The 404,774-nt window shown below is 45.8% G+C and overlaps 9 protein-coding genes and 4 long non-coding RNA genes across 19 annotated transcripts; 10 read left to right on the forward strand and 3 right to left on the reverse strand.

Annotated features, from left to right (window-relative positions):
* Positions 1–563: 563 nt before the first annotated feature.
* LOC134162885 (uncharacterized) lies at positions 564–1,387 on the reverse strand. The gene is made up of 2 exons (XR_009964475.1): positions 1,288–1,387; positions 564–950 (listed from the first exon to the last, which is right to left on the reverse strand). It is a non-coding gene; the product is annotated as an uncharacterized LOC134162885 (long non-coding RNA).
* Positions 1,388–19,733: 18,346 nt separating this feature from the next.
* FSTL1 (follistatin like 1) lies at positions 19,734–70,738 on the forward strand. Its single transcript, XM_062618607.1, has 11 exons — positions 19,734–19,927; positions 20,027–20,086; positions 57,391–57,495; positions 58,702–58,831; positions 59,298–59,330; positions 60,841–60,971; positions 63,231–63,349; positions 64,096–64,208; positions 65,398–65,508; positions 67,188–67,285; positions 67,532–70,738. The coding sequence occupies exons 1-11, from the start codon at positions 19,925–19,927 to the stop codon at positions 67,574–67,576; spliced, it is 948 nt and encodes a 315-aa protein (XP_062474591.1). The 5' UTR covers positions 19,734–19,924; the 3' UTR covers positions 67,577–70,738.
* A 3,100-nt stretch (positions 70,739–73,838) lies between these two features.
* LRRC58 (leucine rich repeat containing 58) lies at positions 73,839–90,808 on the forward strand. Its single transcript, XM_062618617.1, has 4 exons — positions 73,839–74,345; positions 83,477–83,605; positions 84,863–85,140; positions 86,587–90,808. Exons 1-4 carry the CDS (start codon positions 73,852–73,854, stop codon positions 86,793–86,795), a joined length of 1,110 nt encoding a protein of 369 aa, XP_062474601.1. The 5' UTR covers positions 73,839–73,851; the 3' UTR covers positions 86,796–90,808.
* Positions 90,809–101,720: 10,912 nt separating this feature from the next.
* GPR156 (G protein-coupled receptor 156) lies at positions 101,721–126,081 on the forward strand. Its single transcript, XM_062618631.1, has 10 exons — positions 101,721–101,773; positions 110,171–110,339; positions 112,744–112,877; positions 115,086–115,221; positions 116,400–116,510; positions 117,472–117,597; positions 118,063–118,158; positions 121,346–121,582; positions 123,405–123,563; positions 124,081–126,081. Exons 2-10 carry the CDS (start codon positions 110,235–110,237, stop codon positions 125,260–125,262), a joined length of 2,286 nt encoding a protein of 761 aa, XP_062474615.1. The 5' UTR covers positions 101,721–101,773; positions 110,171–110,234; the 3' UTR covers positions 125,263–126,081.
* Positions 126,082–135,296: 9,215 nt separating this feature from the next.
* Positions 135,297–143,159, forward strand: LOC134163619 (uncharacterized). The gene is made up of 2 exons (XR_009964779.1): positions 135,297–135,411; positions 140,944–143,159. It is a non-coding gene; the product is annotated as an uncharacterized LOC134163619 (long non-coding RNA).
* A 3,160-nt stretch (positions 143,160–146,319) lies between these two features.
* On the forward strand, positions 146,320–295,755 carry GSK3B (glycogen synthase kinase 3 beta). Of its 2 annotated transcripts, XM_062618906.1 has the most exons (12): positions 146,320–147,729; positions 200,643–200,836; positions 226,456–226,539; positions 239,405–239,515; positions 243,418–243,548; positions 245,355–245,461; positions 255,299–255,396; positions 264,815–264,910; positions 275,246–275,284; positions 277,602–277,788; positions 283,581–283,679; positions 290,461–295,755. In XM_062618906.1, exons 1-12 carry the CDS (start codon positions 147,642–147,644, stop codon positions 290,526–290,528), a joined length of 1,302 nt encoding a protein of 433 aa, XP_062474890.1. In that variant the 5' UTR covers positions 146,320–147,641; the 3' UTR covers positions 290,529–295,755. The 2 variants fall into 2 exon arrangements, with proteins under 2 accessions (XP_062474890.1, XP_062474896.1); XM_062618912.1 differs by lacking the exon at positions 275,246–275,284 and having other exon boundaries at positions 146,328–147,729.
* Positions 295,756–296,649: 894 nt separating this feature from the next.
* CFAP91 (cilia and flagella associated protein 91) lies at positions 296,650–334,647 on the reverse strand. The gene is made up of 18 exons (XM_062618775.1): positions 334,526–334,647; positions 333,694–333,761; positions 330,905–331,062; positions 328,130–328,213; positions 326,502–326,558; positions 325,428–325,609; positions 324,543–324,720; positions 324,059–324,216; positions 323,618–323,800; positions 323,364–323,506; positions 317,376–317,492; positions 313,896–313,967; positions 312,218–312,364; positions 308,889–309,110; positions 307,620–307,768; positions 306,325–306,416; positions 302,749–303,065; positions 296,650–297,470 (listed from the first exon to the last, which is right to left on the reverse strand). Exons 1-17 carry the CDS (start codon positions 334,638–334,640, stop codon positions 302,767–302,769), a joined length of 2,424 nt encoding a protein of 807 aa, XP_062474759.1. The 5' UTR covers positions 334,641–334,647; the 3' UTR covers positions 296,650–297,470; positions 302,749–302,766.
* Positions 311,384–317,780, forward strand: LOC134163806 (uncharacterized). Its single transcript, XR_009964860.1, has 3 exons — positions 311,384–313,497; positions 315,271–315,495; positions 317,623–317,780. It is a non-coding gene; the product is annotated as an uncharacterized LOC134163806 (long non-coding RNA).
* LOC134163802 (uncharacterized) lies at positions 329,102–339,047 on the forward strand. Its single transcript, XR_009964859.1, has 3 exons — positions 329,102–329,403; positions 330,430–330,805; positions 338,455–339,047. It is a non-coding gene; the product is annotated as an uncharacterized LOC134163802 (long non-coding RNA).
* A 9,245-nt stretch (positions 339,048–348,292) lies between these two features.
* Positions 348,293–351,027, forward strand: LOC134163625 (cytochrome c oxidase copper chaperone). The gene is made up of 3 exons (XM_062618647.1): positions 348,293–348,519; positions 350,328–350,434; positions 350,823–351,027. The coding sequence occupies exons 1-2, from the start codon at positions 348,401–348,403 to the stop codon at positions 350,410–350,412; spliced, it is 204 nt and encodes a 67-aa protein (XP_062474631.1). The 5' UTR covers positions 348,293–348,400; the 3' UTR covers positions 350,413–350,434; positions 350,823–351,027.
* A 4,653-nt stretch (positions 351,028–355,680) lies between these two features.
* POPDC2 (popeye domain containing 2) lies at positions 355,681–368,978 on the forward strand. Of its 2 annotated transcripts, none has more exons than XM_062618924.1 (4): positions 355,681–357,025; positions 359,347–359,455; positions 364,019–364,523; positions 368,526–368,978. In XM_062618924.1, exons 1-3 carry the CDS (start codon positions 356,481–356,483, stop codon positions 364,475–364,477), a joined length of 1,113 nt encoding a protein of 370 aa, XP_062474908.1. In that variant the 5' UTR covers positions 355,681–356,480; the 3' UTR covers positions 364,478–364,523; positions 368,526–368,978. The 2 variants fall into 2 exon arrangements, with proteins under 2 accessions (XP_062474908.1, XP_062474916.1); XM_062618932.1 differs by having other exon boundaries at positions 355,683–357,025; positions 364,019–364,385.
* Positions 368,979–370,967: 1,989 nt separating this feature from the next.
* On the reverse strand, positions 370,968–391,131 carry PLA1A (phospholipase A1 member A). 4 transcript variants are annotated; one of them, XR_009964806.1, is made up of 13 exons: positions 386,617–386,943; positions 385,054–385,255; positions 383,610–383,787; positions 382,141–382,249; positions 380,084–380,185; positions 379,948–379,986; positions 378,999–379,088; positions 378,022–378,189; positions 376,959–377,048; positions 376,416–376,524; positions 372,862–373,026; positions 372,691–372,774; positions 370,968–371,474 (listed from the first exon to the last, which is right to left on the reverse strand). XR_009964806.1 is itself a non-coding variant. In XM_062618815.1 (13 exons), the coding sequence occupies exons 2-13, from the start codon at positions 386,747–386,749 to the stop codon at positions 371,390–371,392; spliced, it is 1,470 nt and encodes a 489-aa protein (XP_062474799.1). In that variant the 5' UTR covers positions 386,750–386,782; positions 391,004–391,131; the 3' UTR covers positions 370,968–371,389. The 4 variants fall into 4 exon arrangements, 3 of the variants coding, with proteins under 3 accessions (XP_062474799.1, XP_062474781.1, XP_062474789.1); XM_062618815.1 differs by lacking the exon at positions 372,691–372,774 and adding an exon at positions 391,004–391,131 and having other exon boundaries at positions 386,617–386,782; XM_062618797.1 differs by lacking the exon at positions 372,691–372,774 and having other exon boundaries at positions 386,617–386,940.
* A 200-nt stretch (positions 391,132–391,331) lies between these two features.
* Positions 391,332–402,332, forward strand: LOC134163814 (lymphocyte function-associated antigen 3-like). Of its 2 annotated transcripts, none has more exons than XM_062618987.1 (5): positions 391,332–391,434; positions 395,873–396,169; positions 396,813–397,061; positions 397,792–397,887; positions 401,100–402,332. In XM_062618987.1, exons 1-5 carry the CDS (start codon positions 391,380–391,382, stop codon positions 401,144–401,146), a joined length of 744 nt encoding a protein of 247 aa, XP_062474971.1. In that variant the 5' UTR covers positions 391,332–391,379; the 3' UTR covers positions 401,147–402,332. The 2 variants fall into 2 exon arrangements, with proteins under 2 accessions (XP_062474971.1, XP_062474980.1); XM_062618996.1 differs by having other exon boundaries at positions 395,876–396,169.
* The last annotated feature ends 2,442 nt before the right edge of the window (positions 402,333–404,774 follow it).

The following is a 404,774-nucleotide window of genomic DNA, read 5'->3' on the forward strand; positions in this document are numbered from 1 at the left end:
TACCATTCTAGCAACACTGACTCCTATGGTTCTGCTTCACCAAGCATAGTGACTGCTTAAGCAAGCAGGCACAATGTTAACCCTTTATTTCCCGGTATCAGTATCACACCTTGCCCTCCATTAAAGGAAAGCAATACAAAAGCCCCTGTTTGCACAACGAAACAGTGAGGCAGAAGTGATAATTTAAGAAGACACAGATACATAATCAATTTTGTGCATTTCTTTTTCTAAACTTGTATGTGACAAAGCAAAAAACTGCTCTGGCACGTAAACTAAAGAATACTTAAGTTTTATAGCACAAATCAGATTTTGTTCTTACTAAAGAGCACTGAAACATGATGGGCTGTGCAAAACTACAAGTTTAAATTACTACAGTTCATGTATGGATTTCAGCAGGTCACCGCTGTCCCCCCAGATTTACTGAGGCAGAGATGAAGCACTGTCTAGTATGACTGAAGCAAAGCATAGCACATTGTAAAGCATGCATTGATTATATCCAACTAAACAAACCAACCTTAAATCTCTGAGGCTGATGAAATTGTATCGTTGCCTTTTTCTGGTCAAAATCCTTCTTCAGCTGCATGTAGTTCACTTTGCCTTCTTTATTTAAAACTTTCTTTTTTCCATTCACACATCTGCAGATATTTAGATCCCGCCCATAGTACAGACCCCGGCCACACAGTTCCTTCAGATCTGACAACTGGAACAGGGACTGGTAGTAGGCAGCCAGCAGGGGATTGTTCCTCTGAACAAGCAATGGCTTTTGCTCCCAGTACTCCCTGAAAAACACCTCTTGTTTGATGGGAGAGATCAAGCTTCCAAAGAGGCTGTCTGGGTTCTCAAAACTCATGGCTGATGGAGAACAAGCTGCTTCCACCTTTGCTCGTTTACACTGTACGGGCCCATCATTTGCCCTGTCAGCATGCCTCCCTCCTTTCTTGGGCATGTTCCTGTTGAAGAGGAGAGAGAACCAAAGCAGTCAACCAGTAATAACCTCAAGAGCTCGTGGGCCCAGAGCAGCTCCTCTTGCCTTATCCAGTGGGATAATCAGAGCAAGCTGGGAACAGCTCTGCTTTCTGATGCTCACTATGTGCTCCCAGCAGCAGAAAAAGGAAAGCTCACAACAGGCCTCCAATCCTCTCTCAAACCTCAGCAAACTCCAAAGGGCTTTATCTGGAGCCATTGCTCACAGAAGTTCAAATTCCACAACTGACATTATACTAAAGAAGATGCAATGAAACCCAACTGGCACACAACAGCTCTTTACAAATGCTGGAATCCACCTACCCCAAGAACACATGCTAGATTGGTCTTCTGTAGCAAGAGATGCAAATTGTTAAAAAGAATCAGTCAGCCTTAAGAGGATTTAAAGACAACATGCAGGAGGGGATGGGATCAGAAACTTGAACCCTATTACACTTCCTTGAAATGCACTAACATTGGTGGGGAAAAGGCACAGTGAAGACTTCCCAACAACCTTCTAGCCAGAGCACAATGGAGGAAGATATATGGCATTTCAAGTGCAAACCCAACCAGTTCAACCCAGTGGTTTGGTATGGCGTGTTCTATGCTAAGCTTTCCTGGCTTATAGAGCATAAACCCAACATCCACACAGCTGCATAGTTACCAGCCTAAAGCTTTAACAGGACCTACAGGGAAGGCAGTTTCTGCAGTGAGGGGACACTGACACTGGTACAACAGCATGCACTAACACCTACACAATCCAGTGAACAGAAAACGCCATGGAAAGGGGCAGAAAGATGGAGGCCAAGTGACACAGTAGGTCACTGTGAGGGAAGGAGCAGCAAGTAACCAGGTTCAGTGGGTGTGGATGATTCAATTGGCAGGAGGGCTACAGCAGCTTCCAAAGAAATAGAAAAACTCAGAGCAAACTCCCTGCAGGTGAAGCAGGCTTTAAGAACATGAAGTAAAGGCACCTGCTTGAGGTCTCAGGCCCTGGGAACAATTTTAGTGCCAGGCATCTAGCCATGCTCACCACACAGTGGCAGTGCCCCACACCTCAGGCTCTGAAGCAGTCTCCATACTCTATCCTGAATGACCATGCTTAGCAAAACTAAGTTTGCAGAAGAGACACTACAAAAGCCTACAGTTTCATCAGCAATTAAATCATTCGCTATTACACAGAACTGCATTGGTTTTCTGTCATAAACGTCATTCAATTACTACATACACTTCAAAGACAATCATTAAGATGTGTAAACGTGTAACAGGTCTATGTGGTCAATGCAAAGCACCACACAAAGTACATGGAAAGCCTGCTCATAAATACTTGCTTAACAATTTAGCTCTAGAAAAATATTACTTTCAAAGGCATCTTTTATTAAGTTACTCAAGTTTGTCCAGGGCTGCTGGGGTTGTTGTGTCCCTACTGTATTGCAGCCACCTGACTCTCTCTGCAAATCCTTTTACTTCTCTGGACGAAAAGGCTACATGTGCCTGGGATCTGCCAGACTAGGCTCGCAGCACTTAAAGCCCCATGGATCAGCAAGAGTAAGAAAAACTACGACACTTGGAATGGTAAAGATCTGCAGACCTGACACCATCTCTAGGTACAGCACAGATCTCAGAAATGTGGACAGCCACTCGGGCTCAATGCGGCAGAGCAACCGCAGCAGAAGCAGGGTGTAGACGCGGGAGTCACGGACAACACAGAGACGATCAATGTGATCAAGAGATTGCCAAATTTATTCACACACATCAACAGCTTTTATAGTTTACAGAACTAGCTGATATAACCAATATAGATTCTGATTTTCTCTACAGTGCTGTCCACACATTTTCGAAGCAGGTGACAGGCTAGCTGAAAACTTGTCCATTTGTTACTTTTTGCACACATCTTGCAGTTTCGCCATCCTGCTTTCACATCCTTTTAACCTTGAGCAAACGCCAAGTTCGTTGTTCCGCTGCACATAGCTGTCCTTTAGTAACCTAAGGTTAGGCCTTGCAGCCTGGGTAACTTGAATTCAGGCCTTACAACTTAACTCAGAGTTTGGTTAAGACCAAGCAGCTGGGATGGCTCACATGTCCATTATTCAGCCGTGTTCTTTATAACCAGCATCTCCTAAGGCTAAGACGTCTGGGTCGGTCACGAAATGTCCGCCATTCCTTAGCCAATCCACAGCAGTGGATGATGTGCGTGGAGCAGCAGATGAAGCAGAAGAGGCAGGAGCCGCGCGGGCTCTATGAAGCAGAGCAAGCGCAGCTAGAAGCAGTGGATGATCTGCATGGAGCAGCAGATGGAGCAGAAGAGGCAGGAGCCACCCGGGCTCTATGAAGCAGAGCAAGCGCAGCAGAAGCAGTGGATCATGTGCATTGAGCAGCAGATGGAGCATCCTGACAGTGCTGAGCGTCCTGCAGTACACACTCAGGGTTAATGAGTGGTCAGACCTCATCACGAGAATCAACCTGCGACAGCATGAGGCGGAGCAGGAGCAGCAGAGGGAAGGGCTGATGTGCATGCAGCATCAGCTACAGCAGAAGAAGCAGGAGCCACCCAGGCTCTATGAGGCAGAGCAAGCGCAGCAGAAGCAGTGGCTCATGTGCATAGAGCAGCAGATGAAGCAGAAGAGGCAGGAGCTGCCCAGGCTCTATGAAGCAGAGCAAGCGCAGCAGAAGAAGTGGATGATCTGCATGGAGCAGCAGATGGAGCAGAAGAGGCAGGAGCCGCACGGGCTCTTAAGCAGCAGAGTGCAGCCTGAAACTGATTCACAGCAAAATGCAAATCTGCACAGAGGAACTGAATGATTTTGCCCACACTGCAGAAAGAGGAGACATTGGATTTGGTTCAAAATAAAGCAAGCAGCTAGTGAACAGCAACTTCCCTCTGGAAGTCAGCAACTGCACAAGGAATACTGACATACCTATCAAGATTTATACCATGAGCAACATGAATGCACAGCTATGAACTACGGAAGAGTATGAATGAAGAAGGCAAAGGAAACCTTAAACAAGACCTCCAAAGCAGTTGCTTTGTAATCAGGCTAACTCATCAAAAGCAAGGAAAATACCATGTCAGACAGTTGAAGTAATAGGAAGCTCTGGTAATGTGTGGATGAACTGAAGCCAATGCTGCAAAACTATTCCTAGAAAAACACTTCACTGTTGTGTGGATGTCAGGGTTTTTTTCTGGCACATACTGGACCACAGGCTAACATTGCAAGTGATTCACAGTCCCGTAGCAGATGTTCTTCACAAGCCTTATGCTCCTGTACCACCAAGTCATTAGCATGTAATTCCAAAGCTAAAGATTCACGTTGAAAGGGAAAATGCCGTTAGCTAAGGAAATCAACATTCACTCAGTATACAGTGATGACATCTTGTTCAGATAAAGACAGTGGGGTGAGATGGTTCAGAAGTTGCTGGGAATACAAGTGTTGCCTGTGTGATTAATGTGTTGGGGGGTGGGTGGCGTGAGGTGCTGGGAGCCAGCTATCGATGAAGACATGCACAAAGGTGTTGTACTGCTAATACTTGTTGTCATCTACAAGTTCTGAGTTACCGTGTGTTGTCACCAGCAGGGAGGCCATTCATACCACAAGGGATGTGCTCGCTAAATGATACAGTATGGCACAAATGGAATGGCAAGCTCTTTGTCTTCTGTCCACTATCTCCTCCAGCTGCCCCTTACTTGAATCAAATGGCACCATATGTCATGCTCTGAGCTTTTTTCCATTTGTAGATGTAAAGATGGGGAGACACATTTTAAGAGATACTCAGCAAGTGATTCTGGGATCCTGTTTCCTCTTGTTTGTGTACATGTATGTGTCTGTAGAGATAAACTGAGCTGTGGGGTGGGAGGGAGGCTTGAAATGTTGACTTGATTAAATGCTGATCACTGTACCGTGTACCACTCTGGCCAAACCCCAGCTGTAAAACGCTGGCTGCTGAAGCAAATCTCAGTCCTGCTGTTTGTCATGTTCTACAGTTGCACATACTCAGACTCAGAGAACAACTTGGGTGAGAATAGACCTCTGGAGGTCTCAAATCCAACCAGTATGAACAAACCCGGCTCCCGCAGCTTCTCCTTAAGTGCTCCAGATCCCTGATCTCGTTGGACCCCATTCAGTATATCAGTATTGCTCATGCCCTGGGAAGACCAGAAATGGAAACAATGCTCCAGACGCAGCCTCATGAGTGTCAAAAAAAGGTAAATAATCCCTTCCCTTGGCTTGCTCCCTTGCTTCTGCAGTCCACTATTGATTTGGCCTACATGGCTGCTGAGCTTCACTTCTGAGTCTTGTTCAACTAGTAGTTTTCTGGCAGCCTAAGGCCTTTTCCTGCAGAGGTGTTTGCTAGGCAGGCAGCAGCCAGCCTGCACTGGGAATGGGGCTGTGCAAGCAATGCAGAACTTTGCATTTGTCACTACTGGACTTCGCACGGTTTCTGCCAGCCCACTTCTTCAGCTTATTTAGGCCCTGAATGGCAGTGCTGCCCTCCAGCATAGCCACCTCTTCTTCAAGTTTGATAACATCTGTGAACTCTTCAAGGTGTTCTCTGCGTCCTTTTCCTCCTGTAGGTGAGGATGTTAAATGGCAGCGGTACCAATATTGACCCTCTGAGGAATGTTACTCAGAACTGGCTTCCTATTAGACTTTGGAGTGTTGACCTGTGCACTTTGAGCTCACCTGTCCAGCCTGTTTTTCACTCACTTTGCAGTCCACTCATCCGGTCCATACCACCTTGTGTTGGCTACAAGGATGCTATGGGCCAATGTTCTAGTAACCCAACACTTCGTTTTGATGGGGGAGAAGAACACATGCAGCTAGACATCAGCCATCGAAGAGCTTTCCTGTATCACTATTGGCCACATCTTCTCTACTGGCAATAGATCAGCTGGACCAAAACTCTCTGGAAAGTGGCGGAGAGGCCTTTTTATTTTATCTTAAAGAATGTGCCAGGCTGCCAAGAATTAGGGGTGTGAATTCCTCTATAAAATCAAAGGAATCAGGATATACTTTTCAGCCAGGCTTCACTGGTTATTTCTACAACAACCGGTTAGCTGTAGCCCAGAAAGACTGGTATTTGTGCTGATAAATCTAAACATGGTTTCCTAAGGGGTCTGATAATAGTCAGACAAGGATCTGAAGGGAAAAACCCCAAAGAGATGGCTGCTCTCTCTCATCTGAAGTCCTTGCTTCAGCTCCCTGAATTTCTGCTCCTTTCTGGAATGGCTGAAAAAACAAGCCTGCACTGTTCAAACTATTCTTTTCCCAAGCCCCTTTGCAGAAAGCAAGGATGCTATTTCTGTAAGAACTTGAAAGGAAATACATGTCTGAGACCAAGAACAAGAATGGAACATTTCAGTACAAACAAATGGTGAACATTTGGCAGCTGGGAGCTGACAGGGGTTTGTAACATGCTGCAACAGAGGGGTTGTCTTGCTGGCTCTACCAACAGTCAGCTTTCTAAGGAAAGTAAAAAACAAGCCTGTTGGAATGTATTTTCTCTTGCAGAGACTGCTCCAAAAGGCTGTTACAGTGCAGCAGTTACTTTGTTCAGATGGAGTCTAGCATGTTCCCAAAAAATGTCTGTCCCCTCCTTCTCTTCCCTTGCCCCAGCCTTGGCCAAACTCTTCAGCCACAGCTTTTTTTCTTCCTCCTGCTCTACTCAGCCCTCCCAGCTCCAGCCCACTTCCTTCTGCCTTTATTTTACTGAGATCAGCCTTGCCAGCAGTGTGGAAAGGAAAACAAATGGCTTTAGCTTGTGTTTTCTGTACTCTACAGGGCTGTGATATGATGGGAAGCTTTGGTGCAACCTTACCTGCCCATCAGGAAGGTCAGTGCTGTTAATTACTATCATTAGGAGCACAAGACTGCAACCACCTGGTTTCACAGCCTTTCCCACCTCCCATCAGGAAATGACACAGGAATGTACGTTTCTCCACAGATGATCTAGTGCTTTTCCCAAGGATACAAAGCTGGGTGTCTTAAAGGAGCTTTGCTTTATTAGGTTTCCATACACAGACACTAAAATGAGGCATTTCCACTACAGAGCAGTACTTTTGTTTCAAAGGTAATCCACCATGAGAAAATAAAATGGAGCTGTGCCTGAGGAGGAACACAATGTCCATATCTCCATGTCATCACATCAGCTGAGGGCCATTCAAATGATCTTCACACTCCCAGATGCTGGGTGGGTGCATGGGTACCAGGCCTGTTGCTACCCCCTGGATGAGGGTAGCAACATTAATTTCTTTATGGGGTGGATGAGTTTGTCCTTTTGATTCCCAGCTGGAGACAGGGGACCTGTTAGTTCTGTTCTCTCATGATGCCTTTGCCAGTTGCCCAAACAGCTTGGAGAAGGAAAGGTATTTACCTGCAATGCAGAACAGAGTGGCAAGGACTAGATGGGAAGGAGTTGTACTGGAACAAGCCTCCTGGGCCTGAAACAGGGAGAAGGCAGCGACTGTGGGTGTCAAAGGGTGACCAGGGATATGTAGGACAGGAACAATAAGATCTAGATTAGTGGGGTTGATCAGACTGGGAGTGAGGAGACAACCAGAAGCAGGTGAGGTAGAGTGGCTGAGGAAAGAGACTGGGAAGGGTGGGTGACTGGACAAAGAGCTGGAGAAGGGAGCCTGGGAGTGGGAGATGGATGTTTGGGGAAACGCCAGGGAGAAAAGCTTTGCTCCTCAACGCTGAAGGCATGTGCTTTGGGGGCTGAGTGAAGAAAACAAGCAGGGAGCGATTCCGAGGAGTGGAGGAGAGGGATGAGAAACCAGCCCTGGGTACAGGAAGGACCAGGGCAAGGTAGGAATGAAGGGCTCAAACTGGGAAGGTAGGGCTGGGTTACACCACCACTGTCAGTGGCTGGGCAGCAGCCACCCATCCACTGCCTACCAGCCTTGGTGGGACATGGTGTCAGCACATGGCAGCATCCTCTCCTCCTGCTGATCCCTTACAGGGCCTGTCACCCCCTGTTGGTAAGGGCTTCAGCCCCACTGATGTTCGTGGTGGATATCCATCTGATTCCATGGCGTGGGGGGTTGTTGCTGTTGGTTTAGGCTGGGTTTGAGGGTTTTTTTACTTTATTGTTTTGGAAGATGGGACAGATCAGAGTCTTGCCAAGTTGAGATGTTTGAACCATCCATCAGGACATGGAAAGTGATTTCAGATTGTCCCTTGCATTGCAATGAAACCCCAAGTGACCCCCTCACATCAGATGCTCTTTAAGAGCTCCATACATGGGCTCTACCAGCCCATGTACTGTGACCTCAGTTAGGATCCCCCTGCTCTCTACTTCCCTTTCTCTTCCCCTTTTTGGGGGGCTGCTGTTTGTCTCCTCTGGGTGGTGTGTTCACCTTCTCCCCTGAACAGGTACATCAGGAGACATCTGTGTGTGCTAACTGCATGGTCTAACCACTGGCTGCGCCCAAGCTAACCTGTACCTGCAGTGATTGCATTGTGCCCTCTGTTGTCCTGCTGTCCCTGTAGTCCAGTGCTTCTGAGATGTACAGAAGCTGAGGCTCTGCCCAGAAGCAAAAGCATCCCTGACCCCCCTTGCCCTCGTACAGCCTCAGCAGTATGTCAGAGGTGTCCTCCCCAAATGAGGGAGCTGCCAGGGAAGGTGCTCTACAAAGGGCTCTGCAAGGGCTGGACCTCCAGGCTATGCCTTATGGAGCTCAGTGGGTAACAGCGTGGCTCTTCTGTATGTGCACTGTGCAACCTGTAAGGACACCAAGACCCCAACCTGCACTTTTTGTACAGGGAGCAGTGATTAAGACATCAAAATGTAAAGAAACACAGTTTATTCTACAAGAAAAGTCCCATGCAGGTGGGTCATGTGTGATCTGGTTGTTCACTGCCCTCTTAGCTTACAAGGTATCACCCTCCCACTGAAGAACAGATAAAACTTCGTTTAGTTCTTTCCTTCCCATGGCTGTTGTTGCCTCATCTGTCTTCACATTCTCTGGTGCATCCCCCCAGATCTGCCTCATGGTTCTTTCAAACACCAGTATTTCCTTTTGGCTTTACCCCTTTTTTCCCTATTCCCTGTTCTTCCTTCTTGGTTTCAACAGCTGATGTCTCTCATTGGGTTCCCGTATCTCCTTAAACATGTATGAACTGACAAATGACCTATCGCCTCTGTACCAGAGCATGTCATCCGTTCAGAACAGATTCTACGCGGGCTGTGTTTCTTGGCAGCCAAGAAAATCATCATTGCTTTGTGGAAAATCTCTGATCTTTGCTCTGCCCCAACAATGTAACTAAGTTGGGTTTAATTTTGTTTACCCTACCATTCCAGTATAATGCTTTCAAGAAAAGAAAGAACAAGATATGACCCCTAAAGGGGAAGGAGAATCAGCCAAGCGAGGCAGTGTACCATTCATCTCAGCTAAATTTGCCAGGGTTTTCTGTTGTTGCTGTAGCTGTGCTCAAAAAGAACAAAAAAAGCCCTTAGGCCTTGAACCAATCTTCTACTTGATCAGAGCAGGAGAACAGGAGCAGGAGGTGGCTCTGCGCAGTCAAATGCCAGTTTACCCACTATTGATGAAAGAAATGCAAGGGGAAGAATTTGTAGAAAAGAATGAATGTGGTTAGTTATGCATTTTCAGTCAGCATTTTAGGGTATTTTTAGGTTTGTAGCAAGTTTACACCATTAATGGCTGAATACAAAATTATATAATGAGTGTGACTCCTAATTAGGAGCCATAGCCTAAATTCAAACTAATTCCTGATGTCAAGTAGACTGTAATGCCAGAGTCTTCAGCAGTGATGCTTGGAGAAACTTCAGCAGAAGATTCCAAGGACCAGAATGGCAAAGTTATGTGAGGATGCAGAAAGGGGCTTTGTGTGTTCTTTAGATGGGCCCTCCTGGCTTGGTGATCCCCTCTGCAGCCGAGCTAAATGGGACAGGGAGTCTTGCAGAGCCAAGCCTGATTCCATTCATTCCAGTAGCTGGTTTCTGTTTGTCAGAAGGGACTTGCTTGGGTCTGTGCAGTAAGTAGGTGGTCCAGCTCCATACATGTGGCTCCCCCCCCCAGCAGAGGATGATGCTTTGAGACAGGGAAAGAAGAATGCAAACATAAAGCCCCACTTGAGTTTTCCTTCCCTTCCTCCACCCCCCTTCAGTACTTTTCTACAGTGGGGGCAATCTGACCCCCAGACAGAGGGGACTCACAAAACATGAGTAGGTCTCAAGAGTGCAACACAAAGGCCCTTTGTGCTGTACACTGTGGAGCTGACCATCAGTCACAGTTGTCTGCCACCAGCCTCCAGAACCAATTCCACGCAGTGTGATTAGACCTCATCAAAGTTAAGTTACTGAGTTGTTTAAATGTCTGACCAGTACAGTGAGCCTCCTCCCACCACTAGCATCTTTTTTAGCTCCCTTGCTGAGGATGCTTCAGGCTGGGTGGTCCCAGCAACACCCTGCAGCATTTTTCAGTCTTGTCAGCAAGCCTGGAATAGGGTCCTTTCTTCTGAGCAATTGGCTTTGTTTCCCAGCCTGTTACAGGAGTCCTGTGGAAAATGATCTGGAGGACAAGAGGCAGCTCTGATAATGGGAAACGTCTGGGAGGGATTGGAACATTGGCTTGTAATACCCGGACAAAACTGCCTCATTCAGAAACAGGATGGGGGGGAAGCGCGCAGAACAAAGATCTTATTTCACTTCATTAAATGAACACGTGATGTTTTCTCTGGAATGCCTCACTGACAAACGGGCCCACATTTTCCAGGGACCATAGCTTTTATTTAGGCTCAGACAAGGCCAGAAATGGCTGAAAAGTATGTAAATTCGCAGCTTATGTTAATTTGTCATTTCCAGGCTCGACACTAACTCAGAGCCAGGCCATTGCCAGCTTTGCGTTTCCGGGGGAGTGGGATGGTAGGAGAGGCCTCTAACACCCCCACCCCAAAGCTGCTGGCCAGATTTTGTGTACATCATGTACAGCTTTCCATAGGGACAGAGGTACAAAGCATGGCTCCATCCAGACCGGCCTGCGTCACCCGTCTGTTGCGCTTCTCCCAACAGACTGGGATAGGTACCCACAGGAGCTAAAACTGCCAAGCCAGATGTTTTGCCTGGAATGGATGGCTTTACACATTGCTCACTGGAGATAGATGCAAGCTTTTGAAAGAAACTGGAGATCTGGGTTCAGTGGAGACATTTTATTCAGCATTTTGGGCTTTACCAGTGCTGTTGCTAAATAGCTGTATATCTTGCTGTGGGAACTCCTGGCCACAGGCATTTAAATGGATTCAAAGGTTCACATCCAGTAAAACAGACTCCATTTCTAAAGGTGTGAGTGCTCTGGTGTTACAAGTCAATGAACTTGTAAGTATCAATTATCCAGCTGGGATTTTGGAAGGAGATGCTACACTTCCACCACAAATCTGTGCCCTCCCAGTATAGTGCAGGCCCCTCTGAATCTGTGACATCTGGAACCTGCCTGTCCACCTTTCCAAGCCCTCTGATGGTGCTTTTGTTCATGTCTTGCTTTGCTCGTACCTCCCAGTCTGTTGTTATGCCAGAAAGGTATCTCTCACCTCTTTTGCTTCACCACCTAACATAGGTCAGTGGTCTCTGCAGCACTGCACTGGCCCAGAGAAGTCCGCATGACATCCAGGCTCGCCCACCCTGCTCTTCCAGTTTCTCTTCTCCTGGGATAACTAATCCAGTTTGCAATGCAAGCTTCTTATCCACTTTGCCTCCTGTCACTAGCATTTCCAGTCCAGAAGCTTTTTCTCACAGAGGTTGAAAGCAGTGACCTTTTCCTTTGGATTGGCTTTGTTTACAGCTGTTTATCCTCTTCCCTCATGTAAAAGGCCTGGCATCAGTCCTGACCCACAGGGGCAGCTTGGCTGCAGCAATTAAACACCAGCATGTTCCAATATACATGTCTAAGGTCAGGCACTATCTCCATACTTTGAACCTAATGCAGCCAGATTTGCAGGAGCTCAGCAACTGCACTTGACAGCCTCTGTGGTGGAGCTGAGCGTGCTTAGCATCTTCTCAGGAATGATAGCTCTGGCTGAAGACAGACATTGCACCTCTGTATGCAGCATTGGTTTCCACTGCCTAGCCCAGGCCTGGGAAGGGACCATATGATTTCATAGCATTGCTAAGCAATGACAAGAGCTTGTCTCTCGGGTTAGCTGGGTTTACTAACACATTGTACATTTTCTTGCTTAACAGCATCGCTTCTCATTTTCTAAGAGTCCCTGAGCTAATGTTTATGTCCTAGATCAGCTGTCCAAACTTCCACTGCCAACTCCCAAGCTTTCTCATACAGACACCAGAACAGCCATCCTGAATGTGTGTACTGAACATTGCAACAGCCTGTAGCCTAGTAAAGCTGTGGAACCTCTGTCCTGCTCTCACAGATCCCTGGTGACTCACAGAGCTGCTGTTCCACTGACCCAGGCACGACTCACACAACTCAAACATAGTTTGGGCAGCAAAATTCCTGAACGCCTTCTAGCAAGCATCCCAGGCTCTGCCAAGGGCCGGGACAAGAGGCTCAGTGTTCATTGCTAGTGTTCATTGCATGTTCATTGCTAGCGAGTTGCTCATCCTTGGAGGATGAGAAATAGCCAGCAAAATCATTCCGAGTGTGGGTAGGTGAACCCAGGAGCTTCTGTGCTCTGAACCATGTGTCTGACCTGCACGGTTCAGGAGAGACTTTTGTGTATGTTATGTATTTTGTAAGGATAAGGAGCAGGTAACTATGAGAATCATAGAATAGTTTGGGTTGGAAGGCACCTTGAAAGGTCTAGTCCAACCCCCTGCAATGAGAGGGACATCTTCAGCTAGGTCAGGTTGCCCAGAACCACATCCAGACCTTGAATGTCTCCAGGGATGGCACATCCACCACCTCTCTGGGTAACCTGTGCCAGTGTTTTATCACCATCATTGTAAAAAAGTCAATGTGAGTTCCAGGTGTACTCTGACAGTCCTGTAACAGCGCTGAGAGCCAGGATCTGCTACGGCAATTGTTTGAATGGATTTGTGGCATCTTGAGGTGCACTCAGCTTCCATCATGACACAGCCATGGACAGATTATGCAGGTTAGGAGAGAACCCCAGAAAGATCTGCTCTGCAGAGGGTCACCTCAGAGGTCTTTGAGCTCCCATCTGTCATAGATGGATTGCATGGTGCTGAGGCACACAAAAGCATTCTCACAAAATCCCCTGCGTCTCACCAGGCTCATTAGATCTATGTCCTTGCCCTCCCTTCCCAAATGGCTGCACATGCCCCAGCATCTCCTGTGATGCTCATATTAATCCAGGTGCAACCAAGACCTGTTGCCTCAGCTGTGGGAGATCTGATAGACCTTTTACACCAGCCCCTTTGTTCTGAAGAAGCTGATTTCCCCACCAGCAGACACTTTTTCAACAAGCTCTGAAGCATCCTCCTCCAGAGGCTCTTCCTATGCACTTCTGGCACTTGGCTCTCTGACTTGGTAGTCAAGAGCTGTGGGCTCCCCAGCCAAACCACAAGTGATGACCTTTGGTTGGTGAAGAGAGAGCACCTGCTTCTTTACAGCAGGGTGGCAGGCACTGGAATGCCTCTGGGAAATTTGGCTGGATATTTTATTCAAACATGAAGCTTGCCCCTGTGTGATGACATCAATTGAGAGGTGAGACGAGTGGAGTGTGGAACACTTGTGTTTTGTTGCGATATAATTGGTAGATTATAATCGCCTGTGCCAGAGCTGGAGACATCCTGGGTTGATTTCCTGCTCCATTCATGAGCACAAGTCCCCTACTGTTTCAACTGATGGAGGAAGTGCTCTTAATTGTGTGAATCGGGATTTGCCAGTGGCGGATAATGGCCCTCTCCACAGCATTAATGTCTGGGGATGGGGTGCCTGGGCTCACGGCATGGAACACAGCAGAGCCAAGTACATCTTCGTAGCTCAGTGATGCAGAAAGACAAAGTAGCTGAAATTTCCTCCAGCGACAGAAGAGTCCTGGGTTTGACTCTGTGCTCTGCCAGAAGCGACCTCAGCAACCTCTCAGTGAAGGTGTCTGCACGATGAGGGAGATAATGAGGAAGGAAGTGGGAAGCAGTAATGATTGCTTCCTCACTTATGGACAATCATGTCATATTTAACAGTATGTGTTAAAGTGTGTGCTATGAAGTGCATGTGACATTAGTAGGTGTGGAGGCAAGTCCTCTCTGCCTAGAAGTGTGTCTCCATGGCAGTATGTACCCGTGTGCTGGTTTGTGATTTAGCATTACACACTGTGAAGTCCATCTTACGAGTTGTGCGGGCCCATTCAGATGCCTGTACAGTGGACAACTGTCCTCACCTTGATGCTAAGGTGATCCCAAGACTTATTCTGCCAGGTTCCTGCAGTGGCTTGTTGCATTATCAGACCTCTCTCTGAGGGGCTTTCTGGGGTCAGACTCAAATCCAGCAAGTTGTGGCAGTAGCATATAGGCTAGGACCCCACAAAATAAATGTGGGTGCTATTGACTCCTCATTTGGATGGAATAAGGTTCTTGCTTGGCTAAGCAGATAAGCCACGTTTCTTCTGCACTAAGGTAGATGTGCCAGGCAGTCTCCATGAACCAATCCCTGTGACCAGCCAGCACCTATACAATGGTGGAGGCACACGTCTGGAAGCTGGAATAGCTCTTATTCTACATGAGGGCGGAGGGTGGCCTTCTAAATGCCAGCAGGGGCCATGGGACAGCCACCACTCTGTGCTTGGCCATCCAGCCACATTTTTACCTGGTTGTCCTGTATACGCCATGTGATGGCATTCAAGATGGTCTGCTCCATAACCTTCCCCAGCACTGAGGTCAGATTGAAAGGCCTGTAGTTCCCCAGATCCTCCTTCTGGCCCTTCCTATAGATGAGTGTCACATTTGCTAATTCCAGTCAACTGGGACCTCCCCAGTTAGCCAGGACTGCTGAGTTGGAGTTGTTCAGCATGAAAAATAGAAGAATCCAGGGAGGCCTTCTGGCAGCCTTCCAGTACCTAAACAGGGCACCCAAGAAACCTGGAGAGGGCCTTTGGACAAGGGCCTGTAATGTCAGGACAAGGGGAATGGCTTTAAGATGAAAGAGGGGAGATTGAGATGAGCTCTCAGGCACAAGTTCTTCCCTGTGAGGGTGCTGAGGCACTGGCACAGGGTGCCCAGGGAAGCTGTGGCTGCCCCATCCCTGGAAGTGCTCAAGGCCAGGTAGGATGGGGCTTGGAGCAACCTGCTCTAGTGGAAGGTGTCCCTGCTCGTGGCAGGGGGTTGGAACCGGATGAGCTTTGAGGTCCCTTCCAACCCAAACCAGTCTGGGCTTCTGTGACAAATGACTGAAAGTGGCTCGGTAAGCTCTTCTGCCAGCTCCCCCAGTACCCTTGGGTGGATCCCATCAAGACCCATAGACTTGCATGTCTAAGTGGTGTAGCAGGTATCTATCTGACCATTTCTCTAAGATTTCTTCCTTGAAGAAAGTCCAGCCTTCCTATACTCCTTTGTCTTCAGGACTGCCTCCCAAGAGACTCTGTCAACCAAGCTTCTGAATGAGCCAGTCTGGTATCTGGAAGTCCAGGGCAGCAGTTCTGCTGATCCCCATCTTACTCCTCCAAGAATCAAAATCTCTATCACTTCATCATCACTCTGGCCAAGGTGGCCTTCAACCATCACCCAGAGGTCCTTCTCTGTTCACAAACAACAGGTCCAGTGGGGCACCGTCCCTAGTTGGCTCCCTCACCAGCTGTGTCAGGAAGTTCCTTACACACACTCTGGAAACTTTCTAGACTGTTTCCTCTCTGCTGTATTGTATTTCCAGCAGACATCGGTCACTGGAAGTCCCTTGTGAGAACAAGGGCTGGTGATTGTGAGACTTCTCCCAGCTGCTGATGGAATATTTTGTCTGCCTCTTCATCCTGGTTGTGTCTGTAACAGACTTCTACCATGATATCTGCAAGAAGATACAGCACTTTACTACACAGGGTTTGAAACAGAGCTTGAAGCAATCATGATTAGTACAAATGCTGCAGGTGGAGCAGGAGCAAGGAATGGGGAAACCACAGTGAGAAAGAAAATTGCAAGGGCAAGGAAGTGAAGCAAAAAAGCAAAGCTAGAAGAATAGAAACAGAATAACTGCATGTACCAAAGTGCAGGCTGGAATGTGGCCGAACTACAGGAAAGGGACAGGGATGTGACAAATAACTGTGCTGGAATAAAAGGAGATTCAACTTACCTGCGTGTCACGCGTGTATCCTCACATCACAGTTGAGGATACACACCTATCTCTTACCCGAGTTTTAATTTTGATCAGAAAAGTATCTCCCCGACTTCCTCTCCCTGAAGCAGAGAAGCCTCAGACCTGAGTCAGTTCACCCGGCTGGGTACATATGCGAGAGGTGTGATGTGAAGTTAGCACTGCCGCATCAGGGGGACACCCGGAGAAGGTTACTGCAGGCCTGAGTCCTCACCCAAGGCAGTGAGGTGTCCCTGATCCACGACTGACAGCCCTGGGGACCCTCACACCAACCTTGGGGTCATCCCAGTGTGCATTTGGGTCTGACACCTGCACCTTTGTGCATATCATTCCACTCTAGGCTTTCCCCTCAGGTCTTCCAGTCCTGGCCTCTTCTGGGCCCTTCCTCAGGTTCAGACCTGTCGTCTGGTGCATGAGGAGTCACTGCTCACATAGCTCAAGACGATGCAGGTGTCTCTGGTCCCACATGAGCTGAGCCACCTCACCTATAACCTTAACACATTTGCTATTCAGAAATAGTACCCTGCTTCCTGATTCTGCCAAATAATGTTGCTGCACGTCTTCAGTGGGATAGATTATTGCTCTGTCAGGAAGGCCACTTGCCAAGCAACTTGATTTCTTGAATTGTCACCTAAAATGCAGTGCAGGCACGGCTGTCACTGGCTTCAGCCCAACGCTGCAAGCACGACCCCATCCCTTAGGGCTGATGTTTCATATGGCAGGGGGGCAAGGAGGAGACATGAAGGATGTGGGTGGCGGATAGGAGTGAGGTAATGTGGAGAGGGTGATATCATGGTATAGCCACAAGGGCTGGGTGAGGGCTTAAGAAGTAATTCATTGGTATGTGTTTAGCCCCATTTCCCTAGGAAATAAGGCTTATACAATCACTTTGGATGCATATGTGTACAATGCTGTAATAAGGGAGAGGCTGTGGCTTCAGAGTAACCCTCATGAGACACTGGAGAGTCCAGGGGAGTGATGTTGACAGTGCCTCAAGAATAGAGAAAGCTTCAGCTGGAGCCTGCACTTTATTAAACACAGGAACGTATCCACCCATGACATGTACACTTGCATGAGCCTGGGTTTCATTTGCTTTGCTTCTCAGGCAATGGCTTGTTACTGAACTTCAGTTGTGTGGTCACTTGGGCTTATGTGCGTGTGTGTAACTCACAGTTTGTGATCCCATACGTGTAGCAAAATGCTTGGTTTAGAGGTACCAGTGACTGGAAAGTAAGCATCAGCAGAAATGAAATACTGATGTATGTAACAGAATAACATCTTCTCGGTAGAGCAATGATTCCCAATTTCTTTGGCCCACCAGAGCATTGCAACCTTCAAAATTTCAGGCAAGCATCATTCACCCTTATAATGAAGCTTTTAGCTAAAAGCGTTTTTATGATACTACTTAGGTTGTGCAGCCAGCAATGATGAATTATCATACCCATTAAGTCCACAGCTTGAAACCACAACTGTAAATGTGTCTGCTTTCCCCTTATTCTAGTACTTCTGATTGAAGCTCCCTGTTATGGTCCCTCATAACAGAGCAGATTCCTGGCAGACATATTTCTAATGCACTCAGGTTATACAAACTGCTCCTTTGCAGTTTATGGTTTTACACAGTGAAAGTTTGGCATAAAAGTGAACAGTTTGTCAGGTGTCATGTATTTGGCTATGTGTGCCTTTGTGCACAGTGTTAAGAGTCTGGTGGCTGTGCTGAGATTGTTTTGTGCTGCTTGTGACAGAAGAGATAACACTCCTTTCCTCTGCCTTGATAAGTTTCCTGACATGGCAGACATCCACACTCACAAACAACTCTGGCTCTATCATTGTCTTCATCTTTCCAGCAACGGGCTAAGGACTGTTCTCCCCAGTCTATCAGAGATACTCAGGTCCCATCTGCATTTTACCTGATTTAAGGGGTAGCTGGGATGAGTAGCATAGGAGATGCTTTTTGGTTTTCAACTCTACACGTTTCCACGTGATTGATAAAAACTAACTTCAAGACGTATGCTTATGTGTACCTGAATGCCGATGCAGAATGGAGGATTTAATCCTTCACCTTGTGTTCCATATTCAGTCCGAGCACACTGAAGAAGCCCCATGCTCATGGTGACCTGCATAATCCAGAACAGTGGCTAACCACGACTGCATCTGGTGACTGCCCATGGAATCAGGGAGGTAATGCGGGAGCTGCGACACCCCTGCTAGCACTCTGTTCCCAAGAGTGGTGTAAGTCACTTTTACCATCTGCAAATAGCCTCCTTTTATAGCAACACTTGCACAGAGCTGGGCTTGAGTGGCTCAAGAGGCCAGAAATAGATTCCTCTTTAAAAACATATTTATCACTTACCACTTGTTACTTCTTTTTTCTTATCGTGGCACTTGCATCAGGATGAATCTGGGTGAGCCTGATCCTGTAATGCTGCTGCAAGCTACAGGCCGGCTGAGTTCAGCCATAATTCTGCCTGCCCTGTGTCATGAGGCATTGCAATCAATGACTCCAAACCAAAGAAGTACATTGTGAAGGATGAGGGGGTTTTTATCAAAAGACAATGAAAAGCACCAGTGGCTGGTACCCAGACAGCAGCAGAACTTGCTGGGGAGGATGCTTTATAAATGCAAAATTAGTAACAGTAATCCTAAAACCAAAACAGAGTGAGGAAGCAGAGCCTGAGGAAGCACAGAGAAATGGCACAGCTGCCAGGAACAGACCAAATGTGGGCTGATCTAGGATAACTCTTTCCCCCAGTTTTCTCCTTCTGGCAGGACGCTGGAATCTTTGGTCTTGGGGAACGATAAGGGGACACACACCAGGATCTCATGGTGCCTGCCTGCTTTGAGGGCACAGAATAAAGCAGGGCAAGAAGACAGATGGCTGACGGGCATGCTTGGTTACAGCGTGAGATGGTTTTTCAAAGCCAGCAGTGTCATTTTGGTTACAACCAGCCTCAACACTCGAGGAAAGCCCTTGGCAGCTGGTGTCATGGTGTTGCTTGCTCCAACAGAGATGTCTGTATGGGCTCAGGACACTCAGTCTCTTCGCATTCTCAGATCCTGCCTTCAAGCTACTGGCCGCTTCAGAAATTCAGAGATGGAAGAGATGAAACAAGAGGATCACAGGCATTTATACCCAAATGAGCTCCACGGGACGTTTCAGCTGGGATTTCATCCCCGTGTGCCTGGCACAACACCCTGGCTGCCTGTTCCGCTTAGCTAACACCATTTGGATCCTAACGCATACGGGTTTAAATCCTTATTGTTAACCTCCCCACATCCCGACACAGATAACACCTGTGGCCGTGGCCGGGATTCCAGCGTGTCTCAGGTCCGGAGCACGGCGGCAGCAGCTTTCTACAGCTCCCCACTTGCGGAGAACCCACCTCGTGCCTCAGTTTACCCCCTTTGCTGACAACGGGGAGGGGGGCGGGCTGGCTGCAACCCCGCACCCATCTCCTGCCCGCCCGGGCCGTGTGGGGCGGCTGAGACAAGGGACCACGGACCACAACCCGTTCAAACGCCGCCGAGGGGCCCGGCAGCGGGGGCCGAGCGGCGTGCGGGCCGGGGAGGAGCCCGCCCCGGGGCGGGGGTCGGGCCGGGGGTGGAGCCGCGGGCTGGCGGGTCGAGGTGAGGGGGAGCCCTCCCTTTTCCTTCCCGAGTGAGCCGGAGACGGGGAAGGCGCCTCCGCAACTCCTCCTGCCCCGCCGCTGCCGCCCGCCCGCCCGCAGCATGGTGAGCGCGCCCGCCCCGCGGGAAGTTTGGCGGCCCCGGCCCCGCTCCCGCTCCCCGGCCCGGCCGCGCTCACCGCCCCCCGCTCCCTTCTCTTTGCAGATCTGGAAAACTCTGCCGCTGCTCTGCGCCCTGCTGGCCGCCGCCCGCCTGCGAGCCGAGGTATGCGCGGGGCCCCGCCGCGGACGGGACGGGCTTTGGGGACAGCGGGGGTCTCCTTCTGGAGCTTTCCACCGCGCCCACCTCCGGGCGGCACCGCGGAGCGGGGAGAGTAGCGGCCGGGGCGGGGAGGGAAGTTGTGGGTCCCTCCGTTGGGGAGAGGGGAAGGGGCCGGACCCCCCCTTTCTTTCCTTCCTTCCTTCCTTCCCCCCGGCCTGCGGTCCCCTGGGCAGCCGCTTTCCCCTCCCTCCCTCCCGCTCCTTCTTTCTGGTTTTCCTTTCTTTTACTGCAATGACATTGAAAACCATTGAAAGCCCCCAACTCGCAACACCCCCCCCCCCTCCGCTCTGTTGACACAGAATAAACGGTGCCTGAATTCCTGGTTGCGGCGGCCTCCGAAAAAGTGAGGTCAGAAACAAAATATTTAGTAATTACGGCAGGGGAAATGTGGAAGTGATTTGAGGAAAATGAACTCAAGCTGGGCTGGGGAGGGAGCCCGAGCCTGCCTGCGGGGGAAAGCGGTCCCACTCGTCCTCCCCGCCTGCCTTTTTTCTCCCTACATGTTTCTCCCAGATGGCGAGACCCACCCTAGAGCATCACAGTTTGGCTCTGCACGGGGAAAAAAATGCATAAACACATCTGATTTCTTCCTTACGCTTACCTCTGCCTCCCACCCGTGGACCGCGCTGCCCGGGTTGTGGCAAAGAGGGGGGTTGGGGTGAAGCCCGTCACTGTTGCTCTGTCCCCATAAGCAAAGCTCATCGGAGAACTCCCCACAGCTGCCAGCCAGTTGCTGAAGGGATGAACAGTGTGAACGCTGGGGTGTGTGAGGGGTAGAGGTGAGACAGGGCAGGTGAGAGGTACCACTGTCAAGCTGTAGCTCCAGTCACAGCTATTCTGAAAGCCAAGAGGGTGGAAGTGAGCTGCGGTATGGGCTGGCATTTCACATCTGCCTCTACATGATAATATTGTAATGTGCTTTCTTCCCAAGGCGTGACATACTTACGCAGTCAGCATTTCCATGCATCCTCTCCAGCACTGTCCTGAAAACGCTACATCAGTTTTGTTAATTTTCTTAGGGACCCTAAATAAGCCTTAACCAGTTCTGGTCAATATACAGCAAAACCTCTGTAAGAAGGAAGGGCGCAGCAGTACATCCCTAAAATACATGATAGTAACAGCGAAGCAAGTGATGGCACTCATCTGAATAAACCATGTTGGAGTCAGTAGACCAGAGGAACTTAGCCCTTGATTTCTGATTTCACCAGTGCCGCAACGTTATGTTAATGGTCAAAGTGCTAAATCCTGGTTTTTGCCTAATGTAACTCTAATTTGGAGTGCCTGGATGGCTTCCCAGGTGTAAGTACCGTCATGTCTCCCTGCCTCCTCTGCAAACTGGAAGTAAGAAAAACGTACAGCCATCAGTGTTCAAAACTTGGTTCTACAGGCCAGTTCATGCTGGTTAAATGAATGATTTGACTGTTCACAGGGGTAATGGTCCCAGTGTCAAACAGTGAATGTTTTGGTTCGGTTCCAGTCTAAGTTCAGCAAAACTTGATAGTGATGGCTGAGGTTTGGGTCTGGTTTCAGGGGAAGTTGACACCTCAGACAACTTTTGTCCCCGGTTCAGTTTGATTCCTTGTTGCCAGTAGCTGCCAAGTGGTGAACATCAGTTTACAGGCAGTATCCCACCCTCTGGGGTATCCACACCTTCTAGGGAGTGGGCTGTGCTTGAAGATGTGCTGTTTGCTAATTCAGAGACCGCTTTGATGGTGGCCCCTTTCTAAATGTTTCTTATTACCACTCTCTGCATCACTGGCATTTAGTAAGATTAGTGTGGCATTTCCCTGTGGTTTTCCCTCTTCCAGATTTTGGAAGTGATAACCTCTCTCTTTCTTCTGTTTCTGCTGCAGTTTGCACTTTGTGCCTTTCAGTATGTTCAGAATATTAACACTGAGCCTTGAGCTTCTAATCCTTTTGTCGGCTGAAGTACATCTGAACTGTACTGGGGGTTTTTGTACAACACATTTCTACAACGTTGTTAGGTGCATAATTAGAGCCTTGAAAGAAAGAAAGCAATTGCTTCAGTAAATGTTCCTGGCATGACTTTGTGCAGACTGGAAAATCTGAGACGTGCCAAAACTTGGGAGCTTTTCTTGGCCTGGTTCGGTAATAGTCATAAGAGCAATAGACGGTGAACTGTACTGCTCGGATGGAAGCCAGCCCCAGGTTCAGACAGCCCTTTTTTATCTCTTTCTTCCTGGGTCACACTGTCAATGAGGCAACCATTCACTCATATTAATGGGGATGCTACAGAGGTGAGGTTGCTTGTGTTCTCAGCTGGGGCTTCCAGAAGCAGATGGAGTGATTCAGGGGAAGCATCCATCACTACAGGGGAAAAGGGAGCAGCTCAAAATGTCTGATGAATGTATTAAAAGTTAATCAGTTGTTTGCATCCTGATGGAATAAGTTTCCTAGTTAACAGTGGAGGGGAGTCCTGTGGCTGTTTGACCATGTCCATGAGGTCTGAAGGGGGGTGTGCAGGAGCACTGGAGGTACCACTGCAATTAGACCAGCATCCTTACATGTCCCACTGGGTTCCTTATTTCAAAATAAGAGCGTGGGTTTTTCTTCTTTCATCTTAGCTTCAGCCTGAATCGGAATCATCAAGGAAGTTACTTTCACCATGAATTTCAGATGCTAGCAATGAGGTTTGGGCCAGTATGAATATGTTGGTGCACGTTGTGGACAGAAGTCTTTCCCTGAATCCAGCCTTGCCAAGGGGAGTGGTCAGTGCCTTGGCTTGCCCTCTACTCCTTGTGAGTTTTCTCACTGTTCAAATTAATCTCTGGCACCTGTAGTTGTTCTCCTGAAATATCCTTAACCCATTTCTGGCCAAACAAGCCAGCCTTTGTAAAACGTTATGTAGGCAGTTTTGGCTAAAAGGGGCTAGAGAACAGCTAGAGTTTTGTTTGCTTAACTCACCTGAGCGCTTCCTCTAGATGGAACTTGTCTGCTTTTGCATGTAGGGAGGGCAGCACTTTACCCTTTCCAAGACTTGTACCCCTTCTGCCAGCAGAGCACTTGCGTGCCCCAGGAGAGATGGAGCTGGGAGTTCAGCTGGTCTTCATAAAGCCTGGGGTGCTTCCTCCCTCCAGTTGGGCTGTTCGCACAGGCTGGCCAGGATTGTCAGCTTGCTTTGGTTAAACTTTTCCCATGGTCTTGCAACTCCGAACTGCTGTCTGAAATGAAACTGAATCAATTAAAGTTGACATCCTGATGTAACTGCATAGCTGCATTTGGCCCTGAAGCCATCAGTTTAAGACGGGTCCCTTTGCCTTTGAAATTTATTGATAGAGACTTTGTAGGTGGCTCAGTCCTCCTCTCACTGGTATTTTGTGCATGGCAGTTGAAAGAAAAGACTGTGTGGTGCCAGTTGTGTGGGTAACTTGGGCAGGTTTTATTATGCACTGGCTTTGTGCAGTAAACCCCAACAGTCACGTGTAACCCACTAATGTAATAAAGCCAGCTTCCCAGATCTAGTCTAGCAGGCACATCTTCAGTGGAAGGAAAAACTGCATCATTTTTCTCCTTGAGCTGTTTTTGGAGTGATAGGCATCTTCCTCCTTAAATCCTGCACTGGAGTGCCAGACCAGGCGTTGCTGGAGTTGTGTCTCAAGGCGATAAGAGTATTTTAAATGGGGAAACAGGGAAAAAATGACTCTACCCAGGGCACCCAGCAAAAGCTCATCTATGCAAAGCCTGTTTTTCAAAGCATGTGTTGTACCATCGGGCAGCTGCAGATAGCCCTGGATCAGTGTCTGGGAGATGAACCAAGCAGTTTTGTCCGAGGCATCTCAGTTGAGGCTGAAGGCGCTGGCCCGATGCTATGTGTATGAGTGCTTGAACAACCTCCCTGCCTGTTTGGAGGGGACCATAACCCCCCGAGCAGCAGCAAGTGTGGCAGCATCTCTGGAGCAGAAGGGGTGTCACGTAGCACATGCATGTGCATGGCACCCTGATGCTGCTCCTGCGGTGGAGCTGCTGTTGGATCCGAGCTGCTCTGTGCAAGCGTGCTTTAACTGAGTGAATGACTTTATCTGCCAGAGTGCACATTCCTTGCCAGTAATTAACAGGGGGCTGCTGCGGGGTGCTGCCCTGGGGGGCAGCTCCTCTCCCAGCACAGGAGGATAGGGCTGCCTGAGCGCCTCCTTTTGCATTTTCAAGCTGCTGTTATTGGTACAGCTGCTTACCCATCAGGAGGCACTGGAGCACCTTTGATCTTTCTTGTGTGGTGTTACATGAGCTGGGGAATGTTTCTCTTTGTACAGAAGAGAGTTTGTCACAAATCTCAGCCAGATGTGTCTTTCTGGGCTTATGAGACTCCTTTCAACAAGGCTGTGTTTCTGCCACATATCCTATGAGCTAGATGAGATCGGTTCCCAGAAATGCCTTCTTTAGCTGGGTTGCATCTATCTCGCAGGAGGGTCGGCTTCTGCTGTATTGTGATATCTAAGCTAATCTGTGCATAACCAGGGTTGTCTCTTGAGTACAGCAAAAGAAAAGAGCAGACTGCTGTGCTGTGAAGCACACTTCCTTCCAGAGCTGCGTCTGAGTGGCAGGCATGGGGTTATATACATCCAGACCTTCCCAGAGGCTGTAGATTTTGCCATAGCTAGTGTACTTGGGTGTGAGCTTGTAGGAGTAGGGGTTTGTTTGCTCTTGGCTCTGAGTGCAATTCAGGCATTGCAGCGGTAAATTAACAAATGGCTTCTAGGCAAACCTGTAGGCTTCGGCACTGTAGTAAAGCACAGATAACTGTCGTGACTGCATGGCATTTTCTTACTGCTTGCTTTCAAGTGTGCTCCAGTTCTGAGCTTGAAGACACCAGCCAGCAGTAAGGGGTGACTGTGTCCCTTCTCTGCTGTGCAAACCATCAACCTCCAAGTGAAGTTTACAGAGTTCCTGTGAAATCTTACTATCTACTCTATGCCTTGGCTCTCTTACTTATTCCATTGTCCCTCTCAGTTTTGACACTGGGCCTGTGGTTGCTTGGGGAATGGATTAGATGTGGGCTGTCTGGGGGAGATGAAGAAAAGCAAGCTCATGCTCCAGTCTGCATGTGTGGGATTTCTTGAGATACCCGCATCTTGTTTGGAGTGCATCAAGGGGTCCATAACCTGAAACAATTTGGAGGCTCCTCTTGGACCAACACAGTTGGGGTGGGTGACTAGGGAGGGATTTGGTATCTCCAGCTCAGCTGTAGGTGGATCCCACGTTTCCACTGTTTGACAGTTAAGCAAATATTTTGGCAGAAGAAACTAAACATTGCTTGAAGACTGGGATCTGGTTTTTGTCACACTGGGAGAGCGTGCCAGTTCTGCTGTGCTTCTGAGGAAGATAGCCATTGCACCAGGAAAACCAGGAGGTTGACAAGAAAAACTTGTTGGAACCCATCTCATTCATCTCTGTATGAGCATTGCAGGGTGGCTCTCTGTGCAGTGTTCCCCTTGGCTGTACCCTGTCAATTGCTGTCCCAGAGATGCACCTCTAACCACTTTCTCTATTGTACACTATGTAAGGAATCCCAGAGTAACCAGCTTTTCTTGTTCCTTCTTCTTTATCCATCCCTCATTTAACTCTGCAGCTTTGTTACACTGCAGTGAAGCTGTAAGCATATGGATTTGCATTTGTTTGGTTTTTTTTTTCCTCTTGATTGTATCTCTGTAGAGGGTCTCACAATGCAAAGAGCAGCAAATCAGCTTGAAGGAACAATGGAGAGAAACAGATAAAACCACCAGGGCAAAGCAGCTGAGTTTCATTGATAGGAGAGGATTTGCATACCTTGTGCTCAAAGTGTGGAAGGACCAGTTGGACAGTTGTCACCCAACACGCTGGTTGTCCCTAGCCAATACATGTTCTTTCTGATGCCATCCCTGATTCTTGCTCAGAGTCCTGAGATAGCATCGAGAGGCCTTGGGAATGCTGGTGGAGCTTTTCATGCTTAATCAGTTTTCCCCCACAATGAATGTTTTCAGGAAACAGTGGTAGCTTCCAAGATTGTCTGTTAGCCATAGTCAATGTCTTTGTGTCTTTATCTGTGAGGAGACCTAGAGAGGCAGTGGAAGGACTTGCTGCAGAGCTACGTGTGGCAGGAGTAAGACTCAAACAGTCTTCTCAAATCTTTCACATCAAGGGAGAAGAGGATGTTAGAATCTTGGATAAGAGAAGCAAGGGCAGGGGGACAGCAGTGGGCTGGCAAAGGTACCTGCCTCTGCTGGAGAGATTTACTGGTGAACCTTGTCTTAATGCAGGAGCCCATGAGTTGGGTGCCCCTGCCTGCTCTTTCCTCCTCATCCTGCTGCCAGAGCAAGGTAATTCGAGGCTTGAGCAATAGAACAAGAAGTTTCTGTCCATCCACCGGGACAGACGGAAGTGGGAGCGTTCAGCAGGTGCTGGCCAGTGTCCAGGTTGGCCTCCAGCTCCGTGCTGTGTGGGTACAGTTCTGACAGCAGAGTCTGCTGCCATTCTCCCAGTGGTGCAATAATGGAGGGCAGTGCTGGGGTTGGGTGGGCTGGACTCCGTGCTAGAGTGGCCCCTGCTATTTAAGTGTTCATAATCTTAACCCAAAGCCAAGAGCTTTCCTTCTGCATGATGTAACTCTTCGCATATGTACTTCTTGCAGCTCTGGGACTTTCTTTTCCCTGCTGTGTTTTGGCCACTTTTTCATGTTTATGTTTGAGGAAGCTTAAGTATGAGGGATTGGAATTGTCTTGAATGGAGGAAGCGGTTTCCTAGGGGAATTTTTGCTATGTCTGGATTGTTTCGTTGTCTGGGTGAGTAAAATTCCTCAGGGATAACCAAAAGGGTTGTGACCCAGCTCCGGTCTGCAGCTTGTGCATTCAGACGCAGGGCTCTGGAAGATTAAGGTGGCAGGGGGCCAAGCATTCATGGTGAAGGCATTGCCTTCAACTTGGCAGAAAAGCTGTGATATTCCTCTCTGAGGACAGCGAGTTTGCTCTGTGTGATGCAAGCCCTGGGGTATTCCAGCCTACTTTTCTTCAGGCAGTAGTCCCCTTCTCCAGTTGCCCTGTGGACAGAGGATGGAAAAGTGAGGTTGCAACAGAGGCTCCGTTTCTCGTGTCCCCAGGACTCGGACCTAGACTTTCAGGAGGGCAAGAGGCATGTCCTCAGGCCTTTGTTCACCTGAGATGCGTACGCGGGAAGATGTGCCCACACTTGCAGGATGATTCTGCAGCCCGTGTATTTTGCCACGCTTTTCATTGGGGCTAATGGTAAACATGATGATGCTTTTCCAGGTCGTTCAGAGCATTTCCCTTTAGAAAGACAGGCTGGTTCTTCTGCAGGATATCTCTGCATGCCCTAGGATTAATAGCTGCTTGTACAAACCGTAGCCATTAGTGTCTTGTCATATCTAGTTTTACACATCCGCAATAAATGATGCCGTCTTCTTGTTCTGTGAAAAATGATACCATGCTCTGGAGTATCTCAGCGTCAATAGGTTTATCTTCATGGTCCTGTCCTATAAGCAAGTAGACCATTAATCTTTTTATTCTGTCCCAACGGTCCTAATTCCATGTCCACATTCAATGGTAACCAGTGCCTCCCCCATACACTTATCTCCACCGTGTGCACACAGTTTATGGCATCCCTCAGGTCTGTGCTTAACCCCCCTCTTTTAATCTCCTTGTAGCTCACTTCCTCTGTCTCAGCAGAGCATTTTTCCCTGGCTGCCTAAAGAAATGGAGCCTTATGTTCTTTTATTCTCCGTTGGTGTGTTTGAACCTCCTCAAATAACTTGTAAACCCAACAGCCAGTTTCCACCATGTTTAGCAGGGTATATTTATTTCCTACAAGATACTATTAAGTTCTGTAAAAATAGACACTAGGGTAGTTACTGCCCTACCTGAGGGAGAAGCTCCAGGGTGTGATCAGCTTTTACTACAGACCAGAGAAGTGTTTTATGAGTATTCCCTTTGTAGTTCATACCTTCATAGTCACCACATGCGATCAGCTTCAAGAAAGGAATCTGTGGGAAGCAGCTTGTAGAATAGTTTGTTGTTGCTTGGCTTTGTGCTTTACAGCTTGTCCTGCCCTCTGTGATGTTCAGACCTGTGTGCAGGCCCCAGGAAGGTGTCGTGGAGGAAACTGAGCCAAAGCATGGTTAATTATGGGGCACAAAACATAGTTTGTTTTACCTTGTGTGCACGTACACACACAGAGTCACCTTACTCAGCCCTGTTAGGGAGCACTTGCCAGTAACTCCTGCAGCCTAGGCCTGCAATGGGGAAGTGGAGAATGCAGCAAAATTTGGGGTCAGTGGGTGTTCTGGATCCTACTGGGTAAGTGTTGAATCTCACTGTGGTACATGAGGAGCCTGAAAGCACGCAGTGTTAGTGTGGTGCCTGGGCTGTTCCTAACCTGGTGCACGTGAAAACCAAAAGAGATGGGAGAACAGCTGGGTGCTAATTCCTCCTCACAAATTGCTGCCAAGCTCTTCTGCAGTGCAGGAGCACACATCCAGATGCTGGGGTCAAGCCATCCTGGCTGCAGATCCAAGGTCAGTAGGAAACCAGTATTAGAGAGAACTGTTGGGAGTTTTGGTAGTTAGTTATTTGTGGTGGGGCTTTGGCAGGATGGAGGGACTAAAGAGAACTCTGAGCATGTGTGGTTCAAACACTGTCAGAGCCTGCAGGTATCAAGAAAATGCAAACAGACTCTTCTCTCCAGACTTCTTTGTTCTCACCCTTAGTATCATGCCATGATTTGTATGTAGGCTTTAGGCAAGGCACCCAGTTCCTCTAAACTGTGGTGTGCACATCTGTAAAGTAAGGATAATGATGGTGCTGTGCCTCTCAGAAGGGGTTATGAAACTGAATGCATTCCTGATATGAAAAGTTTAAAGGCTTCTCCTGTAGAAGGTGCAGCAGGCATTGCAGAGGGTCATTATTCTTATCAACAATGATAACAGTAGTAAGGAAAAGGGAGATAAAATATGGGCCAGAATTGCTGTGTGATGCAGCAGTTTCTTGCCAGGCAGTAAAAAGGTACCAAAAAAGGGCTTGTACAGGACACGTTTAAGATTTGAGATGATGGCCCACAGATGGGAAGGAAGAGATGGTTGAATGTTTTTATGGAGCCCAAGGAAGAGAGAAGGTGCAAGATTGGAGAGCTGGGGTGTCTCTCCGTGGGGATTGCATTTCTGGGGTGTGTTTGCTTTCAGGAGGAAGCAGCAAGCATCTCTCTGGTCCTTTGTATCTCAGAGGAGGCACAGTGGAGATATGTGCGGTAAGGGGAGCACGTGACATTGTGGCAGTGTAGATTTCCTTGTGAGCTATATGATCTACTTAAGTAGAGGATATTACATGGGACATAGTCACTTGCTTTTCTGACAGAGGTCTGCCAGAGGTTGACAGGGGGAAGAAGATGGGTTAGTGATTTCCATTGGTTGTCATGGTAACTAATGGAAATCACTTTTGTGTGTGTCTCTGTCGTATATGAAGATGTTTGTTACAACAACCAGGAAGCATTCTCTCTCTCCCCACCTTTTTTTCCCCTTTATTGCAGTTTAACTGCTGACTTTTGGAATTAGTGCATTGTTACCAGATATAGGGAGGTTATACAGATATTTTTGAATGCTGTGAAGTATGTAGCGGGGCTAAGCATCTGGAGACCTTCTGTAAGGCACCTGCCCGAACATATTCTCACCAAGAGACCTAAAAGTAGGTGCCCATGTTGTCAGGTAGCCTGAGTGTACTGTTTTTCCTGTAAATGGTAAGCATGTGGTTAAGTTACTCTGAAAAAGTTCAAGTTTGATGGAAGGAGGATGTTAATGTCAGGTTATCAGCTAATGAGTTATCAGGCTTACTGACATAGTGACAGTAAAGAGCTTGGAGAAGTTCAGAATAGATGTGTGGGTGAGACACAGTGTATTATTACTATTTCATGTAAACATCAGCCTGTCTTATCACTAGAAATATGGCTAACAACTCCACTGACACCAAAAGGTGCAGCTTTCCCTACAGATTAGTAGATGGTGAGGCCAGAAGGAGCTATTGTGCTTTACTTCTGCCCTCTTGCATAATACAGCCTATATTTCCAGCTTTTTCTAACATGTAGTCTTGATAAAAGCAATTATCACGAATGGAAGATACCAGTGCATTTGGTATGTTGCTGCAGTGGTTAATTACCCACATGCTGTTACACCTCATTTCTGTCTTGCATTTGTCTATAGTTTTGATCTGTGACCTCCAGATGCTGAATCTTGTGTTTAATCCACTCAACAGAAGAGGCCTTTAGTACCACATCTGTGCCCCTCCATTGTAACTGTGGCCTGCAACAAGGTCCACTCCCAGGCTTTGGCAAACTAAACAGTCTGAGCTCCTCAAACCATGCCCTGGTAAGGTATATCTCCTAATCCCTTGCTCAGTTCTGGGTCCCCACACATTGCATTCCCTTTCCCGGTCTGTTAGTGCTCCCTTACCACGTAATGACAGGGCATCCCCAAGTGCTGTCACTGGGAATCTGTATATGCTTGGGCAGTAAAAGTTGTAAAAAGAAGAAAGACAAAACCAGTAGGAGCCTTAATTTATTGTTAGGGAGTTCACATATGTTAGTGCACACACCATTGGGAGGAATACCCGGTGAGGCTGTCAGGAGTCTTCCCCCAGTAAGTGCTTGTGCTGCAGTTGTTGCCAGCTAAAGCCTCAGTTTTGAGTTCCGTGCACACTTACTGCTCAGTATTTAGAGGCTTCTCAACTCTCTTGACCCCACAGGTGAGGTCTGAGTGGGCTGGGGGCCGGGAGGTGCATTCTCAGCACAGCTCATCCCCTGTAGTGGGCAGAGGGCCACACTGCAGCACTTGAGCCAGCTGGAGCCTGTCCTCTGGCAGGCAGCTTCAGCTGAGCCCGGCTTGAGCTCGTGCACTCCCCATCCAGTGCCCCGGGCACAGCGTCCCTGCCATTGCAGGGCCCTTTGCACCAGGCCAGTTGGCTGACAGCCTCTTGGGCTGTTTGAGTGCACGGGCTCCTGGGGTGGGGAGAGAGCATAGTCTGCTAATGCAGTAGCAAGGAAATGTGTCTCGCATGCATGCACTTGAAACATCTCAACCAGGCCCAAAAGCTGCTAAAGACTGCGCTACTGACATGGGTGAGCGTGTCTCCATGCGCTCTGAGGCCAGCACATCCTGCTGGTGCTCTGATTTCTGTGATTTTTCTCGCAGCAGAGATTGATGGATGAACTAGGTTTTGCCTTGAGAGCTTTCTCTGATATCAGGGCCTGAGTCTATTTCTAGATACGATTTGTTTTACACACAGGCATTCACTGTGGGACTGAGGAGGGCACGAAGAACATGCAGGCTGCCCTGACTCTAGACAACTCAAGCTATCACCCATGAGACTCACAATGGATACAGTTATGTGTAAGCAGAGCCAGGTTTCTTGCTGTTCACTCCACCCTTCTCAAACGATCCATTTCTAACCAAATAACAATACAGGAATTTCTTCCATGAGCAAATCTTGCTTGCTTGCTGTCCCAGGGGCACAGGCTCTCTTCTGAGATGTCTTTGGGTTTGTCACAGATTGGGCTTGCATCTTGACTTGGACCTTGGGAAGCATTTGCAGTAAAAATGCGTAATAAAGATTCAGGGGTTATTAAAATACCCCTTTTTTGTTTCTATTTCCAACTTTTGTCTTTAAATATAAATGTCTGGGGTTTCTCTTCCTCTCAGAGAAAGTAGAAGGCTCTCTATATTTCTTGTTCTCAGGTCTCTTCCAGTTCACACTTTAGGAAGACCAAGTGGGCTAGGCTGAAGGTTTGTGTTTTCGGAGCTTTAAGGCATCTTCCTGCAAGGCAGCTTTACCTGGGTAACAGAGGCATTCAAGTAAAGAAAGCTCATGCACTTCTGGTCAGTGATGAGAGGTTAGAGGAGATTGCTCCCTGTCCTCAGCGATGTTTTCACCCTGTGTTCTGCTGCAAGCTTGAAACCCATGTTTTACTGAAAGCCTGGTAAGAGGCAGCAAAGCCTTGTGTTCCTTGAGGCTGTGATTTTTAAACCTGTAGCTAACCTTCTTTGCAGTGCTCATCTAAAGGAGAGGTTTCAGGGCAGCTGTGAGAGCTGTTCTCCCTGTGAGCTGCCCGGGAGAAAGGTGAGCATCCCCCAGGCTGCTTTCTCTTTGTGCTCCCTCTTCCATGATGCGGTTTGAATGTCTCCAGACAGGGAGACTCCACAACCTCCCTGAGCAGCCTGTACCAGTGCTCTGACACCCTCAGCATAATGAAGTTCTTCCTCATGCTGAGGTGAAACTTGTTGTGTTTTAGTTTATGGTCATTGCTCCTTGTTCTGTTGCTGTGCACCGCTGCAAAGAGTCTGGCACCATCCTGCTGGCACCCACTTTTGAGATACTTTGAGTACTGATGAGATTCCCCTCTCAGTCTGCTCTTCTCTGTACTAAAACAGGCCCAGCTCCCATAGTCTCTCCTCACAGGAGAGATGCTCCAGACCCCTGAGTATCCTTGTGGCCTCTGCTGGACTCTCTCCAGTAGGTCCTTGTCTTTCTTGTCCTGAGGAGCCCAGCACTGGACACAGCACTCCAGATGTGGCCTCTCCAGGGTCGAGTAGAGGGACAGGGAGTTGTCATGCTTGTTTATTGTAGAGGTGGACTCCAGAGGGCACTAGGTGAAGTATTCAAGGACACAAGGTACCATGACAGAAGGACACATGCTTCTGCATCCATCAGTTTAATTCTGTGTGAGGGGGGCTTTGTGTCCTTGCTCATGTTCATGCAGTACATGGGCAGGGTTGTGTCATGGAACAACTACAGTGGTTGGCAAAGAGGTGGGGATGGGCTTACCTGGCAGGACTTGCAAGGCTCAGTTTTGCTTCCCACAGATTTCCTGTAGTACTGGACAAGCCACTGAAACCCAGGGCACTGAAGACAGATAGCCTGGGGTTCATGGACAGCAGGGGAGTCAGTCTCCTAAATGGTGACAGGGATCTGGGCACAAGTACTTCAAGGTGGGTGTTTTGGTGGAACCGAAGGATCCTCCTGGTTCTACATGCATGCATGAGGTTCCTAAAGGAGAGCTTTCTACCCCATGACTGCATTTAGGTGTTAATGTGGTGCAGTTCATGCCTTGGGAAGCACCGATTTCACACAGTAGGGGAGATCGTGCAGACAGCTCTCTGCTTCCAGACCTAGGGCTGTTCGCTGAGCCAGCAGCTGTTCACAGCAGTCGCAGATTTGTTCCTTTCAGCCTCTGTCCTATACAGTAGCATTCTGTGTCCCTGAGAGGTTACTGAAAACACCAGGATGTCTTGGGGAGGAGTGCCCGTGTTTGCATCATTATTTTTTATATGATATAGCTGTTAAAAGCCAGGCACACTGTGTACTGCTGGCTGCTGTCCCAGGATTAATGCAGTCCGATCTCTTTGCAATTGCATGATTTCCAATAGGGAAATGGGGAGGGGGCAAATTATAGTGTCTTGGCTCAGATGGAGTTATGAAACTCGGGTAAGATGAAGAAATACAGTGAAGTCCATACATGGAGCATGCAAAAGTAAAGCGTGTGTCTCTTGAACTGTTACTTAGTGTGTTTGATGACGCATGAGAAGGGGAAAAAATGTCAAGATATAATGGGACATTGATGTGGCAGAAGGAACAGGGTCCCTATGGCGGGGCTGTGCTGGTGTTTTGAAGGATATGAGACTCATGAAAATCAGTTGTGTTTCACTATAACAGAGCACTTGGAGAATTAAACTTGGGCGGTTGAAGTGCTTTGTGACCCCGGGCATCTGCTTCACCCTTTGGCTGGAATTGCCATCATGCAGCAGGGATGACCAGACAGGTCACAAAGCGTGACTTGCTTATGGCGCAGTGTGCATTGACAACTGAACTTGGGTCAGCTTTGCAGTGGTGGATGGAGCAGTGAACTGCAACACATCAAGAGCTGCTTCACAACTAGCCTGGATACCTTAGCTGTAGAGCAAGTATTCATTCCTAGAGGGGAGAAGGAAGCAGCCAGAAGCCACAGACAAGTGTTCCTTGTAGACATTTGATTTTTCATCTGCACCCTGGACTTGATGTTGCTGACTGCAGCATTAAAGGCTTCTTGTGTGAATGATTACTGTTGAGATGAGGCTGTGTTTATGTGTAGGTTTCACAGAGTCAAGGGTACCAAGCCAAGAGCAAGTAACAGTTGCATGGTAAGGGTGGTACACACAGAAGTGAGAATCCATGTCAAGGCCCCGTGCATGACAAGCTCTTACAGATCAGCACAGACATGGTAGACACTCATGTTAACAGTAAGATACTTAGCCTCTCTGTAGTCAAGGCTGTTTTCTTCTGGGTTAGCACACTGAAGGGACTAGTGCATTGAAGAGCGCTTCCAGCGCAAGCAGGAGTGTACAGCCAGGAGCTGGATACGCGTAGGCTTTGATAAAGACGTTAGATGTTGTGATTGCAGTAAGTCTTTCACTGCTGGTTAAGATTATTTACCTTATCTTGCTTTTGCCATAGGCTGAAGGAGCGCGTGCATACCATTCCTTCTGCTCTGTGAGATAAGTTTCTAGAGCTGGTATCTTAGCTGTGTGTCTCACCTGAAGTGTCCTCACCCTCACAGGGTCTGGGAGTTTGGCATGGAAAGACTGGGGCACGTTTTGCAAGTGTTATTCTAGGAGAGCTGTTAGAGCTGCAACAAGGAGCTTTTGGGGCCTTTTTGGGTATTGGGTTTTCTTGGGGCTAGGGTGTGATGTTTGAAATAAATTAACAAGCAAACCCCAGAACTAACTGACCTAACCCACATTATTGGGGAGTTGAAAAAGTATCATTTGTTTTCTTTGGAAAACAAACCAAGAGGTTTTACTCAAACCCTGAAGTTCGGTGTTATGTTACTGAACCTTCCATTGCCATGGTATTGCAATTCCCATAATTGCCAATCCTCTGGGTGGCCTGCAGCCCCCTACATCTGTTTATTGTGGCTCAGTACATTGCTGTAATGCCACCTGCTACTTCTAAAACCATGTGGGGTGAAACAGATCACATTCTCTTTCCTCTAGGCTGTATGCTTGTACAGGTAGCATCTAGTACAGCTTTATTCAGCAGGGCAAGTACCTGTACATGAGAATGATTTCCACACGTACACAGTGATACGTACTTAAGCGATTTGTTCTCAGTAGTCAAAAGGCTACCACTGATTTCCTGGTGTGCTTAGGTCACAGCCAGCTCTAGTAATACATTTTAATGAAAGCTTTGGGTGTGTGAATTTCCTGGGGTTTCTTATATCTTTTTTGAAAAAGGAAACCAATTGTCCCTTCTGAGCTTCGTATCTTAATTTCTTCCGCCACATGCCATTTTACCACTGCAATCTCTACGTAGGAGAAGAGGGTCTGGTTACATTAGGAGTTGTAAAAATAAACTGCTTATACATTCAGGCAATGTGATTCCTGGGGCCGAGCCCGGGACAGGGGAGGGCAGGTCTTAGGGTCAGAAGAGCACTCTGCTTCCTTATATGTGGTTCTAGCTGGAGGGGATGGAGGATGCTCCTACTCTTAGAGCGGGCTCTGGGCTAGCAGGGCATGAGCAGTGGTGATAACTCCTGCAAACCTGGCTTTGTCTTTTGTGCCTGCAGTTCCCTTCTCCAGGGCAGTAGGCAGCCAAACCAGGCTTTCCAACAGCAAAGGGTGCCGCATTTTCTGTAGAATAAATATCTTTCGTAAGTTCTTTAGCCCCTTTATCTGCCCGTTTTCTTTCAAGACTTTTCTAAGCCTTTCACAGCGAGGGAGACATTTTGTTCTGTTCTTGTCTGCTCTTCCCTTCCTTGGCTGTACAGCTGCGAGTCTGCAATCTCACTGAAAACCGGTGATCGTCAGCACTTCAGTCTGATCCACTGGGCTGCAGGCTGTAGTGGCTGAGACACAAGCATATATTTCTTTCTGCTGACTTTATTAGAGGAGCAATAAATTCTGGCTGGCCGACAAGGTGGACAGCCAAGGCTGGCAGACAGCTGTGCAAGCTAATGTCTTAAACTGCTGCGGCTGGATTTGATGGAGGCAGCCTTCTGAAGCCCTCAGTCTGAAACCTTCAGTTTCACGTCTGCTGGATTTCAGTTTTTCCCCTCTGAAGGTAATGGCCTTCTCACCTCCCCAGTGTGAAGGTATCATCTCCTCTCACCTCCCCAGTGCAGCCCTGGCTGCAAAAGAGCCACTTAACTCTGCACATGGACTTTGGTAATAATGGTGCAGCAGAGGCAGCGGCTGTCCTGTGCTTAATTGAAACTGCAAAAACAGTGCGACCTTCTCTTCATTTTCTTGCCACTTTCGTTAAATGGGAAATTTTCTGTCAAACCCCAAAATGGTTTATACTGCATTAAACAAGGGAAATTTGCCAAGTCTTTTATGCTTGTTTAACTTAAAATATGTCCAAAGTCAGTGTGCTCCTCTTGACTTTGATTGATTTGGACATAAAGCATGTAAAGCGCCAAGTTTCAGCTTGCCAAAGACATGTATAGTATAGAGGATAGTTTCAGGCAGCCTTAGGCCGGTGCTCTGGGCTGGGCTTCCAGTGAGGCTGAAGGCTTTTGTTTCCCTTCCATACCATGAAGTGTTTCCAGCATCAGTGAACATCATACTTCTGGGGGGAACATTTTGCCTTGGCAGACTGGATAGCTTTCAAGCAAGGTTAGAGGGAGGTATGCAGGGGGAACCTCTGTGGTGAAAGCATCGGTACAGTTGTGTTTGAATCACAGATAGTCTCTTTGATTAGGAGGCCTAGCAAAAATTCCTGATGTCTGCCTTCTTGCTGTTATGTGGGAAAAGAGATACACAAAAACCTGTGATCGTTAAATGAGCAGAAGAACCCCATGGAAATAACCTGCTCCTAAGCCAACAGAGCTGCCTTTGGTAATTGGAAGTCTGTTGTCTGTGCAGCAATCTTGGCTTCTGCTGCTGCTATCAACTTTCAGGTTTCTGGGACGTTTCCCAAGGTCTGGTACAATCACCTTCACTGCTCAGGGAGGAACAGCTGCTGTGCAGGTACTGCTTATTTCTGTATGAGGCACTGCCTTGTCACTTACCTTGCTCCACCACCTTTGTTTGCCTTGGATGCCCCCCATCCCATGCTGCTGTGAGCTCCAGGGTGTAAATCTACTGACAGCAGCTTCAGCTGCCATGAGCAATTCATTTCTGTGCTGCTTGGGTGATCAATGGCACTTGGAGGCAGTGCCTTGAGTTGGCAAGACCCAGCTGCCCAGAAGGACCCTGGCCCTTCTAGGAGGTGGTGACACACAATAGCGGTGTGCTGTCCTGCTGCTTGGGAGGAAAAGACCTGGGACCTGTAGTGTTGAGTTCTGGCTATGGGTGGTTTGGCAGTCCTCAAGACTGTTTGCCTCTGTGGTACAGAGCATTTGTAATTACATTTTGTCATCTGCTGCATTGTCTATCTCAGCCCATTAGAGCATTTGCTGGTTAATTACTTAAGCTGTCATCAAACCTCTGTAAGGTAGGCTGTTACTGCATCTCTCCTGCTACAGACAAAACCAAGCAGTGAAGCCATTACCTCAGCTGGTCTTCATGCTCTGTCTAGAGATGTGGCTCCATACTGCTGAGAGCACAAGGCTGTGCTTCTGTCTTGAGAAAAGAGAGAGAAAAAAAGCAGCTGAAGGTCAGAGATGAGTTGGGAGCTGCCTGTTTGTTTGGCCCTTGGATCCACATCCCTTCCTTACTGAGAGACTGAAAGGGAGAGCAGTTTCATCAGTGGAGCAGCAGTAGACCAGCCACCTGGGCTTTGTAGTACCTGTGCATTTGGGCTGGTGCTGGTATTCATCAGACTCTGACCTTGATCCCACCACGCAGATGGCTTGATGAGGGAACATACAGCACACACCGAGACCTACTGCCAAAGGATCCAGGTCCCACACTGGGATCTAGCTCTAGGGGATGATGATGCCATATCTGCCCTGCCCTCTTCTCTCTAGTCTCAGTTGTGTCTGGAGCCTGCCTCTTCTTTGCAAAACATCTGCTGATTCAGTTCTCCACCCTTGTACTATTTGTCCTAAATGACCCTTTCCTTCTGGCGTCCACCCTGCTGGCTGTAATGACTGATGACCTGCAAGGGAGATGGAGTCCCCTGCTTTTCACTTCATTTCTCTGTGCTGTTTCTCCATGCTGTGCCCCAAGCAGCAGCTGCCTGTGAAATCTTGCAGTCCCAGAAGAGAGCTTGTTTGATCGTCATGGCCAGCTAGTGTTTGGGCAGTGTTACCAGGCTCTGTGAGCTGTAAGAGGAAGGATTGCTCTTAGAAGGGACTGAAGTTTCAGAAGTAATCGGACAGTGGAAAGGTCAGCAGCTCTGTGTAAGCTGGTGATTTCCATGAACCCACACTTGCTACAGCCTTTGGAGATACAGCTATGTTGTGGTTTAAGTAAGAACCCCTTAAATAAGAAGCATCAGGGCGAGTCTGCCACCAAATTCAGGCTCCTGCAGAGGTGCTGAGGACTGTTGTGCTCTCTAAGCATAACAACTTTACAGTTCATCAGGCACGGACAGACCAACTTCATCTTGTTCTTGGAAGCCACTGACCTTTCCCTGTTGACACTTCAAAAAGGAAAAGGCAGCCTGAGGCAAGCACCTGGCATGGAAAACTTCAACCTGAGCAGTTCAGTGCTAGCAAAGTTCTCAGCAACAGCAAAGAGGGGTTCATAAGGGGAAGGGTTAGGCTGCTTTTAAGCATTGTGTTCCACCCATTATGTGGGGTGAGACCTTGGTTCCTGTGAATCAGCTCGCTTGACTGCTCTCCCTTTCTGTGAAGACCTTCAGAGGAGGCCAGGCCAAAACAGTCGACTGTTACTACATTTCCCATTGTGATGCTTGACTCCTCGCAGGTTGTAGCTGAATTCTGCCATGGCTTTGGCAGTGTCTGCATTCATAAATGAAAATGCATGGGGAGGTTTGCTGACTGTGAGCCCAAGTGAGACAGTGACCCACACCTATGCTCTTAAACTCTTACCTCCTAATTAGAGTGGCTGTGTGTGAATTACTTCTTGATTACCAGTGGTCTGTGCTAACCCCCAAACTGTGTGTGAGAGCTTGCAGACCACAATGGTGGCCCTGCTCCCATTTCAATAGCACGGATAACTTGTGTGCCTAGGATTTTCCTGCTGGAGCCTGGCACTCTTGAATTTCCTGGGGTAAGTGCAGGCTCTGAGCCTCATCACTCTGTGCCCATCCCAGAACCACCAATACCCTCCAGCTGCCCTTTCTGCCTGGTGTTCAGGGAAGGGGTTGCTCTCAGCCGTCCATGGCTTTTCCTGCTGGCTGGGGGTATTCCTGTCAATGGCTGAACTTCAAGCAGCTTTGCTGGGATTAGCCCAGACATGGAGGATTACTGTGATATCTGTTAGGAATTCACTTCATTTAGCGCTCTAAGCCCTTTCTCCTTACTCCTGGATTAGTAGTCTTAGCTATTGCTAATGAGTTTGTTAGAAGCACCAGTATGGTGATGAGCTAACACTGATGAATTGATATAGTTTGATGCATGTTGTGGAGGAGTCTTGGGACAGCTACAACTTCTAGTTTTTGATGACACAACTACAAGTAGCATAGGGGCAAAATCTTGTGTGATTCAGTTTTGTGTCCCCCACCACAAAATCTCTCCTGCACATCTGAGCAGTGGAGATCTATGCAGTAACATACATGTCCCGTGAAAGCTGCTTCTTCTATCTCTGCATGTAAAACGCCTTCACCAGCAGCTTTAAGGACAATGCTGCGTTGCTTAGACATTTAATACTGTAGAACTTGTCTTAGGAAATAATATAATTGTATTTTTTTCATAACAGAGCCATTATGCTGTCAAAAGCTGAGCTTTCTGTTGCATTAGACAGCAGCCAGCAGAGATTGCTGGGAAAAGACAGTGCTTAGTGCTTTTAGCTAAATTTTTTACTAGCAGGAAAAATGGAATGAAAACAAAATGAATTTATAATGAACTGTATTTATTTCTGGGCTCTCCTATTGTGCTGCTGTTTGCTTGCTTTGGGGGCATTGAGAGCTGATTAGCAGCCCTGGAGAGAGAAACCCATTATTTACCCAAAAAGCAGCCAAGAGTGGAGAGGCAACAATGCAGCCTCCCTCCCTTTCTCTCTGTTCCATCATCTGCATCCCTCCCGCATTTCCAAAACAAGCCTCGAGTTTGTCCTGAAGGCATCATTCTTCATCTGTGAGAAGGCAACTAAGTCTGTGTGGTCTGCTGCCTTCTGCTGGTGGAGATGCCAGCAGAGGCAGAGGACCTGCTGGAGGCTTCCAGTTCCTCACAGTCGGGTCCCCTTGCTGGTGAGGAGCGTGGGATGCCTTCCCACACCACAGGAGGTGAAGTGGTGCTGTGGATACCAACCCCTCTGTGCTTAACCAGCCTACTGGGAAGCAGGGTCTCAAGGGCTGTTGGAGGAATGAGGAGGAGCGTGTGGCCCGCTGAAGAGATTGTGCAAAAGGCTGCACAAAAAGATTGTTTCTTTCCATGGGAGTTAAAGGTAGGGGAGCAAAGTGGGAGAGCCAGATGTGAGCTGGCCTGTGGCAGCATCCCTACCCTCCTTCTCCTCCCTCTCCCCAGGAATTGTTCCTGAGCCCTCCACATGCCCTGTCCCCCACGAATGCTTAGGTACATGATGAGATCCCAGGCCTCCACAGCGATTGTTGCCTGCAGCATGGTGGTTTTAATTGCAGGTTTACAGGCAATTAGAAACCAGGCTAAACATAGCCCTGGTTTACAGGAGAGGGTTTAAAATGCAGCCTTTTGTCTTTGAGCTGCCCACTAAGATAACAGCATAGCTAATAATGGGTATCAGCTCCAGAACAGTAGGGGACTTGGTTCGGGAGGGGCCTGCTCCCTCTCTGAAACACAACTAAAGCTGCCTTACATTAGGAGCTGATCTTCTGTTCATTCCTAGGCTAATTAAATCCAGAGCAAATCCCTTCAACCTTCTGTCTGCATCCCTAATCTTGTGTGTCACTTCTTGTTGTGTGAAGGATTCTTTTTCCCTGGAAGGAACAGGAATTTGGTGGTCAGGGCTTACTGTCCTGACTGTAATCTTGCCTAAACTTGCATTGTAGCAAAATACATTACAGTCACTTTTGAAGCTTTTTGGGTTTGCCCTCTTCTGGCCATAAAGTGGTGTTAAACTGCATATTTTCACCCTTGGTTTGGCCTGTCCCTCAAATTTCCACTGTAATGGAAGGTTTCTGGCTCCCATGCTGCTGCAGAAGTGTTGATAACAATCAAAAGGGAGATTACTTTTATGAAAGAGCATTATTTATTAAGACAGACATCTGTTACTGCTGTTTTCCTTCCTTATGCCAGGGCAGGGCAAGGGAATGAAATGTCAGGGAGGGAAGTGTACTGTTTACGTTACAGAATTCCTATGCTTTAATTTGAAGCATGGAATTTATTCCTATGCCAGTATGAATAAATGTGTACGAGTTGGCCAAGAATACAGACAGCCTTGACAATAGGGGAAGGCTTATAACTGAGCCCAGCCTTTCAATGGGTGTGAGACAGGCAAAAAATAACATCCTTTAATCAGTATCATGTAGGGAGTTGTATGCGGAGGGAGCACTGGTAGCAGTGGAGATGGAGACTCAAGAGGTGCTTCCTAGCCCTGTGTGCTTCCTACATGTGTGTGATCCCAGTGGGAGCTTTGCGGTGTCACTCAAAGGCAAGTGTTGGTGTTGTTGGAGGTCATAGGACCAGTGAGCTGGGAAAGCAGACAAGGAAAAGTCCCCTGGACAGGGAGGGAGGGGGGTGCCAGAGCGTGGTGGTGAGGGGGGACGATTAGACCTGTCTCTGTTTCACCAGCAAGTGGTGGCACCCAGGCTTTTCTCTGTCTCCAGGGAGACTTCTGAGCAACAAATAAGATGAAAGCTTTCATTTCTCACCTCTCTTGAGAGAATGCAGGCACGATGGCCAAGGGATCATGGCTGCAAAAGAAAAGGCGGGGGGGGAGGTCCAGTTAAAGTTTCCTTTTGACCAAAAGAACCAAACCCCAAATTCTTGCTCCAGATTACTCCAAAACATTAGGAAGGATTCAAAGACTGTGACTGCCAGAACACTTTGGGAAGGCTGAAGGTTCCATCAGTGCAAAGGTACAGGAATACAAATCAATGAAGGGGGGTAAAAGGCAAGTCTTCAGTTTGACAACACAGAGCACTGGGAGCTGCTGGCAGCTGGAGGAAGTTCAGTGCTAACCAGCAGAAGGTCTGGCACTCAGAGTTAATTTAAACAGCCAGTGGACAGCAGGAAGGGTTGTGTAGCAGAGAGGCACCCCAGAGGGCTGAGTTTATTGCCAGGAGCATCTTTGTTGAAGCTCCGTGCTGCAGTGGTGGTGTGAAAGGGATGCGGCAGATCTGTCTGGACCGGTGTGTTTGCTGCGCCTGCCCGGGGCTGCTTCATCCATGGCAAGGCTGGAGCTAGGAAGGATGGTGCCAGGGATCCCGAGGCTCAGCAGCACTGGGGTGTAGGGGTAGAGCTGTGCCAACCCCAGTTCCCATAGCAGCTGTGGGTTCTGTTGGTGATCAGGAAGATGGCACAAAGCCCCTGTTTGTTGGGCTGTGATTTCTGTGAGGTGGTGTGGAAGGGAGCCATTTGACCGCCCATGTGGTGTGAAACAAGGCTGATCATTATCTGGGGGAGGTGTGGGGAAAAAGAGCCCCTCTAAAGAGGGCACTCAAAAAGAGACGCTTCTTCACTCCATCTTCCTTTACTGTCTGTGATCTGTCTTGTGAGCATACAGCAGTGGTGAAGCCTATACACTCACAGAGAATGTGCATGCAGTTAATTCAGTCCACTTCTGGGTCATGACAGTGGAGGGAAATAGGGGAGCACTTGCCTCAAACCATATGATACCCACAAACAGCACAGACTTTGCTTCTCAGGCATTCAAAACAGGGACAGGCGAGCCACAGCAACAGTGACTCCCTCACAACAAAATGGGAATAATGGCTAGTTAAGGAAGTCCCACCGTTTTCTAAGCAGTCCCCAGCCTGAGTCTGTTGGTGGGCCTGTGGTTTGCTGGCGTGAAGCAAGAGGGCATCATTATCCCCCCAGGATGGGGAGTTTCACCCCTCATTTCAATGAGGCTGAGATTTTTCCTGTTGGATCTAGCTGGTTTGGTCATTTCCCCTCCATTCTTCAGTGTGTTGTTGTGGGTTTCTGTAACAGCCCAGTGCTTTCAATCCCTTGTCTCGCTGGGTAAGGCAGGGAGTGCTGCAGCCACCAGCCAGGCTCTGAGCTTATCTGCCAGCAGCATGTGCCGCAGGCTGGTGTGATCCTTGGGAGCTGCCTTCAGATCTCCTGATGTGCCAGCTTCACCCTGCCAGGGAGAAGGGGTGGGTTTGGAGGGCCAAAAGGAAGGCAGCAGAAATAAGCCAGAAGCAGGGAGGCCCCTTCTCTTGTTGGTTGTGAGGGTTAAGGCTGAGCTCCTGCACCAGTGCCAGAATTTAAGTGGGAGCCACTGGTAGGGACAGTATGTTGGACTGAACCCCTGCCAGACCACTGACAGACTCTGCCTTTGGCATCTCAATGAAGCTGAAACTGTGAGCAAGCCAGTCTCCAGTGACTGGGGTTGGGGATTTGTTTTGGCTTGTGCAGAAGATGGGGCACATGCAGATGTGTGCATTGCAGTCCCCCAAGGTCTTGCTGGCTGCGGCAGTGTTGCATAAATCCTGACATTTCTGTCCAAGACCATAAGTGCTCTTTGGATTTCCTTCCTATAGCACACATTCCTATTGGTGGTGCTTCATGTGCTCTGTGTGTAACACGCTATGGGAGCCATGGGGAGGGACAAACGAGAGGAGAAACGTACGTTGTTGTTAAGCAGGTTTGCGTGCAGATAGCACCGTGCCATCTACATTTTGCACTGTGTCTCCTTAAGGCTGTTGTAGCCCTTAGGGGAAAGCAGGTGATGAGCTGCCTTGTTTTCTGCTGGGCTAGAAGGGGGCCCCAGGGCATCATTGCTGGCCCCAAAGCAGAGAGGTTTGTTCTGGGACCTTGCAAGCATGGGTTTGCCCTCTCCCAACGGTGCACCCGCAGCTACTTCGAGGGAAGCCTGCGAGCCGAGAATCGTCAGGGCATCTGTGTGTGCTCTCAGCCTTTCATCTCGGACACGTGGACTGGGCAGGCCACAGGGCAGAAAGCAAAACATCCTGGGAAGAGCTCAAGAAGTGTTAGAGAATAGTTCGTGCTTTTGGAGGCGATTCAAGCAGTGATCCCTCTTCTAGGAATGAGGGCTGTGGGAGGTGTGCAGGGCCTCAGGGTCACTAGCGCGGCTTGGAGCCCTCTCCTTCTAGACCAGGGCTTTACTGAAGTTCATAGGAAGTCCCTGACACCTCGCTACTGTGTCCAGAGCAGTGAGAAAAGACAGGCAAGTGCTTGTGTTGTCATCGTTGCACCTGGCTGGCACTGGTTGCCTGCCCTTAGTGGTTTGGAGCCAGATAGGCTACCGAAGTTCAAAAGCCCCATTTTTAAGTAGTGCAGTGATGCATTCAGGTAGGTCCTTTATGCCTCTGCAATCTGAGTCACCTCTGGCTGTGTGTATAGGCAACAACAGCAAGTCTCTTGAAATTGCCCATCATGGAATGAAACCTGGGAAGAGGACCCAGGTACCCGCTCTCCAGCTGTAGGCAGCGGCGTGTTGTCTCTGCGTGAGTCCTGGGTACTCTGCTTCTCAAGGCGAGCATGAGCATCCCTGCACCATAGTGCAGATATCGGCCTCCGTTTGAGCTTCTGCATGCAGACCTGACACCTGTTAGCTTGCCACTGGGTTTGGTGAGTGCCAGCAGGGTGAGGAATGTTGTCTCCACTGAGAACTCAGGCAGGAGACAGGCGCAGGCTCCTCAGGACTGAAGGATGAGAAGCGATGGGACAGGACTGAGTGTTTAAGAGGGGACCCTGTTCCCCGAACCAGGCACAAAATTCCACATATTTCTGGTCAACCTCGAACTGCATTTCATGATGAATTAGCTCTGTCTGTCTGAGAAGTGTGTCCCAGCCTTATTTAGGAATGACAGGAAATCAGTAATCACTTCTCTTGTTTCTTAATCATGGAACTGTCTTTGGGCTACAAATGCTGGCAAGCCTGTGCTGTCAGCCTGGCACAGGGGCCATGAGGTGATAAGGAGAGCTCTGCTCTGGGAGAGGTGTGGGTGACTGATTCTGCTTCCCCAAGACTACATGCATGGATGTGGGACATGCCACTTCTAATGAGCACAGCAGAGGTTATTCACTACTCTATGTTTCCCCTTCGTCTTGTATACTGCTCCACTGCTGTGAGAGGCAACATAGCTGTAATAGATGTATCGTGAGAGCAACAGATTGTAAGCTGACAGGTTCGGGGGGTGTCAGGGAAATACCATCCATCTTCCTTACTGGTAGCCCACACAGCATAGTTTATTTCCTGTTCCCCTTCTCTTTATGCTGGGTTAAATCAGGAACGAGACGGGGGACCCATGAGAACGCACCAGTGTAAGCACAAACAGCTTGCCTAATAAAAAGCCTTGGTGTTTGGCCAAGCATTGGGTTCAGCATGAGCTGCAGGGAGCAGTGCAGGGGCAGAGGGCCAGTGGTGCTTATAGCCTCTGGCAATACCCATCCTTGGAGTACCCATGGAAGGCTGAAAACCCCCAGACTTGGGAAGTTTTCTTCTTTCCTCCCAGCTGTGGCAGTTACCATAGTGACTGGATTTTATAGTGTGTTTCACAGTGATGATACCAATTTTCTCATGGCCTTCTCACCTTATCAGAGCTTCCTCTTGGCTATCTCAGTGAAGAGCTCAGCCATCAAGTCAGAGAGACTTACAGCACTCTCCCTGTCGCAGAGGGAAGCCTCTTCAGGGTAGGTGTGAAATGGTGTTAGCTCCATGTAGGGACCGTTTCAGTGCTGGTGCCTGGGCTAGAGGCTTTCTGGTTGATAACAGGGGCAGCAGGAGTTGCAAAGAAGTAGCTGGTTGTCACTCAGGGGTCACAGTTCCCCTTGTGCTGGGGCCTGAATGCTCAGCACTTCTATTCTCTGGTCCTGGTGTGGGGCTGCAGGGTGACTTGCGGTTTAATGGGGTTTGTTGCTGATGTGATGTTGCTGGGAGCAGAGAAGAACATGTGCTCATCTCTCCTGTTAGTCTGTATGCTTGTGCAGCCCCCTCCACATTCCTCTCCCAACCAGGATTTTCACCTAGTTTTTGCAGCAGTGTTTTTCCTCTCCTCTTTCCAGTACAGATGTGTAGGGACATCCTCTTCTGCTGGTTGTCAGGTCTCCAGGAGTAGAAGCTGAGGTTACAAGAACCTGGAGAGCTTTCTTCACCCCTCCTGAACTCCTGGTTTGCATTTGAAGATGGTAGTGTGCCAGAGCTTTGGCAGTCTAGCCTTCAGCTCCCTCTGCCTACAGGGACACAGTTTAACCTTGGGTGGAGCTGTGCCTTGTTAGTAGACGTACCACTGATAAGCAGACTCCAGGTTAGTTCCTCAGCCTTCTGAACGTCTCCCCTCTTGCAGGATTGTTTCACCTCACTTCTATTTTCAGGTTTCCCCATTAGTCTGATAACTGTTCCTGACTATATGTTTCAGGAAGGGAATCCTCTGTCAATACTGCAGGCCAAGAAAAGCTGTCTAGACAAAATAATGCCTAATAATGAGGTTAATTCTGACCTTTCCTCACTATTCCCACTTATGTAAAAGGGATCTCATGATTTTTCATGAGACACAAGGATGCTCAGGGGTCTGGAGCATCTCTCCAATGAGGAGAGACTGTGGGAGCTAGGCCTGTTTGGTATAGAGAACAGCAAACTGAGAGGGGATCTCATCAATACAGATCAGTATGTCAAAGGCAGGTGCCAGCAGGATGGTGCCAGACTCTTTACAGTGGTGCACAGCGACAGGACAAGGAGCAATGGCCATAAACTAGACCACAACAAGTTTCACCTCAACATGAGGAAGAGCTTCTTTACGCTGAGGGTGTGAGAGCACTGGCACAGGCTGCCCAGGGGGGTTGTGGAGTCTGCCTCTTTGGAGACATTTAAACCCCACCATGGACACGTTCCTGTGTGAGCTGCTCTGGGTGGCCCTGCTTTTGCAGGGGGTTGGACCTGGTGATCTCCAGAGGTCCCTTCCAACCTGAATGATTCTGTGATTCACGTAGTAAAGACGCTTCAGAGGAAAGGAGTGACTGTGACAGAGAGCACTGTCCCCTGAGCACCGGCTCTTGCAGAACCATCTCCAGCAGAGCCATTGGGTGGAGCAGCCTCGAAGCTGCTTTTCATTAGCACGGAGCTGAGCAAACCCTTGACCAAGGCTGGAGAGAAGATGGGAAGTACAAAACTGGCTTATGTCCAGTTCTGTTCTCACCCTCCCTCCCACTCCGAGGCTGACTCAGTGCTTCCTTCCAATTGCATAGCGATTTCCATTGCTTTCTTCTGATGTGCTGTGGTAGAAGGGGAGGGTAGAGAAGGATCAAGGGGCAGAGCTGGGAAGAGGGGTCATCAAATCTGTTGCATTAGCGATGGGAACGAAACTACTGAGGTCTCTTTTGCAAGAAGCCAGAGGCTGCTGGTAAACCTCAGCATTTCCTGCACACTGCATTCCTCTTGTGTATCCAGTTACTGGAAGAGGTGAAGAGATGCCATAGGCTTGTAAATCCTAATTTGCCTCCAACTGCTCAGCTCACTTTTCCCTTTGCTCTGTTGGAGCCAGGTGGTGGCTGAGTAATGTGCCAGCTTTGGATCCCATTCAGGAATAAATCATCCCAGCTGGGTGGAAAAAGAGTCAACAAAACTTACTGGCAGGACCAGTAAAATCCGTGGGACTTCCGAGTGTGGGAAATGAGAAGGATGGAAAAAGAGGGATTACCATGCCACAGAGCTGTGGGTCACTACAGATTCAGAGTCTGAAAGGGAACATTTGAGGTTGTATCTGGCATGAACCATCTCAGATTGGGTAATGAGTGCAGGCTGCTGAGCGAGTGCACCCCAAAATGAGACAGATAATCTCAGGACTCTGGTGCTGGGCTATATGGACTTGGGCTGTTGTGTCCTGCGGGAGGAAGAGCATGCCTTTGAGAGAATAACCTTCCTTTTACCACTGAGCCCCGGTGTGCTTGGAGGAGAGAGGTGATGGCATCTGTGTTTAAATATGAGGAGTCGGTACTCCACAGCTCTGCTCCGATCTGGAGGCCAGGGACAGTGCTTCACCTCTGCCTGCCTCCCCTCAGGAGGAGCTCCTCCTTCACACTCTCCTGTGGGCTAGGACTTCCTCTGGCTACTCCTAAAGTGCTGTGACTTGTCCCATGTGCTACCCACATGAAGAACAACCCCCTCCTGTTGGAATTCAGGAGTCACAAATGGTCTTGGTTTTATTCTTATGTCTTAAACAAAACAGGATGGAGAATTGTAGTTCCCAGAAGCACAGCTGTGGTGAAACAGAGCCTGGTCCAGGGCACTTGGGATCTGGGAAGGAGAGTCATGCCCCAAGGAGGAGTGTGACTCTTGTATCAGACTGCAAAGTGGTCCTGGCTCCAGACCAGGGAGTTGCTGTGTTCTGGTCACTCTTGAGCAAATCCCTTCCCTCAGGACTTTCTTTTCCAGTCCTCCCCTGAGGAGGATGACACCAGTTGCATCCCACTAGTCCTGTGGGACTGACTTTGTTTAGGACCTTTCATGTGCACTGAGATCCTTCCCTGTGCACCAGAGTTATTTTCTTACCTAAATACAACACGATTATCTGGATGACTCCCCGGAGAGCCGCAGTGCAGCAGCAGCACCACCTCTTCTTCTCCTGTGGGACTGGCTCTGCCCTGCTCACAGCTGAAGCTGCTCCAGCTGGTTTGGTATGTGCAATTCAGGCTCTGATCTCCTGTCTCTGTGCCTTGCTGGGAGCCAGCGCTAGCAAGAAAGTGCCTGGTGGCTGCCGAGGAGCTGGCAGCTTCACTGCATGATGCAGCAGGAGGGCATCGAGCCCCTTCTTCCAGAAGCGCTGCAGGGAAGAGTGCTAAGAGACAGTGCAGGTTGGGGCCATTGCACTTGTGAGGCTCTGAGTGCAAAGAGGGGTTTTGGGGGAGCAGCAGAGTGGGGCTGCAGCAGGGAGAGCGTTGTCAGACACAAGCTCCCTTCCTTACAGCAGCCATTTTCCAGACTTGTTTGCAGTAGAGATTTCCTCTTACCCGGACTCTCAAGTCATTGTTCCCCTTATGGGGCCTCACCAGTCATTGCCTTGTGGTGGAAAATATGAGGTTGTGGGGGCCAGAGCACAGACATTCCTTCCAGCTTAAAAGAGTCCTCACGCAGCGGATCCCCTGAGAGAGCTGTGCCTGGCTCCGTAACTGTGAGCAGCATCACGCTGCACTGGAGATCAGCTGTTTGGCAGATGCCTTTCTCCCCTTGGTTAGGTTATGGGGAGAAAAGCCTCCTTCCTCTCAATTTGTGCTTCCCTTTCCTTGCAGCACCAGCTCCTGCCTGCTCACTGTGGGACATGAGATAGCCCTGGCTGGTGTGTTAGGGCTGTAGTCCCTGTCAGGGGGTCAGGCCATGTGTACCCACCGGGGTCAGTGGGGAGGCAGAGCTGTCTGTATCCACCCCAGCCTCTTCAGGGCAATACTGCCTTTCTGTAGCAGTAGTAGCATCAAACACACAATCACAGAATGGTTTGGGTTGGAAGAGGCCTGCAAGGCTTATCTAGTCCAGCCCCCTGCAATGAACAGGGACGTTTTCAGCCAGGTCAGGTTGCCCAGAACCACATCCAGCCTGGCCTTGCATCTCCATTTCCCTGCTAGACCCATGGACAAATTCCCACAAGCAGGCTTCCCCAAGCAATGCTGGTTTTCCATGGCCCCATGCAGAGGTCACTCATGGGCCATCTTTATCAGAGGTCAGTTAGAGCCTCAAGTGCTCTCCTGCTTAGTGCTCTGCTATGATGGGCATGGTCAGTTCATGACTGAGCAACCAGCAAGGCAGGCGGGATTGCACACAAAGGGGTGAGGTACGGGTTTTGCAGAGGGACCTTCCTCTGGCCCCTGGGAGTTGCAGGTCTCTTCCTCTCTTGCCTGTCTCTGCATCCAGGTTTTCTGGGAACACACCCTGATTCCCAGCATGGACAGAGGTGAAGGCTCTGGCTTGTTTCCTGTTAGTGCAGGTCAGCTGCCATTAAATACTCATCTCTTAAGCATTCAGAAGCCTTCAAGGGGTTGCATTTAGTGAGCCAGTACCTGGATGTCAGCTGAGAATAGGAAGAGATACAGAGAAAGGTTTGGGAAGGGGGAAAGGGTGGTGACTGGTGTCTGGGTGTGCGGATCGATAGACTGGAGCATGTGTTCCTCTATGGCAGGCATCCCATGGGGATGGCGGCAGCTCCCGGCACTGTGTCAGGATGGCTGAATTTAGTGGTGGAAGCTCTGAGGGATGGATGAAAGCAGAAGAGAGATGGGGTCTGTTCTCCAACACAAGGAATTGGGAGGGAGCACAGCATGGGGGAGCTGGAATGAGGACCTGCCCCCAGGGCTGCAAGCAGCAGCCTGCTGAGCCAGAGAGGTGTTTTGTGGGGCTCTGCAAAGGAATTACAGCCTGGTTCCTTTAGGAAGCAAAGCTGTGTCAGCAGGCTGGCTATGCCTGCCTGTCTGCCCCTGGCCTCCACTGAGTCTTCCATCTCTCAGCCTGTTTTCCGCCCCAGCTGATAAGGCAGTGGAGGCCTCCCAGATAATGGGGTTTTGTGACTCCAGGTGACTGGCTTAATGAGAGGGGCCTGCAAAGACCCCCTGAGAATGGACTCTATCCACTGCCCTGTAACTAGCTGACAACAGGCTGTGCAGAGAGAGCTGCTGGAAACTGGGCTTCATTAGTTCTGCTGCTTGCAGGATGTCTGTGGGATGTGGGGGAGGAGGAATCCTCAAGTGTTAATGGCACTGGACCCCTTTGCATCCAGCACAGACCTGTTGGAGATTGTTGGCATTGGGAACACTGTCAAATGCATTTGGTCACAGGCTCCTGGGGAATCCAGCACTGATCCAAACTTAGCCTGACAAGCATCTTTTCCTTTTTAACTAACTAGCTTGGGGACAGCATGTTTTCAAGCCTTATGAGCTGCCCATCCATACCTTTGCTGCTCTGAGTAGCAGGATGTGTACCATGTGCCTCCCAGAGGCAAAGGGGAGAGGGAGCTCCAGAGAGTGCCACTTTGGGACCAGATAACACCAGAACAGAGGAAGGGTGCAGCTGATGATCCAGCAACCTCTGATAGTAGGTATCCTTCCAGAGTAGAGGATATGGATCGTTCCACAGCCCATTGTACCATCCTGATAGTGGTTATGTCCTGGGAGGTAGGTTTTATTGGAGAGCTGACCTGGGAATCAGGTGGGTTCAGTCCCTGCATGCTGGGTTTATCTCCATCTTACTTTGATAAGCGCAAATTAAACCTTCTAAGTCAGACTTAAAAGTAATTTTGTGGGGTTTCTTCCAGAGTCTGTACATGTCCTAAGGCAATAGCCCTAAGGAAGAGAAATTGCAGTGTTCACCTATCTATGGCAAACCCAGCATCGCGGGTGCCAGCTTGGTTCATACTCATCTGCTCTGTTTCCGCTGCTGCCACGTTTCCGCCCTGTCACACCAGTGTGTCCTCAGATCCAGGGAGCTGCCGCAGGAATTGGGTCAGGGTTTTGAGGAGGCACAAGCGCTTTCCTTGTTAGTCACAAGCCAGAACAACGGCACAAACTGAGCACAAGTGGCCAGAGGTGCCTGGCTGCCCTTGGGTGAACCTGGACCTGCTTTCCCCGGGCCTCTACAGGAGAGCATGCTGCTGAAAGAGCTGCTTTACCCAGAGGAGCACTTGGGCACTGGAATGAAATGCAGGAGCCACATCATTCCTCAGTGCCATCACTGACCCGCCCTGCGCTGCTCTGCTGCCCAGCCCTCTCTGTTTGGATACTGCTTCTCCTTCGCAGCCACACAGCAGGAGAGGAGAGAGGTTTGGGAGTCAGGAAACACAGCTTCTCATCTCGGCTTTCTGCATCACTGATCTATCACCTTGTGTCTGCAACTGAAGAAATCATTGCCAAGACAATGGCTGAACACAGAGCTGGGGTTTGTGCCCGGATGTTGAGTTGGTTTAGAAATGTGCAGGCAGTTGCTGTTTACAGGTGGCACCTTGGCACATTCAGAGACCCTTTCTATCCCTACTCCTGTGTCAGTCGTGGCAGGAAACAGGTGGAAGAGATGTGGACAGGAAGACATAGGGAGGACTGGCTGAAATACAGAGCTGCAAGGTCATGTCTTCCTGTCTGTGTGGAAGAAGTCTATTGTGAATTGTACTGGTATATCTGAAATCTTCGTCCCTGCTTTTACTGCTGCCTTCTCTGAGATGTGAGAACCTGTGCAAGTCCTGCAACCCCAGGCATCATTTTGCTGCCCTTTAGTTTTGTCTGTGGTACTCAAGTTTGTATGATTCATGGCATTGCCTCCTGGAGGAGCTTTCAGCGCTTCAGCTGTTGAGCGCTTTGATTTCCTTGCGCATCAGGCAGGGCAAGAATGCAAAGCCTTGATTTTACAGCAAACAGCACTGAGCGTTAGGTGAGGGATCAAGTCATCTTACACATATCCAAAACCTGATGCCAAAAGAGGAGAAAGAAGTTGCTGCAGATAGCAGAAAAGCTTTTCACTCTTATCAGCAGAAGCAAGGTGGCAGGTAGTGTTTCTCCAATGCGGTGTGGGCTGCTGAGGAAAATGCTTTTGAGAACTCCAAGAGGAGATATTGTACAGGAGAGCGTGCAAAAGGCAAAAAGCAATGTGAGGGGTTGTTCTCAAGCACATGAGCTCCCCACCTCGGAGCAGGGCCGTCTCCCTGCTCTATTCTCAGAGCACAGGTAATGTCAGAGATCCCTGCTGCTCTCTTTGGGGAGTGTGGACATGCAGCTGCTTGCACAGCTCTCCTCTGCAGGGGGAAGTGTGTTCTTCCCTACAGAGGGCTTTTGTTGCTGAGCTGTTCCTCAGCTTCCACAAGCTGGTGGGCAACGTCCTTATTTCCACCAGGGAACACCGGGCAGCTGTGGCTCCACAGGGCCCAGGGCAGGGAGTGCACAAGGGAGAGGTGCAATGAGCAGCTCCTGTGCAAAGCTAAGGAGCCATGGTGCCCCTTTCCCTTGTGCATGCACTTACTCATGTATCTTGCTGCAGGCACTGCACTGTGCCCATGCAGTCCCACCAGCGTGGAGCAGGCAGGGCAGCTCACAGGACCTTGGCACCCCATGCAGACTCCCACAAGGCACCATGTGTTGCTGTGTAGAGCCACGCCACAGTCAGGGGCTTGGAAATGCTACCAACATCTGCACTTACACTGTGTTGGGGTCCAGGTACCTAGTGCCAGTTGCTGCTGGAGATGAGAAACAGCCCTTTCCGCTGCCTAATTTTAGCTCTCCACCTTGAGGCCCTGCATTGCTGGTTTCCATGGTGATCCCTCACCAGCATCGCCAGCTTTCTCGCCTGCGGGTGCTTGGAAACGTCTCTGGTTTTCCCCCTTGCTCCTTGGGAAGCTGAGGCAGAAGCAGTGCATGCGGCTTGCTGCACTGTCAGGTCAGAGCTGCTTGGCACTTGCATGCATGACCCCTTCATCCATGGGGTCGTGCCTCTCGGATAGCAGCGTACATTCCCGTCCCTATTCAGCAGGCAGGCTGGGCTGTGCATACCTGACGCTGGTGCTGCCTGGCTGCCCTGTTTCCCTGCCCTCAGCTCCATGGTCTTTGCCCAAGAAGATGCTTGGGGTGCTTGTGCCCCTGTGGAGGCTGCGGGGTGAAGAGTCAGGAGTGTGCTGTGGCAGAGGCTCCAGGTGGCAGAGGGGTAATTGAACAGAGAGAGAGCCTGGGCAGCTCACCCGAGGCAGAAGAGAGGAACTGCCTCGTCGTGTCTTGCAGTGTAGAAGCCTTGTGCAGCAGCCCATAATGACTCTCTGCCCTTTCCCTCCAAGCGCACTGTGCACAGGGACAAGTGGCACTTCCCAAGTCCAGAGTGACAGGAAAGGCAATAGCAGCTCGCAGGGAAGATGTGGTGTAAAAGCCATGATTCCAGCCTGCAAATCCTGGAACTCGTTTAAGGATAATGACATTGGAACACTGTGGAGTCTTTTTTGTGTTGTGATCTTGCACTTAAACCTTTGCAGTTTGTATGTTCAAGCTTTTACCTGGTAGGTGCAAGGACAAGCTATTTAATATTGAAGTGGCAGCTGCCAGCCCAGCTTACTCAGGTCACTCCAGCAGATGGAGCTTTATAAAGAGCAAACGAGATGAGGTCCAAGCTAAGATCGGAATGTCTGTCACAAGGAACTTGTCTGCCTGGTACCCAGAGAATTGGGAGTGAAGATAGCGCCTCATTCACAGACACCCACTGTACTCATCCGTTCATCCACCACTGTCTCCATTACACTCCCAGTTACAGGAGACTTGGGCCTTCACTGGGAAGGCAGCTGGGAGCTGTTAGAGGGAGCTCCCAGCCTCCGGTATGCCATGAGCCACCTCAAAGCCATGTGGCTGTACCAAGTGGTAGCAGCTGCTAACTTCATCTGTGTGCAGGCTGCTGGACAGAAGTGGTTCCTGGCTCTTGCAGGAGTCGAAGGCAGGGTCTGCAACAGCAGAGGAGCACACCTCGACCTGCAAAGCAGCCACAATGGGTCAGGGAGCTGGTGTAGAGTGGGGTAGGTGTAGGGTAGGGGAGGTAATATCTGCTGAAGGAAGGAGGTGAGGGTCTTGGGAGTTCTGGGAGTGGGGCACATGAGTATAAGGGGCTATGGTTCTTAGGTTGTAGATGGAGAAAGTGCAGCACCCAGCTTGCTAGCTCCTGCCATGGTTGCGGCTGCTGGGAAGGAGGATGAGCAAGCTGTGTCTGAGTAACCTGTGCCAAAGCAAGAGGACAGGCAGGCAGAGCAACTTGATTCCTTCCTTCCTTCCTTTCTCTGGCAAAGCCCCAGGGTGTGAAGATGTGGCAGCCAGCTCTAACCCACTGTCAGCCTAGGATAGCTTAAGGCAGCAAGAAGGATCAAACAGCAAACCATATGGCTTTGATTAACAAGAAAACAAAGAGTAACATGGCCTTGTAGCCTGGCAGGAGGCAGGTTGTCTTCAGAGGCTGTGCTGGTGGTGAACCTTGCCCAGGTCCCAGTGGCAGAGCTGTGGGATGGCTCCTGGGCTCTGGCACTGCTGAAGAGCTGTGGATGCAGGATGGCTGCTGCATCTTGGGCCTGGTTTCCAGCGAGCTGGTGTGGGGAGAGGAGTCTTGCAAGTGAGCTAGGTCCCTGCAGATGCTTGCTGAGGCTGGCCCGGTTGTAGCAGTGCCTTTAAATCTCTGCCTGGGAGGCTGGAGCCGGGTTTGGCACCGATGGGCAAGGCTGAGAGCTTGCTGCCAGCCGTCCTGCCTGGCCATGGGTAAGGAGAGGCAGAGTACTGCCATCTATTGCCAGGCACCTGGATTACAGACCTTGCTCAAAGCTGTGACTAGGTCTTTTCTGGTCCTCAGCTCAGGGAAACATCGCTTGAAACCCTTTAAATGGATCATCCCGTAGGTGCTACAGTGCATGTCAGGTGCATGAACGCCCTGCTCAGGCTCCAGCCTGGGAGAACTTGTTTTTTCTTTGTACTTTTTGTTATTCCTCCTTTCCTGCCCCAAGTTGTGTGGGGTTGCTCTGTGCAGTGAAGGGCTCATGTTGCTCCATCCCACCCCAGAAGCCACCTACAACATTTACCCCAGCTCTCCTCCAGAAGGCAACTAAAGAGAGGTGGATGCAGCAGAAGGCCTAAGGAGTCTTTCATAGCTCAGAAACAATATGTGAAAGGAGGATGAGCAGCAAGAGAGGAGCATACGTGGAGATTTAGAAGGGTGTTTGTCACTATGCAGTGCCTTGAAAAGACCTTCTTGGTCTTGATGACTGCGCAGTAGGCCGGCAGACAGAATACTCTGAAGGCCAGGGCAAATGGTCACTCAGCAGATGATCTGTCACTGTGGATGGTTCAGTAAAGATAACAACTCGCTGTGAAATTGTGGTTTAAAAGCAAAACCAACAACAAAAGAAGAAAATGAGGGTAAAGAAGCAATAGGAGAAAAAACGTGCTCAGCATTTGTTGTTGTGTGTATGATAATGCTAGCTCGTTGGAAAACTCTGCTCCTTTTTGATCACCTGCTTTCCAAAGTGTATCATGAAGATACGTACCACAAATGAGCAGAGGTTAAGAATAATGCTCAGATGAGAAGGTGAAAAACCTTTGTTTATTAGTGAGAAGAATCACAGCAAATGGGATTGACTGATCCCACTGATTCTTTTCCTTTTGGCAGTCCTCTCTCTCTGAAACAGAGCTGTTGAGGAAGCCGGTTGGCCTGAACCAGACACTTAATGTACAGGTGGAAAATGTTAGATGAAATGAGAGTCACAAAGCAGGGAATTAAACCAGGGGCTGTGAGGTGTAAATCCCTGGAATGGTCTTCTCTAAAAAGTCTAACAAAAGAAAAAGACATTAAACTGACCGAAGTAAATGGTGGTTTTATTGACAGTGTGGTTAACCTGTGGCATCTTCCTTGCTGGGTGGCACTGGTTTGGGAATACAGGAAAAGGGGTCGACAGTTAAGTGAACAAGAATACTTGTGATGACTTTGGCTGGGAGAAAACTGTAAAGAGTATAAATTATGCTGCAGGGCATAAATCAACTGCTGGCTGTCAGGGACAAGGAAGACATTTTCTCATGAGAAGGTAACTGTATAATCATCTACGACGGTGTTTCTTCCTTTGAAGTGTTTAATCTTGACCAGTGAAGGCAAGATAATGGCTCATACAGGATTTTTTTGGTGATGGGGTGTCATTTGGTGCCTGATGGCGATTTCTTCTGCATGTTTGGTATCGCACTTTTCTTCAGGGTTATGGTCACCATCTTCTTAAATGTCTCAAGTAAAGACGTTTCTGCTCCCTACCCTTCGTGGAAACAGTCTGAAGACAGCACTCCTTGACATAGGCAGATTATTCTTGCCATTTGTGCTTGACTTTCTCTTGCTTATATTTGCTCCAGTTCTCCTGGATGATTTTCTGAGAATGACCTCAAGGAAGCCCTCTGTTGCTGGGGCTGTAGCCCTCGTTTTTGTGTCTGCTCATGGTTATTGACTGAGCTGTCCGCCTATGGCACTCATGTCTCTCTCTTTCTGTAATCTTGTTAGATGTGTTATTTGTTTTAAGCTGTGTTGCTGCTCTTCTGGGTAATAACTTAATAGTAATTTAAGTAACTTAATGTGTCTCTTACTTTGTATCTTGCAGGAAGAGCCAAGGAGCAAATCCAAGATCTGTGCCAATGTCTTCTGTGGAGCTGGGCGGGAGTGTGCAGTGACTGAGAAGGGAGAGCCAACCTGCCTCTGCATTGAGGTACGGGCACAGTACGGGGTCTGCGTCTGGGACATGGCATCACCATCACCCCCCAGCCTGAGTTCTGATTGCTGGAAGGATCCCATGATGCAGTGAGGCTGTTTTGGAGCAGCTGCAGATTAACAGTGGCTCTTCAGACAGCAGGGCCTTTCCCAGTGTGCTGTGGAGGAAGAGCCCTGTAGGGTAGATAATGTCTGGGGCTCGCAGCTTGTGCAACTGCCCAGGGTCTTTACACACATGAGACTTGGCTGGAGGTCTTTTGTTGGGAAAGCTCAGTAGGGTATTGATACGCAGCTGGCTTTGGAGAGCGCTCCAAGACACCCCTCCTCACTGGCGTTCTGTTTGAGGAGCTTACAAGCTCCCTGCTAAAAACCAGCTTTTGTAATATGGAAATAATTGTGGTAGGGTGCTGTGAGGATGAATAGCTTCATCCAGCAGGGAGGCGGGGACCACGAGAAGAGTCTGTCCCAGCTGTAGAGACACAGTGTCTCCCTTCTCCACTCTGCCCCAAGCTTTCAAACCTCCTGCCTGGCTCCGGGGAATGGGCATGTGGCTGTTTCTGCTCCCGCCTCCCCCCGAGCCTGCATCTCTGATGTGGCCAGCCTGGGCACTGGAGAGTGAAATGCCACGTTGGCAGGAAGAGAATCTGTTACTCTGAGTAGGCTTGGCCACACTGAAAGGCACAGGAGAGAGAAGCTCGCAGCCTGAACAGTGGCACCGATGAACTCTCCCGCTGCTGTAGACTCTGCTGTTTGCTCGTGGCTGATGGCTTATTCTGCATTTGGATGCAGAAAGGTGGAGCAGTGTCTACAAAGAGATACTGAGCTGAGCTGAGCAAGCAGAGGTGCATGGAACAGGCTCACAGAAGCACCTCCACATAGGTCCATGGCATACAGAGCAGCAGCTGCAGGGTTATGCTCAGTATTTGTGCTGGGCACTGATTTCTTTGCTGGGCTCTGCTGTAAGGGGGGCTCCTGTCATGGTGTTGATGACTATGGAGGCTGGGACAAAGCAGAGCCTTAGAACCCACATCAACAGACTTCCCTGTGTGGGTTTTTCTAGATGGGTGGGTTCAGCCTGTTGGAAACCCCAAGGGGACTGTGCCAAGGGTTTCTGTTGAGTTGGGCTGGTGCTGGGACTCACCTGCTTCCTCCTGGCTCTCATGGAATGGTGGGTAAAATGTTGTCTTCTCTGTCTCTCTCACAGAAATGCAAACCTCACAAGAGGCCTGTGTGCGGTAGCAATGGCAAGACCTACCTGAACCACTGTGAGCTGCACCGTGATGCTTGCCTCACTGGCTCCAAAATCCAGGTGGATTACGATGGCCACTGTAAAGGTAATCCCAGCACTCAGAGCCAGGTACGCTCTAAGGGTGGGAAAGTCAGAAGCCAAGCATGATGACGAAGCAAGGCAGAGGCCTCACCACCTAGGACCTTGTCCCACAGTTGCTGAAAGGAGTAAACAGGGCAAGCCTGGGAATGATAGCCAGGTTCAAACCGAAGTCTGGATCACCAGGCAAGTTTGTGGTGATGTAGTAGGCCTGAAATCAAGCCATGAAATCAGGTCTGGTGATAGATAGTAACCAGAGTCAGGCACAGGGCAGTGATTGCCAAACAAATCCATAGTGGTGCAGTCTGTAGCAGGTCTGAGATCAAGGTGGGAAGACAGTCACCAGGGCTTAGATCAACAGGGTCTGTGCCAGGTACAGGAATGGTTGTAACAGAGCTGGCACCCAGGTGGGAAGAGCTTTGTATTGTTTCATGTTGCATCAGAAATGTCCTCTTCTGTCTTTCCATTAACAGAGAAGAAGTCTGAGAATCCAGCTGCAAGTCCAGGTAAGAAGTCATCTCCTTTCTGACCAGGGCCTCTGTATACATTTGGATAAAGAGACAGGGAGGAATGTCTGCACAGCTCTGTAAAAGTCATATCTCTGCACTAGCTGTAGCAGAGTCCAAGTTGATAGATGAGCTGAAATACAATTGCCCAGCTCTTTACTCCTGCATAACCTTTCAGAGTTTATGCTGGGATGTCTCAGAGACTCAGCATGGACAAGGTGAAGTGAAACCCAGATTGCCTTTGGGGACACAACCTGTGCTTATCATCTAGTCTGAGGGAAGAAGCACTCTTTCACCTGCTTCACTGGGAATTTGAGACTTTAGCTGTGGAGCTCTTGTCTCCAGCTCCAAGAGCATTCTTTTAAAGGAGGCTTTGCTTTAGGAGTGATTAACTGATGGGTGCAAAGGAAGGCAGCACTAGATAATGAATAGGACATTGTCAGGGGAGTCAGGAGGTACAGCTGGACTGCCTTTCACATCAGCCAACAAGACAATCTTAATGGTCTTTTCCAACCTAAGTGATTCTATGATAAGTCTCTGATTCCCCGTGCCTGGTTTCTCCCTTATGCGTTGCCATGTGCGCTTAGACTGAACTTTGGAGCTGTGCCCTGTCCTTCATCAGAGAAGGCCCTTTTCTCATCTATGGCCATGTAAGTGCTGGAGCTTACATCAACTCGCTAGGACAGATGAGAGCAAACCCTTGTACAAGCTTAAGGGAACGGACCGTGTCAGAGCATGGCCACCACTTTAAAGTGGTTTGAAGGAAATTCAAAATAAAACATGGAGAATGCCTACTTGTTTTGTTTTCTATTTCTCCATCTGGTTTTCATCTGATTGTACTCACTGGATTCAGAAGGAGATCCTTAGTGTGACATGAACGCACGCTGATTCCCCTTCTGGCTCCACTGACACTCATAGAAGCAGGATTTAGCCTTTCAGTTTTGCCTTAAATGCATAGTTTGGTACTAACACACGAAGTGATACCCACCTAAAGAAACCTGTGACTGGAAAGCAGTGTGAAGAAGCCAAACTTGACCCCCTTCTCATTTCCAATCAGAGTGGGCAAGTCTGGGCTTTGAAGAGATGAAATCTCCTGAGACTGTAGGCCCTGCAGTTCAAGCTTGCTCAGTCTAGTCCTTGCTGCTGCAGAGGATAGAGGGTTTGGTGTTTGATGGTTGACGGGCTAATGCCTGTTCTGCACGGCATCGGGAAGCCTGGACACAACGATGAGTCAGCTCTGGGTTCTTCCACAAGCTTCAGGGACTGGAAGGCAGAAGAGCTTTGGTAGGGGTGTTGTTTTGTGGCCTTGCCACACGGTGTCACCCACAGCCCATCTGCCGCTCAGCACATGGCACCTGGGCTTTGAGCCGGGAGTGGAGCACCTCCCAGGTGGACAGAGGGCCTGCAGACTGCCATCAGGGCTGGCTTTGGTTTTCGAGTCATGGTCTCATTGCAAGCTTCACTCCTCTCACCTTTGCTTTTTTTTCTGCTGCGCCTTCTCCCATTACAGTTGTCTGCTACCAGTCGGACAGGGATGAGCTCCGTCGCCGCGTCATCCAGTGGCTGGAAGCTGAGATTATCCCTGATGGCTGGTTTTCCAAGGGCAGCAACTACAGCGAAGTCCTGGACAAGTATTTCAAGGCAAGTAGAGCAGCGCCTGCCTCGGTGGCCAGAGAACATTTCTTGCCCTGTCACTGCAAAACAGCTGCCATTCTCTCCTCCCAAAATTCTCCAGGGTGTGATGTGCCTGTCAAGCTGGGGGCCAGAGAGGTCCTGTATGTCTTACAGCGTGATGTGTTACAGCAGCAGCTTGCTGACAAGAGCCACTGTCATGGCTGCATGACAACCCAGACCTGGAGCATCCCTAGCTCCTGGTGTCTGACTTGCCCAGGGAAAAGAAGGAGGGTAGGCCAGGTGTGCTGTGACAGGGGAGAGAAAAACTGATCTTGGGGGACAAAAGACAGAGGAAGAAAAGCTGACTGAAAGTGTTGGAAATGCATGTAGAAAGAGCAGGAAGCTGTGGAAAGGGGCTGCCAATCCTTTGTTCCACACAGTTCCAAGGCCATGTTGAGGTGGGGATAGGGAATGCTGGAAAGCTTCAAGGGGGATATTTGCTTGCAAGGAGTGTGGCCCAGTTGTGGCTAAGAGCTGGCAGCTCCCTAGTGCTCTGCAGAGAGAGAGGAGCTGCCTGTAAGTCTCAGGCCCTGCAATAATCCCATTCCTCTTCCTTCCTTCCTGTCAGTTTGGCCCTCAGCCCATCCCCACCCCTTTTGTGATCAGGAGATCACACGCTTCTCCTGTGCTCCTGCCACATGCACTGCTTCGTCCCTCCCTCTCACGCCTGGCTCCTGATAAAGACTTCAGAGCATTCAGGATGGAGCTGGAGGAGCAGGTGGGGAAAGGGGGAGAGTGTTTAAATCATGAGCTGTTGACAGCGAGAGATTAATGATGCCTGACAGGAGTTCGCACTGCAAGCAAATTTGCCATGGCAATGGTACTCCCTGGTGAGACAGAGGAGCTGGTCCCTGCACCCCAGGGAGCATCTTTGCCTTTGTAGCCATTAACACTGCTCTGTGTGTGGAAACCTGCTTGTGACCCACTGCCTCAGGCACCCCAGCCAGCATTTGTGTCACCAGTGCGGGTTTGCTGTGCCCAGCCATGGGTTAATGCCCACCCTGCAAATGGCCTGCCTCCTGCCCTGCAGGTAGTAAACACTGGAGGCAGAAAGATGACATGAGGCTTTTCCCTGTTTTCCTTGATGGGAAGGTTTGTAGATGCAGCATTAAGCTGTTTCCCTCCTGGAAACCTGACTTGTGTGGATCACTGGGATGTGGGTTGTCTAGCAGGCAGGCCATGACCTGGAAGGATGTTACTTCAAGAGGAATGGGGCCAGTAGTAGGAAGCTGCTCTGTTCTGGAGGGTCTTGGCGTGTGGGGGGAGACACGTAAGTGCAGACCATAGCACTGAAAGGCAAGAAAACCAGCTTAACTGGGTGTGGGTCAGTAAGAGAACCATAGCCACTTTCACAAGGAGTAGTGGCTTCAGCTACTCCCAGTAGAAGTTGACGTGTTAGTGGAGCAGTTACACAGCCTGCAACGCACAGAGTCATTTTCCTAGCCCTACATATGAACCACATAGAGGTAACAACAGGCAGTGTTTCTCCCAGCATCCCTGGAAGCACTGCATGAGGAGCCAAGGCAGACAGCAGAAGTCAGCCAGCAGCGGTCTGTGTGCAGATTTCATTTTCCCCTCACTGCAATGCAGCTGTTTCTGTGGGGGTCCAGCAGTTCCTGCTGGGTGCCCTGCACGGCGTTGTGACCTCTCCAGACAGGAAGACAAAATGCAATTACTTCTTTGGGAGTACAGCCAGGATTTCAGGGTTACAAATCCTGCTCTTCAGTGCCAGGAGCCCTGTCAGGACCTGAAGAAGTTGGTGGCAAGTTGTTGTGCTGGTGCTTTAAATTGTTCCTTCTTTGGGATCAGCAAAAATATTGCTTCCTGTGATTTTCCCTTCTGTCACTGTCAGAGTCCAGGCACCGCTTTGGATTTACACATACTGGGAAGCTGACACCTCCTTGAATGCAACTGGTCTGCTTTAAGGCAGGAGGTGTATAAGAAGGCTAAGAGGTGGCTGGAACAAAGAGAAGAAATAGGGTTAGAGCCATAAATCAAGCAGCAGGAGGTGAATGAGAGACAGTGTAGCTTATCGGTGAGAGCATGACTCAGATCATGTCCCCTGGTTTTGATGCTAGTATGGATATGTTGCTGCTTTTCCCTGAGCCTCTGTTCTTTGTGCAAAACAGGGATGATTCAATCAATTTCACTAGGCTAGGAGGGAGAAGGAAGGGGTACCCTGAACTGATAATGCAGACCCTCTTACATCTTCCTCTTTCCCCGCAGAGCTTTGACAATGGTGACTCTCGCTTGGACTCCACTGAATTCTTGAAGTTTGTGGAACAGAATGAGACTGCTGTCAACATCACCACCTACATGGACCAGGAGACCAACAAGCTGCTCAGGTCAGGGTGCCAGGAGGGCCAGTGGGACAGACATGGTAGAAGGGGCATGAAAACCCCCTTATGGAAAGTTGTATCAGTTAGGGCTTGCACTAACAAAGGTAACTCCATATGAAGTGGCTTTTCACTTAATTAGGCGTGAATAGCACCACAAAGAGCAGTCCCACCCCTGCCCTTTGCATTAGGCTCATATTCCAACCCTCTCCTGCCTTAAATCTGGTAGGTGTGCAACCAGAAGGTGACCTGGGGAGCAGAAAATTTGTCATCTCTTTTATTTCCTAATAAATTACTTCTGCAGTAGATTTCACTCACCTTTTGCCTGATAGTTAGATTCAGTGCAAGGAAGAAAACCCAGCTCATTGGCAGCCTGCAGTTAGAGCACATGCAAATGCAGTTTGAGAGGCTTCCCTATTTCTGTGTGTGTGCCCTTGTGTGCGAGACAGTGAGAACAGGTTGCTTGTGGTTATGCTGTGCTTGCATCTCTGCTCATGTGACAGCACATCAATGTCAACAGGGTCCTATTCCTGCTGTTCCAAATATCCCCCCACTTCCCATCCCTTCAGCAGAGTATTTTCTGGCTATTTTTCTTTTGTCTGTATCTAGTGAGCTTTCCTTACAGAGCCACTTCTGCCAGGCAGCTCAGAGCCTGCATAGTTCCTGGTTTTACTCCTCTCTACACTGAAGCCAGCAGAGCAGGGAAGAGCCTAGTCCCAGCCCTGTGCAGAACATGCCTCTGTGTTTCCTTTCAGGGGACTCTGCGTGGATGCCCTCATCGAGCTGTCAGATGAAAATGCTGACTGGAAGCTCAGCTTCAATGAATTTCTCAAGTGCCTCAGCCCATCCTTCAACCCACCAGAGAAAAGTAGGAATGCCTCACTTATGCTGGGGAACCAAGGGGTCCTGGGGGGTGGAGGAAGGAAGAGAGACCAGCTTTGGGCCAAACATCAGGTGCTGTAATCTGCTCCCAGAGACAGTGTTGATACATGCGTACCTCTGATCCAACAGCACTCCTTGTCCCTGCATTGTCCAAAGTACTGTTTTTTCTGTCCCAGAACTTGCGCAGCTCTTGTGGTGAAAAAGGTTTCGATTTTAGAAGCAAGAGTATAGGTCAAACGGATACGGTATGCTGGGAAGGTCAAGGTATGTATTTAGTAGTGCAGAGATAAATGATGTGAGGAGTTCATGTCTGGATAATGCAGGAAAGTAGGACCAGACCAAAGTCCTGCTATGTTCTGCCTCTCACACAGAGAGCCTCCTTGATGAACATCTCAAAGTTCATTATCCTTCCCAATCCTGCTTAGTGCCACAGTTCACGTGAAAGCACCTGACCAGGCGTGCCTAGCCATTCATCTCATCGTCTCCTCAGGGGGTGCTGGTTCAAAGGTGCCACATTTACATCCCGCTGCAGGATGGAGTGGAAGAGCAGACAGAGACTATGCTTCCTAGGGATCATTAAATTGAACCCTCTGTTGCCTGTTTCAGTGAGAAGCTAGGAATGATTCTCCCCAAGAAGAATCATCAGCTGCTTTTCACTTAACATCATATGGGCCCTTGAGCACTTTGAGGCCTTGACTTAAACATACACAAGAGTTGTGAGAAGAAATCTGAGCTGAAATGAGCAGTATTTTTGTTCCTTCCTTTCTCAGGACAACAGCAGATATACAGATCATTTCCCCAACTAACTTCTTCCTACCCAGAAGAGAAATTGTTTCAGAGTAACCAGAACTTCCACTCTGGAGGCTCTTGTCTATATAATAACAGATAAGGAGATTCAAACAAATCCAGTACTGAGATTTCACTTGGAATTGAGAAACTGAAACGTGTTCTTTTGAAGAAGCAAACTGAACCGTTTGACTTTCCCAAATTATTTTGGCCGATTGCACGCATCAAACTCAGCATGAATATTTTAATCATTAGGAAACTTTGGGTGGTTAGGGAAAGGAAAGCCTCCTCCAAAACCTCGCTCTTCTCTCGCAAGGCATCTCCAAAGTACATTGTTTTCAGCATGCTTGCTGTCTCACAACCACTGCCCTTGTTTTGTGCCTCTCTAGAGTGTGCCCTGGAAGATGAATCCTATGAGGATGGAGCAGAGACCCAGGTGGAGTGCAACCGCTGTGTCTGTGCCTGTGGGAACTGGGTGTGCACTGCGATGACATGCGAGGGTCTGTATGCTCTCACACTGCCTTTGGTTTTGTACAAAAGGCATTTTTGCTTTCTGTCTTTCTGAGAGCACCAGCTACCCAGATTGATTCTCTCTCCAGCTTTCCCTCAGCTTCAATATGGGTGGCTTTTGCATCACCCTCCCGTGCTCCACACTGGCCAAACCCAAGCTGGTTCTGTTCTAGAGGTCAGACAGTGTGTAACTGGCTTGGGGGCAGTGCTGCTGGCATTTGTAGTTTGTGTTTGGGGGTGTGAAAATTGAGCACCTAGTCTTTCAGATGAGCTGCTTTGCATCCAGCTGGCTTGGATCATGCACAGACCAAATAGGTCACTGTTTGCAACCAGACAAGTAAGGTGTGAGCAAGTTAGCTTTCCTGTGTATCCTCACTGTGCCTGTGTTTATGGTATCTGTAGAGCAGGAGCTAGGGGTCCTGTCTTGCTCCAAAGGGAAGATAGGAGACTTCATCCAGTAGTGCCAGGAAAGCACTTCATGCCATAAAAACTGTAGAAGAAAATAATGGTGACGGAGATGAAGGGAGGTGATGTTTGTAGCAGAGCAGGGTTCTTTGTTCTTGCCTTGGAAGACCCTTCTTAAACTTTCACAGCCATGTTATGATTGAGAGAAGTCATGGAGGGGTTGTGAACAACAGCTCTCTGCTTTGCCTTCTCACAGATGGTCCTGGGCCAGTGGAAAGTGTTGGGAAATATCCAGGTCCTTTCAAGGAGCCACATCCACCATCCCAGCACTGTGCTGCATTTTTCTGGCCTCCTTCCCTAGAACCAGGCCTTTGCATGAGCTTTGTTTTCGGTGCTGTATGGGAGCTGTCAGCAGTCCATTAGTTCAGGTCTATAGTCAGTAGCTTGGGCAGAGTAGGAGAGGGGGGAACAGCAGTAAGTATGTACAGAGTTTCTTTTATGATTATCTTGGCTTCTGCAGTAGCGGCTTCCAGATGACCTCAGCTCAGGCTTGGCTGTGGCATTAGGAACTCACTTCAAAAAGATAATTGTAATTAATACTTACAGAGCTGCCAGAGGAGCTGTGGATAGGTTTCAGAGGATAAGTAACTGAATGAGAGGCTCTTTTTGTTGCCTCCCCAGAAACAACCTTCAGAGTTGCTACGTGACACTGGGTGTTGATACCTACTTTGTTCCCTGCATCCATGGTGGAAGCATACAATGGGACAACAATTGCTTGACTTCATGCCCATGTCAGAGCAGCAGAGGGCTTAGAGGCTATTGTTAGAGGGATATTGAAACCAAAGAATCAGATCAGATACATCAGCAAGTTGCATCTTCTTTGAGCAAAATTACCTCCTCATTAGGCATCAGTTGTACTTGGGTAGCGCTGACCTTCCATTTGTTGCCTATAAGAGGCTGAGATGTTTGAACTAATTATAGGTGCTTCTTTTAAGCAGTATTCAGTCTCTTCCTTATGGTTTTATTATTTGTGGGAGGGAGAGATGGGGACAGACTGGATACCCAGGTACGAAAGTCCCAGGCAGCCACAAAGCCCATTAGCCCATTCTCTTTCTAAGAAGCCAACTCATGGCTTCCTCCAGCAGAGCCTTCCTAAGCTTGGGGTATGCTGTGGCCAGCGTGCCTCTTTTTGTTCTACATGGTGCAGCCTCTGAAATTTGCATCCCCTATTTGTGATTACAGTAAACTCTATTTCTGTTTGCAGGGAAGAATGAGAAGGTGACTGCTCAGAGACAGCGACCTGATGAAGACTTGACTGAGGAGGAGCTGGCTAGATACATTCAGGAACTGCAGAAGCATCAGGTTAGCATGAGGCTGGGAAGGTCTGCTTGCACTAAATCTCTCCTTGCTAGAGGGGTTCCCTCTGCTTCTATCATTTAGAGCCTTTTGGTGCAAGAGGGATCTCTGTTGCCTGTGGGGACAAATACAGGTGTGAGGCTTTAAGGTATAAGCCAGTGTTGGCACTGCCTGTGGATGAACTAAAGGCTTCGGTGCACTGCCAGCCTCCTGGTCAATGCAGAGGTTCACTTTTGTGCTCTCCTTCTCTAGGAGACAGCTGAGAAGACCAAGAGAATGAGCACCAAGGAGATGTAAGGGGCCTCCAAACCGGAGGAGCCCAGGAGGATGGGCCCAACCTGCCACCGTTCCTCCAGTGCTGATCTCAGTATGCACAAGTGTGTGCTACGGTTGCCCAGTCACAGATATTTACATTGTATAGCGATGGGTTATTTGTTTTGTAATACACAGAGAATGGGGCCAGGAAAGGGGAGCAGAGCCCAACTGTTCAGGGAGCTTCATTGCTGGGGCCTGGGAGGGAAGGCTGGGAGGGACTTAAAGCAGCCTCTGGGACCCTTTCCCAGAGCAGACAGCTGCTCCCTCCAAGAGCCAACAGGGATTTCTTGTTCCCCTGGATCTGGGGAAAGGACGGAGGTCAGTGCTGGATGGAAGAGGGTGTCTTCAATTGTCAACACCAGCCTTGGCTTCAGAAATACAGGCCTGGCAGTTTTGTGGCTGAGCACATGTGCTGCAGGGCATCATTAGCCAAGGACCTTGCCCTGCTTGCCGTCCCCTTTGGTTTGAGCTCCTCAAAGCTGGTCAGCCTGGTGTGACACCTGGAAGATGTGGTGCCATGCTGCTGGCATGCCTCCAGCATGTTCCTCCTTGCTTTCCACCGGACTGTCCCCAGCAGCTCCTCCAATACATTGTGGGCTCCAACACAACATGGTTCCTTTTGACCTCATCTCACTCTTACTCTCCCTACCCCCTCCTTAGAGGTGCTATCATTTGTTTTTTCCTTAGCACATTCACATGCTGACTCCCCCTTTTGTTTTGTTTTGGGTTTTTTATTACTTTATTTCCTATGGTAGTAATCCAGATTTTATATGTTTCGTAGCTGTAGATCTTTCAAGGAAACCCAGCCTGTGGGTTTTTGTTATTGACAGCGCTGTAATGCCCGTGCACAGTTTGTATCGCACTGCACTCAGCCACTGCCAACACCATGAGGAACTTGTCAGCCCTGCACTACAGAGTATTTCTCAGCTGAGGACACCAATGTCCCTCATTGGGACAAAGAGGGCTGGCTGTAATTAGTTTCACCAGGCATGTATTGACACTGCAGCTCTCTAGCTCTTGCTCCCTTAGCTAGCATTGACCGTGTGCGCAAAGTCCGTGCTCATGTCTCTCTAAATTGCCCAAAGGGAAGTGCCAGGCAGTCTAGACACAGAGGGAACGGGCAATCCCATTAGTTGGGTATCTTAAAAGACTTAACTACATAGAAAACTGTTTAGTTGGAGTCTGAGCTCTTAGCCATCATCTTGGGCTTTCCATTTCCCTCTGAGGCAAAGCAGCAGCATTTTTCTTTGATTCCAGGTCTGAGATTGAAGTCAGGGCTGGAAGCCTCATAACTGACACATATCACAGTGTCGTCCATCAGACCATCTTTGACCACCCTCATACCTCTTTATGGGTTTTTGTCTGACCTGTTTCTCAGCATTGGTCCTAGATACAAGTGAAATGCTGTTTTGTTGACAATCACCTCTGTAGCCTCAAGCCCAGGTGATTTCCTCCTGCTGTTGTCAAATGTACTTCATATGCTCATACACCTCAACATCCATTTTCCATGTTCCCTGCTTGCCCTGCTGTGCATCCCAAGTAGTTGCAGGTACCCTGAGATGACTGCTTGTAACTTCCATCTTCCTGTTTGTGAGCAGCCTCAGCAGTTCTTGCCAGGTGTCTTGCAGTCCCCAGTGCTTGCTCAAGCGAAACTCCACTGGCATCTGCAAAAGAATGTTCTGCTTGAGTGAAGATCAGCAGGACTTCTGTCCCAACCTCCCTGTGTTTGCACAGTGTTTTCCTTGGAAAGGAAGAATGAGCTGGTACCTAGCAAATGTAGGAAAAGAACGCTTCATCCCTCCCGGGGTCTTGCCCGTGAGCCAGATTTATTAAAGGCTCTCTGGTCTTTGAGCTGTTTCCATTATGTGAACCCAGAGCATTTCCATTGAGTCGGGCACAGCGCCACATTTCCAGTGAGAATCATAATCTACCCCACCGTGCACAGAGGTTTTGGCATAATACAGAAGGGGGCTGGTTCTTTTCCCATGAGGGTGTGGGTTTGTGAAGCTGTCACCTGGGAAGGTAGGAGAACATATCTGCAGAAGCTGAGGGTGATGTGAACAATGCTGTGCTGGGATGGAGTCATTGTCTGTTCCTGTGGCACTGGAGGAAGTGGACGTTGGAATAGGAGCATCCGTTAGCCATACCCTCTCTCCTCCCCAACAGCATGAGCAAAAGAGCTTCATATGCTGGATCTGGAGTCACAGGAACATTGATAATAACCATTTTGCTTTATTCCTACCCTGCTCTGAAAGGTAGGTTGTGCCTCCCAACTCACTTCCTTCCAGCTTGGATCATTAAAGTGCCTTAGAGAAAACACAACAGCTTGCCTTAAAGGCTTTCCCTGGATGGGGATAACACCTTACTGTCCAGTCAGGAATATCTCCAACTGCGAGAACCAGAGCATGTGCAGGAAGGGGAGGATAGTCCATGGCTGAAGAGCTGCTGTAGGCTGCGTTATGTGATACGTTGTCCAGTCCCCTTTCTGTCCCCTGTGGATGTGTGCTCCTGAGGATGGCTGCTGGGGGCAGCTGGAGGGGTGGGTGCTGCAGTTAAGGTTTACAGAGGTTTTACTTGCACTGAAGGCAGAGGGATGGGCTGGCTGAGCTCTCTGACAAGCCATGCCACATATCCTGGGGGATGCAGGGCAGTAGTACAGCAAATGTGCCTCCACAGAAAGAGCTGCTACCTGCAGAGCTGCTTCATCTTTGAGCCCTCAAAAGGAAGCACAGCTGTGGAAAGTGATGCCAGTTCCAAGGGCTGCGATACCCAAAGGGGATGGAAACATCTCATGGGCTGCCATTAGGTGAGTGATGCCCAGCCTGTACCCTGCTGCTGACTTGGACAGGGTGGTTTGGCTGCTGGGGAAAGAAGTGCAGGGTTCTGCCCTCTGGGACAGTGGCTGTACAGACTGCAAGGGACAGGGAAGGCTTTGGGTTTTTTTTTCTTTCCCAAAAAGCCAAATTTAAGCCACAAACAAGCAAATCCCACTCCTCCCTCTATCTTCCCTCCTGTTTGTGTGTGAAGTTTATCAGTATTCTGTAGGTTTCCTTAGTGCACTTATTTTACTTGATTTTGTAATTTGTTTGAAGTGGGGGGGTTGGATATTACTGCCAAATAAATGAAACACAAGTTAAAAAAGAACACGTTTTGGGTTTTTTCTCTAAACCACCTTCTTCCTTTTCCTTAAAAAAAACAATCAGTTATCTTTTTGCACATTTATACAATGTGCCTGACAAGCGTGAGACACAACCCTCTCTGTTTTATAGCTGCAGAAACTGAGGTAGAGCAGAGAGAAGTGGAAAGTTGCTATCGTGTGGTGAGCCAGCAGTGGAAATAAAGCCAGCAGACATGACTCCTGCTTCTCAGCCTTGCACTGGCATGAGGTAGCTCCATAATCCTTTCAATATCACCATTCCCTCCACCAGTACATGCTCCACCTGTGGTGTTGGGAAAGAAAATCCGGGGAGTTCTCTGTGTGTGATGTGATGACAAGATGAACATGCAGTAGGGTCATGCTGCTGATGGAAAGTCAAACCAAGTGCCAAGGCCACCACTATCCCATGTCACCGAGGGCCTTGTCTACACGATGTGTGAACACTTCAGGGATGATGACTCCAGCAGTGCCCTGGGCAGCCTGTTCCAATGCCTGAGCTCCTTCTGGGGAAGGAATTGTTCCTCATCTCCATCTAAACCTCCCCTGGTGCAGCTTGAGGCTGTTTCTTCTTAGTATTTGTCTTCAGATGGGGACTGTTACTAAGATGAACACACTGGTGGGACTCCTGCTTCAGCTGTGCAGTCAAGGCAGGTCTGGATGAGACATCAGGGAATGCTTTTGAATGTCAAGCTTAGTAAAGAACTGGAAGACGCTTCCTTGATACTTCACAGACCTCCCTGTATAGGCTTTAAGAAAAGGCCAGAGTAACAGCTCTCAGGAATAGGCCAAGTGTAGCTGATCCTACCTTAAGGTAGGAGTGCAGGCTGGGATCTCTTCTGTTTCTGATATAACCTGAAGACAGGGCTGAATGGCTCGTGTTTCCTTTGCTAAACTGGATGATGAAATGGCCTTTCCTGCTGTCATGTAACATGTCTCTTATCACTCATCTCTGTAATGGGCTTAGTGACTTTTACTGCTGTGAGCTCTTGTGTGCAGTCCAGCAGAAGAGACGGCTGCATTCATTTCACTTGGCATGCTCTGTCCAAAGACATTCTAAACCAAAACTAAACAACCCAGGTACTGCCCCTTGCGTGTTACTTTTCACACCACATGGCTGTGAATGCCATCCTGGCTGGGACATTCCCTATCCATTCACTGCAAAGCGGGTCTGCTTTATTACTGTAATTTGTACTGCTGGAATTTCCCAGGATTTGAAGAAGGAATGAAAGGAAGCGTCAGCCATGAATTTAGCTAGATGGCACCATAAATACTTCACCTTTTGCATCAAGCACACATACTGAAGTGAAATGATTTGGGGGTGGGAGGGAGGTAGAGCAAAGAGTGTTGCACACTGCTAGCAGAGGCCTGGCAATATAGAGTTAAGCACATCTGAGTATTAGCTGCATTATAGCTACATTTAACCACTTCAAAGTTCTCCAGTCCTGGTATCTTCAGACTGAGAAATAGGCTGTTTAAATGGTTGATGGAGCCTCTGAACTGCATTTGTAAGGTATTTATTAACTCTAATTCTGAAGATAGGAGCAAAGTGAGCTGTAATCAGACTGTGGTTGATCTGAAGTGAACCAGTTCACAGGGCACAACTCTGGGACAACACAGGCTTAAAGTACTGTGGGAGATGGGCAAAATCCAGATGACATGGCTTCCATAAACCCTCCACAAGCTATCCTGATCCAGCTGAAACAGAGCACTCTTCATACAGTGGGCAAAAGGATACCCAAATTACTGGTACAGTGTCTGTGCTTAACAAGTGATCTCTGGGTGCACATCAGGGTTGCATCTGTGAACCCATAGAGACTTAGGAAATACATTAAGCAAGGCAAACAGAAGGTGACCAGTTCATTCCCACCACTCCACCACGTCCTCATGAAGGCAGACACGGCGCTGACAGCTCCCTGCCCTTAGGAACAGGAACCATCACTTAATAGCATTCACAGTGGTAAACTCCAGGGTTCATGGGAGTGCCAATGTAAGGACAAGGGGATTGTGGTTTTCACCCACGGTGTTCTGGAGACCTCTGAACTTGGCATCTGCCGCTTGATGCATTGTGTTTAAACCCTTGGCACAAGCCAGAAATGGTTGTTGGCAGTTCTTCTGCTTTAGGATGCCAGAGACTTCCGTGCATACGAAGCATGTCAAGCAGGTGGGAGATCGCTGCTCCCTTCTTTCAGGTTCCTCTGTGCATCACAAGGAAACAAGTCTGTTCCTTAAGGTCGGACTTTGTCAGCCCCAAAGCTCCCTGGGGCTTGTGAATGTTCCTGTGCTCACCACACGTTGCTGCCGCTTTTCCCAGTGCCTGATTACTCATTACACCGCAGCCAACCCGCATCCCGAGGGCAAGGAATTAAAGTCTCCCATCTTGGGTCACTTGTTTGTATATGGACCAACCAGGGTCAGCTCCGTGTCAATCTGGAACAGGCCTGTGTCTTGTCAATGCCCTGGCTCAGGATTAAAGCTGTCTTTTCCCATCCAGGATATGCACCAAGGTGTTTCTGGGCAGTATGGGCTCCACCAGCACCTCAAGGACCAAAGCAGACAAACCCTGGACAAAACACTGGGCCTGCCAGCGCCTTTCCTTCGGGCTCTGAGGCTCGCACAAAGGGACACGAGGAACGTGATTGCTCAATGCTGCTGTTGGAGGGACTCAGAGCTTTACCATCCCCCGCCTCCAGCGAGCCTGCCGTGGAACACTACGGGGAGCAGGTGCCGTTTCCATGCCCTCCAGGCGGGTCTCCGGCAGAACGGGACGGAAAACGGCGGCACGGGGCTGTGAGGGTGACGGGGGACGAGGAACGGCAACAGGCTCCGCAGCTGCCCGGACGTTGCTCCCGTATGCTCGTTCCGGGGCCGCCCCAGGACTCTCTCTTTCTCTGCCGCCATCCCGCGGGAGCCCCGCAACCTGCATAACGAGCAGGGTCCGCTCACGCCTCCGCGGGCGGCGCGCCCGGGATCGAGCATGTGACCGTGTAGTTGCGAGGGGCTAGAGGGGTTATTCAGGTTCCGGGGAGGGACAGGGCGGGGCGTGGATCGGGAGCCCCCGTGGTGACGCACGGCCGCGGGGACGGCGGTCCGGGCGGGCGGGATGGCGGCGGCGGGCGGAGCGGCCCCGCACCCGGAGTCCCCGCGGCGCGGCCCGGCGGCGGACGGCGAGGAGGAGACGGCGGAGGTGGAGCTGGCGGCGGAGCTGGCAGCGCGGCGCAGCGCGGAGGCGCGGCGGTTGGTGCTGTCGCCGCGGCGGCTGTCGGGCCCGCTGCCCGCCGGGCTGTCGCAGTGGTTCCCGGCCCTGGAGGTGCTGGACGTGAGCGGGACGGGGCTGGCGGAGCTGGGCGAGGAGCTGCTGGCCCTGCCGCGTCTCCACACGCTCCTGGCCAAGAACAACCGGCTGGGTGGGCCCGGCTCGCTGCCCAAGAGGCTGGGGCAGGCCCCGCTCGGCCGCTCCCTCCGCGTCCTCAACTTCAGCGGGAACCGCTTCGCCGAAGTGCCGCCCGCCCTGCTGGAGCTCCGCGGGCTGCAGAGCCTCAGCCTCGGCGGGAACCGCCTCCACGGCATCCCGCCCGACATCCAGGAGCTCCGCAGGTGAGGGCAGGGCGGGCCGGGCCTCTGCAGAGAAGGGACGGGGAAAGCCCCGGTGGCTGCCGGGCAGACCCACCCGGATCGCCTTGCCGAACAGCGGGGCACGGCCCGCAGCGGTCCCGCTTGGCGAGCGAGCTCCGGCCAGGCTTCAGGTGTCTGTAGGCGCTGCTGCTGCTAACGAGTCTCGTCAATAGATGGAGTTGCCAAAGCTCAGAGCTGCTCTTCAGGCAGGTGACAGGCCTTGGGTGGCATGGTTTAGTGTGAGGTGTCTCTGCCCATGGCAGGGGGTTGGAACTGGATGATCTTAAGGTCCTTTCCAACCCTAACTGTTCTGTGAATCTACGACAGGCCTTCTGCACTTAGAGAATCTCTGTCAGGATTTCCTAGTCCTTGGGCTGCCCTGGAGCAGGGCAGGCTTTCCTAATGACAGTGGTTGGTATGGGTGTTGACATGCAGAAGGTGCTCCCTGGCTTTGCTTTAATACGCATCCCCAGGCAGGAGTAAAATAAAAGCCCTGCTCTCATGAAGCTCATGCCTGCACAATGGACTGCAGAGGAGAATAACGATCTGGTTATGGCTTATGTGAACAATAGGGCCTTTCTGTTGACACAGCTTCAGTCTCAACAGGGTGTTCGCGGGCATGGTTGGGTTTTGTTGTGTTTCTTTCCACCCGTACAGCTCATGTAGGTCTGACAGATGAGCTGACGGGTCGGAAGCATAGAGCCCTAGGCTGTGCTCAGGTGCAGTGGCATGTGTGCTCTGGAGCTGGAACAAACCACTGCAGGTCAATGACATAGAAAGCTAGGGTGAATCACAGCAGTTAGGAACATTGGTGGGCATGGGAACAGATTTTGGGTAGGACCAGGTATTGATTGCCTGTGTTGACCTGGGATAGGTACTTCTGAAGTCTGCAGTCTTTCTGGGCAAGGCAGAGGCCACGTTCTGACACATCTGTTACACGCAAGCATCTCAGTATGTTCCGGTGGTTGCTCAATCCTCAGACTAGCCCCTGTGTGGCTCTGTGCTAGGACTTTGGGTCTGGACTTTCTTCACTCCAGCTCTTTGCAAGGAGCTTGCCAGAGACAACCTCCGTTACACCAGCTCCAGCAACCTTGACCCCAAGTAGCTGATGGCTCAGCAGAGCTGTGTCCAGTGGAGGCACAGGGTGTTGTATGTGGGGTGCTGTCTGCCATGGCCCGCAACTGCTTCAGTACTGGCAGAAAATGCTTTTTATCCACCTCAGTATTATACAATTGGATATGTGGCTTTTGCCCAGGTGGCACAGCATGCACCTGCTGAGGGTCTGGAGCAATTCTAAATTAAGCTATGTTTCGGAGATGCTGTGAGGCATTTTGAGTGCTAGAAAGTGCCTGTGTCCTTCATAGAGTAGGGATGTGTCCTGCGTTGGGGCTCTCATGAGGAGGAGGAACCTCTGCATCCTCTCTGCTCTGAAGCAGTTGCTTCAGGGATAATGAAGGAAAAGAGGACACTGGCATCAACTTCACAGGGGAGGAGGCCAATGGAGGAGGGCAGTTGTACGTAGGAGATGATCCACATTGCCTCCATAGCATGCCTGGTAGCAGCCAGGATGTTGCACCCACCTCTGAGGCAGATGCTCCCTGCTGCTGCTCTGCATGCTCTCTTTTGTAGTTAGGGTTTTTCCCTCTCGTTTCTTCTTCCTGCTGACCCCTCGTTGCCAAGAAAAGAAGCCTCAGCCCTGCTCTTTATTACGCTGTTGACCCCAGGAAGATAGCGCTGTGTGCGGTCCCCCAAGGGGCTGTGTGCAGGGCTCCGTGCTGTATAGCTGTCACAATACTGCCGTGTGGTTACTCGGCTTTGTTACTCTGGCCTGCCCTGAAGCACGGCTCCTGTTTGTCCTGTCCTGCAGCTTCTCTTGGGCAGGTCATGCTTGAACCCAAGAAGGACAGTTCTGAGAGGGCAAATGCGGACAAGGCTATTGAGCTGTTTATCGTTACAAAGTGATGTGTCAGGCAGGAAAACTAGACTAGACCCAACTTGTGTCTGCTGCCCGCGTAAGCACTGCTAACTCATTGAACTTCTGCTAACGTGTCACCATAATATAATTGAACTTTAGCTCAAGATAGCGAATCCATGTGCCACCAGGATCACCAGCTTCTTTACCACTGTGCCGTGGGTGTCTCTTCTGTATCTGGGCTGCTGAAGTAACAAAAGGGAGCAGCATACTTGCTTTCCAGAGCTGGGAGAAAACAGTCCTTTATAATATAATACTCCTCCAGAGGGTATCCTGAGCCTACACATCAGGAGCCAGATACCAGTGACCTGACACCCTTGCCAAAAGGATAGTAAATTCCTACTGGAGAGAAACTGCTGCCAGACCCAGCTTCCTCCCACCTGCCAACAAGAGAGGTGTCCTCAATGTGAGCATACACGGTGTTGGAAGTGGGTAAAACAAACCTGAGCAAGGACAGAGCAGAGCCAGCTCTTGTGGCAGGGCAACTTGGGGACATCTGTTGTGTTTCTGAGTTCTGGGCTTGGAGATGGAGCCTGGTGTTGGGGCTTCTGTTAACCTCTCACTCAGGCTGCAGGTACCCATCTCTCTGTTGCTGGCAAGCCAAGACTTTGAGCTTTTTTCCATGCATAACTTCCCATAAATTTTTCTCATGTTTTATGGTGTCTGAGGCCACAGAGGAATGCAAGCAGCACTTTGACCGGACACGTTCCTCCTGCTGGTACTTAGAGCTCCTGAGGCCAGCAGTTCTCTTCCCGTGACCCTGGCGGCTTCTCAATTGCTCCAGTCACTGATTACAGAGCAAAGTTGCAGAGATCTAGAAATACTTCTTATGTTTCCAGGGAATGTCTGAGCTCTGATGAGGTCTCTAAAACAAAATAACTCACTGATAACTAAGCTTCACATCTTTCCCGTGCACTCCATCATTTCCTGTTGTCCTTTTTGAAGGGGTAGCAGATCATAGTGAAGGCCACAAATACAGCAAGTAAGGATAAGGAGTCTACAGGGTGAACTTGAAATGGTAGAAAGCTGATGAGTCTGAATCTGCTAAAAGGGAAGGAACATGGTGGCAGCTACAGATGCAAAGGTGGGTAGCATGTGCTGTCATTCACATGGAGATAATAAATCCACACATTTGCAGCAAGCTGGGGTCAGGAATTTTATGCAAGAACTTTTCCCTATCACGTTCCTAGTGATTTGGCAAGTTAATGAACAGTGATAAAACCACAGGCAGTCCTGCTGCCATCTTGTCTTACTCCTTCCAGCTTCAGCCGTCTTGCCCTATCCTTGCAAGTCTTTGTATGTACTGCAAGATCCTGCATGGAAAGCAAGTGCCTTTCACCTTATTGTCATTTATCTTTTAGGCTCTTGTAGGAGGACCACCTGTAGATGCTCTGATGCTTGAAGCTTCCTTGCCATGGCTTCATAAGGGGATAGTCATGATTGCTCTCGTGATGGCAGCAGGATGATGCTGACTATAGCATGCTGGCACCAAGGATGAATAGCAGTGCTTTCTCCTGCTAATTCCACTGTAAGTGTCTAGGGTAACCAGCAACAGCCATTTACCTTTCTGAGAAAGGTAAATGTGGGCCCTGCTGAGGGCTTTTTCTTAGTCATGTTGAGGCTGTGCCAGCTCCTTCTGCATGCCCTCCACCCCAGTCGCTGTCAGGTAGCAGTGTCAGTACAGTGCAAGCCCTGAATGGCACCACTGGCTGTTGCTGTGAATGTGGAGTAGAAAATGCATCAGTTGGGATGTTGTCACCCTCTGCATTGCTTTCTTCTTTGTTGTCAGATGAGTTTACATAGGTAGACATGGCACTTTTTCTGGAGTTCTCCTTCCAGCATTGACCTTGCTGGATTTTCAGTGTGAAGTGTTATGGTCAGTCACTCTTGGACTCGATTCACAGCCCCCAGCAGCTCCTGAATTGTGATCTGCGTGGACATCCCACTGCTGCCTGATTTCTATGTCCTTCCTCTGCTGGTCGAGCTGGGGATGCGTTAAGGGGCAGTGTGTGTTGTAGGTGAAATGTGATCATCTGCTTCTGCTCATTCTGGACAAAATTTGTTTGGCAAGTCTGGTAAAATCCAGCCCTTATCCCCACTGTCCAACTATGGCTTTTGGCTTAAGAGTGCATATATTGCCCTCCTCAGTGTGCACGTTTGGGGAGATGTCTTGCAAGTGTCCCCTATAAAGGGGAAAGTTCTCAAGACCTTAGCAAAATGCAGTCAATACCTCAGCAAAATTAATCTCCTCCTGTGAATTTAGAGTTCAGTCTTATAGTGAATGCTCTCACGCTCAGGAGAGCATCAGGAACACGCAGAAACAGCTTGGAGAAGAGCCAGGCTCTTCCCAGGCATCTGCCATGCATGCTTCTTTCCTCTGTGCTTGGATTCCTCTAGTAAAGCCCAGTTGTGCAAGGGCTGGGATCAAAGGCCTTAAATGCCTAACTGGATTCATCCAAGTTTTGTGTGAAGGCTTAGATGCAGTGAAAACCAGAGTATTTGCTTTTATTCGTGGGTAGCATTATGCATGTTAGACAAGTATACGCTTAAGAACGGCTGTTCCAGTGTGGGAACAACAGCAAGTGAAGCTTTGATAAAGATGGAGCATTAGGAAATCTGCTGCCTCCCTTTTTCTACTCCTCTTCAAACGTTTTGCAAATAGTTTTCAGACTGTTTGATCTCAAATTTGCCTGTCAGCAAAGGCTCTGCCGCTCTCTCACATCGCAGAACAGGGTTAACAGGAGTGTATTGTGGGCTGCTTTTCAAATGCCTCCCTTGCCTTAGCCTCAAAACTGCCCTGGAAATTTCATGCTAAGAAGTTTATCTTAAAAAGACCTGGAGCACTTCCAGGCTCCGGTGTTTCTTTTAGGTTACCTATGTAGATGCAGCTGTTTGATGTCAGCTGTTAAGTTTTATCCAAAGAAGCATCTGTGGGGAAACAGGGTGGATTGAAAATTGGAGTATGTTCCATGCCAGAAGACATTCTCCCCTTGAAACGCGACTATGAAAGTGTTGTGGTAACTGATAGCGTTTCAAAAATACCTCTAGTGCTCAGTGAGCTCTTCTTACTTACTGTTCTGGGGCTTTTCCATTTGGTTTGGGGTATATGGTGACCTTTAAACCTCAAGAACAAACTCAAACAAGAATGTAGTCTCTTGGCACGTTAAACTTTGCTGCCACCACCTGAATTTACTTTGTTTGAGCGTTTTCCCACCCCCTTCCTGTATGTAAAAGGATTTTCACTGCCACCCTGCAGCCCAGGGGTGTGAAATCCCTCACTAGAGAGGAGCAACATATGATGGGCTTGGAGTGCTGGCCTGCTTGCTGGATGTGAGGCTGAAAGGGACCCTGGCCTTTTACTAGTGTATTTGTAAACTTTGCTAAAAGCAGGAGGGGAAGTGTCAGCCCCCATTAGTTGCTGTGTCAAGTAGGGGTTTGCTGGTGGTTTGGGGCTGGGTGGTTTTGTTGAGTTGGATTTTGTTAGCATTTGTCCCCTCTTGAAACTCATTCAACCAGAGCATGTGTGGCATGTTGGAAATACATCATTTATTCTAGCCTCAAAAGTAGGATCAGTGCTTACGTTCATCTGAGGCTGGCTGCTCTCTGGCTTTTCTAAGTTCCTGGACTGTGGAAAGTAGATCAAAATTCCAGCTCTCCCTCTGTGTACAAAGTGATGCACGGGACCTTAGCTGGCTGTTCCAAATGGCTATACAAATTAATGATTGTCAGAAGAACTGAGTCTTGGTGTGAAAGGTTAGTTGGGAGTAGTCACTAAGCTCATTCCCATCTCTGCTGTCTCTTGGGAGAAACTGGTAATGTTGCCAGTTGCCTCGTTGCAGGCTCTCAATGAGGAGGGCAGAACTCAGCACTGCTCTTGCTTATCTTACCAAGCAGCAAACTGCCCCCTGAGCAGGGCAGCTGAAGACCAGCATTGCCTTGGCCTGTAGGTGCAGGCTTAGCACAGCATAGAAGTCAGGCCAGGAGCAGAAGAGCTGGGCACTAGCTGTGGCCCCAGTGGTTTGGTCAGTGCTCACTACAAAAGGGTTGCGTCTCTTAAATCCTTGCTTGTGTCGTGATTAGCTTTGCTTGGACAATTCTTGACGCTTTACTTTGATGCAGAAATGACTGTTGTTAATTTCTCTGTTTTGCTCAGCCAAGACTAGAATAGACCCTTCTTAACAGCAAATTGTGTTTTGAGGGACCAGAGTTGCAGAGTTTTTTCTGCCTACTGGGCAGTCTTTCAGTGGAAGCTATAAGAATACCTTTGCTGTATTTAGAATAAGTTTCTGTATAGTTTCAAAGCCTCCTCCCTATGCTTTGTAAATAAATTTGCCTTCTAATTCGTATCTTAAATTGATGTTGGAAATGCTGAATTTGCTGTACGAGACTGGGCCCAGCGACTTGCTGACCCCAAGAAGGTAATGCAGGAGACAGGTAAAAAGAAAGCGCTTTTTGAGAAGTCCTTAGTTGCCACTGAAGGAGTTACCTTATTTGATGGATTTTTAGTTAGAGCCAGATCATAGTCTGATGTTGGGGCTTTATAACCTAGCTAATGTAAGTGACTGTTCTCATTACAAGGAATGGATTTGAAAGCTCCAAGTGGTTTGTAGGCAGTGGTTTTGCACACTTGGTTTGTGCAGTAAGCTGCTCTTGAAACTTCTGCATTTTACACCTTGCAATGAATTTCAGAACATGTTTTACTGTATATTTTGTACCCCTCCTCCCCTTCCCTGCATGTATTTGTATGCAGGGTGGCTTCATTGGCATTGTTGCCTTCAAACACAGAGGATGAAGAGTTAATGATTCACTTTTCCTAGGAAGTGGAAATTTTTACATATCTCACCCTTGTTTAAACATTGAAATCCACGTTACTAAAATTCCCTTGCCCAACAGTTTTTAGTGTGGGTTCCAGCAATGGCATGGAGTTAAAGTACGCCTAGGAACTGTATCATCAGCAGTTAAGTCCCTAATGAGAGCCAAGCAGCCTAAATCCACCTTTGGAAACAATGGAGGTTGAAGGAGGAATTTTGGTTAGAGCTCAGGGCTTTGTTAGGGGATCAGAATTTAATTAAAACTAATCTGCCCTTGGCATGGTCTCTGCACAGCAGCCTTCCTGCTGCCCCCCCCTCTCCTCACCTGCAGGTTGTCTGGGGAGGAGGGGCTGCTTTTGGGTAGTGGGGTTTTGGTGATGGTTTCTTCCAGTGTACTTTCTTATGTGTTCAGAATAACCTGCAGATGTGGTGCTCCACTTGAGCCCTCAGCTGAGCAAGTACAGTTGCTTCCTTGCATATAGTCAAATTTAGTTGAAGCTGTAATTTTGTGCCCACCATCAGATTGCAGTTCCTCTACGTCAGAAAGGTGAATGAATCCAGGGAAAGTTAAGCTCTGTGAGCTTCTCCTGGTGTGTTGCAGAGGTCTGTTGTTCTGCTCTTCACTGGTGGGCAGATGAACCTTTGTGCTGTCTCAGTGGCCCCTTGAGCCCAAGCAGATGCTGTCATTGGATCTTTGAGGTTCACATTTCTTGCAAGAACTGAATGAACTCTTTCTGCTGTTCTTCTGTCCCAGAAGCTCCTCACATGTGGCACAGTTGCAGGGTTTAGGCCTTCTCTGGGTCTGCCACCATGTCCTGAACAACCTGGCAGTGTTCAAAGCCGGGTTGGACAGAGCCTTGGGTGACATGGTCTAGTGGGAGGTGTCCCTGCCCATGGCAGGGGGCTGGAACTGGATGATCTTGAGGTCCTTTCCAACCCTAACTGTTGTATGATTCTATGGTGTTACATTTCTTTGGCAGTTGTATCCATCACCTTTCTCAGTTCACGATAGAATCAATAGGTCATAAAAGTCTTTTAAGATCAAGTCCAGCCATTACCCAAGACTGCCAAGACCACCATTAACCCGTATCACTGAGGGCCTGCTGGGGTGTGATGAAGGTGTTTCCTATTCCAAGACTGTAAATTGTTCTTAAGGAAAAGCTGATGGAGCCTGTGTGACTTTTCCCTGACACGGGGGGGAATGCAGAGGGGGCCAGTGTGCACTGTAGTTAGGTGGCTAACCTGAGTGTGTAGTGGAGATCTTGAACCAGCACCTACAGATGGGACTGTGGGATCCATCTTTTTCAGTCATAGGAAAAAGTGTTGTATGAACCACCATTAGTAAGTACTTCCCAGCCAGAAGTACCCAGGCTGAACCTGCCTTTGCTCCTCTCCCAGACAACACCTGAGAAGAGGGGCAGAAGCTGTTTGACTCTCTGAAATGGGGACTTGAAGCTATAGCTTCACTTGAAGAGAAGCACTTGCCAGTTTTTCTTTCCAAAAGGGCAGAGATGCACACCAAATAGTGGCTACACCAGCTGGTGGAAGGGATTTAGTGCTTCTCTTTGTTCTTGTCTCACATCCACCAGTTTTTGTGGGACATCCAGTGATATTTTCTTTTTCCTTTCTTTTATTTAGGCCCAAGCTGCAGTTAAACCCAGCTAATGGTTCTGGTAGCTTTGGTCCCTGTGACTGCAGTGTAGTGAAATCAGTCTACCTGAGAAATTGCATGCATGTTCTTGTGTGACTTAGATGCACTACTGCAGCTGTGGTGTTAGCAGTATGTGAACTGCATCAAAGCAGGACTGGCTGCCTCTGACTTCTGCTGAGAGGTTGCAGTTAATCTCTGAGGAGTCAGTTTACCCCATAAAGAGCAAGCAGTGCTTGTGCAGGGCCAGGGTTTTCAGGGAGAGCCACTGCTCTCTTGCTTTGCTCCTGCTTAAACTGAGGACCCCCACGGGCTGCAGCAGGAGCTGCATCAGTGCTGCAGACCCTGTGCATGCAGCCTGTCCTTCCTTGGAAGTAGGAGCAGGAGCTTTGCATTTGGTGTAGGAATACAGAGTTGTTTGGTGCCTACCTACAGATGTAATGGTGACTGCAGGAGGCTGGAGGTAAATCTCGACATTATCTCTTGTGAAGCAGAAGCTTTGTTGTGATTTTGATGTGCAGTTGAAGTTTTCTGCCTTTTTTTTTCCCCTCAGCATGGTATCTCATACATCATCATCTGTAAGTTTTCTTGAGTAAATGCAGCACATGAGAAGATCTGGTGTTCAATCCAACTGGAAATGACCTCAATGAAATGATGCCGCGTTATCTCTTCTCTCTTTCAGTTTAGAGTTTCTGTACCTTGGAGGGAACTTCATCACTTCAATTCCACCTGAATTAGCAAACCTGCCTTCTCTAAGCTACCTAGTTCTGTGTGACAACAAGATCCAGAGCATTCCACCTCAGCTGGCACAGTGAGTATTTACTGTCCTCAGCCACCAGCTGTAATTAACTTGTTTAACTTCTGCATGTGTGGATAAAAGCACCTGGGAGGACCTCTTTGTTCTTCAGTTTGTTATTGTGACTAGACTTTGAACAAGAAGATCCTTAGCAGTGCACTGCAGGCAGACCAGGAATATGTAATATGGAAATCTGCATTATAGGGTTATGGAAAAAAAAAGTCACCAAGTGTCTGCTTTAAGGTGGATTAATAGATTTGTACAGGGAGCCCTGAGAAGTGCAGCTCATGCTGCATTCTGAGTTATTTGTAGTGATGAATGCTTGGGCTGTCTTGTCTTTCACCCAGAGCCTTTTTGTGTGTGCTTCTGTGTTGTCCCACTCCCTGTGTTCTTCCTTTAGGATCCCAGAATGTTTTAGTGGTCATTAAATCCTACAGCACAGCTCTAGGGGATAAGTTACTGCTGTATCTCTTTCATAATGGGGGAAAGAGAACACTGCAAACTCTGTACAGGTAGCCTAAAGCGGCAGATGAAGAATTCAATGCAATAGCTGTAACCACAAAAACAATTGAGTGCCAGCATGGAGTTTGGAATTTGATGTTGTAGTGGGATTACCCTCGATGTACAATGTTGAGTTGTCTGGTACTGGTTAGAGAGCATCCCTGGATTATGTGCTGGAGCATTGCTTTGTGCTTCCTGAGGGAGGAGAACACCTCCTCCAAAAGCCAGGCCTGTGCTTGTCACCCGTGCTGATGCTAACCTGGGCTGACCTTGCTTAGCTTTTGAGCTCTGGCAGTGTTGCAGAGATGCAGCCGCAATGAAAACATGGGGGTTTCCAGGGCTGGCTGCCTACCAGCAGGCATCTTTAATGCATGAGTGAAGGCAGGTGACGTATTCAAAGTGTTGCATGGAACTGTTCCTGATGCGTGCACTGGGTACAAGGAAACATTACATCCCCTGAAAGCTCTCGGTTTGTATACTTTTGTTCTGTGCTACCTCTTTTAGGAGGTGGGTGTGGGGAGTACTGAGGGGGACAGCAGCATATTTAGGACTATTTCTTTAACAGGCATTTGGAGGTGAGCCATGTTTTCACCGGTATTGTGTGTGCTGCAGTAATAGCAGCTCTTTTACCATGAATTTACATTTTAAAAGTAAGAAAAGCCGAGGAAAAAGAAATTGATGGGAGAGGGGAGAGTGATCAGGTCTGTGTAGTGCAGTTTTGGAATGATTTTGCTTGCACATCTTGACTGAGTATCCATCTCCATCCTTCAGGCTGCATTCCCTGCGTTCCCTTAGCCTGCACAATAACCTGCTGACGTACCTTCCTCGAGAGATCCTTAACCTGGTTCACCTGGAAGAGCTGAGCTTGCGTGGGAACCCGCTGGTGGTTCGCTTTGTCCGTGACCTGACCTACAACCCCCCAAGCCTCCAGGAACTGGCTGGGCGCACCATTAAAACTCGCAATGTTCCCTATGCTCCCAGCGACCTCCCAGAGAATCTTGTCCGGTACCTGAGCTTGGCCAGCAATTGTCCCAATCCTAAATGCGGGGGTAAGTTCACCTTCGCTGCTCTGCTTCCTGATGGGTTTCCTTTCCCTCTGACTTGCCGTGACTGTACTAGCTCAGTCAGGTTAGGTGTGTTGTTGTATCCAAATTCTAGCTGTATTTCGTTGGCTCCAGGGCTCCTGCAAACTTGTCTTTAAGGAACCTTGCTCGCTTAGGAGCGATGTTCAGAGTCGCAGTGCTGGTTTATTGTATCTGCATGGGAATGTGAGACAGTGTTTGTGTCGGAGTCTTCACAGCTCATCCGAGCACTCCAGTGCACTTTTATGGTCTGAAGTTTCCAATCCATCTGCCCTGAAATAGCTCAGACTAAGTAGTGGGCAGGAGAACTGTCACAAGTGCTCTTGCTGGACAAGAATGGAAAAGAGGAGAGAGGCTGGAGTGCTTGGCAGTTACTAAAAGCAACTTCTTTAGCTCTTGCTTGGATCTACTAGAGTGTAGGTCCTGGAAGGAGAGGACTTCATAGAAAAGCCTGGAATGCTTGGTTTAATTTAGCTTAGTGCTTCATCTTTAAGCAGAGTAAATGATCTGCACATTTAGCCTTTAGAAGATTAAGGAAAAAAAGTCATTCATTAGTACCTACCCTGCAGTCATATGCAGGCTGTTATCTCTTTACAGGACAATATTAAAGCATTCCCCATAAGCCAAGATGGAAGGGCTGGAACTTGTGTTGGAAGGGAAAGCAGTGTTTCCTTTTTTAGGGTTTTGCACAGCTGGGATAACAATGGGTTGTGCACTGTTCCCCTTGTCCTTACAAACTAGCACAGTAGTGCAGCGCTTGCTCTAGCACTGCAGGAGAAAAGCTTACTCAGAGCAGCTGGGACTTAAAACACCACTGAAAACTTCTGAAAACCTCAGTGTCTACAATCACTTGCTGTGACAGGAGGAGAAGGTAATCCTGTGTTACAGCAACACCGTTGCCATGGAAAGGAGCATCCAAACTCAGCATGGTAACTTCACTCAAGTAGCACGAAAGTAGAGTTATGAAGGTCTGTCTGTGAATGCAGTTTGGCAGCTGGTAGAAGAGGTTTTACAAGTTTGAAAATATGGTGGATGAATGAATTTGACACGGAAAAAGTTGTTTTAATTCCCAGCCTGAGATTTCTGCCTAATGGTAAGAAGGAAGTGCTGGATTCCTGGAAGTAGCTACCCTGTGTGTTTTCATGTAGAGCGTGCCATTCGGAACCACCTGCAAAATGCATGTGTACAGGATTGTTTTCTAACTAAGAAAACAAATTTCCATAGGTGCCCTGGTCCCCTGTTCCTCCAGTACCCCACGTGCTCCTACTTCCAGTGCGGTGTCCGTTAAATCCTAGTGTAAGGCATTGCATTAAAATCCTTAATTGCACCTTAATTCCATCCATTTAAAAAGCTTAAATCCACCATTCTCTGCATGGGGCCTCACGTGTTGTCTCTGTTCCTCTGCCCTCACAGGTGTCTACTTTGACAGCTGCGTCAGACAGATCAAGTTCGTTGACTTCTGTGGGAAGTACCGGCTGCCGCTGATGCACTACCTGTGCTCCCCGGAGTGCTCCTCACCCTGCAGCTCTGCCTCCCAGAGCTCCACTTCCCAGAGCGAGTCTGACTCCGAGGATGAAGCCAGCGTCGCTGCACGCAGGATGCAGAAAGTCCTCCTGGGATAACGGGAAGGAAAACGTGTTTGAAAAGCAGTAATGGAACAGCGAAGCGTGAGCTTCTGGTCTGAAGGGCTCATGAGAAACTGTCCTCAAGTTTATGTAAGGGGCAGAGTATCTTAGCAAGCCTAGGCTTGCTTGGTGCAGTGCTGCTTAGGAGAGCTAACTTGGTGGCATACTGCCTGTAGGGTGCCTGGGGTTGCTAGAAACATCTCCTGTCTGGGATAGTGCTGCCTCCCTCTCCCTTGTACAGGCTGGGGAGGGGGGGGTTGTTCTCACTGGCGGATTGAGAAAGGTTTTAATATCTGACACTTCGCTGGACTTGAGTCATCCTGCAGAGCAAAGGAGACTCTCTGGAGCTCTTAACACTGTGGTAAATCAGAAGCAGGCTAATGATGCTATGTGAGTATGTATTGACCCCAGTGTTTTATATAGCATTTTGATTCTTTGCTGTCTCCTTCAATTTCAGTCACAGGTTTCACACCCATCCACTAAAAATGGGACCTGTTTTTTTTCAGGAGTAGGTTTTTCCAAACTCTGGTTACTCTTCCTTTGCTTAGAGGTGTAGGGTTGCTGTGCTGTTACAGATGTTACAGCTATCAGAGAACTGAGACACCTTTTTTAATCCCTTCTTATACCAAGCTGCTCTTAGTGTTTCCTCCTAACTGTATTTGTCATTTTCCCTCCCTCTGCCTCTTCCCATTACACCTGAAGCATTGCTGTCTTTATGGTGCCTTTAGAAAACAGATGGGTTGTTCTGTTGAGACTTGGTACTACTTCACACTTGTGTCCATACATGCCTGTGCAAGGGACCAGATGTGATGCTCTGTATCGCGTTTTTGAGTCTCAGCTTAAATCTGCTTTTGTACCTGTGAATTGCAGGAAAGGTCTTGATTGCCATTGCTTGTTTCTAATCAACCATGTTCCCCTGCTGCAGCTGGCTCTGCTGTGCTTGGTACAGTTACTTTCCGTGCTTAAGATCATCTGCTTAAAGTAGGCAGCAGCTTAATGAATTGGGAGTACTGAGAGAGGTGCAGTGGAGAATGCTTTGGGGGTTCTTTTCATACGGCATGAGAGGAAAAGCCATTAGGGAGGCTGAGGTGCACTGTCTGAGCATCTTGCACAAGGTGGTTTTGAAACCTCTTCCTTATTTATTTGTTTGCATTTGCTCATGTTATAATAGCTTTGGCAGCCTGTTGGATGTTTAGATAGCACATTCAGTTATCTTAAACTGTGTTTAAAGTACAAAGAAATAGCTTATAAAACACTATGAATTGACAGGTATCTGTACATCTTTATGGGGCTGCTGTATATTTTGCCCAGTGAGAGCTGCCCTTTTATTAATACTTCATGCAGACAGTCCTCTTGATGCAGTTTCAGATAGGGCAAATGCAACTGTGCCTTTGAATGCATGAGCAGAGCAAACACATTGTGCTGAGAAGCTCAGTGAACAAGAAGAGCTTTCCTTAACCCACTTTGGCCCTATGGGGGAAATTAAAAACCTGTGCTGCTCTCCTGTATTCAGAAAACAGATGCACCTATTTGCATATCTTATGGCAGCTCTGTGTTAATGCTCCTGTTTAATTATATTTGACACTTTATATGTTAAAGCACTTTGATAATTCTACTCTTTGTAAGTAGCTTTAGTGATTTATTTTTTGTTTTAATTAGACTCCAGTTTTTCTTTTCGTGTGACCTGAAGAACAAGGTCCATGAAACTTTGTATGTTCCAGTCTGTCTTGGTGTGCAGGTTGAGCTTCTTGCCTTGCATTTCCTTGTCAGCACTGCTCATTTCCCTGGAAATGGAACTGGAATTTGAAAGAAATGATCTGGTTATAGAATAGCACCTGCTCCGTTAGTAATCATTGCAACTTGGTCTGAAGATTTCCCACACGCACAGATCCATCCACAGGGAACTAAATTGCACATGTGCATCCTGTGTGCCTTTCCAAATAACTTTTTCCAGGTATCTTTTTAAGCCATGGTAGGGTGGATATGCAAAGCAGCTGAATGTCACTTTAGCAAATTCCGTGAGGTTTGCTTGGGAAGAAGAACCCACAGGTTTTGAGAGGAACCGACTGCATGCTGGTAGTGAAACTGGGATCAGCGAATGGCCTGTGTTTTGTTCTTCGTCTCCTCTTTAGATGCTTTTTCCTGTCCCAAATGAATGTGGTCGTACTGGTGCTGAAGGACAGTAAACTGATTGCAGAGCCTCAACGTTAAACTGGCTGCTGGTACAACAGTAGCAAGCAGCTGAGTTGATCTAGAGCTTCGTGCTTCTGCCAGCAAAAGTGAGCCACATGAGTCGAGATCTCAAGATCTTTTGAGCTCAGGACCCTGAGGTGCCACCTTCCTTTCTTCTCCTTAGCAGCAGCTGCCTTGAAATCATGTCATTTTTCACTTCACCACAGTTCCTGTTGCACAGCAGCACTCGTGTGTGTGACGGGGTAAGACCAGTGGCTGGTTCTAAGTTAGCTTGATTTTTAAGTGCATTCTCTTTCCCAACTGAACAGGCATTCCATTTCTGTCCCAATTCTAGCACGGCTAACGTTTGTTTTGTCACAGCTTTTTCACTGTAGCCAGGTCAACACTTGACAGCTCGTGCAGCTGATATCTCTGTGCAGTTTTAGACTTGATAAGGTGTCTCTTAAAAATTTTATATATATTCCTGAATAGAGCTACCAAGTGTTCTTTTTGCTGCTGGGCTTTAAAGTGCAATTCAAGTAAGTCAGAATTTAAAGCAATCAAGGAATTGTAAGGAAAATGGATGGATGGATGGAGGGATGGATGGGGGTTTTCTCCCTCAGAAGTGGATTCAAAAGGACAAAGGATGCAGGTTTGTACTGTAGTGCCTAAGATACTGAGCCTCCAGGAGGCCAGTTTTTCACCAATTGTTAGCCCCCAAAGACTGGAAAATGTACTGGGCAATAAAACAGGTGAGACACAACTTGAAAAGACATTGATGGATGGGAAGGACTGGTTCCTACCATCCCCTTCTCAGGGGTCCTGAGAAGTAGACAGGGGTTTTGCTCTTTTGGTCAGTTTTAAATAGTGGAGTTCAGTTCTTACAGATGCCTTTCCAAGTGAAGCCTTCAGTCAGTGTTTTGGTATCGGTCCCCTTGTTGCTACAGCAGCCCAGCACGTCCAGCTTTTGAAACTGTTCTTAAGCTGAGACCCAAGTGTGTGAAGCAGAATTGTTCATTCCTTCTTCCCTGCGGGGCCTGGGACCTGCTGGCATTCATCCTGCCCTGCCGTCACGCTGCCAAGGGGAGCTGCTGGTGTGTTTCTGAATGCAGGTACTTCATGTGAACAGTGGGGTCATGTTAGAAAGAAGCAAAATACCAATTTGACTGGAAGCAACTTACACAGTTGCCAATTCTTTTCTGTTTCTCTTTCTTTGGTAAGAGGTGAGACTTGAGGAAGTCAGTAATGAATATTTAAACATGCTCTGAAGTGGCCAGATGCAGTTTTTCATGAGCTTCTGTCCTGGTCATTTTAAGTCTTTGAAATCTTGTGTTGAATTATAATGGGGGTGGGGGAAGGGAGGGGAGAACCATCTCCTTTTTGTTCCTTACTCTTGTTGCAATAATGAATGGAAGGAATTTAATCCAATGAAAGTAATGAATCCCTGCAATGTGTCTGTGTTACCCAGTTCAAAGAACTATTTTAATGCATCTTATTCACACCATGCCCTCCCTCCCCAACTGAAGATAACTTCCAATAGGCTACTTCAGAATGCACACTAATGCAGCAGTAACTCTAGCTTGGAAACCTTTCTATTGATGATTTCATTTGCCTGTCTGACTAGAGGATTGATCTTTTACTGACCTGAACATTAAGGGTAGAAAGGGTTCTCATTGAATTATCATCATGAGCAGTTGTTTTAGGAAGTCTTAAAAGTGCCTTATGTTTTGACCAGCCTATTTTGCTAGGAATGTCTGAATGTAGACGATCTCTAACGGTATTTCATTATGAGCTGTAAAACAAATTGCAAACACTGAACCAAAAATGTTATTTCTACAGTTGTCTGTCTGTTATTTGCTGACATCTGGATTCTGGTATTGCTGCAGGCAATGGTTAACATTGAAAGTGGGGTTATCCATAGGCGGGGAACATGTGAGATTCAACCTGTGCTGTGTGAAGGCAAGAGTAGGTGAGACTTCCAAATGGACTGCTGAAGCTATTGGTTTTTGGGGCCCACATGCAAGAAGGAAGTGTATGTTACAGACCACTCCCTGCTTTACTTCTGGTGTAGCGTGGCAGAAATTTGCTCCACGGTTTACAGGTAGAAGTAACTTAAAGGCAAGATAAATGCACAAACGGGAGAAGGCAGGAGTGTCATGGTGGAGTCTTCCAGCAATGTGAATCACCACTTCTAAACTTCTTGTTTCCCTTTTAATACGCTAACCCTGAAACCTCCAAGTGGCTTTGTGAGTGTTAATTTTCTGATCATGGTAACTGGCTCATGTGTTCCCATTTCTCCTGTAATCCTGCGTTTCCTCCTACATCCTGAAGAGTTTTTGTGATCTATTGCCAAAATGTTTCAGATCCTGCTGTGCAATTACCAGCTGTCAGTGCAGACATGTGGTGTATTGGAAAATGGGACAGTGGGAAACCAGAATTACTTGATATTAACTTCAGCAGGAACTATTTCAGAGATGGTTCAAGTTCATATGTAATGAAAAACCTCTCGAGTTATGCAGCAGCCCCATTTCAAGGACCTTAAAGTACCAAGGAGTGCAGTGATTTTTGCCTGTAATAACCAGGCTGAGAATATTCTTGCCTTTTTTGTTAACTCATTTAAATGATACCCTTTTCTGTGCCACCTTAATACCTTCCTTATATTCAGAAACAAAACCATGGAAGTGCTGGTTCAGAGGAACTTGAAATGAAACTTGAGTTACGTAGGTGCCTGAAGCAGATGCTCAGATTGACATTTTGGACTCATGCAGAATTGCACAGCTCTAGGAGAAAGCATTATGTTGATGCTTTGGAAGTAAATGTTCATAAAGTAGAAACACACGTTTCCTGCTCAGATGGGGCTGCCTTAGGTGATCCAGACAGCTAAAGCTGAATGTATTCACCTTTTCCTCTGTACTAAGGTTGGGTTGCAGTTGCCAGCCTTGGAAGAAAGTCCTGAAGCTGCATTGAAGAAGGCCATGGCCATCTGCACTCTTAGTCAGTCTGGAGCTGGCATGCCGTGTCCAAGTGTCTCATCCCTTTCCAATAGCCACTGTTCTATGGCGACTTACCAGAGGAGGGTTGAGAACACATGTTTTGGTACTACAGCTTGCTGTGGTCTCCTCCCACCAGTCAGCAAAGTGGAGACTTTTGACAAGGAGGTTTAACAGCAGCCAAGGTCCTTTTAGGATGGAGAGGAAAGTAACACATAGCAGAGCCCAAGTCCTGCTTCCAATCGGTCTTTTGTGACAAGGTGAGGGTGCAGATCATTTGGTGTCAGTCCAAGAACTGGTCACCCAGGGAACACCCAGGACCCTTCTCTGTCCTCACGTGGGACTTAGTGGTGGCAGCTCAGAGCTTGCTGTCAGCCTGGCAAAGAATTAAGGTACCTTCAGAGTCCTGTCCAGACTCCCTCTCTGTAGCCCCTTCTCGACTGTGGCAAAAGCAGGACCCGAGGTGAGTACTGGTGCGCAAGTTGTACATCTGTCTTGGATATTACACTGATCAGTGCCACGGCCCCACAAGGCTGGCTGCATTTACCCATCTCTGAAGATGGGTGACACCAACACGTGTGCCAACACATCACTGGTGTGTTGGCAAATGAATGATTTCACCAAACTGCATTGATGCTTGTGTAAGGAAGGGAATGTGACAGACCATCCTTGCCTGTGCTGGGACATGGATGCCGATGAACTGGTAAGATGGGAGGGCTAACAAACCCTTCATCTGGATGAAAGTTTGGCCAGGGGCTGAAGCTCACAAGCTGAAGCCCAGCAGATGGACATGTCACCCTCTACATCAGCAAGGACACATCTGCTGGTGAAAGGACCTGTGTGAAAGGCACAGGATTGTTTTGTTTGCGGGTTGTCCCTGACAGTAAATGCCAGCCTTAGGGCTTCAAAAACACATAGGAAAGGAAAATGCCATTGTAGAAAAATATTTTTCTGTAATTCCTGGGCATCCTGGCATCCATAATAGAAGTGACTTTAGAACAAACATGCGTAATATGAGCAAACGTTGTCCTCTGTGCCAGACAATGATGTGGTTGCTCTCGAGAGCCTTGCTTTGCAGATACTGTTTTATTAACTCTGGGGAAAGCAGCCCCACTGTTCCTCAGGAGCAACAGCCACGTGGTTGGTGTCGATGCCACACTGGATCCCGCTTGTGAGCACGATGACCCTGAACAAATCTCCACCAAGCTGGCAGATGATGGGAATGGAGGAGCTTGGGTGCAGAGCTGGCCATGGGAAGTGGGGGACCTGACACTTCCCTTAACAGCACCCCCTGCTTCAAACACACCGGGTGTTGCTATGGAGGTGGGAGAAGCACTGCCTGAACCCAGCACTTTGCTTCTGCTGCTGAAAGGGACTTGCTGGAAGCTTTTAAAACATCCCTTGCATTTCTGTAACCCAGCACCCTAAACCAGACCCGAGTGCTTGGCAGCAGTGGTTTCAGTCTTCACGTGGACACTGCAGCATGTTTTCCAAAGGTGGGTTCCCTGGTTCCTCTCTTCAGGTATTTGGATTTAAATTACATCTTTTTGTTTGTTTTTCTTTCTTTAAAGCAGCCGTGGGCCTTCTACTGAGAGATAGAATCATGAAAGGCCTTGCAGAAAACCCCATGCAACCGGGCTCGTCGAAACACGTTTCCAAACGGTCCAGGAATGTCTGAATCTTCACGTTGGCCTTTCCCAACTCGCAGCCCCATCTGGCTGCCTTGCACTGTGGAAACCTGTTCCGAGATGACCCTTTGCAATGGTTTGTAGGGAAAGCCCACCCCAAAGCCTGGGCACCTGGCCATGGCTCATCCCTGATCCCAGGCGCAGCCTTCCAAGCATCCTGCCTAGAAACATCTCATAGTGATTTTAGGGAAGGAACATCTGGTATGTATGTGGAGGGGACAAGTATGGCCTTAGGAGGCAAAAGCATCCCTTGATCGAATGCTGCCATCTGATGTACTCCAACCTGGTCACAGGGCTGGGTATTTCCATCCCTCACTCTGAGATCTCCACAGCTATAGACCACAAGGAAGAACATTGCTGTAGAGTATGGCCAGGAGCATCTCCTTTGCTTCTCCATCTCTCTATAAAGGGCTGTGGGTATCTTAGCCCTATTCATGTGGAGGTTCAAAGTATGTGTCTGCTCTGGTTTATTGCTATACATTTGGCCTGCATTAACAGTGGCTGGCAAAGCCCTGATGGGTGCATTCCCACTCCCGTGTTTCCCACTTCAAGCATAGGATTGTGGCTACTGGATTCCCCCCAGGAAAGAGGGCAAAGAAAGGCAGGAGAAGCACCTCCCAGGGCCAGCATGTTCCTGTGGCAAGGAGGAGCCTGAGCTTGTGCTTGTTTACTGGCACCGGTTGCATGTAGATGCCCCTATGCAATGCCATGTGCACAGCAGGGGATTAGCAGGGTTTGTCTTCCATCACCAGCATGGAGAAACGTGTGCAGTGTGCAAGGGGAGGGGAATTACTGCAGTCACTGCTGCTGTCCCAAAAGCAAGCTCTCCAGAGAGCTGGCCTGGCTGCTAGCAAGGGTGGTGGAAGTTCACGTCCCTGGTGGTGTGGGTGGCAGTGCACACAGAAGTAAGAGAGGCTCAATTGAGGTGCCTTTGCCATGATGCAGTTGAGCTTTTGCATCCATAAGGTCATTTATGGGGCTTGGAGCAACCTGGTCTAATGGAAGGTGTCCCTGCCCGTGCCAGGGGTTGGAACCGCATGAGCTTTAAGGTCCTTTCCATCCCAAACCCTTCTATGATTCTATGCGCTCCAGCAGTTGTTCCATCGATGTTGCGCATCCACAGCAAGCTGCTGCAAAGCCACGCTTGAAACAATGGCTCTGCTTGTAAATTTGTCTGTGCAGCTTTTACAATGAGTAAGAAGCACTTGTTGTCTTGCCAGGCTTGCGTCTGCCTTGCCTCTCACTCATCACTCCTCCTGTCCCTGCTCCATTACCTTCAGCTGAGGAACTCCTGGCTTACAGCAACATTGTGACCTTTCTTAAAGCATGCACCCTAAAACTGGTAGTGTTTAACGTTGCTCAGCCACTGTTACTCAAGTCCCAAAGGACCTATTCTTTCTTCAGGGTGTGCTTGTCCTCCCCATCAGGTAAGCTCATTGTCCAACATCTTGTGTTGATGCCCTAAATGAGTATTATCCTGGGCATGCAGGAATTCCACTGCAACCTTCCCCTCAGCTGCCTTTCCCTCTCCATGCTAGTCACCATTTCTGCACTTGCTGCTCTTTGGGCATAGTGGTCTTCTCCTAACCTGGCACATTTCTTAGAGGTATTTGCAGCCAGGGGCCTGTTTGAGTTCCTTCAGGTCTCCTTTTACCCTCCTACCTGCCCCAGTTCCTTCTTTGATCTCAAGTTTATTCTTGATAATACAGATATCAAAACATGGATGGTGGAAAAACTTCCTTTTCCTGACCCTGTTTTTCATGAGCCTTTGTCTCAAGTCAATGGTGCTGTCCCAGTGAAAGCCAGGGCTTTGCACTGATTTAGCAGATGGATTCAGCTTTTCAGCATCACTGACCTATCTTTAGGCCTCCACAGATCACCCTGTCTTCTCTCCTCATTCTCTCTTTTGCATAAGGATTTTTCCTATGGCCTCTGCTCCAGGATGGCCCGTTCAGGATGGATGCAGGAACCTCCTCATTCAACATGCTCCCACAAGCCACAGAAACAAACAGTGAGTGGTGAATGTGTCCCACCAACATACCATACTCCACACCATTGTCAGGCTCCGGCTGAAGTCTTTGTCTCTATGGGCATCCATGAGTAAGGGTTTTGCTTGACTGTGAGGATCTGGAAACAGGGATGTGCAGTCTTTTCCTGGCAACAGAGTGCTTAGAAGCCAGGGAGACAAGTCCCAGGCCCCTGCTGTGACAAGGAACCACCTTAAAAAGAAGGTGCTGCTTTGTCTTTCCAACTCTCATAAAGAAAAAGGCTTCAGATGTGGCAGCTAGAGCCAGAAATGGGCTTCTGTGGTGCACTGCATGTGCATTAGCTCTGCATTAATAGAAAGGGCCTTGGTTTTGTTTTTATTCTCTATTGTTAGGAAGAAAAACACCTTCACCATGCCAGGTTGAAGAAAGAACACGGCGAATAACTGAGGTGAGATCATTCTGTGACTTCACGAGTAGTCACGCACTGATACAATGGAAGGAAACCATCATTTACCAGCTGTTATTTAGCAGATGGGCACAGCTGAAATGCGGCCCCATTGCAGGCTATTGTTTGCCTACCAAATCCTAAGAGGCTGAGATTCCTCCCAGGGGACCACTAGTTGTTACCAGGGTTAAGCGCTGCTGGTGGTGCTAGGTGAACCTCGGAAGGGTTGGTGGTCCAGGCTAGCATCAAAGGGGCTGGATGCTTCCTCTGGGTTCCAGGTCATGCCAGACCTTTAATAAAGATCCTAGACTGAGACTCAGTATGAAAGGGAAGAGAGAGCAGGCTTAGTGACTGCATCTGGCATGGCTGGTCCCGTACCTAAAATTAGCTTAACTCCTGGTATCCTGTGTCAGCATGCAGCCAGATAGCTGCTTGGTGCCTACTCCACCAGAAAGCTTGGTCACAGCCTCCCTCGATTCCCTGACACACTGGCTACATCCCATGGTGCAGGGTCAGTCTGCTGCTTCCTCAGAAACCCTCCCCTGGCCCCCTTTTCCTTGACACAGCACCTAAATCATAACCTCGTGTTTTCCCCTTGATGCCATCCCAAACAACAGTAACTAGAAAGCGTGTGGGAAACCAGCTCACAAAGGGATGCAACCTCCTTCCCACATCTGACACACTGATGGGAAGTTGCTGCATCCATTGTGGCAGCTCCAGCCCCTGCCCCATCCACAGGAGGGGACTGAGCCCCAGCTGGGGTTGCCAGTGCTGGGGTGCAGAAAGTCTCCATGGAGAGTTTTTAGCGCCCTGTGGATGTGCCTAGCGAATGGAGCAGGAAGGATCAGGGGGAGCTGAAGCAGACCAGGCAGCACCGGCTCCTTTCTCACAGGGTACCAGCCAAATGGTGGCTGGAAGGAGGTCATGTCTCAGGCCTAAGTTTTCTGTGACTTTCTGACCTGAGCCCCTGCCAGGTGAATCTTGGATAAGCCTTATTTTGCATGAGAGACAGGTAGGATGAGCAGGGTGTTGCTGGCAAACCGGTTTTCAGTGGTGGGAGTGAGCTTCAGTTCTAAGCGCAGTGGAAACCATGCTGAAGCTGATTTTCCTGTCCTAGATGCCATAGCTTTTGCTTAGAAGGAGATGTGAGTCTTATGCCACTAAAAGGTGATTTTCTTCCATCATATTCTTAAAGTCTTTCCTTGGATTCCTTTGGCTGTCCCCACTTTCTCCTATTCTTGTCCTCATCTGAGTCACTCCTAAGATCTTGGCTTCTCCACCTTGCAGTGGTGGTGTCCACATCAACCAGACAAGGTTTGCAAGGTCATCTTTCTAATGGATTGCTTCAAACCTGGGAGGACACAGGGCCAAGTGTTAAAAAGGAGGCGGTGGGTTTTTCCCTTGCCCTGGATGGAGCAGCGCTACTTGGCCTAATAACTTGCTGTGGCCAGAGCGAGTTACAAAGTCGTCCTAAAGCAGCTCATGGAAGTACAGAAAATAAGCTTGAAAGGAAATGTGGCCTGGTCCATACCATTGTCCTTAGCTGCACCTGACTTCTCCTGGCAGAGATTTCACCATCTGAAAGGACAGTCTTCCATGATGTACTGGGAGGGATGGAGTCAGCAGAGGGAACCTCTCTGAGTGCAGGTCTTTGGCTTTTGGCAGGAAAAGTGTGCAGGAATGGCCCACGCATGTCCCCAGTCGCCTTAACAAGGCAAGCAATTGTAATGGGAAGCTTCTGTTAAGAAGAGTGAAGGGGAGTTAAGAAGAGACCATTTAGGAAGGGTCACAAAGCCAGCAAGATGGTGTGGGAATAGCAAGAGATTATTCAAGACTTCAGGAACCTTGGAAAAGTAGAAGAAAATTGAAGTGTTCATCTCAAAGGTCCTGTTCCTGTGAGCTGCAGGAGGGGACAGGAGCTGCTGGAGGTAAAGCAGTGGCTGGTATCTGCTGAGAGGCTGCATAGTGTGGGGCATTCAGCCCTGGTCTGTGGGGATGGAGCGATGCTATGGGATGGTTCACGTGTCCAAAGCCTAGCGCCCAGCATCACAGCCTGGGAAGGGCAGGTTGTTTTCAATGAACCCTGCACAGAGAATCTTCAAACAGGCAAAGGCTTCAACAATTCAAACTAAGTGGATATGTGAAAAGAAGAAAACAATCAATTGTTTAAACTCCAGAATAAGAAACTTGGTCAATAGGAGGGAAAAGTGGAAAAAAAAAATCACTTTTAAGAATGAACTGGGTAAAACTGGTGTTGCCTCAGTGTGGCCAGATGCTGTCTTTAACAGAGACATTACAGCTACTGGCTACCGTGCTGAGAAGGGAGATAGCAGTGAGAGACATAAGGACAGTGCTTTGTGCTAATGGCATCATTACCTGCTTTGGAATGAGGGGTAATTCGGAGCAGGCTGGATGTAGATCAACGTGCTAATTAGCAAAGCCCAAGAGGGAGCAGTGTGTGCAGCCTGTGTGTGTAACTGCCTGCCTGCCCCATCAAGCGAGGCTTGGGACTGATGTTTCTCTCCAGGCTCATTCCCAACGTGTAAAAAGAAAACTGTATTTGCATGGTGCATTTAATTCTAGGGTGCATCTGTGGAGATTGCCTGCAGGCCACAGCCGAGTCCCATCGGAGTTCCTGAGTGTGCTGGATGATGATTTCCCAGCAGAGGATGCATCCATCCAGCACACGGCATCTCCCTTTCGAATTCATGGTGATGGGTAATGAAGACTTCATCGCTGAGCTGCCAGCAGTTACTTGTCTCGTTGCAATCAATGTGAGAGAAGTGAGGACAATCATAGGCAGTTCTATATGGATCTGGATTTTCAGAGACTCCTTTTCCCCAATCTGAGGAGAGAACAAATGGCAGTTTGTCCCGAAGGAAACTTAGGTAGCCTTAACGATGTTTGACTGCAAAGTGAGTTGCTTAAGAAGAGGGTAGCAGCTGACCAAAAGCCGTAGTTAGAATAGAGGCTGGGTTTGATGTTGCTCTGTGCAACACTCTGGTTGAACGGGAACTCTTGAGGACTGACAGTGTATGTGTTAGATGGGCTGAAACCTGCTGCTCACCAGACCCCAGAAGAGAGGTGTCTCTGCTAATGACAGCAAGTAGGGGGTCTGATTCCACAAAAAATGAGCTCCAGGCCCACTGTTTTCAACAGCAAACTTGAAGTAAACATGAAATCATTGTACGCATCTTGGAGCAAATGACACGGGCCATGCGTCCAAAAGGAGGTGCTGTGTCCCAGGCAGCCACAGCTCCAAGGAGGATCCAGCAGGTATAATGTGTAAATAGCTTCACACAGGATGAATTTGGTGCTGGGGATGAAGAAAGAGTGGAGCAGCGAAGAGGTGTGAGCAGGTGGTTTAGCCTTCCGTTCGGGCAATGGTGTGATGGACACCGAGCCCCTCGGGGTAGCTCTGCAGTCCAACTTTCCAACAGGATGTCTGAAAAGGGATGGAATGAACCAAGTCAAGACATAGAAAACAGCTGGAGAAAACTACATGAGCTTTCTGCCTTCACTCGTGCCTTTCCAGACCCCTGCTCCTGCCTATCTGGCAGCACCAATCCTTCCTCGGTGCATACCGGTGGTGCAGCACACGCTTTCCTGCCTCCACGGAAAACACCCCAACATTTTCCTGCAGTCATTTGGCAATGCCAAGTGAACACTGGAGGGACACCGCAGTCCTTGGAGGGCTTCAGAGCTCGCCAGGAGGTGCACGCATCCATCACAGCGGCTGCAGAAACATCAGTGCCCCCAGAGCTTTGATTTCTTTGAGCGCTAAACCCAGGAGCAAAACCAAAGCCTGCACCAAGTGGCAATTTCTTGTTACCGCTGTTTACAAGGAGCTCAGTAATAACATGAGGCAGTGGGGCAGCTCAGGCACTTTGCTGTTAGCACTGGGAGGAACCAGGAATAAGGCAGCTACCTCCTGCTTCTGTATGAACAGTCAGGCTTTCCGCTTCACTCTCTCCCCACCATGAGACATTTTGGTTGTGATCCTGGTTTTAAGGAGGTGGAGACCAGATTGGTAAATCCAGGCTAAGAGCCTGCATGGTTTAAAAGAGATTTTAGCACATTTCCAGGGATATGGGGGACCTTCATCACAGCCACTGCGAGCTGCGGGTGCTCTGTGCCTCTGCAAACCAGGGTGCTGCTTTCAGTGCCAAAATAGAGAATCAATCCATGATAGGGTCTTCAGCTTTCAGAATGCTGGCACCAGGGCTGCGCCTTGGTCTCTGAAGGCTTTCTGGGGGGCTTTTTCGTTCTCCTTTGAACATGGCAGTAAGAAGGTTCCTTCCTCCTCCACCTGCTCCAGACATGGCACTCGGCCCCACCAGCGGCTCAGGGGCAAGGACTGACCACTGACACATCTGCCTTCATCATGCACTGGTGCCCAGGCTGGAAGATGCTTCCTGGAGGGCGGTTTGTCAGACTCCCTGAGGACATCCCTCAGTTTTCCCTCAGAAGAGGATGGGAGAAGGGAGTGCACAGGTCCTTTCTCACCTGGGATGGCAGTCACATCTACTGAAAGGGGGTAGGAGCTGCTGCCAGAACTGGAGGCTGCAAACTGGATGCTTTTACCAGGCTGGGGAACTGACAGGTCTGTGTGTTTCTGATGGCACTGTGTGGCACAACACATCTAACAGGGCAGTGTGAGCTCCTCCGCTCCCGTCTGGACTCAGGCTGTGTCTGGTCCATGGCTCTGCAAGCCTGGGAATGGGTAGGAGTGAAAAATTAGCACTGTTCATGCCAAGGCCTGGCAGTGTCAGATAATGAGGTAAACAGAAGGGTATAAAGAGAGCAAACCTGCAAGGCCTTGCGCCTTACCACAAATGACCCTTTCCAGTATGCCTGGTGCTTTGCTGCAGGCAGGCAGAGAAGCTTTGGTGCTGGAGCAGAACTGTTGGCTTTCAGAGCTGGGGAAGACAATCCAGTTACATCGAGTGGATATCTTGAGGCCGTCAGGGCCGTGGGAGGCAGGTGAGGGCAATGGGGATGCTGAAGAGGTGGTGGGTTTGTCCGCGTGACACTGAGTGTTGCTCATGCAGACATACCGATTGCAGTAGTCACGTTGGCTACCCCTAGCCCTAGGGCTGCACAAGCAGGTCATGGAGCACAAGGCTGTGCTTACTCGTGTTTACTCACCTTCTCCAGCCGGTTTTGCCACAGATGTGGGGTTTTTGTGCTGCCTCAGCTGCAGGCAGCGCCGGAGCCAGATGGCTTATTACCAGCGGGGCCAGCGACAGAAGATGGGCACAGGCATGGGCCAGCGGGACAGCCCATGGGCATAACGGGCTGTGGCACCGGTGTCAGGTCAGACGGGGCCGGAGGGCTGCTGGGCTGCGGCGCTGGGGTCCCGCTGGCCCCGGCCCTGGGACAGGCGGTGTTTTGGGGTGCACGGAGCCGGCGCGATGACTCCGCCCGGGCTCTCCCCGCACTGCTCTGTCCCGGGTTAGGGGCGAGCAGCCCCCGCTCCGTTACAGGCGCTGGAGCCCGGGCAAGGAGGAGCGCGACCGGGCCGGGTCGGGCCGGGGCGCTGCGGGGCGGTGGCGAGCACGGAGCCCCGGGAGCTGAGCTGCGCCCCGCTCCGCCCCGTCCCGCTCCGCTCCGCCCCGCCGGGCCGGTGAGGGAGCCGCGGCCGGTCGGAGGCAGCCGCCCGCAGGTCCGCGCACGGGCGCCGTCCCTAAAGGTGGGTCGGGGGCTCCGCTGGGGAGCGGGGGAAGGGGCTGCCCCGCTCCCCCCATCCAGCAGCGAGGCGGTGGGGCTGGGCTGTCAGAGCGCGGAGGGAGCACTCCGAGCCCCCCCCCCCCCAGCGGGGCAAGGCCGGGGTTTGGGGCGCGCTTTGGGGATGGAGCGCTCCCCATTTGCCGTTCGCTGGTTCGGAGGCGCCCGGAGCGCACCCCTGAGCTCGAAATGGTGGTGGGTTTTCTCTGGGAAATACCGTCCTGAAAGCTCCAGGCAGGCTGCAGGAGCGGGCGGGAGGCTGCCGGCACTTTGCAGTGGGAAAGGGGCATCTGGCAGCATGCAAACATGGGGAGCTGCAGCGCTGGCTGGTTTGCTCTAAGGAAGCTGCTGCTGGGCAGGCTGCGTGCCTTGCGGGGTTTAGTTTGGGGAGAAGAAAGGTTGCAACCGATCCCGCGGTGCAACTGCTTGTTTTTGGGGGGAGAGGGGCCTGGGTGCCCCGTCAGTGCTGGATCCACAGTCCTGCCCTAGCTTGCCGGGGGTGACAGGCCCCTGGGAGGCACTCCTGGACCTGACACATTTGCTCCTCTGCCGCTGGAGTTGAGCATCACGCAGCAGCCAGGGGCTTGGCCACGTCTCGGGGAGGGTGGCTCATGGAGCCTTCACCCAGCCCTGGATTTTCCGCTGCCCCACAGGTGCTCTGCAGCCTGAGAGGGGCAGGGAGGAGGCCAAGGAAACCGGATCGCTGGTAACAGGGAGCTGTCAGGGTTGAGTTGCAGCTGCCGCTTCTTATGCATCCTTGATGTAGCTGCCGCATCGGGGGGCACTGCGTGCGCCTCTCCTGTTGCAAACCCTGGGCTTGCACAGTTTACAAGTGCTTCCCACCCAGGCTCAGTCATGCCTCCTATTCAGGAGCTGCACCTCTCAACCCCTGAGCGAGCCTCGCTGCTGTCTGCATGGAGCCCTGCCGGGCAGACCTTGTGGAATGCTTAGTGCGGCCCTGCCCCTTGATGGGGCTTTGCCCAGCACAAGAGTTGAGGAGCAGGAGCAGGGGACCACTGGGTGCAGTCTCTGCGGTAGCCGGGAGGGGAGCAAGATGAGCTGTGGGCATCTCTGGTCCTCAGAGCCTTGAGTCAAATCTGTCTCCTAGGGGGAAATACTCCCCACTGCTCCGTCAGCGGGGCAAGGTGAAAGAGCTGCGGGGCTCTGTTCTGCCTCCTCTGTCAGGGATTGATTCCCAAAATCCCACCGAATTAAAAAGAGAAGAGGAGAGAAAAGATGCCCGTCTTGCTCGGGTCAGCCGCTGTCCCCATGCTTGGGGCTGTGGGGCTCTGCAACCCGGCCATCCTATCCTGCCCATGAAAACACGGTGCACTGGTGCTGCAAAGGCTGTGAGGGGACGGTGTCTGGTTGCATGAAGGTTTCTGCCAGCTTTGGAAGGGGAGAGCTCTCGAGGGCACAGGCTCCATCTGAAATGTAACTTCATGAAAATACTCCCTCTGTGGCCTCTTCCTCCCCTGCATCTCATAGCTCGGCAGCCGACAGCTTCAGCGGGGGTGAGCTGCTGCTTTGTAATTAAGCCATACACACCTCAACCACAAGGTAGATCTCTCCTGTAAATCAAAACACTAAATCGTCAGGCTTTTTTACCTCTCATTCATGGCAGCTTTCTGAAGATAGTGCAGTTGGTTAAGAGGGGAAAAACTGCAGGCAGCGCCTTCCCATGAAGCTGTTTAGCGTGTTGCAGTTCATCAGGCAAACACCCCAAAGGCAGAGGGAGCTAATGGGTGCAAGGGATGCTAGGGCTGCCCGCAGCAGTGCCTGGGGCAGAGCTGTGTCTCTGAGCAGCGGGTTGGGGCAGATGCACAAAGCAGAAGGTAGCAGTATTTTGTGGGAATGGCCTGGGAAAAGGCAGTTTTTTGAAGGAGGGCATGTCTGCGGATGGATGGAAGAAGGAGAGGATTGTTTAGGCAATGGAAGCAATGTGGATGGGCAGGGACCCCAGCCTCTGAGCACGGAGATGATGCACTAGGACACTTGTCACGGTGCCTTGAATCAGTGTCCTGGTGAGCAAGTCACACAGCTGCAGCAAGGTGTCCTGTGGCATCCTTGTCTTATGGCATCCTTGTTCTGCAGCAAGGTGCCAGCTCCCTTAGGCAGGGATGCAGCAGTGATCCCTGTCAGGGATCCAGGTTTAACCAGCTCCACAGCCAGGGGCTCACTGCTTGCCCTACAGCAACTACCGGGGATGGCAAATTGTGGAGTGGATGCTTGAGGGTTTTCACATATCTTCTCCTTGGGTGCACCCGGCAGCATGGTGGGAAGGAGCTGTGCTTCTGTGGGCACAGGGCATGGTGACCAAGCAGTTTTCCAGCATGGAAATGGCTGTGTGTTTCTGGAGAGGCAGCGCCTGCCTCCCCACTTTTGGGTCATCTATCACATGCCCAGAGCTTGGGATGGGAAACCTCCTGGCACAGGGCTTGGGCACAAGCAGTGAGGTTGTTCTGTGGAGGCAGAACAGCACCTATGGGTGCAGTGTCCCGCTGGTAAAGGAAATGATGAATGAAGTTGTTATGGAATAATGAAAACCCAAGATTTTGCCCAAAGTGGTGAAAAACTCTGGTGGCCTCGTCCACACAGCACAGCTACGGGGGCATCCTGCACTGTGACCTCCATCCAGGGGCAGAGGCTTGGGCATGGGAAGGGCTGGGGAGCAGCACTGCATCTCCTCAGAGCTGTGCTTGGAGCATGTCCCCTGCCCTGTTTCTGGTGGTAGAGCTGTGCCTGCGGTAGCCCCACATGGTGGGTTTGTGGCTGGCAGCAGGGATCCTGACGTCTCACATTCATCGCAGGAAGGTGGACTTCCACCTGGGGGTACCAACAGTGTCACTTACAGTTGTTGGGAAGGAGCTTTCCAAGGGGCCATGCCAAGCTGCCTGGTGCAAGTGGGGATCAGCTCAGCATGACGGGCAGTGAGGTCCCAGCTGCTTCGGAGAGGCACAGACCTGGAGGTTTTCATTCATTTCATCCCCGTGCTGCTCAGCCACTGCTACAGCCAGGCAGGTGTGAGGGCTCGGGTCTTTGGGTGGCACAAAGTTGCTCAGCAGCAGCTCCAGGGATTTGGCTCACCTCCCCGTCAGCTCTGGTCATGTTCCTCTGGTCTCCTGGTATTGCCTTCTCAGTTTTCCTTCCTTTGAGCATCTCCAGTCTATTCTGTCTCTATTCCTTTCACGTCTACTATTGTATAGTAATTAAGATTGGAGAGTTAAAAGCCTTATCAGCTCCCTAGTGGGAGACGTGTGAGTCAGCTCCTTGCAGGACCGCATGGCAGTTCAAAACAGTCATGGCTTTTTGCATGGAGGTTTCTTTGAATTTAAAACATAACCCAAGGAATTGAAAGGAGCCAGGAGGGAATTTAACCTGCATTTACAAAGTTAGACTAGGGACAGAGCTAAATGTGCCAGCTTGGTGCCATCCTCCTAAGCTGAGGGACCTACAGAGGACAGACACACGGCTCTGGGGCAATCGGTAATGTCGGTGTTCAGAAACTGTTGCCTTCAAGATCCTGGGAGATGCTGTCTGAAATGGAGAGGGGGCTTCAAAACTGCAGCTATCTCCAGTTAACACGAAATTTCAGGTTTCAGAGTCACCTGATGAGCTGCCCGTGCCACCAGGAGACAAAAGCATCTTGTCCTGCATCTCCTGCGTTTGCGTGCAGCAAGGTCCTGCAGCTCCTGGTGGTGATCACCCATACCCTGGGCGTGGGTCCTGAGTGGGAGCATAGCCAGGGACACTGCTTGAGTGGGAAGATGCCTCCATTTGGGCCCTGTGATTTGACCCATCTTGTCGCTGTGCCTGATGGGGATGAAGATACCTGAGAGGCCTGGAGGTGGCTCTGGCAATCCCATGAGCAAGAGCATGGCACAGTCCCTGTGAAGCAGGGTGACAGCATTGCAGCTCCCCAGTGTTCGGGACTGTGTAATCCAGGTTTTAGGATTAATAAGTGCAGTTTCTTGGTTTTCTTTCCTTTTCCTTTCGTGTTTGCAGGGGAAAGTGACAAGGTCGATGCTGAAGCTTTAAATGTAAATTAACAATAAGCTTCAGATACACTGTGAATGTTAACTCGGGATTTTTAACTGGCCCCGGTGGGGGGTGTTGCAGTAAATCTAGCTTGGGATTTTTTTGATGGCCTTGGGGTTGGCAATATTGCAGGTTTCTCAGGTCAAACAAGAAGGGATCTTGTTGGACAAGAAGAGCAGAGGGAAAAGCAGGAACCTGTCTCAGAAGTGCCAGCGTTTTCTGAATTGCAAAACCCCATCTCGTGTCGTTCATCTCGCTGAACAGTTATCCAGAGGACTTGCTGGTTTAAGTGTGTGTGGCCTGGCATCCTGTCTAGCAGCCCACCAGAAGACCTCCATCTACCATCAGCAGTGGTAGTAACGGCACAGATGGGTGAGCCAGGGTCCTCCTGCTCCCCTCCTGAGGTGCCAGGAGCGGCTCTGCTCTCTGCGCATCGCTCCTTCCCCTCCTGCTTGTTCTCTGTCTCTCTGGCATGCAGCAAAGCTGCAGGTTGCAGCTGGCCACACAATTGTCTTCTCAACAGGTGTGCTTCTCCAGATGTGCTCTGCTCTTCCCTTGCAGAGGTTTACATGTACCATTTCTCTGCCAGGGCTGCTATGACCAGACAGGATTGGAGGGTTCATGAAAACTGACGCATTTCTGAACGCAATTGTTCTGTTGTCTGTGATGGGGCATCTTCAGTTTTCCACCAAGCTGGCACATCACCTTGTTCTTTGGGAAGAAATCTCTCTTTCAGTGCTACATCAAAAGTGAAAAGGTGGTTGGGTGAAATGTTCATTCTGCCTGCTCTGGGCCCATACAGGCTGCATCCATTTTTCAGCCTCTTCAAGTTTTGGGTTTTTTTTCCTCTGTTATTTCAAAAGAAAGTTCTTGAAGGGAAGAAGAAACTTTGAGAAAGTCAAGATGTGCATTTAGACATCATCAACTGCATCTCTTTTGAGGAGTATTTATGCATTTTGCATTACCAGTTGCTCAGCAGTGGTAGGTAAGTAATCTTGAGTCTTGAAGGAGCTGAAGAAACAGGTTTTCCAGCCCTGAAGACCAACCATTAAGATGTCCACGAATTGCTTTTATCTGAATATTGGTTTTAACAGTCAGCACTTCCTTTTTACTTTAGAAGATGATGGTGCTATTATTTTTCATATGGCCCAGTCACTTGTTTCCTATCAGCTTCAGGCTTGTTGGATCATGCCCATGTGCACACCAACGCTTGGCCATGGCCATATACGAGCCACTGTGACCCAGCCAGCCAGCAGATGCAATACCACAAAGACCAAGGGAGGCAAGGGGAGGAGAACAAGGCAAGCAGAGCTGAGTGAGCCTTTCACTTTACCAGGTGTGTGGCTGCTCCCATGGTGTGTACAGGCTGTCAGAAACCGCTCTCTCGGTGTTCCTTCGTGTCTGCTGTTTGAAAATCAAACAACAATAAACTCCGCTGACAGTCGGCATCACTCTCTGCTCCCCTCTTCCCTCTGTGATGGCCAGGCTAACAGGAGGTGTTAATGCCCTCAGCCTTTCCTCATTCTAAGAGCTGAATTTTCTTCTGAAATTACCCAAATGGAAGCCTAATGTTTCTGGAGTGAGAAACACACAAAAGGAGAACTAACCTCTGCTGGGTGATGAAGGGATTGAGAGCCACCCTCTGCAGGTCTTGGGGATACTGGTGAACAAAACACTGGATGTGACCCGGTTTCAGGGGGTGTTTGAGCCCAGAAACCACCCATATGCTGGGCTGCATCAAAACGAGCGTGAGCAGCAGGTGAAAGGAGGGGATTCTCCCCCTCTGCTCTGCTCTCATGAGACCCCCCCCTGCAGTCCTGTGTCTGGCTCTGGGGCCCCCAGCACCAGAGGATGTGGAGCTGTTGAAGTGAGTCCAGAGGAGGCCATGGAGATGCTGTGAGGTCTGGAGCAGCTCTGCTCTGGAGCCAGGCTGAGAGAGCTGGGCTGGTTCAGCTTGGAGAAGAGAAGGCTCCTTAAGGGGGGACCTTAGAGCAGCCTTTCAGTACACAAAGAAAAGAAAGACAGAAAAAGGCTTTTTCCTGTGGCAGATGGTAAGAGATGACAGTTTTAAACTGAAACAGGATGGATTTGGGTTGGATGTAAAGAAGACATTTTTTACAATGAGGATGGTGAGGCTCACAGGGTGCCCGGAGGGGCTGTGGCTGCCCCATCCCTGGCAGCGTTCAAGGCCAGGCTGGATGGGCTTGGAGCAACCTGCTCTAGTGAAAGGTGTCCCTGCCCTTGGCAGGGGGTTGGAACTGGATGAGCTTTAAAGTCCTTTCCAACCCAAACCATGCTGTGATTCTGCTCCAGAAGTGATTTACCAGAACTGTTGGGTGTTTTGACCTTCAAAACAAACCCCCAAAACCCAACAAGTCTGTCCTCAAGAGACCCCACATCTTAAGCATTTGTTTTCTTACCTGTGTTGCTGTCTGTCCCCCAGTCATTGCCAACCTCACTCTGAAGGGCAGTGACACCCCCCCCCCCTCCCCAGCACTTGTCCCCCTTGGATGCTCTCCAGGCCATGGAGCAGCATTCCTGCTGGCTGGAAATACCAGTTGCCTTGTGGCAACAGCCACACTAGTGCTTGCTTTGTTGCATACTAATGAGTGCTAATTGGCCTGGTTATCAATGTTGTGTGGGAGCCGTTAGCACCATGTCTCCAGCAGCTGTACACCTCACCTGATGGCTCAGCCTGAGCGATGAAGGGTATGGGAACCCCGAGAGCGTGGCCCTCCTTGGAGGGGGAAAACATCACCCCGGTTTGCTACAAGCTAGAAGGAGAGAGGGAGGCTTGATGGAGAGTGCTCTTGAGAAAAGCCTCTATCATGCATGTGGGTAATGTGTGATACTGTGTTTGCAGGACGTGTCGAGCTGATCTCATTGGGGGTAGTCCTGGCGCAGGCAGGACAGCATCCAGACCCACAGCACACCAGAGCTTCTGCCAGCGGAAGAGTTGCGGTTGTTGCTGCAGAGGTGGCTCTGCTCATTGCGGATGTGTGGCCTGTTGAGCTGGGACTTGTAAGTGACTTCTTTAAAGCTCAGAATCGGTTTACACCAGCTGGGAACGGCACCCGTAGCTTTTCTGGCATTTGAATCCTGATGATTATCTCCCATGAAGATCAGCGAGTTTCAGACCAGGTCCCGGTGACCACAGTTCATTTGTATTCACTCTTTCTTTGTTCAGGTAATGACGGGAGTTTTTCCAAAGGAAGGACTTGTAAGGAGAGGGGATCAAAATGTTGGGAGTAGCAGCAGGGAAGGATGGAGCGGCGGCCAGGCGCAGGCTGTGAGCACAGGGGATGCTCAGCCGGGATGCAGCCCGGAGGAGCATGATATGGATATATTTTTCCCTCCTACCAGTTGTTAGGAGCAAATAGGGAATGAGCTATTACGCTTCCTCCCCAGCTGCTAACGACGGGAGACTTGCTTATGGTCGTGCACTGGAAGCTAATTAAAACCAGTGACAATGGTAATTGAGAAAGGATGCTTGAGGATAAGTATGACCTCATGTCTAAAATGGTAATGAGGCCTATTAAAATCCCCACCAAAAAGAGAAATGAAAGAGGGAACAGAGGCAAAGGTGGTGCGAGGGGAGCGGGAGCAGGCGGGGACAATACCTTGGCAGCCAGAGCGCCGGGAGGGATGGGGAGCACGGAGGTGCCAGGCTTTTAAATCTCCTTAATAAAGAGCCCGCTCCTCAGCTGGCCGGGCTGCTGCCTGGGCCACGTCAGCCAAAACACTGTGGTACGTGTGTAATTCAAGTGCCTTCCTCCCCTGCTCACCCGGGCCTGGGTGTAGGTCCCATTAAGCGACGGCAACACTTGTTGCTGTTTGTTGTTGTCTTCACTTGCTGGTTCTTTGCCTGAAGAAGTGAATGTGCCAGGAAATGGGAGCAGCTGCTGGCATAGGAGAGACCTATGGAGAGATGTCCTGAAATCACACTGGTGGGGGGTGATGGATTGCATCAGGCTTGGGGTGCCAGGTGCCATGTCCAGCTCGGACCAGCACAGCTCCTGTTTTGGGGTCCTCAGCTGGGGTGTAGGGGCCAGGGGCTGCTGTGACCCTGCTGTGTATTGCTCTGCAGGGCGGTACAGCGGGGCTTGGGATGCCACCGTGCTCCATGGGAACGCGCACCCTGTGCTGACTCCCCTTGCTGCTGAGGACACCCCAAGGGACGGCGGGAGGTTGGTGCTCCCTGTCCTGGCTCTGGATGTGCACTGCATCAGTTGGGGTAAGCTCAGCTCCAGGCTGCTGGACCCCTTCTTTTCACCCTCCTGATGGGGGGGATGTGGTATACACCAAAGGCTTCCTCCTGTTGGAGAAAGCTATCCCCCGTCCTTCTGGCAGGGGCGAAGGTACGGCTGGATGACGGCTGAGGATGTGCTATGGAGCCAGGATTCAACTGCTCCCAGCTCTGCAATGGCAGCTCCAGTTTTGGCAGCCAGGAGCAGCATCAGCGGGCGCTGCAGGAGCTCTGCACTGTCACAGTGGTACGTATGGAGGCAGGGGAGCGCTCTTGGCAGGGGTTTGCTCGGCAAGGAGTGGATTTGGGTGGAGGGGTGGGATGGCGAGGGGGCACAGCTGTCCAGCCACAGGCAAGCATGCTGTCACCTCCTGGGATGGCCTCCAAGACAAGCCCTGTCTAGATGACACCCAGCAGTTAGCCAGAAGGTGAGGAAGCAGCCACAACAGCCAAGTTGTGTCAAGCAGCCCTCCCATGCATTGCCCAGCATGACAGCCGCTTAGGAGTGGCCTGGGATGCTTCCTCTGCCCTTGACCTTTCCCATCCCCTGGAACTTCAAAGTGCTTTTCAAATATGAATAGAGCCAGATTTAATTAAAAGTCATCATCTATAATAAGTGGTACCTCCCCCTACCACTAAGCCAGTAGAAATGACGCTGGGATGCACTTAGTTGCAGTTGGCTCTGCATGAGGCTGCTGGATGGACCAGCAAGGCTTGGCCCGCCTGGTTCTCCACCATGTTCGGGAGGACCATGGGCCTTTAATTAGAAGACCATAAGCTGCTTGGCTCCTCTGGCTCAGGCAGCTGCCTTGCAATTAATATTCCCCCTGCTAGGGCCAGGATTTACTCAGCTCAGCAGTAAACAAAGCGCTCCATCAACTTCAAGTAGCATCAACATCCAGGGAAACAGTGGTTGAGGGGAGACAGGACGTATGTGTTTGGAAAGGAAAGGTGGAAACCACAGAGGTGTTTCTGATGCTTGGGTGGTTCCTGGGAAAAGGGTGCAGTAATGCTTTCAGCAGCGGCCAGCACTGGAAAGATGCTGCTGGTGGATGCAGCTGGGGGTGAAGTGTGGGAGCCCTGGGATGCCAAGTCTGCCCTGCTCGTCTTAGTGGCGAAAGCCAGGTGCTGCTCACGGGCTTGACCAGGCAGGACACAGAACTAGGATGGCATTACAGCCTTGTACCAGCCCTGAGCAGCCCCATCAGCTCCGGGCAGGAGGGAAGATAGTCCTGATTCTAGGTATTTCACAGCAGGTCCTGGTGTAAGGGGAGGGAGACCAACGTGGCTGACCACCTCCACTGTGTGGTGCGGTCTTCATTTCCCAGAGAGCCAGAAGACCCCCAGGGAATGGGCAGAGGAGGTGGGGAGCAGTTTGCAGGAGAGAGATGAATCCCCAGGGATCCCTTCACACTGCTGCAAAGCAGGGCTGTATCCCAGCATAACACAGCAGCAGCAGCTCTTGGCTGGCTGCGTCTCCCAGCCAGGGACTTGCCTTACCCTGAGACCAGAGCAGCTCCAGCCTGTGGGCTGGCAAGAGCCATCCGTGCTCACGTGGCAGTGACACGTTTTTGGTTTAAGAGTTATGTGTTGGCTTTAATTCTCCAGGCTGTGCCATGTTCTTGCTTACCCAGAGGAAAAGGAGCTCAGCTGGGGAAGAGGGAGACAAGGCATTGGCTTCAAATGACTGACTTCGGCCTGCAGATTTATTTCTAGCAAGGCTGGAAGCAGAAACAGCTCAGACCTTGCGGGGAGAGATGAAAATCTGGGGCAGTGGCAGCTGTCAGGAAAACAGCCTTCTGCCATAGAAATTGCATTCAGGTGAACTGGAATACCTGAGAAACACCAGAGAAGTTAGTGAGGAGGTGTGTGACAGCTCAGTCCCTGTCATCTTCCTTCCCCTTAAAGGGAAATTAAGTAAAAGTAATACTTTGCTGTGTGTGAGCCAGCCCACACGTGCAGACCCTGTTAAAATGCTGGAGTATTTTAGATCCACAGCGGAAATGGGTTTCTTGTTTCACACGGGATCATTTTATCCAGCCTATGTTAATAGGGAGATAGCAGGGAGTATTTTAAATGGAGATGTAAAACCATAAGGTTGCCAGCAGGCAAGGAGCGAGGTGCCTCCATCACACCTGCACTGGGAGTGTCCCTCAGAAGCCAGTTTTCAGCTGTTGTGTACCAAGGACCAGCAGGGAGAGGTGGAGCCCAGCCCAGTGTGTCACTGCCTAACACAGCTTACAAACACTGTCCCACTCCCTTCTCTGTGCCACTGGCTCCTGGCCATGTCGCCCAGCTGGTTGGGTACCTGCAGTTTGTAGGGATGAGGGTGGGAGGCAAGGATGCGCTCCCCAATTCCCAAAGCAGTGCTCTACAAACTGGGGTCTTTCTCCAGAGAAAAGTGGGGAACTGTCGCCTATTTTCCCCCCTCCCACAACCAGGGCTGCCTGAGGTTTCTGAGTCACTTGTATGGCTTCATTATGGATTTGGCTAGTTGGCCTTAAGATGAAGGGTCCAGGTCTGCCCTTTCCTCCTGTGCACTCAGCAAGTGGCAGAGCTTGCGTCCAGTTTACACACAGCTCACTAGCCCTGGTCTGGTTCAGTGGTGTCAGCAATGTCCTCTTCCTCCTCACTCCTTCTCCCTCCTGCAGACATCTGACCGCAGTGGGAAGAGCTCCCCATCCTTCTCTGCTGCTCTTCTGGGAGTCGTGTGGACATTCCTGACTGGAGGAGTCCTGCTGGCACTCTTCTTTCTTGTCTTCACCATTCGCTTCAGGAAAAACAGGTAAGGGCTTCCCCTTCCTGCTGTGAGAGCTCCCCTGAGCTGGAGCAGTGGGGTTGGGCTCCTTCAGGACCGCGCTCTGAGCGGATGGCCAGCTAAGGGTCAGGAGGGTACAAGAATGAGGGAGCAGCACAGGGCAAGCAAGGGCAACTCCAGGGATATTGAAGCTTTCTCCATCACACCCAGTGTTGATCACTGGTGGAAACAGTCCTGCTCAGACTGCTCCCTTCCTCCCAAAGGCAGGGAGCTGTGAACAAGAGAGTGCATGGATGCCCTTTGGTTTGGCACAGGCAGCAGCGCATGGTCTCATCCCAAAGATGCTATTCAATAAAACCATCAACAGGACTGAGCAGAAAGAGGACCCGGTCTCTTTCTCAACTCCACAGTCCTGAGAGCATCAGTTTGAGCAGCATAGCTCCGTGAACAAAGCTGTCATGCTCTCCACAGTGTGCACATGTCCTTCTGCTGTTGGGCCACTTGGGCCACAGCTTGGTGGTTGTGCATATTGGTGGGGAACATGATCCCCATTGGTAAGAGAAGCTGGTGTTGAAGTGCAGCCTTTCCTTGGTGCTATTCAGTCTGTACAAAGGATGTAAAGGATGTAAAAAGTCCTGCTCCCTGAATGCAGCATAAATCAAGCAGAAGGCTCTGCAAAACTGCCTCAGCCAGCACTTAGTCTTCCTCAGCAATTCCAGATGTCTCTCCTGCCTTCTTGCCACCTTCTCCCCAGCTTCATTGGTCCCTTGGTCTCTCAACTACTTCTTCCCCCCTGAGATAAATCCCTTTTCCAAGCTTGACCTCAAAAAGCCTTTGTGCTCCATGTGCTGTTGTTTTGCACAGAGATGTGCATCCGTATGCAGGCTGGGCTGCTGCCGTTTCAGTGCTCTGGTTGAGTTAATATTCCTTCTAACCACCACGCATTCAGGAAGGTCCTGCTCCTAAGGGTTTCTGTTGAGCCCTATGACCTGCATCCTGGCCTCAAGCACTTGATTTACTGAAGCAAAGTGGTGGTGGGTTTGGTGAGCATCTTAACTGATTCCCAAATTGTTTAGGCCCCTGAAGATATTCCCAGAGCAAGCTGTAATGAATGTGTGTTATTTATTTGCACTGTAGCAAATAAATACTGGTCTGTCTACTGAACCTGGGAGGGCAAAGGAGGCCTTATTCAGCGTGCAGCTGAGAGGGTGAACTGATGAGTATCTTTCCCAGGGGCTGGGTCACAGCAAGGAAGGCAGGGGAAGGAGAGAGCCAGGTTGAGTCCCAGGCTCTGTGTCTGTGAGGCTGCAAGCCAGGAAGGAGCTCAAGGGTAAAGAAATGAAATGACTTAGCAGCAGAAGGGATGGAGCTACACGGGGGAATGGCAGGAGCTGCAGCTTTCACTTGATGGGCTTGCTGGAGAAGGGTAACAGGTCGAGAGAGATTGGTGGGTCGATTCTCCCCTCCCTGAGTACAGTTACAGGATTATGAGTGATGGGGTGAAATTACAGAGGACCAGCTGTAACCTGAACATTGCTGGCAGCTTCCTGCCTTTGAGGCTGTGCTGAGGGTGGAGGTATCTCCTCCAAGGAAGGAGCAGTGGGAAGAACCTGTTCCTGGAGGCATTTGTAGCTGCTGTACCCAAAGTTTACTGTTGGGGACAGTCACCCTGGCTGCTTTGGTGAGGTTTTTCCACTTCTGCTCCTTTACAGCAGAGGACAGTGGAGGAAGATGTTGGCCTTGAATCAGGGGGTGCAGAGCTGGCCGCTGTGCTGTGTGCCACCTGCAAGGCCATGGGACATTGCTTCCCCCGGCTCTGTGCCGTGGTGGGGATGTGCAGCCACTTTATTTTGTCCATAAAGACACTGGCTTAAGCTGCCTCAGGGATGCTTTTCCGTGCCACAGAACCATGCAAGGGGTAGAGGTGCCATGGGGCAAGCCTGGTATCTGTTTGCTTTGGGGAGAAGGGATCTTGCTGTCCTATAGTAGTGGTGTAGGGCAAAATGAATGCTTTAAGGAGAGTGAAGCCCTCCTTAAAGGGGAGGATAGGATATGTCCCATGGAGCAACGGCTGAGCTTCTGGAGGAGGGAGGTGTGAAGAGCAGGGCCTGGGAGGAGACAGTGTGTCAGCATCCCTTATGGCCATCATCATCCCTGTAAGGGGACCTTCCCCCTGTGCTGCCAGGTCATGACACTCAGTAACTATCACCACCTTCCCTGCTTTGTTTCCTGGAGGATCGTGAAGATGTCCAGCCCCAATCTGAACATTGTGACCCTGCTGGGCAGTGGCTTGACTTACACTAGTGCTTACCTCTTTGGGATTCAGGAGCAGAGCCTGCCGTCCGGAGACTCGGTGGAAAAGCTTATTCAGGTGAGTGAGAGGTTTGGTGGAATGGGTGCCTTCATACATGCACACATGTGCATGTACATACATGTTTGCACATGCTCTGTCTTGGCTGCAGCCTGTCACCACCTTGCTGCTGGGCACATTTGGCTTTCCATATACACAAAACACAACTGGACACTTCCCATCTGAATGGCTTTTGCTGTTCATGCAAGCCCCAGTTGCAGGCGTGATTCTTGGCTACACAGCAGATCTCGATCAAAACGCTGCCCTGTGCGATGAGCCCCCGTGGGCTGGCCTGGGGCAGCCACCCTGAGAGAGCAGCCCCTGCTGTATCGCTCATCCACGGGGCTGAGGAGAATCAATGGAGGTGCCATTTATGGGTGCTGGGACCCTCCGTGCCCCTGCTGCTCACCAGCTGCCTGCCTCTCCCTGCCTGCCTCTCTGACAGGGATGAGCGTCTCACGGTGGGGAGGAGAAGGCAGCCGGCGGCATACTGGCAGAGAAATGGAATCACAGAATAGTTAGGGTTGGAAGGGACCTTCAAAGCTTCTCTAGTGCTACCCCCCTGCAATGAGCAGGGACATCTGCAACTAGATCAGGTTGTCCGGAACCACATCCAGCCTGGTCTTGAATGTCTGCAGGGATGGGGCATCCACCACCTCTCTGGGCAACCTGTGCCAGTGTTTTATCACCATCATTGTAAAGAATTCTTTCCTCACATCCAGCCTGAATCTCCCTTCTTTTAGTTTAAAACCATCACCCCTCATCCTGTTGCAACAGGCCCTGCTAAAAAGCCTCTCCCCATCTTTCTCATAGACCCCTTTTAAGAACTGAAAGGCCGCAATAAGGTCTCCCCAGCATCTTCTCCAGCTGAACACCCCCAACTCTCAGCCTTCCCTCACAGCAGAGGTGCTTCATCCCTCTGATCGTTTTTGTGTCCCTCCTCTGGACCCTCTCCAGCAGGTCCATGTCTTTCTTGTACCGAGGGCAACAAAGCTGGATGCAGGTGGTGTCTCACCAGAGCAGAGCAGAGGAGCAGTGTGTGCCTTTTCATCCATTTCACCCTATGGTCAGTGGGTGATGCGATGTGACCCTCCGGAAGGCCACAAGCACATGCGCACCCATGTTTATTGCACCCCAGGGTGGGAGGGTGCGGGTGTCCCTGCGAGCTGCCCCCTCAGTCCCTCGCTCTGCCCCAGCAGGTTCGGCTCTGCCTGCTCTGCGTGGGGACCTCGCTGGTGTTCGGCCCTGTCCTGGGCAAGAGCTGGCGGCTCTACAGGGTGTTCACCCAGCGGGTGCCGGACAAGCGGGTGGTGAGTACACAGCACCCGGGAGGGGTGGGGGGACACCGGGAAGCCCCAGGCTGGTGTGGGGTAGCAGGGAAGAGCAGCACGTGATGAGGATGGGTACCACTGTCACAGCGCGGGTTTCACACCTGGCTGGGCACTGTGCATCTCTTCCTGCACGGAGAGACATGAGCAGGCAAGCAAGTGCTCTGCCAGGCTGCCTGTTCCCTGGTGGAACATCCCAGCCCCATCACCATGAGAGGGCTTGTTCTCATTCTACATTGGCCACGTGCCTTCATTGCGCTACGCACCACTGTTTGTGCCCAGGTCTGGGCTGATGGGTTTTGTGGGAGGAAAATAAAGCAGGTATCCTCACAGGCATCTGATCTGCTCTTGAAGGAAGGGAGGGAGAGCTGGGTGCTCCTCTGCACCACTGAAGGAAGGGGATACAGCAGCTGGGAGGGAAATGGGAGCCAGCTAGGTATGAATTTGTGTGTAACAGTGCCTGTACAGCTTTTGGTGGCCGCTTTCCAACAGTGAAAAAATTAAGTCTCAGATGAAAGGTGAGATGAGAAGTGGGTACCAGCAAGCACTCCCATTCCTGAGGCACCAGGATCTGTGATAGACTTGCAAAGTTATAACCCTACCAGCTTTTTTTCCCTACTGTTTTGTTCTCTGCTTGTGATACGAGTGTAAGGAATGATGCTCTTGTTTTGGAGAGCTGTTTTCTGTCATAGCATTTACCAGCTAGCTCCAGCATCAGAGGGATGTTGGTTAGCCTGGTTAGGTCTCCAGGAGTTTTGAGTGCTTGAGACAGAGATCTTGTGGCTGACTCAGACCTGGGTGAGCCACTGGACTCCACTCTGGGAGAAGCATTAGGTTGGATGTATCCCTTGGAAGAAACAACCAGAAAGAGACCCAAGGGGATGGAGGTCATTGGTGCCCATTTGCCCCTCACGGTAGTGTTTGCTTCTTGCATTGTTTGCAGATTATCAAAGACCTCCAGCTGCTGGCGATGGTGGCAGCGTTGGTGCTGGTGGATGCCGTGCTGCTCTTGACGTGGGTATTCTCTGATCCAGTCCAATGCTTCCGAAGCCTCAGTGTCTCGCTCCGGGTAAGAGGATGAGGAGAGACAGTGGAAGGTTGCCCTGTGTCCTGTCTGATCTCTCTGCACTGAGTTAGTGGATGGTCAGGTGTTTGGAGGTGCTGTTTAAAAACGAAGGAAGAAGAAGCCAGAAAGCCTTCTGGGTGCTCTGGGTTGGGTTTGTGTCTGGTCTATTGCAGAGGTGAGGGTTTGCTGCAAAATTTCCAGGCCTGTGCAGGTCACCTGGGTGACAAAGGAGAGGTCCATGGCTTCTGCAGGTGCTTTAGAGAAAAGCTGAACCAGCCCTTTAGGCAGCAGAGAGCCCAAATGTTCCTTGCTTTAATCCCCCTGGCAGCACCAGCTTTGGCCATTCCTTTAGGAATTTACAGAGCAGACCTGCTGCACACCTATCTGCACACCTATCTGGCCAAGGCTCTGTGCTGGCTCCCAGGCCAGGGCAGCAGCCTTCACTCCTGCCTTCCCCTTGCCTCCTAGGCGACAGAGAAAGGCATGACCTGCTCAGTGAGCCGGGTGCAGTCCTGCGCATCTCTTTATTCCGATCTTTGGCTCGTTCTCATTTTAGGGTTTAAGGTACGTAACCTCTTTATTGATTCTCCCATTGTAGCTCTCCTCTCCCAGCCTCCCAGCCTAAACTGTTCAGCAGTGTTCTTAGTTTCGCTGCCTGCCTACGCTACATGCCTACTGCACATTCCAGCTTCTCCTGTTCATCCTGGAAGCACTCCCATCTCCAGTCCTTCCCACGTGGATGTTTTCTTGCATTCCCTTGTAAAAGCTGTTAGCCACTTTTGCCCTGCTTCACCATCTCTTTCACATCCACTGTGCCCATATTGACTGTCCAATTCTCTCCCTGCAACTTCTCCTTGCCTCACCCATCTCCCTTCTTAAAACTTGTGTCTTACTGTTTTCTAGAGCACGCTTTTTTCCATAAGGCCTCAGGTGTTTGTCCACTGCAGAGATGCACTCTGTGGCTCAGCCCCCGAGTCCTCTGACTCCAACTCAAGGAGGTGCTGATGACAAGTGCTTGGTGCCTACCCATACAGGATGTGTATCAGCTAAATTATACCGCTGAGGTACACTTTCACTGATGTAGCTCTGCTCATGGCCATTCTTATTCCAGGAGAGTTATGTGTACTGATGTAACTATGTAGGTATAATTACGGCTGTAATTAGCTGTGGTCTCATGTGTCCCTGGGTTGGCAGAGGCTGGACGCATTTCAGAAAGCTGATGTTGACGAAGCTTGTGAGATCACAGCCTTTCTTTGGGAATGGCTCCATCTCTGCCTGCAGTACAGGCAGTTTCTTTCTGACTCAGTGTAAAACAGAATCATAGAATGGTTTGGGCTGGAAAGGACCTTAAGATCATCCAGTCCCAACCCCCTGCTGTTGACAGGGATGCCTCACGCTAGACCATGTCACCCAAGGCTCTGCCCAACCTGGCCTTGAACACTGCCAGGGATGGGGCATTTACCACTTCTCTGGGCCATCTGTGCCAGTGCCTCACCACCCTCCTAGTAAAGAACTTCTTCCCTATATCTAACTTGAACTTCCCCTGTTTCAGTTTGAACCCATCATCCCTTGTTCTATCGCTGCAGTCCCTTATGAAGAGTCCCTCTCCAGCATCCCTGTAGCCCATTGACCATCTACCCAAAATTGTAGGAAAAAGAACAGAAAGAGACTTTGCGAAATGGCCAAGTCCTTTTCCCCACTACACTTCATTTTAAATACATTAGTCTAGCTTGCCCTTTAAAGTCCTTGGGTGCTAGGGACTGCAGGCATTTGTTGGCCTTTGGTGCTGTGTCTTCAGCTCTCATTTTGTCCCCTGTTAGGGTTTGGACAGGTAATGCTTTCACCTACAGCTCCTACAAACTGCTTTTTTGAAATCAAACATCCCCATTGCCAGTCCCAGGTACTCTTCATTAGTGTTGTGTTGAACCTGATCTTACTACAGTTGTTTCTTTAGTGGTTTCCCTGGAGTTAATCTGGATTTACACTCATGTGAGTGTAGGCTCCATCTCTGCATGTACATAGCACTTCTTAGCTTCCACAGCATTAATGTGCTCAGCCCTTTGTGAAACCACTCAGTTTATTATCCTGGTTTTCCTGGCCCAGAGCAATGAACAGAAATGATTGGCCAAGGACATGCCTGGAATTAGGAACAAAGTTCTCTGCTCAAGATTAAAACAAACAAACAAACAAACAAACAACTTAGTGCTGTGCTCCCTGAAAGCCCTGGTTCACCAGACAGCAGTGCTGTTGTCTGTGTCCCAGATAGATTATGTGAATTTTAATGCGACTCTGGTGCTGGATTTTTTTCTTGCTCAGAGCTGGCTTGCCTTTGGCCACGTACTTGGAGGTGTGCCATGGTGAACACGGTTAGGATCCGGTGCGGATCCCATGAAGCAGGGATGGGCATCAGCCTAGTTTCCAGGGAGGCACATCTTACTACTACAACCTCCCTTGGGAATTCATGGTGCTCTCAAGCTGGGAGTCTCACCGAAGACCATGGACATGAACACTTTTTGCCTGTAAAAGTGTCCCTTCAGACCCTATTCCTGGCAGTGGCCATTGTGGTCATCAAGCAGCCACAGCATGGGGGAGTCCAGAAGGATCTACAGCACGTTTGCATTGTAGGTCACAAAGCACTGGTCGATGCCCAAATAGCAATTCAACATCTCTTAGCAAAAGGTCAACTGTTGAACTTACTGGGTAGCACAGGAGTGACGTAGGAGTCCTGTTCCCTGTGTCCTGGGTCCTTGCAGAAGCAGGGATTTTGTTAGATGGCCAGGTTGGACAGAGCCTTGGGGGCTGATGTGAGGCATCTCTGTCCATGGCAGGGGGTTGGAACTGGATGATCTTAAGGTCCTTTCCAACCCAAACCAGTCTGTGATTCTATGATTCCTAAGGCAGACCATGCCTTGCACTACAGAGGCAGGCAAAAAATACTCAGCGTTTCCTGACAGCATGCCCTGGGAAAGGACGAATTCATCCTGCCGGGTAGTTTAACCCCAGGCACGCTGGAAAGATGCATATGTGGGACACTGGTGGGGCACCATGACAAGGAAACCTGCTCTGAAACAACTGCCCTGCTCCAAGGGAGAGAGGGCTTCTGTGTACAGTGCACTTCACTAGCCCCTGTCACTGCTACTAGGGTCAGGCAGGAAACAGCCAAGGGAAGGGAGAAGGATTGCACCTGGGAGTTTCCTGGATTTCTATTTAAAGAGGAACCAACTACATCCTCTTCCCTCCAGTCTAAACCTCCGCTTCTTCTGCCTTGCTTTTTCCTCCTGAACGTCCTTCTGAATCTCCTTCCTGCTCCCTCAGAGGTATGTCGTTGCTCCTTGATGGCACCGCTGCATCCCTGCAGGGATCTCTGTCTCCCGTCTGTCTTTGCTGCTCCTGCTCCATGCTGCCCAAGGAGAGGTTTTCACATCTTGCCTCTCCCAGCCATGCCCTGCTCTGTGGCATCACCTTCAGACCTGACCCTCAGCTCCTTGTGCCCCTTAGTCGGGACCCCCAGGGCCTGCCAGCACCTTCACTCCTGCCTTCCCCCCCAGCCCCACTTCTGACCCACAGCAGCACATGGGGCGTTTGCTGCAGCGTCACCACCACGCACTGAAGGGCTGCATTATAGATCAAAGAGTGTTAATTAGGATGGGGCTGAGTGTATCTGAGCTCACCGGGCTCAGCAGGACGTGGGGGTTGGCACCATCAGGCTGTAATTTTCCACACTCTGGAAACCTCTCTTTTCTGCTTCCAGAGCATCCTCCTGTTGTATGGGACCTACTTGGCCGGTCTGACCGACAACGTCAGCTCCCCGCCAGTCAACCAGTCCTTGACGCTCATCGTTGGGGTCAACCTCGTTTTCCTGGCTGCCAGCACCGTCTGCTTAGTTCACCGCTTCTTCCGTGCTTGGCACAACTTGCTGTTTGGTTTTACCTCTGGAGGCATCTTTGTGTGTACAACCACGATCAACTGCTTCATCTTTGTCCCACAGGTATGCTGTCACGTCTGTCCCACCGCCTGCCTGGAAACAGGCACGGGTTTGGACATTGAGAACTGCAGCCATGTGGCCCAAGCTGCTTATTTTTCTGCTTCTTTCCCCACATGTCTGGGCTCACCTGCACACCTCATCCTCCAAGCCCCTCATGGATTTGCTTCCTCAGGCAAGTCCCTTGAGTCTCCAAGAAGTGCAGGGGCATCCCAGAGGTGCTGCTTAGAAACCCATCCTGCACGAGCGTGCCAGAGGGCACACGGGGAGGCAAAGCAGCTGCTGCCCCCCTCCTCCTCCTTTATATGGGTATTGGGATCTGTCCTTCATACAGCTGTCTTCTCCTCATACCCCATACGTTCAGTCCCACCAAGGGCAGGGATAGCGCCAGGCTCTGGCCATCCAGATGGCCTCACCAGGCTCAGAGTCTTTGTGGCTGGTGGTCCCCAGGGAAGGCTGTCCCCTCTGCTCTTGGAGAAGGAAGCTGGGGTTTGGCACAAGGGAGGAGGAGGACACAGGGGTGTTTGAAGGAAGCCTTTTGTGGCGAGGTGAGGCTCTCCTGCTTCCTGTGTCCTCCAGGAGCAGCCTGGTGTCTGGTCACAACATTAGTGGGAAAAATGCTTCCATTGTTACAGGGAGAGGAAACAGTTGTTTACTCAGTTTAATGTTTGGAGGGATGTTTGGGTTCAAGGAAATGAGGTGAGAAAGGGAGGAAGAGGTAAAGCTGAAGAAAGAACACATCTGTGTAAGAGAGGGTTTGGGGGATCTCAGGGATGTGTATAAATACTGATGGGGTGGAGCAGGGAAGGGGGAGTCAGGCTGTTCTCTGTGATGTGGGCTGATGGGACAGGGAACGAAGGGCACAAACTGAACCACAGGAAATTCTGTTTAAACATCAGAAAACCTTTTTGGTTTGGGTTTGTTTTGGTTTGTTTTTGTTCTGTGGAAGCTGCAAAGCACTGGAGCAGGTTGCCCGGAGAGGCTGTGGGGTCTCCATCCTTGGAAGTATTCAAGACCCAGCTGGACATGGTCCTGGGCAACCTACTCCAGTTGGCCTTGCTTGAGCAGGGTGGTTGGACTAGATGATGTCCAGAGGTCCCCTTCTATCTCAGCTGGTGCAGTTTAACTGCAGGGTCCCAACCAACTGGATGAGCAGCCCTTGGGAGCAGGATTCAAACCTCCCCTGACAAACACCATGCCTGCTGGTGATGCTCTGTCAAGCGTGAGGTCTCTCGGAGTGAGGGCAGAAGAGCTGAGGAGCTGTGCTTGCACTCTGCCTGCGCCATTTTTCTGCTGTAGCCTGGGGGCCTTGAGCATTTTATTTAACTTGGATCGTTTAATTCATCAGCTTATTTTTCCTAATGAGCTTGCTCTTCTATTGCTCATCAGAGATCAATAAGCAGCTGGAGCTGGGCTGCGCACAGCAGACACTAGATGAGAAAGCGGATACTGAGCATTGCTGGTTTTCAGCTTGTCACGGGTGATTCGGGGATGAGGAGGTGTGTGTGACACAGTCTTTGTTTGTCACAGAGTCAGGGACGGGGGAGAAGAGGGAGGGGGCTTTTAACAGCATGCTCAGGATGCAGCGCAGGCACTGACCCTCTTGTGCGTTGTGGAGCCAGGGCCAGGGTAGGGCTTGGATGGGTGGGAGGCTCCCAGTGTCACTGCCGTGTCTCTCGCTGCCCGTGTCCGCTCCTCCATCACACCCTGCCTTTGTCTTCCCCTCTCCATCCCTTTGTCTCCTTGGCGCTGGGAGCTGCGCCTGCCTCCCGCCGCGCCGGCAGGGGCTGTGCGTGCCGCTCGGATAACGCCCTCCTCTTCTCCCCAGCTCAGGCAGTGGAAAGCCTTTGAAGAAGAAAGCCAAACCACGACCCACATGGCAAAATACTTCACCAGCCCCAGCAGGAGCTGCCGCTCGGTGTACAGCGAGGAGCAGCTCTATCAGCTCATAGGGGAGAAAAACTCCATGAAGCGGCTGCTCACCGAGGTACCGGGCTCTGTCGGCCTCCCTCAGCCTCACCGCGTTCTCCCCTTCCCTTTTGTGGGTTGAAGGCTTTAAAGGGCAATCCCCCTCTGGCTTCTTCCCTCCCGAGGGGAGGAGCTGCTTTGTTTTGTCACAGCGCTCTGCACCCCAAAGCACCAAAATGTGAGCATAATCAGGAGGGTTTCAACTTCACAAACCAGCCACCACATGGGGAGAAGAGCAGGAGAGCCTGGTTCCCACAGCACAGTCAGAAGTGGTTAATTTAGAGGGGAGGTGCTCTGCCTCCAGCCTCCTGCTCCCTCGCCTGCACTGCACGGCCAGGAGCACCCCCAGCTCATAGAGCTGCCGGTCCCGGTGCACCCACATCTGGGGGGGTTTGGGGGGGGTCCTTGGGAGGACGAGGTCACACACACACTGCTAGTGGGGCTCTCGCAGAGCAGGGTGATGGCTTTTTGTTCTGTGCCCTCTGCCTGCCCCGTGCTTGATGCTTGACGGGGGGGGGGGGGTGTGTTTGACACAGAAAAACGCCGTGATCGAGAGCCTGCAGGAGCAAGTGAGCAGCGCCAAGGAGAAGCTGATGAGGCTGATGTCTGCGGAGAGCGGCTGCGACCCCCGAGCGATGCCGCCAGCTCCCTGCACCGGGAGCACAGGGCAGTGTGGGGATATACAGGGTGACTGCTGCCCCCCGGATGCAGAGCGGGATGGGTGGCAGCCTCCCTGCTTGCTGGGTACATCGCCTCTTTGCAGCAATGCCCAGGACCTCCAGAAACACGCGAGCCATGGGAGCCACGAGCCCGTTTGCTCTCGGGTGATGATTTTTGACAACAGGGATGAAGTGGAATGTGGCCTGGAAGATGTCCAGCAGTGCAGGACACCCATGGGACAGGGGCAGCCTTCGGAGCAGCTACTGGACCAGGACATCTCGGCTGGGGTGGCCTGGGAGTCGTCCCCCAAAGTCAGCTATGTGAGCAGTGAGAAGCTGCGGGAAATCCTGCAAGACCTGAGCCTGGATGGCAAAACCTGCAGCCCGGTATTACCTGGGGGTCTCCCGCATGGTAGCCAGGGTCCCCTAGGAGAGCAGGAAGGAATGTGGGGCACCCAGGAGGGCTACCTGGGCAGCCACACACCCTTCAGCCCCTACCTGGCGAGACGGCGGCGGAGGATCCCACTGTCCCCTGTTTCTGCCCACTGCCATGGACACGTGTCCCCTTGTGGGGGGAAGGAGGCGAGCGTTTGGGGCTGTGGGGAGTCAGCACATATCTCCCTGGGGAGGGAAGGGGACACGGCTGGCAGAGGGCTCCTGCACCCCCCAGCAGCGTCCCCTCCAGCCACCTCTGGGGAGCCCTGCCTCCAGCCAGAGGGATGGCCAGGATGGCCAGAATCCCAGGGATCTTTGTGCATCCTGCGGGAGCAGCGGTGGCGGCAGGGCACCCTAAGGGGACCTGCTGAGCCCTCCCTGCGCTCCCTGTACTATTACCCGGACTCGGACTCCAGCAGCAGCAGCAGCTCCGAGGAGATGTTCCACGGCTGCCACCGGCCCTGCTGTGAGGTCTGCTTCCAGAGCCCGCGCGGCTCCCTGGGCAGCAGCAGCACGGACACGGACACAGAGCCCAGCAGCTGCACGGGCCACCGGACACAGCACCAGAGCGGGCCCCAGCCCGTGGTGAACTTCAAAGAGGATCTGAAACCCACCTTCGTGTGATGGGGAGCAGCCCTGCCCGCAGGCAAGTGCCCTCCTTCCCCTGGAACACCACTTGTCTTCAAAGCCACGTGTGCCTCTGAAGGATGTGTTTTGTGCTGGCATCTGGGGTTGGGAATAAACCTTGCCCTGCTTAGATTGCAGTGTCAGCCCCAGCCTGGTCAGTGGTGACTGCAAACCGTGTTTGGCTGAGGGGTGGTTGCCACTGGTTTTGTCCTGGCTACTCTGGGCAGCTTCCTGCACCCCACAGATACCCAGCACCTTTGTCCGTCCTAGTGCTGGCAGTGGAAAGAAGGGCAGGGTGCCTGGGAGAGCCCAACCTTCATCATCTCAGAGGGCTTTCTCCAGTGCAGCAGGGAAACAGCACTGTGTGCCAGAACCGTGTGTGGCTTCTTGCACACCACAGACAGATGGAGGACTCCTTCCCCCAAGGCTGGTGATGCAGAGCCTCCCACCAGCATCACAACCCACTGGAGACTGGAGACGCACGGACACCAGAAGCAGTTGCAGGCTGCTGCTCACCTGGGGTGTGCTGCTCCCTGGCAAAGCAAGGACCTCATCAGGAGGCTTTGAGGGTTGGGGTTTTTTAGCAGCATCTGAATGAGGAAGCGAAGTCCGAAGGTGATGTCCCTGGAGGTGTCTTTGCATTCTGTGTAGTTGCACAGTTGTAGGTGAGACTCTGGTCAGAGCTGAAGGGAAAGACAGGCTAGCGATCGTAAGAGAGGATCTGAAAAGGTTCTTCTTGGGTTTTCTTTTTTGCCTTGTGTTTCTGCCCTTCTGTATGTGTTTGTACAGATCTGGAATGAGGTTTGTTTAAATTAATACGGTCTGCTTAATTCTTATCTTAGAAGTATCAAGAACAGTAAACCCAGTGTGCTTGCTTTTTGGGGGGTATTTGTGAAGCATTTCAGCATATCGTTGCCTCCACAGAAGTTCAGGATGCTGAAACCTGACACATGGAGCATAGCAAACCCTCTGGAGAAAGGCTTTGTTAAAAGGGCAGGTGACGGAGTGATCCCAAACCCAGTTTTGAATGATGTCCTCTCCATTATCCTGTATGATGGTGAAATCCCTCACTGACAGCTCTGGCTGGGGTGAAATGCATTGACTGGGGTCCCCTAATTCTTCAGGGCAAAACTGCAGCAGGGGCTGGAGACAGAGAAGCCCAGGCAGGGTGTGAGGAAGGTGGAAGATCTCCTGTGGTCCCAGCAGAAGGGTGGGCTGCCCTTACTGATGAGGAGGGATGCTGAACAAGCCAGAGGTGGGCAGGAGCAGTGCAGGGTGGGGGTTAGCTTAGAAAAGCATGCCACAGCCTGCCTCTCCACACCACTTTCTTGTGCACACCTAAAAAGCAGTTTTAACCATCCGAATCCACCCTGTGCCACACCAACACTGCAGAGAGCTTGTGTAGAGCTAGGAAGCACCATACCCCCTGACCCCAGGGGAGCAGGAGCACCCTGTGAGCATGCATGTCTGGGGACATGGGCCTGTTGGAACAAGTCCAGAGGAGGGCCGTGAAGATGCTCCGATGGCTGGAGCACCTTTTTTATGGAGGCAAGCTGAGTTGGGGTTGTTCAGCCTGGAGGAGGCTCCAGGGAGATCTTAGAGCAGCTTCCAGTGCCTAAGAGGGGTCTAAAAGAAAGCTGGAGAGAGGCTTTTGACAAGGGCATGTAGGGACAGCAAAGGGGGGAATGGCTTTAACCTGACAGAGGGGAGATTTAGATGAGCTCTTAAGCAGAAGTTCTTCCCTGTGAGGGTGGTGAGGTGCTGGCCCAGAGCAGCTGTGGCTGCCCCATCCCTGGCAGTGTTCAAGGCCAGGTTGGATGGGGCTTGGAGCAACCTGCTCTAGTGGAAGGTGTCCCTGCCCGTGGCAGGGGGTTGGAACTGGATGAGCTTTGAGGTCCCTTCCAACCCCAACCAATCTATGATTCTGTGCATGCCAGCATGCAGCGGATGGTGTTTTATAGCCCTCTTTCCTTCAAGAGGTTGGAGCGCATCTGGCCCCATGGTGTGCAGAGCTGGGCTGCCGGCGGGGTTCCCCCGTGCTGCGCAGCCCCGGGCGGGGGTCTCTGGCCACCCTTTCCCCGGTGGAGCCCTGGAGGGTCCCGTAGATGAGGCCCGGGTGCTCCTCGTCCATCTCCTCCCCGCCGGAGCTGGGGAAGTGCCGGCTGCAGTTTGGCAGTGCTCGCAGCAGGGGCTGCTGCTGCCTCGCTGGGTGCGGTACCAAGCCTCGGGCACCCCACGCTGGGACGCTGTAGGGACACTGCTACACATGGGGCAAAGCCTCTTTTCCAAATTGGGACTGACTTCTCCCCACCCCCAAGTACGTTCAGAGTAGCACTTTGCTCTGGGGGTAGGGAATACTGCAGCATGGTCATAGGAAATGATCAACCATGAAGCCACCTGGAAGCAGCTGATGGAAAAAATTAACTTAAAATCCACTAGTGAATGGAGAAAAACCCTCCAGAGGACTTTCAACCCGTGGTTTGTTTGTAAACTTATCACTGGCATTTAAGGCAGTTGCTTTTCTGTCTGATTACCAGCAGCCACCAAGTGAAAACTGCACGTCATGCGGATACACCTACCGAGGCAGCCAACAGCATCCCAGCTTCTATCAGACATAGAGTAGCCCACAGGGCCAGGGCAGTGATCGTCCTCCTGTACTGGGCACTGGTGAGGCCCCACCTCGAATTCTGTGTTCACTTCTGGGCCTCTCATTGCAAGAGAGACATTGAGGTGCTGGAGCGGGGCCAGAGAAGGGCAATGGAGCTGGTGCAGGGCCTGGAGCATAAGTGTGATGGGGAATGGCTGAGGGACCGGGGCAGGGGGGGCAGGTGTGAGTCTGGAGAAGTCTCGGGGGGACCTTATCCCTCTCTACAGCTGCCTAACAGGAGGATGGAGTGAGGTGGAGTCAGTCTCTTCTCCCAAGTAACAAGTGACAAGAGGAAACGGCCTCAAGCTGCGCCAGGGGAGGGTTAGACTGGAGATTAGGAAGAAATTTCAACACCAAAAGGGTTGCTGCCCAGGGCAGTACCTCAGAGGTATTTGAAAGATGTGTAGATGTGGTCCTTAGGGACATGGTTTAGTGGTGGACTCAGCAGTGCCAGGTTATTGGTTGAACTTGATGGTCTTAAAGACCTTTTCCAACCTAAACAGTTCTATGATTCTACTTTCTTCATGCACACAGAAGGCTGATGCAGTTCGTCCATGCACATGTGTGTGCAAACACAAAAACCCACTAGTGTTTTTGATGACTCCCAACTCTGACCTTCTCCTGTATCTACTAAGAAATACGCATTCAATTCAGGAGGGGAACAGTCAAAGCACTGTGTGACGGATTGGATTGCCTGTACGTGAGAAGAAAGAATAGAGTGAGGTGATGGGCTGCTTTTCATTGCCATTACAGGATCTTTGCATTAGGCATTGCACAGGCACACAGAGGAGCCTTCATGCTGCTTAACTTGAGGCACCTGAATTCAGCTTTTGGTTCCGCCATGGCTCTGTAGAGTCTTTGGAGGAGCTTGTGTCTTCCCATTAAGCCATTCAAAGCACCTTAATTACAGCTTTGCCCTGAATCCAAGGTTTCTGAGCAGCTGTAGGGGCAGCTGTGGAAGGTGGAGAGAAAGGCTCTGAGAGCTGAGGTTTTTGGCAGCAGGACTGCAAGTGCTCTGATTTATAACTGACTATGACTGCCTTGCCACTGATGATGGATGTAGCCTTAAAGAGGCTCCCACCCAAGGGGGCCTGTAGTATCCATATCCCACATGAGCAGTTCCTTCTCCAATGTATCTGCTGTCTAAATGTGTTCCGCTTAGGAAAGGCTGTGCCTCTTTGCAGTTCAAGGCAGGAACCTTCATCTGACAGAAATCAAAATGAAAGGTAAGTGACTTAAAGGAGGTTCCCTGCTTGCTCCCAGGTGAGTGCTGGACTCCCTGTCCCTACAAACGTGCTTCAGGGTATGTGAGAAACTCCTGCTACCCAGAACCTACAGTAATCCTGTACACCTTATCCCAGTACCCTGTCCCCATCCAAGTGGTGTCTGCCAACAGAGAGGCTGCCACTTTCAGTGATGCATGGGGCAGCCACAGCAGTTGATGCTGATGAGGTTCTTTGAGTATTTTTGAGACACGTTTCCAAGCTATCCTTCCCCTGCTAGCTGTGCATCTCCACAGGCTCCAGCTCTGTCACTCCTACTGCTGTCTGCAAACCATAGGAAGCTATGAGTCCACCTCAGCCAGCATCCCTGAGCCCTGCTGTGCGCAGTGTGATAGGGGATGCTCCAGAGAGCAGAGCCTTTCCCTGCCCACACACCATTTACAGGTGCTGCTCTTCTGCACAGAATTTCTGTGGCCTCTGCCCCTGACCCCAGTGGTGCACAGACACTTTTATGCCCTCTGCTTGCTGATGGCAGTTTAGGCAGGGTCACATCACACAGCCAGTACAAGATGCCTCTGTGTGCCTGCTTGTTGGGCCTTGGCAAAAGCCAGGAAGGCAGGAAGCCTTGAGGCTCTTGGGCTGTACCACCTGCCATCGCTCAGTCTGCCTGTTACCCTGTCAGCTTGTGACTGTTTAGGAAACAACAAAATTGATCTGGATGGTGATTCAGCTGCCTGGCCTAAAAAAGGGGGAAAAAAACCCCAATCCAACAACAAAACCAGAGCTTTGTTAGCTATGGCAGAGAGGGATTAAGCCAGGCTCTATGGGAGAAGAGTGATGGCTGTTGGCATGGAAGTTTTTTCCCCACTGCCTTGTGTTGGCATCAGCAGTTGGGATCTGTGGGGAACCTCTCACTCCGAGCTTTGATACCAGGGGCAGTTATTAGAAATAATGGGTGCAGTATTCAGAAGTGCTGCATGAGGGAAAACCCACAAGTGTCCTTAGCCCAGTACAACCAGACTGTGCAACCTGTTGAGATGGTAGCTGTACAGTGGTGCCACATCTGTGCAGGGATGCTCCTGTGACACAGTGAGGAGCAGCAGTGAGGGGCCCTAGGTGTCCTGTGCTGCAGGTTTTGAAGAGGTGAGAGAGCACCCACATCTGTAACCAACCTCCACAGGCCCAGAAGAAGCTACAGAGAAGTATTCCTTATATCCAACAGCTATGAGGGCTGTGGAGAAGCACTCTCCTCTTGAGCAGTGTTACTCTCCTGAGCCCAGAAACCGGACCCATGTTCTGCCTTATCCTGTTTTTCATGGGTGCTTGGCCCCTACCTCTAGCTGTGTACTACTGAAACTGCAGCTGCTGCTCTTACCCCAAGGTCTGCTTTTAGAGCAGCAAAGCTGTAGACGTCCAGTTGCAAGGACAGTTGCGTCAGTGTAAGCTGCAGCCTGATTGCTGGCCTTGTGCCATAGAAAGTGATCTCATCCTTGGGGGACTCCTAGGAGACAGGAAAAACACCATCAAAAGAGTTGTGGGTCCTGGGGTGGCGGGAGAACCGTGGATGTTTTAGTAGTGGGTGTTAATTGCAGGAACTTTCCGCTACATGATAGGATCACGCCGTGTGGAAATGATCCCTGCACACACATGGCTGAGCAAGTGCATGGGATACCTCCACATGGTTCCAAGCACTGGGTTTCTTTCCCATGTTAAAACCGTGTGTTGAAGCTGCTGGAGTGCGTTCACCTCAGTGTTTACAGTGAGGTTTCTTACTTTCATGCCCACACCATCACCTTTCCCCTGCTAAAGGAGCCAATAGCTCAGCTGATTTTCTTTTAACTCAGGCCTCGGGGGCTTTGTGCTGCCAGATTACAAGCATTTAAGGGTTTACTTTTTTTTTGTCCTGGAGGTTCTTGCAGACAGGATGGGTGCGAAGGACTTTGTCCTGCCAGACAGCTATATAAAGCACTCAGTGATTCAGCATTTGCTGCACCCTACACAGATTCCTCTGTTATCATACCAACAGGAATGTGGGGCTAGAAGGGATCTCCTAATCATCATCGTATTCCCCAGCTATGACAAGCACTGAGTCATGAAATCCCTCTCGTTAATATATCACAGTCCATCTGAAGATGGAAAATTCATTGGGAATTTTCTTGGCAGGTTATTCCAGAACTTCACTCTGACAGAAGGAAACTTGGTTCTGATTTGCAGCCCACATTTTTTCATAGCCTATTTTTATCTACTTGTTCTCATGCCAATGCTGTCTTCTAGTTAGTAGCTGTTCTTCCTTCTTGTTTCCTAACTTAGCCACTTACATGCCAATGAAAAATGGCCATTTCTTCCCAGAATCCCTGGTCTACTTGGAGAAGAAACTATCTATTTTTAGCTCCCTCTAGCAGTTCATACCTGCCACTCTTTGTATCTGCAGGAAGGCACTGAGGGAGAGCCCTGGTTTCATCGCTACCCATTGCAGCGATGGGAGGATGGCTGTATACATTGCTCCCTGCTGCCAGCTGCAGAGGAGTCTATAAAGAGTTTGGCAAGATGCTAGAACAGAATTGCACCCACCTTTTGAAGCACTGAAGAAGAAATACTCATTGGCAGTTAGGGTATCTGAAAGGCAAAATCTGTGGGTCAGCAGGAACTTGACATTTTCCCTGCAAGTTTGCAATGGATGTGGGGATCCCAGCACCCATCAGGTGCTAGATTTACCAGCAGTATTTTAATATACTCACAGAGGAAAGCCTGTCCATCTGTATTTCCTCCCAGCAAACCTCCTGCAAGTGCTCAGAGGTGCAGAAACCCTGAAGAGCTTTTGCTTCTTGGGGCTTCCCATGGCTTAGGAAATCCATATGGACCCAAGTTCCTTAGGAAGCTCCTGGTACCGGTCAAGGGGCCCATAGGAAGGGAAAATGAAGGCATTGTCCTGCTGACATGATCCAATGCGGGAATAGCATGGACAAGGTGAATATAACTAGCAAGGCACCCTTCAGGAGTTGTGTGTTGGTTTCCAGGCAATTACATCTCATATCTAACCCAAATGAGGCGGGCAATATTTCAAACCAAAGGGAACTGCAGGAATAATATTAGCTGATGCAATCGCACCTTGAATTTACAGCAGTGCTAGGCAGATCCATGAGCAGTGGGTTACTCTGTACATAATTACAGCAAATTCAAGCCCTTGTTTGAAAGCAGCTGGGTTTTGGTTGTTTTTTTTTGAACAGTTCCCCAGATACAGGTGCTGGATAAAGACTTCTTTTCCTCTGACAGGTGAATCTTTTGTTTGCTGGTGGATCATGCTTTTGCAAATATCAGCTCATTTCCTCGCTATTACAACCTTTATCACGTCAGTAACAAACCCACATTTAGTGCTTTCCTGCTTCTGCAATCTATTCTTCACAGCTCCTCAGTGATGAGGTCTTTTTCCTAGTTCTCCTAATACCTGATATCAGCATGCTGCAGTCAAGGGGGGAGGCTGGCTCTCCTGTTCTGGAAGTCTGGCATTACTGGGTACCTGTTGTGTTACAGTATGACCCCTTAGGCTAAATTCCACCCTCAGCCCCCACTGCCTTCAGCACTAGCTGCTTGAGGGCATCTGAATTGAGCCTTTAAAGCAGACAAGCTCAACAACAACAAAGAGAACCTGAGGATGACTTGGAGTCTAATTTACTCAAGGAGAAGGTTCCGAGTCAAGAGCCTTGTCTCTTCTACTGAACATTGTGCTCATCTCAGAGAGAAAACCCATGCTCTCTTTTCTCTCTCACTGGCACCAGTCATTCAAGTGAACACAAAGCCACCTCCCTGAGATGCATCAAAGCTTCTTCACTAAATATTTGCAGAAAAGGCTTTGGGTGCTTCACCAGGAAGGCCTGAGAGACAGGTTGACCCATCACAAAACAGGAAAACAAAAGCTTATGCTTCCAGCTGGGCCCTGGTTAACTTTCTCAGCCAGCAAGTCTTGGACCTCAGTGAGAATCCCAAATGTCCTCTGGAAAAAGTGAGAGAGGAGTTGGGAAAGATGGGGAAGGATTTCAGGCAACAAACTGGGGTACCAACAATGGAGACCAGTGATTTTGCTGTTGAGTAGCCAGTAGTTGCTCTATGTGGATGGTTTGCCCACAGGATCTGGTTTTAGTATATAAAGTATTTCTATGCATGCTCCTGTATATATTTGTGTCCTTACACAATGGGGAAACATCCTGCTTTTTCAGGATCACCCCATTGTCCAGAAAAATTGGGATTTGACAATCACAGATCAGAAAGAACCAAGAACCCTTTTCCCTGTCAGCAGTCAAAGCATCTGCTGCAGCAAGGATGAGATTTCTACCAGTAAGCAATGATTTTTCTAGATAATGACAGCATTAGGAACAACCCCACAAGCATGTGAGGTACATCTGCTAAAGCACTTCCATAAAAAAAATCCCCTTGCATCTTTCCCTTGGGAAAAATGAGTGCCCTGCTCAGCAATCAGAGCCTGGGCTGCAGGGGGGCCACAGCCCTACAAACAGAGATGCTGCCTCTATGCTGCACACAGCAGGGGCCTATTTATTTGGCAGAATTGGGCTATCCTCCGCCTGATCCAGACAGCATCAATCTTGGAGCAGCAGGAGGAGGTAAGGTAGGTTTTGTGCTGACCACCTACCTTCCGGTACAGCTGGAAATCTGGGAACAATATCGTTTCAAACATTATTCATCAGGTTCCAGGACTGGTGCCAAGCTCTGTGCAGCTACCAGCTGAGCAACCCAGACTTGGTCTCTGCTTTTACAGGACTATTATAAAATCATTTCCCTCTGTGACCAGTTTAGGCTGTTCTAACGCAGAGTCATAAACGAGACACTGACTTTTAAAGATCTTCCTACCCTTAGGGTGGCAGATGAAAGAACAGGTCACAGCTTTGTTCTGCTGCAACATGCCTGGAAGTGTTGTGAGACATGCTTTCATTACAGGGAAATTTCCAGTGTCTCACTGGGTTTTGCAAGTTTGCAACCTACCTGTAGAGTAGGAAAGAAAGGCTGGGCTGGCCAAAACATATAAAAGACATTTATTTGCTCATGTCATTTGGACAGCAGTAGCTGTCTTACTGATGTCTGTATCTGTTGGAGAGAGCAGGGGTGATTTCCACCCCTAACACAGACCTTGCGGCATTTTTCAGCAACTCAGCAAGGATGCCCAAGCCCAGGATAACTTAAATTCATTTAATAAACCTGAACGTCTTCTTTGCAAAACAAAGTGATCAGTGTAAGAGGAGCCCGTGACACTGTGCTGGGAAGGATGTTGCTCATACCAATTCGGCTGCTCAAGCAGATTGCTCCTTTAACACCACCTCTGACTCAAGTCCCCAGTTTAAAACCCCTATTTTTACAAGTCTGTAGTAACCAATGGAATAAATTAATTCAGGGGGTGTTCCAGATAATGAGGAGTTTGTCCTGCAGCAAAAAAGTCTCCAATGAAGAATTAGTGTTGTAATTGTATAAAGTGTTATCAAGTGAAGAATGAGTGATTATCAATGAAGATGTTAGAGGCCCAGAGTATGCAGCAATTAGATTTTGATAACTGGTGAGAATGGAAATGAGAAAAACAACAGTGAAAGAAAGTAAAATGCTTTCTGATCGCACTATCTAACAGTTAATACCCCCATGCATAGGGATTCATAATATCCCCTGCATAAAAAGGATGCACAGAATTTCCCATAAAAATATCTCGGACTCACTTGATTATCATTTCCTTAAAGCTTAAGTGTTATACCAAAGTATTCATGCTGAGTGTGCTGGAAAGCTACAATGAAAATTATTCAGGACGTTTCCAAGAGCATGGCTAACAAAAACACATTTGTCCCCATTTCAAGCCTGTTTCTTAGTTTTTTTTTTGTCTGAGATGCTTCTCCCTCACAGCATACGAACTGGAAATCTAACTTCTATGGGTCTTGGCAAAACCCATCCAACCAGGACCACACTTTATGACCTTGAAAAGTCATAAGGCATGCAGATCTGCAGAGGCTTCTTAGCATTTAGTGGACAAAAAGCCATTCCCAAAACATGCCTGGAACTTCCACCCTGGCTGAGTATGCTCCATGTCCTTGCTGATGCACTTGGGCTGTCCACTGACGGTAGTCAAACCCACCACACCTGCGAGTCGTTGCCGTTACCACTGTGGGAGGGTGCACTGAGTTGAGTGAAAATGGGCTTCCCCTCATAAAGGTGATGCCCACCATGCTGCCACTGAAGCAGCATGGCAGAAGAAGTGGTTGTGGAAGCCACTGTGGGAGGAAAGCGGTAAATCTGGTTGAAGAACCTGTTGTAAGTGGGGCTGGGGGAGGAGGGAGTAAAAGAAGGAAAGATGGTGTGACCGGGGCAGAAGAGGGAAGGTGGGGATCTTAATTTTCTGAATCAACAAAATAAAGGAGGATAGAGGGAAGGGTTAAAGCACCAAGAACTCAGGGCCTGGGAGCAGCTATTGGTTGAAAATTAAAGCAACGAAATAGGGGAAAGGGTAGAGGTGATGGTAGGACAAGCCAGATGACTAGGAGCAGGACAGAGGTGGGGTATAGATGTGACTTGAGGTGAGATGCAATTAGTGAAGGCGAGAGTTGGGGAGAGGACAGACTCTGACTTGACAGTGGTGGAGCAAGGAGCAGAGGAGGTAGCAAAGGAGCTGGGTTTTTTTATTCCAGGGCCTTGAAAAAGTAGGACTGGAGGGAACACAGAGGGAAAGAAGCAGAAAGCTCCTGTGGCACATGTTGCTCTCCGGAGTTTGGAAGGGAACCTGGCTGTTCTGAAACTCTCAACTCATCTGCTGCTAGCATGTGGATTTGAAAGGCAAGCCTCTGATGCTGGCTAGCAGCACAGCAATCTCTTCCTACTGCCACCCTTACGTTTGTTAGTTGGAGAGGGTATAATCACCTGGGTTGCCTCTGTCAGTCCCTGTCAGAGGTCCTTGTGGTGGACCTGTTCTTGTTAATGAACCTCCTGGATGTGCATATTGTAGTGTCCTTGCTCAGTTGAGTTGGCTTTAAAACAAACCAACGAGGATCCTAAAAAGCAGCACATTGTAATCTGTGCTGAAAAGGCTCTGAAATCAAGCATTCCAGAGTCATGGAAAGTTGGAACTAAAACAATTTGTGCAAACTTAATTTAGCTTAATTTTGGCATGTATGACTTTGTGGAAAACAGTCCTGGAAGGGACCTCAAGGAGCCACCTGGGGACTCCAGTCCATCTCTTTCCCCCAACGCAGGGCCATTCTTGACAAATGTTACTCTAATCTTCTCTTGCAAGACAGATGTTAATGGCACGATCACATTCTTTTTCTTAATGGGATCCTGCCTCAGTTCACAAAATGCATCAGGGCCATGCTGTGGAGGAGACTGGAAATGCCGCTGTTAAAATACAAGCTCATGGTTCAACCTGTGGACAACTGCCCTGGAGAGCTGCCTCTGCTTCAGAGTTCCTGGTCACTTAAATGGGACTTCTCAGGGTGGTTATTTAAATGGGACTTCTCTCAGGCAGTCATTAATTGTGTTTTCTCCATTTTGTGAGTGCTCAGCTTGAAAATGCTGCCTCTGATGTAACTGCTCGTGCTTGGTGCCCTGTTTTAATGCAGTGTTAGGGCTTGAATTTTAGCACCACTACACAAATAGCCCAGCTCATGTTGCCATGGACTGGGAAATGAAACTGAAATGCTTATGCACTGTGCTCATCACTGGCTGTCATAGGTTGCTCATCTCCCACTTCTCATTTGGCCCTGCCCTGTGCACTCTGTCAGCCTCTCTCTCCCCACACCTTGCTTGTTCTGCTGAAAGCATGTGTACAGAACCTTACAGTCATGCATGATGATTCCCAGTTGCTGTAGTTTGTTTGTGGATGATTCCTCTGACTATTCTATTCAGTTCAGGTTTCTCCATAACCACCTCATCCTCAGAGGTATATGCATTCGGTGCAATTAATTACACCAGTAACATCTATAATTACCTCAGGGAAAAATCAGCAAAGTGTGTAAGAACTGGCAGCATACAGGACACCAGGAACTGCTGCGGTGGGTCACAGAATCATCACAGGATTGTGGAGCACAGAAGGGACCTCTGGTGATCATCTTGTCTAACCCACCCTTGCTTGAGGAGGGTCAGCTGGAGCTGTCACCTTCACTGTCCACTTCCATACTTTCTTGCATACCCATACAGCTTGTCTATGGGGATGTTACATCAGACACTGTCTAAAGCTTTACTAAAGGCAAACACCATCCACTGCTTTCATTCACCAACCAAGTCATCTTGCTGCGGAAGACTGTCAGGTGGGTTAAGCCTGATTTCCCCTTTGTAAATCCATGCTGACTACACTCAACTACCTCCTTGTTCTTCATGTGCCTGGCAATGGTTTCCATGACTTCTTACTCCATTGCCTTTCCAGGGATTGATGTGAGGCTGACCGGACTGTAGTTTCCTTCTTGATGATAGGAGTGATATTTGCTTTCTTGCAGATCTCAGGAACCTCTCCATGACCTTTCAAAGAGTGACCTTGCAGTGTCAATAGCCAGCTCCCCAAACACTTTTGGGCCCCTTGCTCAGGGGCCTGGGATTGCTGAAGGACACTTGTACCCATAAGGCTTCCTCCTGGGTCACCTACCCCTGCTTCTACCTTTTGTACGTTTCTTCTTTATGTCAGTTTAGTCAGGAACTCCTTGTTCATCCATGCATGCCTCCAGCCACCTTTGCTTTTCTTATTGTCAGGATAAAATACTCTTGGGTTTTGAGATGATCCCCGATTACCAAACAACTCGGCCCCTGGCTTCTAGTCCAGTATCTTGTTTCTGATTGTGTCAGGGCAAGATGTTTCAGAGTGTTTTATAAACCTTCCCTTACTTTCACACTTAGTGATTTGAATTCAAGCAGCATGTTTCAAGCCCTTTACCAAAAAAAAAAATGAGGTTTAGTACTATATATTTATGGGGTCAGTATTATCCAAGTACTTGCCCATCAGTGGTATCATTCACCAGTGACTTTCAGAGTCCAGTTAGAAATGTAACTGCCTTCCTGTCACCTAGTGGGAGGCTTCTTGCCCCAAAGCCCACTCACTAGGTAGGTCTTCCTAGTGTCCTTCTGTATGTGTGGAGAAAAGAGAGGCTCTTCTAGGTGAAGTTTAAGAGCAACCCTACTTGAGAACTAGAATCACCTCCTGGAGAAGTCTCTCACCTTCCAGGGACTAGAAAAACTCCTACTTTAAGCACCTGACATATACAATAACTGCTTAACTTAGAAATACTTCGTTCTCCTGAAAGGGTCACCTTTCCCATTAATTGTGTTGCCCCCTTGCTCCTGTGCCACAAGGCAAAAAGAGATCCTTTTGAACTCAGACCAGCATCATCAGCTTGATATGGCTTGCATCCAGTCCAATTAAAAACAAATAAATGTAGCATTTCCCTTAAGTCAGATGTCCTGAAATAACTCCTTTATAAAAAGGCATTGTTAATCCTATCGGGCTTTTTCTGCTTGTAGGCTCTTTCCTTAGGGGTCATTTGGAGTGACTGCTGCTCCAATCATGCTAACCTTATTTAAGCTCCCCCATTTCCTGTCTGTGTCCTTATATGCCTGCTCATTGTTGCCTGTTGAGTTCAGCTTTGCTCTTGCTGCTTGGCTTGCAGCCTCTTGCAGCGTTTGAGAGGGGTGCTCATCCAAATCTTGCAGAACATGTAGCATGTGAGCAATAGCGGCTGGGCCAGATCGGCAGATAAGCTTTGCTGACCATTAGCAAAACAATGGACTGTACGCTCAGTGCTGTTAAATACACAAAATAAACAGGGAGGGGAAAAAAAATAGGTTGCTTGTAACAATCAGGTCACATAATGTTCAGGAGGAAATGAGATTCTGGAATTATTTTTTTTTTTTAAGGAATGAAATTGTTTCCATTGATTTCTAGGGCTTTTCGGTGCTTTCATGCTACTGGTTTCTTGTCTCCAGACAGCTGGATCGTGCTGCCTGATCCTCAATCCTTCCTTGAAGAAAGGCATCTGAATTACATCTAATAGGGCTGAAGCAAAAGCAATGTGGGTTGTTAGTCTGATCAAATTAAGAGGTGTGCAATGTTGTGCAGAGCGTAAAAGGTTTTACCATGTCAAGCAGTCCACAGAGAATTAAGGGAACTAGCTGATTTTATGGGAAACACCCAAGACACAAGTCTTTTCTGTTATGATTCCTGTGCCTACTTTGAAGCTTTGTGTTTGCAGACCCTCTAGCCTGTTCACATATTTGCTAAGTTTTTATATTGGATAACTGAGTTTCAATGCCATACTTTCCAGATGTTTTAGTGATCTGGGAGAGAGCTCTCCTTTTAAAAACAGCTGTTTCCATCTCAGGGCAAGACAGCTGTAAGCACCAGATGTACAATGCAATATGCAGCAACAATTAGTAACCATTTACAAGCCAAAGATGAAGGAAGTAGTGTGCAACAGTGATTAGGGAGCAGGCAGGGACAGGGCTCCTTAATTCAGTTAGAGTGCTTGGTAAAAACTCAACACCCAAAGTGAAAATACTGTTACATTTTTGGCCCCTTCATAATTAAGTGTGCATTTTCTCCCAGCTTCTGAGAATCACCACCTTTAATTCCAAACTGAAGACCCTCGGTCCATTGGTGAGACATACAACAACAGTGCAAGTTCACTACTGTGGCTGATGTATATAGAATGGCCAAGGTTTCACAGCTCTATTCAACCATTTTGCTACGTGCTGTATAGTGCAGAGCAATCATTCCTCTCTGCAGACAGAAGTGTATTATACTCCCCACAGTTTACCTTGTAGGTATCAAGAATGGCTCTAAAACACCAAGCACTGCTGTCCCCATTCTCCCCCAGGGAGCTGGCTGGGGAGACCTGTACCCATGCAGTTGTTTTCAGCCCAGGTAAAAGCAGCTGTGACAGCAAGAGCTGGATGCCCATTTCATTGCAGCTAAGCATGGTAATTTTGGTCTGCAGGGAGCCCTTGCAGCAAGGACAGCATCCCAGGCAGGCTCCACCAGGCGTATTGCTGCCTTCTTTGCTTCTTTGGTGATGCAAACATCTATTCCGAATGGCTTTTTCTCCTTCTCTTGGCACCTTGCACCATATGCAATGCTGTCTTTCCAAAACTGTTTCAATAGGAACTAGAGAAACCTCTTCCTGCATTTGTGAGAAAGCACAGTAAATCTCATCACCCTGGTGCAACATCCCCCAGCTGTCTGAAGGAGGAAGCACCCCAAAATCTCCTTTGCTGGCTGTTGTGCTTGCATCCTTCTACAATTTCTAGGTCATTGTGACAGCTTGGAAACCAGCCTGGGTCTTCTCCCCTGCCCATGCCTCTCCCGTATGTCTACCAAGGCCCAGCTAAAGGGTACTCCTTATTCCCTGTCTCACGTTAAGGCTTCCTAGCCCTACATGATTTTCTAGAATGGACTGAAGGCCTCAGGGATCAGGTTGGCTTTAACTCTTTGCAATTTTAAAGTCTCCTCAACAGCGTGGAACTTGATTGGAGAAGCAAGGAAATAATGACCATGGGACATTTATACTCCTTTCTACCAATACTGTACTATAGAGGGAGCCCCAGTAAATGCTGGGGAATGGGGTTGTTTAGATTTCCTGCTGTAGGAATGACCCATATGCTTCTTAGTAGCCTCTTTACAGAAACAGGGAGACCTGCTGTGGGAAAATGCAAACAGAAAACAAGTGGATGTCAGTCTGAGCTGTTTAACTGCATCTGAGAGAGATGATACACACAGAAGTATAATTCTCTAGATTTGAACTCTTTTAAACTCCTCGGGAAACAGGCATAAGTTGTGCTTTCCAGGGAATGACTCTCTGGAAGACATGTCAAAGGCTCATTAGAATGACAGAGCTTCTCTGGCTCTGGACACTGTGGTTTTTCCAGGGTTATTTATGAAGAAGGTGTGGCCAGACAAATGCTGGAGCAAGGGAAACTGTCCAACAGAACAAGATGTTCTCCTGGCACAGTGGGAAACCTGATGCTTCTTTCAAGAGTCAGTGGATAAGACCAACCTTAAACCTGTGCAGCAGGGAGGACTTCCACACAAGGATGCATTTTTTGCACCTAGGAAGTCACTGATGTTTTCCATGTGTCGCAGTGTTGCCATGAACCTGTATTTGGTGTCTCTGCTTGTTCCACTGCGCTGAATTGAGAAATGGACGTGGTCCGTAGCTCCTGTTAGATTAAACTGTTCAGACCACTTGGCTCTGTTGGTTTTGGCAAACTTACCTAGAGTCTTGCAAGGGCCAGGTTCACCCCCACATATCCAGATCAGCAAAACGTTTGCTGTTCTCTGAAGCAATTGCTGGTGATGACATATTTTGTGACAGGAAATCATTGCAAAATGCTTGGTTCTCAAGATGAAAACCATGCATCCAGCTCAGAAAAATAAATGCGACCGGTATGTTCTAAACATAGATTTCTTCAGATTTTGTTCTAGGACAAAAATCAACCCCACTTTTCAGGACTTATTGTTCTAATCATTAACGCCTGGGCAATCAGTACATCTGTTACTGTTACAATCTCTGATTTTCCACTGGAAAAAAAAAAAAGAGAAAAGTTAAAGTTTAACCACAGCCATTGAGTTTGCCCACGCCAATCAAACAGGAGACAAGGCATTACAATATCTCAGTAACTTGTTCCGTGGATAATTCCCCTGGCAATATTAAGGAATTAAATGCAAGACTGGTAGATCCATTAGTATTGTTTAGATTTGCAAAGCATAACAGAAGTTCAAACTGCCTTGAATGACTGCCTCTTTACGAGGCTACTGGAGGTAGCCCTCTCACCATGGCTCCTGATGGAATGACCAAGGAAGAGCTGCGAGGTAAGCAAACACAACATCTTCCTACAGAACACCCAAAAAGGAAGCAATAGAGAATGACAAGGCAGGAGTTCCCTGTGCAGGAACATGTCTACGGGTGCATGTTGGAGCAGACCCGCTCAGCGTCTGATTAAGATATTTGAAGTTTAGGGTGATATATGAAAAGTAAACAGACAAATGAAAAGCCTTACACGAACAAAGCACACCCCACCACCCCCCTTCCGCTGAGCTCCTTAAAGCTTTGTTCTACCAGGGAATAGTACCAGTTTCCCAATTCACTGCCACCTTACGGCATTTCAGAGAGATGACACTTCAGTAATTCCTATTGGATGCTTCCTATTTTCAAGCAGCCTCGCTGGGAACTCGGTTGTTACAGAAACACGGCAGCTGTAAACCTGCCCCTTGCAGCCAGGTTTGGAACAATATCAGTGCCTGAGACGCTGGATTATACAAGCTTGTGAAAACCGATCATTAAAACGTCAATTCTATTTATATTTGCAGATTCTCAAGGGAGGTCATTTCATCAGCCAAGAGGCTGAAAATAAAGATGAACTTTGCAATGTTGTCAAAAGAGAACCTTTCAGTCTAAAAAAAAGACTCATGCCTCTCCCGAATGATTTTAATTGTCAGCCCAGTTTTGCAATGGAGGATGAAAGATTAACAGATGCCCTTATCACGTGTTGAGGGTTTTTCTGAGAGTAGACTTAGCTAAGGGAAGAATCTGTGAGAAGACTAACAGAAATGGAAGATGCTTTGTAGTTTTCCCACCCCTTCAACTACATATAATCCTCCTTTAAGCACACTTGTGTGGTTTCCTAGTCGATGAGCAGACACTAGACTTGAATGGACAGGCTTTGGAGAGTTGGTTGGTTAATTATTACTTGGAAATGTGGGCAGGATTGCCTAATAGGAAACAGAGCAGCTGGGATATTTGTCCTGTGCATTCCCCAAGTGCATGGATAGACTTGGCATTCAGAAAAGCAACATTAGCAGCAACCAAGAGTTCTGGGCTTGATACGGGTTGTTTTGGTACTGAAGAGGAAACTGGGTGATTTTAGGGAAGGGTTATACCATATACAGGAGGACAAGCATAAAGCTGTTTTCCTGAGGTAAACCTGTTCTCTGTAAGTGAATGAAATTGGTTTCCATCTTCAGGTTGTACACTCGTTATAAAGCTGGAAGGAATATTTTTCAAGCAGACACTGTCAGTATAAAGTACGCATTGGTCTGATTTTTATTTACTACTATCATGAGTAACAACAAATGCTAAAGCAAGGAACTCAACCTCCCCTCCCTGCTGTTTTTCAGATCACCAACTTTCTTCAGTTAACAAAAACTCATCTGTCTCTCAAGCTGGATCTCCTGTTTATGTAGTCTTTTGAAAGAACTTTGCCAGAAAATAAGATGATGTGATTTGCATTGGCATTTTGATGCTCAATGGCAAAAAAAACCACCAATTTTAAGCTCATGAGTGGAATGTCTAGCGGCGCATTTCAGGTAGAGGAGAGCTAGCCACTGCCTAGTTGCATATTTGTCTTTTTGTGCAAGACCATCCTTTACAGAACTAATCCAATCTGTAGCCCTAATTTTTGACAAATAGCCGTGGCTGGGATCAACAGCTGTACTGAAACAAGAGAGGAGATGTCATTTTCATGGCTGATAGCCAATTGAGTCTGTGCCTCAGCAATGTTTGATACAGTGGCATCTCAGAGCAGGGCTGGAATGATGACTATGGTGGGGTGGCTGCAGCACCACTCCAATACTGTGATTACAGACTGTGTCTTTAGTCTTTGTTAGGGCACACCACTCTCAACGGTCAAGCTTCCAGCTGTACAGAGCTGCACAGGTAGCTCATGAAGAATCAAACCTTAAACAGTCCCAGGTCCTTTGTAGTAGGTAAAGATATTAATTATTTAACTGACAGGAAAAAAAGGTTTCCAGCAAACTGAGCACCCTGGAGCAAGCAAACTGCTGAACCATTTAGAGAGACTGTGTTTGTTTTCTGCTTTGGAAAACAGCTCTTGTAAAGGATAAATTTTAGCTTAGTTTGCTCACATAGCAAGCTGGTTCAGAATGGCAGTGGGAAGAAGAAAAAAACCTAAATCTGGCAATATTTTGGTGCCAGCAACTCTTAGAACCTAACACTGTCAAGGAGTGCTTCTGCTAGTCCAAGTTGCTTTGTATGTGGTATAAACTATTCTGGCAAGAACGCTTTTTTTTTAATGGCATAAGCAACTGGTGCTCGATTTTTGTTGAGGACTGCTGAGTATTTTTACTGAGGTCACAGCAGGGAGAATACTCCAGCACCTGCTTTGGCAGGGCTGGGAACTGATGCCCCAGGGGTGCTTCAGAGCCCTGAAGTCCAAGCTCTTCCAGAACAGTACTTGGGACTGTGGCCAGGGCCAAGCTCAATCCACTCATGGTGGCACTGGATATAAGGGCCAGTTTAATAGCTCTAACAAACTGTGTTTCCTGTCTTGCTGATAACAGCTGAATCGGGAGCATCTTCTAGGAGCGTTGATCTTCTATCTCCATCGCTCTGCCCAGTTTCTGAAGCAGCTTTACCATCACTCCATGCGCTACTTCCAGTGTGCTGTTGCCGTATTTTTATAACAAGCCATCTCACCACACTGTGCCCCTCTCCTACAGCTGCTGAGGTTTCCCACCAACCACACCACAGGCCTATGGACAACACTACACATGGTAGCAACAGCTGGTTCAATGTCATTGTCTTTTATTGAATCACAGAATCAACTCGGTTGGAAAAGACCTTTAAGCTCATCAAGTCCAACCATTCCTCAGCACTGCCAAGGCCACCACTAACCCATGTCACTGAGGGCCTTGTCTACATGGTGTGTGAACACTTGCAGGGCCGGTGACTCCAGCACTGCCCTGGGCAGCCTGTTCCAGTGCAAAGCCTTTTGGTGTCAAAATTTCTTCCTAATATCTAGTCTAAACCTCTCCTGGCTCAACTTGATGTCTCTTGCCCTATCTCTTGTTACTTGGGAGAGGAGACCAACCCCCACCTCACTCCATTCTCGTGTCAGGCAGTTGTAGGGAGCGATATGGCCCCTCCCGAGCCTTCTCTTCTCCAGATTGACCCTCCCAGGTCCCTCAGCCGTTCCCCATCACACTTGTGCTCCAGGCCCTGCACCAGCTCTGTTGCCCTTCTCTGGCTCTGCTCCAGCACCTAAGTGTGTCTCTTGTAGAGAGAGGTGCAGAGCTGAACACACGATTCGAGGTGCAGCCTCACCAGTGCCCACTACAGGGGGGTGATCACTGCCCTGGCCCTGATGGTTACACTATGAAGGATGCCAATGCCCTTCTCGGCTGCCTGGGCATAAGCTGCTTGTGTTCAGCTCCGCCAATCAGCATCCCCAGGTCCTTTTCCATGAGCAGCTTTCCAGCCGCTCTTCCCCAAGCCTGGAGCGTTGTGTGGGATCCTGCAGATACAGGATCCAGCACTTTGCCTGTTGAACCTCATCACATTGGCCACAGCCCATTTGATAAAGCCTGTCCAGACCCCTCTGCAGGGCCTTCCTGTCCTTCAGCAGACCAACACTCCCATCCAACTTGGTGTCATCTGCAAATGTACTGAGGGTGCCCTTGATCCCCTCATCCAGATCATTGCTAAAGATATTAAACAACAGTGGTCTTAACGCTGAACCCTAATACCAGCTCAATGAGGGACTGACCTCAGGCCCCGATGGTTTCAGGCCCAAACCAAGGGGGTGCTGAGGCGCTGGCACAGGGTGCCCAGAGAAGCTGTGGCTGCCACATCCCGGGCAGCGTTCAAGGCCAGGTTGGACAGGGCTTGGAGCAGCCTGTTCTAGTGGAAGGTGTCCCTGCCCGTGGCAGGGGGTTGGAACCGGATGAGCTTTGAGGCCCCTTCAACCCAAACCAGGCTGAGAACTCTGCGCCTCTCCCCTGCCTCCTCTTTGCCCAAGTGGCCTCAACTCAGAGCCGCGAGCCACCCCCGGAGGGGTGAGAGGGGCGTTACAGCCACCGGGGCGGCGGCTGCCCGCCCTTAACGCGGCACTGAGCATGCCCCGGCCGCCCGCGCACGGCTAGGTCATAAAGGTGAGCGGCCGTGCCCCAACGGGCTTCCGGATTGGCCGGTGGCGGAGAGCTACATGGCGTCTTCGGGCCGCCTCATCGCCGTGAGCCAATGAGAAGCCGCCTCGGGCTGCAGCTTGAACCCGTCCCAGGGCTGTGCGTCGGCGGCAGCGCGTCCTCTGGTTGGCTCTCACGCTTCGGCTCAGCCCGGCAATAGCCGGAAGAGAGGCCTCCTTCCTATTGGCTGCCGAACGCGCTGCTAGGGCGGTGGCAGCGTTTTCCGATTGGGTCTCCGTTTCGCTTCGGGGAGACTCCGTTGCGCCCGTAATGGCTTTATGATTGGTTACAGGCATTTCCGTAACGACCTCGGGATTGGTCCCGAGGACGCTCGGCTGTTTCCGTGAGGGCCTCGGGCTGGGGTCTAACGAATGCGTCGGGCTCTTCGGCTGGGTATTCACTGAAGGCGTTTACGGCCATTCCGCAACGTAGGGCGGCGACAGGCATAGGCGGCTGCGCGGCTTTGGCGCACACACAGAGCGCAGCAGCAGGAGCCCGGCACGCAGCGGAGGCAGCAGCGGGGACAAAGGGACTGATCGGCACAAACAGGGAGGGGGGCCTGGCAGGAGGCAGCCAGCCCCGGGAGGGAGCGGCAGGAGGCTTCAGCCGGGCGGGCGAGTCCCATGTGCCTTGGGCGCCCGGGGAAGCAGCACTAACCGCCGCCGTCAGCGCTCTGAAGCCGGCTGAGGAGGAACCGCGGAGCCGTCGCCGTCGTCATGGCCTGCGCCACCGCCGCCGGCCGCGTCCCGCAGTGCAGCGTCCCCAGCCTGATCCGCCGCCAGCTGCCCCTGCGGGCGCAATGAGGAGCCCCACCGGAGCCGCCGCCTCAGCGCCGCACTGAGAAGCCTTCGTGAGCGAGCGAGGCCGCCCGGGCCGCTTCACCCCTGCTCCGCCCGCCGCGGATCCCGCCGCCACTGCCGGATCCCCTTGCGAGCGGTCGCATCGCCTCCAGTCGGCGGAGATCCCTCCGCCGTCGGAGAAAAAATAGTCCCTTTCCCTGCCGCCTCCCTCAGAGGCGAGGTGAAGGAAAGGCGAGGGGAGGGGGGGAAGAGGAGGAAGGAAAAGAAGGGAAAGAAAAAAGCGGAAAAGGGGATAAAAAACCCAAGAGACGCAGCGGCGGGATCAGAGGAGCCGGGCCGTGAGCCGCCGCCCCATGTGACTGGCGCCCGGGGTGGGGGCAGCGAGGCCTAGCCAACCCCCCTCGCTCGCGGCCGGGAGCGGGAGCGGCGCCGGCCCGGGGGGGCTGCGGACTGGGCGGAGGCAGCTCTCGGACCCACCGGCGCTGCCGGGAAGGATGGTTTTGTGAGGAACGGGCGGCGTGAGGAAGAAGAGGAACACGAAGGAGAAGCAGCAGCCGCCGCCGAGCGCTACAGAGACCGCGAGGGGAGGGGGCTTCCCCGGGGGGGGGGGAAGGGGGGACCCCGGCATTTCATGTGGCGCGTCCCGCCCGTCTCCTCCAGCTGAGCGAGCGAGGGAGCGGCAGACGGGCCCGCCGGGGCGAGGCGGAGGAGTGGGAAAGGCAGGAAGAGAGCGGTGATCGGGGCACAGTAGGAGCGGGGGAACCATGTCCGGGCGGCCCAGGACCACCTCCTTCGCGGAGAGCTGCAAGCCGGTGCAGCAGCCCTCGGCCTTCGGCAGCATGAAAGTTAGCCGTGAGTATCCTGCCGCCCTGCGCGGGTGGTTGTCTGTCCGCCCGGCCCTGCTGGGGCTTTCCCCCCCCCTCTCCACCCTTCGCTGAGGCGGTAGGGCGGCGGGCGGGAGCCCGGCCGGGGGCCGAGAGAGCAGTCGAGAGCTCGGCCCCAGCCCCGGCGGAGGCAGCTCCTTTCTCTCCCCTTCCCCCTCCATTAACCTTGAATAGGCGCACGCCGCCGATTCGTTTGGGGCCTGTTGGACAAAAAAAATGCCGGCTGGTTTGTCCTCAGCCCCCGATCGCTACCAGCGTTGTAAGCAGCCTCTGGCTAATTAAAAAGCCTTCCTCCCCTTCTCTTCCCCCCCCGCTTTGTGAAACGGATTGGCAGCTCCGTAGCATGTATTTTGCTTTTGATTTCCCCCTTGAAAGGAGGAAGCGAATTGCGGGCACACAGGTATTGCCGTGACATTAATGTTCATTATGTGTTTTTTTTTTTTACGCACTCCTGGCTCTGGAGAGCTAGGAAGATTTTTTTTCCATGCACCCGTAGATCGGGTGTGAGCACCTTTTAGTCCAGCCCTTTTATAAGAAAAAAAAAAAAAGGGCAAAAAAAAAAGGGGGGGGGGAGGGACGGGAGCTTACAAAAGGTGTTTCTCTAATATCCTCCAGGCTCTGGGAGAAAGCTCAATCGAGGGGATAAGAAAATGGCTATTTTGACATGTGAGCCTATGGAGTAGTTATTTCAGTCTTGGCCATGCCTTTTCCAGTCTTCTGATCAGAGGAATATATTTAAGAATGAGGCCTTGTGCTTTATTCTGCACAGGTGTGCTGGAAATCGTGTTTAATACGTGCCCATCCTTCGTATCCAAGTTTGTAGGATTAGCTGGTGTATGTGAATAAAAAATATGTATTAAATCTGAACAAATGTACAGTGTCGATGGAACAGGGCCTGTTCAGAGTTGCTTAAGATGGGCTAATTGATTATAATAGGGAATTTCTTAACTCCTGATTTGAATATGTTCACATTAATTGTTCTTCCAGATTCCTACTAATAGTGTAGTTTTCAGGGATATCTTCCTTTTTCTTATAGAAACGCAGGGTGGCATCTTTATGGGACCAAGAAAGCTTGATATGTATGACCATTCGATTGATGTATTTGATCCTTGCGTGCAGCCACACCTGACATGGCTCTGTGTGTGCATGTGTGCAGATATAGCCCATCGGTTTGTGTGTTTCGTGCCAAAGCGCTGTACGGTTGTGAGATTTCTGACAGATCAGGAATTCTGTTTTTCTGCACTGAAATGTCTTCCACTGCGGTTGAAGACTTGAAGAGAGCATTTGGCTCGGGGTCTGTAGCCTACCTTGTATCTGCATGATCAGCGTGCCTGCAGCATTCAGAAAACATGGGTGCAGTTAACCCATGTTAGCAGCAAAAGGGCATATGTTTTATCAGGTCCAGCATTAGCGTTTATTAAGGATTCTTGATCTGTATGGAGAAAACCCGTGGGTGACTCCATTTTAATTTACTGATTTATGTGCATGTGGAATAGGAAGCAGGTTTTGTTGATCAGTATTTCTGCAGGTAGCTGTCTAAGCCAAGTGAGCCCTAGACCTGTCATGCTCAGCAACTGTATTTGTCTTATTCAAGCTCTACAGCTTGATTCTTGAAAGGTCATTGATGCTCCTTTCCCTCCGTTTATGTGAGGTCAGAGACTAGACAGATGCTTGCCTGTAAAGAGGGTGCTAACTGATGCAGACTAACAAGTTTGCAAATATGATTCAATCCCAAGTGTATAACACCGAGTGAGAAACAAAGGCCGTATGCGATAACCCCCACAGTCGCTCTAGTCATGTGCTCCTGGTCCTTCTGCTGTCTGGAAAAAGATGTCAGAACAAAGCAAGAGAACCATGTACAAGGACTCTATGGGAAATGCAGTTGAAATTTTCAGTTCATCCATCCATGCAAGGCAGGCCACAAAGTTAACTTTTTCTTTTTTTTCCTTTTTTTTTTTTTTCCTTTTGCTTTGTAAGAGAAAAAAAAATCTGTGTGTCAAAAAGGGTTGTATCTGTCTGATTCTCATGAATTCTTATGAATAGCATCTATGGAATGATGTAGCAAATTATCTAGTGCCAGTATTGAGTGCTTGGGGGGGTGGGGAAGATCACTTGTGTGGTGAACAAGGAGTTTGCTTGGCTCTTTCATTTTGCTGTATATTTACAGATACTTAGTTACATTCTGAGCCCTTTCAAGTGAAAGTTGGGACAAAAGAGCCCTTGTGAGGTGGGTGAAAATTGATGGATTGGTATCTTCTGAGTCTCTCATGCATCTTTAGTACCTCTTTCTTGGTACGCGCCTTCTCCAAGTCATCAGGGAACAAAACCTGACTTGTTATGTACCAACCTTTTTGCTTTTATTTGCAAGTCCAGTGTAGTGGTGAAATCGAATTATGAGGTCACTCTTGCTCTCGTGTCTCTGCAGCTATTGCTGCTTCTGTCTGAGCACTGCAAGTTACATAGGAAGGATGGATCCAGGTGTGGAGGAACAGACTGGTAAAGCAGTGGAGGAAGGCTTGCTGATCCTTCCGTTACCTGGGAGGAGCAGTACTAGAAGCATATGGTGATTGCTTTTCTCTGAGGTATATGGGGGAGAAAGAGCAAGTAAGGATTTTTCATCTCTTCCCTTTATAATTTATTAGACTTAATTTATGAGACTTTGTTCTCAGAAGTTGGTAAGAAAGCTTGATCCTTGAATGAAAGGATGGGAGATAACCTACAGCTGCTGCTGTTCTGGCTGTTGGGAAAGATGACTTGGCATGCATGCTGCTCTCATTGCTCTATAATTGACATTACAAGGGTTTTAACATCTCTGCAAGAGTAGGAACCCTGTGGCCTTTTTGTATCTCTTTCAGGCCATACCAGCATCAAGAGTACCTTCTGAAATCTCATTATTTTTCTTTTCTCTATTAATATTTTGGTGGTTTTGAAATCACTCCACCACTGTTTCCAGCCCACCATATGGATTTCTGCATTGAAGGTATTCTCAAGTAGGTTATTCTTGGTCTGTATTGCTGGGTTTGTAGGCTTTCCGTGCACACACAAAAAGCGCATGTACTCCTCATGTTGAGCCTGTCCCTCAAGATGAGGGAGCTGAGCTTCCAGTTTTCCCCTTACTGATACTATCAACCTGCTGGTTGTAGTATAAGAGAAGAGATATGAGCTTAAAGCTTTCTTTTGTTCTTCACCTAGTTGTTGTTGCATTGCTTCCAGATGTACATTGTTTCCCAAGTGGGGAAGAATAATCCTGAAATACAAAGGGTAGCCATGCAACACATGACCAAAAATATCTGTATAAAAATAGAAGTTTTGAAGTTTGCAGTTTAAGGATTTTCATCTAATGACTATGGAATTGATTTTTTTTTTTTATATTTTTTTTTTTTCCTTTCCCCTTCCCTGAGCTTCTGGAAAATGAGTATTTTCAAGTAACACCACGTCCCTGTAGACAGCAATACTTATTGTAACTGCAGCCAATTATCTTGTCTGCAGTAAATAATGTCATGGCTGATGCTTGCCATGAAGAGGTTTTGCTCCATGTGTGTTGTGGCTCTGTAATTGGTTATGCAGAATTTGTTCAGTTGGAGGGTGAGGAAGGCAATTTGATTTGCTTTAGCTAATTCTGATGTTATGTGCATATTCTTGGTTGCAAAATCTAAAGGACAATCTTGTAATAATTCATTTTGGACTCTGATGTTTCACTGGTGCCAATGGTTTTTGTTAAAGTTTTGGTGGTGTTTTTTTTCTGTTTTTTTTTTGTTTGTTTTTTTTTTTTTTTTCTTCTTGGATTCACTGTCTTTTGAATTCTGTAATCTCCTGAAAGCACAATAGCTTGGTAAACCTGTATTGCTGTGTATTGTTCACACATGGTTCTGCTGCTGGCGTTTGAGTGTGATGCTGCTTTTGTTAGTGTAATGGCACTTTAAGAAGCGGTTCATAAAGAAATAAAGTCTGAGAGTTTACTGCGCTGCTGGTAACCACTGCACAAGCCAGGACATAAAAGTGGCTGATTTTTAGGTAGCATGTGACATCTAGGTGACAGTTTAATACACTGTGATGCCCAGGTAGGTGTATGGAAGAACCCTGGGAAGAGAGCACCCTGGCCAACTTCAGTGTGAAGGAATGAGTGGGGCTGTTGAAACTGGTGAAATGATTGAGATAATGCCACCTTCTGTTTCTCAACCCAGTTAGGGTAGGGCCCTATTGCTTTGATAGCAGTTTCTGCCTAGTTGGTTTCAGAAACTGGAAGCCGCCCATCCTGCTCTCCTTGCTGGAGAGAGGAAGATTGTTCCTTTCCAGAAGCCTGGTGCGTGGTCTGTGTCTGGCCATCACTGACTCTAGCCCTGTGTAGCTCTTGAGTGGTGCTGGGTGACCAGCTTTCCTTGTGCTTAAACTTGAACTAACTGTGCTTCTGGGGTTAGCTAATGCCCGTGTGTGCTACAGGGAGAAGTGTCTCATGCTGTAGAGCCCCAAAGTCATCCTTGCAGTCTGAGAAGGAATAAACGAGCTGTCTGCTGTACTGAATTATAATGCTGACAAACTATTTTCTGTTTATTTGTGCCATTAGGGGTAGTTGAGCAGAAGAATAACAACTAAAAAAAGTGGGGCCTGCCAATGGAACCTGTCAAATGATAACTTGACTCATTATCCTGTTGTGTCCCCCATGTCTTATTTCCCTGGGTTAGTTTATCTTGAACCTTTTCTTACTCCATTACTGTTCAGCATGCTTCTTTTTGCCTACAGCGCTTCCTGGAGATGACCCCCCAATGTAGTGTCACTTGATTTACCTTTTGTGTTTCGTAGCAGTATTTAAGAATCCCGTTCACGTATTTACACAGCTGTAAATTACATGATGTAACGGAGCATATTCCTTGTGTGTGTGCATCCTGGCTCTGGAAATTGTGGTACTGCTTTGTCTGTTAACTTGATAGGGTCTTGTAGGTATCACAAAGCAGTCGTGGTTTATGTACTACATATTTTTTTTTCTTGTGGGGTTGAGGAAAGAAGTACTTCCTTGGCCTGTATTACTGAAGGATTTTGCTTTACTGCCCCAAGAGTTCTTTAATTTTGATCTATCTTTAAGCACTCATTAGATAGAACGTAAAGGATTTTCCACAATATTGATGTCCAGTTTACTCATCACAGGTCTTCATAATGATACAAATCTGTGGGATATTGGCTATTGCTGTTCCCTCACCCCATGGTCTTTCTTAAACTGGATAGATGAGTGAAGATGATGCTGAAAGCCTATAGGGTATCTGTGTCTGCAAAATCCGGGCAGTTAAAGCTTTGCGCTGTGACCAGTGCTAGCATTTTATGAAATGAATTAATGCTACACCCCTTAGTTATCTGAACACATTAGCTATAATATGCAGGGTGGCTGGACAACATTTGCAGCCTCTTGGTTCAAGCTTTTGGGAGTCTTTTTGTTCTGAATGACTTGATGAGTTCCATTTTAAATCAGAAGGTCTGTTGTCTTTGAGTTTCCAGAATTTTCTATAGACTTTTTTCTGGAGTTCTTTTACTTTTGTTTTTGTTAATTTCTTTTTTCTTTCTTTTTTTTTTTTTTTAACTTTACTCTGAGGACTCTTTAGTCACCCAAAGCTGGTGTGGGAAGTGCTAAAGTGGCTGTCTCCTGCAGAAGCTCTGTGGCTGGTGGAGCTACTTGGCTGCTTTCTGAATTTAATGAGCATCAGATCAGAGCAGTCTTGAAAGATGAACAAAACTTTTAAAGTCAAACAGCTCTGAAAAGGAGCTTATTGCAAGTTTAAATGCCTTGCAGAACAGCTCTCCTCATTTTTCTTTGACCTAAGTCCATATAAACCCCCAAATTTTGTCTTGTCAGCACTTCTTTCACTAAGCTGTGCTTTCAGATGCATTTTAGATGTTCTCTTAGTTATGTATGTTGAAAAAAATGCTAATTACAGCTTTTACAAGATACTCCCTTAGACATAAAGGCTAAACCCATAGAGTGCTGTACAGGTCAACTCCCCTCTCTTTAGAACTCTGAACCCCCTTGGCGCTTCTCATCTGATGGAGATTGTTGCTGGGCTGCTGCATACTGCCATGGGGAAGATATAAGTTTGGAGATGTGTTGGTCTATGCCACTTTATATTTTTGTATTGAAGTGTAACCATATATTGAGTACATTGCAGCAGTCTGGTCTTAAGGTGAGAAAGGTGTGAGACATGGTAGCAAGATCCACCCCTGTGAGAGGTGGCTAACACATCATAGACATGCTCAGACGAGGTGTTCCTGCTCAGTGCTGCTGTATCTTATTAAACAGAAGCTTAAAATGAAGCTCTACCCGAGGCTTTAGCAAACTAGATTTTGGTAATGGCTATAGGTAGAAGAAATGCTCTCACCAAATCTTCAGGATCCCTCCTGCTCCTATTGGTATTGGCTTACCGTGCCATAGAGAAAGGGTCAGTTATCTTGGTGTAACAGAACATGTGCAACTTGGTCCTATATCCTCTAACAGTGCCGCTGTGTGATGTTCTGTCTGTGCAGGAGGAGAGATGAGATGAGGTGATTTCAACAGAAATCCATGTTGAAGACCTTACTGGAAGCATTTCTAGATCACTCTGAGAATTGCCAAAATGTGGATGGCGGAAGTCAGACTGATGTGCCTCTAGCAGAAGTGGACAGTGATTTTTTTTTTTTTTTTTTTTCTTGTATGATCAGTGCTATCAAAGAATCTTTTCATTAGGTGCTTCTGCCACAGATGACTTGTCTGTTGTTCAGAAAAGGAAATAAAGCAAAGCAGTTCATTCTGTACTTTTATCTCTTGCAGACAGGAAGTAGATCTAAGCGTTTAAGGCAGTTTGTGTTCTCACCTAGTGTCTTGTAATGGAAGAAAGTGGTAAGCTAGCTTGTCAGTGTCAAGCACTGTGGGCCTTTTCTTTTTAAACAAAAGGCATACAGGGCAACAGCTCCTTTGGAGGGATGACATCAGTCCTTGTCAAGAGTATTGCTACTTCTCCATAAAGGTGGACCCAGTGTTTTCTGGCTGAGCCTCATCAGCTGAGGGTTGTTAACTTGATGTCTCTACCAGTGCTGCCTGCACATGCACTGGACTAGTGAGTTTGATACTAACCTGGCTAAAGGGAGTTGCGAAGTATTTTCCATGTGATTATTTTCTCGATGATATGCAAGGTTTCTGTGTCAGTCACATGGAATCAGTTTAGCTGAAGAAATAGTGCTGGGGGGGTTGCAGAGAACCTGCCATAGGGAATTCACTTTAGCCTGCTTGTAGGTAAGAATTTTGGGCTAAGAAAAATACAGTTTTGTAACTTTGTGTTAGGTCTGAATTAGGGCCAAGTATCTTGCTTTGTATGTTACAATGACCAATGTAAGCATGTTGAAAGTAGTGAATGACTGTTATGCTGGTATTATGATAAGGTTGAGTTGAATTATTTAGAATAGCTGCTAGTATTTTTCATTTGTTTAGATAACCTTTGGTGATTTTATTTTTGAGTTTGGAAAGCATCTCTTAAACATCATATATCACAAGAATGTGTAGTTACATGGCCCAGCTTGTCTTTTCAGGCATTTGGGCGGATTTGAAGAAACCTATTAGTAATCCAAGTGCCTGAAAGTAGGTGATCATAGTAAGAGATCTGCTGGTCAGAAGGGGAAGGGAAGATGTTCCTGATTGATACCACTGGATAAGTAATGCTGTAGAGGGTGCATGGGACTGTGCTGCTGTGCATGCATGAACCTAAGTGTTCATGTGTAGTGGCAAAATTTACCACAGGCTTTTGGATCAGAGCACTTAGAAGGAGAGAAGTTGAGTGTTGGCTCTGAAGTTACAACCAGAAGGGAAGCAGCAGCTGAATTTTTCCAACCAAGGCAGACTTCTTACAGCCACAACTGTAGAACATCGTCTCTTTTGACTTTTTTACTAGGAATGTAATTCTTATCGGCTGCAAGCCCTGTAGTTCAAAGAGGTAACTTTGCCAGGAATGTTGGCAATTCTTTAATTTTCAGACAGGCCAAAAATAAGCTGTGCAGAAAGATTAAAATGTGACTGTTGCTGCAAAGAAGAATGTGATTTTTCTTGCAGTGTAGAAAGAGGAAAAACTACTTAGTCACAGTTGATAGTGCCAATCTGTTTGGTTTTCCTGATTCACACCCTGTTGCAAACAGCTTCATAGAACTTACATTATTATATGGATCCTATCTCTCGTGTGCTTCATTTGTTTTAAATATCTAGAAAAAAAAGTAACATAGTGAATTGACCTGTGTGAGTGGGTTTCCTTGAGGAGGAAGGGGACACAAACTCATCAGCTTAAATAAGCAGAATATTTGGTTGTTGGCCAAGTACACATGAATCATTTGGCACAAATCTGTGTCCCTGTGAATGAAGTTCATAGGCATAAATGAATTTCCCCACATTTGTGGGAGGTTGAGTATCAGCATCAGAAAGAATGTTTTGTGCCTTGCTGAGAGAATAAAAGCTTTCTGGCAAGGCATACTTTTGCAGGTGAGTAGATGTAAGGCTTCTGGAATGGTTTTTCTTTATATATACAATTGCTCAATTGAAACCTAAAGAAGTGGAAAATAATGTTATCCTTGAGAGGATCGTATCTGTTGACCATTTCACTCCTAATCCTGCAATTTTACTCATGATTGTATGTGCTGGCTTGGGAGCCGTGGGTATGTGTAGTGTTGCAAGTTAAGGTATTTTTTCCTGTCTTCATCAGAGAATAGAGAAACCTTACTAATCACATTTCAGTTTCAGAGACTGAAGTAGGTTTACAGGAATTGGTAATTTTGGATTATGTGTTTCAGTAACCACAATGGACTGAAGAGTTGATATAAGTCTTGTGGAAATGCTTTAAAGGCTAATGGAAAGCTAGGTGTTTTTTTTTTCCTGTGTGCCTGGTTTTGTTTTCTGGTGGATCAGCTAGTGAATGCACTGGAGACAAAAGCATGAGGTTTGTGCAGAGTGGGAGAACTTCACTGTTCCAGAATTTTTGGGCCTGAACTCCAGATGATACTCTTCAGTAGGAGGGCAGGCAGAGCTTTCATTGCAGCTCCCAGAAGGGAAGGTACTGCTGGCATTAGATTGAGCTCACCTCCGAGCTTGCTTTTCCTTGGTCAGTGTGGTAGGCATGAGTTAGTTGGGGGTTGAGTATAGATTATGGAAGTGACATGAGGATGGCAATTGAGTATGTTTATTGGACTCTTGGCATGTCTGAGTAATAAAGTTCACCAGGGAATTCTCTGAGTGTCATTCAGTTGGAGGGTGTTTTAGAAATGTAGTTGACTTAATAGACCCTACCTTGGTAGGGTAATGATACTGCTAAATCTGCAAGTCTGTATTTCATGATAGACTCAATTTTGATGAACTGAAGCTTCTCTTTGGCTGGAGTTACTGGCTTTCGGTATCCATGGAAGCTGACAAGGGCATTGCTGACAAGGGCATTGCTGTGTGACAGCAGCAGAATAGTGGCACATATGAAATGCCTGTGGGATTTTGCAGACAGGTATAGATATTCATGAGGCAACAAACAACGTTGTTTGTTGAGGTGTCAATGCTTTGGCTTTATGCAATAGCCTGTGGGTTATTTTTATTTAATAATACATTAGGTTATTTTTTTCACTGGTAATGTTTCAGCAGTTCAGGATTGACTAAGTTTTTATTATGGTGGACTAAGTGTAAAAGGGAGCATTGCAGAGATCTTTATACTGTGCAGTAACTTTTCTTAATTCTGATTCTTCAGCAGTGCTCATTGAGACAATGACACTGCCTGCATTTTAAAAATCTGGTGGAAGCCTTTTTGATTTTATTCTTACCTGGTGGCATCATTACAAAATACACATTTCTTCTGGAGTTGCTTCAAAACATGTAGTAGCTGCAAATACCTTTTGAGTTTATTTGGACATTGGGGGGGTGTGTGTGTGTGTGGTGTGTGTTTTGTCATTTTTTTTTTTTTGACATAGGGTGTTTGGGATGGTTGGTTTGGTTTAGTTTTCTGAAGAGCAGCTGGAATTGGGAAGGGGTTCCTGGCAGACGAGGACAAAATCAGTAGGTTCCAGATGAGAATAAATCATGATAAGTTGTTCTAGCAGCTCCTTTTACTCTATTACTTTTTACAGGTATTTGTGAGTGGAGACACATAGGTGCTGTCAGAAATATGATACGGAGAGGAGGAGATGGTGTAGGTTTCTGAGATCTGGAAGTTAAACCTAGACCATGTGTGAAGGCTTAGCTTTAGAGCTTCTGCTTTAAAGCCTTTACAGATTGCTTTAAAATATTCTTTAGCTAACTCTGGGTTGACCAATTACATTTTTGCAGCCCAAACTTGGGAGTAATGTTGTAATACTTCAACAATAATTGTTTTGTCAGAAACAGTGAACCTCTTTCTCATTTGTCTTTACATGATGTATTCTGTGACTTGGAAATGTCCTGTCCCACTAATGTTAACATTTAATTTTGATGATGCTAAAGGAGCCCTATAAGAAGTGGCGTTGGAACCTATTGTATGGTCTTCTATCACTCTAAAGGCTTTTCCCCTTTGAGTGTTGTGATAGTGGGAGAATTTTCTCCTGGTTGCAGATTGTTAGCCAATTGTTAAATAACATATTGGTAAGGTAGCAAATGGGATTTCTGACTGATACATTGTCAAGATTTTTGTGTGTATGTGGTTATAAAATTGAGGGGTTTTAAAACTTGGGAGAGGTTAGTGTTCAAGTAAAGACATATTTGCTATGCGGCTTTAAGACTCTATTTTCATTCAAGAAGTGTTAAAGATTTTGATGGAGGAAGGGGCTTGAGATGTGCTTAAGAGTTTTGCAAGTATTTGCAGCGCTATTTAGTGAACCTGTAACAATGTGTGCTGAACACTAGGATTCAATGCCCATAGGTTTTTCAGGATGTTATTGTACGTCTTGTACATCTGGTGGTGTGGGGGTTTTATTTGAAAGGAAATAGTAATCTCTTGACACTTTGACTAGGTGATTCAAGCATTACGTTGAACCATTCTTACTGTAGTGTTGGTATGACTAATATGGAGAAAGCATGAGGATTTGATAATGCAGTTGATATTTCAAGCTGGGTTTCTGCTGATGTAGTATGTGTACTCTCACAGAAATGATGCAAACTTGAAACCTTTTCTTGTTCTAAATTTTGGATAGGTCAGTTTTGTGCCTTAGTAGCGTGTGAGTACAAAAGTACAAAACTTTCAAAGCTGCTCATGGTATTCTTGTTTGAGCTTCCGGGAAGACTGGTAGCAGGTAGATTTTAACTTGCGTATTTTGGCTCTTCACACTTACTGTGCAGCCTGGTGTCTTTTGTACTGTGGTGCTTTCACCTCTCCCAGAATTCTTGTGTACTGCTGTGTTTCTAGTGAAGTCCCAAAGTCGTGGTGCACTGGGCTTTGCTGGTGGATGGATACATCTATGGAGGTGAGCAGCTCTCACCTAGTACTTCGCAGGTATGCTTTGAGTCTGTGCGAATGATGCAAGTAATTCTTGGGGTGGGGGGAAGAGAGAAAAAGGCTGGTAGTCCATTAAATTGTAGAACCAATTCAGGGTGTTTATGCAGTAAGGAGAACAAAGTATCAGCACGGAGGACTAGATTTTCTAGAAGACTGTTGTACATAGTCCCATAGCAAAACCCTATAATACCCTATGGAAGAAATTGGTTTTGGCTGTAGTGTATTCAAAAGAGCTGTTATTTCTGAATAGAGAACAAAGGTGAGTATTTCTAAAAATTCAGGTAATGTCCAGGGTTTCAGTAGTTAACAAAGAGGTGGGGAATTTGTCTGCAGATGAAGAATAATGAGCTTTCATCTGACACTGAAGAGAGCAGATTTTACTGAACTCCTGGAGATCTGTTTGTTGAAATCCCTTGTATTGCTCTGGGCATCTCTTGTGCTGTTTTACTTTGCTCTCATGCTGGCTGTATTGCTGTGAAGCCCATTCATAGTTAAAAAATGTGCAGCAAGTCAGGTAGGGATTATTTGACCATTGCTGTTTCTTACTATTTTCTTCAATCCTACTTACAATTATTCTGTGTGTGGAATCAGCGCTGCCATGTTTATTACCAGTTTTGTGCTTGTATGGAAAGTAAGTAATTAAACATTAAATACACAATTATCTCATAATACATTCCCCCATCTTGAAATGAAAATACAAAGGTGTAATGCAATAATACTAGCATTCTACCAGATTTGTAAGTGATACATGAAGTGTTCTCTTTTGTAAAATGTACCTCTTTGGATGTCCTGAGATAAACTGTGTGATGTGTAACTCTCCAAATGGTGTGAAAAATGGAGCTGAGCTATAGTGCCATATTGGAAGTTGGGTGATGTGACTTGCGAGTTGGTGATGCTGTTGGAAGTTCAAGAGTATTTTCTTCTGGAGAATGCGGGAATGCTGGTGCAGTTTTGAATCACTTCTGCTTCATCTTAGCATACTGTTAAGGAAACAAGTATTCCTTTGTGCTACTGAACGAGAGATATCTGAAATCCTCTCAAAGTTATGCGAAACTGCCCTGTACCCTGTAAAAATATATGGTACTTGGATTCTTACAAAGTGCCCCACCCTGTGACTGTTCGAAGAAAAAGATCTGTAGACCACATAACTGAAACCTCTTAAAAGGAGATCAGCCATGGAACATGCTGGTACATGGAGGCAACAGTGTGGCATGGAAGTGCTTGTTTAAAACTCATCATCCACTAGAAAACTTCAATTTGTACTGTTAATCTTTTCTTCCAGTAATCCAGTCACAGCATCGTTTCAATTTTTTTTTTCTTTTTTTGGCTTTATGCAGCTGAGACCTCTTTGTTCCTGTAAACTGATGTATGGACAAGATGCAGTGGTGGAGAGTGATGTAATTTATTATTAGTTACTGAATGGGCTTAAAATATGTCTTGTATATATAATTTAAGGCATGTATCTATGTATAACTCCTGTTAATTGCTGTGGTGTTATTCTTTGGGTGTTTTCTTATGGTTGCTCTCAAAGACAGGAAAATGGATGAGGCAATGCCTTGATTTGACACTGTATGTCTGTTCTTACAAATGTCTGTGCTCATTTTCACAGTGTTAACTGTTTTGTATATCCTGGCAGAAACTCAGGCTTTTGTTTGTCTAAGAAGGGTCTGCAGCTATTACAAAGTACATGTGCCTTTGAAGTTAGCCAGGACTTGTGATCATAGTAGAAGGATAGGTCAAGGGAGTTCTGCTGAGTTTTCTTAAGTGTAGTAGTAAGTTTTTTGCACCTGATCTGAGAGAACTTTCTAGACTTGCAGTTCGCATTTCCATCAGAGGCAAAGCCAAGTCTTCCTGAGGACTAATGGACTACATCTATCCCTCCTAGATTTCATCCCACTTAGGTGCCACTGCTTTGTCAAGATCGTTCTGAACACATGCTCTTTAGTCCTTGGAGCGCCTCTGATGGGAATGCAATCCACAAGTCTGGGAAGTACTCAGATAGGGATGTATTAACAGGAATGGTATGTAAAATAAATAAGGTTATGCAGTGTTCAAGGCCAGGTTGGATCAAGTCTTGGGTGAAATGGTTTAGTGTGAGGTGTCCCTGCCCATGGCAGGGGGGTTGGAACTATGTGGTCTTAAGGTCCTTTCCAACCCAAAGCATTCTATGATTCTCACTTCTTGGCATGCTAATAAGCCCAAGTTAAAGTGCTACACCTAGTTTTGGTATTGTACTAGGAGAAGAGTAGTTGCAGGCAAAGGAGAATGGTCAGAGATCTAGAAAATGTGCTCTAAGGGAAAGCTGAAAGCACTTTGGATGACTTTTTTTTAAGAGGAGACCAAATGTTCTTTAAATACATTAAAGATACCTGGAAGGAAAAGGCTGAACTGTTGTCCTCCCCACTGGAGATGAAACAATGTGTGGGCTTGAACTGCAGCAAACATGCTTTAAGTTAGTTGAGTCGACTTTTAAGAACAACGGCAGGACTGGGATGGATTAGGAAGGCTGTCAGATTCCGTGTAGTGCCTATTTTAAAAATGAAGAAGTTTTCCAGGTAGTTTATATATAGGAGTTTGGAGAGGTTTTAATTAAGACAGCCAGTTGTCCCTTATGGTATTATTTTCTGTCATTCTGGTTATTTCTGCGTGGCCTTGTGATGAGTTTCAGTTCTAGCTCACTAATTCTGTTCCTTCTCCCCTTGGGATTAAGTAGCTTCATGCTACTGGCAGCTTGCAGGCAGGTATTGGATATGAAGATGAGTATCTGTGAAACTGGCCATAGCTTTAACACTGAAAGGCTAGATATGTTATCTTTTAGAGGTTAGTTAGCTGCCTCCTGGGAATTTAGCACATGCAGTGGCTTGTTCTAGCCTTGGCGTTGTAGCTCCAATTTTGGAAGAAACATAGAATAGTTTGGGTTGAAAGGAACCTTCAAATGTTATCAAGTCCAACCCCCTTGCCATGAGCAGGGACATCCTCAACTAGATCAGGTTGCCCAGAGCCCTGTCCAGCTTGGCCCTGAGCACTGCCAGGGACAGTGCATCTGCCACCTCTCTGGGCATCCTGTTCCAGTGTCTTCCTGCCCTCATTGTACTGCAGTTGAGAACCACAGACTGTCTGGGGGGGATCTTTAGAGCTTGCTTTGTGTGGGTCCTGAGAAATAAAATGATTTTCTTCAGTTCTTGATCCTGTGGTTCTTGCTTCAACACAAAAGAATTTAGCACAAGTGAAGAACTGCTCAGAGCTTTAAACATAGTCCAGGACCATGATGCAGTAGCTGTGTGAGTACCGAGCTTAGGAAGGGGGGTGTCTGCCCAAAAGAACTTGCAGAGTAAGTGAATTATTTTAGTATATAATGCCAGTGCATGAAGAATATTCATGGCTTAATATGTAAGTGTCTACTCACAGGAGTTGCTTTAGGATTTACTTAATAAATGAGCAAGTGTCTGAAGATTGTGTGTAGAAACCAGATGTTGCATAGAATATGAGCCTAGAAAGAAAACAGATTCTTGGTCTTGTACATCTGTGAAATGGAGATAGATTATTTTCATTTCTATTAGTGCCCTGGCTCAAAGGTCAAAGGTTTGATGTGGACCTTGAAAAATCAAAGTATTGGCTTTCATAACTTACTATCTTTTTTTAAGGGATTTTAAGTGAGTCATACCTAGTATCTTGGCACACAAGTAAGAGGGATGTGTGAAACTTAAAGTCTAGAGTTCTCACATGAGAAACTCTACAGATACTTTAGAGCAAAAATGATCACCTGTACTGGTACATGGTTCCCTATTTGGTGCAGAAACTTTGACTAGAACTAAACAAATGCTGCTTTTTCTGTGCCTCTCAGTGTCAGTCTTATTTAATGTACTTGTGAGGTTACTGTGGAAGGCTAGAATCCTGATCTACCCTTAATACAACTAATTTTGAAATTATAATTTGGTTTTGTCGAATTGTTGGTGCCCTGCTTCCATATTCCAAGTGATTTTGAATATGCAAAGCTAGATGTCAGACTAATTTCCTTCTAATCTGCTCAAATGAGAGAGAAGAAATGATAACCCTGAAGCTTTATGCCAAATTCCTCCTAAGGTACAGTAGTAGTTCAGAATGCCTTTTATTTTTTCCCTTTTAAACCTTTGGCTGATGAAAGGATTAAGAGGCTCTAGCTGGAGACTTGTGTATTTCATTTCTAGGCAGCACTTTGCTTAAGGCTTTGCTTAGTGTTTGCTCTGGCTTTGTCACGCACAAAATAGACCATCTTTTGCATGGCTTAGACTGTTGGGGCGTACAGTTCTTTTTTTGTCTGCAGCTGTCATCATCTGAATGATGGAGGAGTTTACAACTTGGGTATTGTGGAAACTTGTGCCTCTTCCCTGTTGATAGCTGTGAGAGACTGGGGTGCTTCTGTTGACATTCTTCAGCTTCAGTGCTGTGATGGTGACAAGAAGTCAACAGAATAACCTGCCAGAAATCAGAACTGTCTGCTAGAAAAGGCAAGTTAGAGGCTAACCAAGTGGTCTTTTTGGCTTATTGGAATCATTCAGATTAGGGGAGTTTTCTGAAAATGGATAAGGCTTTAAAATAAATAATAACAACAATGGAAAAAATAATCCCTTCTTCCCTGTACTGGTTCATTCTCTTCCGTATTTGTCAAAACTTCGCATAAAATGTCTCTTCTGGTTTAAATTGTCACATCTCACTTTCTTACTCATTTATCATGGTTTTTGTGTATTTGTGCTTGAAACTGCATGGAACCACATGTCTGGAATTGAGTTATCGCTGGGAAATGTTGTGTTTGTTGTTTGTAATTACAGAGTTTAGCTGATGTTTTACTCGCAGGGCTTGTGGCGTTTAGTTTTGGGGTTTTTTTGGTGGGTTTCAGTTTTATGCAAATATGTTTTACAAATAGATTAATGTTTTTAGAGGAAAAAGAGTAAGTGGAATGGCAAACTTGAACATAGGTTGCGTTTAAAAAAACCCACAGCAATGGTTGTGGATTAAAAAAAGAAAGCAATGATAACTTCAAGTTTCAGATCTTAACTAATGTCTTAAATATGTTTGTTTGGTTTTTAATGTTTCATAACTTTTGTTAATACTCGCTTTTGGAGCTCTTTAGGTGGTGGTAGAAGCATATGCAAATGGCCCAAGTTTCCAGATTTGGACTAAAACTGATGTGCAGATTAGTGCCTTCAGCTGGGAAGGTTTTTAATGAAGCACCGCCAATTACTGAAGTCATGCACCCAAAAGCAGTGCTTGCTTATAGGGGAGAACAGTTGCTTTGGCTGTGAGTGAAGGAGTATTACATTATTGTACCACCCTTAAAACTTCTGCCAGCGGAAAGAGACTATCAAGTCTAAAGTCATTCAAGAAAATCTGAGTATCAGCAGTAATAGTTTTACTCTCCTTATTTTGGTGCAATTTGCCTTTTCTATTCTTAAAACTCTTCTAAAATGGGACAGATTCTTACTTTCACCAATATGAGAGTACAGTAATGTACAGGAATACTTCAGTGGCCATGACTGCAGGTGTCTTAGAAATAGCATGCTTTAACATGGAGAGTTCCTATGTTGAAAACGTGTCCTCTGGAAGCGTGCGTGGGTAGGGTTTTGTATGAGGATGTTGGTGTGACTGGGACATCTGAACAATACAGCTGTCAATGTGGTAAGTGATTCCGGGTAGCGTACTCCAGTGGGGATGGGGAAATGAGCACATAGTTGCTGCTGTTGAGGTCACATGTGGAGAGTTGCATGCCTATTGGATCAGTTGGGCTCCACAAAAGGGGAATTCAGTCTGAAGCACAAGCCAGGATTATCAGGGGACAGGTGAACCTGGAAGTGAAACTGATGATAATTTGACTTCAGCAACATAGTCGGAGAGGATGTTAATCTCTGTAAATACTTAGAAGGCAGAGTGAGCAAACATTAATTACTGCTTTTACTTCCCTCAAGTACAATGCTTATGTAAAAGCAAGGACACTGAAGTGATAAAATGATGTATTTTCTGCCTTAATCTATTTTCTCCCCACCCAAAGAAAATGAGTCTTTTAGAATATCCTTCCTCAAGAAATGGTAAAACCTTAAAAACTTAGCCATGACTGAGTACACAGTCAGGAGTGTACAATGTAATTTCCTTCAGTATGAGGAAATTGAACTTTGGGACTTTAGAGATCCTTCTCATTTTTCTGCTTATTATAAGATATGTATGAGAGAAGTTAATTCTGCTTATTATAAGATACATATATGAAAAGTTAAAGCTGAGAAGCTTTCATGATTTTAAACCACTATCAACTAAACCCTCAAAAACCCAACTTCAGCCATGCTGAAGGGTATGTTCTGGCATATATGGAGACATCCTTTGGTGTGGCTTGAAGAGAAAGCCTTGGTTGCTCTCATAAAAGAACACTTGTGTGTCTTCATCCAGACCACTAAAGTGGCTGGAATAAAGCTAAAATGAATGAATAGGAGCATACTAATTTAGTTGTTCACAAACGTGTATGGAATGTTTTGTGGCTAGCAGTAACTAGAACAGCCATGTAGCTTTATCAGATGTTGAGCTGTCTTGACTTGTGTTGGGTTTAGGAACTTTCTGTGCGAGCAGGCTTGTTTTCCAGTTTCTCTCCTCTTGAAGATTTGAGACTGGTACAAAAAACGTATTTTGTCTATGTGATAAACCCACTTTTTTTACTGAATGTTTTCCACAAGGAGAAGCTAAACTCTGTATTGAATTTGTCAGATTTGTCCAAGTTTTCCACCATTCTTCAAGAGGCATTAATATTTTTTTGTTGTAGCCTTTAGCATATTAGGAATACTCACAGACTATTTAGGGGATTCCCCTTCTCATTTTAAAGTCCATAACTACCAATGTTCTGGTTGTAATCCAGGTTCGGGGACTGAATGAGTATTATGCAATGAACTATGTGTCACGTGAAGTTTAAATTGTTTTTAGCTGTGACTGTTAGTGTAGCCTGCTTTGAAGTTGGATTATTTGATATTTAGAAGGGAGTTGGGTGTCCTATCTGACATGAGAGAATGTACTAGCTAGTACTGCACATTGAGATGTAGTGGAAACCAAGTTGATTTGAACATACTGTAGACCTTCTGAAACTTAAGGTACAGTTAAATTACTGTGGCATTCATCTTGAGGTGAATGGGATTATACTGTTAGAACAGTCTTCTGTAAGCCATCAGCATGACAGCCGTATTTATGTATAAATCTAGTACATTGGAGAAGAATGTGGGAAAACTATTTAAATCATATTTAGAGTTGCTTTTTTTAATATATATATATAGAGAGCAAGGAAGTATATGTCAGGTTTTGTGCAGAGTACCCTTCAAATCGTAAGCCTTATAATGAAGGCAGCCAGACTAATTTACATGAGATCAACTAAGTGCAGTTTTACCTTCCTGTGCAGTTTTCTTTTTCTTTTTTCATTTATTTTTATTTTACTAATTTTTTTCAATGTCTCTTTGTTTTTAGCAAAGCTGCTGTATTTTAGGCATGGAGAGAAGAGTTTTTTCTCTGATGTTCTCGACCTCTTTTCGCAGGATTTTGTGAAGAAACAAAAACGGCAGCGAAAACCTGGGTTTAGTCAGCATGCCACACCGATTTCCACTTACTGTTCTCAGGTCCCTAACCTACTAACAAAATCCTCTTCTTGAGAGCTTTATATTTCGAGCTGTTGGGCAGCAATCCTGGACAAGTTAAAGACTGCTAGTGTTGAGTGTGGCTTGATTGTGGAAATATGTTTTCTAGTGCTCCTTCAAGTGAGCAAGGTCAGCATCCTGTGTACCCAAATAAGATCAGAAGAACTTCATTTTGTTGTGGAGTTAAATCTAAGCAATTAGGAACACATCAGTGTAGTTTGTGCTGTGTTTCCAAGCATAGATAGCCTTGAAGAGCTTTTATTTGGATCATGACTTTCTGAACTTTTCTTTATTTGAAGCCTTGCATAAAAGTGCATGCAAGTGCATGCAAAAATCTGCTTATCATGGGTTATTTATTCTTCGTGTACTGTTGAGGTGTGCTAGTTCTTTTTAAAGTATGTTTTCTTCTCCTTGCTGACTCTCCTGCCATGGTGGTTCTGCCTCAAACATTTTGGCAAAACTCTTGTTTTGTTTTTGTTTTCTTGTGTTTTTTTGTTCCCCCTCCAACTGACATTTCTGAACTGGATAAACACAGCTTTAAAGGAAATGACAGGGAATTTTCTTTGCATTGCTGTTATGTTCCTTCAGTAACATGGGGTGTATTGTCCTTGGACAGTTGAGCTTCATGCCTTAACCAGTTTGGTGACACTGGTGTTTGACGCCTCTTTCAGCAGCAAGATCCTACAGGATGCTTCAGATAAATAGCATTGGGAAGACTTGCAGTCAGTGCTGAACTCTTATTGAACATGTGTATCCATGAAATGGAAATAACATGCTTTCTTTTTCCTATCAAGCGGTCCAAAATGTGTGTGCACTTTGTAGCAGATAAAAAGAAACTGCAATATGTAAAAACAAAGTACCAGTTGAATACGCTCTTTGAGGGTGTTTCTTCTGCAATTGGTTATTGTGAAGCTTTAACGTAGTGGGCAGTGAAATTAACTGCATTTGCAGAGTAACTGGTTGCTTGGAGTAGCTTCCTCACTATTTGGTAGCTTGATCACTTCAGGGTTTAGAAGAAGCACACTCAAGTCTTGGCACAACCCTTCAACAACTGCTTGAAAGCCAGGCAAGTCATGTCTTATGGCTATGAGGTGTCAGCCTCTTTCAGTGCTGTCGCATGCCGTTTGTAAACGGATGTAAACAGGCTTGAACTTCTAAACCCTAGTTTAATGGCGTCTTTGTTGTGGTTTTATATTTTTATTTTTTATTTCCATGAAAACCAAAATACTTACCCTTTTTGATGTAGAACCTTGAACTTGAGTGTGAGTTAGTTCACCAAACCTGCAGGTGGAATCTGAGGTGCTAAGACATGTAACTTGCTGCATGCATTGAGGGTGATATTCCACCCTGTAGAGAGGCCATAAAATAACCACAGTTACAGAGAAGGTGTAACACATTGCATGTGAATTTTGCATGTGGCCAACCATGGCTCTCCTTGGTTTCCTCTAACTGCTAAGTACATTTTCTGCTGGTGGGTCGAGAAAGAGGAATTGATGTTGTTTTACCTCTGTCTCTCTTGAACACATGAATTCAAATTAAATATTCATCTGTGCTCTAGGAATAGAAATATTTATTTTGGCCTGACTTTTGTAAACTTGTTTGCTTTTTAATTACTGGCAAAATGGGCTCTCCATCTGATTGTATAAAAATCATAGTTAAATGTAAACTCTAATGTTATTGGTTGATAGTTTCAAATATTAGATGAACATTTTGGGTTTTGAATCATTTGCAGTAAGAACTAGCTACTTTACTTCAGTTGGAAACATAGAGCACATGGACCATTAAGTCCCTCTACCTTCACTTCTTGGCTTTCTTATTTCTCCGTGTGTGTTCAAACTGCTCTGTTTTACCTCCCCTCTTCTCCCAGTACATACCCAAGTTACCATTGTTATTTTTGGCTGTGATCCAGGGCTCAGAATTCTGTTATTTTCCCAAAAAATAACTTTTTTTTTTGTCTTTCTACACAGAATTCCTTGAAATACAATGTGGCTGCCATCCATTGTTCTGGATGTGGGGCTGGTACTGTACTTAAATAGAAATGCTTGCTTTCAAAATGTCTCGTTTTCCTCTCTTCCCAAAGGAAGTACAGTTAGATTGCTGTCAGATGCTACATGTTGTACCTTGTGTTCTTCTTCATGTCAGACGTTAATTTACGGGGAAAAAAACAGTCATTTTGAAAGTCAGTAATTATCTACAGAGTCCCCTATAAAGAGATTTTTGTTTGAAATGGAAATGTCTAAGTGATGGCCATAATTACTGCTCTGAGGGTGTGAAGGGTTTCAGGTCTTTCAGCATAACTAGCAAAGAACACAAATATATTTGAACTCTATAAACTGTCTTGGAAAGCTAAGATAGTTGGGAACTCTGACTGATGAGTGGTATTAGGCTTTTTGAGGGCTCTCAGAGGACTTTCTTGGTTTTGTGTGTGTAATATATCCACTTACAGATTCTCAGAACATGCAGTGTGCTTAGGGAAAGCCACTGTTAATTTGTTGAGGCAACACTAGTTTATTTACACAGCAGAGTGGATGAATCCTTGCTTTAATGGTAAAAATTTGGCTATATACTTAAATGTGTGGAATAACACATGTTGTTTCTCTAAACTTTAAAAATATCTTCAGTATATTTAGCTTGTCCTTAGGCTGCTTTATTCCAGCAGTAAACATGGTGAGTTTCTGTTATGTTTGGAACATTGAAATAACGCCATACTTAATTTTCTACTATGGAAAGAGGTGTTAAAGTATGGATTGCTTTTTAAGAGTTCTTTCTTGTGTTGTGGTAACAGCTCTAAAGATGTTGCCTCTGGAGTGTCAAGAGTATTGCCCAATTTTCTGTGAGCCTCTGTATGGCAACCTACATACCGAATCTAGTGGCTGATAAAATCTTGACTTCAAGTTTCTGTCTTGTTGACTCACTGTCTTGTGACTCAGATCTCTGTATGTGGAAGACTGAGGTCAAAACAAGGTAAAATATATAGCTCTTATTCTAAGAGCTGTCCTATAGTGTGATGAGTCTTTAATGCAGAACTTAGTTTTCATCTCTAGGGTTCCTGTATAGTAGCTGCAAGCCTTTGGACGATGCCTGAGTTTGCCGTTCGCTGCATGGAGTTGGTGGGAATTCTCTCTTTTAGCAGAAGTTAGTGTTGCTTCACTGTGCTAGTACATACTTTGAGGCTGAAAGTAAAGTTCATAGAAGTCGGAAGCTGTGTATACAGCAAACTCCTTATTCATAAGTACTGGAAACTGGAATACTGGAAAGTATTCTCTCTTGAAGAGGCTCTGGTCCTGAATTCTTTAATTTTATTTTTTTCTCAATATAATTTTGCTTTGTTTCAGCAGTGACAATGTTATTTCAGTTTGGTCAAGCCCGGCTACAGGCAGGACAAAAGTGGTTGCACTTGGGTATCTTTAGTCTAAACTAGTTGTTCCTGAATTTGGGTTGCTAGATGGATTGGTGCATGGTTGGCTGAGTGCTGTACACTGGGGAGGTTCCAGCTCCAGTAAACCTCTGCATGGTGAATAATTTCTTGCCTTGTGGTGATGGTGGGAACCATTATCCAGAGTTCTCCCCAGATTTGTGGTAAAATCAGCTCGTGGTGTTGCGATAGCTTTGTACATATTTCAGCTTGATTTCGTTTGGAGAACGGTGGAGTTTCAGCTTCCCTGCCTGAGCGTGTGCGTGTCTCATGAGGAAAAGACAGCAAGCTTGTCTGAGATGCTGTGTTTTGTGCTGTGTTTTGTACTCTGTTTCTCCTTGTGCCATGTGGTCTATGTTTTTTGTATTGTTTTGTTTCTAAATGGTGTGACTTACCCCATCCCCAGGGCGTGCTGAAGTTGTTACAACAGTCTATTTTAGAATTAAAAAGATTAGGTGATGTTCTCCCCGCCCCGCACTTTAATTGACTTAAAGCTGCGATGTGTTGGGTAAAACTGCATCTTTGTTTAAAAAGCAATTGTTGGTTCTGGTTTTGGTTTAGAATATTTTTTTTTTTTCCCCCTCCATCTGTTGCCATGTGCTTCTATAAAACAGAAGATACAATTTTACCGCCTTTTGGGGTGTTGAAGTTTCAAGTCCCTTGTTATTATTACAGTTTGCATTCTGTGACTGGCAGCCGTGTACATTGTCTTTAGCTGATGGAAGCCATGGTGGTGTAGAAACCTACCTCTGTCCTTCTTCTCAGACACTTAATGATGGTGTGCCATGTATAGTAGGTTCTCCTGATAGAAGTCTTAGATATGATACAGTTAAATGACTTAAATCAACTAAGAGTTTGTTTTGATGAAGCAATGAAAAGTTGTTTAACAATGTGTTTATGAAATGGATGGTGGTTCTGATATGTTTAGGCAATGTTCTGCTCAACTATTGTGTCTTCCATCTGTGATTATTAAAGTCATTTTTTCCTTGGTGCATTGAACTTGGTTGGTCAGGTTGAGGTATATTAAAGGCAAATTGTGCATACCTGATTTGAAGTAAGAATACCTATGTGTAATGTCTCACTTTAATCTTCTTCAATTTACTCTCCTGAGCCCTGTGTAGGTAGGACCGTAGGGTGATTTTTGTGTTGTGTTTTACTAGATTAGATCACTGGTTATGGTGTTACATAGCTGGTTATATATGTTTTGGTGGGTAAAATGGAATTGGCTGTCGTACAGGTTGCAAAGGAGCCTCACAAGCTGAGTGATCCAGAATGAAGGCATTCAGGGTAAATTATGCCCCATATGCAGAGGTTTTCAAGCCATCAAGTTAATCAAAAATAGTATGGTAAATGAAATTATTGGGCCTAATGAAATAAACCAGTGTTCAGTGTATGTTTTTCTGGAAGTTAAAGACCAGGAAAGAATTGAAGGTGGTACCACATGTCCTGTTAACCTCATTTCCCTAAAATATTGACATATCCCCCCCCTGTTTTTTTTTCCTCAACCCTCTTCTCCCCTTTTCTGTCTTCAAATTACTACTAGGGATGGAGAAAAGGCACTATCCCATTAATGAACTGACATTCAGCTGTTAGCAAGTAGAGCTGTAGCTGGCTTGAATTGACCCTGACCAGTGACGTTAAGCATGTGTGAGTGAGCTCATAGGCACCACCACGCACTTCTAAGAATGTGCCAGTGCGGAGTCATTCATCGTTCAGAGCCCTCTCTGTTGAATTTCACATCCTCCTACAAAATGTTTACAGGCAGGAGCAGCAGGGTAAGCAGACAGAAATAGAAAGCTGGATTGTCAGTTCTGTAGGTCTTCAACACTTTAATACATGTTGGCTTAGCTTTTGTGTGCTTAAAGCAGCAGTCTGTTTTAAATGTAAAGGTTAGGAAACTGTTTGTTCTGCTTGCTGTCCTCTTGATCAGAAGAAATTGGCTTTTCTTTATTTTTTTAAGATTTGTTGCTAAAGATTTCCTTCTCTCATTTAGAGCTATTTCCCTTCTGGTGGTGTTCAGCAAGATTGTGTGTGAATGCTAATTTCCCAAGCTGTGTGTGGGTTGGTCCCTGCCTGTCTCTGAAGTATTTTACCCAGAAAAGCATGAGCATCGGTGGGTTAGCAGCTTCACTGTTGAAGCCTGTTAGATGGCAGTAGCATTAAGAAAATGAAAGCAGTCAGCCCTCAGCAGCTGAATTTTGAGTTCTCCATAGGGTATAGAATTGAGGTAGATTGATTGTGTATCTCATTCAGATGGGTCTGCTTTGAGCTGTCACCAGGTTGTTGCCAATAATTTTTTAAAAAGCAAGGATTATTACATGGTTTGGAAATAAATTCTTGTGGTAGAATTAAGTTTATCTTGCACCTTTGGTCTCCAGAACCAATATTCTGCCTGTTGAAGGTTTTTGTAGTAGTTTTGTCTATCACTACATAGATGTAGGTAATAATTGGTGGCAGAGATGTGCTTTTGTTATACCACTGGGCATGTGGGTTGTAGTTGTAATTTGATTTTCAGTATGAGTATCCATAGTACAAATAAAGTATCTATTTCATGGCCAGATACGTACAAATATGCGCCTACATAGATGCAAACACAGAGTTTGGCTCTATCTGTTACAAATTTCTTAAGGGTGTGTTGTCAAGATTTGTAAAGCAAGTTGGTTGAATTATAGTGGGTAAAGAGATGAAGTCAAAGAAGAATAGCCCTGAGATGCTTTAGAGCAGAGGTTGAGAAAGTTGTGGCCACATATGGCACAGACTTCCGAGCAGCTGTTTTGGGTTTGCCTGGCAAGATTTTGGCAGCAGGGGGACTGCAAGGGTTGCTTCTGTGAGAAGCTGTAGAAGTTTCCCCCGTGTTAACTTAAGCCAGTGTCAGCCAGCCTCAAGATGGACCTGCTGCTGGCCAAGGCCAAGCCCATCAGTGATGGTGGTAGCAGCCCTGAGATAGCGTGTTTAAGGAGAAAAAGTTACTATGCAACAGCAATTGCAGTCAGAGAGAGGAGTGAGAATGTGGGAGAGTATCCCTGAAGGAGGGCAGGAGGTGCTCCAGACACCAGCGCAGAGGTTCCCTGGCAGCCCATGGTGTCGACCACGGTGAGGCAGGCTGTCCCCTGCAGAGTGTGGAGCTCCACGTAGAGCAGACATCCTCCTGCAGCCCATGGAGGTCCATGTGGAGCAGATATCCACCTGCAGCCCGTGGAGGACCCCAAGCTGGAGCACAGTGATGCTTGAAGGAGGCTGTAACCTGTGGGAAGCTGTGCTGGAGCAGGTTTGCTACAGGACTGGTGGCCCTGCGGGGGACCCACGCTGGAGCAGCCTGTTCCTGAAGGACTTCCCTCCATGGAAGGAACCCATGCCGCAGCAGGGAGGGAGTGTGAGGAGTCCTTCCATGAGGAGGAAGGAGCGGCAGAGACAACGTGGTGAACTGACCATAATCCGCGTTCCACATCCCCCTGTGTTGCTGGGGGTGAGGAGAAAACAGAAGGAGTAAAGCTGGGCCTGGGGAGAAGGGAGAGGTGGGGAGGTGGTGTTTTTCAGATTTGGTTTTATTTCTCATTATCCAGCTCTGATTGGATTGCTAATAAATTACATTAACTTCTTCCCCAAGTGGAGCCTGTTTTGCCTATGATGGCATTTGGTGAGTGAGCTCTCCCTGTCCTTATCTCCATGCAGGAGCTTTTTGTAACATCTTCTCACCTGTCCATCTGAGGAGGGAAGTGATAGAGCAGCTTTGGTGGGCACGTGGTGTCCAGCCAGGGTCAACCCACACATCAGTGGAACTGATGATGCCTCCTTTCTTAAGGATTTTACCAATTTTATTTATTTATATGTTATAACTTAGTGACCTTGGTTTCCTCCTTTCACAGGCATAGAACATACGGATTCTGCCTTATCTGGTTTTTGCTGGTATGTGTGCGCAGATCAGTTGGCTTCCTGCTGCCAAGCAGCGTAAAAGAGCTGGGGGAGCATGCCCTGGTTTGACAGGGTCCAGAATGTCTGTGAGATTTCTGCCCTTTCAGACTACGCTGATAATGGCCCGTGATGTTCAGGACTTTTGATAGTAGGGAGGATAGTTGGGTTTAATTTAAAAGCAGTGATTTAAGCTTAATTTGAAAGCAGTGATTGTTGGGATAAAGAACGTACAGAGGAAATGGAGTAGAATACGAACCAGAGAGAAGTAGAACTTATAATTTGTCCCTTCAGGCAAAAGTTTGGGGTTTTCTTTTCCCCAACATATCAATTTGCAAGTCATCGCCTAATCCCTGTCATTACACTGAGTGATTTGTAAGCACCGCCTAATGAGGGTATCATGGAGCATTACCTCCTAAAGAAGCTGTCAGCCAGAAAGACTTGCCTATGGTATGAGGCTTTCAGTAGAGTCCCCTGGTGTATCCCGGTTCTTAGTCTTGCCATATTTTAGTCAAAGGACAGTTTTCCCTTAATAATGGGGAGACCATTTGGTTTGTACCACTCTTATGTTACAATGTGTTGTGTGAAGTGAGCTCTAAGCAAGTGCTTGGTTGCAGAGTTTTGGTACTGTCAGGGAACAGAGTATAGAGAACAGGGTGAAGAGCATCAACAGTAGTAGGTGAAGGAAATGCGGGAGCTGGGGGGTCTGGGTTGAGTGGCCATCTGCTGCTGCTGCTGTCCTGAGGCCCTGAGCAAGCTGTGTATGCCTCACTGCTATCCTGCTAGCTCTGAGTTTTTAAGCAGCAGTGCTTATGCTGTGGAAAGCTCTGACGTGGATGGATTGTACCAGTATAGAGAAACTTTTTATTGTTGTGCAACTCTTATTCCATGTGGAAATGGTTACGCCATTGTAAAAATGGCTTTATAACCTCGAGATTGTGTCCATAGTGTGGATGTTATTGTTCAGTCAGTACTGTTGTCTGATATGGGCAAATATTGCTTTGTGCAGTGCCCCAGTTCAAAAATGTGATTAATGGCCTTTTGCTATTTTACCAGATATTCTGAGGGCAGTTACAGATTATGAAGCCCTTGTGTATTACAGTAATATAGACCCATGGATACGGGCATGTGGACAATCATTGCAGGTCAGTTGAGTTGAAACTGCTTTCTGATAGCTGTGTGTGTTCGTTCAGTCTAGACAAGGAAATAAAGTACAGTGAAACTACCTCAGGGAGACTGCAGATGGAAAGCTGTAGAACAGTAGTTACTCCATAGTAAGTTCAGTCATGTGTTTTTCATGCAGCGGGTTGTTTGCATGTCCATGTTCTGAAGAAGAGTCGCAGAATATTGTAAGTGTTTGTATATCAGGAGCCAGTTTCAGTGGTAATGCATGTGAGGGGGGGAGGAAGGGGTCCATTGTACCTAGACATGAGGACACTTCTAGCCTATCACCCTTTCTGGGGCTGCGCTCCGATTCTTCCCCTAAGCACAGAGATTTTGGTTGCAGCACGTATAGCTCTACAGGACTTCACTGTGCAACCAAGGGGATGCCATCAAGGGTTGTTTAAAATACGTACACACCTGCTTTTTCTAAAGGTCATCGTGTAGCTGGCAAGTAATTTATAAATAATATGAATGTGGTAACAAAGTTTTTTGTTTTGGTCTTTTTAATTAAGTATTGAGGCGCTGCAGTGCAGTATGCATTGTTTCATACAAGTTTGAAGTAATTTAGGTAGGAAGAGGCAGGGCATGTCATTACTTCTGGAAGGTACTGACTAAACATCCTCTTCCTCCCTGCTCCTGAATCCCTGCTGGGTACAAGTATTTCATATTCTGCGTCTGTGGTCTCCTCCCCTGCTCTCCCACATTTGTTAGTTTTAATCTGTTTATGGAAGAGAAGGAACCTTTTGAGTATACTTCTGAGAAGTTTGGGGTGATTTCTTTTCAAAGCAAAGGGCCTGCATGCTCACATTTGCCAATAGAAAGCCTCTGAGCTGGAAGCTTGATTCCTCAGTGTCTTTCATCTATTCCACTGTGTTCCAACACAGTGATATGTGGGGTCTTTTGAGGTGGGTGCTTTTGGGGATTGTGAATGCTGTGAACTAAAGCGTGCAAACCCCATCAAACTGCCCAATTCTAGTCCTTTCTGTCATACTATTTGCACGTATAACACCTGCTTCCTTGTTTAAATGACCCTTTCTTGCCAGTTAATTGGAAGTAATTTATGTATTTTAAAATGCTAGTAATGGACGTGCAGTTTTCTTTTTCTCCTTTTCACTTTGTAATCATCCTTTTGTTTTCTTTTTTGGCACATTTCCTCTCCTTGTTTTTTCTTCATTGTTCTGTGCCCATCTTCCACCTTGCTCTTTCCCTTTCAGGGTAGATAACACTTTTTCCTTCACTCAGTATCACAATACAGGTATCTGCTGCAGTGGCTACTCAGCTTTCTCTTGTTGACTTGTCATCAGGTTATGTTGATACTACCAAAGTTTCCTTTCTTGTTTCTATCTAAGTGTGTGGGAAGCCATCTATTTTCAGGGCAGCCTGTTTGTGATACATTGGCTGTAATTTCTGTTTCTGTTGCTACTTGTTTACCACTGCGAGTAAAGATTATGAAACATGGTGCCTATCCTGAGGTGAAGGTGAGTCATACTCACACCTAACATAAAGACAGTTTTTCATCATTCGAACTAATGAATTTTGGTTATAATATCTGTAACTTCTGATGAAGTCAGTTTTGATGGGTCAAATCCCACCGGATCAGTGGATTTTAATGAAGTAAGTTACAACAGTGGGCTACGGAGCTACGTCTCTGTCAGCACCTTGCTCGCAAGATGGGAGAGAGGCAGCAGTGTATGCTCAGCCTTTCTTTTCCTGAAAAGTGTTGACCAAGGAAGTGGATGCCCTCAGAGGGCATTGGAATTAGAATACTGCATTGTCTTAATGTTTTACTACTCACAGATTTATGCCTGCAGTGTATTTTAGGGGTAGAAATGACTTTTTTAATGGAAGTACTCAGGTCAAGGCTTATCTCAGTTTGCCCCTAAAAGTAAGTCTTTGAAGTGAGTGAAATTCTGTCACAGATACTGAATCACTTTCCTCATTTTCTGTTCAGTGATACTTCACAAACAACAAATAGTAGCAGTAACTTGTACATGAGGTCAAGAATTGCCCTTTGAAGTAAATGATACATATTTTTATGTATGGTATATTTATATTTGCACTAATATGTAGTGTCTGTGCATACATACATCTAAATGTCTTGGGCAAGGACGTGGTGTTTGCTTGAAAGTCCTAGGTTGTAATCTAATTAGATACTTCTCTTGAATGTCATTTCTTTTACCATAACCGTGGAGTACATTTAGCTGTTAGTTCAGCAGAATTGTCTCGTTGCTATCAAAATGGGGTTCCGTACAGGCCATTTTCTTACCACTTCCCATCTGTGGTCTCACTGGAGCCTACGTGACCACACCACGAGCCAGTTGAACTTGCTTATTCATCAGAAAGTTTACTCAATATGAGAGTAAACAGTTTTCTGCCAGGGTAGCAGATTGAATTGGCTCATTTCTGTAGATATGATGACAAGGGATGGGGCAGGTGGTATGGTGGGGGGGGCGGGCATAAAAGAGTGTTCCTTTTGATGGCAACGAAGCATTAAGTATTAGGTCACCCTAGCAGCCTTGTCTAACCACACCCAGAGCAGCATAGTTAAAGACTAAAGGCACTCTCATGTTTGTCCTAGAGGGCTGGCAGGCACTCCTCCTTGAGTAGCAGTTTCCTTCCTTAGATGGAAACCTGCAGTCAGCTTTCCAGGCGCAGGTCTGTGTGCAGATGACTTCTCATAAGGTGGAGATAGCAGGTTGAAACTTCCTGTGCTCAGAAGTTTTTTCGTGACAGTGGCTGAAAGTGCTGCTGAAACAAGTTTTCACTATCGCATTCCTACTGATAGTGAATTCAAAAAGAAACCTGAGACAGCAAAGGCTGGGGTTTTTTTGCAAGTGAAAGTGTATGGTTATGACGTGAAAACAGCAAGTCTTTTGGCCTCATCCAGTTAACAACACTTTTACATAAATATATGTAAATATATATATATATACACACACATATATACGCTCTTACCTTTCCTCTCTCCTTGCAGTTGAAGAGCTGCAAAGGGTGGGGTGCTTTTGTCTGTTACCTGTGAAGCCTCTGCTTCTATTGCAGGTTGTGCCAAATATAAGGAAGAGAGGGGTTTGAGAGATGGGTGTACATGCTAAAGAAACACTGGCAGTACCTGAAGATGTTCATTGGCCCCACCATTGCTTTTTAAAATAATGGGATGCAGACAAGTCCTGGTATGTGGGGAGCTGTAGTTGGCAGCTTGTTTCTTGTACCTGGAAGAATAATCCTGGTATGGCAGTTGACATGCTGAGCTTCGAAACTTCTGCTCAGATTTTATATTTAGGGATTGTTGTAAATACAGGCATGATGTCTAGTCAGATACTACTGTATGGAAAAACAAGTGGTTCATATTCTGTGTGTAATAGTTGTATTTTATGACTAGTTTAAAGGTGAAATGAACAGCATTTTAAAGTCTGACAGACTTCTGGCACTTCAATATTAAATTATTTCTTTTTATAACAGAGCAGATCATCATTGGGAATGATTTTTATGAGGAAGTTGTTTTGGTGCTTAAAGACATCTCGGATTTTCAGCTTTTACCTTTGCAAGGTGGACATCTAGCTTAGTGGAGATCATTTGTAAGTTAGTATTTAGAGTAATTGTATGCACATGAGGAGTTTGCCTTATCCACTGAAACTTGCACATAAAGGCAGGAATTGGGAAGCCTGGCTTTCCTCATACTCCTGTTACAGAATTAATTCAGTTGGAAAAGACCTTTAAGTTCATCAAGTCCAACCATTACCCCAGGGCTGTCAGGACCACCACTAAACCGTATCACTGAGGGCTGTTCTTCACCTTGTGCTAGTAGTGTTCTAGTGCTTCTTGTCACTACACTCAGCTTGGAAAAATCATTTGAAAGAAGCTGATTTCTGAAATGAAGCAAGCAGTTCCGAAAATGATGCACAATCAGCCGTGCTGTTTGCTGTCATCAAAGTAAACAGCTTCTCTCTTCCAAATTGTCATTTGGAGATGTGGGAATCCAATTAAGAGTGCAAAGCTGTCTTAGTTTAGGCAAGCATGAAAATTAAGTGATTTTCTGTAAGTAGTAGTGTTTGTTCTGGGCGAGTAGCTAGAGATTGGAGAGTTTGTAAGTGCTGGGTGATAATGTTTCTTAGCAGTTTCTTGATACTGCCTCCATAAATCTTCAGCATGAAATCAGTTGATTTGACTGAGGCCTTTGCAGTGCTTGGCACAGGTCTGAGCTCTCTGCTCACACTCTGCTGATTTCTACTTCCACACAAAGAGCCTTTTAAATACATTCTCCTGATATTCTTAGGTGTGTAAAATGCACATTTGTATATTTTTACATAGTGTTGAATGCTGTGATGAGTGGAAAGGAGATCTGCAGTTGTGATACGACAGTGTGGTGGTTGAGCCTGTCTTTTGCTACAAATTCTGTATTATAAGGACCTTTTAAACAGCCATGTGAATTACAGGGTAAAGTAAAAAGTGTGTATGAGTACTTTGGGTAAATAGTTTGAGAATTTAGTATCCCTTTTGAGAGAAGATAATGTGTTCTGCTATACAAGAATAAATGGTTTGAGTTGTTTCCAGTCTGTTTCTTCTGTAGAGAAGCACAGCTTACTCGGTGCTTTTTAGTCCATACTTTCAAAAAGCATATATGCTGAAGGCAATCAAAATAACATTTGAAAGCTGCTATAATTGCTTCCATAAACTTGGATTAGGAGCTTTTAAGTGCCCTATGGGTTCTGGAAACTTTACAAGCACTTGCTCAACCTCTGAAGGAAAAATATGTTGCAAGAAAAAATATGTTCTTGAGCAGTAAACACGTAAAAATACTGAAGGCACACATTGGGTGATGTACCCTGAGATACTACCTTTTGGAGAGGACACGACTCTCACCAGTGTAAATGGGTTGTTGGCTCTCAGGTGGTTTGCCTTCAGGGGTTGGAAGCACCTTCTGAAAGATAGCCAGAGGCTAAAACCAAGTCCAGCTCTTTTAAGTGAGTAGGCTAATAATTAGCTTTATGAAAGCAGTTTCTAGCTTGCTAACTGGTGGCCCTCTGTGCGGTCCTGGTATCAGACTGGTTACTGCAGGTATAGAATGGTCTGTTATCTCTGGCCTTTGTGTTCTAGGAATGCGAGCCCAGGTGAGGGGGCACAAGCCTTCATGCATATGTGTGTGCTCAAGGCTGAGCTGTTACCAGGGTGGGGTGTGAGACAGTTCTTATTATCAGGGGTTGCTCAGCCACCCGGGATTGTCAGTGCCTGCAGCCTCTTCACCTACCCTATCATTTAGCTCTGTGGTGCTCTGCAGTTTGGGAACTGATTTTTTTTTTTTTCCACACTCCAGCCTTTAGGTGGGGTGGATGTAAATTCTGAGGGGACTTGCAGCCTAAACTGGGTCACTGATGTCCCTGCACTACAGGCTGTCTGTCATTTCTCAATGACTTTCCAGTAGAGCAGGGTGCGCGTTCAGTAGCTCCTCTAGGAAAAAGGATCATTCTGTTTACACACCTGTATGGGTTGTGACATATGTGTTGGGTTGGGTTTTTTCCCTGCTTGCTGGATAAACGCTATGTAGACCAGTATTTGGTTGTGTGTATATCTGGGCAGTGATGATTTGTGCCCAAATTCAGCTTTGCTTTTAATGACAGGGAGGCTGTATAGCTGCAAGGGAGGCTGAAATAACGCCAGGCACTTCGTCACTCACCTCTTGAGACAGATTCATATAGGTGGTCAGGTACAAGGAGAGATACTCCTTCCATTTGAGGGAATAGAAGGGGGAAAAATAGAGGTTGCTAACATAATTCTGAGTCACAGACAAGGAAGAAGCAGGGCAGAAGAAATGCTGAAAGAAGCAAAATAGCTCTCCAGAGGCAACTGGAGTAAACAGAGAATATGGGAGTACAAATTAGGGAAGAGATACAGTGAAACTAGGCAAAATCCCATTCTGTCAGATGGAAGTAACTGGTCTGGAACATTGTATAAGTATGTTTGAGAAACTAATTTTAGTTTAAGTCCAGTAACTCCACCAGATTTGTGCAGTTTTATGGGGATTTGGAGCTGTGCTTGCCCTCTGAGTAAACCAAAATGTGCTGAGCTCTACTTGGCTGTGTTTTGCATTAAAACAAACAAAAACTGCCTGTTGTACCTGATTTTGTAATTGTCAACTGTTCCCAAACACTGCTGCCCAGAATTACAACACTTTCCTAGCTTGAGATGGGAGAAAGAAGGTCTTGTGTTTAGGGTTATGACTCTTCATAGTCACCAGGTTTCCTGCTTTGAACATTTAAAAGTATATTTGTCTTAGTTGTATAAAGTGTTAACATTTAAGAACTGTTGGCTTTTACCATACCATAATTTAAATACATGGGCAGAAACTGACTAGTAATTTAACAAATACTCTGAATCTTCATCCCTTAGTAAAACAAAACTTGCTGCTTTTATACCTGTTTGTTGCAAGCTCTGTGGATGTGCTCTTAATGGCTTAAAATGGCAATTGGAATGGTTTAAGTGGGGATGAAGCCATTGGTCTTTAGTGCTTTTGTAGTGCTTAGGGTATTCACATTGCTGTGTATTTGATTGATCAAGTGCCTGAACCATGCTTCAGGTGGTTCTTTGTTCTTGCAGTGCTTCAGGCTCGGTTTGTCTCTCTGGTGCCACTTAAATGACTCATTTTCTGTCACTGCTATCTGAAGATAGGGAAAAACCTTGGATCATTCTTCTTACAGTTCCTCTAGTGTTGCTGTAAATGCTGACTCCTCACAGCCTGCAAATGGAGGGAGAGAGAGCATGGTCTTGCAGCAGGTTCTCCCAGTGGCTGGTTTGATCTCCCCACAGCCTCACAGGGTCCTGGAAGGTGTGACCGAGCCCCATCTGAAGCGGGGTTCAGGATGCTGACCCAAGGCAAGAATTGCATTGGATCCCTTGGTTCTACATGTGCCACAGTTTTCATGTCCAGTGGGGCTGATCAGACCAGGTACCAGCTCAGGGTCTGTTTGTGTTGCCAGGTCTCAGCTCAGTCCAGTGCTCCTGAACCATTTTGCCTCAACTATGATTGAGACTCTGTGCACTGGATAAGAGTTCTGTTCTATGCAGCTCCTGTCTCAAGGTACGAAGAGCTTGCATGCTCTAGGTCCGTCTTACATTGCAATCTCATGTAGCATCAAAAGCTGTTTCCAGACCATCTTGTAAAGAGCAAGAAACCAAAGCAATATTAAGGTGTATACCCCAGGAGTACTGGCCCTGTACTGAGGCATACACCTCTGCTGCCCTGAAGCTTAACTCCAGGAAGAGACAGCTCTGCCCAGCTGTTGAGAACCCATAACAGCACATCTCTCATTACCTTAAGATGACCTCCAGGATTGTATCAGTCCCAGTGCTTTCAGAGCCTGTTTCTGCTAACTTCTGCCATCCCCTGTGGTAGGAGCAGGAAGCAGTGAAGCAGAGCAGGTGCTTGCTTTGAGGAAAACATGGGAAGGAAATAAGCCACCTGCATCTTGGGTACTCAAGAGGCCTGCGTCAGAAAAGCAGGCTGTGTAGCTGCAGCAGCAAAAGTCAGGATGAGAGTCTCACTACCTCCCCGCTTCCATGGTGTTTCCAAGGTAGAGAGGAGTACTGGTGAGACTGCTGTATTTGCTAGTATTTGAAACTAGCCACGTACAAATGCTTACCTTGGTCTTGTCTCTTTTGAAGAAACATCTGCAGCTGAGATAGTGTGCAGTGACTCACTTGTTTTGTTTTCCTGTCCCTCCTAATTTAAGATTTGCCTGGAGAGGTTGGGCCTTTGTGGAGAAATAGATGTTGCCTTTTAAAGGGGTGTTTTAGTCTGGGTGGAATTTCGGCGAGATGACATCAAGGAACCAGAACTATGGTTGGCCATGTGGCCAGGGGCAGACAGACCACTCCTAACCTGGGCTGCCTTTGCTGGCATTGAAGCTTTCAGAGATGTGGCATGGAGGTGTGTAGCTGTTTCGGAAGCAAGCTGTTCTTGACTGAGAGTACTGAGAGTAATGTATAATTGAGATAGCTAAGCTTGTCATCTTCCTTTTCATTCTCCTCCATCTTGAGAGCCAAGTTCCTCACTACATCTTATTTAGCATCTGCACTTTTATTCTTCAGAGTGGGTCTCCTTGTAAGAATATAATGGAAATCAGATCATTAAATTGTATATTAAGAAGTTCTCCTGATGGTAAGTTGGGAAATGTCACATTAACATTTATCTCTCCGGTTTTTGGCTCAGGTCAGTAGTTCATGTAGTAGCCAAATAAGTGGTCTTCTATACTGGCAGTGACATTGCTAGTTAGGAAGAACATATGAGCGTGGCCACTCTGTGGCTTGCTGTCCTTCTACTGTTCTGGCATCCAGTCATTAGACTGGCAGCATTAGAGGGTAAATCCTTGTCTGTTCCCTTTAGTATCTGTTCACCATCCTGTGGTTTCAGATTCCTGGAGTTCCTTGCCAGCAATGTTGATTTTTACCTGCTGCCATCAGCTTTTTATAAGCTTTGAATATATTACACCCTCCCACCCCTCATCTTGAATCCAAATTGAAGAGCCCCAGCCTCTTAATTCTTTTCTCCCAAGGCAGCTTCTCTGTCACTTTACTCCTTTAATTGTCTCCTTTTCTCTACCTTTTTGAATTCTCCTCTGCCCTGCTTGCATGCCATTCTTGTCTCCACATCTTGGCTCTTATGACTGTAGAGCTCCAAGTCTTTACATAGCAGGAAGATGACTTTCTGCCATGTGCTCAGTTCCTTCCTGATGATGTCCAGCATCTGGATGGTGTTTTCAGTGAATGTGGTGCACTGAGCGAGTAATTTCCGAGGACTTCAAGGTTAATTTTTTTGATTTGTGAACTCCAGATAAAAATTTGTATGTTTTGTCTTAGATCTGTCTGCATTGAAGCTCAGGTACCACACTTTGCTTACTCAGGTTAGTGAGGTCCTTCCAGCATGCATAGTCACTGCCATTGCAGCTGGCTGACCTGAAAAAGCTTAGCTTTATCTGCAGACTTGGAGAATTTCACTTCTTTCCAGGTCACTGAAGATGCTAAATAGCATGAGTCCTAGCAATGATGCCAGGCCAGCTCCACTATTGACTGCTCTATAGTGGAAAGTTGACTGTTAAGTCTTACCCTTGCTTCCTAATCTATAGCCAACTTTCTGCCCATAAATGGACCTTTCCTCTATAACCAGGCAACTTGACTTCTTGCCGTGCACTGTTAAAGATGCAGCCTGGGCTTTTTGAAAGTTGAAGTATGTGTTTTCCTTGGATCCCACTTACCTGTTTGCTTGGAGTGCCAGCAGGGTTTCTCTTTGCCAAAGCCATGTTCAACTTGTCTCAGTGGGTTGGTTGTTATGCCCCTGTATCTGCAATATTTCCATGGATGGAGATCACATTTACCAGGTAGCTCCTAAGATTCCCAATTGAGTATTTCTTCTTTTGGGGGGATAGCCCACCAGGCCAGTTATTGAAGAACTTGAAAGAAACCTGCAAGTAATGCAAAGTTTCTTCTCCTGGCCTAGTATGCACAAAACTGTAAGGTTGGATAGTGTGAAGTGAAGGCTCAATTATAACTAAAGCAGTCCTGCAGACTTTTAACTGTACTATGTTCTGTGCCATATTAGACCCAAACTGGGCACATGGTAAGTCTGTTCTGATAGTGACAGATACCTGTGTTAAGGCTGACAAACCTCTTACCCCTTGCTGCTTTTGAGTACAGATTTATATTCACCTTCCTAGTGGGAGGGCTCATTTAATTTCCTGCCTGACCATGAGCTTTTCAGTTCCTATGCTAGTTTCTTCCACAGCTGTGCTGTGAACCCAATCAGTGCTGTGATGCAGTCTTGCAAGTGTAAGTCTTTTAATAAAAACCATAGCTTGGTTTCCTTCCCAGATGACTTGACTGATGTTTATAGCATAGCCACACAAACAGTTTCATCAGCATGATTTAGTGTATAGTGAATGATGGTAGCAAGGAGATGACTACGTTGCCATGGTGTGTGGGAGACGTAATCTGACCGAGCTGGCAGAGGGGAGCAACTTTCAGCTACATAGTCAACTGTATGTAAAACCAGGATATTAGGAGTCCTAGCCAGGTTTTTCATACAAAAATACTTGGCAGTTATGGCTGCTGTGATGATTGTGATGCTACCTCCGTGAAGCTCACTGCTGCCGTTGGTACAGTGTCGTGGTTTATTTCAAATGTGTAATAAGCAGCAAATGTTGACTTGTGGCCATAGGTTACAGTAACAGAATACTGAACTCCCGTGGCACTGCTTTGATCCAGAAAGACTTGTGTTGGTGACAGTAACTTTTGAATCCTGATAGGAAGTATGGAAGACAGTAAATTGTTTTTCTGCTTGAAATAACCTTTGTTACATTCAGATTGTCCCTGTTGATGCTAAAATTGAAATAATGGAAAGTAAAAGGACATGTACTTGTAAAACTGAAACACACTGAATCCATGTGTGACTGCGTACTTGCAAGAGACTGAAGCAGAGCCATGGCATCATGTTGGAGATGGGAGTGATGGCTGTACAACCCTGGAGCTCAACCTGGCTCTTGGAAGCCATTAAGCATCTGTACATGAAACAATTCTTGTCACAAGGGAAAATTCCTGTTAGAAGTTTTGTTTCTCATAATTGGACTGGCTTATGGTGTGGTTTTTGAAAGATGGATTGTCTGAGTTAATATTTTTGTGTGCACATGACTACGTATTTTTCTGTTATGTAAGTGTATTTTGCAGATGATGTTGCATTGGTCTGTTCTGTGTGGCTGCTGTGGGGACTGTTAGATTTGGTGGGCAAATGGTAGGAGGATGGATTGAAATTGAAAGGAGTTCAATTTCAATGAAAGCAGTTTACAACTGTTAAACACCAGTGCATACAAATGTGTGTCTTATGTTTGAAACCACCAAAGGGGTATTTTTGGGATGCCTTTTTTTTTTAATTACATGAAAACCTGTCAGTGCTAACCCTGTTAGTTCTGCTGACTGAGGTTTTACCTCATTATGTTTCTTGGAATAGTGTGAAGACCTGAGATGCTTTATGGGATCATGTTCTTATCTTAGCTGCAGGTCTTTCAGTTTTAATATATCAAGGAAATAATGAACTTCTCTGTTTAAGAAGTTACAGTATAATTAATGTCAGTGCTTTCTTGTTGCATAAGCAACTTTCTGCTTCCAAGTCTCAAAGTCCACTGGCCCCTGTAATGACCAACAGCGTTCTCTCCTCAGGATACGATTTCTAATGCTGTAGTAAAATGTCCTGTCTTTCTACTCTTAAGGCCTAATTTTGTGTAGATTCTCTAGTGATGAAGAGAACTTCTGAAGTGCTTGGAGTTATGGAGGAAACCAAGTGTATGTACAAGTGTTGGCACAAGTATGATGCCTCCTGTACACTTCCATCCGATTCTAACTTTCTGAGGAATAATTCTGCTGCCTTTGCAGATCAGCTAAGAGTAAAGGTAGATGGAGATGAATCATTGCAATAGGTGGGGATCAATCATTAAATTTAAAGACCTCTCTGAGTAATGTCAGTATTGCCATAATCTTTGCTGTTGAAAAGGGGATGAGTTTGAGTTGAATGTTTACCAACCATCTAATTTTGGTGAACTCATTCATTAACCTCCTCTGATGATAAGTGTATATAAAAATACTTAAAGGTTTTTCTTTGTTCTTTCATTTGTGATGGAGGCAGCATGCATTACTTCCACTATTTCATATTTGCCCTATCAGACTTTTTGGTTGTAACAAACTTAAAAGGGCAGTAATTGGTTTAAAAAGTAGATTGTATTTTCAGCTCATCTTATAAGTGTTTTGAAAAACCGATAACATAAATGTAAAATTGTGTACCAATTCAGTTACATTTCAGTGTTTTAAAGAAAATACTGGGAAAAGAGCTATTTCTCCTTCATTGCACACTGAATTGTAGTGCTGTTTGACTTGTCAAGAATCTAAAGTGATATGAGATGTTTTCTTCTATGCAAGTATAAAGGAAAATAGAATTCCAGGTTCATTCCTTGGCAGATAAAGGACGGTTACTGATTTGATTGTTAGAGAAACATGTTTATGCAGAAGAATGTTTTCACTAAAGGAAGATTAAAGGGTATATTTTGGAATAACTTTAGATAAACAGAAACATGAGCAAAGTTTTCTGCTTTCTTGTTTTTTGCCATAGCTTTTTAAGATAATGAGCCTCATCTTGCCTTTACCAAAATCCTCCTATGGTAAGTTTGATTTATACCTTCATACAGTGCCAGGCTGCCAGGTGAGTGACTGCTACTGTGGCAAATAACTTTGATTCAACATTTCCCATCTCCACCAAAATGCAAGCATTCAAGCATTCCGTATGCTCCTTTCCAGGAATTACTTTCTTTTCACCTATGAGTCAACAGTACTTGATATTTATTTTCTGCTACTGTGATCTTCTCCTGTTCCCAAACTCATGCTGTGTGTTTCTGATTTTATTTTATTTAGTCTGCTTAAAGATGTTAGTTATTTTTACATTATATTTGTTTCCATCGAGTCCCAAGGTGAAAGATGAGTTTCTTAACAGGGTGAAGTCTAATCCTGCATAGTAAAAAGTGCCTGGGTGCTGCCTAATGTGCACATGCCTTAGCCATCCTGGACTTTGAACAGAATTGTCACTGCTTGCTACTGTAGATATTGAGATAAAATTTCATCTTTCTAAGAGGTAGCCCTGACACTTAATATGCTTTTGAGATGTCACTTCTAGGGTCTGCAAAGAAAGGGTTGGTTGGTTTATTGTTTGTAGTATCTTCACATCTTGGGCTGGGCGTGCAAAGGCAGAAAGAAAAATCCAGAAGCACTGCCTTTGGCTTGGGAACTTCCCAAGCGACCCATAGCTGGGGGCTGGAAGAGTGTGCTGGGATAGCTGTCTCTTCAAGCTTGTCCTGTTTCATACTCTCCCTTAAACACTTCCTGTTGGCTGCTGTAAGAGAATGGAAAATGGGATGGATGAACCTGTGCTTTCACCCTTACATGCTTCCTTTATCTCGATAGATAGCAAGTTTGAGTATCCTTTTTCTATCTGAGCCTTTCTAATAAAGGAATCGTACTCTTCAAAATGCTTTGTTTGTTAATTACTGTCTTCTGAACCAGGTAAATCCTTCTCTGCAGAAGAACATTAGACTGCTCCTCTGTCTACTCTCCTTTGAGAAAGATGTCTGTTCTTCAGTCACATTATTATTATTCTTCAGTCACAGCAGCAGTAGATAAATAATAGGCTCCATTATCCCCTTCTAGAAATGAAAACCTTTTGCATGTACACAGAGTCTTGGCTTTGTAATGCTTGGTTTATCTTGCTTGAGAGTCCTAGGATGAGAACATATGTAGAAAGAGAAGGAATAGGCAGCAATGTTAAGACCTGGTCTGTTTTCTCTTCTCTCAAAGACTGTCAAGCTTCTAATTAAGAAAACTTGCTGTGCTACTGGCAAGAAAGCCTCAGGTGCTTGCAAAACTCACACTGATTGGGAACAGCCGACCTTGAAAAGCCTCCTTTTGCAGGTAGAATCATAGAATATTAGGGTTGGAAAGGACCTTAAGATCATCCAGTTCCAACCGCCCTGCCATGGGCAGGGACACCTCCCACTAAACCATGTCACTCAGGGCTCTGTCCAGCCTGGCCTTGACCACCGCCAGGGATGGAGCATTCACAACTTCCCTGGGCAACCTGTTCCAGTGCCTCACCACTTCTTCCTTATATCCAATCTAAATTTCCCCTGTTAGTATACAACTTTTGCAGACATTGAAATGTTTAATGTCTCAAAATTTAGTCTTGTGTTTTTAAGCTTAGCATCTATCTAGTAGTGATGGTGATACTAGATAGTATCATTTTCTGCTTTGTCATATCGTCAAAAGTGACACTGTCTGGCATGGAAACTGGCAGAATTTGGGAAAGGTTTGGTTTTGCTAGTTATTTTTGGTTTCGCTCACATAATTGAGAGGAAGTTTTGCTGAAGCAGTGCTGCCCTCCTCTCCCTGTTTCCAGATACCTGTCTCTATTTTAGGGTTTCAAGCTCCAGCAGTCTTCCTTAACAAACAATTACAGGAACAGTTTTGAGGATTTCAGCTCTGTGTGTAGAGGTTGTCCCTGAAAGCCTCAATGTGCTCATGTGCTGGCAGAAGGGAATTAGATTCCCAGATGTTTGGGCTCGTTCTTACAAGGAGCAATATTCCTTTTGTTCATGTTTGTTCTTTGTGGAGAAAACTAATTCCCATTGTGTAGGATTTTGTTTTAGTAAGGTCTGTATATTGCAATAAAATATTTGGAAACATCTTCTGTAGGTTGAATTACATTATTGTGCTTTTACTGGGGAAAATAGTCTTATTGAAGTAGGTGTATTGTTCTGAGAGAGAAAAAATAAACTCTATTGTATAGGTTTAAGCAGCCCTAGAAGAAAATAATACTTTCTGCTGGGCAAAGTATGGATTTTAAGGCAAGATATTTACTGTCCATAAAAAAAGTGCCCATGCTGGTGTAATGTAACACTTAATATATTTTATTTATTAATTCTCCCTCCCCAGTTGAAGTATTATTCAGCTGTTTGACAGCCTGAGCTTGTATTTTGCTTGGAGAAAGTAGTGGATGTGGTGCTGGGTGCTATCACTTTCGTTTGCCCAAGGCTGTGGTTTGACTGCTTCAGCCTGCCCTTGATGCAAGCTGTCACCATGAGGAATGTCTCTGGACTTTCTGCCTGTTTCCATCTCCTTCCTTTCACATCCGGAGTGCTCACGTTGCTGTGGGGTGAATCAGGGCAGGGAGTTTTGTTCCTCCAGAAGCAGTTGTGATCCAGCTCGCCCTCTGATAGCAGCTGTTTAATACCTAGTACCAGTGCAAAGCCACATCAGGACACAAGGAGGGATGGGAGGACTAGCATAGCCCTTCTGAAGGTGGCCTCTGCAGGCTGCACCACCACCAGGGTGCTGAGTCAAAGGGTGTGGATTTGAGAGTATAGGCAGTAAGGGACCCACTTGTTCTCCGTTCTTCCCCTTGTCAGATCTAACAAACGACTGCCTGTCCTCAGGATGAGTCGGTTCAGCTTGCTGACTTGAGGCTAGATTTATGTTGGAGATGGATTAGTTTGTCAGATCAGTAAGCTAAACTGGCTCATCCTCAGGCTACACGATTGCCAAATTTACCATTGCAGGAGCGTGAAGGTGGGAAACAAGACCATCCTTTTTGGCAGTAGCCCCACTTTGATCAGATCTGTATAATGTGAAAATGAGCTGTAGTCTCTCCTTTTAAAGATGTCCAACATGTAGTTCTCTTGCTCTTCTTGCTCTACTATTTTTATTCTTTTAAAAATAAATTAAAAAGCAGGACTTGGCCCGTGATGAAAAGCTTTATACATCTAGCTTAAAAAATGCTGCCTCATCTGTAATAAGAGCTCCTTCACCAAGATAGCTATTCCTGCCATGGGAAGTATCTGCGTTGCACTGATGGCATGCCTGCAGTTTCTTAATGTTAATTGAGAGAATGCTCTCCTTGAACTCAAAACCATCTCTAACCTAAACGGACTTGTTCCATTTCTGTGCAGTTCTGTGTCATCATCTCAAGCAGTAACTTGGGGTGGACGCAGATGATGGGTAGTGTCTTTAAGCTGGTCTGTGTTCTGCAGCATGAATTGAATGCACAAGGACAACTTGATTTTGCCCGCTGTAGAAATGCTTGTAATGCCCCTTTTACTCTTAGAATGGTGTTGAACCGCAGGACATGATTCATCATAGGCATTCAGATTAAGCTGCTGCTTGCTCTTTGGCTTTTTCCCACCGGAGGTGGACATTGGTTCTGAACAGCTGGCAGTTTTCTTACTCCTTCTACAATGTTAGAAGATAGGCATCAAGTGAATGCCTAATCCTAACCAGCTTCATCTGTCTTTCTCTTTGGATTTTGGCTTCTGTATCTCATTCCAGGCAATGTTTCTCACTGATTTCACTCAGTCCAGTTCACTTTCTAGCTTGGACTCTGGGTCTGAGATGCTGTTTCTGGATCCATGCTCTGTTTCTGCCCTGTGTTCAGTAAAATTGGAGAGTAAAAAAACGTATCAAGACCTAGTAGGACAGAAACTAATTGTGGGCTATTTGGCAGAAGGGAGAAATTGGAAAGCAAAAAGTAGAGTCTTATGATGTCGTGGAGAGGAGAAAAACGTATTGGAACCCAGGACTCTGGCGGGGGGACGGAAGAGCTTGATCCTTTGTCCTCCCAGGGAAACTGCAGGTTCAAGTGGGTGTTATTGTTCATTGCACCTAGGTTTTCAAGGCCACATATGTTACTTATAAATATAGAACTTGCTATTTTTTAGGCAAAAAATTGGAGGTTTGGGGGCATTGCAACAAGGATCAGAAGCTGTGTCAGATACCCGTAGCAGTAAAATAGAAGGGACCCTGCCGAAGATTGTTCAGCGAATACGGAGCTACGTGATTCTTGCCCTGCTCCTTCCTTTGCAGTTTCATGGGCTGGCAGGGATTGCAGAGGCCACAAAGAACTACCCAGAGGCTGCTGGCCTGCGTTGCCTGCAGTGGTGGTGACAGCAAGCGCTTCATATGCGCATGCTTCAACCTCATTTGGGGGCTCACTCTGTCCAGTGTTAATCTGATAATAGTCCTGCTCCAAATTCTCTTCGCTCCTTGAATCTCTGCTCATTTCCGCTTCTGTTTGCTTTTTCTCTCTTTAGTCTGGTTCTGATGTTGTTCTTGGGGATTTGGGGGTTGGGATATTGTAGGGTTTTTCCCCCTGTCTCTGCTCTTCTTTACTTTCACCTTTTTTTCTTTTTTTTAGCCTGTTCCGTTTTAGGACTTTTCTTTTTCCGTTCCTTCCTTCCATCTCAAATAACTGGCACTCATCTGAAACAACTGCCCATTATAGTGTTTCCTCTGTGGGCTGTGCTGTCTCCAAGCCTAGGTCTCTGTCTGTCTGCTCTTCAGACTGGGCTGCAGGCCTGCCTGGCAAGAGCTGTCTCTTATTCCCGGTGCTGTGCCTAGCACTATAGGGTCCTATTCACACTTGGTACTTAAACACTGTAATAAACACAATTGAAAGATTTGTTATTTAAACCCTAGTGCCAGAATGGAGACTCCCTCTCAGATGTGTTAAGATGTTCTTAAGTTGTGCAAGTGTGTGGTAGGGAGGGTCTTGGCAACTTGCAGCTACTGCAGGTGGCTATTCTGTGGGTTATGCTTAATGTCATGGGCTTGTGCATTGGAAACCTCTTAGTGGATGCGGAGAGAATGAAAAGTTAAGAAACCAGTGACGGTCTGTTCTCAGCAGTCAGAGATGTACTTGGCTAGGCAATGTATGCACATTTAATTAGATTCAGAAACTGTAACAAACGCAGTTAAAACTGAGCCAGGGAGGTCTCCAGCAAGTAGAAAGCCTTTTGCTTAAGTGGTTTACAAGAAACTACTGTAGTGAAAGGTTTGCAGGTCATACCAGACATTTTGATGGGACGATTGTAGGCCTTTCAGGAATTACCCAGATGTGCTCTTTAACATTTGTTAGTCCTCAAGGCGAGGGAGGTTTAGAGTCTCTGACAGTGCTCTGAAAGGAGTCATGTCAGTAGGTGCCCAGTGATGAGCCTTGCTAGAAGACGCTGATCGACTCATTGAGGGTCAGCTGTTGAATGGCACGAACAAGTGGGTGAATACGATCTGTTTGCAACTTGGGGTTCTCCGGTGCCCTGTCAGGGCTCAGTTACAGGGTTTTTATAAGTTATTACATGTCAGCTGAACTGCTGTAGTCGTCTTTGGCAAGCGTTTGCTAAATCACGGTCCCTGACAATACAAGAGGAGGAGCAACTAAAGAAAACTTCGGATAAGAAATCCCAGTACTGTGTAGCTGGATTTCTCAGCCAGAAATGAACTCAGAGCTATATAGTGAAGGGGGATAGTGTTGAGGCTACAGTCTCATGCTGAAGTGATGTTGTCATACTGTTTCTGCTCACTCCCTATCTCCGTCCTTGTCTCTTGTGCTGCATATAATCTGTAAGCTCTTTGGGGGCAGGACTGACCTGACCTGAGATTATAAAAAACAAATGCTGTTTTGCTTGCTTCAGTACTCGCTTCCTAATCTGTGGAATCATCTTATCTAAATTTAAAATTAATTTATATATCTAAATAACTTATGTGGGGTGGGTTCGTCTGCATGTGGGTGAGGAGAGAGGAGAACAGAAAGAGTGCCTACTAAAAATAACCTGTTAAGGAGCATGAGACTGCTTATGAAACCCCACTGGCAGCCAGTGTTTAGATTACCTTAATTGTATGTTTCTGCCATTTTTTTCTTTTCCAAAGCAGAAATTAAAGTATAAGCATTCCAGTGGATGTCTTTTGTAGTCACAGGAAAAATTTCTTCTAATGCTTCTCCCTAAGGTACTAGGGCGGGGTTTTCCCTCCCCACCTTGATATTAATGGCAGCTTGAGAAGGCTCTCTTGCTTAGAAATGCGCTGTCTTGGTCTGTCTTTGCTATGACAGATGGACTACTCAAAGCAAGCTATATGTTGCTGAGGGAGATGGTTGATACAATCCCTAGATGTGCCTCAGAAAGGTGTGGGCCCCACCTTATGCAGTGGTAGGAAGGAAGGCTTTAGTAAAATGAGTCTTTTCTTCAGATGCTGCGAGTAAACATCCCTTTTGAATTCAGATGCTTGGTTTATAAGTCAGTGGGATGGTAACCTGCTGGGATTCCGTGGTGGCCAATTCAAGCAGCTGGCTGTTGGAATCTCATCTGCCACCACTGGATCCAGGGGAGATCATCTGATGGCCAGTGTGATAGGCATCCAGGCTAGATCAAAAGGGCTCTTCCCATCCTTTTTCCTCAGGTCTTTTTGTTTTGCTTTTATGCTGGGGTAGACTGTCACAACTGTCATTGTGTGGTGCTTGCTTTGGCTTCTTTAGTTAAGATCTAAAAACATGTAGAAAGTAATGCCTTGGAGCTTCATGTGACAATATAGTGGACATTTTAACAAGCATACGTTGTGAATGTTCTGTGACCTGCTAAGTACCTTGTTCATTTTCTGAAGGCTTCTTTATAGTATTTAGTTTCAACCTTTCAAAGAGAATGTATTGAATGCCCCTTCCAAAAAATGGTTACCTCTAAAGGACATGTAAAGCTCTGATGGCATTTGGAATGACTGAACTGAGATGCCGTAAATTGAGATCCTGTTCCTTTAGTTAAATTTTAGGGGCTTTATCCCAACAGATGAATAATAGGGAAGGAAAAAGCCCCTGCGTCTTGATGTTATTTTATGTGTTTGTTATATCAAACATAGACACGTGAGACATGCCATTACCTGTCACACTTTGCTGGAAATAGATTTAATTTCTTCTTCCTTGTGACATACTGACCTCAAAAAGGTATGAAGACAGAGGTCAACTGAGTTAAATGCTATTTTATTCTTTATAACAAAAGTTTTGTTGCCTTTCTGGTCTGTTACTGCTTATTCTGTAGTGATGTAGTTTGTTTTAGTAGACCGGAGTCTGCTGTTTACTATTTACTCCGTTTTCCAGTTGTCTCCAGCATAAACTTCTTAGTACTTAGGGTTTTGAATTTGTATGGCCATTTTAGAAGCTGTTGAGCAAAATGTAGAGGCCCCCAAATTTTTGGGGGGGTTACAGATTTTGCCTCCTGGAAAACGCCTCCTGCCTTTTACCTTGGTGGTCTTTGGCTTGGCCATTGCTGCTGAAATTTGTCCTGATTTATTTGTCTCCATCTTGAACTGCAGTGAATTGATGCATAAATAACTACACCTATCATTTGATCATTATCAATAAAGGCAATGAATGACTGCTTCACCTTTTCATCATTTATCACTTTACTATGTTTAAATTGGGTGCAGATTTTGACTGTTGTGCAAAGCAGCATAGTTGGTGTTATGACACCACTGCATTAGTGCTGGGTAGGAAAAAATGATTTATGTAAGTACTGAACATCTCCTGACCTTCTTAAGACCCAAAGTTGCATGTCCATCCAGTGCCGGCTTTCTTACTTCAAGCCTAGCAGTTGCAGTTCAGATATATTGTATGCTTTAGGAAAGATTCCCATCTAAAATAAAAATCTGTGTTGCAAAAATAACCTCAACTTTCAGAGGCTTTGTAGAAAAAATAATTTCTTTATTAATTTTGTCCACCCACATTCTGTCCCAGAATGCTGCAGTTTCTATTTGTAGTAATTAATGGGCAGTATCTTTCCCACCTGCAGATCAGAGCCCTCTCTGAAATGGCTGTTCCTGAAATGGGTAGCTTTTAGATGTAACCCTCTCGCGTTCTCTCTTTGACTTAAATTGTTTGAGCTCTTAAAGTCTCACTCAAAGTAATGCATTTTTATGACCTTATAATGTCTGTGGCTTCTTTCTGAATCTCTGGTGTTTTGAATCATCACTCCTGAATTTTAGCTATCAGGAGTGAGTGCACTATTCCAGTAGCTGTTGCATGATCCCAAATAGGAATGATTTCTTTTTTTCCCCTGTTTTTCTTCGTGTTTAGTTTGGTTTGGGGTGGGGTTTTTTTTGCATTTCTGGTTGGTTAGTTGGGTTATAATTTCTGGCTGATGTTCTCCTGCTTATACATCTAAGGATTGCTTTAGATCTCAGTAGCAGTGTTGTGCTTAGACACTTTATGTCCATGCCAGGTTGTTTTGCAAGCCAGAGTTGATGACTCCACTCTTTGGATGGCTTTACTTGGTTTGACTATATGGCCTGTCACCTTAGGTCCTGAATCCTTCTGCTTAATTTGTGCCTGGGTTAAGAGGAAGGCCAGCTGCTTCTTTACTGATCTTCGCCCTGTGCAGAACTCTAAATCTTGTATGTGAGAGCTTCATAACCCGTTCCTGGCAGTGTTCAAGACCAGGTTGGATGGGGCTTGGAGCAACCTGCTCTAGTGGAAGGTGTCCTTGCCTGTGGCAGGGGTTGGAACTGGGTGAGCTTTAAGGTCCCTTGCAGCCCAAACTGTTCTGTGATTCATAGCGATTCTTTCACGTTTGTTGGTACAAGCAGTAAGCATGAGACCAAAAGCTAATGCCAGTGGGGCCTCGTACTGTATTTTATTAGGCCGTAGTTGTCTTGAGAGTTATGGACTAGAGTATTATATAATTTGATGAATAAGCATGTATCCATGTTTTCTCATTAATTTAGGATGTGATAGCAAGTCAGAAACCCTACAGAAGTCACAGTGCTTTTGCATCAGTACTTTTTGCCTCTTTTTGACATGAACCTGTAACAGTCCAACCTTTTTTAAGAATCCAGTGTCTATAAACCACCTTACTCTGTTATTCATTATCAAAGTAGCTGGTATAGTAATTAATCTGAAATTGTCATCAAACTTTCAGGGTCATGTGGATCATTCTGTCTGCCTTTGTTCTCCGAGTGTTCTGATTCCTTTCAGAAATCAGTATCACTTCCCAGGCATTTTAGCTAGCTCTTCGAAAATCCTTGGATACAAACTGTGAGATTCTTCTGATCTGAAATAACATCTGATGGATACTCTTTTATTTTGAGGTATTCAGTTTCGGTCAAGAAGTCAGCTGACATTTCCTGTCTAAAACAAGTGTATAGGGGTGTGTGTGTGTTTAGTGAATGCTGCTCTGGGTGAAGATTGGCACACTCACAGGGTTTTGTTCAATGTTTGCTTCAAATTGCTTCTGAAATGTCATGGTCTCCTTTTGCTTGGGGTAAATGTAAAACCAAGCCACACTGTAGTTTTTGTTAGACTCCTTTCTTAGATTCCCTGAGGTTTTCTGATTTGATCCTTGAATATTCATTTCCATCTTGAACTGTCTCCCATTAGGTAACACACACGCAGTTCGCTGATGAAGAAAGGAAGTTGTCTAGTGAAACTGCTCATACGTATCACTTTCAGACTTTCTCCCCTGTAGGGGCTCCTAATTATTAGCTTTTTGTGAAATTAACCTTTTAGAAGTGTAGTAGGCCAAAATAGGAAGACGTCATCTAGCGCTGTGACTTCTGCTGACAGCATGCCTTAAGCACATTGCTCATGTTGAAGACTCTCAGAGCAGCTGATAACCTCCTCCTTCCTTCACATGCCATGAACAGGTACCTAAGAAGCCCGGTGTTTTATTTCATAGCCTAATCAGATGGTTGGCATCAGATCCCAGCAGATAACTTTTCTTGTGCTTTCTATTAAGAGATTTGTTTCACAAAGTATTTGGATCTTTTGACCTTCTTAATTGTCAATGACTGAAAAAAGCCAGTGCAGTTCTGATAGACTCCCGTCCCCGTCTGGTCACTTGTTTCTCTATAGATAGTTGCATCAGCTGCTGGTTGTGATCTCTTCAGATTGGCAGGGGCTAGATCCAGCAGTGTAAGGTTTCCATGGAAATGACTTGTTGATTGCATTGAGCATTGAGCAAATTAACGTGAAAGAGTGTGGAGAAGCCTCGGACTCGGGAAAGGGAGAAGTGCTCCATGTTAACTTAATACTGAGCCACATCTTAATAAGGAGGAGACACTGATAATGAGATCAGTGAAGCTACTTGAATTGGGTAGAGACCTCAGACATTGTAGAGAGTGTGTTGTAGGTTTAGAAGTTCAAAGCAACCTAAGTAGCATCTAATGGAGGACCCATGTGCATGCCAGTGAAGAATGTAGCAATTGGAGGAGGGAAGTGGGAGTAGATGGGTAAAGCCAATGGAAAGAGGAAAATGAATTTGTAGATGGCACAGAGGACAGATTGCATGTGAAGTAAGAAGAAATCAGCTGTAAACATCCTAATAATTCATTGTTTCTTCAGCTTCAATACATACAGAGAGGAGGAAGAGGGTGTGTATGTACTTAAAAGAAAAGCAAGTCATAGACCTCTGACTGTATGTGCATTGATGTGCAGTTGTACCGCTTGGTCAGAAGCTAAACAGTTGAAGGGATGTAGGGCAGACATAATCTTGGACTTTTTCCAGGCCTATTCAATAGAAGGCGTGGGGTGCATTCTGATCAATAGCAAAGGACGTCTTTCATGGTCTCTGAGGGCTGAAGAGAATTTTATTTCCTGACAGCTAGTTTAGGCACTGGCAAAAAGTATACGTGCAGTGCACTTGTCAAATGGTCAGCTTTGAGCTAGTGTAGGAATCTGCAGCCAGTGGGATATTGAGGAGACAAAATGCTTGTCCAGAAGCAGAATCTTCTGTCTCACCTGGGTAAACACCTACCAGCATTTTTTTCTCAGCTTTGTGCCTCTTTTTGCCAAACCATACAAATATTTCATTAAAATAATACTGCTCCATATTAATTTTGGTTTAATTGCTGAATTGTATAAATAAAAAGACAATTTAATATGTTCAGTTTCTTTCTGAGTGTACAACGTTGCATTAGACTCAGCTTGAAAGGGTAAGTGGCCATTGGCATTAGGTAAAATGATGACATGAGCCATTCTGAAGTTATGCCAAGGCACTGGAAAATAGTTAGAACTTGTGCTGATGCTCTAATAAATAAACTGTAGTCTTGTAAGTGGAGTATGTGCTTTCTTCCCACAAACCGATGAGTATTCTCTGCTTTCAAACCACTGACGTTACCTAATGCTCATGATTTGTCCCATACACTCATCATGTGCTAAAGGTGGAAAGTGAGCTAGAAAGATCAGAGCATTTGGGAATTTAAATGTCTGGATTTTGGTTTCAGTTGCACATCAGACTTCTACAATAACCTTGTCATCAAAACCCATCCTTCAGTAGCACACCATGAATGTTAAACATCAACATCGTGTGGGGAAATGCTTTAAGGGTTCGCATGAAATGTACCAAGCGTCCTACAGACTGATAGCTATTTATTTTTACTTGTGTTACTGTCCTGAATGTTACAGAAGTGGTTTGCCTAGATGATGTTGTAGAGGCATGTGAATCTGGTTTTTGTTACGGTAAAGCTAGGTCATATTACCCCAGAAAGCAGCAGCTTCTGGACAAATACTAGTGACCTTCTGATGTGAGCTGTGCCATAAGGAGCTGTTTAGTATTTTGGTGATTGGTCTTTCCTTCCTTCCTTGGTTTTTCAATTTAATGTTCTAGTTCTATTGTAGACCTACAGTTGTGTGTTGAGGGTATTGTGTGTTTTACAGTGTCTGCGTATCCACTGGGGACACTACGTGTGATGGTCTGAAGCAGTGAAAGGGATGAGACATTAACTGCCTAGGCTTCTCATTAAGACTTGCTCTGTGGTATACTGCTATTGCTGCAGTTCCTGATGAAGAGTCCCTTTCCAGCAAACTGGTAGGCCCCCTTCAGACACTGGAAGGCTGCTATGAGGTCTCCACACAACTTCCCTTCTCCAGGCTGAACAGCCTCAACTTTCTCAGCCTGTATGACATGGCCTGAAATTCAGGGTTTGCTAAAGGAATTGCAGCTCTGAAGACTGTCCTTAGAGCAGATCCCTTGAGACCAAGTACTTCAGATCTCAACCAGTATTGCCAGGGACATTTTTTTCATCTCTAAAATGTCAAGTCTTGATGTTAATGGGAAAGCGGGGACCAAACCTCGCTAACGGTAGTGGTGATACTCTGGCCTTGTGAGCACTTGAGTGAAGTCTCTAGATCTTGAATGTTTGCTGTAGAACAGCAGGGAGTTTTTTTCCTTGCAGCTGTATTGGATTCTGTAACTTGAGCCGTCATAACTGAAGGGCAATAAATGACTAATGTTTGCCTGCAAAATGTCTGTAACTTTGGTCCTGTTTCAGACAAAATCAGACCTTGAACAAGGGGAAGCACAGTTGGTGATAGCAGTAGTGCTAAGAGTAGGTGACAGTGGCTGTCTTTTGATAGGAAAGTGCTCTTGCGGTCGGCAGTAGACTGCTGAAACTCACAGCCACTGCATCTGCACCAAAGCGCATTCACCTGTGCAGCATCCACCATGATACTGCATCCTGAGTGCATGTCACTGCATTCTGGTTCATGTTGAGATGAAAGCTAAGTGCGTGCCATCATCATCCTTCTTCCCCTTCATCTCCCCACCCCAGCACATGCCTTCTTTTACAAAGAAGGAGAGCAGAGCAAGACTGCGCCTTGTGATGTAGCCTAGATTTCACTTCAGGTCCACACAGCAAGCTTTGACACAGGTTTTGTTTCCTAATGCAGGCACGCTGAAGCTTTACGTGTGTGTGGGTTTGTAATAAACTTTGTCAGGGCTTGGATTTTGTTGCCAGATATATGCCTGTAGAGGGCTATACTGACAGGCTGATTTCTTCAGTTACAGGAAAATGCAGGGAAATGCTTCATTTTGGTAATACAGACAACACTGTGTTTAATACCACTTATGTTAATCAGATGTAGAAACAAGTACTTGTTGTTCATCTTGTTTGTGTGTGTATTTTGATTATTTGTGTATCTCTTGCTTCCCAGGAGACAAAGATGGCAGCAAAGTGACTACAGTAGTGGCAACTCCTGGACAAGGTCCGGACCGACCACAAGAAGTTAGCTACACAGACACCAAGGTTATCGGAAATGGATCTTTTGGTGTTGTGTATCAAGCCAAACTCTGTGATTCAGGAGAGCTTGTGGCCATTAAGAAAGTCCTGCAGGATAAAAGATTTAAGGTGAGCCTAGCATAAGTTCATAATGTTTTTATGAATGTTATCTCATTTTCTATGTCTTTCATGGCAGTGTTTTTAATTTTACTTTTTAATTTATTTTCATGGAGCTCATGAATGCAGGTAAAAAATTCAAGAACTAAAGATTAATTAGGTGGTTTATGATAAAGGGATATAGTTTAACTTGAAAATCAGTGAGTCACTGTTGTTCCAATTATGTGGAGTAGTGCAAAACAGGAAGTCAAACATCCTGATTTGATGTGCTGTTTCCAGGTCGTACACTAGATTTTTCATACAGCGAGCGACGGAAACAAGAGAAAGGCTTGTCTTATGCTTACTTCTTTCTAGCATAGACTCTTCTCCAGTCATTAGTAATTAAGCTGCTGGAAGAAACAGAAGCCTTTAGACTCTGTTCTTGATTGTCTCACATACAGGTGGAAGACTGTATTTGAGCAGATCGGGAAGTCCTCAGGCTAAGCAAGAGGATAGCAAATACTGAGCTCAGGGCAGCTTGGATTGAAGGCAAATTACTTCCCTTCGTTACCTCATTTATAAATGTGATCTGTTGTGGTGGTTTTACTAGATCTAACTTCTTCCTTCTGAAAAAGTAGCCCTCCAAAAAACTGTATTTTTTTCTAGTTGTGTTTAAACCAAATAAAAGTCAAGGACCATCAGCAGCCTCACCGCTGCTGTTAGTCTTGTGCTTGGTACTTGGTGTGCTTGACTGCTTCCCTTGTAGTCAGGTGGCCTGCAGATAAACTTGGGCAAGCAGTGAATGATACCAAAAGTACTGTTTTTAGTGTCTGAAATCAGTGGTGTGGGTTTTCGGATCTGAAGGCCACAGCCTTCATGACTATAAAAGTATAAAGATAATTAATAGAGAAAGTGCCACAGATAATCTTCTTGGCATGGTCTTGATATTTAAACTTCCCAGCTTAGAAATAAGAAGTTGAAACATATTTAAGAAAATCAGTGATTTGAAACTCCTTTTTTGCAATTTGATACTGAGGTTTAGAAATCCTGAAGACTGTTGGATTACATTTTATAATCTCCTCAGTTCTCTCCTTTTTTCTCTTAAGACTTCACAGCTAGCTTTACTGCTTATGTTTTAAATTCACGTCCTGTTTTTGGAGCAAAACCATTCTTTTGAAGTGTTCTAAAGGAACTGGTTTATGCCTTTTCCTGAGTCTTGAAATTAGTGCTGTCATCACCATAGGCATACCACAGATGCATTAGATGAAGAATGAAAGAGGAGAGAGATGTTAAAATGAATCTAATCATACAGCATTATTTAACTTCTAATTGAGAAAGGTGTGTAAAGTTCTTACATTGTTCTTGCATCTGGGTTATTTCTGGACTGTATTATGTGTGGAAGGCAATTAGTACCGGGGAAACATGCTATGTGATGTAAGAGTGGGTTATTTTAAAAGAATGGAAGAGGCAATGGCATAATAGAAGCTTTAAAATTAGCCATGCTTTAAAGACCATTTTGATCTCTTCTCATTGTGCGGTTTTAGGGGGGAGGCAAGGACATTTCCTTTAGCATGTCATGCTTGGTTGATGTTGGCTAGTGCTTTGGACCAAAATCTTTGATATCTAGTCTCGTGAATGAGGTGTGTAGGGTATCAAAATGAAAACATGGTTGAACATTTTAGTTTCTGCCCATCAGATACTAATAGTTTGTGACATCTCATTTTTTATTGTTTTGTTTTCCCCCAGTAAATCTGTATTGGGCATCTACAACACAGTGTAGGGCTTTGGTTTTGTGGCAGTAGTTGATTCAGAGGCATTTGGTTATACCTTTATTTTGGAGGGTGATTTCAAAAACCATAGTATCTTGGAATATTACCCCTCTTTTTGTTTAAGGAAAAATACTAAACTAAAAAGCTAAGTAGGATGTTTCAAGTTTGGACTCTGAACTAGTTGCCTGTGTAGGATGATATAAGCTGAAAATATCCAGTAACTGGATGGAGGCTTTTATAGCCCTAAACTAGGTGGAATTAATGGCGAGTGCACATGTAGATTAAAGATAGATAGCATGAATTTAATACTTTTAAATATAACTATACTTTTTCTAAATTCCTAATTTGCACAGATGTGCAGAACTACCCAAGTTACGCATTTCGGTTTTATGGTCTTATCCCAAACTTGTATCCCAACCGTGCAACATCCTCTACCTTTGCGCTCAGCTCCCTAGTTTTTGACATCATTCATCAGTTTAGTCCTGCCTTTCTTTTCACATTCTGATCTGGAAGTGTATGTTCTGTTGGCAGGAAGTGTAAATTCCTCCAGCCTGGATGAAAGTCTCTGCCTGGATAGGTTTGGAAGAGACGTGTCTTACATCAGGAATAGCATACAATTACTTCAGGATATGCTACTCATTGGTTGTAAATGCTGGACCAGATACTATGCCAGTTAAAGGGGGAACTCTGAATGTCTCTTGGCTGTACATTTTGATTGCAGCATAGGAGCAGACCAGTTCCTCTTCTCACAGAGCTGAGCTGTGGTATACAACTCAGCTGGGTTGTTGTCACCCCAGCATGGCTGTGTAAGTCTGGATCCAAGTCCTGGTGAGTAAAGTTCCTTCAGAAATCTGCCACTTAACTTCTCAAAATGTACATCCCTGCTTTGGCAATGGTGAGGAATACCCTCGTGTAGACAGCCCAGGATGGCGGATAGCTTGTTTGATTTAAATCAAGGTAATCAGCCTTGGAGGTGAGAGAGGGAGTACTGTAAAAATACCTGTCCTCACTGTGCTCCCAGTGATGGGGAAGCAGGAAGAGAAAAGTAATGCATGGATCATCAACAGAACATTCAACTGTATGCTTCAAGATGGTGCCTGCTTATCTCTATATCCTGACGGATTTATCTTAGCACATACAGTATAATTCCTTTGCGATTTAGGTCTTAAAAATAATAAAATTATAAAAAAGAAGCTTTTAAAAAAGCCAGCAGGTAGCCTCGACACTGCAAGAGCATGATTCAGAGGCTACAGGAGGGCCCAAGAGAGTGTAACTTAGGGGCTCGTTCTGCATTTTGTGAATGTGAATGAGTTTATTGTAAACATCTGGAAAATGCATGACAGTTGCCAGTTTTTAGATCTCTGACAGGAAGTTGAGATACTTTAATCCAGGTTTAAAACTAGCTTGAAAGCTGGAATTGCCAGAGGAAGGTTGTCTTTGTTTTCCTTTTTCATTACTATGCCAGGTTTCTCAGCACTGAAGTGGAAGCAGCATTGGACTGTGTCAGAATGAAGTGACTGTGTATCTTTGCTGAAGAGTTGAATACTACCATTTTTCTGATGGTAAAGATAGTCTGCAATGCTCCTAAGTCTTTCTACTACTTTGTTGCAGTTCAGTGGCTTTTCAGCTTGGCAGTGCAGTTCCTGCATGCTTGGTTTTAAACGGGGTCTCTGAAGTATTCTGGGGTTTAAGTGAGTATTGTCTAGAGTTCAGTGTAACCTTAGAGCAGTAGTGTTGGAGCACTAGGGATAGAGACAAATGGCTGAAGGGGGTAAATAACTTCTTTTTATAGACTTCTTAATTTTGGTCTGTGGTTCCCCTGCTTCCGTTAAACTAGATCTCTGTATTAAGTGTGAAGAGTTTAAATAATGTGGTTTTGGAAACTTACGTGATACGTAAGTGGGTAGCTCACAAACTACATGCTGTTTATTGTTCATCCATCAGACCATTGAATTTTTCTCCAGTCACTATGGAACATTGTACTTTCTTTGGGCTTTTATTTTCTGTTCTGGTTTTGGTTCTTTTTTTTTTTTTCCCAGTTAAAAGTTTAACAAGAGTAAGAGAGAGCTGTTTCTCTTTGAAAAAAAGGTATAAGAGAGCTCCTCACAAGCTTTTGGACCAAAATCTCTCAAATGGCAAAATTCCCTAAAGACTCTGTCTCAGCTTTCACAGATTTTTACCATTTCCGCATCCCACAGATGCGTACGAATAGGTCCTCATAAAAAGCATTGATAAAGATAGGTGCAGTTAAATTATTGATTTATAAGATTTCAGTTATTTTCATCCATGTGTCTGTCAGCCTAATTGTGATGCTTGAAGAGAAAACACTGGTAGCATAGATTTTCTTCTACTGCTTTTGTTGCCATGTTCTTTGGGATATTCTTCAGAGTAAGAGTCAGTCATGTTGCTGTCTAATTCTGGAAGAAGTAATAAGCAAGCAGATATGTTAGCATAAGTAGGAAAGTCTTAGCCTAGTTTTTGTTATTTCTGTCATTCTTAAGAAATCCCATTGCAATGAATGTGTGAATTGCTAGAAAAATGTCTCGGCTCACTGGGAATAAGGACTTAAATCCTTCGTATCTGAATTGCAGTACTTGATGTTTCTGCTTTAGCACTAGAGTAGAAATGAAGAAGAGAGTTCGTCTAAATGATGAAGAGAGTTCTTCATAATCGTGCATCTTTTCAGACAACCTAGAGCGGGTATTAACATTTCTTGTTAATGGCTCACATAGACACGAAGTGTGCAGCAGGGGAAAGCCAAATTCTGTTACAACAACAATTCATGCTGTCCAGTGTGTCAGATCATTCAGCGATGCAACTGTTTGTGCCTGTGGCTTAGTTGCCAGAATTATTTAAATAGGCAGAGCTTCTGGAGTGAGAGGATGTCAAACTACGGCCCTGATGGTCATAAACGTGATAAAGCTGAGGCCACCAAATAATAGGCAGTGCTCTTTCCTGTTTTTATCTATGGGAGGAATTTATGCTGTGACCAATTGCATGATTTTTATTTTTTTTTTTAATATATGAAATCTCAGTGTTAATCTGAGCCTTAAAGCCTGAAAACCCAAGAGGGTGGAAAAACAAGTCTCTGTTGAGGTTCTGGTTTCTATTTGCTGGGTACGTGTACTTTTATGAACTGTTTGAAATGCTTCTGAAAGAGGAATAGCTTTCCCTTTCCTATGGTTTCTGCCTCAAATATATGAAGCTGCTAAGTACAAAAATACACTTTTTCAAAGTAATCTCTATCCATTGTTTTGTTAATTACAGCAACTTGGATTGTAGCAGGTCTCATGAAAAATAGAAGTCCAGAAGAAGGAATTCTCATTGAAAAATGAGTAGGTGATTAGGTTCTTCCATTAATTTCTGAATTCAAGAGACCTTTCTGTTTAAAGGAGTCAACCATTTAAAACCAATGCATTTTTAATAGGTTGTGTGTCTGCTTTTGGTGGAATGTGCCATTCTGTAAACATGCACGTGCAAAAAGCATGAACCTGTTGACTAACGAGATCCATATCATCTGCTCTCAGAATCTCAGCAGTTAACAGACCACTGAGAGTCCGACTTCAAATCATGTTTAATTAGTTCCACTCTTGGCTGACCTTGGCTTATTTCTTGGCTTTTGGTTATCCTTGGCCATTGAAGGTACAGCAGGTATTAACATTGTATTGAAAGAAGGCTGCATTTTCAGAGGGCTTCAGTCTGCTAAGGTCACCATTGGTGTAGCTGATCTGTTTTGAGGAGGGATATACCTTGTAACCTGATGGAAATAAGAGGGGTGTTTTTTAATCTGTAAGATTGGGCTGTAGTCAGTCATGTCTGTAGACTGACAAACAGGAGTTTGACACCCAGCCTCTTCATACATGTTGGGGAACCTGGTTGGAAGACTTTAAGGGGAAAAAGTATTGCTGTCTCTTCAGTGTAGGTTTGGTCTCCCTTCACCATGTTCAGACAGGGTGCAAGAAGCATTTTGCCTTTTAATGTTTTAGCAAGTCAATCTTCCAGTCTCCTGTTCCTGTGTATTGTAGCTTTGCCCATGAGGATGTTAAATGTATAGCTTAAGAGAAGCTGTAGTTATTGCTGAAAACTGAGATACCACATAGAAATTGTGACCTCTGTGTGTGCCTGAGTTGTAGACTCTTTCAGTCACAGAGTATGTGAGTGAAATACTTTACCCATTATCACTGAGGTTTAGAACGAGCACCATCTTCATCTCAAGTCGGTGTTTAAGTCTTGAATACAATGTAGAGCTTAGACCTGTGCTCCAGTGTATTCATAATCATCTTTCTTTGTGACCTGGCCATCTGCACAGATTTTCACTGAACTAAGAACTGCACTTTCTTTGTTAATTTAACCTGTGTGTTTGTTAGCTGAGCACCCTCATATCTCCATCTAAGGATCGCTGAATATTCAAACACTGATCTGTAAGACCTTCTCCCAAAAGAAGGTCTGGTTTTATTTACCCTGTCCTTATTTTTTTAGCCTATCTCAGTTGAGTTGGAAGCACCCATGGGATAAAAAGTCACAAAGGAAAGACATAGTGATGAGAAATAATATTTAAGGTCTTTCTTTTAAGTCTTTGAAGAGTTGCACACCTTCTTTGAAGATCTGAGGAATAGTGAATCACTGTTCATAAGACCATTATGGAGGTAGTAGTCTTAAAAGGATGCCTAAATTATATTGTTAAATGGTTAGAAAGCACCCAGAACAACAGATCTGTCTTCTGACGGGCAGTTGGCCTGGGGGAAGACGAGGAAGTCCTCCTCATCTGCAGACGTGGCTGCGTTTGTGTGTAGAAATGTGTTCCGTATGTTGTCATGTGGAAACCCACATCTTAGTAGGGGAATACCTGCCATAAGAATGTGTCCCTTGAAAAGGGAGGAATAAAAAGAGCCCTTGAGGGCTTTTTTTTTGTGCTGCCCCATGGATGCTGGCATGAGGAGTTTGTGTGGATACATGCTACAGTTCAAGTTTAGATTTTGAGCTGTTCTATTTCTACAAGTTCTTCTGGACTAGGGCCAAAGCTAGGATTTTAAAACAAGATAGCTGTTTGTGGTCAGTTTTCTATTTGCATCCACTTCTAGTGTATAACTTGAGACTGTGAATTTACTGACCAACAGAAAGAACCTTAAGGTATATTAAATTTATAAAAAGCCTTTTGCTCCACTGGTCCACATAATTCATATAGCTGCTCTGTTAATGCTTTGGTTTATTTCCTGTTGTCTTTCACATCTGCTGAAGGAAGTGAGTTCATATGTCTGATGTCTGATGTTCATGAAATACATATTTATGTATATTCCATGAAATACATGTTCTATATATATGTTCCTAAATTAAGCTGGAGAATGCTTTGAGTTAGAGAGGTTAAAAAAGAGTAACATTGTAGGGATGCTGTTCTGAAATAACGATATTCAGAGTGAAGATTACAGTTCAAAAGAATTCCAAACCTATTCAGGTATGGAAATGCGTACTTTAAAGCACATAAATAGCTGTCCATCAGACACATACCATCAGTATACTGTAGCTGTGTGAGTATAGTTGAAGCTGCTGCAGAATTCCTTCCTGATCCTAGTCAAATTAAGTTCCATTTTTAAACACACTTTCCTTTGACTTTTAAACTTTGCTGCTTATGTGCCTGAGAAGGACCTGCGTAGAAAAGCAGTAATCCTGTGTGCAATCAGGATAACCTCTTTACCGTTCACATTTGTGAATCAAGGTTTTACTTTCTCGTCACACCTTCTGCTTAGAGGGAGCCTCCTTTATGGCACATACGAGTCTGTGTACCTGAGGGGAAGGCTGACCTTAACAGTCTTCATTTTTGGGGTGTCATGCTGGTGGTCAAAGACAGTTGTGAAAAGCATGGACATGGTGCTTTATGGAAAAAAGATCTGTGATAGCCTTTCTGGAGCATTGCCATGAAGACTAAACACACACTGCTGTGTGAGCTCATACATCAGTACTAACCTAGGTTTATTTTTTCATCTTGCATTTCTAGCTAAGATGAACATGCATCTAATGCCCCTGAGAGCGAGCCTTGGGTACTAAAGGGGATGTTGGGTGGAAATGATGTCCCAGTGGGAACCTTCTACACCTGTCTCTCTCAGCTAGGGAGAAAAGTGTTGTGTAGGGTATAAACAGAACATTAGCTGATACTTGTTTAGATGAAAATGGTGCTTTTGAGAGCACTTGGATGCTTGGTTCATGCAGTTACTTTAAGGCTTTTTGTTGTGCCATTGTGTATTCTCTTTTAGAAGTCCCACAGCAGGAGATTGTCTGGCTACAGAAGATTTAGCATAAACACTCCTTATATCCAGCAACATTATGTACCTGTGGCTCCCACTTGCTTACTTCATTCTTACTTGGTTGAATTATCTTTGGCGCAGTGTGCATATCTTGGAGCGTGATTGGATTCGATTGTCAAATAATTCAGCTTCAGTGTTTTGCTATTAAACACAGATCTGTGTTCTCAAAATACTGGGCTTCTACATGAGGTAGTGGCAAACTGTCCTTTTGAAGTCAGTATTTGGGTTTTTTGCAAATACTCTGCTGTGGTAACTATGCATTTGAGGGGAAAGAATGGTTAAATGATGAAGTGCAAGGCATAGGAAGGACAGAAGAGATCCACCTGCTGCTTGGCAGAGGCTTCCTAAAACAATGAGAGGGGACAGATCTTGTTGTTCCAGTGTCAGGAAGACATTGTTCTGTGCCGTTCAGGACTGGCTTGTAGTCAGCCCTTTGTTTAAAACCTAGTCCATGAGTTGCTTTTCTTATTCCTGGTTCCTTCTTGAAGAGAATAACTCAAATTCATTAAACGAAATGAGGGAGGTTTAAGGAAATGTGGAAATGGGAATAATTCTGGATCGCTGCTTTGGTGTCTTGAGTAGACCTTGCATTTTTGAGCCAACCAGCATGTTCCTTCTGGAAGTTCTCAAATCTGTGAGAGCTGTATCGTTGATGAGTGTTTTCTTTGCTGCTAAGGGCAGTATGCACTGCCCATTGCTGCTTTAAAAAGTAGTACCACGACTAGGTAAGTAATAATAGGGACGCAGTAAAAGGAAGCCACTTTAAATGTTTTGTGAGGCATCTGTATGGCGGAGAGAGGCACTTGAGACTGTTGGGCATATTCTAGAATTAGCAACACTGCTGTTTTTTCCTGTGACTTGGATGCTTCCTAGTCCCTGGGATAACTGAGGAGGCGAGATGTGAGTGACCAACACAATTATTTTTAGCCTACACATTACAAGGAATTGCTTTTCTGCTACTTTACATTGCATGTTTTTGAGAAGAGCTTGTTTTGGCTTCATGTCACACTTCGGTTTTTCCCTCACATTTTGTCTGTGTTATGCAGTGAAATTTGGCATATGGTGCCCAAGACTAAATTTAAAGGATGATGGAGACAGATTTTGTTGGATGACCTAGACTGCTGCATAATCTACTGCAGGAATTAAAACACAACCTGATTTTCTCCGACTGGCTTTGTAAGAGTTCTGTTGTGCAGTAACCCAAAATAAGAAAGACTTTCGGAAGGGCAATGAGAAACTTACTCCATTGAGGGGAAAATTCCAGTTACAGCGCTTAATGTTTAGGTACTGTGTTAATACTTGTTTTAAAATACAAGGAGTGATGTCAATAAAGAGGTTGTCATGCTTTTGCACTGTTTTTTGGGGAGGAGCAAGGAAGGGACCCGCTCCAGGGTGAAGTGTGAGCTGTGGTGTTTGTTGTCTTTTTGAGTATGTGTTAGAATGCAGTCTGCTCTCTTCAGGATGGGCTTTTGTTTATGTATAGAGAGCTCGGATCAGTAATCAAGGCTCCTATGAGTAATCATGATGCAAATACCCAGGCTATATACACCTATATTTTGAAGTTCTTCTAAAATTTGAAGCCAGGTCTAATTGTTACAGGCCCAGCAGAGGTGCTCATTTCACCTCTGCATTTGTGATGTTCCTTTGAAAGCCCAGCCACCGTGATTAGACTGCTTCGGCCTGAGCTAACTAATGAAAATACAAACATCCAGCGTGAATCATAGTAACAATGCATATGTAAAAGAACAGCTGAATCTAATTTTAGTTTTTAATTCAAAAGGTACTCTGTCACGGAGACTTAGAGTACATTTTTCCTCCTTGTCTCCCCTCCTGAAGTTCATCAGTGAGGCTGAAGGCAGAATATCTGACTCAAAGTCTTGTAAAGATTCACCCGCTTCTGTTTCTTCATTTGAAGATTTGTCCAAGGATCTGCTTATCAGGCTGAGTTTTCAGGCCCTTGCACATGCATCTCTAGTTTCATATCACCAGACACGTAAAGGTTGTACCTAGGTTTTGGGCTTGAAAACAGGTATCTCATTTATACCAGGTAAGCGTAACAGTGAAAGTATGTTGGTTGAATAAGAGTGAAATCATTTGTTGTGGGCTACTTGGTCCCTGAAATGGGACAGAAATACCTGGGTGCTGAGGTGGGACTTGCATACCCCTTCCTGAGCTTCCATGCTGTCCACCAGTTGCATTGCACTCACTGCAAGTGTACAGAAGAGGATTCTGCCCCGCCAAAGTAAAAGTTTATAGTGGATGGTTGCATTGCCTGGGTGAACCCAATAAGGCACCTCAGTGGAAAAGCTTGGTTTTAATGGTAAGTAATAGAGGAAGCTTTAAAAAGATGTGCTGCTGACTAACATGGGAATCAGTAAGTGTGCAGGTGTGGAAATGAGCACTTTGGAGTTTGCTGCTCTAAAATACAGTGCATGGGCTAGGGAATGTTAGAAAGATTCAATTCAATGCCTTACATGGGTGCATTTGCTTTGCTTCTGACGTTGAGCAACTGTGTGAGCACGTTTAAGATGAAGTCTGACAGAAGTTAATGGGGTGCAGAGCAGGAGACCATAGGAGAGCTCAGAATTTCTGAAGAATTCCTAAAAATGAGGATAAATACTCGACTGTTTCTCTTTGTCGTGCCCTTCTGAATGTACTTTATAAATAGTAAGGAGTTCTGAGTTTTAAAATTAGAAGGTGCTAAGAGCTGGTAATTTTTAGTTGAGGCAATGATCTTAGAAACTTGGTCCTTTGGTTTTGGTTCTGTTTTTTTTAAGTTGTGTTCTATTCCTTTTAGGTTATAGCCTTCTGTTAGTGCAGCATCACAGTAGCCTGTACTAGAACTGCCTGTCCGTGAGACCTGGGGCTTCCTTGATTAAACTGGGGTTATTAATTCTGCCCATTTGTCGTTTAGATACCTGCAAAAGCAGCAGCATGAAATACAAAATAGAAATGCTCCTTCCCGCAGTGTGCTGGAAACCACAGTAGGGGGTTGGAGTCAGTGTTTGAAGAGTAAGAGCAAATAGTCAAGAACTTGGTACAATGCTGCTTTTTTTTTTTTCTGAAAAGTCAACATAACTTAGGAAAGGGCAAAAAAGGACATGGTTTACAGATAATAGAATAGATTTCCTGATAGGCAATGACTCTGCTTCTTTAGCTGTGCATAAGAGGCATAAAGGTTATCTACTTTAACACAGGGCTAACAAAGCTAGTAGGACAAGAAAGTAGCATGAGACATAGGAAAATTAGGGCACGTTGAGGGTTGCCTGGAGTGTTGGAGGCATAACAGAGTCAGTGTACTCATCAAACAATTTCTGTGGCAGCACGAAGGCCATCAATTAGCAGGAAGGATAAACAGTGCAAGGACTCTTGTTTGGAGCTAACCTGATGAGTATCTCTTGGAAAGGGTCCATCTTGCTAGTAGGAACAGGCTGTACCCAGTATCAATGCACAGCGCTGTGTGCAGGTGGTAGTAGAAAGTCCCTTCCTGATGGAGCGCTAAGCTGTGGCATCCTGTCCTACTGGCTTGTCTGCATGGATCTGCTTGTGGGTGATGACTCTGTCGGTGACTTCTTGAGTAGGTTATGGGCTTTAGAAGGTAACTAAAATCAGCTGAGTCCCTTTTGAATTCAGCTGTCCAACTGAACACTATTGGAAGTTTTAACTGATTAACCTTTAAAACTCACTTGAATTAAATCTTCGTGAATGTAGGTACATGTAGCTCAAGATGGGGTGGCTCTGTGTTAACCTTGTGTAGGGTAAAAATTGGAATGTGTAGGGAGTGATACTGTCTTGCTTACGTAATACCAAGTTCTCAGTGGGAAGTAACTCTTCATTATTTCATGCTGCTGGGATTTTGAATCAAAAGGATCTTGGAACCGTTTTGCATAGAGTTTGATTTCAGTGAATGTGGAAAAGCATTGTGCACTGGTCAAGAGTAGGGCAAGGAAAGGAATTCAACTTGGAAGGCACAGTTCTGTTGAAATAAGAGGCATCTGATAGCATTTCTTTGCATTTTCAGCGAGAATGTTGCTGCTTAATGCTTCTGTCAGGAGGGTCTATCCTGGAAAGTTCCTGCTAAAGTCTAGATCTGCTCTGGCTACAGAGAGCAGTATTGCAAACCTTGCTCTTGTGACTGTTGGTGTGCAGAGACTAACTCTGGGTAGTTAGATGAAGCTGCTGGCATTCAGTCCTCGGTCCCCACTTCTAAAATACACAGTTACGGATAGTCCATGAAATAAAACCTTAAAAGGGATATTGAGACCAGTAATGTTTCCATTGGCTTGCAGTCATTTGAGAGGACAACTTTGTAATTCTTTTCAATGTGAAGAGGAAAAGTTCAGAATTGTGTTTTGAAGTGTTCAGGAGGAATACACAAAAAACATTGTGGAGCAAGTTTAGTTTTTCTAGCTCATAAAACTGGTAATGGCAAGCATTCTGTAGGGAAACGGGTAGTATTTATTTAAGCTTGCTCTTTTTGTTTGGTTGGTGTTTTTTTCTAGCACAGGAAAAATTTCAGCTTCTTTGAATCCATCTTGATTCACACGTGCTTTGACCCCACTGAGTTTGCCTTCCTGTGCAATTATCTATTATCTCTTGTCTCTGGACTAAAGCTGAGTTGAGGAAGAGAACATAATGGTAGATGATCTTGTGCAGGTTCCATCACTTCACCTGAGTAGGTGTATTAGGCTGCTTTTGAAGGCACCTGTTTTTAGGGAAGTGCTGGAACTTGTGAGCATCCTCTTTGGTGCTGTAGTTCTTAGGAAAGCTGCACAGTGTTTTCTATACCCAGTGAAGACTTGCCAGTAGATGGGTAACTCATGGGAGGTGCTGCTTCAAATTGAATTCATTGCCTTTGCTATTTCTTATGGGAGTATTAAATAACACCTAATCCCTACTTTTAAGAGGTGCTGCAGAACAAGATAGGCCCTAGCTTCTAGTCCAGTGAAAGAGGAACTATGATAAAGGTGAGAGGTAAGTCTTGTTTTCTTCAAGGGGTCATAAACTAAGTTTTGCTGTTACTGTTCTAAATGTTAAGGCTTTTCTGTGGTTATGACATATGTTTCTCCAAAAAAACTAAGCAAATTATGGGAAGAGATAGGATTTGCTAGTTTTCCTGCCCTTCAGTATCAGGGCAGGAGGAAAAATGCATCAACCAGAGAATTTAAGTCTTGAGGACAAAAGCTCTAGCATAGAGATACACTATTGTATTTGAGTCTGAAAACTGTGATTATCTTGGCTGCTTTAGGTAGCAGTAGGTTGGTGGTTTAAAAAGTCTATATTTAGTCTTTCAGGCCGTCCTCTTTGTGAATAAATTTTGTCAAAGGTATACCTTACCATTGCAATGACAGCAAAGGCTTCCCTGTGGGGTGAGTCACTGTTCCTCCCTTGCAGACCATTGTGATCTTGAAGGTGGTATAATGGTCTTTAGAAGGTTTTTGATATCACTGGAAGCTACCAAGTATTCAAGAGATACTTCATAATTTTTTCATGGACTTAGTGAGGGCCTTTCAGAAGCTTAATAGGGGGGGACCGAAGGGCCTAGCGTTTTTGGCAGCTGGATGTCACCAGCTCTGATGTTCGTTGTACCTCAGAATATATTCAGCTGTTTGAACACAGAGCAGAAATGCTGAACAGCCTCTTCCTTCTAGTCAGAAATGCACATTTTTCTACCGGATTGTGCATAGTTTGAATTCAGTGCAAATAAAATTTCATGCTCAGTGGAGGACAAATGGAGCAGCTGATGAGAAATAGGCTAGCATGCAGAGAGCTCTTGGCTTGCCTGGACCAGCCACTCTTATCTCACTACTAGCGATGTTTGCAAGATACCTCGGGCCAGGGCAAGTGCCCTGTCTGTCTTGGTTAACTCACGTTCTATCTCCTGATGTGGCTTCTAAAGCGTAGACATAGGGGATGACGGAAGAGGCCGGTTTTGGCTTTTTGACAGGTGTGAACACCAGTGGTCATACTGATCTCTCTCACTTATATTGGATCACTCAGTAGGTCAGAATACCATGTTCCAGATGTAACCTGTTTGTGTGGATTATTCTTTCTGCTAGTGGTAGATTCAAGTCCCTTTTTTTCCACAGTGCAAAGTTATGAAGCGCTATGAGTGAGAAAAGATTGCTCTGCCATTTCTGCAGTTCCTCACCTTATCCACTGCAGAGCTTTCCCCTTTTCTAACAAATGAGGCAAGGATCCTAAAAACAAATCCTGCATTACTGAACTCCACGTTACCCCCACAGTATATTTGTTCTGCATGGTGTATGCACTGGGAGACCTCCTTAAACAATGGAAAATAAGATCGTGTAGTGGAAAGTATGTGGCAAGGTCAGTGAAGGGGTTTGCGATTGGCACTGCTAGTAACAGTGGATGTTTAAATGCAGCTACCTGCATGAAGTACTGCATGTTAAACACAAAGCACGTGTAGTCCATTTAAAAGGTGGTGGGTGATGCAGCAAGCGCTTTCTGCCATCATTTGTGATGGACTGGCACACAGTGTCACAAAGTCACCAAGTCTCATGTTTTACAAATGTACTTCTGAAAACCATTTACAAGTTCAGTAAGAGGTTAAATGTCCATGTCTTCAGCTTCCTAGCTGATGGCTAGGAACTCAGTTTTTTTTGAGCCTTCCTTGGAAGCATCTGGTGATGGCTGTTACTGAATTGTTGGGTGATTTGATGTCAAGATGATTGGGCTGACTGAGTCATCTTTGTTCACTCAGTCCCTTTTTTTCACCAGTTGTCCCTTTCGTTACTTGCTACAGGGTTATGTGCAAATTCTCATTTTATTCTGGAAGTAAGGTAGAAGCCAAGATGCTTGTGAAGCTACCGCTCTCTTATACAGTGGCAGTGACACTACTGCCCGAGTTCCCAGCTGTAACTTCAGCTTTTTGGTTTCCCTTTCCTGAAAACTTGCTGTAGTTGAGCTCAGACATCTGACATGGGGCCAGTGAGTGGATGCTTGAAAGAGCTGAAGAGAGAGGACTTGTGGGCAGCAGCAGATGGGATGGCTTTCGCACTTGCTGCCCCTGCAGCAAAAACTTCAAAGCAGCTGTTGAACCAACACAGTTTGTGACCTAGCATATGTGTTGAACTTGGCTCCTGGTAAGCTCTGTGCTTTGGGTGGCAAGCTTGGTGAATCAAGTGATGTCTGGTGAGTCACTCTGGTGTCCTAGGTGCAGGGACAGCAGCACCCAGGAGAAGTGGAGTGGCAGCTGGGTGTGGAGGGCTACCTCTGCCCTGCGAGTTTAAGGTGCTGCTGTTGATGGATTGGGGCCTGGAGGCTGGCTTTCATTGCAACATATTCCTAAGATGTTGGTTGTGACACTTACCCTGGGGTAGGCTTAAATTCAGAGCTGTCTTATCCCAGTCAGAAAAGGGAGCAACTGAGTCGGTAACATTCCTAGATCTTTGCAGATACCGACAGAAGGACAGGGTGTCATGGGAGTTAGGTAACCCTGCTTTGTATTGGTCCAGCTGGACCTGGTCCTTCGGGAAACCGAGATTGGAAGTCCATGAGGTGGTAATGTAGCCTTTTGAAATGTGGTTAAGGCGTGCCACTTGGAATTCATGGTGCTCACCTGGCACATGAAATAATTTCTCTCTGCTCCTTCCTTTCTTTTAGAGATCCCTATTACTTTTTAGTGTGACTAACTGGTGAATCTGTGCATAGTGCTGTGTCATTGCTTTTAAAATGTGTCATAAAAAAGCACACTTTGCTGTGCAAATAGTTACTAAAACTTACTCTTCTTCTCTGTACTCTTTCTTTTGGGGCAGTTTAGGCTAGAAGTGAATGTAAAGATCTCCTAATCTTTTCATTTCAGTGCTGTGATACCCTTTAGCCTAAGGAAATGATTTCTTGAAAATGGGACAGTGTTTGAGAAGTGCTAGTGCTGACTAAGGAAAAAACCCTCAAGCAAGAAGTCTCATAACCTCTTCTGTCAAACCTGAATACTAAGTCTTCTAGTAGCTTACAGTGGACTTGTACTTTGACAGAGGTGGCTTTCCCTTTCAAGTGTATGGTAGATAGTGATAGCACAAGGGGTAATGGGTTTAAATGGAAACAGGGGAAGCTCAGGTTGAATATAAAAGCAGAAGTTCTTTATTGTGAGGGTGCTGAGGCTCTGGCCCAGGGTGCCCAGAGAAGCTGTGGCGGCCCCATCCCTGGCAGTGTTCAAGGCTGGGTTGGATGGGGCTTAGCGTAACCTGGTCTAGTGGAAGGTGTCCCTGCCCATGCAGGGGGTTGGAACAGAATGATCTTAAGGTCCTTTCCAACCCAAAGCAGTTGATTTTTGTGTCTAGCAAAGGTCAACTGGTGAAATTATTATGCAAATATTGAAAGAATGTGCTGCTGCCTTTTAGTATTAGTTAAATATTAATATAAATATTAAGATACGTATTTAGGGAAGCTTGAATTTATATACATCTATGTATATATAAAACTATGAAGAACGAGTGTTGAAACATTCTTATGTTTGTGTGGCTATCACCTGAAATTTGGTAGGGTATTTACTATTTTACGCTTACTGCAGACCTGAGATTCACATGTGTGGTCTTAAATTGTCACAGTAACTAGTAAATGCTGATATTTGCTTATGAAAAACTTACTAAAGCAGGGGGCAGGGAACCTGCCAGGAATTTGGGGAGAAGGGCTTATTGCGTCTGTGCATAAGGTAAGGAGTGCATTATAACTTAACTGCTGGAGCTGAGCCAATTTCCTTTCCCATTCCCCCACCCCCAGAGGAGGAGCTGCCCAGTCTCTCTCTGAATTCCAGAGGGACTGTTTAACCTTTTAAAAGCTTGGTCATCATAAAGACTTGTACTTCTGGAAGATTGAAATCTGCTTGGCAAACAATCATCTGCAGGCAGTTAATTCCACTTGCCAGTTCCTCTCCCCCTTTGTTCCCTGCTCAGTCTTCACCAGTTCATAAAATCATAGAATCAGCCAAGTTGGAAAAGACCTTTAAGCTCATGAAGCCCAACCTTTACCCCAGCAGTGCCAAGGCCACCACTAACCCATGATACTGAGGGCCTCGTCTCCCCGGTGTGTGAACACTTGCAGGGGCAATGACTGCAGCACTGCCCTGGGCAGCCTGTTCCAATGCCTGAGCACCCTGTGGGGAAGGAATTGTTCCTTGGCTCCAGTCTCAACCTCCCCTGGTGCAGCTTGAGGCCGTTTCGTCTTGTTCTGTCACTTATTATTTGAAGAAGAGGCCGACTCCACCTCACTCCATCCTCCTGTCAGGCAGTTGTAGAGAGCGATCAAGTTCCCCTTGAGCCTTCTCTTCTCCAGACTAAACCCCCCAGGTCCCTCAGCCCTCTCTCATGTCCTTTTAATTTGGATGTTTCCTCTAAGGTCTTGGGGAGTTGGAGATTTTTGTTTGGACTGAAATTAAAGCCCTTGAAGACTTCTAGCATCAGACATCGTCGTGTCATGGAGCAACAGTCCTGAGACAAAGGAATATTAAACATTGGAGACAGCACTTACCTGTTTCCTAAATAAGTAATTATTTTTTTTGGAGGGTAAGGATGAATTATTTTTGTTTTGCAAGTCCTTTGGAATTCGTCTGCATGAAACATCTGCTGCATCATATGTAAGAAGTGAAGGCCAAGAGTAATAAAGCATTTCATTAATGTTTAATAACACAGTGATTAGCAGCCCAGCAAATGTCTTATGCCTGTGGGAGATTGGAACTTATTTGATTAACAAATTAATTGCAACCTGTTCCGGTTGTGATTGCAGGTGTAAGTTTCCATGGATGTTGCAGACTCCCTGAGGACTGATGTTGTAGGTATTGTCATACTTGCTTTCTTCTTCCTAGCTAAAGAGTTAAAAACCTCAAGCACGAGGTCTGCTGTTTCTTTGAAAGGAAAATGATTTTTTTGCTGCAAGAGTTTCTCAACAGAGATCCTCTGTACTACCACTGGAAAAGAATGGCTATTATCTGTGAAGGCATAGGGCTGCCTTTTAGAAAATACTTTGCCTTTCAGTTATTCTCCTTCCTGCACTTTATTTCAGTGTTATAATGGACTTGAACTATCTTTGCATTTCAGACCTAGTTCTGGTTTTCTGACTTTTATGTTGGGTGCACTGTAATTCCTGCTGGATCCTGACTCGCCGCTGGCAGAGCACAGAAGATGCTGTAGAACTGAGCTGTTCGTCAGATCACGATATTTGAAACAATCACTTGAGAATCATAAAGTGATTTTCAGGCTGTGGTCTAGAACTGGCATAATGCTGGAAATCGGTTTGTGTTCCAAGTTTAGTCTTGAGCTTCCTGAGCTGGCAGGAATTTAGAGATGGTATTATGTCTCTGAAAGGCTCTCAAACTCCACTTCCATTCAGAGCAGCGGGAACTTAATGAAGGATTTGGCTTCTACCTTTCGATTAACTGCTGAGATATGTGGAGGAGATGAAAGAAGAGTTGGAATTCTTCTGTCCTCCCAAGAGATTGAGGCTTGTTGCATGTTCTTTTACTACAAGTAACCCATTTCTGCTTCCAGTATAATAGCTGTATGAAGCTTAAGATTTCTGCATATAGATTGTGTCCTGCATTTGGCAAGAGCAGGCTGGAAATGACAGATGGCACTTGCCATTGCTGACTGCCTGTGGAAAGAGCTAGGAAGTTCAAAGTGCGTGCGTGGTCCCTTTGTTTGAAGGGATGGAATGAATGTCTGAGTTTATTGGGGGCAGTAATACAATAGAAGGAATTGACAGGATGGGAACAAGGTGTGTGTTTTTATTCTCAAGACTTTCATCCAGCATGTCTGTCAGCTTATTCATTGCTACATGGTTGGGGTTCAAATCTGTCTACTTCCTCAGGAGTTAATGAAGTCTAGCCCTTATTTGTAGTGGCTGCGTGACTTCCTGCTCCACTCCTTATTCTAGAGCTTTAGTTTCAAGCACATTTTTCCTCTTGCTGCCCTGTTTGCTCTTGAATTTCAGTTGACCTGTAATCCTGTAATAAATCATGGGTTTTCAGGCAGGGACTGCACTGACGGGCCCACCTACGCTTGCCTGAACCCTGTGTCTTTGGCTTGCCCTGGCCTGGCCCCAGCTCCAGCCCAGCTTGCTCTGCCCAGTGACCTCTTCAGGCAGGTCCTGCCTGCTGCCGCAGCCATCGCTGACGCTTTTTGCCCTGGTCCGTAGCCGTGCCAGGGCTGAAGGTCGCTGTGCTCAGTAATAAATTTTGGCTGGAATACAGCTGACGCACGCGTTTTGTGCCTGACTCTTTCTGGGTGTTCGCAGGCCAGTGTTTCAGAAACACTTTGCAGTGCAACCCTGCTGCGTGTCGCCATCAATTGTTGCTTCAGGATCTCAAACGATCGGATTTTTCATGAGGGTGAATAGTGGAGAGTTTGGCAGTGTTGTGGAACTTGGTAGCAAAATGAAGCTGGGTTTGGAGCTTTTGCATTGCTTTTAGTTAAGTAGTAAACCAGAGCATGCCACAGCTGCAGTTCACCAGGTTGCAATGAAATGTATATACAAGTATTCTGTATTTTGGACCCACCCCCATCAGCTGCTTCTGCACACCCTCCTGGCAAATTATTCTCATGTTGTATCAGCACTCGGTATTTGGGTTTTCCTTTGTATCGGGGTTAAAATTCCTATGAGTGGCAGGCAGGAAGAGGTGCATGGAAGGGCTGGGGGGATGTGAGTATTTAAATCAGCAATTTTATGTTTGTACTGTAAACTGCTGATGGCTATCACAGATTTCTTTATTTTCCCCTAGGGAAGCCCTGAATGTTAACACTCTATTCATTAGTATTGTACCTGTGTCTCTAGGACTTTTTGGATGATAGAAGCTAAAGTATTTTTACAAAAGCAGACCCTCAAAGCTGCTTCTGTGCATGTGTTACACATTGGTAGAGGTTGAAGCAGGACATGGTCCTTCTGGACCTCTGACCCGTGTGTTAGGCCTGCAAGTATTTAACAGTTGTCAATGGACCAGCACTAACTGAGTGGTGATTGTTGTGGCATTAGAGCCCTTGCTATGTCATAGCTACAGATATTTAATAAGTAGAATTTGTTGGTTGGTATTATCCTCTCTTGCTGGATTACAGGTCCCGATTGTATAAGTTTGAGAGTAACAGGTATGTTAAAAATGGAGATCTTCCCAACTTAGATCTGCTGGTGTTGGAAATATGCCATGACTGGCAGGGGAGGGAGACTGGAGCTTTGTCGTTATCCGTGCCTCAGATGTAAATGAGGCAAACTGCCATCCCTGTTGACATTTATCTCTGCTTGAAATCGCTTGCCTACAAAATGGACTTGTCATAGGTGGCTAGCTATTAATGACTGGCACGGGCAGATTCCCAGCCCAGACTTGTGTAATTAAGCCCCTTTTGCACTTCTTTTTCTTCCAAGCACTGATTATTTCAGTGATAGCTTGGGGCAAATGCAGAAGAATGTAGGATTTAGCCTTTATTCTGTAAAATGCTTGAATTATCCTATATCTGTGAAAGGCAACTAGTTCTGTGAGCTTTAGAATAATTTCTGTAATACTTTTGCTAACAGCAAGACAGTGTTAAAAGTAGCCTTCGACTGATGGTGTTGGAGATCCACCTTTGGCAGCTTCAGGAAGTTTTAGAAAAGACATGGTACAGCTTTTATTTTACAGTCTGTCCCACTAAGCTTTAGGATAAACCAGACATACACCAGGAGTGGAGCTTTGGTAAAGATATTAGTGAAAATACGCCGATCATGGTGATATCACTACCCCTCGGTAACCTGTCAGGTGCTATTTCAGTACCAGAGGCAGCTGATGGTGAGCATGATGTTCTTCCTCTGTAGTCTGGAGTGTTTTGTCTCAGTACACTTTACAAAGCTGAGGCTGGGAGGTATGGCTCAAGTGTTGTGCAAGCAGATGTCGCTGCAAGGTGTTGAGTATAGCTGGCTAGGATCACATTGAAAGACCTTCATCAGCATGTGCCTGCTGCCCTGTGCTTGGAGTCCAGCCTTTTCTAGTGGTGGGAGATGGTCAGGATAAAAAGGCTCCCTCCTGCTGTATGAAAGTGCTTTAAATCTCTCAGCATCTCAGCCTGAGCCTTTACTCTGGGCAGGCTCAGCAATGCAGCTGAAGAAGGAGGATGGAGGTGAGTAGTCCTTCAGACTGTTCAAGTGAAAGGAAGCAGGAGGGGGAAAAAAACGCAAGCCCTGCTGCTCCATCACTGCTTTCAGGCATCTTGCTGAAACGAGTTTGTTCCTCAGCTTTGTTCATGGCTCCGTGCTTGGCTCTTCAGTGTGTGAAAACCTTTACCAAAGAGTAAGAAATGTGGTAGAATGGAGAAGGTTATGGTGGAAGCAGGAGAAAGGAGGAAGCTGTAAATATGACGTGCAAGAGAAGGAGGATTGTGTATACTGAGAAACTGGGGTGTACATGTGCTGCTTCCATCCATCTCTGATGCCAGAGTCCATGTGACAATTACTGTCCGTTTTCTGGTCTTCTGACCTGATAGAAGAACATAAGACATTGAAGCTTCAGCTCTTGAACATATTAGTCCAAGAAAAATAAAAATTAATTCCAGAAGTGTAAAAAAAAAAGAGAACTAAATTTAGTTGCTGGCTTTACTTGATTTAAGCAAGAAGACTGATGCTGAAGTTGCCTGTTGAAATAGACTGGTTGCTTATCCTGCCTTTCTATTAAAAAGCTATCCTCTCTTTAAAGGACCAGACCTTTGGAGTTCTTACCTATCATCAAGAACCAGGCTGTGTCCTTGATGTGGCACAAGGCAAAAAATACAAATTTATGGTTTTTTGCCTTTTAGCTCCTTTGAACATAATCCTCAAAGAACCTTGTTGAGACTTTAAACAGGCCTTTCAGAAGAAAAGAAATTAACAGTGAAGAGAAAGGCAAACCCCAGCATGCCCTGTAGCTAAGGAAACTTTGAGGAATTCTCTTCTGAGCTGGATCCAAGTGATATTTCTACACTTCATTTGGTATATATTGATAATGTCATGCTGAGCTGTACAAAACCTTCATTTGCTCTGGTCCAGTTCAGGAAGTTGCAAGTCCATAAAGCATCATCTCTGATGATCCAGTCATTTTATCCCCTGTTGTAAAAAGGGCAGGAGAGAAAGAAAGAAGGGGGGGGGGGAAAGTCAAAGATCCAGGTTAGGGGTGATGAATATGCAAACTGGCATAGCTCTAGACATCTTTGGGTGGGAAGGGAAGGGGGAGTGTGTGTGTGTGATGGATATCCTAGTCTGGAATAGCAGATTATGGTAGTGAGGCAGAAATGATCTTTCTTTAGTGGTTTCGTATCAACTGCAGCATTAGCACAGTTATGCGGAACTGGGATTGTAACTTTGGAGAGAAGGCATGAGTCTTCATGGATGAGCTTTATGGGCTATGCTTTGAAGTTAGAAATCTGATTCGGTCTTGACAGTCTTTAACCAAATCTTTAACCTTGATGAGCAACCAAATTTATTCAATATAATGAGCAGATGCAGGCAGTCTGAGCTAGGAAAGTTGTCATCAGAAGTGATGAACCGGGAGGATTTTGTCACACTGGGTTTGCTTCCGTAGTTAGTGAAGGGCTCATACACTGGTTGTAAAGCACTCTTCTGGAATTGTGTGTCAGCAGCCCCTTGCCTCCTGGATAAAGAAGCCTATTTTAGATAAAGAAATTAAACTGCAAGAGAAATTTGCTGAGTAATCCGTTCATAGTTCCGTTGGTTTGCGGCTCTTCAAAGAAACACGTGCTGCAGGAGCTCTGTGGTTTGGTGTGAACAGAAGTCTGCTGGGTCCTCTTTTGCAGCGAGGCTGGTGCTGAAGGATATTGCTGCTTCAGTGCTTAACAGGGCCAGTAACTCATTCAGTAAGAAAACTAAACCCTTTGCTTGTATGTGAATAGCTGGGGGAAAGGAAAGAAGAGTAACTTTCCCTTTGAGTCTTTGACTTTACAGCCATATCTCTTGGAAAAGTGATAAGGATATGCAGTAGCTTTATATCTTTATCCACCCTATATTTTGATCATGCAGTGTTAGCCTTTCTCATCAGCATGTTTTGGAATTGTTTTAGTTTGCATTATATTTAGACATGCATTTTCTCTCTTGTACTCAGTGTAGGACATCTGTCACTGTTCGCTTCACTAAGGTTCCCTGCGTATAATCTGGCATTTCCTGCCCTTGGCAATTAATATCCCATAGTATAATATAAAAAGGCTGTTATTTAAGATGTGTACAGGGGAATACATGGTAAAGTGACACTACTTTATGTATTCATCTGAGGGAAAGATGAATTCTTCAAAGCATCAGTCTGTTCCCTTGCCACAGTAAATTAAAGTTATTTGCAACTGTTCAAGTATTTCCAGTTTGAGCTTCACCAGGGATCTGTGATTAGAAGTCAGCTTGGTTTTAAGATGGCTGAGGTGACTAATTGACTAAGATGGCAGTTTAAATTTGTTTCCTTCTGTCTAGTCACTGGATGTGAGATATAGGTTACTGTGTAACTGGTTTATGAGTTATTCCTGATATTAGCACCTCTTGAAGCTGTGTTTGTGCAGCTGCAGCAGATGGTCAGGATGAGAGCTGAAGGAGATGGATCAGAGTGGAAGGCATCAAAGTGGGCACAGACTGTGCTTATGCTGGGATGAGATACCAGAGTATAAATATAACTTCAGCCTAGAGTTAGAATAACTTCTGCTGAGTGTATCCAATCAGCATATACATACTATCTAGAGAACATGAAGAGATAACCTGACTTAGATTATAGATGGGTATTTTAAGGAGCTAGTAGAGATAATGCCAGAATAATATTTGCACGTTAATTCTTAATGTATTCATGTTTTGTCCAGTAATTCCATGAGAGAAAAGGTATTATTTCCATCTCACAGCTAGTGGGAGAAAGGGAAGAGGAAATTTCTTGCCTATTTTGTGCTATGAATTCCTAGTGAAATTTGATTGAGGTGCTGGAACATGCAGTGAAAGGTTCAGTCTTGTAGTAACACTGTTAAATGATGTAGTAAAAGCCAACTGGAGAAGTTAATCTCTTGTCATAATTGGTGTTTCATTGATTGGTGGGATCTGGAGCCATCCTTACTTTGGCTTGTTAGTTGCCCCAGGTTTAAGGTCCAAGGAAACACCAGCAGTGGTGTGTGGTTCAGGCAGGACAAGAGGACGAGGTCTTTCTGTTGGTCTGAAATCTGAACTGTGCCATGTGTCACAGGCATCCTAGCCCTGACTCTGAAAATATACTTCTTTTTGGTAGTATTTAATAAAGAATGAATAAGTGAAGAATATTTGAGCTCCTGTTCCTACCAGGAGAATGCTTTTCTCTGTGAGATGTGAGGCATGTTGACAGGGTTATGTCATGAAGTCTGTATTCCTCTTTCCCAATTTCACTCCATAGGATTTCAGGAGATACATGTAAGTCTCAAAGGTTTCCCCCCTGCTTTCTCTTACTCCATTGTCCTTGGGATAGCATAGGCCTGTCTTGATATGTACCTAGCAGATTTAGGCTTTAGTCTTTTCAGAAGCTGGGCAGACTCAGGGAAGGACTTGCTTTCTCCTTACTAGTAGCTGAATAATTGCTAACTGATATCTGTGTGAGATGTCACTCATGTTTGTAAAGAGCTGGCTAATATGCTGAAGTATGTTTTCGGTCAGTGGGTAGTAGGGATGATAGGATTAATGGTACTGCATCCTATCTAACACCTGTCTTTTTTTGTTTCTTTAAGGCTACATGGCTTAGAGGAATTAAAAGCAGCATTTGTAGCTATGTCCACATTAGAAGCTCTGAGTGGTTCTTGTGGAATTCCTTAAGCTTTGAATCAGGATAGGCACAGTATGTGACCCTCTGATACGTAGAATACGAAATCCTTATTTGGCAGCAGCACTGCCTAAAGTAGGCATTAGCTTTGTGCATTTAAGTATGAAAATGTGTGGTCGATGAAGAATTTTCTTCACAGATATTCCTGAAGTTGGCCAGAGTTCATGATGCTGGTAGGACCAGTGTGTTAGTCTAGGTTGTTAGGATGCACGATTACCAAACCTGTAATCCAAGTAAAAATTGGAATACCATCTAGTTTTGAAGCTGCAGATCATATAGTAATTGAGGAAGGAAACACAGTGATGTGTAATTGTGACTATAGGAGAAACGAGTATTGCAGCAACAGCTGTGGAACGAAGTATAACAAACAGAACTGTGCCGAGTTTACTTGCTTGTTTTCATTCATACCTGCAGTTTAACATTTCACTCATTTTTATGTGCTTGGCTGTAAGATCCCTCATTTGTTCAGGGCGCCGTTACAATGGGTATTGCAGTAAAGTCCCCAGTTTATCATGCATATAATGAACCGATTTTATTTTAATCGCTTTTTCAGGTTGATGTAAAATGAGAACACTTCTATTCTGCCTGCCTGAACCTGGTTAAACCTTGGTTGAACAAAAGTGGAAACTGAGTTGCTTACGTAATTTTTACAGTATTCAAAGGGGATAGGCTTCCAGCCATTCTGGCTGACATATTTTACAGCTTCAGTTGTTCTTTGGTTTGTCACCTCCTGTAGCTGTATATTAAAGTGTGTTCATTGCAGTACTCTATGAGGAAAGAGTTTAATTGTTTGCTTTTCTCTTGTTTCAGAACAGAGAGCTCCAGATTATGAGAAAGTTGGATCATTGTAACATTGTCCGATTGCGTTATTTCTTCTACTCTAGTGGAGAGAAGGTAAGAATGCAAAACAAGGCAATGCCTCCTGGTAACCTTCTGGGGTATAACTGAACTGTTTGTATTTCTAGAGACAGCAGTGTAAAGATAGGAAACATGATAACATGGAGAAAATGCCACAGTGGTGCCCAGCAGATCATGTTGGAGCACATCTTTTTCAGTATGGAAGCGTGTGGTCCATGAGGAATAGTGTTATTAGTACAATACATCAACAGTGCAACAGATTTGCATACACACAGTCTCCTTTTTAACTTATTGGAGCACAGCCATGCTTCATTTGCGTGTTCTAGAGCTACCTTTTCACAAGTGCAGATGTGTTTTCTAGGATGGGCTAGATGACCTTGTGAACTGACTCTGGTATTTTTATATGTAGTTATAAACATTTATAGAAATTCTGTAATTTCTATAAGTTTTATAATTTCTCAGTTTTTAAAGTAGATTACATGCTTCGTTCTCTTCAGATGCTGGTGAACATGCACAATGCTGGAAAGAGCTGTATATAAGAGCTAATAGCTACTAAAGGGCTATTAACTGCTGCGACCACCAGCAGAATGGGAGCAGCAACCCACCCACTTCATGGTCTTTGGGGGTAGGCAAGTTGTTGGTGGCAGGTTGCTGAAGTCTTGTGCAGTGCACAAGAGGGATAATTGGAAGAGCTCTTTTGTTACCTCTCAGAGAGGTGCGTGGGGAGACCTGGCCCTGCACTTTGCCTGCTTCGCCTATGGAAAGCTTGAAACCTCCTATGTGGTTTTGGAAGGAGAAATGAGATTTAATGTTTTTATGCTTGCTTTCTTTGGGTCAGCCCTTGCCTGGTGATAGCATGCATTCACAGTGTGATATGGCTCTTGTAAGTTTTTTGGTAGTTAACTGTCTTTTTTGTGAACTATATTGCGCTCATTTAGCATGTAACCACAAATTCCTCTAGCAGCTTGAGTACAAGAAGGGAAATAGAGTCAAGGATGGTTTGGGTTCAGCTTGTAATTTGACTAGGATGAAGTGGAATTTAATGAAACAAACAGAAGACAACTGCCTTATCTAATGGCTTTCAGAATCCTCCTGCAGACAGTGGAAGTGTTAAAACTTCTCAGGACACTGAATCGGGATCCTTTGTGTAACAGTAACTTGAGTAAAACTCTTTCGGGAATCTTTAACTTGATGTTGAGCTTGAGACTGGATTTTCTACTTTGCTGTTTCAGCTCCACGTGGCTGATTCTTGGCAGCACTAAGTTTTGTTTTTAAAACTGCAGTGTCTTATCCATGAGCAGCAAATGTTAATGCTCCAGTGGAAAGTTTTCTTCCATATTACTTTCACCTCGTCTCTCATCGTGCCTCTGCTCTGTGCCTTTGAGATTTCCACTGTTGCCTTCTTGCAAAATCGGACAAATGTGAACCAGTCCCTAGGGCAGAGGTGCACGCATCAGCACTGTAATGTTGGAGTTCCGGTTGCAAGGTCTCTTTGCAGTTCAATCCAAAATAAGTAATAGGCTTGCAAGAATTTCCATGAGACTTCATAATGAAGCTGGCTCTTAGGGCAGTGGACGAAAGGGAGAAAAGTGTAAGGGAACCAGGAAGGACATGTAGGAAGCAATTGTAGATTTAGATGCTGGGTACCCAGAGCTTTATATAAACTGATTTTTGAAGCTAAGTCCAATGGGAAGAGTAGTGTAAAAATCCAAATACTGTGTGGTAGCAGAGTGATGAGTGGGGCTTGCAATTGTTGCCTGTTTTTGTGGAGAACTTAACAGTCCACTGCCATTTAGGCTCTGTTTCTGCTAATTAAGTCTAGCAGTAATGACAGGTAACTGTTATACTCCTGATCCCTTTAACGAAATAGTTCATCGGTGAACTTAATTTTGATACCAATGTGGATGAAGCATTCTCTTGCATAAAGTTTTTCATGGTTCTGTTATGACTCCGCCTGTTTGTTCCAGCTGGAGTGTTCCTTGGACTTCCCCTGTGTTTCCCAGTGCTTGACACCGGCGTCTCTAAGCCCAGAGGCATGTCTTTCTTTGGCTCTTTCGTAGCCAATACCCGAGAAGCTTAAATCTGTCTTGATTTTGGAGGTACTTCCAAGGATTTCTCCAAATCCAGTAGGACTGGCACTCTTTGAATGCTATGTGCCTAGCAGCTACTTCAGTTTAATTGCTAGGCATTTTTTTAAGCACTGAGCAACCTTAAAACTAGCTTTATTCTAGCAAAACAGTGGGTTTAATTCATGATTAGAAAACCTGACACAACAGAAAATAGCATCAAATAGAAAAAGAATTTGAGATAGCACTTGTTAGTAAGACTATTCCTTAGCTGCATCAGTTAAAGCTAGTTTATAGAGATTTGGAGCTCTCTGATAGCTTTTCCTTGGGGCTATCTGTGGAACTGGCTGAAGCGTTTGAGCTCCTCCTTTTCTTTTTCCCTGCAATGAACTCTCCTTTTTATGTCTCCTGCTCACTTAAACTTCCTTCCTGATTTTACCAAAAGCAATCCAGCCTCAGCATGGAAGTCTTGTATCAAACATGGCTTTGACTGATTTGTTCTCCTTTGTTTTCTGTGAATGGGTGGCTCCCTCTTCTATGAACATCTTTGAATTTGCATTGCCTTTATATAGGTATGCCCTACATGAGGTGGGTGTGTGCATGTCTGTATATATATGCACGTACATGCACACACATACGTCTTTATACGTGTGTGTATATATAAAAACATTATTCTGAGTACTGACTACATATCAATCATGTTTGACTAATGATTTCTACTTTAAGAGAGCTCAAAGAGAGCATGTAATGTATATTAATATAACAGTTGGCAGGCATGGCATTTGGGTTGCTTCTTTCTATAAACTGATTGCTCCCTGGTTCTTTCCTTGTTCTAAGCTTACAGACCTTTGTCAGACCTACCTGTTGGATAACCCAGTTCTTTCAAAAGACTTTTCTTTAATGAGTTTTTTTCTGAGGCTGTATGAGATATCTGATGGCAGGGCAGTGACTTTTGTAGCTGTAGTATGCTTCTCAGTAGTCCAGAACATGTAATTATAACTGGTGGAATGAACCAGAGGGTAAAGAAGGACAGCCAGATAATGGGCTGAGTTTCATATGGAGGATTCTCTTGGTGGGAACAGTCACAAGTCTTTTCCATGCTGTATTTCTGTGATTTGTGGTTTTCCTGGTAATCCTTAGAGAAAGCAATCAAGGTTATAGGGCTCGCCAACTCTGCTGCGTTGCGTAGTTTTGGTATTGTCTTGAGTAAGATGCTTGGTTTGCCTGTCAGCTTGCCACTGGGAGGGAAATCAGGCCTTATTAGGAAGGCATGCATTTCTGGTTTGATTTTTGCTACTTTTCCTTTATTTCAGGGACTGCCTTGCATTTAGCATGATGTATCAGTGTAAATGTTGAGTTACTGCAGCAGGGGGAGATGGTCTTGCTGCCCATCTTTTTTTAGCCTAATTCTGCTGAGGACTTTTTTCATGCTCCAAGGGAGGGTAGACGTGGACATACCCAATAACTCCCCTAGCTCATTTGTTGAAAGTATTCCCTGATGTTTTATAGCATGACCTAAGTTCTTACATCAGTGGCTGCTGAGTAAAATTATTCAGCTGTGTAAAACCTGAAATGAGAACCTATTCCCCATTTTTCTTCCACCTCTATTTCTGGTTTAGTTCTTTCTTTGTGATATTTCATAGCTGTCAGATTTTCTTTTGTGAATGCTTTTGAGTGTTTAATAGTCTGATCAATTCATATCCATGCTGAAAAGAGGCAAAGAAGCACCGGAGAGATTTGTTCCTACATCACATCATAAAAAAGTAAAGTAAATACAGTTTAAATACAGTTTAAATACATGCATCTCTGATTATGTAACTCTCTCTCCCCCTCCCCCTTTAAGGTAGCTTGGGATTCAGAGGACTCAAAGCAAGCATATATGGAAACACAGATCACAGATAGGCAATACACTGACTCTTTTGGAGGCTGAGCTAGCCCTTCTGCGTACCCTAATTGATTTCTAGTCTTATTTAGCTTCAGCTGTAAGGGCATGCAGCCAAAAGTCCATGCAGACTCAGGATGGAAATTTACTCCAATAGACTTAGACTGAGGTTTAAAATAAACGTGCAGGAGATATGTGCAGAGCTGCATGTACAAGCTGCTGTGCATGCATTTTGACAGTAGTGTATTAAACTGCAACAAAGACATTTGGGAGAATCATGGGTAGGATTGAAAAGAGAGCAACTACTTGATTTGCAAGTTTGGGCTTTGCTTGAATAGTTGTTTCTCCAGGTTCGTATCCCTGTTAGGAAGAGATAGATCGCTACCCTTTCTGCGGGAGTGCTCAGATGAGTCCTCTCACAAGGACCATCTATTGTGCACCCTGTTACTTGTATTTGTAGTTGAGTAATTTGGTTTCATCATTGAAAGAAATGAAGAAACAGAACACGAAGTTCAATCAGCAGAGCCTTGAGCCCAGTTTTAAGTTGCCAGAGCCTGTGTGAATGATTTGCACCAGTCTAGTGACGTGCTGAAGGGTTAGCACTAGGAATGAATTTAGTCGCTATGCTCCCTTCAGTCCTTGGCAGAACTGCTGTGCTGTTGACAAAGGAGCAATTAATGCCAATTATGAGGAGTTTTGTGATGTTGGTATCTCTGTAGTCCTTGCCTGTGGCCTGCCAAGCTCATTTCAGGAAGGGCAGTAGTCATTAGATAATGACTATCAGTTACTGCTGTTCAGGCTTGCAACATGCTGGGAATTTTCTTAGTTGTAGTTATGAGCAGTCTCTGGTTCTTGAGTAGGTTGTGTTAATAGAAATAGCAGTTTTGTCTGCTTGTGATAGGGCTAAGCACCAGTAGCTAGATTCTCAGTGTGATGGATGTGTGCAGTGGAAATGGGAAGCTCCATGGTTTTGCTCTAGTCCAGTACATCGGGTTAGTCACTCTTAAGTCATTCCACTGGCAGCTCTAGCCACTGCTCTCATCTACCTGTGTTGGGTGGCCATTAGGAAAGTAGCTCATATTGCTCGTCCTGAGGCAAGCATACAGTTTGAACCATTATTGTGCATTATCTTGCCTGGTTTTCTGTTGTGGATATATCATGATTCAGAAATTTCCACTGAGTCTGGAAAGTAAGAAAATAGTGGATCTCCAAAGGCTCTGCTTTTTGTTTTAACGGTAAGGTAGTCAGGATAGTCCCATGATCCCAACTTTACCTGGTAATTTCCATCTTCCAGCAGAGTTATTGCCAGTTATATTATTTTATGAAGGGCATAAAATAAATAAGAATCAGCAAGGATTTGTAAGCTCTTTTTCTCTACTATACTCTCTCTTCAGAGAGGGAAAAACTATGACAGGAAATGTCTTTCTTGATGAAAGGTAAAGGCTTAGTTCACATCAGCCAGGAACCAAGGCTTCTCATTGATCAAAGGTAGACAATGCAAACCAGTTGTCTTGGAACAAGTCCTGGGAAGGTGCTTAAATGTGAATTATATTGGGGGGCTTGACTTCTGCCCTTACGCTGTCATCGTAGCTGACCCAGCTGGCAGTTTCTACCTACATCAGACTGCGTTATGTTGAAAAGCAGCCAGCATTAAAGAACAATTTGTAAACTTTGACAAGTAGGTACAGGAACAAAGCTCTGTCTTGGGACAGTTCTTAAACTCAGTCATGAAGAGTCAGGGAATAGGAAAGGGGGTGTTTTGCCCAACTTTTGTAGTACTGATAGAAAATAACAGACACTGAAGTTGAGTCTTCATCTGCTTTTACCCCCCTGGAGTTATCTGCTCTGCTTCTAGGCTTACGGTTCCTTTACTTTGGTGGCAGCCATATCGCTGTTTTGAAACAGATGTGGTTATAAACTGCGAGTAAAACCAGGCATGTGTGGTCACTGGATGTCACCGTTCCTGTGTACAAATGAAGTCAGCTACACAGTTGTTCGCGTTTTCAGATTTTTCCAGTGTATCATGGTTACTCAGTAGTTAGAGTAGGAAGGCTACACATCCTCACTTTTATCTTTGAAAGCAGGTCCAAAGCGTTAGTATCTTTAATGTACTATGTCAGCCTTCAGGAGAAGAGAAGGAAGAAGGGTGTTTCACAGCACTTGATAAGTGTGCGTGAAATACATACATGAAATACATGAAATGTAGCTTTAAGAAAAAGTAGAGTAACAGGGGTTTTTATTCTTAAGACCAGAACTCTGTGACTTTGAACCTTGTTTGTTGTCTAAATCTAGGTGGTTAAGCCAGGGTGAAGGGCATATCTTACCTCATGCTGGCACTCCGGTGTTTAAATAATGCACTCTGAAAGAAGGCATAATCGAAGTGAAATACTGCTGTGTGTTTTCTTGCTTTCTGACTCCCAAGTTAAACCCTTCAGTGCTTCTTGATAGAATCCTTGTGTAGCTGCCATCCTGTAACAGCTCTGTGTGTAGCACCTACCTCTGAAAAACATTGGTGGGTGGTGTCATAGGATAAAGAAAACAGGGTCCCCTTGAGTAAACTGACTGGCTTATTTACCTCATATAGCCCCAATACTGATGCCATGAGATAATTTCAGTGAGAAGTGCACTCTGGAGGCATGTTCCTTAATTTTAGGTTTATGGCTTATCTGTGTGCTCTCAGCATGAATAGGCAAGTAAAGTGAGTTTCGTCAGAGTGCAGTTCCACATTCCTTTCTCCAAGGCCGTTTTTGGATGGGGCTTGGAGCAACCTGGTCTAGTGGAAGGTGTCCCTGCATGTGGCAGGGGGTTGAAACTAGATGAATTTTAAGGTCCTTTCCAACTCAAACCAGTCTGGGATTCTATGAAATACAAAGTTAAGGAAAGGTCTTTATTGTTCATCTCCTCTCAGTTGCGCTAGCACAGCAGATCACATGGATTCCATCTGAAAACTAACTCAAATTGTGACCTGGGATTAAAAAAAAAAAAGTATAAAAGCGAGAAATCACCTGCAAACTGCTTCAGACCCACAACCACACTGTTGCTGATCTGCCAGGAGATGAAAACTGCATGAACATACTCATCACTTTGCCCAAATGCTGACCAGTAAATTGAGTCACCCTAGAAGAAAGAGTGCCCAGAATAGCTTCTTAACCTTCTGTCGTGGTTTAAACCCAGCTAGCCAGCTCGTTCACTCACTGCCCCCCTTTTCCTCCCTCTTTCTTCCCCCTCCCCCGGTGGGATGGGGAGGAGAATCTAAAGAATGTAACTCCCACGGGTTGAGATAAGAACAGTCCAGTAACTGAGGTATAACACAAATCACTACTGCTACCACCAATGATAATAATGATAAGAGAAAATAACAAGGGAAGAGAATATGATACCACCCGTTGAAAATGAGTCCGACCCAGAAGACCCATGTCCTTCCGGGTAACTCCCAGTTATGCCCCCAGGCATGACGTGCTGTGGTATGGAATACCTCTTTGGCTAGCTTGGGTCAGGTGTCCTGTCTCTGCTTCCTCCCAGCTTCCCCTCCTCCCTGGCAGAGCATGAGGCTCACAAAATCCTTGGTCAGGGTAAACATTACTTAGCAACAACTGAAAACATCGGTGTTATCAGCGCTGTTCCCAGGCTGAAAGTCAAAACACAACCCTGCACCAACTACCAAGAAGGAGAAAAATTGACTGCTACTGCTAAACCCAGGACGCCTTCTTATCCTATTCATTGATGCTCAGAGAAATTTTCCTTAGATTCCAGGTAGGAGTTCAGGAGAACTTCTAATATTTTACTAGGTACTGGCATAGTCTTCAGATTATGCCTTGGGGTTTTACAGGTTTTTGTTCTTTTTGTTTTTCCTTTTGCCCTCAGTCTAGTGTTTGCATATATGACCTCCCTGAGTTCTATTATTGTGTTGGTGGTAAATAGTTAGACTGTGCCTGACTAATGTTGATTGGAGTTTTACACATACAAGTTATAAATGTGGTGTGTGAGATCTATGAGTAAAAGTAATGAAAGCTGGTAGAACTGACTCAGGATTAGTTTGGGGTTTGTTGAGGCAGGAGGGGATCATAGAGAAGGAATGTTTGCACTTTACATGCAAAGAACAATCCAGAAGAATGAATCTTTGAAGTCAATGGCTGTTGCTTTATATTGGCCACAGTTAAGCTCAAATGGTTGGTGCTTAAAAGAGATTACTTGTGGGGTTTGAAGGAGAGAAGAGTTTTGGAAGTGGAATTAGAGACCTCTGTGCAGCCTTTCCTGTGTTGGTAGAGTAATGTCAGCTTTGCTCAGTCTTCAGCCGTGTAATGTGTGACGGTCATGTGCCAGGGTACTTTACTTGCAGCCTGGTTTATCTCCAATTGCTGAGACAAGGAAAAATAAAGAAGTTGCTAGAATGTTTTAGTTCTTGTGTCGTAGACTTTTTCATGCCTCTTATTATGTCATAGTCTGTATTAGTATTTACTTACATGAAGTGTTTCCAGCCAAAGTGAAGTGGTGCCTGAATTATTGGTTCTAGAGAGGCACAGAGCAGTTCAGTGGCAAGGGGGTGGTTATTTTGTTGTGGCTTGTTTCGGAGCGGTGTTCATCAGCTGTGGATTTACCTGCCAAGTGACAAAAAGCAGCTTCTAACATTTGAGACGACTGCAGGAGCCACACTGCTACGGTAAAAATCCTACTGAAATACATTGATCCTGTACTCCAGTATCTGGCCCTGCACTCGCCCTGTTTTGAAAGGTACATGGTTGTAACCTGGGTAAGGACAATCTTGAGTGCAGCGCAGGCTGGGGTCTGCCCAAGGCGGGGAGCAGCTCTGTGGAAAGAAACCTGGGGGTGCTGGTGGACAACTCAGTAGGAGTGAACAGCATGCTGCTGTGACAAAGCAAGCATGCTGGGGTACATCAACAAGGGAATCACCAGCAGAGAGAAAGAAGCCATTATCCCACTCAACTGTGACCTTGTCAGGCCACCCTTGGAATATTGTGTTTAGTTTTGGCCCCCACTGTACAAAAATGATGTGGAGAGGCTGGAGAGGGTCCAGAGAAGGGCCACAAAGATCCTCCAAGCACTGGGAAGCCTGCCACGTGAGGAAAGGCTGAGAGAGCTGGGCTTGTTCAGCCCAGAGAAAAGAAGTTTTAGGGGAGACCTTATCACTATGTTCCAGTATTGAAAGGACGGCTACAAAGAAGATGGGGACTCCCTTTTTCCAAGGCGTCACATGGAAAGACCAGGAGTAATGTGTACAAGATACTCCTGGCCAGGTCCTGGTTGGATACTATAGGAAAAGTTTTCACAATGAGAACAATCAGCCACTGGAATAATCTTCTCAGGGAACTGGTGAACTGCCCAATATTGGACAGCCATAAGATTTGGCTGGGCGGCACGTTGGGACGTATAGTCTCGGTCATGCTTTGCCAGATGATCCTTGAGGTCCCTTCTGACCTGCTGATCCATGATTCTGTGGTAACCTTAGCAGCAAGCACAGGAGAATGTGGACGCATGTAAACATCTGACCTGCTGAAGAAAACTCTTTCTTTGGGATCTGTTCAATCCCAGACTCTTAAGGAGAAGCGAGTTACTTAATGACATCTTGTGTTTGCTTTCTGTCATTTACATGATGCAGTCTTCTCTAGAGACTTTTCTCTGCAGGGGTGTTCCAGAGGTGCTTCTGATGCTGAGGTTACCTTGATTTGTTCCCAGCCCAGCAGTTCTGAAATAGCAGTGTGGGAACAAGTTGTGTGGAATACATGGTGAGGTTTCCTGTAAGGGAAAGATAAACCTTGATCCTCCTGCTTGATCCTCAAGCAGTTGCCCTCATTTGGCAAGCTCTTGGAGCTAACCCTGTTTCCTACTGCAGTACATCTGGGTCACTGGAAAAATATGTGTTTAGGAGGAATGCACGAGGCAGGCAAACCAGCTTACATCATCCTCAGAGCTTGTCAGGCCACGACTGCTTCCTAGCTTGTCCTGAATCTTGTTCAGGGGAATCCAGGTAACTCGGATGTTATTTTCATCCAGTTCATGCTCACAGAGAAGAATGAGGGCTCTTGAAAATTGTATTCTGAGTGTTTATCAGATTTGCACCAGGAGGAGGAGGTAGGTCAGAACACTTGAATCATCTTTAATTCATGCAAGTAGGCATTTAGAGCACTTCTGGAGTGTCAGTTACTTGTGGCAGGAGTGGAATATGCAGCTACTTGTATAGCCTGCGCCATAAGCCCTGCCTTTATAGTTGCATGTTAAAGTTCTGGGTACATCAAATGGTACATCAAAACTTGTGTTTGTTGACTGGGGGAAAGGTAATTGTGTGACTTTATGTTCTAGATGATAATGTGTGATACACGTTTACAGCAATACCGTGCAAAACCCATGTGCTTTTTTCAGGGGTAGCATCAAAACTCACAGGCATTGGTGAGTGAGTGCAAAACCTCCATCTCTGCTGTTTTGGTGCCTTAAGTTTTTTGTGCTTGTGTTATGTTATGCATTGAATTAGTCCTATTTCCAACAGAACATAAAAATAAAAATGGAGGAGAGAGAAGCAAAGCAAAGGTGGTATGGACTAATAGAGTTCTGTAATTCTCAAAACTCACTGTTGTAAAGTAATGCAGAGAGGTTGTAATGATCAGATGTATGACTGTTTTACATGTCTCCCTTTGCTTTTACTATGAAAGGAAAATGAAACCACTATAACTCCATTTCTACTCGTTTTTCTCTCTAATCTTTAATGTAAATCTTTTTCATACATGGAACATGAACCTTTGAATGAAGTAAATTGACCTCAGTAACAGAGTGCTCTGTGCAGTGACTTGTTGCCAGTAAGACTTTCCCATCCTCCGAGAGGCAAGCTTTCAACATAAGCATCAGGTTGTATCTACACTGGATCAAACAGAATTCATATTCATGAGACTGTCTTCTCTCTTGGTGTACAGGTTGCCTTAGCAGACATAAGTTAACTTTGATTTTTCAGGACATTGGTTTTCTGTATTTTATAATTAATACCTTGAAAGCTCTGACCTAAGAAGAGGTGGTGGTGGGTTTTTATTGGCTAGAAGAGTCAGGGAAAGAAGAACTTCTTGCTGCAGGAGGGAGAGTGCAAGAGAACTGCATACGTGCATTTTAGCATACATTTGCACATCTGTGGAGTTCCAGAGGCATCCAGTATTCCCTCTGCACTGCTGATAGTTGTCCTTCCTCAGCCATTTCAAAAAGTTTGCTCTTCAGCCTTGTCCCCAGATTCCTTCATGTTGTTACCTAGCTCCTGGAATGGCACTGGAAGAGGCAGCAGCATAGGCAGGGTTTTGGAGGCTGCTGTTCCTTGTCTGTGTTGCAGAAGTACCATAAGAACATATATAAGTTAGTGGACCATTGTCATTTGTTTAGTACTGGTGCTATTACCAGAGTCATTTAAGCTATGATGTTAAAAAAGAGCATCTTTCTGTAGGAAAGAGTGATGTAGGCAGAGCTTTGCAAGGGGATTTGGCCTATTAGGAAGTATTGAAAAGAGCTATTAAAATGTCCTGAAAATACAAATAATGGTGAACAGACATCTTGAATTCTGAGTCTTTAACAACACACAGAACCAGCAGTTGTTTGCATATTGTCTATTCAAGGCATGTATTTTTCTGCATGTTACCATGTCTTTACTCGCTGGAGACTGCTGCTCTTTGCTGAGGCAGCACAGAGGTGAGTAAGGAAAACAAGAGCACTGTGAGAGTAACGCACCACACTCCACACTTGAAGTGACCTTTTAAAGTCACAGTAATGTTGTTAAATTGCTATAGCTAAATGAGGTTTGGTATTAAGATACCAGCCAACGGATCTGCTAGCAAGGGGCTCCACTTGAAGACCTGGGAGTTCTGTACTGTTTCCATCCATGTAAAGTGTCTATGTATTGTCTTCCTCTACAGAAAGATCTAGCTGTTAATACAGCAAGTGCAGGAGAGGTTACTTCTGATTAATTCACCTAGGTTTCAAAAGTAAGATTTCAGGTTGATGCAGTTAATTATACCCACCCCCCACCACCCCTCAGCATAGATGTAGTCACAGTCCTGATGAGATTTGCACAGAAGACTGCATTAAAATATCAGAAGTATTTTTAAGACCTGTTTTACTGCTCAGAGTTCCCAGTTCCACAGTTAGGCAATGTGATTATGGTACTTTGTCATTTAATTCCTGTTTGTTCTTTCTTTCCTTTGCTGACGTATTCTGTAACAAAGTACCTTATAATAAAGCTACTTTTGTTGTTCCTCTGTGTGAAGTTCACATGGACCTCTAACCTGATCCTTGGTATCAAAATTGATACTCAAGTCTTCGGCTTGTTCTGTTTTGCCATGACTGTTTGTACGTTTAAGTTAGAGATAACTGGGACATGAAAATATGCATGAACAGAATAGGTAAAAATGGTAAGACTGGCTTATGCTCTATGAATGATTAGTATGTATTTTTAATGCCTTAATAGTTAGGAATTCAGTAAGATCAAAGTAACAGTTCTGAAAGATGCAGGGGTTTTAAAGTTTATGTGTGTGTGCATAGTTGTTGAGGAGTGAGTTTGGTGTCTTTAAATTTGCACTTGTTGGATTCTGCTGGCTAAGGGACTGACGAGTTAATGGATTGCTTTAAATAATGATGCCAATGTCAGCTTGAAATATCTCCGAATGAAAATACTGAGCAGAATAAGTATACCCTTGTCCCTGTTTGTAATCAGAAAATGCCTCGTGTTGGAGACCGTATTCATTAATGTGACCTTAAACTTATGTTTGGCTTAAGTATAGTGCACAAATGCAAAGCCTGAAGGAAAAAACAGTTTGGTGGCAGTTCACGCTCCCACTAAAGACATGTACTTAAAATGTCCACAGCTTTCTCATCCCTGTTGGTTTCTTTGAGTGCTTTAATTGTACTTCATGCTTCAAATCTATTGCTGATTCTCTTTTTCTTTTTTCCCTTCTCTGTTTTCTTTCAGAAAGATGAGGTGTACCTCAACCTGGTGCTGGACTATGTTCCTGAAACAGTATACAGAGTTGCCAGACATTATAGTCGGGCCAAACAGACACTCCCTATGATTTACGTCAAGGTAGGTAACTGATAGTTGTCGTTAAGTGAAGAAGAATATCATAGGAATAAACTCTGTGGATACCTCTTTCCTGACATAGTTTTCTCACATTTTTAGGAGCATATACATCATGAGGCAAGTTAAAAAAAAGATACTGGAATGATTGTTATGACAGAGGAAAGATAGGAGAGGCTTCAAGCACTCTCAAAGTCTTGGAGTGGGTGGGGGAAGCTGAGTGTGAGAGGAGTTCTGGGCTTTTAAAGTACCTTGGAGACTGACACCAGCCAGATGAGCACCTTCAGTTTCCTGAGGAGATGAAGACACAGTAGTACAAAGGTCAGGAACTGGAAGAGGTTGTCAGGAAGAATAATGTCCTCTTATCTGTTGTATTACCCTTTTCCTGGCCTACGAGTAAGAGTTCATGTGCTTCTGTTGGGGGCATGAAGGTCATAGTTTTGTCCCCATTTGGAGCTTGTATGCACAGTGTAGCCTCAAAACCTCACTTAAGTTGTCTGTGTCTTTTGTTGTCTTTTACAAGATAGTTAATGAATAAAATTTCCTTTTTCTCTGTAAAACTGGGACCTATTTGGGTCTTGTAGTTCCATTTCATACAGTGTGGTGACCACAATCCACATGTGAATGATCACATTTTCACATGGCATTAACTTGCTAACGTGGCACCAAAGTAAGACTAAATGGAAATAAGCCACAAATATTCCTGATTCTTATTGATTCCTCCCTAATCCTCTTTAAAAGCCTAATTCTTAACATGATAGTGGGGTTGAGAAAAGAACATGAATTTGATTGTAAGAAAATGAAAGTTATAGAGGTGAAAGCTACAAATAGTAATTATTCCAATAATGAAGTGTTGTGCCACAGCTGTATACGCATTAATTGTGAATGGCATGTTTCTGCAGTATCCACCTCTGGAGCCTGCTTTTAAGGTAGACTGAGAGAGTTGGGGCTGTTCAGCCTGGAGAAGAGAAGGATGCATGGTGACCTCATAGCAGCCTTCCAGTATCTGAACGGGGGCTATAGGGATGCTGGGGAGGAACTCTTCATTAGGGACTGTAGTGACAGGACAAGGGGTAATGGGCCCAAACTTAAACAGGGGAAGTTTAGATTGTATATAAGGAAGTTCTTTAGTATAAGGGTGGTGAGGCACTGGAATGGGCTGTCCAAGGAAGCTGTGAATGCTCCATCCCTGGCAGTGTTCAAGGGCAGGTTGGACAGAGCCTTGGGTGAGATGGTTTAGTGTGAGGTGTCCCTGTCCATGGCAGGGAGGTTGGAACTGAATGATCTTAAGGTCCTTTCCAACCCTAACTATTCTATGATTCTATAATACCATCCAGTTTCTACTGCAAGGTCACACTGTTTGGTCTGTTGGTAAACAGCTTCAGGTTTATATGTACCCCAAAATCTGTTGGCTTAGCTTTTGATAAATGATTTATATAACTTTTGTCAGCACTCTTGTCCTAATTGCTCTTCATTATGGGAACATGGGAAAAATTGTCCTTACTTATGCTTTGAGAGAAAATTCTGCTTCAGCTCTTTAATCTTCCTGTCTGCTTGGGACTTCCCATTCCAAGCAGCCTGGAAGGCTGTTCTTATTTTTCTGGCAAAGCAAGCCTTTCTCATGATTCTGTATTTAAAAAGATCGTGTTACCTTGATGTCATAAAAGCTTTTGCAATTCCTGAGCCATCTTGGCTACACAAAAGGCAGATCATACCTATTTGTTCATGTTTGATTGGTACCTAGGTAGGCGGAGAGGTACTTACCCTGGGTAACAACAAAGCTGTTAAAGAAATGCAGGGAAGCTTTTCTAGTAATCTACTTACTAATTTCTGTTTGTAACTTCTAACATGCTGGAAGAAATTCTTGGAAATGTTGGTTTTGCTGTGGGGAGATGAAAAACATACCTTCTAAATCCCGCGTGTGTCAACTTGACTTCTCAAGTTAGAGCAATCTCTTGCGTTATTTTGCAATACACTTGCACAATACATAGGTAACATGTCAAAAACCGTGTTTGTTTGCTTTCCTTTGTGCACAGTTGTGGTTTTTAAAAACAAATATGAAAACCAAACACCTAGAGCCAAAATTCAAATGATTCTCCTCCCACTCCTCAACTTCTCCCCACCGAACAAACAACAAAAAACAAGGGAGAGAAAAAGTGTAAAGACAAAGATAGTGGTGAAAGTGCAGCAAACATGACCTGATAGCAGTATCTAGCAATTGCACCCAGTTTTAGGCCGTTAAAGGTGAACTGTGGAGAATGTGCTTAGCAAAGGGAAGTGTGGAGGTGCATCTCCAGTACTGTGTCTTGCCTGTAGCTTGATTTTTAAATGGAACCTTATGGGGGATGCAACAAAGATAAGAAATAACCAGGCAGCCTGTTGTCAACTTTGAAACAGGGCTTCCCATGCCTTTATGGCAGTATATGCTATATGACCCTAATTGTATCCAGCAGCTCTGTATTCTCTATAGCTGAAAGCGTGTAGGTCCAGCAGCTGGACATCCTCCCCTTGTCCTGTGGTCTTGCCACCTGATGCTCTCTTGGCTTTGTATCATCTCCTCTTGCAGTATTCATCCTTGCTAAGGGTTTAGCCAGCCTTAGAAAGGGGGAAGAGAAAACTTTCCCTCATCATACTTGTTTGCTGTGCCTTGCATAAGATTATTCTGAACAGTTGGTTTTATCTGCCTTCTCTTTTTGCCCAGAGATTTGAAATTAGAATGAGTCTATCCCTTCACCAAGAGAAACTGGGAGATTCAATCAACTGACAGGCTGAGACACTACTGTAGTCCTTGGATGACATTTAGTATATCCTAATAACTTCATCAACAGAAGGGTTTTCTTTGGTGTTTGGGGTGGTGGTTGTTTGGGTTTATTTTAGTTGAGTGTTTGGATTTAATGGGTTTTTTATAGTTCTTGTTTAATAAGCTGTAATTCTTCATTTCTGTGAAGAAGCTGGTTTATGAAGCAAACTGAAACACTTGTTGTATGTTTTCTGTGACTACTATTATTTATAACTGTGGAAAGCTGCACAATTACTCTTTTTTGAGTTGTGCTCATTTTGGAAAAAGGGCAAAGGAACAAATTTGAACTGCGTGTGTGGGTACGTGTGTCCTGGGTTCCGCAGTGGCAGTCATGTTTTTCCTTTGTGTTAGCTGGTACAGTGCTGTGTTTTGACTTCCAGTTTGAGAACAGTGTTGGTGAAGCCGATGTTCTCGGTTGTTGCTAAGTGATGTTTACCCTGACCAAGGACTCTGTGGGGCTCATGCTCTGCCAGGGAGGAGGGGAGGCTGTGAGGAAGCAGAGACGGGGCGCCTGACCCGGGCTGGCCGGGGAGGTATTCCATACCACAGCACGTCATGCCCGGGGTGAGGGGTAACTGGGAGTTACCCGGAAGGACAGGGGCTTCCGGGTGGAGCTCATTTCTCTTGGCCGGTGGTATCGTATTCTCTTCCCTTGTTATTTTCCCTTATCATTGTTGTAGCTGATAGTAGCGGTGGTGATTTGTTGCTGGACTGTTTTTGTCTCAACCCGTAGGAGTTGCACTCTCTCGATCCTCCTCCCCGTTCCTCCGGGAGCGGGGAAGGGGAGAGCCCCGGTGCGGGGAGGCGGGGGGGGGAGACAGACAGGGACCTCGATTGTTGTCAGCTCGGCACCACTCACTGGGAGTGAGTGAACAAGCTACCTGACTGGGTTTAAACCACGACAACGTGGCAAAGGATGGGTGAACAAGACATGCAAATACCCAATCATCTTCATAGCACTAACATGCCTTCAGTAGGGTCATCTTTTAGTGTGGGTTTTTGTTTTGTTGGGTTTGTTTTTCTTTTAATAAGGGCTTATGTTAAAATAATTGTTTCCTCTGTTTCTGACTGGAAAAACCATGCCTTACGCGCTGTTTCTTTGTTCCAGTTATACATGTATCAGCTGTTCCGGAGTTTAGCCTATATCCACTCCTTTGGGATCTGCCACCGGGATATAAAACCACAGAACCTCTTGCTGGACCCTGATACAGCTGTTCTAAAACTCTGCGACTTCGGAAGGTAAGTACATCTGTGGCCTGAAACCTGGTAAGAAGAGCTTCCTTCAGAGTGAACCTGGGTACAGCTTTGCAGAGCAGTCCTCTCTGTTCTCCAGGAGGCCCTCATCTGTAGTTTTGAAAGAGAAGTTATTGATACTCATGTTTTCCTCTCAAAATAAGTTCATGTGAGAGAGAGAGGCATAAAGGATATCAAGAAGGGGGGAATTTAAGTTCAAGCCTCTTATTTATGAAGGCATTAGGAAAATAAATACACTGTCATATAGGTGAAGTACACCACCATGGAAAAATATAACCAAATATTAGGGTGAAATGTGTTTGGGAAAGAGAGGGCAGGCATATTGGTATGATAACCTAAAAAGGCTAATGTTACACTTTATTAGTCTACTTGTATATACACCAGTTGACTTAATATTTCAAATACCATAAGAGGCTCAAGATCAGAAGCAACAATTCTAATTGAAGCTCTTAGTGAGCTGTATCATAGTTTCCCATGTCACATTTATTTCCAGTTTTTGTTGAAGTCAGTCACCTTTAGAGTCCAACCCCCATCCTAGAACTGATACAGAAATTTGGGGAGTCCACATTGAGACAGGAGACAGATTTCTCTCTTGGAAAGTTCTGTCTTCAGATTGTGGTACAACTTTGCAGACTAAAATAGTTAGGGCATATGTGTGAGAGGTCACAGAAGCTGCTGTTGCTAAATTAGTTTGCCCATACTGAGTGGGAATGTCAGATGGTGGCTATTCAAGCAGGACATCATCATGCCTCGTGGCTTGGGAATCTCCTTCTCGGCTCTACCTCTCACCAGTGCTGGAACAAAATGGGAATTGTACTGAACTCAAAAGTAACAATGCATAAAAAGATGGTTCTTCCTCTGTGCTAACACGGAAACCAGTAGGAATTTGTTAATTGTTATTTCTATGTAGAAAGTGGAAAACTGAGACTTTAAAACAGGCTAAATGGGTGGTGGGAGTCCTTCTTCCCTGAAAGGCTGAAGAACATTTCACTACTCGTGTCTGGAAGGCTGGACATATGATCTGGCTGGCTTGCCACTCTGCTGGGTTTGGTGCTACTTAGTTGAATGTCTTATTTCTGAAAGGGCAGTTTTTGTCTTCCACCTCCTTTCTGTCCAACACATGGGGCTAATTAAGAAAAAAGCATAGCATGTTCATAGACTCATGTTCTGAATGTAATGTGCTCTTGTGTTGCTTTATTTACTTCCAACATTAGTGATTGGGCCAGTATTGTTAGATCCTTTGTGCCTGATCTCTTGCAGTATAAATGAAGCCTTCATGTTAATTGTGGCACATTAACATGTGACTGCAGTGGCAAAGGTTTTTTTTCCTTTGTCTCTTCCTAACACACTCCCTTAAACAGCAGAGAGTTAGAATATTGTGATGGAATGTTCAAAACAAACCAAACCAAACCCCACTCTTAGTTCTGGTGAGTATCCAGAGCTTTTGAACCTTAAAAGGGAACTGTGTTTGACTGAACTGTATTCTGTTCTCTTTTTCTTTGTAAACAAACCTTTGTACCTGGCAAAAGACAGCTGCCAGCCAAAAATCTGACCCTATTTATCACCTAATCTGTAGGCACAATTTCTTTGGCTAAGTCCAGTGTAAGGTAGCTGGTGGATTGAACTGGTTTCATGGTAAATCATTTGAGTTTATGGCTTTCATCAGCTTAGAAGAACATGGTACTTCAGTATTTAGGAATTGGAGTGAGTGAGGAGTGCCAGAGCAGCTTAATGTGGGTCTGCACTGCAGTACTGTAGAACTTAAAGGTTATTATTTTGTTTTCTTTACAGTGCAAAACAGCTGGTTCGTGGAGAACCTAATGTCTCATACATCTGCTCTCGGTACTACAGGGCACCAGAGTTGATCTTTGGAGCCACCGATTATACCTCCAGTATAGGTATGTATGTGTGTGTGTGTTAAAATCTATACCAACTACATGAGTTTGTATTCTGTAGTTAAGTTTTCCAGAGTTAAGGAAGTTCTGTAGTTAAGGTTTCCAGAGATCTTGGATGCAATCCTCAGAGGCAGAATTTTATTGTAAATGGTCAGGTCACACTTCTTAATAACATACTCGCATTTTGTACACAGCTGCTGTGATTTTGATGCCTTTGTAGATTTCCATGTCAGTTACATTAGGAAAGGGGCTTTTTTAATGTATTAAGAGAAATCTGATTTCAAACAAAACAGAAAAAATTCAGGTAGGTCTGCCAAGTAGTTTAGAAGTAGATACGAGATCTCAAGCCAGAAAAGCACTTTGATGACTTAAAACAACTGTAAAGAATGACTGTACAAATATGGACTACTGCCTCTTGATACACTGTGATTTAGACACATAGAATTCTGCAATGCTACTTACTTGGGTTTTAGCAAAGAGTTGTTTGGTTGGGCAGGGGGGTGAGAAATGTAGCCTGATGATTGGCTTTAAACAATCTTGACAGGTTTAATGTATTACATACAGCAGTCTTTCTGATTTGACTTACTCTGTGAGCTTCTTCTGTCCTTTAGTCGTTAATTTTGAACACAAAGAAGGTGACTTTCTAATACCTGGCACATAGGTGTGTCATGGAAGTTAACTAGGGAAGCTGGAGGTTTTGGCAGAGGACAGGGAACAGGCAGGTTTTCTTACAGTGGAGTCCTAAAACTGAATTGCAGAATGAAAAGTCCTAAGACTTAACAGCAGTTTGTTGGGTGGTTGTGGATAACTTCTCAGGTTTCTAGTCAAAGTATTCCCCAGACTCCCTCTGAGTGCTAGGGTTAAAGAGGCAAGATTTGGCTTTCAAGTTCCCCAGTATTGTGCTAAGCTTTTACCTTGCTTATGGACCTGAGTCACTTAGGCAAGGTTTAATATGTTCAAGAAGATTTGAAGATCATGATTAAATCTTGGCAGAATATTGTTTATAACCAGTTACAGTATGTTTAGAGTTTGTGTGTTCTAACTGGTGTTAGAGGCTGGCTGACTCATTCCAACTCCAGTTCTTTGAAAAGAAGTGTTCCTGAAGACTTACCTGCTCTAGCTAGTGTTTTTTTCCCATTAGTTATTCTTCAGTATGTATTGTAGCAACATTTGTGCATCTCCCTGGTAGAAAAAAGGAGGCAGAACCGTAAGAAGTCTGGGAAAGTAACGGCACAATGAAGATAAAAGGGCAGAACTTACTTAATGGTTGGCTGCTGCCAAATGTGACAGCCATGGCCCTACTCTTCCTTGCCTCTGGATTTTCTAGCTCTCACAGTTTACTGTTTAATACACCAATTCACCTTCAGCTGACAAGAGACATTTGGTTATGTTAACATTCTGCTACCATCAGTGAGTTGAATCAGCATTACTGTGTGGTCTGATAAGCAGCAGAGCCCAGGTAGAAGCAAAGTGAGAAGAAGACAGCTGATCCTGGCTGACATCGTTTTTCCAGCTGAAAGTGAATAGATTGGCTCAGCTGCATTATCAGAATGCAGTGAGGCAACTTGTTCCCAAGGATAACTGCATAAAGGAGGGCTTTAGGTGAGCACAAGCGACTGCTTTATAGATAAGCATGTAAATTGCTCTTGTTCCAAAGTGATAGTGACTTTAATCTCGCACTGTTTCGCAAAGCTCTTTTAAAAAGTTGCTCATTCAGTTGTTTTTTGTTGTTTCAGTTTTGCTCTTTCAGTTGTTCAGTTTCTTCTTACCTGCTGGTCTCTAAAACAGCTGTAATAAAAATAGGATTCTGAAGTGAGGAGTCCATTTTCCACTTGCCAAAAACATCATGAATTTCAGTCAGTGGTCAGACTTCGTTGTGTTCTCCCCCACAAAACCACCCTGTTTCCCTCACTCAAGCCTGAAACTTGTAGAGACTACCTTGAAAATGAGGTTCAGCAGGTACTCCTTCCTTCCTGTCCATTTCCCCTTCCTTTTCCTTCTCAACAGAAGCTTTGCATTTGAGAACTGAGAATTAACTAAATGTTTTTACAGACTTTACAGTTTACCAGTGTTCTGCAATATGCTGGTGATTTTAGGGGTTTAGTTTTGTGATGCTGCTGTATCCAGCGGTGGTAAATACCAGGATATTCCTTCATTCTTGTTAGGTAGGCAGCAATAGCACTTAGTGAAAACTCTTCCCCGTTTCACATAGGATTGCTCATCCAAACTCAACCAGCATTCTTCCTACACCAGCCAACAAACACTGATGGGTTTCTGACGCAAGAGGTAGAGGAAGGAACATTTAATTACCAGTACTTTATCCACAGCTCAAAGTATAGGGGACTGTGAAACTCTTCAGTCTCCTTTCTTGGAAAACACAGACATGCTTGTGTTTCCTAGTTCTTGTTTCCTTCTGAATTGCTAATGCAACAGCCCTTTCCTGCTATTGGGTCTCCTTATATATGAATCCACTTATGTGTGGTAGCAGAAACTGAGTTTACATGTAAGGTAGAGATCTTCACTTCTTTGTTTATATACACTATCTTAAAACTACATGAAAAATAAGTGTAGAATGTGGTGCCAAAAAGTGTTCTGAGTAGAACTTTGTGTGCATTATCTGCAAGGCATCCACTCTTTTCATAACGTTTTTGTTGTTTGCTAACATTACTGTAGGGCTTATGATTAATAACACACTGCTATATAGTCATTATTGGAAGTGCTTTTTAAGCTTAGGCAGTGGCACTGTGGTGGCCCAAGACTGATGGTACAGCCAGCCTGCATCATGACCCTTTCAGTAGTTCTTCATCTTGTTTAGCACTGTAATCAGGACTTGCATTAGGCTGTCTGGCTTCATCGAGGTTGTCTTCTAACACCTGAATTTGTCCTTGCAACATAACTTGCTCTTCAATTAGCAGAAACTAAATTTGGTTCCAGGATGTCTTTTCATCCTGGGTGTCACAACAGAACTGTCAGCTGGTGTTTTAACTTTCAGGATCTTGGTTATTTCGTGAAAGTGTATGACTTATATTTAACCTGAAAGGTACCTTAAAAAAAGCCTCACAGCCAGGGTAGTGTTTGTTGCACTTTCTGTCAAGTACTAAATTGGTGCAGTGCAGTATTTAAATACATACTGTAGTGAAAGCAGCATCAAAACACATTTGTTGCAGTTGATGCCTCTGTGTGTGCCATCCAGCAGACCTGGGACTATAGTTAAAATAATGACCTGGGAAATGACCTGTTCAGGTTTTTAAATAATCCCTGTTGCCAAATAGCTACAAATCCAGGCCCATAGCAGCTCTGTTGTCTACCTGCCTTACAGCTTCAGGGATTTATAAAGTGATTCAGAGCACCCTGAGGAGAAGGACTTGGGAGTGTTGGTTGACAAGAAACTGAACATGAGCTGCTTCACTGTGTGCTTGAGCCCAGAAACCAGCTGTGTCCTGGGCTGCATCAAAAGGAGCGTGACCAGCAGGTCGAGGGAGGTGATCCTGCCCCACTTGCAGCACTGTGTGCAGTTCTGGTGTCACCAACACAAGAAGGAAGTGGAGCTGTTGGAGCGAGTGCAGAGGAGGCCACGGGGGTGATCAGGGGCTGGAGCACCTCCCGTATGAAGACAGGCTGAGAAAGTTGGGGCTGTTCAGCCTGGAGAAGAGAAGGCTGCGTGGGGACCTCAGAGCAGCTTCCAGTGTCTGAAGGGGGTCTACAAGGGTGGTGGAGAGGGGCTCTTCATCAGGCACTGTAGCAATAGGACAAGGAGTCATGGGTTCAAACTGAAATAGGGGAAGTTCAGGTTAGATACAAGAAAGAAATTCTCCCCTGTGAGGGTGCTGAGGTGCTGGCATGGGGTGTCCAGAGAAAAACTGTGGCTGCCCCATCCCTGGCAGTGTTCAAGGCCAGGCAGAACAGGGCTTGGAGCAATCTGCTCTAGTGGAAGGTGTCCCTGCCCTTGTCAGGGGGTTGGAACTAGATGAGCTTCAAGGTTCCTTCCAGCCACTCTGATTCTTCTGATTTTTCAGTGGTTAGGCACAAGCATTCATATCAGTTGGGTGCCTTTATAGCTTGGGCCTTCATTCACGTTTGACTAGCAATTCTGCAAGTGTGTGCGTGTCCCTCTGGCTTGCTGGGCATGGCACGCAGTTTTGTTCCAGCAGCTCATTTACAGGAGGGGTGTTTTTTTGCAAACCAAGCCCTTCGGCTATCCCTTGACAGCATTTTGGCTGGAGCTTCTTCCTTGTAGGTCTGTGTGTGTGTTATGCCATTCCAGAGTATGTTGCTAGCATGTTGCTGGCTGCACTGGTCATAAGGGTGCTGCTGCCTGCTGAAAGAACTGTGGGATAGCTGCCCACATTTCCCTGCAGTGTTCTGGGACAAACATAGGCGCTGGAGCAGGGGTGGGTGCAGATGTTTCTGTTGCTACGTGATCTCTTTGTATAAAAAGAAGCTGCACGGTTAAGCTTTACATCCATGACGTGCATTGTTTTACTAGGTTAGTGATGGGGCAAGGGAGGGCTCACTAGAATGTGGCACTGCTTTTAGCTAATAAAAAAGTCTGCTGGTCTCCGTGTGTTTCTCTGTCCCTGTGCTGGCGGGAGTTGAGAGTTCCAGAGGGAACATTTATAGCCACTGGCAGGGAAAGATTGATCTGCGTGGATGTATTGCTGGCTTTTCTTGGGGTGTCCAAAAATAGGTATCATGAAGTTATTCATTCACTTTCCCAGCAAGCACTTAGATGGAGGGAGAGAGTATTTCATCTCAGCAGTCTGGAGCAGAACCTCCTCTGGAGGCGTGCGTAGTTGGGCTGTCTCAGGCTTTCTTGGGGAAGAACCATCACGAGGTGTGTTCAGCACCTGTCACCAAACAGTGAAAAGGGTTTCTCTCTGTCTCGGATGGCAACTTCCAGGGCTGAAAATAAGCATGTGTGTTAATTTACTGAACTATTCTGTCACTTCTTGTAGTTTCATCTCTTCATTGCAGAACAGAGAGAGATACATGTGTATAGGTTTTGTTCCAAACACTGGAACAAGCATGGCTTTCCAAGCATTTTCAGGTTTCAGCCTAGTTCTGTCTCCATGATCTGTGGTTGCTCAATGTGCAGAGCTTGCACTGATGTAGTGTGTGTGCCCATAATCCAGAACTCTGTTCTTGTTCTGACACCCCAGGAAGTGTTCCAAACAAGCAGCAGTAAAGAGCACTTTGGGCTCTGCTATTTGGCAACCTCATAGGGCTGTTTTTCTGACTCCTGATTTCTTCCCTGCTAGTTTGTGTCTGCAGTTTCCAGAGCAGTAACTTTGAGTTGTCTGCAAAATGGAGGAATTCCATCAAGACCAAGGAATAGTGACACAAAGATAAATAGATGAGGGAAAATAAACATAGGTAAACATGGCCTATAAAGTGTCAGATAAAGGAAAGGTTATAATTGTACTAAAGAGATAAGAGCAGGCTCGACTTTCTTCCCTCCCTTCTTTCCTTCCTTTTTCTTTCCATCCTTCTGTCCTCCAGATAACAACTTAAAGGAGCTGGAATGTAATACAATGAATGATGCTCATGCCATGACGAAGAGGGCCAGCTTCTCAGCTTAGAAAGGCAGAATCTGAAATCACAAAAATGAAACTGGCAGATAGGGTATTCTGTCCCAGACAACTGGAAATGGCCATTGCCCACTCTTAGAATTAAAGCTAAGGAGTGTATTTTGCATATTGTCCTGCTGGATGCCTCTTCCTGAACTAAAGAGAAATTTCTTTTTTTTACCTTCTCTAATGCTGCAACAGCATTCAAAAGCCAGGGCATTGTACAGATTATATTATTAGACAAGTTAATATCCACCTAACAATTGTGATGAGCAAGAAAGTAATAGAAACTTAAGAAAAGTTTTGTAGTGTAACAGGCCACATGAATTTGTGTGCTTAAATTAGTGCAGATAGGCCACATCATGATGGTGTTTCTCTAAGTGTTCTTCAGTCTACAAAAGAGTTGGCATTAGCTGCTGTTAGAGTGTGTGAAAGCTATCTGAAGTAAGCTTATTTGAAGGTTGCTTTTGGCTGGCGGTTGCATTTACAGTCCATATTGTTTAGACTACATCTCACCGAAGGTATGGAGAAAGTAACCTTGCCTACTTTCTTCTACTTAAAGTTAATAGCTTTCAGCATTTTCTCCTAAAATTTCACATTGTTCCAACTAGTTTGGCTTAAGGATGATTTGTTAATTTGTTTTCAATGAACAAATCAATGTTTAGGGTTCTCTCTTGTCTTCTTTAAAATTAGCTTAAAGCAGGTGAATGATAGTCGTATTTTGCCTAAATTAAATTGCACATATTAAAAAGGAATAGTTCACAATCATGGGAGTAGGTAGTTGCACCAGAAGCTTGCTCTGAAAGATTATTACCCTATAATAATTTGAGCTGTGACTGTGCTAAGGCAGAAAAGGGTCTGGAAAGGAGCTGTCAAAACCTGATACGAACTACCTTATCACTTCTCTTAAGTAACGTGTCTTTAAATATAGAATGTAGTACATTGTTTATGTCAAGCTTGAGAAAAATGTTACCATCCTACACCCAAATTTTAGTCCTTTTAAAGCCAATCCCATAAATTCCATCAAGTTCTGCAGAGGTGCAATTTCCCAGTTGCTTCCTTATTCTACATAGCTCACGAGAGCTGTAGAAACACCTATGTAAATGGCGTTTTGTTGCTATCCGTGCTTGGAGCTGCTGCAGTTAGCCTCTGCTCTTTGGCTCTTTGTTGAGGATGCTTCAGGGGTTTGTTCACTTCCTTGCCCAGGGAACGTTGCCCAAGTCCTAATTTGGAAGTTGGTGAAATTACAATCCTGGAAAAAAAAGTTGGGAGTTTTAGAATGCCTGTAGCTTATTTCAGTGTGTGTTTAAAGTATTAGCAAGGAAAATGAAGTAGGCTTTTAATAAAGAGTTAGGTTACCCAATTTGGAAGGTGTCACTGCATGAGGGAAAAACTACACAGATTTCCAGTGGATGAGTTTTAAGTTTGATGGTTTAAACCCATCGCAAATGCAGCTGCTATTCCTCAGACATCCCCACCACTTCCCTCATGGCCTCCATTCTTTCTTTTTCTCCTTTGTCCCCCTGTGATGCCCTCATCTGTCTCATGTACCCTCTGCTGTTCTTGCTTGAGCAAGGACCTGCCCATCCTTCAGCTTGTTGGCAGCTCTAGTGTGGCAGAGTGGGGGCAAGCCTGACACATCCCACAGGGATGAGCCCCTCCCATCCTCAGCAGCAACACTGGTGCATGCTCTCCCTGCTGTTTTTACAAAGCTTCAGTCATGGATTTGGGTCTTTGGCCTTTCAGACTTCACTGAAATTGACTGGGGAAGTGCAAAAGCATTTAGGGAGCCTGGGAATGGATAAGCCAGAAGAAAGCCAGCTTCATGGAGCAGCCAGACCAGAAGGTCATTTAAAACAGTTTTAAGAAGCCACAGTCTAATTTGAAAAAGCTCATGCTAGCATAGTTTCAACATTTGTAGAGGGGGTGAGTTGTTAATACTGACTTGCACCAATCCAGGGCTGACACTGAGAGTATGTTGTGACAAATACTTTTCCTTCCCATATGTTGTTTCTTTTTCAGTGCAAAATAAGGGTTGAAGTTGTACATAATCATTATAGCTTTGGGGTACCATTTGTTTTGTATACTCAGTGTAAAGGACTTCACTCTTTCAAATCCCTTTAAGGTGCCTTTAAATAGACTTCTGAGTTCCAGTACTCTGACTGCTTAGTACATTTAATCTGTTTCTTCAATACTTGTGAAGAAATCTGTGCTACCTGTTGAACTGTTGTATAATTTCCTCTAAACCCGGTAGGCATGGGATGACATACAAAGTGATTCTTTGATTCATGTTTTTGTTGTGTGTGCCAGTCCAACAGCAGGGGCTATCAGGGAGAAACTTTGTTTAGCATTCAAATACAATTAAGTGTTCTTTTGTTGTCCAAAAGAGATCAATCGTGTTGTGACCGTATCAGCTTTTATTAAATATGACTAAAAGATCAAAATGCGTAATCCGGTATGTTTGCTTCTTTGATACTCAGGACTCAAACTGTGCATTATTTCTGGCTGCTGTTCATACTGTTGTTTTAGGATAAACCCTGATGCGATGTTTGTACTAAGGCATTATGTAGAAATGCACCTGTTTGACACAAAAGTGAATACCTTGAAAGCTGCAGTTACGAGCAGTTGAAAGCTGCAGTTATGAGCAGTGGTTTTTGTCCACTGTATGTTCCAATTGAACCACATCTTTCTTGAGAAAAGGGGAAGGTATTTTTGCATAGCCCCTCTCTTTCATTTAGAAATGGGGGAAGGAAAAGTCTGTTTTAACAGGTTATTTCATCATCAATCTTGATATTCTGAAAGTTTGGGGGTGTCTTGTTGGATTTTATTTTTATTATTAGCGATATCATTATTATTTATTGTTGTTATTGTTTGCATCAGTCTGTAGTGGTTATGACAAAGTGATAATAGGCTGTTTAGAGAACTGTCAGAGACATTTTCCTTACACAGGCCTTTAACCATAACTGACAGTGTTATGTATATCGTGCTCCCCAATGGCATAGTTTAAATACAGTAGAGGAATAAGGATCTCTGTCATAATGTTATCTCAGGCTGGAACAGGCCTCAGGAGATAAATTCTCTGGGGGTTGAGTGCTGATGATGCTGTTGTTTTGGGGAGAGAGGTTAGCTTGTAAAAGTAGGCAAGGATTTCAAATGGAATCAAGGAAAGAAGGATGGAGGGGGACTGGTTTTGCTCTTTTCTTGTTTGGGGCATCACAGTATTGTAGGCTTTGCAAATCTTCCATTAAACTGATTGCTTGTTTGAGGCTGGATTTTAGTGTAAGGCTTCAGATGTGTGTTGAACAAATGAGGACTTTTTAGAAAGCCTAAATAGTCTGGTTTTGGAGAAGCAGTTATCTCTGCATCTGGGGGCAATACTTTTGCTGTGTTGAGCAGCTTAAATATCAGTATTTAGTGTGTAGTTCCAGCAGATTCTCAGAAACATCTGTTACACAGTGCTTACTGCATTTGCTTCATTAGATTTTTCATTTAAATGAACTGTGTTTCAAAATTAAAATGCTATATTCTGTAGTACATTTAGATACATTCTTAAGTTGCTGTTGTAGTATGTAATGGTCTTATTTTTATGTAAGATATACCTGTAATTGATTATGAAAGCTTTCTTCCTGTGAAGGACTAGCTGCTAATGACTACTTGTGGCTTTTGGTGTACATATGAACATTAGTTGATGGCTTCTTTTGAGGATGCTGTTGACCTTATCTAGACTTGCAGTTTTGCTGTCCAGCCAACCCTGCAAATGGAATTAGCATAAAGATTAGGTCTGAGTGTGACTGAGTTAGGGAGGCTGTCTCTCAGATTATGTACTGCAGGATACAAGTGATACTTGCAGCACAGGTTCGTCTGCTGATGGATGAAAAATTGAGTCTATTCATCAGTCAGAAACAGTAAAAACATCAGCCATTGTCTAATCAGTGGTTTAAAAACAACACAGGGTTTGGGAAAATTCCCAATTTTCAGATGGCAAATGCTCTCAGATCTTTTCCCTACATGTTTTAATGTCAATAAATGATGGCATTTAACATTCTTCCCCAGTTCTTATTGTCTCATGGTTTGATTTCTAAACCTGCTCACCGTTGCTTTATGCTAGGTATCTTTTTTCTAGGAATGTGTTTTATTTTTAGCTGTGTTAAATACTCTATTAAACATGGCAAAGAATAAAGTAAGTAGCTTAAAATTGCTGGGGTTTATAGAAATTGCCTAATATGTACCTTTTACTGATACCTTTCCCTTTCCTCTGCTTTCCCTTTTTCAGATGTGTGGTCAGCAGGCTGTGTATTGGCTGAACTGTTACTAGGACAACCAATCTTTCCAGGTGACAGTGGTGTGGATCAGTTGGTGGAAATAATCAAGGTATGGAATTTTAAGTGTTGCTTTGACTGCATTATTCCTTAGGAATCAGCATGAAAGCATGCATTGGTATAAACTTGCTAACATACAAAATTCTGTCACTATTGTACAGGGTGCTGTGTGTAAACCATGTTTGAGAACACTTCTCATGCTTTTTTTCAGACCTTGATGATCTTTGTTTGCACCTCTTGCAGTCATGCATAATGATATGTCATCTTTTAACTATGCAGGGTTTTTTTTCCTCTCTTAAAGAATTGCACTTCCAATGTGCTTGGAAATAGTGCTTACATACTGAGCCAATATTTATTAATGTGTGATTTTAATTCTTTAAGAATCTGGCTCTTTTTCCTTTGTTGTATGCAGTTGGTACTTGGCTTTGAAAACAATGTTATTAAATCTCCTTGTGCCAGATATGTAGCCTTCTTCTCTTCCTTAGTTCCTTCCAGCTCTTGGATGTGAGAGGTGAGACAGGGCACTCCTTTTTGCAGATGCAGAATCGAGAAATTTAGGGCAAAAAGATCTTCCACCTAGAGAGTCTTGTTTTTCAAGTGGAAAGGCCTAATGTTTCAGAATACATAAGATTTGTGTATCACTTGTGTCTGAACACATCTTGATTGTTTTGTTTGGTGAGCTGTGAATATTCTGTGATTCTCAAATTAGAGGCACGGAAGACTAATTCCAAGTTGTGTCAGTTTACACAGGAAACACAAGTGGAAAACTAGAGTTGCTCTCAGAAATAGGGCTGATGGTGGCATAAGTGACATTTTTATCCTTTTGAGAAGTGTCTTGGAGCAGTGTGCTGCTTTCTGCTACACTGCTTTTGCAAGATGTGAGGTGATCCCTGTGGACACTTCAGGTGGCCGGAGTGTCAGTGTGCAAGAATCTGTGGTGTTTGCCTTCCAACATGTTCAAAAAGTCCTGTTTTGCTTCTTTATTAATCTCTGCAATCTTGAGGAATTAGATCCAATAATTTTTTTGTAATTAATGGTGAAATTCCTGTACGTCCTGTAAGTTTAAATCGGTGACGAGTGCTGTTCCTCGGTTCACTATTGGGACCGATCTTGTTCAACATCTTTGTTGGTGACATGGACACTGGGACTGATGCACCCTCAGCAAGTTTGTGATGACACTGAGCTGCGTGGTTCAGTTGATACGCTGGAGGGAAGGGATGTGATTCAGAGGGACCTTGACACGCTTGTGAGGTGGGCTGATACCAACCTTATGAAGTTCAGCCAAGCCAAGTGCAAGGTCCTCCACCTGGGTCAGTGCAATCCCAGGCACAGCTAAAGGTGGGCAGAGAAGAGATTCAGAGCAGCCCTGCAGAGAAGGACTTGGGGGTGTTGGTTGATGAGAAACTGAACATGGGCCAGCTTCAGTGTGCGCTTGAGCCTGGAAACCCCTCCGTGTGCTGGGCTGTCCCCCAGAGTGTGAGCAGCAGGTTGAGGGAGGAGATTCTCCCCCTCTGCTGCTCTCTGGGGAGACACCCCCCTGCAGTCCTGATCCAGCTCTGGGGCAACAACACAAGAGGGACATGGAGCTGTTGGAGAGAGTCCAGAGGAGGCCATGGAGGTGCTGCGAGGGCTGGAGCAGCTCTGTCTGGAGACAGACTGAGAGAGCTGGGCTGGTTCAGCCTGGGGAAGAGAAGGCTTTGGGAAGACCTCATAGCATGCTTCTGGTACCTAAAGGGGACCTACAAGGAAACTGAAGAGGAACTTTATGCTTTTGTAGCCTCAGTACAGTTGAAGACATACCCAATTCTGCAGCATAAAAGTTGCCAGAAATGTGAAGTCCTCGGCACAGCATAAAACATGAGGTTGTATTAAATTCTATTTAGGATTCATTTTAAAAAATGTTTTTACAGATGGTGACCACCTCTTCCATTTGCTGCCACAGAATACTACTATTTAAAGCTTTTAATGTTGCACAGACTTACTTTAATGTTTGCTGGCTGTAGGAGAGGCAGAGCTGTGGGATCTGAGAGTTGTAGAATGGCAGTGAACTTTGTAGGTTGCAGGTTGGAACCTGTGAGCTGCTGTTCGACTACTTTGGAGTTACTCTTTTCAGATACTTTCCTTGGAACTGTCTGAAACTGTGAAGGGCAAAGAAAATGCAATAAACTCCCCCAAAAGGGCCGTAGTAAAGTATTTATCCACACATTTGGAAACACATGATTTTCATCCCTTAAATTTACTTGATTCCATTGCAGGAGAGGTCAGCTTAGAAACTTTTCTGTCAGTTCAGGATGACTGAGTCACAGTCACTCTCACAGAACTTGAGCCAGCATAAATCTTCCAGTTGTCTCTTCAGTTGCTTACTCAGCTTTGATTATTCAGACTTCATTTCACAGCACAGCACTTGGATGTTGCACCTGGGTATGGAGGTTTTTTTGCGTTAGGCTGGAGAGTAACTTCCAAATGCCATCGCATTAAACTGGTCCTTCCTTCTCATGCAGTTCTTGGTGACATCCCCTTGGTAGCTGTGTTTATGAAGACAGAATTCTTGGTCTGTGTCAGTCGGTACGGCTTGTCCTCCCTGCAGGCTGCATGCCCAACATCCGCAGTCCCTTGCAGCATCAGAAGCATTCTTGGCTTTTGTCAGATTTTGAATCACTTTCAGCAATCTTCGTGTAGTTTCATTTCAGTCTTGCACGATCTTCTCCATCCAGTTGTACCTGGAGCTTCTCCAGGCCTATGGCATATTTTCAAACTGCTCTGAAAAACTGTGCCCCTCTAGAACCACAGCATCATGTTCATGTGAATCAAGAGATGGTCCCTTTCTTAGCTGCTTTTTCTCTTGTTCGTATTTCTTTAAAGTCAGCCTTTCCAGATGTTCTCAGTCTGGCTGGGAGAGATTGATCTTTGACCACTTACCCTGACAAAATGATACTCGATATGGGGAAATAACTGTCTTGGAGTTCCATCTGAAGAAATAATTTAACCCAAGTACATTCTTCTTGAATACTTACGCTATTACAGGAGAGAAATGATGTGCTGTGCTTTTTCCAAAGTTTGATCTCAAATGGTGACTCTTCCTCCTTATTTTTAGCTCTTGCTAGCTATTCTGATGTTAGGTTATCCCACTGCTGGGAATATCTCAAGTGGGTAACCCAATATATTCATTAAAATTCATGCCCCTGCTGGCTTTTGAGTGACATCCCCTTCAGAAATATGCTCAGTTGAGCTGAGTGCAGCTGGAAAGAAGGATCTCTTTGACCACGGGGCAGACTCCTTCATAAATCTCCAACCTTGTGCATGCAGCTTGCAGTGCAGCAGGAGGTGTCTTCAGGCCTGCCATGCCCCCTGTGAAAGCTTGGGGACATTCCTGCCCACCCCCAGCTCTACAGCACCCTGAAACCATCAAATTAAAACTGGCTGGGGTATCCCTCCCCAGACTAAAGCATCTTAAACCACGATTCCTGTAGGCAGTGGTTACTTTCTTATTCCCTTTGCAAAAAGGGAATCTCGGAAGCATATAATGGTTTTGTTTCCAAGATAATTACTATCTTCTGAAAGGTTCCGTTTAGTATCTTTCCCCTCCTCCCCTCAAAAGTGAAAATAAATGAAGACTCATCTGTCAGCAGAAGGAAGCAGCAAGAATTGTCTGAGCAGCCCTGGGACACAGGGAGGATAGGAACTGCCAATCTGTCTCGTGTTGTCTTCACCAGAAATGTTTTTTCCATATGCTGTAATCTTAGAGTATGAGATGCATCGACTGACTTGTGAAAACCAGAGGAAAGGAGTTGCAGGGTATCTGATTAGGGTTTTTTTGGTTCCTCCTGGACTGAGAGATTATTCTTTGCACCAAAACTTGGCTTTTCATGTTCATTTAGGGGAAATAAAATCATCTTCCTATAGTTTTCTGAGTTGGGGGGGAAAGGAGGAGAAAAGATATCAAAAGACAAACTCAATAGTATCAGGAATCCTATCCATGTGTAACTTTTTGGTCTCTGACAGTTTTACTGAGCCAGATGCTAAGTATAAACTGCAATTATAATATATGGCTCATGCTCAAATGTCAAGGTACTATTTTGGGCTCAGTTTTTGAAATAAAGCAAATTCAGTCACAGTAGTTAATGGGGAGAGAGGAGCTGTCTGTTCCGGGAGAATAAGCCGTAGGAGAACGCCTTTCATTTTATTGGACGTGGTCCTGCGCTGTGGACCTTCCTCAGCAGGCTTTCACGTGGTCCTCTCTCCTCACCCCTAAGGGAAGACTCCTGGCATTTTAATTCCCTGATGTCCCCCCACATCACAACTTGGCTGTTCCTGTGCTTCAAGTAATTTTTCACTTCCAGGGCTTGCAGGCAGGCAATGTAAAAACGTTGATGAGCCATTATAGTCATGTCAGCAGTGACAATGGGTTTCTTCCTCTTCCTGATGTATAGCTGCTCTTGTGTTTGTGAATAGAAGAAATCTCTATATTTAGTTGGCTTTCATTTGGTTTGACAAGAGTGTTTTGAAAGAAAGTGTATATAAAATGGGCAAGTTTCTTTTCTACCACAGTCCTCTTGACGTATTACTTCAAAAGTTGACCCGTGTTTACTGCTTCAGATGTCTACACTGTGAATTTTCTCAATAACTATTTGGCACACCTCTCCCAACTTTCTGAAGAGGTGCAGACATGTTTGTGGAAGTATTAATTATGCCATCTGCTAAGCCATGCACACCAGACTTCCTGGAGCACGATTCCTCATAAACTTGCTCTGTTTTCCCGGGGAAGATCACTGTACCACCATGTAACCATGGCTTTCTGGAGGTTTCTGATTTAAATAACTGCCTTCCCCTTCTCCAGTTCAGTCTTTACCAGCTGGAGCTTCTGAACCCTTGGTGTCCCTCTGCTTTTAACTGATTTTTACATTTGGGCTAAGATTTATCAGTATTGGTGGTTTGTCAGAAAGGGCCTTTATTCCACTGGGGCTTATTGAGACCACTGCAGTTGCCCCTTCCTCCTGTGTTGCTCAGTGGTGTGGGTATGGTCATCAATAACTTGGTGCAGTTTTGCACAGTGAAACCAGGTGTGAACAGCAGCTGTCTGTGGTACTGGGGTGTAACTACGGTGTCTTTTGGAGCTGAATATCCTCCTATTTAAATTTACTTGGAAGAACATAAAATGAAGATCTTTATTTGTAATCAAATTCAGGGTTTATTCAAGGTTCATAGGTCTCTGCTTCTTGTATGTTAAGGATGCTTTTATTGGGAAATAGTAGCTTTTCTCCAGTTGCTTGATAAATGTATCATTACCCTTCCTTCACTAACCTGTTCCTGGAATAAAAAATTATCTGGGGAGCTTCATCCATTTACAGATTAATGTCAAAGGAAAACTTTCAAGAAAATACGTGGGAAACCTTTTCTGTTCAGGTTTTGTCCTAAGAGAACCAGAGCAGCATTTGTCTTCTCAGCAAGCATATTCTCTAGTTAATTGTAGTAGATATTTCTTTATTTTTACTCAAGGGATGATGGTTCTGACAGATGGGAAGGAAGAGCAAAGCTAGTTCAGCTGTTGACTTCATTTGCAGGAAAATGCCTGCACAGAAATACCTGAAGGGAAGGAGCAAAGAAGAGGGAGCCAGGCTCTCTGCTTTGGTATCCTGTGACAGGGCACAAGTTAAACCATGTGAAATTCAACCTGAACACAAGTAGATGACATATTTTTAATGCGAGGGTGGTCCAACAGTGGAAGCTGTTTCCCATGGAGGCTGTGAAATCTCTGTCCTTGGATATACTCAAAAGCCATCTAGACATGGTCTTGGGCAACCAACTCTCGCCATTGCTGCTTGTACAGGGAGGTTGGACCGGGAGACCTCCAGAGGTCCCTTCCAACTTCAGCAGTTCTGTGATGCAGTGAAACCTCTCTCCAAGGAACATCAGCTCCATAGTATTTTCAGAGTATAGCAAGAGCAGCTGTTCCATGGAGTAATTCTGCCCAAAATGTGCAAATTTATGCTTCTCCTTTGCATTTCAAATGGAAAGAACAGTCACAGACAGGGTTTTTCTTTCAGAAGAGAGTTTTGCCCAATTTTGCAATAGCTTAAATGGTTGCTGTTACTCATCAAGGTTATTTGAATGTATTCCTAATATACTGAAAACTCTGTGTGAATAAGTGAGGTACAATTTCAAAACCATGCAGCTGACAGTGTTGGTTCATTGAAGAAAGGTCCACTACAAGATCCCTTCCAGATATGTCAAGTACTGGTACAATTTTATAGCTTGTCGGTGGATTCATCCCACATTTGTTTTTTGGATTGTGATTTGAATTAGTCACAGACTTCCATTCTTCTTCCTGCCTGTTTTCATTTACCCTATGTTTTCTGTTTGGTCTTGGGTTGAGTTTTTTGGGAAGATGGGGCTTGGGTTTTTTTGGCTTTGTTTTGTTTGGGGTTCTTTTTGGTTGGTTTTTGAGGTTTTGTTTTTTGTTGTTTTTTTTTTAATTTTTGCTCTAATCTGCCTTCAGTACAGACTGGAAGCACAATCTGACTTTAGAATCCACAGAGAATAAAGTAAATACACTGAGTGGCTGATACAAGTCGCTTTTTCTTTTGTAGTTAACTTTGTGTGTCAGAGGCTGCTATGGAACTGAAAGGTCAGGTGATTTCTTTCAGCTAGTATGATCTCTCTTCAGTACCTGTTTTTCTAAGCATTCATGAAACCTTCAGCACTGTTGCTGCCTGTTCTTAAGGGTTGCTCCCTTCCATCATAGAATCATAGAATAGTTAGGGTTGTAAAGGACCTTAAGATCACCTAGTTCCTACCCCCCTGCCATGGGCAGGGACAATCATGTGGAGTTATAGCTGTGTCCTTGGTGAAATAGTGTATGAAGAGACATTGCCCTTGCCTATCTCATCTGAGTTCTCTTTAAAGCTACAGGCATGTTTTAAATGAAGAGACTTGCACCATGTAGGCTTCTGTTCTGAGCAGCTGTGGCAACTGAACCAGTTTGCTGAATTTTGTCTGTATTTAAAGAAGAACCCAACTACTCTTTGCCTCTTCTCAGGAAGGCTATTAAAGGAATTTTGGAGGAGGAGGAAGAGGGTAAAGAAGGTAACCATGCCTTTTATGAAGTCCTGTTTATACTAGGGAGGCCTAAAACGTAGCCTTTAGAAATGGTGGGAGAGCAATACAAGTTAGTCCTAATTGTTCAGGAAGTTAATTTAACTAACCGAAAATACTCCCAAAGTTTTGGAAGTGGCTTTTGTCCTGAACCAGGATGAAAATAATATTTGCAGGAGTGAAATCTCCTCATCTTTTACAGCTGGCATCAAAGCTTTGAGAGTAGCACCCACCTGGCAGGGCTGGCAGCAGGGTGGCCAGTGCCAGACAGAAAACCAGCAGGGAAAGGGCATGTTTTCCTGTCAACTCTTTTTCCTTTGGAAGTTGGGCAAAATCTACAGAACCCTTCAAACACCCCCTTTTCTACCACCTGAGGAAAGCAGCATTTTCAGACATGCACAGAAAACTCTCCCATCAGCTCTGAAGTTAACCCTTTTAGAGAGAGTAGGTAGGACTTAAATCCCAGTTAGCAATAGGAAGGTAGAAGTTACGTGATCGTTCATTTCATACTTGTCAGTTAAATCTCTTATCCGAGAAGCAAGTGCCTGAACAAGCTGCAGGGTTTATTTCTCTGCTGCTACTGTTTAATCAAAAGATTGCTTTGTGCGTAGGTGCTTTAGTTTGTGTTTTACAGCTTGTGTTGTAAATAATAGATGCCAAGTTCCTTTCATAATACCTGATGATAGTTCCTCTGTTGCACAGATTAATTAAACAGCAATTAACTTGCTCTTTTCCCCCTTTACCTGAGTCTTTAGAGTGCATTTGTGTGATCTCCACTGTTCTGACAGAATGAAAATGTTCGGTACCAGAATATGTAATCAAATGCTTCTTTATCAAGCAGTAAGGTAGAGTGCTAACGTCATGTTGTAGGTCATTCGTTTCCTGCTGGTGACGGTGCAGTCTCATGAGATGAGGTGGTAACATTATGCTAATCTCTATGGCAAGGGATTTGTCACAGGGTGAGAGTAGCGTGGCTACAGGGTTCCAATAGGAAGATGAACCTGAGCTCAGCGTAGAGGAGTGGCTCCTCTGCCTGCAGCCCTCTACACTTCTCTCTGCAGAACAAAAGGATACCCAGTAACTGGGTGCAAGCAGAAAACAACAGGATTCCTTGAACAGGCTTTGCAGTTTTTATATATAGCTGGAAGGCAATGGCTCTCTTATGCTTAGTGTTAACTGAACAGAAAGCACTAATGCCATATGTCCGGCTTATTCCCTGAGGGGATTTCCGAAATCCTTTCAAAATCTATCCACCCCAACAAAGAGGTGTGTGATTGTGTGTTACTTCTCCTACAACTACTCATTTGCATGTGAAAATAACATTGTACAGATTCTGGGAATGAGAAATACAAAGTTGTAAAAGTAGACCAGGGCTGGTATGCATTTTAGATGCTTCCGGTTTAGGTTTAAATTAAGTTTATCTTCCATGTGGAAATACTGGGAAGGGGAGCCACAACCAAAACCACACAATTTGGGGTGGGGGGAGAACCTGTCTGGCTCCCCTCAGTAGTAAGTGGCTGATCTTTTAAGCTCATCAGAGGTTCATGACTTGTAAAATGCAGTCTGTGCTACAGGTCTGATCCTTCATCAGCCATATGCAGCGAGCTGCAGTCCCAGAATTTGTTTGGCAGTACTGTTTTACAGCATTCTAATTAGAGTGAGCTCTCTTCCCCATTGAAATATCATAAAGTTTGAGAAAGGTGCTTGAATTTCGTAAAAGACTGGGGAAGATAATTAAACTTTTGGCACTTAGCTTGGAGTATGAACTGAACTGCAAGCAAGAGACTACTGAAGCTGGAGTGAGGACTGCAAAGATGATTAAGGGCCTGGAACATCTGTCAGGAGAGGTTGTAAGAGCTGGCACTGAGGCAGAGAAGGCTTGGGGGGTCTTATCAATGTGTATAAAATACCTGGTGGAGGGAACAGAGAAGAAACAGCTAGGCTCTTCTTGTGGTGCCTGCTGACTGGACAAGGGGCAGTGGCACGAAGTAAAGTGAAAATTCATTTGAATGCTATAAACCACTCTTTTTCCTGTGAGGGAGGTCAAAGACTGGAGCAGGTTGCCCAGAGAGGTTGTAAAGTCTCCTTCTATGGAGATGCTAAAAGCCTAGTGGGACATGGTCTTAGGCAGCCGGTTCCAGCTGACCCTGCTTGAGCCAGGGGGTTGGATCAGAAACTCCCAGGGCAGGGACGTTCCTTCCAACTTAAACAGTTCTGCAAAAGTTCAGTTGTTTTGTTTTAAACACTGTATTAACTTACTGGTAACACAGATTGACTTCAGTTGTCTCAGTGTATGATAGGTTATAGTGAGCTCTTCATTACCATATGACTATGAAGCATATCTAAATGATCTGCCTTTTTTTCTCTCTCCTGTCTAGGTTCTGGGAACGCCTACAAGGGAGCAAATTAGAGAAATGAATCCGAACTATACTGAATTCAAATTCCCTCAGATTAAGGCACATCCATGGACTAAGGTGAGTCTATATGAACTGGCTAATAAAGACATGTGGGCTCAAAGCAAAAATTGAAGGAGTTCAGTGGCTTGGTGACTGGCTTTCAGTCTGAACTGGGCACTCTAACTAAGCTGGGGACCCAGTAACTTCTGATGCTGAAAAGGAGAAGAAGCTATTGAAGCAGTGCACTGTAATATCTGTTGGTCTGGGGTTTTTTGAGGTTGCCTACAGGTGTTGAAGGGTTTTTTTTAGTAATATATCTGTAGCAGATTGCAGTATATTTAAATCCTGTCATGCTATAAATTGATACTCACAAAAGTCACCTATAAATGAGAGAATGTTCCAGTGATAATATGTGACACTTTCATAATGCTGGTCCATAATGTGACAAGGGCTGACAGTCACTTTCTTAACTGCTTCTGTCATAGATATTATTATATTTGTACTCCTATAGGGGTGCTGTTGAGGGGGTTGGTTTTGCTTTCTTAAGGCTAACTAGCTTTCACAAGGAGACACTATTGCAGTATATGCAAACAATATTATAACCTCCATGATCAAAGAGTAAACTGCTAGTATTGAAACAAATACATTGCCACACAATTGAGCTGTCTTCCATGTATCAAGGAATGAGTAATATTTGACTTGGGACACTGAAACAATTAATGGTTTAATTGGCCTCTTGGCTGTGGAATAAGTTAAATATAGAAGCTTAAGCAATTAAACCCTGGGTAGTTAACATTCTTTGCTGCTTGAGAAATGTCTGATACAGTTGCAGTATATTCTTATCATATCTTAAAGACTCAGGTTTTATTCTGCTAAGAAAGCAGCGTATGTATGTGGAAGGTTTGCATTCGTAGCTGAGCACATGTCCAGGTCAGACTCTTTGGACCAAATGCTCTGTGATAGTAGAAACTCTGGATAAACTAATTAGAGCTAATTGATAGCAGGCATGTACCAGATAGGTACATACCAGGCCAGGTACTGCTAGTCACTGTTACTGTGACAGATCCTCCAACGAGTTATGTGCCACTTCAATTTTCCTTTTACCCACTGATCTCTTGTTTGCATTTCCATATCAGAGTTTCTTTAAGTCATTTAAATGATTTCTAATAGTATAAGAGGTCAGTAAATCCAGCAAGGCTTTTTGATACCATATGTTAACAAGGGAAAACGTTAGGGCAAATGAAATCCCTTGGAGTGCTCTCCGCAGTTTTGAATTGCATCAGCATTAAAGTCATGAGAATAAGTCCAGAAGACTTGTAGTACTGAGTATTAGGGGCACATCTGAATTCCTGCAGTGAAGGTGTTTGGGTCGGGAATGGGTTAAATTTGTATGCAGTGGAGTGCAGAGATGACCTGTAGGACATGGAGTTAAGCAAGCATCTAAGCTAGCTATGCAACTCATCTTGTGCCTGAATCATCTTTTAAGAATCTCTATGCACTTGATGGTCACTTAGACCACAACGGAGATCATCTGGCAAATAGAAGCTTTAAGAAAAAAGTGAGACTTCCTTCTGGAGTCTTTCTTCTTTCATACAAATGGTTTTTTGGTCATTCTAAAGGCTCACAAGTGAAACTAAGTCAGTTACAAAGAATTGAGAGGAGCTTGCCACAGGATGAAATCTGCATTCTCAATTAGGGCAGAATCATTTTGGGGGAGCTGTGCTTGCAACATAGCTTTTGATTGTTGAGTCATTCTGCACACAACTCTTTTCTGGCATTGGCTGGGTGTAGAATAGCATTTAAACCAGCTTATTACAATTGCATTACATGATACTTCATTTATGAGATCTGTACTTTTCTAGTTCTACAAATGCTAAATTAGCAAAATGGATTATCCAGCATGGTGTTGGTAACGGTACTCATCCTCTCAATGTATTACTTCTAAAGATGCTTTCCTTTCAACACTTGGAGCATGATGAGCTCTGAAGGATTTAAGTGTTAGTGTTACAGAGAATTGGTCTTCCTTACCCAACTGTATTGGCATAACATGTGATGGCACATCAGTGGACATATGCCATCCTCTTGTAGCTTCCATAAAGCGTGGGAGAAAAAGCACTGCTGACCCGGCTGTCTAATGAGCAGAAAAGGAATGACTGAGGAAATGAAAGTTCACGTTTCTTTTGTTATAACTGTTCATGTAACTAGAGTGCTACAGGTAGTTGCTAGCAAGGACTTGAACTTCTGGTTTCAGCCTCAAAAGCACAAGCCTTTACCATCTGGTGGTCTGATCTGCTACATTGGCTGTTACGTGCTAGGTGAAGCGGAATGGCGGCTGGTGCTGTAGCAGAATGAAATAGGTTCTGGCATTTTTAAAGAGCTGGGCAAATTGTTTGAGACCGAATAAGGATGAATCAGTACTCCTTGAGTTGTCCTTAGGAATAGTGTCTCTCAGGTTCATTCAGTTTCAGGCCTAAATTGGGTTTTGTGGAAATTTGAAGTCTGCCTTCATAGATGTAGCATAGATTTTTCAGTAGAAATGGATTGGGATCATCCAAATGCAGTACTGATATTCAAAGTCATGTAGTAGTATGAAGACAGATTTCAAATTAACTGTGCTCCTTCTTCATAGATTAGGAGAGAAGTCAAGCTAGCACTCAGTATCTTTCCATGCTGCAGCAATAACGCAAGTTCACAGTGCAAGCTGTTCTTGGACTGGTTTTTCAGTCTGTTGACAATTTAAGATTGAAATACTTTTGCAACTTAAGAGCTGGAATCTCTCAGTATAAAACATACAGAGGCCTCTCTGTCTTCTCTCCAATATATTCTGTGTTGCCCAAGCACATGCATGTTTTGATACCAGTTCTGCACATGATGCAGATGATGATGGGAGTTCACTGTGTCCCTGGCTAACAAAAGAAAAGAGAATCTGAACTTTCCAGGAATCTTTTAAATAGTTCTTCCAGAATGGGACTTCTCTCTCTTTTGGCACCCCACACCACAACCCCAGCCCCAGAGGAGGAATTTAGGATATTTTGGTTCCCTCAGAATAGCAGAGTGGTTAATTTAGTAATGTAGCTGTTCATTTCATCCTGACCTTCCTTTGTTTTCACTTAGTATAGAATATTTTTTATTCATAGAGGTACATCCTACTACTCGTCTGCCTTGGTCAGCGAGTAAGTAGCATAAAGTTGTAAGAGAAGCAAGGGCTTGTCTTATAAGGGCTGGGAATATCTTTTGACTGACTTATGCAATCAGGAAAAAAATGGGTAGGCTTTTAGACACACAGTTGTTTTCCTGTCCATGTTTTCCAACTATATCAGCTCACTTGTCCTGGGTTCAGCTGTAGCAATCATTTTTCTCCTTCCCAGTAGCTGGTGCAGTGCTGTGTTTGGCCTCTAGTCTGAAAACAATGCTGATAACACCGATGTTTTTAGTTGCTACTTGGTAATGTTCACTCTGACCAAGGACTTCCTGAGTCTCATGCTCTGCCAGGAAGGAGGGGAAGCTGGGAGAAAGCAGAGCCAGGACACCTGACCCAAACTAGCCAGAGAGGTATTCCATACCACAGTGTGTCATGGCCAGTATAGAAACTGGGGGTGGAGTTACCTGAAAGGTCAAGATTGCTGCTCAGGTTGGGCTGGGTATCGGTTGGCAAGTGCTGAGCAATTGTATTGTGCATCACTTGCGTTTATTGATGTTTTTTTTCCCTTTTCTAGTTTTATATTCTCTCCCTTTGTTATTTCCCTTATCATTATTGGGAGTAGTATTATATTGTATTTTAGTTATTGGACTGTTCTTATCTCAACCCATGGGGTTTATGTTCTTTTGATTCTCCTCCCCATCCTGCCTGGAGCAGGGGTGAGTGGAATGGCTGCATGGTTCTGAGTTACTGGCTGGGGTTAAACCACAACATCAGTGAATAAAAGTTACTATCCTTTCTGGAGGCTTTGCTGCTGCTGTTTTTACTAGGTCAGAACTTTCCTTCCATGTCTTTCAGCTGCCTCAGTTCCTTGAGCCTTCCTTCTTCTTGGAAGTGCATTCTGATCTCTGCTCCTAATCTTTATACTTGTTTCTCCTCTGTCTGAGCTTCATCTATATTTTATAAATGTGTGACTGGAAAGCCAAGAAGAAAATCTGAGATCAAGTGCAAGGTTGTACATTGCAGGGCTGTCAAAGATAAGCTTTGGAGGTTAGCTTTCTCTGAGGCCTTTTTCAGCCCTTTTGGAAGGGGGCAGGGACAGTGGGGTGGCTGACAAAAGGTCTAAATGCATGCTTCATAAGCTTGTGTTAGATAGGCGTTGCTTACCATGGCCCCAGTACAGCTGGCCTTTATCCTAGCATTACTCAGATGCTACCTTCAGATCTCAAATCCTTGGGGCTTTGAAAAACAAAGGCAGCGCTGTGATTATTTCCAGAAACATGAAAAAATGTCCATGTATGCTGGCCCGCCTTTCTCCTTGTATCCAGCTAGTGAAGGATCTCATTTGAGTAAGATCATAGCAAATGCAATATAATTATGTAGTTTAGGTCCCTTCTGCATGGGGGAGATGACTCATGTGGATTTATTTTGTTTTCCCCACCCAAGATACTTCGTTTGTTGTTAATGGCATTATAATGAACTGACTTATCTACTGAGCTGCAAGCATGTCCATGGTTGGTGATGGCAGAACAACGCAACAGATTATATCAGCAAAGGTTGTTTTCTTTAGTCAAATCATAACCTATGTCTTGTCTCTGTTGTGGAGACATGGAAAGAATTTCCACTGCAGGCAGCTCTTTAAAATGGACAGTGCATCTCTTAAGCGTGCTGTAGTTCAGTGGCCTTTGTTTCTCCTGTTTTGAAGATACTTGCCAGATAGTTTAAGAATGCAAGCACTTTTAGAATACATAGTTGGTGAGATAAGCTTGAGTGTCCTCAAACAAATGGCTTCATTCGCCATCCCCAAATCTATAGCGAGCTGGAGTCTGAATCATAATTTCCAAGTCAGTGTTGAGATGGAAAAAGACAGGAGTCATTTGTTTAACAGTGGAAGAGAGAGAGAAACTGTCATGTCTACATCGGTTTTGAGCATCTCTGCCCTTCTGCAGTGCACTCTTGTGGATGAACACGCAAAGACTTTTCTCTGCAGCACTTTGCCATCATAATAGTTGCAGCAGATTACGGCAGGGTCTCTCCCAGTTTTATAACTGCTTCCTTTTTCTTTCTTTTTTATTCCCTCGCTATTTATGCTGTTCAGGGTGCTCTTCTGTCTGTGTCTTCAAGCTAAATTATTGTAGCAGAGGGAAACAGCATCTAAGATGAAACTTCAGGCTCTAGCTCATCCCTTCTGGCACTTTGCCAAAGCAATTAGCCACTCCTGGCTGCAGCTGAAGTTGTGCAGAACCACAGTTGGTTGTGTGATACAGTAGCTCTGGATGTTGACTTTAGGATCCCTATTTCTGTCTTTATTATTAAATAATTCCTGCAAATATTCTAAAATATTTGGTAAATATTTTAGTCTGAGTATCTTCCATGTGTGTGTATTCTTTGTATACATTTCACCATACTAATCACTTTACTTTGAATGTTGTCTTTTTCTATGCTTGTAGCAGGCAGTCCCGTTGTCTTCCCCACCCTCTGGGACTGGGACATAAGGAGTCTGGTCTCTATCTTATGACCATGTTTTTCCACCCTCCAGAATCAGTTTTATGTCTTCATCCTGTCCTACTCCTGCTCTCCTGGTTCTTGTCTGTTTTTTAAGCAGATTGTTTTGCTTGTAATGCTTCCAAAGTGACTGCTCATACTGTAGATTCGAGGAATACCAAACAGTAAAATGTAGAAATAGGCAGCTCATTTTGTCACTTCTAATTATAAATGATGACAAAAGAGAGCAGAAATTCTTTTGTCAGAAATCCGGTAAATGGACTTGCATTTGAATTAAAGCTGAAAATGCAAACTTTTCTTTTGGAGACTGGGGTCCGATCTTTTGTAGAACTACACAGGGGAGATGTGATGTTTCGTTGGGTGCAGTTAGATGGCCTAAATCCATCTTGGAGCAGGGTCAGTTTTCTGTCTCCCACCTGCATACTCCTGATGCCTCCCTTCTGCATTATTGTTCACATAGTAGCAAAAACCTCTTAAATAACATGAATGTTCAGGATTTGAATCACATTTCTCACCTGGCTGACCATTCAGCTCAGATTGCAAGCTCTGGGACAAGGGACCAGGGCAGACGTGCGTGGCCAAGGAGAAGTGCGCACTCGCTGGTGGTGATTTGTGCCTGTTGTGAAATCATGCCCTGACCTCTTTCTGAAGAGTACAGTTCTGTTTTTCACTTAGTGCGTAATGACTTTCCACACAAAAAGTGAAAACGGCTCTGCTGGATACTAACTTAAAAAGAAAAAGGACCCAAGTTCTTCTGGCAAGCTCATGTTTTCCAGTTCCTTTTGTAGGAGCAATGGTTTTTGACAGTGTAAATCTCTTATCTTCATCTAAAGCGTGAGAAAAGAAGGCAGGTTTGTTGGGTGGTAAATTACCCTGCCCCTGCCCAATTTATATGCAATAAAGAAAGAGCTGCTTAACAATAAACGAGTGAGCATGAATGTAGCATTAAGGCATGATTTGCATCAGTGCAACTACGGAAATCAGATGCTAAGTTTAACATGTCTTCTGCAATGTACCATCTGTTTAGCTGTCCCACTGCAACACATCTGTCTAGGCTGTTCATAGTGGCGCTCACTCAGTGGAGGGCTGAGTGCTTCCAGAGATCTATTTATGAGGATTCTCTCTGAGAAGAAGGGGAACTGTTCTGTTTTGTTCTGCTTAGCTTTGTTGCTTTCCTTTAGAACTTGATAGAAGCAGAGCACATGCACTGGGTAATAAACGCTAGCTCGTTCTGTCTCCGCTGGGTCTTCAGTGGAAGAAGCCCAGTAACAAGTGTGTGGTCTCAACAAGAAGTAGCTTTGGAGACAGGTTCCTGGTCCTGTTCCCAGTTCTCAGTTGGCTCATTTGTAAGCCACTTAACCCTTCTGTCTTTATTTCATTTTCTTTCCCCTATCTAAGTGCCATCTGACAGGCATTCTTAACTAAAAAGGCATTTTGCTATTTCTTAGCTGCTTTTTGGAAATAATTCCCAACACCAGTGCCTCTATCTATCGTGGACTTCTTTTAACTTCCATTGTATCTCATGAGTTTTAGGCACTTCAAAATAGCCAAACGGTGTATTTCAGAAATCCCATTCTGAAATTCTCAGGCCCTTGGAACAAGATCAGTCCCAAGGGCAGAGTTGCAGCCACAACTTTGGCTTTCTTTGTGTCAGGTAGAGCTCAGAGCTGTCTTTCATGTGTCTCTTCCCTCTCCTTTTGTGTTTATGAATGTGTCATGTTTATCATAAGCTTTATTACATTAAACTTGCATAATTCATGTCATAAAGTTGTGGTAATCGTATTGTGTGATTGCAGATTTAAAAAGTTGATATGAGGGTCGTGTCCTGTATCTGGCGACTTCACTTGTAAACAATACAAGCTTTTGGTTGAAGGGAGGAGCTTTGTCTCTTACCTAATGTTCATGTGCCATCAAAAATGTGCTTACAAACGGAAAGGAGATGTGCACAGACTGTCAGCCTGAATTGGTGGTGTGGGTGGTTCTTGGCAAAGCATATGAGTCTCTGAAGCCGGTGAGGAAATTTTTAACCATGGTGTCACAAACTTGATGCGTTAGCAACAGATGTCATTTTCAGAAGCCTCTGCTTTCTTAGGGAGCACAGCATGCGAGCAGTATTCACAATCTGCATGCAGAACGCACAGGGGTTGATGGCATGAAATCATGTCTCTTAATACACGCTGGCTAGAAGAGCACCTTGGTGTAATATTGTGAAGCTTTGGCTTTGGGGCTTAATTAGACCAAGACGACGGAGCTCCGTGTCGTGCATGGGAAGTCTGTCTGAAGAATGTCAATGAACTGAAAGTCAGAGCAACCATTCTGTTAAAACAATACTTAGCTCTTGCCCCATGTGGTTTTATTTGAGAGCTGAATGCTGATGTGAGTGAAGTAAAATAGGAAAATCCTCTGCTTTCTATCCTTTTTCTTTCATCTTTCCATGCATGCAAAAAATAAAATGAAATTCAGAAGGGGTGTGAACTCTGCTACACTGGTAGGAACTATTTCAAATTAGCAAGATAAAATGGGACCGCTCTGCTAGTGCACAAAGACTTCATCTAAATTGAAGTCTCTTGGGGTTGAGAGCTACATAGTGCACCAGGGGCAGTTAAGCCTGGCAGTCGTGTTTGAAATATTGAAGGTGGTAGTTCCACACAAATGAAGGGGAAGTAGCATAAAATAAATGGCATTGATCCAGCATAACATAGAAAGAAGAGAGGAGTGTGTCTGACCTTGCTGTCTAGCTGATATGGTCTGTCAGTATTTGTGCGTCACCAGCATGCCTGAGCAAAGAAAGAACTTGCACTGGTCCCTCAGCCTTTTGGTGAGGTACAGATTTATTGGGATCTGAAGGGGAATAAAGTAAAAAAACCCAGTAATAAAAACCCCAGTCCCAAAAGCTGTCTGTGGCTCTGGTGAGTCAGCGTTTCCATCTGACATGACCAAATCATGGAGATTTTTGCAACTCATCCAAAAAAAACCCCAACCAACCAAAAACCAAAACAACCAGTGACCTGGGTCTCAGCCTGAAATTCATTTGCTTTGCAGAAACAAGAGGGTTTGAGTTATTGCAAGTGCAAATTTTCCTTGAAGAAATTTGTATGTAAAAGCCTTTTTTTGTTTTTTCTTTCTTTTTTTTTCTTTTTTTTTTTCCTTTTTTTTTTTGCATTTGTTTATCTCCAAAACAGGTTCATTTTTTAAAATGAAAACTTGAGCCTTCGGTCCCTCCTGTGGACAAATAGCCTTACCCAAGGTCTTGTTTCATTTTAGAAAAATGAATTGCTGCGCCGGTGGGGTAGTATTGGAATGCTTTCAAAGTTCCTGTCAGTGTTTTAGTTTTGGTTCTTTTTTTCTTTTGTTTGTGGACTTGCTGTGCCTTTTGCCCGGCCATATTTAGTCTGCCTACTAAATGTTAGTCCGCCCAAACACTTTACTTTGTGCACTTAGCTTTGTTTTCCTTTATTTTTCCTTTCTCCTTTTTTCTTTCTTTTCTTTTTTTTTATTATTATTATTTTTAATTTCTCTTTTGCTTTCACCCAGATGTATTTTAGACCGAGAGAGACTTTGCTCCATGGGCCGGATTTTAGTCCGTGCACTATATTTTAGTCCGCAGACTAAAAATAATCCGCGGATTATTTACTAACTCAATTCCCTCACTGAGAACTACAGAGACCCAAGACTCCTGCTGAGCCGTACATCCGAGGGGCTTCCCGGCTTACAGGTCCCACTGTCTGCCTGTCCTCCCACCCCTTCCCACCACGGAGCGCCAGCCCGGCATCGCCCCAGCATTGGCGCTCCGTGGCATGGAAGTGCTGGTGTACCCATTGCTGCAGGCGGCAGCCACTCGTGTAGTTCTCCGTGGGTGAATTGGACAGCTTTCCTGGTGGAACTGTGTTGAGTGGGAAGCACTAAAAGACCGCAGGGGGTTTTGCTTTTATTTCTCAGGGTGTTATTCGAAAGGGAGGTGGGATGGGACAAATTGAGGGGAAAAAATTTAAGTAACGGGTGCGACGGGTATGAGGGGAAATAAACCCACAATAGAGAGCCAATTCAGTCCATACCCGCACTCCTGAGGTGGTACGTCCAGTTCCTGAAGAATCCTAAAGAGATAACGCCAGCAAACAAAATCCAGTGGCGGGGGAAGTCAATCCAAAATGGAGAATAATCCGCGGCGGCCTGAGGCACTCATAGCTCACACAAATTAAAAGCATCCAAATTCCAAAGTAAAGTTCTCGGATTTTTCCTTTCTCTTCAGCACAAATTACAAATTGCTGGGGTTTGGGTACTTTTGGGAAAAAAAACCAAAACCACCCAAAATTTGCATTGTGTCTCTGGGACAGATTTACCAGTGGGATGCACCTTTGGGGACAAAATAACCTGGCCCCGTTTGTCTGTGGACGTTTATATCCAGGACCGAGGACTGAAAATTCTTTATGATGGGAATTTCAATTACCCTTTTAGTTCAAGTTAGAGTTTTGATTTCAATTTTTTTTATTTTTTTAATAAATGCACTGGCATTGGAACATAAATTTAATATAGAAATGTTTCTATACTATGCCTCACCATTGCACAATCGATTTTTTGGCATACACTGTGGTGAAGTTGGACTTGCTGCTATGGAGACTGATGTTTAAAGTTTCTAATTGTATAAACATTTTCTATGTCCCCCACACCATGGATTTCTTATAATATTGGCTATATTTTTCCTTGCTGGACTATTCTCTTTTGGATTGACTCCCCCTGTTTGGATTATTTCACTGCATTATCATCTTTAGGACTCGTCAGGAACAGGACATTTCACCTCAGGAGTACGGGTATGTACTTAAACATTTTCTCAAATTACTAGGCCTAGCCTTGAAACAGTGGAATATTTGAGTTCAAACCACATCTTTGAGGCAGCAGCCAGGCAAATGTTGTACCATGCAAGGTGACAGAGATGAGATGAGTACCGACCGTAACTCACTTCATGTTAGTCACCGCTTGTTGTAGGGGAGGCCATGTGAGGCCTTCCTTTTCCATTTATTCCCCCCCCCCCCCCCCCATCCCTGGTTTAAAGCAGTCAGGGTAGACTTCAGGAGCTGCCAACCCCAAGTAACTCATTTTAGAGCCAAAGGCAGGCTGAACAATTCTCAACAGGGCTTAGGAAATGGGCGCTAGGGTTTCACTGAAAATGAGTTTGGGTGGACAAAGGAGCATGCCTACAGATGGCAGATTGGTGACTGGTGTCTAGTGAGCTCAAGGTACTTTTCATCCTTGCTTTAAGGAAAACTATTCCTTTTTCTTTTTTCCCTTTTAAAATCTGTGCAATAGCTGATATGTGAGCTGTCCTGAGGGAAAAACACAGCCAAGAGTCAAGTACTTCAGCCTCAAGCTGTGGTAAATCAAGCCTGTTAAAACATCAGTGTGAAGGTTCATGAGGGAAATCTTGGTAGTTTTACTCTCATGTTAAATACGGAGCAGCTTCTCTTGTGTGGATTTACCTCAAGACAAACTCATTTGTGCTACTTAGTGAGGGGCAAAAAACGAAAAGAGCTGTTTTGGGTTTTTTTTTTTTGCTAGAGATTTTATCGTGGTCAGGCTGTGGCTTGGGAGTGACGCTGGCGTCCACTGTGCACTGTGGTCAGCAGCCCAAGCTCTGCCAGCAGCATGCAAAAGCAGCTTCTCCTGCCCCTCCATGGACTCACGGCACAGTGGTCAGCTGAGGTTCTTTGCCAGCAGTGTTAAGCTGATGCCTTTCTTTTTGTCAGTGTAGGCCTCGTGTGAAAACTTTTTTGGTTTGTTTTTCAACACCCCAGTAGAAATCAATTGTGCTTTTTGGGTACCTGGCTCTTTGGCTCCCCGAGTCTGGATTCCCTGCCACACCAGTTAGTACAGCACGCACTGCAGCGGTCCTGGGTGCTCCCGAGCCAGCTGGGCACCAAGGGGATAAAATCTCAGTCTCTGGAGAGCTTAGCATTTGTGTTTGATTCTCATTCAAGAGAGCATATGTGTCTTTGGTTTAAAATGTACTTAAGAAGTGCCTGTGCAAGTTCCTCATCTGTGATTAATGAGCATGTCATGCACTGAACTGTACTTATCTCTTGTTTTGCTCTTTAGTGCCATGTGGCTTGGGTTCACCCACAGTGGGGCAAAAGCATTTTGGGTTAGCTCCATTTTTACTAAAAAAGCTGGCATCAAAATTTAACACTTGCAGCCACCCCACTCCCTTTTCCCCAGCCTGTATATCACTTGCAGCATAGCAAGGCAGAAGTACTTGAGGGGACCATCCACGTCATTTTAACTCATATTTTGCTTTTGACATAATGAGAAAGGAAGATGGGGGTGTGATTAGTGGTGGGTAGGACTGTTTAGAGGACTGAAACAAAGCTGCAGTGAAGAGCTCCTATTTGTAATCACTCAAGGTAAAAAATCTGTTAAATAGTTGGTTCTCTTGACACAGTTTTCAGCTGTCCTTACAAATACCAAATGTGCAGGAATTATCCCAATAAACTTACGGGAATGACTTGCCAGAATAAGGTCACGGAAGAAGTAACTTGCAAATTAGAGCTAAGACGTTTCCTGCACCCCACCCGTGCTTTCCTTGTTGTTCTCCAAAATTGAACAGCAGCCTCCATAGCAACAATCTGACCTGCCTGCCTGCAAAAGTCCGTGTTAGTAAGGCTTCATTCTCTGGCCACAAAAAAAAGCACCCCAACCCGAAACCATAGCAAGGGCCTTATTCAGTTTTTACATTCAGTGAATCCTGCTCATTTGAACCCTCCTCCCCACCTCCACTCCACCCCATGTGCATGGCTGGAAGCACCTCTGTGTGTTTATCATGATTTTTGGATGAGTTTCCCCTTCATTCTTCCAGTTGTTTTTTTTTGAGTGCGCTCTCATGACGTCTCTTGCTGGCATTGCACCTTCACTCTAGTGCAAGACATTGCAATTAACCCTTTCTCAACCCCAGGAACTGGATTTTCCCATGCTTACTGGAGGACTTTGATTAGCACAATCCACAACTTGTTTGTTCCAGCTTGTTGGGCAATGAGAGGTTTAATTGCTCTGACTTGCTTCTGGTCAGCACAGAAAAGAAACATACCCAGACAACCTGTTTCTCCTGGCTTGTTTTCTGTTTTTGTCTTGTTTTAGGTCTTCCGGCCCCGCACTCCACCAGAAGCAATCGCGCTATGTAGCCGTCTGTTGGAGTACACCCCCACTGCCCGCCTGACTCCCCTGGAGGCCTGTGCGCACTCTTTCTTCGATGAACTACGGGACCCAAATGTCAAGTTACCAAATGGGCGAGAGAAACCTGCACTCTTCAATTTCACCACTCAAGGTAGCCTGTGAGCGTTGAAAGATCCCTTCTTTAGGAAGGAGCGCTTGGATAAATGTTTGCTGTGATGCAGGTGTCACTCCCCCAAACGTAAAAGTCTCTGAGCAGGACTAAGGTTATTAAGTCGTTCCATAACCATCTCTCTGTTTCAAACAGAGAGGAAAGGGACTTTGGAGAAATGGGTTATGGGATTTTCAGATGCCTGGTGCCTTCAATTAAAATCTTATGCAGGGTACCAAGGGTTGTTACTACTGGATTGCATCAAGAAGGTTTACATTTGCAGTTCAGTGTCTGCATCCTGGCTGCTGGCTTTGTGTGAAGTATCACGGTCAGCAGACCATGGAGATGAGATTATGGTTTGGAGGTGATCCTGCTCCACCGTACCTAAGTGCCATAGCGAGCGGTAATGCATATTAGGTTTGGCAGGGAGGTTTGTAGTGTTGCTGCCCATTTTGGTTCTAGGTATGAGATAAATACAGAGGTGTTAGTGTCCTGATTTTATGTTCTATACAGTTCATCTGGCATCACGTTAACTCAGTCATTTAGAAACTCTAAAAATGGCAGATAACTAGCTTTTTATTTGAAGGCAGACCAGTATCAAATTTTAAAGCCATTGATGTGTGGTTTGGGTTTGTTTTTTTTCAACACAAGTGAAAAATGTAAAACTGATATCCCCTTAGAACAGTTTTGCCTGCCGAGACAGAGAATGTGAGAAGTATGGCATATAAATATGCTAGTAATTAATTCTGGAGCTTTCTTGACGCGATTAGCTGCCAGTTCGCATCCTTTAAGCAAGAACAGATCTATGTGCATTTTCTGTTGAAAGTCCAAACCACCTTTTGGCTGAGTTAGCATCAGTGTAATTTTTCAGCCTCTTTTGTGCATGCAGTGCCCATCTGCCAAACTGTGAAACAGATCCCTCTCCTTCAACATGTGGACCCTTTCATTTAGGAACAAGAACCAAGGGTGGCAGGAAGAGAGCCAAAAAGCTTTGTGTCCGAAGCACAAACACCTTAAAGCCATCAAGAAAAGAGCTTGTGCTTCCAGGTCACTGTCCTCTGTGCTGATTTTTGCATCTACTGTTATGAATTTAGTAGCTACATCACAGTTCTTTCCTTATTACAGTACCCATGAATTGCCTTTTCTGCCCACTCAAAGGCCGTCTTCAAGTAGCTAAGATGGTTCTGCTCCCCGTATCATAATACCACTTCACCCCTGTTCTTTGTGACGTTATTTCCTACTGTTTCTTAGTGATGTTAAGATTGGGCTCATCTACTGCATGAAAACCAGGATTTTAGAAAGAGTTGGGAAGCTTTATAATGACTTTCAGGAAAAATCCTTAGGGGAGAAATAAATGTATGTATTGGGAACATGTCCCTGGTTTTCCACTAGCCAGTGTGGAAACTGCTGGGAAAGCTACCCTAATGCTTAAGCAAGTTTAAAGCTCCTTTGCCCTCCTTAAGGAGCTGATGTGCTCTCCCCTTGCACAGTGACTCATGGAAATGACAAGATCTCCTGGAGCAATTTCCTTAAGATTCAAAAAAGCGAGTTTCTGTCCTAAGCAGGTGCCAGTTTCACCATCTAAAAAGGGAAGGCAGGGCAGAGACTGGCCATGAACACATTTTCGGATAAGCTCTGGTGTAGGTGACCAACCGAACTCAAATAACAAAAGTTGAGTTTTTTTCTTTTTAATAAGTAATTCCATTGCTTAGCACAGTGATTTTAAGACCTTTGTATTTAACAAATGTGCATCAGTGAGTCTCACGTATCAACAGTCCTGACTGCAACCAGGGAAGTGGTGGAGTCACCATCCCTGGAGGTGTTTAAGAGACTGCTCTGGTGCTTAGTGACATGGTTTCATGGAGGACTTGGCAGTGCTAGGTTAATGATTGGACTGGATGATCTTAAAGGTCTTTTCCAACCTAAATGATTCTGTGATTCTGAGTTACACAAGAAGCTTTTGCTCCTGCTGTGACCACTCTGCAATCCTTGCTCTTTAGCCAGACTGTGCAAGACTGTTGAATTGGCTAGTCCAGAGCAGAAATCCCAACTGGGAAATAGATCCAGTTATTGGAATCAAATGATGACTCATGTTAAATCATCTGTGGTAATTTAGAAAGCGATGAGAGACATCCTTTTGTTTTGAGGAGCATGTGTTTTCAACAGATAATATTAAGTTTTTAGAAGTGTTTTATTTGGCTGTATCCAGTTGCCTGAAACCCATGAAGTAGGAGGTAGCTGCAGAAGGCTTGAAGGCAAACCTGTTAGAAATAACAACATAAATCTGACCATTAATGCACTGGATTGATTCTCAGAAAGAACTGAACTGTCACACCAGATCTGCTGATCTGAGAAGTGATGCTGCTCAGATAGAGTCTAGAAAACTAAGTGAGAGTATATGGAAGATAAAAGATCATGGCCTTGGCTGCCAGCAGGATTTGCAGGGCATGTTGGTGCTTACTTTATTGTAGAGATGGGATCTCTCGAAGAGAGCTTTATCTGGTCGTTATTAATGTCTTACCTTTAAGTTCCTATTGCTGTTTAAACAAATATTATACGTTAATTGGGGTTTGAAGATAGTGTTTTGGCCAAAGAAGTATCTCCACTAGCCACAGATCTGGCTGTTGGACTTGCAAGACAGAAAGCATGGAAAGCATTTTTTTCTCATAGAAGCTGAATTTTCAAACAATCTGTGAAAATGACTACCCTAAATTTCCTGAACTTGTTGTAACATGTCAGTGGTTGAGCTGGGTCACAAATGTTACTGTCACTCCATGTTGGCCATTAAACACTGTAAAATCATTCTGTGATTCAGCACTTAGGAATGGTTGTGCATTTCTAACCCAAGTGTTTCAGTGTACTATTTGAGTGCCACCTAGGTTTTTCTTTTAAGACAGTATTTCTGCTCAGGTCCTAGAGAGGACAGTGGGACAGAACGAAACTTGCGCAGAGTCCAGCATTCTTCCAGGCTAAGGAGAAACTGCTGAAACAGCCTGAGTTACATGGAGTTTGTTATTGTGACAGAGCAAACTGATACGAGACTAATTTTTCCAGGGGCTTATGGGAATGTTGATAAATGAAATGTCACAATGCTGATAAAGAGCACTGCACTGTTTCCCAAGACCAAGCATTTTCTTGTGTCTGGGGAATGAAGACGATCTGGTGTTCTAGTGAAGCAGACATTTTCATTCCCATCCCAGACACACGTCTCCTTACTGGATATGTAAACTGGCTGCGAATGGCATGATTTGATCAGAGGTGTTCTCCCAGCTGATGTGAATGGGGGTTGGGTCTCATAAATGAATTGGGATAGCAGCTCTGTTAACATCATGGTATTGAAAGTTTTGTTTGGATTGCCTTGATCACAGTACCTTCTTGCCGCAGCAGTATTGGTTGTAATTAATCTAGCCTTGAATTGCAAGTTTGATTAGTTAAGCAAGCTACAGTTCAACAGCTTGACCTTCTCAATACTTTGGCAACTGCAGATACTACAGGTCAAGCTTTTTGCATGGTATTGACATGTCTCATCCTTACAGAGGTGATAGCAGCATAAATATGATAGAACAAAAATGCAAACAAGTTCTCAAGCAAAGCTGCTGATAAACTTCAGCCAAGAGTTCAATTTGTGATCATTTCTTGTCTGAATTAGCATGCTCCTGAGGGAAGCATCAAGACATTCAGAGCACGCTGAATTTAAGAAACTTCATACCAAGAAAGATAACTTGGGGGTTGAGACAAGAACAAGATGAGTCTTGTAGTCTCTGTGCGCATTTGTTAAAGTAGCTTCAGAGAAATGGTTGCATTTACCTTAAAACCAAAAAACTCTCTATACATGCCGTAATGGGTGCTGCAAAAGATGGTGTTCTGATGGCACTGGGTGAACATATGGGAGTAATGAGAATGGGGTTGAAGTGCCTTGGAAAGGTGGTGTTCTGTTGGATCAGCTGCATCTGTGGCTGCAGTAATGCAGACAGTCTTATAGCTCCATCCTCAAGACACCACTTAGCACTGGAAGGTTGCAAATGTCATTTGGTTTCCTTGATGGTGCAGCTCTGCCTTTGTTTGGGTCATAGCTGCCAGTGATGAGCAGAAAATAATGAGGGAATGATAAAAACTTCCAGAAAGCAGCAGATTCCCACTAATAGATTTGAGAAACAGCTTGGATAAAATATTAAAGGAGCAACATTTTCTAGCACAGAGCAGCTAATACCCAAGGTAGTATTAAAGTATAGGTTTATCACTGCTGTTCAGCTTTGACACTTGAGGATTCACGTTTCTTCAGTTTATTTTTCCGTTTAAAGTGAAGACTTACAAATGCTGAATTATTACAAACATATGAATTGTGAATTATTCCCACATGAATTTGAGGATTAGTATTTGTACAAACGTTGTGAGTAGTGGGGCTTTGTAGGTGGGCTAGCTAGGTCTGTTTAGACATGAATGGAGAATTACAGGATAGACTGGATGGGTTGTAGGTAATGTAGCAACTTCTGTTTGGTTCTAGACTGGAGCTTAGATTCATAAGTGCTGAAACACAGTCTCAAAATGTGTGGCAGTGAGCAGGTGAGAGTCTTCTGCCTCTTGCCCTCACAGCTGTAAAGAAACTTCATGTAACTTAACAGAGAAAGAAAATGAAATTGCTTAGTAGACTTCTGATCCCTTTAGGCCCTAAGTTTAAAGCTTGTGTTAAAGAGAAGCAATAGACTCTTGAAAAGAAGCACAAATAATTGAAGACTTTGTACGAAACTCCCTTACTGAACACATGGTGTGATTTGGATAGCCCTTGCTATCTGGAGGTCTTATGTAAAAAGCTGTCTATTCTCATTTCTCCTCCAGATGACCTCCTGGAGCTCCAAAATTCGTCAGTCTCCTTTCTGTGAGGTGACTGTTCACATCCTTCTCTGGAACTGGATGCTGCTTTCTCAAGAGGCAGCCAGTCACTCCTGTTTCTGAAGCAAACAGGACCTGTCTTGTCTGCTCAGTTCCACCTTCTGTGAGGCACTAGATTCTCTTGAAAGGGTGCCAGAAGATTGTCATTTGTTGGCAATGTGTAGCCCTTATCCTCCCACAGTTGTGGCTATAAGATGCCTATTTTTCATTCTGATACATGTTGAAGCTATATTAGATTTGGAGCCTAAAAGACATGACTATTTTAGCCTTGGTTAATGTCCTCAGAAAGAATGGTTGCATCATTTTGTTGTCCATTTAAATTGCCGTGATGATCAATTCCCTTTGCTTTTCCTTGTGCTTTTAAAGGAGGTGCCACCTCTTCTTGGCCTCGCTCAAGGAGTCTGGTCTTGGGTTCCTGGGTCCTTGAGAAAGTGATGCTAAGAACCAAATCCCTTAAGCTCTTTGGAGCAACTGTTGGAGCTGCTTGCTTGCTGAACCTGTGCCCAAAGTAGCACCACTGTTATCAGCCTTAAGACTGATTGCAAGTGGGTTTGTGAAGGGAATCCTTCCAGTGCTTAGAAGGAAACAGCATTATCAGGCTGCTGATAAGGAACAGGCTTGGCTGGTTCTTTGCTAACTCCCAAGCTGCTGTCTTTCTCTAGGAAACAATTCCATGCACCACTACTTGTAGTTCTGACAGTCTTGCTCTGGAGACTGCTTTGCTGAATATCCCTGTGGTTTCCTCTCGCTGGTTGGCAAAGAAGAAAATGTAACGTGACCTTTGGCTGTAAAGGCATGCGTTTCACCCAAGGTTGCTGTTACGTGGGGATCCCCAGGAGCTGAAACTGCATGCAGGGCTCTTCGTGGTCGATGAGCTAATGTGTTTTGTTCCACCTCCCCTCCAGAACTGTCAAGTAACCCATCTCTGGCTTCGATCCTCATCCCTGCTCATGCAAGGAACCAAGCAGCTGCTTCAACCCCTACAAACGCTACAGCGGCCTCAGGTGAGAACATGCAATTGCCTGCCTCCCTCCCCACCCTCGCTCCCCCTGACCAGGCACCTTCCTTCTGCTGAGGCCCATGAGCTGCCTTGGCACAGGGTGAACGGGGAGGAAGGACTTCTTCCAACATCACCTAAAACTTGGTCTTGGTGGGTGGTCACTGGGGTGCTGGCAGTGGTCACCAACCCAAATCCTAACCCAGGGCACTTTAACTCTGCATTTGACCTTATAGTTTGTTGGTCCTTCTCGCTCAGACTTCCACTATTAATAAAATCACCTGTTGTTTTTTAGCAGTCCTCATGGGTTGGTTTGCACCTAAGTTCTGAGCTTTCAGCTGGTCTGAAATTAATACTGAGTTGGAGCATGAGCTTGCGCTAGATGCCCAAGAAGAAAAGAAACAGCTAGCTCAGTACACGTGGCCTCTGTGGAGCTTGGATGCCTTCCCCAAAGGCATTAGCACTTAAAAGTCTACTTAGGGAGTTCAGTCATTGTGCTCACTGCCTCGCCTAAGTAGTTGCAGTTGCTTCTTATTGAGTTTGCTTGTGTCAACTTTGGGTATGAGGCAGATGCTTTTTTGGCCAGCACTGAGTGAAGTTTTTTCTTGCCTCTGTTGCTCGCTCTCAAGTTTCTGTCAGAAACCTTTTAAAAGCTCACTGTTGGCCTGTAGCCACTCCGTACTGTATTCAGTTCCCAGTGAAAGCTTAAAAGCCTGCTAATATCAGCTGGGAGACTCCCAAAGAAAATCCCAGGTGCTGCAGGATGTGGTAGAGGTGATTCAGTACATGGCAGTCTTCCTCTGAGTCAGCAAACCAGCCGGCTCTCTTGGGAATTGGGCAACCCAAGGCAGGCTGCAGAATGGGTGTGCTTCTCTACGTAGCTTGTGTGCATGTCAGTCCCATCTGAGAAGGGCTCTGACCCCATTTGGAGGTGCAAAATGCCTACTCAGTGTAAAATAGCTGATAAGGGGAAGCCCTAATTAAAAAGGTAGTATTGAAACCTGAAGGAAAGCATTTGCAGGTTGGTGCGTTGGACAGTTACCTGATGCGCTTGGTCCAGCCTGTGCTGTATAGAGAGCGTTTTCATACTCCAGGACAGCCAGATGCACCCAGATTTGAAAGATGAGGCCTCCCTGAAGATGTAGTAGCAGTAGGTAAAAGATACAGCCTGTACAATTGTATGTCCTCTGAATTTAGGAGAAAGCAAAATTGGTATCCTCAAATTTAGTATGTTTGTTTCATACACTTGGCAGTATTTTGGAGATAGTCATGTTCTCTGTTTCCCTTTTCTGTGCATCTGTTGCTCAACAACTGAGAGAAAAAAAGCAGATGAAGTAAAATTGATTGGAAAACTACAGAATACACGCATGGAAAATTATTTCAAGCCCTCTGAAAAATATTGTTTCACTTAATGTCCCCTTGATGACTTTTAAGGAGTTCTCTTTGTCAAGATACAAGTTTTGAGGAATTAATGGGGTTAAGAAATCTGTTTTCACCCACCACTTTCCAAGAGCTCATATGGGGAGAAATGCGTTTAGGCTGAGTCCTAAATGTGAAGTATACCCAAAAATAAAGAACAACAAAAAACCTCACCTTATTGATGTCAACAGTTTTAAATCTATTTGCAAGCACCGCACCAAGTTGAGACAGGACCTGTTATTCATAGTTCATGAATTCATATTCATGGAAATACCCTTGCAGCTTGGAGAAGAAGTTGTGAGATGAAGTTCAGTATTGGGCAACTTGCAGCTTTGTGTTTCTGCAGCACGGCCCACTGGTAGTTTCTTATTCACATGAGGGTCTCACAGCAGGCAGTGGGAATTCCATGGGAGTTGTGATTTTTAGGATTAGGCCCTGTATGCAGTTATGTTAATCTGTTGTGCTTTGCATACTGATGCCACACTTAGCAAGAGATTCTCAAATAAGGGGTCCCTTCTTTCCCTATGGCCCTGCACATCCCAGAGCAGTAGATTTCTACTCCTTCAATAGCTGCTAAAGCAGCATGGGAGCAACTCTCACCTAACCAAGGGCATCCTGATGGCAGGAGATGTTTCTGCAACATGTGGCTGAACAGTAGAAATTCAGAAACTAGAAAGGTGATGATGAAGCAACAAGAAGTATCTCTCAAGGAAGTTCAAAGGGCGAAGCAGGTTATATGTAACTGTAATTCACATTATCTGTGTGTAACTTGCATCTCCCTCTAGCAAGCAGAACTGATACTGAGGCCCAAGCTTCCACTCTTATGGTTGCCTACTCCATAAGCTTGAGGCATAGGTGCACGTACATTGAAATGCAGCGTACTTGTTCATCACTGTAGATAACCCAGGTGGGTGGTTGTTACCTGCTTGCAGGCAGTTACTCTGTTTTCAGAGCTGTCGTGTTAGTATGCAGCCATGTCAGAATCTCTGCTTTTTGACAAGGTGTAAAGCACAGCTCTTTGTCGTGCATCAAGGCAGGGTCATAGTTAGAGAATAACTTCAAAAGTGAGATCTGTTTGTCCCAAGTCTACTAAAGCAGTGTTTGTCAGGACACTTAGCAGTGCCATGGTGCTAAGAGATGGGAAGATTGGCTTTTCAGCATGCCACATTAACAGAGCAGGTTTCATCAAGCCAGCAATGCAGCTTGTGCTACCCAGTATGTCACAAATCTGCATTTTAAAAATATAGCAAAAATGAATAAATTTTGTTAACTGATAGTTTCACAGTGGTGATTTCAACAACCCAATGCAACAGTATTCTGGGATCATGATCTTAAATGCAGAGGAATTGTTGTAGGCTGATTTTTAAGTGTTAAAATGTTTTTGTTGCAAATTTCCCCTTCTCTGGAGTGATAAAGCTGTATTTGCTGTACTAATAGAACCTGGGGAGTATGAAGTTTTGCTGCACCAGTGTTAGTAAATTCACCTGAAGGTTTATGAGAAACTCTTGTGTGACATTAATGACATGTCTAAAGCAAAGCAGAGGAAGATGGGAGTTAGTGGCCCCTGCTTGAAGTGATGTGCTTGCTTTTTGTGGATTATATCAGCCATTGATCAGAAATGCCAATGCAGCTTTATTTGTGTGGGTGCTGGCTTGATTAGCTTATGGAGGATGGTTTCCTAGCTGTGCAGCCGAAGCATCAGCAAGGGGAGCATGCACACCAAGCCAAACGTGTATCTGCTTGTGTGACTCTGTGTTTTGTTCCCTGGATCAGCCAGCAGCAGTAGTTACCTCTCAGTCAGCATTAAGATGGGAAGAGCTTATTTGCCATCTGCAGGGGAGTTGTGTCAGCAGGGATACTGGGGTCATCGTCTTGAGCATCCCACTGCGTTGATCCCGTGTAATCCCAAGTGTGATAGCGTGCCTGAACTTTCAGCAACAAAGCAGGTCAGAGCTAGTGTTACCTGCCAGTGTGTGCAGTTGAAAAAGACCACGGTGCTCAATAAAACAACATTTAGTACATTCAGAGTATTCCCTTCAAGGGAATTTTGGGAAACTAATTCCCTAACCAGAAAAGGGGCAAGCTCAGGCATCTGCAGGCTCAGCCCAGGGACGAGTCCATGACAGTTGTAGGAGTAAAACTTGCATGTTTCGGGCTTTTATGTTCCAGTTTTGCTCTGGGCCCTGGATTTCTACATCCATATGCAGGCACAATAGGAAAACCAGGCTTTTCCCCTCCTCCTTCTCATCTTCTCAGCTGTCCTGTGAGAACTCCCAGGCTGGTGGAAGCTTTGTTTCTGTATCTTTGTTAGAAGAGCAGCACAGTCCATCAGCATTACAGATCAAACCAGCTAATGCTCTCCTTAGTGCTAATGGGCTTTCTCAGACTGAATTGGCACCTCTGTCTTGCTGAACTGTAGCCCTCTTCTTCCTTTCTGGGAGGTTTCTAAGGAGTAACCCTCCAAGAAAGCCAAGGTGTTCCTCAGAGGGAAAAGCTGAATGGGAGGAGGTGCTCTGCCCTGATGGGAGATACTTTGCCCTCTGTTTGGAAGCACTTTTGGAGGTGGCTGACACTTAAGCCCTAATGTGGTTTCTTTGCCCGCACAGGCAGAGGTGACAGGGCAATGAGGCTGCCCTGACCTCAAGCCACAGTCCTCTGTCCCATACCAGAAACCTCCTAGCTTTGCTCCCCACTGCTTTGCAAAGCAGATGTTCTAGCAGCACTGCTGAAGGCCTAGATTTTCTGCTCTTATGCCCAAATACTGATGCCTCATGGTGAGAAGGAAAGCAGTGTCCAGAGACCCCCATATTTGAATTGTGCTCCTTCCTCTGGCACCTCAGCAAAGAGAGGAAGCCTCTCTTTGTTCCCTAGATGTCTTGTTGAGGCAGAGTCAAAGAACAAGCTGGAATATCAAAATACTGCATTTTCTTGCAGGTTTGGGGCCACTTAAAGCTTTGAGCAGGCTCAGTGCTTTGTCCCAGCCTGGGTGGGCTTCTGTACGTTGTTGTGAAAGGCCCCATGTAAATGGTCCTGGGCTGCCTCACCTGATTTATTTCCTTTTTAACATGTGGCCTATATGTTTCTTAGCAACTCCCCCACTGGTGATGATAGAAAAGGAGCATATGTTACAGACATCACATGAAGTAGCTCCATCCCCTCCTCTTTTTTCTTTATCTCTGCTCAGTAGCAGTGTAATGATAACGATTTCAGACTCTGCTGTCTTCAAGAATAGGAGATCAAAAGGCGCATTTCATTTCAGCAAATGGAATAAAAGCACTTTCCGTGCACACACAGGAATCCTCTGCCAGCAGTACAGACTCCAGCTGGACTGCTCGCATCAGGCATGGCAGATGTTGCATTAACTGGAGCTTATCCATACCTGAAAATTAATCTAGACCAGGCACAGCGAGAGTTTGTAACTGTAAGTGTGGTAAACTGTCAGCTGTCTGGCTGGGTCACTTTAGATTTCCATGGTCATCATTGGTCTGCATGCATGTGGGATTTGGGAACTGCTCCTTCAGGGAAATTCCCCACATAGGAGGGTGTCTCTTGTGTGCAAGGCTAGCTTTCCACATAACACATGGCACTGTCATCATGCTGCCTCGGTGCTTTAACTGCGTGAGCTGGTTTTTATCATGGTGGTCAATCCTTCATGACGGAGGGGTTGCAATAAATTTGGGATGAGAGGAAAGGGAACGGAAAACTCCCAGAGCAGTCATCTGGCATCCTCTGCCCCCAAGAGGATTTCCCTTTCTTCCCACACACTCCTTGCAGCATTTCCTTTTCAAACAGGCATCATCCTCTCTTCCTGCTTACCCCTTGTATTCCTGGGTGCTGCTGTTTGATTTCCTATTTTCATCACCTTTGTCTATGTCTGTTACTTGGTTTGTCATTCAGCAAGTGCTGCCCATCTCTAGACTCTCATTCATTCCATTGCCTTTGCTCACGGCTGCACTTCCAACTATGGTGAGGTCAGTGTGGCAAGAGAGGAGAGGGGTTTTGTTAGCAGGTGATGGTAGAGCATTGCCTGGCTGCATTGCCTCATGAGCTCTGCTGTGCTGGGGAAGTATCACTGCACCCCCATTGCCAGCCAGCTGTATTTTGTCATGTCTGTCATTGATGCTAGTCAGACTGTCCTTTGGTCTGAGATCAGTAAATCCATCCTTCCTTTTTATGAGCCTTTTCCCCCTGTGTGTTCATATACGCTGTTTGCCCAGTCTGCCCTCTTCTGTACTGAGACAATAAGTCTTGGCCCTTGTTTTCCCCTGTTGCAGTGTGGATGGCTTACCTTAAGTTAACCTTACTTAAAATAAGTGGGAAAAATGCCTGATGGTCTCTCATAGAAAGCCTCTCTTAATATCTTTTTCACATCTCCTATTTATTGTATTGAGAATTTTGTGTGTTTAACCTTTCATCCACTTACATTTTTGTGACCGCACTAGGTAGATCCTATGTGGAGTGGTCTGAGATGAAGTTGGTGCATTTTTTTTTCCCTACCACCTCTTCTCATACCAAGAACAATTAGAATACCTGATGCATGTGGCCTGTGAGAACACAGTTACAGTGCGTTGCCCTTCGGGATCTCGTGGCAAAACCTGTCTTTCCTTGAGATGCACTTTGACATATGCCCCTGTGGCTGGCTTCCCTGTGGAGCATTGTCATTCCCAGAGAAGAGAAGGTGTTAGAGACCATTTATTGCAGAGAGCTGATCCTCTGACAGTGTCATTGGCTTGTGTAAACCTCGTCACTGGCTTCAGGCCTTGATGTTAATCTGCTTCAGCAGTTCAGGGGGTGGCAGATCCAACTTTGGTTGAGCACCATGGAATAAAGCAGTAGGCTTGAAGGATGTTTTCTGAGGCAACAAGTGCGTGAGTTGCACATGAACACACAAGCTGTTTCTGCCAGGGGAGCAGGCTTGTTGCTTGTGTTGTCTGCACTCATTCACACCCTTTCCAGGCAGCTTTATCACAAGAAGGCCCAACAGTGAAACTTCAGCATCAGTGTGGTGGCCACAGGTACTTGACGTTAGCTTTGGTGATGCAAGCGTGCCTTGTCTTACACTTATGTAGCATGGGCAGTGTTACCTCCTGCAGTATCTGCCAGAGCCTGGCTGGGTGTTTACCTGCTGCCCTGCAACCCTCAGCCCTTGAGCTCGCTTGAAGACCGCCTTTCCCAGCCTCTCCCCAGCCCAAACTGTGCCATCCGCAGCCCCTGAAGCCAAGAGAGCATCCTAACCAAGCAGCGGGAGTTGCGGGTTTCCCGGCGTGGGGAATGTCGCGGCTGTTGTTTCCAGATGTGTGTGTATTTTGGAGGTAATGCTGGTTGTTTTTTTTTCTCTCTTCCCTTCCTCTCTTGCCTGTCGTTTGCAGATGTTAACGCAGGAGAACGAGTTCAGACCAATAGCGTAGCTACAGCATCAGCCTCCAACTCCACCTGAACCAGTACCAAGCAGCCAGCTGCACAGGAAAGATCACCAGTAATTTTGAGTCTTGCTCAGCAGCACTGGTCTCATTTGGAAAGAAAATTAAAAAAGAGGAGAGAAAAAAAAAACCCAAAAAAAAAAAAAAAAGGAAAGAAAACAAAAAAAAAAAAGGAAAAAACCAACCAACCAAGCAACCTGTTCATTTTAGTGTTCAATTTTTTATTATTATTATTGTTGTTCTTATTTAACCTTGTAAAATATCTATAAATACAAACCAGTTTCATTGTATTCTCACTCTGCAGGGTGTCCGGGGCAGGGGACTTAGGTGGGGGGGGAGGAGGGAAAGCGGAGCAATACAACACACCAATGTCTCTCCCCTCGACAATCTCTTCATGTTGGAAGTTTGCTGTTGTGTACTTCAGAACCAGGACTCTTGCCTCATGCCCTCTCCCACAACAGAAAGAAGGAAAACAAAAAAAAAAACAAAAAAGGAAAAAAAAAAACACCAAAACAAAAAAAAAACCCAAACCTCATTCTCTGCTGAAATTTTCTTTTTTTTTTTTCTTTTTTTTTCTTTTTTTTTTTTTAACCTCTTTTTTTTTTTTCTTTTTAAGTGAAGTTTTGGACTTCGATGTAGTTACACAGCTTGAATTTGGTCGGGAGCTTAGCAGGGGTCATTCGGCAGAGCTCAGCCTTTCTTGTCAGCCAATCCATTCTCCCAGGTTGTCTGAAGAACTGCCCCGGCTCGGGATGGGGAGCGGGCAACGTGGTAGGGAAATAGGTTGCCATAGGGTGGGGGGGGTGGGAGGGTTTGCTGTGTATCGAAGGCTTGACCCGCTAGTGGAAGCCTTTCATTGTAAAAACCAGTGCTAGCAGTGAGGAAACCTGCAGCTTCAGTAAGGGAAAAGTCTACCCCCGTGGGTATGTATAATATAATACACACACATGCACGACCGCAGGCCGTTAGCGTTTGGAAGCAGCTCCTTTGCCCCGCTGGAGCTCCTGCCCCGTGTCGTGAGCCGGTGCCGGCACCCAGTCAGCTCCCATCTTCAGCAGAGAAGAGCGGACGAACAAATCCCTCGGCCTGACTGGGGGTGTTTAAGGGACTCTTTGGGAAGTGGCCGCTGCGAAAGTGGGTTTGGTTTCGGGGTTTATTTCAGTTCCTCTTCTCTTCTCCCCCGCTTTCCCCGGCTCTCGGTTTGAACAGGCTGCCCTTTCCCGAGGTGCGCCCAGGAGGAGGACACCAGGGTTTATAATGTGAACTGTTAACAGTCTACTGGTTTCTTTTGTAATACCTTCCTTTTTTAACGGCAGTTTTAACTCGCAGGATGCCACGTTCTCTGATAGCTCTGATTTTAAATCCACAGCTAGAACCTGTATTTAATTTCACCTTTTTTAACCTCTCGCTTCTTCTTCTTTTTTGATCTCTATTTATTGATGCGTGTTGCCACGTTGCCATTATGGTTTTACATTTGGTAGAATATTAAAATACACATCCAAGTGCTCTCGACAGTAATATGTACCTGCTGACTTGTAGGAAAGCTGGCTATATATGAGTGTGTGTGTATATATATTATATAAATATATACATGTATACATAGATACAACACTGCTTTTTCTATTTTGTCTACGATCTCGAAACAGTCTGCCCGGAGCGCGAGGTGAATGCTTGTTCTAGTCCATCTGGTCAGGGCCCGGGTTTCCTCCCTGCAGCGGCGCGTGGCGCGAGCATCCACATCTCTCTTCCTGAAGTCAAAGCAATATTCCTCGGGAAAGGGTCAGGTGAGCGGCGGGACGCAGCCGCGGTGTGGAAACGGGACGTGCGGAGACCTAGGCTTGCGGTGGGTGTCCGCTCCCCCCCTTACCCCTTCCGGAGGAGCTGTAGTCCATCAGCTCTGGTGCTTAGCAAGCTGTTCCATCCGACCCGGGCATCTCTTAGGCAAGCGGTTGCTTTTCGGGAGCATGGGGGCTGTTGTGTGGCCCAGGGGCAGGCAGCAATAGCAGCTTCGGCGTGCTCGGCTGTGACAGCAGAGCTTTTGCTCACGAGCTCAGTGCGTTTCTTCTTGTACCTTTTGATGCTGTTGATGTGGGATTTGTTTTGTGGCCACTCTTAGCAGCCCTGGAGCTGGGAACAGGCCTGCCCTCTCCCTCCCGCCTGGCACCCAGCACGAGTCTGGGGAGGCAGGAGCTGCTTCAAGAGGTGAGTGACCACCTTCGTGTTGTGTTTGCTGTCGGGCACACACAGGCGCGCACACACAGAGAAAAGGGGGTTTTAAAGCTTTTTAGCTGTTGTTAAATCCCGGTTGGCTGCATCGGAAAGCACACCCGCATTTAGAAACAGGCAGCTTTCCAAATCCTTCCCTGCAGCTGAAGAGGAAGGGCTGAAGAGCATCTGAACGCGAGAGCTCAGCTAGTCAGTGTCCCAAAAGGTAAGTGGAAGGGTTTGGCTGACCCAGTGATCCAGATAGATGCGGGAGGCTCCAAAAGCAGGGCAGCAGCAGGGGACGGATCCATTCTGTGGGCTGACACTGCTGAGGCATTGGCCACAGGCATTGTCATGTTAAGGTAGTGAATTACACAGTGCTTAAAAGCAGGAATACAGAGAATGAAGAGAAGGTGCTGCTTGTGCCAGGAATTGTGGCTGCTCTTCCCTTTCCTACCCTTCCGCCTTCCAGTTGAAGGCTGGTGAAGGGGAGCGCAGAGCTTTCCTCTCTGGCTTTGTGACCGTGTTGGCGTCTGTGTGTGTCATGTATGTGTGTGTGTGCGTGTGTGTGTGTTAGGCTGGGGAGGGTCGGGGTGCCCCTCTGGTTTTAGTTCTTGTTTTCAAGGATCATGGCAGGATCTCACACTCTTTTATACATCAGATCCAGGTCTTTGAACAACCGTTTTTGTAAATAATGAGACAGAAAAAAAAGAAAAAAAAAGGAAAAAAACCCCAACAAAAAACCTCCCCCAAAAGCTCCTCACCAAATTCAAGCGTGTACATCCGTGCTATTGGTTGTTGTTTGAGTTTTATTGTTTTGTATGTAAATATGTGGACCCAGGAACTGTTATTAATGAGCAAAAAGTTACCGTTCAGGGCAGTGATTCTGTTTAATAATCAGACAAAATGTAGACGAGCTTTTTAAAGCCATATAGTTTTAACTCTGTACAGTAGGTACCGGCCTGTATTATTGTAACAATAACTCTAGCGATGTATAGTGTATCTATATAGTTTGGAGTGCCTTCGCTTCCATGATTTTTTGAATTTTATTTCCCTTTTTTTTCCCCCCCTCCCCTCCTTTATCAATGATGTCTCTCCCCTTCCTCCCTCCCCAAACCCGCATCTTTGCTCCCCCCCTCTGCTTTCTAACTCTTTGAGTGCTGTAAGGTTTCGGTGATACCCTGATCAGTAGCAGAATGAGAGGAAACCGTCTCCACCATCATCCATTTCATGGGAGCTGTGGCTTTGGGGATGTCTCCAAGTTGCCCACCCTGCCCTCTCCTCCTCCCGCTGGCAGCCACCTGTTCCCTTCGGACACTTGCCCCAGAGCTCATTTAGACTTTGCTCATCAATCCCCCCCAGTCCTGCAGCTTCCAGGAGGCCCGGCCTTCCCACCCTCCCTGCGGCTGTGCCGGGGGCAGTGGCCGGGCCCCCAGGGAGGGAACCCCTTGCATCCCGCAGGGATGCTCTGCTCGGAGCCCCTCGGCCGCTGAGGAGCAGGGGCATCGCTGTAGGAGACCGTGGTGGTTTCTTCTGCCCGGGGCACTTTCCGTTCCCTTCCTTCTCCTTGTTTTCCCTGCCGCCCCTCCCCAAAGTCACTTTTTGTTTTCTTGAGATAAGTTGAACATGACTCTTGATTTCTTGTGCCCAGCACGAAGGCCTTGTTTCTAAAACTAGTTTGCTTGTGTTCTACTACCTTGTTAGTATTCCACATAAGATTGTCTTGAATGGGAAAACACTTAACTCTTTACCAAACCAAAGGTTGCTGTTTTATTTCGAAGCATCTCGTGTTCATTCCAGTGAAGCAGAGGCTGCACTTTCTTTCTGGTGACACGAAGGTCAGTGATGCCAAGCTGTTGATGACAGTCTGCTCAGAGCTGTCCCTCTCTTCTGTTATTCTCTTTCGGGCTTGTTTTTTAACCCAGTCTGGTCTTGATCTGCCCTTTACATCAGCCTTGCTGTGGTGTGGGTCTCTGAGCCGGACTCGATCGCAGTCTGTCCGCCCCAATGGCTGCCTGATCGAGACGCTGGTGTTCTTTCACCTTACATTTACCTACCTTGCTAGGGAAAGGCAACAACAAAAAGACCTTCAAAAGAAAATTGGCTGGTAGAAGATCCCCAACACTTTGTCCTCTGATTTCGAAGCCAAGCTTTACCTAAAATAACGGCAGGCGCCTGTAACTTGCAACTTAAAATCCCCCCCACACACCCCCGGTTTTCAGTACTTGGAACAGTAGAATCCAAGCAGCCTGTCAGACACGTGCTCCTGTACTGGGAACCTCAGCCACCGCAGAGGAAAAGGAAAAGCACAGTGAGGGTGTTCGGTCCGGGCTCTGCCTGTGGGGCACAGCCAGCGAGTACCCCGGGGTGGCAGCTCACTTCCACGGGGCTCTCGGCCGCTTCTGGTCGTAGTTGGCTTCGTTTTGCAACACTGCAATAACAGCAAAACGGACAGGAAAGGAAAACAGTACCTAAGGGGTTAGCTCGAGAAAAGTAGCTTCCTTGTGTTGGTCTTTCTCCATTTATTTTTAATATATATATATAAAATATATTTATATATATATAATTTGCTTGCCTGTAAAATTTGCGTTCATTAACGTGTTGCTGATGGATCACTTGGGCCTGTACACACCAATTAGCGTGACCACTTCCATCTTCAAAAACGGAAATCTAAACAAATATATATATATATTAAGGACTGTGGGTTGTATACAAACTATTGCATACACTTGTGCAAATCTGTCTTGATTTAAAGGAGAAGCAAAACCTGTATAACATTATTACTACTTGAATGCCTCTGTGACTGATTTTATTTTATTTTTTTTCTTTTTTTTTATTTTTTTTTCAGTTGAAATATAAACTTTTTTTTTTTTTTTTCTTTGTGGAAACTATGCTCAATGTTTTATTATTTCCCCTGCCCCTTACTCCCCCTTGTAAATACGTTTTGTTCTGTGTGACTCGGTTCGGAACTAGTTACCTGGTACTGTAATTTGCATTAAATAAAACGTAGGTTAGCCTGGAAATGAAATTTAAACAATACCAAGTGTGTGGTCTTTATTTCAAACAATTGCCCCTTTCTTTCCTCCTCTTCCTCCCTCGTCCTTCTCTCCCTTCTCCTCACCTCACGCCTCTTTCCACTCCGCAAGAATGAGGTGGACGTGGATCTGTGTAATGATAACGGAAAGGAAAAGCCACGAGAAACGAGCGTGTTGTGTTAACTGAGCTGTGTTATTCCATGCTGGTTTCCAAGAGGTGCCAGCTTGTCTCCGATACCGTTTGATTTGATGGAGAGAGGAACCCTGGGACACAAATAACTTCAAATTAAACCCAAACAATCTTCCTTCGCCGTCCACCTATAGATACGAACTGAAGCACCTGTGTAAACGGCTGGCTTTGAACCCTGCGCTCATGGTTGGTTGGGGTTTGGTTTTCTTTTTATCATTGGATCCCATTAGTAATGTTCTTTGGTGGTGATCTGTAAAGTTTGTCGAGACCACGTCCAGTGGACCGTTCCTCCAGCAAATCAGCAGTAGCTCTCTCTGGGTTGGGTTGCCGGTACTGGATGATGTGTGTGTTCACCATGACGTGTCTATTAGCGCAAAAGATGAAACAAACCTCCTTGTTCTGGGCTCTGTGACCCGGCCGGGGCCGCTCTGTCGCTATCCTAAAGGCTAGATGCGAGGTCGTGTGACTGCTGCTTCAATAAAAAACAGATTTCTATTGCAGAGAGCCTCCTCCTGGTTTGTTCCCGGGCCCGGCACGCGGTTCCGCTGCAGAGGTGGGAGCGGGGCGGGAAGGGAGGGCCCGGCCATGCCCAGGGCTGGGGCCATGGGGAGAGCCGCCTCCGAACAGCACCTTGGTGTGGTGGTCGTGCTGCCTGCACCCAGGCAAAGCTGTGCCCCCCAGAGCAGCGCCAGCCCCGGCTCAGCCATGGGGCCATGGGTCTGCTTTTGTTCAGCCCCCACCACTCAGCCCTGCACTGGATTACCTGGGCAAGGGGACCACGGAGCTGACCACAGCCTGGCAGCACCAGAAGCAGTGATGCCATCACTTCACTTACATCAGTCCCGGGACCTCGTGCTGAGACCAGAGCTGCTCTGCTCGACAAGTCTGGCCCCTGAGATTGAGGGTGGCCGCTTACGTCGGCAAAGGCATCGCTGCCTGAACTGCAGCACCTCGCTGGGTGAGTTCATTGATTTGAAGGTTGCCACTGCTCATCACAATCCGCAGGAACTCGGCGTGGTGGTGAGTTATCCTTGGGCACTTCTCCTCCAGACATGGGCGCTGAGGTCTTCTGTCTCTCCTGGCCTTCTCCCAGGGTGAATGCAAGCTGTGGGCTCCCATCCTTCACTGTGTTTGCACAGGAACCCTCTGCTCCAGTCTCTGGTCTCTCTTCTGAAGGTCAGGGCCCCTTGAGCAGGACCCAGTCACCACGTAACTTCTTGTTAAGCTGACTGGAAGGGGAACTTTGCCTCCTTTACATCTTTCTAATTGTATCTCCTCTACAACAGCTTTTAATACCCTCCTTAAACAGCAGGTACCAAAACCAGGCAGAGGATTCCTACAACAGTCTCCCTACTGTCAAAGATGTACTAGAGAGCACCTTGCAGCTGGTGCTGTTGTTTCCTTGCCTGAGGACTACATTTTACCCCTCTGTGTGGAGGCTGCAGTTGTCCACTTTATCCATTGCTCCCTCCAGTTGTAATTCTTGTGAACATTAGCAATGAGACTTCTGTATTTTCATTCCAATCGTCCTTTTAAAACATAACATGAAACACATTAGCATCAAGAGCCTGTTCCCACACAACCTTCCAGGCAGCAGTTACCTTGTCACTGTTCCCTATGTGAGAATACCTCCCAAGATCTACTTGTAAACCAGGTTCAAATGCACTGAGCTGTCAGTCACCGACACCTTTGAATGACTTTAGATGCTAATCCAAACACACAGCAGCACCACGCTGAATGTGGTACAAAAGTCTGCTCCACTGACATGCTTTGCCTTTATCAACCAACCTTGCAGCCATCTGGGCTGGAATTAAAAGTCAATGTCAGGGCTACTGGTGTTTGTTATCTGGAAGGTGGCAGCTTACAGGCTGCTGGTAGAAAGGTCCGGGTCGCTTTCTGTGGGAGAACAAGAGCCACAAAGCAGGAGGGAAGCAAGCATCAGAATGTGGAGGGGAGAGTGGGAGCACGGTGTTTGTGCCTGAAGCAGCAAGCCCTGGAGGCAGCGAGCTCAGCACGTTGCACACAACCTCACCAGCCGGTCTTGAATCTCGCTTCCCTCCCTTGGTCCTAGGAAGGGCTTGGCTGGGTTATCCAGTGTTCCCTTGCTGGCCTTGGGGCCTTCCTGGGGAGGGTAGGGCTGCTCTGCTCAGCCAGCCATGCCCAAGGGCTGCAGGGTCAGACCCAAGCTGCTGCCAGCCCCAGGCTCTGGTGAGGAAGTAAAGGGTGTGGGGAGCAGCACCGCGTGGGGCATGGCAGGGACCCTGGGCTCCGGTCCTGGTGTGAGCATCACAGAGCGCTGAGGCTTTCGTCGATGCAGGTGCGGTCCTGACCTTGTTGCACACCCAGCGCACCCCTGGTGTCCTGGCACGGATGTTTTCTGCTTGGTACATCCTACTGCCCCCTTAGAGTCTGCACGCAGCCAGGTAGCTCTCCCATGCAGTCAATGGAGTTCAAGTTCTCTCTTTCAGGGATTCCCTGCTCTCTGCATCACTGATCTCTCTCTGTGCTCTCCAGAGACAAGGCTGGCTCCTCCAGGACAAGGTAAGCGGGGAATGAGCAACTTCTTCCCTTGTGGAAGCTTGTGAGGGGCTGCAGCAGGCTGTGTGCGGCCGGGGTGATCTGTCAGGAGAGCCCAAGCCCTGGGCAGGCTGCAGAGCCCCCTCACTCTCTGCACAGTGAGGAAATGTAGCCGGAGGCAAAGAAAGCCTTAGCCCTGGGCAGAGGTGCCTGGCAGAGCCGGGAGCCATGGGCCCTGCAGGTGGTGAGTGTTTGTGGTGTCCAGAAGCCAGCCACTGACACAGACACATGGCAGGTCTTGTTAGAGGGAGGCCATGGCTGCAGGGAGCGAGCTGGGCTCAGATACGGAGTGGGAAGGCCATGTGGGCTTGAGAGGAAGCAAAATGTGTTCGTCCTTCTCTCACCAGCGCATAGGCAACCCCATTATCATTCCTCAAAGCATTCTTCAAAGCTGGGAGGAGGTGGGGTCGAGCTCTTCTCCCAAGTAACAAGCGACAGGACAAGAGGAAACGGCCTCAAGCTGTGCCAGGGGAGGGATAGATTGGAGATGAGGAACAATTCCTTCCCGAAGAGGTCTGTCAGGCATTGGAACAGGCTGCTCTGGGCAGTGCTGGAGTCACCATCCCTGGCGGTAAAGCGATGGAGATGAAGCCCTCAGTGCCATGGGTTAGTGGTGGATTCAGCAGTGCTGGGGGAATGGTTGGACATGATGATCTTAAAGGTCTTTCCCAACCTAAATGTTTCTGGGATTCTATGCTTGATTCTACGTTTCCTACAGCACAAGAGCAAGCAGCTCCTCCTCTTCCCTTCTGCAGCGCTTTCCTGTAACCAAAACCTTTACCAGGCAAGGCTGCTCAGGAGGCAGACAGTGAAACCAGGTTCTGTGAGGCCATTTCTGCTCATTGCTTTTGATCATTGATGTTGTCTGGGATGCTGTCATCTGTTACCAGCCTAGGGAAATGAAGGGACTCCCAGCTGGGGGAGTCTTTGGACCATCTCAGTGACACCTCATTCCCCCCAGCACTTTTGTTTCATGGCACCAGGGCAAGGAACAGGTTGGTCCGTGTCAGCTGTTGGTGCTGGAGACAACAGATCTGGGGCCTGCACAGCAATGAAAAATGGTCTGCATTTGGCTGGAGGCAGAAAAATGACATGGCAGGTGGAGAAAGGCTTCAGTAGGTAAGGAACCAGCATGGGGATTGCAAGAGGCTTTCAAGGGAAGGGCTTTTTCTGGCTCAGTAATTAAGGGAGATTTGTTCTTGGGACTGATCCTGCTGCAATTTAAGGAGAAAGGAGGGAATGCAGCTTTCCAGTCTCCGTAACACTGGTGGGAGCAGCTGCTTTAGTGATGTAAAATGGTGTATGAGAAGATGCTGCCCAAAAAGGGTATTTAGGAGGTGGTTTAGTGTGCTTTCAGTATAGGGGCTGCATAAGAGCACCGGTGACACCCTTCAGGCTGATTGCTGCATCTGCATTGAGAGCACTGGTGGTGTTCACACTCCAAGCATGTGTCCCTGCCCGTGGCAGGGGGTTGGAACCAGATGAGCTTTTAGGGTCCCTTCCAACCCAAACCATTCTAGGTTTCCATGAAAAAGGTGTGTTGGCTTCCAGTTGTCCTACTGAAAGTCATTTTTGTTGGTCTGAACTGCAATGATTGCTACAGGATTTCCTCCTTCCACACTGCAAGAGCAGGGATCAGGGGGATATCAGCAGGGAAGACCTGGGACACTCTGCATTCATTCATTCATTCATTACCTCATTTGTTCGCTTGTCGGCCAAGAAGCCGATTCTGCAGCATTCCCGCAGTGCAGTGACCCCCCAGGCTTTGGTCTCCCACCCCTGTTGGGATGCAGGAGCTGCAGGGCAGCACAACCAGGCTCCCTCTGCCCGGCAGCTGGGGAAGGAAAAGCGGTATGAGCAGAATTCCCTGTTTCCACTGTACTGGTGCAGCCCTGGAGGCATGTGCTGTGCCTGTTTCAGGTACAGGCTCCTCCCCAGGGTTGTTCTGGCTCCTGCTGTGAGAAGGAACGGTGCATTCTTGTGCTGTTGATTTATGATCCCAATTCCCTCTCACCATGCTCGTTTTCCTTCTCAAAGCACATTCTGTAAAGCCTGAAAAAAACACCTGCACATGCTGATTGGAAGCAGTTTCTAGAGCAGAGCTTCCTGCAGGAATCCTGCCATGGCCTTCAGTTTACACGCGAGGCAATGTCATGTGGAAAAGATGGCTTTAGCCTGACGATGTCCCTTAAGTCATAACAGGAGCCAAGACATTTATAGCTCAGCCTGTGCATAGCATCTGGAGTCCCCTGACCTCTCGCTGTGGTGCAGAGGGCTGTGTCTCCCAGGGGACCAGAACACTTCAACCCGCATCCCAGACCTGCTGGAATGCTTCTTGTCTTTCTAGAACCACATCCAACTGCACCCATGGAGAATGCCTAATTTCAACATGCCATCCCAGACATACAGTAAATGCCTTGATGGCTCGGTCTTCCAGTTCTACTCTTCTGCTGCATCAAGTTTTCCATGTCTCTCCTATTACACCGGACCTTGTGATTCATGTTATCCCCCCTCTCTCAATCAGGCTAAATTTGTCCAGGGTGGCCCGAGGCAAAAGAGCCGATCCCTGAACAGCTGCTCCTCCCACACTGTGCAGTGTTTCTCTCTGTGTTTTGCATTTGCTACCTTCCCTTTTTAACGACGAGCTATGTGGATTTTCCCAAATCCCCAAACCCTCAGGGGATGGGATCATCCTCACAGAGTCCTAACCAGAGCTCATCACCCATCTCTGACTCCTGCTAGATCCTGCAGTGCTTGCAGAGGCTGCCTGACCCCACCTGCTGCCTCTGGTTAGTGACCTGGAGACCAGCAGTGGTTTCCTGATGCAGCTCTGTTTCCCCTCTCCCATTCTTATTCAGAGCTCACTGGAATACAGGGGTACTCGGATTCCTTTTCTCCTCTCTTCTCCTCCCTCCCCAGCCTGATCCAGAAAACAAAAGCTGACACATTTTTTTCCCCAGGATTGCACTCATAAGCCTGATTTTTTGACCAGCTGCTGGTTTTGTTCTGAAGGAGCAGTGCTGTATGTTCAGGATGAGTGAGCTGGACCACCATACCTGAGGCCTCACAGACCCAGCACAAAGCGGGAAGTCTCTTCCAGAGAAATGATGGAAGTACACAGAGATCAGCCCGTTACCACGTTAGCACTAAGAGCTAATACTGCTATCTGCTGCAGAAGTTGTAGCCATCAGTGAGTAAGCATTTTGGGAGTGGTGGTGTGGCTGTGCTTGCTCCTGCCTTTGATGCTGGTATCAGTGTAACTGTACCTTTCAGATGCTAAACCCACAGAGCTCAGGAATTTTGACAGGTGAGTGCTGGAGAGCTGAGCTAGTCCCTGACAGCTCTGTGATCAGATGCTCTGCACCCGTCTGACATCCTGATGCTTGCAAACAGGGCAAAATCAGCACCCTTTCTGCCTAGCCCCTGGAGCTGGAAAACCAGGGTGACTGACACTGTGTTAGGAAAAAGAGGATTCTGTCTAGAATTGGCCTCATTTGGAATGTTAAAAAGCAAGAAGTCAGCCCAAAGGTTAAAATTTCAGGAAAAAACATAAGCACTGGTTAAAGGGTTCTTTGCCCAAGAACCATTCTGCTATCACCTGGCCTTAGTTACTAGTGCTAGACACTGCCTGGTTGGCAGGAACCACTCTGATGAGGTCAGGGCACCTCTTCTTTATGAAGGAATAATTATGTGAAAAGATGATGTGGTATCTGACCATTTTAATTCATTCAACACTTCCTTAACAGCAGTGCTAATGCAGGAAGCCATTCTTTTTTACTCCGCTTAGGGAATCAGTGGGACATGCTTGAGTAAAGATTGTGTATGGTCTTAACTCAAAATTCCCCATTTCTGGTATACTGTTTCATTTAATATTACTGATTCAAGGATATACCATGAAAAGCCCAGGTGCAGGTCTTTATTGGTCTGTGCCAGGAAAACAAACGCCAACAGTGCTTTCTCACTTAAGCTTCTCTTAAAAACTAGAAGAGGAAAAATAGCTAAAAATAGCTAATGAGGTCCAAACCTGGTTGGGGAGGGGGTTGGACTGGGACTGTCACACCAGAAAGTATACAGAGTGGTTCCAGGACAGCATTGCCAGCAGGCAGCAGGAGGGACAGCCCAAGGGGGAGAGAGGATTCCATTCCAATTGCCCTGTAGAAAGTAAATACAGTGTGCTCCCTCTCCTTCAGCATGCTCCAAGTTCCAGTCACGGGGGGAAGGAAAACTCACCTTGCACATCTTCTGTCTTTAGGAGGCTGTGGGATCCTTGCCTGGTCCATCAGGAGGGTCATCTGCTGTCTGCCCTGCGCTTTCTTCACACGGTTTAGCTAGTTCCTCTGCAACTGTGGCAGAGCAAGTGCTGTCAGCTGCACTTGGGCCAGCAGCTGTCTCACTCACGGCAGTGCTGGCTGTCCCAGCAGGAAGGTCTCCCTTTATCTTGCTGGCAGATGTCTCCTGATGCCGTGCCAGATCAGCCACTACCCTCTCTGTGTCCCTGTGGATGATCTGATGAGCAGCATAGATGTGTTTTCTTTGACACTGCCTCACTGCATAAAAAGAGGTAAGGTTTTTTACTTGGAAATGTGCAGAGAAGTGTTCTCCGTGGGGGAGAAGGGAAGGACAGCTTTTAGCCTTCCTGCAGCTGTGGAGAAGCCTATCTCAGGAGAAAGAAATCACGCCCTTCTAACTTTGGCTGAAAGTGTTCTACTGCCACCTAATAGCAGCAACCAACTTTGCATTTCACTTTGAAGACTAACCCCCCCAGTGGGAAACAGGGTTCTCCTTTCCAGCTTAGGGCATAACTGCCCAGGATGTGTTATCAGGCTTTAAAATAAGTGCTCCTTCAGTGTCTGTTAGCTGCAGCAGACCTTTACAAATCTGGAGCTGACATCGGCCCTCTCCTGTGTTATGATTTTGCCTGCAATGAGAAACCCTTACTGAGTTCAGAGTAAGACTTGGAGACACTAGAGATACATTAAGTTACCTACCTTAACATCTCCCTTTTTCTACTGCAGGGTTGTTCTTTATTGTGTTTTACAGTTTTCATCCAATCTCATTTGTATATATTTCCAGCCCACCTCTTAGGAAATAATTACCCATGCTAAAACATTCATCCTACAATTCTCTTCATTCCTCTTCTTTCTTCTTTGTTCCCTCTTTCTCACTCTAGACTTGATGCTGGTAAAAAATCATGCAGCTTGAAATACTGCATGCTTCCAAGTAGGGTGTGGGGAATGTTGCAGGAAAGAGCTATGGCTGTCTTTAGGTCACTTCCCAGCAAAAGTCTAAGACTTCCTTGGTGCTTTGGTCTGTTTGTTTCATAAGGCTGAGCTGTACCTTAACTGTGAATGTGAACCACTGGTGCCTTGCATGCTGTCATACAGCTCTGAATACTGTCATTGAATCAGTTGCTCAACCTTCCTAATCCATCCTGTTTATGTTTATCAATCTCCCAGGTCCATTTTGTCAACAATGAATGCAACCGGATCTTGCCTGTATTTGAAAAGCTGACCTTCACCAGCCAGCTCTCAGTTCCCAGGAGAGCTTTCTCTACCCAAAGCATTTTGGCTTCAATCATGCATCAGCTATACTGGGAATACTCTCCTGCTATTGCTGTAGTCCCTTCCTCCATCCACAGGGAATGCCATCTAAAAGAAAGCAGGCTCAAATTGGTGAGTGATTGTCCTTTTAAATGCTATTTTTTTCACATCAGCATGTTGACTTGTACTTCCACTGAGGGAGGTTTCAGAAGTGAGGTGCAGAGGGGTTTGAAGGTGAGCCAGTATTGGATAATCCCTGGGTTTATGCATAGGAATATGGCAAAAAGAGGATAAAAAAATAAGAAAAGACTAGGTAATGGCAAAATAGAGATGTTTAAAGGGAAGCTAAAATGTAGGCAAAGACTGGACGTGCAAGCCTGCAAAGTTTTGTTCAACAAATGGATTTGCTCCTCTGGCCGGGCAGACAACTGTGCTCTCAGATCACCTCCTGCTAGTTTCAAGGAAGGTGTATGCTCAAGTGTGGCCCAGGTTGCTAAAACATGGTTTTGTATTTAATAATCTGGCTCGCTATGGGGAAACCTTTAAAAGCTGCCACAGAAATGCAATACACTGATATGCTCACATCTAATGCCATTCTTTGATACTATTATTTCCTTTGGATTTACGTGGAATAGTTACCAATTCTTCTCTGAAGGTATCAGGGAAGGTGTGCAGCAGGTTTATGGCAGGGTGTGTTCATCACAGCGTGCATTTGGTAGACCAGCTATTTTTTAAGTGTATGGAGTACCCTCCACCCATGCAACAATAGCAGAAGAGAGTATGAGCCAGGTCTCTTCCTGACGTTCGGTGTCTTCTGTCACAAGAATACTGTGGCGAATTTCGCTTTACCACGTTTGAAGGAGCTCTTGTACTTTGTCACCTATTGCTCTGGCTCTTCAACCAGCATCCACTTTAATTTTGTATGGGGTCTAGCTCTGCTTTCCAGGCAAATCCATTGTAATTAGCACAGATTTTGAATTTTCTTTCCCCTCTGTTGCTTGGGAGTGCTTCTGAGGTGCTTTGTTCGCTAGCTTCTGTTGCATTTAAACCCAGTACGTATCGTCTTCCTTTGTGGTACCTCTGTATGTCCAGAATCCCAGGCCATCTCCAGATCTTCTCTTCCTGTTTTTCTTTCTGAGGCAAGCCAACCTGTGTGTGTTAGTGCCCTGGCTGCAGGCTTCATTGACTAAAATTACATCACCTGCTTTGGTAGGCTTGCAGAAGGAGGGCTAAGGAGGAGGGAGCTGATTTAAGCTTATGCAGAATTGCCATCTGCTGAATAGACACTGTTGTTGTGACAAATACACAAACTAGGAAGTAAAAAAAAGAGTTTTCACAACTCAGATACTGCAAAATGTGTTTGCAGGGTTTGTGTTTTCATTCACAAAGCAATAAAAAGCAATGAAGTGCCTTTGTTCTCAAGTCAGAGAAATACAGTGCAGCAAGGACCACTTCAGACCCTATTGTTTCACAGCTGCTTTACTTATACCCACTTTCTGTGGGTGACTTTTTGGCCACGGTCTTCTGAGCATGCTGGTCAGTGGAAACATCCCAGTTAAGAACAGCCATTTATTCATTATACTTAATGTAATACAGGTTTCCAGGGCCTTCCTCTCTGTATTTTGACAGATAATATTCCATTTTGGCTAAATGAAGCATCCTTTATAACTGCAAGATTATCTACTTAAAACATGATGCCAGTACAGCCAATCCTAAACCCTTAACTTTGCTTCTAGCTCTCAACCAGTGTGGGGAGGGGACAGACCACAGAAAAGCATATAATATTCCTTCCACGTATGGCATATATTTAAGTAATCTGCCTGTTAAAGTTTTACACAGCTTTTAGAAATTGCCATATAATAGACAATTCACAGCCATGCTACTTGAAGGCACTTCCCAGTTTGTTTTTGAAGGTGCAAGGGGCTGCTGCTTTTCATGTAGTTTATTACTGAAGATAAACCAAACTTACCACAGATTATTACCAATTCGTAAGGGACCTCAAGAATCATCTGGTCTAACCTTTCTTGGCAAAAGCACAGCCTAGACCTTACATCAAGTCTGAAGTCAGGCCACTCTTTTAAAAAGACTACAGCTCATGAGAAATTGGTGATAAAGGGTCAAAGGGCTTAACTTTCTACCTGCAGAGTGCAAAAGAGCAATCTCAGAGAAATGGGACAACTCTTGGCACTGCACCTTTCCTTTCAGTGCGCTAGAGTGAGGAGGGTGAACCAGCTCACAAAGAGAACAAAGTTACTGGACTCCTTACCTTTTTCTCTGATAGACATTTTTTCAGCTTCTGGGATGAGGAAATCATAAACCATCTCTGCTACAATCTCTTCTGATTGTAGGTGAGTTCGACTACAGAACAGACGCAGAGTGGTGTTAGTACTTTGATTTTCTTTACAGATCACCTCTGCAAACATGAGACTCCCTTGCAAATATTCCCACTCTTTCCAAGGGAGTGTATTGTCATGGCAGCAATTGTAAGCTGGGTCTCTCTTTATCCTACAAATAGGTGACAGTGACAATTCCCCTTTGTGCTGCACTGTCAATACTGCATTGGAAAGCAGTATTTCCAGAGAATAAGATCACCCTAGACTCCTTATGCTCAAAGGTATTTAGGAACCCAGTTCTCACTGATGACAGACTGAGTTAGACGTGCAGATACCTCTGGGGGTTTGTATCTTTGTCAGTTTAGTCTTTGGCCCATTGCTGAGTTTGCTGATTTCTCCCTTTTGTGACTCTGTATTTGGCTGGTGCCCATGCTCTTTTCCACACCAGTGTTTGGTGGGTTCCCAGTTGGCCCAGGGGCTGCATGCATTATCTACGCTTCATTCTCCCCAAGGATTTCAACATTCTGGTTGTATTCATCTAGTTACAAAATACACAGCTGCTGTACCATAGGAGAGTCACTGTGTCACTGGGATTTTTATGGCTCAATTCCAAAAAAATAGCATAGAAACTGAACTGGAGGTTTGGCAGGTCCTAAAAAGTATTCACTGCTGATGCCCCAGCCAAACACTGTGGTGTTCTCAACAACTTACTCTACTCAAAATGCCTTGTCAGACAGCCATCAGTATGACTGACCCCCATGGAAACTAGCAGTTTCTTAAAGAACAGCCACCCCAGAATGGAAGGCTCCTGTATAGCTGTATCTTTTAGCATCTCTTTCAAATGGATTTTCTGTAGTAGTGTAAATAAATGAAAAGACCAGTATGAATGGGTATTGCTTTAGGCAGTTCCCAGATTCACTTAAAGCTCAGTCACAGCATCACATTGGCATGGAGGAACCTAAAAAGGGTGATTCACAGATCCCACAAGTGATTTGCAAAGAGAATCTGGCACATGCTGTATAGAAATAAGGCTCCGATTGACTTAATGTGTGCGTACCAGATAGTAACAGTGTGGTTCCCATACAGCAGTCACACTAACAAAGCGATCATGAACAGTATTGCTCTGCCTTTCCCATGTCTTAGATTATACATGTAACCACAGATGCAGATGGGCAGGCAGGTTCTAAACAGCTGTGAACAGCTTCCAATGTGCTGTTTAATAACGTACCGACTTTCCATTTCATAAGCAATGTCATTGATTTCTACAGCCATTCTCTGAACCTCTTCCCTGGCTTGCTCTTCAGCTGTGTCCTCCATGCTACTCAGGATAATGTCTTCCAAGTAGGAGTCAATAGTGCTCTGGTGCACTTTCACCACCTGGAAGAGAACACCAACATGTTGTTCCTCTGCCTAACTGAACAGAAACAAGGGCAGGAAAGAACCAGTGGTGGAAGGAAAATTTATCCACGGATCCAGTTCTGCTGCAGCAGGTCAGTTTTGTGAATGCAATGGCAGTTGCTTCGTCAGTTCTCTGGTCTCCTCATGGTCCCCTGAGTAATAACAGCCAAATAATAATCATTGCTATTGACTTCAGTAAGTTAATCAGCTTTCATTCAAGCAAGTTCTGAAGAAAAAGGTTCCATCAAGCCAGTCAAGGTAACATAAATAAAACCAAGATAAAATTATTGGCTTCTTTATAATGGTTGTAGAGCAGAGAATCTAAGTGTTTTCATTCTGCTAGTCTGAAGGGTATATAAGCTTATAGCACTTTGACCATCCTTGCTTCCCACTCAGAGAAGCAGAAAAGATAAGAGAAGCAGCTAAAATTAAAAGAAAAATAAACATGATGCCAGACTCTCTTGGTATTAACCTCCTCCCACAAAGTCTGAAAATTATTGGTTTAGTCAATTAGGCTCCCACTCATTCCTTTCAACTGGGAAAAATATGCTTCATGCAGTCAGGAGCTAGGGAATAGGCACAGGACTATAGAATAGTTATGGAATAAGGTAATTCAGGATTTTTGTTTCTGGAGGTTATCTTATCCATTATCATTACTTCAGAAAAATTTTTGTACCTCTTATTACTTGCAGTCCAGTTTTGGAGGGCAAAATGTTTCCAAAACCTTGCTTAAAGGCATCCTTCCTGGGAGAACACCTAATAGTTCTGCTGGACGGACCAAGTACTGACAAAACATTGTTCCTAAAGATGACCTAGGTGTATCTGTTCTCCATAGGTTTATGCTGTGGAAATTCAGAAACCTACATTCATCCACGATATGCTTAACAGGACTGTTTGTAGGGTTATTAGATCATCCTTAATTTAATAGGCACAGCTCTTTTATAAAGGAGTTACCCTCTCTTCAAGAAGCCTTTCCCCTCAATTTTAAAACTAGCCATCACAGGAGTCAGAGCTGAAGCAGCTCCCTTTCACCTGGCCCCTTCCACAAGGAGGGAATTCCTACAAACTGCCCACAGTTCCACCAGTCTCCGTCTCTTGCCTGTCTGAAAACCTCATCTTCATCCTGACGCCGCTTCAGTTCCACCTGACGCCGTCCGCTCTCCTCTGCTTCCCGCATCCGCCTCTGCCTCTCAGCCAGCATGACAAAAGCATGGATCCTGCGTTCTTCTTGCAGCCTCACCAGCTCTTTGGACAGGAAATCAAACATGTTTGCCAATACCCTTCCTTCTTCCCTGGCCAAGTGGGTTTCCACTGATGACAGCTTTAAAGAAAAAAAAAAGCAAAGAATTGTGTTACAAATGCCTGGAATGTTGTCCGAAGTCCCAGGACTACCGCAGGCATGTGAAACAGCTCTGCAACGTTCAGACCAGCCATGGGACAACGCTAGGAGTTTTGCATTCTTCTTGTCTTACATGCACTGGCCTGGATTCTGCATAATATAATAAGCCTCTATATGGGCTCTGATGGCATAAAGAGGCTAAAAGATGGCAAAATTAGGGCGGGAATAACCCCGATACTGTCACACTGGGACAAGCAGCCCCTATGCTTGGGTGGGTGGGAGGAGATAAAGCACTACATGTGCCGTATTTCCAGGGATTATGAACTGCTTTTGTGGCTCTGAGTATAATCACAATAGTTGCTGAGGCCATCTGCTTGTTACTGGGGAATGCTCCACTGCCCAGACCAAGAAAGGGGAGGTATAAAACTGACAGTGAAATTACTTCAGCTGCATGCCCTCCATATGTCTGTGCCAAGCTTAGCTAGACCAGAACAGAAAAATAGGGTCAAAAGTTGCAAATGAAGCTTCTTTCTAGCATTTGGAAAGTAAACCCTCAATCTTTATAAGTGGGAAGTTTGAGATTTAGGTAACTGCTATTGTGAATACAGACACATTTCTATCCTCTCCTAAGGATACGAAACGTTTGGTACAATTCAAAGTCACCTCGGTGAAATGGTACATCTTTGGTTGGACATTCATATGTAACCAAAGTGATTCAACATGCTGAGGTAATACAGCAACCATGAGTCCCTACAGTTTTAGAAACTGAGTTATTACCTAAAACTGTACAAGTTATTAACTGCTATCAAATTCAAATCAACAGTTATTATAATGCACTTGCAAAAGTGTAAAAAAGGCCTCAAAATTCCAGGTAAGGGAAAATCAGAAAGTCTGTGACAGAATTGAGACTAGATTCCAGGTATTCAGTGTTACTGTGCCATTCATTCTTTGTTCCAAGCACATCCTGTTTTATGGGTTGAGTATGTGTGACTGCAATTCAGGAACAGACAAGATCTATAGTAAGTTCCTTATCTCCAGTACAGACTATGAAGCCACAGTCCTTGCAGGAGGGAATGTGTGGAACTGACTAGGATCCTGTGTTTCTGTTGGAATAAAGAGGAATAACAGAGTAAACAAAAACCAAAATCTAAACCAAAACCCTCAAAATGGAGCAGAAATATCCAAAACAATTAGAAATAAATCACCTTTCTTACACTGCTGTGCCATTTGCTCATGCACCGTTTCAAATACAGTGAGATTGTCAGCACTGCATGCAACTGGAAGTGAGAGCGTCTAGCCCATAGGTGTTTCAGATGGAGGACAGCAATACAGTAACTGCACCACCTCACAGAGAGGTACAACATGGAACTAGCATGCTGCTTTGTCTTTATTGCTCTAGGTGCTGTGTCTAAAACTGTTGTGAAATGGACGAAGACAATGCAGGAATACTCTCGTCTTAGACTTTAGTTATATACAAGGTTGGAAATTTTCACTGCTCATCCTTGACCATTTTATCTGGAGTTTCTGTCCTCTTTCTGCAGGAAGCATTTCTTGAAAAATGCCCCCTTTTATACTGGAAAGTTCAAAAGCCTGGAAAAAAACCCACCTGTGACCACCCAAAACTACAGCACTTCAAATCATCACTGACTTTCTAAAATAGCCACAAACATACAAAGCTCCTGCATGTGCATGCCAGAGAGCTTTAAAGTTCAAAATGTTTGGACACGTTTGAGACAGTCTCAAAGTCTTCAGAGACATAGTAAAAAACCTCATAAAGCAGGAGTACTGGAGGTAGATACCAGCAGAGGGGGATAGTGGCTCTCCCAAAAGGAAACTCTAAGATCAGAGGTCAGCATCACTATAATTTATTTTCTCTCTTCTTCTCTATGAATGTCATTATGGTGTGTGAGCTGCTCTCACCTTCCCTCACCTGGGCTTCCAGAAGAAAAGGAACATTCCAAGTTCCTAATGCCTAAAGCTTTTCTTTTTCTCTGAATTCCTCAGTGAAAAACATTCTGCATTTCTGTATTCCTGCATTCCACACCTGGGCTCCCTCTGTATGAGGGAGCATCTGGAAATTATAAACACAGTCACCCAGTTCAATTGTTACTGAGATCTGAGGGGAATTTTGTTGCTGCCCACCCAGCAGGAAGCAGTGGTCTGGCTTCATCACCAGCAGGCCAGTGGATGTTGTGATCATAATCTGCAGAATTGCCTCACAGCTGATCACAAAAAAACAGGAGAGTGGTAAAACCTACATGAAAACCTGCAGGAATGTGGGACATATTGTATGTCTGAGGTGCAGTGAAGCCCGGGCAAAATTTCTTTATGATCCATTTTCAGACCAGCATTGGCAATTTGATTCATTTTGCTCCAGAAGGTTGTGGTGCTGCAAGGAAATAGGCTGGGAATTTGCATCCCCAGCTCTCACTTGATCCTTGACAGAGGATGGAGCCCCAAAATTTCTCTGCTCTCCATACCATTGACAAGTACAACAATGTGACACCATTGCTAAGGTTCTAGAAGTCTTGAGCCCAGCCAGATTTACAAGGTAAGTCTGCCTTGGCTTTTTCTGCAATGTTTTATGCTCAAGGAGGAGCGTGAGAGGTTGTCAAGCTAGAAAAGGAACAGGGAAATGACAGAGCGGTAATACACATTCAGTAAAACATCTGACAGATGTGAGTGACAAGTGTCTATTGTGATGCGAGGTCACAGCACCAGTCAAATGGATTGAAATGCGGGGAAAATGAGGTTTGTCTGACAATGCAGTTTGTTCAGAGCCCTGTATATATAAGTGCTCTGTCTGCAAACAATGTAAAGGGCAGCTGGCTAGCAGCTGTGGTCAGGGCACCTCAGTCTGTTTCTGAGATTCCCCAGAGCCCCCACAGCAGTTAGAGAGCAACTTTAGCCCCTCAGGCATTCAATGCTTGGCCTGTTCTAGGAGAACAGGGTTCCTTAGGGTGCTTTCTGTGATGTGGATAATACAAGACATAAAGAAATTAAAGGTGAGAATGTTGGCAGTACCGCAAGCAGAGAGTGCCTGGTCAGGACAGTGTTGTGAATCAGCCTTCCCATCAATAAAGGCAAACCTTGTGCATATGTAACTCATGCTGTTGCTGTAGAGCCAGTGTCATTTGCTCCTCTGCTTTCAAAAGCAGATGTCCATCCTCCTGGAGTGCATGAGTGGTACGCAGCTCTCGGATCAGTTCCAGCTGCTTCTCTTTCCCTTCAAACATCTTTAAAATAAAGTAAAACAAGCGAGCATATTAAATGGAGAATATGCATCAACACGTTTTGCCCTTTTTATCCAAGATGCGAAGTCAGCTGTTTCCAAAACCTAGCTCTCTGTAACGAACCTGTGGCTGCATTTATGCAAACACTACAGCTGTCAGGTAAATCTTGCCTAAGCCCTCCTGCATGGAAGATGAAAGTTGAGACCTTCTGCTGTGGAATATAGATGATCCCTTGCTACTTTATTATTTTTATTTCTTTTTAATTCTGTTTGGCTTCACCCAGAACTCAAACCACTGGAATGCACAACAGCAACACCCATGTCAAGTGCAAAGGGCAATAGCCTTCTGGATATCCTGTTACATCAGCCTCAGTGTCAAAGTTTCCCAGTGTGAGCATTGCCCCCTTTCCTCAGTCCAGCATTAGATGTCTCCTGTTTCAGTATCTACTGTTCTCTGACCTTCGTTTTCAGGGAGTCCAGCAACAGTTCAAAGCAATAAATTGGTGTGGAGGTTCTTAAAACTGCTGCTGTTCTCGGGCTATGTGCCCCAGCCCTTCCCTGACACTGTCATTCCCACTCTCTTCCAACAGGACTTCCAACAGCAACAAAGGATCACTCAACCCTGCTGACATCATTTTCCAAGTCATGTATTTCTGATCCAGTAGTAGCTGGAAGGAGATTCCTAAAGTGCTGGGATGTTTCATGATGTGAAAACAACAGTCCTGCAATGGCATCAAACATGTTTCTTATGCGTCACCACAGAACTGGAGAAGACTTGGGAAGTCCTTATTCCACCTCAAGCCACTTTCACAGTATTGCATTGTTTGCTAAAGCTCCGGGTCAGGGTCTGCCATGGGAACACTTCACAAACATTAAATAATTAGTGCAAGAGAGGCTATCAGTTATATTCTCAGCAGGCATGAGAACAAGCATTCTGGACTGGTCTGATCAAAAGTTATAGAGTTGCTTAACATAAAGCCCATGAAGCATGGCTACTCAATTAACTTTTACCTAGACCCCCTTCTGCTCCACTGAAAGCAGAATGACAGGTCCTGCATTTGCTGGAAATCATGGTGGTATGCTTCAATTGCTCCTCATCTAAGGTTCAGTTCACCATCACAGGAAAGTGGAAAGATGGTATGAAATACAAACTGCCCGGCTGGGATGTGGGAGGTTTCTTATGCCTGGGATCTTGGCATAGTCAAGGCAAAATGTACTCACAGTCCAGATCTAGTCTAGAATTTGCTATTTGAATAATTCTGCTATGAAGCATCTAATTTAAGAGCTGAGTGTATGGAATGGCAGGAACTGGGAGACACTCACAGACATGAGTAGAAACCTAGAAGTTCCTGTAAGAAATTTGAGCTGGAGACCAAAGACTTCAGCCTTAAGGGACTCCAGATAACATACAGGAGGATATGCTGTAGAAGCCTCATTACCCTTGATTAATGCTGTGGAAAAAAGATTGCAAACATGCTTTCAGTCATTCTCTCCATCACTCTGAAGGGACACATAAACAAAGAGACACAGAATACCATGTTCTGAATAGCCCTGCCTCGGAGCAACTGCTGCAGACAGATCACTGCCAGTTCTGTTTCCTCTTCCTCCTGCCAAAACACAACAAATATCCACACAGTAATTGATTCTTTCTTTGGAGACTGAGATTTTATAGATTATCCATCTGACTATCAGAAAGTCTAACTTATATCCAGCTTTTTCTCAGTTGTTTCTGAACACCAATCTTATTTCTAGGGAAAGGAAAGTGACTCAGAATAATACGTACTTCCATGTTCTACAAGAGATGGGGAATAAAGGCTCTATAATTAGATTCAATTTGAGATTTTAGAGGGTCTTTAGAGATGAGTAACAAAGGAGATGCTGATGGAGAAAATTAACATATGCATTACAAGCAGTATTTGTAACTTGACTGAATCTGAGTTTGCAAAATGAGCATCAGCTACTTTAACAGGTCAAGACACTAAGGGTATAGAATTATTATTGAAGAGATCTGTTAACCATAAATAAAGGGATAAAATTAAAAGGGAATATATGAATTATTTTTTTATATATTTATTCCAGTGGTGACATTTATCAGAGTAACTCAGTTAATGTAAGACCCAGAAAGTGATAGTTTGGAAGTAAAATTAATTACATTATATTGTGATTTGTTTCTTTGAGAGCTTTATTGATCTAGCATTGTGTGACTGACATAGAATCATAGAATGGTTAGGGCTGGAAAGGCCCTTAAGATCATCCAGTTCCAACCCCCTGCCATGAGCAGGGACACCTCACACTAGACCATATCACTCAAAAGCTCTGTCCAACCTGGCCTTGAACACTGCCAGGGATGGAGCATTCACCACTTCTTTGGGCAACCTGTTCCAGTGCCTCATCACCCTCACAGTAAATAAAGAACTCCTTCCTTATATCTAACCTGAACTTCCCCTTGTACCAGCTTGGAAAAATGACAAAGCATAGTGGAAAAGGAAACAGAAGGAAGGAAGGACAAGGAACAAAGGGAAAGGAAAGGAAAGGAAAGGAAAGGAAAGGAAAGGAAAGGAAAGGAAAGGAAAGGAAAGGAAAGGAAAGGAAAGGAAAGGAAAGGAAAGGAAAGGAAAGGGAGATGGAAGGAAGGAGCTAGCTTATTTTAAATAGAGGAGGTGTAGCTGACAACACTTCTTGTTGCTGAGGGGTCTTCTAGTCTGGAGTTGACAGCAGCAGAAAGAAAAAGCCCATTGGGTGCCTAAGAAAGAGAAAAAGAAATCTAAAAATTGCAAGGAAGTTTTTTTAATAAAGAGCATATGAGGTCTGCATTGAAATTTGGTATTTTAGAAGTGTCAGAAAAACAGGGAAGAGCGTGGGATGAGAGAAGTGCTGTGGGCTTGAATCTCAGTATCTGTTTTTTCTTAGGTGTTGAAGATTAAGTTTTCCTGCCTTTCCCCATCACCACCCAGGAGGAGCAAAACAGAACTAGCCCATGGACTACCATACAATTTGGTATGTTCTTTTTCACTGGAAAGAAGGGATGAATTTCCAGTCCAGTTAGAGAGCTAAACAGTAACACACCACCTGGCTCCAGTGTGAAATCCCTTCAGGACAAAGCTTTGGATACAGAGATAGCAATATACTGGACAGGTAAGCCAAACTGCTTTGTTTGATTTAAACCAAGATCTGGTTCTAATTTTTGTGAGATGCATGTTTCTGTACTTCTGTTGTTCAGTGCTGCAAATGATGCCTTAGCAAGAGCAATCATCAGCTTCTCCATCTGCCCATCTGCTTGCTACAGACCAGCAGGAGAGAAGGAGGGGAGATGGAAAGCCTATCATGCCCTGCAGGGAAAAAATAAAAAAATTACTGAAAAAAAAGGTGAATTAAGGATACAGAAGGCTCTAGGAGCAGGCTGAAAACTAGAGGGGGCTGGGAGAAAGTGATAAAGCACTGAAGGAATCCAGAGGCACTCCGTGAGCTTGTTGTGGCTAGTAAGTGCATAAGAAATGACTGGGCGAAAGGAGTTGAAGAGGCCTGTAGTAGTGCCTACATTATCTCCACTTTCTTTTATACCCTTTGTGGCCCACGTCACCTGCCTGTCACTCTGCCACACTTTCGAGATCCTCAACTCCAGTGGGAAGAGCCTGCTGCACTTAACAGTTGGTACTTGAATGTGTGTATGGCAGGAAGAACAACATTAACAACAGAAGATAGCCCTGCTTTCAGTGCTCCTTGCAGCCAACTAGTAGGAGAAACCCTACTTGGATTCTGCAAGGCAGGAGATGTTAGTACTGCTCTTCAGTGGCTGAAGTGGCCTGATTTTACAGATGGAGCTTCACTGGAGAGCACTACTCTTTATGTGTTCACATATAAAACACTTGAAAATAAAATAAATGTTGACAGAATTCATTTAGGTAGAATTCCATTGTACTGGAACAAAACTCTTATAATGTGTACTTAAATAACCCCTAATCTGTAAACATGCTCAAAAATGACTACAACTGGAGGATAAATCTTTCTGATTTCTTTTCATGCTACCTGGAAGTACTCAAAAAATCTGCTAAACTGCTAAATCTGAACAGTGCAAATCTACCACTGCAATACAATATCTAATACCTAGGAGGTAGTAAAGCTGTAGAAAGCTCTTCCCAGGGAGGTATTCCTGTTTCACTCATCTTAAAATAGACTGTATAAAACATAGGACATCATACTGCACAAAAAAAGACAGCATGGATGATCTAATAAGACATTCTCTTTCTCACTTTCATGGTTGTGTGATTCTCTTAAATTCACAAGTTTAAATGGTAACTGTGTCTGATCCTTACTACATCATGAAAATGGTGTTAATAACCAGACAAGGCAATCCACTGGGGCAGCCACCTCTTAAGTATGTTACTTTAAGAAAGGAACAGAAGTTGCAGCTCCCTTAAAAAGCTGTTTTCTTCCTACACCATATCACATCCCCCATGACACATCATTACTGCTATTTCAGTCTCTGTAGAAGAACCCTTTTTTGTGAACTGCAGCAGGCTCATCAAAGACTGCATCCTGCAAGTTAATGAAGTGCATGCTCAGTGCTAAGCACCCAAAGTCTCACTGACTTCAATGGGACTAAACTTAATTGCTCTGCTGGAGTATGATGGTGTTGTCAGATCAGAAGGTTGGAATACACTGAATAGTAGTAATAATAATAATCATCATTAGCACTATCAACATCATCATCATCTGCCCTTTTATTCCCCTAGAACAAAGAAATAACATCTATTAATTTATGTCTTTATAAAATAAAGTCTATTAAGGATTTGGCCACAGCTATTGTAAAAGATTTTCAGTTCTTCAGCTGCTATTATGTTAATAGAATAGAGATTAAGAGAGTATTGAGAAATAGTGATGGCTATTTCTAACATTAATATACACAAAAAAAGATGAAGCTTCCTTCTTTCCCTGTCTTGGCATTCCTTTAAAAACTACATAGGAAACAATCAGGGATCAATAGGAAAAAGAAGTGCTAAAACCAGCCCACTTACAACTGATGGCTTTTCCAGGATTGGAGTGGGTGGCCGAGGAACAGGCTTTTCTTCTTGAAGTAAAGGGAGGGGCTTCTTCTTTGGCTCCTTGACTTCCTCCTTCTTCTCCAGTAGTGCCTGGAATAGACAGATGATGTAATCAGAACTGGGCTAGATAGCTCGCCACAATAAGGCCAGTCCTCTAGATGCTGACTTGTTACAAATCACACTGACTACAAGGGAGCTAAAAGTATTTTGCACTTTGCAGGCTTGTGGCTTCTATTTCTTACTGCACATCAACTGAAAAACCGAATATGGTCAGTAGCTGAGGGTATTGGATGGTCAGAAGATACTGATGGGAACGTCAAAATCATATGTAAGAAGGAAGCAAGAATTATTTTACTATATTTCCAAGTAAGTCATCAGCAATTGCATTGGGTGAGTCACCTAAAATTAATCTAAATTTGGTATGAACTTAATGTCTAATATAATACATTCTTGAGTAAATTCTTAAGTAATTTTTAAATAAAAGCATATTTCAGATTTTTTTTTTCTCAGTTTAAAACAGGAATCTTATTGAACCAATTAAACACTGACCCATATGCAAGCAGAGGCAGTTGTTTGTGTTACTTTCCTTATGCAATGGCAAAAACATTGATTATTTTCCTGTAAGATAGCGATGCTTTCAGAACATGAAAAATGGGTAGGAATATCACAATTTAATTACAGTTTACATGTCTCTACAAGATGGTTATCACTCTTTGCCTTTAACTATAGATATAATGCTTATTACTGTGGGCTAGAAATGCTCATCTGCAACAGCCTAGCAGTCCAGAGGCATCCACAGCAGCTGTGTGAGTGGACTAAGGGTGAACAGGAAACTAACTTGCCTGAGAACTTCCTTCTCCTAAGAAACTCCACAAGCTTATTAACAGTGGGGTTTATCTCACTTGCAGCTATTTGGTGGCAGAGGCGAAACCTTGTCAGCCAAAGCAGGCTTGGAGTAGAAATGCCACCACAGCCTCAACTCTTTCAAGACATTTCCAGACTGTTTAGAGAGCCAAAGTCCCACCAACTTCCCATCAGAGGGTGCTTAGAACAAGAGACGGAGATAATAATTTCTAACTAAATGGCAATGCTTCCCTGCTGTAGGACATCACACACCCACTATAAAAGAAAGGGAATAGAGTATGTATGTTTACATCTCCTTCAAAATTATAATCTTACTACTATATGGGTTGGATCTACAGTCGTTACTACTGAAAGAACAAATTCCAGCAAGGAAAAATGCTCCCTTTTACTTTTATTGCTCTCTTTCAAATGTCCAAATACAGTATTTCACTAGAGATGGAAACCAAAGAAAACCTTAAGAAAAAAATCCCATGCTGAATTTCTCTCTCCAGTAACAGGAAATCAATGGCACTTGCAAAGAATTTAATAGTGAAATTAATGAAGCTTTGAAACTCCAGTGGTCATTGTACAGGCCTCCTCTTGCATACTCGATCTGACCTTTCAAGCCAGGATCATTAATTGCTCCAGAAAGGGAGAGAGATTTCTAGGTGGAAGGGATAAAATGCTTTATTATTGAAAATTTCTGAAAGGGACCATGTTAATAATGCACGAATCAAGGCCTATAAACTGCTTATAAGCCATGTGAAATGGTTATAGCTCAAAAATGTTGAGAGATTTTTCTGAACTGTTTCTTGTATTTGATGACATTGGAGCTCTCTGGCATGAAGATTATAACAGCGCTTGCTATGATTTATAAGGTGTTCTGTATGATGGGGGTGGAAATTGAAAGAAAAAAGCTGCTGTAATTGTGGTTCTTCTGAAAACAATGGCTCCTATGTTTGTTAGCACAATGTTGCATTCATAAGTATTTTCCTAATAAAACCTAAGCCTCCCAAAATATTTCTTACTAACCAGAACAACAAAATACAACCAGAATAACAACTTTTAAAGTCAGAAAAATCTATGAGCACTTCTGACAAGAGGGAGTCCTTATTAATGTACATTTGAGAAATACTGCAGTTCCTAGAACTGGTTTTACATTTTCACATCAGCACAGCCTACTGCCTGCTTTGCTATCTTTACTGACTCAAAAATGCTCACCATTTTCCTTCTCTAATCTGAGGCTTTAAGTTATTTTAAGACTTTAATGCAGGAAAAGAAAAGAAAATAAGGGGGTTTGTATGAACTTGTTCTGCCTAACTTAACAAGATTCTGTTTTTCAACATGGGGAGGCCAGGGCCCAAGAATCTTTGCAAAATACTTGCTTTAAAAAGTGCCAAATTTCTGAACAACATATTTAAAATGTTACTGCCTATATATCACACACTAATTTTTCTGAGATAGACCACACTGTTTTTTTCAGGTAGTAGGTTCAGAGTCATGGTATAGTCTGGTTGGATTGAACAGTGAAGGACCACCCAATTCACCTCCTTTTCCTGGCAAGTGCAATGAAGAACAAATGGCACCCATGGTTTTAGCCATACACCTTAACTTCTTTGCTAGCTTCTGATAGAAGCAGAACCCTTGACAGGATAATGGCTTGAGAAACTCCTTTCTGTTCAAAGAAATCATTCTTTAGATTCCTTATCTTCTCTCTGATCCTCTTCTTTTCACAAGACACTGGGGATATTTTATTTTCAAATAGAGCACAGAGTATATAGTCATGTTTTTCTTTCTTCCTTTTTGCCCATGAATGAAGACGGCGAGATCATCAAGGACAGACTGACTACCGACTTTGCAATGCAGCATGGCTGCTGCATCTCAGATGATCAAGACTGACACAACAGCTCTTAGAACTTTGTCTGAGCATGAGCCAGCTAACACTGTATGGAGATCTGGTCTTGATGAAATAACTGCTTGAACAGGTTTTCCCATGCTTTCAAGTTGGCAGAGATTTTCTCCAGAGACATTCTTGTCCCTCCCCCTACTCCTCCACCTCCTTCCAGCAATCAGATAAAGGAAAACAGATGTGATGAGAGTTGCACTTAATGTTGAGGTGAGAGGTTCTTTGTTCTGACATCAGCTTGATCCAGCACTTCAAAACTACCTGACTCTTTACCCCTCTTGAGACACCAGAGCATAGAGGGTCTGTGACATCACATATTGTTCTGCACTGGGATTTCTTCTAGCACCTCCTCTGTTCCTTGGTGTATTCAGTTACCTAGTTGCATTGCTTTCCTATTACTATAGTAATACTATATTAGTTGTATCAGTATGCTATCTCCTCAATACCTTGGACTTTCACAGAAGGCTCTCTATGTAATGGCTCACATTCCTTAAAGCACTGTCATCTGTGCTGGCTAGCAGCTAGCTTTCCTTGTCCTTTTAAAGATCTAGCTTAAGATACAGATTGTTGCTTTTACAGTGATCCCTGGGTCAGTCCTGTTTCTGCCACGTTCTCTTGTTTCAGAGAATTAGTCAGAGAATTCTGAATTCTGAGCGTACATAATACTGCAAAAGTTTTCAGGATGGTCCTCAGGTCTAAACCTGCTTATTTTTGGCTTAGTTTCAAGTCTGAAAGAAGCTCTTCTTATTCTCAAGAGGACACAGGTCCTTTTTGTACTTCTTGAATAACTGCTTAGCCCTTCTTACAAGCTTTAAGCTTAGGAAAGCCCTCAATATGGCAAAACAAGAGAAACACAATGAGGAGGACTAGTCCATCTTGCCACTTATTTGGCCAGAGAAGCAAGCCTTGGAAAATTTCTTTATGACTTACTTCTGAGGCCAAAATCTAGCATTCCACCTCTATTTGCCACCTCCTTCAAGAGCTTATCCAGAGAAAACAAAATAAACTAATTCCACTGCCAGATCACTCTGTACTTTCTGAGTTTTCTAGTTTTGCTTTATTTCTAAGATTATGGGAGAAAATGTGTAGATTAAGTGTGCTAGGACAACACTAAAAAGAGGCTTTTGTAGAGAAAACTTGTCTAGCTGCTCAGCTATAGAAATAATGCAAGAAAACACAGTGCTCTTCTAAGATGATCCCTAATTGCCTGGTTTAAACCTCCTTCATGCTGTGTTTGATGGAGAATGCTGACACAACTGGGACTGCTTATGCCAAGCTGTCAGACAGCTGTCCTCTCCAGGGGGATTCTCCTAAATTCTGTTAACTCAAGTACTCTGCACCCTTTACTGCCCTGTTGTGAACAACTCCAGTACCTAATGAGGTGGACCTGTCAGAGAGGCCCTGCTAAGCCAGAACATGCTACAGCCACCAAAATTAAGATGCAAAAGACTCTGATGGGAGAAGTGACCAGTGACAGCACCATAGAGCTCAGGTGCTAATTAGAGCAGTGATTTCATATGGCTCTGAACAGAAAAGTTTGATTAAACCTAACAGTGGCTGAAGCAGTCTGGGTGTTTCAGTGTCAGTACTTTCTTCCTGTCTGGACCAACCGGTCTGGTGCCTACTTCTGTATTATCTAAAAGCAGCAGGTAGATTTTCATAGTGGATTTATCATCTTTTCCTGCAAAGAAGATGCTTTGTGTTTTTAAAAGAATATACATTTTGCCTTTTTATGGTGGGGAAATGAGTATTAGTTATGTTAGTCCCTCAGCTGGTAGAACCAATGTAGAACAAGTGATCTACATTGATTGAGAAAAGAAAATACACGCAATTGTCTGCTTTTGTTCTGCATTTTATCTCCCTTTGGTCACCAATTTTACTTTGAAGAGACATTACTGTGTAAGCAGCCAGCATTAGGGCATACTTTCAAACCTCAAGAAGTATTTTGAACAAACAGAATTCAGCTCTGCAAGCTTGGGCTAACATTTTGCTGCCTACAAGAACTGTGTTATGATCCAGATTATACCTAGTCACTACTGGAATTTTATGCAAGAATCGGCCAAACTCAAACCCCTTCAATACTACTGTGTCTTCTGCTCTAAATCTGTTGTGAATGAATGTCCTTAGATCTTCAACAACTCCTGTAGTACTCAAGATCTTGATATTTTTCTTTGTGAATCATAATCAGAGGCAATGTTTCATCTTTGACAAGATCCAGTGGAACTTCAGTTGGAGGTAATAGGATTGATTTTTTGGAACAAGATTTCAATTTCAAATTTGTTAGTAGAAAGTAACTGTCACCATTGAGAGTATTATTAATTACACTAAAGCAAGAAAGCTATACACATAATTTCCTATCATGAAATATTTCTTCACTAAATGAAGCAGAAGTTACCAAGCTTTACAAATGAAATTCAGTATTCTTCAGCCAGCCAAGAATGTGCCTGATATTTTTAAAAAGGTAGCCCTCAAAAGCATCACAAGAAGCATACTTAAAAGTACACGTAATTTACAAGTATTGTGATTGTAGATGGAAATGAGGCACTTCTTTCCCCAGTGGTTAACTGCATATACGGACACCTCATCTGCATGAACAGTTATGACAAATAAGATGCAAAAAAAAATATTAGCATGTTTGGAAATCAGATGCTGTTGTTAGGGAAAACAGTGCTGTGCATCCACCGTTCTCATCCAGTTTTATGAGTGGGGTCATTTTAGTCATGTTTTGCTGCAGGTGCTTTTACAATATGTACTTAAAAATGTATGTTTTTTAAAAAGGACAGAATTTTTAGAATATGAATCCGCATTTTGTTTATATAATTATTAGCACTTTGACAGTGTAACCCATAGGCTTGCCACTTGTGCATTACAAAAGGAAGGGAGAAATGAGAATGAGCAAATGGCAGGAGAGAATTTCCAACTGACATAATATGTTCTGATACAAACAACTGATCTGTAGGAAGACAGAAGCAGCAATGCTTTTTTTCTATAGGGTTGGAGCAGAAGTACAGAGAGGACTGAGTTGCACAGCAGTACTGGCCATACCTACAACAGTCTGAATGTTTGATCCATTCTGTCCCTGAAGTTGTCTTACAAACAGTATGAATGTAGCACAGAAAATTGGGAGAAATCTTACACGTGTCTTCCCAATCGCATTTTTGAGCAGTTCAAATGTAACAGGAACTGACATGTTGCTGGATGCAGCTCTATACCTGGTGAACTTGTGCCAGTGCCACCTCTAGCCTTGCTGCTTTTTTAACGTATCCAGTCTTAGTGATAGCTTGCTTAGGTTTTGGAGCTTTAATCTTGACCTGGGTGACAGAATCTGGGAGAGATGCTTCCAATTCACAGAGTCCTAAGAAATAGAAACAGTGATTAAATAATGGAGTGGTGGGTAGAGAATTTGAGGTTTGTTCATATTTTAACTAAATATGTCATAGAAACTAAGTCTTCCAAAATGCCTTACCTGCAAAGGTGTTAAGATAGAAGTTTTTTAACACGTAACGTTCAGAATGGTTGTCTGGAAAATAACCAATTCTAGACAAAGGAGCGTATGGTTGTGATGCAAAGTCAATATACTCCTTGATGATATCTCGTCTCTCCAGCTTCCCCATTACATTCTTCCTCTTAGCTATCAGTTTCCTGAGCACTGGAAAAGAAATACAAATGTGAAAAAGTTCTTCATACAAATCATTCTAAACCAGCCATATCTTTGGAAATTCACAAGAGCTTTTTCTAGTTAATATAAAAACATGATCTGTTTGACCAGAACAAATGCTGGCCATGCATATCGATATCGTGGATGCAACCTTTTTCATCTTGAATAAATACTGCAACCTTGTGAAAATAGAAATGCCTTGTCTGAAAACTAAGTGTCATACTGCTCTCTCCCATTTTTCAAACTTACTCAATGAAGTGTCACCCTGAATCTTTTTCATTTTCTCTTCTTTAGCTTTCTGATGATTTTGCCAGTGGGCATCCAAGCGCTTGGCAACCAGCTCATTCTGATTCTCCTCTTGCCTCCAGAGCAGCTTCTTCAAGACTTCCAGTCGAACCTTCTGCAACCTGCAAAGAAAGGCCAGGTATGACCTACTGTATTCTGCAGTGTTCTGTGCAATGCTGTCATCATCAAATACTACACACCAACTAATTTACATGTAGTTCATACTGTGTATCTTCTATTTAATCTTTCATTTTAACCAGTGAGTTTAGTACTGGTAAAAAGTACTGTGGCAGCGCTGTCTTATATTAAATCTAACAAATACATCGCTTCCCAAAATCAGGGGATTTGCACAGAAATGAAAGACTTGCACCTTTCAGCCAATCCCCTAAATCTTCTTGTTCCTTTTCTATTTGGCCAACAATTTCAAGAAATAAACTTTGATTCCTACTTTTCTATTTCCTGTTCTCTAAAGGCCCATTCCTTCCTCTCCATATCCTCCATCATTTTCCTCCTCTTCTCAATATTTGAGGCACTGTCCATGGCTGGAAGAGTTGCTTCCCAAGCACGTTTTTCCCGGGCGCGTTCAATCATCTCCACCTCAGCTAGTCCTGCTGGTAGACCATGACCTTAGAGGGACAAGAAACAGTAGCTCCTTAGGAGAATGGTGAATCCAGCAAATAACCACCAACAAAAAGTATTAGAGGGCTGGATGGGCACAAGCTCACGTTAAACACAAAAAGAACTGTCCACAACCTGAAGTACATGCTTCTAAGGCCAGTAAAATTTTACAGTATGAGGAATGGTAGGACCTGCATTTGCTGTGGCTTAGCTGACATTAACACTAGCACTTCATTCCTCTACTGCAGGCGGCAAAGGAGGAAAAGCTTTTCTAAGAAAGCACTTTCTGAGAATGAGCACTTCCTTTGGCATGTCCAGTGTCCATCATTATCAGAGGTGGAACAGTGGGAGATGAGGATCACAGGTATATTCTGGGGCAGCAGTGTTCATACTGTTTTTTACTGATGTTTAACTCAGAACAGGTGAAGAATGGTAGGTGAATGGAAAAAATGCTCCTAGTTCATATTTGTAAAACATACAAACTTTCCATATTGAGTAATACCAAAACTCTTTATAAAGTACCCCAGAACAGCGCTATTAAGTAAGAAAATACCATACCTATTTAAAAAATAGATAAAATACTGTGCCCCAAGGGAAGACAACAAAGGCCTTCCAAAGCTGGCAACAGACTTGAAACCTGACACTGAAAAAACAAAGAACCTCCTGCTAAAGAGATGATATGATTGCTATAATTTATCTCAGTTTCCCAACTCACCCCAAGTGAGTGTAGCAAGTGTCAGAAGTTCAGGGACTGAGCCACTAGGAACTACATATTCTGGGGAATAGGGATCCGTCTGGGCTTCACCATCTCTGTAATCTGTTTGTGTGCCCAAAGTTCGTAACCTGGGACTAAAGACCTTGCTGTCTCCTGTATGTGAATGAACATAGGGCTCTGTCCTAAAAAGAGATGCACGATGGAAGAATATTAGTCACATTCATTTAAAAAAGCAACAACAAACAAAACAGAAACACTAAGTCAAAGGTAGGGTATCCAAACGTGTTTGTGCTCCCATTGATTTACATTGATTAACTCCATTGTCTTTAGTAAAAGCAGACTGAGGCTACACAGAGTCTTTGTAACCTCCCTCCTTATGTAAACAATCCAGAAATCTTGTTTCAGCTCTCACAAGTTATCATCACATGCAAGTCTTCCCCATGTATGCATTCTAAAACATTGCTTTTAATGGGCAAAAGAAGTAACTAATGGTTGAGTGTTAGAAGAAGTAGGACTGCTTCAATTTAGCTTACATAATTCTCTTTCCAACAATTCCAGAATGAAAATTCAATTTTGATCTAAGCATGTGCAATGTCCATGACTCCACTAGGAAATGAGTCTTCTTAGGTCTCCTCAAAATTTGATCCCCACTGAAAACATCATCAGACTCCTTCATGAATGTTCTACATCACTGAACAGTATTGCAACTATCACAGACAGTTTAATAAAATATCAAAGATTTTCCAATAATATTGCTGTAGGGAAGAATCTTCCTTGCATTGGTATCTCTACTAGTACTCAGACACACTTGGCTTTCTGTTTCAGGCCACATAATCATAACACACTTGAGGCACATGTCCTTTACACAAAGTACTACTCATGTATAGCAAGCAAGTTCTCACACAAGTCACCTGTTTTGTCAGGAATTCTCAATGGTGAACAAAATCTTACCTCTTTAACAAGTTTTTCCTGTTGGTTCATTATGAAAAATATTGTACACCAGCTAGTTCCCCAACCTTTTTCTGGTGAGATGTGACCCATTACAACAGTAATGTTCCAGAACTCACTACTTACTGTGCCATTGAATAAGTAATATTTAGTGGAAGCGGCTTATAAGAAGTGATGAGAGGTCTGAAAGAGAGAGAGTGCAAATGTAAGACAACAACCATGAGCATAAAAGATCATTGAGGTTTAGAAAAAACTGCAGTCCACAAATTTTAATGGAGTTACACTGATTTTTCCATATCTCAGATTCTGTAGTTGCATCTTTATGAACTGTGCCTTAATATTAAGTAAATCTTTCACGGCTAAGGAGTAACAGAGAAAGTTTCACCAGAACGTCTGTGTGTTCTGTCAAAGCAGAAAGTGGAATTGCAAAACAAGGCAATAATTAAAGAAGCTAGGTTTGAGTGTGTTCACAACATTTTGTGCTTCACTGATTAGTTTACCTTTTTCCACTCTGGGTTTTTGAGAGGGCTTTTTTTCTTATAACTTCTTGAAGTAAGTCCTGAAATGAATTCCTACCATCAGCTGCTAAGGTAAGCTAGGTTGAACTTACCTAATTTGATTGCTTTTTTTTTTTTTTTTTGCTGTATTTTCTAAATTATCTTGAAAGTAATATGGGATCAATGACATTATTAATAATTCCTTCTTAGGCATTCTTATAGTTTGCATACTGCAGTTCACTATCATTTTCCCTTAGCCTTTGAGAGACTTTAATTTCAAACTGCAGAAGATAGCATCATCTTTGTCCTTCTGTTGTTGCTGTTTAAGGATCCATAAAGAACTTCAGTTTATTAAGCTTGGAATTTTTTTTTGTATTTAAAGTGGACCTATTGCTGATAGCTGCTGTCTATAATAGCGAAAGTGATTCAAAGAATATGTGACTAAGTTGACAAAGTTTATACGCTAGCTGTTGGTTCAGATCTTGAGTCCATTGGTGACCTGCAGTGTCACTCTGGAAGGAGCGGAGCAGCTCTGCAATGGAGGACATCGATGGAAAGTTAATCATGGATTCCCTTTGCTGCCTTTCTGTTACTGGCAGAAACTGGGAGTTAAAAGGTTCCTTCTTAAGAAGGCACCTCTGCAGGAGTCTGGAGAGCTGCAAGGGCTTTGTGAGCATCTTCTTCCTTTGTGTAAGAGGATCTACAGCACAGAGCTTTCTACAAATAATTAAGTACAGAATGCTTGGTATAACTGCTTATACGGTAACTCATTATCTGAGTCGAAAACCTGGATGATTTTAAACTAGCTAGTGTGAATACTGATAGCAGGTCAGCAAATGCAGTAGGGAGCTAAAGAACAGGCTAACTAGCTAAGGGCTTAGTGAGGAAGTTAGTATGAAGAATCAGGATGGGTGTGCAATCTTTACAGGCTGCCTAGCTGTTGCTACCTAGCTCATTTTAAACTAAGTATGCTACCTTGAGCTGTAGTTTAAGTATATACCAAGGTGAGAAGGCACCATGTGAAGTAACACATATTAACAGCTTTGCTTGAACATTATCTGAAAAATTCTGGCATAGCATGAATTTAAAATGACCTCATGATTAAAGATTTGGTTACTATTTAGATTTTCCATAGCAGCAATCGAACTGACACAAAGGACTGAAAGAAATAAGGCTCTGGCATTTATTTAGGTGCTTTTTAAACAGCACAAAAGCAGGTTTCTGAACTTCTGAACTTCAAATCAGGTCATCCCTTACCGTGCAAAATACTTGTAGCGATTCCTTCCACTAACTTCAGGATCTTCATACACAATCTGAGGTATCTGAAGAGAAGATCGAGCTCTAAAAGCCAAAGTACAGGGTATCATTTAAGTACATTCAGAGCAGTTCTGATCTTTTTGCTATGCCCTTCTTATTTTTTAATTATCTTTCTACTTTTTTGACACTTCATATATATCTCTCATTAGGTGTGAGCAAGAAATGGTCGTTTGCTGCCTTTAATAAAACTTTCTTACGTGCCTGTCATGAAGAGCATTTGCCAGTTGTAAATGCCTGACCTTGTTAACTACTTTTGTTGGGAGTGGGGGAAGCAAGCGCATTTCCTTAAGAGTAAAAAAACTTTCCATAACAGAAAATCTGTGTAAAGGAGTAGAATGAACAAAGGGGCAGACTATTGCTTTCTACTTTTCAAAAGTAGCTGAAGAGATTTTGAGCAAATGTAAAATATTTTAGAATCAGCAATTTCAATCTGAATGCTCCAATAAAGGACTAAAATAAGGATGACCATGTTAATGTTTCAAAAACCTGTGCTGCAACAACCATATCTTTTGCAAGAACAGTGTCTTCATTTTTTGCCCCATTTTTGAATTTAAAGGAGGCAGACGGTTTAAGTTCTTCCCTAGAACATCTTTGAGCCTTTTATTTTAAAGCTTATTTTAATGAGGTAGACCTCATTAAGGTAGTCAGTGAAACAATGGGTAGAACTGAGTCCTTTGAAAGCTATGCATCAGGACTCCTATTTGATCTCACAATCACTTTATCCTCCAGTCTTACTCTCTTCTCAACCTGCAAAGTGGTTAAGACAAGAAACAGAAGTTCTTTTTTAAAAACAAGCCAAAACCAAAAGCCCATACCATGCCACCGAGGTAAGTAATTTCCTTAAGCTGTGTATATATATATATATATATATATATATGGCAAGTCCTGAAGGTCATTTTTTGTAAGACCATTTTTTGGGTGGCTTTTAAGAAACCTGACCTCAGGATTGTGGGGTGCTGGAACTCGTTGCTATTGCCTAATTTTAAATACAGAGATATATTTACAGAGACACAATTAACAATACATAACATTGCTTGACAGCTGGGATCAAACCAGAGGATTCCATGCTGAGATCGCTTGTCTTCAAAGACCTCATCTAAGCCCTGCAAGATGCACTCTGGAACTTCGTGAGTCACTGTATGGCCACCTATTACAGCAAAGCCTACAGAGATAATGCTTCATTAACCTCCCGTGACATACAATTTACTGCCAAGGTAAGTTTAAAGTCATCTCTTCCTAGTGCTTTCAGTCCTGTCATTTAACAAAAGAGAGGAAAATGTTTTGGGATGCAGTGCAGTAATCTGAGATACTTGCTTAGCACTAATCAACCTGTTATTGTGAAGTTGTGTTTGTAATTCAAATGAGATAATGGAGCTGATGGCTAGTTCTACTAGCTGACTCTTCACATATCAGGCTGTTGCTCCATCCAGATGGGTTTATGTTTCATTCAGCACAGGTGGGCACTTATTCTTATGATCTAACTTTATTAGCATAAGCTGTTCATCCTATTATGGTACAGTTATAGGCACAATGGGAACCCAGTGAAACAGCCCTTTTTATTCCACAGATCCTGCCTCTTGCATGTCCTTGACTTATATTTGCTGACTTTGCTGAAATAAATGGGCATTTATTCCTGGTAACCTTGCAGAGGCAATGCAACTGCCGAGAAGACAGCTGGGAAATATGCTATCTTCTGTATCAGCAACAGTGTCAATCCATGCAGGTTGAAACAGAGGGGATGGATTTCTCTTTTTTTTTGTTAATTACAAGACATTTTGCAAATACATGTTGTTGAAATGTAAATCAATTTTAAAGCAGTGCAGGTGTCAAATTAGTTCTGGTTACAGAATAACAGTCAAGATAGAAAAAGCCACTGAGGTTTTCATTTGCTGGGGACAGTGTGAAATGCTGAAAACAGTAAAAAAAAAAAAAGGCTCAAAAATTCTTATTTTATTATGAAAATTAGAATAATATGCTTTCAAAACTGAACAAAACCAGGTGCTGTATCACCCTGAAACCATCTTTGATTACTGTCTGGCATGCGATGGAACTCGGCTACCAGCAACCCCAGAGCACACATCATCTGAAAAGCCTGTGGTCTACAGTTAGCTTGCTAATGCATCAAAAACCTCTGTAAACAACTATGCTGATGCCTGCAATCTTGAATACAGCTACTAGGGGATTCCAAAGAACACATGGTGTGGCAAAACACACAGAAGTTTGGTTTTTAACATCTGCAGAATCAGAAGCCCAAATTGTGATGCCTGGAGAAAGTTTAACTAAGACACCCCTGCACTAAAAATGTGGTGTCCTGGTTCAGGCCTTCTATACCCTTGAATAAGCAACAAAAGCAATCTAACCAGCTGCAACTCCACTGGTTAAAACCTGCACTGGACTAAAAAGAAACCGCTCCTGCTGAAGTAACACACATGAGTCATTGAAGTCAAGTTCATAACTTATCTGATCTTTAAGATTGAAATAACTCTCTTCCCTTCCCCAGCAACCTCTGCAAAGTGGATAACACAGAGATGAAGGAATGTGCAACATCCACCCTGTAAGAAACAGATGGGCAACCATACTCCACAACAGCTGCAATCTCTTCATTTCAAGGGAAATGTAAGTAGGAGCAAATTGCAGTCATCTCCACTTCAGTGTGCATGGGGTTTTGTTGGGTTTGTTTGTATGGGTTTTTGAAATCATCCATAGAACACTTACGCAGCAAGCTGCTGAAGAGCCACCAGGCGATGCTGAGCACTCCCTTTCCATCTTTGGTCAATAAATGGAGGTACTGGATCTTTGCCTTCCAACCACTCACCATAGCTTGGGAAATGGATCAAGGTTCTAAACATACTTCTGAGCACTGGTGCCTTTACCTAATGTTTGTATGGACACAAAGAAGAGTGGCAGTGATTAAGTGATTTCAAACAGCAGTGAAGAGATCAGAATTTCAGCTTGCTGTGATTTACACTACACATTTGAGATGGGGAAAGAAGCAGGCATACATATGTTAATGATGTCAGCTGGTTAGATGGTACTTCTCAAGATGTGGAGCATACCAGACTAGCAGCAGACACACAGATATGTCTTGTGGCCATTTTCCAGTGCCAAACTTACACTTAAAATTGAGGATCTAATGGTTCGTTACATAAAAACGTTAGTGCGCAGTAACTGTGAATGCGCAGTGATGTGAGCTTCCAGCACATTACCCCATGTAGCTTCCTCCTGTTTTGTTTGCTCTGGAAATGAAGTAACATATTCCACTTATTTTATACTGTAACAATTTTAGCCTGTGTTAAAAATACCTGCATGGGAGTTAGCAAACAAAAATGATCACATTAAAAATCCACACCCTTTCTTCTAAGTACTTATTTCCCTGGGTAGATATGCCTTAAATCTCCAGATTTATTATTGCAAATAAATCTTTGCAATCATGACTCAAGTAGAAGTGATGTAGCTATACTGGCTTGAGCTTCTTTAAAGCCTGGAATCAGATTTGAACTTTGAATCACCCCTTTTATTTCATCTGGTGCTAACCTGGATGGGGTAGTAGTGACTAACTACACTAACTCACCAGAGTGTAAGAGAATGTCAGATGATGAAGATTTGGACTCCCAACTATGTCCAGCTGCTTGCTGTGCGTGAGACTGCATTTTTGTTTCATTTCTCTTCAAAGGGAATTCAACCTCAGGACTTTGGAAAACCCTACAAACTAGTATTATCCCAAACTCTGTCCACTCATTTTGTGAACCTATACATTAAGAATTCAAAGTTGCACTGTTTTGAATTGCACACTGTGCCCTTGCCGATTCATATGCTTAAACCATGTTTCACGCAAGTCAGAGTCTGTCACCATACCCATCCACAACATCACACCTGGGACATGACATTAGTGACAGTATGCCACCTCACTTTGTCTGGCCTTCAGTGCTAACACAGCAATACTCTTGCAAGGATCTCTGTAATGACAGGTAATGTTTCCAGCTCTAGGTGTGTATCTTTCTACAGAGAGGCAGACAAACAAACTGTTGTGGTTTTTTTTCATGTAGACGTAGGAAAGAGACTGAGATAATAGGGTAAGAGACATCCAGAAGTACTCTTAAAAAATGTTCCTTGACTCCACTAATGGAAAGCTGCTCGTGGATTTTCTCCTCACTGTACAGCAATGCAGTTTCAGAGCTCAGAGCATCCTGCCTTGCAGGCTCAGTCAAGTGCACAGCTTCAAGAGGACTCTGTTTAAAATCCAATTCATTATGCAGTTGTACCAAGTCTGTTTTCCTTTGGCATTCTACCTATATGCAGCCTGTCCAGCCATCAATCACTGCTGTCTAATCGTGTGACTGCAACTCCCAGAGACACGCCCTAACTGGTTTTAAACTAACTAGGGTGAATACTGATAGCAGGGCAGCAAAAGCAGTAGGGAGCTAACAATGGGCTAATTAAGGGCTTAGTGAGGAAGATAATATGAATTAGGATGGGTGTGCAACCTTTACAGGCTACCTAGCTGTTACTACCTAGTTCACTTTAAACTAAGTATGCTACCTTGAGCTGCAGTTTAAGTATATTCCAAGGTAAGGAGGCACCATGTGAAATAACACATTTTAACAGCTCTGCTTGAACAACAGGCCAACTCTTTTTTAGATCTTAGTAACAGCTGCTGCTAACAGCATTTGGAGATAATCTATTATAAATAACAGAATTACAGAATCATAAAACAGTTTGGGTTGGGAAGGACCTTAAGATCACCTAGTTCCAGCTCCCTGCCATGAGCAAGGATACCTCACACTAGACCATATCGCCCGAGGCTCTGTCCAAACTGGCCTTGAACACTGCCAGGGATAGAGCATTCACAACTTCCCTCCGCAACCTGTGCCAGTGCCTCACTGCTCTTATGGTAAAGAATTTCTTCCTGAACCTCCCGTTTCAGTCTGAACCCATCATCACCCCTTGTCCTATTGCTACAGTTCCTGATGAAGAGTCCCTCTCTAGCATCCTTGTAGCCACCTTCAGACAACAGAAGCTGCCCTGAGGTCTCCATGCAGCCTTGTCTTCTCCAGGCTGCACATCCCGACTTTCTCAGCCCGTCTTCATACGGGAGGTGCTCCATCCCCCTGATTGTGGCCTCCTCTGGACTTGCTCCAACAGCTCCATGTCCTTATGTTGAGGACACCAGAACTGCACAGTGCTGCAAGTGGGGTCTCACAAGAGCAGAGGGGCAGGATCACCTCCTTTGATCTGCTGGTCAGGCTGGTCACACCACTGACACACAATTTAGGAAATTACTCAGGACATGGAACTGGGCATTTCCAGGCTGCTGCTGCGGCGTCACCCTAGGCCAGGGGATGTGGTAAATCCCTGCATTAAGTCTTGTTTTAGATAAAACTGCTTCCTTTGCTTTGTATTTTGGTTTTAAAGGGGCAGCTTAGAACTGAGTTTCTACCCATGTATATATGCGTATACACAGAAATAAAAGGTGCACAAGTGAGCTATCTTTGGCCAACACCTACCACTTTATCACCAACAAGTGCATTTGACTTCGAATGATCCTTCTTACTTGACAGTGTGTATGGAGGGTCTGAAAGATAAGTGAACAAATGGAACTAGTTACATATTTGAGGAATCTGTGTGAACGGTCAGGCTCTGCTTCCATCTTTAAAAGTCTGTAAAAAAAGACAGTATAAAACAAACTAGGAAAGAAAAAACTGAAATATATGTCTGCATACCAAAGAAATTCCACCATCATACAAAATAAGCCTCAGAGCTGAAATACTGCTGTTCTGTAGAACAAGAACATGACCAAAGAAAAATGTTTCTTCGGAATCACTTAAACAGAAAGTGAAGACATTACACAGAAGGAACACAGAAGTAAGCAAGCACTGTAATGAGTGGAAATGCACTGTAAACGATGCTTCCCTCCAGCATAAAGAACTAGTGTTGGCTTTCCCCCAGCTCGCAGGTGTTTTATAGTCCCAAGACTCCCCTCACCTCTGGTACGTTACTGCTGCCAACCCCAAGGCTTTACCGCTGTACAGCTCTGCCCTGCTCCACCCTCCCGTTTCAACCCCTCTTTCCCGACCCAGCTCGTTGCCGGCCGGCCAGTGACAACCCCGGGGCCAGCTCTGACCGCGAACCTCATCTTACGGCCCGGGAAGAGCGAGGGGCCTGCTCGGGCAGACCAGCCGCCTCACGACCTTCCCGCCACCACCCCCAGCACACAACACCCCGCACCCGGGAGCTGGACGCGGCCTCCCTCTCTGCGGAGCTTCCCCCGCCCCGGGGGCTGCAGACAGGGCAGGGGGCGCGGGTGAAGCCACTGTCCCTCCGGGCCGGACCCGGTACCGTAGGGGTAATAGAGGGTCCGACCGGAGGCCATTTGTCGGCCGTCCCCAAGGTGCTGGGCCTGCAAAGCGCCGGTCACCGCGCGGCTCATGGCGCCTCCGGCTGCGGTTCCCATGGCGACCGGCGGGCGGGGCCGGGGAATGACCGTGAAGGCCGGCGCTCCCCTTCTGCACTGGTGGCTGCTCGGGTCTTTCCCCGGGGACGGCCTCACCCCACGGGTTTTCTCCCGCCGCTTCCTGCGGATCCCGGGGTCTGTGACTCCCCTGCGGGCACCAAGACCTCTTAGGCGGCGGGGCCTGCCCGCCTCCATCTTGTGCTACTGCAGGCGGGGCGGGGAGGGAGCCGACGGTGCTCGGCGTTCCCCTACCCCGGCGTGGACAGTGGAGGCGCAGGTGTTCATGCTCTCCACATGAGAAGCTGCGGAGAGCCCGTGTCCTGGGCTTCCCAGTGAAGCTGGTGTGGGGCGGCTTGTCTGTCCATTGAGGAGGATGGGGAATGGTCGACGGGGAGGAGTGGAGGAAACAGGGTGGAGGTGTGTTTGCTGTGATGCTCTCCGGTTCCCCTGGGCCCTCACTTAGTGCTTAAGGAGAGAAGATTCCAGGGAGACCTTACTGCAGCCTGTCAATTCTTAAAAGCGGCCTGTAAGAAAGACGGGGAGAGACTTTTTAGCAGGGTCTGTTGCGACAGGACGAGGGGTGATGGTTTTAAACTGAAAGAGGCTGGATGTGAGGAAGAAATTCTTTACCATGTTGGTGATAAAACACTGGCACAGGTTGCCCAGAGAGGTGGTGGATGCTCCATCCCTGGAGACATTCAAGACCAGGCTGGATGTGGTTCTGGGCAACCTGATCTAGTTGAAGATGTCCCTGCTCATTGCAGAGGGTTTGCACTAGGGGAGCTTTGAGGGTCCCTTCCAACCCAAACCGTTCTATGAAAAGCTGTTTAGCAATTGGGGATTGGATTTAGGCCTAAATATTCTTATTCCTGGCTTTGCTTGTCACTGCTTATGACTTCTGCTGCCATAAACTGGTGAAAATAGGTTTGTTACCTACCAGCCCAGAGAGGCTGCAGGTGGTTTTGCATTTGTAAAGTGCCTTGAGAGCCCTGCACAAAGCATTATGAAATAGTATCGTGCTTCAAAAAACGTTCCTGTTTTTGCAAGGAGGAGGTCACCATCTTCTATGAGGAACAAAGTTGGAAGCTTCTTTATGCTGTTAAAACAGGAGGGGCTAACGCTTTTGTCAGCCTAAGGAGATCTGGAAGCAATGGTGCGAGACTTCTTTTGGAATAGGACATAAAAAGCAGAATTCCAAGTGCGCCCTCTCCTCTGCCTGTACTCTTGAAGCAGGTCCCTCATGTTAGTTATTTTGTGTATAAAACTCTGTATATCAGAGAATTATTCACAGCTTTTCATGCCTGACATAAAATTTGGCCCCTCAGTGCTCATCACAGGAGAGCAATGTGCAGGCTGTGGTTCCAAACTCCTTGGCTCTGACAGTTTATACATAGACATTTAATTCAACTTTGAATGTTGGTTTACTTCTTAAAGGCCCATCACTTGTTCGAAGCAACAACTTCTTTCAATGTAGGTCGATGGAGTATTTGAATGTGGGTCTGAACTAAGGAGTGCTGTTACAGCGCTGTGGCTGAATGACATCTGCAGGATGCTACTTTCCACAGTGCCCTAAGGATACCCAGCAGGCTGTAAAGACTCTCATTTTACTGAAGAACTTTACAGTGTGATACCTTATTATAATTATCGACAGTAAAAGTCATTTTTTAATAGAGTTGCCCAGAATTTCTCATGATTGAGTTTTCCTTTTTTGTATCTCATTCATTAGAACTCTATAATTTCCATGCTGCAATTTTTCCATGCTGGACATCTGCCTTGACATAATAAGGTGTGTAAACTGTCCCTTGGCCAAAAAAATTATTCTTTGTGGGCTCCACCCTCTCACATTTTTCGCATTTAAGAGTTGACTGGATGCAGGTGGCCTGGACTTTCATCTTTCTGATGAGGGAAGCCTGATTTGACATCTGATTTGACGTCTGATATGATGAAGCCTTGGGTGGCATGGTTTAGTGTGAGGTGTCCCTGCCCATGGCACGGGGGTTGGAACTGGATGATCTTAAGGTCCTTTCCAACCCTAACTATTCTGTGATTCTATGATTCTGGGAAGGAACTCAGTGGAAACCAGGTGGAGAAGAACAACAGAATAATTACATGAACAGAGTACAACAAAATGCCAGGGCGTAGCATAACAGATGAGTGCTCTCTGGAGTTGTGGAAGACCAAAAGCTGTAGTCCCACTATTAACTTTAACTGCATTAAATTGGACTCAATGTTAGTTGCTACCTTCTTTGTTCACTATAAACTGCCTAGCCCCACTGCCTCTGATCTATTGGTGTCGCAGCTGAAAGACTATGTGGGGAATTATTTTGGGAGACTGATGTGGCAGAAAACTACCCTGTCAGAAGAGGAAAGATTAAAGTTTTCAGGTCACTGCATAACTCCCTGAAGACTAATACTTATTCATGGGAGGTGGCAGGTATATGTGGCTGAGCTAAAAGCTCAAGGTTTAGGTTCATGGAGCTTGCTTAGATTAGATAGGGGGGCTGTTTGTGGAATACTGGCCTATTTTTAACGAACATTTCTGAGAAACCTCTGAATGACAGATGTGAACAGTGAATGGCCTTACAAGTGTTGAAAGGTGTTATGATTATTGCTATCTTGAATGTTCTTTGCCTGAAGTCTTTATATTCCTGTGGAGCTGCAACTGGAGCAAAACCTGGCCGGGGGCCCTGACATGCTGGTGTGTGCTGTGGAATACACCGCAATGGTCACGTGGTGAGGTTTGGTCTGAATTGGTCTTCTTGTTTGGTTGGTTGTTTATTTTTTAAATGCAGATCAGCCATTTCCAACAAAAAAGAAGCTCTTTGCTGCAGTTTTCAAAGAACTTGACTGATGGGCTTTCCCCTCAGACCTGCAGCCATAGCATGATTTTTTGGGGTGTTTTTGGTTGGTTTCTTCCCAGTAATAGCTTTTCTAGAACAAGACTGTGTAACTGAGCTGGGGTGCTGTCTATCTGCTTTTATTTATAGCCACTTGGCTCTGAGGGGACTCCAGGTGCTCAGATGTATGAGCAAACTGTCCACACCTTTGGGAGTTACTGTGCAGTGACCGAGTGTAACTCTGCAGGAGGCACTCTGTGCCAGGACATGTTGAAAAACTGTGGTGAAGTGCACTAGTTCAGCTGCCCGTGAAAGAGCCTGAGCCAAATGCATTTTACCTTGCATTAACCTTGAGATAAGATGGTGTAATTTGCTTCAAGATGAATTACTGGTGCTCTGTTGAGGGACTTGTTATGCTGTGATGACTTGCTGATGTGTTTGAACTGTAAAATCAGACAAAGAGAGGTGGAAGATTTAGGCAAGAGGGTGGGACTAGGCATTCCTTAAGGGCAGAATAGCTGGACAGAAAAGATGGATTGGATGTGAAAGTGCAGTTTTAGAGGAGAAATTTGGCTGGCTGAGCAAAGAAAAATTTGTAGAAGGGTGGTAGCAGTGTGCAGGGGAAGGAGGAAGAGACAAGGTGAGCAGCCGGTAAAGTGGAGCAGAAGTAATCTGGATAAGAAAATGAGAGGCCTAGATGTGGAGCTGAAAAAGTGGGGAGGGGTGTGGAAAGGCAGGATAGGAGGGGAGAAGGCAAAGAAGTTGAGCTAAACAGATGATGAGTCTACTTGTGTGTTCCTTCTGTCCTCCAAAGCCTAGGAGGGAACTGGGTTTCTTGAATGTGATTTCCCCCCTGCAATCCACGAGGACCTGTGAAACCCCTGGCAAGACATAATCCATCTGGCTTTAAACTGAGTATGCAGATGGTCCTCTTCTGCTCTGTGTCAAATGACAGCCATTTCCCATTTTTGCCACAGGATGTCACCATTTCTCCATGTGTGGTCCATCGCCGTCTAACCTGGGTGGCACCAGTTCAGCGCTTCTATTAAATGTGAAATGAGATCAAATTAATTTGGCCTTTGGACTCACCCAAGGTAAGCCCACACGGTTTACTAACTGTGTTCAATAAACAGCTCCTTCCAAAGGTGTGATTCAGAAGGAATGGGAAAGCAGCAGCACAAGGCTGCAGTCAGTGTGATTGCTGAGTTTTTAATCCAGAAGAAGGGGGCATTCCTCCCAGCCCACGAGAAGAGGTGGTGAAGGAGAGTGGGGAAAAGAGGAGGATGAAGACGTGGTTGTTCGTGTGGCAGAAAGCTGAGGTAAGCCTCCAGAAGGGGTGAGAAGACAGATGCTGTGAAATCTAATGTTTTGTGGAGTGAGGCCTTGTCTGTCTGCTGGCTTTTGGCTATAGTAAGGCATCTTATCTGTTGTAGAATACCTCACTTGTAACCTGCAACATCTTTTGTAAAAATGACCTTGGAGTACTGATGTGGTGAATAGAGCTTTGCCAAGGTCTTTGGTTTCTTTGTGCCCTTAGCTCTGCTAAGAGAAGCATTTTGGGAGACAACAGCTGAAAACAGATTAGTCTTTAACGGGAGACCTGTTCTCTCTTACTTTGCATTTCTTAGTATGACTGCTGGCCCATTTTGAGTACTAAAAGCAATCTACAGATGAGAATAGCCTAAAAAGCCAAAGTTCAGAGAAAATACTCAGTGATCACAGTTAAAAGGATTTGCTTCAAAGCCTGCTGAAAGGTTTCAGTAATGGCTTTGAGCTGCACTTTTGTAAAAAAAGGCAGAATTAAGGACATTTTCAGCCCACAGTTCAGAGAAGTCCAGTTTGTGACAAAACCCCAAGTTTACTAATATTTCAGGCATCCTGTGAAGGCTATTCATATACTTAATTTCACTTGGATTCGATGAGCTCTGGATAAGCTTCTTAATGAACAGGGATAACATCTGGATGATTTGCTGGGCTGCAGTCAGGAATATTGTTTCCTACTTGCCTTGGTAGGAGAAGTATCTTGGATTGAATTCCTTAGGGAACTAGTGAATTCCCAGTGTTCGCATTCCTCCCGCGTAATACTCAGAGGAATAAATGGCAATGCCAACACGTTAGCTTGCAGCTTTCAAGTTTCAGTGTGTTAAGACATTTCTATTCAAAATTAACTTTACATTTCCTCTGTTCCTTGCTGATCAGTCAGTGGCTGAATCAGCAGAGGAGATGCTACATCCTAGTCAGAGCATAAGAGGTAAGAGAGCAACATGAGGAACAACTGATGGAAGGGGAATATTACATTGACTTAGCAGATAAGATTTTATCCCATATTTCTGGTGTTGAACTTCAGATGAACTTGTATTTTCAAAGCAGTCCAACTACTTGCTCCTGAGATCTGGATGAGGAATGTGTTTATACCTGGGTCGTGATTGGATTCCATGTCTGCTTTTCCTGAGTTTGGGTCCAGCCTTATCTGTCAAATTTAAAAGTAAATAAATTAACAACTGTATTTGCTGGTAGCTGCCTGTTCAATGGGGAGAAGGAGGAAAGCCTAGTGACTGGGAAAAGGGAGTCCACGAGCAGGGAGGGAAGGAAGGAAGGAAGGCAAGAGGCAGCTGTAACTGAAGGAGCTTGAGGAGGGATGGGTAGATGTTTCAGTGAGTGGAGGGGCTTCCAGCAACCACTGACTTCCAGCTCTGGTGACAGCATGGAGGTTATAGAAGCGACTAAGCTGTGAGAGGACAGTTCTTTCTTTAAAGAAAGGGCAATCCTAAAAACCATTTGAGGCTTGTTAATAGTCTGGATGGGAAGATGTGAATTGCTCTGTGTTTCTCAGCCTAGCCTGAGGAGAGGCCCTACTGAAGTACTGATCTCCCTAATGCTGGACTGGTGGGGAATGCTCAGCCTGCAGGGGTGCAGGGAAGGTTTTCTCACCAGCAATGGCCATCATAGCCTCACCAATCATCCTGCTTCCCCCAGACTAGGCAGGGGGCCAGCATGATTAAGAGTGTCAAGGACTGTAGAGAGAAGTTTGTCTCATTGAGCCAAGGAGATCTCTCTACTCAGAAGCTCAGGAGTTCAGTAGCTAGGTTTTTACTGGCTGCTTGATGGAATGGTTTCTACTAAAGCCTGCAGTAGTGAAGGCTCAGCAGTTCAGCAGACAGGGAGACATGTAGTATGTATTTATCTGGTGTGTCAAAAACTATGAAATGGAGTACCTTGCTGCTGACCTTTGCAGCATTTCTCTTCTCCTTCCTCTTTCTCCTATCGTTTGTCAAGTCTGGCTTCCAGCTATTTGGAAAACTTTTCCAGGGAGTGAATGCTTATATTTGCCTCAACAAAAGGGAGCACCAGGGATCTTGATCTTCTGTGACCATTTTAGCCACTCTCTTCCTGGAAATTAAAGAGCTGGACAGAAGTTATAGAGACTCATTTTATATTACACTACATTCTTAATTCATCTTAAACAATTAGTGCAACATGATCTGAATCCTGCCTATTAAACCTTTCAAAACCATTGTATTTGCTTATCCTTAATTGCAGCCCACTAGACAGAGGTCTGCTGAGGGCCAGCACAGATCCAGGGACTTGGGGGAGACCTACCAGAAATAAAAGGGTGAAACAGCTGTGACAGGGCATTCAGGCCATGGGAAGATGGAGGCTGAACAGAACCATTTCAGGGATTGGCAGGGATGCATCACTATCACTTCCCTTGTGTAAGAAACAGCCAGTGCTGTCTTCAGTCTTGAGAGTTCCCCTGGCTTTCCCCTGTCGTTGCCCCCACCCACATTGCCCTTCTATACCACTTCCCAGTCTCAGATGGTGGAGAGTGAACAGAACACAGTACAGGATCTAGAGCACATCACTGATGTCTTGACATATCAACTGTGAGAGCACGATAGGAATTTGGCATCTAGCATGTTGGTCGGGAAACACCCTCTCTTTGATCCTAAGTAAGTCTTTGGAAGGACACCTAGGGGAATCAGACCTGAAAGAATCCATTCTGGGTTCTAGAGTAGTAGACTAGGGACTAGAGTAGTAGAAGTTAGTGATGAGCCTGTCCAGACAGGATGTGTTGAGTAAAATTTAGTGTTTGTTACACTGAGTGAGAACTAACCCAAGACACTGCACAGCATACTGTAGAGCATATTGAAAACTAGGGCAAAACAGTCAGGATATGGGCTTGAGGTGAAGGCTTAGTTGAACTCTTCTGCTATGTAGGTGACTTGTATTCCTATGTCATGTCTTGAAAAAGAATTGTACTCCAGCTATGTAATGTATTTAGGAAGATGTCATTGTAAATAGGCTGTCTTCGGAATTCCTCCACCTGCATATGAAGATGCTCTGATGTTTTATATCTGACTCTTAAGCATTTGGTTTATTTTAGGTGGGAATAAGGATTCTAAATATGTCCTTGATAAAGTGACAATAATGATTATTAGATTTACTTAGAAATCCTTCTCCTAGATCAATGAGAAGAAAAGCAGAAGAAATCTAGTGTAAATGAACTTGGTGTTCAAAGTTGAGACCTGGCTTGACCACTGATGTAAAACAAACAGCTTAAGAGTGAATTTTCTACATTATTTTGTAACTTTGTGAGTGACAGCTGCAGGGAGTCTGAACGGGTATCTAAATGGAGATATGTGATGTTGCAGCCTGGTTACAAGCAGCTTGCAGCACTGTACAGCATATGTCTTGATGCAGTATTTAAAAGGAGCGAGATGCTGGGATGTGAGCACGTAGAATTATGCAGCTGCAATCAGCAGCATCTCAAAAATGGAATGACTCATGCATTTGTAAATACTAATGATTCCTTCCAGGCTGCCAGTTAGCTCCCCCAGTTTGTTGTGAACGTTAAACTATTTTATGCAGTGGAGCTTCACATTTCATAAAACACAGTCAAGAGAGACTTGAAGAGATTCAAACAAGCCAGATTTGATACAGACACAAACATCAAAATGGCATGCCACCAAGCGGAATAAAATGGTTAACAGCAGCAACACTTAGGGGGAAAAAAGGACAACTGGAATGCGTGGAGTGGAAAAGAAGTGAAATTGCTGCTTCTCAGTTGATTGACAGCTTAACACCATTTGCTGGAGCCGCACAAACACTGCCTGGTTTGCAGCAGAACTGATCAAGGTTAGAAGATTGTATTATGGAGCATTTTATGGAACTACAGTGAGGCATTTTTCTTCCATACACAGACAAGTAGACTTGGGTTCTGAATGACATTTCCTCTAACGCATACACACAGACTTTAGGTGGCATTTGATTTTGCATGGTGACTAATTGGAGATCATCCATGCATGCATGTGGTGCTGCATATTAACAGTGGCACAGCTGTCTGGTTGCTTGGGGTCACATTCTGATCAGTTCTGACAATTCATAGAGGGTTGTGCAAAAGTTTGGAAGTCTTACTCCTTCAAGTCATGAGAAGTGAGAATGAAAGAGGGTTCCTGTTTGGAAAGAATTATACAGGCAGCTGTCTTGGTTAACTCTGCAGTTAAAAAAAGATAACTGAGGATAGCAAAACTTCCCCCCGTGTGACTAGTGTGTATCTTGTTCATGCCTGAACACTTCTAAACCTGGGGCTAATTTTTTTCTGATTTTTAACTGAAAACAGAGTCTGAGTGCAGCGGAGGGACAGACTGTTACAGATTCATGTCTTCTGGAGAATTTGTGATGTTATTTTTCAAATGCAAGTTAGGATTTTCTGATTCCTGAGTTACTAAGCATAGAGACTGTCAGACAATACACACTTGTCTTCTTCAGCCATGCTCTTTTGTTGTGTTGGTAGCACACGCAGCCATTTGAGTACAAACACCTGGTCCTTCCTTCCCACCAGTCTGCGCAATGGGATCTACTCCAGAATGCTTGGATTTTCATGGGTGTTTCCCCCATAGAAGGGAGCAGCTGAGGAAGCACTAAACTAAGCCCAGCCAGGCTTAAAACGTTCATCCAACATCAGCTGCTCCCTATCTGCATTGTGGGAAAGCTGACACATATCCAAAGGCTTGGCTGGTTTTGCCTCCAATGCATGTGGAACAGGCAGGTTACTTTGTGGCAGAGTTCAAAATTCCTTCTTTTGTCATGTTCCCAGGGAGCTTGCATGCTGAATTTGCAGTGTTGCATGCATGGCAAATCCATTATCTTTACTAGTGTGTTTGGATATGCTTTCAGCAGGCAGTGAAAGGAAAAGGTGTAACGAAAGTGATAGTGGTCATAGTCTTAGCATAAACTGTTGATGTGCAGAAAACAGCGTCTTGACTCTACTGTAAAAACCATGGTTTCTGAGCAAAAGCAAGCAGTGCAATTCTTTAAATTAGTTTTGCTGCAAATTTTGACTAGGCCAAGAGTTTCTGCTCTGCTTGTTGTTGTAAGAGAGTCTTTACACCCTAACCCTAACCCTAGTCCACAGAGTCCTGATCCTAGCATGAGATCCCAGAATTTTTGAGATGCTGTGTGCCGAGTCCTGCAATGTCAGATTAAGTTCGGGTTCTAAAGTGGAAAATGACTGCGATCTTGCAAACTACCTTCCACCTCCAGCCTCTGATGCTGTGAAGATGTGACCAAATTTCTGGCAAGAGATGGTCTGTTTGCAATACTAGTTTGTAGGGTATTCAAAGAGACAGAAATGCCTTAATAGTAATCTTCATTCTACACTTGTTTCTTTAAGGGCTTGCTTGCCAGTATGAAAGAAGACTCTTTCCATACAGCCTTTTGTGGGTTGTCTGTCAGGAGGGGATGGTTCAGTCCTGTGGTACAGCATCTCTGCATGCAGTAGTCCTGAAACATGGAAATTTGCTTCTCAGCCTGGGAAGGGACTGCCACATCACTTCTTGAGGTGATTTTACCCCAGTGAGCCACTTGCCTTCACCTAAAGATGGAGTTTGAAGCTTAGAGGGGATGTAATTAATCACTTTAGAGTCTCTTCTATTGTGTACTAGACCAGAGCAAAGGCCCTTCTATCCCAGCACTGATTCTCTCTCAGGCCATACTGCTGAGCTGACAGTATTTGGTATACTTTGCAGCTGTTCAAAACCAAAAACTCTACGCTGTACTTGGGCAGTTAATATAATAGGCAACAGGGCCCTTTCAGGTCATCTTGTTCAGAGGTTTGAAGTCCTGTAACACAGGCAACTTCTTTGACAATTAAACACAACATATGGTTGTCTGGGCTGCTGGGGCAGTGGCTGTCTCCTGTTTATACTAAGACAAAGACAAAACTATCTCTCTAGACCAATATTAAACAGTTTCTTTTTTGCAAGTTGATAACGGGTTAGTGGTTCCCAGAATAGGCAGTGCATGAAAAAGATATCAAAATAGTTCTGTTTCACCACACAGATTTTCCACAGCTTCAGTTAGCTTCTGTCATGGGTATCAGAAGTGTAAGAAATCTGGAAAACCCCAGACTGCTACCGTTAACTGTTAGTGATCGGGGTTTACCCTGCCTAACACTGAATGCAAGTATAGCTTTGAGGTTTCTTGAAAAGCATGTCCATTTGAGTCTAACAGACAAGTACTTCTTTTTTTGGACACCCATTCTTTTAGCGGTGTAACTGAAGGCAACGCAATGACTGCCATGCTACTGTGATGTTTATACATCATGAGTCACTGTTGGATGTTCTTGAATTCTGATAAAGGCCTGCATGGAGCCCCATGAAACCCATGCCACTGGGCAGTGTAAGTGGGACTCCTCGAACCCCAGAGCTGTAAATGGCCAGTACTATCTGTAGTCTTGTAATTTCACATGTGGCACCAAGCTGCCAAGTGCCACGGTAGATTGAGGGTCTGTTTTTCATTATCTCTTTCACAGACCAAGATTTTCACTGAATCTCCTTTCCTAGGTACTAGACCTGACAATTTTTCCAGCACAGTAGCCTGCCCTTAGCTATTCCACTTTGATTGGTAGATAAATCTGTTCATCCTGACACATGCTCTTTAATATAGTTCTTCTGCCACTGTCAGCAGGCAGAGTACAAACGGAAAACAAGAAGCACCAAGTTAACAATCAGTCCTTAGGCACAAGAATAAAATGTGTTTTGTTTGGTCTTTTCCTGGTTTCTACAGGCCAAATAGATGTCATTCAAACTCTCTCTTTAAATAAAAGATGTTAAATAAAAGATACAGTTCAGTTGCAGACTTGGGAAGCTCCCTTTGAGGATTTTTTTTCACTACAGACTTCCCCTCAGAGTTTGTGTTGCTGTCACTAGCCCTCAGCTGTTGGATAGTGGCCAGTAAATAAAGCTTTAGGAAGAAAAGACAAAGCTAGTTAATTTGAAAGAAAAACATGATTAATATGTTAAAAACCCCCTTGTACCAAGGCACCGTTTTGGAGAGCTGATGTGTGCTTTTCATAAGCTCCATCTTGAGGCATATTTGCGTGGATGTGGGAAAAGCATATTCTGGTCACCATATGCAACCTGTACATCTTCCAGTTCATGGCCTCACATGCTGAACCAGGAGGCTGTGCGGGCACAGGTAGTCTGAACAACCCTCTCAGCCAAAGGGGATGGCTGGGGACAGGCTACTGAGCTGAGCTTTGTGGATAATTATGTGGGTGGCTAATTAGGTGAGTGTTACATGGCACCATTTCAGAAATAGGATGGCGATCTCCTCAGAAGCCTGTGTTTCATTGTCAGGCTGCCACAGAGGTGCCTTGATGGTGGAAACGGGAGAGCCTCTTTTACCTGTGCAAGAAAAATGCGGAGCTTTGGATTTCTGGCAAAAGCGCTGGGTTTTGCCTCTTGTCTCTGGAATTCTATGTGAGAATGAGGGGATCGAAAAAGAATCCTCTCCTATCATTTACTCATTCAGGTAGCACAGATGAGTGATGTTGGCATTCACCTTGGTGACCCAGAGAAATAGAAAACCAAAATCTCAACAGAATGCTCTTGCTTCTGGCCTGGTTTATTGGAAGGGTAAATACTGAAAAAAAAAAAAATAGAAATCATTCTCTCTGTCTTGCCCAGGACTCTTGAAAAACAGTGGAGCTGCTTGAGATTTCCTGCTTTGCAGGGCACCTTTCAGTCTTTTACTTGAGTGGAGTGTTCCGATCCCTAGGAGATATTTTGAGTTCCTAAGTTTTGCAGAGACTGAGAGCATGTAACCTGTTTTACAGGAGCTATTGCTATTTACTCTTCATCACTTCTGTGACTGACAAGTATGGGATCACCTGCCCATGAGATGTAAAAACCTCATCCTAAAAGTTAGAAATTAATTAAACATTTAATATTTTCTGTCCCTCCAAATGTTCTTGTCAGTGTTCCTGCAATTTTGGATCCCCTTAGTTTATGATACAAGCTGCCAATTAGTCTTTGACTCTTGGTACACCCCATTAAAAGGCACAGCAGCTGTATTCCAGTAGGCATAATCCTTTTCCCTTCCCAGCTCTCAGCAGTGTCACATCCATTGCTGTGCAGCCCTTCTCATGTTACCTGTGTGGCATGTCCCTTTGCTCCGCAACGTGCTTGCCAGTCTCTACCTGTGTGTGTAACCCTGTCATCATCAGGGCTGGTTCCAACACAAGTATAGCACGTGGCTGCCATAGGGAGCTGACAGACTGTGGCAGAATAGCCAAGCTTCTCCTATGGAAGCAGATTGGGAGAGCTGGGCTTGTGCAGCCTGGAGAAGGCTCTGGGGAGACCTTAGAGCAGCTTCCCGTGCCTAAAGGGGCCGACAGGAAATCTGGACAAGGCCTGTAGTGACAGGACAAGGGGAATGGCTTTAAGATGACAAAGGGTAAATTTAGTGTTAGATATGAGGAAAAACATCTTCCCTGTGAGGGTGCTGAGGTGCTGGCACAGGGTGCCCAGAGAAGCTGTGGCTGCCCCATCCCTGGCAGTGTTCAAGGCCACGTTTGACAGGGCTTGGAGCAACCTGCTCTGGTGGAAGGTGTCCCTGCCCATGGTGGAGCTTTGGAACTGGATGAACTTTAAGGTCCCTTCCAACACAAACCAGTCTGGGATTCTATATGGCAGAGACCTGGAAGGCAAGACTTGGCTGCTGATGCCTGGTTTGGGGCAGATTGCAAAGGGAAAGCAGCTCTGTATCATTTCCCCTATTGCCCATGGCAGGGACCAGCCAGCCGCCGGCCATGAGACAGCAATATTTCATGTTGCTAATGATGATGGCTATTGAGCATTATTTCTTCATCATGTGAGGAAAAAGTTCTTTACAATGAGGGTGGTGAAACACTAGCCCAGGTTGCCCAGAGGACTGGATGTGGTTCTTGGTCAACCTGATCTAGTTGAAGATGTCCCTGCTCCTCGCAGGCAGCTCGGACTAGGTGATCTTTGAAGGTCTCTTCCAACCCAGACTGTTCTGTGATCGTGAGATACATGCAATACCTGCCTAGCCACATGTCCTTCACTGCCACAGGTCTCCAGTGCACAACTGCGATGAAGAACTAAGCCCATTTTCCCCACTGCATGAATAGGGCAAAAAAGAGCTTTAGGAAGCTGGCCACGACGTTCTGATCATGAAGCTTGGCTCTGGCAGAGGTAAAATCCTCTCTGTTGGTGCTCCAGCTAACAGTGCCGCTGGTGACAGCTCCCCTCCGCTGCCGACGCCATTTTCTACCCTGCTGCCCGCTCTCCCCTTCCCTTTTCTTTCTGGCCGTTAAGCGTTCCTGGGGAAGCGCCTCTTTGGACACCTCCTTTATCGTTACAGAAGTGGGGATCCGTTTGGGTGACACGTTTGGTCTGCCCTCGCCGGGATAACGGACAACACCGCTGCCGGAAGGGCCGGCAGGCACAGGGAGAGGCGGCAGGAGCCCGCCGGACTACATCTCCCGGCGTGCCGCGGGAGCAGGCGGGCCGGGAAGGGGCGGCTGGCGCGGCCGGGCACCCGGAACCAGCTGAGCGCCGCGGGCCTCTCTCTCCACGTTCTTCCCCGCAGGCTGTGCTGCGCCGGGAGCCGCCCGCCATGTCAACGGTGGCCGCCGCCAGCTGCGACGCCAAGGGCGCGGGGGAGCCGCAGGCGGAGAAGAAGCCGCTGAAGCCGTGCTGCGCCTGCCCCGAGACCAAGAAAGCGCGGGACGCCTGGTGAGGCCCCAGCCGGCGCCGCCGGGGTCTTGCTGTGGGCTGTGGTGGCCCCGACCGCCGGGGCGGGCGGCAGCTCCTGTGCGGTTACTGCCCTCCGGGGGCGCGGCCCACAGCCGAGCTGCTTGGAACGGGCGGTTTAGCTTTAACCCGTCCTCAGCCCGCTTCCGCCCTATGTGCGCGGTTTGGGCCGGTGCGTTCCCCTCCCTGCTGCCTTCCAGGAGTTCCTGCCCTTGACAACGTTGCCGGGGTGATGCTGGGAGCTCTCCCCAGCACGGACGGAGGGTGCTGGAGCAGCCAAGAGTGATGGGAGAGGGAGGAGGAGAACGTGCTTTAAAGGGATAAATTCGAAATTAAGAGATTAATGTTTCATAGCCCTGGTTTAAAACAGGTTTCAGAGATTAGCTTTTAATGCTGCTTACAAATCTTCCCTACTGTTAACTGACTAAAGCAACGAGTACCAGCAGGTAGTAGCATTTTTATTGTTTAATTAATTACAAGTGCTGTTTTCTTAAGTAAGATATTTTGGGGTTTAGGTCTCAGGATGACATTTTTCATAGAGGTGAAAACTTGATAATTAGATATATAGCTGCATTTATAATTTCTTTGTTTTTAACCTGATAGGCGGTACATTGGTTGTTCGGTAGGTGACATGATGCCGGACACTGTATTTTGCTGAAGTTAGGGCTGTGTGTGTAGTTATGTGGTAGAGTGAAGGTGAGTCCAGGGCTCCATGTGAAAAGAGTGGTAGGATGCAAGTACTGGGTCAGATGGTGCTGTCCAGGGCAGCCAGCAGACCTGGCCCTACTTAGTGTAATTAAGCTTAAAGCCTCTTCCCTGTGAGGGTGCTGAGGTGCTGGCGCAGGTTGCCCAGAGAAGCTGTGGCTGCCCCATCCCTGGCAGTGTTCAAGGCCAGGTTGGACACAGGGGCTTGGAGCAACCTGGTCTAGTGGAAGGTGTCCCTGCCCATGGCAGGGGGTTGGAGCTGGATGAGCTTTAAGGTCTCTTCCAACACAAACCATTCTATGATCAAATGATTTAGAAAATAGGATATTTTAATTATTCACAATTTGGTATGGCAAGAATGACATAACATGACATCTGAGGGTTGATCAGGCCCATGAATTGTGCTTTGCAGAGTGTTGAAATCCCTGCCTCTGGGGACAGGAAGCACTTCGGTCCATCAAAGAATGAGTCTGAACCACTTTTGTGGTATACATGATACATAAGTGGTGCTAGGTTCTTACCATTATTTGGATACATGTTAGACACTTGGATGGATGAGTAATATCAAAAGTTACCTATGTGGTGAATATTTTTTTTAGCAGTTGCTGGGCAGGGCTTTTTTTCCTTCAGGTTCCCTGAATACCAACTGAAGCTGGACTGAAGCATCATTTACTGGTCACTCTGTTCTGTACTGGTCTCTTACTGGAGAAATTTTGTGGCTTCTGTACCAAATGATTTGAACCTGGTTGCAGGCAAGATCGGCATACTTGAAGTGATGTGACAGCTTCGTGTTGTATAACAAATCCCTGTCTAGACTTGCCCAGAATAGTCACAGGCCTGTTAATAGGAAAGTCTATTACATATTTCATCAGATATTTAGGTATGTAGCTTCAGACTGTGGCAGCTTTCTGAGAGGTATAAAGTTTTTGGCAAGTATAGTACTGCCCTGAACAGGATAGGCAAAAAGATCTCTGAAGCTGAATAGGGATTTCTAATTGTCTCCAGCAGCTTGTCAGTTCTGCGGCTTTGACTAATAGTAAGCAAACATTTTGTTGTTGAACCTTGGAAATCACTTTGTTTTGCAGCATCATTGAGAAGGGCGAAGAAAATTGTGGGCACCTAATTGAAGCTCACAAAGAGTGTTTGAGAGCCCTGGGCTTCAAGATATGAGATGAGCAGGACTGTGAATGTGGTGAGTACAGCCTTCAGGACCTCTGCCTCTGAAGTGCCCTGGTGTCTCAGTTATTGCCGCTGGAAGGCCCAGAGTACTGTTCATGATGGCAAAAGTGTCTTCCTTGTGAGAGGGAAGGCAAAGTACTCCTTACTGACCCTGGAGTGCTCATGAGGGTGGTGAAGCTGCCTGGCAGCATACAGCCTTTGTGAGTAGCTCTTCAGCAGCAGAGTATGGTTCTGCCTCTGTTGTCTTCCAGTAGATCCAAACTTCACCGTGGATATCTAATGCCAGCGTTTTGTGGGTTTGTTGGTGGTTAGTTTGCTTGGGGTTTTTTTATCTTTGAACAGTCCCTCAATATCCAGTGGAAATCCATGTTTTGTGAAGCTGTCTTTCCTCTCTCTTCTAGGTGATGTCTGTGGTGTGACTGTGTTCTGGAGAGCTGCAAAATAAATTATTTCTGCAAGTTACTTCACAGAGCAAATATAAAGAATCTATTTATAAAGAGTTGTTAATGATAGACTGTGCATCACATCTGTGGCTTTTCCACTGTTAGCTCTTGATCACTGCTATAGAAAATATATTTTTTCCTCTTAATAAAAGTCTGAAAATGACCAGTGTTCCTGACTTCTGTTTCTTTTTAAGTAGAGAAATGACACTGCTCCCCTCATGGCAAACAGGGCACTGTAGGAGTGGAGGGAGTGAGAAAAGCCTGCTTGCTCATTGACATGAGAACACAGGTTCCTCTGGTGTTGTGGTTGAACATATACGCCTTTGGTGGGTTTTCTCACTGATTCAAATTGAGAAATCATGCTAATAACACTGATCTGTTACTGCTTTCAGCAAAGTTGTGCTGGAGCTTGTAGTGCGGTTTGTGTTGGTGAATGTAACTATATTTGTACCAAAATATGACCACAGCCTTATGAAATGATCTTTCCTTAGACTCAAAACTGGATTTGCTTTCCCCTGTTAGAATTTTTTGAACTTCTTTTGAATAGCTTTACCCTAGGATTCAGGCTGCATTATTTCTAATTTTATCAAACTCAAATTCTTGAGCCAGTGGTTCATAAAGGGAAAGGGAGCAGAGGACTACAGATGTATGTACAGTAAATTTGCCTGAAAAGCAAGCTTTTTTATGCCAATTTTTGCTATGTTCAAGGTCTTGTGCTAGGTGTGCATGGGCTTGTATTTTCTAAATGTTTTTTTCCTCACCTGTGTGAGATGACAGTGGGAGGGTGGTTGTGGCCTTTGATTCCTTTTTTGCAATGGAGCTGAAAGTGCAGTTGTTAATTTGTTACACTTGTGCAGGGACTTTGGTTTCATACTGTGTTGCTGTGCAACCCTAGTGGTGTTGGTCTTCCTTTGGTGAGTTGACTTTGCTTAAGACAGCATCACTGATTGCTTCCTTCTCCTGCTGAGTTTGCTTTTCAGAGACTTAAGATACAAAATCTGTGCTTTGTCTTGATCCTTTTCTTGGCTTTGATCCTGTTGGAGGGATGGGTGCAGTCATCGTTTCTCTGCTGGGTTCGTCATGTTTTGAGCAATGAGTAGCAATGAATAGGCTGTGAATGGTTAGAGTGCAGCACTTGGTGGTGTCTCTGCTGAGACTGTCAGGTTGTGTGAGGAGTTTTGACTGCTTCTGGAAATGTTTCATGAAGGTCCTGGAGTATGAGGAAATGCGCTTTAAAATGGCTGCCAAGGACAAGCTGGGCTTTTAAGACTTAGTTTTCTGCTGCTTGTCTACTCTCCTGTCTTGAGGTAAGAGTTGTGCCCATGTTGGTTTCCAGCCTATGAGAAGGAATGCATGCGGAGCAGGCTGGACAAGCCAGTCTGCTCTAGTGGAAGGTGTCCCTGCCTGTGGCAGGGGTTGGAACTGGATGAGCTTTAAGGTCCCTTCCAATACAAACTAGTCTGGGATTCTGTGAAGGCCTGTAGCTGTCTGGGGAGCAGGACCTGGCATTCCTCGTGATGTTTATTCTTATCTTGAGGTGGAAACTTAAATAATGCTATTTATTTTTGAATCAATGCATGCCAGAGCTTGAACTGAAGAGAACGTTAAAAGGTGGATGAGAGCCAGCTTTGTGGTAGCATGTCCAGTCTGGGTAAACCGTAGAAATGGTGTTACAGAGTAAAGAGTGGGGTCAGAGGTCATCAAGTGAGATGCAGTGCTATTAAATTGGGTCAAGAAAAGGAAAAAATGCGTTTACAGAATTTACAAATTCTGTAAACTCAAGAAATGCAACATCTTGGCATGCCTGAAGGTAAAAGCATGGTAAGATACTATGGAAAACTTTTGGAAGGAAGATGATGAGTGTGATCCTGTGATACCCATATACAACATGGACAGAAAGGGTACTGGACAGCTCTATACTTAAAGCAACAAAAACTTGTAGTCAAATCACATTTCTTGCTGCTACAGTTTTCCTGGGGAGTGGATTCAAAGCTTGATTTGGGGAGGGGGAGTGGGAGTTACTGGCGCTGTGTTACTAGTTACCAATAGAGCTGGTGAGACACTACCCTGCACAGGGTGTTTGATGTACCTGTGAGGGTGTGAAACGTGGCAGTAGCACGAAATGGGACTGAACTGTGTAGCAGTTCAGCTACATACAGTACATGTCCCTTTGTGATTCCCTATGAGGTAGTCTGGAGTAGGCTTCAGACCTTTCCCAACAGCTGTAAATCAAATGTGACTATATATGTGACTATTTTGAAGCTACAGGGTTTATTAGTGTGTAAGTAACAGCTTTGCAGACTAATGCTAGCGATGCACTACATAATAAATCAAAAAGGATTTTAATTACTACAGAAATCAAAAATGTCAGCCAGCTGCTGTGAGATTTGGGACTGATAAACTCTCAGTGAAGTGCTGCAGGACAGAGGATTTGTTTGACAAACATAGTGCAGCCTGTACCTGGATTGCATCATCTCACGGGCCTAAATATAATATGCTACTGGTTGAATTCATTGTAAGTGGGGAAACCAGTGGAGTATCTGTTTACAGATTGTTAGTTTCACTGCTGAAAAGCTTGACATGTCTATTTTATTTCTTCACAGACTCATTTTGCTGTAATGTCTACGTGTCTTCTTCCAGGGAATAGCGTTAATGCTGCTCAGGTGTTTTCTGTGCACTTGATCTCTTGATGTCAAATTGTTTTGGGCCTCGGTACCTCCCTTTTAATATTTGTATGGTTTTCCCCTGTGAACTGGTATTGGCTTTTGAATGCTCATCTTGGATGAACCCCAGCTTCCCTGGAGGGAAAGCACATGTTCTAACTCAAGGCAAGGTATGAAAATAGAATTTCTCTTTGGAAAATAAAGAGCTTTTTGAACTCGTGCTGGGTGGAAAACTGAAAGTGCTGTGGAGACTGTATGGCCACGGTGCACTCTAGGAAGAAAGGAAGATTTGAGCCTCGGTGCTTCAACCACTTTACAAATCTTCCTTATTTTATAAGAAAAACTGGGCCTGAGAACACCTAAATCAATCTCTAGCCTGTGCTCAGAGATCTACCTTTTAAAAGGCTATAGCATTCTCTCTACAGCATCACTTTCAGCCCCTGCAGAAAGGCTGTATGGTTTCCAGTGGGAGCTTGGTGCTGTTACTGCTGTGGGCTTAAAGCTTCCTATCTGCCTTCTGTAAGGAGGTCACAGCAGGCTGTCCTCATCCCTGGCAGCACTCTGACCCCAGCACGTGCCTCTGGGGTTACTGGAGCACCACTCTTTGTCTTCTGAAGGATGCCTGAGGTAACACCTTTGTCCTAACAAGTCATTAAAGTTGTGTTCCAGAGTATTTTCTAGCTCAGGAATTTACCCGAGGAGTGAAATTAGTAACTTTCTTTCTGGTCTCTTTCTTTGATGTTGTTGCAAAAGTTTCTTGGTAGTATGGAAAGGGGGGAGAAATTGCGATGTTGCCTCTCAGAATGCTTCCTCTAACATTGTTCTACACTGCTGTTCACAGCAGTTCAGTTTTGTCTCACAGGTCTTACGTGAAGTATCTTTCTCCTGAGTGTTCCCAGTCTTGACATCCCATATCCCTATTTTATCAACCGTCTGCCTATCTCAGAAAGAGGACCCCTTATAAGACTGATCTTTTTTCAGAAGCTTAAAGGTAGACAAGTTGTTGAGCTCATCTAGCAAGTACATGACAATGGCATGAAAAACAGAACTTGGCTCCTAAGGATTTTATTGTAGTGCTTCACCTATAAGATCATCCTTCCCTTTTTGCAGAGGTCAAGAGAAATCGGGTTTTTCATTTCTCCATACCTCTTGCAGCTGAGTCTTGTTCTGCTTCAGTCTGTAGGATTCATCTCTTATAAGGGACCACTGGAGAAAAGGTTCCCTGATTCACTTCACCCTTAACAGAAAGCATCTTTCTGAATGGATTGTACTCCCCTCCCTGTTAAAAGCTTAATTTGTCTTCCTTCCTTCACACATGGCAACCTGTCAAGATGGCACACACAGCTTTTGCTGTTCCTAGGAGTGATACCACTCTGTGTTATATGTGGCCTAACCATTGTAGAGGGAGATTGTACTGCCCAAGTTTGTGATGAATTTTTTCAGGCTGCCATAAAGCGTTGATTCAGCTTTGCCCAGTAGACAGTGTTATCCGGAGTGCTATTAGTAGAAGAGGCGATTAGTGTGTCTTTAAGTGAATGGTGCCAGTGGGAATGGCACGTTAGGCAGGGCAGCTGCAAGCTCGGACTGAAACACGACCACCCTTGAAACCCTATCTCTACTCCACTGACCCATGCAGGCTGACTTCATACTGTTGACTGACCGTGCGGGTTGCGTCAAAGCCTGAAATGTAACTGCTTCCAGGCAACAGGGCAGATCCTGCCTGTACGACTCACAACGTGTTACTCGAAGCAGGGGAGAAATTGCATCTATTCATCTTTTCTGTAGCTGACCACGGAGGACTGGACTCGGCAGGTCCCTCGTGCCTGTGTCCTGGGTTACCCAAGTGGGAATTGTTTGCTTTTCACATTGAATGAAGGTCTGAAATAGTTATGAAGAAATAAAAATGTGAGATGGCGTTTCCCGAGGATGCTTCCCTACAGAGCCTGTTATCTGTGGGGTGGGAGAATCCTCCCTCCACTAGGGTTTCCCCACCATGCATGCTCCCAAGTGTTACACTCTCGCAGTTGTAGGCAGGATAGTTTCCTCTTTGTGATAGATGAAGCTGGCCCCAATGGCTCATTTACTGTAGCTTTAAACTTGCTGCCGCAACTCTCTGCCTGTGCAGAGCTTTACCTTGTGCCCCTTGGCCCAAAACGCCGCACGAGATGGAGCTCCCTGGGGCACGGGGGAGGCTCTGCTGCCGCGCCTGGAAAGCATTTCTTGAGAACCAGCCTCCCCTGCTAAGTGCTGCAAGCCACAGCAGGAGAAGGGGGTGACCTTTTCCCTTTTTAGTGCTGGGTGACAGTCGCTCTCTTGCAGGAGCACAGAGTGGTGCTGAGCCCCATGTGTGGCCGGAGCTCGCTGCGATAAGCTGGTTGTTTTCCCCTCTCCTTTCCCCTCCTCGCGCTGCGCCGGGCTTATCTGGGTGCCTGAGTTATGTTAAGTAGCGGGTGCATGCTTGCTCTCTGTTCTCCTCCCTGCTTGTGCTCCTTGGATTTCAATTCCAAACATGGTTATCCATTTGGGGTCTCTCTCCTTTCCGCTGCCAAGTGATACACATTCCACAGTCAACACCAGCTCCCTCTGCTGCTCTCTCACGATCGCTATTTTCATTTGCCGGAGGGCAGGCGAGAGAGCAGCGAGTGCAAGGAGATCTCTGTCCTGTTTGTGAGTTTTCCAGCTAATGGCCTCTGCTCTTCCTTTGATTGAGCTCTTTTCACCTTCTGTTTGCAAATTTCTTTTCTCAGTGCTGTGGCTAAGGAGGGGGCCAGCCGCCGGTCTGTGAGACACAAAGCAGCGAGCCCTCTTGGGATTGTTTTTTGGGTGCAGAAACATTCAGCAGCGTTTTACCATGTCACTCTGAAGCTCGCTGCTGTGGGACCAGCTGGTGCTCAAGAGGAGGAGGAGGAGGAACAGCAGCTCTGGTTTCAGACCTCTGCAGCACTCTTTGTGTATGACAATTCAGTTTGAGCACAGGACAGCCAGGGAGGGTGGGGAGTGGGGAAGGATGAGCTCAAGCAGCCTCTCGTGGGACCAGGCTCTTCTCCAGCCTCCGGTGTGTGATGCCTGGAAGGACACTTTGGAGGGGGCAGCCTATCATCTGGCCAGCTGCATTGTCCTCCTGGGTTACATGGGAGGAAGTGGCATCTTTGGGTCCCTCTATATTTTTGGCCTCCTGGCTGCAGGCTACTTCTGCTATGCCCTGTGGGGCTGGCTGAGCGCCTGCGGACTGGATATCTTCATCTGGAACATGCTGCTCGTCCTCGCCTGCTTGCTTCAGCTGGCTCACCTGGCTTACCGGCTCCGCAGAGACACCATCCCCGAAGAGTTTAACCTCCTCTACAAGACCATGTACCTGCCCTTGCAGGTGCCCCTGGATGTCTACAAAGAAATTGTGAAGTGCTGTGAAGAGCAGGTCCAGTCACTCGTCAGAGACCAGAATTATGCGGTGGAGGGCAAGACGCCCATTGACCGCCTCTCATTGCTGCTGTCTGGCAGGTAAAGGCTCTCCTGTTTCTGAGCAAAGTCTGACAGCAAAGTGCCGTGGCTTATTGTAGTGGTTTCACCCTCTGTGGTTTCATCCTCTGGGGTGAGGATTGCTTCCTTCCTCTGAAAGGGCTTTGAGATATGCATCTGTTTGTTGGGAAGGGGGACAGTGTGGGTATTTCAGGGAATGGGTCCCAGAATCATGTGCACTATGTGCGGTGAAGCACCCAGCTCAGCCGTGCTGTGATACCGCTGGGGGATCTGTACCTCTTTCTCTGCCATTTTAAAGTTACCTCATTTCTGAGCAGACTGGCTGTCAGAGGGTGTTTCTCAAGGCAGTGTGTCTGGACCTGTGGTCTCTGGGGGTACCAGACACACCTCTGTGATGTGAACAGCTGTGCACTGAGTGCGCTGAGTCCACCTGCTGCCCCAGACAGCAGTGTTCAGGGAGAGGTCCCACAACTGTTCCATCACCTCAACCCTCAGGGCTCTGAAATGTCTCACTTTGAGCGTCCTTTCATCCAAAGAGAGCACACTTTCCTGTGGTGGATCCTGCCTCATCAGGCCTCTTTCTTTCCCTGTGCTGTCATGCATTCATGATGTTCCTCCCTCTGGACTACCGAGAAGGACCTTGAGAACCATTAGATAGTCCCACTCGGTATTTATTGAGTGAATTGTGCTGAGCAAGTACTGGCATTTATTCCCTAGGGATCCTGTGGCTTGCCTTTATGAGCATTTCTCTTCATGATGTGCAAAACCCAAATGCATACAAATAGGAATGATACTAGCTTCCCAGCTGCTGCCAGCCACTTGGCACTGAATGTCAAGTGAGAGTGGGAAAGGAAGGAGATCTGTAAATGGGAGCAGCACTGAGCTGTAGGAGTTGTATTTCATAAGGGTTTTCCTTTAGAAAGACAAACCCAGCATCACCCTAGGACTTACGTTTTACTGTGATGGTCCATCCTCTCTGGCGAGGGGATGTGTAAAGAAGGCTTGTCTTTCCTTTTCTTGGTGTTTGTCCCATTTCTAGGATGTGTTAAGAGTATCCTGGGACCACTCACCAGTGCTGAATGGCAAAGCACTGGGAGGAAATGGGGAATGTGTGTTTCCATTAGGTGTCTTTCCCCTTACCAAACCTCTGTGCTGAGCAGCATGCTCTGAAGTTTACCTATCTGCAAATAATGTCAGTGGGAAGAGTCTGTGCTGTCTTGCCCTGCGCTGGATAATCTGATGCTGCTCTTTGAGCAAGAAGGTGCTGCAATGGTCAGTAAGATGGTGCTGCTGGGGTAGCTCTTCTGCTCTTTTGCAGTGGGAAGTGTGTATCTTGGCTGGTATGGAATACTCTATGGAGATGGGATTGGATTTGTATTTCCTGGTATCCACTCTGTTGCCTTGCGTGGTCCTTGCTGACCCAGCAGAGGACTGCTACTATTAAGATGCTCCCTCTTAAACTGAACAATAGCAAGACAAGGGGGACTTGGAAATGCACAATGTGCCTGGATCAAGAAATGTGCCTGGATCAAGAAATGTGCCTTTTGATCCCTGACCCTTCCAGGCAGCACTCCCAGCTTTGAACTGAGCCTTGTAACTCCTGAATTGCTCATGCCGAGTTGTCTTTGTGCATTGTACAACAGGGGAAGATGGTGTCAGGAAGGAAAAAGGCCCCAAATCTGATGGTGCAGAGCTATGAATAGAACTCCAGAATGCCCTGCCGTTGCCCCAGGCCTGTACAGCTCCTCCTCTGCTCCCACAGCAGGGCTGGGTGCAGGTTTGACCTTGACATTGGTAGGCAATTGTAGCAAAAGTAGAGCAGAAAGGATACTTGGGACTCCAAGAGAGGTTGAATGGTAATGTGCAACTAACTGTGAGCTGGCAGTGTGATGTGTCAGGAACGATAGCCCAGGTGGTTTCTGGGGGCTCTAGGTGTAACAGCTTCCCAGCATCAAGTCAGGGAATGTCTTTGTGCAACCCTGGAGACAGGAAGAAGATGCAGGCACAAAGAGTTGGCTTACAACTCTTGAAAAGCAGCAGCAGTCTTGCAGAGTGAGAAGGGCTGTTTTAGGACCAAGCATTGCACCTGAGAGGGCTGGCTTTGTACTAGGAAATGGAAACCAGAAGGAATATGGGGAAGTGGCAACAAATATCCTTTCCAACAGAGAAAGGAGCAACAGCCCTGTAGACTGGAGCATTTGCAGCTGTCCTGGAGAGGGTATGAGACATGCATGAGATAAGGAGTCTTTTCCTCCCTGATGTGACTAGCTGCCTGCATGCTGTGTGAGTTGATGAGGTTTGTGTGACATCTCCTTTGTGGCCTAAGCGTGTCCTCTCTGCAGGGTCCGTGTGAGCCAGGATGGACAATTCCTTCACTACGTCTTTCCATACCAGTTCCTGGACTCTCCAGAATGGGAGTCGCTGCGACCCTCTGAGGAAGGAACTTTCCAGGTAACCCAGCTTTGCTCCTTGCTGCTTCGTTGTGTGTCTGAGAAGGGGACAGAGGGGGCTCATGATGCCATTCAAAGCTAACCATGAATGCTTTTCTCCCCTTCCTCGTGGGTTAGCCAGCACAGGATGGTGCGATCAGTTGCGTTACCTTCATTCCTACCTTCTTCTGAAGAGCTCAGTGCATGCTCCTATCAGCTGACAGCAGGGATGGTGGAGCATGGCACTCCTTCCAGTTTAGCAGGCAGATGAGGTGCTGGATTGCTGGTTCTCTTCCATTACAGCATTCCCTAGTACCTGTGTTGATACATTTGCCCTGGGCGCTGCTAGCAGGGTGTATCATTCCAGCATCAGATGGCAGTCATTGCAACATGCAGCAGTGATGTAAACCCATAAATATCCTCTTCCTCACAGAAGTTTTCTGATGGTTATGTGTTTTGGGTGGAGAGGCAGAAAGGATGATTCACACCCGAATATGGTTCTTTCTGAGCAGAAGAATCCTGCGCTGAGAGATCAGACCAATTCTTATTTGAGCAATTGAAAGGATTTTGCTCTTGCTGTCAACACCCCACAGTATTTGTTTGTCTTTCCTTCTGGAAGAGGTTATTTAAGCCCACATCCCTCTGCCTTTAACTCACATTCCAGGACAGGCTGATCCCTGTCAGGAGGTTTATCTAGAATGTATCAGTTAGGGCATATGAGGAGGAGTTTTGCTAATCCCTTGGGAACATGGCACAGTCATGAAAGAACAATGAGGCTTTCTCATGAGGGCAGCCACATTCTGAGGTGGTTAAACCAGGGCAGCTCTCTGAACCTGCTTTCCTCAGGTCTGAATTTGTCCCATGTACAAAAGGGTCATGGTAGTTGCTCCTGAAAGCTTCGCCATCACCAGTGATGATGGCCTTGCAAGAGGAACAACTGCAGGAGATGGCTTCTGGTGCAGCTGTGCCACAGGGCTACAGAAATAGTCATGTCGAGCTAACAACAGCATGGCTGTGCTAGGGGTGAGGGTATTTCATGTTTTGCACGGGGTTTAAATCCAGCAGCAAATTGCTGCTAGCTCCTGGACTATCTGCCTCAGAGTCAAGCAAAGAGTCCAATGGCTGCCTGGTGCTCCTGGCAGAGAAATGGCTGTCTGATGGCAACCTGCAAAGACCTCGGCAGCGTTTTCTGAGCTAATTTCTGTGGAACTGAATGTTCCCAAACCTCCTGAGTGTCTTTATCAGTGGTGCATGAGACAGCTCAGGACCAAGCCAGTGCCAGGCTGCACCAGCCCTGCCAGCACCATGCTCTTGGTCCTTCTCATGCTTGGTGAGACAGGGTTGGATAGGGAGGTCGGCTCTGCCTACAACCAGGATGGAGAGGCAGAGCCCTAGGTGGGGAGAGGCTGCAGCCATGTGCAGGAATTGCCCAAACCCACATCTGCTTACTGAGGAACATTACTCAGGACAAGGGGGAATGGCTTTAACCTGCCAGAGGGGAGGCTGAGATGAGCTCTTAGGCAGAAGCTCTTCCCTGTGAGGGTGCTGAGGCGCTGGCACAGGGTGCCCAGAGAAGCTGTGGCTGCTCCATCCCTGGCAGTGTTCAAGGCCAGGTTGGACGGGGTTTGGAGTAACCTGCTCTTGTGGAAGGTGTCCCTGCCCACGGTGGGGGTTTGGAACTGGATGAGCTTTAAGGTCCCTTCCAACCCAAACCAGTCTGGGATTCTCTGAAGAAGCAGCAGCCTGTGTGAGACCAGCATTCAGCACGTGAGACTTGACCAGTCCATGTTCCTGGCAGGACATTACTTTTGATGGCCATGCTTAACCATGGTGATGTGGTGCTTTTGGCAGCTGTTTAACCCACTAGTCTGTCTTACCTGAGTAAGTACTAATACTCTGTGGTATATCTCAACCCTTATTCCTAGCATCACAATCATTTTGTTACAAAAGTGCACATTTGACTCTGGGACTTTGCTGGAGAAGTGCATGGGAGGTTTTTCCTGCCCAAGTTTACCCCACGGCTGTCTGGATTGAGCAGTTTCAAACCTGAATGCATAAAAAAATGGCAGAAACTCAATGTGGTCTACAAGGAGAGCTGGTTTCCTTGAGCTTTCTGTTCTGGCTATGCCTTCTTCCCACAGGACTGCTGGCTCCCAAAGCCTGAAGGAGTTGGGTTTCAGGGCTGTCACTTTTCCCCAGAAAACTGAATTATGGGCTCTGCCAATGCCAGAGCACTTGTGCCAAGGGGATTCATGAGTGGAATCTGCCCTGCTGTCCTGGTTAGGAGGCAGGTTTTCATATTACATCTCATTTAATCCCCCATGAGAAGCAGAGGCTTTTGACTGCTGTGCCAGAAGTTGGTTAGGAAAATGAGAATCTGGTCACTTCAGTTTCCATGTGACCCTTCCTCTTGCTCACCTCAGCCTGGGAAAGTTCTCAGATTTTATCTCCTATATTTCTTTCATAAGGCAGCTGCTTGCATGGCAGTGGCATTAAATATCAAACCCAAGGACACACACATGTGCCCAGGCCATGTTCAGCTTCCCAGTGGCACTCTGCCATGGTGGCTGGCCAAGGAGACCCCTGATACAGGGTGAAAGGGAGCCCCCGGGATATTTTGGCTCCCGCACTTGTTCACATGTTGGTGTCTTCATTACACTCGGATGTCCTTCTTTAGCCCAAAGCAGTTTGACCCTCCCTGTCTTTCTTATCTATTACTGTTATTAATATAATTATTATATTTCTATATTACAATATACACTCATGTATTCTATAATGGTTTTTATTATTAATAGTCTGGTCTTACAGCTAGGGGGAAAAATGGCTCTGTTTGCATTGGCAAAACCCAAAGCAAAATGAAGTATTCTCTAACATCAACCCAACAAAGCCTCAGGTGAGCTCCCTACCTAAACACACAGTAAACCCCTCTCACTGGGCTGTACCGCACCTCCTTCAAAGCCATCCAGCCCTACAGCACCCAACAGACCTGGTGAGACAGGCTGTCCCTCTGGTGCAGGACGACCAGGCAAGCCTTCCAGATGGCCGTTCCCACTCCCAGGGCCTTCTCGGCACAGGGGTTGTGCAATCCAGCAGCAGGATGGGCTGGCAGCCTGCCACAGGGCTGGCTGGGCATGCAGAACACCCCATCTGCAGCCTGTCTGTGGAGGGATGAGGACATTGTGGAATCATAGAATCAACCAGGTTGGAAAAGACCTTTAAGATCACCAAATCCAACCATTTCCCAGAACTGCCAAGGCCACCACTAACCCATGGCACTGAGGGCCTCGTCTACATGGTGTGTGAACACTTCCAGGGATGATGACACCAGCACTGCCCTGGGCAGCCTGTTCCAGTGCCTGAGCACCCTTTGGGGAAGGAAGTCCTAATCTCTAGCCTAACCCTCCCCTGGTACAGTTTGAGGCCATTTCCTCTTGTCCCATCACTTGTTTCTTGGGAGAAGAGACTGACTGCATCTCATTCCATCCTCCTGTTAGGCAGCTGTAGGGAGTGATAAGGTCCCCCCAACCTGAGTCTTCTCCAGACTAAACCCCCAGGTCCCTCAGCCGCTCCTCATCACACTTGTGCTCCAAACCCAGTCTATGCTGCCCTGCTCACTTCAGTTGTATCACTCAGGTGTCAATAGGGAGCATCATTTGAAAGTGAGAGAGTGATACTGATACGTGGATAGACTCCACAACTCGTTAGAGTTGTAAAGTAGGTATGCTTTTATTCAGTGCTGAGGCACATGGGGATTGCTCCTCCAAAAGCATGCGTGCCTTTCCTCTGCTACTCAGTTTATTTATATTACATATAATGATTACCTAAACATGAGATTGCTTCACGCCTAATACATATGCAAAACCTATTCCCGTCGAGTATTATAATTAGTTTTCTGGCATTCATCCCATTGGTGCGCCTGCGCAGTGCCTCCTGGTGGTGGTCGTTAGGGCGTTATGAGGATGAGGGCCTGTAGTTCCTCTTCATCACTGCGAGTAACCTCTTGCTTTCACGCAGACTCAATAGGGTTTCGGCCCCTGTCCAAACCTCAGGTTCAGTACAAGCCGGTTTTATGTATCCTAAAGCAGAAACTTGTCAAGTTTGTAAATTTTGTTACTCTGGCTATCTTTTGTTCCTTTTCTTTCTAAAGATACTGTTTGAACAAGAATGTCTTAAATATTAAGCTATGAATCTTATCTACTGCAATTCTGCCTAGCAGCTGTAACTCCTACAATTCTGCTTCACCATTCTAGCAACTTTGACTCCTACGGTTCTGCTTCACTAAGAACAGCGACTGCTTAAGCAAGCAGGCACAATGTTAACCCTTTATTTCCTGGTATCAATATTTAGCCAGCCACTTGGCTAGGTTAAGCAAGGGCATGCCACTAATTGCATAGGAAAACCTGGCCTCAGGCTTCTTGGGGAGGAAAACAGGTAGGTGAGGATGTATCTGACCAGCTTGGATGATCTGGCTCCAAGGAGACCATACATTGAAGGGGCTGGGAGCCTTCACTGGAGAGAAGCATGCAGCCCCAAGGTGAGTTACCCCCCCACCAGGCAATGGAGCTTACTTTGCTCCCTCCTTCAGGTCACGCTGACAGCTGAGACCGACTGCAGCTTCATCACCTGGCCGAGGAAGAAGCTGTATCTCCTCCTGAGGAAGGACCGCTACATTGCCCGGCTCTTCTCCTCCCACCTGGGCTACGACATCTCGGAGAAGCTCTACTCCCTCAACGAGAAGCTCTTTGCCAAGTTTGGCCTTCACTTCGACATCCGCTTGCCCAGCCTGTACCACGTCCTCGGGCCAGCCTCCTCCGAGGGGGAGTCAGAGGACTGCGAGGAGTCACCGCCTGCCTCTGGCCAGGCTGATGGCTCTGAGCCCCCTCCGCAGCCACCGCCGCCTCCACCACCGGCTCCTCGGCCCCGGGCATCCCGGCCTGACAGTGACCTGCTGGGTGAGGATTCCACCAGTCTTGTCTTGGAAGATTTTGCTGAGTTGCCGGGGTCTTTTATGGACTATGTGAGCGAAGGGGAGTATATGAAATGAGGGCACTCCTGGCACGGGCACGCCTCACACTGTGTGGGACCCCCGCGTAAGTACCCGTTTGTGGAAGCAAGTCCTTCCCGGGATGCAGCTGCCTGGGCAGAGGGGTAGCCTCCACCTCTTGCCCTTTTTCTGCCACGGGTTTGCTGGTCCATAGCCCCTTTCTGCCTGCTGCCCCAGGGAATCCCGGGAGGTGGGCCCAAGCACTGTGATTGATTGTCTCAAGGAAAAGCAGCAGGGTAGGGGCTTGACTCCAGGTACTAGCCACACTGTGGGGTGGAAGGGCCCATAACCTTTCCATAGGAAGCTTTTCCTTTCCATCAGAGAGAGGAGAGGCAGAGAAACTGAAATGATGCCCAGGCTGCTGGGTAGTACATGAATGCTCGCAGAGACCCCACAGGGCTTGACCTGGCTTGCCATGAGGTAGAGTTGTGCCTAGAGACACGCCAGTATTGAGCTGAGGAAGATGTCTACAGGTGAAAGAGCAAACAAGCCAGGAGATGCTGACAGGGGTAGAAACAACTCCAGGGTTTACAAGGCGTAAATAGCAAGGAGTTGCTGTTCACCTTCCAAGTGCTCAGTCTGGGCAAGGGGGAGAAAGCTCAGTCCTTCTTCCTCCTGCCCGCCACAGCTCATCCCCACATTTGCTCTGTCCTTCTTTCTGCTGAGCCTCATCTCAGCCAGATCAGTAAGGTGTTGAAAAGTCTGCCCTGTCTCTTCAGGGAGCTGAGCTCTACCACTGCCTGTGGCACAGCTCTTGCCTGCACTCTCCCTGGGTGGACTGACAGGCTAAAAACAGTTTTAGCATACCCCAGACTCTGCTTTCTGCTGAGTGGGAAGGAGATGCTCTCTTCCAAAATGCCAGCTCCTTACTCTGCAAGGGAAAGATTCCCAGGCCTGGTGGATGTGAGGGCAGAGGAGCGATGCAGGCAAACAGAAATAGAGAGGAAGGTGGCTCGGGTTTGAAATTCAGATACAAGTGGCCCAGAGAGAAATTCCACACTCCATCACTTTTAGCCAGCCACTGCAGGCCAGCTGCAGGCCTACCACCACCCCATCATAGCTGCTTTCTGGCATCCAGCAGCCACACACCAAGCCTGGGGCAGGGATTTCTGTCCTAGAAGCGACCACTATATATGTCCCAGTTGGGTCTGCATGCAGGGCTGGGTGTGGGCACCTATGAACATGGTTCACCATCACACCTTGGCACTTCCCTGGGTCTACTTCTGACCCAGGACCCACTGACTCCCTGCAGTCATCTTCCCTACCTCTGTGCTTATGCACAAGCCTTGCTGCTGTGACAGCAAAGGGACAGTCCTCCTCGATGCTCTGCGTGGTAAGGCTGCCTGGGTCAGCCCACACTTGCTGTCTGCAGTAGGCCTCTTGTGGAAAAGGCATTTCTTCCTGTTCCATCAGCTTCTATTCTTTTGAAAGCAGAACTGGAAGATCTTCCTGTTTTGTACAATTCTGCTTTGAGTTGACTCATGTGCCTGTTCCTGCACTGCTTCCGTTCCTCCCAACTTAACATCTCGGATACGAAAAACAGCCTGGGAAAAAAAAGGGGAAAAAGCAAGTTTGGTTTCGCTTGAATTGGATACAAAGCTGGCGAGAGTTTTGATTCGGGTTGTCTTCATTTGTTTGTTCATTTGCACAGGAGACAAAAAGAGTTTGTTTTATTCTAGCGTAGAGGTTGTGGGAATGTGAAGTCCCTGGTCCTGCTGGTACCACTGCTGGAGAGAGGGATTTGCAGCTTAGCTCTTTTACAGTCCTTACTTGGCGAGGCAAGAACACTGAGACAAGCATCCCCTTGTCAGGCGTGTTGGTTGGATACATGCAATCAAAACTGAAGGCAGGTTGTGTTGTAAACGTGGTGAGGTCACTTTGTGCATTGCTCAGATTTCCTCAGCAGAAGGGTATCCATTCTCAGGTCACTGGCAGAATTCTCCTAACTGATCCAGCTCAGTGAAACTGGAATGTGCCATGCAGTTTAAGAAGGAAGGAGGCAGGGAACAGCACAGCTTTTTTTGCTTCTTGTTTTTTTGTTTCCACTCATTTTTAGTAATGAGTCAAACCTGTGAACGTACACAAGGTGTGCGCGTATGTGTATGTTGGGGCAAGCTTGTACTACACAGCACAAAGCTCTTCTTCCTTTCACACAACCCTTTTAAAACAAGTTGGAAGCTGGGAGCTTTTGTCTTTCTATATCTTGTGAGGTGACATCAAGGTGTGCTGATACTTGCAGTAGACCTGTGATAAAAGCCCATATGTTTCAGAGGCCAGTGTTTGGGGTGGGAGAGGAGGATGGTCTTCCTTGGAGACAAGAGCCAGTGTGGTATTTTAATTTCAAAGGTAATTAGGAAAGGAAACACAAACTGTTTAGTGTGTTTGTAACAGTGGAACAAGTGCTTCCTTGTTACTCTGCTTGGGTATGCTAATCACATCACATAGAATCACAGAATGGTTTGGGTTGACAAGGACCTGATGATCATTCAGTTCCAGCCCCCGTGCCACGGGCAGGCACACCTCACACTAGACCATGTCACCCAAGGCTCTGTTCAACCTGGCCTTGAACACTGCCAGGGATGGAGCATTTACCACTTCTTTGCGCAACCTGTGTCAGTGCCTCAGCACCCTCACAGTAAAGAACTTCTTCCTTATATCTAAGCTGAACTTCCCCTGTTTCAGTTTGAACGCATCACCCCTTTTCCTATCACTACAGTCCCTGACGAATAGTCCCTCTCCAGCATCCTTTTAGGTCCCAGAGCACAAAAGCAACTCTCACATCCAGAGAGTATTCCACAGCGACTTGGGTGCCTAACCCCAAAACTCAGTGGTACCAAGGGGCTGCAGTTTCCCCTTCTGGCCAGGCACTTGCCACAGCTCAGAAGATGATCTGAGCAGGTCTGCCATGGCCTAGGGAAAGCACTTGCATAACTTTTCCCTTGGAAGTGGTGAAAATGTCTGTAACAAACAGGTATATTCCCTGCAGTGTCATTGTTTGAAGTGATAGCTGCGGTCCCAGAGATCAGAGCTCCCCTGGGGTTTTCTCTCTGGTCTGTGCCCTCATCTCCTTCCCCAACAGCTTCCAACCTGAGTAATCAACTTCCAGCTCTCAAAATTCCTTGTGCTGAAGTGCTTCTATAGATCACATTCCTTTCCATTTTCTGGCACTACACTGGCCACCTTGCAATACCACACGCAGGAGGGCAATTTTTGAATGCTCAAAGTGCTGCAAAAGTCATGCAGAACACAATATTCCTGGGATGTATATTGGCCTATTATTCTTATAATCCAGGTTCTTGGAAAGAGTTTCTAATCTTCTTACGAGCAAGACAGGCTGTGATACTACACTGAGGAGCACGTGATTTCCCTGAGGAAGAGAGAGATTTCAATAACTTACAGGCTGCCTCTTTGAGAGGGGCAGGTGAAGGTTCTGTTCCAGATTTGCTTCAGCCGTGTACTGCCGTACAGCTCAGTGCTCCATAGCAAACTAAGCGTTATTCCTTGCACGAAATTCAGCCAAGCACAAGCCACCTGCTTTTTATTCCTTTCCATATTGCATTTGTTCTAGTTTGCTGCTGTCAAGTGCTTGCAAGATGTGAAGCTGTTGCTACTTAGGTTTGCATAGATATGTATCTTGGGGCTGGCTTTCTATTTAGTGGCTGAGGTGGATGGAGGGAGGGATGCTTGATGGGCTGTAGCTTGTTAACTCGAAGTTAGTAAGAATTGTTTTACACCTGCTTTGAGAGCAAAATCAAGGACTTGTGGGGTTTGTTTCACTCATACCACAGAAAGTGCTTTGGAGGAAGCTGGTTTTGCTGTCTCAGGATGCTCCATTTTCTGATTTATCACATGCTGAAGAACTGTTCTGAATGGTAATTTAGGAGAGAAAAGGAGAAAGACAAGTAATGGTGGGCTCCATGAGGCTTGTGTCTTGGGAAAATGTCAAAGTAAGATTTATTCCTGTGATAATAATGGTGTGCTCTTTGCCTCTCTGTCTTCCCTCTCCTCCCTGTCCTTTTCCCCTCTCCTGCCTTCCTTCTCTCTGCAGCATCCGGAAACCTTCTCCGGAGTTCTCCCCGCCCTCTCTGCAAAGGACGAGCCCCTCTGGCTCCCACTCAGACGCCCGAACTCTAGGGAACAACAAGCTGTTTTGATCCCGAAGCCCCTCCAAAGGAGCGTATGCTCACACAGGTTTCTGACCAGAGACACTCTTCAGCAAGCACAGAGACGTCTGCCTGCAGACGTGTACACTCAGGAGCACGTGAATTACACGCATGAGACTGCAGTGTGACACCCCAGCACCTCCCACCCCATGGTTGTTCACCAGAGCTGCCTGCCCCAGTGTGCTTCCACAGTTTGTTTTCTAGCCCTGCATCTCTGAGGTGTGTGGGCAGCTCTGATACCAAGGTACACCGGTATCGCTGCAAGCGGTACCAGCCTGCTCACAGAATCTGTGTTCCCTTTGATTTAATGATTCTCATTAAAGTCAGAGATGAAACTACTAGTGTTTGAGGATTTGGAGAGGGAGGTGACACTGTTTGAAAGGCTTGGGCTGATCTTAAGGCATGGAGGGAAAGGACAGGGAAAGGACGGCTTTGGTAATATGCTTGCAATGGAGAGCATGATACAGAGATGTGGTATCATGCACCTCAGAGTGGGCATCCACTCTAATAAGACCAGAAATTACTTTTCCAGGGGTTAGGATTTCTCATTTATGACAATCATCACTTCTCAAGGAAGTTATTGACTTCTGGTGAATTTCTGGGTGTTTGAGTTGATTTATGTGAAGTAACAAAGGGGAGGAATTGGGACTGGGGGCAGGTGTAGACAAGGAGAGCCTGAATCTGTCTGTGTCTGTCCACCCCCCCTTATTTTTGTGTGTGTGTGCTCAGCAGGGGATGACCTAAGGATGCACCCACTGAGTGAAGAAGTGAGTGAGTACAAAACATCTCTGCTGAGAGCAGCCACTGGCAGGAAGAAGTGCAAAATCTTAGATGAAAATAGCATGGAGAAACAGCCTCTTCAGGTTCAGCTGCAACGGGCTTTGGCTGATGAGCTTCCCCAGCCATCTCCTCTGTCAGGGATTTGGAGATGGCAGTGCTGGTGGAGGAATCCACTGTCCCACAGAGCCTGGTGCAGCCAAGCTGGGTGGTGAGGGTAGGAGCCTCTCCAGGGCAGATATCCAGGAGGGAGGACCATCAGTCCCTCCATCAGCACACTCAGGCAGGGTGCTCTCTGTGTCTCTTGGCAGAGAGGTGTGGGGACATGGCCATTCTGTGTGTGGGGCTGGCTTTATGTCAGCCCTGGGCTGGTGGAGGCAGCCCTACCTGCCTTGTGCTGCTCTCTCTGTGGCCCAGAGACTGGTTTGCATGTCTTGCAAGACTCAGATGGGTGAAATCTCTGCCCTTGGGATCTGCCCTTGGGATCTCAGCAAGACCTCTGTTCTTGCTGAGGTCTGGAGAGGGCTCTGAAGTGGTTCATATGTGGGACCCACGGAGTAAATGGGCTGAGCTGAATGGTGCCCTCCACAGGTGCTCGCTGAGGTTGTGTTCCAGTCTGTTCTCCCTGGAAACTCTTCAGTCATGGCACCGACTAACCTGGATCTCTGTCAGGTTGTCAGAGTCCAGCTCTGACCCTCTCCTGAGTGTAAGCTGGAGATGATGTTTGTTAGGTGGCTTTCAGGGCCCAAAAGCTTGGCTGTGTGCTGACACCAGGAGCTAACTCTGCAGTGACGATGTCTAGTGGAGCAATAGTGACAGCTCGTGACAAATGACTGAGGCTTCTTCATGGCAGAAATGCCTTTAGTATGTCACCCTCTCCTGACCATGGTGTTCCTGGTACACTTCTTTCACCCCGTGAAGCCAGTCCAGAGAACCAGAGGAAATGGCCTATAGAAGATGTGATTTGTGGGCAGAGGTGGTGAAAGACTCGTCTCCTCTTTAATTTGCGTATTCATCAAGATGGTGGAAAAAGTGTGGATGGGTAAGGGCTATTTCTATGTACATGTGCCTCATATTGTAATCATATTGTAATCTCATATTGTAATTGTAATGTTGTAATCACCAATTCCTTCCAGATCTCAGCTACTTTTCCAGCTCTGAAAGGCTGTGCTGAGTTCCCAGGAGTAATTTGTGTTAAGTGGCCCTGTAACTATGATGCTCCATCCTCCTACTATTACCTTCTGTTCTGGGCAGTTGGTTGAAGCAGTGTAAAAGTGGTTGCAAGAGCACTGCCATGTTCCTGGTGTCTGTTTAACTTTATGTGAGCTTCAAAGAAAACAAGCCAACAGCCGGAAGAGCTGCTCCAGGCTTGTCAGGGAAGGGGATCTATTCTGATTACTTAGCAGGAGCACTAACATGAAATCAATAGGGTCTCACTCTGAAAGTGTCTTATAGATGGGCCTACTGAATTTCCCATTGGATCATTGGCTAAGAATAACTCCCTGAACCACATCATTTCCCCTTGCTGAGGAAAAACAATACCTCTCACCTTTAACATGAAGACCTCAGGACACTTTAATATAAACCACAAGTGAATCATTCCAACACTCCTGTTGTAGGAAGAATGATATCTCTTCTTTCATCCAAATCTTCTCACTCACTCAGTACTCACTTAGCACATTTCTGCTAATCAACACAGCTCCTGGGAGTGGGCTGATAGTTGCCCTCAGAGCTGGGTACAGAACCCATGAGATAGAAGTCCAAATCCAGCCTTTTAACTGAGAGGTCTTGTTGTAACCAGTCAACCTTGTACTCTCCGATCTGCTGCTTTTCCTTGACATCCTGTCCCTCATGCAGGAAGTAAATAACCCATCCAGTTTCATGGTGAAAGCATCATCTGTGAGCAGGCAGCAGCAATAGGTTAGGGATCCTTTCCATTCTAGGGTATGCATGCATGCTCCAAATGCAGTGGCTAGGCACAAGCAGTGTGCAGCTCATAGGAGATGTCTGTGTTGCTGGGGAGGGTGAGGTTCCAGGGCAGGCATGACATTATCCTGCTGTGGGAAGAGCACAAGGAAATCAGGCTGGGCATTAGCAAGTGGTGGCTGCTATTCTAACACAGGAGCAAGCAAAATGCTGATGGACCTTGTACTGCTTTGCAAGGGCATGATGAACAGGGTGCTGTGCTCTTGCCAGGATCAATTGGCTGTAGGGTGAATTGGGATGAATTGTATGGGGTTGTGTTCTTCATCTTTCTACACACACACCCCTACTTCTGCCAGCAGTGCTATTGCTGCCCTGAGTGTTCTCAGTTTAGTGGCAAGAGCATAGCTGTGAACCTGTGCAACTCTACAGCTCTCTGTCTCCATTGCAGCCAGGTCCAGGGTTTCCAGCAGTGTAGGTTAGCACCCCTTTAAGACGATGTGCCATGGTTTGCCATTCATAAGTAATAAAAGGCCACGTATCTCCACATCCATTCTAACTTTAGAGTGCTTTGCTCTGCAAAGCATGCTAGGAAGGAATAGACCTTATGCTCAAGGGAATGCCTGGTATTTACATAGGAATGCCTCTATATTTCCCCTATCTGGGTCTATTGGATCTATTTTTATTGCCTTGTGCTTGAGTTTCCTTCCTGTCCATCAGAACAGAATTTGAATGTGAGCCCATTTTGCCTTCTGCTTCTGTTTTTTCCTGTTTTGAAGTACCCGGTAGCTTGCTTCAGCTGGATGCAGCATAAAAGTCAACTCAGAAGCAACACAGACAGAGTTTAATGTGTCAGTATAGATCCAGCTACTTTGCCGTGCCTGCAGGAACTTTGGATCTGCAAAACTCCTGGCAAGAATATTATACTATTGAGAAGACCTTTATGTCTCTCAGGATGAGGACTTGGTTGCTTCTACTCTAGGTAAGGTAATCATGGCTGAAGGCATATACTCTACAATGCATGGCCTAGAAAATCCCCAAATAATTATCTTTAGCCTTAGTGCTTTATAAAGCTGTGCAGTATGAGAAGCAGAAATATATTACTGGTCTTCTGTTGTCTCATCCTGAAGAATGCTTGTTTGTCATGTTTCAGATGGGGGCCCATTGTTGACAGAGGAAAGATGGAGAGAGTATTCAGGGACAAAAGGAATAAATCCCAGTTAGTACAAGATTTTACCATGGTTTGTGACTTAAGCATCTTCAAGGTGATGTAAGTCACAGCCACTTTCCTTTCACAGTGCAATGCTTTTATCCTTGAGGAATAAGTGTAGAAAACTCCTAGAAAACTACCTTAGTAATTTTCCTCCCTCACAGGTAGAAAATGATTTACACAGGGTCATCGAGGTGATGGGAGGGACCTCTTTACGTGTTTATCTAAACAGGGGAGGGAATGCATCGTTTCAAACCACAGGCTGCATGCACTGCCTCAGTGGGTCCCAGTAAGTTATTCCAGTGACTTACTTGCTATCCAGAGGCAGTGGGGCTGCACAGAACTTGCCATCAATGGATGCCTCATCCTTCCTCCAAAACTGGTTCTTGGGGAGATACTTGAGAGTCACGCTGTTTATGTGGCAGAGGGGAACTCTGTGGGCCAGCAGCCGTTTGCCCACCTCCTGGTGCTTCGGTCTGCAAGGCAGCGTGAGAGATGTGAGGGAGAGCACTCAATCAACCTGCAGATGCAAGCCGTATGGAGAGCTGTTGAAACACTGGGGGAACCTGGGGTATTATTGGGAAGGCCTCATAATACAGTGGAGTGAGAAGACTCATCTGGCTGTCTCTCCATGATGCATCTCCGTAGTCAAGACTATTTACAGATAAATACCCTTCCTTCCATCACACAATTACAAGAACTGGTTTTGCTGCTGCACATAAACTGAAACACTGCCCCAATGGCCACAGAGAGGTAAGTGGTCAACATCTATGAAATCATGAATGGCACAGATGGGGATTGGTTGTTCACCATGTTTTCCAGTACACAAACTAGGGCTGATCAAAGAAAGTTAGGAGATGGCAGGCTCAGAAAGATTGCACACTGCAGAGTACAATTCCTTTTAAGCTGTTAAAATCCTTGCTATGGGATGTTGTGAATGCTAGAAAGTTTACGTAGCTGTACAAATCAAGGGAAGGGGACTGGACAAGCTCATGGAAGAGGAAAGCTAATAAGGACAAAGATCCACCTTTGGCTCTTGAAGTCCCTGAGATACAATTACTCAGACACTGGGAAACTATTTGAGGAAGTATTGCTACATGCTTACACTCCTTTTTTTTTTAATGCTTTTCCTAGGTATTTGCTTTTGACCATGTTGAAGGTGTGATGCTTGGATAGAGGGATATTTGTACCTATACTCTTACCCAGGTAACATGAACTGAGAAATACCAGAGGTTTGGTAAGCAGCGATTAGAGTCCAGTCAGTTGTGTGCTACGAAGGGGTACAGGCCAGCCATTCTATGTAGATGGACCACCTCCCTCATGTGAAGTCCATCCAATGGACTTATGCTTGATCTTCTTGGCACCTCGAAGAGCCTGGAGATCATAGATTTCTTTGTGCCTATGAAGAATATGTGTGTAACTGACTCGGCACAATCCCAGAAGCACCTGGGTGACTGCTTGAGTGGAAATGTGATGGTAGGGAAAGGAGAGAGCTGACAAAAGGCTCAAGAAGAGCCTACATTTCTGTTAACCAACATAGCTCCTGGGAGTGAGCTGATAGTTGCACTCAGCATCCTCCTAGGCCAGAGTGGCCAACCCAGACCAGCACAACCAGTCCCTCCCTTAAACCACAGCGGTAGGTGTTGGAGGTTTTGTGTGTCAGACTGTGTCTGGCTTGAAGCTGCCAAAAATAGGAAGCATCATGAAATTGTGGTTATAAAAGTGAATAATAGATAGCAAATGGAAAACAAACAGAGGGGGGGTCATCTCTCTACTGTGTGTTGTCCATGGGCAGGACACAGCCCTGCCTTAGGACAGAGGAACACGGTAAGGTTAAGCAGGTTAAAGAAAGTCACTCCTGGGACTGACATTTGCTCCAAACCACACACAACCTTTGGATGGATGTAGGACTCTTGGCTGGCTCCAGACCCATGGCAGGGGGTTGGAACTGGATGATCTTAAGCTCCTTTCCAACCCAAACCATTCTATGGTTCTATGATTCTTGGATATGGGGTATGATGTTGTGTGATGTGTAAGCAATGTCAGTGCAGCTAAGTCCTTACTCTGCCAGACCCATGGCAGTTATGGGGCTTGAGGACATGTTTCTTGGGGCACTCCGAGCAACCAGTGGGGTAATGGCATCTCAAGGAATGAGACTGGAATTGATGTTTGGAGGAGAAGGGCAATATGAGGCAAGACACAACCACATGAGTCACTTGCTGAAAGTATGAGACTGGCTGAACACTCCCCAGTCCCTGTGCACTTCTGGGGAGCTGCAGGATGACATGCATGTCAGATGACCTGAAATGAGTCAGTGAACACTGCTATCTGAAAACCTATGCCCATTAGGCACTGAGCTTGCCTGCACTGGAGGGCAGAGCTTTGCCTGGAGTGGAGAAATCTGTTTGTTACAGTGTGAATTAGCAGGGATGTCTTCAATTTTATACTCTCAAATCTGTAGGTTTATTGCTGTAAGCCTATTTTTCAGTTTAGCCTTGTGCTTCTTAGGAAGGCACCTAAATGTGATAACAACTGCTGTTCTCTCAGGGTGAGGGTGTCTCTGGATAGGTTACCCTGCCATAACTCTAGTGTCTCATTAAAACCTGAGGGTACAGCAAAGCCTGGGGATTGCCTGCCTGTCTCACTTCTCCTGCAGGACACCAAACCCCGTGTGCCGCAGCTGCAAACGGAAGCGCTGCACGGGGCCTGACTTGACCTCGGTGTTACAATTTCCTCCCTTTCTTCATCTTTGGGAAAGGCAGATTTGGCCTCCAAGTTAGAGAGGGGTCGAACAGACTGAGCTGCACCAGGCAGGAGTACTAATCCAGATGGCAGTGCCTGGCTGGAAATCTGTCACCAGTCAGCTATGTCAATCTGGAGAGCACCCTGGAGTGTGGCTTCCCTTTCCCTGGTTCTCATCCCTACCTCCTGGTGCCTGGGACTGAAGAGGCAACACAGTTAGCTTCAGGTCACAGTGCTTTGGTGTAGCACTAAGGACTGTGTGGAGGCCAGTGCCGGAACCCCTCTGATCCTATGAGAGCTGGCTGGCGCTCTATAGCAGACAGGTTTCCTGCTTCCTGAGGCAGCCAGCAGTGCGTGCTAGCTGCATGTCCACCTTGTGGTTCCCAGCCCACAGCAGTGGGAAAGAAGGGATAGGAAGAAGCGAGAAAGATTTCCGGGGAAGTTCTGCGGTGGAGAAATACCCTGTGGAACAGGAACCTGAGTTTGGTCCTTTCATTCAGATACAGTTTGGAGAAGGGAGGTGCTTTCAAGAGAGATCTGTCTGTCTGCACACATGGTCTTCATCCTCTGCCCCCTGGATGATTCCCTATGGTGAGAGCCTGAGAGCTTTGCTGCATCGCTGCAGGGGCAACAAGCTACTGAACACATTCCTGACTGTGCAGAGATGCACTTCTCCTCTTTGTAACTGCTGTCCTGTCAGGCATCAAGAGAGCTGTCTAAGCCTGGAACCTCTGATGGATGGGGTCTTGCTGTAGCCATCTCTGACTGGCAGAGCAGTAATCTGGCTGTGGTTAGAACTGGCACCAGACATGTGAATGGTGTAGAAAATGAAGTAGCATAGCAACACAAAAGTGCCAGTTTGGGGATCCCAGAGTATACCTGCTGCACTCAGGGAGGAGGCAGGCCTGCCTCGGGTTACTGAGCAATGGTAGCACGTGCCTGATTCTTGAGAGCATACAAGGTAAATGTGGAGAGGCTCCAGAAGAAAGGTTGTGGTTCATCACGCAGTCACTGCCCCATAGGGAGATTTGCTATTGTTGTGCTTTTCCTGGACTGGGGATAAACAGCATTAAACATGGAGCTGGAAAAATGAAACAGGCCAAAAGCATGCCCTGTCACTCACATGGTGATCTTCACTGTGTCCTTGGTGCTGTTGCTCCAGAAAGTGATCTCAATGCTGGTGACTATGTTTCTTTTCTTCTGCAAATGGAACTCAACCAGGCTGTGATGGACTGAGCAAGAGGCAAAGTTATGTGGGAGCGAGGGCTGGTATTGTCAGTTAGACCTACCCCTGCCAAGAGAAGTCTTCTAGCACTGGTTCCCCGGCCCCACCAGCACTAAGAAACAAACTGACATAAAGAAGTCTCTGTGCTAGGAGAGGCACAGCAGGCAGGTCTGCGCAGTCCAGTATGAACAGGCATTTTCACCCCCCCTCTCAGTCCTGAAGCCATATGGCTGTGTTAACCCAGGGCTCTGCCCACACTGGTAAATCCACTGGGAAGGGCTTTATAGGGGAGATGTGCAGGGTTAGGGCTCTTCAGCTGTGTGTCTCAGACCGTTTGGGCCACAAGAGCTGATTCTCATGGGGATGGTAGGTCCTAACTACCCGGATCGACCTCATTTGGTCAACACCCTTCCGACTAATTTTTGTTCTCATGCTACTTACCACAGAATGGAGCTGAAGGACCGGTCATTAAATACACTTTTACTTCCTTGGGAAGCTTTGTCATGTTGACACCTGCCTGCTCCAGCAGACCTGCAGGAGGAGATAAACCCAGTGCAGGGAAAGCCATGAATGACCCAGAACAGAAACGGAGTTGTTCCCAATTCTCCTCCACTCACCCCACCCAACTCCACTGTCTTGGGGGACAGACCCTGGTTTATACCAGTGCAAATCAGAGCAAGTGCAGGTTTGTAGTTTCTGCTTGGCAGGTTAATGTTCCCTCAAAAAGCTTATTCTGGCTACCCCAGGTGATCATCATCAGAATAACTCTTGGTGGTATCTCATTCCTCTGCTGATAGACTGTTATCAGTGTGCAAAATGAGGGACACAACTACTCCTGAGTCAGGAAACTCAGTGCAAATGTAAATGACAGTGCAAACACTGGGAAATTTAACTTGTTGGTCAAGTGAGAAGACCACCATAACTTGAGGCCTGCACCACTGACTAGCTGACAGTGTGGCTGGGTGACATGGGGAAGGAGTAGCTGATCTGAGAGCACCTATCCCAGAAAAGCCCTCTCCTTGTATTCCTCTGGTACCAGACTGCAAACAGCACTAGAAGACACTTCCTCCCCTTGAGCCACAGCCCAGTTTCAGAAGCCTAGAAGTAACTATTACCTTCTCCCAGTCCAGGGAGTTTATCTATGGGATGACCGTGACACAGCAACAGCGAGTGGTTTGCGGGAGAATGGGACTTCAGGCTTGGGCTAAAATTTCCATCTGCTTCTCTCAACAAGACCCTTTTTGAGTTAACTGCCCACTTGTTTGGCAGGTGACTCTGGAAACTCGTTTGTGAAATGAAAACTGTCATGATCAGAAGTCCAAGATTTTGGTCTTCTGTCTTGGGCAATATATGAGCTTTTAGAGCTTCTCTATAGAAGCCTGAAACCGAACCAGTTTCTTACTATCCCCAAAGAGATTCAAGGCAAATCCTGCTCAGAGTAATCTGAACTGCATCAGGAATGTATTGTCATCTGCTCCAGGCAGGTCTCATGCTGGTACTGTACCTATTCTGGGACAGGAGAACAGGAAGGGGTCCGCACAGTCCAGGCAACGACCATTTAAAAAATCTTGATGACTTGCACAAGGGAAAGCCAGGAACGGACAGGAATTTTTCAAGGCACTGACATAGAGATGTACTGCCCTCATGTGATCACAGATCAGGTATTTATAGCCTGCAAGACAAAATGCACCCAGAGAACAGCAGCCATGAGCCTTCCTGTTGGCTTCAGCCTTTTCTGCCTGTTCCCAAGAAACACTCTTACTGATTCTGCAGCAATCCCCTTCCCTGTGACAAGCCCAGATCCCCACTGCAACAGAAGATATGTAGGAAGTTAGAAGCGCATCTCCCAGGCTAATGGAGTCCCTGAGAAGATGGGGACTGCTGGGCTGCCATGTCTCCATCAGTGTGCTATCAATGAGGCCCCAGGTGCTCTGCAAGGGGGTACAATAGCTTTGGATCCCACCTGCACTGGGACCCCAGCTGTGGAAGTGAGGTGTCCCCTATAACCTGGCCCCCATGCAGAACATAGTTGAGTATTTATCCACTCTATTTACTGTGTGAAGTCCCATTCTCAAAGGGCTGTAATCATACAAGCTGTCTTTCTAAGTATAGACACAGCTTGCAGCATGAACTACAAAAAGAAGTCTTCCCCAGTAGTACCCAAGAGCCTTCCTAGCAAAAATGCTTTCTTTGTTGATGCAAACTCTACTGACTCTAGGGTTTTGGCTCATACAGAAGTGTCACTAAAATCGCATCTCTCTCTTGACCGCAGTTGCCAAGACACTTGACCTGTATGTGGTTTTAATTTCAGCTGCTTGATGTACTGCTGGGAGGAGCTGCGGGCTATGAATCCCACCACCGTGTATCTTTACAAATACATGTTGTATCGCTTTGATGTCTGCCCAGACTGCAGCAGGAGCTGGTTGGCAAATAGCATTTTCACAGGCTGGTAAATGGCCATGAAAGCCACAGTGTTCTCACCTGCAGAGGGGAATCGGGGGCATCCTGGCTGATCTTTGCCTCCATTGACGAAGTAATCGATGTGGCCTACAGGGATCCGGATCCCAAAATCTGAAAGGAGGTGAAAAGCTACTTCATTCCTACACTTGGTCTTCTGTAGGCTTTACCCTATACGGTGTAGGACAGGCCCCAGTAACTGGTTGATTAGTAGTGCTGGACCCAGCTCCAGTGCTGGAGGCAGCAAGGACAGATTTCCTGTTCCAACACACCCGAATGCTCCATCCCTGGCAGTGTTCAAGGCCAGGCTGGACAGAGCCTTGGGTGACATGGTTTAGTGTGAGGTGTCCCTGCCCACAGCAGGAGGGGTGGAACTGGATGATCTTAAGGTCCTTTCCAACCCCAACTATTCTATGATTCTGTGATTATGCAGCTTTGCTGCGTGAAGCTGAAAGTGCCCCAGGCCCTGCCATCAGAATGACTGGGAGCTGCAGCTTCATCACCACCTCTGTGACTCAGGTTCTTGATTCTGTGCAAAGGAGAACAAAACTGACCACAACCTTAATGTGTCATGGTTGAGAGTTACGTTGGTAGAGGTTTTCATGATCTACAGGCAAGAGGTATGACTCAAGGGCAGGGTGTTATTCTTCAGCACATGTTCTGCCTACACAGACCCCAAGTGCTTTAGAATACTCTTGTGGAAGGAGCTGTTGGTTTAACTCCTTACTTTCCCTCACGGCTAGCAGCAGCACCTTTCTTACCTTAGGTGGGAAAAAAGCAAAGTGAGACTAGACAGGTAAATTCCTTCCATATGGCAAAAGCCATGCTGAGCTGATTCTGCATAAACTCACTTTGCTGAGTGAAAAAACCTCACTGAAGGATTGCCCTCTGTTTAATCTCCACCTGGCTGTTGCTTGAAGTGCTCTGTGGTATGGATACATGCCAATGAATTAATCATTAAAGCCTATCTCACCAAGAAACTTCCTCAGAGTGAGCCTGAATTTCTGGTAATCAGGCAAAAAAAAGGGACAATGACATAGAGGCTCCTCAGGAATAATGATGGCAGGATGAACAGAAGCATGGGCCGAAGCAGATGGAAGACAGCTTACTGTCAGCATCAGTATGAATGGCTTCCACAAAGAGGGCATCCCCAGGATCCAGGCGTTCCTCAGGGCTGGCTTTGGTGTACTTGGGGCCTGCAGGATCCAGGCCTGTAACAAAATCAAACACCTCAACAAGCAGTGCTCTTCAGCCTCTCTTTCTTATTTCTGGGCCGGTTATTTTGTCAAAACCTTTAAACTGTTGCTAGGCAGAAGTGATGAATTATTCCCAGGTTGCATTGATTGTGCTCCAGAATGGTTTCTGCCACCCCAGCTTCCACTGCAGCTTCCTTACCTTGTCCTCCACTGTTCCACTCACCCTTAGTAGTTTTGTACCTCAAGTTTCTAGGCTGTAAAGCTGTGACTGAACCTCAAATAGCTCTGACAGAGCGGGTACAGAGTATCTTGGCTTTTCAGTGAAAGAGGATAAAACTCGTAACACCTTCCCTAAGTGGAGCATAATTTGTATTAACACTACAGTCTGAGCAATGTCACTGAAGATCATCAGTTAGGTGATGAATCTGGCATCCCAGGTACTAACTAATCCACGCATTACAAAGCTCCAAACATCCTTAAAACAGAGGCTTCTGTGGTCTCTCTCACAAATAGAGTCCTTAAGCATCTACATTCTTGCCCAAAACCTGCTCCTGAAGCAACCTCCGGGGAGTCAGAGGAATAGAGGAAATTATCCCTGGCAATTCCACAGAAAAGGTTAAAGAGATCTGTTTGTTTCTAGCTGAGGTTTATTCTGTTCACTTTTCATAGGAAAAAAATCTCACAAGATGTTCTACACCCCAGGTAACATCGATAGTTTAAGAAACAGCTCTGCTTCACATGCCAGTTTCCAGCTGGCCAAGTTTCACTGCCTTGGACTCAGTCCCATTAATTCTCTATGGAGAAGGCAATATCAACAATATACAAGCTGACATGTCTGTGTTTGCGAGAGGGTTTCCTTCTTGGTGACATTTTCCCTCCTATCAAAATGAATCTCCATCCCTGGGAATTCCCAGAACTTGGCAAGACCATCAACAACCTGATCTAACAGAGAAGGCAGCCCTGGGTTGTGGTTTTTTAGGGGGGTAGGAGGTAGTCTAGAAATCTTCTAAGGCCCCTTCTCACCTAAATCACTCTGTGGCTCTATTCACACTCCGTATCAAACAGCTGAGTTGAACCAGAAAGCTCTAAATGCCATGATCAGGCTCTAACTATCTTTCCCTGTAATTTCCCCACTGCAACCTCTTCCCCACATCCAGGGGACTGGCTCTCTTTGTTTGATGTCAGCTCTGATTTGGTACAGCTGGGTGGCCTTAGCTCAGTCTACTGTGAAAACAGCTGATCTGTGGGAGAGAGCAGCAAGAAGCTTTATCTGGGGCTTCCCAACAGTGGCTCAGGTTCTTGCCTTTGGTCCTTGCTGGAGCTGTGTTGCAGGGATGCGATGCCCAGCCTGGTGTCCTGCTTTTATCGTGACAGGACTTCTTGGCTAAACTTGGGCTTGCCTCATTACTACAGATTTGCCTGGTGATGACTCAAATGTGGATGACCCTGGTTGCCGTCCCTGGACCTGCTCTGCTCTTCTTGCCCGGACACGGTAGGACTGTGCCACTTGTCAGTGAGGCCACTGCCCCTGCCCGTGGTTGTCTCCTTGGCTCTCAGCTCACATTTTTCCTGCAGAGCAGCTGACCCTTGCTGCTCCACACAATGAGATGCACTGTGGGCTTTGGTTTTAAGAACCACACAGGTATAAAGGGGAAACAAAGGATGGGGGTGTTGTGGGCTTTCATTACTCATGAGGCCTTGTATTCTTTTTATGCTGGCAGCCAATTTGAAGAGTGGAGCAGGGGTGGAAGGGCTCTTTTGCAAGTACATGAATTCTTTTGGCAGTGCGGAGGGGATTGATGGCTGGAAAGGGATTGTTAGGCTCTTCTGAAGCTAGGAAGAAGCCCGGAAACTTGGAACTAATGAGCCCTTATGCAATTAAAAGACCACTATGGATGACTCCCCTTCCTTGGTCTTTCATTCTCTCCCTTGAAGAGCAGACAAGAACCCAAAACTCAGTTTTATGATACCTGTTATGCGTCCCAGCTGACCGCCATGGAAGTGTCCCACCAGGCCCCCGACATGCGCCCCAAGGCTTACCCCAATGATGTGGATGGATGTCCCTGAGGCTCCCAGGGCCTGCAGATTGATGATAATTCAAATTAATGTTTCTGTAGCAGAAAGGTGAAATACCCTGTCTCAGTCCATACAGCAGCTCTGTAGCTCTTCTAACATAGGATTGCCTTTGAGGTGTATGGTAGAGAACCAAACAGCTGTGGGAATGATGGGTATTGCCCTTTCTGTTTTTCAGAGTCTTTATTCAGGTCCATAGATGCAAACCCAACCCTAATCAAGTTGGTCAGGTCAGATGTTCCTCTTTATAACTACATGGCCTGTAGCTTCTCTTTCCACAGCTTGTTTCAGGCTGAATTTTCCTCTCTCAGCTGAGTGATCCATGTTCGCCATGGGAATAATCTTGGTAAAGCTGAGAAAATTTTGCCACTTTTATACCACCATTGTGCCAATATACTGATCAGTACTTTCAGGTTATATTTGCAGAGATTAAGGGTTTATCCATGAGCTGAACTGCCAGGTAAAGCACAGCCACTTAGATCTGATGTGAGATGACTCCACGCACAGGAATTCAGTTGCCAGCAGGCTGGCCTGCATGTTGTAGCACCATGCAGTGGGAGAGCATATGGTGCATGACAGCATGAGGGAAAGATGAAAAATCCTGACTTTTAAATGAGGCCATATCCTTGAGCAGTAAGGAAACTTATGAGAGGAGAATACAGCCTTCTGTGGTGTAGTGTAGGACTGAAAAAGTCCTCAAGTAACTAGACTACAGCTCAGCACAGATATGGAATGAGAAGTGAGGACATTGTCCAGCTTAGTCATTTGTTCACTCTATGACATAATCGGTAACGAGTGTGATACTCCTCTCCCCCTCCATCCCATCCCCATCCTTCTGATGACACAGTGGATCCAAGGGTAGCCATACAGCAATAGGTTAGAAACGTGTGGCTGTGGTGTGTAGATACTCAGGAACTCCTATGCTGGGCAGCCTGGGTCTGCAGTGCAAATGTTACACGGGGAGTTTATGCATAGGTGGTTAGCACAAAGATATATCACGTTCACTGTGTTAGGGGTGTTCAGCTGTGCTGTGCACAAACTAACTGTGACACATCTGGGGCTTTCCAGCTACTGGGAAGTATATCTGAAGCCCAAAGCAAATATAAAATGACAACAGGGGTGTGTTTTCAGAACATGTCAAAACTCAAGAGAAAGATGGAAACCAGCGGCATGCTGAAGTCTGCACTGAGAGAGGGGGGGGGAAGAAATCTCTTTAGAGTTACACAGTTCTCACTCTGGAATAAAGTTCGTGGAGACAGCAGGTTAGGAGCAGGTCTCTGAATCTTTTGCATGAATGATATTCTTTGGAATGAATGATGTTCTTTGGCCATGCTCCCCCCCACACTGGAAATGCACAGTATCTTACCAGGAGCTTGCTGATGAATTGTGAGATGGAGAGGGCCAGCTCTGTGACATTTTCCACTGCAGAGGGATAGGCTCCTGTAGACCCATAAACCCAGTCTACTGCAATCACGTTCACTGGGCTTGTGTTCAGTATGGCACGGACAAGCCCTTCAATCCAGGAAGGTTTAGTGCCCAAAGCCCTGTGGAGTCATCAGAAACGAGTGTGTTAGGTGCCTTTCAAAGTAGGGCATATGTTGTTCACTGGTGCTGGGGCTTCACATGTCTTGGAGGAGGCTGCCAGATGTTGTTGAAACATCTGGGTCCGGACACCAATAGCTGGCATCTGCAGTGGTGTAGTAACACCTTCCAGAGCACACTGATTCAGAAGGGAACCAGATACTTTAATGAATGAGGTAACATTTGCAGGGCTTAGACCGAGATCTCAGTCTTCTTGTGGTGCCACCACAGAGCCCACCTCAAGTACATGAGCTGACCAGGAACATTTGGATCCTGCTCTGCTACCAACTGGCAGGAAGTCCTTGACCAAATCACCTTGTCTTTCACTGCTACATTCCCTCACCTGTAGGCAATTAAAAAACCCCAAACCCGATAAAATCTACGCACAAGAATTCAAGGAAAACAGAGGGGGCTATATTCTACCCACTTCCCTTGTTACCACCTGGTGAGAGGCATGCTATGTCACATGAGGGCAAAAGCAGGTTTTCTGGAAAGACCCTGCAACATCATCTGTGCTTTCATCCTGGTCTTCTATGCACTTTCTATTCAGGCTTTTGCACATCAAAATAGTGTTATATGGTCACATCTGGCTGAAAATTGGAAAGTAAAATAAGCTTGCAGAATGGTGACAGCTTAAAAGAACCCAGCTCAAATCGCTGCCCTTTCAAGAATGGTTAATGTGTCTGGCAGGGCTCCTAAATGGCTGCCTAAGCCAGGCTGTTGATAAGTAAGGACATGAGCTCCAAGAAGACAATTTTAAGGGGCAACAATCTTGAAGAAAAGACTTCTTAAATAAAAGGCTGAAAGACAGAAAAGGGAAGAGGTAAATAAGGAGAGAGAAAGAGAGAACATGCAGGAAAGCTAGGGGAACGAGATACAGAAATAAAGAGATTTCAATTTCCTGACTTTTTTTAGGCTCCAAAAAATGTGAAACACAAAAAAGGCAGCTGGCCACAAACTAAAGGACTTCAAGTTACATTGTAATGAAGGCTGTCAGCACCAATTTCCATGCCTCTGCCCTGGCCCACCAACAGTCCCCAGGTCCAGTATTGGGCAGAGCACTCCCAACTCTTATCTTTAGGTGTTTTGCCTGCTGCCCCTCTGCTGAGAGACTAAGAAAGTCACAGGAGCAGGAAGTTTCCCTACCGGCCGCACCCAGCACTTTGGAATGCCCCAGCAGCATCTAATTTAGCAGTGAAAGCTAGTCAGGGTGCTCTTCTTTCTCTCACCTGAAGCCATGGATTATAATCTTGGTGTCCAAGCTGCTGTTGAAGCTGCAGTTCTTGATGCCATCACCAGCTAAAATCAGCTCCCCACAGCTGGGGTTTGAGGAGGTGAACAGAAGAAACTGGACCTTAAGTTTACTGCCCCGAAGGAAATTGGCTGTCTGGAAGTCAGTACAGTGATGCCCTGGGAGTTTGTCTGTATTCCCTACAATGAAAGGCAGTGAACAGCATATTCAGTCTGCATCTCTGCAATGGGAAAAATAAAAGCTTGTTCTGATCCATTAGGAAAAAGAAAGTAGCATTCTCACTTCTATTGATAAAAAGGATAGAATATAAATTATAATCAGCCTATTCTGGAAACTTAGTCTGATGAAGTTGTTTCTGTATTTTAATGGAATTCCAGCACTGCCTGGGGAAGTAACTGTGGATGTCATGGTAGCTTTGACTTGAGAGTGGTTTTACTGAGATGTGAACGACATTCTGTTGGTTTTGGTTACAGCTACTACATACATTTATGAGCTGGCTACTAGATCTTTGAGAAAAAAACGGTTGCCAACAGATAGGCACCACTGAATGGGGATATTTGTATTCAAATAGTGGAAGGCTTAGTAATGGGGTGAAATTTATTGACCTGCAATGAGCAGGAAGCTAAATAATTATATGATCCCTTCTGACCTAAAAAGTGTTATTGTATGAAGTGGCATATTTGCATCCTCCTGCGATGACAATGCAGCCACTTTCCCTTTTCTGGACTGGAAGAAGCGAAACAGCCTTGAATCTGCGTGTACAATGATATAATAGATATATAATCAGACAACCATGTTCCTAAGCGCTGGCTGTACCTATAGAAGATACTTTACACTAGCTAAGGCAGAACATGGCCTAAGGGTCAGCACAGTCTCACAATGAGATGCAATATTCAGATTCCCCTTTGTGGGAAGTGACAATCCCTCTGTGGTTTATTTTGGCCTTCCTGTGTACTGAAGGCAAGAGAGAAAAACATGTTCTCTGAGATCAGTTTGGGGAAAAGGCAGCTCCTGAGGCAGCTTAACACGGAAGGGCGGGTTCAGTGCAAGCACTGTGTGGTCAGAAATGGTGTAAAATGAGAGGGATCATGAGTAAAGATATGGCACACTGTGAAGCAGTGTGATGCAGGTGATGTGGAGCTGCAGTGATGATAGCAGAGTCATTGCCAGCACAACTGAAGAAAGAAATAGAAGCATGGTGCCTGTTTATCTTCTCTCAGCTACTGCAGATTACACTTGCTACACTTGCTTTCAAAGCATGAGATGCCAGTGCCGGAAGTCAAGTAGTCCCTTTTTCGCTTCCTTACGCTTCAGAGTAAATCCAGATCACTCTCCTACATCAGGTTAGTGGAATTCAATCACTGAGACTGAATCAAAGCATGGGAGAAGAAAGTACCATTCTTGCATCGCCCTTTCTCCTGGCACCTAACTAGATTATAGCAAGGATCTTTTGACACACAGGTTGTCTGGGGAGACTTGAATTCAAATCCTTCTATGTAAAACCTTCAATCCCTTTGCCAGGCACTCCTGTTTTACTTACCTGCTTGTGCTGAGTTGAGCAGCAAGAGGACAGCAAGAACAGTGAGCAGCTTTCTCTTTGGATCCTCAACCATCTTCCTGCTAGTCCACTCCAAGTACCAGGCAAAACCAGCCATCATGGGTTGCTTGATCATGTTCACTGTGTTAATGATCAACCAGCCTGTGGGCTTTTGGGAAAAAAGGGTAGGGGCAATTACCTCTGCTCTTACTTGGCCATTTGCTGTAGTCTGTGTCAACAGAAACAGATGAAAACCATGCTGACGCTTCTTTCCTACCTCCATTTCTTCAAGGCAAGCTTCCCATTTCAGAGATGGGCTAGTGAAACCAGCCCCAACAAGTGATAGAGACATAGGGCTTCGTCCTTGCCACCTAGACCTGCCTGCTAAATTCTGACTAGGGACACTGATTTGTCCAAGACTTCACAGTAAGTCCATGCTAGGAAGATTCATATCAGTTTCACATCTATGTACTTTCCTACTGCATTGTTGTCTCTTTCCTGTATTTCTAACTTTAGCAGTAACTGCTAAAAGACCACAAAGCAATAGATTACTTCTGAAAAGTAAAATGTAACTGGTGGCCATTTCACCATAATACACTCAGACTGTACATTTCTTAGGGCTGGGACACTCTGAACTTTTCGTTTGGAGAGTTCATTTTCAGATACTATAGGAAATAAAAGCATCATCTCAGTAATGCACCAGTTTCATAAGCATGCAAAGACTTCAAACAGATCTCAGAACTAAAAAACTTTACTTGTTTGGTGTAAACAGATGGAGAAGCAGAAGTGAAGAACCAAATATGTAACCAGGAGTCAGTCACCCGACATTCATGAGGGGGTGGTACCACCTCCCTGGCTGCGTTAAAACTGTCTGGTAAGAGCATACCTGTTTCCTAAGTCTCATTGGTGTGTGTTGGTCCTCCCTGCAGAAGCCCAGGGAAGATCTGCCCCTGACTGTGTTAAATGGCAAGAACATCAGGCATTGGAAAAGGCTGTCAGGGCACTGGTGGAATCACCATCCCTGGTGTTCAAAAATCATGTAGATGAGGTCCTCAGTGACATGGGTTAGTGGTGGACTTTGCAGTACCAGGGGAATGGTTGGACTTGATGATCTCAAAGGTGTTTTCCAACCTAGGTGATTTGGTGATTCTGTGAGTGAAGGAGCAGTAACCTGTCCAGGCACTATTCTACAGCTGCTTATTTGAACAATAAAATGAAGAAATTGGTTCAGTCTGATCAGAAACATGACCAAAGATCTTTCCAGAAGCATCAAACGTTATCTTCCTTTGCAATTATTTGCAATAGCAGTCATTTCCTTGCCCTCATTTTCTCCAGCCAAAGGCTCTGGGGCTGTTATAGGCAGAAGAGCTTTTTTATTTCCAAGTCACTCCTGAGAGAAACTTGCCCAGTTCTCACAGGGAAGTTAGGCAGCATTAGCTGCCTGGCCTGGAGGGCTACTAAATCCCTGCCCATCTGTATCTCCTAGAGACACATATACAGACACATTCTGATCCTGAAATACCTGGCTCCATAATCAAGCTGGCTTATTGTCAGAGAAGCAGGTTCTTAGTGTATCTTCAAATATGCGATTGAGTTTGTCAGGCCAGTCAGTTCTCCAAGAATGAAAGCTGCAATACAAATAGCCAAATCCTGGTTTCCAGCCTGCTTTTCATCTTTCCAATCCCAGCACTAGATTCAAGATGATTCACAAACCGTAAGATAAAAGCCCATAGACTACAATGGGCCCACTCCTTCGTTACACCCACAAATTCCAGTGATCTGGATAATCCCTCAATCGAGAAAGAAGGAAATAAACTTGTGAAATGCCAATAGACAATGATATGTCCATACAAGGCTTCAGGGCAACAGGATAATTGTGTAAATTACTAATTTCTTAAGGTAAAGCAAACTGGAGCACCTAAAGAAAACCAGCAAACACGTCTTTCCATTTTTTTATTGAGAATTCTGGCAATAAGCCCCATTCTGTGTAGCAGGTTGCGACAGTTACTCTTTGCCAAGTTCTATGGACATTATGAAACACCATGTAATATAAGGCAGGCACTGGGTATCACAGCTTAGAGAAGAACAAACCTGCTGCCAAGACGTGCGCATCTGATTTATACACATAGCATACACACTGTTTCAAAAACATCCTGGAACGCTAAAAAAAAAACAACCCAAAATGAAACAACCCCCCCAACACTTTCATGACATTGAAAATTCTGTTTCCTGAGCAGTTTTGTGTTGTGTTTTCCATTTGGGTTTTCTTCTGTAATCTCAGGTTTAGTAATTCCAAGAAATTCTGTATTACATCAGCACGCTGCGGTGGCTCCTCATGCAAACAGTGAAAGCCACTAGCTTCCTCTGTGCTGAAAATGCTCTTGCCTCCAAAAACTATTTTGGTGAGAAGGGGTTTCTTTTTATCCGTGAACTTATTTACTCAGTAACTACAGTTATATTAGCTCAGAAATTTAACCTTGGTGTCACTCATGGTACCCCCCTATGGAACTGATGATAATGGCAATGCTGCAAAGGCACTGCGTCTGATTTCTTCCAACAGTTCCTCACGGCGTGATTCACTTGCAAATGATTCCAGGACAGTGAAAGCAAACAAACTCTGTTTTAGACACAATTTCTTTTCATGAAAAACATTGAAAATAAATTGCACTGTCTGCACATTCAAGCAAATGCTGCAAGTGCCCAACTCAACTGGGAATGTCATCCTCCCACCCACAAAGCTGGCAGAGGCATACGAGCACTGCAAGTGCCCAGTAGTCAAGTGGAAATCTGATCACAGGAAAATTCACTTATCCTGGAAAACCATTCATTGATACCAACGCCATCAGGGTGGCAGCTTGGGACCTTGGAGGAAACCAACTGTGAATTATGCAAATGGTGACTATTTAAAACTACTTTCTGTGGTCTTTGCATACAAGGGAGGGCATGAAACACATGCAGAGCTCGTCTCACTGTACATTAAGGCCTGGATCCATTCTGCTGCCAGAATAGTTGGTATCACAGCTTTGGTAATTCTTGTCCTTTGCCTATGGAGTAGAAACCATGGATTAGCAGCATGGAGGCTCCAGGATATTGTTTCCAGAACTAACAGAGGAACAGGGTTTAGTTCTCATGTCAACAAAAAGCCATTCAAACTCCTGATTTTCAGAAGAGTGTCCTAACTATGAGATGGTAGGAAGAAAGCATTAAAAATTGACTCAGCAACTGAGGAAGGGAAGTCATGGGCAAGGCTCATTGGGTACTCAGTAAGGAAAGGAGGAAAACCTGTCATTTGCTCAAGTCTTTAATGAGTACTTTAGGGGCATGTTACCTAGTATGACTATATAAATATGCACATGAGGGAAGAATGTATCCTTGCCACGTATCCTTATAGTTCCCAAAACCAGAGGAGCCTAGGTCAGGGCACCAGCTACCAGGCTCAAGTTTCTCTCTTGCTTCACTCACTTTCTTTGCCCTGTGAAGCTCTTGTCACAATGTGGAAGTTCTTCTTCAGTAGGAAGAACTTAGTCCTGCTTTGGATGCATGTGGGTGAGCTCCTGTGGTTCCTTCCACTCTAAAATAATCTGTTTCTAAGTGACAGTGTCAGTCTCTACTTCAGTTTTCTCTCTGCTAACCCCAAAGATCTCATAAGCTACAGGAAAGTTGACCTGTGCAAGGTGGGAAGTGGCGTCCTCCCAGCAACCGGCTCCAATCTGGTCTCTCTCAGCCAAGACATAAAACTATGGTGAGAGCCTCCCGGTCCTGTACTAGTGCTGTGCTGGTGTTCCCTGGGGCAGGCAGCTCAACATGAACTGCATGCTTTGAGACTGTAAGCTGGACCTGCTGGCAGCTGGGATCTTCTCATCCAGGACAACGCACTGCGCCTCGAGATCAGCCTTCAGAAGGGGATACTGCTGGGGTGTCCCTCAAAGCGAACAGCAGGCTTTTGTGGACCATCGGTGTCAAATGCCAGCCTGCAGGGAGTACTAGGTTTGGATGACCATCGTTTTCTGAGGCAGCGAGCTGCACATTACCTGCTGAAATTTGTTCTTCCCCCAGCCTGTGTGGCTCCCAAACCCGCCTGGACGCGTTCCTGCGCAACCTGCTCTAGGTGTCCCTACCTGGGCAGGGGTTTGGACCAGGTGCTCTCCAGAGGTCCCTTCCAACACGAATGATTCTATGTGATTTCATGTCAGCTTTCCAGCCAGCAGCGTTGATGCTCCCCCTGTTGTATGGCAGCACAACAACTTGTACCGCCCGCGTTCGCTGCAGTTGCACCCCACGAAGCAGAACCCCCCCCCCCCACCTTCGCAGCACCACCTCCCCCTCAGCTCCTCTCTGCCAGCCGCAACCCACCAAGACACCGGCACGGTCCGCAACCCCCTTTGCTGACCTTGGCCCGGCGGCTCCGCAGGCGGACCCAGCTCCTGGGGCGAGTCGCCTGGCGAAGAGGGAGGGAGAGGATGAGGGAAGCGGAGAGTGCGAGAGGGAGATGAAGAAGGGGAGAGAGGAGGAGGAAGAAGAGGGAGGGAATAGGGAGAAAAGGAGAAAGCGAGACGACGGGGAGAAGGAAAAAAAGAGGGAGGGGATAGGGAGGGAAAGGGGTGGGGCGAGGCGGCCCTGCTATTCTCGCCCTTCCTGAGACTGTGGTTGCGCAATGCATGGGAGAGGCGGCGAGGGGAGGAGGGTGAGCAGCGCTTGTGAGTGAGGAAGCGGAGGAGAGGAGAACGAGCAAGCAGTCGGGCGGCGCGGTCAGACCAGGACAGACCATGCGGCCGGCGGTGCCGCTGCTGCTGTGGCTGCTGGTCTTCCTGGACTTCCTAGGTAAGTCTTGGTTGGGGGAGATGCCCTCGTGGCGGACCCTTCCTGAGCCCTCCGCGTGTTCTCTTCCCTCCTTCCCTGCCGCCCGGCTCCCCTGACCGGCGTCGGGGCGGGCAGCGAGTGTTGGCGGCATCCCTGCGGAGGAGCTCTGCGCCCGGTACCGTGTCCCCCTCTCCTGGAGCGGCGGCTGAGAAAGTTGGGCTCCGGCTTTGAGGGCGGTTCCTCCGTTCCAGTCCGTTTGAATGGAGGTGCTCGGCAGCGCCGCTTCCTCTCGCGTGTGCTGGAACTGCGCGATGAGCAGGGCGATGAAGCTCCTGTCCTGTGAGGAAGGCTGGGAGCTGGGCTTGTTCAGCCTGGGAACGAGAAGGCTCCGGGGAGACCTTAGAGCAGCTCCCAGCGCCTTTCTGATGAATGGGGAAAACTCTGGACTTCTCAGAAATCCGTGTTGCTTGTAGAGTGTGGTTAGCTCAGCAGGTTGTTAATAGGAACGCTAAACATGGTTTTAAATGGTATGAATTGAAAGATCGGTCATCAGCTGCCTAAAGCTGACACCGATTGTGTTGTCCTGTTATCTTACTCTTGAATCTTCCTGAATAAACAGGAAGCCCTGAATTTCATAGAATCACAGAATGGTTTGGGTTGGAAAGAACCTTAAAGCTCGTCTAGTTCCAACCTCCATGCCGTGGGTCCATCCACTTGACCAGGGTGCTCAAAGCCCTGTCCAGTTCCTCACAAAAGGAAAAAAGAATCCTCTCCTGCCTGCTTAAAAGCTCTTGATAAATCTTTGTCTCCAGAGCTGTGGCTGTGATTAATACCAAAAAGGAACAAATAGGTGCGTTTTGTTTTTTTTTCCATTGACATTTAATGCGACAGGATGGACGCAGAGTGAAAAATGTTACTTGAGAGTTTCTTAGCTTAATGTGATTAATGGTCTTAGTCCTTGGAAAGCCAGGATCATCTCTGGATTGATGCACAGGCTCCTTGGATCTTGAGAGTTGACAAGTGTGGTTAAAGGTGTTTGTCCAGCAGAGAGGTTAACCGCTGTGAAATGGGAGATCTGTCCCCTTATAAAATGAAGTAGAAAAGAGGGGGGGAAATCCCTGGGAAATTTAGGAAACATACAATGGCACTTGCTTTCTTTAGAAGCTGAAACAGTGGTGGAGACCTTATACATCATTTCCTTTAAGAAAAGGAAGCTGTCAGCATTGAGTGGGAGGTTTGTTCAGACTGTCACTAGTACAGCAGAGCAGGGAAGTGAGTGAGTGATCTCTCACTCCCCCTGGTTTTAGAGGGGAGGAGATGATGTTGATCCTGTCTTACTCCTGGGGGCTCTGAGTGTCCTTGGGCAGGAACTCTTCAGCTCCTTGCTGCCATGCCATTTTTTCAGCAGCCAACAAAACAACAGTGAGCTGAAGAGGACAGTGATCACCCATACCAAGTAGCAGCTGTGGAGGGAAAATGTGTTTTCTTTTCAGCTCTGCTTTCTTCCAGTCTCATTTCTGGGCTTGAAGAAGAAGCAACCTTGCTCTTGTAACTCCAGCCTAGCTTTTGTGACTAACTTTCGAGAGCAATGATACAGAGTTTACATGCATCAATACCCAGGCTTAGGAAGTTATTAGTGGTGGGCTGAGCAGTGGTGGTTCGCCTTGCTTGTACTTTTGGTATCTGGAAAATGGCTGCTTTCTTCCCAGAAGGGAATTGCATTACCTTGCTCGTGCCAACAGCGCTGTGGCTTGATACATTAAGCCACCTCAGTCTGGCTGTGGGTCTGTGAGCTAAAGTTAATGAGAGGCATAGTTTCATGGTTGGTAGAGCAGGGAGTATTTTTCCATGTGTCCTGTGTTCAGCAGTAGCAGTCATTTTTCTCCTTAGTAGCTGGTGCAGCATTGTGTTTTGACTTTTGGCCTGGGAACAGAACTGATAACACCGATGTTTTAGTCTGACCAAGGACTTTGTGAGCCTCATGCTCTGCCAGGGAGGAGGGGAAGCCAGGAGGAAGCAGGGACAGGACACCTGACCCGGGCTAGCCAAAGAGGTATTCCATACCACAGCACATCATGCCCAGGAGGTAACTGAGAGTTACCTGGGAGGGAGTGTACGGCAGGGTTGGATGAGGTATTGGTCGGTGCTTGGTCGGGCTGGGGGGGGCGAGTTATCGGTTGGCTGGTGGTGAGATGATGTATTCTCTTCCCTTGTTATTTCCTTTATCATTATTATCATTGGTGGTAGCAGTAGTGATTTGTGTTATACCTTAGTTACTAAACTGTTCTTACCTCAACCCATGGGAGTTGCATTCTTTTAGATTCTCCTCTCCGTCCCTCCAGGAGTAGGGGGAGGGCAAGAAAGGGGGGGGAGTGAGTGAACGAGGTGCCTGACTGGTTTTAAACCATGACACCATGCTAGGAGCACTGTAGGTCCCTAGGCAGTAAGAGAGGACTTCTGGATGAAGATGCACTCCTAAGCGTTGCCTTTATGAAACAAATCTCTAACAAGACACCAAGCTTCATCACATCAAAACAGTGTTTCATTTTGCACAACATCCTGCTGCCTGGTGGTCTCCAAAGACAAATGTTTGGAGATCCTGGGTTCTGTGCTTTTCTGGAAATTGCTAATTGAGATGAGTGGAAAGAGATGCTCATATTGGAACAGCAGGAGCAAGTGAAATGTTTAAATCTGTCTCAGCAGGAGAGAAGACAAAGGCAGCAGGGTTGTCATGAAAAGATGTGGGAGTGGTAGCTGAGCCCTCTCTCCTCTTTGCTTTTCCAGTTCCTGTGCCTGGAAAAGGCTACTGTGTAAGTGCAGACAACGAAAGTAGAAACTGTAATGGCATGAGAACAGTACTCATTGCAAACAGATTGGATGGTCCATAAGTAAGGCCTGGATGAGACCTTCTGTGCATGGAGTTCTGTACCTGTCACACAGAAGTGTGTTTCCCATTGCTTGTCTTCATTCTCTCTCTGCGAAAGTTTCTTTGGTGTGACACCAGGCCAAAGAGCAGGATGCTCTAGCATGCTGTCAAGCATTGTTCTTTGCCTGTGGGAAACCTAATCTTAATTACTGGCCATGCTGACCTCCTGACTGCTTTCCTGTGGAAAGGAGATCGGATGTGGAGTGACGTGGCCTGTGGTTTGTTTTCTGGACTCATACGCAGTGAAGTGGCTTGTTCTGGTGCGATAAAGCTGTAGTATCCACAATGATTTTATGAACAGTAGTTTTCATATGAAGATGGCATGAAAAGGGAGGGAAGCACAGAATGATACAGGAATTGATGAGTTCTTGACTTGATGCTGTTTAGGAGTAAACCTCCCCCAAAACCACAGAAGTAAACCCAAAATAGTAGCTATCACATGGGAGCAATTGTCTTGAAGAATAAGCTCATGAAATATTTCTTTTTCACTGTGTGCAGTTACTGTATTTATACTCACGCCCTTCCTTCAACTTAGTAGTGGAGTAGAATCAAGTCCTTAATTGCACGTGTAATTTGAACTCAGTATTGCCATGTTTTTGTCAGTGTGCACGTACATGCCTGCCACGGCAGTAGTCCTGTGATTTTCTTTTCTGTTAGAGCCATTCAGAAGTAGAAGTAGGAAGTGATTGCTGAAGACCGGAGCAGGGACACAGAGGTGCTAATGGCTTACAGTATCCCTTCCCCATAGCAGAATGTTGTAACATCTGTTAGATGAGTCGATTTTTTAGCACGTGTAGCTGTCCTTAATAAAAACAAGGAAAAATCTCTTGCAGTTCTTCTTTTCTCTTGTTGTGTGTTGGTTTGTATTGAATGTCTAGGTTTTTTGAGCAGAGTACAATTGATTCAACACTCATAGCAGTAAGGGTTTCTGGACATCCCCCTTCTCTTGCTTGGGAAGTTATTTAACATAAACTTGATGAAGTGAGGTTTCCAGGGGAAGTCCCTAGGATCCCCATGAGTTCAGAGCAGATGCTTTGAACAGAGTAGCAACTTTGCATTGGAAGTGTGCTTTTTACTAACTCTGTGGGTACTCATGCTGGAAAAATTGCAGTTTATTTGCTCAGCAGGATCTTCCATTTGGGTATTCTGCAGCAGGATGCTGAGACAGATTTTGCTGGTGATGACAACTCTTCATTTTATCTTTTTTCATCAGACCATAGGCAGGAGGCCTAATTCAGGTGAATAAAGGAAAAGTACTGAGGATAGAGGAGCTTAGGGTAGGGAAGAAGATTCGGACAGTGATTCTACCTGGGACCGTTATGTGGAAAGTGCATCCCTTTGTGGTGCCTGTCACACAATTGTGCAGAAAGCCCAGGTTTGAGTAATACTTAACTGATGCATGCCTTATTTATCAACATCGTGATGTGCTTCTAACCTAAATTTGAATGTATCTGGTAGTGCATAGAGTATTAGTCAGGCAATAGTGTATAAAACAATTGTTAAAGTAACTTTTTTCTTTTTTTTTCTCTGTAGCAGGCATCTGCTGCCAGGACCTGTTTGGCATTGTGGGAGAAAATTTTACTTTTCCAGTGAATATAGAAAAAAACCCAGATGAAATAATTTGGACGAAAAACAAGGATAAAGTGGCTGAATGGGAAGGACAAAACACGATGTATTTTCCTTCTTTCCGTAACAGAAGCTTCCTTAATGAGGAGAATGGCTGCTTGACTATATTTAACTTGCAGAACAGTGATGCTGGCGTATACGTATTGGAGTACTTCAGTACTCAGAAAGAAAGTTCTCCATTAACCTTCACACTTACTGTGCTACGTAAGTAGTGGAAGAACTGCATGAAGAATTTGCACCACGTTATTCGCTTTAAGAAGGCTAGAAAGGGGGGTGTTTATTTGTCAGGGAAGCAAATGGCAACAGTGGGAGGCTGTTCTTTTGGCTTTGTTAAGTTGCTTTGGCACTTTAAACAAATTTCCAAAGGTGGCATCTAATTCATGTGCCTGTCATTGCTCACCTTGGAATGATTTCTTGAATGAGTATAGATGGCACGCTGTGTACTTTCAGGTAGATAACCAGACTCTTTGAGCAAGCTCACCCAAGTTATCCCAGGCATTAGTTGTCTACTAAAGATGTTCCTTCAGGCATACTATACGTAGTTAAATATCTTTGGTATTATCCTGTGCAGATCTAGACAGCTTTACATTGAGAAATGTATTTGGCCAGTGTTTGTATTAATCCTCTTGACAGCGAACCATGAGGAGTCTTGAACTAGGCACAGAACCACCACAAACAGGGCTGCTTTTAGAAACAGATTTCTCACAGATGTGCATGAGCACACACACACACATATGTTTTTATCTATGCACCCTCCTGCTGCTTTTGTTGTCTGTGCTAAAATTCAAGGTGGTTTATTACCAAAGTAATATAGTATGGTCTTTGTTTTTTTTTTTCTTCTTTCTAGCTCCCCCTTCAAAACCTGAAGCAAGTTGCAATGACAGCGGGGATGCCTTTGTGTTGAAATGTACAGCAGATTTCCCAAAGCCTCTGCATTACACGTGGAAGTTGAATGGCAATCCACCAATCGTTCACCACATCCCAGAAGTTTTCATCCCTAAGAAGGATGTTGGTGCTTCCACGAAAGCTGTGTGCTTCATTAAGTTCTCTCAAACGGAAAAGAGCTCTGAAATCTCTTTGACTCAGTGCTTTTCAGGTAAAAAAAAGTAATGAGCCCTCCATGGGCTGCAGGTGAATATCTGCTCCACCGTGGACCTCCATGGGCTGCAGGGGGATATCTGCTCCACCATGGCTCTCCATAGGCTGCAGAGGAGTCTTTGCTCTGGTGCCTGGAGTACCTCCTCTCCTTCCTCCTTCTTCACTGATCTTGATGTCTGCAGGGCTTTTTCTCTTGAACATTCTCACTCCTCTGTCTGCTGTTGCATGTCAGTTTTTACCCTTTCTTAAATAGGTTATTGCAGAAGTGTTACCACTGTTGCCGATGGGCTTGGCCTTGGCCAGTGGTGGGTTCATCTTGGAGCCAGCTGGCCCTGGCTGTCTGACATGGGGGCCGCTTCTGGCATCTTCTTACAGAAGCCACCCATGAAGTCTCCCTGCTACCAAAACCTTGCTTGCAAACCCAAGAGAAGATGTTTGATGAAATTTTATTTGGCTGATTTCTGGCTCAGCCTTTCATAGGCCAAAAAATGGGGTGGACATTGACTTTCAAGTGGTGATGTGCCTTCGCTGTACTAAGGAACTTAGCGTCTAACTTTACCAGAGCTGGTGTAGGGTTTTGCTAATAACTCATTCTGGTACATTAATTTCTTGAGGTTACTTTTTAAAAACCAAATACCTATAAAGATACTCAGGGTTGTATCTGTTCTGAAGTAGTGTAGCACACAGTTGCTTTCTCACTGACCAATCCTTATTTTATTTGTTTAAAGGAGACAGCCATCACAAAAGAAGCAGAGATGGTCTTATTGCAGCTTTTGTTATTTGCGTGGCAGTTGCAGTAATAGTAGCATTTCTATGCGAAAGAGGTATGTATAGTACTTCCTAATGGAGCTCAACATGCTTCAAGATGACTGAACGGAGTTTCTCTACAATGTTAGGAAGTTTCTGACTCTGGGATGTATTGTAAACACAGCAGAAGAAACCAGTGCAACTTAGGCAAGGGCAATGGGTTTGAAAGAAGTAATATACTAAACTTTGTGCATTCAGACACTGGGCTCTGTGTACTGGGAAATGTTGTAGTTTGTATTTGTGTATTTCTCCTTCAGACTAGGTGTTTCATTTGCTATGTGTTTCTATTTACTAAGTATTTATGGCCTCTCCCATTCCTATCCGAGTGTGCCTTCACTACCTTTATTCAGGGTATCATAAAGCTTGCCCTCAAGATCTATTCATTGCTGGGACAGGCCTATACCAAGGCTTCTTGAATATCTTATGCTGAATCTGATCCAACAACTTGCTGTGCTCAACTCATACCCATGAGACAGGAAGCTACCAGTTGGAATAGTTAAAGCATAGCGCTGTATCTCAAAGAGTTTGGTCTGCATGATAGCTAGGTGGTGGCGATAGAAGTAATTTCGTCAGCCTAACAGATTCAGTGGCAGCATGAAGAAGTGAAATCAGCTTGCATCAATAATTGTGAATCCCTCGATTCCCAAGGGATATAGTTGAAGTGCAGGTAGACCTGCTTGGAAAGAATTTTGCTGCAGTTGTGTAAGATATTTTAGATGTAAAACTGTAGGTAAATACGTAATAACACTTTCTCATTGCTGATATGTCTGTAAAGCTTATGTAGATTAGGTGATACTGAGAACTGTTGCTGAACTTTGAGTCCATCTAATGATGGCAATCAACTTTTCTATGTTGGAGAAGCTTGCTTTAGTTTACCATAGCTCAAGCATGCTTTACTCTGACTCTAGGGAGATCTGTCTTTACTGTAGATGGATGAAAACTGTTCCACAGAGACTATCATTTGTAGGATGGCTTGAACCAATCTAGCCACTTACTATCACTAAAAGTGGAGGTCTTGCTCTTTGGAACAGCTTTAATGTTCGTCACACCCCTCTGAGCCAGTTAAGCTAACTCAAGTAGCAGGAAAGTGACTCAGCAGAAAAACCTGGGCCATTGCCCGTGAGACTAATAGGTTAAATCAGATCGTGAAGGGCTCTGAAGGGCACCGAGCTGACATACTGGAGGGGTGGGATGCTGGTCAGTGACGGAATCAAAGGTAGAAGGAAGGGCAGGAGACGGGAAGGGGCTAGGGGGGTGAGAGAGGCTTTTGCAGGGATATCAGGACAGGCTGAGATGTGCCTATGAAATGTGTTGCATGAAGCTGTTACTTTCTCACACTGTGAAGATTTGCTGCACTTTGAGCCCGCTGATTTCCCAGAGCTGGAGCCTTTGACAGTACTGGCTGCTCTACATAGAGCATAGCTAGTTTAAAAGTACTTGACAAATAGAACATCTGTGAAGAAACAAACTTTTGGTGGGATGTGAAGTTAGGTTAGCTCTAGCAAATAAACTTGGTGAGGGAAGAAAGGAACGGATGGAAAAAGTAGTTTTGTTATTTGCAAAATGAAAGCCGTATCCTTATCACAGTCTGCACCTTGCTCAAAGGGGGCAGCGGAGCGGGAGGTGTTGATCTCCTCTCTCTGGTAACCAGCAATCATTTTCAAATGTGAGAAAACATGGATGAGCGGAAGGGTGGGAGTGAGTTAAGACTGATGAGAAGAAACCTGACTCAGTGATGTAGATGAAACTGCCAATGAAACTGTCATGAAACAAGGCAACAGACCTAAAACAGGGCTGTAGAGCTGGAGAGGAGGCTGTGGTATCCAAGGCAAATCCTGTTAGTTGCCAGTGGGTAATACTGAAGACCAAATGATGTAAGTTGGCAAATTATTCCTGGCCTATGTGATGTGCTGCTTTGCACAGGCACACACTTGGCCAAACCGTGCTCCTATGTCGCACTTAGGTTTAGCATCTGAAATGGCTGTATTATGTAATGTCAGGGCATCATATGTAACTGTGCTTTCTTTGGTGCAGTTTGCAAGCTCTGTGGGGACAGAACATTTTGTATGTTCTGCAGGGAGTGTGAAACCTGATGCTTGTTGCCACAGCTATAAAATGAGGAGGATGCTAATTTCATATTCAGGCCCTTACTGCATAGACACAAACAGCAGCACCCCCCCAGGCTGCCTTCTCAATCACGTTCTTCAGTCCATCAAGCTGGTATAAATCACCCATAGGTAAAGCAGTAAACCTGCTTGGGTTTTAAAGATACAAATAAAATATACCTCAGGCCTATACAGGAACCTTGTGAGAACTAAAATGGGGACATAATTCTTTTTCTTATTGTCTACAGAGATGAGTACCATGTGTTACCATATGCTGCTCTCCTAGGCTGCTGGCAGTTTATCCTAGATTGGAGTGATGCTGAGCTAGAGACTAGCAGAAGGGATGGGTAGGGCTGTCGAAACAGGAGCAAAGACTGGATGATGCTGGCTTGGCACATCCAGTTGGTTCCTTTTTTACTGTTTGTGTACACCAAGACAGACACATTGATGTGAGCTTTGTGTATGCTTTATTGGTTATCAGCCTGGTTAGATGTTGACGCATGTTGCATGGAGCGAGTTAAGTTGGCAAGTAGGGCACGTAGTCTTGAACTAGCTGGGTTCTAACTTCCTGCACTGCAATTTCCCTTTACTTCCAGTTTCCTTGCTTGTCAAATAAGAGCTCTATTTGCAGTCCTCAAAAGAGAAAACTCAAAAAGCACCTGGTATTACTGTGTGGAAGAAATAGCAGCAGCATCACATTCATATGTGGTGGTGCACAGTTGGTACTAAGACTGTACCTGAACCTTTGAATAAAAGTGGTGTCTTTAATACCTAGTTAAGTGATCTAAAGTCATGGAGTCAGGACAGCCTCACACACTACCAGCTGCTTACCAGGTGGCTGACAATAAGTGAGTAAATGTTCTTAACGTGCTGCAGTTGCAGGGAAATGTTTTTAGCCATATACAGATAATTTGGGTAAAATGGCTATTGGCTATCAGATACCATGGTTTGCCTACCTGTTGTAATTGGATTGCTTTGGATCATGTGAAATGTCTTAATTCATCTTATACTTTATTAGTATTTAAAGCCTGCAGTATTTGTGTATAACCAGTTCAGTTTCCAGAAGAGAAGACATAATAATTTACCTGTGTGCTTTTCTTTTGCTTCATCTCTTAAATCATAAGCAAAGAATTGCCTTGTGGAACAAACAAGAATGGAAGAGAAGCTGTAGAATTCAACACTGAAGAAGCTTCCACCTTTTCTCTTGGAGGTTTTCCAACAAGCACTGAAGTCATCCATAAAGTGGATGCTTTGAAGGCCAGCTGAACTGTTTCCAGTGTCTGCTCTTTTCTTAGAAGGGACAGTGACACTAACACAAAATGTAAGGGTTAAGGTCTTTTTCATCACATGTAGAAACTAACAAAGACATGTTCATTTACATGAATGTAGATAAGTCAAAAACTGTTTAGCTTTCTATGCAGTGTTAGATCACTACTTGTTTACAGACAGAAGGGCAGTTGACCTTCAGCAAACCCAGGTGCCTTTTCTCATCTCTGGGTTTTTTTCTAGAACTTTTGATATTTTTTGCACTTTTAAGGTTCCTTTTTTGTCTTAGCTTCTGCTTCACAGTATTCTAAAAGAATGTCAGTCTACCCATTGCTATACAAAGAACAATATGTTTTTAGGCTGCTTGTGACTGCAAAGAAAACTTGAAAACTGAAGTCACTGAAGCTCAAAAAGAATCAAAGATTAAAAAGTACCATGTTAATACAGCCCAGGATGCTGTTGGGTGCCTTTGCTGCCAGGGTACACTGCTGGCTCTGGATGCCGGAGAGGGACTTTTCATCAGGGACTGTAGGAATAGGACAAAGGGTGATGGGTTTAAACTGAAACAGGAGAAGTTCAGGTTCAATATAAGGAAGAAGTTCTTCCCTGTGAGGGTGGTGAAGTGCTGGAACAGGTTGCCCAAAGAAGTGGTAAATGTTCCACCCCTGGTAGTGTTCAAGGCCAGGCTGAACAAACCCTTGGGCAACATGGTCTACTGTGAAGCGTCCTTGCCTATGGAAGGGGGGGGTTGGAACTGGATATATATTATTATATATTATATAATATAGACTGTAGAATCATAGAATGGTTAGGTTTGGATCATCCAGTTCCAACACCCTGCCATGGGCAGGGATGCTTCGCATTAGAGCAGGTTGCTCCAAGCCCCATACAGCCTGGCCTTGAACAGCAACATGAGTGGAGAATTGTTAAATAAGCTAAAAAAGCTCTGTCGCATCTTTTTGTAATGCATACTTAAATTTCTTACACTTTAAATTTAGTAAATGATCCCCAAAACTAATCATTAACTTGAAATGATTTATTTATTTGTATATTTAAGTCGCAACCCCTTCTTCACTGCACCCTCAATGGATTTTCCACTGCACCTTCAATGATGCTGTCTACCTCTTTGTAAGAAGTTTCCACACAAAGATGTCCTTTGTCATGTGTATCAGGGAAAGGGTAAACCTGTAGCTTGTCTTCCTGCTTGGACAAAGGCTTGCTTTCTGTTATTAATATGGAAAATAATGGTGGAAAAAAAATGGTTGTTTGGAGGAATAGGCTAAAACTGCTCCCGGAAACTACTAGTTCATCCAGTACGCATCATTCTTCCTGTGTAATTTAAAACTTAGAAGGCATGCAGAAGTCTTATATAGGGAGTGGTTTTGAAAATTCCTTGACACTTGATACCATTGACTTTGTTTCCAAACAAAAAAAAGCAACAGCCTTCAAAAATAGTAAGCGGTTGGGGTTAAGTAACCACCACTGCTGGAAATCTTTAGCATAATTCATGCAATTTTGGAGCTTTGTCCAAAGTAGAAAAGCCCAGGCTAATGTAAGACCAAAAACTACAGGCTCTACACTGTCTCACTGCATGTTTTCACCCACTCACTTTGCACAGTGTCCTGGTTTCAGCTGTAACAGGTGTAGTTTTTTTTCTCCTTCCTAGTGGGTGATACAGTGCTGGGTTTCAGCTTCAGTCTGGCATAACGCTGATAGCACCAGCTAGAACATCAGCGTTTTCAGTAATGTTTACCCCCCCTCCTCACAAGAAGCCTGGAGGAAGCAGAGACAGGACACCTGACCTGCTGTAGCCAAAGGGCTATTCCATACCACAGCATGTCGTGCCAAGTATAGGAACTGGCGGAGTCCCTTTGAAGGGACGATCGCTGCTTGGGTTGGGCGGGGTATCGGTTGATGGGTGCTGAGCAATTTTATTGTGCATCACCTGTGTTTACTGGTGTTTTTCCTTTCCCCTTTTAGTTTCATATTCTTTCCCCTTGTTATTTATTAAACTCTTCTTATCTCAACACGTGGGGTTTTATGTTTGTTCATTTTTTTTTGCCAGGAGGAGGGGGGGAAATGGAGGGTTTTGCAGCATGGTGCTGATTTATTGACCTGGCTTGAACTGCGACTCACAACATCTGCTGTGTGTGAGAAACTTCTACACAGTGGTAGAAGTACAGATGTTCACAGAATCATGGAATCAACTCGGTGAGCCTGCCCTCTGACGCCCTGGAGTCCCAGCTCATGCTGATGGTGAGACCTGGTTGGTAAAAATGGCAGAAACTGAAAATGAGTAGGAGCTGCTGCTGTGAGTACTTTTGGTCACAAGACACACCATAGCTGGTTCCTTACTTTCCTTTTCATAGTATATTTACCCTCCCCAGCAGTGCCTGGGGAAACATTGCTCCTCATTAATGCCAGAATAAATGAGAGCTTTTTCATGGGCTTTCAATTCCAGTGCCAGTTGGGGATAGTGGGAGATAAATACAGAACCCAGGAATATCTCTGTCCTTTTGAGTCTTCCAGGAAATTTAAGCAAGCCCAGTATGACCCATTAACTGAGAAGAAAAGCACAGCCAGCAGCTGCAGTGGCACTGACCCATGACGAGAGCATGTCCTAGTCAGGGATTGTTTCATTCCCCAGGTAGGGCTTTCAGGGAAGTTCCGTTAGGGAATGTTAAGTCATATTGTTGGAGGTGGGAGTGGGAGACAATGGGGAGCATTTGTGTTGCTGCCTGTGGGTTTCTACAGTAGGTTTGTGCTGCCCGTGTTATTCAGGGTGCTCTCTCAATGGTTTTTGGCAGTTTTATAGCACTGAGATGTGCTGACAAGCAGAAAAGATGTTCTGCTCCAAAAGCAGCTGCATGTAATGGTCTGAAACTCCTGAAGGTGAGTCTACAAAATGTTCCGAGATCGTGCTAGTTGAGAGGCACTACAGAGATTAAATATTTTATCAGAGTGCCATTCCCTGCGCCTGTCCTCCGTATCACAGCCTATGGGGCTGCTCAGAGAAATGCTGCACAAAGAACGGGTGTCTGAAAGGGTTTATTTTTTCATAAATTTTGTATGCCCAGTCCCAAAACAGAAGAAAAAGTTGAGGAGAAAAAGCAGGTCAGGTAGAACGGGAGGGTCTCAATAGGCAGCCATGGTTGCCTTGATCCAGGAGACGTAATTGCAGACCTTAGTGTAAACCCCAGGGTAGCCTTTCTGGGCACATCCAAGACCCCAGGAAACAATGCCCTGGAGCTGCCCGTTGCAGACCACTGGACCGCCAGAATCCCCCTGTGCATATAAAGGATGTGCAAGTGTTACCAGTGTAAGTGATGAGCCAGAGATCCCAGAAATCACTGACACCTGAGGGAGCCCCATCCTGTTTTTTCTATAGAGAAGTTCTACAAAGGCCAGTTCTGATTAGCACTCTACGTCTGATGCTACTGTGCCTGCTTTAGCTCCAAGCACCGCACAGCTAAGGACGAGTAAGCTGCCTGTTTCTGACAGATGCAGACCCTGGCAGATGATTAGGCTGTGTT

The sequence above is a fragment of the Pezoporus occidentalis genome, unplaced genomic scaffold (genome assembly GCF_034315485.1).
Source record: "Pezoporus occidentalis ecotype Australia unplaced genomic scaffold, CSIRO_AGI_Poc_V1 ctg104, whole genome shotgun sequence".
NCBI classification, from domain to species: Eukaryota; Metazoa; Chordata; class Aves; order Psittaciformes; family Psittacidae; genus Pezoporus; species Pezoporus occidentalis.

Bases quoted from the DNA above. Each gene is read 5' to 3' on its own strand.
- FSTL1 (XM_062618607.1), top strand. The intron at 57,496-58,701 runs GTACGGGCACAG...TCTCTCTCACAG, and splicing joins CAACCTGCCTCTGCATTGAG to AAATGCAAACCTCACAAGAG. The intron at 63,350-64,095 runs GTCAGGGTGCCA...GTTTCCTTTCAG, and splicing joins GAGACCAACAAGCTGCTCAG to GGGACTCTGCGTGGATGCCC.
- LRRC58 (XM_062618617.1), top strand. From the start codon at position 73,852: ATGGCGGCGGCGGGCGGAGCGGCCCCGCACCCGGAGTCCCCGCGGCGC. The intron at 83,606-84,862 runs GTGAGTATTTAC...TCCATCCTTCAG, and splicing joins ATTCCACCTCAGCTGGCACA to GCTGCATTCCCTGCGTTCCC. The intron at 85,141-86,586 runs GTAAGTTCACCT...CTGCCCTCACAG, and splicing joins TCCCAATCCTAAATGCGGGG to GTGTCTACTTTGACAGCTGC.
- GPR156 (XM_062618631.1), top strand. From the start codon at position 110,235: ATGGAGCCAGGATTCAACTGCTCCCAGCTCTGCAATGGCAGCTCCAGT. The intron at 110,340-112,743 runs GTACGTATGGAG...TCCCTCCTGCAG, and splicing joins AGCTCTGCACTGTCACAGTG to ACATCTGACCGCAGTGGGAA. The intron at 116,511-117,471 runs GTGAGTACACAG...CATTGTTTGCAG, and splicing joins GGGTGCCGGACAAGCGGGTG to ATTATCAAAGACCTCCAGCT.
- GSK3B (XM_062618906.1), top strand. From the start codon at position 147,642: ATGTCCGGGCGGCCCAGGACCACCTCCTTCGCGGAGAGCTGCAAGCCG. The intron at 147,730-200,642 runs GTGAGTATCCTG...CTTGCTTCCCAG, and splicing joins CGGCAGCATGAAAGTTAGCC to GAGACAAAGATGGCAGCAAA. The intron at 226,540-239,404 runs GTAAGAATGCAA...GTTTTCTTTCAG, and splicing joins TCTACTCTAGTGGAGAGAAG to AAAGATGAGGTGTACCTCAA.
- CFAP91 (XM_062618775.1), bottom strand. From the start codon at position 334,640: ATGGGAACCGCAGCCGGAGGCGCCATGAGCCGCGCGGTGACCGGCGCT. The intron at 326,559-328,129 runs GTAAGGGATGAC...TCTCTCTTTCAG, and splicing joins CGCTACAAGTATTTTGCACG to ACCTCTCATCACTTCTTATA. The intron at 312,365-313,895 runs GTATTCTGTGTC...TTTATTTTAAAG, and splicing joins GCAGGGCTATTCAGAACATG to ATGTTTGAAGGGAAAGAGAA.
- LOC134163625 (XM_062618647.1), top strand. From the start codon at position 348,401: ATGTCAACGGTGGCCGCCGCCAGCTGCGACGCCAAGGGCGCGGGGGAG. The intron at 348,520-350,327 runs GTGAGGCCCCAG...TTTGTTTTGCAG, and splicing joins AAGAAAGCGCGGGACGCCTG to CATCATTGAGAAGGGCGAAG.
- POPDC2 (XM_062618924.1), top strand. From the start codon at position 356,481: ATGACAATTCAGTTTGAGCACAGGACAGCCAGGGAGGGTGGGGAGTGG. The intron at 357,026-359,346 runs GTAAAGGCTCTC...TCCTCTCTGCAG, and splicing joins TCATTGCTGCTGTCTGGCAG to GGTCCGTGTGAGCCAGGATG. The intron at 359,456-364,018 runs GTAACCCAGCTT...TCCCTCCTTCAG, and splicing joins CTGAGGAAGGAACTTTCCAG to GTCACGCTGACAGCTGAGAC.
- PLA1A (XM_062618797.1), bottom strand. From the start codon at position 386,896: ATGGAGGTAGGAAAGAAGCGTCAGCATGGTTTTCATCTGTTTCTGTTG. The intron at 382,250-383,609 runs GTAAGATACTGT...ATCAATCTGCAG, and splicing joins AATTCATCAGCAAGCTCCTG to GCCCTGGGAGCCTCAGGGAC. The intron at 380,186-382,140 runs GTATCATAAAAC...ATTTTGTTACAG, and splicing joins TCAGCTGGGACGCATAACAG to GCCTGGATCCTGCAGGCCCC.
- LOC134163814 (XM_062618987.1), top strand. From the start codon at position 391,380: ATGCGGCCGGCGGTGCCGCTGCTGCTGTGGCTGCTGGTCTTCCTGGAC. The intron at 396,170-396,812 runs GTAAGTAGTGGA...TCTTCTTTCTAG, and splicing joins CTTCACACTTACTGTGCTAC to CTCCCCCTTCAAAACCTGAA. The intron at 397,062-397,791 runs GTAAAAAAAAGT...ATTTGTTTAAAG, and splicing joins TTTGACTCAGTGCTTTTCAG to GAGACAGCCATCACAAAAGA.